Source organism: Canis aureus, chromosome 18, assembly GCF_053574225.1.
Source record: "Canis aureus isolate CA01 chromosome 18, VMU_Caureus_v.1.0, whole genome shotgun sequence".
In the NCBI taxonomy this organism is placed as follows: Eukaryota; Metazoa; Chordata; class Mammalia; order Carnivora; family Canidae; genus Canis; species Canis aureus.
Window position 1 is genome coordinate 28,948,480 of NC_135628.1, and position 574,993 is coordinate 29,523,472.

Below are 574,993 nucleotides of genomic sequence, written 5' to 3' on the forward strand. Positions count from 1 at the left end.
AGGTCTAAATGTGAGACAAGAATCCATCAAAATCCTAGAGGAGAACACAGGCAACAACTTTTTTGAACTTGACCACAGTAACTTCTTGCAAGATCCATCTATGAAGGCAAGGGAAACAAGCAAAACTGAACTATTGGGACTTAAGATAAAAAACTTCTGCACAGCAAAAGAAAGTCAACGAAGCTAAAAGACAACCTGCAGAATGGGAGAAGATATTTGCAAATGACATATCAGATAAAAGGCTAGTATCCAAGACTATAAAGAACTTACCAAACTCAACATCCAAGAAACAAAAAATCCAATCATGAAATGGGTAGAAGACATGAACAGAAATTTTACCAAAGAAGACATAGACATGGCCAACAAGCACATGAGAAAATGCTCCGCATCACTTGCCTTCAGGGAAATACAAATCAAAACCACAATGAGATACCACCTCACACCAGTGAGAATGGGGAAAATTAACAGGACAGGAAACAACAAATGTTGGAGAGGATGTGGAGAAGGGGGAACCCTCTTGCACTGTTGGTGGGAATGCAAACTGGTACAGCCACTCTGGAAAACTGTGTGGAGGTTCCTCAAAGAGTTAAAAATAGAACTAAGACCTGGCAATTGCACTGCTGGGGGTTTACCCCAAACACACAAATGTATCTTTGGAGTAAACATCTGCACCCGACACACCTGCACCCCAATGTTTATAGCAGCAATGTCCACAATAGCCAAACTGTGGAAGGAGCCAAGATGTCCTTCGACAGATGAATGGATAAAGAAGATGTGGCATATATATATATTGGAATATTATTCAGCTATCAGAAGAGATGAATACCCATCATTTGTTCCAATGTGGATAGAGCTGGAGGATATTATGCTAAGTGAAATAAGTCAATCGGAGAAGGAAAATCATCATATGGTTTCACTCACACATGGAGTATAAGTAATAGTGAAGGGGATTATAAGGGAAAGGAGGGGAACTGAATGGGAAAAAATAGACAGGGAGACAAACCATGAGAGACTCCTAACTCAGGGAAACAAACAAAGGGTTGCAGAAGGGGAGGTGGGCAGGGGGATGGGGTAATTGGGAGATGGGCAGTGAGGAGGGCACTAATGGGATGAGCACTGGGTGCTATACATATGTTAGCAAATTGAATTTAAATTTAAAAAATGTAAAAAAAAAAAAAAGAAAGAAAGAAGGGACACTGCAGAGATGAATTCCAGAAAGATTGAAAAAAAAAGGGTAGAGGATCTAAATAGACATCTTTCAAGAAAGACATACACATGGCCAACAGGTACATTAAAAGATGTTCAACATCACTAAATCATCAGAGCAATACAGATAAAAAGCACAAGATATCACCTCATACCAGTCAGAATGGCTATTATCAAAAAGACAAGACATAGCAAGTGTTGTCAAGGATGTGGGGAAAAAAAAGAAACTTTGTGCATTCTTCCTGGGAATGTAAATTGGTAGAGCCACTGTGGAAAACAGTATGGAGATTTCTAAAAAAGATAAAAATACAACTATTATATGACTTAACAATTCTGCCTTTGTGTGTTAATCCAAAGAAAATGAGAACAGTGATTCAATAAGATATACACACCCTTATGTTTATTCAGCATTATTTACAATAGCCACGATGATATGGAAACAACCTAAGTGTCCAACAAAAGAGGAACGGATAAAAAAGATGTGATACCTAAATATCTACATTTATATCTACCTATATGTTTATATATAATGGGATGTTACACAGCCATGAAAAATAATATAATCTTGCGAATTGCAACAAGATGAATGGAACTTGAGGTCATTTTGCTAAGTGAAATAAATCAGAGAAAGACAAATGCCATATGATCTTACTTATATATAAAATATAATAAGATAAAAACAAAAACAAAATTACAGGCTCACAGATACTGAGAACAGACTAGTGGTTGCCAGAGGTGGAAGGGAGGTGAGAAATGAGTAAAGGAAGTCAAAAGATACTAACTTCCAGTTATAAAATGAATAAGTCATGGGGATGTAATGTAGAGCATGGTGACCATAGTTAGTAATACTGTACTGCATATTTGAAACTTACTAGGAGAATAGATTTTAAAAGTGCTTATGACAGGAAATAATAATTCTGTTGCTACCTATAAGGACAGATGTTAATTAGACTAATTGTAGTGATCATTTTTCAAAATATACAAATATAAAAGGGGAATGTTATACACCTGAAATTAATATAATGTATGTCAGTTATACTTTAGTTTTAAAAAAAGACTTATCTTCTTGAATTTTGATGATGGACAGGAGCTTCATAATTCATGTAAATGCTACTATACAATGAGTAAGGAATGTGGGCTAACGTATTATAGCTTAAGTGTCAATGCCCTTGACCACGCCTTGAATGAACCAATGTCAACAATAACTCTTTTCTGTCCAGACTCACTTTTGTGGAAGTTTCCCTTTTTAAGGATGGATGACAGTATTTGGCTGACCCAAGTATTAGTTCACCTTTATGTATTTATTAGGGCCTGAAGGATCATTTGTACCATTCTCTTATGGATAAGATGGAAGGTGTTAATTTCGCTCCATAATACAAGGTGTAAGAAATGTCATGCTTCTTTTATTTGTTTAAATCAAATTTAATCTATGTGCCTATCCTATAAAGTAGATGGGGACTTCAATCCCTGTCATTTGGAATCACTTTACTTTACCCCAGAGTCCTATCAAGATTCTAATTAACTTCATTGTCTAGAGCATTTAAAGAAGGCCCTATGGTTTCTTGAGTTTAAAATACTCACTAGTGGGATCCCTGGGTGGCGCAGCGGTTTGGCGCCTGCCTTTGGCCCAGGGCGCGATTCTGGAGACCCAGGATCGAATCCCACATCGGGCTCCCGGTGCATGGAGCCTGCTTCTCCCTCTGCCTGTGTCTCTGCCTCTCTCTCTCTCTCTGTAACTATCATAAATAAATAAAAATAAAAAAAAAATACTCACTAGTGATATTTTAATTATCTTGTCCCATTTGGTTCATTGATGGCAAGTAACTTGGCTGCCTTTTGGCCAAACCTGGGCATGGGCTTTGGCAGGACAAGGAGACTTACTAGGCTATACTGCAGAAATCAGGAAAGCCTACCCTTTTCCTAATCTTGAGATGAAACCATCAAAATCTTTAGCTTTGTCCTGAAATGCCTCCATCTTCAACTCCAAGCCCACCCTTCTATCCCCTCTACTTCCTAGACTATCTGGCATAATTCTCCTAAATGAGTTGGGTTTTCCATAAAGAAATATCCAAGACTAGTAGGGGTGAGGTAGGGTGGTGGGTGGGATATTGGTTTGGGCATACCAGGCAATGCTGCACTGAACCCTGTAGCACAAAATCTCTGAGGGAAGGAAAGGAATGGAAAGCCTTGAACATCCTCTTAAAATAAGAAAAAGACTTCCTATGTAATGAGAACAAAATGATTTTACTGTCAGTTAACCTGTCATAATTGTACATGTCACATTTGCTACATACTTACAGAACCCAGAAACTAGAGGCATCTGAGGAGCAGAAACTAGGAGGGAGGAGGAACATACCGAGTTCCCAGATATACATCAGATGGTGGCCCATCCGGGTGCTTGGTGTTTCACTGAACCAACCTAATAGGCCCATGAAGGTGCCATTATTCCCATTGTCAGAGAAGGAAGCAGAGGCCCAGAAAGATTAGGTAATTTACTGTGACAGATGTGGTTGCTAATCCCTCACACACCACAGCTTTCTCTGCTCTGTCTCCATGGAAGAGACTGGAAGAGCTTTAGTCACTTTCTCAGCCTCCCTTATGGCAGGGGTGTCCCCGGGGAGACAGTATTTGGCTATGAGACAAGGAGTGATGGGAACTCCTGAGGGAGATTTTTGTCACCTTTTTCTTTTTTCTTCCTGTTTTAAGATGCCTGCTTGTCTTCAGGCAACTCGCTGAAGAGATTTTTCTCCCAAAGTCCCAACGAACATCTGAAGAGATGCTGAAGAGATTTTTCTCCCAAAGTCCCAACCAACATCTAGTGTTGTTCATTGGCTCATGTCACTTATTCTGTCTGGAGTGGCCTTTATCCCTCCCACTCCTGCCTGCCACCATGTCCAAATCCTCTTCAGATCTTGGGATCAACTCAACTATTACTTCTTTCCTTGAATCCTTTTCTGGTCCTCCTGAATAGAGTGATGATTCCGTCTCCTATATTTCCCCAATATGTTATCTGTACCTCCTTTATGGTTCTTGTTACAATCATTCTCCAAAGTTCTACATCTCTCAGTTTGCTCTTCCCTGTCATCTAAGGCCTTCTAGGCAGGGCCTATGTGTATCTTTGTTCCAGAAAGTACTAGCATAGTGCCTGGAATATAGTAGCCTTTAAGCAATATTTTTTTGAGTGATTAAAAAAGAATCTAAGGGCAGATTTGATTTTGGGTACCTCAAGGAAGAGGCAAAAGAATCTTAGGTATATGAGATAATTTATTATCTTTTGCTTATGCCCTTGTTTGTTGGGTATTGTGTGACTTAGAGCTAAAAGCAGTCCACTATTTTTCTAATATTCTTCCTGAGGTCATAGGGCAGAGCTAGCTGACTTTAAAATCCAGCAAACCACACAAACAGCACAAGGTAGCATCTAAATCTTTAGCCAGTGCTGAACTAACTATAAGTAGGCAGAGAATATGCCTATTTTCAAAAAGGCTGGAGAATAAATTAAGTAGGTATTGAGGTATTATTAAAGAGAGGTGAAGTCCACAGGACAGAACCAAACCTGAGCACAGTATGAATGCAATAGGAAGGTTGGAAGATGTGGCTTTTTTTTTTTTTTTTTTTGCTTCAACAGGAAAATAATTTCAATTTATTAAATTTATGGGGGCAGGATAGTGAGGACATCTGAGAATTGGCTGCAGTGACTGCCATTTTCAACCAAATTTCACTGAGTTTGAATGATTTCTTTGTAACCAAGATAGAAATGGAAAATCTCAATGTGTTCTATGAATACAGTGGCCGCCCCTGACACAGAAGGATTGGGGAACACTGCCAGTTAGTTCACACCTGCAAGGCACATAGAATTCCTGCTAATTTACAGCTCTTTGGAGAGCATTTAGAGACCCGTGTCTCCAAGCACAGTAGTTCTCCCACCTAAATTTGCTTTATCCAAGTGGATAAAAAGTAAGCTGGAAAATGTACTCAGATTCATTTGAGTAGGTGGTGAATAATCATATGTGTATTGAAAGGCAGGCAGAGTCCTTGAGAAAGTAAAGCAAGGCTATAATGTCAGGTGCTATGGACTGAATGTGGCCCCCCTGGGAATTGATACATTGAAGCCCTACCCACCCCTTCCATGTGATTATATTGGAGATACAGCCTTTAAAGAGATAACTGAGGTCAATGAGGTCATAAAGGTTGATCCTAATCTAGTAGGATTGGTGACCTTATGAGACCTTATGAGAGTGATCTCTTGCTCAATATGCACTTACCAAGGAAAGGTCATTTGAAGATACCATGAGAAGGTGGTTATCTGCAAGATAGGAAGACAGCTCTCTCTAGAACCCACAGTGCAGGCATCCTGATCTCAGACTTCTAGCCTCCAGAACTGTGAGAAAAAAAATTCTGTTGTATAAGCCACCCAGTCTACAGGATTTTATTAGCTGACTAATACGTAGAGTGTTATCATAAGAAGACAAATGAAGGGTTTCCATTTGAAGGAATTTTGGGGTGGCACCACGGATTCTTGGTGTTATGCAACAGCATTTGTTTCTAACAAAAAATGACAATTTTCATTATTTTTTATATTGATTGGTCAGTTTGCTACCCTGAAAGTAACCTGGTTAGGGAAGTTGCCAGAAATAAAAGCAACCTCAAGGGACTCAGGACATGTTTGCAGGCTTGTGTGTCTCTGCAGGTTTTTTTTTTTTCTTCCCTCTCTCCATCAAATCAAGCTCAAAAAGAATATTCTAAAAGAACCTTAAGGCCATTTCCCCTCAGCAGTCCTTAATTGGAATCCCTGTTTTCAGTAGTCTGTGTTTCAGCATGAGATGAAATGACCACTTCCAACTCTTACTTTAGGGCACATCTGATATTCACAGAGGTGTCAAAGAGCTGATGAACAGAAGTCTTGAACAGCTGGCATCTAATAGGATTATCACATTAATATATACTTAGTATTTTCTTTAGGTTGACTCATCTTTTGAAATTATACATATATTTAAAAATCTGTGAATTAATGGGCCTGGTGGGCTATTTATATTTTTTCATTATATGTTAAAATGAATATTTAGCTACTGAAACAAAAATTTACTTAATCGTTGTCACCTAAACTTATTTTACGTTCTATCAGAGATACCTTGGGAAATACTATAAAAATTCTGGGGCATTGTAGTTGGAAACACATATATAGCTGCTATTTGCAGAATGAAATTTCTGGTTGATGGTGATGTCACCATAAGAAAGTCACAACTAGTTCATTTGACTTGATGCTTAAAAAAATGCATTAAATATGTAATTTCCTTCAAAATGTAAGTAGGTTTTAACTACTGATACGGTGTTTTTTTTAATGTTATCATGGCCCTGACTTTTTTTGGTGAGAGATATTGCAGTCTGGGTTTTGTTTGCTTGTATGAATCACTTGTAGATTTTTCACATTAAATTTTTCATCCAAAATAGATATGGTGCATTGAATGATTTTTTTACCTATCCCAAGGAAAATTCTGAGTTGAACTTTTTATTTTTAAAAAAATTTATTTAGTTATATTAGAGAAAAAGAGCATGGTGGGGAGGGGCAAAGGGAGAGAGAAACTTAAGCCAACTCTGCACTGACTGAGGAACCCAACATCTGGCTTGATCTCATGACCCTGAGATCATGACCTGAGCTGAAACCAAGAGTCAGAGGCTTAACCCTCCGCACTGCCCAGGTGGCCCCTCAGTTGAACTTTTGATTTAATCTTATATCTAGATCCTTTCTTTCTTTTTCTTTGTTTCTTTCTAGAGATTTTATTTATTTGAGGAAGAGAGAGCACACATGTGAGTGAGAGAGCACAAGTGGGATGGAGAAGCCAACGGAGAGGGAGAAATAGGCTTCCCTCTGAGCAGAGAGCCCAATGTGGAGCTGGATCTCAGAACTCCAGGATCATGACCTGAGGGGAAGGCAGATGCTTAAGCGCCTGCCTGAGCCACCCAGGCACCCCTCTGGATTACTTATTAAAAGTAGCTAGCTCCCAGCTGGCTCCAGGTCCTTCCCTCCACTCAATGGGTCCTTCTGGTACCACTACTCAGGTAGTATTCCTTAGTTTCTCAATTCCCTGCTTTAAAACTTTCAGTCACTACCTTATCCTGGTATTGGAAGTCTTTCTAACACTCCTATCTAATTTATCTGCAGGAATCTTCCGTAATAATGAGCTACTTATTTTCTTTACACACTTGATGATTTTTTGTTGTTGTTGTTGTTGTTGTTGTTGTTGTTCTCTGACTCATGTTTACACTTCGCAATGGCCTTTTTCTCTTCCCCTGGGTCCCAATTCAACCCATCCTTTAAAGGTCCAGCCTGACTATTACATTTTCTTGAAATCTTTTCTTATCCCCCTGAACTAAAAACATTGTTTCATCATCCAAATTCCACCTCACTTTGTACCCCTTTTATGGCTTTCATTGCAAGCTTGCCCTGCGGCTACCTGTGTAACTACAAGTGTGAACATGGTTGTCTTCTCTGATGTCATAAAAAGCCTTTTGGGAAGGGCCTATATGTATGTTAATTTCCTCTAGAAAAGCCTAGCACAGTGTATGGTATGTAGTAACATTCAGTAAATATTTTCTGTAATTAACAAGTGAATACCTGAGTGTGTGTGTGTGTGTGAGAGAGAGAGAGAGAGAGAATATAGAGAGAGAGTTAGAAGAGTACCTAAGGTTTAGGATCCACCAGATATAGATGGAGTATCTTTGACATACATTGACATTAAATCAACTTTGTGTGAGCAAGCTAGTTCTTATGGCAGTCTTTGGGACTTAGAAAGTTTCTACTGCAAAAATAGTTACAGCAAAGACTGTAGCAATTCTAGGGTCCATGAATATTCTGAGTCTCTCAGACTTGCCTAGACCTGTGGTCCCTGGATCAGCAGCATCAGCATCTCTTGGAGCTTGTTACTAGCGCCAGTTCTTGGGCCCTATCCCCATCCTACTACATCAGAGACTCTAGGAGTTGAAGCTCAGCAATCTGTGTTTCAGCCAGCCCTTCATATACTTTGATACACATCCAAGTGTGAGAACCACTGGCTTAGAGAAAGTTCTCACAGGGCTTCTATTCAGTCTTGACACTTCTCAGCTCAGCTGGGAAAAAAGGGAGCTTTTGTAGTCACAGAATGATAGAGTGTAAATTTATAAGTGATCATGCAATATTCTTACTCAATTTTTGTGCATGAATCAACAGATGATAAGTTCAGAGCCTACCTTTGACCTCCCACCCTTATTTGGTTCATCGTGAGGAACTACTGCTTATAGTAGCTTGACAAGGGAACAGTGATACATATACCTGAGCAAAGTATGCTGATGCTAAGATGATTTAAAAAGTAGCAGAGGCTATTAGCTTCCTATTAGCTGACAGGTGAAAATCATGGTAGGGCTTTAGGCCCTATGTTAAAGGAGTATTCTTTGACTCTGTGTTGCCTGGATGTCCTTGTTTCTTGATCTCTCCTGTTTCTCAAACACACGAATATTCTAGTGCCTGGTTACACTCCTCTGATACGGGAATCAATGCTGGTTGCCTTGCCCAAGATACATTTTCCATTTCTTATATGCTGGCATTTTTTTTCCAGCCATTTTTTCCTCCAGTGCCCGTGGCCCCTCCATGTGAGTCAGAGCCTTTTTTGTCAAAGCCAACTGTGGTGGTTGTATTTCCTCAACAGTGACTCAGAGGATTGGGCAGGTGACTCGATTCTGGCTAATAGATTGTGAATGCAGATCTGCTGGTGGGTTTCTGTGAAGGTTGTCTTCATCTTTAGGAGGAGATGCTCAGGGAAAACCTATGCTTTTGGGCTTCGGTGTGTGATGATGCAGTGTTTGGGTCAAAGCAGCTTTCTAGGTACCACAAAGATATATTAACTAACACAGGGGGGGCATAGAATAGAGAAAGTGAAGGCAACTCCCCCTCTGGTAGTGTTGCTGAGTCATGAAATCAACTACGCATAGAGCTGCCCACATCAGAACTTTTGTTATGAAAAGATAAAGCCACCTCTGCCTGAAATTTATGAAATATTAAGATTATTGCTATCCTTCTCCTCTTACTTTCTCTTGAAAAATAAAAAAAGATTGATGTAATGACACCTCTAAATTACTTCCAGCTCCAACATTTAATGATTCTTTGCTCTGAACATCTTGTCTGCAGTTATAAGGTGAGGCAAGATTTGGCAGGAGTGGGATATGGAGAGGGTGCAAGTGTCATCCGAGCTAGGGTCAAGTTTCTCTAAGGTCCAGGAGATAACATCAAGGTGAGGCTGTGAGGTCAGTAGCATGAATTCCTAGAGGAGAACCAACGTTCTAAGTCCTAGAGCATGGTAAAATCAGGAGTCCAAAGGAAAAGCCAGACATTGAAGATAATAGCTAGGAATCAGGCATAGGACAAGTCAGAAAAATTTTGATGTGTGATTTGGTTGCCTGCAGTAGGAGCTCATGATATGTGTTCCCTTGGGCCTTCTCAAGGTACCAGGTAAGGGTGATATATTTGCATTCGGACTACAGGGCTAGCAGTCTCCATGGGGCATTACCAGGATCAAGAATCCTTTGGTTGTCCCAAACATACTGAGTTCCCTCATAGGTCCATCCAGTGAACTCCTGGTCCTGGCTTGCTCTTTGAGTCTCTGTGACCTCACGAAGCCCCTTTTCTTTCTCTTCCCATTGTCTGTACTGATGGTTTACTAAGTCCACATGTTTCAGTTCTTGGTCTTCACTGCATAGTCCTGCAATTTCTAACTTTTTCGGATGTTCTAACTGTTGCAAGACCAACAAAAATATCAGCCAGGAAATAGTCAAGAGGGTAACATCGGTTCTAGCATTTTTGGGTCAACATTGCCACCTAGTGACAAAATATGAAATATTTTGCGCTTGACTTGAAACTACTATTGTGATCTTTTATTTCAAGATCTTCATGGTGATTATGATTCAGTTTAAATGTATCATTTTGAGCCTGAGAAAATGGAGACCTTTAGACCCAACCGAACTAATTATTGGGCAAATAAACAGCCTGTGATTCCGGATTCACAGAAATCCCTAATTTTTCACTCTTAAGATTTTGGTTACTCCTTCAGTTTTGCTCCCTTACTTTTTAAGAAATCCTGACCTTGGGCAGCCCGGGTTGCTCAGTGGTTTAGTGCTGCCTTCAGGGCGTGATCCTGGAGACCCAGGATCGAGTCCCACATCGGGCTCCCTGCATGGAGCCTGCTTCTCCCTCTGCCTGTGTCTCTGCCTCTCTCTCTCTCTCTCTCTCTCTCTCTGTGTGTGTGTGTGTGTGTGTGTGTGTGTGTGTGTCTCTCATGAATAAATAAATAAAAACTTAAAAAAGAGAAAGAAATCCTGACCAAATTTAGCCACTCCTTAGTAGTAATCATAAGGCAAAAATAAAACAGAACCAAAACAAACTAACAAAATTCAATCTCAAATGAACCCACACTATATTACTTTTCCCCTTTCTGATGTGCTTTTTAAAATTCTTTGCTTCTTGCCTCAAGTCTCTCTCAGAGGCTTGTCAGTTTATGAGTATTTCTTCTTCTTCCCCTGTTATTTGTTTTAATGCAGTACAGATTTCAATACGTCCTATGGCATCTAGCAAGGTTTAGATTTTGGTGCAGGTCTTGGGTGGGGTCTGTGACTCTGAATTTCTATTAAGCTTCCCAAAGATGCCCATCCTGCTATGAGGGGGACTGGGGACCACACGTTTAAGGCTTTGTAGAGCAATGGCCAGATTCCCATTAAGGCAAAATCTCTCTTTAGAATGGATCAGCAACTGTGTGTTTTGTTGGGGTGCATGAAGACTTACAAGGGAAATCTCATGTGCCTGAAGCAGCATCGCAGCTGAAGTGGCTGATTCCCTTCTCGGCTGCAGGGGAGGTGGAGGTTGTGAGCAAGGTGGAGGAGCTTTGGCTTGCACCACTTAGGACAAGGTTGGGAAGTTTTCCGGCACTCTGCGGTGACCACTGGCCTTCTCTGGGGGCTCCAGGAGAATGGCGTCTGGCAGGTGTCCTCCTAGCCATGCTTCTAGGCCAGACGATGGTATTAGAGTTCAGTCCTAGACTCAGTTGCACACTGAAATCCCTGAGGAGCTTAAACACAGACTTATATTTTTGGGTCCTATTCCTGGAAAAGTTTTAATAGCTCCCCAGGGGATGCTAACGTGCAGCAAGCCTGAGAACCCCTGCAAACCCTAAGGCAAGTAAGAGGCCAAAAGGATGGCAGTTCTGTGCCCTCTCTCCTTCCTTTTTCCTGGTCACCGGCTCAGTCTGAAACAAAGTCTTGGGGTAGCCCTCTGAGGGAGAGGGGAGTCAGCCTTCAGCTGCTCTGGCTTGCCCTCATGCTCGAAGGCCTCCCTCCCTCTCTGCACCCCAAATGGGTGAGTGTGCTTTAAAGCAAGTCAGGTTCTTCCCCAGTGTCCCCCTCCTTCCCCAGTGTCCTGTGTGCCCCCACCCGCCCCCGCCCTGGACTCCGTGAACTTTGTATTACATTTTAATACCACACCCATTTGTCTGTCTGCTCTAGGTCAGCTGAGGTCATGTGATGATAGGCCACGGCATCCTGAGGAAAGGGTTTTGGCTCTGACAGGGACAAGCGCTGGATTGGTGTTATCTTCTGGGAGTTATGAATCAGATGCTCTGAATGCTGTTCTTGTGAGGCCTGTGGAGTCAAGAATGTTATCCAGGTTTTTCCTTCAGAATTTTTTGCAGGGCCTCCTGGGAACACTGACCTAGAACTAAAATGGCTCTTGATTTTGAATATAGATTAATTAGGATTAATTTTTTAGGCTGTTTTGACCACTTGTGGGAGTGTGTCTGTTATATGTATTTATGGATGGATATCTATTTGTGAAATATGGTTAAGAAATACGCTGGAACTTTAATGAGAAGAAGTAAAACAAATTTCATTGTAAAAAATTGTTGGTCCTGTGGAATTATAGTTAAAGATCAAAGGAAAAATGCCTTGCTTCTCCAATTTTATCTTTTTTTCATTAGATTCTTTAGAGAGAGAGAGAGAGAGATTATAGGAACAGAACATTTTCTATCCTAACCCTCTTGGCTCTTCTGTATTTTTTTAAGACTTTATTTATTTATTCGTGAATGACACAGAGATAGAGGCAGAGACATAGGCAGAGGGAGAAGTAGGCTCCCTATGGGGGAGCCTGATGTGGAACTCAATCCCAAGACCCCAGTTTCATGACCTGAGCCAAAGGCAGATGTTCAACTGCTGAACCACCCAGGCGTCCCAAATCTTCTCATTTTTTGACCCTGTTCACTGGATCTCCTTGAAACGGTTTCCTCTCTGGCTTTTATGGCTTCACTGCCTCCTGGTTCTCTTTTAATTGCTCTAGATGCTTTTCTGTCTCCTACTCTTCTGCCTCAAATGTCAACAGTCCCAGAAATCCATCCTTTGCTTTCTTTTTACTCTCATGTCTCCCCTTGGGGGGGCCCTACTCACTACCTACCCATCCCAGCTGTGGTCACCGCTGTGCTGGGGACTCCAACACTGCTGTATGATGTCCAGGTTTTCCTTCTGAGCAGCAGATTTCTATGTTCTTTTCTTACTGAGCTACCCAGTAAGTCCTGCAGAAACCTAAAATGCAACATATCTGTCATTCAGTTTGTGAGAGAATGTGCCAGACACACCAGTCTCTATAAATTCAGGAGAACAAGATAAGTACTGTTTCTCCTTTCATGGAATTTGCATTTTTGTGGTGGAGGCCAACTCCCTTTTGAAGAAAAATAAAGCAGGATGAGGGGATAGGGAAATGATGGTGTTCACGTTTTAGGGGACCTCAGGGAAGTCTTCTCTGAAGAGGAGCCTTGGAGCCCAGACTTGTGCAAAGTGAGAGGGTCATGGGTTCTTTGCAGGGAGAGCATTCTAGGCAGAGGATTTTCTCCAGATTTGCTTGTTTCCCACCCACTTGGTTGCTCAAGCTAGAAACTTGGCTGTCCTTATGTATTCCCTTTCTCACCCTACATGCCCCAAATTCATTGGACCTACCGTTTTTGAGACCTAAACATGGAATTGCAAAGATAACTACCAGGTGGGTGTCATCAGAATTGTTGTGGGGATGTGAAACAGAAAGGTTCAATGTCAGCAAGAGCTTTCTGGTGAGTGATGGATCATATGTAAAATCAATACCCCCTTCTTTGGTTGTGATGGTGGCCTCCTGTAAAATTTTATTAGTGTTCTTTTTGTCTAGAGTGAGCACCTCTCAGTGTGTCATGTATTCTGTAGCCACTATTTAAATAGTTGTTCGTGTTTAGAGTAGACACTAAACCTACACTTGGAGGGGAAGTCAGAGAGCTGAGGGGTCTGGGACTTGGACTATGGACTACTGAGTCAGAATGTTCACGTTGTCTCCTCAGCTTGGTTCTTTATCCTCTTTAGCCTCAGTCTATCACTCTCTACAACTGTAGTGGCATTCCTATTAATCTTTAGGAGAGGTTTTGGAAGGTTTATCTAGTCTTTTATTTTGGAGGCTTTTTTTGGGGGGGTATTCCTATAGTTTTTTTTTTTTTTAATGGGCTGCATTTATTTTTTGCCAAATGAATTTTTCACAAATTCATTTTTAAAAAATATTTTATTTATTTGAGAGAGAGTGAGAACACAAATGAGGAGGGGCAGAGGGAGAAGGAGAAGACGACTCTGGGTTGAACAGGATCATGACCTGAGCCAAAGGCAGACGCTTAAGGACTGAGCCACCCAGATGCCCCTTGCACTACTGAATGCTGCTATGGGCCAGTTACCGATGATGCAAAGAACAAGACAGGATTTCTCCCCTCCATGAACTTTAGAGTGTGGTAAAGGGAATGAGAGGAAATGAACCAGAACCTCTGGGTTGGGTGTGTGCCAGACCCTGCTGGCTCTTCGCTCAGCCGCTCTTTCCATCTTGCTGGCTAACGGGGCCTCGATTTAAAAAAGAGAAGATTAGGGTAGGAGGCAGTGATACCCTCAAAGAGGGTGGGCTCTGTTCAAAGTATGAATCATTATTGGTTTAAATCAATTGTGTAATCCCATTTCTCTCTGCCATGATTAGTTGGAATGGCCATGTGGCTGTGTTCTGGCCAATGAGACAGACTCCAGAACCTTGGGAAACTTATCTGGAAAGGGTTCCCTCGCTCATCGAAACCCAGAGACAGTGGGTAGAGCGCCTCTCCCTCTCTTCTTGCCTCTGAGTGTGGTTTTTGAGGTGAAGGTGGTTAGGCTGGAAGGCCAATATTGGGCATGATCAGGAAGGGGGTAGATCCATGGTGACACTGTGGAACCTCAAAACCAGCCGCACCACTGTCTCCAGGACTGTTGTTCTCCAAGGTAATCGTGGTAACAATCTCCCAATTGTTTCAGCAGCTTTTAGACAGCCATTAATTACTGGCACCTGAAAAAAATCCTAATGATAGATATTTCATTAAAGTCAGGTACAAATCCTTAAAGAAATGCAGAGTTGAGAGAGGTAACTTGGCCGGAGGAAATGAAGGGAGGTTTCCTAGATGAGGTCAACTTTGAATTGCCTTTGAAAGAACAGGTGGAAATTCACCAGGTAGAAACACAAGGAGCACCCTTCCAGGTGGAGGAGGGCTACATAGACTTTTTAAACTCATTTGTGGTTTTGAGGTATCCCAAATATTTTATAGGTTCTTAGTAGAATGGATTCATGGCATTGGTGGATTTAACATTCATTTACATGTGATCTTTAAAGGTTTTAAATTAAGCATATAATCTGAAACGTTCAGCAACCTGTAATTTGTCCAAGACTTGGGTCAAAACCTTGGCGGCCTTCTGTCTTGGAAGTAGAGTGAGTGGTATGGGCAGTGTGCCAGTTGGAAGAGTGAAGAGCACACAGTGCAGCCTCCCGGGGTTTTGCCCATAACTCAGTAACTTCCACGAAACATTTGAAATTTGCTTTTTTTGTTAATCCTATTTGAGAAGCAGATGCCAAGATGGGATTAAACAGGCTAGGATTTATATTAGGGAGCCACCCTTGGGAGAGAAATGGGGAGGGAGCTGGGTGAGGTCATGAGACTGGGATGCAATTGTAATGCAGGAAAAGGGGAGAAGGAGGGAAGGTCGAGTGGAAGAGCCTAGAGACTGAGTGTTCTAAGGAAGGTTTTGGAAGGCCATGAGGGAAGTCTTACCTCCAAAGTTGCTGTCACAGAAGTCCCCTGCCTCCCAGGAGTGGGGCTGCCTAGGTACCCTGTCCCACTCAAAGCATCCAGTGGGAAGCATGACCTTGGTACACAAGTGACAATGGATTTCATGGCACAGCAGCTGGAACTTTGTCTATTGCAGTTAGAGGTTGGCAGGGGTGTTCTGCTTCTTTTCAAAAATTGTCTTAAAAAGAAAACTACTAAGACTGGTTATGGAAGTAAAAAAAAAAAGATAAAATATTGGTATATTTCATAGGCAAAGTTCTTTTGGGGGGATCATGAGATCCTTTCAGAACTTGATATCAGATATTCTCTGTCCCTAGAAAAATTCCCATGTAGAAAGGAGACCGTGGTGTAGTATGAGCCTTCATCTTAGGTTCCTGAATTCCTAGCTTTTCCGTGGCTATGTTCCCATTAACTGCACTGTGGCCCCTCTATGGCTCTCCAGTACATGGCATTTGGACTCCTTCTGCCAATTGCTGGTCCTCCTTCTGGGAGAGACTCATGGGTTTATTTGCAGCTGCAAATAAAGTTTCCCTTGAAAGATAAGCTAAGAGTACCTATGTCTTGCCTTTCTCAGGGCCCCTTAGGGACACTTCCCAGTCTTAGATCTCTCTGAATCCTTTCTGAGTACTAATTTCTAGAATATCCAAAGGATGGGATTACTTTTATGTTTAGATCTTGACCATTGCCTTATCCACTTGGTCGGTTACGACCTCTTCTCGCTTTCTTATCCCATAGGAGTCCTCCTTTCTAAAATTTGGGGTTGAGAGCCTAGACTGTGATCTAGTTTTCATTCTCAATATTTAAGTGTATGTACCCCTCCTTTAAGTTCCTTCCAATCCCTGTGCTCATAGAATCAGAAAAATGAAATATATAATACAAGCATATACATACTCTCAGACATTGTAATAAAAATACATAGGTAGCTGATGCTCATTATTAGGATAGTTATGTTCCATAAAGTCCCAGTGAGCATTGAATTACTGAATATAGGACCATCGAAGTAGGAGAAATCTGCATATATATGTACATAGCTTTCATAGATTATAATTTTAAGTGCAGTAAACAACTTATCCCATAGATTTTGTTTTCTTTGTGGTACAAAAGAGAAAACAAGTTTTTAGAAGTGGTAAGCGACTCACCTGAGGCCACCTCACTGACAGGTGCTAGATTTGGGATTCAAACCCCATCTAACTGTCCCAGAGCCTGGGCTTCTTGCACTGCACTGCCCCCTATCCTCTCCACCCTGTGCTCATCCCTTCATATGAGAGCTGAAACCAGCAGGCAGAGTGTTGCTCTGTCCTCTTTCACCTCAGCTGGGAATGTGCTTGTTGGAGCCACCAAAATTTTCACCACCCCCTGGTACTGCGGATGACCAGCGTAGCATGTGCATATCGATTTTGGTGTTGCAAATGAATTTGAGCCAGTGGGCAAATCTACAAGTAGGGAATTCTGAATAAGGAAGATTGTACAAGGATAGAAAAAAGTTTAAAGTGTATAAAAGGGCATAAAGTGAAGAGCATATCTCCTTTTCTCCTCCATCCTCATACACCCACATTATCTCCGTTCCCGGCTCCCTGGTCCTAAGGGAACTGCTTTTATCAGTCGATTATTTGTCCTTTCAGAGGTATTCTTCTAATAGCATCTTGAACAAAATGAGTGGTTAGTGATAGGGGATCTGAATCTGAATCAAAAAACAAGCAAACATGGACAAACAACTTACACTCTAGGCCTCAGCTCCTTGCTGTAAAATAGAGGGGATTACGTTGCCTACTAGGCTGGCTGGGAGCATTAGCAGTTTCATTCACATGAAGCACTTGTCATGGTAAATGGTATGAGTGACATCTGTGAGCTTCACCCACAAGCACTCTGGTCTTCCAACTGTACACACTGCTACAGGAAGGTTCTGATCTTTTTATCCCATTGCCTATGATTGACCCATGTCAATCACAGAATACCTGTTCCCAACCTTGGGTGCAGTTTCACAGTGAAGAATATGTCTGGAGAAAGGTTCACTAACTGTGCTCATTCTGTGCATCTCAAACCGATACCCCTTCTAGTTAGAGGATTTGTGAAAAAAGTCATAAAGATTTTTTTTAAGGACTGGTGTAAATGAAGGTTTAGCTTCCACTACAGCCAAATCCTGAGATAGAGGACACATTTCTTGATTCAAATACAATGGAAAGTGTTGCTTCACCCAGGGTAAGTATCCAGTAATGCCTGAGTGTTTTTTCCTTCTTTCAAGTGGAAGTCTGTCCTTAAGTTGAGAATCCATTTCCTCCCAGGGAAACTAGGCCCTCTGCCTTTCTGAGTGAATTTCAGGCATTGATTCTGCTCGAAATGATCTATATGAAATTAATTCCCTCAGGAAAATCAAACAGCTTTTTTTACCCTAGAAATTATCATTATTTTTCAATTATACATATATTTTCACTTACTAGATGTGCCACTGTTGGCAAAGCCTTTAGGAAGGATTTCACACAGGAGGTACCATTTACTTAAAAAAAGACAGGGCTTTATCTGATTCAAATATTTCATGGAGTCAATCAAACAGCATATAAGAGATGTAAAAAATGAAACAGAAGACCATGCCATGGGGAAATGAGTCTGTGTTTGAATCGTTTATCCGCTTAATGTTCCTGGGCAAAGCTCTCTTGAAGCTTGGTTGTTTCTCTAAGAGCTCTGAATACTGGTATTTTCTTGCTTTGTGTATCTTTGGGATTTAATTCCTACTGACTTCAAAGGGAAAAATGATAGCATGATGTAGGTCAAGATTTTGTGTTGAGGAGAGTTTCAGAGGCTTGTTAAAGAAGATAAAAAGCACTTCTGTTTTCTCATTTGCTCAGGATAGTTACATATAAGAGGGAACTCAGATTTCTCACAGTTTTAAGTAAGAAACGGAATATCTAAAATATGCTTATGCTTTTTCTGTATCCTTAAGCTTTTTGTAAGTATGTAGCCCCCAGAATACTTGAGTTGAAATCAAGAGAGGCAAAACTGATTCTGGTCATTAAACAAGTCTCAAGACTTTCCGTTTTTGAAGTCTCAGTTTGAGGCTGAAGTTAGGGATGATGGGAGCCTTTTACTGCTTTGCTCCCCAGAATTCCTGACCACAAATATTACTGTGGGTACTTATTGCCTGCCCCCAGCACCAGGATCAAAGTGGGGAAAGAAGCAAATCATTAGATGCTGCCAACTTTATTTCTTCTGACCTAATCAGCTTCACTCCAGCTCATTCTTTCTTGGTAGTCTGTAAGCTCCGCTCTAATTATGCATAAATGCTTTCTGTTTGCAGACCTCGATGAGAGGAAGGGGATATTCTCACTTTTTCATTGGGCTCTGTTTATAACTTGGAAAATTAGTAGATGAAGCATTGTTTTGTTTTTCCATATCTCAATAAATTTGTTCATTATTCTGTGTTCCTCATTATAGTGTTTCCATCCCCTTTGCTCTTAATAGGGAAAAGAGTTCCTACCTGTGCCAAATGATGATTTCTTCTAATTGTGTCAGACTTAGCTGGGAAAAGACAAGGAAAAGGAGAAATATGGCTCTTGTTCCTGGGATGCTTACTGTTTGGCTAGCGAGAACACACGTGGAATTATTTGCAGTGATACAGAGGTGATAAATGTGGTTGCGGTTTAGGTAAGTGGTTCTCAGCCTGTTTTTCTGCCACACCATATACGTAAATTGAAGTTCACAGATGTGATGTACACCCATGGGTGTAATCATGGTTAAACACAATTCTTTAGGAAGTAGCTGTAACCCCACCCATACTTCCCTGTTTAAGAAAACATCAGAGCACAAGTGAATCGGCATGGTAGAGTTCAAAGAATATCCTTAAATTTCTTCACATTTATTTAAAAATGCCAATTGGTCATATACTTTGTTACTTTGTCACTGGTAATGAATTACTTGCGACAGGCTTTAGGACTGACTGCCCACAGAGAAGAAGTTGAAAGGTGCTGAGTTATGTAATAATGGCCACTTGGTTTCATAATACTATCAGCAGGCTGTGCCCTGCAAAAAAATACATGTACACATACAAAGTTCTCAAAGAGCCTGCCAGTACCTCTGTCCAGGGCAGAGGGCAACCTACCAGCCTCAACATATTTTCTCGTGATTAACCGTGTTGGGGCTCTAGAGGAACTCTTCACATCTCTTAGCCTGTGTCTTTGATACTCTTGTGCTGGATGCCATGAAACTTAACAGCTCATGTTCCTGCTGTAAGAGAATGACATCTACCTGAGCTCCGAAAGAAGTTTGGTTAAAGAAGTGCTTAGATATGCCCGATCTATTAATTCAGGAACAAAGCATCACTTCTCAGTAGCTCCTGCACAGCAGCCTGGCCATGTGGCTTGTTTTGTCCATTGGAGCAATAAGAAGTGACATATGTCACTTCCAGATGGAAGCTTTGACAGCTACTGCCCCTGCCACCATTGCTTTTCTCCTTTGTCCTGAGAGTGGCACTTGCTTCCTGGGTTAAGGGTTGGCCTGCAATGAAGGAGGTGGAGAGTTCAATTAAAATGTGTCTGCAAAAAAATAAAAAAAATAAAAAAATAAAATGTGTCTGCAACTGACATTAACATGAGCAAGAACTGAACCTTTGTAGTTGTGAACCACAAAGACTGGTCATTTTTTGCTTTGTTTTTAACCAAACATACCTTAGCTGATTGATTTATATGGTGTCACAGAAATACCATCCATTTTATAAAGTTTTAGTTTCGAGTTTGATCTGTCATGTTTCATGGACATATTCCTTAACCCCTAAGAAATTCAGTTTTCTCATCAGCAAGAAAGAAACAAAAAAATAAAATTTTCACCTATGCAATGAGAATATTGTCATTGAAAATATATTGTCAACTCAAAAAAATGTATAAGGAGCAGCTTCTCTAGAAGGGAAACAGTTTTTAGCAAGTGGCAGATCCTCGACCCACAATCCACCTCTGCTCCTGACTCACTTTGAGATCTTGCACTGTGTTACTTAAATCCTCTGAGCCAGTTTCTGAATATGTAAAAAGTGGGCGTGAAAACTAACTATGCAAGTTTGTTCAGTAGTTACTGTTTGAAAAGTGTCAATCTCAGCGCTTAGCATATGGCAAGAACTCAGTATATGGCAGCTGCTATCACTGTAAGAACGTGGGTTGTTCCACTCTGTTGTATATTCATGGTGTATAATCAACAACAGTATTCAACATTTTCAGCATTTACAGATTTAAAGTGTGTGGCAGCTGCTTACCTGGCTGTTTTTCTTTCCTCAAGTCTGATCTCCTTTAGAAGATCATCTTCCCATACCTGACCCTAGCACATAAAAAGTATTAAATAAACATTAGTTGGATTTTAAAAGATTTGGAGTTTAATTGTGGCTGTTCTAAAATAATAAAAGCTAAGAATTTGGGGCTTTATTTTTTTATCTTGTATTTCTCAAGGTCTGGTCTGAGACCTTCTGGTGTCAAAAATTTGAACAATGGGTGAAGTGGGAGTGGGTGGGGCAAACTGTGAAAATGCAGATTCCACACCGTGGAATCAGAACTCTGGGGGGCTTGATGCTTAAGGAATCTGGATTTTTAATAGGAACTCCAGCTGACTTCTATAAATATTGAATGTTTGACAGTTGCTGTTTCAAATGATAGAAAGCTTATATGAAAATGACCTCCCCCTCCCCCCTTCACAGGTGTGCAACTAGAGAGCTTGCACACATGTGGATGCAGTGACCTCCAATCAGATTTTAAGAGTCAGTAGGTCTATGGTCGAAGCCAGGAATCTGAATTTGGAAGAAACATCCTTCCCTGTGGCCCACCTACCCCTACTCCAGGTGAACTGTTGCAAGTGTCTAAACATCAAGCTTTGATAAAGAGGAAACTAGCTTCTCTTTTAGAACTATTATGTTTTCTCTTTATTGTTTGGCTCACTGCCCCTTCCTTGTTGATTCTATATCTTTGCATTTAACTAGAAAGTGTTTGGGAAAAATTTAAAATTCTCTGTGGCTGATTGTACCTCAACTCAGTTGCAATAGTTGGGGAAACGTGAATAGCACAAGATTCTCCTGTGGTCTGTAGTTTTTGGGAAAGAGTCTTCCAAGTGCTTGGAGTTGACTTCACAAAGGTCCTGCCTTATTTGTAACTAGGCTCATATGTAGTTAGCATTAATAAATATGTCCTTACTTGAGATGGATCAGTAATGCACCCGCCCCAGGAGTTTGCTTAAGTGACATAAATCACAGCAACCATGCCCTTTGGTGCTCCCCTCGTCAGCTGCCCCATGGCTCCTTGAAGCTACCAGACTCCAAAGGAGTAGGCAGGAGGCTGTGATAGCAGTGGGGCTTTTAATTCAGGTTTGGCAAAGGGTAGCAGTGAAGTTCTGGAAAAGACTGAGTATTCATCCCTTCTGTTGGGACATTGCCTGTATTAGGAGTGAGGACCCCTGGAGACAAGAGAGCATGTGAGCGGAGTTTCCAAGTCCCTGGAGCAAATTAAAGGCTAAATTTAAGAAATTTAAGTTCGTGACGTAAGAGCATTAAATGGCAATGCTGCGCTCTTTTGAGCAAGGCACCCTGTGTGACCACATGGGTCACAGGCCCCTGCAGCCTTCTTTGAATCTAGGGTTGAATCTTTTTTGGTCATCTCTCAGCAGCACAAAGGGAACTTTGGGATTCTCAGGGTTTTTTTTTCCACGTGTGATATACCTTTATTTACAAACTGCTTCCTTTTCTTAGGTTTTTAATTTTAATTCCAGTAGAGTTAACATACAGTGTTAGATTAGTTTCAGGTGTACAGTATAGTGATTCCACAACCCTGTACATTACTCAGTGCTAATCATGGTAAGTGTACTCTTAATTTGCTTTACCTATTTACCCCATGTCCCCATCCCCTCCGCTTTGGCAACCACCAGTTGTTCTCTATATTTAAGGGTCTGTTTCTTGGTTTCTCTCTCTTTTCCCTTGCTTGTCTGTTTCTTCAATTCCACATTGGTGAAATCATGTGATGTTTGTCTTTCTTTAACTGATTTATTTTGCTTAGTATTTTATTCTCTAGCTCCATCCATTTTGTTGCAAATGACAAGATTTCATTCTTTTTTATGGTTGAGTAATACTCCACTGTGTTTATATACTGCATCTTCTTTATCCCTTCATCAATCATTGGACACCTGGGCTGTTTCCATAACTTGTAAATAATGCTGCATTAAACATAGAGGTACATGTATCCCGTTGATACATGTGTTTTTGTATTTTGGGGTATATGCCCAGTAGTGCAATTACTGGATCATAGGGTAGTTCTATTTTTACTTCTTGAGGAACCTCCATACCATTTTCCACAGTGGCTGCACCAGTTTGCATTCCCACCACCAGTGTAAGAGGGTTCCTTTTTCTCCACATCCTCACCAACACTTGTTACTCGTTTTGTTGATTTTAGCCATTCTGACAGGTGTGATGTGATATCTAATTGTGGTTTTGATTTGCATTTCCTTGATGATGAGTGATGTTGAGAATCTTTTCATATGTCTGTTGGCCATCTAGATGTCTTCTTTAAAGAAATGTCTGTTTGTGTCTTCTGTCCATTTTTAAATTGAATTATTTGTTTTGGGGTGTTAAGTTGTGAAAATTCTTTATATATTTTGGATACTAACCTTTTATCAGATATATCATTGGCAAATATTTTCTCCCATTCAGTAGTTCCCTTTTAGTTTTGTTGATTATTTTTATTTTGATGTAGTCCCAATTGTTCATTTTTGCTTTATTTCCATTACCTCAGGAGACACATCTAGAAAGAAGCTGCTATGTTCAATGTCAGAGAAATGACTGCCTGTGTTCTCTTCTCTTTCTATGGTTTCAGGTCTCAGGTTTAGGATTTTCATTCATTTTGAGTTTTTTTTTGTGTATGGTGAGAGAAAGTAGTCCAGTTTCATTCCTTTGCATGTAGCTGTTCAGTTTTCCCAATTCCATTTGTTGTAGAGACCATCTTTTTCACATTACATATTCTTGCCTCCTTGATGGTATATTAATTGACCATATAATTGTGGGTTTATTTCTGGGTTTTTCTATTCTGTTTTATTGATCATGCATCTATTTTTTAAGAAGATTTTATTTATTTATTCATGAGAGACACATAGAGAGAGAGAGAGAGACAGAGACACAGGCAGAAGGAGAAGCAAGCTCCATGCAGGGAGCCCGATGCGGTACTCGATCCCAGGACTCCAGAATCACTCCCTGGGCTGAAGGCAGGCGCTAAACCACTAAGCCACCCAGAGATCCTGATCATGCATCTATTTTTATGCCAGTATCATACAGTTTTGATTACTATAGCTTTATAACATAACTTGGAAGTCTGGAGTTGCAAAACTTCCAGTTTTGTCTTTCTTTTTTCAAGGTTGCTTTGGCTATTTGGGGTCTTTTGTGGTTCCACACAAATTTTAGGATTGTATGTTTTAGTTCTGTAAAAAATGCTTTTCGTATTTTGACAAGGGTTTTGTTAAATGTGTAGATTGCTTTGGATGATACAGACATTTTAACAATATTTGTTTTTCCAATCCATGAGCATGGAATCTCTTTCCATTTCTTGGCATTGTCTTGATTTTCTTTCATCAATGTTTTATAGTTTTCAAAGTACACGTCTGTCTTTCTTGTCTTTGAGTAGGTTAATTCCTAGGTATCTTATTATTTTTGATGCAAATGTAAATGGAATTGTTTTCTTGATTTCCTGTTGCTTCATGATTAGTGTATAAGAATGTAATAGATTTCTACACGTTGATTTTGTATCCTGCAACTTTACTGAATTTATCACTTCTGGCAATTTTTTGGTGAAGTCTTTAGGGTATGCTCTGTATAATATCATGTCATTTGCAAATAGTGAAAGTTTTACTTCCTACCAATTTAGATTTTATTTTATTTCTTTTATTTTTCTTTGTTGTCTAATTGCTGTGGCTAGGATTCCAGTACCATGCTGAATAAAAGTGGCGAGAGTGGACATCCTTGTCCATTCCCGACCTTAGGGGAAAAGCTCTCAGTTTTTCACTATTGAGTATTATATTAGCTGTGGGTTTTTCATACAAGGCCTTTATTATGTTGAGGTCTGTTCCCTCTATACCTACTTTGTTGAGAGTTTTTATCATGAATGGATATTGTACTTTGTCAAATGCTTTTTCTGCATCTATTGAAGTGATTATATGGTTTTTTTCTTTCTCTTATTAATGTGATGTGTCATGTTAATTAACTTGTGAATACTAAACTACCTTTGCATCCCAGGAATAAATCCCACTTGATTGTGCTGAATGATTTTTTTAAACATATTTTTGGATTTGGTTTGCTAGTATTTTGTTAAGGATTTTTGCATGTAAGTTCATAAAAGATATTGGCATGTAGTTCCCTTTTTTGTGGTGACTTATCTGGTTTTGGTATCAGGGTAATACTGACCTCATAGAATACATTTGAAAGTTTTCCTTCTTCTATTTTTTGGAATAGTTTGAGAAGAATTGGTATTAATTCATCATTAAATGTTTGGTAGAATTCACCTGTGAAGCCATCTGGTCTGGGACTTCTGTTTATTGGGAGTTTTCTGATTACGGATTCAATTTCATTGCTGGTAATTGGTCAGTTCAAATTTTTTATTTCTTTCTGCTTCAGTTTTGGTAGTTTTCATAATACTCTCTTAAATTATTTGTATTTCTGTGGTGTTAGTTGTTATTTCTCCTCTTTCATGTGTGATTTTGTTTTTTGGGTCCTCTCTCTCTTTCTCTTGCTCTCTCGCTCTCTTTTTGATGTGTCTGGCTAGAGGACATCAATTTTGTTGTTTTTTTCCCCCAAAGAACCAGTCCCTGTTTCATTGGTCTGTTCTACTGTGTGGGGTTTTTTTTTTTGTTTGTTTTGTTTTGTTTTTTGTTTTTTGTTCTATATCATTTATTTCTGCTCTAATCTTTACTATTTCCTTCTGCTGGTTTGGGGTTTTGTTTTTTCTTCTTTTTCCAGCTCTTTTTAAAGAAGACTTTATTTACTTGAGAGAGAGAGAGAGAGAGAGAGCACAGGCTGGGGAAAGAGGAAGAAGGAAAGAGGGGACAGACACCCCACTGAATAGGGAGCCTGAAGTGGGGCTGGATCCCAGGACCCTGGGATCATGACCTGAGCTGAAGGTAGATGCTTAACCAACTGAACAGGTGCCCCTTTCTAGCTCATTTAGATGTAAGGTTAGGTTGTTTGAGATTTTTCTTTCTTCTTGAAGTAGGCCTGTATTGCTATAAACCTCCCTCTTAGAATTGCTTTTGCTGCATCCCAAAGGTGTTTGAATTCTGTGTTTTCATTTTTGTTCATTTCCATGTAATTTTTTATTTCTTCTTTGATTTCCTGGTTGACCCATTCATTGTTTAGTAACATGTTATTTAACCTTCATGTATTTGTGGTCTTTCTGGATTTTTTTTTCTTGTGGTTGACTTCTAATTTTATAGCATTGTGCTAGAAAAGATGCGTAGTATGACTTCAATCTTTCTGACCTTTTTTGAGACTTGTTTTGGGGGCTAATATGTGATCTATTCTGGAGAATGTTCCATGTGCACTCAAAAAGAATGTGTATTCTGTTTTAGGATGGGATGTTCTGACTATATCTGTTAAATCCATCTGGTCCAGTGGTCATTCAAAGCCACTGTTTCCTTGTTGATTTTCTTTTTGGACGATCTGTCCTTTGGTATAATGGGGTGTTAAAGTCTCCTACTATTATTGTATTACTATTGGTTATTTCCTTTATGTTTGTTATTAACTATTTTATATATTTAGGTGGTCTCATTTTGGGTGCATAAATATTTACAGTTGCTATATCTTCTTGCTGGATTGTCCTCTTTGTGATTATGTAGTGTCCTTCTTTGTCTCTTGTTACAGTTTTGTTTTAAAGTCTAGTTTGTTTGATGTAAATATTGTTATCCCAGCTTTCTTTTGATATTTGCATCATAAATGTTTCTCCATCCCCTCACTTTCAATCTGCAGGTGTCTTTAGATCTGAAATGAGTCTCATGTAGGCAGCATATAGATGGGTCTTTTTTTTTTAATCTACTGTATCACCCAATATCTTTTTATCGGAGCATTTAGTCCATTTACATTCCAAAGAAATTGTTGACAGATATATATTTTTTGGCATTTTACCTGTTTTGTGGTTGTTTTTAGAGAGTCTCAGTGTTTAACAGGTGTTGTGGAACAGGATTTCTCTTACTGTTCTAGCATGGATAAAGGAAAACAACTTATTGAACTAAAATAATATTGCAAATCAATATGTTTTGTTCTTTTGCTCTTTAAATTTTTGTTCTTTGTTTTTTTTTGTTTTGTTTCGTTTTCATTTTTGTTATGAGCAATGATTACAAAGTGCTTTTATTTTTTATTTTTTTATTTTTTTTGTTTTTTTTTTTTTACAAAGTGCTTTTAAAGGTCTAAGTAATTCTTCCCTCTCTGAGGAATTTTTTGGTTTTTTTGAGGACTCCCTGCAGAGTTAAATCTCATATGCCCACAGGGTCAACATGGTTTAATTCATCAGTTTCTATGAAGGGAGACCACATTCACATTTGATGTGGACATATAACATTTTCCACATGTGACCGCAAGGCAACCCAAATCCTCCACTGCAGGAGACATGATTATGAGTTTAAATAAACCCTGAGCAAACAGCAGGTGCTGAGGGTAAATAAAACTATGACTGGTAGGTTCTCCTTGCCCTTGAGGCTTCCATTTAATAATTAATATAATTTTGGAAGCCACTTAAAGATACTCCCTGGGGATCATATTGATAGAGCAATGAGATGTACATCTTGGTTTTCCTTGTCAACTTGAATCCACTTTGTGTGCTGTTTCTTGCAAAGTCAGAGTAACATATGATTTTGTGTCTTTTCAAGGGCATGTGGCTATGTGTGTATATGGTGTTCATTGATCCTAGTGTTTTTAGACCTTTTATTATGAATAAAGTCAAAAGAAAAAAATTGTGCCTGACTCTCTGTTTTGTGTACTACTTTTTACACTGCTTGAGATTGCTAGGATACCAAGTAGATTTATAGTTGGAGATGCTGAATGGCACAAAAATAGTCATCTTCAAAGCGAAAATAAATAAGAGAAATATTCTCAGAAACCTTTAGGTTTAGCAGAGATGTCTTCCAAGGGGGTTATTTTCTTCTGTTTGAAAAAGAAGCCAGAATGGGGGTGATTCTGCTCAGTTTTGAAGGGGTCTGACATGTTAGGAAGGAGAAAATGCTTTGTGTTAATTATGTTTCCCTTCTTTTATTCTCAGTGTATGTTAATTTTGTTTCATTATTTCTTTATTCCTTATCCATATTACTTGCTATTATCTGACCTACTATATGTTTACTTGATTATTTGTCTATTGTATATCTTCCTCAGTAAAAAATAAAATTCATAGTGGCAGGGACCATGTGTTTTGTTCTCTTCTGTACACCTAGCACCTAGCAGAGTGACTGTTGTGACAAGAATAGTTGACAATAGCTAACATTTACTGACTGAGCCTGACAATATTCTAAAGCACTTGACATTTATGTTACTTGCTCCTCAAAATAGCCCTTGGAAATAAGCAATATTTCAATTCTCATTTTGTAAATGAGGAAACGAAAGCTTAGAAAAATGAAACAAGTTTCCCAAGACTCACAACATTGGTAAGTGAGAGGGCCATGATTCAGACCCAGGCTGAGTGGTTTCAGCATCTACATCTACCACCTACCAAAGAAGCTTGGCTGCCTTTTTCCTGCTCCCTGCCTCCAACACATAGTAAGCTTTCAATACATATTTTTTTTGGATAGATTAATGTTCAACTGAAGTGTGAAAGTACTGTCTCCTTCAGGGGTGGTAGCCATCAAAGAATGATACAAGGCTGAGGCAAGTTACTGGGAGTGGTTTTTATTCTCAAGCAATCAGGTGTGATTTTTCTCAAAGACAATGTGGAAGCTATTCCCATTCTTCATGCCTGAGCTTCCCCTTTCATGTTCCATCTACCCTCCCCTCACTGATGCGTGGGTTGCCGAGGCAAGGGGCTGCTCTGGGTTCATAGAGACCAGCTTTGGAAGAAGCCTCTCAGGACAGATTTGTGCACACATATAGGTAACTCATTCCCCTGATGTTCTCTGAGTTAGCAGCATTGGCAGTGCCAGTGTGTCCACAGATCAGTGTCCTGGATCTCATCACAGGGTCCCACAAGTTGTTTAGTCCAAGAAATGTTTGGACTCCATTGACTCATGATGTATTTATTTAATGTCCTTCATAAATAGCTCTCTCTGGGGACAAGACTTCAAGTTCTTTTGTCAAACTAAATATGCTTTGAGATGTGTGTGTGTGTGTATGTGTGTGTGTGTGTGTGTGTGTGTGTTTAATTACTGTGGCTGGGCCGAAAAAGCATTTGCATCAGCCTTAAAAATAGTTCAGTATACAACATTAATTTCCTTTGTTCTCTGTTACTCTCACACAGCTGTTAAATTGTGAGAGTTGAATGGCAGTAAAGAACATTGCTTTAGAGTGTGTGTGTGTGTGTGTGTGTGTGTGTGTGTGTGTGTATGCATGTGTGGTGTGTATGTGTGCAGGCTTATGCACCTAAGTGGGCAAAAAAGGAAGTGGAGGTATAAGCTCTATGGCATCCATGCTTCAAATGTCAAAGCACAAAGTTGTTGCTTCAGTTGGGATTGTTAAGCTTTGTAGCTTGTTAACACACATAGTAGAGGATCATTGTACTTTGCATACTTGGGAGTAGCATATATCACTTCTACTTGGACATAAAGGTTGCCTTAAGAATCATGTTGCTCACCACAGAAGGCCTTTCCACTAATAAGAAAGTGAGCAAAGTAAAAGAGGTCTTTATTTGTGGGTATGTGACAGGCTGAATCTTGCTTCTGTTACCAGGGATGTTGGTTTTATGATCAAGGTGTGATATATGCTCATAAAGGCTGAACAAAGAAATTTAATTTGTGCTTAATAATCAAGTTTTTGATAAATATAGAGGATACTTCAGATCTCTTCAATACTTTCACACACAAGAGAAGTATGTAATAGTATAAAACTCACTTGGCAGTCAAGTACTCTTATTTCTTATCACATATTCTCATATATGAATTTGTGAGCTTTTATTTTGCTTAATATATCTAAAATAAGGAAATTCCATTCAAGCTTTTAGTTTATATCAGTGTTTTTGGTTTTTAAGCTATCTTTTTTTTTACTCTGAAATTCTGGTACGGTGATAAAAGCCCCTTGGAGAGGTAGTTACAGCAGGCATGATTTATCTCACCATCAACTCTATAGGTTTTTGCACTATAAAATCTTGAAATATCTTGGAAACTGTGATGTTATATAAAGACTAATTATAAGGAGTAATGTATCTGATTTGAGTCCATGTTAACTATTTTTACCTGCTAAAAGAGGTTATAATGACCTTTGTACAGGAATAAATTCCTTCTAGATTATTATTTAGAGCAACATAGTTCATTAGTTATTTGCGACAAAATGGAAAAAAGATATCTCTTCCCCCTTGGAGTCTGCATTTTTGTGAAGGAAATAGCTGATGGACAATAGATGTGATAAATAAATAAAATATACACTAAGTTATGTGATGAGTGCTATGACAAAACAAGGTAGTATGGGGAAAGAGAAATTAGGAATGGGGATGGAAGATGTATGGCAATTTAGAGTTGCCATCATTTATGATGATCAGATTAGGTCTCCATTGAGAAGGTGACATTTGATCAAATGTTTGAAGGAGGCAAAGAAACTCGTGTGGATATTTGGGGGAAGAGCATTTTTAGGGAAGGGCAATAGCCCAATGAAATGGTCAGTGTGTAAGCATACCCAGCATGTGTGAGGAACAGCTAAGAGGCCTATGGGGCTGGGGTGCAAATGAGTGAGTAATAGGAGTTGAGGTCAGAACAGAGGGGGAGTTGAGTTGTAGGATCTTTTTTTTTTTCTTGTAAGATCTTTTAGGTTATGTAAGGGCTTTGACTTTTACTCTAAAAGAAAATGGAGCCATTGCAGGATTTTGAGCTGGAGAATAACTTTATCAAGCTTGTTTAAAGGATAAGTCTGAGTGTACTCTGAACAGACACCAATTATAAGGCTATTATAGTAATTTAGATATCTTAGTTATACTGTAAAACTAGTTACCCCCAAACTGGGTAGCTTCAAACAATAGACATTTATTATCTCACAGTTTCTGTTTGTCAGAATTTGGCTAAGTTGGGTCTTCTGGCTTAGGGTTTCCCATAAGAATGCAATCAAGGTATCAGTTCAAGGCTTGATTAGGAGAGGATTCATTTCCAATTTTACTCACAGGGAAATCAGTTCCTTGTAGATTGTTGGACTGTGGTCTTTGATTCCTCACTAGATATTGGTCAAAGAATACCCTCAGCTCCTTGGCCATATGATCCTCTCCAGGACAGCAAACAAGTAAGAAGAGAGAAGGAGAGGGGCGGGGGGAGAGGGAGATGGAAAGTACAATGTTTTCAGACCTAATCTCTAAATGATACCCTTTAGTTTTATAACATATTTGTTAGAAATAAGTCATTTAGTCCAGCACACACTCAAGAGGAAGAGATTGTACAAATATGTGAAAATTAGGAGGTGGAGATCATAGCCAGACATTTGAAAAGCTACTTAATAAACTAGGCAAGAGACAGTGCTAGAGTTTTAGCAGTGGAGGTGGTGAGAAGTTGTGGCAAAATACATTGAAAATCTTGGAGCTGTAATCCATGATCTATTCTGTCTGTGACTTCAGGCACCTTGTATAATACATCTAAGTTTTGTTTTTCTACTTTTAATTGAAAGTCAGCTTACTTACCACTATGCAAATAGCTGAAACTTAAAGAGTTTAAACAACTAGCTGAAGTTTGCATACCTAATATATGGTGGACCCTGGATTTAAACCCTGGCAATCTTTCTCTATAGTCTTATTCTGAAGAGGACTCTGGAAAGGATAAAGTATCTAAAACTATTAAAAAAATACAACATGCTATACAGATATAAGTAAATCATGGTCACTAATGTGGGTACAATAATAGAAATAGCTTAGTTTTAAAAATGTTCATTCCAAAAGTTAATGGTGATGTCAATTTTCCTGGGCAGAGAACTTGAGCAGTTCTGGGCAAAAGATGGAGCCCTTCTGCCTTTCCATGTGTCTTGCATGTGTTTCTGTGGGAGTGGAAGCAGAAACGAATTCCTGCTGTAGCCTGTTTCTACACAGTATGGCAGCACTTAGATGCTACCCAGGATAAAGCCACATGGATTTTGATCTAGAGCTCAGTAACTGGGGTTAGTGAAGAAAGAATGGTTGAGAACATATGAAAGGTTTGACTCAATGTGGGATTTCTTCTGTTTTTGACTAGAAGACGTGTAACCCTGACAAGGCAAAATGATCTTACAGGACCCTGCAGTGGCATGTGTTCTAATTCAAAGTGAAATCCACCAGGGGATAAGAAACTCAGTGTAGTAGTTTAGTGGCTGGGCCAGGCTGACTAGTTGTAGTCTGAGTAGAGGCAGGAGAGTATGCAAACTCACACTAATAAAACAGAATGAGGCAAAAACCTTGGTGATAATTGGCTAATGGAGCCAATGGCGGCCATTCTAATATCAATGTAGAAATTCCAGTTTCCTCATAGGTAGTTCTTCATTGTAGCTTTATTTCCTTCCTTTTATCTCACACCATTTGTATCTTATATTTTAAAGGAATTTCTTGTGCCATATAGATGAGTATTGCTTTTATATCTAGTCTGACAATCTCTGCCTTTTAATTAGTTTTTAGATAATTTACATTTAATGTAAATGACAATACAACTGGTTTTACATTTACCATTTTGCTATTTGCTTTTTTGTTTGTACCATCTGTTCTTTCCTCTTTTTCTGCCTTCTTTTGGGTTAATTTAAGCATGTTTTAGAATTTAATTTTATCTGTACTATTAATTTTTTACCTATACCACTTTTATATTTTAGAAATTATTCTGGGACTTATACACTTTAACTTAGTACCATTGAATTTCAAATAATATCTCTTCACATATAATGTATGACTCATAATAGTATACTATTACTTTCCTTTTCCATCCTTGATGCTACTGTTGTGATAAACTATTTCTACATATGTTAAAGACTGTAAAATATACAGTATTATTATTTTTGCTCAAATAGTCAATTATCTTTTAAAGAAATCAACAAGTGAGAAATGAGAGCTTTTTATTTACTAATATATTTACTATTACTGCCACTTCTCATTCCTTTACGTAGATCCCAATTTCTGTCTGGTGTGACTTTCCTTCTGCCAGAGAAACATTCTTTTAATGTTTCTTATGCTGTAGGTGAGGTGTTGACTCTCTCAGCTTTTGTTTTTCAAGAAAATCCTTTATATTGCCTTAATTTTAAAAGAAATTTTCACAGGGTATAGAATTCTAGGTTAACATTTGTTCACTCTTTTAAATTTTTTTGGTAAAAATACATATTGTAAAATTTACTATCCTAACCATTTTAAGTTTGTAGTTAATAGTGGTAAGTATATTTACATTTTTTTGGAAACAGATTTCCAGAACTTTCTCATCTTGCAAATCTTAAACTGTATGCCCATTAAACAAGAGTTTCCTCTTTCTCATTTTCCTCCTCCCCCAAGATCTAAGCCAAGCCCATTTTGTTTTCCATTTCTATGAATTTGACTACTTTATATATCTTTTATAAGTTAAATCATATAGTATTTGTCCTTTGGTGGCTGGCTTATTTCACTTAGCATAAAGTCTTTAAGGTTTGTCCATGTTGTACCATGTTGCAGAGTTTCCTTCCTCTTTAAGGTGGTGTAGTATCCTACTGTATGTGTATACCATATTTGGTTTATCCATTTATTTTTCCATGGACATTTGAGTTGCTTCCATCTTATGGTTATTATAAATAATGCTGCATTGAACATAGTTGTGCAAACACAAATTGCTCTTTGAGACCTTGATTTCAGTTCTTTTGGATATATGCCTAGAACTAGGATTGCAGAGAGAGGCAGAGACATAAGCAGAGGGAGAAGCAGGGTCCCCATGGGGAGCCCGATTCAGTACTCAATCCCTGGACCCTGGGATCATGCCCTGAGCTGAAGGCAGATGCTCAACTTCTGAGACACCTAGGTGTCCCTTATTTTATTTTTTTGAGGAACTGTCATATGGTATTTCATAGTTATTTCATAATTTTAAAATCATATCAAAAGTGCACAAGGGGCCCAACTTTCCCACATACCCACCAGCACTTGTTACTTTCTTTTTTTGTTTTGTTGTATTTAATAACAGCTATCCTGATGGGTTTGAGGTGATATCTCATTGTGATTGTGATTTGAATTTCTCTGACAAGTAGTGATTTTGAGCATCTTCTCATATGCTAAATGGCCATTTGTATGTTATCTTTGGAGAAATGTCCATTCAAGGCTTTTCTATTTTTTAATTGAGTCATTTAATTTTTATTGTTGTTAAGCTGTACTTCTTTATATATTATGGATATTAACCCCTTATCACACATGCAATTTGCATATATTCTCTCCAGTTTGTAGGATACCTCTTCACTCTGTTGGTTCTGTCCTTTGATGAGCAAAAGTTTTTAAGTTTAATGTAGTCCTGTTGGTCTGTTTTTGCTTTTACTTCTTGTGGACATTTGCTTATTCTTTCAACACTCTAAGATGCTCCTTTCTTACCTTCTAGATTAATAGTTTCTGATGAAAAGTCTTTGGTATTCTTATATTTGTTCTTTGTATTTAATGTGTCTTTTCCCCTCAGGCTGTTTTTAAGATTTTTCTCTGTATTAATGGCTTTAAGAAATTTGATCATGGGGATCCTTGGGTGGCGCAGCAGTTTGGCGCCTGCCTTTGGCCCAGGGCGCGATCCTGGAGACCCGGGATCGAATCCCACATCGGGCTCCCGGTGCATGGAGCCTGCTTCTCCCTCTGCCTATGTCTCTGCCTCTGTCTCTCTCTCTCTCTCTCTCTGTGACTATCATAAATAAATAAAAAATTAAAAAAAAAAAAAAAGAAATTTGATCATGATGAGGTACCTGAATAGCTCAGTTGGTTAAGTGTCTGACTCCTGGTTTTGACTCAGGTCACGATGTTGTGGTTGTGGGATCAAGCTCTACGTTGGGCTCTGCACTTGGTGCAGAGTCTGCTTCAGATTCTCCTTTTTCCTCTGCCCATCTCTCTTTCCTTAAAATGAATATATAAAATCTTAAAAAAAAAAGGAAGAAGGAGAAATTTGATTATGTTATCCTTTAATGTGATTTTCTTTATATTTTTCCTTTTTGGGTTCAACTCTTAAATTTGTGAGTTTATAGATTTTATCAATTTTAGAATATTTTCAACCATTATTTTTTCAAATATTCTTTCCATTCACCTTCCTTTTTCTTTAGAATTCCAATTACATTTATGTTAAAGCTCTTTGTATTGCTCCAGAGGTCACTTAGGTTCTGTTCATATTTTTACAGTATTTTTTCTCCATGCTTTTCATTAGTTTCTACTATCTTCAAATTCACTGATCATTTTCTTAAGCAGTGTTTACACTGCTGCTTATTCCATCTAACAAAATTTTTGTTTCAGATATTTTTCATCTGCTTCTACTATTTTTTTTCTTGGTTATGGTTCATATTTTCCTGCATATTCATGTCTAGTAATTTTTGTTTGGATCAGATTGTAGACCAGGTTCATCTATTTGAGTCTTTTTAAAAAAGTTTTTAAGAGCAGATCTAGAGTAGTCTTTTTACCAGAACTAATTTAACTAATTTAAATTTCCAAAGTGTGGCTTGTCAGTGGTCTCTACTGCATATACCTCATGTAGTCCATGAGGTCTCTGTACTCTGTCTGGTGGGAAGTCAAACTATTCCTGGACCTATGTGAACTTCAGAAATTGTTTAACTTCTAACTCCTGGTACATTTTCTATTCTTAGGTGTTATTTTTTTGTTCTGCCTTATGGTATGTAAGTACATATTGATATTCCATCATAAAACCTATTCAGATTTCTAAAACTTTTTCTCCGTGTAGCTCCCTTTTTTGTAGATATTCTAGGAGCATATTATACCCATCATGGCCTCCTGAACTCTGATCCCTGTCACCTCCACTCAGTGAGATTACAGTTTTGATTTCTACCCCCTGCTCAGCACTTTAGAAAATGCCTTTAGGCAGAAAGTCTTGACAAACATAAGGCTCATTTCATTTATTTACTTTTCTCTCTGAGATCACAGTTCTCTGTTGCCTGTTGTCCAGGTCTGAAAATAGTTATCCCTTATATTTTGTTTTGCTTTCTGGTTATTTACAGTGGCAGGATAATTCCAGACCCTGTTACTTCCTTATAGCCAGAAGCAGTTTTTCCTTAACTGTATTAGAAACTCTCTTCTTATAGATTTTTTGTACTTCAATTATAGGGACCTGGCAATGAGCCATTTAATAAAGAATATCTAAAAGGGTTGAACCAATCAATGAAGGCAAGAATTAGGTTGAACCACATACAATTGATAGTATTTGGATAATTTTTAACTTATATGACTAATATGGTTTCACTTTATACATTTCTAATTGGATTAGCCAAGGAGAGCAGACTCAAGACTCAAATAGAGGCAATACATTTTCACTGTGATATCTCAGCCAAGGATGAATTCTTTGTGTTTTAAATGATGTTTGGGATTGTGCATCTGGAAATCTTGGGACACTTGTGTTGATATCCTTCTCCAGACAAAGTATTCTGGGTTTGTCTTTGTGAACTTTGGGTTTTTAGGATTATCTGTGTTTTTTGTTTTGTTTGTTTTTGTTTTGAAGGAAGGACTCTTTCTCTGATTGGGTCTATAGTTGATTAAAGAAGTATATCCTTCTTCCTCATAGGCTCAATTGAGTTCTGTCCCAAGACAAGATGTTTATAAGAGGAGACTTCAGTCTTGTTCTCTGCAGCATAATTAAGCACTGTGACCCAATCTCTTTGATCTGGGGTGGGGCTCTAAGCAGGATTGTGGTTGAACTGTTTGTGAGGAAAATGTTCCAAGGACATGTGAATGTTGTTGGCTGTTGGATTTGTGGTTGTGACTGCAAAAAGGAATGGAGGATTTGGGGAACTATGATGGAGTGACAAGACTGTATTGTTGTCTCATGTTAAATGCTCAAAATGGTGAATTAAACTTCGTAATTAGTGCCACAGAAGATTAAGGAAAATCGAAGGTATTTTATTTACAGATAATTACCAGTTGTGGTTTTATTTTTACTTTTTCATAATTTCATATAATAGAGACCACTTCACATGTATTTATAAGAAAAGGTGTTTTATGGGTAACAGATTGCAGTGGATTTTATTCAGCATTATAGGATACTTGCTTATAAGGATTATTTTTTGAGGTTTCTTCAAAAGGTATGATTGAGATGACACATGGCCCAGTGGGTTTGTCTTTGTTCTCAGAGTACAAAGACTCTGAGACTAATGTCATCCCTAAATGTTGACATTAGTGTATATCTTATAAGGTTGGAGAGAAGATTATTATCGGTTGGATTTTGACCTCCAAATTTATATTTTGGAGTTCTAATCCCACTACACCAATATGTGTTCTTATTTGGAGATAACGCTTTTCCAGAGTAATCAAGTTAAAGTGAAGTCATTAGAGTGGGCCCTAGTCCAGTATGACTGGTGTCCTGATAAAAATGAAAAGTTTGGACAAAGAGGTATATAGAGGGGAGATCGTATGAAGAGACATAAGAAGAAGAGGGCCATCTATGCAGCAAAGAAAGAGGCGTGGAAGAGATCCTTCTGTTACATGCTCAGAAGGAACCAATCCTGCCGATATCTTGATCTCAGATTGCTAGTCTCCAGGACTATGAGACAATAAATTTCTGTTGTTTAAGCCACCCCATGTTTGGCACATTTTTATAGCAGCCCTACCAAACTGACATAAGAGTCTGTGCAGAACTATGTATTATAGAGTGACTATTGGTAGGAGGAAGAAGCATGCAAGGAGCAGTGGGCCACCATGAAATTCCTTGGACACTGGTAGATGGTTAGATTGGGTGGGTTAGCAGTCCTTGTTATTATCCAGTGTTTGGATGGATACAAATGCCACCTAGATTGAGCAGATAGGACAAGGCTGCAGGCCTAACCACAGGTTTACTAAGAGCTTATTATTTTGTGTTTGTGAGTGATTTAGAAGAAGAAGTAACTAAGACTCGCATTTTCTGTGTGAGTTTTGAGGGGATTTGATGGCTTCAAAAGAGATTCTTTGGAGTGCATAGATGGTTTGAAAGTACACATAGATTCTCAGAATTTTGCCATTGGCACTTAAGAAACTTAATATCATCCTGGAATAGGATTATTTTATATTCCGCTCTTCTGAAGCATTATGAAATGTATGGAACATGTGTAAATCTTATTTTAGTTAAATATTTATGACTTCTAATGCTCTACCCTATTTGTCTCTCCTCTCTCTCTCTCTCTCTGAATTATGTGGGTGACAGTGTAGATTTTTTTGATTCCTGACTCATCCTTTTACCTACTTGCTCTCTTTTTTTTTTATAATGAAAAAGTTTGCTGCAGTTGAAACTATCCCAATGTACAAAACAAAGAAGGAGATCCAAATATTACCTCCCAAACAATGAGATCTTTTTTTAAAGAGTGGAAGTAAAAAGTCCCAAGACACTCAAGTGAGCAAGTGAGTGAGGCAGCTGGAGGGGCCCCAGGCCTGTCAGCAAGTTGTTACAATTGATGCCCTTCCCCTTATTCTGACCATGGTGTAATTTAAAACTCACTTGGTTAGTGCTTCTTGACTTGATTACAACAGTTCCCAGGCTGTGAGGAGTTAAGCCAAAATGGTTTCATTAATTTGCCTTCTCCCTGAAGATTTTAGGCTTGCTGTTTCAAAGAAAGCTAGATACCACAACCGGCCAACTATTTGGTGAGAAGTTTCTCCTCTGGGAGAAAGCCGTTTGCTTAGATTCCAGTCTTTCAAATGTCAAATGTTACTCATCCCCTCTTGGGTTCTTGCAAGCATGTGTAGTCCTTCTTTTTTATTTTAATTTGAGAATGTTTGCTTCTACTAGTAGTAGCTCAGGGAACTTTTACTTGCTGTTTGAAATCTAACCCTGGTACACAAAAGTATGACTAATTCTCTTTACTGGAATTTCAATGTTTTCATCAAGGCCACAATTTCCATTTCCAATTTTATATAATAAGGGCAACATACCAACTGGCAAACACAATCTTTCTTTTTTGTTGATGTACATCAAAATATCTACTGTGTTACAATAAAAAGGGAAGTTTCATAATGGTGATTTTTGCAACTGAAAAAAGAACTGTGTCCAAGTGTATTTAAAGAGAGGAATGCTCATGATTTGAGTATTTAGTTGAGATACTTACTTGATAAAGTACTAAAGTTAACCTTTTAGCTGTGTGTATGTGTGTGTGTGTGTGTTTTGGTCTTCTGAACAGCAAAACATAAGGTTATCTCTAGGTGAGAGGAATGGTATATATACTGGAGTCATGGCCAATGGAAAGATTTTAGAACAAGATACAAAAATCATGCCAGGGATCCCTGGGTGGCTCAGCGGTTTAGCGCCTGCCTTTGGTCCAGGGCATGATCGAGGAGTCCCGGGATCGAGCCCCACATTGGGCTCCCTGCATGGAGCCTGCTTCTCCTTCTGCCTGTGTCTCTGCCTCTTTCTCTCTGTGTCTCTCATGAATAAATAAATAAAATCTTAAAAAAAAAATCATGCCATACCAATGACTTAGTTTAGCAATTATTGTAATGGCCAATGTAAAGATGAAAGAATATCAGCTAATCAAAACCAAATTTTCGTCTTTTTCTACAGCAATCCTTTATCACTTCCTTATGTTGTTAATGCTCCAAATATGGATTTTTGGAATGCTGTTGGGAAGAACTCATATCCGGAAGCTCTGGTGGAATGAGATGAGACTTACTCACCAGACAGCTCTTTTAAGGCAAGATCTGACTAGTTTCAAGAAAATATAGATATTAATTTGGGATGGCCTAAGAGTATCCCAAAACCTTTTGCTCAAAAGAATCACCTGGAGATTTAAGAAAGTGTAGATCCCTAGGTCCCATTCCCAGAGTTCCTTTTTCAATGGGTCAGTAGATACCTACATTTTTTTTTTTTTTAAATAGGCTCCATACCCAGTGTGAAGCCCAACCTGGGATTTGAACTCATAAACCTGAGATCAAGACCTGAGCTGAGATAAAAGCCACCCGGATGCCCCTGTATGATCTAATTTGTTTCCAGATTATTCTAGGCATAATCATGATAGAGAACCTCTGGCCCCAGCTGCCAGTTTGTGTAACTGTGGCAGCAAAGAAATTATTCTGAATTGTTGGATTACCTATGTAGGGTCTGCTGAATTTGTCATGTAAAGGCAAAGCTCTTTTTTTCTTTGTTTAATCTATAGATCAGCCCCACATCTCCCATTGTTTTTATGGCTTCTTTGATTACTTGTGGAGTCATTCATGTGTCAATTGACAGGTGATCAGCTGAGATCTTTCTTGGAAAAACAATGTCCTGAACCTGGTTGAATAACAGAAACACCTGTGGAGCTACTTGAAAATATGTTTTCTCCAGACCAGAATCATGATCTTAGGGAGACGTCCAGACCTCCATTCTTATGTAAGTCTTATAGTCAATTCTGAAAAGCAATTAATTTTGAGAATCTGAGTTATACTAACAGGGAGAAGTGCTGATTGCCTGGTTTTGAGTACTAATTGAAGCTGAATTGCCTAAACAGAAATCATATTAATTTGATTAATATGATTAAATTGTTAATTTCCCTGTTTTATGATTAGCTTCTAATTAGCATTTAATTAGTAGATATTTATAATAGTCTTATATCCTAGTGAGAAGGGCAGGAGAGATCCTTAACATTCAAAGTATGTAAAAGCTTTCACATACAGTTTAAGGAGACTCTTCAAGTATGGGTAGAATCTGAATAGGCAGTGGAGTTAGGTGCAGAGAATTCCGGGTGAGCTGAATGAATGAATGAAGTGACTGGGATAAAGAATAGAATTCCATGCTCAGGGACAGTGTGTTAATCGAGCAAAGCATATATGATGGAAAATAGTGGAATGTAAAATTGCACAGAATGAATTGGGTCTGGGAAGTAGCTTGAAGTTTCAGAAGCTTAGGAACCATTGAAATATTTTTGTGTGTACACAGGAATAAAGTGCTAGCATTTTATTTTGGGAGGGTGTTCAGAAGTTGGCAAGGCAGGGCTGTGGCATAATACAAAGTGAGAAGAAGGAGCTTGATCTAGGGTAGTGGCTGAGGAATAGGAGGACTGATTTGGTAGACATATAGAAGTAGCCAAAAGAAAGCTATTTCCTTTGCAGCTTATTTGGACATTTTCTGTTTAAGGAAAGGTCATATCATGCAGAAAGCATCCAATAACTCTTACAATTGCAAAATAACTTTGATTAAATTGACTGCTTGTTTAAATGGTTGGCAAAGACATCTAGATGTAGCATTAATGAGATTTTTGATTATGTCCATGGGCAAAATTTTTTCGATTTAGTGAGTGTATAGTCACACTAGTTTGTTGTTTGTATAGCAAGCAGACAACCATTTAGATATTTGAATATATTGTGAATAAGCAGGTAAGAAAAACAAGTATAATTAACTTTAAGCTCTTTGAAAAAAATATTTATTTATTTGAAAGAGAGAAAGAGAGTGCATGTGAGCAATGGTGAGATGCAGAGGTAAAGGGAGGATCTCAAGCAGACTCCCTGCTGAGCATGGAGCCTGATATGGGGTTTGATCTCATGACCCTGAGATCATGACCTGAGAAGAAATCAGGAGTTGGACGCTCATCTGATGAGACACCCATGTACCCAACTGTAAATCTCTTTGACTAGTCTTTTTTTTCCATTATGCATAATGTTTGCAAACATTTAATGATTCTATACACACGGAGTAGTATTTGACACAGATTCAAAACACAAAGATCCTGGCATTTCCTGGCTTCCTCACATCCTGCCCCTACTTGTCTTTAAGGAGCCATTTCAAAAATTACCTTGTGGGTGAATCTTTCCATGGATGCTCCTTCATTTGCTTCTCCTCCAAATTAATGGCTCCAGTTGCTCCTCACTCCTGTTCTCTCACTCCCAGAGTCCTGACACTGAAGGACTCAGTCAGCATAGGCCTTTGGCTCAAGGCAGCAGATGGGCTATGTAAAAATCAGAGGACTCCTTCTGCTACCAGAGTGACGTAAGGAGACTTAGACTGGCTGGGGTGGAACCCTAGAATCTGGATATCTTGGAGCAGAATAGAGAAGCAACGAGAGTCAGAACAGCCTTGGAAAAATTTGCTTTCAGATGCACACTTGTCAGGTCCCAAGTGTACAAAGTGATTGGAAAGTATGAAAGTAGCTACTTCATACAAATAGACTTCTTGTGCATTTCCACAAACATTCATAGGCAGATTTCGGAAATATACCACTGAATGAAGCTAGAATAGTCTTCGCCCTTACAGAGACTTGCCTCAAAATGAGGTCATTTTATGAAAAAAAAAAAAAAAAAGCAAGTTTAGAATCTATACCAATCCGTTATGTTTTTGACCCTATACCAGTCATGTGGGAATAACTTGAATCTTGCTAGAAGCAAAGCGTTCCGACTTTATTAGATTCAATACTGTTTCTTCATGTCTTTAAATATGAAAATGAAATTGAAAGGTAGATATATCTGAGCATCGCAGATACAAATGCCACCTTTAAAACTTGAATAAAAACTATAGGATGGGATTTTCTAATGGCTCAGGGGCTTTTTCTCAGAATAACTGTCCAATTTCACTTGTAATTTTTGAAATTCTCTTCGGAAATCCCAAGAGTGCAGTGTTATTAAGTTCAGAAATTTCTTATTTTAAATCTCTCTCCAATCACTTAGTTTAAGTCTCACTGCAGTCATTTTAATCAAAATGTCAAAAATGGCTTCAGTTATTATGAACAAAACAGGAAAAATAATTTCAAATACAATAAGACCAATTTGAATTTTCCTTAATGAACCATGAAAGCTTCTATCTGGTTGTGAGACTCTTGACTGAGTAACAGCTGGAGATTAGACTTTACACTCATACTTAGATTAATTGAATCTAATGTTAATGTATCTAATGTGGCGGCAGTTAAATAGAATTATAACTTGTCCATGTAATAATGCCTTTTGTCTTCCTGATTCATCTGTGAACTCTTTCAATTCCTCCTTCACTCAGGTATTTGCTCCTCCATGGGGAAGAGAATGGTAGGAGATTCAATCCCAGCAGCGTGCTCCTTTAAAGCTTAGGTTATTTTGGCAGGGAAACATTTGTTTCTTCCTGATCTATGCATCATTGTCTCTCCTAGAAAATAAATTCACTGGATATATAAGTGGTTTGCTGGAAGATTCATTATCATGGTGGTCTTTCTACTCTATACCTTGGCTACACGCTTAACTGGAATTCAAGCCTGAGGTTAGGAGAGAGATGCTCTTCCTTTAAGGATGTCTGACCTAAACTTATAGCAACTTTCCCTTAAATAATCAAGCTAAATTAATAGTTTGATATTTTTGAAAGAAAACGAAGGTTAAGCAGTTGAAGTTTCTGCTCTGAGAAACTCCCCAAACCATAAGCGCATCTAGCAGAAGTTTCATATGTTTTATCCTTCTCTTTCTGGAAGGATGTTTAAAAACTGGATAATACTGTATTAGAAGGGAAATTCACATTTTGGGTTTAGTTTCATAGTGCAACATCTGGTATTTATTATGGGTTCACCTGAGGCTTATTTTATTATTATTTTTCACAATACAGTTCCCAGTTTGAAAGATCATTTAAGACATTGACTTTTGACACTGTTAAAGCTCCTTTTTCCCTGGGCAGTACTGTTAATATCAGATATTTGGCTTTTTTTTCCCCTTCCAGTGCCAAAAACTCCCAGCAGATGTCATTGTAAGTCAGATTTGTTTAGCAAGACTTTTGAAAAAGAGCAAGTAGAATTGTTGCGTGTAGCAATGATATGTGTATTGGGTACTGGATTCACTTCATTCTAGTCTCACCAGGGTGGGGTTCTTATAAAAATATAAAGAGACTCCTGGGATTCTTGCCTGCCTTTCCATAATGTGGGAGAATTGTTTTCCTTTGGTATAAATTAGAGAACAAAGAGCCACAGCCTTGCACCCAAACCTTTCCTGGGCTGCCCAGCTCAGCACGAACATGGCTGTGCTCTTTGTGGTACAAAAGGGCAGCAGGGGAGGAAACAGTTGCTAAAGCACATAGGTAGGAATCAAGGGGGTTGGGATTTAAGATGAAGCAGCCTCACTGATTCTAGACCCCCAAAGGGAAAATACAGATGAGCAAAAAAAGAGAGAACATGCTGGTTCTTATTGAAAAAAAAAAAAAAAAGGCAAGAGTGAACTGCTTGACTTATTTCATGACTCTTAAATGCAGGTGGAGAAGTTTTCACAAAGGGAGGCCCAGACATAGTGACTTATCTGCTATAATGTGAATAAATGTGAGTCTAAATTCTCATTAGTTTCCACCTTAGATATATAGTAATAATGTTTTTCCAGCTTTATTGAGGTATAATTGGCAAAATGGTATGTATTTAAAGTGTACAACATAACATTGTGAAATGGTTACCATGATTTAGTTGACATATCCATGACCTTACATAGTCACTTCTTTTGTTGTTGTTTATAGTGAGGATGTTTATTTACTCTCCGCAAATTTTGAGTATACAATACAGTATTATTAACTGTAGTCCCCAGGCTATGCATTAAACCCCAGAACTTGATTTATCGTATAACTGAAAGTTTGATCTGTTGATCGATATCTCTGTTCTTCCCACCCCCAACCCTGACATACTGTTTTACTCTTTGTTTCTGTGAGTTCAACTTTTAAAAAATGTTTTAGACTTTAAGTGATACTGAACAGGATTTGTCTTTCTCTGTTTAGCTTCTGGTTTATGTCACGTGCCTTAATTCCTTGCAGGTTCATTCGTGTTGCTGCAAATGGCAGGATTTCCATCTTTTTATAGCTGAATAATATTCTATTGTGTGAGTGTGTGTGTGTGTACACACACACACTCACACACACACTACATTTTCTTTATCCATTTATCCATCAACATACACGTAGGTTGTTTCCATGTTTTGGCTATTATTAATAATGTTGCAATGAACATAGGAGTATAGATCTCTCCAAGAGTGTACAAGGGTTCCCCTCCCCTCTCTTCACATCCTCATTAGCATTTATTATCTCTTGTTGTTTTGATAATAGCCATCCTAACAAGTATGAGGTGATATCTTATTGTGGTTTTGATTTGCATTTCCCTAATAATGATGTCGAGCTTCTTTTCATGTACTTGGCCACTTGTATGTCTTTGAGAAGATGTGTATTCAGGTCCTTTGCCTATTTGTTAATCTGGTTGTTTTTTGCTTTTGAGTTGTATAAGTTCCTTATATATTCTGATATTAATACCTATTGGTAGGTGGTTTACAAATATATTTTCCATTCCATAGGTCTTTGCTTCTAGGAGGTTATACATTTGTTTTAGGTTGTCCAGTTTCTTGGCATATAATTGTTCATAGGCCTTTCTTAATGATGTGTTTTTGTGTTATTGTTTGTAGTGTCAACTCTTTCATTTCTTATTTATTTAAACCCTTTCTCCCTTTTCCTGAGTCTAGAGAAGGGTTTGTTAATTTTGATTTTTTTTTTTTTAAAGCATCTCTTAGTTTTGCTGATCTTTTCTGTTGTTTTTCTGGTCTTTTTTTTTTTTTTTTTTGAATAGATTTTTTTTTAAAAAGATTTATTTATTTATTTTAGAGAAAGAGAGAGAGAGAGGAGAGGCAGAGGGAGAGGGAGAGAGAGAATTTACATCAGACTCCCTGCTGAGCATGAAGCCTGATGCAGGGCTCTATCTCACTACCTTAAGATCATGACCGGAGCTGAAGTCAAGAATTGGAGGCTTAACTGACTGAGCCACCAGGTGCCCCTCTGGTCTTAATTTCTCTTATCTCTGATCTGATCTTTGCTATTTCCTTCTTTCTGCTGATTTTGAAATTAATTTATTCCTCATTTTTAGTTCATTGAAGTATAAGGTTAAGTTGTTTATCTGAGATCTTTTTTCTTAATGTGTTTATCACTACAGACTTTTTTTCAGAAATGCTTTTGCTACATTCCATATATTTTGGTATGTTATGTTTTTATTTTCATTTATTTCAAGATTTTTAAAAAAGATTTTATTTATGTATTCATGAGAATACACAGGAGAGAGAGAGAGAGAGAGGCAGAGACACAGGCAGAAGGAGAAGCAGGCCCCATGCAGGGCGCCCAACGTGGGACTTGATCCTGGGTCTCTAGGATCATGCCCTGGGCTGAAGGCAGCATTAAACCACTGAGCCACCTGGGCTGCCCATTTCAAGATTTAAAAAATTTTTCTTTTGATTTCTCCTTTGACTCGTTGGTTGTTCAGGTGTGTGTTGTTTGACTTCAACGTGCTTGTGAATTTTCCAGCTTTCCTGGTATTATTGATGTTTAGTTTCATATCATTGTGGTAAGAAAAGATACTTGATATGATTTCAACCAATTTGTTAAGACTTGTTTTGTGATCTAGTATATATATGAACTATCCTGGAGAATGTTCCATGTATACTTAAGAAGAACATATATTATGGTGGTGTTGTTGGATGGAATTTTTGGTATATGTCTGGTCTTCTGATTTAAAATATACAGATTCATGGTGTTTTCTGAACTCGAAGAGGGGAAGTCTACTTTTTAAAGCTATGTTACAGAATTTAACTTAGCTTCCGAAATCATTGAAGATATTAAAAATAGGTACATGTGTAATTCTAACCTTACAAATTAGTAAAATTATGAAAATTAGTGATGAGGTGATAACATTATATTTCCTTGGTTTGCTTCCATCAAATTTAATTCTAGAGTTGTTCCTGGTTTAAAAAATCCTAAGATAGGAAGGAACTATCCTCAAAGGATAAAATTCCTTTTGAGGTTTTGAGGTGACAGTGGTGGAGGTGGCAATGGAAATGAAGAAAAGAAGATGGGAAGAGCAAGAGAAAGGGGAGAAAAGTAAATAGCTTGCTTACAAGTTGAAATAGCACTTCTTGGAATGTAGTGCATTGCACTTAGATTTCTTTAGGACTCTACTGGGAAGATATTTGCTCATTTGCATTGCTAGTTAAATAAAATAGAATAATAATAAGTGCTGATGATTTAAAGTTTAGATCTATACAAATCCTATCTAGCCATCATTTAAAAAGATTTATTTATTAGAGAGTGTGAGGGTGTGCACTTGCAGGAGGTGGAGCAGAGGGAGAGAATCTTCAAGTGGACTCCCCACTGAGCGCAGAGCCTGACGGTGATGAGGGGGGACCTCCATCCTAAAACCCTGAGATTATGACCTGAGCCAAAACCGAGAGTCAGATGCTCAACTAACTGAGCCACCTAGGTGCCGCTCCTTCATAGCCATTTTTAATTAAAACTTTCTCCCTCTCAAGCATCTGGTCTTATAAAGGAAAATGATGCAATCAACTTGAGAATGACGATTTGAAGGGACACTCATCAGAATAAATATATCCTGTGATAAACAGAGTAAGTGGAAAACCAAATTCCAATTACCATTCATTGTCCATCAGAGAAATTAAAGATAGTGGGTATGTGTAATTCATGTATCAAAGAAGGCAGCATTTTCTAAGAGGATAAGAGTAATTACTTCCATATATCTTAAAGACTTTTTCCATTGCTGAATTTAAGCATCTGGGGAGAATTCCCTGAGCAACTTAAGGCATATTTGAAGATGGGATTGGTCTTTGAGCTTCATGGCCACATGCCAAGGTTCTAACTGCCGCCTTTCCCTGTCAGTGAGATACCGCTTTGGGGTGAGATCTTACATAATCTTGGCAGAGAGCCCCTCATTTTCTGCTTCTGGGTGAGTTGCTGGAGCTGGATTGTTGGTATTCCTGGACTTTGTTCCAGCCTCAAACATAATGATCCTAGACAGTCTGGGGTGGGGAGAATGAGTGCTAGCTTCTAAAAACTATTTTGCAAGTCAGTCAGCTCAACATGCTGGAAAGGGTGCTGAGCTGGGTGTTAGGAAAGTTTGGTTCTTAACCTAGTTCTGCTTCATTGGGTGATCTTGGCTCCCACAATTCAAGTTGAGGCCTCCTTCTTCTAGGCTTAGAAATGCGGACAGAACTTTTAAAAACTTTTTGGAGAAAAGCTAAACCTTAGTTGCATTTTCTTCTTCAGGAATCCCTTCTAGGGTTTTTGAAGCTTGTTTTGGGGGAAAAAAGTCAAACTGAGTGACATCTAAAATCCAGTTTATGTGTTACATTTTAGAGACCTTGATTCTAATACGTATACTGGCAATCTGCTTTGTCATTGAAGAAAACAGGGCAAAGATGGGCTGAATTTCTAGACCACAATCAGGACTTGAAGTGATAATAGAGCCTCAAGTAGTTGAAGTTTTGTTTATGTTATTTTTTTAATCTCCTCCTAAGAGATTCCCCATTTAGATTGCAAAGAATTTTTGCCATGTGATTTTAATGTGTTTGAAAAGATGAGACTCTGATAAATGAAGCACTGGCTCCAGATACAAAGCTGTTGCTGACCAGGCCACTCTGCATTTCAAAGAAGCCTCATATAGATTTTTTTCCCTTTTTTTTTTTTTTTTTTTAGATTTTGTTTATTTATTTATTCATGGGAGACACACAGAGGCAGAGACATAGGCAGAGGGAGAAGCAGGCTTCCTGCAGGGAGCCTGATGTGGGCCTCGATCCTAGGACTCTGGGATCACAACCTGAGTCAAAGGCAGATGCTCAACCACTGAGCCACCCAGGTGCCCCTAGATTTTCTTTTTAACTTAAAATACTGTTATTCCAAGAAATGAATAGTAAATTCTCTGGGCAAAATGTAATAAAAGTCAAGATGAATCTACCTATGTTTCTTTTTCATTTTCTTTTTCTTTTTTTACCTGAAGGATTACAGGCATTTTGGTACCACCTTCCACCAATACAACTACTACATGCAGTTTAAAAAGGAGAAAAGTCTGACTTTCTGTCTGCTGCTGCAGACATAATAATAGCGATGATAGTGTCTAACACCCCTAGAACCCTGTAGGTACCTGATGACCAAGCTCACCAGGCTCACTAAGCTCTGTAGTCCACATACCTTGTCTTTAATTCTCATAGGCTCCTGGTGAGGAGGTCTTATTATTAGCCATGCTTTACAGATGAGGAAACTGAAGCTTGAGAGATTAATTACCTTGTTTAAAATCTTCTAAGGTTACCAATTATTTTATACTTTTGAGGTTTTTTAAAAAAGATTTATTTATTTACTTGAGATAGGAAGAGGGAGAGAGAGAAGGCATGAGTGGGAGGGACAGAGGGAGAGGGAGAGAGAATCCTAAGCAGACTCCACATCAAGCAAGGAGCCTGACACAAGGCTCAATCTCATGACCCCAATATCATGATCCAGGCTGAAACCAAGGGTTAGATGCTCAGCCGACTGAGCCACCCACATGCCCCTCTTTTTTAAAATTTTAAGTCTACATTTACCAAGCATTCTTTTTATTATTATTATTATTTTATCATAAGTGTATTATTTAATCCCCATCACTGAATTTGTCCATTTCCGCCACCCATCTCCCCTCTGGTGACCATCAGTTTGTTCTCCATAGTCAATAGTCTTATTTCTTGGTCTGCCTCTCACTTTTTTCCTTTGCGTGTTTATTTTGTTTATTAAATTCCACACAAGTGAGATCATACAGTATTTGTCTTTCTCTGCCTTATTTCCCTAGCATAATACTTTCTAGATGTATCCATGTTGTTACAAATGGCAAGATTGCATTCTTTTCTATGGCTGAATAAGTTCCATAGTATCTGTGTGTGTGTACACACACCACATCTTCTCTATCTTTTCACCTATCCATGGACACTTGGGCTGCTTCCATAATTTGGTTATTGTAACTAATACTGCAGTAAACATAGGGGTGCATGCATCCCTTTGAATTGGTGTTTTTTGTATTCTTTGGATGAATACCCACTAGTGTGATTGCTGGGTTCTAGGGTAGTTCTATATTTAATTATTTGAGAAACCTCTGTTTTCTACAGTGGCCACACCAGTTTGCATTCCCACCAAACAGTGCAAGAGGGTTCCTTTTTCTCTACATCCTCACCAACACTTGTCATTTCTTTTGCTTTTGATATTAGCTGGTGTGAGGTGATATCTCAATGTGGTTTCTATTTGCATTTCTCTGATGATGAGTGATGTTGAGCATCTTTTCATGTGTTTGTTGGCCATTTGTATGTCTTATTTAGATAAATGCTTCTTAATTTGTTCTGCCCTTTTAAAAATTGGACTATTTTGTTTTTGAGCCAAACATTCTATTGAATTCTATATCTCTTGCCTATAAATTCCCTTTCCCTTTTTTCGGCTGAGGTATTTGCCATTGAATGGCTCCAGCTAGGAAATGAGATCAAGTACTTTCATTTCCTAGTTTTCATGGAACTTATACTGATGAAGACAGTTGAGAAATAGTATGTTGCAAGTAATTCTTCAAAATATACGATTTAATGTGACCCAGTAAATGATTTTAAGTATCAGAAGGGTCCATTTTGTCATATGGACTAGATTTTAAAAGAGTTTATCCTATTCTAAGAAAATCCTATATAGGAGACTCTATATTTATTCAAACAAAAAACGATGAAGTGGTTATTAATTATTCACTTTACAAAACATCTGCTTAAAAAGATTAATAATGGGCCTCTTGAATGTGATGTTCCTCTAACATATTCGGCACAATGATTTGGAATGGATTTAGAATCTCAGAATTACGTTTGGAGGGCGGGAAATGAATGTCTGGCTTTTGTGTTTATGAAACAGGGTTGACATGTTGATTGTGGGGACTGGGAGTAGATGGGAACTCTGTACTTCCCACTCAATATTGGTGTGAACCGGAGACTTCTCATATACAGTTTATTAATTTTAAAAATAAGAAATTGCCTTATTAGAATTTCAATTCTGTGACTTGATATTTGTGTGATCTTAAATGAGTTATTTTATCTCTGAGTTTTTGGTGTTTATTCTGTAAAATGAAGATAATAATAGATTCCATACCAATATTGAGAAGATTAACTGAACATATCTATATACCTGTATCTATGTCTAATTTCCGGACTCATGCTGAGTACTCAAAGAGATTGCTGGTTCCTTACCCTTAAGTTACCTTATGTCACATGTGAGGGACATGGTGAGTTTAAAGCAGAACAAGACTGAATCCAAATATTCAGTCCTGTTTAATGCATTTTTCATAATCTCACACACTTCTGAGAAACCCAGCTTTGCGTGCAGTAAGAGATGCCTGTCTGTGCATGTTGTAACTTGTGTGACCTGCGTCATGGGGGATGCTCACCGAGTTGGTTGACAGAAGAACCTATTTGGTGGATTTCATTTGTTAAGATCAACTGTGGTAAATTGTACCAGGCACATTTTCAGGCCCTGTTCAGTTTCCCCATAATCATTTTCAAAAGCCTTAAGCTGTAAGGAGGCCTCATAAGCAGTGTGATAAGGAACAATAGAGTCTTCTCCACCAGAAAGCCTAACTGTGCTCCGTAGTCTGGGAGCAGACTTGAAGCCTAGTGGTTCTGACAGGTGAAAAGCTGTGCCCTTTAGTCATGGATGAGCCACTTCCAGAAAACGATAATTCACTCTATCTTTTGGATGGTTTAATTGCTTAACTGCCAGATGGTTTCTTCTGGTCCCTTCTAACTTTATTATTTTTATTCTCTAAATTGCAAGCACGACTATTCTACAAAGCAGAGGTTTTAGCCTTTTGGCATCAAGAACTGCTTTAAAAATCTGATGAAAACCATGGGCCTGCTCCTCAAAAGATACACACACACACACACACACACACACACACACACACACACAGCAACCTTTGCAGTATGTTTAAATTGAACTTCAGAGAGCAAAACTCTGCTGTAAAAAGCCTCAGGCATCAAGAATACCTACACACATGAAGCAAAACTAATATTGGAAAATAAAATAAATACCAAGCAGTTGCTTCTTTCTTTTAAGAAACTGAATCCCTAAAATAAGCCACCTTCAAGAAAAATATTGAAACGAAAGGATTATTTCTTACTGCAACTGAGGAGGATTGGTTTTGGGCTGCCTCATAGATCCATGTGTCAAGAGTGATGAAGGGTCAGTTAGAACTGTTTCAGCAAAAGTGCACAAACAACGAAAAACAGCAAAAATGCCTCACCTAACTCTAGCAGAACAAAGACAACCAATATTTAAAATATGTATTTAAATAATAATTCTTGAGAAAGCATAACTTTCTCTTTCCTTCTATCCCAAAAGGCTTACTGAGGCATTATTGGGGCTTTAAGAAACATGTCTAGAAAACACAGCACACACTGTAGCAAAATATCTGATAGGGTGCTTCAGGATGGAAATTTCCAGGTGGGAAACATGGGGTCAGATAAACTATTTGGTACATGTAACCACTTGGAAGATTGTTTTGAGAGGTTGTATGAGAGTGAGGCAAGAATTGGATATAGTTACATAGAAAGCTATTTTTCCTTGAAAAACAAATTTTTCTTAAGTGTTACTTTCTGGAAAAATAAAAGTGGTACATGAAGGAAATAATTACAGCCCACCATTTGGGATAACAGTGAACAGTTTAAACAGTCATGGTAATTTAAACAAAAATGAAGGCAGCAGGTAAGGATGCTAGTAGTTTTCTTTCATAATGAGAATTGGATAGATTACGCTTAAAATTGATAAATCAAGAAATAGCAGACATGCCATTCTTAGAAGTGTGTAAACAAAGTACATGGAAAATATAGGCATTAAAAGTGCTTAGTTTTTGCACTAAGGTTAGAGAATCAGAAGTGTGAGGTAGTGAATAACCATTTTTTAATATGACCTTTAAAAAACCCCAAGTTTTACACACACACACACACAAAAACAAACAAACAAACAAACAAACAAACAAACAAACAAAAAGCCATGTTTCTGGACCTTCTTGAGTGATTACAAGTTCTGAAAATACTGAACTCCAGTTCAAGCCTGCCCAGACCTAAGAATTGGCTGCCGCCTGACAATGGACTTGTGTTCTTGATTTCCCTCCCTCAGTCATTCCCCCTCCACCTAGTGGCCTCCCTAACACTTTTGTGTTTTTCAGCCTTCCCTTCCATGAATGTTTTCGTGTTACTGTATGTAAAGAATGCTTACTTGCGGGGGCCTGGGTGGCTCAGTTCGTCAAGCGTCTGACTCTTGGTTTCAGCTCAGGTCATGGTCTCACAGTTGTTAGATGGAGCCCTGTGGTGGGCTCTGCACTCATGGGGGCGTCTGCTGAAGATTCTCTCTCTCTCTCTCCCTTGCCCCTCCCTCCATGCACTCTCTCTCTAAAATAAATAAATAAATCTTTTTTTTTTTAATTTTTATTTATTTATGATAGTCACAGAGAGAGAAAGAGAGAGAGGCAGAGACACAGGCAGAGGGAGAAGCAGGCTCCATGCACCGGGAGCCTGATGTGGGACTCGATCCCGGGTCTCCAGGATCGCGCCCTGGGCCAAAGGCAGTCGCCAAACCGCTGTGCCACCCAGGGATCCCAATAAATATATCTTAAACACAAACAAAAGAACACTTGCTTGCAATAGTTCCATTATCTTTTATTCCAATTGCCATTTCTTCTTTTAGTTCCATTATAATTTTTAAAATTATATATTTTTAAATCATGCATATTGTGTGATCCTAATCATACAGTATTGTATCTCTAAAGCTGTCCGGAGGTATCTGGAATTGTGTTCACTGAAAATAACATGGGCTAATTTGGGAAGAGAGATAGGGGTGATTTATTGCTTTCTTACTCTGTGATTTTCTGTATTGCTTGACTTTCTTTAAGTACAAAGACTATTATTTTTATAAAAAACAAAGTCAAAACTTAAAAATAATTTCATCCATTCCCTAATTCATTTTGAAGTTCTACTTGTAGGAAAAATATGTCTTTTTTCTTTTTACTATACCATGTAATTTGTTGTAGGACTAGTTCCTTACCAAGCTAAACCTGTAAGTTTTATCCAACTATATTTGCAAGTATGTAAACTTTCTGAGGTCAAATAGTGTGTGTGTGTGTGTGTGTGTGTGTGTGTGTTCATAGCTATACCCCAGTTACCTAAAGCAGTGCCAGGCACATGGTAGGCCTTCAGGAAACATCTTTTGAAAGACTAAATGGATAAAGAACTTGGAATATCTTTTATAAGAAATCATTTGGTAAAAAGTGTTTATAAGAAGTACACCAATGTTACTAAGTATTCATCAGGCCCTTTTGAAGGAGCTCAAAATATCTGATAATTATATTTTCTCTAAGAACAGTTTTATAAGGCAGATATCAGGGAGTAGAATTTGGTTACATAACTAGCCTTGATTGTTGTTCCCTTCCAGGGCTGCTGACTAGGGTGAAATGGGTGTGGCGCACATTGCCTTTTCAAAGGAGCAGTGTAGGGAAACAATGACTCACATTGTAGTGACAAATAGAAATGACAACCCAGATCAAAAATACCTAATCTATTGGTGAACCTAACTGAGAACTACAAAGAGTGGCAGGGGAGTCACCATGGGCCTAGTGTTGAGTAGTTCCCAGAACCCATGGCTCTGACTTTGGCAGGATCCCTGATACCCACTTCTTTCTTCTTTTTTTTTTTAAACTAAATTATAGTTGATATACAATATTAATTTTCAGTGTACAACATAATGATTTGACAATTATATACATTATGAAATACCACCATAAGTGTAGTTACCATCTGTCAGCATACAAAGTTTTCAGAATATTATTGACTACATTCCCTTTGCTGTACTTTTCATCCCAATAACTTATTTATTTTATAAGTGAAAGTTCCCTGCTTCTGTTTATTCCTTAGGCTCTATGGACTGGATCAATTTCCCTTTTCTCTGTAAGCCATGCCTGGCTATGGGATAAGACCATCCCTGCTTCTTCCCTGATGCATGACATTCTCCTTGTCTCTCTGCTCCTATAAGAGTTTGGATGCAAGAAAATGTGCTAGTTTAGAGTTTGCATTCCAGATTAGACAGACTTAGGTTTGAACCCTTTGCTGACTTACAGGTTTAGATTAGGCACTCAGTGTCCTGAACGCCTCTGTCTTCATCTATAATAGTATCTACCTATAGTATTATTGTGAGTGACTAAGTAAAAATATCCATGCAAAGCACTTAGGACAGTGTCTAGCAAACAGGAATTGCTCAAGCGTTAGCCACTGCAGCTGACATTGCCACAAGTATTTGTCTATACATTTGTCTCCTTTAGTAATGAACTTTGCCAGGACAGAGATTGTGTCTTAGTCATTTATAGAATTCCATTTGCCTGGAAACATAACTTGAGTGTAGGTGTTGGTCAATAAATCTTTGACTAATAAATAACCGCATATAGATAAATGTAGATAATATATGTATTCATATGTATTCACACATATGAATATATATAACATATATAGATACATGATTCTGAATGAGATAAAATGGCCTTTTGAAGCTCTAGTTTGCTTATGAACATGGATAGCATTATTAGAATACTTATGCATAGCACTATTAAAACCTTGATTTGAATTATATTAGAGATTTCCCCCTCATCATAGTTGGAACTTTTCTAAGTTTATTTACTTCTGGCCTCAAGATACCTGGGTATCTTCAGGGCAAGACTCAATCCCCAAGAAAGGAGATTGCAATTCCATGTACCAGGAATGTCACTTCTCTGGGCCAATTTTGGATTAAGCTGAAGAGAGAGGATGAAGTGCTTTGGGACAACTGGGGGCAGGGATGTGCTGCTGGTCACTCCTTATTGGAATGTCTCTTCTATGTTGTGCAACTCCTCCCTAGGGTCAGATTGTTTTTATAGTAGGGAACTTGATGGGTAGTAACACTGACACAAAATGAAAACCCAAGAAGGTGGGATGGAAGAACCAATTTGGGGGGGAACAAAATTTAGCTATTGAAATTGTGAATCTTAGTTGATACTGTATTCAAGTGGATGTATCCAGAAGACAGGGGAGATAATAATATTATGGAAGTAAACAGGTAGCTGATGCCACCAAATGCCATGAGAGATCACAGAGGCTGAGGACTGAGAAAAGGCAGTGTGAAGTCATTTAAAGCTGTTTGAAGCCATCTCTTTCTGGATATTTGTTCATTTCTGGTGTGCATGTCATGCTGTATTATTGGCAAAAAAATCACACAGTCTAGTTAAGATAAGAGTTGGTTTTGATTCTACAAATAAAACCGGGGAGTTGAGAATATTTTATCAGGGATATCCGTAATAGATCTCTGTCTCTGCATCCAGGACAATGTCCATTGAATCTTATTCCATCAGCTCACCATCATCTTTTCACAACTTGCTGTTGGCACAGAAGTCAGCTCCTGGGGATGTAACTGGTGACTTTGATGAGCTCGTTTTCATTCATGTGCAGAAGTAATATTCAGCTATTCGAGTGTTAAGAACTGGGACCACTGGAGCAGACCACAAGTCAAAAAGAAAGAGGAAAAGGAAAAAGATGTGTAAAATTATAGCTGAAAGATTAAGAGAGGGTTTTGTGAAAATGGCAAGTTGGAATGGAGAGAGGGCAGCAGTGGAGGCAGGGAAATGCAAGGTGCTAGAGGAAGCAACAGGGAATAAAATGCAAGAAGAGAGATGACGGAACGATATGGAGAGATTGGGAGCTTAGTGTGGAAAATGATACCATCTTCCTCTGAGCCTTGAGAGAAGGAAGAAATGGCACAAATAGAGTCAAGGCCATTCTTTAGTATCAGGACACTTGAGAAATCGTCACATTATTGCTATATAATTATGTATCAATAAGATGACCATTTTTTAGGTTATTATTGTGTGTCCCACACTGTGCTACTTTAATTTCCATGGCAATCATTCTGGTTGGTATTATCACCATTTTACAGGGGAGTAAACTGAGGCTGAGACAGAGTAAATAACTTGTTCAAGGTAAGGAGATAGCCTGAGCCCACACATCTGTCTGTCATCCCAATGTATCATTTTGCCAGTTAGGAAAATCTTTGAAGATCTGTTAAGAGCATGAAGTTCTTCCCTCTGATAAAAAAAAAAAAAGCACAAAGGCACATATACATCACATTTTACATGCGATTGCAGGAATTTTATGACCCACTGAAACTCATCTATGGACCCCCGTGGATGTGTTGACACCACATTATGAACAGTGAGCCAATTTTCAACAAAATAACCTTTAACTGTGTGTTCACTTTCCAAGTCATCACAATGTGATGCTATTCGAATGACATTTCTGTGGCTCCAGACATTTCTGGATTCCAGCTTTGCAACGTCCTCAGAACCCATTTATTGGCCACAAAAGAAAAGCAGTCCCAGTTACTTTTGTTTTCTCCAAACAGTATTTGTTGTCTTGCCTTGTTCATTATCTTTGGTTTCAAATGACTTTTGGCTATTTTCAAAATTGCAAACCATTCTCAAAGGATTCCATTCCATTAAAGAAATCCAAAAAATATGCAGCAGGCTCAGAAAGGAACTCTAAAGGGGCACTTTGGAAAGGAGTCTATCTGAGGTCAAACCTTGAGATAAGGAACTGTTCTCAAATACAACCATATGATAGCAACACGGGCTGTCTGTGGTCATTCTCTTAATTACAGTGTTCATAGCTCATGTATAAGGTAAGATACACCTTTTATAAATATCACTTTGAAAATATACTATATCTGATTATTATAAGTTATCTAGTAAAATTTACTGCTTCAAGAATTTTTTTTATTATTGGAAATAGAACTTTGTCCTTGCATAGGTAAAATTTAATGCCACTTTGCAAATTGAATCCTTCAGTGAAACTGTGTAGAAATAGTCAATGTCACTTGGCCTGTTTGTGCCTATAATCTAGTTAATATTCAATGCTTCTGGGAAGTTACTGAATAACTATACCTATAATAATGTTTTTTTAAAATTGTTGTCATTTCTTGTGGCAATTTTGTGACACTCTCTTTTCTTCTAAAACCTGATTGAAATTTATCTATTTTAAAAATTCATTTTGTTTTGGGAGTATGGTGTTACTCCTTGGATCATTGAAAATAGTTCTAGAACTGTTCATTTAAACTCACTTTGGATGTCTAAGTTATCAATAGCATTAACTAGAAAATTGCTTCTTTCTGACCGCATATCCCTGTGGTGCTTAAAAAAGCCAGGTACCCTCTATTTTGTACATAAATGTCAATATGGAGGAGGGTATGGTTAAAATATCCACAATCTCGTCTTGTGCCCCATCCCACTTAAATGGTGACTGGCTCTGCCGATGTGTGTTTATACCAACTTGATGGGCTTCCCCTCTGGACTGGACTTGAGGGCTGCAGAGATGAGTAGATTTCTCATGTTGCAGCAGACAAATAGGGCACTGATTCTTACTTTTTTTTCATGCCCCCATACACCCATTCACAAGTTCTTATGGGGAACGTAACTTCATCAGTAACTAATTGTGGAGTTATTGATAATACTGGCTATGGTTCACATGGGTTGTTTCAAGGCCAGATGCTTGTTCTTACAGTATCACTTTCCTTTTCATGGATAGAGTCATACTAGTGCACTGTGATGCTATTGTCAACTACCATTGGCTTAAGAGATAAGTGGATGATGTCTTTCATATTTCCTTAGTACACTTAGTGTCGATTCTTGCTACTCAGGGTATGATCCAGGGACCAGCAACATCAGCATGACCTAGAGCTTTGTTGGAAATGCACAATGTCAGGCCCCACCCCAGACATATTGAATCAGTATTTATATTTTAACTAGATAACTAGGTGATTTGTGTGTATGTCAGATGTTGAGTAACACTGATTTAGATGGTTCTATATAAAGTCCTTCCTATACAGAGAAGTTGCAGAAAATGCTGAATTGCTGTATTTTGGGTGATGGATATTGGAAAAAAAAATCACAGCAGACTGAATAAACACAACATTTCCCTCTTTGGCAAGCATTGGGTATAAATATGTAAAATGGCTAAATTCTGGTATTTGACTCATTCAATTTAGCCTTTAGAATTGGTTATTTTCCCATTTCCATTGCTTTTTATGTTGAATTTGGGCTCTCTTCCGGCTCAAGTGGTGAAACTCACTAAGGCTCATCATCCACATCAACATTTTTAATTTGCTCCTCATGGAAACAAGATTTGGTGGTTTCATCTTATATGAAACCACAATTTTTATGAAGTAATCTAGTTTCAGCCCAAATCAAAGGCAAGGATTAAAGATATGACCAACTGACAAAAAAATATATGGTTAGCTCCAGATGCAATTGCAAATGCAAAGTGCTGTGCCTAAAAAAACATTCCAAAACTGCAGAACCCTGAAGGTCTAGGTGGAGTTCCAGATAGCACTCTATTATGTCCTAGGCCATTGTTTGATAGAATGTGGAAGTGAACCCCCCCATCTCTCTTACTGTGCTGGTGGGAGAATAAATTGGTATAAGTCTTGTAGAATAAAATTTTGGTAAACATGCATCAAAAAGCCTTAAAAAATGAATATTCTGTGATCTAGCAATTCCAGTGCTAAAATTTACTTAAAAATAATCATATGTATAGATTAGTAAGTGCAGTGGTATGTTGATTCTATGAAAATCTGACTACAGTATCTATAGGAAACAAAAAGAATGCTTCTGTTTGCCTGCCATTGGCACTCGTCCTTCTGCTCTCTGTAAACCCTACCCCCACTCCCAAGGCTTCCTCAAAGTAATTGAAGGTCTTTCAGTAAGTCATTTCATCCTACCTGGGGCTCATTTTACTCATTTGGACAAGAAGTTTGGGATAAAGGCAGTGTTTCTGTCTACATAGTATCTACGTAGACAATCTGGGTGAGAATCATTTCACCTGCTTGTATGAACTGCAGGTTCCTGGGCCTGAGTCATCACAACACCCCATGAAGGAAGGATTGTTTTTATTTTTATTGAGAGGAAACTGAGGCTCAGACATTCATTGTATATTTGGAAAGAGGTAGTGCTGTGATTTGAATCCACTTCTACTGATTTAATTCCACTGCTTATTCTGTCACTCTAGGTGCTAAGAAGCAAATGGATAGGTGCTGTGTCTGCCTTTGTGAGCTCACATCCTAGCAGGGAGGATTTTGAGGACTATTGTCACAAACCCCACGTTGCTTCCTAAAATGACTTTTTTTTGGTGAAAATGCTTTTATAAATCTTTAGTTTACTACCATGGAAATAGGTTTAGTTTTAGGGTTTTTTCCCCTTCCTTTTTTTTTTTTGAGTTTTAGAAAGAGATTCTGTTCTCCAATATTTAGTATTCAATAGCTAATGAAAATACTACATCTCACTTTTAAATTACAGACCTTTCTTTACTAGGAATGCATATTTCTCTGCTTGGAAAGATGGTGCTGCTATGAACAAGAACAAGTCTGACTCTTATTCTGTAGGTCATGTCTGCTCTCATCAGATCTGTAAGCCTTGCCTTTATTCCAGGAGACCTGTGGTTTTGTGCCTAGTAGTTTCATCTCTAGTAGTTGTGTGTTTGGTATCGCCTTCAACTGTGCTGTTCTGTGTTCTACCTCCATTATACTTCCTGAGTATCTTTTCAACTGTTAGGAAAGAATAAATCTCCTTTAAAGCATTTATTAAAAAATGTTATCCATTGAGTACCTCTTATGTGCCTGGCTAGCCCTGGGCAAAGCCATGGGGCCAACCCAGTGAACAAATCACCCAAGGACTGGTATCCTCATGGATTAAGAGCACTTTTTCAGCAGGCTACTTTAAAACTCTTTCCCCCTCATTTTGTTAAATGTTTAACTTCACTCTAAGATTTAGTTGATTATGAAAAAAATTAATTAAAGTTTTGTAATATAATCTAACTCATTTGAACTATTATAGTGTGCAACATTCTGTACAATTTAAAGCATTACTTCCAAAGAGGAAGACATGTATTAACTCCCTACGTTAAAACAGTGAATTAACTTTTTTTTTTTTTTGGTAAACAGACTCAAAGAATCCAGTTGCTTTGAAAATCCTGCCATGCTATTTAATGCTCTTTCAGTATATTTGATCTTCAGTTTTATGGGCTGCTTTGGTTAGTGATGGTAATAACAGGGAATTATTGTACCCTTCAAGGGGATGAAAGGAAGAATGGAAATGATTAAAAGTAAGTTAGCTTTTCCATGCACAGGAGGTAGGAATAGTGAAGAAGCAACAATACATGCTTAAAATGATTAAGTAATTTACTAGGGCATTTTGAAGCCTCATTAAAAATTAACAAATTGATCTTAATGCATTGCATCTCATTCTTTTGGCAGGTTGCCCAGTGCCTTGAGGCTTTGGCTAATGGGCCCAGACGATAATCTCTACCAAATGGCAGTAACCTAACATTGGAAAAATCCTCTCTCCTTTCTGTTAATTCTACTGATGTAAAGACAGAAAAAGGTGGGCTCTTAGGGCGATTTTCACAAATTTTTAACTTTAATTTTTGATTGCACAGAGAAGAAATCTACCAAGTTTTGCTACCATATCTGGGATTTGTTGCCTCATGATGAGATTATAAATGCTTTTGCTGAACATGTAAATTAGATCAGAATAAAAAGTCTAGATAGTTTTGAGCTGCTTAAATTCACCATAATGGCATGGGAAGTGCAAGACAGGTGAGGCAGCGTGGCCATGTTGTGACCCCATAGCAGGTTTAAGGGTTTAAGTCAGAGCTCTGGCCTTGTCCTATTCATTCCCACTCAGGGACCAGCATCCTCTGGGTGTTTGTTGCACTCATATCAGCAAATCAAGGAGCTTATTGTGAATATCTGTTCTCTGATCAGTAGTTTATCTGCATAGGACACCAAGCTTCTCTTTTTTTTTTTTTTTTTTTTGCACCCATCATTACTTTTTCTGAAAATCTATGCTACCAAGAGTAATTGAATTAGAAAGATCCCTAAAAGAGTCTGATTTAAATCCATGCCTTTTAAGCTTGTTTTTTTTTTTTTTTTTTTATCCCTGTTTTAGGCTATGGCTTGCCTAAAGACCTTGAACTAGAGCATGGAAGAGAGTTATACCATGTCTCCTCCATTTGCTCATTAGTTTCTCTCCCCTAAACCTTGATCAAATTCTTCCACCTTATTAATTTATTCAACCTGTGTATGCACACATACACACATTCAGTGTATCCTCTACTATTTCTAGTTATTCATTTATAAGTGGAGGGATAATTTAGTGATACTTATTTTATCTTATTATCTTTTTATCATAATAAATATACTCCTTAATCCTCATCACCTATTTAATCTGCCCCCTCTCCCACCTCCCCTCTGGTAATTATTAGTTTATTTTCTAGAGTTAAGAGTGTGGGTCTTGGTTTGCCTCTCTCTCTCTCTCTCTCACTCTCTCTCCCTCTCTTCCTATTTTTTCCTTTGCTCATTTGTTTTGTTTCTTAAATTCCATATATGAGTGAGATCATTGTTTTTCTCTGAGTGACTTATTTTACTTAGCATTATACTTTCTAGCTCCATACATGTCATTGCAAATGGCAAGATTTCATTCTTTTTATGGCTGAATAATATTCCATTGTTTATACTATATCTTCTTTATCTATTCATCTATTGATCGGCACCTGGACTGGCTTTTGGCTGCAATAAACATAGGGGTACAAGTATCCCTTTGAATTACTGTTCTTATATTTTTATAAACTTATTTTATTATTTTTAAAAGATTTTATTTATGAGAGAGAGAGAGAGAGAGATTGAGAAAGAGAGAGAGAGAATGAACAGGGGGGAAAGGTAGAGGGAAAGGGACAAGCAGACTCCCCACTCTGCAGGAAGCCCAATACAGGCCTGGTTCCTAGAACCCTGAGATCATGACCTAAGCAGAAAGCAAAAAATTAATCAACTAAGCTAATCAGGCATCCCAGTATTTTTGCATTTTTTTTTTAGTAAATATCCAGTAGTGCAACTACTGGGTCACAGGGTAGTTCTATTTTCAATTTTTTTTTTAGGAACCTCCATACTGTTTTCCAGAGTGGCTACATCAGTTTACATTCCCACCAGCAGCGCAAAAAGGTTCCTTTTTCTCCACATCCTTGCCCATACTTGTTGTTTCTTGTGTTGTTGATTTTAGCCATTCTGACAGGCGTGAAGTGATATCTCATTGTGGTTTTGATTTGCATTTCCCTAATAATGAGTGATGTTGAGCATCTTTTCATGTATCTGTTGGCCATTTGGAGGTCTTCTTTGGAGAAATGCCTATTCATGTCTTCTGCCCATTTTTAAATTGGATTATTTGGAGTTTTGGGGAGGGTATTGAATTGTATCAGTTCTTTGTGTATTTTGGGTACTAACCTTTTATCAGATATGTCACTTGTAGTAAATTCTCCCATTCTGAAAGTTGCCTTTTAGTTTTGTTTATGTTTCCTTTGCTGTGCAGAAACTTTATTTTGATGTAATTCCAATAGTTTATTTTTGATTTCCCTTACCTCAGGAGTCATTGAAAAAAAAGTTGCTATGGCTGATGTCGAAGATGCCAGTCTCTTAGGATTTTTATAGTTTCAGGTCTCACATTTAGGTCTTTCATCCATTTTGAGTTTATTTTTTTGTGTGGTGAAAGAAAGGGGTCCAGTTTCATTCTTTTGCATGTAGCTGTCCAGTTTTCTCAATACTATTTGTTGAGGAGACTTTTTCCCTATTGTATATTTCTAGTTACTTATTTTTATGTGGGTGGATAATTAGGGATACTTTTGAAGCAACCTTATGGATATGTCTTTGAAGCATTAAAAAAAAATTCCCCAATACTCCTAGTCAACTCATCCATACCTTATATATTAGCAGTACTTTTTCTAGTAGCATGCACTTTTGAGTATTTTGAAAGCTACCATTTTAGTTTTTTTTAAAGATTTTATTTATTCATGAGACACACACACACACACACATACACACACACACACACACAGAGGTAGAGACACAGGCAGAGGGAGAAGCAGGCTCCATTCTGGAAGCCCAATGTGGGACTTGATCCTTGGGTCTCCAGGATCAGGCCCTGGGCTGAAGGTGGTGCTAAACCACTGAGCCACCCGGGCTGCACCTGGGCTGCCCGCATTTTAGTTTTCATAGCACTATTACACAACTGTCTTTTCCCACTCATATTTCATGGGTTTACATAAAATTTAATTGATCATACTTGATTAAAATAACCAGTGTGATTAGAATTTACAGTTCTGAGAGCATAAACAAGTGACAAGACAGGTTAGGAGAAGTGTGCCCGGGTAGCAGAGGTGGGTGTAGTAGCTCTAAGTGCTCAGTATCCATGTGTGAGTTAATCTGGTGATATGATTAAGAGGAGATGCAGTAAGAGAGTTATAGTAACTGACATTTATGGAGGGTTTGTTCTGGGCCACACCCTGAATTAATCACTTAACATACAGTCTCTCATTTCATTTTAACTGCGACTATGAAGGTTAGGTATTGTTATCCCCATTAATACAATGGGGAAAAATACCTCCTCTAACTACCTGGTCCAAAGTCACCACGCCAGCAAGTAGCAGAGCAGAAAAAAACTAGATCTGGCTGTCTCCAGAAACTTTCTTTTTAACCATCACTCTGTATTGTAATAATGCATGTTGACTACAACTCAAGGAAATTCACGCCTATAGAAGAGACCAATGCAGATATCACCAATGAGATCTCTACCTCAGTGAAGAACTATCACTTTTCCCTACTTGGTGTCAGTTTGTTACTATCCTGGTTACAGGAGTTCAGGAGAGAAATTTTGTTGAAGGAGCCTGGGAGACCGCAGGCAAGGCCTCTTAGGTTCTGCATAAAGGAGGCAAATAAACAAAATGTCTCCTCCTGCTCCAAGTTACTGATTAGAAAGTTTACAATTTCTGGAGTGAATGATGTCAGGTTTAATATATATGCAGGACTTACAAAAATTCTGCCAGCTGGCAAATTTCGAAGCTGGGAACATGGAGACTTGATAACAGACATTTGTTTTCTTGTGGTTTTTTTGTCCTGTTGCTCCACCTTGTTCAGTTTAAGTCTTTCAGTCTTGATAAAAGCTTTGATCTTTGATTAGAGAGAATAGTTAGGCTAATTAGGCAATGTTTGTGGGTTTTATTGGCGATCTAGGCAGTGATATGTATATGGCTAAACTGTTGGGTTAACCTGATTTCCCATATATTTTTTTTTCCACTTTTCCTACCTTCAGGAATTAAAGCGTACTTTAAAACTGAGTTTAAACTGAAAAATTGACCTTGACTTCATGATGCAAGTCTTAGAATTAAGCCAGCCATTTGTTTTGGGAGGCTGCTAGAGCTGGCTTGCTTGATCCTCATTCTGTTTAACGAAATCAAGGTAATCCTGGTTTAAAAGATTTTTGGAATCTCCTTTACCAGAATGGGATGCTCTTGCTCTTTCCTTAAAATATTTTGGCATTCCATTCCATAGAACACCTTTATCATCAACATATTTATTTTATACTTTTTGCATATTTTCATGCATGAAGAAATGACTTCTCTCCTTCTTGCCTCTGAGTGGTAACATAGATCAGCTAGTTTAGCCAGAAAGCCTCTCCCTCCTATAGTGCTGTGCTGGTGAAGGCTTAATAATAGGCTCTCCATGGAAAAAAAAAGCCAATGCCCTGACACTGATTGGTAGCATTTGATGATTTCCATAGTGTAAATACTCTCCTCATGGCCTATGTGAAGCTACCACCCTGACACCACTGAATGTGGGGTTGGGAAGAGATGTGTACAATCAGCTCTCGAGAGCTGGTCTGAGCCAGCTTCACCCCTTCTGTCCTTGAATAAAATAGTACAGTTGTGTGGGCTCACTTCTGACAATATCGGCCAGTGAGAAGGCAATGAAAAGCTTCCTCTTGCAGTACTTCCTTGCTGAGTTTTCCAGTTATTGCTCTATCAACTCTTTTACTTATGAGTTCGAATGCCCTTGAAAGAGAAGGATTTTGTTTTAGGGCTTACTTGTGCCTGAATGAATGTGCTTATATACACATATAAATTTATGGTAGAATATTTATATTTACATATGTAAATTGATTTTTCTTTTCTGTTTGTCTTAGGCTCTGGCTTTTGGTGTGAGCCTACCATGTATTCCTACTGTTTTCAAGGGTCTCTAGCCTTGTCTGTCCAACTGGCTCTCCTCAGCTTCCTGAGTAGTGAACTTGGTAATAAAATCAACTGAAGCATAAGTCAATCAGTTTCAACTTTCTTTCCCACTCTGTCCTCACAGATTTCCCTGTGCAAACTGTTCCTGTTGGTGAGGACAGGCTGCAGTGTCTGTGATTTTTTTGCAGAAGGGGCAAAACTATGCTAATGTGATACCAGCCCACAATTTTATGCAAGGCCTTCCAACCATTTGAACAGGATTCCAGGTGCAAGTAAGGTGATTCAAATGATCTTTTAATGACATAATGAAATAGGGTTAACTTTCTGATGCAGTATCTTCTGTTTTTCCTGTCATGTCCTGAAGCTCCCTGTATTAAGTTGTTTAACATCAGCAGGATGAAATCTAGAAGAATACTACCACCCGCTGGTCTTTCCTTTTCAGGACAGGATTTTCAAATTTCAGGTAGGTTTGCTCTTCTTGGATAAGCCTTTCATCCTTTTATATTTGGTACAGAGAAGACCACCGCCAAAATGATGCTGGCGGCTCACACTTTGATAATCCTGTCTGCCTCAAATGCCTAGAAATGATAGACGAGATATGGTAAGAGAAGAGAACAGAAAATAAGTGAGAAAAGACATGCCTGGCTCAAAAAACAAAATAAATATTTTGGGGGAACTCAAAATGTTCCAGAAATGCCCGAGAGTGAGCAAAGTGGATGCTGTTCTCTTTGAAGTTTTTCTTGAATGTTCCCTTCTCAACAAGCCTTTTCTGGACACTGAGCTAAAGCAACTGCGCTTTCCTCCCACCCGACAAGCACCACTCTTCTCCCTTGCTTCATTTTCATCCTTGCCATTTGCTTTCTGTTTTCTTTTTTTATTATTTATCTATTTAATATTTTATTTAAATTCAATTTGCCAATATGCCACTTGCCTTCTAACCAACTAAATATTTTACGAACTTATCATACTGTCAGCGTCAGGAGGGCAGGGCTTTTGTCTCTCAAATATTTGTGAGTGAGTAAATGAACAATAACACATGCAAAGTAGCATCTAGCAAAGTACTAGTATGTAGTAAATATTCAATAAATATTCTTGTTGTTATCATTATTATTACGATTATTATTACCAGAAGAGTCTTGATGCTGGCATGGTCTGATGTTTCCTACCTCATTTCTCTCTCTGTATCTGCCTCCCATCCCTCTGCTGCCTTTGCCTCTGTATTTACTGCTCTTTCTTCCTCCAATGTTCTTTCTTTTTCTACCTCTGTTCAGTATTGGATCTAGTGCCTTGAGCCTGTGGAGAATAGCAGAGGCCACGGCAGACAGCCCAGTTTCTCTGTTTGGGCTGCATGCAAGTGTCTGGTGGCTGGTAGGAGAGAGGGCTGGTGGGGGAACAAGAAAGCTCATGGCATGGATAGAGGAGTAAAGCCTCTTCTTATCCCTCCCCCATGCCCACAGGGTTTGATGTAGTGAAAATTGTTGAGGAATTTCATTTAGCAAGAGTTCTTTCAGCAACAGGCACCCCTGTGCTAATGGGTACTGGCCACCCACTAGTTGTGAGGAACCATTACATTATAGATCCGGACTAGCCTTGGAACGTGCTCTGGTCTGTTTGCGCTGCTGCAGCCTTGTGGGACTAAACCGGGCTCTGGGGCTGGACAGGCTACTGTTTAACCAGCTCTGTGACTTTTTGAAGGTCACTTAAACTTTCTGAGCCTCATGTTCTTCAATTATAAAATAGGAATTATGCTTGCTTTGCAGGTTGTTAGGACATTGGGAATTTGGTCAGTTAAAAGCTTTTTTTTATTTTTATTTTTATTTTTATTTTTATTTTTATTTTTATTAAGCCTCTACTATGTGCCAGACCTGTGTTAGACAATGGAAATTCAATAGTGAGCAAGAGAAATACTCTCTTTGCCCTCATGGGATTTCTAATCTGACTGGGAAAACAGATATTAAATAGTGGATGGCACAGAGGAGGGCCTCAAAAAATGATAGTTACCTTATGACTCATTTAAAAATGAGGGCATTGCAGTACCAAGAGGTTAAGCAACATGCTCCAAATAGCACTGTTACTGCTGGCAGAGTCAGAACTTTATGGCAAAGCCTACCATGAAAAGTCAAGTATCTGTCACAGAGGCTGGTGGTGGTGCTCAGAACCCTAGTGATGTCATTGGACCTTTTGATTCATTCTGAGGTAGCATTTCCTGACTGAAGTAGCTGGGTCCTTCCAGCATTGCCGGGTATTCCCAGGTTAGACTTCCTTTAGGTCAACTGGAAGAATTTAAAAGCTACATATAGTTCATTTTATGTGAAATTTGTTATGCTTTTATAGGTTCTTGGAAAATCTGCACAAATGTCAGTAACAGAAGTCAAGGGCTTATGTTTAAATGAGCATCGATCTGCATCGACCACAGAACTGGTACTGACGAGAAGGTCCATTTTGTAATTCAGTGACTCTCACTAAAGGACTCACAGGAGAAATTTGAGAATTTAGAGCCAACAACAATTTTGCTTCCTCTTTTCCAACAATGAGGGCTATGTGAATAATCATGTTTGTCTTTTTGCACAGCCTGCCAAAAGTCTTGGACTCAAAATTCATGTCCAGTCACAGGGAATGCATAAACCCTTGAAGTTGGCAAATATTTTCCTTCTTGTCTGCTTGGTTCTGATATACCTTTCATTTCTATTCTTTTTGTTTTTTTTTTCATTCTATGTCCTGTAACTTGAGCTCATATGCCAAAATAAAGTGTTTAAAACTGCTTTCTTTTGTAGGGCAGAAATTGCCAGTATGGGACAAAAAATAGAAGCATTGAGGGTGGTAGTCAATGGACAACTGTGTTGGACAACTGTGTTGTCATAAACCTCTTCTACCAGGTATCGATAGACTGTTTTGCTGCTGATGTAGTGAAGTTCAAGGACCTATGATCTCTTGGTTGACCTGGATCTGATCTCAAAATGAATGCCTTCCAGTACTTTCCTTCTGTCTTTGTGTACATTTGCCGGCATATCAGATGAGGCATAACAGTTAAAAGCTTTTTCGGCCCCATATTTCCCGTTTATCAAGCTTTGTCAGGTCAGTTTAGTCTTGGCTTCTAGTATGCTTGCTGGGATTACGATTTTGTTCTCAGTGACCAGAGCTACCTTTACCTCTATTTTCTTTACCTTTGTGTACTAAGTTCATGTCAGTTTTCTGTAGCAAGGCATATTTCTGCAGAATTGGCTCGTCCCTGCTGTTCTTATTGCTGTTGAGAAGAACAAATAAAACATTTGGACTCAGCTTTCAAATAGGAATAGGTTTCTATCAAGTAAAGCTCTAAAAACAGCATAAAACTACCTAGACTCTCCCACCTCTCCAGCCTGGGGACAAAAATGAGGTCACAATAAAAATCACAGAGCAGCCAATTTCTGGCCCAGCACAATTAGGGATAGTGCTGTAAGCCAGGGCTTTTCCTAGTTGCAGGGGTTGCTGGCTTGCCCACAATCTGCTCACCAAAGCCCACAGATGATATGTCTGTTTTTGCTTCGGGGGTCCTGCTGATCTCACTGCTGCTTCCTTTTCTCTATTTTCCAGTGATCCTCCCCTGACTCGTATTCTTGGGAGCCCTTTTGAGGACAGTTTTTCTGGCACTCTGTCTGCCTGGCCACAGGACTGGCATTGTGGTTGTAGCCACTCCTCTGCTCCTGTTCCATGATCTCCATGGGCCCACTGATGAGTGTTACACCCAGTGGCCAGGCATGAAGCAGAGGAATATTTATCATCAATTGACTGCAGCCCCTCTAGCATGACTACCCTTTCACTTGACCTGCTCATAGATGAATGGGGCAAGTGTAGTGACTGTTACATGCCCAAATCTGTTCTTTTACTCTTCCATATACTATGACTGCCTACTTAGAGACTACTTTTTCTTTGTCTACCCTGTAGCTAGCTAAGGCCATGGAACTAAGCTCTCACCAATGGAATGTAAGAGCTCCAGTATTTGGTTACTTACCTGAAAGGAAAGTGTTTACCTTGAGCATTAGCTTTCCTCCTTTCCTCTAGGGAATGTTATCCACAGTGATGAGAACTCTAGTGCAATACTACTCAAAGTGTGTCCTCCAGGCACCTGGAGAGTCCTGAGGCCCTTGTAGGAAGTCCGGGAAGTCAAAACTATTTTCATAATATTAGAGTGCTGTCTCTTTTATTGTTTTGCATTTGCATTCATGGTGGAAATGTACTGGCATGTGAAACCACTGGTATCCTAGCATGAATCAAGGCACTGAGGCCAACTGTACCAAGAATCATCACATTCTTCACAGACTTGCAGTTGCAACAAACAAAACCAAAAAAAAAAAAAAAAATGGCAGTTTCAGTCAAGAATGTCCTTGAAGAAGCATTACAAATAATCACTTTAATCATCCCTCTTGAGTACATGTCTTTTTAATATTCTTTGTAACAAAATAGGAAGTATGCATAAATACTTCTCATGCATATGAAAATATGTCATCTCAAGGGAAAGCACTTGTGTGGATTGAGTTTCAAGTTGAACTAAACACCATTTTTACTTGAAATAATGATTGACAAACTTTGTCTATCCAGGCATTTGGCATATATTTCCTTGAAAATCATCTTGTCACTTCAAGGAATAAAAAAACAGACAGTATTTATTACCAATTACAAAGTTTGAGTTTTCAAGCGATAATTTGAATTTGGGAAAATAGATATCTGCTGCCATGAACTTAAGAGTGTCTCAATTTTTAAAAACTTTTCTGATGAGATCAGTGGTGATATCAGTGAACATGATTTTCTAATATTGTGTAATAAAATATGTCAGCATTTGGAACTTCTTTATAACTCATGAACCAATAATTTCTAAAGGGCCAATGTATGATGTTACAAAATCATGCATGGGTAAAAGACCCACGGGATATGTTAAACAAGAAATCTTGCTTGTTTGATAAATTTAGGTAAATGTATTCAGTCATATAATTACCACAACACTAGTGGATTTGATTTTATGTAACCGAGTATGAAAAGTTTACAGATGTTTCGGATGTCGTATTGCAACTTTAGAAGCTACTACTTGAGTTTTGGTGTAGTATCAAAGAACAATATTCACAGTGATCTGAAAAGGCTATTAAAATACTCTCTTTCTCATCTATATAGTTGTTTGAAGCTAGATTCTCTTCATGTACTTGAACTGAAACAACCTCTCGCACTAGATTGAATATAGAGTATCATCATCATCATCATCATCATCATCATCCTATCTCCTTATAAAGCGAGTCATTGAAGAGACTTTCAAACATAACAAATAATGCTGCTTTTTTACTACTTTTTTGAAGATGGTGATTTTTTTTAATTAGAAAAATTATTTATTTCTGCTCCTTTCGTACATCTTATTGTGCAGAAACAGTCTCACACATATCTGAATAATGTACTGTCACACTGTTTAAAGGCAAAGCACCATAGGTAAAGCTGATCAGAGTTCTCAGCTTATGGGATCTTGCTTCCTGATTTTATATTAATTTTTGAAAGTCAGAAATGTCATCTCCACAAAATGTTAAGGGGCTGTAAGAAATAATCACTTTATTCAATATTATAGTTGTGGAAATGGGAGTATATTTTCTTTAAGAAATGAAAAACTAAGAAGAAAATGCCACTAAACCTCACTGGTGTGTCAGTACAGGCCAGCAGGAGGAATACTGTGAGAAGTTTGTCTCTTTGATACCAAGAAGACATTCTAGTTCAAGCTTTAATATGATTCCTATTTCTCACGAGATGCTTCTTTTCTGCTGCTTCACTCTTTTTCCATATTTCACATCAGAGGATTGGTACAGCCTTTAAAACTTCATTAACAGGAGCAAATCCAATATCCACGGATTTCTTGTCAAAAGGCATTTTTTAAAACCATCAGGTAGCCCAGCAGTTTCATTCTCATGAATACTCTAGCCATGAAAAAACTCAATAGGACACAGACGAATCCAATGAATAGAAGGAGAAATCTATTGAGTTTTGGAATGTTTGGTGCATTCAATCCGTCCAGGATTATGAAACCTAAACCTCTCATTGTAAACAGGAAGCTGGATGCAAGTCCTTCCATAATATTGTCCATTTACTCTGTAGGCCAAGAAAGCTACTGGTCTCTGATGTCCATGTTCATCAGTCATAGAACCAACACTTGGAGGTTCAACAATAACATCATAAATTATTCCTCCGGTGATGAGGAAGTAAGACACCACCACCAGAGCATACACCTTCATGGCCCACGGCATGTGCACGCAGGGCGGCTGCTTCAGCTTCAGGTTGGGGTATTCGAGCCCTAAGAACGGGACGCGGTACAAGGTCTCCATGTTGGTGGTGGCAGGGGTTTCTCTCCCGACCAAGATGGTGATTTTTTTATAACATAAGTTAGTTATGTTAGCACGTAATGAGTTTATTATGGTTTTTAAAAAGGAGTTAATAAATGCCTTAATAATTTTTTTAGTTCTAATTTCAAATACAGTAGTTATTATTTGATATTAATGATATAAACAAATCTATCTGGAGTCTTCAATAATTTTTCAGTGTAAAGGGATTCTGAAACCAAAACATTTGAGAACCCCTGAGCCTCATGATGGACTGAACCTGAAACATTAGAACACAGCTGTCTGCTTCCAGACTGGTATAAGAAAGAAGATATATCTCTATTTTGTTTGAGGCACTTGATATTGGGGATCTTTTATAAAGCACCTTGGCTTATATCCTAAAAGATGTATAGTGATCTAATGGATGTAATTAGAATCATAGTTCCCTTTCAACTGCCAGCCAGTGTCCCCCAAATTGAGCTTGTGTACCTTGACTCTTCCTCAGTAATACCCTGTACAATTCAGCAATGATTTTCTTTCTTAACTTTTTAGACAGAATCAATCTTGGGGTAATTGTTAGTCTGGCCATATCAAGTCAATTGTCCTTCTTTTGAAGGGACCTCAGAATTCTGAAATGGTGGATTTTTTAACAAGTCAACTGCCTATAACCACATTCTGTGATCTCTTTAACATAAGGTTTTAATCTGGATTTTGTCTTTGTTCTGTTAATGTCAGTGTGTTTGGTCGAGTTGTTATGGTAATCATATTTTTTTTTGAGACAACAATGAAGGCATGTGGTTTAACAAGTACAGGGTATCATTCAGGACAATGGAAGAATACTTAAATTTGAAATTTTCTGGGAAAATTCATCATTGCTGGTCATAATGTTTATAAGAAAAGTCCCTAGAATTTGGGAATCACATTTCACTGATTTTTCTTAAAACTTCACACAGTGGATAAGATGGATTTACTAAGATGTTTTTTAATGATAGCATTGCTGTCCTATTGCATAAACTCAGGTGTAAATAAACCGCTACAAATCCTGACATCTCAAGAGGGGAGAGATCTTTTCCTACTTTCTCTTTTTTATGAATCACGTTAGATTTTTTAAATTTTTGTTCAAAATATCATGAATGAATGCTCATTTTCTCCAAGATCAAGTCTATTACCCATTCTGAGCATCTAAACTTTTAATAATTTGGCCTCATCCTATACAGCTACTGGAACTCTTAGCAGGACAAACCCTCATAGGAAGAAAGAAGGGAGATGTGTAGATTCCTTGGCCTGATATTAACACAACTCTCTTAACACCCTTAACTCTCTTGCCCCCAGTCATACTCATGTGCACATAAGAAGCCTGAGTCAACTAAACTCTGCCTACTTTCAACCTGATCTAATAGCTTAGCAGTGTTGGAGAAAATCAAGCAACTGTGATGACATTCTTCCTTTAAAATTGTAACCACTTATCTCAAATGGGCAGCCAGCAACCCACTTCTCTAACACCTCCTCTCTCCCACTGAGGTGACATTGTTTCTCTTTTAACTTCTTCAGGTGATGATGACCTTGTTTCATAATTTATTTTAAAAAGGAGAGATAAAACTGACGTGTGTCTGCTCACACATATTTTACCTTCCCTCCTTTTATGATGGGAGAATTGTCCTCAGTTCCTGTCTAAGGACAACACTCCCTACTCCTGGTCCTATTATTGTTTGTACTCCTATACCATCCCTGAGAAATTGGAGAAAGCATGTCTGTGCTCTCCAGGAGACAGTATTTATCACACATACTCCCATTCATTGTGCCACAGATACATTGGCTTTCTGTCTTTTGACATTTCTGTCTCAAGTCTCTTATATATGTCCTTTTCTCTATTAGGGATAGTATTCTTTTAGATTTCAGCCCAGATATTATCTGTTACCTCCTCAGAGAAGCCTTCCTTGATCATAGTACCTGAAATAGGCTTCTGTATCAATTTGCTAGGACTGCCATAATGAAGAGCCACAGACTGAGTAGCTTAAAGAACAGAAGTTTAGGGCAGCCCAGGTGGCTCAGTGGTTTAGCACCACCTTTGGTCTAGGGTGTGATCCTGGAGATCCGAGATCAAGTCCCATGTTGGGCTCCCTGCATGGTGACTGCTTCTCTGTCTGCCTGTGTCTCTGCCTCTCATTCTCTCTGTGTCTCTCATGAATAAATAAATAATATCTTTAAAAAAAAAAGAACAGAAATTTATTTTCTCACAGTCCTAGAGGCTAGAAGTCTGAGATCAAGGTATTGGTAGGGTTGGTTTCCTCTGAAGCTTCCCTCTTTGGGTCTTAAATGGGTGACTTCTTCCTTGGGCTATACATGGTCTTCTCTCTGTGTGTCTGTGTCCAGATTTCCTCTTCTTATAAAGATACCAATCATATTGGGTTAGGACACACCATAGGGATCTCATTTTAACTATCTCTTTAAATATCCTATCTCCAAATCTTATCATATTCTGTCAAACTAGGGGCTAAGACTTCAATATTAAGTTCTTGGGGGACAAAATTCAACTCATAACAGCTTTCCCTGGTAACTATCCCATTGTGGCATTTTTTCCATAGCATTTATCACTATCTGAATTTATGTTATTCCTCCATTTGTTTATATGTTTATCTCACCACTAGAATAGAAGCTCTCTGGAGGACCTTCATCCATCAATCTCCTCATGCCTAGAGCAGTGTCTAGCACAAAATAGAAGCTCAGTGAGTGTTCATGCAGTAACAGAACAGACAGAAAGGAGAGGGGAAGAACTATAGATGCTTTGTTTCAACGTGGTGAGGTTTTTGTACTCACTTCTGCACTATTGTTTTTAGTTCTCAAATATTCACTCTGTTAATATGAGTTATATGGCCTTCGAAAAAATGACTTATCTTCTCTAGGTCTCAGAATCCCCATCTGATAAGTGGGGTACATAAAGGTTTATTGTGAAGATAAAACTATTGTTTAATAAATATTAGTTGCCATTATAGGCAGTTCTTAGTTTAAATCATCCTCACTGTAAGGAAGAATAAACCTATTTTCCTAGTAGTAGCGTAAGAGGTGAGGGATAGGGCTGATTTATACTTAAAGAATTGATAATCCTTCTCTCTAGTCTTTGTTATTAACAGCAATAGTCCTTTAACTTTTGGAGCAGAGAAGTTATATTTTATTTTCCAAAAGGTTTGAAGTTACCAGGATGTAAATGTGAGGGGAGGTGTGGATAGAGAAAAATCTCTGAGAAAGCTGGAGTGAGTGTAGGGGTGATAATTCTGATGTTGTCCCTGAGAGTGATATTGCCCCAGAGATCCTTGAAAGGACTGTTTTCTTCACCACTGGGAATTCCATCAAACTATGGAAAGGAGGCTAACTAAAAGAAAATAGGCCTAAGATTATTCCTATTTTAGAATAAACTAAAGCTCAGTGAGCTGACTTGAATGAAAGTCCCACAGATGAACTCTAAGCTAAGTGCTCTTTTGATGACTTTATCTTGCCTTTCCCACACACTTCAGAAATCAATTGAATGGCAAAAGTGCTGAAACCGAAAGAATATTCTAGAAATCCATGTGGAACCTCTCAGAGGTAGATTTGACCTCTAATGTAGGGTGGGGTGACCTTGTAAATAGTTAAGAAATACAATGTTTATATTACATCAAGATTTTCATAGGCCCCACCTACTTTGAGGCCAATTTTACGCTCTAGAGACACACACTATTTCCTGCCAGCTACCCAAACAGCTTTGAAGTGATGGGCATAATGACTCATGGTCATGTAACATTCCTTTTAGACACATATCAGCGTATTTGTTATTACATTACTGCCTGAACACCCACAGAACCTCAGGAGATAAAATAGGATTAATGTTTAAGAATATAGTCCTACGCATTTCTATTTTATTCAAATCAAACTTTTGAAATGATCACTGTTGGGAATTCATTTTTGCTTCAAATAAGCATAAGGTAAAGATGTGTGAACAGACTGGTCCTTGTCTTTGGAGTCAAGCCATATTCTGGAACTGTTTTATTTGGAAACCACACCTAAGTCACAGCAAAGAAATTATCTGGCATGAATCACATGACCCAGCTTGCAAGTGTGAAACTGGAAGGAGTTGGCATTACACAGCAGGACATATAGTGGGTGACCAGGAGGTATCCTATAAAATGTGAGATAATAAACATGTGTTGTTTTAAGCCTCTACATTTCAGGATCGTTTGGTATGCAGCAATATAGTCATTATGTCTCCTACAACCCAAAGTAGTGAGTATTAGTATCGATAATGTTTGAGACAGCGTTCTAAGCACTTCATATATATTCATTCATTTAACAATCACAACAACTAAAGAGGTAAGTGCTATTATTTTCTCAATTTTACACATGAGGGAACTGAGGCAGAAAGATTAAGTGATGGCCAAAGATCACTCAGCTAAGTGAGGGTTAGAGTTAGCGCTTGGTTTAGATGCTCTAAATATTAAATGAATGAATAAATAATGTCTCCATTACTCTGCAAACTAAGAACATTAATATTTGGGGGGCTACTAAAACATTTTCTTTTTTTTAAGATTTTATTTATAAAATAAATATTCATGAGAGACACAGGGAGAGAGAGAGAGAGAGAGGCAGAGACACAGGAAGAGGGAGAAGCAGGCTCCATGCAGGGAGCACAACATGGGACTTGATCCCAGGTCTCCAGGATCAGGCCCTTGGGCTGAAGGCAGTGCTAAACTGCTGAGCCACCTGGGCTGCCCAAAACATTTTCAGCATGTTAGCAAACTCTATGAAATTAATCAATGGATATGTAATGGACTCTCTCTGTCCATTTGGGTTCTGTGGTTGACATGAAATATGTATCCCTTAATCCACTGTACACTGTAGATATTATAAGTACTTGATACTATTTACTGTCTAGTTAAGGAAATCATGCAGAAGAGTCTGTCACTTGTCATGATTTGTGGTATGAGATTTACAGCCAAGATATGTGAATTTGACCATTTTATTGACCAAAATTACCAGCTTCAGCTGTAAGCAAATAATTCTTCCACCTTGAATAGCCAATGGGCATTTTATAAGATAATTATGATTTCAGTTTCTGTGGGGGCAGGAATCAGAGTATACTTAGATGGGTATTCTACGTAACAAGTTGCAATCAAGGTGTTCCCCAAGGCTTAACTGAGGAAAAATTTGCTTCTAAACCCATACATAGTTATTGGCAGGGTTTTTTTCCTCAGTAGCTGTTGGCCAGGGGTTGCCCCCAGTTCCATGCCATTTGGTCTTTCCAACATGGCAGCTTGCTTCATCAAAGCTTATAACTTGAGAAACCAATATATTAGAATTGGCTAAGAAGACACAAATCAGTCTTTACAACCTAATTATGGAAGTGATATTCCATCATTTTGGCCATATTTGTTGATTAAAGTGAGTCATTAGGTCTATCCCATACTTAAAGGGACAGTATTACACCAAAGTGTAAATACCAGGGGTTAGGGAATCATCTGAGGCCATGTTAGAGCCTACTTACTAGTTAGCTAGGGGTGGAGCAGGGAAATAAATGAAACCTCTCAGAAAAGTGAGCAGATGAAGTGGAGGCCCTGAGGTAGGTGAGCACCTGCAGGTGGCCTCTCCATGTAGCATGGTGACTAGTTTCTGAGATAGAGTGCTCCAAGGGAATGTTCCAAGAGAAAAAGGCAGAAGCAGAAGCTGCCAGGGGAAGGTGTCACTCATCTGTTCCACTGTGTTACATTGATCAAAGCATTTTATAAGCCCATATCAGAGTTAATAAACTCTCCTTCTGACTGGAGGAGCAGCATGCTTGCATAAGAACTGGCAGATTTGGGCCATCCTTGGAAAATAACAACCACAATCAGTGATTTTAGCAAGAGTAATTTAGATTTGAGTTAAAAACTGTATAAGAAAGTGTGTACATACCTCTTTAAGAAACTTGGGTAGGACAGGAAGATGAGACTTAAATGGGTAACTGGAAGAAGAGAGGGTGAAGACAGGACTTTAAAATGATGTTTGCATCTTTGAGGGCCTGATCCTGTAGAGAAGAGCTTGAAGATTGTGACAGAGATGGGCTGGTAGATGAACCGGGTTTCTGAGAGAGGGGAGGGGAAAGAATTCAGAATGCAAATTTGGGGAATTGGGCTTTGGCAGGAGAACTTTTTCCACTGAAACAGAAAGCCAGGGGGAGAAGGTATGATTGGATGTGACAAACTGTTGAAGGCTGATGGCTCGGCAACACACACGATGCAGAAAAGAAGTGTGGAGGCCAAAGTGGGAGAGCCCTGGACACTGCAACAGGGTAGAGAAGCAAGGAAGAGGGGACTAATCCCAGATGAAGATGCAACTGAATGCCACTCAAGGAAGGATTTTTGGTTTAATTTGTATGTTGCTACCTCAACAGGTTGTTGTATCACAGAGTTTCTTCTCACTGTATCACAGGAGATAGCACAAAGAATGTTTTCTTCAGTTGCACCATCTCTGTCCTATTGGACTTGCTCCTGAAGTTCAACTGAGCTGGATGAGACACGAAAAATCTCTTTCAGAAGCAGGACACTTGTGCTCGTCTCTTCACTATTTGTGCCCTTTTCACTTGTGGAATATCTTACTGGCTTCCAGATCAACACTGTGTCCTCAACTTTGGTTGAAGGCTTATACAAGAATTGTAGCTATGAAAAAATGCTGTACAGTATCTATTAACCATTATGATGTCCCTTATTTCTTATATAAGGCCCTGCAGGATTTACTTGTTCTGAATTTTGCTGTCAGAAGTTTTTGTCTTTCAAAGAAATAACTTATTTAATTTGTTGGATAATCAAACTGTTAAAGCAAACATTGTTTTTTGCCTTTTTTGTGTATGTGTGTATTGGATGTCAGGATCTAAGAATGAAATTTTTAAAAAGGATTTTATTTATTCCTGAGAGAGAGAGAGAGAGAGAGAGAGAGAGAGAGAGGCAGAGACACAGGCAGAGGGAGAAGCAGGCTCCATGCAGGGAGGCTGACGTGAGACTTGATTCCGGGTCTCCAGGATCACGCCCTGGGCTGAAGGCCGCGCTAAACCACTGAGCCACTGGGGCTGCCCTAAGAATGAAATTTTGTACTGCACCACAGTATATATGGATGGTCATGGATAGAGTTTAAGTCATAAATTCTGAAGTTATATTTCTCTAAGTTATAGTTTTCTCATCACTAAAATGAGGTAGTTTTGGAGCCTAGCTCATAGGATTATTTTGAGGATTAAATGAATTAATACTTATGAAAGACAGTCTAGTGCTTGTCAAATGATTACTAGCTCTTTTGGTGTTAATTGTATCCTTCAGTTTACAGTAGCTGATTTGCAAATGTAGAACTTACCAGTTTTCTGGGCTCACATTTCTATAGTAAGCCAACATTTATCTAACATAGCCACTTTTTATTTCCATTTCTTTCTTCCAAAATATTTTCCACATTTTTTTTAGATCACCCTATTTACTTCTGCAGAAACTAGAGTAAATGGTTTCTTTTTTAAAAAATTTTTTTAAAATTTTTATTTATTTATGATAGTCACAGAGAGAGAGAGAGAGAGAGAGAGAGAGAGGCAGAGACATAGGCAGAGGGAGAAGCAGGCTCCATGCACCGGGAGCCCGACGTGGGATTCGATCCCGGGTCTCCAGAATCGCGCTCTGGGCCAAAGGCAGGTACCAAACCGCTGTGCCACCCAGGGATCCCCGAGTAAATGGTTTCTAAGGAATCTTCCAGTTCTTCAATCATATACAGTTTATAATTCTTTTCAGCGGAGGTGTGAACAAAGGAGAATAACGTATATTCAAGGTGATATACAATCAGTATGAATGGTTCCAACTTAACATAGATGGATTCCTTATTTACTTTTGAAGTAGAAAGTGAACATTAATTTAATACTTGCGATCTTCTTCCTGTAAATGTTCTCCTTACTTGGTATGAATGGATAAGCTGAGCAAACAAAGGGTTTACTAACTCATATCATCTCATAAAAGGCAGGGTAAGAAAGCTTCAAAATTCTTGGCATCTAGGGATATAGAATCTATAAATTTAAACAAAAAATTATTATTTTCCATTAGCATGAGAAAAAAATCCAAGAGGATACACATCATTTGAGGCACCTAGTAATATCATTGTCACTTAAAACATTGTGTTGTGAGATAATCATTTGACTGTTCAAACAATGCTGATGACCATTTTTTCTAGAATTTTTTAAAAAATATTTTATTTATTTATTCATGAGAGGTACAAAGAGAGACAGAGGGAGATGCGGGACTCGATCCCAGGACTCCAGGATCATGCCCTGAGCCAAAGGCAGATGCTCAACCACTGAGCCACCCAAGCATCCGTTTTCTAGAATATTGTAGAGAGAACTGATACATTAAGTAGAGGATTGGAACCGAGAAACTTGAGTGTCCTTCCAACTCTTACCATTCATGCTTTTATGATCTTGTCTTCAGAACACTGAGTCTGGAATTACTCACAGTGCAATGTTCTCATCTGAGAATAGGTGAAGCTTCTTGACTTCATCGTGGGACTGGGTGTCAGGACCAGCCCCAAACATGGGCAATCAGACATTTCCATCTGTATTCTAAATTAATCCCTCTGAGATCAGCTTAACTGTTACTCTAAAATTTGGCTCTAAGTATGCATTTTTTCATAGATCATAGTATATTTTTCTTCTATATGTAGCTTTATCATAAAAAAGGTTATCAAATCCTGGCCAAAAGTTGGGTAGGGTATGTGTACTTTTGCATGAAGTCAGGGATTTTTTTTTTTTCCAGTTTGTTTCTAGCTTGGCACAAAAGAGATATACAAGAGGGATTTTTCTATCTCAAGCATCAGGAATTATTAACTGGCTGCCACCCAACTCTTTGAATCAGGCTGGGGTCTCCCTACCAGATTTGATGCTTCATTTTTACTGTTATGTTTATGTGGATATTTGCTCAAAGTTAAAGGCATGAATATGAATAGGGGAGGGCAGTTATCTAGAGTCTAGGGAATGGGTGCTAGGAGCAGCTCTTTATACCCTGAAACTGCCAGTATGAAAGTCACTCATTCAGAAAGGCCAGGATACTGTAATTTACCAACACTCCACTCCCATTCTGATCCTGGATTTGAAATGACAGACACACAGACATCCTGATCCTATGGCACAGAAAGAAGATACCTGATATAGAAGTGCCCAACATCCTGGTAGATATACATGAATACTAGAATAGTAGATAATCATTGCCAAGGATTTCTTTTGGTGTATAAGATTGGTAACCAAAATATGTTAGGAGCTTTCTCTTTTAGTCCTTGACAATCTCAAACTTACTGGAAAAAAAATGGAGAAAAATGACTGAATTTGGGATTTCTTCTAATTCTTTTACTAGGCCACCAGTTTGTTTCCATAATTATAAATAATCTCCTATTGTTCCCGAGTTGTTTAGACTATAGCCTGGAAGCATTTCAATGGCAGGGACGAGGTTAACTACTTTTGTATCTTAAAGCTCTTCTCCAACAGTAGGTGTAAAGTAACTAAACTCTTGAGACACACTTTTTGATTAAGAAATAGGATTTATTGTGCAGCTCTGGTGACTTAGCGGTTTAGTGCCGCCTTCAGCCCAAGGCGTGATCCTGGAGACCCGGGATCGAGTCCCAGATCGGGGTCCCTGCGTGGAGCCTGCTTCTCTCTCTGCCTGTGTCTCTGCCTCTCTCTCTGTCTCTCATGAATAAATAAATAAATAAAATCTTTTCAAAAATAGGGTTTATTTCCAACTGTTTTTTCTTTAAAGATTTATTTAATTTTTTATTTATTTATGACAGTCACACACACAGGGAGGGGCAGAGACATAGGGAGAAGCAGGCTCCATGCACCGGGAGCCCGACGTGGGATTCGATCCCGGGTCTCCAGGATCGCGCCCTGGCTCAAAGGCAGGCACCAAACCGCTGCACCACCCAGAGATCCCTATTTCCAACTGTTAAAAAAATGATTAAGGACAACAATTGAGGTAATACAAATAAACTTTATTTAACACTTCAATAATTTTTTAAAAAGGTTTTTATTTATGAGAGAGAGACACACACAGAGGCAGAGAGACAGGCAGAGAGAGAAGCAGGCTCCACGCAGGGAGACCGATGTGGGACTTGATCCCGGGTCTCCAGGATCATGCCCTGGACTGAAGGCAGCGCTAAACTGTTGAGCCACCCGGGCTGTCTGTATTTAACACTTCAAGAAGTGAATAGTCTCCATTCAGAGAACTACAAAATGGAGTGGAAGGCAAGAAGCTTTTAAAGGATAAAGAATAAAGAACAAAGAAGAGAAAAACAGCAAATATCTGGTTGTCTGGGGCCATATAGTCAACCCTGTTTGGGTTGAGTGGGAACAAAAAAATAAGTATAGAGCTCAGAGTTAGCTTGGTGTTTGGGTATTGGTTGAAAGGATATTCTGCATTTCTGGTCAAGCAGAGCATTTACAGGGACACAAAAGTTGTATAAGTTTTGGTTAGCTGATGTGGCCTTCTAGGCAAGAGTGGCTCATTTTGGGTCCAGAAAGTTACTTTAACACAATTGATGCATTACAAATTGGAATTTTAGGTTCTACTTCTAAATAATATTCTAGGTGCTCTAACAATCGAAAAATATGGAATTGGGCTGCACACTTCTCTCCCAGTGAATGGTTAGTGTGTCAAAGTGAGGAGGGGGATGGGAGAGGGCAAGAATCAGGGAAGAGGCCCATGATGGGAATGGGGACTTGCTTCCCAGGGCCTGGCACATTCCCTACCTTCTATAAGGTGGCTTCCTGGTAGAGGTTTGTTGATGAATGAATGAATGTATGAATACTGAATTAATCTGGACAGACAAGTTGAGTTAGCTCCAAATCTTTCCTCTCTTTTTCTTGGGAAAGCTGAATTAAATCCAGCTGTTCTTTAGATTGCCAAGCCACTTTTGAGCAAGTTCCTTTCTATTTCTTTCATTTCTATTTATTTTCCCCTTGGGTGCTGAAGACATAAATGCTTCACCAATTATTTATTCTTTATAAGATTTGGCCCTTTGTACTTGACATTTTCTTAATTGTTCACATTCTGCATATTTCCTTGTGTTTCCTAATGCTGTTCCATTCCCAGTAACATCTTCTGATGAGACTCTAGTGATGAAAGTGCAAAGGGGTTTCTTATTTGAGCCTTTTTATTTATCCTTTCCACATGTCTCTGCTACACATTTTCCCTAATACCAATTTCCTTATCTAAGCTGACCGCATCACTGACAATGTAAATGCGACTTTGAAGTTTCAAATGATTCGAGGTGTTATATTTCCTGCAGAACAAAATTTTTCAAAAATAGAGATGTGCAATCCGGCTCTTTCTCAGAAATACTACAAGGCTTTTAGAATGTGTGCACATCAGCCAGATTCACTGATCTAATGTGACACCTGACCAGCTGGGTGAGAACATATTTCAAATTTATACAACACAAGCAGTAACAACGTGAGCAGCCTCCTGGCACCACTAGATCCTGCAGGACCAACCATAGGAAGTAATACAGAGGAACTCAGAATGGGAGTAGCCCCTGGCAATAAAACTTTAGTCAGCATAACTTCAAAAGAAAATCCATCAGCATGAGAATGGATTTTTCTTAAGAAAAAGAAAAAACACCCCATTGTAGTTTACAGTGCTATTTTATCATATCTTCCAGTTCTTGTTCACATGCTACTATTTAAAAAAATACTAATGATTATAAGATAAATGGAACTTTATATCCCTCTGTCTTTTTTTCCCAAGTTTATTTAAATTCAAGTAGTTAACACAGTGTAATAATCATTTTAGGTGTAGAATTCAGTGATTGATCACTTACATACAACACCTGGTGCTCATCACAAGTGTCCTCCTTAATCCCCATCACCTATTTCTCCCACCTTCATCTCTCTCCCCTCCAATAACCCTCAGTCTGTTCTCTATCATTAGGTCTGTTCCTTGGTTTGCCTCTTTTTTCCCCCATGTTCAATTGTTTTGTTCCAATTCCACATATGAGTGAAATCATTAGGTATTTGTCTTTCTCTGACTGTCTAATTTTGCTTAGCATAATACCCTCTAGTTCCATCCACACCATTGCAAATGGTAGGATTTAATTCTTTTTTATGGCTGAATAATATTCCATTATATGTATATTTTAGGTGCTCTAACAATTGAAAAATATGGAATTGGGCTGCACACTTCTCTCCCAGTGAATGGTTAGTGTGTCAAAGTCATCTTCTCTCTCTATTCATCTGTCAACGGACATTTGGGCTCTCTCCATAGTTTGGCTGTTGTTGAAAATACTACTTTAAACATGGGGGTGCATGTACCCCTTCAAATCTGTATTTTTGTATCCTTTGGCTAAACACCTAGTAGTGTTAATTGCTAGATATTAATGTATTCTTTTCTTCTTTTGACCTTTATGCCATTACATTTTTTTATGTTATAGTTTACCTTGTTTTTGCTGTCATTTACCATATCTTCACCTTTATTCTTAAATATGCTAGCTAATATCATTATTACTACTGCTTAACTTCTGAATTACATTGCAATATAATGGACAAAACCAGCCAAAGCCGTATTCAAACTTCTGCTATTGGTCCTTCTCTTCCTTGTTCTTCTTCTCCTCATCCCTTTTCTTCACCCACTGCATTTTACCTTCTCTCTCTTTCTTTCTGGGGCACAGAATTGGATTGATGTAATGAGCCACACTCCTCAGTTTATAAGAAAATATCATAATTCATCTAGCCCCGGCCCTGTTTTATGACCTTGCTTTACCTTGTCCTGACACTTGGATCCTGTTGACAAAATATCCTGATGTTCAGGTGGTCATTTTGGGTATTCCTTGACTAATCAGATATTTCAATGTTCCTCTTTCCTCCTTTTTTTGGGGGAAAGAGAAAATTTCCTCATATTTTCCACTTCCATTGGATTGTGCTGGTTTTAGTGATTAATGCATTAGAAAAGTGGTTCTGAAAATTTAGTGTTTGCTATCACCTGAAAGGCTTGTTAAAACAGATTGCTGGGCCACACCCTCAGAATCTCTCATTTAGTAGGTCTTAGGTGGGGCCCAACCACTGGCATTTCCAGGTAATATTGGTAAGTGATGTTTGATTACTTTTGGAGAACTGCTTCATTAGAGGATTTCTAACTTTTTATCAAAACACAGGTGAAAGAGAATTGGACATAATTTAAGGAAAAGTGATTTGCCTAGGGTAAAAAAAAACAAGGATTCACTCAGTATATATACTGTTCTAAAGCTGGAAGTCGCTGCTGCTATCAGAAGCCATTTAGCCATATTTCATGAATCCAGGGAGGAGATATGTGCTTTCATTGTTTATTAGCAATGAGGCCAGGTTTTTCCTTTCATTTGAGTTATAAAGTAAAACCCTACCATAATCCTGTAAGAGAGTCCTAAAACTTAATTGCATAATGTGTAGAATTTTACTATTTCCACATTAACGAAATGGTAGGATAAGAGAGCCAAATGGTAGGATAGGAATGTACAGCCAATGGCCTCATGGCTAGATGTGTATTAATTTCAGGCCAGTTACCTGTGGGCTTCACAGTAGCATTTAGTCATATTTACTCCTTAGAATGGGGAAATAAAAAAAATACAACCTTGTAAATGTGGAATGCAAAAAATCATCTGATTTAGGCTAGCAGTGAAAAACAGGGAGAAGCAGTATCAGTGTGAGATGCATTTTAGGGAAAGTTAAAGAGATCTTCACTTATCCCTCTTCTACCTTTTGTAGTTTTTTCTTGCTACAGAAATTTATTACAAAGATGAAAAAGTGCACCTACGGTTAGACCAGGCCAGGTACATAGCAATGTTCAATAAGTATTTGCTGCATGAGTGAAAAAAAAAACTAACAAAAAGAGGTAGATGTGAAACTCTGTGGGAGTAGAGAATGGAGTGATGACATCACCACTGTGTGTCTTTGTCAACGCCTGAGGGGACCTTGGAAAGTGATATCCTGCCTCGGATATCGTTGCAGGCACTCTATCTCCCAACCCAGACATGTGCAGTGATTAGATCTAAGTGTGTAGTGCAAATCTGCCTGAGAGCATGACGTGGTAAACTGTTAACAATCTTTAACATAGCAGTGGAAATTTGAGTTCCCTACCAAATGTGATAGAATCAGAACATTTTACGGAAGAAGGGAGATTTGAGGCCTGATGTATTTCCTGGGCAGGCTGCCCCCCATAAACTCCGAGTGTGTAGGCTCCTGGAGGAAAAATGGGATGCTCAGAGAGGGTGCACTGATGGGGCAGGAGCAAAATTTGCCTTCTTCTCAGGGATCAGCCCTGTTGTTAGGATTCTTTATGTAGGAGTCCTCAAATCCCCTCGAGGGACTTCAAAACATAGAGCATGGGAGCACCAGCCTCCATCTTCAGGGATTTTGATTCAGTACATGTAGATAGAATCCCTGAATTTGTTTTTTTTTTTTTAAGATTTTATTTATTTATTCATAAGAGACACAGATTCGGGTAGAGACACAGGCAGAGGGAGGAGCAGGCTCCACGCAGGGAGCCCAACGTGGGACTCCATCCCAGGTCACCAGGATCAGGCCCTAGGCTGAAGGCAGCGCTAAACTGCCCAGCCACCTGGGCTGCCCTGAATTTGTTTTTCAAACAAGTCCCCAGATGATGTTGATGCTCTGGTCTGGGGACCACAATTTGAGACCCATCACTTCAGTCATTTCTGAGTGAAATAGAAACTTTTCAGTTAATATTTTATCTTTAGTGGTGATGGTGAAAAGATTAGAAGTTACTGCAATATTATATTTTAAAGAATGGTTTTAATTGACTCAAATTTAGTAAAAATGTGTTAAAGACCTCCTGTTCCTTCCTGCAAGGCATATAATTAAATTTTAAAAATTATGATCAGGTCCAAATAACAAATTAAAAACTGGAGTTGTTTTAATTAAGAAAGAAGATTAACATTTGTTATATAGTTGAGGGTTGGGAATCCGAGGCTGTGTATTTTGGGGCTTTATTATATTTCAAGTTTAGTACATAATGATTTCCTCACTCCATTGAATTTCATTGGAAAAGGAAAACCACACTCGCTAATTGTAGCTAAAAATACAATGTGGCCAGTCCGTTTGTGTCTGTGCATGTGTATATGCGGGTGTGCATGTGTGTATGTGTGTGTATGCATGTGTGCATGTGTACACACATGGTCAGAGAGGCAAAGGAGACTTGTAGTATTTGAATAGCACAGATGTTTTAGATAAGTGTGAGTCAAGGTAAATATTTAAAATTTCCATCTTAGCTTGGGAAATCCAGCACACAATAACCAGAAGTTTTCTGTTAGAGTAAGCATCCTATCTTTCACATCCCTTTTATGTTTTAACAGCAGTTGCTTTAATGTACATCGACCCTGATTTTAATCTAAGTAGAATCAGTCATATTTATTTTCCTTTTGATAAACAGCTATGAGGAGAGGATGCTTTACATGAGTTTTGTGACAGTGACAGTAACAGTAGTCATAACTTATGTTAGCTATCTATTTATTCAGGATATAATTTCATACAAAACTATTGTTTTCCTGAGTACCATAAATAAATCAAATTCTGTTATCAGTTCACTAATGTTATAAAGTCACTTTGAAGTACTCACAGAACAAATATTATTATTTCTATGTTACATATTGGATCCAAGGGATCCTGGACAATACAACGAGTTCCCTATATTTACTCAGGCTAGGTTAATGTAAGAGCAATAATTAAATTCAAGGAGAGATGATCCAATAATTTCAGCCAGTTTCATAACCAAAACATGTTGACTGCCTGGGCGATCAGTATGCAGAAGTAGGTGAGAAACAGGCGAAGAAGCCAAATCAGTTGAACATATTGTAAGCAAAAAAAATCAGTTCAAGCTAAATTAAGTGAGTGTTATTGTGGAGAAAGAAAAAAATCAAATCAAGGTAGTATAAAGTCATCCTAAGTCTCTATCCAGTATACTCTTCACTACACAAATATTTAGATATGTTAAGGGCTATAGTTTTTAAGGATCACATTTGCTTTTATAAAAGGGAATTGTGGGATTACTTAATTGGGGAGATTTCCCTAATAATGTATGTTTTAATACAGAATACAGTCACTCAATTAGCTGCTTCTATTGTGGAAAGAACATAAGAGAGCTGAACTTACTGTAGATTTAAAAGATAAAATAACACCCATCATAATGATAAAAATAAGGAAACTTCCAGATTTTAAAATTTGTATGTTTTATGTATTTTGTTTATTTTCAGAAATAAAGCAAAATCTTAGAAAACCAACTCAATGTTAACTAACTTAAAACAGACTAGAAATTTTAGAGTAGCGAAGAGGAAAGGCAGTATGATGGTCATGAGGGTAGGTAGTGAGCTATCCATCTGGCTTTAGAGGAAGGGTGCTTTTTGGATTGGCACTGAGGAGGGAAGGACATTTCTACAACTGTCCTCCAGCACAGGCACACATCTAAAAACCTCCACAGTCTATCAGGCCCCAGTGGACAATTGTAAGATTGGTGAGGTCATCATTATTATTGTCATTGTTGCTGTTCGTGTCGCTGTTCCTGTTCTTGGTCTGCCTAGCAAGCTCTCCTGCTGTCTTGTCTCTAGCTACCAGAGTATGTAAGCCAGCTGTGGTCACTTCTGCTACCCCAGCTTATCGCCAGTCTCAGTAGAATGTGTGAAACAAGGAAAGTCCATGAGCATCCTGCCTTGTTGTCCATGGGCATGTGAAGCTAGGGCTACTACCAGTCACACCTCCTGCCAACATAAAAAGCCAACTTCCAGAAAAAGAGAGTGAAGCCAGCATATGAGGAGAAATAGTAATGAGCAGATATGAGAGATGAATGGAGAGAGAATCCAGGAGACAAAGAATCATTGGTGTGCTGTTTTTCTTCAATCTTGAGCCTGCCCTGGTGAACATCAACAATTTCCTTTTTTGCTTAGAGTTGTGTCTCTGTCACTTAAATGAGAACACTTAAATGAAAATAGGTCCTAACTCAGGTGTCCTTCCTAACTCCTACCTCTTACCTGTCATTTCAGCTGTGAACTGGTACTGGAAAAAAATTTTTTTTAAGATTATTTATTTATTTGAAAGAGAGTGAGTGGAGTGAGCGGGAACATGAGTAGAAGGAGAGGAGCAGAGGGACAGGGAGAAGCAGACTCCCCACTGAGGAGGGAGCCCAATGTAGGGCGCCCTGGGATCATGAACTGAGCTGAAGGCAGACACTTAATTCACTGAGCCACCCAGGGGCCCTGGAAAATATATTTTAAATGCTAGTTTCTGAATATCCTTTCTTTTCACCAAAACTTCTATGGCCCTATTCCCTTCCGTATTGAGTCTATATTTCTGTGGTTAAATTTTAAAGACAGAAAGAATATTATTGGTGAGCTTCCAGACTTTCAAAACACTGAATGATCTAGGACACAACCTAGGAATAATTAGAACATCGAACACCCTAATCCATTTTGAAGACTGTAATAGGTTAGTCTCTGAGAGTGAATTCTTGATGTTGTCTAGTAGGAGGTGATTACCATCATTCATGACATCTGGGCTGAATCTAAATCTAAATTTTGGACTCATAGGAGCTCAATCTGCACGACTTTCCTTGGGGAGGATGGGGCTTTCAGAAAAAACTGGAAGTTTTTCTATTTCAAGCTGTTGCAGACAAGAAAATAGACGAATTTGATAAAGGCCAGAGTTTACTGTCTTTACAAGTACACTTCCCAGGGGGTTCAGGTAGCTCTTTTGGAGAATTTTGCTATTCCCTGGACTTCTTTAGAGCAATAATGGAGCACTAGGGTATAGTTTCCAAATCTTTATCTGGTTTTCAGGAGCTTGGTTGGTGAGCACTCATGGAAATGCCTTCTTTAAATACAGAGATAGACCAGTCCAGCATGTGTTGTGCTATCATGATTTATTGCTTAAGTATCTGGGAGTTGACAGAGTGCTTTCTGCTAAGCAGACTTTCTTTCTTTCTTTCTTTCTTTCTTTCTTTCTTTCTTTCTTTGACCAATGAGTTTTATTTGAATATATTCAAATTCATGTTTTTCATTAATTTGCAATTAACTCATATCAAAGATGTTATTTTATAAGAGCAATTTAGCATCCATCAAACCTTGTGATTATTTTTTCTTATATGCTTGACGATCCCTTCTGACTTCAGGAGACATTAGGCATGTTTTCAAGGGCAGAGACGCACTGGTGAAGATGTGGATTTGGCTCAAATATGAGAGTGGAAGGTCACAGTAAACCCTGAATAAAGAGCCACTCAAGTTTAATCGAAGGAGTAGTTAACTAGAAATTAGAGCCTGAGATCTGGTTTAGCTAGTTGTGAGATGATGAGCTTGCCTTGCCTTGATTTTCTTTTCTACATAATGGGAATCACAAGGAGTTGTTCAGAATATAAAAGGATATAAAATTATACAAACCTCTTGAAAGATGGGACACAGTTAAGTAGCAGTAAGCGCTATGATTCTTGTAGTTCACCAAACCTTTCTTCTTCAATGCTGATGGTGGCCTTACCTGACTTTGAGGCGAATGCTGCCTCTGCCATGCACTCCCTGAATTACAAGCAAACATGGGTCATGTTTCCTACTTCCCAGGGCCTTTATTTTATGCTGCTATTAATGCATGTTTTGCATGCATGTTCAACTGGATAAGCACAAGATTTTGAGTCAGAATTGCATATGTTTGAGACACAGAATTGAAGGCAAGTGAGTCACTTATCCTGTTCATTCCATGCTTGTATCCCTCTTTGGAGGAACATGGGGGCAGATAGGGAGTGACGTGAATGAACATGGGGGGTATTTGCTTATGAGGCATAACTATTACCTGTCGGAATAAAAAATGAGAATATTTTTCTTTTCAGAATCATATATTCAATATATAAATATATGCAATATAATCTAACAAATGCATTGGCATAATTTTTACTAAATATTATTAGAGTAGTAATCATTTGTCCTACTTTAGTTTTATCCTTATTACTCTTTTGAAAAAGAGCATCCTTTTTCTTATTAAAGTAGGAAGAGTCTCATGATGTCTTTTTACTCAAAAGGATCTTGAGAGTGGAGGACGAAGGTGGGTGTGGCTGCGGGGGAGGCTATGCCTGGGTTACACCTCACTACTTTTTGCTTGGGCTCCTACATGAGCCTCTGATTTTCCTGGTGCTCCTCACCTTGTTCCCAGTGAAACTACAGGCTGCTGCCGGAATTTTCCTTCTAAATTACAACTTTGATTATGTAATTCTTTACAGCATAAATTTACATGACTCCACACTATTAAGTTAAATAGGAATGTAACAAACTGATGTTCTGAATTCTCTAAAATATGATTTAAACTTTTTAAGACATTAGATAAGACGCTTTAGTTTTTTATGCTGTCGATTAGATTACTTGTTTTTCCGCATATAGGGTCTGCTGCCTTTCTTTCAAAAGCCCTTTTACTCAAATTCTTCCTATTGAATGTCTTTATATTATATAAATCTTATCTCAAAAAGCCACTGCATCCATGAAGTCTGTCTTGTTCTCCTGACAGCTTTTAGTGTAAATGAGGAAGACCTGGGCTCTGGTGTGATGCAATGTGAGCCTTTCACAGACAGGCCTGGAGCCAGTTATGTTTGTTATTGATAACCTCAGCACTGATCAAGTAGTAGGCCTACAACAAATATTTCCTGAACTGAAAATTGAGTTTGAAAGCTCTCTTCAACTTCTTTTTACTCACATCATTATTGCCATCCCTAGAATCCACTGCAGTCTTCCTCCACAAATTCTTCAGTAAGCTCAGCCAATAGCTTCCCTGCTGGAAGTTGAAGTTTGACTTCAGACTCTTATATCTTGCCTTTTGTTCCTCATGACTATTTGCTCATATGTTCGCTCCTCAAATTGCATTTAAGTTTCTTAAAAACACAGACTAGGTTGCATTCGAAGCACCTGGAGAGGACCCTGTTATAACTGGTGCTCAATTACTGGTCATTGATTGACTCATCCTAAGGGTCAGAGAAATGTCCTAAAAGGAAGAGACCAATTTTGTCATCTGCTGTGGCTGGATCTCCCAGAAAGTACAGATGCTGTAGGCCATTTGTAAAGAAGTGCTAGTGACTGGAAGACTAGAATCTAGCCTTGATTAATTCATAACAAATCCTTATTGAGCAAATTCTATTATTTTTGAAACAATTCAGATTCACTTAGACTACTTAATTTTAACTAATGTGGGTTAACATTGAGCTAATTTGCAAGAGATTAGTAGGTGAAACAATGGAAAGCTCTCTGCTTTATCAAGAGAAGAGATGTACTATTGGATTAATTCTTCGTTGGTGGATGGTGCCTACAGTTTGAATAGCTGCACCAGTTGAATGGCAGGTGCATATCAGTATCCTGGGGGACTTACCATATTATAGTACACATTCCTGGGCCCTTACCCACCCTCAAAGTCTCTAATTCATATAGTTTGAATTGGGAAACAAACATGAAATTTGTGTGGAAAAGTTCCCAGCTGATTATGTTGTACATTTTCAGTAAAAGTCATTGGTTTGGAGCCTTGGTGTGCAAGAATAGGTTTTCTTCAGATGAGGAAAACTGGAACCAAAGATAGAAAGCAAAAAGCACTTGACTTTGCTATTTCTCTGTAGTTATTTATGAATAAATTATAGGTATATTGATGAACTTCTTTCACTTTCTTAGAATACCCAAGTTAGAATCAGACAAATGCACATTCCTAAGTGTAGAGCATAGGATATACTTTGTAAGTGGTAACTGATACAAGCTCTGAGAATTTAGGAGTTATTATTTTATTTTAAAAGAAGATCTTTAATATTTGTGTTCAGTTACTGGAGACTTTTGTGGCTTCACAGTGCCTTTCCAACTAGTCCTAACTTCTAGTCAAAGAAAAGGTGTGATTTTTCTCCTGAGGGCTCCCCATTGCTCTGTAACTCTTAATCATTCTTGCTGTTGCCTGCTGCCTGGCTGCTAAGCTCTTGGATTTGTTCTCTCTCTCTCTCTCTCTCTCTCCCTCTCCAGCTCTGAATTGCTTTTTAAAAAGAAAAGTGGTAGCTTTGGACCTAGGCTTATTACTAATTCCCTCATTCAGGGCCCCATTCAGTTTATTTAACTGTCTTCTTTAAATGGGCTACACACATTTTTAAATCTGAACGCTTAAGATTCATCAAACAAAGCTGTTTTTAAACAAGATTATGTAGAGGATATGTGGCTGTTATTAGTAGGAACTCTGCTTAAAAATTTCTCAGGAAACCACAAGCATTCATCTGCAGGGAGGTACAACACTGGGTATTCCTCACATCTGTGCCATATGGATGGCTCTCTGTGAAACAGTCTCTCACTCAAGTCCTTTTGGTACTTATGTCCACTTAAATGGGGGTTCTTGAGTAGAATTTTATTCTAGGAGAGTGTTTGATCAGGACTGACGGTCTATGAACTTCCATTAGGTTGGTCATGTTCCAGCCACTGCGGGTGGATGTCAATCAGACATCTTACATGAGAAAGTTGAGGATGGAGGACTTCATACTTTGCTGGAGATCAGGATCACTGCTTGGTGCGCATTTCCTCTCTCACTCAGCTAAGTCACATCTGTGTGGCTTGCTAGTCCATGGTATTGTGACTTAAACCACAGACCATAAAGGAGCCAGATTCAGGGCATCTGTCCATGAAAGGTGCTATGATGGCATTGATGGCATACTAATGCTGTTGCTACAGCAACTAGGTAACATCAACTGATTATCATTTGGTGAACATAGGCATTTGCTTGCACAGAAATACACTGCCCCTGGAAACGTGGGCATGAACTTGCAAATCCAACAGGTGTAGTTAGGAGTTGAAATTCAATTAAGAAGTTCATATGACTCCCTTCCCCCCCCCCCCCCCCCCCCACCGAGTCCTGCCTTCAACTTTGTTGATTGGAAGACTTCAGACTTCCAGGCAACACCTTGGGTGGATTCTATATACTTCTAGTCAGTTTTGATTACTCTAACTCAGCCCACTTTTCAGTTTTCCAGTTTTCCAGCTCACATCTAATCCAAACTCTTACATTTTTTTTTGCTCCATCTCTAAGGCCAGAGGACCCCCAGTGTTCTGGAATGGGGAAGGGAGAGACCCTACATTAGATTTCTCCCACTTGGTTGATGATGTTTCTCTCTTGGCCTTTGGTGCCCCTTTGGAGCAGCATCTCACAGGGCAGCCTTTTCTTGGGGCACAAGTGTGTGGTCTCCCTGCTACCTCATTCTCTGATGTTGGAATCCCATATTTCCAAAACCTCTTTGCACCCCCATCAGCACCTGCTGCCAAAATTCAGCCTTAGCCAGCACTTGGTAAACAGCTTTCTTGGAAGCTTCCATGAAAGACAGCTGGAGCACAGCTAATATCTGCATGGTCCTTTTGGCACTGAAGAAATCAAGTATCTTTTTCACTTCAATGGCATCCTCCTTCCACTATAATGCCATTCCCATTTCTTTCCTTTGCTCAAATAGGCAGAGGCTAAGCTTACCTACAAAGAGCAATCCCTTCTTATAAGAAAGCCCTCTTGGAGTTCCTCACCACCTTCTTAGCCTTTAAAGAAGAAAAGCACTTCCCCCACATTTGGAAGAGGGGGTGGGTTCCTTCTCACTTTGGGTTCAAGGCCAGTGTCTTCACCTCTGCCTTTGGTTCTTGTGTAGCAGTCATTCCAACCTTGCCTACAATTAGAACCATGCAGGCAACTAAAAAAAAAAAAAAAAAAAAAAAAGCCAACTGGCTAGGTTGGTGCCACAGCCCAATTAAATCATTGTGTCTCTGGGAGGCATCCGGGCATCAGATTCACAAGCTTCCAGGTGATTCTAATGTGTAGCCAACATTGAGCACCACTGTGCATAGACTAGACGTAGGAGTGAGCATGAACAGGTCAGCCTGGTTTTGCCACCTCTTCATAAGACCTGGCAAGAGATGCAGCTGTTACAGGTGTCTGGAGGTGTCGATGGTCTTTTTAGAATGTGGATACTAGTGTCCTGTTTCCAGCTGTGGAACCTAGCACACCACTCTGGAAAAAAAAATCCCCTCAGCTTCTTGTTGTGCAGCATGAAATGATGTCCTTGAGTACTCAAAGTGAAATGGAAAAGGGCCTCATTCCTTTCCTTGGCTGTGGCCCCTGTAAGGGAGGGGACCATAAAATTAAGGGGCGCCGAGTATTTGTGCTCTGAGTGCTCCGGAGGGGTGCAGGACTGGTGCAGGCAGCTTGCTTTCTACTCCTTCATTTCCAGGACAAATGAAAGCAGACACTGCATGTGGCTATTTTTGCTCTCCCTCCCTGTTTGTTTGTTTAAGGAATGCACAATGCTGGGGCTCTTTTGTTGTGGCTTCACTAAGCATGGTTTGCTTGTAGTGAGAGGCAGAGTGAGTGTGGCTTGAGCAGAGGGGAAATTCCTTCTGTGAAAATGAGAAACACAATCAACTCTAAAGTTTGTGGAGAAAAGAAAATACTTTGATACAGAGAAAGCAAAAGAACCTCAGTGACAGAGATTGGGAAAACCTCTCCTGGCTGTGTAGGAATAGAAATTTTAAAGTGGAAAGAAAATGGGATTTTAGAGTCAAGAATACTGTGTTCTGGTCTTGACCCTGCTGCTTGTTTTAGAGAGATAATGGTTTGTAACCTAACACGTAAAGTCTACATGAGCCGGCCTCGACACTAATTTTAGGCTTTCCCACCCAAAATGAGAAGTTTCTGAACTTCTCTGTACCTCAGTTTCCACATCTGCAAAATGGAGATCACAGTGGCACCTACATCAAGATTGTTAGGAGGATTAAATGAATGAATATTCTAAAAGATTCTATGTAAGTGGCTGTTAAGCAAAAAATAATAATTTAATTGGTGCAACTCATTGGACCTTCCAAGTTCCTTATCTCTAAAATGTAAAGGTGAATGTCTCTGAGTTCCCTCTTTCTGATATAATCCAATGATCTTACACAGGTTTGGTGCTTTTCACTTTCCTAGGTTATTTATTTCTTTATTTTTAAAGGTTTTATTTATTTATTGGTGGGGGAAGGGAGAGTGGCAGGAGGAGCAAAGGGAGAAGGACAAGCAGACTCTGTGCTGAGAGTGGAGCCCAACATGGGGCTCGATTTTACAACCCTGAGATCATGACCTGAACCAAAAGCAAGAGTTGGTTGGCCAACCAACTGAGTCACGCAGGTGCCCCTCCAACGTTTTTTTAAAAAACGTAGTTGCAATGGATTAAATATTTGTGTCCCCTCAAAATTCATATGTTGAAATTCTGTCCCCCCCAATGACAGTAGTAGGAGGTGGGGCCTTTGGGAGGTACTTAGGTCACAAAGGAGCCTCATGAATGGAATCAGTGCTGTGTAAAGAGACTCCAGAGTGCTCCTTGGTCCTCTTTCTGCAGTGTGAGAACATAGCGAGAAGTCAGCAGTTTACAACCTAGAGGAGGGTATCGCTAGAGGATCCTGGCCTCTGATCTCAAACTTTTAGTCTCCAGAACTGTGAGAAACATTTTTTTTTATAAGCCACTCACTCTCTAGGTTACTTTGTCATAGCAGTCCAGACTCAGACAACCATTAACATCCAGAAATAGCTTTGAAACTAAATAGGGCAGTAATAATATTATTATTAATAATAATATACCAGAACTTTGATTTATTTAAAAAGTATTATGATAATTATTAAATAAAACTGATTTGCTATTCAGAAAGATTGGTTCTTGAGTCATATACCGTTTATTATAATGGATAGACCATGAAATTATAGAATTGGGTGCTGATGAGGACAAGTCTGTACCGTGTTGTCCACAGTCTAACCATCAACTCATGACATCTGGCCTCATGACTTTGCTCCCATTGCTCTTACTGCCTGGAATGCTCTTTGTCTCTAACAGCACTGCAGAGAGAGGACTCTCCTTCACTGATCAGCTCACATGTCTGCTTTGTCACAGTTTCCTTGATTTCTTAAGTTGGAAATGACAGCTACCCTTTCTGGACCCCTTCTGTAACATGTATCGACTTCTCTTGTGGAGATTGGCAGGTTGTAGAGCTGCATGGAACAGTTTACCACATCATAACAAATGGACTTTAATGAAAAAAATTGGGGAAGAACAATTTGTGTTCTTTCAACTTACTTTTTACCCTAAACATTAAGTAGTACTTAGTGAGTTTTTTTCTTGATAATCAAGATGCTCCCCTTCTACTGATGATGGGATTCCTGCTTTATAACTAGGTACTTCAAACTATTCAAAATTATTTGGCTGCAGGTTCTGTAACAGTACATAGTTTTTGCAAATAGTTCAACTAGTTTGAAGTAAATTGAATAATATACTCAGCAAGATATAATACCCATGTGGTATATGTATATTATACATATTTTAATGATATCAGGTAGAGTATGATTTTTACATACTTTTTCCCTCTCATTTTCCTTACAAATTGGAAGATATATTTGTGCTTGGGGTGAAGTTGTAGCAAATTTCTTGTTTACAAAAAAAAAATTCTGTCCTTAAAAAAAGAATTAACCACATTGGTTTTGTAATTTGATCCAATTTTTCTAGTATGCCAAAGTGATGTCAGTTGAATCATGCAAAAAGTTATTTTTTGTCTTATTAGTCATAGACACCAGGATGAAACTTTTTTTAATCAATAGAATTCTATTGCAAGGGAGAATGAATGTAGACAGCACAAACTTTTTGGAGATTCTGAAAAAAAGCATAAACCATTTTTTTTCTGCTACTGAGTTTCTTATAGATCCATGGGGAAGCAGGGAGAAAATTCTATAACATTGATTCTCCAAATAGTTCCAATCTTAGGTGTGAAGATTCAGTTTCTGGCTGTGAAGAATCATTTATCTGCCCAGGAACAATAAATAGTTATTTTCTTTTTCTCTGTAATTCATCGTTGTGAAGATGGTTTTAGGACCCTGAGCTCAATAGCTTGACAAACCCTCTGGATTCTGTTATGTTTTCCAGAATGCCCAGATTTAATATGTATTTCTTAATTTAACTTGCTTTAAAATTAAAAAAATATTTATTTATTCCAGAGAGAGAGAGAGAGCACGCGTTAGGAGGATGGTGGGGAGAGGGACAGAGAGAGTCCTAAGAGGACCCCATGCTGAGCCTAGACCCCCCCCAATCCAGGGTTTAGTCTCACAACCCTAAGATCATCACCTGAGCCAAAACCGAGTCAGCTACCTAACCAACTGTACCACCCAGGTGTCCCTTAACTTGCCTTGTTAAAAGAAAAATTTATCTAAACATATGGAAAATATTTAAACACTACATAAAGGATATACAATGAAGTGTAAATCTGTTTCCCTCCTGGGTTGTCCCTTATACCTAATCTCCCAGCCCCACCTTGTACCTTCTCCCATCTCAGCACACAAGTGCTGTTACTGATGCCTCAGGTCTCGATTTAAATCAGAGGATTTTCTGGCTACCTGACTGAAAGTGCTTCCCCAAGTCACTCTCTCTTCAGAACACATTATTTTATTTTTATTATGACACTTACCACTACCTGACATTTTCTTATTTATTTATTTATGATCTGCTTGTCTCCCACTCCTCTTCTAGAACATGAATTCCATAAGAACAAGGAGTTTATCTGCTCAGTGCTGCTTGTTTTTTTCTTAGAAGTTCAAAGGGATCAGGGATACCAGAGAAACTTCTCTTTCCTAAAACAGACCATTCCCATGATTTCTGCAGGTCAGAGAAAAATCGTAAGGCTGGAGAAAATTGCAGAGGGATATTTGGGACCTTGTACCTGATAAGGTGGTAAGATGAACACAGGGTACTACCTCCCCCAGTGATTTGCTCATAGTAGACACTCAGTAAATATCTACCTGCTTCTTTAATAAAGGAATAAAAAATTACTATTCACCCCCCCACACACACACACGCACACACGAAGCGTGTCTAGAAAAGAATAAGTGTGCCTGTTAAGTGTTTGCTGAGCATTAAAATCCTTTTTTAAGTTTTATTAAGGTGCAATTGATGTACAATTAGAATCACTAGTACAAGGATATGTATGATTTGATGAGCTTTGACTAAAGTATATGGTCATGCAACAGCTACCATAATGGTGATACACAAACTCTTGTGCCCCATGGCAGTCAGTCCTCCTGGTGACCACTCTTCTGCTTTTCCTCACTGGAGTACCTTGTGTGAATTCACCTAGATAGAATTACATAATATGCATTCTGTTTTGGTTTCTTGTCACTTAGCATATATACTTTTAAAATTCATCCCCCTTGTTTGTACCTGGGTGGCTCAGTGGTTGAGCATCTGCCTTTGGCTCAGGTCATGATTCTGGGCCCCTGCAGGGAGCCTGCTTCTCCCTCTGCCTATGTCTTTGCCTCTCTGTCGCTTATGAATAAATAAATAAATAAAATCTTTAAAAAAAAAAAATTCATCCACATTGGTACCTGTATCAGTTTGCTCTATTTTGTTGACTAAGATTACATTTCGTGGATATACCACATTTTGGTAGTAGCCATGCGGGTTGTTTCTAAGACCAAGAGTTGTGAATGGTTTACCCTACTTGCAAGCTAACTGATTAGTCTGTCACTGTTTCATGGATCCTTTATTTATAATAAAGACATGAAATTCCTGGGCCACAGAGCAAGGACAATTTGTTACTCACTGTAACAGCACAAGCCAGAATCTTAGCATTTTTGCCTGTTTCCTCAGCCACTATTCCCACAGGTTGACATGTAGAGGGCCAGGCAATGGTTGCTTTATAATAGGGAAATCCTGAGCTTAGATAATTCAGATCTCTTATTTTATGGGCAGTAAGCCTATAAGCCTATATTTTGATCAAGAGGCAGACATCTTTACCTATTATTATTAATATTATATTTATATTATTTATCTATATTTATGATATTCATTGTATAGCAAAATATACCCATCCTTTCCTTAGAGGGGGAAACTAAATCTTTCAAGGCTGTTTGTTCTTTATGAGTCTACTATATGTGTTCTAGATGTTTGTTCTATATGTTCTAGAGATCATTGGAAACAAAGGCAGCCACTGCCTCCTCTATTCACAAGAACACAGGAGATTCAAGGGGAATTTTAGTGCTCAACATCCTGGTTTTGTCTACTGTGAATAAAGCTACCGTGGACATTAGCACACACATTTTGTGTGGACATGTGTTTGTATTTATCTTGGTGAAATAGCTGGGAGTGGAATTGAATTGAGTGGTTGGGATGTGTTTGGCTTTATAAGAAAATGCCAGGTTATTTTCCAAAGTATTATTTTGCATTGCTCACAGCAGTGTTTGAGATTTCCCATTGCCCCACATCCTCACCAGCAACTGCTAGTTAAAACCTTTAGCTCTTCTAGAAGGTGGGTTGGGGTTTTGCATTATGAGTTTTAATGTATTCTTTTCTGATGACTAATGATGTTGAAAATTTTTCATATGCTTTTTTCCATCTATATCTCTTTTGGATGAAGTATCCGTTCAATTATTTTGTTAAAATTGTGAGTTGTGGGCAGCCCCGGTGGCCCAGTGGTTTAGTGCCGCCTTCGGCCCGGGGTGTGATCCTGGAGACCCGGATCGAGTCCCACGTCAGGCTCCCTGCATGGAGCCTGCTTCTCCCTCTGCCTGTGTCTCTGCCTCTCTCTCTCTCTCTCTCTCTCTGTATCTGTCATGAATAAATGAATAGAATCTTTAAGAAAAATTGTGAGTTGTTGGTCATATCACGGAGTTTTGAGAATTCTTCATATGCTCTGGACACACTTTCCTCATTGGATATTGTTGGGAGATAATTCTCTTTGAAATTCTCATGTTTCTGCAGATTTTATTAGCAGAGAAACTGACTCCTATTATTCCTGACTATCTTTTTAAAAGTGGATTGTATAACAAAAAAGACTTAGACAATTGAGATAGTGTCTCCTTTTAGACAAGGGAAAATTTGCTAAAGTAGCAAAGAGTATCTCTCAGGTTCGCTTGCTGCTCTTTAAAAAAAAGAAAGGACTTTTTTGGGGACACCTGGGTGGCTCAGTGGTTGAGCCTTTGGCTCAGGGTGTGATCCCAGAATTCTGGGATCATGTCCCACATCAGGCTCCCTGCATGGAGCCTGCTTCTCCCTTTATCTGTGTCTCTGCCCCTCTCTCTCTGTGTGTCTCATGAATAAATAAATACAATCTTTAAAAAAATAAATAAAATTTTAGAAATGGGCTTTTCTAAGCTTGGAGTTACTGAGGTTTGATGCAAATCTTCTCCATGTGCAGCATCCACTGGGGCTCAGCTGCATGTCACTCCCATAAGTGTTTCCTCTGCTGTGAGAAATAAAGTCCTTTGTGATGCAGGAGTCTCAGGTCTTCTGGTAGAATCCATGAAACTGTGGCAAGCTAATGGATCAGTTGGCCAGGAGTATAAAATCTCAGACCTTCATAGCTCTTGATAGATACATGTTTTCCAAACATTTTTCTGTCTATTGGCTTGCATTTACATGTTCTTCATAGTGGCTTTTAAATATTTAAATTTGGATGGAATCTAATCATTATTTTTTTCTATTATAGTTCTTGCTTCCTGTGCCCTTAGGAATAAATCTTTGTCTAACTCAAGGACAGAAAGAACTTTTCCCTATATTTTCTTCTAGAAGTTTTATAACCTTAGACTTTACATATAGGCCTACGAGTTAAACTTTAAGTTAATTTTTACGTGTGCTGTGAAATTTATTATTATTTTTGCATAAGGATATTCATTTTGTTCAGTACCATTTGTTGAAAAGATTATCCCCACTCTATTGAATTTCTCTGACATCTTTATAAAAAAATGAATTGATAAAAATGATCTACTTATATTTACATATTTTCTGTTCTGTCCCATTAATCTGTATGTATATATTCAACATATGCTATCTTGATTATTCTAAGCTTTATAATAAAGTCTTGAAATCAGGTAGTATAAGTTCTACAATTTTGATTGTCTTTTGGAAAACTATATATTCTAGATCATTTGCATTTCTATAGAAATTTGAGAATCAGCTTGGAAGTTTCTATAGAAAAAAGGTTTCTGGGATTTTTATTGGGATTGTGCTGAATCTTTAAATCTACTTGAAAAGAAATGACATGTTCACAATACTGAATCTTTTGCTTTATTAACACATTTTTTTTCAAATATTTATTTATCTATTAGATTTTATTTATTCATGAGACACAGAGAAGCAGACACACAGGCAGAGGGAGAAGCAGATTCCCTGCAGGGAGTCTGATGGAGGACTTGATTCCAGGACCCCTGGATCATGACCTGAGCCAAAGACACTCAACCACTGAGCCACCCAGGTGCCCCAAACACAATGTATTTCTTAATTTCTTTAGGTCTTCTTTAATTTCTCTCAGGAATCTTTCATATTTGCCAGTTACACATTTTGTAAATATTTGTTTATTCCTAAACATTTAATATTTTCTGGTGCTTTGGTAAGTGGTAATTCTTTGCTTTAAATTTTAATTCCCAGTTGTTTATTGCTAGCATAAAGAAATACAATGGATTTTTATAGGTTGACCTTATATCTTGCAATCTGGGTAAACTCACTGATTTTAATAACATTTCTTTATGAGTAGATCCCACCAGTTTTTCTATATAGACTATCATATTTTCTGGGACTAAAAAGAAGTATAATTTCCCCAGATTTTGTATACATTTGATTTATTTTTTTTTTCACTTTATTGTACTGGATAGATCTCTACAATGGTGTTGAATGGAAATAGTGAGAGTAAACATCCTTGTCTTGTTCCTGAATTTAGGAAGAATGCACTCTGTCAGTATTTAGTGTGATATTAGCAGTAAGTTTTTCATAGATGTTCTTTCTTAGCTTCAAGATGTTTTCTTCTCAGTTTGCTGACAGTTTTTATAATTGAAAGGATGTTAAATTTGGTCAAGGCCATTTTCCGTATCTATTGAATTAATTATATGGTTTTTCCTTTTGTAGGCTTTAAGATTAATGAATTACATTGATGGATTTTTGAATGTTAAAGCAGCCCTGTGTTTCTGGAGTAAAACAAATATATAATGTTTTGTTCTTTTTATATATAGTTGGATTAAATTTTACTAAAAGTTTTGTTCAAGAATTTTGTGTCTATATTCATGAAATATATTGGTCTTTACTTTTTTAAATGGAATGTCTTTATCTAGTTTTGATGTTGGGTTAATGGTGCCCTCATAGAATGAGTGGGGATGTATCTACAATGCCCTCACCCCCCCCCCCACACACACACTTTATTTTTTTTTCCAGAAGAATTTGTATACATAGCATTTTTTTCTTAAGTATTTGGTAGAATTAATAAGTAAAACTATCTAGGTCTGGACATTTACAGGAATTTTTGAAACTATAAATTCATCTTCCATGATATAGGACTATTTAGGTTGTCTCTTTTTTAGTGAATTTTGGTAGACCATTTTTCCAAGAATTTAACCATTTCATCAAAGTTGTCAAAATTATTTCCATAAAGTTGTTTATAATCTTTCCTTATAATCCTTTTAATGTCTCTAGGTTATATCCCTACTCATATTGTTTTGGTAGTTTGTGTTTCTCTCTCTCTCTCCCTCTCTCTCTTCCTTCCTCCCTACCATTTTCACCACATTCCTCTGTCTCTCTATATTATTTCCTGCATTACTCATTATTTTTAAAAAAGATTTATTTACTTATTTCAGAGAAAAATAGAGAGAGAATGCAGGAGGGCAGAGAGAGAGAGAGAGAGAGAGAAAATCTTAAGTGGACTCCATACTGGGCATAAAGCCTGACACAGGACTTGACCTCAAGACCCTGAGATCATGACCTGAGCCAAAATCAAGAATTGGAAGCTTAACTGACTCTTAGGTGACCTAGAAAGAAACATTTTCATAGCACTGTTATGTGGAATACTTTAAAATTTATTGGAAATTTCCTCAACATCTTATGAGATATTGGTAATTTCCTTAACATTTTATGTTGTAAATAGGAAGAACTACTATTCTATAAATTTGGTATCTAGGGAATTACGAATTTAGGTAATTTTCCAAGTCTATAAAAGTAATCAGATTAGACAATAACCTTTGGGTTTTCCAGGTAAATTCATTCTCTCAATCCTGATTTCTGAGGAGTCACATGGGTGAAAAGCTATGTTTAAGAGATCTTTACTCTCCTGTGCTATTTCTCTGGGTGTATCATTTGGTTAAATTGAAACCAAGGTTACTCACAACTCCTTAATTTAGTCACAATTGATTTAAGTGGTCAGTTCACTATTCCTTAAAAAAAAAAAAATGCAATGGCATTGGGCTAGTCATGGGAATTAAGTGTGTTAGAAATACATCCTGTGCAGTCAAAAAGCCCTATTGCTGACATTATTCATCACTTACTCAAACTATGTTTTAAAGAGAAAGGAATTATTCAAGGAAGTTGAATATATATTATGTGTGTATATAAACACATATATATTTGAGAAAGACAGAGAGACAAGCTGTTTATATGGCAGTAGGGATTGTAGTGGTCTGAAGTAATAGTTTGTTTTTAATGCCAGGAATCTGGAAAGAAAATGAGGGCAACAGTGAAATTGGGCTTAAAATATACTTCATAATGATTGATTTGTTATGAAAAACTATTTTTCACTCATAGATGAAATATTGCCATCTTATGAACTTTATGGGAAGAAGATGTTTTATAATATTTCATACATGGAAATTATGGTTTTCTTCTTAGTAAATTTTCACAATAAAAGTCTGAAGTAGGTGTTTGCTGGCATTGATTCAGCTCCTTGATGATCCTATCAAAGATCCAGGATCTTTTTATCGTTCAGCTCCATTGTTCTTATTTTGTTATCTTTTGCCCGTAGGATTGCTGCCTTATGGTCACAAGATGGCTTCTGAAGCTTCCATCAACTAAGGATACCTTATTCAAGTCAAGAAGCTGAAGGAAAGAGCCATGCCTCTGTGTCTGTTCCTTTTTAACAGGTACACAAAAATGTCAGAAGCCTATTGGCAGACTACATCTCATGGCCAGCACTAGATCATGTGACTATCTCTAGTTGCAAGGAAGGCTGGGAAATGAAGGAACAAAACTGTTATGATTGACTCAGTCTAATCATAATCCATCACCTGAGTCTGAGCACATTTCTACCCTAAGGAATAAAGTGTAGGAGCTAAATATTGGGCAGCAACTGACAGTGTCTGTCACACAGGGACATGCTTTCATCCTTTATTACTATGATGTAAGGAGTGCTCTTCTATTTAACACAGAGGTCTATTTATTGACTAAGAAAGAAATACACTGGGGGTACCTGGGTGGCTCAGTCAGTTAAGCATCTGCCTTCAGCTCAGTTCATGATCAGGGTCCTAGAATTGAGCCCCACATCAGACTCTACTCAGCGGGGAGTCTGCTTCTCCCTCTCCCTGTGTGTTCTCTCTTTTGTTTGCTCTTGCACTCTCTGAAGTAAAAAAATAAAATCTTTTTTTTTTTTTTAAAGGAGGGAAAGAATTACCCTGTACTTTAAAATTCTTTACAAATGGCAAAATGCCTCTGTGAAGTATCTTTATTTATTGAATTTCTGTTTCTTTTACATTCATGGAGGAAAATCTAACTGATTTGTCAAATATTTGATTGCAGATCCAAAATAAAGGGAAATAAAACCTACCCTTCAAAATATATAAATATAAATTTTCATAAAACTTTCATGAAAGCCAAAAACACTCTGAAATTTAATCTGCACAGTAGTTGTACAGGAAATATTGGTGCTTTCACTTGCTTAATTCTAAAATCTTTAACAGTGAGCAGATACCAAGATTTGGTGTCATATGTGTGTATTACATCATTTAATCATCAGGATTCTGAAGTAAATATTTGGAAATAAATTGAACGGATATATACTAAACATCCACTTTGTTTCAGGAACTGTGGTAGTACAATGGAAATAAGAGATACAAATTAAATCCTTCAACCTTACAACAAAATGACATGAATTTCTTAGTAATATAGGGTACAGAGTAGTCAAAATCTAAACAGTAAGTTGGAGTCTTTGTTACCAAAGACTACCAGATTTGATATGAAGAAATAGGTATAGGGCTAGCCAGTCCATTTTAAACAAAATAAATAAAATTAATGGACATCACACCAAAAACACTGTTTTTTCTAATTTGGGAATAAAGAGATAGAACAAATATTAGGTGATAGTATTTTCCTACTTTCAAGCCAATTGTTTGGGTATTCTAAAGGCATAGTTTAAGTTACATAGGCAAAAGAAATAATGTTGTTACATTTAAAAGGTATGTTCACATACCAGTTATATTCTCTGTTCATTCTAGAGGCATATGAGTGAAGAAAAATAAAATATCTAGGCTCATAAGCATTTATTTTGAAAATATGATGATCTGAACTCCATGATAAAGCACAGGCCTCAAAGCTCTTCTCATATCCATTTTAGAGATGTTGAAACTGAGTCTCAGGTCAGTCACTTGTCCAACTCCTCACAGGTAATGGATTCATGATGGGACTTCTGGCAATCCTAAGGCAGTGGGTAAACTTTCTAAATTAATTTTGTATAATTAGTATAGTAGTGCTTAACCTTGGCTCACAATGTGTCACCTAGGAAGCTTTAAAAACATATTAGAGCCTGGCCCCCACCATATTTCAATTAATCCAAATATATGGTTTTGGAGCCCAGCCATCATTATTGTTTAAAAACAAACAAAAAAACCCTCTTCAGGTGATAATGTTTTGCAGCTAAAGATGAGAACCACAAATTATGCTGTAGAGCTGAAGATAGTATTAATTGAGTTGTTGAGTTAGGGTGATCCATAGTCAGCTGGTTCTCAAACATTCAGTCATGGGATATTTCCTGACTTGAATGTGAATATAGGCAAGTTCCTGTGTCTTATTTGAAGTATTGTTGTCATGAAGCATTATCTTTTCTAGCCATTCTTCTTCTATTTTCAAATGACTCAGGCTGAACAGTATACTTATTTCATGTTGCAACATGGTCCTTCACACGGCTGTCCAAATGCCCCATTTATCTTTGTGGTCGTGGGCATGGCTTGGAAACTTAGAACAATGCAAGTCATTTAGACATTGAAAATATCATTTCTGGTAATGCTTCAGGAAGTATTTTAAAGTTAATTTTCATGTCCATAGTGCCCTCCTTTGTGAAATAGATTAAAAAGTGGCTATTGGCAAGAAGAGAGGAAAACTAGGTGGAAGGAACATGGACTAACACTGAGATCTATGTGATTAGTCTTGATTTAAATGCTGGAAATGACAATTATTGCACTTAAGGCTTTTCTAATTCTGAATCTTTGTTTCCTGGAATATTTAACATTAAGTGTGAAGACTTGAAAAAGAGTTCAACTCATTCTTTTTAAAGGAACTAAGAGTCTAATGTTCTTTCTCTTTCTCTCCTCCATCTTTCTGTCTCTCTCTGTCTCTGTCTCTTTCTCTCTCTTTCTCACACACACTCACAGACACATTCTTAATTTTAGATAAAATGGAGGAAAAGGGCAGAGATTAATTCTGTTAGGTATAGTCTGACTTAGGATAAATTGTCCAAATATTATGGTCATTTCCAGGCTGTCTTTACTCAAATTTTAGGTAGATTGCTTTTCATGGTCTTTGATTCATCACCTCTGGTCCTCAGTGGTTAAGATTTTATGTGTGAGTATGTGTTTTTAAAATTGACATCACACTCTCCTCCCCTGCCTAGAGCAATGTTGTTTTTCTAAAATGACTTATTTGAATACCAAACTCACTATTTATCAGGCATGGGACTTTGGACAAACTTCTTAATTCCTCTGAGACTGAGTTCATTCATCTCTAAAATAAAGGTGATGTTATCTATAGCTTACCATGGCTGCAGGAATTAAAATGAGACAATTTATGTAAAGCACCTAGTACAAAGTCTGTGGCATGGTATTTCCTTAATAAATATAATTCATCTTCTCTTCTTTCCCCTTCCCTCTATCAAAATATATTTACAGGAAGAACCTGATACCATTCATTTATATGTAAGTGAGAATTTTTTTCTTTTCCTAGAGTATTGTATAGAAGTAGATTTCTAATAATAGTAATAATAATAGTCACAATGCTTATTACATATACTTTGCTATGAGAGTTTTTTGTGAAATGACTTATCCTCTATATAGAAATTTAATGCCAATAAGTGGGGAAAGGTTATTTGTGTGTGTGGTTGGTTGGAGAAGTCACTCCATGCTTGCAGCTTTCTACTCTGTATATGGAAGTTGTACCCCAAGTCCCATTCAGTGATGTGTTTGTATAGGCAGCAGAAAATAATCATCACAGGATGACCAATCAACAAAGTTCTTTCCCAGCTAACTCAGGGAAAGATTAATCATGAAAATAAGGATCTATAAGATGCAGACTCTGGGAAAGAAATTAGAGTGGACTTCTATAAAGATTGTTACAAAGAAATAATGATAATCAGAAAAATGGAAAATAATATCTTTAGCCATTGGGTGCCCTGATAGATATAACAACACAGGCTGGAAGACGTGAGAAAATGTGTGCAAAGAAGTCTTAAACTGTCATTGAAATATTTCTCAAAGACATTTCTGCTGGGGCACTTGTCAGAAGTGCCCTACGTCTATTTTTCTGGAGACATGAAACCCTTTATTCAAGGACCTGTGGAGAGAATGCAGACAAGGCTTTAGATTCTGCATTCTCATCCTCTCGAGGGCATACCTTATTTACAAAGGGAGATTTAGATTACAGGATCCCATAAAACTTGGCATAGAGAAATAGAAAACAAATATTTATTCTACAAGGATGGGTTAGCAGTGTTAAGGTAGTGAGACCTACCTTGCACAACCTAAAAGAAGTTTATTGAGTTGTTAATGGGATGATGTTATCTATGATTAACAAATGTTAAGAAACTGCTGTCAGATTTCTGGTAAATATTTAACAACACTTGTGAATCAGACAACAGAAATGGAATAAATTCCTCCCCCCTTTCTTTCCCCACATCCCCCCACCCCAGCCCAGAGCCACATTTTTCTTTTAGCTCAACGTCAGAAATAAGGTATTATTCAAAATAAGATTTTTGCCCCATGGAATTGGTTTGTTTGTTTGTTTTTGTAATTGTGTATCCTCCAAGTTTCTGGGTCAGAACAATGGGGAAAGTGACATAACCTCGAAGGACCCTCAGGTAAGTTTGCTTCATTTTGTTGATTCCCATAAAGAAATATAATATCCAGTTTTTACTGAGAATACTCTAATGCTTTAATCCTGATTTGGACTAAGGAAAACTATGTCTTTTTTTGTTTCTTTTTCTCTGTCTATAATGTGTATATATGTATTTATCTGTGTGTGTGTTGGTATACATTTTCAAAAAATATTTTCTGCCTTATTGAGCTCCTGAACACCTAGACAAAGGTTCCCTAAACACATGACTGTGTTATATTGAAACTTTTCTTGGTGTCATTTCTACCTGATTAGTTTCAGCTCTTTAGTAGCCTGGAGGTGGTGATAATTGATATCACAGGGGTCCAGAATATTGGCACATGCTTTCAAACAAAAGATCAAAGCAGATTTCCAGAGAAGTTCCAAGTATGTTCTAGAACTGCTGGCAAAGATTGTCACATATTCATGATTTATTAACTGTATGTACACCAAATAAAACAAAGTAGAGATTTAGTGCTTGCCTAGTCATTAATTTGTTATCCACTTACACTGATAGAACACATTAATTAGATTAATGGGTTAATTGACAGATGTCTACTTTGCTTTTTGTGTTATAGGTGGTCCTCCTATATAGATGGCAAATGGGTTGTTCTATCCATGTGCACAATTCTTAGGGTGACTTTTGGCTTGTCTAAACATTGCCTAGGAATTGTTTATCATGGATGATTTAATACTCCTGAAGCATGTATACTATTAATTTCTGCTTAACAATCTCCAACAAAGCAAACATTTACACAAAGAGGGTGATTCCCTTCTAGCTGCAGGGATAGACCAAGCCAGTGGTACCAAAATAGATATGACTGTGTTTAGGTCTCCAAGACTTTAATCACTTTTAATGACTGTGTAAGTCGTGTTAGGAGGAAGGAAGATTTGGTGTCCCTCTGTGGCTATGCAATATATCTTGCTTTTTATTTACATGGCTACAATAGAGGGGGTATGCTATGGCTTTTCCCCTAACTCCATTTACCAGCTTTTAGTAGAAAGCCATATTTGGTGTATTTAAAAACATGGAGAATAGGCCAAGGCAAAGGAAGAGGAAGGATGTTTGGACAAAAGAAAGCTTCCCACAGGAATTACCAAGATTTCATTCCAGAGAGGAAGTCTTTCTCATTTGCTTCTTGCTCATGGAAATCTTTTTACCTGCCTTGCCAAGTTCTTAATACTGATATCTGGGATGTATTAAGCAATACAGAAAATTTATTTATCAGTTGTGATTCATCTTGATTATGAAAGAGCAGAGAAATCAAAGTTATTTTCCTCTCCGGAAGGTTCAGGATGCGTAATGCTTAATGGCCTGTTCCCTACTTAGAGCAAACGCATTCATCAAATGTGATACACTAATTGATAAATCACACACTAGGGCCAAAGATATTCTGAGAAATTAAGACTCTCTCGTGACACTATAACTTGGCTCTGAACTTGAACCAGATAAACATCAGTTTTTGTTTAAGTGCCACATTTGAAACTAAGTTGAAATGTACAGGCAATAAGTGATCTCTTCATCTCTCACAGATATCACTGGATTTAGAGTAAGAAGCCTTGTGCATTTGTGGTTCCTCTCTGAAATCAGCATCCTTCCATAGGGCTTTGGACCCAGTGGATTTGAATTGGGCTGTGGGATATGTTCTAATGGCTCTGGCTGTTGCAAGGAAAGGAGAGAAAAGCATGGAGCCTGCCTTCTAGAGAGCTCCTGGTCCATCCTTGCTGCATGGAATTGAACCTAAACCCTTACACCTCAGAGATGGCCACACTTGAACTGTTGGAACCAAACCCGAAGAGCCAGGATGAATATAATACACATGATCTGCAGTCGTGTTATTTATTTTGCTAACTATGAATCAGCAATGCTAGAAATACTTTTCTTAACCTCCTTGAGATCTGAAGAGCTGACTAACAGCTGACTCATGTCGCTAATGGAAGGCTTCAAACAAGTTACCTAATCAAGACAATGTATTGTGTGGTTTTCTATAGGAAAACAAAACATCTGGTACTTTTCAATTAATAATAAACTAAATTTAAAGACAGAGTTTAAAAAAATTAAAGGCAGATTTTTTTCTCTCTGAATCCTTTAAGTTATGCGGATATTGTAGTAATCTCATTTCTTTGTGAGAATTTAAGATTTTAGCTATCTTTATAGATAGCTTTTGGTATCTTTATCGAAATTTTCTAAATAGAGATATTTCCACCTCTTGTAAATGTCAAAGCCACACTCAGCTGTCTCCAATGTCCTTAGAGGTGCTTATCCCTTGATCACCATCTCATTTTTCCTACAGGGTTTGGCTGACCTTTGTGTGCTGAAACCTACAAAAACCAGACCCTGGTCAAGAGCGGTTAGACCATGTGAGCAGTTACCATGTGACAGCAGACCATACTTGCCAAGGATGGGAAGCAAGAACTTAGGGATTGTGGCAATATGTTTAATGAAGACGATTAAATCTGGAAATCAAAGAATAATGTATAGAGTAATTCAATTTTTTTTAGCATGAGCATCTACTATGTGCCAAGTGCAATTCTATAAATCTTAGTGCCCATGACCTCATACACTATAATACACCGAATCCTTCCTTTATCACCCGTACTGACAACAGCATAGTCTAATGAAAATAGGAGGACTTCAAGGCAAGAGTTCCAAGTGCATTTTTGAGCACTGGTCTGTGCTTTTGTGACATTTTGATACTTATATTACTTGAATCTCAGAGTCCTGACTTATAAGAATAAAAATCTCATATTTAAAATAGTTGGCAAGCTGAGTAAGTTTTTCTGGAGTTCTCACTTTATACATGAGGAAAGTAAGGGAAATGACAGCAGTAAAAAGGAAATAAAGAAGTGGAGATAAGTCTAGAAAATACTGTTTATGAGGAAAAGTGCAATACTGATTGTGACAACTGTAGCTTAGAACTGAGATGGGATGACTCACCTGGGAGAGGACTCTGAAGGCAGGCTGCTAAAAGAGCCCGTGATAGCCCAGCATTGGGGTCCAGATTCCCATGCCAGTGTGTGTGGTCTGATAATAAATGGGCCATCCCGATTCTATTTGCCAGAACCATCTGTCTCAGGACAGAACTCATCTTTGTGTATCTGGAAGAGTAGGCTTATACTCTAGGCGAGAGGACAGGTGGTTGGTACAGAACATTGCCCTATGCCAAGTTGGGAGTCTCAGATCTCGGGTCTGTGGGACCTGAATCATAGTTGGGAAGTATGCTGCAAAATATTCTTGGGATGGCCTTTTCTTTCTGCCAAGGCTGCACAAATTTCTATAAAACTGAGAGAAACAGAAGGCGTTAGATAGGCAGGTTCTTGGAAGGGGAAGAGATCACTTGTTAAATGCTTTTTGTTTTTCCAATTTTAATCTTTCTTCATGTGACATAATGCTCATTAATTTGTTTTGAAAAGTGGACACACTCTACTTAGCTGTCACAGAGTTATCACTGATCTGGCAGGAGTCCAGCCAAGGATGAATAACAGCAGTGTGTCAAGCCAGGGCACTGTTGGCTAAAGCAGAGTGAGTGTGGACGTTTCTGGAATCCATGGAGATGGGTAGGGCACAGAGTCTCTGAGGTCAGAGAGTTGTTAAGTGCCTGCTTCGTAAATAGGGTTAAATAATGATCCCAGCGCAGAATCTGTTTATATTCTACTGCTTTGTTACGGCCCATAGGGATGGATGCCAACGTACACCCTGCAGCCAGAAAGTTAAATATCTACAGGTGCAATTAATCCTGATCACCGAAACACTAAAATTACTTCAATTGGCAGGCCATGGGGAGTGCAGACCATGGGGAAGGAGATAGTCCAAATGAAAAGAAGGAATGCATAAAGTGTGTAATCTATGCAGAGGAAATTGAAAATTGATTATGTTCAGATGGTTCATGAAATGTTGATTAATTCCAACAATGATAGTAGTCAGTTGCAAGAATGATGTCCCTCAGCACATGTTAAAAACTAGTTCCCATGCACTGTGCTAAAAACTAGCTGAGCTAGTTTTAACTGGAAGGGTGGCTTAGAATAGTAGATTATCTGGAAAAACACCAGGGAAGGGAGAGTAACATAGGCAAAGATGGAATTAGGTGGGTAGACCAGTGGATGGAGAATAAGGAAGTTCTTTTCTCATTGTTTCTAATTTTAGTGAAATAGGAAACAAGGTCATCAGCTGATGGTGAGAGGGGGAAGGGTCATGGGAAGTAGGACCGGGGAAGGGAGTGGCAGAGAGAACAAGATCATTGGCGGTGAGGTGGGTCAAGGAACTGCAAAGCTGTGGTAACAAAGATTTCTGCAGGGATATGAAGGTCACAAGAACTGTGAAAAGACCAACAGTGGAGAGAGATAGTGAGGCACAAGCTAAACTCTTTAACAAATGAAGAACAGTCTGGAGGATCTCTTTAGTTGATTGCAACAAGAAGAAATAACTGAGTGCTATAATCGCAGGCATGACTTAGATTGCTGAAAGCTTTTTCTAGAGATGGAAAGAACAATGATCCGGAAGCAACACTAAAAGCAGTGACCACAACTATTGCACTTCCTGGTCTGGTGGCACAAAGGTTTGGAAGATAAAACAGCAGCAGGGTGAGAACAGTGCCCTCAAGGGCTTCCAGATTTCAGATGCAGCAAGAAGGTGCAGAGAACATTCACTTAGGATGTTGAGGATACATGGGAATTTTGCTGATGACAGATAGGGAGTGCCCGAGAACAGAGAAGATCAAGGAAGTTAAGTGTGAGCTACAAAAGTGGGGCAAATTAGGGGAAAAACAAAGCCGTATGGAAATGACAATCCGAATAATGATGGATGACCTGGGGATTTCATTTCATTTGTGATTTTTAGAATTTGAGTATAGTTGGCGTACAATGTTAACATTAGTTTCTAGTGTACAGCATAGTGATTCCACATCTCTACACCTTATGTCCGCTCATAAGTGTAGCTACCATCTGTCATCATATAAGGCTATTACAGTACCATTGCCTATATTCCCTATGCTGTGGCCTTTATTCTAATGACTTAACTGGTAGCCTGTATCTCCTACTCCCCTTCACCCATTTTGCCCATCTCCCCACACCCCTCTCCTCTGCCAACCATCACTTTGTTCTCTGTATTTATATGACCTGGGTATTTTATTTTAAAAGAATAAAAATAGAAGATATTCTATTAGAAAATTAGAAAATAGATTTAATAGAAAATTTATATTAGAAAATAGATATTCTATTAGAAAATTCTATTAGAAAATTCTATTAGAATATTCTAATAGAAAAAATAGAAGAATAAGAATGTTCTTATGAATATATATTTTTAGGGGGGCCTCTAAAGGCAATAAAACTTAGCTTTATCTTCATCATCATCAGACTGGTTCAGTGCTTATCCCTTTGGATACATCCTATATTAGATTTGTTCTGTTAGTGTAGGGTCTATCTTCTGGAACATGTTTTATTAACATTGATTGGCTGGGCTTGAAATAGTCTCAGAGGCCTTTTAGTTATTCCTCTGTGTATGTGCGTGCATATGTTTGGTCAGTTTTATGGAATTATACATACAGTAACAACTGACATTCTCCCTTTTTAGTACAGTATTTTATGAGCTTTGACAAATGTGTGTACTACCAAATGAAGATCTAGAACAGTTCTAATGGGTTCCAAATTCCTTTGTGCTTAAAGTCATTCTTGTTATACATATGAGTAGTTCCTTTTTCTTTTTGAGTGTTATTCCATTATATGGGTTTAACACAGTTTATTTGTGAATTTACCAGGGGAACAACATTTGGGGTATTTTCTCTGTTTTTGGTGATTATGAATAAAGCCACTATAAATATTTATATATACATTTTTGTGGGAGTATGAGTTTTTATATCCCTTGGGTAAAAAATCAAAAAGATTGTTGGATCATGTGGTAAATATATATTTAACTCAAAAGAAACTGCAAAACCATTTTGCAAAGTGACTGTATCATTTTGCACTCTACCAGCAATGCATGAGAAACTTCATTTTCTTCTCATTCTTGTCAGTGTCGGTATTGTCAGTTTTGTGGGTTTTTAAAAAAAAATTATTTTTATGTTTTAATCTATCACAAGGGTGTGTAGTATTATCACATTGTTTTAATATGCACTTTCCTAATGAGCAGTGATGTTGAGCATATTTTCATGTGCTTATTTGCCATTTATTTTCGTATCTTCTTTGTTCAGATATTTAACTTACTTTTAAAAACTGCTTTTTTTTATTATTATGGACTTTTGAGAGTTCTTTACATATTCTAGATACAAGTTCTTTACCTAACATGTCTTTCAAAAATATTTTATTGAGTTTTATTTTCATTTTCTTAACACTGTATTTTGAGGAGCAAAAATTTATATTATAGATAAATTTCAATTTATCAATTTCTTTTTAAAAAATATTTTATTTATTTATTTATTTATTTATTTATTCATGAGAGACACAGGGAGAGAGAGGCAGAGACACAGGCAGAGGGAGAAGCAGGCTCCATGCAGGGAGCCCGACATGGGACCCGAGCCTGGATCTACAGGATCACACCCTGTGCTGAAGGCGGCGCTAAACCACTGAGCCACCGGAGCTGCGCTATCAATTCATTTTTTTAATAGTATGACTGGTTTTATATGTGGCAGATCACTGCCTACCCCAAGTCACAGATCCTTTCCTGTTTTCCTCTAGGTATTTTATTGTTTGCAGTTTTACACTGAATTCTGTAATCCATTTTAAGCTAATTTTTGTGTATAGTGTTAAGATAAGGGTCACGGATTACTATTTTTTTGTATATTGATATCCACTTTTTCCGGCATCATCTGTGGAAAAGACAGATCTTTCTTTTTTTTTAATTTTTTTAAATTTTTATTTATTTATGATAGTCACACAGAGAGAGAGAGAGAGAGAGAGGCAGAGACATAAGCAGAGGGAGAAGCAGGCTCCACGCAGGGAGCCCGATGTGGGACTCTATCCCGGGTCTCCAGGATCGCGCCCTGGGCCAAAGGCAGGTGCTAAACCTCTGCGCCACCCAGGGATCCCAAGACCGATCTTTCTCATTCGAATTCCTTTTGTACCTTTAGTAAAAAATTAGTTGGCCATATTTGTGTAGGTAAAATTATGGGCTTTATTTTATTCCTTTGGTATAATTAATACCATACTTTTTTGATTACTACTGCTTTAAAGAAAGTTCTAAACTCAGGCAGTGTGAGCACTCCAACAGTATTTGGTTTTCCATTACCTGAATATGGTATATATCTCCATTTATTTAGATCTCATTTCATTTCCTTCATCAGATCTTGTAATTTTTAGCATTTGGATGTTGATCGGCTTTTATTAGATTTATATATCATAATTTAATGCTTTTTGGTGCTATTCTAAATATACTTTAGAAAAATTTTACTACAGTAATTTAATTTCCAGTTGTTTATTATAAATACATCAAAATGAAATTGAATTTATATATTGGCCTGGGTCTGTGCTATAGTTTTTGTGGACTCTTTTAGGATTTTCTTTGTTATCTGTAAATAGTAGCTTTATTTATTTTTGTTTCAGTTCTTATACCTTTTATTTATTTATTTTTCCTTATCTCACTAAATACAACTTCCAGTATGGTGTTAAATAGAATTGGTAAGAGTAGTTATCTTTGACTTTTTCATGATCTTAGAGGGAAAACATTCAGTCTTTCTACATTAAGTATCATTTAGCTGTACTCTTTTCGTAGGTGTACTTTGTCAAACTGAGGAAATTGTCTTTTATTTCTAGATGTCTGAGAATTTTCATGATTAATGGATGATTTTACCAAATTATTTTTCTGCATCTGTTGAGATAGTCGTATGGTTTTCTTAAGTCTGTTCATATAATGAATCACACTGACTGATTTTCTTTTTTTTTATTTTTTATTTTTTATTTTTTATTTTATTTATTTTTTTTATTTTTATTTTTATTTATTTTTATTTTTTTATTTATTTATTTTTTTTCTGACTGATTTTCTAATGTTGGACCAGCTCTGTAGTCCTAGAATCACCTCACTTGGTCATGATACATTATCATAGTTTGTATATAGGGCTGGATTTTATTTGCTAAAGTTTTGTTGAGGGCTTTTCCATTTATGTTGATGAAAGATACTGGTTTGTTGTTTTCTATTCATTTCAATTTCTTCATCTGGTTTTGGTATCAAAACCTCATAACAAGTTAGAATGTTCTTCTTCTCTAGTGTTCGGGAGATTTGGGGTATAATTCATATTATTTCTTCCCTAAGTATTTGGCAGAACTTCCCAATCAGTTCATCTGGTCCTAGAGTTTTTCTTGTTGAAAACTTCTAACTACAAATTTAATTTCTGTAAAATGTATAATAATTAAATTGTCTGGAGACACCTGGGTGGCTCAGTGGTTGAGTGCCTCTCTTCGGTCCAGAGCGTGATCCTGGTGTTCTGGGATCGAGTCCCACGTCAGGCTCCCTGAATGGAGCCTGCTTCTCCCTCTGCCTGTGTCTCTGCCTCTCTCTGTGTCTCTCATGAATAAATAAATAAAATCTTTAAAAAAATAATCAAATTGTCTGTTCGAGTAAATGTTGGCAGTTAGTCTTTCAAGGAGTTTGTCCCTTCCTTTTGAGTTGTTGAATTACTGATATTTATATCTCCTCCTTGTCTTTCTATCACTTCCTCTCTCCCTTTTTCGGTCAGTTTGCTTACAATTTATTAATTTGATTCATCTTTTAAAAAATCCAGCTTTTGGTTTCATGGATACTTTCCATTATTTTCCTTTCAAAATTTAACTGATTTTTCTCTTCTCAGTTTTATAATTTTCTTCTACTTGCTTTGGGTTTAATTTACACTCTTTCTAGTTTCTTAAGGTAGTAGCCAGATAACTGATTTGAGCCCGTTTTTCTTTTCTTATACAAATATTTAATGCTTTAAATTCTCTTATGCCATTCTTTTTGACCCATGAGTTATTTATAATATCTATTTAATTTCCAAATGTATGGGAATTTTCAATTTTGTTACTATTTTCTAGATTACTTTAGTATAGGACAGACTTCATGTGATTTTAATTATTATTAATTGGTTGATAATTGTTTCCTGAGCCCAAATATGGTCTATTTTGTTGAATGTTCCTTGTGAAATTGAGAAGAATAGGTATTATGCTGCTGTTAGATGCTTTGTTTTGTAAATTCTAATTACTCAGGTTGGTTGCTAGTTTTGTTCAGGTTCCATATTCTCACTGATTTTCTTGCTACTCATTTTATCAATTACAGAGACAGAGGAATATTTAAATTTCCTGCTCTAATTGTGGATCTGTCCATTTCTACTCTCAGGTCTATACATTTTTGCACTTGCATTTTGAATCTTTGTTGTTAGGCACATAAACTTTTAGGATTGTAATGTTACTCTTTGACCCTAAAAATATTCTTGTTCTGAAATTCATTTTGTCTGACATTAATAGAGTCACTACATCTTTCTTTTGCTTAGTGTTTGTATGGCATAACTTTCCCATACTTTTGCTTTTTTTTTTTTCAAAATTTTATTTATTTATTCATAAGGGACAGAGAGAGAGTCAGAAGGAGAAGCAGGCTCCACATAGAAAGCCCGATGTGGGACTCGGTCCTGGGACTCCGGGATCATGCCCTGAGCCAAAGGCAAATGCTCAACTGCTGAGCTACCCAGCATCCCCCATACTTTTGCTTTTTAAAATGTTTTTATTAAAGACTATTTTTTTATTCATGAGAGACAGAGAGAGAGAGACAGAGAGAGAGAGAGAGGCAGAGACATAGGCAGAGGCAGGAGCAGGTTCCATGCCAGGAGCCTGATGTGGGACTCGATCCCAGGACTCCAGGATCATGCCCGGGCCTAAGGCAGGCGCTAAACCACTGAACCACCCAGGATCCCCTATACTTTTGCTTTAACTTATTTGAATCTTTAAATTTAAAGTGGTTTTTATTGTAATCAATATATATTTACATCTTGCTTTTTTTTTCTCTTCTAATCTAAGAATCTGATGTTTATTTAGTTTGTTTTGATTGTTTTCCTTTAATATAATCATTCATGTAGTTGAATTAAAATCTGTCATCTTGCTTGCTATTTTATATTTCATTTTTTCATTGTTTCATTTTTCTTCTTTTCCTGCATGTTTTTGGATGGAGTATTTTTTTTTTTTTTCCAAAACAGAGAGAAAGTGTGCCTGCATACAAGCAGGGCAGTGGGGGGTGGGTGGTATTGCACAGAAGGGCAGAGGGAGAAAGAGAGAGAATCTTAAGCAGGCTCCATGCAGGTATGGAGCCTGAGCTGGACTCGATGTCATGACCCTGAATGTTTTTAAAATCTCCATTTTATATATATATCCACCATTATTGAATTGCATTTTTACTACATTTAAAAATGTTTTTTATCTCGTGCTATAGCTTTGGCAATATACATCTCTAATTAATTACAGTCTATATTCATATAATGTTATACCTCTTAATGTGTAGGTTTGAGAACCTTATCAACAGCATTACACTTTGACTTCCATCCTCCTGGCCTTTGAGTTTTTGTTGCTATAGCTTTTTACTGTTATATATTTTATATACACATGATAAATTTGTACTATTTTTCTTTAGACAATTTTCTTTTAGTGATATTAAAAAGGAGAAAAATATTTTGTGTTTACTTTCATTTTAACCATTTTCAGAGATCTTTAGTTCTTGGTATAAATCTAAATTTCTGTCTTAATAGTCTTTCTGCCTAAAAAACTTTTTACATTTGATAATGCTTTGTGTACTGGTAATTAATTTGCTCATCTTCATCTGAAAAACTGTTTAGTTTGGCTTCATTTTTGAAGGATACTTTCATTGTATATAGAATTTTCAGTTGCAATTTTCTTTTCAACATGTCTTCTTGTTCTCATACTTTCAGATGAGAAATCAGTTGGCAGTTTTACCTTTGTTCTTCTATATGTAATGTGGTCTTTTCTTTCTTATTACATGATTTTCTTTTTCTTTTTGTTTTTTAACACCTTGTACATATGTCTATTTTTAAAAATTGTATTTATTCTGCTTGGAAACCTCAGAGCCTCTGGGATCTGCACATTAGATATCCTTCATTATTTTTAGAAAATTCTTGACAATCATTTCTTCAAATATTTATTCTGTCCCAGTCTCTTGTGTCTTCTCTTGGGATTTCAACTGGTGTATGTTAGACCATTTTATTTTATTTTATTTTTTTTTTTTAATTCTGCATTATTAAAAGAATTATTTTTTTTTTATTGGTGTTCAATTTACTAACATACAGAATAACACCCAGTGCCCGTCACCCATTCACTCCCACCCCCCGCCCTCCTCCCCTTCTACCACCCCTAGTTCGTTTCCCAGAGTTAGCAGTCTTTACGTTCTGTCTCCCTTTCTGATATTTCCCACACATTTCTTCTCCCTTCCCTTATATTCCCTTTCACTATTATTTATATTCCCCAAATGAATGAGAACATATAATGTTTGTCCTTCTCCGACTGACTTACTTCACTCAGCATAATACCCTCCAGTTCCATCCACGTTGAAGCAAATGGTGGGTATTTGTCATTTCTAATAGCTGAGTAATATTCCATTGTATACATAAACCACATCTTCTTTATCCATTCATCTTTCGTTGGACACCGAGGCTCCTTCCACAGTTTGGCTATAGTGGCCATTGCTGCTAGAAACATCGGGGTGCAGGTGTCCCGGCGTTTCATTGCATTTGTATCTTTGGGGTAAATCCCCAACAGTGCAATTGCTGGGTCGTAGGGCAGGTATATTTTTAACTGTTTGAGGAACCTCCACACAGTTTTCCAGAGTGGCTGCACCAGTTCACATTCCCACCAACAGTGTAAGAGGGTTCCCTTTTCTCCGCATCCTCTCCAACATTTGTTGTTTCCTGCCTTGTTAATTTTCCCCATTCTCACTGGTGTGAGGTAGTATCTCATTGTAGTTTTGATTTGTATTTCCCTGATGGCAAGTGATGCAGAGCATTTTCTCATATGCATGTTGGCCATGTCTATGTCTTCCTCTGTGAGATTTCTGTTCATGTCTTTTGCCCATTTCATGATTGGATTGTTTGTTTCTTTGGTGTTGAGTTTAATAAGTTCTTTATAGATCTTGGAAACTAGCCCTTTATCTGATATGTCATTTGCAAATATCTTCTCCCATTCTGTAGGTTGTCTTTGAGTTTTGTTGACTGTATCCTTTGCTGTGCAAAAGCTTCTTATCTTGATGAAGTCCCAATAGTTCATTTTTGCTTTTGTTTCTTTTGCCTTCGTGGATGTATCTTGCAAGAAGTTACTGTGGCCGAGTTCAAAAAGGGTGTTGCCTGTGTTCTTCTCTAGGATTTTGATGGAATCTTGTCTCACATTTAGATCTTTCATCCATTTTGAGTTTATCTTTGTGTATGGTGAAAGAGAGTGGTCTAGTTTCATTCTTCTGCATGTGGATGTCCAATTTTCCCAGCACCATTTATTGAAGAGACTGTCTTTCTTCCAATGGATAGTCTTTCCTCCTTTATCGAATATTAGTTGCCCATAAAGTTCAGGGTCCACTTCTGGATTCTCTATTCTGTTCCACTGATCTATGTGTCTGTTTTTGTGCCAGTACCACACTGTCTTGATGACCACAGCTTTGTAGTACAACCTGAAATCTGGCATTGTGATGCCCCCAGATATGGTTTTCTTTTTTAAAATTCCCCTGGTTATTCGGGGTCTTTTCTGATTCCACACAAATCTTAAAATAATTTGTTCTAACTCTCTGAAGAAAGTCCATGGTATTTTGATAGGGATTGCATTAAACGTGTATATTGCCCTGGGTAACATTGACATTTTCACAATATTAATTCTGCCAATCCATGAGCATGGAATATTTTTCCATCTCTTTGTGTCTTCCTCAATTTCTTTCAGAAGTGTTCTATAGTTTTGAGGGTATAGATCCTTTACATCTTTGGTGAGGTTTATTCCTAGGTATCTTATGCTTTTGGGTGCAATTGTAAATGGGATTGACTCCTTAATTTCTCTTTCTTCAGTCTCATTGTTAGTGTATAGAAATGCCACTGACTTCTGGGCATTGATTTTGTATCCTGCCACGCTACCGAATTGCTGTATGAGTTCTAGCAATCTTGGGGTGGAGACTTTTGGGTTTTCTATGTAGAGTATCATGTCATCGGCGAAGAGGGAGAGTTTGACTTCTTCTTTGCCAATTTGAATGCCTTTAATGTCTTTTTGTTGTCTGATTGCTGAGGCTAGGACTTCCAGTACTATGTTGAATAGCAGTGGTGAGAGTGGACATCCCTGTCTTGTTCCTGATCTTAGGGGAAAGGCTCCCAGTGCTTCCCCATTGAGAATGATATTTGCTGTGGGCTTTTCATAGATGGCTTTTAAGATGTCGAGGAATGTTCCCTCTATCCCTACACTCTGAAGAGTTTTGATCAGGAATGGATGCTGTATTTTGTCAAATGCTTTCTCTGCATCCAATGAGAGGATCATATGGTTCTTGGTTTTTCTCTTGCTGATATGATGAATCACATTGATTGTTTTACGGGTGTTGAACCAGCCTTGTGTCCCAGGGATAAATCCTACTTGGTCATGGTGAATAATTTTCTTAATGTACTGTTGGATCCTATTGGCCAGTATCTTGTTGAGAATTTTTGCATCCATGTTCATCAGGGATATTGGTCTGTAATTCTCCTTTTTGGCGGGGTCTTTGTCTGGCTTTGGAATTAAGGTGATGCTGGCTTCATAGAACGAATTTGGAAGTACTCCATCTCTTTCTATCTTTCCAAACAGCTTTAGGAGAATAGGTATGATTTCTTCTTTAAACGTTTGATAAAATTCTCCTGGGAAGCCATCTGGCCCTGGGCTCTTGTGTCTTGGGAGGTTTTTGATGACTGCTTCAATTTCCTCCCTGGTTATTGGCCTGTTCAGGTTTTCTATTTCTTCCTGTTCCAGTTTTGGTAGTTTGTGGCTTTCCAGGAATGCGTCCATTTCTTCTAGATTGCCTAATTTATTGGCGTATAGCTGTTCATAATATGTTTTTAAAATCGTTTGTATTTCCTTGGTGTTGGTAGTGATCTCTCCTTTCTCATTCATGATTTTATTAATTTGAGTCTTCTCTCTCTTCTTTTTAATAAGGCTGGCTAATGGTTTATCTATCTTATTAATTCTTTCAAAGAACCAACTCCTGGTTCTGTTGATCTGTTCCACAGTTCTTCTGGTCTCGATTTCGTTGAGTTCTGCTCGAATCTTTATTAACTCCCTTCTTCTCTTGGGTGTAGGATCTATTTGCTGTTTTTTCTCTAGCTCCTTTATGTGTAAGGTTAGCTTTTGTATTTGAGTTCTTTCCAGTTTTTGAATGGATGCTTGTATTGCGATGTATTTCCCCCTTAGGACTGCTTTTGCTGCATCCCAAAGATTTTGAACGGTTGTATCTTCATTCTCATTAGTTTCCATGAATCTTTTTAATTCTTCCTTAATTTCCTGGTTGACCCTTTTATCTTTTAGCAGGATGGTCCTTAACCTCCATGTGTTTGAGGTCCTTCCAAACTTCTTGTTGTGATTTAGTTCTAATTTCAAGGCATTATGGTCCGAGAATATGCAGGGGACAATCCCAATCTTTTGGTATCGGTTCAGACCCGATTTGTGACCCAATATGTGGTCTATTCTGGAGAAAGTTCCATGTGCGCTTGAGAAGAATGTGTATTCAGTTGAGTTTGGATGTAAAGTTCTGTAGATATCTGTGAAATCCATCTGGTCCAGTGTATCATTTAAAGCTCTCGTTTCTTTGGAGATGTTTTGCTTAGAAGACCTATCGAGTATAGAAAGAGCTAGATTGAAGTCACCAAGTATAAGTGTATTATTATCTAAGTATTTCTTCACTTTGGTTAATAATTGATTTATATATTTGGCAGCTCCCACATTCGGAGCATATATATTGAGGATTGTTAAGTCCTCTTGTTGAATAGATCCTTTAAGTATGATATAGTGTCCCTCTTCATCTCTCACTACAGTCTTTGGGGTAAATTTTAGTTTATCTGATATAAGGATGGCTACCCCTGCTTTCTTTTGAGGACCATTCGAATGGTAAATGGTTCTCCAACCTTTTATTTTCAGGCTGTAGGTGTCCTTCTGTCTAAAATGAGTCTCTTGTAGACAGCAAATAGATGGGTCCTGCTTTTTTATCCAGTCTGAAACCCTGCGCCTTTTGATGGGGTCATTAAGCCCGTTCACATTCAGAGTTACTATTGAGAGATATGAGTTTAGTGTCATCATGATATCTATTCAGTCTTTGTTTTTGTGGACTGTTCCACTGAACTTCTTCTTAAAGGGGAATTTTAAGAGGCCCCCTTAAAATTTCTTGCAGAGCTGGTTTGGAGGTCACATATTCTTTTAGTTGCTGCCTGTCTTGGAAGCTCTTTATCTCTCCTTCCATTTTGAATGAGAGCCTTGCTGGATAAAGTATTCTTGGTTGCATGTTCTTCTCATTTAGGACCCTGAATATATCCTGCCAGCCCTTTCTGGCCTGCCAGGTCTCTGTGGAGAGGTCTGCTGTTACCCTAATACTCCTCCCCATAAAAGTCAGGGATTTCTTGTCTCTTGCTGCTTTAAGGATCTTCTCTTTATCTTTGGAATTTGCAAGCTTCACAATTAAATGTCGAGGTGTTGAACGGTTTTTATTGATTTTAGGGGGGGATCTCTCTATTTCCTGGATCTGAATGCCTGTTTCCCTTCCCAGATTAGGAAAGTTTTCAGCTAGAATTTGTTCAAATACATATTCTGGCCCTCTGTCCCTTTCGGCGCCCTCGGGAACCCCAATTAAACGTAGGTTTTTCTTCCTCAGGCTGTCGTTTATTTCCCTTAATCTATCTTCATGGTCTTTTAATTGTTTGTCTCTTTTTTCCTCAGTTTCCCTCTTTGCTATCAACTTGTCTTCTAGGTCACTCACTCGTTCTTCCACCTCGTTAACCCTCGTCGTTAGGACTTCTAGTTTGGATTGCATCTCATTCAATTGATTTTTAATTTCTGCCTGATTAGCTCTAAATTCTGCAGTCATGAAGTCTCTTGAGTCCTTTATACTTTTTTCTAGAGCCACCAGTAGCTGTATAATAGTGCTTCTGAATTGGCTTTCTGACATTGAATTGTAATCCAGATTTTGTAACTCTGTGGGAGAGAGGACTGTTTCTGATTCTTTCTTTTGAGGTGAGGTTTTCCTTCTAGTCATTTTGCTCAGTGCAGAGTGGCCAAAAGCAAATTGTATTGGGGAAAAAGAGAAAAAGAGAGGAGAGAAAGAAGGAAAGAAAAGAGAAAGAGAAAAAAAAGGGAAGAAAAAGAAAAAAAAACGAAAAACAAAAAAAGGGAAGAAAAAGAGAAAGAAAAAGAAAGGAGAAAAAAAGGGGGTGGGGGAAGGATACAAATCAAAAAGCAAAATAAAACAAAAACAAAAACAAACAAACAAAAAAAGAACCACCGGGGAGTATCTTCTGATTCTGTGTACTTTAAGTCCCTTGGCTTCTCCTGGAAGTTGTCCGTCTAGCTGGTGTTCTGGGGGAGGGGCCTGTTGTGCTGATTTTCAGGTGTTAGCAGTTGGGGGAGCTGCTGTGCCCCCTCCTGGTGCAGGGCTCAGTGGGGGTTGTTTACCCCGTGAGGCCGCAGGAGGAACAGCCCCAGTGGCGGGGCAGCTCTGGAAACCTGGATTCAGCTCCGGCAGGAACTCCGTCTGCAGGGCCTGGAGGCTCCGGGGCGGGGCCGCTGATCTGCTCAGCTGGGGCAGGAGCGTCCTCGCTGTCCTGGGCCCTCCCGGCCTCTGCCTGTCCCGGGGGAGGCGGGATCCCGGGCTGTGTCCCGGCGCCCTGTGCTCCGGAGCCTGCGCTGGTGGATTCGCGCTCCCAGGGCCGCGCAGCCCCCTCCGCGGAGCCGCCGCCCGAGCCCCTCCGAGCTGCTCCTGGAACCGCGCAGCCCCCTCCGCACGGAGCCTCTTCCTCTGCCCGAGCCCCTCCGAGCTGCTCCCGGGGCCGCGCAGCCCCCTCCGCGGAGCCGCCGCCCGAGCCCCCCGAGCTGCTCCGGGTCCCGCCGTGCGCGCTGCAGCCCTTAGGGAGCTCGGCGCACTCTCCTGGGCGCGCAGTTGCTCTGTTACTGTCCCCGGGAGCCCGAGGGCATCCCCGCCCTCCTGGGTCCTGCTCCACCTCCCTGGAGCCCCTTTCCGCCCGGGAAGGTCGGTGCAGCTCCTGCTCCTCCGGGACGGGGCTCTCCTGTCCTGGGGACACTCGCCCCGGCCTCAGCCCGGCTCCTCGCGGGGCCCCTCCCCCTTGGAGGCCTTTGTTCCTTTATTTCTTTTTCCCCGTCTTCCTACCTTGATAGAAGCGCGAACTCTCCTCACTGTTGCATTCCAGCTGGTCTCTCTTTAAATCTCAGGCCGAATTCATAGATTTTCAGGATAATTTGAAGGTTTTCTAGGTAGTTTGGTGGAGACAGGTGATTTGGAGACCCTGCTCTTCCGCCATCTTGCCAAGAATTCTGTTAGACCATTTTATATCATCTTGTAGCTCTGGGATACTCTCATTGGTTTTATTCACTCTCTTAGTCTTCTCAGTTTAATTTTTATTGAATTATCTTAACATTTGCCGTGTTTTTTCTTTAGCTGCAAGATGTCTATATAAGTAACCATTGAGGGCTTTTATTTGTCTTTCTGTGAATCTCTTTCTAGCATTTCCATTTGATCCTTCTTATAGTTTTCATATACCCACTGAAATTCAATATTTGTTAATGCATGTTGACCACCTTTCCTGATAGAGTCTTTAATATGTTTATTATAGTGATTTTAAATTAATTCACTATATTATGGCCCAACATATGGGTCATCTCTGGTTCTGTTGATTGCTTTTCCTCATATCAGTGGGTTGTTTTGTCCTTGCTTTTTCTATGTCTTATAAGTTTACATTGAATCGTGTATATCATGTATAGAATAGTAGAGAGTGAAATAATTAGTATTTATGCTTGGAAATGGGTTTATCTATGTTCTCCTAGGTTATTATTGTGGGGTGGTAGGTCAATCTACTCAGAAGTGAGCTGGGTTTAAGTTTGGTTGCTGCTATGCATTCATTCACTGTATCCCTGCCTACAACTTCCTCTTGCATTACCTTGTGTTTAGGGTGGGGTCCCATTTGCGGGTTCGTTGTTCTTAATGTTAATGTTCCACCCTTAGCAATTGACCTTCTCTGTGTACTGGCACTTCAGAGAGGGTTCCTCTTCGTTCTTGACACTCCCAAAGTGGTACACTGCTGTTGCTTTTTATTTTGTTCTTGCTACCCTTGGCAAGAAATGTGTTCTTTGTTTTATTCATGGAGAATCATAGAGTCATGGAGAAGAATAACTGAAATGGAATTAAATTCTCCTTGCATCTGTAGTTTACAGGAGTTCCATATTTTCATTTGGCCTACTCTTGGATTTTAGGAATTCATTACAAAATTTAACTGGATGTTTCTCACCCACTTGTATGGCAGGCCTGGCTTTCTTCTGTTCTCACTAGTAAGCCCATGCTTCTATTCCCTCTCTCTTTAAAGATGCCCATCTCTTTTTAGGCTTTAGGCTAGCTAGATACCATGTGAACTTACTTCTCTAGGCTCAAGAAAAGTCAAGATTTATAGTTTATCCAGCTTCTTCTAGTTGATAGACTAGAAGTGACACTCTTTTCACATTTCTATATCCCGGAGAAGCCAAAGGTCAGTATAAGCTTTTAGGTAAAAGATTTTTCTTAGTATTTTCATTTGCATTCATAACCAGAATAGATGTTGAAATATTCTTATCTTGATTATTTTGATATTTATATTGATAAAAAAAACAGAGTTTAGCTTATGAAACTCTGAGCCCAGCCTATACAGTTTCAAAAAGGGGACAACTGTACATTCTACAAAAGGTGATTACATATGAAAGAACCACATCATTGGGCAATGAGCTGTCTCCATAGCCACTGGGGTAATCTGCCCCTATTTACTGCCAAATTATGGGCATAATGAGTCACAGGCACATTTCTAAATATATCAACAGCCTTGCAAAGTGTTTCAGGGGCACATCCATCAATTATGGTCATGAGAAAGGTCATAATAGTACAGGCTTTCATCACAATTCAGCTCTCCCTACCCAGTTTGCTTTGGGTGTGTTGAAATACTGTGATTGTTCAGTTAGAAGCAGCGTTCATTTTTGAGAAGGACTTACTGGAAATGAGTAAAATATCTGAGAGAGGCCGTCCCTTTAAAGGCCTACTTCCTTATTCAAAAGCTTTTTGTGTAATAAAAGTTTCTCAAAAACTCTTCTGTGAGATTCACCAACCTCATTCCTTCTGAGCTACTGATTAGAATCCACAACTTAAACTGAAGAAAAGATTAGCTGTATACTTGGATGCCAGCCATTTTCACTGAATTCCCCTCTTATATATTCCTATTAATAACACTGCTGTGTCCCTTCTTCCCACCATGGTGGGTATTTCTGTATCTTTGGCATCATTGGAAAATCCATAAAGTCCATTGACGTTTTCATGTGAATGTAAAATAGGGTGGAAACTTATAGAAAGCTACCTAAAAAACTAACCTTGGATAAAAGAAAATTGTTCTAAATTCTATTACTTTGAATAGTGTTCCCTTCCTACCAAAAATTATTATCCTGGCAATTTCCCACAGCCTATGTAAATAAACTCAGGTAACTGGAATCAGGAAATCAGAAAACATTTCAAAATTAAATATTAAAAGATCTTCTAAAGCCAGTATTCTTAATCCAGCAGTTTTGTATGTAATATAAAGCAGTTCATACTTTGCTTTGCTCATTTTTAGTCCAGAATCATGTGGATTTGTCAAACCTCAGGAGATTATTTATCAGAATGGTTAATTTCAATAATCTCTTTCCATCTTTGCCTACATGATAGCCTGAGTTTCTCCCTAAAGATGGAGGGTCATATTTTCCATGGACTATATAGATAGAGAAAGAATTCTAAAAAGAAGCCACACTTTTGTCTGCTTTTTGCAACCCATATATTTCCCCTTCTAATTAATTTAGAGGTCTTTCTTTCTTTCCTATTTTTTTTACAGTACTTCATCACTTACTGTTATTCATTCTCAATGTATTTACACTAACAATAAGTGATCAAGTTCTTAAACCACTAAGTTTGTGATCAGCCACATCTCTGTAAAAGTCTGGAACCACATCAGAAGTCTTTTGACACAAAAGTAGAACCTATTTATTTTGGAAGAAAAGCAACATCAGTGAAGACCAAACCATTTGGACATATTTTTGTTTGTGCTAGAACTAAATTAATCAAACCAGAAAAAATCGCCTAGCAACATCTGACATTAAAAAGATTCCATAATAAAAACTAAACCACATGGAGGATAAGATAGAAGACAGCCCACGCCTCCTCTAGATAAGAATCACAGTCTGTAAATGGAGCTGACTAAACCTTAAAAAGAGAAGATAGAAAAGAAATTAGAATTGATACAGAAGAAGAACTAAGATAATGTAAGTTAATATTCTTGAGTGCCTGCTAGAAATCATACCCTGTGCTAGGAGCATTAGATACATCTCATTTAGTTCTCACAAAACTGATTATCTTCATGTACAGAGAAGCAGACCAATTTAGTTAAAGACTAATCAACTCCTAAAGATCAACATCTATCTGTTTAGATTCTTGCTACATTTTTATCACTTATAAAGGAAACTAGGCAAATTAATTACCTCCAAACCGTAGCCAGAATGTAGTATTTTTTAAAATACATTTAAAGGATTCAAGTAGAGTTACTCAGAAAGTTAACTAGAAAGTCCAATGTTTCAAACTTTCTAATTGAGTTCTTTCTATTGAAACAAACACATTGGCGGTGGGCCATATTTAGGCAGATTCCCACAGAAGCAGCACTGATGCACAGAGCTGGCCACGGCTACCATCACTTAGTAGGGAGGGTGATTTTGAGAGTGAGAACTAAGAAGTGCCAAGATTGGAGAGTCTTGCCAAGTATAAACATTAAATCTTGTAAATAGCAGAATTAAAGTTATTTTTTATACTGAAAAAAAAGCATAGAGATCAATATCATGTCATAGCAGAAGAAAGATGAGAGCAGCTAAAAATAAGTGAAGGGATTTTTAAGATGAGCATTCTACCGGGGCAGAGGATGGGGAATATATATGGACTAACATGAAGGCAGGCTTCAGTAGTAGATAGAAACTCAGCAGAGGTCAATACTTGGTGGCATAGATGACCTGGTTTCTGGGACATCTGGTTTATAGGACATTAATTTCTCCCTCTCTCTCTCTTTTTTTTTTTTTTTTTTTGTGAGGCCATGGGGAAAGTAGGCATAAGTGAAATATGTGAATTTTGTGAGAATTTACAGTCCTGGGTAATCTTCATATTCAATATTTGTCACTTTATTGTTAATGAATTCTTTGTTATTTTGCTTCAAGAATGATTTGGCAAGCTGTATGTTGTTGGCCATATGGCAACATTCCTGAGAATGCTAGTAGAATATGCTAGAGAAGAAAGTAAAAACCTGTTTAGGACTTTTGAGTCTTTGACTATGATTGGCTTTCAACATGTGATCTGCCACGTTGTGGTTTGCAAAGTTTCGATATTTACATGGTTTTCTTGGTTAGTTACACTTTTGCTTAGTGGGTGCATATGTTTCTGTGTATGTAGTTTTTTTTTTTTCTTTAAATCCTGTGTGCCATGATCTAAGCCACCAGCACCCTATACAGTTTTACCTTGCTGGTCCCAAGGAGTTGTGAGGCTCTGAACAAATTAAGAAGGAGCAGATAGCCCTACAAAGTTACAGCCTTCCTGGTATACTTGGTTCTAGTCACCACTCCCAACCTCTCTCTTAACAGGTTACTTCATTTTCCATAGAATAAAACTAGGCTTCCCTTCAGACTCTTTGTCCAATGTACATAGAAGCTTTCAAGAAGGTCATTCTATCCAGGGAAGGAAGCAAAGTCAAAATGAGATAGAGTGAGATCTTAGAAATGCTTAATGAGTTTAATTCTGCCCTTCAAACTTAGCAGGGGAAATATTTTGTCTCTCTTGGCAAATGTGGAGAACATTCTGTGTTCCTCTTCATACTGAATTCATCAAGAATGGACAGACTAATGAATTGGCTCCCCTGAGAAACATTTGGCCTCACTTCTAACAGTATTATAAGAAAAATCTATTCTTTCTACTATGTCTCCTCAGCTTTGGTCTTTCTTCATCCTACTTTGAACTTTCTCTCTTCTGCAAAATGGACCCAAACATATATCCCTCATAGATAAAAACACTTCACGCTGGGTCAGTGGACCTAGGGACACAATTCTCCCCTTCCTGTACCACTTAGCATTATCTACAAGAACCCCCGGCAAGCTTCCTAGGTGCTTTATTTGGAACTAGCCTCAAGGAGTCCGTAATTCTCAAATCTGCCCTAAGAATATTATAGAGCAATCTTTAAAGTTTATCAAGATTTGTCTTCCAAGAGAAATCTAGTAGTTAAGATAGTCTTCTAGCATGTTTTCTAAAAATTACATGGGATATAAAACACATATATTGTCCTCATGGGTAAAACATATTTTTACCTTTATATAAATAAGTAAAAATAGTTTTTTGCAATTAGAGATCCAGAGAAAGTTTGTCCTTAAAAAGGAAAAAACTGACAACATTGAAAAATGTTCGGTCATATTGTCTAAGAATCCTGGGTTGTTTCTTTTTCTCCCACTTTAGTTATTTGTTTATATTATTTTGTAATAATAACACTTAACATAAGATCTACACTCATCAAAATTTTAAGCATACAATACAGCATTGATAACTATAGGCATTATGCTGTACAGTAGGTCTATATAGCATCTTGTATCATCTTGTATAACTGAAACTTTATACTTTTATTAATACTGCTCATTTGTCCTTTTCTTCAGGCCCTGGCAACTACCATTCTACTCACTGCTTCTGTGAGTTTGACTATTTTAGATGTCTCATATAAGTGGTGTCATGTAGCAATTGTCCTTCTGCCTGGCTTATTTCACTTAGCCTAATGTCCTCAAGTTCATCTGTGTTGTCACAAATGGTGGAACTTCTTTCTTCTTAATGCTGGATAAACATATATATTGTATATATGTACCATCTTTTTTTTTTTGTGTGTGTGTTTTTATGTTGGACATTTAAGTTGCTTCCATGTTTTGGCCATTGTGATTAATGCTTTAGTGAACATGGGAATGCAAATTTCTCTTCAAGAGTCTGATTTTAATACTTTGCATATTTACTCAGAAGTAGAATTGCTGGATTGTATGGTAGTCCTATTTTTAGTTTTTTAAGGAATCTCCATACAGTTTTCCATAGTGGCTGAACTGATGTATATTCTCACTGATAGTATACAAGAGTTCCCTTTTGTCTACATACTGGTTTTAAAAGTTTCTCAGAGAAGAATCATCACAGTCTAGTATAACTTATTTCAATAGAAACTTAGGTATTTTAGAGTAAATATTTGTTTTGTGGAAATTACTTTGAAGCTTTACATTTAGATAGATTTTCTGCATGCAGTGGTTGCTTTCTGGAGAACCTTTCTGAGAAAGACTTATTTACAGCAGGACCAGCTGTATGTCGGTTTTTGCTCCAGGCAGGGTAGAATGGGAAAATATGTGGTTTGGTCTTGTCCGTGACTGCATCTTTGTGCATACTTTTGCTTCTCTTTATTAGTAGCACATTGTCACCTCAACAGTAATCTAAGAACTTCACATTGAAGTGCCAGAGATAAGATGAAGGATAGCACAATCCTGTCAGCATAACTGTGGGTGCCATGGCCCCTCTTCAAGTCAGAGTCTGGACCTTTATTATTCAGACCCACCTCTTCCACCTCTGGTAATAAGTGGCTTTATTACTAACTAAAGATTTCTCTGGAACTGTTTGTGTGTGTGTTTGTGCATACAGATGAGAAAATTGAAGCCTGGAAAATGTGAGGAAATGGACTGGTGCCTGTGATCTTCACACCCAGATGTTTCATAGGTAACTATGGCTTCTTTCCTTTTCATATTCTTCACACACAAACACTCATGGAGAGTAAATTTGTTAAGCACAGCATCACAGGAATGTTAGTTTTCTGTTTACTTATTGCAAATTGACCAGGGGCTAATTGCCCCTGGAATCTTAAAATTTCAAACAACATTGAGGAAGTAGACTGAGGGCTTGGTTTGGTGAGGAGGACATGCCCACCAAGGAAGACCCATTCTTGTTGTCTCTAGACCTTCCTTAATCCCTGCAGCTGAGGATCTTCTGGAAAATGTCTAATTACATTGCATTCCTTAGTCAGTGACAATCCTTTGTTTCAGAAGCAGATACACTGTCATGTTGATAATAAAGGACTTTATAATGATGCTTATAAAGGCTACTCATTTTGTTCCTTATTATAAAAAGGAGTAAAACTTCAACTCCAAAAATTTAGATAACACTGAAGAATGGAAAGAGAGACAGACTACAATCTCTCTAGCCAGAAATAATTTTTATTAATACTTTGGTGACTGTCCCTGCAGTTTTCTTTAAAAAAAAAAAAAAAAAGTCTCTCTTTTTCTTCTTGTCTTTCTCTGCGTGCATGCATGTGTGTGTGTGTGTGTGTGTTGTGTATGTAAAGAGAAATATTTGTCACAGTGCTTTGTAGCCTCCTTCTTTCATCTTTAGCTCATTATGGACATTTTCCCATGACCATAAATATTGCTCTATAACAGTGATTCCCAACCAGGCAGTTTTTACCCCCCGAGGACATTTGGTAACAGCTGAAAACAATTTTTGCTTCTGGCATTCACTGGGTAGAAGCTAGGGATGCCGTTGAATGTACCACAGTGCACAGGACAGCTCTCACAACAAAGAATTATGCAGTCCAAAATGTCAGTAATTCTGAGACTTAGAAACCCTTATTTATAATATTATTTAAAGTAGCTACCTATTATTCTATCCTAAGATAGAATTACTCATTGTTCCATTATTGGAAATTTTGACTGTTTCCACATTTTTTTACTGTTATAAACAATCTGTTGAATATTATCGGTCACACATATTTGTGTATACTTCTGTTTAGATGGAACTAGAAAAAACTCTTTGACATGAAAATTGGTAGATCAAAGGAAATGTATTCTTTGTACCTTTAACTACTGTTTTCAATTTTTTTTTTTGTGGAAAGATGATTCTAATTATTAGTCCCACTAGTATGATATCCCCTTCTTTATGCCTCTTTTGTTAGTAGAGTGCACCATCTTAGATTGTGTCCTAGTTTATTTGAAGTGACTTTTTGGCTTTTGCTCCATTCTTACAAGATCCATCAGAGCAGGACAGGAAAAGTCAAGTAGCATCTCTGAGGCTGTGGCTTCACTGTCTGTCCACTCACGGAGAGATGTGGGGAACAAAGAAGGCATATGTAGAGGTTTGTGAGAATCTCATTAATTTCAAATCCACCTTTTGACTCAAAGGCTTGAATGTCTAGACTTTGCTATGGTCAATGGGCAGGAAGCAAAATGTTTTGACCGGAATTTACATACAGGCATTTATTAAACCAAAATCTAAATAATCAGATTAGGGGTATATGTATACAATGGAATATTACTCAGCCATTAGAAATGACAAATACCCACCATTTGCTTCGAGGTGGATGGAACTGAAGGGTATTATGCTGAGTGAAGTAAGTCAACCAGAGAAGGACAAACATTATATGGTCTCATTCATTTGGGGAATATAAAACATAGTGAAAGAGAATAAAGGGGAAAGGAGAAAAAATGAGTGGAAAATATCAGCGAGAGTGACAGAACACGAGAGACACCTAACTCTAGAAAACAAACAAGGGGTGGTGAAAGGGGAGGTGGGTGGGGGGATGGGGTGACTGTGTGATGGGCACTGAAGGGGGCACTGGACGGGATGAGCACTGGGTGATATGCTATATGTTGGCAAATAGAATTCCAATAAAAAAATAAATCATCAGATTAAAATAGACTGACATATATCAAGAGCTCAACATAGAGCTTGAAACATAGTAAGTGCTCAGTACATTTTGTCTCTTATTACTATTTAAGGCTTAGAACAATAAAGTCCTCTAACTTATCAAAATTTTCTCTATAAGTCCTACAGCAAGTTCATACCAAACTTCCTTACTTCCTTGGTCATTATTGATTATTTTATTTTTTGATTATTTTCTTGGTAATTGATTATACTTTTAGGCCTTGGAGGCTTCATTGCTAAGCTCAGACTCAAATCACTGATATATGTTTCTGAGCTTGAAAAATGTGGATCAGCTTTTCAAAAAACTTTCTCCTATGACAGCGCATCATATATTTACAAAAAACTAAGTGAATACAGATATGTTTTCCTACTACAGATTCATCATTTAAAAATTATTTCTTCAAATCATTAATTTGCATTGTACTCTAATTGTTTTTCTTTATGTTTATCTTCATTAGGAACCAGGCATAGGTGTATTATATTAATATTGACTGAAAATTCATTTTGGTATTAAACTTTTTTACATATAGTATTCATAGTATTTTTCAAAGTGTCTCTTGGCCTGTACTCAGATGTCTGTAAAATGCCTTTTTAAAAGTTGCCTAGAGGGCAATATGCTTCCAGTTTCCACTAAATTCAAAACCCCTTCAGAGAATGGTTCTTGCCTTTTTATCTCTATACCCAGTGCCCAGCACTTTACCTGAAGTATCTTAAGTGCTCAAAATGTTTATTGAAACAAACCAAATATGATAAATTCCTCAGCATCTCTAATATCACACCTTATAAAAGTTTAAATAAATTGGAGAAAAATAGTTTAATTTTCCTTAGGTCATTGAATCAATCTTTCTATTTCCTCCCTCCCTCCCCACCTCCTTCCTTACTTCTTCCTTCCTACCTTCCTTCCTTCCTTCCTTCCTTCCTTCCTTCCTTCCTTCCTTCCTTCTACCTACCTCCTAAAAAAAAAAACAAAAAAAACATTGCTACATTTCTGGGGTTAGTTAGTGGAATGTAGTAAAAATTCACAATAACTGATTCTTTGGTTGTTTTAAATTTAACCAGCTGTGTTTACACTTGATCTCCAATATCCTTTTAAAGATACTGTTAAATATCTGGTACAATATCCACTGGTACAATTAGATACCTGTTAAATATTTCAATGTACATATGCTATTTTTCCTTAGAGGATGAGGAAGCACTGACCACACACACAGGCCATTTTTTCCCTCAGTGTTCCACTGTAGATTCTTGTCATTCCTTTTAGAATATTGAGCCAGCCAATTCCAACAGTTTAAACTATTATCAGAAATATTGCTTTGCTAACCTTGCACAATAAACAAGGTTTACTTTGCATGGCTGAGATTGTTGGAAGGGTGTTGTTCCCTTAAAGTAGCTTTATTAAGGGATATTATTAGTATTTGCATGTCACTGGAAGATTTTTCAGTTGCCATTTGCATCTCTGATAAAGTATATTAACATTGGGGCCTTTGAACCCCAGTATATTCTCTATCCACTGCCTAACTATTAAGTATGTAGAAACCCTGCTTGGTGCAAGACAAACATTGTGCAATTGTTAGTCTCTTTAGGATGGTAGCCTGTGTACTTGTCCTATTGGTGCCCTTATGAAAGGAATGCATTCATGTTTTGCCATCAAGCACCATACTGGCCATTGCTTCCATAGGTACCCTTTGTCAGGTTCCTTTCTAGTCCAATGTGCTTATAATTTTTCAAAGTCATGGATTCCACTAAATATCATGTAATGCTTTTTCTGCACCTATTGGAATGATTAAATGATTTATCTCCTATAATCTGTTAGTGTATTGAATTATTGATTTTCTTATATTATGCTAACCTTCCATTTCAGTCCAAATTAGTCATGATATTCAGACTTCTATCTTCATTGCTGGATTTGGTTTGCTAGTATTTTATTTAGGTGTATCTATGTTCAAGAGTCAATTTGGCCTCCAATTTTCCTTTCACTAAGAGACTTATTTTTATCTCAATTTTTTACCAGTGTCAGAGATTAGGAGAGTAATATTCTTTGTTTTTCTGTTTTCTGGACTACTGTTTGTTGAATTCATATATAGGGGCTGTAAAATAATTGGTTGACCTTGCCTGTCACATCATTTGGTCTTGCTGTTTTCCTTGTGGGATGACTATAAACTACTGGTTACTTACTTTTAATTTTAGTGTTTTAATATTTCTCTTTGAATTGATTGTATTGAATTATTTTTAAAAATTTATTCATTTTATTTTTTTATTTTTTTATTTTTTAATACATTTATTTTTTATTGGTGTTCAATTTAACAACATACAGAACAACACCCAGTGCTCATCCCGCCAAGTGCCCCCACCAGTGCGCATCACCCATTCACCCCTACCCCCCGCCCTCCTCCCCTTCTACCACCCCCAGTTCATTCTCAGAGTTAGGAGTCTTTATGTTCTGTCTCCCTTTCTGACATTTCCCACACACCTCCTCTCCCTTCCCTTATATTCCCTTTCACTATTATTCATATTCCCCAAATGAATGAGAACATATAATGTTTGTCCTTCTCCGATTGACCTACTTCACTCAGCATAATACCCTGCAGTTCCATCCACGTTGAAGCAAATGGTGGGTATTTGTCTTTTAATCTCTGTCATTCTGCCCCCTTTCCATTTCCAATATTTATGAATTTCCCTTTGTTTTCTTGATGAATCTTCTCAGTGTTTTCCATTTATTAGTCATTTATTAAAAAAATCTCTAGACATTTGATTATCATATCTTTTCTATTTAAATGAATACATTTCTGTCATTAGTTTCTTTTTACTACTTTTTTGGGGGTTTGTCTGTTATGTTATATTGTTGCTTAGTTTATTAATTTTCAAATTTTATATTATAAAATTTCTTTTTTTTCTTTTTCTTTTTTAATTTTTTTATTGGAGTTCAATTTGCCAAAATATAGCATAACACCCAGTGCTCATCCCATCAAGTGCCCCCCTCAGTGCCCGTCACCCAGTCACCCCCACCCCGTGCCCACCTCCCTTTCCACCACCCCTTGTTCGTTTCCCAGAGTTAGGAGTCTCTCATGTTCTGTCTCCCTTTCTAATAAATTTCTTTTTTTCTTAAAAATATTTAATTTACTTATTCATGAGAGACCTAGAGAGAAGCAGAGACATAGTCAGAGGGAGAAGCTGACTCCCTGTGGGGAGCCCGATGTGGGACTTGATCCCAGGTACCCAGGATCATGACCTGAGCCAAGGGCAGACACTCAACCACTGAGCCACCCAGGTGCCCCTATTATAAAATTTCTTAAGGCAATCAGTGTCTAAGTACTACTTTAGCTATGTTCCACAAGATTTGATTTGTGCTACTACAGTATTTTATTATCTTTTAGCTCTAAATATTTTAATTTCTATCATGATTTTTTAAAATTTATTGGAAGTAGGTTTTAAATTTCCCAATATATAATGGCTTTCTAATTGCTTATGAATTATTGTGTTGAAGTCAGGTCTGCATGATATAAATCCTTTAAAATTTTTTTTGAGGCTTATGTTTTATAGATTTATCTTTATACATGAAATATTTATTAGGTATAATGGATTTTGTTTGTCCTTTGGATTAAAATAAGTAAATATGTTGTTCAAATCTTCTATAGCTAGATACTTTTATCTGTTTTATCTAATAATTACTAAGGACATTTTAAAAATCTCCCACTGTGGTTATAGATTTATTAAATATCATTTTGTAGTTCTATAGATTCTTGATGTATTTTGATTGATTTATAAAAGAAACCAGATGTAAAAAGCTGTATAGTATATGATTGCATTTATATAAAACGTCTATAAAGCAAATCTGTACAAGGAAGACACAGATAAATTGTGCCTGGAGGTGCAGCAGATATTAATTGCAAATGGTAGATTTATCAGCCAAACATAAGCCAAAAGTAAGGTAGATTAGCTAAAGTAATAAAAGATAACATAGATTTTAAATATAAAACATTACCAGAAATAGATCTGATATAATAATAATAAATTGAAATCATTAAGTAGATATAAAACTTCTAGACTTTTATGTAACTAATGATATCTACATTTAACTCAGCATAACTTTTTGACATTTATCCATTTTGTACCAAGTTGCCTCTTTTCATTGCTGAATATTATTCTGTTTCTGACTGTTTAAGATCTCCTCTTTGCTCAATGTACTATGATAGTATTATTTATCATGCTTGAGGTTCAGTGGGATTTGTAAATCTAAAATTCTCCAACTTCTACAAAATTCTCGGTCATCACCTTTTTGAATACTGACTTCCACCCTATTCCCTCTTTTTTGTATTAACTGGAACTCTGATATGTATTAATACTAAGACTTCTTATTTTATTCCTCACATCCTTTAACTTCTCACCATATTTTCTATCTCATTCTATTTTCTGGACAATTTCTTTAGATTTTTCTGTGAATTCAGTTGTGTCTCATATTCCAGTTTTAATGTGTTTTTAAACTTATACATTGGGGATCCCTGGGTGGCTCAGATGTTTAGTGCCTGTCTTCGGCCCAGGGCATGATCCAGGAGTCCCAGGATGGAGTCCCGCATCGGGCTCCCTGCATGGGGCCTGCTTCTCCCTCTGCCTGTGTCTCTGCCTCTCTTTCTCTCTCTCTGTGTCTCTCATGAATAAATAAATAATCTTTAAAATTTTAAAAATAAACCTATAAGTTGAGTTTTTATATCCAAATATATATTTTTCATTGGTAGAAATATTATATATTTCTTTTTCAGAACTGCCTGGTTATTTACTTAATTATACACTATTTTTATTTTCTTATTTGTACATTATTTTTATACACTTACTTTATATTTGGTGTCAGATAATTCCAATGTCTGAAATTTTTCACAGTTTTTGCTATCTATTGTTTCTGGTAACTCTCACTCATGCTCCATTTCTTCATATGCATGGTGATTTTTTTATTTTAAAATCATGATCCTTGATTTTAGTGAATTCTTTGAGGTCTGACTATAAATGTATTGATTCAGAGTGTGTTTGCTTTTGTTTGTTTTTGGCAAATTTGATTTATAATTCACTCAAGTGGTAGAGACAGATAACTGCATAGGGAAATGATATTACCCCTATCAGAAATGAATTTTTTTGTGACTTCTTTTGTCATTTTCATGTTATGTAAATCTAGGAAAGCTAACATTGTACCAAAATTTTGCCTTATATGAACTTTTTAACTTTTGCATTTCTTATTTAATGTTTTTAGTTAACAGAAAGAAGATATTTAAGATGTTAGGCCAACTGAAGGGGTTTGAGGCCAAGTATGTACTGGTAAATGCCTTAAATAGCCAGTATTGGACATCTTTAACTAAAGGCCAAAACTTGATGATGAGCTAATGAAGCAGACACTTGTCTCTCTACTTTATAGGGCATGGCTAATGACTGCAATGTCCTCTTTATATCCTGCATGTTGTAATGGATGATGTCATCAGAAAATCATCTCTTTCTGCAAGGAGAGGTATTAGCCCTTGGATGTTACTCAACCCACAAGCTAATTAAATCCTTATCTTCTTTGTCTTTTCTTCTCTTTCCAAAATTATATAAACCATTTAAATATAGTATATAAATATTTTATAGGCCTTATGGTTAGGGACATCATATGACCAAGTGGTTTCTTCCACCCACTTGCCCATATATAACAAAAGCAGTATTTTATACATGGATTGTAAATTACATTTTACAGTAAAAAGAAGCAGAAGGACAGCATTAAAGCTAAGTTAAATTCACAGCATTTCCTATTAATTGCTTTACATAAGACATGTATTTTAGTACTTTTCCAGTACATTTCATGCTTTCTTCTAGATGAAAACATTTCTATATTTAAGGTGCTATCATTATCTGTGGATTAGGGACTACTAAATTTATACATTGAAAGCCAATGCTGTCATATATTGTAGTTGTGATTTTAAAACAACTAACGCAAGTGATTTTCTTCTAGTAAGATCTTTCTTCCAAATAACCTAATTTTTTTGTAGTGTGAATAAAATAAATGTCCCATTTTTGACCTGGGAATTCATGTTACATATCTTACCCAATGTCATAAATTTTGGAGGCATAATTTCAAAATCTGTGATTTCAGGAAAAATATTTTGCAACGTATAGTTATTCTTCGCAATACTTGTAGTAGTAGATAGGGGGTTGAGGTCTGGGGGACTCTGCCTGTTATGGCATCCCAAAACTAGTACTGAGGCTCTGTGTAGAAGTTGGATGTAGTCCTAGTTCAAATTCTTTTCCCCAGACCAAAGGAATATGTCCATTTAATATATGTTTAAATTAATTCATGCACCTGATATAAAAAGGAATAAAATATTTCAGATTCTTAAAGTTGTTCATTTTGTATCATTTTTGAATGAATGATCCTTACATGGCAGCATAAATGTTTAAGCATGGAAAATCTTATTCTATATAACTAGGGTACCCAGTGAAAAGGGATTTATTTCTCTTTTTATCCACTTAGCAATATATTTGCTATCTTTTTGGTGGGGGTGGGGAAAGGCAGGATACAGATGTTGGTCACTAGCAATTTCAGCTCCTAAAAATGAAAGCCCAGAGGCCAAACGATCTTGGGTTAGAAACAGTCACCAAGATTGACACCTCATTTACACAAATGTAGTCAGGCATCCACCACCACCACCAGATCTTTTCTTTTTTAAAGATTTTATTTTATTTATTCATGAGAGACACACAGAGAGAGAGAGAGGCAGAGACACAGGCAGAGGGAGAAGCAGGCTCCATGCAGGGAACCTGATGTGGGACTCGATCCCGGGACGCCAGGATCACACCCTGGGCCGAAGGTGGGGCTAAACCTCTAAGCCACCCAGGGATCCCTCACCACCACCAGATCTTAAATAAAACTGAAATATTCTGTCTGAATACAGATACTGGGGCCTGGTATGTTATGGTTTCAATTTAGCAATATGAGTGGAGGTGAAGGTAGTTTAACTATGACTTGAATAGGGAGAAGAAATGTTCTTCTGAAAAAAGAAGATACTGTTGGGTTGCCATGCACAGAGGATTATTTAAAACGGATTAAGCAATACTGTGAGGAATGTACTGTACCAACTGTGATTAGGGCAAGTTCCTCTATTTAATCTTCTAGCTCTGCAGCTGTATCTTTCATAATGGTCAACAAATCTATTAAATTATTTTTAGAAAATCTTTTCTTTTTCATGGTAGCATCTCTACTTTTTTACGACTTCCTCTCCTACTCTTTCCCCTCAACACTCTCCTACCCCATGTCTTGTTTCCATTATCTTCTCTGTCTCTTTGAGGGTATATTATATGCTTACTGTCAAATCTTGTGTTTAGTCTATTAATTCTGCTCTCATAGATGTTAGACATAAGTTTTCTTATAATGATTATGCTCCTAAGATGTAACATTGCTCTTCTTTCTGAGTTCATATTTCCCTGAGCACATTAGCTACCTTAGACAGTGATGTGTGAGGAGATCCTCTTGATGAGTTTAGTTGGTGGGGTGGTAGTGGTTGTTATTTTTCTCTAGGAGAGTTTTCTTTTAGGAAGGCCCCTGGGATGTGGAGGAGGCCAAAGTGGGAGAATTGGAGGAGGAAAGGCTTAAGCGTGGAGAGATTTGCTTATTCATGTTGTTAGTCCTTTACTTGGTAGGCAAGCTAGTGGTGCCTAATCAGATTCCGCCACTTATCCAGCAGGAACAGGTTTGGCTCCTGCTTTCTTGACCCGAGGTGATGTTAGGTAGGGCAATAATCTGCCTGGAGAAAAGGAGGACAGAGAAAAGACACACAAAAATACCTCTCTGCCCTCTGTACTGTGTCCTTGAGTCTCAAGTCTGAGTTCTAATGGAAGAAGCTGAAAAGATGGGAGGTTGTGAGAGATAGGAGTATGGCTGCTGCTTGATGACTCAGTGGTGTGGCTGGACCTCCCATGCAGCAAGGAACAAGGAAATGTATATTCCTGCAAAACACACCACTACTTCCTGGTTTTTTATCAGTAAATTGGTTCTTGAAAGGACTCCCTCCCCTATTTCTCTGCTTCAGTACCCTCACCTGAATAACGTAATCTATCCGGTCTGGAATGAAAAAAGAATTCCAGAAAACTTTTCCTTGGACCCTTACCTTCATTGTCCCATGGTCCACAGAGGGTTTATATAATTACTAGTGGATCTTTTGTGTTTCATTATCTATGTTCCTGTCTGATGAGTAATCCATTTTATTTTTGAGGCAGCTGATGTGGCATTTGTATCAACAGGCAGTTATAAAAACCAAGCATCTGTAAATCCTTCTGATAAATATTTGCGAAGTTTCAAAATCCTCAGGTCTGATCAGTGTAAGTCAGTCTGCAAGACTGTCTCCTAAGAAAGCCATCTGGAGACACAGTAGCACTTTCTGGCCATGGGAACTTCCCTATGGAGGTGGGGGGTAGGGAACTCAAAAGAATCTTCAGCAAAGATAATAGAACTTTCAAAGAAGGCAGAGAGTTTCAGACACTGATAGTAAACTTGACTGAGATCAGACAATAAAAGCCTCACTTTTGAGAGTGAGAGTTGGGGGATCAAAAGCCTGGCTTAAGTCCAGCCAAACAAGAGTCCCGAAGAGAAGTCCCTGAAGTTTACTCTCCTGTTCTTATAGGACAGAAGCAAAACTCTTTAGAAAGTATTACTATCTAAAAGGAAAAGGAGGAAAAATTTAAATGAAGGTTATGAAATTTATAACTATAAATACGCAAAATATACCTTAAAATAACTAGAACCTTTGGGATGTTTCTCTGAGTTTTGAACATGGACAAAAATATCCCCCATTTTTATTCAAACTCATTAGCTAAAAAGTAAATAAAATAGAAATAAAACTCCAACTGGATCAACTAAATGGTCAGGACGCAGTAATATGAGATAAGAAAATAGCTTAATTTTTCTTCTACCAGTTTTGAAAACTTCTCTGTCAGATATTCCTTCCTCACATCTACATGGTATTTTCTGGTCACTTTCAGTTTCATTTTTCAGGTATTAAAGGAGCAGTCTGACCTAAATTGAACTTCTCATATCTTCTCATATCCTTATATCTTAGAGCTTTTCCTTTCCCCTTCGTCCTGACCCAGAAGGTTGGGAAGGGACGTGTTGACTCTTCTCTGTTTTGATTCATATCTTCCCAACTTACCATCCCTTGCCTCTGGATCCTTCAGGGTTGTATGGGACAGAAGAGTAAGACTTATGGGGCAAAAAAAGAGCCTTCTTTATTTAGCTGTTGCTGCTTGGCGATCTTACTCAGCCGTCACTTCCTCTGTGGCATGGCAGCCTCCTAACGCTGGCTCTTACTTTAATAGGGCACCATTGTGTGTACGGTGTTTTTATCATCAGTATCCTACCCTTCCCCCATCCCTGACACTGTAAAGACTCTTCTTGTGAGACATGTTCTCTCTGGCTAACCCATTTCATCTTGTTCTATTTGCCTCATCTACTGGTACCCTCCATTCCACAGCTTTACTTGTACTGGGGTGACTCAAATGTGGCAAGTGACAGGTTATCTTGGGTAAAGCTCCTCAAGGTTATTCAACCCAGTGGCCTCCTATAGGCTTCAAACTCTGGTAATCCAGTCTCCCTCCTCTAAAAACTTTATCTATTAGTATCTTGAAATAGGGGCACAAGTTTCTCCAGGCTAGGAAATAGAAGGGTAGCAGGGGTATATGTATGAGAGCTCAGCAGTCGCCCATATCCAGTCAAATCCCATAAAAGGTACAATTTATATGAGTGGAACAAAGCATACACAAACAAATTGGAGACATTTACATTGTTTTAGTACAATATTAAGCCCAAAATGTAACATTAAATAAGTTTTCGTTGGACAAATATGGATGGGATGGGAGTGTGCAAAATCAAGATGACTAAACATTTGATGAAGATTAGTTTTGAAGACAAATGGATGCACTTAAGCCTCAACTGAAACTACAATAAGGTCTGTCTTCTATACATGCCTACAATGAAGATTCCTGATTATCAGTCTGAATCTATACAGGGGTTCCTGATTAGGTCAATGCAAGTATTTCAGTTTCAAGAGTTGAGAATGTTTTTCTCTGAAAGGGCCTGTAGATGTCACTAAAGCAAATGATTCTTTTATCCTTGATTTGATAGTGGGGTGCAAAACGCCCACAAAAACAGTAAAAAATGCTATTTTTGTAAAGACTATCTATGCTGTTACATTAATAGCATCATACAACATAGCAAAATACCACTACAGTCACAGGAAGTTTGCAAATTTTCCTTCCATTTTACAGCTGTGATTTATTTTAAACTATGAAAATATACTCAACAATAGTCTTTAGTTTATAGCAGGGAAGGAAAATGCCCTCCTCCATTCTCTCTTCCCCCACAGACACCTCTTTCAGGGCTAGAGACACATCCTTTCTCCTTCACCATTAGAGACAGTGTCCTCAAGCTAAGAATATTGATGCCTTATGAAAGAAAAAAAAATTGCAGAGGCATTGACTCTGAAAGAACAAAGGTGGAGAAAACATTTTAAAATGTGCCCGGGGCAGCATTCAGTTTTAAAAGCATTAATTTTTCCCCCTGCACTGTTTTTAAAGACAACTATAAATTTAAGTCATGTAGAAATTTTGATCCCTCTCCTTTTAGCCAAAGAAACCCAGTGCAAAGTGATAAATGAGGAACTCCATCTTTGAACTTTCATAGCCAGGGAGAGGATTTCATAACATGATTTAATAACATTACCCAGGAAGCATGTGGCACCTGTATTTTCATAAGAGTGGAGAGTATGCTTTCAGCTGGGACCATATTCCGTATGTCATTCTTCTCATCAAGAGGCTACAAATTTCATCACAGGATGGCCAAGGATGAGACCTACTGAAAGAAGAAAGCTCAAAGAAGAGAAATAGACAGAGCTTTGGGGCCATGTTAGTAGAGTGTGAACAGTCTTTCTTATGTTAGCAAGAATTTTGTAGGCCTCTCTGGAAAAAGAATCCTCTTTAGAAAATTATTGTACTTAAAAAGAAATCCAAGCAAGTATAAAAGCAGACATGGAGAATAAGTCTGCTGAAAATAAGTTGTGTGTTAATGAAAAATAATTCAGGGAAGAAGAGACACAAAATAGTGAAAGTTATCTGTCGATTCTAGAAGAAAAAAAAGTCCAGACAGAAGAGAGACTACTCTTTTTGTTTTGTTTTTTGTTTTCTAAAACTAATTTTTATTTTTATTTTTTTATATATTTATTTTTTATTGGTGTTCAATTTGCCAACATATAGAATAACACCCAGTGCTCATTCCATCAAGTGCCTCTCTCAGTGCCCGTCACCCAGTCACCCCCACCCCCTGCCCACCTCCCTTTCTACCACCCCTAGTTCGTTTCCCAGAGTTAGGAGTAAGAGAGATTACTCTTGCGTTATTCTATAATAAGTATTATTACCCATTCCATGAGGGGAAGAATTGAACATTGAAAATTGTATATTTCTTATACTTTGTGATGAATATATTTCCAGATAATATATTCAGATTCTAATTCTAAATAAGGATTTAAGCATTTTTTACTGATTCAATTTCTGTCTTCACAAAGTCCTATGTTGAGACGCCTGGGTGGCTCGGTAGTTGAGCGTCTGCCCTTGGCTCAGGTGGTGATCCTGGGGTCCTGGGATGGAGTCCTGCCACAGGCTCACTGCAGGGAGCCTGCTTCTCCCTCTGCCTATGTCTCTGCCTCTCTCTCTGTTTATCCCATGAATAAATAATAAAATCTTAAGAAAAGAAAAGAAAGTCCTATGCTAAAGAACTCTTTCTGGTATAATTACTTCAAGATATTTGAAGAGAATGGACCCTATTGGCATAGCCTCATCATGATTCTCGTGTCCAGACTGGAGAAAAATAAAGAAACATTACTGTTTGCAAAATTCTGTCTTAATGAGATTTATGCTTATAATTATTTTCTTTTTGGTGATATTACTACAAAAAATTATTCCAAATTATCCAATATAGTGAAATTAGAAAAGTATTTGTTAGAAGTTTCTCCAAAAGTTAAACATATAATTATCACATGGCCCTCAAGTCTACTGCTAGGTATATATCCAAGAAATCATATATCTACATAAAAACTTATACATGGCTGTTTATAGCAGCATTATTCATAATAATCAAAAACTAGAAACAACACAAATGTCCATCAGTTGGTCATGGATAAAATGTGGTATATCCATACAATGAAATATTATTTGGTAATATAAAGGAATATAGTACTCATGCCTGCTATAATATGGATGAACCTTGGAACCATTATAATGAGTGAAACCATTCAAAAAGTATTGAATGATTCCATTTAGATGAAATATTCATAATAGGGAGGTCTATAAAGATAGAAAGCAAATTAGTAGTTGCCAGGGTTGGGGGTGGGAAGAAATATGGGGGTGTTTAGGAAGTAACTGGTTATGGAAATGGGGGCTACATTTGGGGATAATGAAATGTTCTAGAATTAGTGATAACTGCACAACATTACAAATTTATTTAAAAATCCACTGAATTGTATACGTCAGCAGGGTAAACTTTATGGTGTGTGAATTATATCTCCATTTGAGACAGAGAAAGAAAGAGCGAGAGATGGATTGTTTGGTGGGCATCATGGAATCAGTTTGAGGTTCCTTTATTAATGCACCTAGGAAGGGAAAGTTTCTCATTTGCTCAATTCATGAGTAAAACGGTCATTGATAAGATTCTCCTTCTCTCCTTATTTTTTCTTACAAGGGTAGAGAAAATGTCTGGGAGACATGCAATATATTTGGGTAAAAAGAGGAATGTAGTCTTTCATTAGTCACTCTGAGAAGGACCATGTTTCTCAGTGAAGGCTGATCAGTGACTACAAGTGAGTCACTGCCCAAAGTAGAAAAGAGTCACATTGAATTTGGGGGATAGAGGGAATCCCAAAATAGACAGTGGACTCTTAACTAAACAGTAACACAACTCCCAGGGTTTGTATGTATATGCATGGAAATTATATGGGAAACCAATGAAATAATTGTTTCTGTGTTTGTGTTTGTTGGGAAGAATACAATATAGCCCAAAAAGTCTTGATAAATCACTCTTAAAAACTACAAGTAGTTTAAGGACAATAACATAGTAATAAAACAAGTTAAAATGACTTGTGCAGTAAACTCTTCTTTCCAAACAATTTGAAGAAGTTACATTCAGGTCAAGACAATCCTATCACTCCATATTGTACTCTAGTGGCTCTGGGGAACAATGTGCTTCTGAAAATCTAATGGGTTTTTGTAAGGTAGCAAAGCCTAAAATATGCTCCTAACTATAACACATGATGTTCAATCTAGACTGATGTCCTAAAGTATTTTCTTATTGACCTGGGACTTCCTCTGGGTTTTACCATGTGCTGTTGCTCCTCCAGCACTGGATAGAGTCACATGATTTTGCTTTTAGGTATCGGGAGTAGATGAATTAGTAACTATATCTGTGATGATACTTATTTTCATGTTTCTTTCACGTCATCCTTACTACTTTTTAAAAATACACTTGAAAGGCACTCAAGCATTTTTTTCTCCTTCAGGAGCAAAATAATAAATTCAAGAACAAAATTTTTACAAAATTAGTTGTGCCAAAACTCCTTAAAAATATTAACTGAGTTATCCCTTTTGTTGCCCAAGGATTTAAAGTAGCTACAACTTATTTTACTGTGCTAACATCAAAAGATAAAATAGAAGTCATACAACAAATAAAGGCATAAACAATAAATACATAAATGCATATATATGCAAATACAAAGAAAGGAAATAAAAAAGAAATATTAGGTTTTTGATCCAATAATGATTTTGATAGATTTTTGCCAGACATCCAAAATTTTTTTCTTCTTTTATTTAACACCGAACAATACTTCTGGTTTAAGATGGTAGACTTAGCACAAGCATGTCTATTCCCTTCCCTCTTGAAATCCCAATATGTGATAGCAAAGGAATCAACTTATAAAATGGAAAGAATGAGAGGAGAAAATTATTGAAAAAGATTCCAGTAAATTTCTAGAAGATTCAAGAGAGATAAAACTCTATTGATAGATTTTTAAAAAGTAAATCATTGCATCCCAGAATACACAGGAGGCAATGCCATAATAAAGAGAAGGCTGAACTGTAAAGTGGAACTACAGAGAGGATCCCTGAGCAGGAGGGATAAAAACACAAATGAGATGGAAAACCAGACTGGGAGATTAATTGAAAGTCTGACCATTGAATAAAGAGTAGGATTGCAACATTCCTTCCTGCCTGCCCTTTCTCGCCCTTAACTGGGTGGAGCTCAGGCATTTCTAAGCAGCCTAATATATATCTTGAAGGAAAAAAAAATAAAGAGACACAAAACAGTAACAACAAAGCAACCCTAAAGTCATTTCTCTAAAGAAATCAAATGAACTGCAAGTATAACATTAAAACCCTCTTCATGCTGGCATTTGGAAGCGCTATCCTCATCCCAGCCTAAATGCTTTCTCTGTTATAGCCCATCCTAATATGAAGCCTGTTAGTAGACTAGTTCTGCCTATATGCACTGAGCTTTGAGCCAGGCATTATCACTGTGTGGGAGACCTACCCATAAAATTAAAATGTACAAACAATAACTTATGCAAATACAAAAAACTCATAGTTTTTCTTAGAAATTCAACCCTCCCCTGTTCTTTATAAAACATCAGCCAGAGATCATAACAAATTATGAATAAAACCAGAAGCATGAAAGAACAACTCAAACAAGAACATTTGCTTTAGAAGAAACACAAATTATTAGGGGAAAAGAAGAGAACTTCACAATAAGCTATTTCTCATCCTAGAAAACATCAGAGGCTATTGCCTGTAGAAATAAGAAAAAGAAGCTATAAAACAAGGAATAATGGAAAACAAAAAAGGAATTTTTTTATTGAAGATATGTCTGCAAAAATTCAACAGTTATGAAGATGAAATTAAGAAAATCATAAAAATAGAAGATCTTAAAAATGGTAAGAATAATAAAAAAAAAAGAACATGGAGGATCAATGCAGGAAGCCTGACATTGACCCAGTAGGATATCTGAGGGGAGAAGAGGACATGGAGAAAAATGGAGGGGAGGGTTGACGATGAAAAAAAAAAAATCAAAGAGAACTTTCCAATGTTTAAGCACAAGAATTCTTTAGATTATAAATACCCAATGAATTTCCAGAATGATACCAAAAAAAATCCATACCTAAATTTTCAGAACACAAGTAATTAAAAAAAGAACTTAAAAGTTGGGATGCAGGGGACATGTCATATTTATGATTCATGAAAATGAATCACGTTGACGTCAGACATCGCACCACCACTTGGTCCTAGACACAGTGAAACAATGAATCTGGAGCTCTGAGGAAAAATTCTAGGCTTAGTCACAATGGCAATTGAGTGTGATGGTAAAATAGAGCTATTTTCAGACTTTCAGAAACTTCTAAGGAGGTTACTTTTGAACCTTGCCAAATTTATAAACTTTTATAAATTCTATGGAGGTTACTTGGAAGATTTGCTCCAGCAAAACAAAAGTGACAACTAAGCAAAGGAAAAACACCACGTGGGGGTGAGGGCAGGGGTGGGGGTTAGGAGTGGAATGAAGAACTAACCAGGCATAATTTGAAAATAAATCCTAGTACATCAATTATATGGACAATCTAAAAAGCTATTGGTCCCAGGTGCTGTCAGGCAGAATCATAACAAAGACTGGCAAGCCTGTTAACCAGAGTTAAATGCCTAGGGTGAGAGGAAAGGTACAGAAAGAACCAAAGACAACAGCAAAAAACAAGGCTGCAGAGTTGAAGGAGAGAAGTTAAAATTTATTCAGATTGTGCAGGTTTTCTATGACTAAATGCAGGCTAAATATAAGAAATGAAAAAAAATAAATATAAGAAATGAAAATTGTTGACAGGTAAAGGTATGTGTTAGTAAGAATTACACTTGAAAGCATGTGACCGCAAAAATCCAAAATTAACAGTGGCTTAGAAAGATATTTTGTTTTCTTCTACAAACCAAGTACAGTACTTAGAGTCCTACTAAAGAATTTCCATGAATTCATCAAAGCTCAAGACTCCATATAGCCTTTTCCTGTGCTCTATTGAGGGAGGATATGCCCCTTGCCAGGACCGTGTCTATTTCACCAGGCAAGAGGGATAAAAATAGAGGTGAAGTGCATAGTCCTTCCTTGGTGGGGATTGCTCCCCCTCAATTGTATCTTACTGACTAAAATTTGGTCACATGACTATACCTAAGGGCAATTGGTGGGGGTATACCTGCTAATATTTGGGGAGGCTGAGGGAAGCTATTTTTGAAGGAAGAATGGAGAACAGATAATTGGGGACTATAGAGAGCCTTTCCACAAACCCAAAAGAAAAATCCTTATAGGCCTTAATGGCCATAGTTTATTACCCATTACATTTCCTTTAAACCTTCTATTGTATTTGGACAAAAATTCTAATTCAAAGGTATATATGCTCTATGGCGTATGTGTGTGTATATATATATACACACACACACACACAACAGAATATTACTCAGCCATAAACAAGAGTGAAATCTTGCCATTTGCAATGACATGGATGGAGGTAGAGAATATAATGCTAAATGAAATGTCAGTTAGAGAAAGACAAATAGCATATGGTTTCACTCATATTTGGAGTTTAAGAAACAAAACAAATGATCATAGGGTAGGGGGGAAGAAAGAGGCAAAGCAAGAAACAGACTCTTAGGTACAGAGAACAAACTGATGGTTACCAGAGGGGAGGTCAGCAGGGACAAGTTAAATGGGAGATGAGGCTTAAGGAGGGCACTTGCTTGTGATGAGCAATGAGTGTTGTATGTGAATGCTGAATCACTATATTCTATAGAAGCAAATATTACACTGTATGTGAACTAATTGGAGTTTAGATAAAAATTAAAAGAACAAGAAAAAATTAAAAAATGAAACCTCATTGTATCTGGGTAGACATGGAATGCAAAGGTCTTTAGAGAATAAATAGATTTTCAGAAGGGTCCATGAATTGATTTGAGTACCAAATATTTTCATGAGATTAAATGATATCTTACACATTTAGGTATTACTACTTTCCACATGGAGAATTTCTGACTCATGAAATAGAATTTCACTTAACTGAATTCACTGTAGTTCATTGTTGTATAATTTATCAATGGATACTTGTGTAATTACTGTTATCATGGTCGTAAGGGAGGTGGATTGTAGTTTAAATATATGAAAATTTCTAATTTTAGAAAAGCCAATCTCACCCTAAAAATGGTTGGGAACCATTCTTACCAGATTTCTTGTAAAGATGTATTTGTGTGTTGCTCTTTTTTGGTTTTGTTTAATAAGTTTTGCCTTGTTTTCCTTTTTGTCAGGATTCTTTCTTATAATTTTTACTGTCATGTTGCAATGTTTCTATTTCTATTATGATTTTTTATATTGTTTTTGGAACAAGGTGGATTTAAACACAAAATCTGATAATGGCTTTCTCTCTCACCATAGCCAGGTTCTGGCTACTGGAATCAGACTTTCACGTCCAGGAATTCAAAAAGCTTCTCATCAGGTGTAAAATTACAAAAGACTCCTCCAAAGGGTGTCAAAGAGGTTAGTTCCAAGTTGGATTGGCAGTGGACTTTGGATGTTTAATTGTAATTTGAACCCATATCCAATTTTGCCCTCTTCTTTGAAATGGCTTGAAACTTGTCCTGAGACTCCAGCTGATTTCTGGTTTCTAGTTTCTTGGAATTAAGGTTTCCTTCAGGGTTTCTCTCAGTATTCACTGTCCCCACAATTTTGCAGTGCCTTAGGTTCTTCCAGTAAATTTCCACCACCTAACTGACCACATCTTTTGAGTATTTCATTTTTCTTCCTCATTTCTTCATTTTTATTTTCTGGCTATTTAATGTTATTGTCATATATGGTCAACACTTTGAATCCTGAGTGGTACCTTTTGAATGGTACTGTTTGCTTTGTCTCCCCCCCCCCTTTTTTTTTCCTATGATAGGTGTGAGATACTAAGTCACTCCCCTCCCCCCAGGGATTGTCAGTTCTCTTTTACATTTATTTTTAGCCCGCTCTGGGACTTTTAAATCCAGACTTCCTCTCAGTTAATCCTGTGTTTCTATGGATTATCTCATCATCATAACCAAACATAACTGCCAAATATACAATCTTCATCTTGGCCGGGTCACTCCTCCTGAACTTTTATTAGCTGGACTGAGACCTTTGAAGTACTAGTTCCTCTCTCCACTGATGGCTGCTGGCAGAGATCCAGGCTGTCTGAGAATGGTTGGGGGATGGGCAGGCATCACTGCTAAATAGCTGTGGCATCATAAACAGTGCAGGTTTACCTTGCCAAACACTATATGTTGACTCTGTTGGGCTCCCAGAGTGATGGTGAGGCTATTGAAGTAAGTTCGAGGTTGTGAAAGATTAGGCTACAATCAGATACTTAAGATGGTCCTTCTTTGCAGAGTATGCAAGAAATTTTTAAAGGGAGAAATGGTTGTCATTCTGTACAAACTGCAGATTTCCTTTTGGCTTGAAGAATTTGACATTGATAGTGATTTACCAGAATCTGTGTTGATGGACCCAAGCTGAATATAATCTGAAGTATGTAGTAGTTCCAATCATCTCCAGAGATTAAGAATACAGGACACATAGAAGACACAATAATAAGAGGAGGGGTCATATGGAAAGAGACATTTAATGTAGTGTTAAATGTCTATAATTTATATCAGGTCGGTGGGGAGCAGGTCTTGTTAGGTTAAGTAATAATCCAGGTGCTTATCAACAGTGCAAAAGTCCAAAGAAAGCCAGCTGATTAGGAAGTCCACACTCCACCAGTGGCTAATACAGGTGGTTTTTTTTATTATTACATTTTTCATTTATGTATTCATGAGAGACACAGAGAGAAAGGCAGAGACATACGCAGAGAGAGAAGCAGTCTCCCTGTGGGGAGCCTGATACGAGACTCAATCCCAGGGCCCCAGGATCACGACCTGAGCTGAAGGCAGATCCTCAACCACTGAGCTACCCAGGTGCCCCTAGGTGTTTCTGTTTTTATGTCTCAGTTAACAACCAAAAGGGAATTAATATAATAATTGTCAGAAATTAGCTTTTATTGGTGAAATTGGCAGCTTATTAATAATTAAATTAATTATTTAATAATTAAATAATTGATAATTATTAACTGCTTAGTGAAATTAAAGGTTTTCAAAAAATGATTTAGTTTTGGGGACACTCTGCACAATTCTATGAATGTAGAGTAAGAAACCAGCAAGGCCTATACTCTTTATCCATAAAATAATGCCTAACGCTTCATCCTCAATGGTCCTTTGGCCAATCACTGGTTAAAGATTTCAGGTTATCTGCACTTGACTACTAGGATACTAGGTCCTGCTTCCTGGAGGTTGTCAGATCTTCCTTCACTTAATGTTTCACATATGTGGTGGTCTGACCAGTTAAAAAGTACAGAAGTGGCATTTTAGTGGAACTACAGTACAGCTGTTTTTGTTTTTGTTTTTTGTTGTCTGCTTGTTAATGAATTTTGCTTAATAATTGTAAATATGAAAAAATGTTTTAGGAGACGTGCTTTCATTGTAACCTAGTAGATCACTTTGCTAAATGGTTAACTTCCAGACTGACTTCAGAAAACATAATATTCTGTATTGGCTCTTCCTATCATTTAAAATGTCTATTATTTTGAAAAATAAAAAATTGTTTTCTTAAACATTTTTTTACTTTATTGTTAAGGGAGAACATTATTTTTAAGTGTTATCCATGTGTATTTCCACGTTTGCCAATGCAAAGTTCATGTTCTTTGTTGATTTATCTTACAAATATTTTACCTAGTTGTTTTTTACTATTAAGGTTTCTGGGTTTGTTTGTCTTTTTGATTGGCAGAATTTTGAGCATTTTAGATCTTTAAATCTAGCAAACTGTTCCTTTGTTTTTGAGCTTAGGCTTTTTTTGGTTTGTTTTTAAGAGTCTGTTAAAGAATTGCTTTATTAATACAAAATACGCAAACTATTAAGTGCTAAGAAATTATAATATCTAAGTCATAGCAAACAGGTGGCAATTCAACATCCAAGGTCGACAGAACGCTGAGAGACTGCAACAGATTAGACTCCCAGGATAAAGAAGACATCTTCAGGGGTGAAGGGGGGCCCAGGTGCAACAGCTTTTCAAGTTCCCTCTCCTCATCAAGGATCATGAGAGGCACTCCATTCAAGGGGAGGTGATCCCATAATCAGACAATTTGCTTACATAAGTTTTATTATTTTTTATGATGTAATTTATTATCAAGTTTTTTCTTCTTTTTCTTGCATTTGACTTTCATCATTCTAGAATTGTTTAAGAACTATTTATCAAACAAATCTTCCACTTTATTCATGTTGAATGCCTTATTTATTACATATTTAATTCTTACATGTTTGATGCTACCATGCTCTTCACATTATTTAAACTTTATTATATAATGTTTTAATATTTGATAGGTTTAAAGTCCCTTCACTCATTACTCTTTACTCTTCTTTTTTCAAAATTTTAACTCTTTAATCATTCATCTCTTGTATATTAAATCTAAAAATATTTTTTTAGTTCCAAAAGAAGCTTCTCTTGAAATTTTGATATGATTGCTTCATATGTATAAATTGATTTTAAAAGAACTAACATTTTAATAATTTATTTTGTCATCTATGAACATGGGATATTTCACTAGCTATCTGTTTATATGAATAACCCAGAAGAGATGTACATGTATTTAAAGGCTATTTTCATATATTTTGTGTTCTTTTGTTATTGTGGTTTCTCCATCTTATTTTCTAATGATCTCCTGCTGATTTGCCAAGGAGTGATTGCTTTTCATATTTTATCTTGTGTCCATCTGAGTTACTGAACTTTCTTATGAAATCCAGTAACTTTTCAATAGATTACCTTGGATTTCCTGGGTAGAGAATTGTCTCTCTTTTCCATACTGGAAACTTCTAGTTCTTCTACATATTCTATGTTATTATCTGAAATACCTAGGAAAATTCTAAATGTTACTGGAAATTGTGAGCATCCTTTGTCTATTCTGGATTTTAATATATGAAGACTCCTAATAGCATTTATCTATTAAAGAAATGGCTGTTGATTTTAAGTAGGTTGATATTTTTGCACATAAAAAAATGTCTTTAACCCCAGTTTTTAAAAAAGATTGAAAAACAAGAATGGGGCTGACTTCTACAAAAAGGACTTTTAACAGCTGTTTTGAGATAATCAAACATTTTGTGTGTTTGTCTTGGGTCTTATGATAGGATATGTCACATGAAACCATTCCCAGTTATCAAACTTCATTTATTCAAAGGGATGTTTGGAAAGTCAAAACTCAATGAATCCCAGAATACATAACAATTTATTAAATTTCTTGAATAAAGAGCATAATGTTACATATTTTTTAAAGTGAATTTTACCTAAATGTTTTTCACTTTTATTAAACAGCCCCTCAATCATATTATAAATCTAGAAAACAAACAGTTTTATTCTTTTTTAATATTAAGACTGAGCTTTCCCCTTTATTTATTTATTGCCTCAGGCTCAGAAATGGATATTTAGTTTGGAAAGATTTTTCTCTTTTCAATTATATTTGAAAATTTTACTGTTTTACAAAATGACTTGCTAATGTTTTTCTTTCACATAGCTATTCCTTCTCATATTGGTTTCAGGAAATTATCTGTGGCCAGGGCTGTTTTGTTATTTTTGTTAGCATGTGACTCACGTCCTTCTATCTTCCTTCCTTCATTTGGTTTTAAACAAGCTTAAAAGGAAAGTTCAAGGGATTGTTTATGCAGCAATGATAATTAAAAAATAAATGTACAAACTTTGATAATAAAAGAATCATTTAGCTAATAATTTTGGGGTTTTTTTGTACAAATGTATTATATGTAACCAAAGTATTTTGTAAACAGGGACTTAAAGATTGTAATCTCTTAAAATGAAATTTGTAGGCTGAGGTTAATAGCACCTTTCTAAGGGCAGCCCAAATTAATCACATTTTTCTCATGGATCAGATTTGTGTCCCTTTGGTTAGCATTCTATGCACATTCAGTATAAGTCAATGAGAGACAAAATAGGTTTTAAAAAGTCTCTTCCCTAGACTGTATACCTGGGATAATCTGAAGACTCCATATATTTCTATAGAGTGCAAAATACAACTCTTTAATACAGACATTTGTGCCATTCTACATGGACCAAATTATCTAGAAGACATTCATTCCATAGGTAAACTAAATATTAGTAGCTGGCATTGAACATGATATCGATTAAACCCATTATGACTCTGGGGCTATGAAATAGTTATGAGCCTGAACAATTACTTTAAAAAATGGGAAGTTAATCATATCACGAGGAAAAGAAATTCAACACTGTTATTTGTTTTTTATCGGATTAAAGTTTATAGGTTGAAAAGAACAATAATAACAAGTTCAGAGATACTTTGTCATCCAATGGAAAGAGTAAGAGAAGACAACAAATATCTGCCACTTATCAATGTAGTTGGACAAGTTAAACTCACTCAACTTTAGTTTTCTCATAGATAAAACAGGGATAATAACCATCTCATAAAATTGTTTTATTTCATGAGTATGTTTGTGTGTTTTTCTGGTCCTTTGGTGTTCAGAGAAGTTCTCGATCATTGCTGTCTGCATTACCTGGATCTGGGTTAGAAATACAAAATACCAGTCCCACCTAGACTCACTGAATCAGAATCTGCATTTTAACAAGGCCTCCCAGAAAGCTCCTTTGTACATTAAGTATAAAAACACTGCCCAGTCTAGCATAGACCATGCATGGGATTGTGCTCTATTAATGTAGTTTTCTTCCATTCAAATTAAATGAATTTTACACATGAACTTGCCTCCTCTCCTACATTTAACAACAACTATAATCACAAAATACAGGATTGTATATTCTATAATTTGACCTTATTTCTGCTAATTCTTTTATACTGAATATATGTGATTCCCTCTTCTTTTTTGTGATTTGTGCTTGCTTCTTGAAACAGGATGCTAAAATTGAGTTTTGAAGAAGACACCAAGACAATAATAAAATAAAAATAAACGTGGATTATAAAAGATAGATCATAAATGCAGAATTGACCACTTCCACAACTCTTGGGCCCACTACCAGTTGGATGATAAAGAACTGAGTGTACTTTAGAAGAGTGTGAATTTAGGGCAGAAGGTATCTTTGAAGAAAGCTGTGCTGTGAGTCATACTCACTTAGAGGCAGAGTGTCTGCTCCCCTTCATCAAACCTGATGGTGAGGAGACTTCCAAGGATACATATGAAGCTTGATATTTGACTCCTACATTGGGGCTTTGTGTGGTCTGGCTCCCAGCAGGTATATTCAGAGGGCAAAACCATACTACCTGCTGTGCTGGTGAGGGAGCAAATAGAAGAAGTAATGTTGGGATTTTCCTGTACATTTATAGTTTCCTGGGCAAGGGATTTAAGTAATTAAGGATTTTAAGTGTTTGCCATGGACCCAGTACTGTGCTGCCAAGTGATTCTCCAGAAACAAAAACAAAAATAAAAGGAATGCTCCTATGACTCCCCATTTGTAACATTTGTCTACTTCTGTGGTGTAAATATCACTATTATGACCAATTTCAAGCTAACCACATGACGTCATTGAACATGGAGTTGGAAGGAAATGAGCACAATCTGCTCTTGTAAACTTATAGGAGCTGGCTCTCCAGCATACCCACTGAAGAGAAAGAGAGAGAGGTAGGGGAGCGGGGTTGAACTCCGTCAGTAAGATGGAGAATTCACAACCAGTTGGAGTAATGGTATACCCTCTCAGAGCAAAAAAAATGACAGTTGAGGCAGCTATTCAGAGACTCTTCAGAAACTTCATCAAAAATGCTCTTTGAGAGAGTCAGCTTTAAAAATTTGCAGGTCCAGATGATGTGAAGCCTGATAACAACAAGATGGTCCAGTATAATCTTACCTGTTCTCTTTCCTCACCACCAACTACTGAAAGAAGCAAAAACAGACCAGTGACCTGGGGGAAGCAGGCCCACACTGGTGGAGGAAGGAAGACTTATTAAATCCACTTCAAAATTTTGATTACCATCTTGGACTAGACATTCTAATTACTAAATTCAATTTTTATTTGTGTTATAGTGACCATAGGACTGTTTATTATCTAAGAGTAAGCACATGAGTTCTCATCTGGTGCTAGAGGAAATCACCTGTACTGAATAAAGTTTAGAGGATGATTGTGGGAATAAAAAATTTCTATTTCAATTAAATCATGAATTATGCTAGTTCAACACACGAGCTACACACATACCTTCAAGTTCTACCTTCTAGATCAAGACTTAACCTATGGGTCAAACTTCATGTCATGCTGAATGTATCCTGACACTGCCTTAACTATCAGGATGTGTTTTGTAGCATATTATATAGTAAATCTCTAATATGCTCTTGTGAACTCTTACTCTTTTAAATTTTCTGAATTATATCTATTATATATAATTTATGATGGATACATATATTTCTCTGTATATCTGTGTCTCCTAACATCAACATAATGCGTGTCCCAGGAATTCTTAGACAACTAGCAATATTATTTCAATGCTCTTTGAATAGGAAGTTAGATCCCAAGACTTTGTTCAGGGAAATTTCTTTGCACCAAGGTTCATGGGAAAAAACAGACAATGACTATATGGAAGGGAGAGCAAGAAAGATTTTGTTACTTGTTCGGAGAAGGAAAGAGAATATATACAATGAAGGATGGAGAGAATTCAACAAATTGAAGAGAACTGAGATTACATGAAGTAAAAAGTCACTGCCATCCCTAGTGAAGATATAATCAAAGGGAATTTTAATGCAGGTGACACTTACTTAATTTTAAATTGATTTTATGGCTGGAACATATATCCTTTTCTGCTCTCTATTTCAGAAATCATTTAGCAGGTTATTATGCCTTCAAATTTTTATTGTGTTGGATTATTTACTTTTGTTTTGTAGAAATCAAAAAAGGTGTACTTCAAGTTTGTGTTGGGACTAAAGAGAAATAGCAGGTGTAAAAGCAGAATTTTAGATCTACAAAATGAAGCTCTCCATCCTCTCTCCCCATGGCTCATTAAATTTTTTGAGAATATAGGTAGGACTTTTTTATTTCCAAAATACATGGATCTGTTTGGAGTGAAGTGGTAAATCAAATTAATGGGGCATTGTGCAGCAGACATTTGGATTGCAGAAAAATCTCCTGTTATTTCCTATGTTTATGTTTTGGTTTGTGTTTTGACAGTTCTTCCCTTTGAAGAAGACATCTAACAGACTTGTAAATCCCCTGCATACTTCACAGCAGCCTTTTTCTTAACTATTCTTGAGGTCAAAGCATTAGGAATTAGGAGACAGTTTTCTTGGGAAAAGCTTAGTTCAGATATCTTGAGTCATCAATTAGAATGACAAAATCTTTGAGTAGCAAATTAATGGCAATAAATAACTATAAATCAGTTGTCCATGTTAACAATAGGAAACAGTGCCTACATCTGGATATGTACTGTGTAACATCAGTATCTTCACACTTACAAAAATTAGGAATTGATGAGCTGGAAAGCTCAAGTGCTCTTATGCACAGTCCAACAAAGTTAAGTTGCTTTAAAATATTGAATTATGTACCATAAAGGAAAAAAAAGACACTTTTTTTCCTAGTAGGCTATTCAGTATTTTAATGCTAAAAATGAACTTCCTAGATTAAATTTGCTTCTTTTCTACCTTCTTCAAAACTTTTTTTCCTTTTACATATATCTGTATTTTCACTTTGACATAGTCAATGTCATCTAGTAGAGGTCAAGAAATAAGTTAAAAGGAAATAAGGTATGAATAATTGCATCTCTCATGTGTTTAGTGACTATATTTATGAAAGAATAATAATTTGAGTACTTATAAAGAAAGAGATTTCAACTGACAACACTATTTAAAAATGTTAAAATCCACTCTACATGTAAAAGATCAAAATAGTCCACAAAAGAGAAGCAAAGCATTAAATTGGTAAATGAGATAAGTACACTTTGGATTTATGAAATTGAGTCCATGTAATTCTTCTAATCTCAGACCTGGTTGTTATTTTATATTTATATTTTGAGGGAGAATGCAAAAGAGACATTATTCATTGCAGATAGTATTATCTTCTAATAATGAAAGCTATCATTTTCTTGCTTTTTGAAATGTAGCATAAGCATTATCTTATACCTAACAATCAACATATTGGTATTATTTTTCACTAAGTGAATTTGTGCTTACTATTTTGGCCAATATCCCATCTTGAAGTTAATAATGCATTTCAAACACACAGTTTGGAGACAATCGCATGGTATTAACATAACCAACAGAAAAATGTCTTAATTGCTTGGTTGCACTGATATTTGTTTATTTCCAACATAACTCAAATCTGACATTTGCAAAGAGACCAAACTCTAAACATCTGTGGACATTCCCTACATCTATTTCTGAAAATAATCACTGTGCATCTATAGTTTACAACTATTGGCATAGAATCTGATTCTTCCAGTATTTATATATTGTAATTCTTCCAAGCTGCCTCAGAATACATGAATCGTCAGTATTTGAGGGGATCAAGAACTAAAGGAGAGAGTTAATGGATAGGAATTGGTAGAAAGTTAAAAGCTTTCTTATTGGAATGAGATGAAGGATTTTAGAACCTAGCAACAAAAAATGAGTCAGGTTAGTGCTATGTCATTTAATTGTTCCTATTCTATTGTAGGATACATACCATAAAAATATGAATCCAGCTTAAAGGTGAAGAATTGAGAGTATAGTAGCAGTTTATAAATATTCAAAGGGTACACATGTCATGAAAAGGCAATCTTTAACATAAAACATGAAAAAAATTGCACAACTTGAAGCAGAGCCATAAATTTAAGGCAAATGAAAATGTTACTCAAGAATTTAGAAGAAAAGTTGTTTCATGAATATCATGTCTTAATCATTTTGACTTGACATGCAACAACAATATATGAAAGAATATAGTGTTTCCTCTGTGTACATCCCAAGTCTCTTCTTACTCTTTAAATATTAAAAAGCTCTGGCCTACTCAGAGGTGTAACAGCAAAGTGAAAGACATTTGAGCCTCACAAAGCTATACTGTAATAGATTAATTGGGCACCTAATCACAAAATATTCCTTATGAACAGAAAAAAACTTTTTGGAAATACGGTTCTAGTGCTTCTAGAGATGTTTATGGAAGGGGACAGTGACATTTGAAGATGCTTCATAACTAGGTAATGCTCTCTGTCTTTTCTCCCCTGAGATTGCTTGTCTCAAAAAAGCATGGAGCAAGCAAATGAGCTGGTATGGTGAGATCTTACATGTGTCTACCTATACACTGTTTTGTCCTTACCACAATTATGTCACAGTAACAGCCAATGTTGGTTACAAGCTCCATTAGATATTCTATCCTGAGCAGTTAGGTTAAAGAAGAAGCCCCCATCATTCAGTGTCAATTCAGCCATACCTGGATTTTGTAGCTGTACTTAACTACTGTTTTGAACTACTCTTTAACTACTCTCCTGAACTTGAAGTGCAAAAAACATTCTATACATTACATTAGAAGAATTTCTGTGTCTTTAAATTATAGTATGAAAGGTTAGGCCTCTTTTTTCAACATTATCTGATATAATTTCTTTCTTATGAAATTTGCAGTGTGTTTCAGATATCATTAAATGGTAATCATGCTAGCCTAGGGAGTCTAGAGAATTCAGAGTTAATATTTTAAACAATTTAATATGTTGGTGACAAATAATTGCAAGCCACCTAATATTTCTGAATGACAAATCTGTCTTATTAAAAACATACAAATCATTTTTGTGACTGGAAGGTAAAGACACAGTTTTTCCAAAGTCGGGATGTACAAACTACTGCTGGCAAGTCCAATCTGGTCTTCCAAACTGATAATAAAATTCTACTGGAACACAGCCATGCCCACTCATCTAGGTATTGTCTACGGCTGCTTTCATGTTGCAATGGTAAAGCTGAGTAGTTGCAACAGAGACAGTATTGTCTGCAAAACCTAAAATATTATGTATCCCTTTACAGAAAAAAATTTTGCCAACTTCTGCTTCAAAACAACATTAGAGTGTTAGTTCTTTAAGTTATAAGGTGAAGAGGAAAGTGAACGCAAAGTTATCTTTAAAATTTGATGTCTGGATTCCATTTCTGCCTGAGCCATTCTTCCATTGGTTTTAAACACAAATTTTGCAGCTGCATTAAGAGTTGGCTCTGGGCAGCTCTGGTGGCACAGCGGTTTAGCGCCGCCTGCAGCCCGGGGTGTGATCCTGGAGACGTGGGATCGAGTTCCCCGTGGGGCTCCCTGCATGGAGCCTGCTTCTCCCTCTGCCTGTGTCTCTGCCTCTCTCTCTCTCTCTCTTTCTCTCTCTCTCTCTCCCTGCATCTCTCATGAATAAATAAATAAAAAATCTTAAAAAAAAAAGAGTTGGATCTTACATTAAGCTCTCTTACTCCATATTCAAATTCTGTTTCCATAATTAAGGCTAAAGTTGGTTAAGTGAAAGCTGAAAGCAGTCTTATGAGGCTCTTGGCAGGGTTCTTATGGTTAAGAGTATAGATATAGGAGAATTGCACCTAAAACTTGGTGAATCCTAATGTAAAACACTGATGAAGGCAGAAACCTCTCTCAGGAAGTCACCAGGGAATCCACCCAACATCCAAAGGTGGTTTGTTGAGGGTCCCTTGACCCATCAGAGACATCCCAATCCTTAAAAATCTAGGCATTCTAGTTATGTTCTTAGACTTGGAGGTGGCTTTAGTGAAGTTCAGACTGAGTGAGCAATAGTCACTTTAACATGCCTGAGAAACATACATATCAAGGGGGAGAGTAAGCAAAGACAAGTTCACTATTAAACCTTCTGTGACCCATTTGTCTTAGTTGAAAATATAAATAAGGTTTCTATTAGTTACCATTCAAATTGCTATAATTCTAAGTCGTTAAATGTTTTTCTAGTTAACTCACAGTTACCCCTAGGAAAATGGTCCACAATAGAACAACCCTCTAAATCCCAATCATTTGTGTAGTTTGGGAAAATGTCATTAATAATTCTATTCTGATTATTTAAAAGAAGTCACAATTAGGTTGGAACCGAATATATACAGAATTTATAAGACCTTTGAATTGATATCAGACATCAACATAATCATATACTTTATAAGAGATGTATGACTGAGGACCCACAAAGATAAAAAAAATAGGAACTGAAGTAGAAAATCCAGTTTCAAAATGAACGGAAGCTTAATATCATGCAGAACTTTTTGCAAGACATTTTGTAGCAAAGTACATGGCCCAACTACAACAAGCTCATAGGACTCTATGGTATGCAGTCTTTTTATTTTTAATGATTCATGATTTTATTTTATCCTTTTTTATTTTATTTTTTTAAAGATTTTATTTATTTATTCATGAGAGACAAAGAGAGAGAGAGGCAGAGACACAGGCAGAGAGAGAAGCAGGCTCCACGCAGGGAGCCCGATGTGGGATCTGATCCCAGGACTCCAGGACCAGGCCCTGGGCCAAAGGCAGGCACTAACCTGTTGAGCCATCCAGGGATCCCCATTACCTTGTTTTTAAAAAAGATTTTATTTATTTATTCATGAGAGACAGAGAGAGAGAGGCAGAGACATAGGCAAAAGGAAAAGCAGGCTTCGTGCAGGGAGCCTGATGCAGGACTTAATCCCGGAACTCCAGGACCATGCCCTGAGTCAAAGGTAGACGCTCAACCGCTGAGCCACCCAGGCATCCCTATTTTATCCTTTTAATGTCACTTTTTTATTTAAAAAACTTCTATGTATACTTTTTTTGCTATTGCATTTCATACACTCTTATAAGCTGCCTGAAATTTTGGGGAAAAGGTAAGAAATTCCTAAGTGAAGTAAAAAAACATTTTAAAAATAGGTATCCCAATTTGCCAAGTGTTTCACTCATAAAACCAGAAAAGTAAAGAAACTCAAAACTGAAATATAGAAGAATTAATTTGCTATTGGCAAATGGTTTTAGATAGGTTAATATGATAGGCCTTTGCATTACAAATTTCTCTAGGGGAGGAGCAAGATGGCGGAAGAGTAGGGTCTCCAAATCACCTGTCTCCACCAAACTACCTAGAAAACCTTCAAATTATCCTGAAAATCTATGAATTCGGCCTGAGATTTAAAGAGAGACCAGCTGGAATGCTACAGTGAGAAGAATTCGCGCTTCTATCAAGGTAGGAAGACGGGGAAAAAGAAATAAAGGAACAAAGGCCTCCAAGGGGGAGGGGCCCCGCGAGGAGCCAGGCTGAGGCCGGGGCGAATGTCCCCAGGACAGGAGAGCCCCATCCCGGAGGAGCAGGAGCTGCACCGACCTTCCCGGGCGGAAAGGGGCTCGTGGGGAGTGGGAGCAGGAACCAGGAGGGCGAGGATGCCCTCCGGCTCCCTGGGACAGTAACAGCAACTGCGCCCCAGGAGAGTGCGCCGAGCTCCCTAAGGGCTGCAGCGCGCACGGCGGGACCCGGCGGGACCCGGAGCAGCTCGGGGGGCTCGGGCGGCGGCTCCGCGGAGGGGGCTGCGCGGCCCCGGAAGCAGCTCGGAGGGGCTCGGGCAGAGGAAGAGGCTCCGTGCGGAGGGGGCTGCGCGGTTCCAGGAGCAGCTCGGAGGGGCTTGGGCGGCAGCTCCGCGGAGGGGGCTGCGCGGCCCGGGAGCGCGAATCCACCAGCGCAGGCTCCGGAGCACAGGGCGCCGGGACACAGCCCAGGATCCGGCCTCCCCCGGGACAGGCAGAGGCCGGGAGGGCCCAGGACAGCAAGGACGCTCCTGCCCCGAGCTGAGCAGATCAGCGGCCCCGCCCCGGAGCCTCCAGGCCCTGCAGACGGAGAGCTCCAGAGTTCCTGCGGGGGCTGAATCCAGGTTTCCAGAGCTGCCCCGCCACTGGGGCTGTTCCTCCTGCGGCCTCACGGGGTAAACAACCCCCACTGAGCCCTGCACCAGGAGGGGGCACAGCAGCTCCCCCAACTGCTAACACCTGAAAATCAGCACAACAGGCCCCTCCCCCAGAACACCAGCTAGACGGACAACTTCCAGGAGAAGCCAAGGGACTTAAAGTACACAGAATCAGAAGATACTCCCCGGTGGTTCTTTTTTTGTTTGTTTGTTTTTGTTTTTGTTTTATTTTGCTTTTTGATTTGTATCCTTCCCCCACCCCCTTTTTTTCTCCTTTCTTTTTCTTTCTCTTTTTCTTCCCTTTTTTTGTTTTTCGTTTTTTTTTCTTTTTCTTCCCTTTTTTTTCTCTTTCTCTTTTCTTTCCTTCTTTCTCTCCTCTCTTTTTCTCTTTTTCCCAATACAACTTGCTTTTGGCCACTCTGCACTGAGCAAAATGACTAGAAGGAAAACCTCACCTCAAAAGAAAGAATCAGAAACAGTCCTCTCTCCCACAGAGTTACAAAATCTGGATTACAATTCAATGTCAGAAAGCCAATTCAGAAGCACTATTATACAGCTACTGGTGGCTCTAGAAAAAAGTATAAAGGACTCAAGAGACTTCATGACTGCAGAATTTAGAGCTAATCAGGCAGAAATTAAAAATCAATTGAATGAGATGCAATCCAAACTAGAAGTCCTAACGACGAGGGTTAACGAAGTGAAAGAACGAGTGAGTGACCTAGAAGACAAGTTGATAGCAAAGAGGGAAACTGAGGAAAAAAGAGACAAACAATTAAAAGACCATGAAGATAGATTAAGGGAAATAAACGACACCCTGAGAAAGAAAAACCTACGTTTAATTGGGGTTCCCGAGGGCGCCGAAAGGGACAGAGGGCCAGAATATGTATTTGAACAAATTCTAGCTGAAAACTTTCCTAATCTGGGAAGGGAAACAGGCATTCAGATCCAGGAAATAGAGAGATCCCCCCCTAAAATCAATAAAAACCGTTCAACACCTCGACATTTAATTGTGAAGCTTGCAAATTCCAAAGATAAAGAGAAGATCCTTAAAGCAGCAAGAGACAAGAAATCCCTGACTTTTATGGGGAGGAGTATTAGGGTAACAGCAGACCTCTCCACAGAGACCTGGCAGGCCAGAAAGGGCTGGCAGGATATATTCAGGGTCCTAAATGAGAAGAACATGCAACCAAGAATCCTTTATCCAGCAAGGCTCTCATTCAAAATGGAAGGAGAGATAAAGAGCTTCCAAGACAGGCAGCAACTAAAAGAATATGTGAACTCCAAACCAGCTCTGCAAGAAATTTTAAGGGGGCCTCTTAAAATTCCCCTTTAAGAAGAAGTTCAGTGGAACAGTCCACAAAAACAAAGACTGAATAGATATCATGATGACACTAAACTCATATCTCTCAATAGTAACTCTGAATGTGAACGGGCTTAATGACCCCATCAAAAGGCGCAGGGTTTCAGACTGGATAAAAAAGCAGGACCCATCTATTTGCTGTCTACAAGAGACTCATTTTAGACAGAAGGACACCTACAGCCTGAAAATAAAAGGTTGGAGAACCATTTACCATTCGAATGGTCCTCAAAAGAAAGCAGGGGTAGCCATCCTTATATCAGATAAACTAAAATTTACCCCAAAGACTGTAGTGAGAGATGAAGAGGGACACTATATCATACTTAAAGGATCTATTCAACAAGAGGACTTAACAATCCTCAATATATATGCTCCGAATGTGGGAGCTGCCAAATATATAAATCAATTATTAACCAAAGTGAAGAAATACTTAGATAATAATACACTTATACTTGGTGACTTCAATCTAGCTCTTTCTATACTCGATAGGTCTTCTAAGCAAAACATCTCCAAAGAAACGAAAGCTTTAAATGATACACTGGACCAGATGGATTTCACAGATATCTACAGAACTTTACATCCAAATTCAACTGAATACACATTCTTCTCAAGCGCACATGGAACTTTCTCCAGAATAGACCACATATTGGGTCACAAATCGGGTCTGAACCGATACCAAAAGATTGGGATTGTCCCCTGCATATTCTCGGACCATAATGCCTTGAAATTAGAACTAAATCACAACAAGAAGTTTGGAAGGACCTCAAACACATGGAGGTTAAGGACCATCCTGCTAAAAGATAAAAGGGTCAACCAGGAAATTAAGGAAGAATTAAAAAGATTCATGGAAACTAATGAGAATGAAGATACAACCGTTCAAAATCTTTGGGATGCAGCAAAAGCAGTCCTAAGGGGGAAATACATCGCAATACAAGCATCCATCCAAAAACTGGAAAGAACTCAAATACAAAAGCTAACCTTACACATAAAGGAGCTAGAGAAAAAACAGCAAATAGATCCTACACCCAAGAGAAGAAGGGAGTTAATAAAGATTCGAGCAGAACTCAACGAAATCGAGACCAGAAGAACTGTGGAACAGATCAACAGAACCAGGAGTTGGTTCTTTGAAAGAATTAATAAGATAGATAAACCATTAGCCAGCCTTATTAAAAAGAAGAGAGAGAAGACTCAAATTAATAAAATCATGAATGAGAAAGGAGAGATCACTACCAACACCAAGGAAATACAAACGATTTTAAAAACATATTATGAACAGCTATACGCCAATAAATTAGGCAATCTAGAAGAAATGGACGCATTCCTGGAAAGCCACAAACTACCAAAACTGGAACAGGAAGAAATAGAAAACCTGAACAGGCCAATAACCAGGGAGGAAATTGAAGCAGTCATCAAAAACCTCCCAAGACACAAGAGTCCAGGGCCAGATGGCTTCCCAGGAGAATTTTATCAAACGTTTAAAGAAGAAATCATACCTATTCTCCTAAAGCTGTTTGGAAAGATAGAAAGAGATGGAGTACTTCCAAATTCGTTCTATGAAGCCAGCATCACCTTAATTCCAAAGCCAGACAAAGACCCCGCCAAAAAGGAGAATTACAGACCAATATCCCTGATGAACATGGATGCAAAAATTCTCAACAAGATACTGGCCAATAGGATCCAACAATACATTAAGAAAATTATTCACCATGACCAAGTAGGATTTATCCCTGGGACACAAGGCTGGTTCAACACCCGTAAAACAATCAATGTGATTCATCATATCAGCAAGAGAAAAACCAAGAACCATATGATCCTCTCATTAGATGCAGAGAAAGCATTTGACAAAATACAGCATCCATTCCTGATCAAAACTCTTCAGAGTGTAGGGATAGAGGGAACATTCCTCGACATCTTAAAAGCCATCTATGAAAAGCCCACAGCAAATATCATTCTCATTGGGGAAGCACTGGGAGCCTTTCCCCTAAGATCAGGAACAAGACAGGGATGTCCACTCTCACCACTGCTATTCAACATAGTGCTGGAAGTCCTAGCCTCAGCAATCAGACAACAAAAAGACATTAAAGGCATTCAAATTGGCAAAGAAGAAGTCAAACTCTCCCTCTTCGCCAATGACATGATACTCTACATAGAAAACCCAAAAGTCTCCACCCCAAGATTGCTAGAACTCATACAGCAATTCGGTAGCGTGGCAGGATACAAAATCAATGCCCAGAAGTCAGTGGCATTTCTATACACTAACAATGAGACTGAAGAAAGAGAAATTAAGGAGTCAATCCCATTTACAATTGCACCCAAAAGCATAAGATACCTAGGAATAAACCTCACCAAAGATGTAAAGGATCTATACCCTCAAAACTATAGAACACTTCTGAAAGAAATTGAGGAAGACACAAAGAGATGGAAAAATATTCCATGCTCATGGATTGGCAGAATTAATATTGTGAAAATGTCAATGTTACCCAGGGCAATATACACGTTTAATGCAATCCCTATCAAAATACCATGGACTTTCTTCAGAGAGTTAGAACAAATTATTTTAAGATTTGTGTGGAATCAGAAAAGACCCCGAAGCCAGGGGAATTTTAAAAAAGAAAACCATATCTGGGGGCATCACAATGCCAGATTTCAGGTTGTATTACAAAGCTGTGGTCATCAAGACAGTGTGGTACTGGCACAAAAACAGACACATAGATCAGTGGAACAGAATAGAGAATCCAGAAGTGGACCCTGAACTTTATGGGCAACTAATATTCGATAAAGGAGGAAAGACTATCCATTGGAAGAAAGACAGTCTCTTCAATAAATGGTGCTGGGAAAATTGGACATCCACATGCAGAAGAATGAAACTAGACCACTCTCTTGCACCATACACAAAGATAAACTCAAAATGGATGAAAGATCTAAATGTGAGACAAGATTCCATCAAAATCCTAGAGAAGAACACAGGCAACACCCTTTTTGAACTCGGCCATAGTAACTTCTTGCAAGATACATCCACGAAGGCAAAAGAAACAAAAGCAAAAATGAACTATTGGGACTTCATCAAGATAAGAAGCTTTTGCACAGCAAAGGATACAGTCAACAAAACTCAAAGACAACCTACAGAATGGGAGAAGATATTTGCAAATGACATATCAGATAAAGGGCTAGTTTCCAAGATCTATAAAGAACTTATTAAACTCAACACCAAAGAAACAAACAATCCAATCATGAAATGGGCAAAAGACATGAACAGAAATCTCACAGAGGAAGACATAGACATGGCCAACATGCATATGAGAAAATGCTCTGCATCACTTGCCATCAGGGAAATACAAATCAAAACTACAATGAGATACCACCTCACACCAGTGAGAATGGGGAAAATTAACAAGGCAGGAAACAACAAATGTTGGAGAGGATGCGGAGAAAAGGGAACCCTCTTACACTGTTGGTGGGAATGTGAACTGGTGCAGCCACTCTGGAAAACTGTGTGGAGGTTCCTCAAACAGTTAAAAATATACCTGCCCTACGACCCAGCAATTGCACTGTTGGGGATTTACCCCAAAGATACAAATGCAATGAAACGCCGGGACACCTGCACCCCGATGTTTCTAGCAGCAATGGCCACGATAGCCAAACTGTGGAAGGAGCCTCGGTGTCCAACGAAAGATGAATGGATAAAGAAGATGTGGTTTATGTATACAATGGAATATTACTCAGCTATTAGAAATGACAAATACCCACCATTTGCTTCAACGTGGATGGAACTGGAGGGTATTATGCTGAGTGAAGTAAGTCAGTCGGAGAAGGACAAACATTATATGTTCTCATTCATTTGGGGAATATAAATAATAGTGAAAGGGAAAAGAAGGGAAGGGGGAAGAAATGTGTGGGAAATATCAGAAAGGGAGACAGAACGTAAAGACTGCTAACTCTGGGAAACGAACTAGGGGTGGTAGAAGGGTAGGAGGGCGGGGGGTGGGAGTGAATGGGTGACGGGCACTGGGTGTTATTCTGTATGTTAGTAAATTGAACACCAATAAAAAAAAAAAAAAAAAAAAAAAAAAAAAAAAAAAAAAAAAAAAAAAAAAAAAAAAAAAACAAATTTCTCTATGGTATAGACAATGGAAAATGCCATGTGAGACTAGTGATCACTCATCATAACCAAACATATAATAGATACCTTACATAAATGATCTTAGCAAATTGTTCAAAGAATATGATTATTATTCCAATTTTATAAGTGGAGAAATTGAGGCTTACAGCAGTTAAGTAATATGATTAAAAGTTGAGGAGTAGGGTCCACTTTCCAAAGTTTTTAGAGAAATGGGAGCTCTATAGTGGGAGCTATGGCATAAATTACTCCATATTCACTCCAGCCTTCAGGAGATCTGGTTTTCTAAGAATCATGGTAAGTTACACCTGACAATTTCCTAGTGGGAGCACCTTATGTTTCCTAAACCAACACCTTTCTTATGGATATTATAATTATTTTACTTAAAAGTTTTGCATATAAATTTATAAGTGAGATAGTGCTACAGTTTTTATTAATTTCTAACAGGCTTTTCTTTAGTATTAAAATAATATCTTTATCAAATGATTTGGGAATATTTCATTTTTTATGATCTGTAGTGATATAAACACATATAGACATTGAATTGTCTGTTTCTTATTTTTTAATTTTTAAAATCTCTAAAGATTTTATTTATATATCTATTTATTTTAGAGAGAACATGTAGGGGAGAGTGGGAGAAGGGACAAAGTGGGAGGGAGAGATGAGCCTGACTCAGGGTTTGGTCTCATGACCCTCAGTCTCATGACCCTTGGTCTCATGACCCTGAGCTGAAACCAAGAGCTGCAAACTCAACCAACTGAGCTACCCAGGTGCCACATGTTTGCTTTTATATTTTGAAGTATAGATGGAACTAAATCATAAAACCAACTCATCCTGGTATCTTTTTAATAAAGGAACTTAAACAAATATTGCAACACCTTTTTGGGGAATGGCATATTCATACTTTATACTCTTGGGTTCAATTTTGTACTTATATTTTAGGGAGATATATTGAAAATAATATATGACTAAATAACTTTTATCCTAATAATTTTCATATCAGGAAATGTCTCAGTATAGTTCATTACATTGAGCAATTTAAAGACCAGAAATCCAAATGCCATGGAGTAAATAACTGTGAAAGTAGCTGTCATTTGTACCTTAATACCTGTTCTTCACAAGTTTAATGGTGATAAAAAAAATCTCAATTTTAGCTGAGTATGTGGTTTCTCAGAATAAAGAATGTATTTCAGACTTCCAATGGCTGGTTCCGCACGTAAGGAACTTGATGGTTGCTACTCTATCCTGACAAGTAGCAGGCTAAAAGATTAACAACTATACTTGGATCCATAAGAGATGGGAGGTCACAGGGCACACGGCAGTCCCTGAGATTGGAAAGGCAGGTGAATAAGGATGCTGCCACTTATCTGAGCAGACTCACGAGTAGAGCTGGCTGCAGGAACCAGTGCTGAGCTATAGTAGAACTGCTAGAGGTTCAGTGAGGACAAATCTGAGAGTAAAAAACTCCAGGTTAACTGAATTATAGCTCCTCCACCCCACCATTGGCAATGTTGTGAGATTTACTTCTAGGAGCTTTGCCAGGTTCCTAGAGTAAATATCAGAGAAAAATTCCCGTATGCTTTTGGCAGGGGGAAGAGCAAAGGAACCATTTTGAAATTGGCCAGAGCACTCTTTTTTTAAAAGTTTTTTAAAGATTTGTTTACTTATTTGAGAGAGAGAGAGAGAAGGCCCTCGATGTAGGCACAAAGGGAGAGAATCCTTCAAGCAGACTCCTCACTGAGCTCAGAACCTGATGGGGGGCTCCCTCCCATGAGATCATAGCATGAAACCAAGAGTCAGATGCCCAACCGATTGAGCCACCCAGGTGGCTCAGAGCACGCTGTTCTTAACAAGGGCTCCACTCACAGGAAACTAGTTAACCAGAGCCTACCAGATCTGGAAGAGAGGAAAAATCCAACTCCTGCCCACTAAGGCCATCCTGACACACCTAAGCAGGAGAAAAAAACTAAGATACACTTGTGAAGTTCACAGCCCAGAGGCACAGTAGCCGAGACCTAATCACAGAATTGTAGAACACTACCCCCTTACCTTATTCCTTTTACTCAGTATATCTGGCTCAAGAAAAAAATTATAAGGCATTCCAAAAGGCAAACAAACAAACACAAAAACTGCCTGTAATTAGAAAAGACAAAGCAAGCATCAAAACCAGACATGGCAGATACGTATGTTGAAATCAGGCTTGGAATTTTAAATAATTATGATTAATGTGCTAAGGGTTCTATTGGACAAGTAGCATGTAAGAACAGATGAACAGTGTAAGCAGAGAGCTGGAAACTGTAAGAAAATACAAAAATTGTAAAGATTAAAAAAAAACACTAATCGAAGGACGCCTGGGTGGCTCAGTGGTTGAGCATCTGCCCTCGGCTCAGGGAGTGATCCTGGGATCCAGGATCGGGTCCCACACTGGGCTCCCTGCAAGGAGCCTACTTCTCTCTCTGGCTGTGTCTCTGCCTCTCTCTCTGTGTCTCTCATGAATAAATAAATAAATCTTAAAAAAAAGAGAAGTCCAGGATTTAAAAGAAAAAACAACACTCACCGAAATGAAGAATGCCTTTAACAGGCTTATTAATAGACTGGACACAGCTGAGGATGGAATTCCTGTGCTTGAGGTTATGTTAATAGGAAAGCAAAGAGAAGAAAGACTGAGAAACAGAACAGAATAGGCAAGAACTGTGGAACAATTACAAAAGGTGTAACATAATGGGAATACCAGAGGAGAAGAGAAAAAGAGACAGAAGAAATATATGATATAATAATGACTAAGATTGTCCTTAAATGAATGCCAGGGACCAAACCACAGATCCAGGAAGCTTAGAGAACATCAAGTAGGAAATGCCAAAAACTACACCTATTTTGCACTCTAGTTGCAACCTACAGAAAATCAGAGAAAGAAAAATCCCCAAAGAAGCTAGAGAGGGAAAAACAAGATACCTTATCTATGGAGGAACAAAGATAATAATATCCAATTTCTTCTCAGAAACAAGAAATACAAACAAGAAGAGAGTAAGTGAAAAATTTAAGATGTTGAGAGAGGAAAACAAAATAAAACAAAAAAACCCCACCAACCTAGAATTCTGTGAAATTATCATTCACAAGTGAAGAATAAATAGAGACTTTCTCAAATAAAAATTGAGGGAGTTTGTTGCCTGTAGACCCACCTTTCAAGAAATGTTAAAAGAAGTTTTTTAGAGAAAGAATAATAAAAGTCAGAAACTCATATCTACATAAAGGATGAGCATTGAAGAAGAAATACATGGAGGTAAAATGAAACCTTTTATTTTTAATGGCTCTAACAAATAAGTTTGTTCAAAATAATGATATCAGTGATGTATTTCATTGTGTATGTTAGTGTAGATATCTTCTGTGTGTGTATATATCTTTATATGCTTCTGTAGTCCTATATGTAAGTGAAAAGAATAATAGCAATGATACAAGGAACAGACAGCAAGAATTAGGGTTATTTTGTAATCATAAGGATTCACATTACCTGCAAAGTGGTATTGTGCTATTTGAAAGTAGACTTGGGTTAGTTCTAAATGTATGTTACAAACTGCAGGGCCACCACCAAAAAAAGTAAAGAAAAGTAAAAAGAAAAAAAAATGATATGCTAAGAAAGGAGAGAAAATGGAATCCTATAAAATATTCATTTAAAACCACAAAAGGCAGGAAAAACAGAGTGGAAGACTATATTTTCCAGCCTCCTAGCATTTAGGTATGCCCTTCTGATGAAGTTCTGACTAGCGTAATGCAAGCAAAAAATTGGAGAAGGCTTATCAAAAGAAGGAAGCTTGCCCTTTGAATCTTTATCTTCCTAATGGCTGGAGTTAAAACATGGTGCTTGACCCTAAGGCAACGTAGCACCACGTGTCGAGGTGCAGAATAATAGGATAGAAGTAAGTCCCAATGATTGTGAGTTTTTCATATCAGTCCTTGACTTAATATATTTATACAACACAGAAAAATAAACTTCATGTTTTAGGTGACTACTACTTTTGGTTATCTGCTCCTCAGAGGTGAACTTGACCTTATATAATACTGGAAGGGACTTATAGAACTGGAAGGGACTATAATTCAGCAACTGTTAAAAAATAGAGAAAGAATAAAAAATAATTTGAGTGAAATAAAGATCATTCACCAGAAACCAAGAACTAATATCTTTCTATATGGTGATTTTCTAAAATATTTTTCAATTAAAGTCAGAGACTAGGTTGACCACTATTGCCATTGTATTGATGGCCCTAATAAATATAAACACACACACACACACACACACACACACAAGAAAATGTTAAAAAAAAAAAGTTTCCTTTATGTTAGCAATAAAAATGTGGAAATAAAGTGGAAAACATTTCATTCAAAGTAGTAATGAAAAATACAAAAATACTTAGTGGTAACTTTAACTAGAAAGATTCAGAGCCAGTTGTAAAGAATTTTATTAAAATTCAGAATAAAAATTAATCTTAGTAGAAGGCATACTTATTCTTGGAAGGCCTTCCTGATAACATAAAAACATCAGTGTTATACAAGTATATAGATATAATGTAATTCCTACTAGAATCCCAACAGATTTTTTTGTAACAGATTGCATAAAGTGATTTTTAAAAAATATGTGGAAAAATTAATACCCAAGAATAGCTAATTATATTTTGGAAAAAGGAAAAATTATTAATGATAAGGGAGTTACCATACTACTTATTAGAATACAGAATAGAACAACCTATGAAATTACTGTGGTTTTGGCATACGCATAGAAAAACAGATCAATAGAATAGAGAATCAAGAAGTGATCCCCATTACATGTAAAAAAGTATATTTTAACTCAGAGAAAACTATATGGTTTATTTATTAAGTTGGACTGCACACTGACTATCCTCTTGAAATAGAATAAAGTAGGGCTCTTAATTTCCATCTGTTTCATACCACACTTGAGTTCATTTCTGTAAATACTCCAGTCCATATTTTCAAGCTCCCTCATTCCTCACAAACATCTAATCCTTGGCTATGTCCTGGGCAAGAGGTACATCCCCCTGCAATCTTATCTGCCCTCAGAGGGATGAATTCAGGGAAGAGACCATCATGGAGCCCATTTGGGCAGGAATTCTGGGATCCTAGTGCCTGTAGCACAGTCCAGATTGGTGTGGGGGAAGGCAGAGGAATGTAGAGGGGGCCTGGCCCTTTGGCCCTTCAGACTGCTTGCCCCATTAGAAGGCACATGTCAGCAAGGGCCAGGTCAGTGCTTCTTAAAGAGCATGGACGAGGGCAGGGTACCTCTTGCCTATGTCTTAGCTCAGTGGCATCACCATATTATTTTTCTTTCTGCCACCACAACTGCAAAACCTCCTTCATCAGCCAGGATCTAGAAGTAAAGATAACTGCGAGTAGGAATGCAGCTGATTTAAAATGGAAATATATCACAATCAAGAAATAAATCATTGCTGTTTATATTTTGGGGTCATTTGTTACAGCAGCACAACCTAGCCTTTCCTGAGATATATGTTTGTCTATGTGTATGCACACGTGTGTGTATATATGTTTATGATCATATAAACATATAAGTTTTAAAAGAGTTTTTAACATGGGTTGCTGGTCAGGAATGTGTATAGAAGTTGGGAGAATAGAATGAAATGGGAAAGGATAAGACGGACCAAAAAATAAAAGAAGGAAATACTAAGAAAACAGACGTCATGTTTAAAAAGCATGTAAGATATAATATCATTTATCTAAAATGACGTAAGTCCATGGGTATTTGTGCATAAGGAGACCCATGAAAAGATGGACACTAAATGTTAATGGTGATTATTTCAGTGTGGTGGGATACCAAGTGACTTTCACTTTCTTGCTTAGAACTTTATCTCATTTGGATTTTTCTAAATGATCCTGTTATTGAAGCAGCAAGAGAAAAACAATGAAGCCATTCTACTTATAGAGGAAAAATGGGATGAAGGCCGAAGAATGTGAGCCAGCTTCTTTCCTTGAATGGAACTGCCTGACTGCCTTCTGGTCTCAAGTCCTGCAGCATTTTTTCCATGGTAAATTGTGGTTTTTCCCCAGAATTTACTCAGAGTCCAACTGTTTTATATAAATCATGAAGTTTTCTCAGTTTCCTCAAATGGATTGGCTAATTTGTGAGAGAAGATGACCACTGTAATTCGGTTTTTCATGTGTACTGTCCACAGGGGCATATTATCCTGATGCTGAGGGGATATTTTTTGGCTTGTATGCTGGTTGGGTTGCTTAGCATAGAGGGCTCATGATGGTAGTCAAACTCTCTTTTCAGACTGATTTCACAATCAGAAGATTTATATTGGGTGGGAATTCAGGAATTAATCATGGTGATCTGGAAGAGATATTATAAAACCCCTAAGAGGGAAAAATATCTGTCAACATTCCTTACTTAGGGGCCTAGATTGACCTCCTAGTTGCAGCCTTTTAGCCAGTATTTCTGCTTGCCACTTACAAAAGTTGGGTAATATTTAAAAGAAAACAAGAATGATATCTTAAAGTAGATGATAAAAATAACCAAGATAACATAATCAAATGAAACAGTAAGATAAAGTGGTATGAAGTAAGCACTATAAAGGGGCAAAAATAAAAATCAGGGTTAAAAAAATATGGTGAAAGAGATGAGACAATAAAGATTTGAAACAAAAAGCTAAAAGAAAATAAAACTTTGCATTTAAAAGAAAATAATGTAGTACAGGAACAAACTAAATTCATAATATAGAATATATGAATTAGATTAGAGAATATAGTAAGAAGGGTTAGAATAATATACGAGGACAGAACCCAGGGATTAACTGGGACCCTTCAGGCTGAGGCTGCTTCATACATTCCCTGAGCTCCTGGCTACCTTCTTCTCGTTAGGCTGGGAGTGTGTTGGTGGGATTTCTGGGCTTTGAGACTCCCAGATGGATAGTTTCAGGAGAGCAGAGACCTGAGTTTTTGGCCATCAAGCTCCCTTCTGTTTTCTGCCGATCATGACCCCAGTTGACACTTCCAGCCAGGCAAAGGTGAACCCAATAATTTCCCAAACATATGGCTGATGCAACCTTTATTTTAACACATACTCAAATATTTGCTAGTTTCTTTGTACTTAGCACTAGTTTCTTTGGGCAAAGGGAAAGAAGACAATGAAACTTCAGTTTAGAAAAAACCCCTAAAGTTTACAATTAGCTCTTACTCCCATTTTCAAAAGAGAAATCATTCTACATAATAGACCCTCCCAATTTGTACACTAGATTTAAATTACCTCTGTGCCATTACCAGTTCATTTTACAAAGTTATGCTGTTTATTTCACATATGTGAAGTTCTTAAAAATCTGATTTCTCTCCCAGTCTCTACTATGTAACACAAGTGGCACACACTGATTTGGGTCTCAAAAATCTATGACTAATTTTAAGCCTTGAAGTCAGTGGTTTTGTTTTAGTTCTTTAAGCAAGAAACCTTGAACTTTTCTCAAGTGGAATTGATATTACTGAGATATGAACAATGGCCAAGCTTTTTCCTGCTTGGAATAGCTTGAGATCATTTTATTTGATCAACCTGCTATGATTATGTCACAAGCAATATGACTGGAAATGAACAAACGTCCTTGAATAAAATTTCACCTTGACTTGATTCTCATTTGATGAAACCTGTTTTAGTAAGCCTACGTGTTGGACATAAGCAGTGCCACATGCATGTATTTCCTATAAACAGGCAACAGATGGTAAACATCATATTGAAAGCGACATACAAGAACAAATGTGGTTTAGAAAGATCTTGAAATTTGAACAAATTTGATAAGTCCTGTTGTTCAGTAGGAGAAGGCCAGAAATGCAGCTATTTGAATTATGCATTTAATATTATCTCCAATTCTTAATTTCTGAATTAATGATTACCTTCTTTGAGATAAGATTTCAGCAATATAATCTATAATACCTCCCCAGAAGTAGTTATTTATTTAAGAACAACAAATTTAGGATTGTCTTTTAAGAAATAGCTATAGTTAATATTTCAGTTCAACATTTCAAACCTTGGATGAGCTTATCTCAAAATAGTCCTAACTGACTTAAACAGGTTTTGAGGTCTTTGTTCTTTTTTTTTTTTTAAGATTTATTTATTTCTTCCAAAGAGAGAGAGAGAAAGACAGAGAGAGAGAGCGCACATGCACATGTAAGAAAGAACACAGTGGGGAGGGGCAGAGAGAGAGGCAAAGAGAAAACCAAGCAGACTCCCTGTTGAGCACAGAGGGCCACTCGGAACTTCATCTCAAGATCCTGAGATCAGATCTGAGTGGAAACCAAAAGCCTGATGCTTAATGGACTGCACCACCCAGGTACCCCTTGAGGTCTTTGTTCTAAGTGGTGGACCTTTGTGAAACTGAGGAAACAATAGGGATGGTGGTGCTACCATATAGACTCCCTGCCAAAGCTGCCCAGCAGAGCTCTGGAGCTACTGGAAAGAGCTGCAGAACTCAAATATATAGTGAAGGGTCACCCATGCTGCCACCCATGCTGGACATTGGCATTCTTCTATGTCCCTACTCACTTTGCTAAACCAGGTTAACACGGATCTCAGATGCTTCTGAATCAAGCATGCTTAAGAAACCACATGCATTTCTGATTCCTACGTGCTTTGGGGAATGGTATTGTTAACATTTATTTCCGATTCCCTTCCATTGCAAGTTCTTGACACTGGTGGTAGACTGACCATGATGGTCCAGCTTACTCTTTATTAGGACATTATTGAACTCAGACAAAACAGCACACTTCCCATGGGAAGCATTTAGCTGTACAGCATACTCAAAACTGTTGTTTGAACCCTGGGCTCCTTTTCATGTCTTTATTTCAGAGGAAGTACTTGGAAGAGTTTTCTATACCCTGAAGCAGAACAGAGCCTTCCTCTGGAATTACAAGTGTTACAGGTGTCACCTGTAACTTCCCTGCTTTGCTCAATGAACCTGGATTGTGTCAAGGGTTTAGAAAAGGTCCATGCAATCTCTGGTTTCCTGACTTAACTTTTCGTCCCCAAATTCTGGTCATCCCTTACATTTCACATAATCTCTCTACAAAATGATAGTTAATATTGACCTTCTCCCTCTTTTTGATATCATGTCTATATTTCCATGCCTGTGTGCCACTCTTGCAGACAGTGCATTGTCTTATTTGACAGGCAGGCACTGAACAAGGCAAGACTGTGAGAAAATAGGTCAAAACGGTTCAATCCAACATAAATTAATTCAACCCAGTTCTAAATTTAACAAACCACATTCAAAAGGATTCAATCAGATTAGAATAATTAAAACTTACCTTTTAAGCAACTATCACACTTCAAATTGGAGATCCATTTCCTCTTCATCTGGTTTCAGTTCTGGTCAAGTAGCCTGTTTAATATGTAATAGGAATAAATCAGAGAGGAATGTTTTCTTCTTTTGGCACCTTAAGACCTTGTAGTTATGAAAATTATTTACTCAAAAGTTTATCATAGTTAAAAAATCAATTTTGAGCCTAAGATAGTAATTTCATTTCATGAAACACCAGATGAAATAGCTTGATCACTCAATTAGGAAAAGGTGATCTGAAATCTTAGAGAAATATAGATTAGAAAATATATACCTCTTCCAACCTTATTTCTTTGGATTTCTCAATTTAAAGGTAAAATCATCCATGTCTGAGAATATGAAGACAAAAAGCAGCATAACTTTAAAATCCAATATTATTAAGGGAAATGGGAAAAGAAAAGAGAATGTGGAAACTATGCAAACTATTTCCATGTGAAATGTAGTTCTTAAACTTCCAAGCTTTGACCTACACTTCTCAAAATATCTAATCAACAGCAGAATATATATATTTTTAGGTATCAATTTGTTCCAAAGTCTAAAGAAAGAAATCTTTTTCTATTAAAAGGATAAAGTATGGTGCAAAAGTCATTTTACTTTCAAGCAATGGTTGTATCCAGGTTTTTTTTTTTTTTTAACTTACCTAAACATCTTCTCATGCACCATGTTTTTTCAATCAGTTTTTGGCAACCTATCTTAAATTGAGAATTGAAACTGTTCCATTGAAGGCTCCCAGAAAAGAGAAAATGAAAAATTAAGTGCTGATTTCAGGCTTTATTGAAGTTTCTGCCTAAATCTGCTTTTGAGAATTAATAGTGCCAAAGTTATTTCATTTGTGACTTATTTACCATTTGGCCATAATGAAAGAATAGAAATAATTATCTTATCACATCTTTGCCTCCAGGGCCAGTAATTTCCCTTCAATGAGTGCCTCCTAAAACAATATTTTTTTTTTCAGAAAAGTGATGTTTATATTAGAAAGCAGATATTCTCTTGGTCTCTACTGGAGATGTCTTTTCACACTTAATGGATGGACGACACTTAAACTTTGTGCTGTCTTTTGTGAAAAGCTTAGTACTTTGGGTACTTTTTGTATACTGTGCAAAATGATCAAGTTATTGTGTAACTCACTGCATTAAGATGTGGCCTAAGTAGTGAAAATAAATGGTATCACCATATGAATCTAAGTGATTTGAGGGCACATGCCTTGGGAAGGGAGAGAAAACTATATATTATTGAATCGGAACATTAAGAGATGGAAAAAATCTTTGAGATCATTCAATCCAAACTTATTTTAGTTAGAGTCAACAAACTTAAAATCTAGATAGTTTTGGGTTGTGCTCCAAATCCCACAGATTGTTTAAAGCAAGAATCAAGCCCAGCTTTCAGAGTCCTGTTCTGGAAATGAATAAAATAAATGTCCGCAGTGTACTTTCAAGCAAAAAGGAATCTCCAAAGTTGTTCAGTTGCCCACAAGCACTGTCAGTCAAGGTCTATATTGTGAATATCATGATTCAGTTAGAAAAAAACCACTTCTGTTTTCATTTGAAGTTGGGCCACAAATACTCAAACATGCGGTTGGCAAAAAGCTAAATTTCCATCAAAGAATTGTGTTTTGTTTAGCTGATTTTTCCCATCTGATCCAATGGCCAAGCCAGCCAATTCTGAACTTAATTTAAGGGCAGTATTGGATAGCCCTAGATGATAGTGATAACAATTACTACACATGATTTGTGAAGCTTATTACAATTCTTTGTGTTGAGTTTCATCCTTGGGATATGGCTAAGGCAATAGTTTTCAACCTTGGGTGAACACTGTAATCATCTAGGGGGCTTTGAAAATACGTCTGGGTTCCAATCACAGAAATTTTTATTCTATTGGTTGGGGATACAAGATGGGCATCAGATTTTATTTTGAAAGCTCTCTGGGTGATTCTAATGTACAGCTAAGAACCACTGGGCAAGAAAATGTGGTGAATGACATTGTTAGCTGGTTGGAGCCCTTGGAAGTCTCATCTATTGCTCTGGTCTTCTTATGAATCTCTGCTTCTGCTCTTATGTCTCAAAGCTAATGTGCTGGGCTACTGTGTTGGGAATCTCCAAAGTAGTGGGTGATTCCATTTCTTCTTTTGACCCTTAACAATTCCCTACCTGAGGAGCTCCTACTTGGATTCTAGAATTCTCCTGTCCTAACAGAGCCAAGGTGTGGGAGAAAGTGAGTGAAGACCAAGTCAACTGATATGTTGGGTCAGAGTCCCTCACGTTCTGCTGCTTAGCCATTAGCAGGGACACACATTGATATTTTGCATGTACTCGAAGTCAGCAAAGCAGTGCTGTGACATACCCTTTTTAAATTTCTTTTAGGTGCATCTAGGTGGCTCAGTCAGCTGAGCGAGCATCTGACTCTTGGTTTCTGCTCAGGTCATGATCTCATGGTTCATGGTATTGAGCTCTGCCCTTAACAGGGAGTCTGCTCGAAGATTCTCTCCCTCTGCCCTTCACCATGCTTGTGTGCGCTCTCTCTCTCTAAAATAAAAAAAAAAAAAGAAATCCTTTAGACCTTGAGCACAGTTTGCTGTTGTTTTGTATATTATTATTTTGCATGATTAAGGTACCTAATTATATGAGTGATGAAAAGAAAAATGGATAATGTGACAAAATTACTTAAGGGGCTTGCTAAATTTTTCCCTATTCTGAAACTACCCTAGAGTAATATTTCTGTTCCATTTGCAAAATATACTCCTTTACACTACTCTAATTTTACACTAGCTAACCTCCATATTAACTATAATGAATAAATAAGAATCCTAACTTTAAAGCTCTCTGGATAAAGTTACCCATGTGAGATGGGGCTCAGTTGTATGTCAAATCTACCCTTGCAACTTTCAAGTTGGAGTTGTACTGAAATCATGTTGTGGTTCTTTGTGGGGTTTTTTTGGCTCATAACATTTTATATTAATGTCACTTCTTTACTATTTGGCTGTCTCCAAACTTCTGGTGCTGTCTCAGTTTTGGTTTCCAACAGTGTTATACATGTCACATGAACTAGTTTTCAATTAGAGTATCTCAAACGTATTTTCTAAATTTGGGATAAAACTAAGATTGTTGTTGTATTGAGGTAATGACAATGAAGTTGCTATGCAAGTAATTATAATGATTATAAGATAATTAATCAGTTTCACAGGTTCTAACAAACCCAATGACCTTTCTCTAAAACTACTTTGTAATCTTTAACTTTTCTGAAATGAAATTTATAGAACCTACAAATCTATATCTATATATACACATACATATACACACATATAATTTAAACTAATGCAGATTTAATATACATTGATTTAAACTAATACAGATTACCACAATATAAAGAAACATGAAATATAAGAAAAGTGCCTTATAGCAAAACCATACATATACCAGTATGTAAATGCACAGCCAGCCACTATTTCACTAAAAAATAAACACAGTCTCACATATTTTCCAAAGGCACCAGAATAACTGTCTCTCTTTGAGAGGCATTGCCTGTGACATGTCCTTCTTACTATCATGCCCAATCTTGACTCTCCAAAATTCTTCATCTTTTAGTTTTCAACCTCTCTTACTTTCCACCAACTTTTGGTTTTTCTCTTTGCACAGAAGCAATAGATTTGTTGCTCCAGCTGCTTCTTCCACTGCTGGTAGAGAGGGTAGTTTCTTTTTCACACTGGGATTTGATACCATAACAGCAATGATACTATAAGAGAGTTTGATGCCATAATCACTTCTAGAGAAAATGCCACTAAAAAATGTTTATGTTCTTAGCTTTCCCTGGTCTGGCTTAGTATGAAAGAGCTGGGGACATTGGTTTCTATGTGAAAGTCCCCATTTCTTTTGGTAGGCTTCTGATTTGATAGCTCTTAGCTGTAGCAGTTCTAGGTGGCCCAGTCTGTTAAAATTTTAAGTCTAAAAAAAAAAAAAAAATTTAAGTCTGCCTTCTCTGACACAAAACAAACTGATCTGTTATAGATTGAAAGAGAATACATTTGAGACCCATGTGAATTACTGTTTTTCCAAACTATTTACTCATTATATATTTAAAGGTCACCAGGACACATCAGTGTTTCAACTTTCTGGGAATTATTCACTGCTGGTAACTTAAATGAGGCTGCCCTGTTTTTCATTACAAGCTGGTATTTTTAAGTCTGTAAGTTCTGAACTTCTAATGTAGAAGCAGAACAGAATAGCTTGGTTTCAACATTCTGAATCGTGGCAAGGAGGTTTCATATTCCCAAGATGACCAGAGGAACCGGATGTGATGTTATCCTCTTTAGTAACCAACATTATCCTAAACAAGAGCTTCATATTTTTACCACATTGGGCAGGATCTGCTGGGTCTAAGTTGCGTTAAACCATCGCCAAGTTTCTGTTTGAGCAGGATAAAATGATCTCTTACAATAATTTATTTTTATTCTCTCTTTAGAAACACTGTTATTTGATGGAAGAATAAACAGTGTTTAATAGTTTTCTCCACATGGTAGGATCATGTGTGGTTTCCATTTGTTTGATTAGGCTTTGCCAGATTTTAAAACTGTCCTTATAAACAAGATTCTCTTTATAATTAAAAAGAAACCTGCCACATACTATCACAATTATAATCAATACTGTTAATTTTTTTTTCAAATGAATATTTTATCATAGTTCTGGGCAAGGGTCTTGAGGAGGAAATTTGCCAAGGCTCTTGTGCTTCTTATACTTTAATATGCATAGAAATCATCTGACGTGTTATTAAAATGCAGCTTCTGGGGGCGCCTGAGTGGCACAGTTGGTTGAGCATCTGATTCTTGGTTTCGGCTCAGGTTGTGATCTCAAGGACTTGAGATCGAGCTCCATGTGCTCCGTGTGCTCAGTGTGGAAAACACTTGAGTTTCTGTCTCCCTCTGCCTCTGCCCCTCCTGCTCATACTCTCTCTATATATAAATAATAAATAAGTTAATCTTCAAAAAAATGTAGACTCTGATTCAGTAAGTCTGAAATCCTGCCTTCACCTTACAAAGTCCTTGGTGATGCGCATTCTGATGCTGCTGGTCTGATAACCACACTTTGAATGGCAAGTTCTGACCAGTGGTTTCAAATTTTAGCTCCCCTGAAAACCACCTGGAGGGCTTGTTAAAAGTGCCTATTGCTGCTCAGCCCTACCCCGCCCTGCTGTTTCTGATTCAACAGGTCTGGGGTTGGGCATGAGGTTTTGCATTTCTAAGCAAGTTCCCAGGTGAAGTGGATGCTGCCACAGGAATTTAGTGATCACACTCTGGGGCCCTGTTAAACCAAATCTGCTTCCCAGACCACAAGAACCTCAACATCCCTGGGAAGCTTGTTAGAAATGCAGAATGTGAGGCCCCACTCTGGACCTACTAAACAAAACCCCACATTTTAACAAGACCCACAGGCGATTCACACGTTAAGATTTGAGCAGTACTACCTAGACTGTCTCTTAGTTCCTGTAAGTCAGTGACTCTCAACTTTAGCCACCTGTTATAACAAACTGTGGAGCTTTTAAAAATCCTGATGCCTAGGCCCAACCTCAGAATAATTCCCTCAGAATCTCTGTCAGTGGGACCAAGACATCATCAGTTTCTAAAATTCCCCAAGGGATTCCAATGTGCAGTCAAATTGGAGAACCACACCGTAGATGACACCAGAGAACGGAAAGGTAGACATCAAACACATGAAGCATTCAAGTGTTCCATTCCATTTCCCTATTGCTATCCTGCCAGACAATGTGGCATCAGCCACTGGGTGAACGGGAAACATTTGGGGTCAGGGCATTAAGTTGCTTTGCTACCTTGGATTTTAGGAACCGACATACACATTGTGGCTCTGTTGCCTGGCTCACTTTTCTCTAGCTTTCTCATATGCAAACAGAAGCTAACTAATCTTTTATTCTGTCTCCTCTGGGCTAAGACCTTTGAAATATAACCCTCTGGCATTTAGGTTGTTGTGTCCCTACTTTCATTCAAAACTGTTGTATTCTCTTCTCTGTTTGGATTTTAATGGAACAGAAAGAGCTCCTGCATGGATAGAGTACACCAAGATGCAGATTAAGCTACTTTAGAGAGATAAACAGCACATAATTTAACAGACACAAGAGATGATTTGTGTGACAGATTAAGTAGAATAAAACGCTATCCATATATAGGTCATTTTCCCTAAAAGCATCGTGTGGTCTTGTGCAAGGCATGTGAGCTGCAACACTTGCTATTATAAGTCTGTCCTAATATTCTCAAGCCTTTAAACCTTTTCTAGGCCAGCCAAAGGTTTGTGGTTGATTGTTGATTTTGGAAGAAATTCATGCATTACTCACCTACGAAGAAGTGCTAGATTTGTTATGTCCAACGGTAATAAAGATTGCTTTTAGTTCTGGATGATGTTTCTTAATTTTATATTCCAGGAAAGGGTGAAGTCCATTTCTATGTACGTATCATGGGGATTTCTGTATGCATAAGGGCCATGATCTGATCTGTTCTGAAAAGAGAAGCATAGTTTATGAGGAGAATGAAATTTATTTTGAATTTCTCCTCAGAAATGAGGAATATGTTTGAGAGTTTTCCTCCTTTGTATCTTTGTCAACGTTTTAATTTATTTAAAGCTTTTTGATTCAACTTCTGTCATCTCTCATACTAAAAATTCCCGTAAATTTGCTACCTATCATCTGAAGTAGAATTCTTCTCACTTTTCCATTTCCTTACCCTAGTGAGGCAGGAATTTGTTGTTCTTCATCCCTTTCCTGTCTTCTTGATTCTTGTCCACAAAGGAGGCCTCTCGCAACACCTCCCCTATCTCCATCATGTGGATCGCCCTTGTCAGGATGCGCTCCCTCCTGTGCTTTCCTGAGGGCAGCAGCATAGCTACACACAGTTCCAGAGATGGTTTTGACTGAGGCCAGGAGATGGTCTTCTTATTGGTTCCTCACATCTTTTTTAATGTACCCAGGATTGTACTGACTTTTGTATAGGGTCTTGTTTTCATGGGTTTACTCTGTTGTGCATTTTGGATATTTCAGAAACAAATTGATTCCTCCCAGGTCCCTTTCCTAGCTGTCGCTGAGAGTCCTGTGTCATCACCCTGTAAAGACAAAAGGGATTATTCTTCCCTAATTCTATTACTTAGATCAGTCAAATTAACCAAGTAGTAACCATATGGTCCTTTTCCCATGGCTGATAGGACACAGTCACAGTTTACCAAGGAGGAGAATGAAGTTGAATGGTTGTGTAAGAGATGGATGAGTCCACAATACCCTTTCATCACCCATAGGTACTATGTTTTGGAGCAGATCTCTAGAACATATTCATGTAGCATAACGGAAACTTTATAACCATTGAACAAAAATTCCCCATTTTCCCCAACTCCCCACCCCTGGAAACCACTACTATATTTTCTGCTTCTATGAAGTTGAGTATTTTAGATTCTTCATGTAGGTAGAATCATGCAATATCTGTCTTTCTGTGACTGGCTTATTTCATTTAGCCTACCTTCCTCCAAGTTCATCCGTATCACAAATGGTAGAATTTCCTTCTTTTTAGAGGTAGATTAATATTCCATTCTGTGTATATAGCACATTTTTTTAAAGATTTTATTTATTTATTCATGAGACACACACAGAGAGAGAGAGAGGCAGAGACACAGGCTGAGGGAGAAGCAGGCTCCATGCAGGGACCCCGACGTGGGACTCTATCCCGGTCTCCTGGATCACGCCCCCCTGCTGAAGGTGACGCTAAACCGCTGAGCCACTGGGGCTGCCTTATATACCACATTTTTAAAGCCCATTCATCCATTGGTGAATACTTGGGTTGTTTTCATATCTTGTTTACTGTGAATAATGCTGCATGAACATGGGAGTGCAGATATCTCTTCAAGAGCCTAATTTCTATTCTTTTGGTCAGATATCCTGAAGTGGGATTGCTTTTCTTCATATGTCAATTATATCTCAATAAGGCTATTAAAAAAAAAAATATATATATATATAAATTCTGATGCATGGCTTTGAGGCTAAGGGTGAGAGAAGAGATACAATGAATCTCTGAGAGAAAGGATCAAGAGGTGGAGGGAGATTGGGTGCATGAGTATTGCCATCACATTTCAGTGAATACGAAACCCCTGCCGGGGAAACTCTGCCATTATTCAAAGCTGAGAGCCTAGAACCAGCTGGTAAATACCTGGTTAAACACTCTTACCTCATATCTCCTAAGACCTTTCTCTGCCAGGCATAAAAACACACATCCAAGATCCATCTTAATCCATTCACGAAACATTACAGGGACATCATTTTGATAGATTGAAAGCAAAATCCCCACCATACACATTATGGAGAAACCTTAATAGAACAATAAACCATGGCACTCTTACTACATGGAAGACTCAAAAATAAAGCTTCTTAGGCAATACTCCCTGCCTCCTCCATAAATGTTAGTAAATGTGTAACAATCATGTTGGGGTCAGGCATTGGTTTGTAGCATTTGTTATTTCTGCCCAATAATGACTCCCATCATGGCTGATCTCAAGCTATTGGGGAGAGAAGTTCACAATAGACTATTGCAAGTTGCTATGAACAGGCCCAGGCTCAGTATACCACTATATACCAGCCACCAAAATATTTGTGATTTTTTGGGCTTCCAAATCTAATTTTCCTTTCACTTTCAAATAACACAGAGACTGACTACTCACAGGTATCTCAAAGATATATTTTCCCTGGCAGATGTTATCTTCAAAATTTACTGCTGTACTGCTGTTTATTTCAGGAAGGTTTTAGAATCATCTTAGGAATCTCCAGTAAAGTGTATTTTCCCATCTGGCCAGTATTCCTAGAATTCCTGCAAAATTCTGAGGGAAAAAAAAAAAAAGCAGTACAGTTGGCATCCAAAAGCATATTCAGGAGTTAAGGTGCAAAGCCTAAATAAACCGTAAGTCACAGTACTAAGAATGTTTAAGACTGATTTGAAAATCATCTCAAACCATGTTTCTCAAAAAATGTTTCTTCTTGCTAAATCTATGTCTGTTCATAGCTAGGAAAACTAAATGGAAATGGGATGATCTCTAGAAATGTTACATCTTCTACCCCCTAGTTGAAACTACAAAGTCTATCTGTGAATATTTACCTGAGTCAAGCTTTTGTCCATTTTTGCAATCTGTAATTTCACTGCAAGAATTTTTTGTTTTTAAAAATCTATTGTAATATTCAATATGTCTTCTTAAATATATATGCCCTGTTCTCTCTAGCCATAAAATCCTAAATGTTTGGGAAGGAATGGAGAGCAATTTGACAGATTTCTACTCACATCTCTACTGCTCATTGAGAAGATGATCTAAAGACTGAGCATACTGCCAGTAGTCATCTAACAGAATAGCTAGTAGGGGCAGCCCTTTTCTAATTGGAAACAAACACCACCCTCTGGTAAACTAGACTTTATATTAAAATTTTTTCGTGTACATTTAATGATGAAAGAAATTGAAGAGGGCACCAAGAAATGTAAAGACATTCATGGATTTGAAGAACAAATCTCATGGATTGGAAGAACAAATATTGTTAAAATGTCTATACTACCCAAAGCAATCTATATATTTAATGCAATCCTTATCAAAACACCAACAGAATTTTTCACAGTCCTAGAACAAAAAATCTTAAAATTTGTATAGAGTCACAAAAGCTCCTGAATAACCAAAGCAACCTTGAAAAAGAAAAACAAAGCTGGAAGCCTCACAATTCTGGACTTCAAGTTACATTACAAAGCTGTAGTAATAAAAACAAGATGGTACTGGCACAAAAATAAACACACAGATCAACAGAACAGAATAGAAAACCCAGAAATGAACCCACAAGTAAATTGTCAACTAGTCTTTGAAAAAACAGGAAAAATATCCAATGGGAAAAAGAATGTCTCCTCAATAAATGGTGTTGGGAAAAACTGAACAGCAACTTGCAAAGGGATGAAATAAATGCAAAATGGATTAAAGATATAAATGTGAGACCTGAATCCATAAAAATCCCAGAAGAGAACACAGGCAATAACTTCTTTGACATCAGCCACAGCAACTTCTTTCTAGATATGTCTCCTGAGGCAAGGGAAATGAACCAAAAATTAACTATTGGGAGTTTCTGCACAGTGAAGGAAATAACAAAACCAAAAGGCAACCTACGGAATGGGAGAAGATATTTGCAAATAACATATCTGATAAAAGGTTAGTGTACAAAAAGGTTAGTGTACAAAATATATAAAGAACTTATAATACTTAACACCCAAAAAACCGAATAGTCCAATTGAAAAATGGGCAGAAGTCATGAATAAACATCTTTCCAAAGAAAACATACAGATGGTCAATAGACACATGAAAACATGCTCAATATCACTTATAATTAGGAAAATACAAATCAAAAGTATAATGAGATACATCTATAGAAGGGCTAAAATCAGCAATACAAGAAACAACAGGGGTTGGCAAGGAAGTGGAGAAAAAGGAACCCTCTTGCACTAATGGTGGGCATGCAAACTGGTGCAGCCACTGTGGAAAACAGAATGGAGTTTCCTCAAAGAGTTAAAAATAGAACTACCCTAGGGTCCAGCAATCACAGGACTAGTATTTACCCAAAGAATACAAAAATACTAATTTGAAGGGATACATACACCCTGACATTTATAACAGCAGCATCTATAATAGCCAAATTATGGAAACAGCCCAAATGTTCATCGATTGATGAATGGATAAAAAAAGATGTGCATTTATATTATATTATATTATATTATATTATATTATATTATATTATATTATATATATGGGACTACCTCTACCAGCTATTCTGTTAGATGACTACTGGCAGTGTGCTCAGTCTTTAGATAGATATATATAACTCAGCCACAAAAAAGAATGAAATATTGCCATTCGCAACAACATGAATGGTGCTGGAGAATATAATGCCAAGTGAAATAAGTTAGAGGAGGATAAATACCATATGATTTCACTCATATGTGGAATTTAAGAAAAAATAAAAGGGCAAAAGAGAAAAAAAAGAGAGAGAGAGAGACAAACCAAGAAACAGATTCTTAACTATAGAGAACAAACTGGTGGTTACCAGGAGGGAGATGGGCAGGGGATGGGTGAAATAGGTGATGGGAGTTAAGGAGTGCACTTGCAATAAGCACCAGGTGATGTATGGAAGCGTTGAGTGATACACTGATGTTAACTAACTGGATTTTAAATTAAAACTTCAAAAGGTAAAAAAATTATATTTAATTAAAAAATTGATATGTACCTTTATAATATTTTATCCTTTTGAAAGGCAAAATCCTTTGAAAAGTAGTTCAGTAATTTGGAAAGTAAAAAAAAAAAAATTGTAAAGTAAAGCATTCAACTTTAAAAAAAGACTTATGTTCTAATACAATGTGTATGGCTAGGTAAATCTCTGTCAATAGCCCATACACTTGCATAGAAAATTAAATACATTAGATAGATATTCCGTGGAATATATTACATGTAGGTTAAACTAACATCAACAATGCATTGAAATCTCCGACCCCACAATAAATACCCATTCTTATCTGAGCAGGGTAGTATGGAAGTCCTAGGTTGTCAATAAAATATTACGTAGAGGAATTCAAATCTGCTTATTGTTAATTAAATGGCATTGTTTGGATCTCTAGATTCTTGGGGGATACCAAGTTAAATGAAATGAACAAGACAAATTACCTAAAGTAATCCACTAATTTCAAATATATGTATGTATATATTTCATAAATATATTTCAGAATAACCAAGAAGCAATGTATGTATTCTACTTCACATAAGACCTAGATTTTGCTATTATTTCATGTATTGGCATTTGAACATGTAAAGTGTAAATTGTTCTTATTTTAACTAAAGTACAGGATGGGTGAACTCTCATAAGAAGGTTGTGGTTAATACTTGTCTAGATGTGAGTTTTCCATTACACCACAGTTATTTTGCTAGTTAAAACATTCTTACTACTAGGGAGAAAAAAATTTAATGGGTGAGCAATATATTTTATGTTGTTTTCTAATGAATGTATTCTGATTCTGGTTAGTCTTGCCTTAATAGAGATGACTTCTCTATCAGCATAAGGATGGTAGAGTTTCACTGCAATATTTTGGGGGAAAATTTATGCCTCCAGGTTTGGCATATTTTCTTACTGAGACAAATATTCCTACAATCATTTTTGACAACTCAGTTTCCAGCAATTTGTAGGTCACATTACATCTCTCTTTCTATGTATTTAAATGGATGTCCTTCCTTCAGAGTTGAACAAACTGGAGTTTCAATTCTAACTCTGTTCACTTACTTACTGTTGACTTTGGACAAATTATGTTCTATTTCTAAACACTATTTTTCAAATCTAGAAAATGGGCCCAGCAATGTGTGCCTTGTAGGTTTGCTATGAGGATTATATGTAAAAATGTACATAGAACATTTAATTCAGCCCTGACACTTAGCATATAATAAATTACATATACATATGAGCATAAAGGCCTAGAGCTGTGCATAGGGACGTACATATAGACATATATGTACATGGAAAAATAGATATTAACATAACCCCACACACATATGGGATTTAAGCCTCTTACATAGTCCCTGTTCAACTCGACATATTTCCCTGGGAATCCTTTGATAGCTTTTATAGTTTAACTGTCATCAGAGAGCATGTGAACTGGGGAGGACAAGAAGGAGAATACATTAATTTTTTCATGATCAGAAAAGAATACCTATTTCCTCCAGGCATGACAGCATGTTGTAGGACAGTGACTTTTTAAAAATTTGATTCCAGCAAACTTGTTTTGTAGAGTCTTATATGTCCAGTGAGCAAACAAGCTCTATTTGAAAAGTGATCATCATGTCTAACCTCATTTTCACAGGTGGAAACCGAAACTTAGGGAACTAGAAAATTTACAGTTGAGGTTTCACACATTGAAACTGAATACAGAATCACTTGTCTTTTATGTTGACAATGCTGAAAAACTCATTTCTTGGTATGGCTCGCGTGATCATAACTCAAAAACATTTTGAAGACAATGCAAACCATCCAATCTGGAGACAAATGGAATATGTTTCTAAAGATGAAATATCTTCCAACCTATTTAATATTTAATTGGAAGCATAGAAACATACCAGAAGTAGTGCAAGATTTAACCACTTTGTTTCAAAGGTCATATTGGTGGTAGATTAATTAGTATGAACTTTGTGAAGATAGGCACAGTGTCTCAATATTTTGAACTCTGACCAATAGGAAGCAACTTAGAAATTTTTATTGTGAACACCTAGAATACTATCAGTTCTTAATTACTGTTTGAAGCATTTAGCATTTGCTGAATAAATGTTTGTGAAATTAAAATTGAGGGTTGTAGTCATGCCAGGCCACTTAGCATATGGTAGTGATTTTTGCAACATCTATGATCATAAATTCTCTAACATGAAGCAAAGAAAGGAAACAATAAACAGGATAGGGAAAAATTTATCTCACCTCTGCCTTATTCCATAAGGTACAACATACATACAAATATAGAAAATAGAAATATCACAAGCAAAGGAATCACATTTGAAATGTCATTAAAAGAAAGTATGTTTGCAATGTGTTTGGGCTCAAGTTTTACTCTTGCCAAAATCAAACTTCTTGTTTGAAAGATAAAAGCCTTATTTTTCAAATGACCTCAACTGCAGCCAATCTCTACAGAACAATTAGTGACCAGTAACAGTTTAATGGATTAATATTAGTGAATATGAAGTATATGAGCCTGAGTCTTCTGAATTCCCATTTGATTCAAAATGAATGGGAAAAGAGACCTTTCATTAATATCTTTCCATTTTTTTATGACTTCAGTTTTATAAGTAGCCTGCTCTGTAAAAGATCAAAAATGTGTCTAAATTTGCATATCCTCGGTCAAACAGTCATTCATTGCTTCTGCACACATTCATTGAGAACCAATGGTGTGTCAAGGCAGTAAGCACTTATTATTTAGGAGCTGACACAATGGGCTTCAAAGCACTGACATTCAAATTAAAAAAAAAATGTTCTCTTAATTCTTTGTATCTTCTTGTCCCTCTACTTTGTGTGGGCATGACTGCTATTGCATGCCAACATGCTAGAGTGATGTTAGCTCAATTAGTCATCATCATGCAAGCAAGACAATAATGTAGTTTACCTTCTATCCATTCTTTGGATAATTCTGATATATTTGTTGTATTTGCAATTACATATACTTTATTTTTCTTCCTTGTTTTGGTTGTAGTCTTAAGGACTTTATGTTAAATAATTGTATTTAAGTTTGTTTCATGCATTATATGGAATTACAGCAGATGTCTCATTAATCTGTGTTGGCTTTCTATGACGCTTAACTTCTTAAGTGGAAGAGATCACATAAACTCTAATGAACACTTGCAAATGATTGAGTGCTGATATAAACATTAGCAGTACTAGAGGTTGCTGTTGCTATGAGTCACTCTAAGGATCACAGATATTTTTTATGTTTTACAAGTGCTCTGAAAAACCTCAAGTGTTAGAAAAGTTGAGACATGGCCCTTTTAGAAATAGGAAAATTAGATTGATATTCCCCAGCTCCTAGGACAAAAATACAGGCTGGCCCTACTCTATGATCACAAAAACCCTAAAAATGATCAAATCAATTCCTTCATAGGAACACCTGTAGGAATATTGTCTTAAGAAAGTAAACAATGCTTTATAATATAAAGGATAAAGGTAAGCTTTTATGTACTCCTGAGAAGTTGGATCGTATCCCTGTGACTCATTTTGAACGAATTTAGACTTTGGGAATCATTATATAGCACATACATTGACTGGTTGTAGTTAATATAGATAGATATTCTATAAGCTTATATAAGTTAAACTTGCAGGTGAAATTTAGTAGCTAGCTAGTGGGTAGGTAGAAGGTGAGAAACTTGGATGGAGAGGGATAATAAACCTGGAGCAAAGAACAAAACATTTTTCCCAAAATTATTGCACCACAATCCACAGTATTACATTTTATCTCATGACCCAGTATTACGCATACAGATACACATATTTATATTTATAGCTGAAAAAGGAGTAACTATGCTTAATACAATGTAAGATATGCTTTGAAAGGTAAAAGATTCTTTTCAGTGTTTTCTATTCTGTTTCATATCACCTTTGAAAATGTCATATCTATTACAAGATAGTGGTCATAAGTTGCAGTTTGATAAACACTAAAATTGAAGGTCAGATCAATCCCAGAAGCTGGTAGTGGGGGTAGGGCTGGGAAAGTGTGGGAGTAGGGCCATGGAATGGGGCCACTGAGGCAAGTATTACGGAGGTATTTGTCCTAACATACTGACCCTTTGCCTACATGAATTGTATGAGCCACCTAAAATGTTGCACTATTGCATGTCACTACATGTCCTAGTCCCAGCCCTGAGGGCCAGAGGAATTTCATTAGGGGATGAAAACATGGAAGAAAGTTATCAGAACTAGGAAGGTAAGTGACACCAGGAAAAAAAAAAATTGAAGACAGGAAAATGGAGCAAAGATTTTAGGAATAATGGTAGGTCAGATCACCCAACAGGCTATATTTTGGAGCAGATTATCCCAGAGGGCAAATTCACGTTAGGTTCAAGCAAAGTGTGGAGCTACAAAATCAAGAAGTTTAACCTGGAACGTCTGAATCTTGCTATTGTCAGTGAGCTCCTGGTTGGGATGAAGCACTTCTGGTTTGGGTAAGAATTATGTGTATAGAGCAAAACTCTAATAACAGTGGTCTAGCATACAAAAAGCTTCTTTTTTTAAGATTTTATTTATTTTTTTCTTTATTGACAGAAAGAGTGTGTGTGTGCTCACAAGCAGAGGAAGGGGCAGAGGAAAAGGAAAAAGTAGACTCCCTGCTGAGCAGGGAGCCCTGATGTTACAGGACCATCATGACCTGACCCCAAGGCAGACACTTAACTGACTTAGCCACCCAGGTGCCCCAAATATAGAAGGCTAATTTTCATCATGTAGCATCAAGTCCAGAGGTGGGCAGTCTAAGACTGGTGAAGCTGCTTTAAAGATGCCATCAAATCCAAGCTTCCAATTGCACCATCCTTAGCCCAGACCTTCATCTTCATGAAAACAAGCAGTCCACCTCCACTCACAAACCTCCACCTACAGGTCACAAACACATCCCAGTTAGTAGAAAGAGTATTCCTAGGAGGAGAGAAGGAAGGGAGGAGAAAAAGTGCAGAGGAAGGAAAAGGAAGAAAGAGAAGCTATACTTTCCTAGAAATCTTTAACAAATTCATCTTGAGTCTTATTGACCAGAACTGTGTTGTCACACAGCTACTCCTAACTGCAGGAGTGAGGAATGTTGCTCTTTACCTGGGTACATTTGCTGCCCCCTGCCAAATGATGAGATTCTGTTAGACAGCAAGAAGTGGGGGGGCACCTGGGTGGCTCAATCAATGAAGCATCTGCTTCTGGCTCAGGTCATGACCTCAGGGTCCTAGGATCAAGCCCTACGTTAGGTTCCCTGCTCAGTGAAGAGTCTGCCTCTCTCTCTTCCTCTCCTTCTGCCCCTCCTCCTTGCTCAAACTCTCTCTCAAATAAATAAATAAATTAAATAAATAAATAAATAAATAAATAAATAAATAAATAAATAAATAAAATATTTTTCTAAAAAAGGCAAGAAGGGAAGAATAGATAGGTATTGTCTGTCACATAGAAAAGAGGCTAATCCCAGAATGACCAAACCAATCACCTAATTGAGAGCACCTGCTAATGGAAGAAGTATATGTTTTCCTTCCTATTTTCAGCTGAGAAAACTGAGGCTCAGAAGGCAAGCCATGTTTCTCCTGGGCACCAGACTCAGGAGGGATAGTGGGAATATTCTATGTTTTTCCTCTTTCCTACTAGATAACCCACTCAGGTTGTTTTCTGAATCCATAAGAAAAGTGAGTGTGTAGTTGAGGAAAAATACACACAGACAAATACTGTGGTGGTGTGAATAAAGAGAATCACAGTTGGAAACTGCCCTTTCAGACCAATCTTCTAACTTTCGGGTTACACTTAGGGTTTTTCAACTAGACATCTAGGGCCTGCTAATTTGTTGTTGTGGAGGCTAACCGGTGCACTGTAGGATATTTAGCATCATCCCTGGGCTCTATCTAGTTATAGACTCCCCTCCCCCAATTCCCTACCAGTTGTGACTACTAAAAATGTTTCCAGACATTGCCAGATGACTCTTGGTGGCAAAATTGGACCTGGTGAAGAACCACTGGGTTGAAATATAAACCTTGGTAGAAGCCCATCCTGGTGGATTTGCTGATAGAGAATTTTTCCTAAAACTTAAGGAATAGGAATAGGAATAGGAATATATGCAATAGGAAACAAGACCAAATGAGAGCTGGAGGGGGCTCTCCAGTGTGTTCAGGCCTGCTTGACTCCAGCCCTGAGAGTGCATGATGAAGTAAGTACTAGGCTCCGTCTTTTAATTGGAAGCCTAGTCTTAGGGAAAGGAGAAGAGCAGGGAAGTATCATATGTCAGAATCTGCCTTTGAATCAGGGCTGACACAGAGCAAGAAAGAGTAGCAGAAACACCAGAGGAGTGCTCTCCCTTGGCTTGAGATTTTCTGCTCTTCTCTGGGAGTCACGTTTTTTTTTCTTTTTTTTTTTTTTTTTTTTTTTTGTGTGTGTGTGTGTGTGTGTGTGTGTTTTTTAACATAATCATTTCATCTGAGTTGGTGAAGCAGTAAATAATTAAGCTTATTTATTTGTGACTGGTTCAAAGAAGCCTCCAGAAAACCTGATCCCATCATTCTAAAGCAGCGAAGCTAGGCACAAAGGCGAAGCCTCATCAGTGTAATGTGCCAGATGAGGGGCTGGGATAGGACTGACCTGAATTATTCATCCTTGACATCTGGAAGGTCCATTTGGCTTTTGAAATTTGATTATATTTTGGATTAGTGTACACTTTGTTGTCAAATGTTTCTAAGGCCATGATTAACTATTTAAACACTCCGCAAATTACTTAAATCCTCAGCTAACAAGTTTATCGATTTAGGCTGTGGACAGTGGCTACAAATAGACCTATATTTCTTACATATTCTCTCTGCCGAACCAAGTTTCCCTTTTTCACATTTTTTTCTTTTCTTTTAGTTATTTTTAAACTCCTTTGATCATCTACTTCCTGCTCTCTTTATTTTTGCTTTTTTTTTCCCCATTGAAGTTACTGTTACTCACTCATGATGCTATACTGTTCTAGGGGTTTCTACCTGTTGGTCTGTGAAGCCCTAGGCAAGCCGTGGATAGTCTTCCCTGGGGTCCTTGAAACCATGAAATAATATGCCGAATTTGTGAGGATGGACCTGCTTTTGTCTGTCTTTTTGCTGTCTGCACAGCAGTCCATAGACCTCCTCAGATTCCCAAAGGGTCTTTACTTAAAAATGGTAAGGGTCACTGAGGAACCTTTGCTCCAGGCTTTCAACCTAGAAGGGGAAGGGTACATGTAGGGGAGGTTCTGCCACTCGGTAGGTTCTGTGCCTTGTTTCCTCATTTAACCCACACAGCTTCTAGATGAGATGAGTGTTGTTATTGTCGTAAATAGTTGAAGATGTGAAGACTTGGAGAGACTGGATAATTGCTGAGATGACCCAGCTTTCAAAGTGGCTCATGGGTCAGAATTCAAGTGGCTGTCTTCCAGACTGCCTTGAAAGTCTTTTTTAGGGCTTGAGTAATATTGAGCAATTGATAATCAGGCTCAAGTTAGAGACAAGGAAAGAAATGGAGAGAGGACACATAACCCTCTGCCATGCCCGAAGGATGTGATGAGCAGGATGCAAGTGGGCCATGATCAATTTCCTGGAAGAAAAAATGACTAGAACAAAAATATTCTCCATTACATTAATATAATATTTTAATAGTCTGCACTACAAATATTTTCTGTACTTCTTAGTGCTGTGCTAACAAAAAGTGCTATGCCTAACACAAAAGGCTGATTTCAGTAGATACTAAAAGAAGGGATTCATAATTCACTTTCACTAATTTGTAGAAAACTCAATCTTCTTAAACTCTGTTTTTAACATTCTTAAATTTATTTTAAAATGTATTAAGCAAACCATTAAAAATATTTAATACAAACTAACTGTCCAGTATAAGGTAAAGGTAGGTTTTTTTTGTTTTTTTGGTTTTTTTTTTTTAAGATTTTATTTATTTGAGAGAGAAAGAGATAGCTACAGATAGCCTGGGTTGGGAGAGGGAGAAGCAGGCTCCCCACTGAGCAGAAAGCCCAACGTAAGTCTCATTGTGGGGCTCGATCCTAGGACCCTGAGATCGTGACCTGAGCTGAAGGCTGACACTTAACCAATGGAGACACTCAGGTGTCCCAGTAAAGGTGGGTTTTAAAATAGTGAGCCTTAACATTGTAATTTCAGGAAATGATCTCAGTGCATGGGTGGTACAGATAGATATTAATGCCATCCCTGGAGAGTAAGAAAGAGGAGGTAAAGAAGACAAGGTAGGAGTCTCTGCTCTTCTCCCAGAGCACTTCCTTTTCCTGCAGGAAGGAGTAAGCAATTCAAGAGGCTATAATGGCTTGGGAGGGACCCATTAGATGTCACTAATGGAGGGCAGTAGCCTAGTGACCTGCTGAAGGCTCTTGAGATCCTATCTGAGACACTGAGTAGTAGCTTTTCAGCCCCTTTCTTTAGCAATAAACTGGATGGATTAATAATAGCTGCTACTTTTGAAAATGATAATTAAGTCATAACTCATTTAGGGCACATCATACAGTGCTCAATTAACTTTAGCTATATGATTGTCAATACCCCTGCTGGTGATGGTGTGGTTGGAATATGAAAGCGTTCCTTTTCCTGACACCAACATGAGTCAGTGTTGGCTTTGTTATAACTTAACAGGCAATTACATTTCTGTGAAAGGCAGAACCAGTGCAAAAAGAACTGACTGGGGAAATGCATTTACTCTCTATATATCATAAATATTATAAGTATCATAATATATATAATATAAATAATAGAGTTATATAGTTAATATAATATAAAATAATATAATGAATATATTATAAATAATATAATGTGCAATATAAAATCAAACATGAAACTGGAGACACTAGATTCCTCATAACAGTTTTTAAGTTTCACCCATGTAGGAGACGAATAGTTGAAAGATAATCTACTATAGTTCAGGTACTGTTTCAAATACCTGGATGTACTAAATTTTTTAAAAATTTTATTTATTTATTTATTTATTTTAATTTTTATTTATTTATGATAGTCACAGAGAGAGAGAGAGAGGCAGAGACATAGGCAGAGGGAGAAGCAGGCTCCATGCACCGGGAGCCCGACGTGGGATTCGATCTCGGGTCTCCAGGATCGCGCCCTGGGCCAAAGGCAGGCGCCAAACCACTGCGCCACCCAGGGATCCCAAAATTTTATTTATTTTTTTAAAGATTTTTTATTTATTCATGAGAGACACAGAGAGAGAGAGAGAGAGAGAGAGAGGCAGAGACACAGGCAGAGGGAGAACAGGCTCCCCACAGGGAGCCTGATGTGGGACTCAATCCCAGGTCCCAGGATCTCGCCCTGAGCCAAAGGCAGATGCTCAACCACTGAGACACTCAGGGGTCCCTAAAATTTTTTAAAATAGTGGAAATTCTTTTGAGGAGAGCTGCTATTTCTGGAACTAGATACTAGGGTGGGAATTCTGTAAAACAAATATTTAGAATTTTAGTGTCACATGGCTGCACAGTAAAATGAAAGTACTCCTTTAGGAATCAGTAAACTGACTTCTCTTTTGAAAAGAACATTATTATGACTAAATTCTTCTCTCCTCACCCGTAAAAGGAGTAAATCACAAGAAATCCATAAGCAGTCCCCATTCCAGAATTCCATGATTTTGGTATTTTAACTTAGGTGATTACTTTAACAATAAGGATATAATTCTCTAAAAGAGGTATTGAATACATTAAAATTGGCCTGCAGATAGAAATGTAGAGGTCTCATGTTCCATAACACCTTTGGTACTGTTGATACATAACTGGCACACTTGTCTACCATCACTTTTTTTTCCTTACCATCAATCTTGGGACCAATAATCTATAAATACCAACATCAGTTTTTGGTGAGAGACAGAAGAGCCTATAAGTACAAAGACCATACTTCCACACTAGGCTGCCAGTAGAAACTTCCAATTTGCCCATTTGTCCCATGTGCTCTGAAAGAAAACACTGTAAGCTGGTATAGCATTCATTTTAGAGAAGTATTCAGATAAACAACAGCTTGATTATGATAAAGATAATGACTTTTCATTGCATGTAATCTTTCATCTGAAAGAACTTAAAAGGATTCCTTTATAAGAGGAAAAAAAAATCTATCTGGAAACTTAGTCAAATCTATAAGGTGTTATACCTAACGCCTTTTAAAAATTGTGATATAATTCACATACCACAAAGTCACCCTTTTCAGGGTACAATTTAGTGGTGTACATAACATTTTAAAATGAGGCAATTTAAATTGGGTTTAGCACACAATAGCCACTTCATCAATATTTGTTCCTACATCACTCCATTTTGAATTTGAAACAGATGAAATGAAGGCACAAGAGGCATTTGGGGGTGGCTCTGTTCTCTCTTGCCCCTCTGTCTAGTTGTCCTGGTGCTCACGAGAGTTGATTGTATCCATGTCTCCCTAGCTCTGTATTTATGGAAGTCACCTTGGTGGTTTGAAATGGCCATGGAAGCAATTATAGTGTGGAAACTGACCAGTTCTACAGATCAGTTATGTTCTGTTGTTTGAGAGCTGATCGTTAAACATTCACCAGCACACACTGATAATGTCTATGAATGTCTTCAACGCTAAATGTTACCATTATTCAGGGATATAGTAAGTGCTTGGTCTCTTTGTACTGGCCTAGAAAGTTAGCCAAGTTCTTATCTATTGGAAACAGAGACTCAACTGGATAAATAAGACATTCTTAACTAGCAAGTTGACTTCTGTGTGACTGGTATGGGTAAAAAAAAACCCACATAACATAAAATTTACCGTATTAACTGTTTATAAATGTACAGTTAAACAGTGTTACATGTGACTTGCTTTTTTTGTCTTCTATACCATTGTGTGGTGGAGGATGAGTGTGATTATAAAATGTTTAAGTGGTTCATGATTTCATCTGTAAGAAGATGGTTAAATTCTATTTTGATCAGGCTTATGATTTCACAATTAGTTTTTGATTGATTTATATCTGGCTGGTCTTTCAGAATCCCTTACAACTGTTTTCATATCAGGCTTACTCTTGGTTACTGGGGATCCTGTACCTCCTTCCTAGAGCGTTTCAGTTATGTAATTCAGCTTTAATGATTCCTGCAGTCTCTCTCTGACACTCAAATCCAAATCTCAGATTTCTAGAATAGGACTGAGATTCACCAAGCTTGGGTTCAAAAGACAGTTAGTTACATGGTTCCAATTCTGAGTCCATGGCAATCATTTTGAATGATGTGCTGGTGGAGGCAAAGTTCAGGATCTGTTCCTTCATGCAAAGTGATTCTGGGCAGTTAAAGAATCCAGTCTAATATAGTGTGCTTTATATATTAGATTATGATAAATAAAATATTGAGTTAAGATAGTTGGTATTTTACCTACAAATGTCTAGAATATTATAGTGTATATAAAATTAGCATAAAATTTCTATAATCTTTAGAAGACAGAAGAGGGTTAATTAACATAATTCATTTGAGACTACATCTGGCTAAAATCTTTGTTGTACAATTATAAAACTAATTCCTTGGATTTAAACAGGGACTGTTCTTTGACAGTTGCTGGTGTGAGTTAAGCATTAACACATGTACTCTCATATTGTTCAAATGAGAAGAGGGTTTCAGATTTTTTTTTAAGTCTAACTGACCCAAATTTTTAAAAAAAATTTTAAGTAATCTCTACAACCAACATGGGGCTCAAACTCATGACCCTGGGATCAAGAGTCACATGCTCTAACTGAGCTAGTCAGGCACCCGTTTTAGATGTTTTTTTAATCCCACCGAAAGGGGACAAATTGTGATGGAAAGAGTTAAAGTGAATAGTTTCCAGGCATGCAACAATTTACAGTGAAGTCTGTAGTCTCAAGACCTGTGCAGGCATTTCCTCAAAAGGCAATTAAGGTATAAGAGACAAAGAATACAATTTGGCACCAAGATTTGGACTATGAATAACTCATACCATTTTTATACCACTCACTAGCTGTGTGATCTTAAGCATGTTACTGAGCTTTCATTTCCTGTCCATAAAACAAGGAGAATGATATCTATTTGATAGAGTTGTATTGAAAATTAAGTTCTATAATATGTATGAATACCCTTGTGTACTATAATATTTTCAAAAAGGTAAAATATTAACACTTTTACTCAGTTTTTATTTAAAGCTTATCTACTTACCACCTCACATCAATGAGAATGGGGAAAATTGGAGAGGATGTGGAGAAAGGGGAACCCTCCTGCACTGTTGGTGGGAATGTGAACTGGTGCAACCACTCTGGAAAACTGTGTGGAGGTTCCTCAAAGAGTTAAAAATAGAGCTGCCCTACGACCCAGCAATTGCACTGCTGGGGATTTACCCCAAAGACACAGAGGCAGTGAGATGTCAGGACACATGCACCCCGATGTTTATAGCAGCAATGGCCACAATAGCCAAACTGTGGAAGGAGCCTCGGTGTCCATCGAAAGATGAATGGATAAAGAAGATGTGGTCTATGTATACAATGGAATATTATTCAGCCATTAGAAACGACAAATGCCCACCATTTGCTTCGACGTGGATGGAACTGGAGGGTATTATGTTGAGTAAAATAAGTCAATCGGAGAAGGACAAACATTATATGGTCTCATTCATTTGGGGAATATAAAAAATAGTGAAAGGGAATAAAGAGGAAAGAGAAAAAATGAGTGGGAAATATCAGAAAGGGAGACAGAACATGAGAGACTCCTAACTCTAGGAAACGAACTAGGGGTGGTGGAAGGGGAGGTGGGCAGGGTGGTGGGGGTGACTGGGTGACGGGCACTGAGGGGGGCACTTGATGGGATGAGCACTGGGTGTTATTCTATATGTTGGCAAGTTGAACAGCAATAAAAAATAAATTTATAAAAAATAAAAAATTAATTAATTAATTAATTAAAGTGCAGCTCTTTTTGTGTATAACCAAGCATTTACATATTCCTAATGTTTACTTATTACTTCATCAACCTTTTTTGGCACTCACTATTTGGCAGATACTGTACCAGACCATTGGGATACTGAGCTTCATCTAAAATGATATGTGCCCTCAAGTAGCCAAACCCAAAGCAACTTGTTATTTAATCTAAGTAGTTACAACATTGCTCATATTATAAAATCATGCCTAAAAAGCACTAACCCCAAGTCCATAGACACCAGGTATTTGCACAGGATCTTCAAATTCAATGGGCTACAGATAATGTATCTTCCTTCTGGTGAAGCATATAATAAACAGCTAACTTGAGAGATGGCCTTTCCTGGAAGGATATTCCTGGAGGAGGGTTCTTTGCAACACTGAGTTTGGGTAGACCTATCTTCACCTCTGACTAGATATCTTCTGTATAATGCATGCAAATTTTAGCTCATCAGAAACCATGTTCTTTTAAAACATAGGTTTGGTTGTATGAGTACAAATATAATGCATTGAAGTGGACACTGGTACACTGTGATTTGCCACCAGAACTCCCCTTTATGATTAAAAGACTTCTATCTCCAAATTCTTGGAGTGCCACAAAGTGTTACAAACTGAGTGGCTTAAACAATGGAAATTTGTTCTCTCATAGTTCTATAAGCTGAAAGTACAAAATCAAGGTGTTGGGGAGGGGAGGTATTGAAAGGGCATGGTCCCACTAAAGCCTCTAGCAAAGGATCCTTTTTTGTTTCTTGCAGCTTGGGGAGCCCTAGGCATTCTTTGGCTTGCGACAGTATAATTACAATCTCTGTTTCTGTCTCCACACGGTAATCTCCTCTCTGTGTCTCTGTTTCTATATTTGTGTCCTATTTTTCTCCTTTTATAAAGACACCAGTCATATTTTATGAAAGCCCACCTAAATTTAGTATGTTCTCATCTCATCTCATCATCTCATCTCATCTCATCTCATCTCATCTCATCTCATCTCATCTCATCTCATTACATTTGCAAAGACTCTGTTTCCAAATAAGATCTCATTCATGGGTACCAAGGATTAGGACTTGACTATATCTTTGAGGTGATACAACAATCTATAACACCTGATTATTTATTTATATTATTCTTATTAAGAAGATGTTATACTTTTGGCACATGGTTCAGGAAAATTCACTTCCGTGTCATCATATTCTCCTGATTGAATATATGGTCAAAAAGAAGGCAGTGGGCTTACACAGTTTATGAAACAGCTCAGAAAATGATAACCTTAATTAAACTCACTGAACTGTAGAGTACAAGTACATGCACCCCGATGTTTATAGCAGCAATGGCCACAATTCTCGGGTTATCTGGGTGGCTCAGCGGTTAAGAGTCTGCCTTCGGCTCAGGGCGTGATCCTGGGGTCCTGGGATTGAGTCCTGCATCTGGCTCCCTACATGGAGCCTGCTTCTCCCTCTGCCTGTGTCTCCTCCCCTCTCTCTCTCTCTCTCTCTCTCTGTCTCTCATGAATACATACAATCTTTTTTTTTTTTTTAAAGAATAAGTCTTCTCTTCTAAGGACCAAGAACATATCCTGAGCCCTCTGCAATGTTGCATCTCAAAATAAATAAATACAAACGAGTGGATCTACAATAAACTAAAAAGCTTCTGCACAGCACAGGAAAACATCAACTCAATGAAAAGGCAACCTATGAAATGGGAAAAAATATTTGCAAATACATATCTGATTAGGAGTAAATATCCAAAACATACAAGGAATTCCTATAATTCAATAGCAAAACAAACACCCCCCGCCACAATTAAAAAATGGGCAAGGATCTAAATAGACATTTTTTCCAAAGAATATCTTCAAATAGCCGATAGGTAAAAAAAAAAAAGTGCTGAACAGCAGTAATCATCAGAGAAATGCAAATCAAAACCACAGTGAGCTACTCCCTCATACCAGTTAAGATGGCTAATCTCAAAAAGCCAAGAGAGAACAAACACTGGGGAGAATGTGAAGAAAAGGGAACCCGGTGTACTGTGGTGGGAATGTAAGCTACCATGGAAAACAGTATGGAGGGTCCACAAGAAATTAAAAATAAAACTACCCAATGATACAAAAATCTCACTTTTGGGTATATATCCAGATGAAATGAAGCCATTGATCTTGAAGATATATCTGTATTTCCATGTTTATAGAAGCATTACACACAATACTCAACATACAGAAACAGGCTAAGTGCTGATAAATGAATGAATGGAGAAAATGTGGTATATCTATATAATGGAATGTCAGCCTTAAGAAAAAGGAAGGAAAAAAAAAAAAAAGAAAAAGGAAGGAAATCCTATCCTTTGCAATAACATGAATGAACCTGGAGGGCATTATGCTAACTGAAATAAGCCATACAAGGAAAACAAATACTCATGGTGTTGCTTACATATGGAATCCTGAAAAAGAAAAAGAAAATTAAAAAAAAGAAAAGTTGAACTCAGAAAAGGAGTAGAAAAGTGGTTGCCAGGACTGGGAGGTGGGGAAAAGACAAGGAGATTGGCAAAAGGGTATAAACTTTTAGTTATAAGATGAATAAGGTCTGAAGATCTAATGTATAACATGGTGTCTATAGCTAATAACACTGTATTATATAATTGAAATTGGCTAAGAGAGAAGAACTTAAATGTTCTCACATGCAAAAAAAAAAAAAAAGATGTAAATGTCCTTATTGTTCATAAACGTTACAAGGCACATTCTAGAGCTATTTCATAGTGTGGTCTTTTGAACTATGGCATACAAAAACAAGTGTCAACACCAGTAGGCTACCGCCAAAAGTGGCATTTGGTATGGGTATGGTGGAGGATGAATTAAAAAGCTACCATAGAACCAGCCACAGCAGAAGCTTCCCCTCGTAGGGTCACAGGAGCCCCTTGCATCTAGGCTCTCATAGACAATGTGCCACTTTGTCTCTGGGACCTCTGCCTGGTGAGAGCAAAGGCTGTGACATCTGGCTTCCAGTGCTTAGATGTGATCTTTCTTCTTTTTTTCTTTGTCTTTTCCCCCATAAAAAAGCAGCAATGAAGACGTCCATTGAGGGGGGAAATGACATAAAACATTACTAATGGAAATAAATCAGTTAATGGAGAAGAGAAGCTGATCTGGAAACCAAGGGATACCATTGAATGTAAAGTGAAATCTTATGCTCATGAAAAGTAAAACTTTGCGTGTTTTTGTTTTATGTTGTTTTGTTTTGTATTTTGTTTGACTTTTTTAGGGGATATATGATAAAGTTCCCTGTGTTTGATGAAAATAGAAATTACTTTATAAAAATTAAATGAGGTATAAAAGAAGAACTTCTAAATCTGGAATCCCCCCAAGGTAGATATAATGAAATGTACTGAACCTTGAAATAGGATGCCAAATAGAAATTATTGTTATTATATGATTATTTTGTCATGGCGAATAGTGGCATTAATGGTGACAGAAAAGGCAAGAACTTGACCTTTAATTGTGCCAGATGGTTGTAAAACTTAGAACATCTTCTCATATGTCAAAAGAATATCTGTATTCTAGACTAGGAGTTGATGATATGAATTGACAACTTTGGACTCTAATTTAGTGTGAAATTTTTTTAATCAAGAAAAGATCCATTTTCAACAGGAATAACTGGCTCATGGTGCATGAATACATAATTTGAACCCCATTTTAATACAAGTGAAAATGAATGAAAAACATATGGATTACATCTTTCTCCAAATATCCATCTAAAAAAAAGAATATGTGCTTGACAAAATGATTGAGTGTATTTCAAGTTACAAATTCACATACCCACACATTCTGGTTGGTTTAGCCATTCCAAATGGATTTCATGCTTCTATTTGTGGAGTTTGTTTTCTGTCTTTTATATACTATAAAACTTGTCTTTATTTTAGAAGCACTACAAACCTCATTTCATGATAGTTAAATGAATTCAAATGTCTCTTTGCATTCCAGCTTTTCAATGCTATGTTAAACCTAAAAGGAATGGAATTCCTATTCAAAATATAAGGAGTTTTGGAGTGTTTTAACCAACACAACTCCTTATGCCTATTCACCTGCAAAGTCTACTTGCTTTAGGTAAATTTATTTATGGTTTTTTGCCTGATAATTCCAACTCCATCTTCAGATACTTTTCTCAGGCTTTATCTGTGCTGATAACAATTTTTTTCTTCATGTCTTTCTTTGGTCTTCCAATATGAAAAGCATTCTCTATTCTATTACTCAAATACTTCCTAAAATATTACGTCCTCAGTAGAATTTTTTAAAGCTATATAGGAAAGTAAATTTATTGTTGCAAGGTTACCCTTTTGAGGGGACAGTAGAGGTGTCTCAGGGAGATTCCTGATTGGTTTAAGACTCCATTTCTGGGAGGGCTGAAACTTTAATTAAGTTAGCCCTCAGTTTGGTGATGTGAGGCTTAGCATAAGTGACTCCATTTTGGAACCGTTGTCTTATTTTTACACTTGTTTGGTTACTCTTAACAAAGAAATTAGATTAATAATTATTTCAATGTGATTAATATATTTCTGTTCTCTTTGTCATTGCCTATGTGTTATTTATACTATATTAGATAAGCTAGTAATACTTCTTATATTTAAATTTAGTAAAAACTATGTGAATATAACTTCTAACAAAAATAGGCATTGTTTATCTTATATAAAAATGATCATTAGTGATCAGATACATATTTTTCTTTTTATTAATTATCATGCTACCTGTAAACTCAAAATGATAAGGATTCCAAGTTTTCACTGAAAGTCAGATGTGTTTTCACTTTGGACAGCAGCTAGGAATTTGCCTTGTGGCAATCAGATGATGGAGTTAGTTGCCCAGAGAGCACCTGCTGGAAAGAGGGAGAGAGGGAGTCAGGGCACAGGTGAGAAAGGTGGGCTACAGCAGAGTCACAGGAGGAGACCTGCCCTGCCTCCTGCAGGACATATGAAGTGCTCCTAAATAGTGAGACCACTTCAGAGCAATTCCCAGTATCTCAGTGTCTCAGCTGTATGCCCTTGATCAGGAGGAAGTCCAGGCTTTCTTCTGGAGCTCTCTTTCCAGGGGTCTGATGTTTGTGCATGGGACGGGCAGAGGAGGAAGAGGTCTTGCTAGGTCCTTAGCACTCACTGGTCTGCGCTGCACTCACCATGCCTCTGCCTGTGATCCTTATTGCTCTCAGCATTAAAGCTGGTCTCCTGTCTCTAGGTCAACCTCACCTTTCTCTGCACCCTCCCGAGTCAGCTGCTGTTGATCTCTCAGATCCACTGATTCTCCAGGGCTTCTCACTATCTATGGAGAATGGAGAGAAACTTTCTTTTAAAAAAAATATTTTATTTATTTATTCATAAGAGACACAGAAAACAGAGAGAGGCAGAGACACAGGCAGAGGGAGAAGCAGGCTCCATGCAGGGAGCCCGACATGGGACTCGATCCCGGGTCTCCAGGATCACGCCCTGGGTCGAAGTCGGCACTAAACCACTGAGCCACCCAGGCTGCCCAAGAGAACTTTCTTCCCTTCACATGACTGCCTTTTTCCAAGAGGAAATCTCATGGTAGGACTGGAGACCCTCAACTGCATAGAGTTTTACTAGCAAGGTAAACAAGAACTCTGGACAAGAAAAGGAGGGAAAATTGTTATGGGGTGGTGGTGGTGGTAGGTGATTTCTATTGTGCCTAAAACTACTGCTTTATCTGATTTACAAGTCTACCAAAAAAGACTTTATCTTCCCATCTTCACAGTCAGATGTTTTTTTCTTTCATTCTGATTTTCATTTTTCCTTTTCCTGGGGCCCTTTGTTGTTTCTCTTCTATGCACCCTGCCAGTTAGACAGGCCCAAAGATAACAGATTTGTTAACGATGAGCATCACAATCACAAAGACCGATAAATTAGTGTGACTCAAATATTGGGGCATCTGTATATTATCTCCCCTGAAGTAATTGCATTAAAAATAAGGCAATTATTTTAATAATTGATTAAATTGTTAATCTGTTGTTGATTAAGATTAATAATTGATTATATTAATGATTTAGTGGTAGATGTTAACTAAACTTGTGGTAATCATTTCTTATACATAAATCATTATATTGTACACCTTAAACTAATACAATATTATATGTCAATTCTCAATAAAACTGGAAAAATAAAGCAATTATTTCTACCTTCAAAGGCACTTATTCTTTAAAATACTCAGAGTACAATTAACAGTAAGGTGACATATTAGATATAGTTTCTGTGAACCATTCCCAAGTTTTGTGTCCTTGGAGAAGGACACAGCATGCATTTAAAATTTAAGAAAAAACTGTAGTAGTTATTTCAAAGATGTTCTTAGGTAGTATTTATCAAATAGCTATGCTCTCAAAAGAGACCTAAAAAGGGCTTTTTACTCTATTTCTGCTAGCCTAGTTTTGTCTCTTATTGTTTATTAAAGATCTATAGAGGTAAGCTGGCTAAATGAGAGAAATCTCAGTGTTTATTTGGCAATCCTGGGATGTTTGTAATATGTTTGTAAGGGTATTTGTTTAAAAGATTGTGTTGGAACTATTTAGGCATTTCGAAGAAGGTAGTTTTGAGGAAAGAACTATGACTATTTATTCTTATTCCAAAGATAGTGAATTACTGATATGAATGTAAAATTTCCAATCAGTTGGCACACTATTACTATGATTCTTTTTTCCATACAAGCAAATTACATGTGAAAGTAATACATTATTTAATCCTCATTTTAATAAGCCATGTTGATGACAAAAATCTCATCCATCCATTTATTCATTTCTTTAAGACTACTTCTTAAGCACCCACTATATGTAAAGTACTGAGGATATAAGGGGGAGAACTTGTCCTTGACTGCAGGAGACAGCCTGGTAAAAAGAGATATTTGATAGTGTGGGATGTGTGCTCTATGGGGGTAAACACAAGACATTATGAAATCACACAGAGAGGCCTAATTCTACCTGGACAGGAGATGGTCAAGGGCAAGGAAGGCCTGTTGGAGGGGTTGCTCTCCAACAGATGGTTGGAGTGAATCAGGCTAACTAATGGGTGGGTAAAAGGTCGGGGTGTTTCTGCCAGAGAAAGCAGTGTCAAGTGGGAAGTGGTAGAGTTCACTGAGAGACCTGCATTCTTTATTGTCTAGAGCTAACTGTGTGTTTGTTGGGGGATTGGACAAAAGAGAGTTCAAAAGAGGGGCAAAGGAATGGTAAGAGGTGAGACTGAGTTTTAAATAGAGGCTTAATCCTGAAAAGTCTTATGAAGACATTCTAAGAAATTTGAACGGCTGTGTACAGTGGTGAGGGATCAACACAGAATGTCAAGCTAAGAAGAGACAAAATAATAGTTATTATTTAGAAATATGACTCTGTTAATGAAGACAATGGAGACTTTGCCCATAAGTACCAGCTACCATAAGATATGTAAAATGTAAAGTAAAATACATTCAACCAAGACTAGAATTCCCTTAGATTGTTCAATATTTAGACTATGGATCGGTTCTTAAGTAACAAATCAGTTTTTCAAAGAATCAAAATAATTTGCATTGGGCTTTAACAAAACTGAAGTTCATCTCTCCCTCCTTCCCACTGCTTAAAAAAATGAATCAGTTTTGGACATTTAAGCACTTTTTTGCTTTGTATTGTTTTTCTGCTTTTGGCTATGAGTAACTCAGTTTGTATAAATTTTTTTTTAATTTTTTTTCTTTATTTATGATAGTTACACAGAGAGAGAGAGAGAGAGAGGCAGAGACACAGGCAGAGGGAGAAGCAGGCTCCATGCACCGGGAGCCCGATGTGGGATTCGATCCCGGGTTTCCAGGATCGCGCCCTGGGCCAAAGACAGGCGCCAAACCACTGCGCCACCCAGGGATCCCCAGTTTGTATAAATTAACAGTCAATTTGTCTTCCTTTAAAATTAATATGTTAACAAATATTTGGTGGGATAGTGTCAAAAAGGCCAATTAGTTCCTAGGAGACACGTTGTCTGACACAGTCTCATCTCACTTTATAATTGGAGAAATAAGACATACATGTAGAAAAAAAATCCAGAATAATACAGAATAATTTGTGACAGATATCAAATAAGTGGAACTGACATGAAGGATGATTAGTGTCCAAAGAAACACTTTGGTCATGACATAAGAGAAAATAGATTATCTTTCATTCAGCAAATATTTATTGAGAACCTTTTTTAATTTTGGCATTCAGCTAGACAATGCACCTGCTTTCATAGAGTTAACTTTCTTTGAAGGAGATAGATATGGTAAATATAAAAATAGTTTCAGATAATAATAGGTTTCATTTAAAAATATGAAATAGGACAAGGTAGACTGAGAGATCTAGGTACTAATTATTAAGGAAGGTCTCTCTGAGGAGGAAACATTTAAGCTGAACACTGACTCTCAAGAAAGAGCCAGCCATGATCTGTGGCGAGAGAATTCCAAGCAGGGGCACCAGCTCATGTAAGATCAGTTCAGGGTGTTCAAAGTTCAGAATGGAGGTAGTGTGGCTGGAGAGGATGTAATGAGCAAGGAGACTAGGGTAGAAATTAAGATTGGATGTGTTTGGATCATGAAGGATGATGGAACTCAAGGGAGAAGGTTTTTAATTTGTTATACATGACATGGAAAGCCATTTCAGGATTTTATGCAAGGCAGTGGAAGAATATGTTTGTCTATTAAGACAATTTGGCCAGTGAATGGAGAAAAGGGAAAAATCCAGCTGGGAGTACAACGAGGTCAAAGATGTGACCATTGGTCTTAGCATTGTGAAAATCACCATGACCTTGGAAGAGCCATTTCCCTGGGGAAGCAGCAAATGAACTTCCACACTATTTGGTCAGAGAGAAAATACAAGATGAGGAAGTAGAATCTGAGAAACACATCTTTGTGAAAGTAAGCGGTTTAGAATATGGTCTGTTAAAATAGTATCACCTTCCACTTAAAAACTTGGCAGACTATAGCCTACTTCACAAAACAACGTGTTTGAAAGCAATGGGTTTTTAAAGTTGGAACTTGAGAGATGATCTAACTCAACTCTTTCATTTTATAGATGGCTTAAATGGGGTCTGGGGAATTTAACTAGTTGCAGACACAGAGCCAGATGCCTGACTAGCAGTTTGCTGGGGTGTTTGTTTGTTTTACTATCCCACACCACCACTAATAAAAACTAGCATTTATTGAGTGCTTACTAGGTGCCAGGTACTATTCCAAGAACTTTACTTATATTCATTAATTTAATCATCATACTAAGCCTATGAAGAAAGTTCTATTAAAATCTCCATTTTACAGCTGAGAAAGCCAAAGCCCAGAATACTGAACTATGAACTATCTTGTCCAAAGTCATACAACTGTAACTTCTGCAGAGCTGGAGTTCAAAACCGAGGTACTTAGATTCAGGAGGCCGCATTCTTAACTATGCTGTTCTATTTATCATTCCATTTAGTTCCAAGCCTTAACACTGTATTTCAAATGAATATTTGCATAATTAACCATGTTACATTTTTGAGGTCTCATTACATATCTAATTTCATTTAACCTCAGTACATCCTACCATTATTCTTTATAGAAAACACTATGTTTAAAGTTCTGCTTCAGTTTTCTTAAGTTTTATTCTTTTTTGTGCATATGGCGGTAAAAGTACAGGTGGTCCTCGACTTACGATTTTTCAACTTTATGATGTTGTGGAAGTGATATGCATTTAGCAGAAATCATACATTTGATTTTGAATTTCCTGGGCTAGTGATACACTGTATGATCCTCTGTCATGATGCTGGGTAGCTATAGCTCCCAGTCATGTGATCGTAAGGATAAACAAAGGTACACTTAACAACTATTCCGTTTTTCACTTTTAGTATAGTATTCAATAACTTACATGAGGTATTCAACACTTTAGTATAACATTGGCTTAATGTGAAATGATTTTTGCCTAATTGTAGGCTAAGTGTTCTAAGCATATTTAAGGTATGGTAGGCTAAGCTATGATGTTTGGTAGGTTATGTGTGTTAAATGCATTTTCAATTTATGATGGGTTTATCGGGATGTAACCCCATCATAAATCAAGGAGGATCGGGATCCCTGGGTGGTGCAGCGGTTTAGCCTCTGCCTTTGGCCCAGGGCGCGATCCTGGAGACCTGGGATCGAATCCCACGTCGGGCTCCTGGTGCATGGAGCCTGCTTCTCCCTCTGCCTATGTCTCTGCCTCTCTCTCTCTCTCTCTCTCTCTCTCTCTGTGTGTGACTATCATAAATAAATAAATTAAATTAAAAAAATAAATCAAGGAGGATCAATAACTACCATATTGATATAAAATCATTGCTCACTGAAACAAGCTATGAAATTGATTTGCCATTAATTGGCCACTGAAAGAACCTCATTTGAGAAGATAATAATGTAAGAAATCATTACTCATGTGTGCTTGCCTGTCTGAACTTTACCTCAATCAGGTTACTTATTAAATTGTCTCTTTCCAACATTTTAATTATAAAAGAAATAAGATCCTCTTTTGGGGGGAATTGAGAACATCTACCATATGGTTCTAGGCAATAAAAATTCAACGTTTTTCCTAAAAATAAATAAATGGGATTTTCTCCTTTTTTTAACCTCTTAAATAAAAAACAGTGAAATTTCAGGAAACAATATTACTTCTTTCAGATCCCTTGCTTTTTTAAAATCTAAACTTAAAGATTCAACTGGATTTTTTATTGAAATTCACCATGCTCCCCTCACAGCTGTGGTCTCAAAATATCATTTCTGCATTTATTGTAGCCCATGGAATAACTGCATAGAGAAACCACAGAGTCAATCAGACTCAAAATGCCCCAAATCCTTCCTGCTTTGGAGTTTTCCATCTTCAGATCAAAGCATTTCATGCCCGTCAGCAACTTTTTAATGCATTTGCTCCTCATGTGCAGAACTTCCCTTTTAAAGATTCTCCTTGGCCGACTTCTCTGATGAAGTTGTCTGCTTGCCAGGAAAGCAACATTAATACAGAAGTTACAGAGGGGCCTTCAGGTCCCCTTTGACAATGACCTGATGTTTCAGATAATGTCCAACTTCAGGTGTGGAGAAACCACTGACTGGTCTTTGCACCGGAGCAAAGGAATTAGTTTTTAGCGTATGCCAGCTGTGAAGATAACAGAGACAAATATAACCTGCTTAAATTAGAAGATCTTTTAAGAAGAGAATTAACGACACACTAGAAGCAATTACTGGAATCTATCAAAATAATGTCATGCCGTTAATACTGGATTTAAGAGTGGTTTTGTTTTAGTTGAAGCTTGCATACATTCAGTGAGGTTGAAAAACTTGGAAATGTTTTTTTCTTTTTTCTTACCATCTTTTTTTAAAACCCTGAGTTTATTTGAACAGTCTCAATTGCCTTCCTTTAAGGAGAGGCAAAACAATATGTGTAACAATAGATTTGGAAAACAAGAACTGAAATTCCCAAGGGCGGTGATCTTTTGGAAAAAGTTAATATTCATGAGTTATGAGAAAGTGACGAGAGCCAACACATCACCCTTCTTTGCTCCAAGTGTTCAACTCTGCCTGCAGCCAAACCAGACCTTATAATAAAATCATTATTACTTTTAAAAGAGAGGCTGGAAGCAAGCAGAGGTTATTGAGCTTTTATAATCTCAACAATAACAAACCTAGGATTTATATTTGTTTACCTTAAGCTCTTGCTAAGTCTTCATGTAAAACTTCCATCTATTTTTGAAAGCATTTTTTTCTTTTGTCAGATCATAGTATTACTGTACTCAAAAATGGGGTTGAATGAAATTTGGCCCAAGTATCCTTCTTTCATTTTTGACTTTGTCCTAAATCATATGCCAACATTCAGTTTCAACATTTGGTTGATAATGAGTGAACTTGCTAATTTATTTATTGAATGTTCATTCTGTACCAAATTGTATTTATAATTATACAAAGTGTAGAAATAATCTCTTGCTTTTCTCAGAAAGTTCTATTCTAAGAGTGCTAGATGAAGTAGATCTAGGTCACCCTTTGTGCCTCCACATGTTTCCTTCCTTTTTTTAGGAGGAGAGTTACAGTGTCTGAGATGATGGGCACTTTTGGGAGGAGAATTTTATGGAGGAAAGAATGAAGAAATGATTAGGAGGGAGAGCAGGGCTTGGCTTGGCAGTGTGGGAACTCAGTACATAGTGAGAAAGAATCTCAGTTTTATGTACAGTTCCTCCAGAAATAGACATATAGCCTTGAGTTTTTCTACTTTGTTCTGACATAACAAAGGAGAATATAGTATATTTGCAGGACCACTTTCACAACATTTAGTGTTTTTGTATAGGTACTTTTTTATTTGTTTGATGGATCTGTAAGTCTAAAAAGTACAAAAAGCTCAAGTCTACAAATAAAAGCTTAAAATTATTAGTGAATCTCATTAACAGGTGAAAAAAGATGTAGTATATAAGATGTCAGGTGAGAGTGACTCCAAACTAATTGCTATACTATATGACTAGTCATATAGCATATATTTTCAGCAATTAGTGAAGAGAGCAATAGAAAACCTAAATATTTAATTAGTCATATGGTTTGTTTTACTAGAATGGAAACTGCATGTCTCTTCTAGTATGTCAGCCTTTTAAGGCTTCACAAGTTATATCTACATACATACATATATTTCCTTCATTTTGATTATTCAGAAAAGTAAGAAGAATTAGGATAACATACAAATCATTTTAGCTATGTTGCTAGAAAAGCAACTGAAACATAGCAGGGATATTTTCATTCTTTAAGTGATAGGAAGTCTGGAAACTATTGGTTTTAAATGTGTAAAGTTCACTGTTTTAATTCCTTTACACATTACAGGCAATATGTTAGAAACAGATGATTTCAAGAATGGTAGCAAGTTCAAACTTAGTAGTTAACATTCTGTAGAGTTGACTTTCAATTTAATCCAAACTCTAAGGAATCTTGACATAAGGCATATCTTTTTCCCATGCCCCACACAGGAAGCCATGGCCACAACTATTCAATGCAAGTTCCCTCTTGAAGCCTAATAATAAGGAATTGATTTTTCAATTCATGAAATATTAGTCCTGTCTTCCAAAAGGCTACCTAGAAATGTAAGGAAGAAAAGTTGCAGTTCTTTCTAAACCTAGCTAGCTGCCTCTGCTCGGATAAAATGTCATCAAGTATCCAGTCCCTCTCTGTCAGGGCTCCTGGTAGGTCTCCAGGGAGCAAATCCATCCCAGACCAGCTTTGTCTGGATTACCAAAGCAGAGATGGTCTATTGGTAGAGTTAGGTGGTCCTTCCTTTCAATTATGTTATCCTTGTTCTTGATTTCTTTTCTAGAAAAATTACTAATCACAATATATAGTCCTTACTTTTTCAGGAAGATGCTGTGAAATGAAATTTCTCAGGCAAGAAAACCTATCATAACTCAGATTTCATTAGTCACTTCTTTGCAGGAAAATCATTGACATCTTCTCTATCAAATCAGTAATGTTCAGTCAGGCCTTGTTTTCCAGGATGAAGGTGAAATCTGTTTGGAGGTGAAGTCCTATGATTTAAAATAATAATGAAGCTCATGAGCATTTGACCAAGAACTCACTGCTGACACTAGGACAGTTTATTTGAATTGCTCTGTCTTTGATTAACCTAAGAACTCATGGTGCTTTTTTTTTTTTTTTTTTAGCTTCTTCAATAACTGTAATTAATCACAGAATTTTGGCATTAATCTTTCCACCATGGCCAAGAATACTCTTTGAATGAATGACGATTATTTCTTTGTGTTAAGTTTCTCTGCCCCAAGGCTATCAAAATTTCATAGTTGAGTTTCTCCACATTCTTCAAAGCTTTCTCTTTCAACTTTTGGCTAAAAACAACATGACAGAACAGGATTCATTATCTGGGTCTATGAGTTAATCTGCATTCAAATGCCTGGTGATTATAGCACTTAAACCTGTTAATCAAAGCTCTTGGCTTTTAGAGAGAGTATCTTTGAAAGTTGTGCTTATAAGAAGAGTTGAAAAGACTGACTTGATCTGAGCACTTAGTCCAGGCAGCCATCCAACCACATCGACTGCTGGGCTAGGGTTAGCCCCCAACAGAACAGCTGAGTTTATGAAATGGGCAAAAGGAGTCAAAAGATCAAAAATAGTATTTATTGTTTATTTTATTGTTCTGGGATTATGTTTCTAGATTACTGTGAGATAAAGGGGTTTTTATCCCTTTTTGCACTGATATCTAGAACTTATTTCCCAGCTAAGGTGGCAGGATTTATCTGGTGAAGGTTCAGTATTTTATGTCAGGCTCTTAGTTAAACGTCTCTGTGTAAACTGAATCTCTATCTGTAACCCCCTTTCATCCTCTTGAAATGGAAATCAGCCATAACTCCTCTCTCCTGATCTTAATCTCTTTGTCTTTGTTCGGCAACTAATCATCACAATTATTGCTCTTTCCACTCTTTTGTTCTCCAATTTAGCTTAACCACTCCTCAGTTCCTTTCTCCCTCTTTCATCATCTCTCCTAGCTACCTGCCCTGCTCTCATAGTTCTTTTTTTTTTTTTTTAAAGGCCTGATCATTTTTCATGCCTCTCCTAGTTGTCAGTTGGCACAAGGACTCCCTGCTTCCCTAAAGACTTCTCAACATAGAGAAATACATGATAGAAGAGAAAGGGAAATACAGACAAGCAATTTAGGGACTGGAGAAAATTCAAAAGAAAGTTGCAAAGCCAGTGGGAATGCTTTAGAGAAAATAAAGTAGTTTTACTGAGACAGAGCCAATGGGAGCTAAAGATTATTATACAGTACATTGTTGAATTATAATATCATGTAAGTAAAACCAGCAGACTAGTCCCTAAAATGACGGTATGTGGGAAAATACAGTCTAATTGTCATAAGTTCTGTGTTGTCATGGTAAAACATGTTTTGGTGAATAGGAATACAAGAGGTAAAACCAGATCCAAATTTAAAATGACCCAAACATACATGAAGATAAATGGGTGGAAAGCAGAATAAATCCTCTACAGGAATTGAGGTTCATTGTGTTTTAATATCACTAATTTGGACGATTGCCTCAGCCTGATTCATATGATTTTGCAAGGGTTTCTAGGTCCATGTTTCTCACCTGACCATGTGAAGTATTCTCATTCATTATTTTTGTTTCACTCTGTTACATGCCAGGTGCTGGGGACCTAACGATGGTCTGAAAATTAACTGAATATCTCCCTGTGCCAGGCCTTATATATTTGTTAATGTAATTAACCCTACAACTACCCTAAGAAGTTAGTTATATTATCCCTGTTCTACAGAGGATAAAGCCAAGGTACTTGGTGGTAAACAAGGTCACATACTAATAAATACTGAAAACTGAACTTCAATTCAGGTTTATCTGATTCCGTTGATCAGACATTTCACTAACTGTATATATTTACCATTCTAAATCCATCATTGGAAACCATGATGTCCTGCCAAGAGATGTGGGGTTTTCAACATCAATTCCAAGAAGGCTTAGGTATATATGATATAAAAAAAAGAGAGTTGTAGTAATTTGAATGATGTCACAGGATCAACAGATTATGAAATCTTTATTCATTTACATTAAGCTGACCCTTTTAAATGTGATGAGAAGGCTAATCAGGGTCATCTTTCCTGGGACTAGCTTACTTTACTTATTGGCTATCTAAAGATCTGTCCTCTACATTTATGTACTTAAACACCTATGGGAAACCTCTTATATAGGGCAATGTGACAGGCAATGGGGATATAAAATAAATGAGAAATTATCTCAGACTTCAGGGTCTTTTTAGTCTCAGGGAAGGAATAAACATGCAAATAAATGCAAATAAATTTCATAAAATTTAAGAAACAATTGTTTTTTGGATGTATTATTATTTTATCTATCACTGAGGAAAATAAGATGTCAGATAAACTCTGTCATTCTATTTTAAGATTCTAATGTGCATAGAGATCCTCCTTTATTTCTATGGGGTTATATTCCAATAAACACATCGTAAGTTGAAAATATCATAGATTGAAAATGCATTTAGTACACCTAACCTACCAAACAGCTTAGTCTAGTCTACCTTAAATGTGCTCCAAACACTTACATTAGCCTATAGTTGAGCAAAATCATCTAACACAAAGCCTTTGTGTAATGAAGTGTTGAATACCTTATATATTTTATTGAATACGATACCTAAAGTGAAAAACAGAATGGCTGTAAATGTATCAATTATTTACCACTATGGTGGTGTGGCTGAATGGAAGCTGTGGCTCACTGTGGCTGTGGATCCCCCACAAGAGGGGATCATGCCAGAGACTGCTAGCCTGGGGGGAAAAAAATCAAAATTCAAAATTTGAAATACAGTTTCTACTAAATGCATACCACATTTGTACCATTGCAATGTTGAAAAATTGTTAAGTTGGACTATTATTAAGTCAAGGATCATCTGTATTAGAATCAATTAAATGAAATAAGTGCCATGCTATGTGTAAAAGCATTTACAGTGATGATATTAGGGCTGAGATGAGGATTCACAAAGAAGAGAATCCAAAACTCTTTGACCTCGGAATGGAACTTGTAAAGGTGAGTAGGTAGTAATGCAGACAAAAGATGTGAAAGATATTCCACGCAAGAAATAGAATGAATGAAAAAGCGTGGCTGTCTAGCTGGGACACAGCCAGGCGTGCCCTGGGGCGATAAACAGGCAGGGAGACAAGGCTGCTGGAGCACTGCTAGTGGGCCCTGCAAGGGGTGACTGAGGCAGTGTGGTTGCCAGTGCGGCCCCCGGGGTGCGGGCTGTTTGCTAAGGGGTCTTGTAAACTGTGCTAAGGAGTTGGCCTGGTGCCAAATAGGAGCCACTGAAGAAATTCAAGCAGGAAGTCAAGTCTATCTTGACATTTTTTTTCTTTCTTCCAGCCCTTCTGGCAAGTGGCTTCCCAGATAGCTGCTTCTATAACAAATCATTGCTGTCTCAGACTTCCATCATTATTTGAACCCCACTTGCTTCGTCGTTATTGACTTTCTCTTGACTTATGTTATATGGCATATTTTCTCTATTAGGCTGGGTTCTTTGAGTGTAGTGGTGGAATCGTAATGTCTTATTAATTCTGTATTCGTATCTATTTTGAGTTCAGTCTCATGGAGATGACATAACAAATAATAGGACAGAATTTTGCTTTATGTGTATATACCCTGACCTGCCTCTGAGGAGCAATCAAGAGACTAATGTCCCCCTCTGTGTGTATGTTCCTCAGTGTGATAGCTAGGATCCAAGTGGTCCCTAGTGGCCCCTCACTCCTGGTGTTCACACCCACATATGGTCTCCCCCAACATCGTACCAGGATTATAGTCCATGTGACCAACAGAATACAGAAAAAGTGCTATGTCATTCCAAGATTAGGTTGTAGGTGACTGTGATCACCACCTGGAGCTTGCTCTCTCTCTCTCTCTCTCTCTTTTTTAATCACTTGCTCCGGGGAAAGCAGCTGCCATTTCATGAGAACCACGAGAACACCTGCACAGCACATGGAGAGGTACGTTGTAGCAAGGAACAAAGATGCCCAGACAATAGCCAGAGACACGAGTGATCCCAGGAGTGGGTTGGCCAGCCCCACGTGACTGCAAACCTGCCCAACAGCTTAACTGCAACCTCAAGAGAAACTCTGAGTCAGAACCACCTAGCTCAGAGGCTCCTGGATCCTTAACGCATAGTAAGATAGTGATGATCTCCTGTGAGACATGGATTATTATTTTAAGCTCCTAAATTTAGAGCTAATGTATTAGGCAGCAATCGATGATTAATATACTTAGTAAATGTCCTTCAAATTTTATCTGAGTGGAGGTCTTAGGAGAAAAGAGTTGAGGACTCAGGTTTGGAAAACAAAGGAACTTGCCATCAGATTTCTGATAATAAATGTATATTTTGCAATTCTTAGCTTACTTTTAAGGTAGAGCTAGGTCAAAGTTCAGATGTTGCTGTTCAGCGATTTGTTGCCTTAAATGCACAATGATGTATATAGTGCCCTAGGACTTTGAAGAAAAGAAGACCCAGCTGTGAAAAGAGAGCTAAGATTCTCCCTCTAAGAAGTGAGTTGGTGCACTAGCTTTGTCACTTACTATTTGGTTACCAAATGGGGAATTTATTTTAATCTCCATTAAATTGTGGTTTCCACACCAGTCAAAGAAACGTAATAATTCATGCTCTGTATGTCTTGAGGATTAAATGAATTAGCGTATGTAAAAGAACTTTGTAAACCACAAGACACTGTCTGAATAAAGGTTTTGTGCAAACTGTGCTGCTGACTCTGTATAGGCTGAGCAGGCCCAGAGTACTGGATCAGCAGAAGGATGGCCATTTGGCAGTGCAGACATTCTCTCCTGAGGAGGCTTTTGGCTTGCTGGTGACTTGGTGCCAGACAAATGCAGGCCAATCAAAGACTTCTTGGCTTACCCTGGCTCCTTCCAGGCTTCTCAGTCTGTAGCCCTCTGTATGAAATGTGACTTGGGGAGGAAGCCACCATGAGAGATAAGAACAGCATATGCTCTTCTGGGGGTGAACTTGATTTCATCACTTACACAGCTAGGAAAATTGGGGGCTTTACATGAGGCAAGGAAAGAAAAGCGTATATGTATATCACAAAGGGAATTCCAAATGTATTACTGAGACTGATTTCTAAGATGGAATTATAAAAACAATGGACAAATAAATTCACATTTGTGTTAAGCTTCTAAATAATTACATTCAATTATTCATGGAATAGACCCAGGCTTGTTTTAAGATCTTATGTATGTATGTATGTATGTATTCATTCATTCATTCACTCATTCATGAGAAACATACACACACACAGACAGAGAGAGAGAGTGAGGCAGAGACACAGGCAGAGGGAGAAGCAGGCTTCATGCAGGAAGCCTGATGTGGGACTTGATCCCAGGACTCTGGACTTACACCCTGAGCCAAAGGCAGATGCTCAACTGCTGAGCCACCCAGGTGTCCCAGACCCCAGCTTGTTTTATCATCCCATTTCAAAAATGAACATTTTCTACCTTCAATTTCGAGTATACATTTCTTGTAATATTTATAATTTACAATACACTTTTTCCCCAGCTGTATTGAGATATAATTGACATGTAACATTACATAAGTTTAAGATCTACAATATGATATATGTATATGTTTCAAAATTATTACCACAATAAGGTTAGTTAACATCTATCATCTCACATAGTTATAGTTTTTTTCTTGTGATGAGAGCTTTTGAGACCTACTCTTTTAACAACTTTCAAATGTGCAATATGGTATTGCTAACCGTGGCCCAGATGCTAAATTTTACATCCTCACAACTTGTTCATCTTATAACTAGAAGTTCATACCCTTTGACCACCTTCATCCATTCTCTCCACTCTGTAACCCCCATTGACAACCACTAGTTTGTTTCTGTTTCTATGAGCTTTTTGTTTTTTTAGATTCCACATAAAAGTGGGATCACACAGTATTTGTTTTTCTCAGTCTGACTGATTTCACTTAACATGATGTTCTCAAGTTTCATACATGTTGTCATAAATGACAGGACTTCCTTCTTTTTTATATTTGAATACTATTCTTCTGTGTGTGTGTGTGTGTGTGTGTGCGTGTGTGTGTGTAACATTTTCTTTATCCATTTATCCATGATGAACATTTCAAACATTTCCATGTCTTAACTATTATAAATAATGCTGCAATGAACATGGGGGTACTTGAGATAATGATTTTATTTCCTTCAAATATATATCCAAACGTGGAATTGCTGGATCATATGGTAGTCTTATTTTTAATTTTTTGAGGACCCTCCATGCTGTTTCTATAGTGGCTGCACTAGTTTACTTTCTTACCAACAATGTACAAAGTATCCTTTTATTGCATATCTTTACTAACATTTGTTACCTCTTATCTTTTTGATAATAGCCATTTTAACATGTGTGAAGTTTTATGTCATTATGGTTTTGATTTGCATTTCCCTGATGATGTTGAGCACATTTTCATGGACCAGTTGTCCATTTGAATGTATTCTTGGGAGAAATGTCTAGTCAGGTCCTTTGCCCAGTTTTAAATTAGATCATTTGTCCTTTGCTGTTGAGTTATGTGAGCTCTTTACATAATTAGGATACTTTTTATCAGATATATGGTTCACAACTACTTTCTCCAATTCTTTAGGGTTGCTTTTTCATTTTAATGATCATTTCTTTATGCTGCACAGAAGCTTTTCAGTTTGATGTAGTCTTTGTTTATTTTTGTTTTTGTTGCTTGTGTTTTAGGTATTTTACCTAAAAAATCATTTCAAGATCAATGTCAAGAAGCTTTTTTTCTGTTTCTTTCTAGGACTTTTATGGTCTTAGGATTTACATTTAGACCTTTAACCCATTTTGAGTTAATTTTTGTGAGTGGTATAAAATGGGGTTCTAGTTTCATTATTTTGCATGTAAATATCCAATTTTCCCAACACCATTTATTGAGACTACCTTTTCTCTAATGAGTATTCTTGGCTCCTTTGTCAAATATTGGTATATGCATGGGTTTATTTCTGGGATCTCAAGTCTGTCCCTTTGGTCTGTGTTTGTTTTTATGCCAGTACCATACTATTTTGATTACTGTAACTTTGTAGTATAGTTTGAAATCAGGAAGTGTGATGCCTCCAGTTTTGTTCTTCTTTCTCAGGATTGCTTTACCTATTCATGGTCTTTTGTGGTTCCAACTGAAGTTTAGGATTTTGTTTCTACTTCTGTAAAAATACCATTTAAATTTTTATAGGGATTGCGTTGGATCTGCAGTTGGCTTTGGGTAGTGTGGATATGTTAATAATATTAATTCTTTATAATACTTTTTATAAATATTAAATGTTCCTGATAAAATTTTTTCTTTGTAACCAAATAATGACTTGCTTTTATTTATCAATGGCACTAGAATTTTTCTGGAGGCCTGGAATCTTTAAATCATAAATATGACAATCACCTCTCTATTTCCCAAAAGAAATGTATTTAAAGTATTCTTGTCTGAGGCCTATTTCTTTCTAAAGGCTTTAGGACATGTTACTGCATGACTTCTTTAGCAGATACTGTTGGTACCCTACTCTTTTCCTCTAAGTGCCCATATAGTTAGCTTCTTACTGTAAACCTTTGCAACCCTCTGCCTATGAGCTTTCTCTGGTCGGAAGAACAGGCTCAGCTCATACATGTGTGGAGAAGTCTGTAGGATCTGGGTAGCGAACATCCCTGGAAGCAGCCCCGAACAACCCAGTGATGGGAACTGGTAGAGAAATACTCCAGCTTCCTCCTGTCTCAGCTGTAACATTCTGGAGTCATGTTTTACCCAGAGGGATTGAGCTCTAGTTGTCTAGAATGGTAACCTATTCATTAATATATTCTCTACTGGCTTCCTTTCTTCCCCTCTCCTACCAGGGCTTCGTAAGTTCACTTCTCAAACTACAGACTCATTATCTCAGAGTCTGATTTTAGTGGGGAATCCAACTTAAATGCTGCCTCAATTAAGCTTTCTAAAAATACTTCCAGCCATCTCCAAATTACACATTTGCATGTTCCTTACAATGCAAATAGTTACATGGGAAAATGTGCCCAAATGCCATTTCAGAAAACTTCTTCAAGAGTTTTCCAAGCCAGAGCAGTTGAGCAGAATCACATTTTTCATAGATATCAGTTGACTGTATAATAAAACAAACACCTTTTTTCTAAAGAAAGGTTTTTCAAATTAAATGAAATATGCTTATTACAAGAATTTCTATATCTTGTTACATAATAAAAGGTGTAACTTTTTCTAGGCACCTTTCATGACTTAGTGTGCAATGCCTTTCCACCTCTCCTGATTCTGATGAATATCAGTTGCTTCACAGACACATCTGGGCAAATTGTGGGAGAGAAGGAGATGTGGTGGTGGTGGTTCCTGTATTTGTTAGTTTCTGATGCCATTAGTTGAATGGTAACTTGACCACATTTCCCCCTAGCTGGGAGCTAGTGGTAGAGAGCAGCAGCAGATTTGTTTGCTGGCAAAGAAATTGATTTCTTTGCTACCCTCCTCATTTAGATCAAATAATTCTAACAATAATAGAATTGAGGCAAGATGGAGATCAGCTTTCATTTTAGAAACTTGTATCATTTATTTTTGAAAATACAAAATATTACCTTTCATTGATCATCAATTGTTGCTTACTTCCTACATATATAAATGTCTATATATATATATATATATATAGATAGATAGATATTTCATTTGTTTTAGGTCAAATTACCCAGGACAGGGACTCAGAGACTCAGAGACAGAGGTCTGTATGGGTTGTAGTTTGGAAACAGGACCACCAGGGAGTGCAGGGAGCCACGAAGGCTGAACTGCAGTGCAGAGGTTTAACAAAGACCTCAGTGTCATGAGGAGCTCTGGAGCTGATGGTCCTTCAGAGGTATTTTTAATTGAGGCCAAAGGGGAGGTTGTTCTTCCACCCTGTATCAATCAGTTGCTAGATGCTGATGCACCTGTGAGGGTGCATAACCTTACTGGTTCCCTCCAACTCAGGGAAATTCCTATAGAGGGCTGGCTCTGAGCCAAACAGCCAGTAGCCTCTGCCCCTAGTTGGTGGACTGGATGACACATGGCAGCATCCACCACAATCACCAGTAAGTATGCATGTTGCTCAGTGTGTGAAACTGCTGTGCAAGAGAACACAGTATTTTGTTAGGCAGATATGCTGAGTGGTAGTAGACAAAGTAGTTTGATGATCAAGTTTCAAATCATTACAATACAACAAATATACGTAAAGCCAAAGCTATGTGAATGATAATTTAATTTTTTCCCAGTTGACTCAGATGGAAGAAGAAATAATGCAAAATGTAGACAGCCTTAACAGATTTCTTAGCAAGGAGAAGCACAGCGGTGCAGATTAATAAGGTGCTGACTGACAGATAATAGATGACTGCTTTGTCTTACAGGATTACATTCTAATAATATCACTGCACTGGTCTCTGTGTCATTGTTTGTTTTTTGGTTGCTATTGTTTCTCTGGCTAATCCAAGGCTGGTTACTGGTGTCTCTGGGAGGCAGACATTTAGATGATGGCTCTCTCATGGGCCTTCTGAGACAGAAAGTCTCTTGGGTAGGTAGGTGGGTTGACAAAGGAAGCCTGCCCGCTGAGTAATTCCCAGACCTGGGTCATACCTTCTGCTTCCCTCTTTGGCCCAAAGCTCTCTCAGTTCCTGTGATACATTACAAGGGATCTTGCTGCTAATTTCTCTTACTCTCAGGGCTGCCCCTTTGGGTGAGATATGAACAATGCACCCATTAGGTGCCTTCTCCCTATGGTGTTTTCAGGAAACTCACCCCTTCTTGTGCAACAGAAGGAAGAATGGGAAATGTTCCACTCCTGCCTTCCCCACCTGGATGTCCATTTTTTCTCATTCTCTAGTACACATAGATCACCAAGTCAGCTACAAAAACAATTCTGGGATAAAGGGAAATTTCCACTCAATATCTCTGTCTACACGTGAATTATTGTCTATCAATTAATCCTTAGCACTTAATACAGGGTCTAAGGAACTGAATAAATATTGGTCAAGTGAACAATGATTTAGTTGTCTGACAACTCTTTACAAGAAAATTTTTGTTAACTCTTTTAAAAGATATTTATCAAGTCAGACCCAAAATGCTCCCATTCTGTCTTGTACTATTTTCATTGGGGAACAACATCTGCTCCCCAACCCCTTTATAAGGCATATTATGTACAATAAGATTGCAGTGAAGTCACCCACAGCCTTCTCTTCTTTTTTGGCCAACCTACATCGTTTCCGTGATCCCTTCCCCTTAAGTTTGGGTTTCCAACGCTTTAATCATCTCTCTGCTCTCTTCTAGATCCAAATGTCCCACTTATTTTTAAACTTGTGGAGACCTAAATGGAAATCTATCATAACGATGTTGTAAAAGTCTGGCAGATTTTAGGGGAAACCAACATCTGTTTGGTCCCTCCTCATTATCTTCTTGCTTCCTTTTCATTAAGGGATTCTTAGGAGAAGCTATAAAATTTATTTTTAAAATTAATTCAACAATTACCCTTCTATTTGTATGCACACACTTCTTGTGCAGAAAATGGATTCACAGCTGAGGGATTTTTAAATCTCAGAGACATAAGCCTCTGTGCAATATATTTAAATGTCCTGCACATCCATTCATAATCTAAATGCAGAATATTAGGCTTTGTAATTTTAAATTTTTTCTTAAAATTTTTTAAAATTTAAATTCAATTTAGTTAACACAATTTAGTTAGTGATTCATCAGTTGTATACAACACCAGTGCTCATTACATCAGGTGTCCTCCTTAATGCCCATCACCCAGCTACCTCATCCCCCCACCCACCTCCCCTCCAGCAACCCTCAGTTTGTTTCCTATAGCTAAGAATCTCTTATGGCTTGCCTCTCTGTTTTTATCTTATTTCATTTTTCCTTCCCTTCCCCTAAAATTTTCATTTTTGTGTGTTAACGATGACATTGTTCTGGATGAATTATTTTTCAACTTAAAGATATGTTTGTTGTTTTTCCTTGAACCTTTACTATGATCTTGGTATAGATCCACTGAATAAGAAAGAAAATAACTGTTATCACATAGCACTTACTGCGTGCCAGGCAGGTGTTTTAGATGTATTAACATATTTAATCTTCATAAGAACCTAATGAGCCAGGTACTATCATCATCAGCCAGGTACTAATGAGCCATCCCCATTTTTTAGATGAAGAATTTGAGGACAGACAGGCTAAAGACTTGCCAAAATAAAACAGCAAGTGAGGTTCAGAACTGGGGCTTGAACACAGGAAGTCTAGCCCTAGAGTCTATGCTCCTAAGGCACACTGCCATATATTTATTAGTATAGGGATAGACTGGCCCTTATATAGAAGGTGTCTTGTTATCAGTGGTCTTCAATAAACACAAGCAGAAGCTTTCTTTGTGTTTAAAGATGATTTTTCTTATATTTGAGTACTGATGCTGGTTTGACTAGAGAAATGACTCAGTATCATATTACCTTTACTGGTATACTCTTCATTGCTCTCTTACATTAAGGAAAGTTTCATTTTCTTTTGATTTGAGAATGTGAATCCTGTGCTTGCTAAATATTGGTAAATCTAACTTCCTTTAGATTAAATATTGAGTTCATCTTGCCATCACCAATCACAAATATAACCTCCAGGAGCCCTAGCAATCTGCTCCCAGCAGCTATGATGTATATCTTGGGTTACCCACAAATATAGAAGAGGGCTTGATCTTCTCATCCCAAGTATAATTCATTTCAGAGTCTGTTTTCAGAACAGATGGTTCTATTGTTACCATTAAGGTCTTCCTGTGGGGCTTTTGGAAACTACACTGCCTTTTCAGAGAACATCTGGGATCTTTCCAAGAGAACTGTCTGAACTGTTAAATTGGTGGTGGTATGTTGAGACCACTAAACTTGTTCCAGTTCTGGCTATTTGGGTTGTCCTTTATATGTTACATTTAAACTTTAAAGAAAATAATTACTTGCTAAAGAAAAAGAATCACATCCCGAGTTATTTGGACTAATAAATTGAATATAATATTCAAACCTGCTTAAAAAAAAATCCCAATCCCACAGGTGCTATACTCATTTAAGAGGGAATTTTATCAGAGGATACCCGTGGGCCTGTTTCCAAACATGCCTTTGTCCTTACTTTGTACATAAAACAGGAAAACACTATTCACAATCATATTTAGGCTTTTTAAAGAAATTTCAGTCAAAATTCTTTAGCCACTCCCTGATATTATGAAATGTTCCCTAAACCAATGATTTCTCTTTTAAAAATATTATATGCATGCAATTTTATAGTAGGATCTGTGTATATTAGGAAATATTTAAGTAATACATACATATATTTCCCAGTGTGCCATGATTTTAAAAGAGCCAGAGCAAAATATTAGCAATATTCATCTCCAAGGAAGTGGAATGGGGGCTATTGTGGGGAGATGAAAACTTTGATTTTTCATTTTATTCATTTCCTCCAATGCTTGGATTTCTTTTTAAACTCTGTGCATGTATCTTTTGTAAGTGATTATCTGAGCAGTGAACTTATTGTTTTTATACATTTTCCTATCTCAAACAGAAATATTATTTAAAAATGCTAAGTGCTTCTGTGATTCTCTTACAAAGTTTCATTGCTCAATGTATTTATTTATTTATTTATTTTAAAGATTTATTCATTTATTTGAGAGAGAGAGAGCACAAATGGCAGGGGCGGAGGGAAGAGAAAGAGAGAGAATCACAAGCACACTCCGTGCTAAGCTGAGCATGAAGTCTGACATGGGCTTCATCCCAGGAACCTAAGATCATGACCTGAGTGGAAACCAAGAGTTAGACACCTAACCGACTGAGCCACTCAGGCGCCCAGTCATCACTCAATGTATTTGGATAGTTGGTTAGTTTGACTTGGAAAAGGAAAGATGCCTGTCTTATTATTTTAGAATCTTAACACTGAAAGGATCCAGCCTTATCGCTTTATGATAAAGAACTGAATTTAAATGAAATTGAATTTACTTTTCCAAGTTCATACCACTAGTGAGTGGCAAAGAACAGGATGTAGAATTCAGGTCTCCTAACTTTATCCAGTACTTTTCATGTGAAACCACCCCATATTCTTTAAGTATAAATTATGTATATTTTCAAAATAGTATTATAATTTGCAATTGTAAAAATCTGCACGTATATTCCATTAATTTAATTTTACCTTAAAGCTCTTCTTTAAAAGAGGTAAAAATACGTGTAAAAGATAAATATCATGATCCATAGGTCAAATGAATTGCAGTCACCTTAGGTAAAGTATTAAGTGCTGGAAAATACACTGAGTTTAAAAAGATGGTGCTCACTTAAGGGAAAACTCATTTTTGACGGATGTGGGATTCTAGATGAATATAATGACCTCTTCTAATGATTTATATGATGCCATTCTTCTGTAAGGATTGCAAAGAGACCTAATTAGACTGCATGAAAACTTAATTCTAAGTATCTTCCTATTAAAAAATTAATAGGTAGGGATACATGTATTACTCTAAAATCTTGATATACTAGATGTTTCATTCAAAGACTTTGCAATCATGAAAAGAAAAAAACTCAGATACGTCTAGGCTACAAGGAAGTAAAAATCATTAAAAAAATGATTAGCACTGATGCTCAAACCTAATTCAAAGACAGACCCTATTAAAAATACACCATAGTAAGGGAGATTGTGAAATCAATGAATATTCCTACTGAAATCATAATCTAATTATTTCCCATTGCTATTTACAAAAGGGTTCAGCTCAGCACTTAGAATCAGTGAACGGAGATGTAGGGTCCCTGGTGTATCCTTTTCCTCTAGTTGTGGCAACAAATGTAATCTGCAACTTGAACAACTGACCTCTACCAGGTGAAGGAATGTCTCAGAGGAATACTTCCTTTCCATATAGAAGCAGTGACATAGCACTGAGATGGCACTCAGGGAGTATTTGCTTAATAAATTAATCAGTACCTGGTACTGCTCCCCCCCGCCCCCTACACTCTAAATCCATAAGTAATTTTTGAAAGTCTTAAGAAAATTTATATTTTACTTCTTTCCATTCTACTTTTTTGAACTGGAAATACCTAAAGAAAACTGGAACCTGGATAATTATAGGCCAAATTCCTAGAGGAAAAAGATAGTGTAAAAGAAATTACTCCTTATTTGTCACTGCCTGGAAGTTGAATTTTTGTGATAAAATGAATTCTCATTATTTTACCATTACCTCCTTCCTGGAGAAGATTGCCATTGCTAGTAACTTTCATTTGTGTTTTTTCCCACTTATTATGCTCTAGTAGAATGATCAGTGATATGTTATTTTTATTTTCATTCTACTTTTTCATAAGTGGAAATTGAGGTTTTGGAAAATTAAGTAACTGACCACACAAAGAAGTCACTGCATCAAGAATAGGGCTGATATAATAGGTTTAAAGAAGAACCTGGATAAGGAGAGGTAGATGCTGAATCAGTGGAATGTGAGACATTATTGGCACTGAGCAAAGAGACAAGCCCAAAAGAAAGAAGGCTGACTCACCAGGAAGTGGAATTAGCACAAAAGGTCAACTTTCTCTCACAGATAAAGGAAAACTCACAAGTCATATCCCTGACATGATAAAAACAAAGCTTAAACACTTTGGCAAAAACATGACATGTCCAGAGTGCAACTTTTCTAGAAGAGTTTGAGTAAGATTTTGGGTAAGCTTTAGTTATGGGACAGACATCTTTAAAACTGGGTACCCACTGGGTCCCCAGGCAAGTTAACAATTCATTCTAGATCCCTTGTCACATCTGGATATCACTAAAAGTAAAGAGAGAAATATTTTAGGAGTTTTCATTTCAAAACAAGCAAGCAAGAAACAAAGGGAGAATGAGAGAGAACTATGTGAAAATAATAATGCAAAATTATTTTTAGCTGCAAAGTGTCATTGCTACCATTTAAACTAAGGAATAGCTCTTCTAATATTGCTGCCACAGCTCAACTCATTACAACTCAGGGTTGGGATGTTAGAGAAAGAGAAGAGCTAAATGTGAAACTCTTCAGGAGGATATGGGGAAACCATTAAAATTCATTGGTTCATGCAGTCCATTAAAACATTTTCCAGCCCACTTACTGAGGCTATGGAAAAACTGTGAACTCCTATTTCTCACTCTAGGATGCGGAAAGTTTAAATTACAAGAAGATGAAAAAGAAGGAAATGACAAAAGGAAAACCATGATTTAGTTATGGCTAATCTAAATTTATTGGCATTTTTCAATTTAAGAATATACAGAGAAGATCAAACAAAAGGATTGGGAGGATACAAAACAGCAATTAATTTATATACCAGAAGAAGAGGAAAAGAGAGATCTTTCTTAACACTTAAAACAATGAAGAGAAACACTAGTGTAGACTGCGCTTCATTTATTTACTCACTGTAACAGTATTTGTTGAGTAGGCTCTCTACATAATGCATGTGCCTATAAAAGAACGCAAAGTGTCACTTGACCATTCTGAACATGCCAATATCAACTGAAGTGGAAACTCTATCTTAGCATTAGAATTTCTACAAGTTATTGTTTCCCCTGCTCTAGGCACTGTGAAAGACTGTATATATTATATGTAATATTATCATTGAATTTCTCTAACTGCTCTGTGAAGCAGGTATACTAACAGGTAGGGAAACTGAGGTTTACAGAGAGCAGTTCATCTAAGTTCACATGTCTAGTATATAGAGGAGCCAATTTTTAAGCCTAAGTATAAGTCTCCTTAATGCAGAGCTCATGCTGTTTCTACCATGTCATATTTTCTGTCACCTCCATCTTACCCAAGAAGGTTTTTGTAGTTTGATAAGAGAGAGGGAACATTTTCTTAAGACACAGAAACCAAAGGCAGTACTCTTAGGAGAGGAGGGCTAAATAAGAGAATTTAAGATGTCAGCATGGAAAACAGAGAGATCTAATGTGGGCACCAAGCCCAGTGCTCAGTATTTTCATAGATGTTCAGTGTATGATGATGATATTGCTAGAACACAAGGAGGTGAGAGAAGGCAAGCTTAGGGTGAATGGATAAACAATTGGCTATGTAGAAAGATGTTTCTTTTCCTTGGAAGTCTATAGGGGTCTGTGTGAGCTCATAATTTCGAAGGAATGAAGGGAAGGATATATAACTGAGGTCACGCCAGAGATAGGGTTCCCACAGGTATGGAAAAGAAACATCTCATCAACATCTCAGGGTTGGAGGCATGATGTTCCAAACTCCTCAAACAGAGTTCATCCTTACCCTTTAGTCATGATGTGAGAAGGGCAAGGCTCTTTAAAGATTTGAGATTTTAAGGTTTAAGGTATGTATATTCTTTATAATTGCTTGTTTTAACATTTATTAATATTAAACTTGTAAAGCTGCCTGTGTGTAAAGGTGTTTGATGGGGAGAAAGTCATTGTCTGGCTTCTTATTTTCTCTCAAGCATACAGGGATCATAGGAGGTTATTCAACATTATGAATTTTTAGCATCAATCTTGCAATAAGTTTTTCTTTTTCTTTTTTTTCATGACACACCAAAAGGATTTCAGGGCATTCACGATGCCCTTGTACATATTTTGAGAGAAAAAGATAGACATTTGAATTTAGGGAACACCTTAAATATTTAGAGATAATAGTTTTGGTTACACAGATTCTTGAGTGAGCAGCTTCTACTTAAATATCATAGGTATAGAAAGAGGCCATGAAGCATAAAACTGTAGGTAATATTAAATAGAAAAAGTTTTTTTTGTAAAAATACTTTTCTTAAGGTATCTTAACATGTCTTAACCATGCCTAAGCCTGTCTTATCAAAGCTACAACTAGAAAATCAGCTAAATTTTTTCAGTCTACATTTCAAATGTTTCAATTCAAATATTTCTAGTGTGTACTTTCTCGTCTCTTTCCCATATATTGGTAGAAAATATTTTTCTTTTTTTTTTAGAAAATATTTTTCAAAGCATATGTGTAAGTATTTCATGATTCCTTATTAAAATACAAAGTCAAACATTATTTTCACCTTTCCACAAGTAAAAAATGAATAACTGTAAACCTAAATTTTCTAACTATAGAAGAGTATAAAGAAAGAGGAAACCAAGTCACTATCCAAAGACAATAATTCTGTATATATCCTACACAGCTGTTTGTGTGTTTTGGGGAATGGAGAAGGGTGATAAGCTTCAACTAAACTTTTTTATTAGGCTGCCAAGATCATAACATGTACTATTCTTGTCATTCCCTGGGACTATTGCATGGTCTAGAAAATTCACAGCAATGTTCTACAATCTGTCTGCATTTCCCCAGAAAAGAAATGATTATTTCCCCCCTACAAAGTAATAACCCCTTTCAAGAAAATAAACAAATAATTCTTTATGTTATAGATAAGACATACAATGACTTTAGATTGTCCAAGTTTACTCTGTATGGTTTTTGCATACTCACAATTCATAGATGACTCCTTATTGACCTAGCAGCAACCTCTCACTTCCAACTTTGGGCTTGGTTCCCAGATTCCTGGTCTCATTTTTCTTCTAGGTAAGATGCACCATGATATTATTTTCCTACTTAAATCTGAAGATACCAGGAAGGTAGATAGAGGCTAATTATAGCTTGTTCTGAAATAAGTTCCCATGTACCCCTCTTCTTTTTTTCAGTTTTATTTATTTAAGTAATCTCTATACCCAACGTGGGGCTTGAACTCATAACCCTGAGATCAAGATTTGCATGATCTTCCAACTGAGACAGCCAGGTACCCCTCATGTATCCTTCTTTTAAAAGAATCCTTTAACTTAGGCATTTAGCTGCGCAGCCTTACGTTCAACAGTTACTTAGGCAGGTATTGGTTTTCCTGGTCCTTGCTCAACCTGATTTCTTATGTCCATAGCTCTGTTCTTGGATTTATGCTTCATTTGCTGAACTATGTTCACAAGTATGTGTGTATGTGTGTGTGTGTGTGTGTGTGTATTTACATCTGTAAACTTGAGATTGGCTAGTTTTTGTATAATACCTGTTAATGCCTCAGAACAGGTGTTTCATGAAGTATACTTTGAAAAAAAATATAAGTTTACTAAATATATTTCGACTGAAAGTATTGAGATTTCTTAACCCAGATTTGATTTCATTATTAAGAGTAAACTTTTTGTGACTGAAGAACCCTCATAAATATTGATTCAAATGGGCCCTAAACAACGGAGATTAGGACTATACATTCACCTTACTAGAGGATATTTCAGTCATACATTGCCCCCTGTCTTACCACATTGCTGAGTTACAGACAAGTAATAGAAATAGGAAATTAAACATATTTCACCTAAGGTTTTAAAGACAAATAAAACAAAAACTTCTCAAACTGTCAGGATAAGCTGTATGTTTCTTAGTATTTCCTATACTCCACTCCCCCTGCCCTCCATAATAGGTAAATTAAATCACAGATATGTATATAGGACAAAAATATAACACTTCCTCTTTTTGTGAACCAATATGACCGCTTTTATGGTTCTGTATTATAAAATTACTGCTGTTACCAATTAATAAAAAATGAGAAAATAACGTTTGGGTAAGAGCAAATGCTAAAGAGTGAGACCAGAACTCTAGGCCAGAACAGCAACACTATTCTGTAGTATGACTTCCTAAATAACTACTTTTCATTTACAACCAGAAATTTCTACTCCCCCCCCCACCTCTACTCAGTTACTTGTATTAAAAATTCATTGCCAGATGTTTCAATCTATAGTATGAGGGTGTTTGAAGAAACCATAAAAACAATGAAATCTATTCTGGAAACAAAGAGTCAAATTTAAATCTCTTATTGGATATTGATTACATTAGATTTTGCTAGATATGGAAAATGAATACAAGAGCCTTCCCTTCATACCCCAGAGTAGCCTTGCTACACTTGCTGGAATTGAGAACTTAAAACTTTGGTTTGGTTTCAGTCTCCACAATGAACACATATGGATACACAAATGGCTTCTAAGCCTTTTGATGTTCACTAAGCGGAAGGAGTGGGGAGCTGTTTCCTGGAAGAGTATGGGGCACCAGGGAGCATTAAGGAAAGAAACAATGGCAGAGGAAATGTCAGTCTTTTGCACTCATAATGTTTCTATGAACAATACATTTCATAAGTTTTGGGGCCTTGAATGGACATGTTACAGGTTCCAGTCCTGTTCCCACCACTGTCTTGGGGACTATACATAATAACTCTACACTTTAATATTACACTTGAAAAAACAATCAACATTGTACCCACTTCCCCTAGTCACCTAATGGGGATACTGGATTGTTTTGATTACAGACAACCTAAAAAGCCTTTTGGAACATTTGCAGTCAGAAGATCTATTAAAAGGTATGATTGTCTCAGGCCTTATTCTTTCCACCCTCCAGTTCCCCCCATTAATTATCTCCTTCTTGATGATAGAAAATACTGGAGAAAAGTAAAGAACATAACAACCCTCCAGATCTTCATCTACCAGAATAACCTGTGTTTAATTTTCAACACGTATCCTTACAGTCATATAAATATGTAAACATATTTTGTTGAAATAAGAATTAAAATTGTGTAAATTATAACAAATGGAATAGAGATGTTAACTTAGCACAGTTACACAAGCAGAAATCTATTGTGGATTTTGCTTCTCACAAACTGCGAGAAGCAAACAACTACACAAATGTTCAATTTTTCTATCTTTAGGCACAGTAATACTTTACAATAAATGGATTTTATATTATTCAAACATTTCACATGTATTATCAAGCTTATACCATCCCAACCCTTGGATTATTCCAAAGTTACAGAAAGAGAAACCTGGGGAATGCCTTACTCAGAAATTCATACATAAACTGTTCAACTGACAAGTTCCCAGTCAGAGTCCATTCTGTTCTTAAGCTTATTACCTTAGGACTTTCAATGCTGAGTATGGTTGAACAGCAACTAATAAACTAGCAATTATATACCACCTAGAATGTCCAAAGAAGTGTGTTAGAAACAAACAGTATCAGACATCATCCCTAAAACCAAAAAGGAATGACTCCTCATCTTATTATAATTTTAGAGAAGTCCCTAAGGAGAATTATTCCATACTCAACCTCCATTGTGACACTCAGTTAATTAAACCATTCCAGAATGAGAGTTATTTAAATTTCAGGTGTCCCCAGTTCTTCCCATTCTCCTCCTGTCTGTATTTAGAGCTATATATAATTTCCAATCCCCTTCTTTTTTACTAATAATTACCAAAGTTGGGCAGCCCGGGTGGCTCAGTGGTTTGGCGCCGCCTTTGGCCCAGGGCGTGATCCTGGAGACCTGGGATCGAGTCCCACATCGGGCTCCCTGCATGAAGCCTGCTTCTCCCTCTGCCTGTGTCTCTGCCTCTGTCTCTCTGTCTCTCTCTCCCTCTCTGTGTCTCTCATGAATGAATAAATAAAATCTTGAAAAAATAATTACCAAAGTTTTTATTAGTTGAGCATTAAGCTCTTGGTAAAACTCTGTATTTCATGTGCTTAGCATTCTAAGAACATTATCCTAAATGTTTATCCTTTACATTTAGCTCTTGATATTTGTATTTCTGGTTAGTAGCTATTTGTCCTCAAAATCCCATCCTCTTTTTCCTCAGCATATGACCTTCCTATTTGAGATTACATTTCTCAGTATTCCATGCTTTTACCTTTGGGTCCCATTGCTGAAAACTTAGTCACATGACCAATGGGCTGTGAAGGTAGCAGTCAAACCTCTGCATGCCAGACTTTCTTAAAGAAAATTGCTCATCCTGGACTTCCTCTTTCTCTCCCTCTATGCAGGCTGCCTGGATATACTGAGACCCAGCTTTGTCCTTATGATTGTGGAATATATCCTACGGAATAATCCAGCAACAAGATGGAAGGTATCCATGCTCCTTAATGGCTGTGAGGAGCAAAACTGCCCACTCAGTTTCCAACGCTCACCTTAAAACATTTACATGAAAAGCAGGGAAACAAACCTCCAATTTAACCTATTATTTATTTATTTATTTATTTATTTATTTATTTATTTATTTAATGAGAGACACAGAGAAAGAGAGGCAGAGACACAGGCAGAGGGAAAAGCAGGCTCCCTGCAAGAAGCCTGATATGGGACTTGATCCCAGATCCCAGGATCATGCCCTGAGCGAAGGCAGATGCTCAACTACTGAGCCATCCAGGCATCACTTTAGTTTAACCTTTTTAAAAGGTTTAGTAATTTTAAAAGCTTTATATTTGGATATCTCTCCTTTCCGATGCTTAGCCCTTATCTCAGCTAATAAATAATTATTGGCTTCATTATACAGATCAAGAAAAGTGAAGTTCCCAGGGGCAAGTCACTCATGTCAGGATTTTTCCAGCTTCTGCTTCTTGTTCAGCAGAGCATATTCCCACTGACAACAAGGAGTCCCATTAAAATAGGGGCAGAACAGAACCAACTGGGCCCAGCCCCTACAGGATCCACTCAAAACTCTCTAATCTCTCCACCTCTGAATCGCAATTGAGCACCCTTCTGTTTCACAGCTCTATTGAAGAGGTCTGCTTTCTCAAACAGCCTGTCCTCGTGAGACGTTCCAAAAAGGGCTTGCAGGGTTGCAGGTTATGTGGCATCACCCCGGCTCATCTCAACACCTCTGACAAACACTAGTGAAAGAAAGGATTCTTTCCGCATGAGTTCTCATCAGTCTCTGCCTTTTAAGGAGTGTATTTTTTTCTTACAAAAGAAATCCATCATCTTGTTCTACAAATGAATATAATTATTACCAAATTTGTGTTCTCCTGACCAAATAACACAGCCATGAAAAGATAAGCTTTAGGAAATAAATGAGTAGGTCTTTTCTCTAAGTCAATTAGACAAAGACTTTGAGAGTAAATCAAGACAAATGGGAAGCCAGCTGGAGGAAATCAAATAGGCAAAGCAGGTGGGTCAGCCTGTGGTTGGGAAGGATGAAACAACATGAGGCATTGCACATTTACACAAAAGTGAGATCTGTAACCTCTGTCTGGCTTTGAACTGAGCTAAATGCATGACTTATTTAAGAAGACCTGGTAGCCAGGAACTGGTTGAACTAAGAGTGTCAAGACCAATTCTGAAGACATTTTCATATGCTCCTCCTGTTTTTATGAGCTCCGAGGATTGCCAAACAGCCAGTGGCAGATGGTCCTTCATCTAGGTGTGATTTTAAATTATGTCAGGGATGGCATGATTGACTATTTCCCAAGAAAAACCAGAAGAAATTCTTGTAAAAAAAAATGCCTGTGTTGTGTTGGGTAGCTCTAAGACAGGCAAAAGACCTTTTTGACAGGCTGTTCCTTATTAGGACAAAAACAATACTGGGCCAAACAGCTCTGAACGGCTACAATACATATCTGTGGACACTAACAGGTGTAAAAGCTCAAAAATCGAACCACTACCTGGAATACATACGTTAGGCAACATAATCTTGTATCCGGCAATACTATAGGCTTTTCCAGAAAGGGCTGCCTTGCTATTGTGGAGAGAAATTTAGATATCACAATTGAACCCATTTTGGCAGGGTTCATTAAGCCAAAAATAATTGCCTCCTTCATCTTGGGCCTCTAAAAATTCTTCTGAAGCTGTAGTCCAAGCATGCAAACATACACACACACTAAATAGTGCCAGGAGTCTGATTTCCAGTAATGTTTGGCTAATATTCCCAGAGTCAGCCTCTCCTGATTTGTCACACAAAAAGATAAAAACCAACAAAAGCTATCAAAAACTTGAATGTTTTGAATCTGGGAGCTCTTCAATTTCAAGATGGATAGAATGGGACTGAGTAATGTAATTGGAAGCCACTGATGCCAGGTCTTTGCAACAAAGCATGCTGCCCGGCCTGAAGAAAGTAAAGAAGTCTACATACCATTTGTCTTTTGGCTCAAAAACACTAGAACTACACCAGTGAAAAAAGTGAGCAGCTGTTTCCTGCATGGGTGTACTGCTTGACATAATGTTCAGAGAACCTTCCATGCCTCAGGTATACTCACTACCATGAACACAGCTCTTCCTATACAGATCAGAGACTGATGCTCCTAGAAAACAAGTTGAGAGAAGGGAGGTTTGCCAAATTTAGCCAATACTAACAGGATGGCCAGTTAAATTTGAATTTTGCATAAACTACAAACAGCATTTTAATATAACTGTGTCCCTAAGAGCAAGCAGGGACTACAAATAATTTTATTTTTTTAGTGTAAGTACATCCTAAACACTGGTGGCACATATTTATGCTTAAAAATTATTTGTTGTTTACCTGAAATTCAAACTTAACTGGGCATCTTGTACTTAATCTGTCAACTGAAGAAAGGGAGGGAAGAGAAAATAGCATTATCTCATTGCATTATGGAGATAATGATCCCATAAATACAAGTGGTGTAAGTTGGGGTAAAGACACAAGAAGCCCTTGTAACAATTCTAACTGGATGTTATAAATTTACATTTATTAAACCTGTCTGGAATATCATCACCCAGGAAGGATAATATCCCAGACAGCCCAATACAGACAGAATCACTACATTAAAGACTACCTCTTAGAAACTAAGAACTGGGCTAGAAGGAACATTTATCGACCTGCCTTCTAGCTGATTTATAGCTAGTTTCCAGCAGACACTGAATGTCATGCAAGAAAATCCATATGCCTATCAGGTAACATTAAGTCTGACCACAGCTTATTTCATTAAGAGTAAAGAAAGGAAAACAAAACAAGGGAAAATGTATTTTGGAACATGGAAAGTGACTACTATCCCAAGAACTTAAGAAATTATTTTTTATACTGCTTGACATAATCAATAGTAGCAAAAGAATATGAAGTCCATGAAACGAGAGCCAGAAGTTAAGAGGCTGCACTAAGAAGCACTAAGAAGCTATGTCAGATAAAGAAACTTGGGGATTTTAGAATTAAATACAATAGGAGTAGCTGAATTTTTATTGGAGTCACTGAAGGAATTAAATATGTATAATGTTGAATCAGAATTTAAATATGCGATGTTGTCTCAGAACTTATTAGGAAAATCAAAGAATGAGAAATAAAAAATGAAGAGATGATATTTGAAAGGATCAAGTTTCGAGAATAAACAAGCAATCTAAATTAATTAAAGAGATAAAAAATGATTGTATCAGATTTGCCTTCTGCAGCTATAAATGCCAGAAGAGAGAGCAGAGAAATATCTATAAAATTTTAGTAAATATTGGTCCACCGAAGTCTACATTTACCTAAATTATCCTTATTGTGTGAAATAAAAAGGACATTCTCACATACGAATGATGCAGAAAACATCACATGTGTACACATCACATTTATTTCTTGAAAATAAATTTCGTGGAGAAATTCAACATGTATATAAGAAAGTAATCAAATTAAGAATTCAAATGTAAACATGTCCTGGAGAAAGTGTCTTGATGCTTTCCATAATCATCCAAAGAATACTGTGGTGGTGAAGCAGTGTGGTTCTCTAAAGCATGAGCATTATGGGGGGACATCTGAAACCACCAGTGATTAAGTCTCATTTCAGATTAACTAAATCAGGAAATCAGAGCAGGAGTTGTAGAAGTGGACACTGCAAGTTTTAAAAGCTCCATATTGGGATCCCTGGGTGGCGCAGCGGTTTGGCGCCTGCCTTTGGCCCAGGGCGCGATCCTGGAGACCCGGGATCGAGTCCCACATCGGGCTTCCGGTGCATGGAGCCTACTTCTCCCTCTGCCTGTGTCTCTGCCTCTCTCTCTTTCTCTATCTGTGACTATCATAAATAAATAAAAATTAAAAAAAAATAAAATAAAAGCTCCATATTTGATTTTCATGTATAGCCAGGGTTGAGACCCATCCTTTTATTTTTTTTAATATTTTATGATTTATTTGAGAACATGCATGTACATGAGTGAGAGACAGAAAGAGAGAGAGAGAGAGACAAGTTGGGGGGCAGAGGTGGGGGGGGACGGTCAGTGAAGAAGGGTAGAGGGAGATAAAGAAGCAGGCTCCCAGCTGAGCAGCTAGCCTGAGGTGGGGCTCAATCCCATGACCCCAGATCACGACCCGACCCGGAGTCAGACGCTTAACCAACTGAGCCACCCAGGTGCCCAGAGACCCACAGATTGAAGCTCAATCTATGTGGACTAAGTTTACTCACTTTACAGACTGCTATGATCATAGTTGTACCAGCAATAAAAACAACACCCATCCCATATATTTGTCATTAGCATAAAATTACAAAATGTACAAGCCATTCACCAAAGGAGGCTTATACAATTTCTAGCAACAGCACAGTGTTACCATTCTTTTCCGAGAGTGGCAGTGTGTACATGGTATTTGCTTGTCATGTGATCATAAACAAGTGTCTTGTTGTTAAGTTGGTCTTTCTCCCATAACAGATCATGAAATTTGATATAATTCCAACCACATTTCAGTTCTATAGAGAGCCAGCCTCCAAAGGATCTCTGAAATGTGGCCACTCCCATATCTTTATTTTTTAATTTTTTTTTTCACTCCCATATCTTTTAAAGCAGATCAGTCCTACTGCTCTCTTCACTGAGTCCTTGCCCAGACTCACTTGGCCCTAACACAATGCAGCCCTGCTCCCTCCTGCTTCTGCATCTTTGCTCTTTTCCTGGTTCACACACCTGCCATCCCCTCAAAGCCTAACTTATCTTTCATCTTCCCTGCCCTTTCCTTATGGGTCCAGCTCTCAGAGACCTTCCCTAACACTCATATCAACTTTGCCCTATTCCCCAATACCTACCTTATAAAATGGAGTTCCCTATATTATTTATTACATTGCATGGATTTGCCCTAGGTAAACTTTAATTTCCTGTGGGTGGTGTAGGAAGAGAGAGTGATGTGGAAAGAATACTTAAAGGTGCACAAAAATGTTCAAGATAAGGTATTGAAATGACAAAGAAATGGGATTCTAAAATGAATATACAATATTGATTCAATTATAGAAAACTATTTAAGGCAAAGACTGGAAAAATAAACTAAGGGGCTGGCAGTGGTTATCTCTTAGTGGTCAGATTATGAGGCACTTTTATGTTTTCTTCATTCTTTTCTCTATTTCCCATGAGCAATATTTCTTAGTTATGTAAGTCACAACACATTTTCTAAAGAAAAAGAACTGTGACACAAAGTGGCATATGCAACAGAATCAAACTTTTCAGAAAACTTGTACTATAAAAATACAAAAGTGTAACAAAAATGTTAAAATATATACAAAAGAGGATATATGAGTGGTAAGTGGATACATGAAAAATTTGCTGTGTCATTATTTACCAAGGAAATGCAAATTAAAGCCACAATGCAGTATGAGAACATGACTCAATTAAAATGTTTGACAACACCTAATAATGGCCAAATGTGTCTCTATGTTTAATGATGGCAGCAACGCTGATAATAGAAGAAAATTGGGAATTATCTATCTAGCCCTATAGGAATTTTTGGAAAATTATTATATCACTTCAAAACAGGGCATTTTACTGCTAGTGGCAGTTATGTCTTAAGAGAACTTTATTTTTATTAATTTTTTTATTTTTTTAACTTATTTTGCTTAAATTCAGTTAGCATATTGTGTATCATTAGTTGCAGATGTAGAGTTCAGTAATTCAAAAGGTGCATGTAACACCCCGTGCTCATTGCATCATGCACCCTCCTTAATGCCCTGTTTTGAGGGAATTTTAAATGATAGGTTAAAAGCTTACAATATAATATTGAGAAAATATGTCAAATGGCAACAACGGTTAATCTGTGGTGGTGGTAGCAGACAGCTAATCTTTTTTTTTTTTCATGTTTTTCCAAATGTTAGTATATATTACTTATATTAGAAAAAAAGCATATTTTAATATAACTTGTTTCTAGAATACAAGTACAATTACTTCAGCTAAAGAATTCATTATGAATCAGTGACACTTTCTTTTGATTTGCAAATAACTTGGAATTCTGAGGCAATAGCTTTTCTTGAATATTTTGTATTTTTGGTTTAATTATTGATCCGTTTAATATTTTATATTGCAGGGGTACTCAAAATGTGATGTGTATCCCTGGCAGTTCCTGGATTCAAAAGTATTTTCATAATAATACTAAGATATTATTTGTTTTTTTCCATTGTATTGACATTTGCACTGATGATACAAAAACAATAGTGGAAAAAACTCCTGGTGCTTTAGTGGGAATCAAGGAAGTGACCCCAAACTGTACCAGTTGTTTCTGTTTTCTTTGCTACCATATACTCACTATAAAAAAGAAAAAGAAGACAAAAATATTTACCTTAGAATGTCCTTGAGGAAGCAGTAAAAATTACTTTACTAAATATCAGTCCTTGAGTGCATGTGTTTTTAATATTGTCTGCAACACAAAAGGAAATAAACCTAAAGCATACCAAGTATGATGACTGCCTTAAGGACAAGCACTTGTGCTATTGATTGAATTCTAAGCTGAATTGTCACTTTTGTCATGGGACACCATTTTTACTTGAAAGGGTGACTGACAAAGGGCTATGATTATTCAGAGCTGTATATTTGACAGACATTCCCTTGAAAATGATCAAAGTGAGCCTGTTACTTCAAGGAAAACGAATGGCAGTATTTTAGTCAGTGATAAAATCTGAGCTTTCCAGTGGAAGAGTTTTGGGAAACTGGCATCCATCACTATAAGCTTAACAGCTTCCCAATACTTAAAGACTTTCCTGATATAATCAATTTAATATCACTGAATGAGATTTTTCTGTGTTATATGATGAAATGGGTCAACATTTAGAAAAGCAACATAACTCACTGAACCAACATTTTCCAAATGACCAGTACATCATGTTACAAAGTTATGCATGGCAAAAGATCCATTCAAAGTGCAACAGAGACCAATGGTCTTTGATCTAATGAAGTAGAAAGAGTTTACTGACAGTTTCAGATTCTATACGGCAATTAACTTTTAAAAAGCTATTATTGAAATACTCCCCTTTTCAGCCACATTTGAATATAAGGTGGATTTTCTTTAGATGGTTCAACAAAAATAACATATCACAACAGATTAAGTGCTAAAGCAGGTACGATAACTCAATTAAGTTATTCACATAAACCCCTGATTGGGTTTACAAAGCTGTGAGTTTAGAAGCCCCTCAGGTGTTGTTCAGATGAGTGAGAATTACTAACAATTTTCTGGTACCTATATTCAACAAGAGAAACTGCCTTTTCTAACAAAATTATCTTCATGAGGCATTTTCTCTGTTGTCTTACCTATCAGAGAGAAATAAATCATTTGTAAAAATTTATTTTTTGGAAATCATCCTTTCGTTGTTGACCTCCACACCCAAAAGACATTATTTCAGTGTATCAGTCAGGATTATGTTTAGCAGTATAAAACCAAAATTACAATGAAAGACGTTAATGTTTCTTACGTAAAAAGAAGTTCAAATAGGTCTTCCAAGGCTGGGACAGTGGTTCCACAATGTGGTCAATATTCTGGGCTTGCTACAGCTTTCTGCTTTGCCAACTTAGTGTAAGATTTTAATCTCCATGTTTGCAGGACGGCCACTCTACCATCCTTGCTCCAGGCAGGGAGGGCAAGGCAAGGACACAGAAAGCGCTAGCCTCAACGAGTTTTGCATCTCATTGGCCAGAGCCAGGTTGCATGACCGCTCAAAGCCAAAAGAAAGGCTGGGAAATTGAGTTTTAAGTCTTACTGTCCTGTGGTAGTGACAGGCAGGGGAGAAATGGATTTGAAAAACACATTGGATCAGCCAGTCCAAGTGTCTGGCTTTTGAGTAATAATGGCTCTTTCTCAGTGGAAGAAAAATTAGAAACTGACAACCCTCAGGAAAAATCGAGGTAGGCATATACTTCCTCCTGGGTGAAGTAAATAACAGTGGCATTGACAGGGTGGCCAAAGGTTATGATATTAACTACAAAGCATACTATGCTGAAAAGTAGACAGTGAATGCAGAACTTGTATTCTTAAAAACAAGAGGGTGGGGGGAGAAAAGGAGCCAGCCTGTAATTTTCCTTGCAGGAAAAAAAAAATCATGTTAAGATCAATAACCTAGTTACTAATAGCAAATTTAGTATCTGCCAACCTTCTTCATTATGTCGTCCACTACTGTAAGGAAAATAAAAGAAAGGAACACCGAATGATGTTCGTGAGCCTGTCCTAAATAGGAGCAGTCATCTGAAGATGATATCACAGATTCATAATCAGGAAGGCTTCATTCCTCCCACACTCCTATTTACTGAGCACAACTCTGTGGCTGGCTCCTTACAGTTGGAATAAAGCAAGAGTACGCTATCATCTCAGAGAACTCAACATTCCAGTGAAATTTCCTCTGAAGTTTTGCCCATTACTTCACCTACAGGAGGTTGATGAGCCAATTGATATGAAACCCTATAGAAAATAGTTCTGACATCAAGATTTCTGCCTGTATTTTATATACTTTTCTAGCTATAAAATACACTCTGCCCTACAGTTAAGGCACTGAGTACATAATAAATGGCTTAGTGATTCTTATTGGATAAGAGCCTGGAGATCATTTTCTTTAAGCCAAATTATTACAAATTATGTCAAGTAGGAGGTAGAGAGGAAAGCAATATAACTTTACTTAGAACAGGTTAATTATTATTCTGGCACCAGGAAGGAGATCGAGGAGCAAGCATTAGACTGGAAGTTTTCTTTTGCTGAATTGACTAAAGAGTATTTTTTTAATGTTAGCTGATTCCTAATTTATCTAGTCATTTCTTTATTGTTGTTTCCGATGTTTGTGTGCTCTACCATAGTATATCCTCTGGTATTCCTATTCATTTTATTTTTTGTTGAAGTACAATTGACACACAATGTTTGCCTTAGTTTCATGTGTTCACTCTAGTTGTTTCACAAGGGTATACATTATACTAAGTTTGCCACAAGTGTGGGTACCATCTGAGAAGTGACAAAATTTTATCTTCTTTCTAGGAGGAAAGAAGAAATTGGATACTTTCTTCAGTTTTCCAAAATTTCAGTGGTAGAAAGTAATTATATATATATTATATTATAATCTTATATATATATATGCATATATATAATGCTTTATCATCTGACATATTTTTCTAAGTCTGGCTTTTAAATTTTTTAAGCCAAAATTTATTTGAAGTGGTTGTTAAGTGTCTTGATGAGTTTTTCTGGCTTGGAGTCTACTGTTAGTCCCAAATAAAACCAAATACCTACTCAGATCTTTTTAACGGTTTACCAAGATTAAATACTCTCAAACTGTAACATTTTTGTGGGTTTGACATTCTAAATTCTGCTTTCAACCCTAGAAGGTCTTTAATCTGGGGAAGAAGGGAGAAAGAAGTTTCTGGCTGTATGTGACCATTAGGGGAAGTCAGAATAGATATATTTTAGCCATGTTCTTTTTAAATATCCAGCTTTCCCAACCCAAGTAGTCAATTCTGGTCCTGTATAACTTTGGGCCAAATGGGTTAGCATTCAACATTTTAAATAATTTATAGAAGTGGAATATAACTGCACATCTGAATCCTTTATTATGAAAATTTTGTTTTTGTTTTTGGAAAAAACGCAGATCAATTAAATATTTTATTGGAGAACCTTTATGAATATCAATTATTTTCATTTTATGTTTTTGCTGATAGGATTTCTGGTTCTGGATCCTATTTCTCTAATGAAACAATTTTCCACCTGAAACTTTCTTTCCTTCATTCTTTACTTGTTAGTTCTATTAAAGTCCATACCTCTATAATAAAGTTTAACATTTAATTTAAAAAAATCACTTTGCTTGTGTGTAAAAGCCAAAGCATTGTAGTATAGATATCAAATTTAAGTAGAGTGAAACAGTTTTTAAATGCAGTAGTCCCCCTCGATATGCTGGAGATATGTTCCAAGACCCCCAGTTGATGCCTGAACTATGGATAGTGCTGAATCCTATATATACTGTTTTTTCTTATACATCCATATTTATGACAAAATTGGATTTGTAAATTAGTTAGGGTGAGAGAGTAACAACAATAGTTCATGATAAGATAGAACAATTATAACAATTTACTGTAATAAAAGTTATGTGAATGTGGTCTCCTAAGTACCTGATTATCCTGTACTAACCCTTCTTTTTGTGAGGATGTGGGATGATAAAAATGCCTATATGGTGAGGTACAGTGAGGTGAATGGTGTAGGCATTGTGACTTAACATTAAGCTGAGGTGTGTCATTAGAAGTCATCTGTTTTTAGGGCGCAGTCGACTGTGAGTAACTGAAACCTCAAAGAGTGAAACCAAAGATTAGGAGGTCTATTGTACAAAGCAAAAGAGAAGGGGAGAAAATATAGTCCTGAAATGCAGAAGATCTGACCTTTGTCCCAATTCTGCCATCAATCATTAGTCTCCCTTTGTTTTCTCATATAAAAAGCTAGGATTTTGAAATAAAGTATCTATAAGGTTTTGTTTATTTCTACAATTCAATAAATCTCCTAAGTATTAGAGAATAGGGTATATTCTATTAATATACCCTTATTTTTCTTTAAATCTTTACAGGGCAGATAGCACACCAATGTTTTCATGACATCGTGGGATACCCTACAGTTTACAAACTTACATATCACATGTTATTAGATTATTATTTATTATCTTTCTAGGCATATCTTCTGCCAGACCTAACTGTAAGGACTAGAACAAATTGTTTCACGAGAAATGCTTCCTTTGAACAAAGAGGAAGATTTGTACTTCTAAAATATTTGTAAAATATATGGCCTATTAAATCTAAAATCTAAGCACACTTAACATTATTAAAAGTGTTCAGCTATTCATGAAATTAAAAGGAAGTTACACCTTGCGGATTAGAAAGAAATGTATAAATTTTGCAAAAATCATACCATTAACACCATACTTTTTCATTAGCTTCGTATCAAAATACAAATTTATCCAGGACCTCCTTGAGGCAACATCTGTTCCATATTTACTTTACCATTAAAGGTCCTTTCAGGTTTCTTAAAACCGACTTCTAAAGATCAACTTGATTTCATAGAACTAATTTCCAACACTGTAAAACAAGGCTTCTTTTGTTGAATTTAAAGTCTACAGTACTTAGATTATGGAAGTGTGTTTTTAATGAAAAATTTCATAGGAGGTATTTGAATCATTATTAATTTCAGAATATACCAACAGGGACTCTCTTAGCATTTCCCCCTTCATTTCTACACGAAAGTTATTATAATGGTTTTATTACTTCTCTAATGCTTTATTATTTTTCCCCTATTTCTGAGTTTCACTCTAACATATTTCTCACCTCCAACCCTCTGAGGTGATTAGACTTCATAATTGCTCTCTGGGGCGTCTTTATTTTATCTTTAACTACTCTTGCAAGAAACACACACACACACACACACACACTCATCCATAAATACAAACACACAGGTGTCATTCCATCACTTCACAATCCTTTCATTTTGTTAATATTACTCTATTTCTTCCATTTGTTTATTCAGTAAACATTTATCAAGCACCTTATATTGGGCACATAAATATAGTGAAAATAAATATTACATGCTTTTCCTTTAAGCAAAGTGCAGTCTAATGGCTAAGACAGATGTATACTAAGTATTACAACGAATCAGGATTAGGTGCTAGAAGTGAGGTTAAGTGCAGAGTGCAGATGTAAATCAGCACTGGAAGGATAGCTAGGAAAACACTTTTTTAATAGAAAATAAGAGTGAAGGCAGGGAGCTTTTGCTACCACATATAGAGCTGGGACCAAGGATTTTCTTTATCCTCAAGGGAAGTCAGTTTATTCTCCTACAGTGCGTGCACCCATACACAGGTGATTATTAGAGCCTTCTAGCTGTACAACTCATTCATTCTCATTCCTCAGATTCAAACCATTTATTCCCATTCCTCAGAAAGAAAAAAAAACAAAACAAAAACCTCCCTTAACTTTGGGAGTCTTGCTATCTGGTTACCACCTTCCAGAGTCCTCCTTGCTGCTGTTCACCAGTACCCTTGTCACACTTCCACACTTATCAGGGACCTTAACACTCTGGCCACTTTCTTTCTTGCCTCCATTTTCCCAACCAATTTCAAAGTCAATGTAGACAAACTCTGCATGGTTCCCCCAACTCTTCAATTCCAGGGAGGAGTACTGCGGAGCCCTCCCACCTGAATCGGTCAGCTCTGTCCTGTTTCTTGTTCTGGATTCTTAAACTCTTGGCAATTCCTTCCTTAGCTTCAGATTTCTCGGTCCCTTATTTTCACCCCTCTAGTAATTTGACTACATCAAGACCACCGACACTTGACTCTCCACTTTCTTTCTATCCTTCCAGCCTTTCTTCTTTTCTTGACTTGTGTCTGCCTAAACCCCAAAGACTTCTTAATTCTTCCCTTGAGCCCATGTGTGCCTCTCGCAGCACCTGCTGAGGAAAACCCAAAGCTAAGCTTTCTCTTTCTCGGCCTCACAGAAATCACTTTAAACTTCTACCAGCCAGTTTTCTCAATGCCCTGACTTGCTATTTCATTTATTAGTTTCAACAAATGGCTGAAATTCAAATTCATAAGTAAACAGTGACCATCAGACCAGCACTGCTTTGACTTCTTGGTGTCCTTCAGCCAACATCTTCATGTATCATTAGCTGTCCCCTTCCATTTCTGTGGGAAGAGACATACCCACCTCTGGCCAAAGCTGTTCCCTCTGCCGTCAGCTGGGTCTCATTTCTGCCTATATCCTCAGGCACCTTCATCAATCACCTTCTCTCTTCCTGTAGCCTCTCATTTTTAGTATATTAACATAGTCAAGTTTCTCTCAGGTAAAGAACCAAACCCCTTTCTGATTATGGTTCCTGCTCTACCCTATTTCTCCCCCTTCTCCTTTCACACCTAAGTGTCCACCAAAAAAGAGCGACATGCACTCTTAACTTCCACTTCCTCACCTCTCCTTTATCAGTTTTTATTTTAAAATATTTTATATGTATAAAATGATATGTATGTATAAGATATGAAGGATAATTAAAATGTATCCACAGCTCAGCTTAGGAAATACCATATTACTGATGCCTTTAAAATTAGCTTGCATTTCCCTTTTCAATCCATCCTATACCACTAGAATCATAAATTTTTGCTGTTTTTCATTTGTTTCTCTATGATTTGCATATATCTCCATAATGTATGATTGATTTTATATGTTTGGATTTTATATAAAATCTACAATACTTCCTGTTAGTATTTCTCTATGAGTTGCCTTGTTTGCTATTTATTTTTCCACATTACTTTTGCGCACTTCATCTATTTTGATAAACAGAGCAGCTGTGGTTCATAATGTGTTATATCATGGGAATTTACTGTAAAGAGATGTTATTTCCAGTTGTAGCTATTATTACATTGAACCACATGAAATTATAGTTTTTGTAGTTTAAAAAATTTTGATTTTCAGTATTTGTTGTGGTTTATCCTACACAAAAAGTTCTGCTGCAAACATTCTTGTACATGTCTTCCTAGGCCATGCGTGAGAGTTTTTCTAGGCCAGGGTAAATGTGGAATTCATATCTCCAGCTGCATAAGCATCTTTATATTTACTACATAATGTCAAATTATTTTTCAGATTTATTTTCCAGTTAGTATCAGTACCATCAGTGCCTAAATTGCCCTATTGTTTCACATTCTTAACATCACATGGTATAACAGGAAAATATTGCAAATCTATTAGGTATAAAATTATAGTTCATTGTTTTAAAAAAGTTTTTATGAAGACTTAAAAAATATTCTATTTACTTAGAGAGAGAGAGCATGCATGGGACAGAGAGGGGTAGAGGGGAAAGCAGGTTCCCAACTCCGGGCTGGATCCAGGACCTGAGAGGTTCATCACTGAGCCAAAGGTGGGTACTTAACCGACTGAAACACCCACGTGCCCCTAGACTTTACTTTTTTTTTTTTTTTTTTTTTTAGACTTTACTTTTTGACAGCAGTTTTAGGTTCACAACGAACTGAGAGGAAGGTATAGAGATTTTCCATATACTCCATATCTCCACACTTGGATACCCTCCCCCATTATTAACACTGTCCCTCAGAGTGGTACATTTGTTGTAAGTAGTGAACCTACATTGACACACCATAGTCACTCAAAGTCTATAGTTTATATTTTGTTTCGCTCTTGGTGTTTTATATGCTGTGGGTCCTGGCAAATGCATAATGACATGTATCCATCATTATGAAACACATGCAAAGTGTTTTCACTGTCCTGAAAACCCCACTGTTCTCTACCTATTTGTCCCTTCTTTTTCCAGCCCCTGGCAAGCACCGATCTTTTTACTGTCTCCATAGTTTTGCCTTTTCCAGAATGTCATATAGTTGGGATCCTACACCTTTTCAGATTGGTGTTTTTTATTTAGTAATATGCAGTTAAGGCTCCTCCATTTTTTTATGGCTCAATAGATCATTTCTTTTTAGTGTTAATATTCTACTGTCTGGATGTACCTCAGTTTGTCCATTTACCCACTGAAGGACACTTTGGTTGCTTTCAAGTTTGGGCAATTATGAATAAAGCTGCTATAAACACCTGCCTGCAGGTTTTTGTTTGGAAATAAGCTTTCAGCTTATTTGGATAAATGCCAAGGAGTGTGATTGCTGGGATGTACAGTAGAAATATGTTTAGTTTTCTAGGAAACTGCCAAAATACCTTCCAAAGTGGCTGTACCATTTTGCATTACAATGAGCAATGGATGAGAATTTCTGCACATTCTTGCCAGCATTCGGGTTTTCAGTGTTCCAGACTTTGGCCATCCTCATAGGTGCGTGGTGGTGGTATCTCATTGTTTTCCTCCGCATTTCCCTGATGGCATATGACGTGAAGCATCTTTTTATATGCTTATTTGATCTCTGTATATCTTCTTTGGTGAGAAGTCTATTAAAACCTTTGGCCAGGGCACCTGGCTGGCTCAGTGATTGAGCGACTCCCTTTGGCCCAGGTGGTGATCCCGGGGTCCTGGGATTCAGTCTTCCATTAGGCTTCCTGCGGGGAGCCTGCTTCTCCCTCTGCCTGTGTCTCTGCCTCTTTCTCTGTATCTCTTATGAATAAATAAATAAAATCTTTAAAAAAAAACACCTTTGGCCCATTTTAAGTGGGGTTGTTTATTTTCTTATTATGATTAGGTCTCAGAGTTTTCATGTCTTATGTCTCTGGACGGTAAAATTCACAATGTGTCTGTTTTTTTCTCCCACACTTAAGTGATACAGGATGACTACAGAAGACTGGACTTGGAATTTACCACCCCCCCCCCCCCAGGTCCCTTGGGTTCTGATACAATCTCAGCAGGTTAGGCTTTGGTTAACTAATTTCTCCTGAGGTTAGGCCTTGTTAAGAAGCACACAGATGAACTGGTTTATTTTTATTTTTATTTATTTATTTTTTTGAACTGGTTTATTTTTAAATGGTTCCTTTTCTCCTCCCTGCTGCCAGAGCACGATTTTTCTCTGATATTTATTGTAGGAACCAGGTCGAGCATTGAGAAGTAAGTGTTATAGTATTTTGGCCCTCCCCATGACTGGGTTTCTTGGAGTTTTTAACTCAGAGTTGTCTACCCTAAATCTCTAGCAACTCATCAGTTATAGCTCAGGCTTTACTACCCTGTCCCTGGTTCCCATGGTGGTTTCCACTAGTGAATCTCTACTATCATAAGTAGCTACACCTTTTATTTTCCTACTTCTTTCATCTTGGGTGCAATAGTCTCCCTCGTCCTCTTTTACTGATCCAAGAAAGACTGTTGATTTTCCATTCTTATCAGTTTTTTATCTGTTATTAGGATTGAGTGGCATTGTTCAAGCTTTATATGGGCAGAATTGGCTTTACTTGTTCTGGTTTTTTGTTTTCCTGATCTGTAATGAGGTTGCATACTTTTCACATTTGAATTGGCTGTATATTAATAGTCCCATTTTTCTACTTAAAAATTGTTTAGTAAGGATTATCTATAAGCTTTGGATGCTAAATTGTTTTCAGTGATGTAGTTTACAAAATATCTTTCCAGTTGTGGCATATTTTTTCTTCAATTTTTAGGGTGTCTTTTGATGAACACCATAGCGTTCTTGATGTTAATGGAGTCCAACTGACCAATCGTTTTCTGTAGCTTTTGTTGTTATTGTTAAAGAAATCCTTTCCTGCTCCACAGTCAGGAAGATATATTTCTGTTTTGCTATGTAACAATTTTTAAGTTTGGACTTCGGCAATTTTTAAATCCACTTAGAACTGACTTTTGAATATGATATGAAGTAGGAATCCACTTTTAGAAGACATAGATACCAATTTTCAGGGCACTACCTATTGAGTAGTTCATCTTTTCTGACACATCTCAATGTTGAATCTGTTCTGTATCATGTTTTCTTACAAGCTTTGGTTTAATACAGGGGCTGCTCTTCACTTCTACTGGTCTATTTGTCTATTTCTGCACCAAAGAAGACATGATATACATTAGGGTAAGTCTCTACACTTCATTTGTATCTTCTTGACTCTAACCCTTCTACTTAAATTTCAAATCAGTCTTTTAAATTTCAAGGAAAATCCAGTTTAGAATTTGAAAGAAATTTAATGGACACTAATTTTGGGATAACTAACATATTTAAAATACTCGGTCTTGTTATTTATGAATATGTATATTTCTCAACTTGGGTATTTCAAAATACATTTTTAAAAATATAGATGTCTCCGTAAAAGGATTGACCATCTTTTGTTAATTTCTAATTACCTATGTTTGATTCTACAAATTGTGTTTTCTGTTTAACTTTTGTGTATTGATTTTAAGTAGTCAGTGAACTAAGTAAGCTCTTATTAATTTTGATGATTTGTAGCTTTCTTTTGAGAAGGTAATCATGTCTTGTGCAAATGACATTTTTTTCTATTCTTTTCTATTCTTACATATTTTATTTCATTTTCTTATTTTCATGTGATTTTTGGCTCCTTATTTCAATGTTGAGAATGGTAAAAGTGGGCATCTTTCTTTTATTCCCCTCTTGAAAGAGAATGATTTTTCCATTTTACCAATGAGTATGATGTTTCCTACGAAAAGTTTGTAGATACTCTTTGTCTTGAGTTTCTTTGAACTTCAAGCTTGCTGAGAATTTCTAATATGAATGAATATTGTGTCTATCTTATTTGCAAATAAGTAAGTTGATTTTATGAGTTTTTACTGTTTCATTGTTCATTTATATTAATAATTTAAAAATGTTAACTAGACTCTTTTTTTGATAAAGCCAACTTAGTAAGTTGTATTTGTGTTTTATTTATTTTTTAAAGGTTTTATTTATTTATTCATGAGAGACACAAAGAGAGAGAGGAACAGACACAGGCAGAGAGAGAAGCGGGCTCCATGCCGGGAGCCCGACGTGGGACTCGATCCGAGGTCTCCAGGATCACACCCTGGGCTGAAGGCGGCGCTAAATCGCTGAGCCACCCGGGCTGCCCATATTTGTGTTTTAATATATTGCTGGATTTAGTTTCCCAATATTTTAAGGATTTTTGTATCTATATTTATAATAGAGAATGAACCTATAATTTTTCTTTTGAAACTTTCCTTATTGGGTTTTGGAATCAAGATTATAATAATCTCATAAAACAAGTAAAAAGGTGTGTCATTTTTTTTTATTTTCTGGAAGAGGTTATTTGATACTGGAATTATTTGCTCCTTGCCTAACTAGTAGAATTTGTTGCCACACTGTAGACATGGGCTTTTTTTGTGAAAAGACAACAGTTTTAATTTTTTTCAATGCTTATAAAATTCCACAGATCTTCTAGTTCGTTCATAAATTCATTTATGTAAGAGATAATTTTCCAGAAATGGACCAATTTCATATAAGTAATCAAATTTAGTATTGTCTACAACATTTTATGATCATTCTAGCTTTTATTTCTTCTGAAGCTTTGCTAATATTGTTTGTATCCCCCTTTTTTCTTGATCAATTTTGTCTGAAATATCTGTATATGTTTTTATAATATCAGATTTGTTTTTGTTGTTCTCCTTATTATATCTTTATTTTCTACTTAATTTCTGGTTCTATATCACCTCCTACTTTCTGGGTTTATTTTGTCAATATTCTTCTAAATTGAGATGGCTGCTTGATTTTCTAATATAAAAGCCTTATTACATAAGGCTATAAATTTCTCACTATAAAGTATTTTATCTGTATCCTACATGTTTTGATAGAATTTTTCATGATTATAAAATCTTCTAATATTTATCTGATTTTTGTTATTTAGAAGTGTTTCTAAAATATTTTTATAATCTTTTTATCAATGGCTTCAAACTTAATTTTATTGTAGTTATAGAATGTTATTTATAGTAAATGTTTCATATTTGTTAAAATTAGTTTTAAAGCTATTTCATAGTTTCTTTCCATAGGCAAGTGTCATGAGTGCTTGAAAATAATGTATTGTCTCTAATTGTTTTGTATTTTATTCTACATAATACAATTAGTTAAAGCCTGTTTGTATTCCCAGAGTCTTTTACAACTTACTGATTTTTTACAGGAGGGGGATGCTATTTGATCTATCAATTGCTAAGTAATATGCCTCAAAATCACCACTATAATTTATCAATCCCTCTCTGCTAATTTTTATTGTAAGCATTATGAATTGTGAAATCTGGTGCATGGGATTTCTTTATCATTAGGTAATGACCCTCTGAGAGTTTTTATCTTAAGATCTATTTTATCTGCTATTAATATAGGCATATTAACTTTTATTTACTCTTTCACTGGAAAATGTATATTTTAGATGTATTTCCACTCTCTTATTTTATGGTTTCTATTTATGTTTGACACAGTTTAAAATTAATCTGTGCCTTTCTGTACTTCATACAAGGACATTAGCATGTTTTAACTCTGATCGTGCTCTTTCTGACTTACTTGCTATTTTAGTTCTGTTTTGGTTATTTTTTCCCCAAACTCTCCTGATGAAAACACCCAAACTTGTGTCATGTCCTTTCATAATTCTCTCCCCTTGAGTGTAGGTAGAGCTTGACTTGCTTCCAACCGATAGAATATTGCAAGAGTAGTGGGATGTCACTCCCTTGATTAGATTACATTATATGGCAAAGGTTATGGGATAACATATCAGTTATTGTGTTACACAGACTGAAGGGATTTTCTTTAATAACTTGAAGAACTTAGTTGCCACATTGTGAGAGGGCCTATGAAATGGGATGGCCTCCAGGTAACAACCAGTAAAAGGTCTCAGTCCTTAGTTGTAGAGCCTTAAGAAAAATAATTCTGCTAATAATGTGAAGGAACTTGAAGTGGATCCTCCATATGAGAACATAGCCTATTTGTGCCTTGATTGAACCCTGTGAGACCCCAGGTCAGATAACCCAACCAAACTATGCCCACCCTCATGGTCCTTAGAAACTCAGGGATGAGCCTTGTTTGTTGTTTTAAGTCAGTAAATTTGTGGTACTTTGTTACACAGCAACAGAAAACTATTATGCTCTAAATTTACACTTTGTTATTGTCTTACAACATTAATATTTGTTTAATTTCACTCACATTTATCACTTTATTTGTTAATCTTCTCTTGAACTCAGTTTTTCTAAAATTTTTTCTTACTCTTGAAATATGTAGTATGTATTTCAGAATCTCTTAATTTTGTTTTCTTGAAATGATGTTATAATGTACAATTCTAGGTACATAGCTATATATATATATATATATATTTTTTTTTTTTTTAACTTTTGACATGGTATCACAGTTTCTGGTCTCCATTGATTAGAATTCAGTTATCATTCCAGTTGTTTTTTTTTTGGGGGGGGGGTAATGTGTTTTTCTCTCTGGATTTTTTATTTTTTAAAAAGACTTTATTTATTCATGAGAGACATACAGAGAGAGGCAGAGAGATAGGCAGATGGAGAACCAGGCTCCCTGTGGGGAGCCTGATGTGGAACTCAGTCCCAGTACCCTGGGCTCACAACCTGAGCCAAAGGCAGATGTCCAACCACTGAGCCACTCAGGCATCCATTTCTCTGGATTTTTAAAAAATATCTTTTCATTTACATTCTGCAGTTTGGTTAAGACTGAGATGATTTTGTTTCAAATTATCTTTTCTGTTTCTTTACTATTTCTTTTTAGAATTCTGATTTGACTTATGTTACATCTTAACATTTTATCCTTCAACTGTTTTTATGTTGTTTCTCTGCCCTCTCTTGGGGCCAGGTGCTTCAGATCCATATTCCAGCTTACTTATTCTCTCCTCTGTCATGTCTGAGGCTAAAGCACACCTACTGAATTCTTATTTTAACTATTGTATCTTCATTTATATATGTACAAGTTATTTTCTATTTTTATTTCAACTGCCCAGTTATCTTTATAGTCACTTCTTCCTTATTTATATATATTGTATATATCTATATTTATATCTATATGTTTACTTTAAGCACACTGATCTTCTGAATGTACAGTTGGAATATCTGAAATATCCGAACTGTTGCTATATTTGATGTTTGTTTTTGATGACATTTACTCCTTCATTGTTTCCTTTTTTGTTTTGTACATTTAAATTCTGAGATGATTTAAGGGCTTTGTATGAGGAAATTCTTCGAGGCTTGGTTTGAAGGTTGATTCATCTAGAGAAAATTATTTCTCCTGACGGGCACTTGGGGAAGCTTCAAGCCTGGGACTGCTGAGTCTTTCAGACTGTGCAGGCAGCGAGATGTGGAACCCTGACCTGTATGAGGATTAGCTCTGGCTTATGAATTCTCAAAGGACATTTTGTTTATTTCTTTATTCGAGGCATATTTTATTTTGTCTGCTTTTTCTTTTTTTTCTAAATCACACTTTTACTGGAGATTCAGTTCTTTATAGGTCTTACAACTGGAATCCAACTCTCCCACCAGTGCAGACCTGAGTTTGTCAAGGTCAAAACCAAAGCTCTAAGTTACTGGCACTAACAGATGATTTCATTGCTTACAACTCTTTGAGTTGGTTTTTCCCACAACTTTTGGCCTCTGATGACTGCTAGTTTCTCATACTCCCTCCAACTCAAACATTTAGGAGCTTTGCAGCAGGATCGTTTTTCAGGATATTTACTCTGCCAATATTGTTGGAAAAGGAAGTCTCTGTCTACTCTTCACCTTCCTGTAACCAGGGTTTGCCCTTAGCATTTTGTAGAATCTACCCTTGCTCGGGTCACCAGTGACATCATAATTCCTAAATAAAGTAAATTCCTATCAGGTTTTTTCTCACCTTGTAGCCTTTGAAACTATTGTCCACTTTCTCCATTAATCATTATTCTTCCTTATATTATCAGAAGCTCCTTCTTATTACATAGGCATATACACACAGACATGCAGACACACAAACACACACTAACTCAGCATTTGCCATTATCAACCCATAGGATTTTCTTTTCTTTTCTTTTTCTTTAGAGTTTTTTTTTTATGATAGTCATAGAGAGAGACAGAGAGAGAGAGAGAGAGAGAGACAGGCAGAGGGAGAAGCAGGCTCCATGCACCGGGAGCCCGATGTGGGATTCGATCCCGGCTCCCCAGGATCATGCCCTGGGCGGAAGGCAGGCACCAAACCGTGGAGCCATCCAGGGATCCTCTGGTTTTGTTTTTATTTTTTATTTTTTATTTTTTTTTTAATTTTTATTTATTTATGATAGTCACAGAGAGAGAGAGAGGCAGAGACACAGGCAGAGGGAGAAGCAGGCTCCATGCACCGGGAGCCCGATGTGGGATTCGATCCCGGGTCTCCAGGATCGCGCCCTGGGCCAAAGGCAGGCGCTAAACCGCTGTGCCACCCAGGGATCCCGGATTTTCTTTTCCATACTGCTTGCTATCCTAATAAAGTCTACCAAGAAATATTACCAAAGCAGGGAAAATTTCCCAATCCTTTTTCTGTCCAGTGGGTATTGGACATATATCTCAACATCTCTATTTCTTATTATTTTTTAAAGAACCATGTGTCTCTCAAGACTGCTCTGTTATTATTCTAAAAATGCACCAGCCCATCTTAGAATTTGCCTCTTGCTTAAAATCCTATTACTTGCTGATTTTATTGTACTTCTGCTTCACAGTTGATTGATTTGCTTCAAATTACTCGTGGATAAATGGCTATCTGCCATTTTTTATGGCAACTTTCCAATTCTATAGAAGCTATAAATGTCAACTTGAATAAAACTGCTATTGGAATAACTAGGCTAGAAGGTTCTAGAGTTATAAATGACTTCACCACTAGAAGACCAAAAGTTGAGGTCTACTTTTTAGCCACATCACTGAGACAAGATGCAGGCTCATCGGTGACTATAGAGCAATAACTAGTAAAGAGGATAGCTTTGTGTCAATCTGAACATCCCTATGAGACTTGCCCCTCCACATTTTGTAGTAAAATTTCCTTTTAATTAGAATTTTATAGACAATTAAAAAAGAAGAATTTTATAGATAATGTTTAAATGATACTTGTTTGGAAATGTTACCTTTATTTCCACAAACACAGAGAAAGACTGTCAGTGAACATCAGAATAAGTACTAGGATCTGTACTTACTGCCTTAGCCTTTGGCAAGAACCTGGTGTGAGGCCTGTGCTGAGGAAAGCCCCCTCTGCACCAGAAGCAGATATACTGTTTCCCCTTCCTCTCCAACTCCTTGCATCCAGGCTCCTTCACTGGTTCCTGTCCTCTAAATATTACTCTTCTCCAGTAGGTGTTCAGTAATGATCTCTCTTCATACCATCTGATCACCTTATGAGGAGATCTTGACATTAATTACCAGATTTGCCCTGGTGGACTCCTACAGGTGTATTATTAACTTCGATACTCATCTGAGTTTAAGGTACAATTTCAAATTGTTCTAGGTTATGTCCTGTAAAAAGCACCTAATATTCAACATGGCTGAAAGTGAACTCTCTCCCTACCTGTTAGCTGTCCATTCTCTTTACACCAGCACTTAGTAAAATCTCTTACTAGCTAACTTCTTTCAAACTGCTCCATAACATTAAGGAAAGCCTAAAAATGGCCAAGACTTAACTAATCCTGTGTCATTAGTTGTAATTTCCCACACAACTTCAATATTTTCTGACATGAGAGATGTTTCCTTCACATCTGAGTAAAGAAGTTAAAAATGTTTGTATTTTCTAAATTCCTCTTTACCCTGAGGTTTTACTCTCAATTCTGAGTTTAGAGCAAAGCTCCTCACAATGGAATATTGCTAAATGCCTTATTATAAAGAAACATTAATGTATATATAAAAAGAAATTATCTCACTAGAATTGCTACATTTGAGAAAAAAGATCTGATGATAAAGATGAAAGTCATTATTAAATCTATAACTAATGTAGACAGAGGCAACAAGAAATAGGACCCCAAACTATGGGCTTCCCAGAACCTAGAAACCGACATCTCTCTTACTTCCTATTTGAGGTAAAAGAAAGCAAAGGGATGTCAGTCTTTAGGTTGTCATGGTCAAAAGATAAATATGAGTTGTTGTTATTTTTAAATCAATAAAGAAATTTCCATCACTATTTTGGCAATTCCCCCAACCAACCACTTCCTCTCCTAAGTCCAATTGACAGTTCTATCTTCTGAGAAAAATAGGTAAAGGATGTTTCCAGGAGCCTCTGTTACTGAGGTTGCCCACATTCAGCATGGGAAATAACTGAACCACTGAAAAATCTATTCCTGAGAGACAGAAGTAGAAAATATTTACACAGATAAGAAAAGAGAAGTTGAGGTATCATGGGGGTGAGGAAACTCCAGAAACTTCCTCATGGTAAAATGAAATAAAATACAAATGTGTGCCACTGTAATGGCAAAAGCCAAGACCAGCCTTTTTATAGCCACCTCAGAGAATATCTTCATTGCCAAGTGTTCAGATATTTTCATCTTCAGCACCTGGGGCAACAGGAAGGGTGTATGCAGCCCTTTTAGCGGCACCCTTTGGAAGGAAGCTGGATGTGCGTTTGAGGACAGCTTATCATTTCCCTTTTTTGCAGATAGGCAGAATTCAGTGACCTTCCATGTAGCTTTTTAAAATTTCATATGAGAACAAAATAACAAAATGATGATACTTCTTTCATATCTATGTTTTGTTTAAGGTCTGCCTTGGGAGAAAATGACCCAAGAAGTAAATAGTAATAAATGTGCTTCAAGGCAAAAAAAAAAAAAAAAAGTCATTGTAGTCTCACTATTTATCCTATCTAATGAGATGGATTTTAACTTTGGCATCCAGGTTACTAGGTCTTATTTCTATGTCTAGTGTTGTATTGTGTAGATGTTGAACAATAGGTATGTATATATGTGTGTGTGTGTGTGTGTGTGAGAGAGAGAGACAGAGACAGACATTTTTCAAGATGCTTCCATAAATTAACCAGCTTTTCAGTTGCAGTCTGTAGATGTTGGACTGGGTGCCCCTTTGATTGCTATGGGATACTGAGATGGGCTGTAAGGAAGAAGCAAAAAGTTCTGGTATCTGATCTGATCTACTACAAGAATTACAGTCTCAAGAATAATTTAAAATACTTGGAAATTATATCCACTTTTTAGGCCATGCCGGTACAGAGTGAAATAATTCTTTTGAACATAATAATTTGTCACTTTAGTTGTTAGTATACTAATATTTCTTGTTAGGTGATTATAAGATATATGAAGTTGTGCTTCATGTCATGTGTGAGATAGTTTGATTAATCCCTCTAGGACCGCTGAGGTCAGTTCTATTTTTTTCTCCATTTAAAGGTTGAAGACACTGAGATATTTAACGATTTGCCCAGTCATTCAGCAAATAAGTGGTTAAGCCATGATTTAAATAGAAGTTGCCTGACCCCTAAACCTGAGATTTTAAGCTCTGCCTCAAAGGATCTGTTTGATTTACATGTATTAAACTTAAAATGGAACCATAGAGACAATTTTGTATTTAGAATTTAAAAACCTATACTTATTATAAAAGTACAGTAATGGACAGTATATCCTAAAGCCTTGCCTTTTAATTGACTGGACTAATTTTCCTCTGGGAAAGTTATATTTACTGTCATTTGGTGGGGGGCGGGGGGGATGATACTTTGATTCTGTCACTAGAGCTTCCTCCTAAAGACATGTGTCCAGAAAGGGATTTGAAGTTGAAAAATGTTTCCTTTTTCCCTAAGGCTATTCCATACACTCTTCTAATTAAATGGGAAGGTTTTATGTTGTGATATTCACTTATTTCCTTCTCTTCTCAACTAAAAAGGATTTTGGAGACAACCAAACAGGATCTGATACCAGAATAGGCTCCTTGTCATTCAACATCTTTGAAAATGATGTGTCATGAAATGTGATCATTACCCTCAAGATAAAATGACTTGGGGCCAGAGACACAAGGGAGTTCTATTTCTAGTTTCTTAATCCATAGTTTCAAAACTTAGCTTTTGTATATCTCTGTAAGTGGACTTTGAAAACAATATCATGTTCTTTGAGGTGGCTAAGAAATGAATGATTATATGAAAGAAAAAGGGACTTTCCTTTTCCTTAGATAATGAAATAGCAATGACTATCTTTTCATACACTCATATGCCTGCACGCACATGTTCCAGCTTCTATTGACTCTCCATGATATATATCACACATACATATACACAAACACTTATAAAACATTTAATTTTTCTGTGTTGAAGTCACTGTTCTTTTTAACATTCAAAAGTGGTAAGCAGCAGTAAAGATGACTTCCAAATTATAGACTTCTAACATTTCTGGTAGTCAAAGAATGTGGAAATCTGGAAAGCCCCTCAATGGAAGCCACAACATGGTAAAAACTATGCTTTGAACAACTGCTTCTCAGAAAATATTCCCACACATGTTATGACAGGGATTACCTAACAACATGTAATGAAAAGAAATAGTAATGTTACCTGATTAACCTTAGAAAAACAAGAATGGGGAAATGTTGCCCCAAGGAACAAGCCAAGAGAGAAGACCATAAAATTCACATACATGCAGGGAGAATTCCTTTATGAAAAGTATACTGAGAAGAAATGAATAATTGCACCTAAAATTGGCCATACAAGTGCATGACACACAAATACAAATAATGCATGAAAGCCAGCCTACCCTGACTTTGAGAAAATTATAGTTCTTTATAAAGGGAGAAATTCCTGCAAACTACCCCCTAAAATTCTTTTGTCTAGCTTTCCTCTCTTTTAATTACTTTTTGGCATTTTATTTGCCATTTGAAGTGTTCCAACACAGAAATATTTTAAAGACATGTGAAGCATTTTAACATCCTGATTGCAGAAAGTACATGTCACATCTATGTTGACATGTGTACATGCACACTTTTACATCTTCCTGCTTTGACCTTGTCCTCTGCTTCCACCATATACCACTCAATAGCCAGAATAATTCCTTAAATAGAAGTTGTATCTTGCCTATTCTGTGCCCTCTTTGCTTTCCAGTTATACTCTGCATCAAAGACCAATCCTTCTCTATGACTTTTGAGGTCTGGTCTTATCTGGCTCTGTTTATCTCTAGCTCATGTTGTTTCACCCAACTCTTTGCTGGTGATCTTTTACCACTCTGGTTTCCTAGCTGTTTTTCCCATAGGCCATGCTGGTTACTGCCTTTGAGCCATTTGTCAGCCTGAAATCTCTCTTTATGGATGACTCTACATTTTTCCTAGTTACTTCTTCAGAAAGGCTATCCCTAATCCTTCAACTGAAAGTGAACTACTCACTACTGTTCTTTCCTGATACCTTGTTTTCTTAGTTTATAATAATTAAGTATGTATTTCTGCTAGAAATCAATTGAAAGAAGTCAGGATCAATATCTGCTTTATTTTCTATTGTATATTCAGAACCTGTCACTGCATTTGATAGCAGAATATTTGTGTGTACAGTAATGCTACTTACTTTTTTTTCAAATAAAAATTGTTTTGGCTTCTAATTCTCCATTTTACCTCCAATTACCTCCAGATATCTCACAAGAATCTTTGAAGTTACAGTGAATTTTATAATGAAGTGAGGCAACATTTTTGGTCCCTATAAGACCAAAAAAAATTCATCTTTATCGAAAGATGGACACCGAGATGAATGGATAAAGAAGATGTGGTTTATGTATACAATGGAATATTACTCAGCCATTAGAAATGAAAAATACCCACCATTTGCTTCAACGTGGATGGAACTGGAGGGTATTATACTGAGTGAAATAAGTCAATCGGAGAAGGACAAACATTATATGGTCTCATTCATTTGGGGAATATAAATAATAGTGAAAGGGAATAGAAGGGAAGGGAGAAGAAATGGGTAGGAAATATCAGAAGGGGAGACAGAACATAAAGACTCCTAACTCTGGAAAATGAACTAGGGGTGGTGGAAGGGGAGGAGGGCGGGGGGTGGGGGTGAGTGGGTGACAGGCACTTGGGGGGGGGCCACTTGACGGGATGAGCACTGGGTGTTGTACTGTATGTTGGCAAATTGAACACTAATAAAAATAAATTTATTATTTTAAAAAAAGACCAAAAAAAAAAAAAAACCAGTAAGCTAAGGAAACATCACTAGAAATGCAATTTTTCAGAATTCTAACTCTAAATTTTGGTCAGTATCATCATTATGATTTTCTGAGATATGGTTGGCAGGATCAGTCCAAATCTTAAAACTCTCATTTTATTATACCATGATGACCATTTTGTCCATAACTGGCACCTACATTGGCTCCCCAACTCAGTCTGGTAATGCACAAGTAGAAAATGAAATCAGTCCATTTGTTGGTTTGTATTGTGCAGATCAGGATGCAAGTTTGCCAAATTCCTCACTCTTTGCTAATTATTTTGGTGTCCTATTGATCCTGCCTTTCTTTAGCTTTAGATACTTGACAAAGTAACTTTTAAAATGTCATGTTTCAAGATGTTCACGGTGACGGCTGCTATTTATTAAGGCCCAGAAAATATCTATTGCTTAAGCTTAATATAGCTCTGAAGAATGGTAGAGAATATTTGCATCGCTTCATTGAAAAATGTGAGTTAGATCACTTTACATGTTTCATTTGCCATATTAATTCACAAATAACATTCCTTGCTCATTGTGAACATTTTTGAGTGAGCCTTTGGAAAACAAAACAAAAAACCCCAACTCTTGATATACTGCAGATCCATTCTTTGAATGGCTTCTCTTTCCAAACACCATCTTCTAGCTCTTCCTCAGTTTGTAGCTTGTGCTATTGCCAGGTCTCCCACCATTACTAGTTCCTTAGTCATTGATTATTCTCTTGTGGTAAGTCTACTTCTCCAGATAATGGTGCAAGTTAAAACAAAACAAAAAAACCTAGTAGAACCTTAAGCAGAATCTTTAGGCAGAATCTGGAGCACAGCATAGTTTGTGAAGCTACATTTGTTAACAGAAAATTTTCATCATCTTAGATGGTTGAGAAGACTCCCAAATGATTGTTTACATTAGTGAGTGTGTATTTCAGTTTCTTAAAGCCAGACACATAGGTTTATTAAATTTGTAGCAGGGCAAACAAAACAAAAGGCAAGATACTGACTGAATGAAGCGTACTACATTTTGGAAAACAAACAGCAACAAAACAATAGTCATTGTGTAAGCAACAAATTATTAATTATTATGAAACTTGTGAACTTATAGGTAAATTATACTTAGGAAGAAAATTATGTCAGTTAAGGAACATGTTTCACAATTTTAGTTTGGCAGAATGCTTTTCAAATGTTAGTGATTGCTTTTTTTTTTTTCCTATCCAAGGGTATAGAAACATGCACTGGTTCTTTGAATTTATAGGAAAGTAGAAAGAAAAATAGTTTATTAGTGTTGGATGCTTTTGTGCTTATGTAACAAAAAAAATCTGGCTGAAATGCTTTGGCAAGTATGCAATGCATCATATAGTGTAATAACTTACGGTGTTTGGAAGAAAAATAAAAGCTGCTAAGATATTGTGGTTTTGAACTTGGCAAAAGAGTTGTAGAATGAAACTGGCCTATGTACTTTCACAAGAACTTTTACAATGGATAACAGACTTTCTAAGTGCTGTACGTAATGAGGTGATAAGCAACTTACTACACTGAATCCTACAATAACCTTTTAAGGGCCTTATATTAAGAGAGTCTTAAAGGGAGATTATTTTATAGAGAAAGGTCCCTAGAAACATGAATAAATCAACCTCTTAATGTAGTTCAAGAAAGTCATATTTTAAGTTATATTCAAGAGAGATTGCAATATAGCAATATTTTAATTATTTTAACATTGATAAATATTTAGTGAATACTTCCTATGTTCTGGTGTCTACAGAGGATGCAAGTATTAGTAGAAAAGACAGACCCTGCTTTAGTAGAATTTATGTCCTCATGGCCTCCCATGAAGGCAAGTGGCCATAACAATTCTATAGGCAAAATGAGTTTTATAGGAGAAGTAGAATATTCCTCTTTCAGGTAGTGGTCAGGAAAAGGCTTTGTTAGTATCACTCTGTAATCTGCAGGGAAGAGCTAACTATTCCCATGCTCATAAGCACCACCAAAACACAAATTAATCAATAAAACCGCCTTCTCCAAAGACAGAAAAATAATATGACAATGAGTATGGGACAGAAAACAAATTCCTCAAACATGTTTACTTAAGATCATATAATAATGAGTGGAGCATCCATTCATTCTATGGGAGGATGGAAGAGTTTAAATCTTTTTGTGTGCTCTCTTCCATCTCCTATCACAGACGTGATCTTTATGGGAGTGTCCAGTGTTCTGAAGCAGCAGCTATGATAGGATATTTTGGAAGTGGAGGTAACTCTTACTCTTGGTATTAGAATAAAGGGTTGGGGGCTGTTGGTGGGATCCCACACAAATCTCCCCACTCTGTGTGGAGAGCACAAGAGAGCTCAAGATTTGTTATTAATCCATATCTGGAAATCAGAAACCTAATTTTTTTGTTGTTTTTTTTGAAGTGAATCCCATGAAAACAACCTTCAGAAATCACGCAAAGATTGTGTCATATGCCAATAGCAGCTCATAAACGATTTTAGGATTAGGCATCCCAGCTGTTTCTCCTTAGGTGCTTTATGAAAGAGCTTTTGAAGTTAACCTTGAAAGTCACAAAAGATTTCAAATGGTAAAAATAGGAAAATATTCTAGAAGGAGGAAATCATATACAGGTATACAGAAGAATGGGGCAGGTTGGGGGTAGGGGTAGTAGAATTGGGGGGAGGGGAATGTTTCAAAAGAGATAATGATGGAAAAAGAGGTTAGGGTCATTTTGAAAGCTAAGACTAGAAAGTTGGGACAAATATGTCAGGAGTTAGCATGTCTCCAACATTTCTACCTGTCATCCAGTTTATAAGTTCTGTCTTTACTGGGTGGGGAATTTTTTTCAATTTTTAATATATACTTATTTTCATCCAGGGTTATTTTTATTTCAGGGTCATTGATGTATACATAAAATCAATTTTACTGTGCTTAAATATACAATTCATTGATTTTTAACAACCATCATTATAAATTTATAGGACATTTCCTCTGTAACAAAGAGCTTTTTCTTGCTCCTTTGTGGTCTTTCCCCTCTCTGTCTCTTTCAACCCCTGATAAGATTCCTCTCTTGATAGTTTTGCCTTGTCTACAATGTTCTATAAATGAAATTATAGAGTATATATATGTATTCATATATATTTTTTTTGGTTGGACTTTTTCCTCTAGATTAATGCTTTGGATATGAATCCAACTTATTGTATATACCAGTACATTCTTCTCATTGCTGAGTAGTATGCCACTGTATGATGTACTTCAGCTTGTTAATGCATTTACCAGTTGATGAACATTTGAGTTGTTTCTAGTTTTTGGCTATTATAAAACAAAGCTGCTATGAACATTTGCCTCTAGGTGTTTTGTAGAAATATGTTTTCAGTTCTCTTGGTTTAATACCTAAGAGTGGAATTGCTGGGTCATAAAAGCATATACTTAACTTTTGTAAGAAAATGCCAAAATATTTTTCAAAGTGGCTTTACCATTTGGTATTCCTATCAGCAGTGTGTAAGAATTTTCAATTTTAGAAAATATAATGAATATGTTTAAGGTAGTGTTAGAAGTTATTTTTCTTATCATGTTTTTGTCTAGTTTTGGCAAAAAGGAAATGCTGAACTTAAAAAATAATTTGAGGAGGGAGTCCTCCTCTTCTATTTTCTGGAAGAGTTTACCTTCTTCCTTAACTGTTTGGTAGAACTCACCACTGGGGTCAAATATACCTGACTTTCTTCTCCAGGAAAGGTGTTTGTGCTTTTTTGTTTTGTTTTGTTTTTTTTCAATTTTATTGAAACAGAACTGACACACAGCACTGTGTAAGTTTAAGGTGTGGAGCATAGTGATTTGACTTATATATATTACAAAATGATTTCTACTGTAAGTTAACATCCATCATCTCATACAGATAGTTTTTGTGATGAGAACTCTTAGGATCTTTTGACTTAGCAAGTTGCAAATGTATCACACATCAATCAGTGTTAACTCTAGCCTTCATGGTGTGCATTACATCCCCAGCACTTACTTGTCTTATAACTGGAAATTTTTATCTTTTGGCCACCACCCTCCAAATCTCCCATAGGCTGGAAATCTTGCAGGGGGGGAAGGGAACAGTTGACTGTTCCTGTCTTGTGAAACACCTCTTTCTAGCTGCATTTGCCAGTGGCCAAAGGAGGGCAGGGGAAAGAAGATGAAAATGAAGGGAAGTACAATTGATGGAGAGTACATAGTAGAGTACTGATACCCTCTAGTTATGGCAGATACAAAAGCTGACTTTTCCATGAGAGACCAGAGTCCCTTGAACCCTGTATCTCTCATCTCTTAGACTTTGTACTACCTTTATCTGGAGCCCTCTGGGCTTACACACGTCCTCAGTTTCTGTAGTGGATATTTGTTGTATTTGCAGCCAAAAGACCTCTTCCTTTTCAAGAGAGCTTACAGCCAGCCACCTATCTAGCTCATAGAAAATATGTGTCTTTTATTAATTATTGGTTGATTAATTATTGGTCTCTCTTTGCCTTCTCAAAATACTGCCAAATTTTTGCTCTGGGCTATTCTTAAGCTGGTCCCAAAAATAGGCTTGTCCTTGTCCCCAGACAGAGGTGTCCCAGCCCCACACTCCAAGAAAAACACTACAGATTCTCCAAGTGGTTCTACAAAAGTTCACTTCACTTGATTTAAGATGAATAGGAAGGATTCCTTTCTTCTCCCCCATGGGAGAAATAAATAACACATTTACTACTTGATTCAAAGTTATTAATCATTGCCTTCTTCATTCAAGGATTCATTCTCTGTATCTGGATATAGATGATCATTTGTTCAATTTAGCATGTGCTGTATAGATGGTCATGCCTCTCCATTTAAGGTCTCGGGTTTCTTGGCATTTAATGGGTTTTAGGGATCTCTGCTGAATTTTGACAACAAAGTCTGATTTAACTACTTTTCCATACATAAACAGGAGATCAAGCGTTTATGAATGGTATTTCTGTGATCCACTTATGAGTTGCTTATTTGGAGCATAAATAAGGTATTCACTAAAATCACGTATACCCATCATGCCTGAGGTCTGGGGAAGGACTCAAAGCCCTGTTAATGTGGGTTGTAGTTATTAATATTTAATATACTAAATAGTATTTTTATAACAAAGAATTATACAAGCACATATTTCATTAGACATCAGAGGAATGACATTATCACATGTCATGGAGCCTCTGGAAAACTCCATTTTGCACTTGTGAGAAAACAAATGAAAAAGGTAAATAACATCTTAGTATTATGAAAATAGTTTGACATAATGAACCTACTGAAAAGTATCTCAGGAACTTGCCAGGGGCCCTGATCCTACTTACGCATTGCTTGTCTATGGTAAAGAAGGGCTGGGATTGAGGAAAGAAGCACCATATTCAGGCAGCCCAAGTGGAGTTCTGATAATGGTTAAGAGAAGAATGGGTAATGGGAATAGAACAATCCATATACAGTGCTTTGAAAATGCTACATCATTGGAATAAAGGTATTTTTTTCTTCATTTACTGAATAAATGTTTATTAGTCAAGCATTGGAATGTGTTTTCTGCTTTATAGAGCAGATGATACAGTAAACAAAGACACAGGTTAATTTGAAATCATGAGACCTTTGAAGGAAAATTAATTTGGATAAAACATGAATGTAAAACTCTAGGATAGAATGTAAGCTTCACAAGATGGCAGCAAAAGATTAATTTTTCAGAAAGATTATGGAAAGATGATGGTATCATTGCAGGATACATAAAAAAAAAAAGCTTGTAAATATACTATGGGAGCAGAAAACAACAGGCCCCACTATATTGCTCAAAGGGATTCCAGCCCTAAATCAACTCAACTTGGAAGTCAGAGCAAGATTTTAGGGGAAACAAGATGGAGAAAGAATTCATATCATTTTAAATCATAAATTTCTCTGGAAATGAATGTCTTACAAATATAGAGCACAAATGCACACAAGGAGAATGAGTCATACTTTGTACTGTGAGAATGAATTTTGGTACCTTATACTTCAAATGAAAAGTTCTGCCAACAAATTGCTGATAGAATTTTTCTGCCATTAAAGAGCACTTTCTTTGAGAAAGACTGCTGACTACAAATCATTCAACAAATGTCAGAACTAAATTGATCTTTCATCCATTGTCTCTCTAAGTACATAGTCTTTATGTATTTATGTGGGCATTACAGGTATGCATTTGGGCATGTGTTTTATGTGGGAGTATTTTCATAATTATTTACACCATGATTAAAAATAATCTGCTCTGTCTAGGTATCTAAATATGAAATTATGATTTAATTTTATCTAATATAAAATTCTAATATAAAATTCTAACTTTACTGGGTCATAAGAAATCTATTTTCTCCTCCATTCTTAGGAGTGTATGTATCATTTTGATTTCAGACTCAAAATATTATAGGTTTTTTGTTTTGTTTTGTTGTTGATGAGGAATGAGGTTTTTCCTTCGTTTGCTTACCCAGAATTGTTAATCCACTTTTGGCAAAATATTTTGCCTTGCATGGCTTCTTCCAATAAAAGAATGTGGGTAAAATATTTGGAGAACTGGTAGGAATAATTAAGGGCTAAAATTAATTATCGGAAGTTTCTTTTGTATATGTGATGTGATTTTGTATAAAATAACTTCGTAACAAAGATTTTAGAACTTACACTCAAGGGAGTATTGTACCTTCAAAATAATCACTAGAAGATGATGCTATCATCTCAAAATATTTAAATATGATCTATTGCTTTATAGTCACACCTAATAAAATATGCCATATTAGTAAAAATTACATATTGTCCACAAATGTTTATAATGCTCACATTTGAACTAGACACATTGCTGAGTTTAAAATCCTCTGTACTCCAAATAGAATATTATTAAACTTTAACCTAAATATTTCTTAAAATCCTGAAGTCGGTGTTCCAGTATTAGTCATGTGGCTTTTATCTTGTAAAAGTTTGTCCTAGTTTAGCATGCATGTTGAAGCCACTGTGACTGAACAGTGCTGTAACCTAAACATTTATTTGCTACAGCATGAGATAATAAAAGGAAACTCAAAGAATGACAACAAAACTCTTGCCCACTGCATTACATATTATTTTTCTTAAAAAAAATATATTTCCTCAGGTATTTCGTCTCTTGAAAGAAATGTTCCATTTTCTCTTAAGTCAAAGCCAAATATGTGACATTCAATAGGACCCTGCTCCAGCAGCAACAACTCTTGGTAACTGTGACTTTAGTTTGGTTCATCGAATCACAGCCAGTGGCAGAAAACAGACGTCCCAGGCCAAGAATAATAAGCTTTTATATTATGTCTGGATTCTGTAAGGCTCGTGAGCTCCCCCACAATGCACATATATGACTAAGAGGTCATGGTGTTAATTGGTTAAATATCTAGAGAAAATACATTTTTTCTCAAATGATGATTTCTCAATTATAATATCAAATTGGTAAATTGAGTAGAGGTAGAATAAGAAATATTAAAACAACTAAATATACTTATTTTAAAAAAGAAATAGAAATATGTGATAACTGAAGAAACAAGGACTCATAGATTTAAAAGGTGTAGAAGAAATCACAATGGAAAAAACAAAAGTTTAAAATTTTATAAACTTTAAAAGAACTTGTATATTTCTGGAAATAACTGAAATAGATTGCTAAACTATCGAACACAGACATGGCATGTAGCAATTCCGACGGATATATTATAATCCGTTCTGGAGCTGTTCATTTAAGCTGTTTACCCACGATAATATTTACCCATGAAATTAACCAATAAAAGCTAAAAAGAAAAAGAAAAAAAAAAAGAATTCAGACTTAGTCATATGTAGTCACAAGAGTACTTCTCAGTGACTGCTCCAGGAACCATAGTTTTTAAAACTCTTTTGGAAAACAATTAGGAAATATGCATTGTAGACCCTCAAATGATCATGTCTTTTGACCCAGCAATTCACTTGGATTGATACTTTATCTCTTTAAAAATTGCTGGGCACCAAATGATCATCACAGTGCTATTTTCAATGACGAAGAGAAAAGTAACTTAAATGTCAATGTCTGAAGATGGTTAAGTAAATCATGGTGAATCAACATGATGGAACAGTTTGCTTCACATATTAAAAGATCTGTGAGTGTTTTAGAGAGCACAGTTATCTGCAGCTTGCCTTTTTCAAATCCACACTTGTTAGTGGTTTGTCCTTAGGCGAAATGACATAACTTTTTTTCTGAGCCATTTTCTTCATCAGTAAATGAGGAGGAAAATGCTGACTGCCTCATATGTTTCTTGTGAAGACCTTTAATACATGAATACAATTAAAGCAGTACTTGGTTCATAGCAAGCACTTAAAAAATATTAGCTATTAGTACACTTAAAATATATAAAAGTTTATATTTTAGCCAGGTCATGATAAAAAAAAATCCTGGAAAAGAGGCTGAAAGTAAGTAAACATCAAACACTGTAAATAGATGTCTTTGGTTGGTAGAACAATAAGTGATCTTTGACTTTATATTTCTAACATTGTAGACATGATATTTCTAACACTGTGTGTTTTTTAAAAGAGGCGAAACTATTGAAATATTTGATTTAAGAAAGAAGGGCATTGTATTTGCCTTCATGAAGTTAGGAATTCAACAGAGGACTGTGGTAAAGAATAAAAGGAGTCATCATTTAGGGCTGAAATTAATACTAGGAAAAAGACCATAGGGAACTGAGCCAGCAAGGATGGAAGAGATACCTACAGGGAAGGTAGTCTTTCACTAAGGCCTAGATGAATTAAGTTTTAGTACATGCGAAGATCTAGTTTTCAGAATGAGAAAACAATGAAGCAAAAATAGGAATGTGAAAGGAAGAACTGCTGACAAGTGACTCTGATTGGTTGAAACATAAGATATTTGAAGGGATGAGAATGCAAAGGCTATCTAGAATCCATGGTAGAAGTTCTAAATGATGAGCTAAAAGGTGGGACTACGTTGGAAGACAATTCAGTGTATTTAATTTTCTTCACCTAGAGAAGGATAGATGAGGTTTTAACTCTGGTTGAAATAACAACTGCTACCTAAAGATATTTAACCATAAAATAAAAAAAAATATTACTGTCCCCCCTTGATAATTCACAATGAGTAGGCTTCTCTGGTGAACTTGGTCACACAAGCAGCCAACATCCTCTGGGGTCTGCCAGCATCCAGCTCCCCCAACCCTCTCTGTGTGTACCCACATATGGTGGTCTCTCCTCTGTCTCATGAATAAATATTCCTTCCCACTTGTCCAGCTTTGGTCAAGAAACTCCTTGGACCTACCACTTGTCTTTTTGAGTGTAATGCTGATTTTACCCAGCACATTTTCTGGTTCCACCTTTGTCAGAGCAGTCCTCCATAATTATGCTTGCTTTCTTTAAGACCTAGAAATTCTGCCTGTTTTTTTTTTTTTTTTTAAGATTTTATCTATTCATGAGAGACACAGAGAGATAGGCAGAGATACAGGCAGAGGGAGAACCAGGCTCCTCACGAGGAACCGGATGCAGAACTTGATCCCAGGACTCTGGGATCATGACCTGAGCCAAAGGCAGATGGTCAACCACTGAGCCACCCAGGTGCCCCAAATTCTGCCTGTTATACTGCCTTGAGATCACTCAATATTCTTGTTGGGAAATTATTTTTAGTAGTTAACCCCATGTTTGTGTTCAAGATTAAATTATGATGCTTCAAAAAAAAAAAAACAAAACTATGATGCTTCTTGGTGTTCTCCATGCATAATCTTTTACACTCAGTCAGTGCTCAACATATCCTTTTAAGTGCTTTTTTTTTTTTATCAAGTCGGTGGATTACTAAGCAACACTGGATATATGAGAAGAACTCAATCTATCTGATTCTGTTTCTGCTCAGGTCTGTCAGGAAATAGACTTAATTTTCTCATTGAACACTTAAAATTTTCAGATGATATTAGTGTTTCTGCAATTCCTATTGAAGAGTTTCAGATATTTAGTAATACTTTCCAAACACTATAGCCAAACCAATTTGGTTTCTAGACTCAGAGGATTTTTTTTTCCTTGTATAATCTCTAGATGTAAAATGAGATCTATATTTAGAATATAACTGAACTTAAATGCATATTTGCAAATTAGAGCAACCCATTTGGAGACAATTAAATTCATCCTCAGTTTTGTAACTAATAAAGAAAGATACATAAAACTAACAAGAGAGATCCACTTGACAGTGGGAAGATAATTAAATGCATGTCATAATGAATGCCCCAGAACAATAGTGAGGCTTACTGCTGATCACTTTCCCTCAATGCTGGCTTGATACAGATATGCACATGAAATATTTGTAATTTTAAGTCAATTTTTACATTACAAATAGCATGAGCAAGGATTTTTAAATGACAATACTCAGAGATTGGCAAGGATATAGCAAATGAGCACTTCCCTACATCATTAGTGGGAATGTTGATTGGTTCCATATTTCTGCAGCATAATTAATTACGTATTGCCAGAGGCTTCAGAACAAGCATATCCTTTAATATAGCCATTCAACTTCTAGGAATTTTTTCTAAGGAAATAATCCTGGATGTTCACACCAGTGTAGCTATAAGATGCTTATCACTGCATGGTTAACACAGTAAAAAACTGGACAAGACCAAAATGTCCTGCAACCTTAGAATGATTAAAAATAATTTATGACATGTATATACCTAGAAACACATAGCTCCTGGATATGGCTATATCATATTATATCACATAATAATCTGGGAAAATACTTTTTGACACTCAACAATGTTCATGGTATGGTCAGTTCCAATGAACACACCAACAAATTCTTCCTAAAAGACAGAAATGTGCCTGACATTGTTTATAGACTTCAAATGTATCAGCTGATATAAAAGTGTTGAGAGACATAATACAACCACAAATAAACTTGGGGCTATTGTTAAGGACTATAGAGAAGGTAAAGCAGGGTGATGTGATTGTGACTGGAAGCCTGGGGAGGGGCCACTTTGTGTAGACCAGTCAAGGCAGGCTTAGCCACAGAGGTGACATTTGAATGGAATCCTGAGTGAGGTGGGCTCATGTAGATCTGGGGAAGAACATTCTAAACAGAAGTAACAGCAGCACAAAGGCCTTAGGACAGAATGAGCTTCTAACCTCTAGAAATATGTAGAGCATAAGTTAGCTAATAATGTTTATTTCCTATCGTTGGAATTACAGATTTGTTTTTATTGTATTTACCTTACCTGTAATATTAATACATAATTGACATGGATTAATCTTTAATAAGAAATAATAAAAGGTAACGTAATAAAATACCACTTTCATCTGCATGTATTAGGTGGCAGTTTTCCAAGATGGTTGTTTGTAGTAACAAAGGTAAGGTCTTAATCTAAAAAACAATTGGGACATGCTTTGTCAACTATATGATTAAAACAGCCAATTTTATAGATCCTTCTTACCTTGGCCTGCTGGGTGTTTTTTTGGAAAGAATTCATTTAACCTAGGTAAGTATTCTATGGAAGCATAATGATAATTTAAAGTTGCACACTTACTAAAGAAACTAAATCTAGACACTCATGATGGCACTGCACAGACTAGGACAAATATATTTTGGCTCAAAGTTAGGATAAATGAAAAGCATCCCACTTACCTAGTGTTAAAATCAAATAGATATGGGGGCAACAATCCTTCACACATGACTTCTAATAACACGAATCTGCATTTAATCATGCTATACATGATCTTACATATAGCACCAATTGCCAGGAAGAAAAAAATAGGACATCTGCTTTCTATTGATTGTGTAGGGAGCAACTCACTGAATCATCACATTTCTTCCTAGTGAAATAAGCACTTTGGTCTTTGGTCCATTTTCTGATAAGAGGTTAATAAATAATCCAAGGGAAGATACACATTTGAAATCACACTATATAGTTATTCTGTTTCTTTTTATTTCGATCAATTTGATTTAACCTCTAAACATTGGTTGTTTGCTGTGGCAGCAGAGAGAAATGTGATTAGAGCCACACAGCTGGTTAATTTACTAAAGATGCAGAAGGTCTATGGAAAAAGAAGCTATTTCTCTGCAAATAATTTAAAGTCAACATTGCAAACTTTCTTTGGCAAAAGAAGGAAGAGGCTTTGACCTCTACAGGGCTAAATTTTTATGAGCAGTTGCACCCCAAAATTAAAATGAAGTGTGTGTGGGATTCAGATTAAGTACACCTTTGGGGATATGGTAGAAGGAGAGAATGATGTTTTGGAGGAAGACCAGGGAGGGAGAAATCACTCTCTGCAAATTTTCCTTTAGTTTGTCTCTGCCTAAGGGATTTTTAGGATTTATCCGATCCTCTGAAGTTCTATCAGACTTTACCTTTTAATGAAAAGCAGGATAGACTTAGAGTCCTAAGGGGCTCACTTGGAAGGAACTTTAATTAAAATTGAAGGATTGTAAGAACATTTATATTAAACATGTCAGTCCACTTGGTTTTCTTTCAGATGCATCTGCTGTTAAAAAAAAAAAAGTTTTTTAACTTCTCAGGAGATATTATGAGTCTGTGGTTTAAAGCAGCTTATAAAACAGACCTGTGTGCTTTTTCTGTAGACCAAAGGACCTCACAAAGTCTGGGTAGGACAGTAATAAGGAAAACTGTTAGTTTGGATTACATGTAAATCAAGTTAAAATACATCAGACTAACATCCTGAATAACAAAAGAAACCAAGTATTTAGTATGACTTTGAAGTGCCAGAGAGGGTCATTGCTGTTAATACATTATAAATGGAAAAGATTTGCCCTTCAGAGGGCATGATAAAGATACGGTGTTCTTCAAATAGTGGACATTGCAATCATAGGATCCTTAAACAAATTGATTATTTGGATCTATTTTTACAAAAGTTACCAGGGAAAAGTCACTATTCAAAAAACAACTGTAAATTATCCAAAAAATTTAAAAGAATCAATCAAAATAGTTCGAAAACGTGAGCAAAATAAAGTAGTAAATGGAATAAATTAAACATCGAATAAGAGTCCATTATTGCAGATTCTGCCCTAGATGTGAAATCACTGATGAATTGGTGATTTTTGTGTGTTTCTATTAAAACAGACAATCCTATGAGTGATTTATAATTCTTTTCCCACACCACCCCCAACTGAAGACCTTCTATCAGTGAAAAGTCACTGATAGTCACTCAGCAGAGCAGCTCTGGACAATTGTATTATGCATTGAAGGACTAACTGCATTCATGATTAGTCTTTTGATAGTGTAATTGTACCAAAACATATAGACAACATTCTTTAAAATAAATTAATAAATACACAGAATCTGTCTGTGAGCAGGTTCATTCTCTAAATCTCACACGTGAAAAAACCACCTCCAAACATAGCATTTGTCTCAGGTATACAATAGTGATTCAATATTTGTACATGTTGTAAGATGATCACAGAAAGTCTAGTTAACATCCAACACCACACATTGTTGCAATCATTTTTTTTTGTAATGAGAACTTTTAAGAACATGTTTAAATACATAAGAGAACTTCAAACTTGAACAAGATATAATTTTTTTTGAAAACTAATAAAGCCCAAATCCACAGTTTTAAACTACAAGTTGAAAATATTTTTGGAACCTTTCAATAAAATAAATGGGAAACTACATACTCCTCTTTTGAACTATCCTAATTTGTCTTCTTCAGGTTTATTAAAGAACTAAGGGGAAATGTAGATAACATTATTATAATAAACAGAAGCAATGATTAGTAAAATTGAGACAAACTATTTTGACATCTAGAAGAATATTGCAACAAAAATTTTCTTAGGTAAACTTCAGTATGTTTCTAAGTTGTAAAAGGCAGTGACCTAACTCTGGGAAACAAAGGGTTTCTTTCGGAAAGGGAGATGGGTTGGGAGACGGGGTAACTGGGTGGCAGGACTGAAAAGGCCACTTGATGGGATGAGCACTGGGTATTATACTATATGTTGGCAAATTGAGTTTAAATTTTAAAAATGTTAAAAAAAAAAAAAGGCAGTAAATGACTAAGAATGTGTTTGGGCTGTGGAGAGCCCTCCCCTCCCCTAAAACACTCACAAGCAACCCACGCCTCATGACTTCAGAAATGCACTAAGAACCATGGTATCAGTGTCAAACAGTGGACCAACTATTAGTAAAGTGTAGGTTGTTCTCTATTCATATAAAAACTTAAATTTAAGATCCGGTATTAACTTTCTGTAACACATTGGATCCTTTGGTGCATTACCTGGGAGAGAACAGTATTTGACTAATGCTCTTCAGGTGTTTTCTTCCTTTAAAATTCTAAGATCTAAGATCAAGTCATTCCAACTCTTCAGTCCATGACTGATTTATGAGGCTCTGATGCAAATAATGTTAATTATTCATCTGGTTGACATGGCTTCTGTGAATAATGATCAACTCTGCCTTAATATGAATACTTAACATTCGTCCTTTTGTCTCTAGGAAAGAAAACTAAAATGCTTGGCTATTTCCTATGTAGTTTGCCTAAACCCTTCACATTTCTCCCCATATTGGAAGTATTTGGGGTATATATACTAATGTATATTAATAGACATTATTAATAGAAATACACTACCCATGGAGTATTAGCATATTGAAAGAAGCATTGGAAGAAAGTGCTTTGCAATAATTCTTAGGATTTACCTATCATAAAACCTCTAAACTAAGAGCTATGTGATTCAAAAAGAGCAAAACACAGATACGCTTCCCAGTGGTTCTCAGAACCCTAGAGTACTCAGTGTGACTACATGGTTGGGGCCAAGAGACTGACGTTCATTTAGTTGAACTTTATGATTGAACTTAATATGGTTAAATATGGCTAAACAATGGTTAATCATGGTTAAATAAAAGTGGTTAATAAATTATATTTCCACTAATTTCCTTTTCACTTTGTCATGTTAATCATTAAGACAGGAAGTGGTGGATGTAGATAGAGATAAGAGAGCCTATGTGCTAATGTTTGGTAGAGAGAATGTAAGAATGCTTCAATATCTGACACCTTGCATAACTTTCTTCCAAATTACCTTTTTAAACTTGATAGTTAAAAAAATAAATAAATAAACTTGACAGTTGGAAAATTCCATAATATTTAAACCTAAAACATTATACATTTCTATAGATGTAATTCAACTGGTTTAACGGCCATTAGATACAATCCTAAGTAAAAAGCATTTAAAAGTAAGGGCAATTTTCATTTGTGAATTCACTTGAATTCACAGCCCTGTCACCAGGACCATTTCTCCCACCTTCCCATGGATTTCCTTTCATATAAGAGTCATGGAAAGTTTTAGATGACATGTTGCTTCAGGTAATGCTTGGCTACAAAAGAATTCAAACTTTAATTCTTAATATTTAGTAGTTTTCATTGCTCAAAGTTAAATCTACCTGCTAGTTTAAAGAGCTCCATTATTTTATGAAGTTAATCCCCTAAGTGGATAATTATTTATTTTATAATTTGAGGCACAATGATCAAGAAATTTAGAGAGCCATGAAGAGAAAAGAATGTGCTCTACCAAGTATGTCTTGTTCAATTTTTTTAACTTTGGAGAAAAAATCTAAAATATTCCCAGAAGTATTAAACAGCAGCAAATATCAGCTTAAGAAACACCTTGTGAACTATATGGCAAATAGAAAAAATAATAAAAACTGAAGTTGCATCAATTCTGGAAATGACAACCAAATGAAAAGTATTGCCATATCCTTGTAAGAACAATGCTATGAGGGGGAGAGAAGGAAGGCAAAACCAAGGCACATCACACACACACAGAGGCATCTATACACACAAAGCGTCATAACTCACTCATATTCCTCCGCATGTGTGTATATTCACATACTTCTAAATGTTCTCCATTTAGCCAAATTTAGCTATATACTTTGTATAGGACTATTCATTTAGCTATTTCTCTATGTCAACAATTTATACAAGATTCTTCATTCTGTCAAAAATATACAGACCGAAGCTCTAGAACACAGACCACTCACGATTAATAGGCCATATGCACTTTTATTCTTCCAGTTGTGTCTTGACTGAGATTGATTCTATTTGTCCTAAACCTGTAATTACAAACATTACAAATCAAATTAATACAGTAAGGAAGAAAATTTACTGGGCATATGAAAATTTGGTTAAACTTTTTGGGGCACCTAGGTGGCTCAAGTCATGATCTTGGGGTCTTGGGATCCAGCCCTGCTCAGCAGAAGTCTGCTTCTCCCTCTTCCTTTGCCCCCCCCTTACCCGCCCCCCCCCCCCCCCACCGCTGGTGCTCTCTTTCTCACCGACTCTCTTTCTCAAATAATGTTTAAAAATCTTTTAAAATGCTTTGATAAAGGGAGTCATTAAAAAATACTTTGGTGGTGCCCGGGTGGCTCAGTTGGTTAGGCCTCTGACTCTAGGTTTCAGCACAGGTTATGGTCTCTGGGTTGTGGAATTGAGCCCCATATGGGGCTCTGTGCTCAGCACAGATTCTGCTTGTCCTTCTCCCTCTGTTCCTCCCCACACTCGCTCGCTCTCTCTTAAATAATTCAAACTCTTAAAAAAATAATTTAAAAAATACTTCTGAATGAGGGTGAGCAAGAAAGTTGTTAGTGATCAGGGAGGAAAGCAGTAACATTTCTAGAGAGATTCTGCACTGTGCTTTCTTTGAAGGTGTCTCTGAGTTCTCATTCCATTAAAAAAATGGGTTTGGGACACCTGGGTGGCTCAGTTGGTTAAGGTTCCAACTCTTGGTTTCTGCTCTAGTCATGATCTCTGGTTGTGAGATCAATCCCCGCCTTGGGCTCCATGCTCAGCAAGGAGTCTCCTTAAGACTCTCTGCTCCTCCCACCTCTTCCTGCTTTCTCTCTGTGTGTGTCTTTCTCAGATAAATAAATCTTTTTAAAAAATATAGGTCTAGTAACTAATTGTTGATATAATAGTTACAAGAAAGTGACAAGTGCCATCTTTTGAGAAGGTAAATTTCTATGTCCAAAGACAAGGGCTTGGCTCCATATCAAAAGATCAATTAAAAGATGCACATTTATATGTTTTATGTTTAAAAAAAACAAGCTATATATACATTATGTTTTCATGACTTTCTGCATTTCACTGCATTTTTCAGTTAACCAATTACCTATTAGTCTGGCTCTCATTATAGAAGAGTGCTTCTAATGTAATTAACTTAAGCTGGTTTCATGTGCACAAAGCACTTGAGTCAACTTACAAAGACAGATGTTGTAAAAACATGTATAACGTTATATATTTAAGTTGTACATAGACGTTAGGTAAAAGTATAAAGTCAAAGCTCAAATTTCAAGGAAGGAGAAAAAGGGAGATAGTAGTAAAGCCAGTTTTATTTAGTTCTGAGATATGGGTCACATTAGCTTTCTAACTGCTAAAGCAAAGAGAGAAATTGACTGCAAGATTCATAGTATCCAAATTAAAAGAAAAATGGAAACACATTAGTTGCTCGGCAAAGCACAGCTTTTTCTGACATTGAGAAAGATCTGATAAACAGCAGGCCAATCTGGAATGGTTGTTCGGATACTGCAATACAGTTGATATAAAATACATTTACAAAGTGCATGAAAACCCAAAAGAACTTTATGCACGGCAGTGTCAATCTCCAAGATAACCTCATACTAATAGCAGCTCATCCTGGATCACTTAAACACTACCAGGAGCAGTTCATGGCTTACATGGATTATCTTCTTCCCAGCAATCATAGGGGGTAAGTGTTACCACGAATGTCTTCTTAAAGACAAAAGTGGGAGGCCCAGAGGCCATGGTTGTAGGACTAGCAAGCAGAAGACCAGCTCCAGGATGCCAGATCCCCTCCCAGCCAAGCCCAAAAATCCATACCACTGAGCCCTGTCCTTGTACAGTGTCCCTCAGCTGCTTTTGCTTGCAATTATAACCAAACCTGCTGGCGTATTAGAATCACCTGGGTGGTTTTAAAAACTACTTTTTGGCTTTACCCCCAGAGATCCTGATTTCAGTTTGGGAAGGGACTTGGCATCAAGTATGTTTTCAAATCACTTTAGGTTGAGGACCTATGGAGGTGAAGCAAACACTGTTCTTAGTGATAAATGACACTTTGCCAAATAAGCATCGTTATCTTCATCTTCTGGGCTGCATTGCAGGATGTGACCTAATCCTCCCCTCTTCATTCCTCTTCCCTTGCCACCAAAGTACAGATGAGTTCTGCCTTTGGCTCAGGTTGTGATCCTGGGGTTCTGGGATGGGGTTCACCACAGAGAGCCTGCTTCTCCCTCTGCCTGTGTCTCTGACTGTCTCTGTGTGTCTCTCATGAATAAATAAATAAAATCTTTTAAAAAACAAACACACAAAAAAAACCCCCAAAATACAGATGAGTGAGTAAGCTAAAACAAGTGAAGTTGTTCCAGTCTTATATTTTCCTTTTTGGTTGGCATTGCTAAGATCTAGGAATGACTCTTAGAACCACCTTTCATCTACTTCCATTCACTGGGGAAGACTCTTGGGGAGGAGAGAAGGGAAGGAGGGGGGAGGGAGGGAGGGAGGGAGGGGAAAGCTGCTTGCTTCAAAGCCTTCATCCCACTCTTCCTCCCTCCTCCCCAACCCACCTCTCAGTCCTGGCCTCAGATACACTAGGGGTTCTGCGGCTGCTTAGCCTGTCCTGATTTTTGGCAGCTATCATTAGAATTGATAAACTTATACCATTTCACTTTTTTAGCTTTATGGCATTAGTCACAATTCCTGATTAACACAAAGTTTCCTTCATTAGTCACAATTCCTGATTAACACAAAGTTTCCTTCATCATTCTGTTGCATTAATTTTTAGCCAATGTTGAAGACTTTTCTGGTTTTCTGTTATGTACCATTATGCTATGTACCAATCTTTAATTAAAGATTCAAAATTAGAAATAAGATAAAAGGTAGCTAGTCATATTATCAAGGCATGTTTTGTTTATCAGGGACAGATTTACTTCACAAGCCTTAAATAGTAAGCCATACTAAACATTTCAAAAGTGAGTCAACTTAGAAAACTGTTAGTTGCTTCCAAATGTTGGGAGTACATTTATTACATGAAGAAATCAAGGAAGGGGGGAAATGATTAAAAAAATAAATAAGATCAAAAATTGGAAAATTAAAATAATTTTATTTTTTGAGCTCAAAGAACTCTAAAATAGGTTTGGCCTTATTAACCTCAGTGCTTTTCCTTATATTCTGCAGTGTCCAAATATATTACAAAAGTTAAGATAAATCATATAGAAGTGACTGAATCAGTATCTGGCACATGGTAGGTGTACAGGAAATATTAGCTGAGTATGATTAGAGGTGGTGGCAGCTGTGGGGCAGCAGATGGTATTCAGTGGGAGGCGATGGATGTCATCCCCAGCATAGAGGTCTGAGAGACAGGCTTTCCCTCTTTCCCCAGTAGAAGAGAAGGGGTAAGGGGGCCCCTTTTACTCTGGCTCTGTGCCAGGGCCTCAAGCTAGTAGTATTAGCTACCATAAATAACTTGGGTTGACATATACTTCTAGGCCATCACGTTTTAATAATGTTAGAGAATCTATGAACATGAAATGAGTTTTTAAGTACTTAATATGTGTTTTACCTCAGAGGTCTTTTAACAGTGAGATGACAAATCTAATAACAAGTGGTTACTTTGGTAAATTATTGTTGTTGAGCATTTGCCAAAAGGCATATACCTGATAAATTGCCCTCACTCTGCCATGTGCTCTCTTTCTCTCTCCCTTTTGTCAATAGAGTATTAGTAAAACATTTTCATTAATACTGCAGTGAGAAAGCCTCTCTCAAAATCATGTGGAGCATATCATAAGCTGACCTACTGTCACTGGAATTTAGCTAGCCAGATGGCTGAGGAGCCTGGAGTAGGGGAAGGGGAATTTATCCTGAGGTGATGCTTGTGCATGTGCACTTGACATACAGCTGAAGATGTTTCACAACCCAGCTGGATGGTCCCGGATCTACGGACCTGTTGGAGCCTCCACACAGCTCTCATCTCCCCTTTTCTAAATGTGTACTGATGACAATGGAGAAAAGTATTGATTTCTTCCCACACCCCACCACAGCGGCAAAGACTCACCTAGATAAGGAATCTGAGATTTTACTTAGCTGATGTTTGTGCCAGTGAAAAATGAAATACCTTGAATTCACCATTTGACCAGAAACAATTGTGCCTAAGGGTAACAATGGTCTTTCTAACCTAAAGCCAGTGTGTGACCCCAAAATGCAGAAGAGCCTTTCAGATCTAAAACCCTTTCAGATCTAAAAATCACATAACTCCATGTTTTAAGTTAGTTTTTTCCAATGTAGAGTTATTTTTTAAGGCAGTGGTTTTCTTTAATTTTTTTTTAAAGATTTATTTATTTATTCAGAGAGAGAGAGAGAGAGAGAAAGGCAGAGACACAGGCAGAGGGAGAAGCAGGCTCCATGCAGGGAGCCCGATGTGGGACTCAATCCCGGGTCTCCAGGATCACACCCCAGGCTGCAGGAGGCGCCAAACCGCTGCGCCACCGGGGCTGCCCAAGGCAGTGGTTTTCAACTGGGGGTGATTTTGCCTCCTAGGGGACATTTATCAATATCTGGAGACATCTATGATTGTCACAACTGGTGATATGGTACCGTAGGCATATAGTGGGTTGTCACGGACTGCATATCTGTGTCCTGTCAAGATTCATACGTTCACATACCTCATTCATTCACATTAGATTGATGGTGTTTGGGGATGCATCTGTGGGAGGTAATAAGGTCATGAAACCCCTCTAATGGGATTAATATCCTTACAGGAAGAGAAATCGAGCTAGCTCCTATTCTCTTTCTGCCTTGTGAGGACACAATGAGAAGATATTAGTCTTTAAACCAAGAAGAAGGCTTCTACCAAAAATTCAGTCATGGAGCACCCTGGTCATGGCCTTTTGGCCTCTAGAACTGTGACAAATAAATATGCTGTGTTTAAGTCATCCAATCTATAATACTAGGGAATAGCACCCTAAACTCAGACACGGCTAGAGCCCAGAGATGTTGCCAAACATCCTATAATGCATAGAGCAGCTCCCCACAACAAATGATGGGTCCCAGAAAGTCAACAGTGCTGAGGTTGAGAAACCTGTAAGGGAATGCATGTAGGAGAGAATGATGTGGCTTGGGGAAAGAAACTTGTTGTGAGAGAGAGCTAGCACTTGTACTTCCTGGCAGCATTTTGCTAGTTGCCTAGTTGCAGTTTTGCAATGTTGATTTTTGCTCAAGAGGAAGCAAAGCATGCTCAGACTGAGTGGGAGATGCAGATGTGAACTGTCTTAATTTTGAGAAGGTTCCTCTGCCAAGGACACACAGGAGTCCAATTCATGTACTTACACAAATAGAAGACATTTAAGTGATCCATCCTCTTAGTTTCACTTTTTCTCTGAAAAGAGCACTCACAAGAAATTTTCTTCCCCTTAGCCATAGCTAAAGAACTCTCTCATGGGAACTTCTTACCATATCAGGAGATAATAATTCTCTATGGGAAAGTATTGCAGACCTTTCTGCTAGAACCTCAGGTCCATGCACAACAGGCCAGGCTGTTGCCTATAAACACTTGATAGTCAAAAGCATAGGCCAGCAACTTGGGTGCCACCTGGGAGCTTGTTAGAAATGTGGAATCTCAGGCCCAGCCAGGACCTACCAAATCAGAATCTGCATTGTGACAAGATCTAGGAGTGGGGAGTTATTGCTGCACACATAAAGATCAAGAAGCACTGCTAGACAATCTTCATTTTGTGCTAATGAAGCCCTATTTTTTTAGAATGTGAGCAAAATGGATTTGACTCTTATCAAAATATGTGGGCATTTGTTTATGACAAGTTATATTAGGCAAGCTGGTTTACCTTTTAAGCTGTAGTGTTCTCATTTATAAGAAGAAGGAGGGAGGATGAGAGGGTCTGTAAGTTCTTTTCCACTTCTGACATTGTAGGAAACACATTTCCTCCATTGTAAATGTAATTTATAACTGAGTTGTCCTGGTGAGTGTAAGCTTGAGAAGAAGAAGGTTTCTGGCCATGCATGCACAGACCCATGTTAATTAACAGCCACTGAATTCTTATGCAAAATATTCCACCTCTAGCCTTGAAACTGAGCCTACTGAAGTGGGGTGGTGGTGCGCCCCTTAGTTGGCACTTAGGCCTACTTTTTCTAGATTCTTTCTAGATTCTTTGCCTCCTTGGTTGCATGAACATTGTGGATAAATTAATCCATTACCAAGTACCACCCTTGTCCACAGAAGCAGGCTCTGCCTGGGGGAGCTCGTCAGCGATGCCTACTTGTTCCTGGTTGCCTCACTTGAGTCCCAAAGCAGAAATGGCCCAGTTCCTTTTATCTAGCCAGTATCATTTGAGAGCAGAAAGAATGGATACAGATGTAGGAATATCTTTCAGCGCAACTTACAACAATGAAAAGTTCTGCAATTCAGCTTCTTTCCAGAGCTACCTCTGAAGAGTAATTTGAGAAGGTGGAATTTTGCTTTTTTGTGTGCACAGTTCAAGAGACTGCAAGATCACAGCCATGAGCCAAATCACAGCCACCACCACATCTCCATTCCTGTGAAGTACTGGCAGGGGGGATTCTCAAAGTTACTTTTTTCTCTAGAAAAGATGAATTAATTAAAGCAGAAAAAAATGTATTTTGACTATAAACTAGTTCATACCAAAAAAAAAAAAAAAAAGTTGATTGTGCAGGTAGCCAGGTACATACTGCTCTGTGATCTGGAGATGGAAATAATATCACATTTCTTCACTTCCCAAATCGACAGAGAACTCAGCCCAGCTGCTGGGTGCCTCAAGTTTTAAATCCTGTCCACAGATGGTTCAAGAACTCAGGGGGCTTGTGTCTTCTGTGGCAGGTGGTGATGTAGACCCGGGCTGGCATCCAGGCTGGGTGGCTCCTGCAGGCCTGGAGCTGTTCCTCAGGTCAGGCTCTGCTCACACACATTGTGGCTGGCCTTGAAGCCCAGATGCATCCAGCTTCCTTCTTGGGCCTGTGGGGCTTTCCACAGATTGGTTAGTCTACTCTTACTGTCCTATAAGGAAGAGGTTGGACCTTTGAAAAAACTAGCCCTTCTATCCTCCAAGAAGGAGAAAGTTTATCTTTTATTCCTTGCTAACATGACCCAGTAGCCAACTCCTCATGCCCTTCTGTGAACAGGACACATGCAGGAAAGATAAAAATGCAGGTTACGTACCCAGGAGGGCCAACTGCCTGGCTTAGAATGTGAATTTCAGAACATTCTCCCACTCTGTAAGCAGAGAAACAGCTGTTCTTGAATCAAACAGGGAATTTAAAAAACATAGATGCATCCATAGGGGAGCAAATCTGTATTTTTTAAATAAATTTATTTTTTATTGGTGTTCAATTTACCAACATACAGAATAACACCCAGTGCTCATCCCGTCAAGTGCCCCCCTCAGTGCCCGTCACCCAGTCACCCCCACCCCCCGCCCTCCTCGCCTTCCACCACCCCTAGTTTGTTTCCCAGAGTTAGGAGTCTTTATGTTCTGTCTCCCTTCCTGTATTTTTTTTTAAGATCTGTGGGTGTTTCAGGTGCTTAGCTTGGCTTGGAAATCCCCACAGGAGGAAGAAAGCATGAATTAAAAAACCAACTACCCAAGTGTCTCTGCCACTTACTATCCCTATAAAATCAGGCACATAACTCTACATCTCTGAGGCTGTTTTTGTTTTGTTTTTAAGTATGTACCATGTGTTATGGGAAAAAAACCCCACATATCCCAGTCTGTCTTCTATCATAATGGTAAAATTTATAGACAGTAATTATTAATGCTTGGTACATTTTTAAGCACTGTAGTAGGATTTGCATTGCTACAATCTTTGAGAACAATTTGGCAAATATCTTTCAATACTTTACATATCCTCCGATGCTGGTATTTCAATATGAAGAATTGATCAAACAGTAATGTCTCCAAAAGCATACAGAGATGTACACATAAAGATGATTATTTCCACATTGTCAGTAAAATAGTAAAAATTATAAACCTAAATTCCCACTAATAGGGGACAGATTGGATAATTTGTGGCATATGCATAACATAAATCACTACTCAAATTCCTAGAAAGGAAAAATTGAATTATATGTACAATCATGCAGTTGACAATGCGTTAAGTGAAAAAGCTTCACACATACACGCACAGTACGTGGAAATGATTGCTTATGAATAAAAAGAATTCTTAGAAGAGTGGTTAGGGAGGAAGATACTTTTACCTTATGTTTCATGCAGTCCTTTACTCTGAATCTTTTTCTTTTTTTGATATATTTTTTATTGGAGTTCAATTTGCCAACATATAGCATAACACCCAGTGCTCATCCCACCAAGTGCCCCCCTCAGTGACCATCACCCAGTCACCCCAACCACCCCCTTCCACTACCCCTTGTTCATTTCCCAGAGTTAGGTGTCTCTCATGTTTTGTTACCCTCACTGATTTCAATAGCAGGTACAACTTTTACAAACATGATTAATGTTTGGCGTTTTATATTGCACATATATTTTGTAAGCTAAAGCAAATACTGAAGAACAATTCTGATTATATTACTAATCCTACTGTTTTATAATGAACATTATCATTGTGAATAATTTATTGCCCCATGGCCTCCCTTCTTGGTATCTTTATGAGTAATTGTCTCCCTTTGAACTCATTCTCTTTGCCAGGTGATTTATTCTAGCCAAGATCGACAGAGCAGAGCGAAGAGTTTTTTACTAATTTTATGTGGCCTGTTGGAAAAGAGACAGAGACAGGATTTAGGTTGGACTTCTCAGACAATTCTACAATTTAATTCCATTTTCTGGACCATCTCCAACATTGTGCCCTTCTGAAAATCTCCTACTTCTACTAGTGGTTTTAAGGGCAATTGCCCAACACCACCCCCCTCCCAACCCCTCGGGGGACTATATCTGGAGAAATTTTTGGTTGTCCTATTTGGAGGTGAGGCTGTTATTGGCATCTACTATCTAGAGACCAGGATGCTGCTAGGCATCATAGAGTACACAGACCAGCTGTCCCCACAAGGAAGAAATATCTGTCCCCGAAAGTCAATAATGCCATAAGTGAGAAAACTTGCTGCACATCAAGACAAAAGGGGCATTCATTTTAAGCTGTTGGGGAAACTCTATGTTAGCCTCATAAAAGCCAGCTTCTACCATTGATAACTATCTCCCCACCCCAGGATTATTGAGATGTAATTTACCAATAAAATTATAAGATATTTAAAGTATACAGTGTTAGGATTTGATGTATATATGGATTATGAAAAGATTCTCCTATTAAGCTAATTAATGCATCCATGACCTCATGTGTTTACCCTGATCCCCCCTTTTTTATGAGAACACTTAAATTCTACTTTATTAGCAAATTTCAATTATAGAATACATTGTGATCAGGTTTAGTCAGCATGTCATACATTAGATCCTCAGAACTTATTTATCCTATAGCTGAAAGTTTAGACCCCTTTATTAACCTCTCCCTATTTCTCATACACTCTAGCCCCTAGCAACCACTTTTCTACTCTTTGTTTTTGAGATTGACTTTTTTAAATGAAACATATTGCAGTATTTATCCTTCTTTGTCTGTTTTTTTTTTTTTTCCCTTAGCATAATGCTCTTCAGGTCATCTATGTTGTTGCAAAGGACAAGATTCCTTTTTTAAGTTTGAATAATATGGCATTGTATTAATAGAACATATTTTCTTGATCCATTCATCCTTCAACAAACAGATTGTTTCCATACCTTAGCTATTGTGATCCCTTCTACAATGAACAAGGGAGTATAGATATCTCTTCAAGACTTCAAGATAATGTTTTCATATCTTTAGGATATATACTCAGAAGTGGGATTTTTGAATCATATGATATTTCTATTTTTTTCTTGAAGAACCTCCATATTATTTTCCATACTGACTGTACCAATTTCCATTCCCACAGTGTATAAAGGTTTCCTTTTTTCTACATTTTTGCCTGTATTTGTTATCTATTGTCTTTTTGATAATAACCATCCTAACAGATATAAGGTGATATCATTATGCTTTTGATTTGCATTTCTCTAATGATTAGTGATGTTGAACATCTTTATCTGTGCCTCTTGGCCAACTATGTGTCTTCTTTGGAAAAATGTCTGTTCATGTCCTTTTCCATTTTTTAATTAAGCTTTTTGCCTTTTTTGCTATTATGTAGTTTGGATATTAGCCCCTTACTGGATATGGGATTTGCAAATATTTTCTCCCATTCTGTAGGTTGCCTTTGAATTTTGTTGATTGTTTCCTTTGCTGAGAAGAAGCTTCTCAGTGTAATATAGTCTCACTTGTTTATTTTGCTTTTATTGCCTTTGCTTTTTTTCTTTTTTAAAAACTTATTTTATTTAAATTCAATTAGTTACCATATAGTGTATCAGTTTTAGATGTGGAGTTCAGTAGCTCATCAGTTAAATATAACACACAGTGCTCATTGCATCACATGCCTTCCTTAGTATCCATCACCCAGTTACCCTATCCCCCCACCCATCTCACTTCTAGTAACCCTCAGTTTGCTTCCTGTAGTTAAGAGTCTCTAATGGTTTGTCTCCCTCTCTGATTTCATCTTATTTTATTTCTCCCTCCTTCCCTTTATGATCCTCTATTTTGTTTCTTAAATTCCAGATGAGTAAAATCATATGATTATTATCTTTTTCTGATTGCCCTAATTTGCCCAGCATAATACCCTCCAGTTCCATCCACATGGTTGTGAATGGTAAGATTTCATCCTTTTTGATGTCTGGATAATATTCCAATGTATATATGTACCACATTCATCTGTTAATAGCCATTTGGGCTCTTGCTGCCTTTGCTTTTGATGTCAAATCCAAAAAATCATGTCAAGACTGGAGTTGAACTTACTCCCTATGTTTTCTGCTAGGAGATTTAAGGTTTCAGGGCTTTTCATCTTTAATCCATTTTAGTTGATTTTTATGTATGGTGTAAGATAGGGGTCCAGTTTCATTCATTTGCATGTGGATATAGAATTTTCCAGCACCATTTATTAAAGGCACTATCCTTTACCCATTGAGTATTCTTAGAACCCTCATCAAATATTAGTTGGCCATTTATGCAAGGGTTTATTTCTGGGCTCTCTATTCTGGTCCATTCATCTACTGGATCTATTGTCTGTTTTTTTACCAACGCCATACTATTTTGATGACTATAGATTTTTTTTTTTCTTTTGACTATAGGTTTTAATGTAGGTTGAAGTCAGGGAGCATGATACTCCAGGTTTCTTTTCTTTCTTAAGATTTCTTGGCTCTTCAGAATCTATTGTGATTCCATAAACATTTTAGGTTTTTAATATATATTTCTGTGAACAATGCCATTTGGATCTTGATGGAGATTGCATTGAATCTGTAGATTACATTGGGTGGTATGGACATTTAAAAATATTAATTCTTTTAATCTATGAACATATATCTTTACATTTATTTGTGTCATCTTTAATTTATTTCATTAATATCTTATAGTTTTCATTGTTAAGATATTTCACCTGATTGGTTAAGATTATTCCTAAGTATTTCATTCATTTTGATGCAATTATAAATTTTATTGTTTTCTTAACTTCTTTTTTTAAATTTTATTGTTTTCTTAACTTCTTTCTTAACTTTTTTTTGATAATTCATTGTTAGTATATAGAAATGCAACTGATTTTTATAACCTACAACTTTACTAAATTTGTTTATTCGAACAATTATGGGGTGGAATCTTTAGGGTTTTCTATATGTATACCTTGTCTTCTACAAATTTTACTTCAGATTTTCTAATTTGGATAGCTTTTATTTATTTTTCTTGCCTGATTGTTCTGTCTAGGACTTTCAGTGCTATATTGGATAAAAGTACCAAGAGTGGGCATCCTTGTCTTATTCTTGATCTTCTGGGAAAAGTTTTAGCTTTTCATCATTGAGGATGATGTTGGTTGTGAGCATGTCATATATGGTCTTTATTATGTTGAGATATGTTCTGTGTATACTCAGATTATTGAATGACTGTATCATGAAAGGATGTTGTATTTCATAAAATGCTTTTTCTGCATCTATTGAAATGATCATATGATTTTTATTTTTAATCTTGTTAATGTGGTGTTTCACACCGATTTATGAATGTTAAATAGTTTTTGCATCCCTAGAATAAATGCCTCTTGATCATGATGTCTGATCCTGTTAATGTATTGTTGAATTCAATTTGGTAATATTTTATTTTATTTTATTTTATTTTATTTTATTTTTTAGTTTGGTAATATTTTATTGAGGATTTTTGCATATATATGTTTGTCAGGGATATTGGCTTAAATGTACTTAGAGTCTCTTTATCTGGCTTTAGAATCAAGGTATTGCCCTCTTCATAAAAGGAGTTTGGAAATTTTCTCCTTTGGTTTTTGGAAGAGTTTGAGAAGGATTGATAGTAATTTTTCTTCGAATGTTTAATAGAACTCACCAGGGAAGCCATCTGGTCATGGACTTTTATTTGTTGAAAAGTTTTTAATTATTGATTTAATTTCCTTGGTAATAATTGGTCTATTCAGATTTTCTATTTCTTCATGATTTAGTCTTAGTAGGTTATATATTTCTAGGAATTTATCCATTTCTTCTAGGTTGTCCAGTTTATTGGCATGTTCATAGTAGTCTCTTAAGAGTTTCTTGTATTTCTATAGGATCCATTGCAATGTCTCCCCTTTTCATTTCTAGTTGTATTTACTTGAATCCTCTTTCTCTCTCTTTTTGTTGGGTCTGGGTAAAGATTGGTCTATATTGTTTGTCTCCTCATAACCCAGCTCCTAGGGTCATTGATCTTTTCTATTGTCCCTTTAGTCTCTATTTTATTTATTTCCACTCTGATCATTATTTTTTCCTTTTACAACTTTGGGCATAGTTTGTTCCTTCTTTTTCTAATTCCTTGAACTGTAAAGTTTAGGTTGTTTATTTGAGATCTTTTTTTGTTTTGTTTTGTAGTGTAGATGTTTGTCTCTATGAGCTTTCTTAGAATTGATTTTGTTACATTGCATAAATTTGGTATACTGTGTCTCCATTTTAACTTGTTTCAAGATATTTCTTATTGCACTTTGATTTATTTTTTGACCCACTGGCTTCTAGGAGCCTGTTGTTTAATTTCTAAGTATTTGTAAATTTTTGCGTTTTCATCTTTTATTTTTTAACTTTTTAAGATTTTTTTTTTTTGAGAGAGAGAGAGAGAGAGAGAGAGAGATGTATGAGCAGGAGGAAGGGCAGAGGGGGAGGGAGAGGAAATGAGTCTCCAGCAAACTCTGCCCTGAGTTTGGAGTCTGATACAGGACTCAATCCCACAACCGTGAGGTCATGGCCTAAGCCAAAACCAAGAGTCGACTGAACCAACCAGGTGCCCCTTCAGTTTTCTTCTTGTAATTGATTTCTAGTTTCTTAAAATTGTGATTGGAAAAAAATGATTGATATATGTCAATATCCTTAAATTTATTAAGACTTGTTTTATGGCCTCACATAAGATCTATCCTGGAAAATGTTCTATGTACATTTGACAAGAATGTGTTCTCTTGCTTTTGAATTGAATTTTCTATAAATATCTATTAGATCTATTTTAGTGTATAGAGTTTCTTTCTTTCTTTCTTTCTTTCTTTCTTTCTTTCTTTCTTTCTTCTTTTTCTTTCTCTCTTTCTTTCTATTTATTTGTCTATTTTAGAGAGATGGGGAGAGTGAGCCAGGGTGAGGAACACAGGCAAAGAGAGAGAATCAAGAGAGATCCCTGAGCAGACACTCTCCAAGGATGGAAGCTGACATGGGACTTGATCTCAGGACCATGAGATCATGATCTGAGCTGAATCAAGAGTCAGATGCTTGATTGACTGAGCCACCCAGTTGCCCGAATCTTTATTTTCTATCCATTATTGAAAGATATTAAAGTGCCTCACTATTATTATATTATTATTAATTTCTCCCTTCAGATGTGTTAATATTTGCTTTGTACATTTAGGTTCTCCTATGTTGAGTGCATAAACCTTTAATAATGATATATCCTCCAGATGAATAGACCACTTAATCATTGTATAATGATCTTTGTTGTCTCTTGTTACAGTCTTTGGATTAAAGTCTTTTTTGTCTGATATTAATTATAGATACTCCTGCTTTTTTTTGGCTTCTATTTGCATGGGGGTATCTTCTTTCTCCCTTTAGTTTAAACTTATGTGTGTACTTAAAGCTAAAGTGTATCTCTTGTAGACAGCATATAGTTGGGTCTTATTTTTATATCCATTCTGCCACTCTCTCTCTTTATATGAAGTAATTATTGATGGTATGGTCTTACTGTTGGCATTTCGTTAACTGTTTTCTGGTTGTTTTATAGACCATTCATTCCTTTCTTCCTTTCTTGCTCTCTTTGTGATTTGGTGATTTTTTTTATAGTGGTATGCTTAATTTCCTTTATCTTTTGTATATTTACTTTAGGTTTTTGCTTTGTGGTCATCCTAGGGCTTACATGAAACATCTCGTATTTATGGTAGTCTATTTTAAGTTGATAACAACTTAACTTTGAGTGTATACGAAGGCTCTGGATTTTAATTCTCCCTTTGTATGTTTTATGTTTTGATGTCACAACTTATACATGTTTACCATGTGTATCCATTAACAAATGATTATAGTTTTAGTTATTTTAATATGTTTTTACTTTACGCTAGAGTTATAAGTGATTTACCTACCACTTTTATAACACTAGAGTATTTTGAACTTAATTATATATTTACATTTACCAGCGAGTTTTATACGATCATATGTTTTCCTCCTACTAATTGGCATTCTTTTGCTTCAGCTTGAAGAATTGTCCTTAAACCTTTCTTGTAAGGCCAGTCTAGTGGTGATGAATACTTTCAGATTTTGTTTGTTTGGGAAAGGATTTGTCTTTCAGTTCTGAAGGACAGCTTTGCAAGGTTGAATATTCATGTTGGCATTTTGTTTTTCCTTTCAGCATTTTGAATATATCTTGTTACTCCCTTCTGGCCTGCAAAGTTTCTGCTGAAAAATCTGCTGATAGTCTTATGAGGGTTCTGTTGTATGAAAAAGTTGCTTTTTTTTACTTCTGTTTTTAAGATTATTTCCTTCTGTTTAACTTTTGACCATTTAATTATAATGTATCCTGGTGCAGGTCTCTTTAGATTGTTTTTATTTAGAACTCTGTGGGATTCCTGGATCTGCATGTCTGCTTCTTTCCTTAGATTAGGGAAGTTTTTAGTCACTACTTTGAGTAAGCTTTTTGCCTCTTTCTCTTTTCTTTGTAGAAACTCTATTACATGAATGTTGATCCACTGGATTGTGTCCTATAAGTTCTGTCAGCTATCTTTACTGTTTCTCATGGATTTTTCTTTTTGCTCCTCTGGATGAATTCTACTGCTCTATCTTCAAGTTACTGAGCCTTTCTTTCATTTGATCTAGTCTGTTTTTGAACCACTCTATTGTAATTTTTAGTTCATTTATTATATTCTTCAGCTTAATGGTTTCTGTTTGGTAATTTTTAATATTTTCTGTTTCTTTGTTGAAATCCTTTGCTCGGAGCAAGATGGCGGAAGAGTAGGGTCTCCAAATCACCTGTCTCCACCAAACTACCTAGAAAACCTTCAAATTACCCTGAAAATCTATGAATTCGGCCTGAGATTTAAAGAGAGACCAGCTGGAATGCTACAGTGAGAAGAGTTCGCGCATCTATCAAGGTAGGAAGACGGGGAAAAAGAAATAAAGAAACAAAGGCCTCCAAGGGGGAGGGGCCCCGCGAGGAGCCGGGCTGAGGCCGGGGCGAGTGTCCCCAGGACAGGAGAGCCCCGTCCCGGAGACGCAGGAGCTGCACCGACCTTCCCGGGGGAAAGGGGCTCCAGGGAGGTGGAGCAGGACCCAGGAGGGCGAGGATGCCCTCGGGCTACCGGGGACAGTAACAGCAACTGCGCGCCCAGGAGAGTGCGCCGAGCTCCCTAAGGGCTGCAGCGCGCACGGCGGGACCCGGAGCAGCTGAAGGGGCTCGGGCGGCGGCTCCGCGGAGGGGGCTGCGGGGCGGGAGCGCGAATCCAACAGCGCAGGCCCCGGAGCACAGGGCGCCGGGACACAGCCCAGGATCCGGCCTCCCCCGGGACAGGCAGAGGCCGGGAGGGCCCAGGACAGCGAGGACGCTCCTGCCCCAGCTGAGCACATCAGCGGCCCCGCCCCGGAGCCTCCAGGCCCTGCAGACGGAGTTCCTGGAGCTGAATCCAGGTTTCCAGAGCTGCCCCGCCACTGGGGCTGTTCCTCCTGCGGCCTCACGGGGTAAACAACCCCCACTGAGCCCTGCACCAGGCAGGGGCACAGCAGCTCCCCCAACTGCTAACACCTGAAAATCAGCACAACAGGCCCCTCCCCCAGAACACCAGCTAGACTGACAACTTCCAGGAGAAGCCAAGGGACTTAAAGTACACAGAATCAGAAGATACTCCCCGGTGGTTCTTTTTTTTTTGTTTGTTTGTTTTTGTTTTTGTTTTTGTTTTTGTTTTGTTTTGCTTTTTGATTTGTTTCCTTCCCCCACCCCCTTTTTTTCTCCTTTCTTTTTCTTTCTCTTTTTCTTCTTTTTTTTTTTTTTCGTTTTTTTTCTTTTTCTTCCCTTTTTTTTCTCTTTCTCTTTTCTTTCCTTCTTTCTCTCCTCTCTTTTTCTCTTTTTCCCAATACAACTTGCTTTTGGCCACTCTGCACTGAGCAAAATGACTAGAAGGAAAACCTCACCTCAAAAGAAAGAATCAGAAACAGTCCTCTCTCCCACAGAGTTACAAAATCTGGATTACAATTCAATGTCAGAAAGCCAATTCAGAAGCACTATTATACAGCTACTGGTGGCTCTAGAAAAAAGTATAAAGGACTCAAGAGACTTCATGACTGCAGAATTTAGAGCTAATCAGGCAGAAATTAAAAATCAATTGAATGAGATGCAATCCAAACTAGAAGTCCTAACGACGAGGGTTAACGAGGTGGAAGAACGAGTGAGTGACATAGAAGACAAGTTGATAGCAAAGAGGGAAACTGAGGAAAAAAGAGACAAACAATTAAAAGACCATGAAGATAGATTAAGGGAAATAAACGACAGCCTGAGGAAGAAAAACCTACGTTTAATTGGGGTTCCCGAGGGCGCCGAAAGGGACAGAGGGCCAGAATATGTATTTGAACAAATTCTAGCTGAAAACTTTCCTAATCTGGGAAGGGAAACAGGCATTCAGATCCAGGAAATAGAGAGATCCCCCCCTAAAATCAATAAAAACCGTTCAACACCTCGACATTTAATTGTGAAGCTTGCAAATTCCAAAGATAAAGAGAAGATCCTTAAAGCAGCAAGAGACAAGAAATCCCTGACTTTTATGGGGAGGAGTATTAGGGTAACAGCAGACCTCTCCACAGAGACCTGGCAGGCCAGAAAGGGCTGGCAGGATATATTCAGGGTCCTAAATGAGAAGAACATGCAACCAAGAATACTTTATCCAGCAAGGCTCTCATTCAAAATGGAAGGAGAGATAAAGAGCTTCCAAGACAGGCAGCAACTAAAAGAATATGTGACCTCCAAACCAGCTCTGCAAGAAATTTTAAGGGGGCCTCTTAAAATTCCCCTTTAAGAAGAAGTTCAGTGGAACAGTCCACAAAAACAAAGACTGAATAGATATCATGATGACACTAAACTCATATCTCTCAATAGTAACTCTGAATGTGAACGGGCTTAATGACCCCATCAAAAGGCGCAGGGTTTCAGACTGGATAAAAAAGCAGGACCCATCTATTTGCTGTCTACAAGAGACTCATTTTAGACAGAAGGACACCTACAGCCTGAAAATAAAAGGTTGGAGAACCATTTACCATTCGAATGGTCCTCAAAAGAAAGCAGGGGTAGCCATCCTTATATCAGATAAACTAAAATTTACCCCAAAGACTGTAGTGAGAGATGAAGAGGGACACTATATCATACTTAAAGGATCTATTCAACAAGAGGACTTAACAATCCTCAATATATATGCTCCGAATGTGGGAGCTGCCAAATATATAAATCAATTATTAACCAAAGTGAAGAAATACTTAGATAATAATACACTTATACTTGGTGACTTCAATCTAGCTCTTTCTATACTCGATAGGTCTTCTAAGCAAAACATCTCCAAAGAAACGAGAGCTTTAAATGATACACTGGACCAGATGGATTTCACAGATATCTACAGAACTTTACATCCAAACTCAACTGAATACACATTCTTCTCAAGCGCACATGGAACTTTCTCCAGAATAGACCACATATTGGGTCACAAATCGGGTCTGAACCGATACCAAAAGATTGGGATTGTCCCCTGCATATTCTCGGACCATAATGCCTTGAAATTAGAACTAAATCACAACAAGAAGTTTGGAAGGACCTCAAACACATGGAGGTTAAGGACCATCCTGCTAAAAGATAAAAGGGTCAACCAGGAAATTAAGGAAGAATTAAAAAGATTCATGGAAACTAATGAGAATGAAGATACAACCGTTCAAAATCTTTGGGATGCAGCAAAAGCAGTCCTAAGGGGGAAATACATCGCAATACAAGCATCCATTCAAAAACTGGAAAGAACTCAAATACAAAAGCTAACCTTACACATAAAGGAGCTAGAGAGAAAACAGCAAATAGATCCTACACCCAAGAGAAGAAGGGAGTTAATAAAGATTCGAGCAGAACTCAACGAAATCGAGACCAGAAGAACTGTGGAACAGATCAACAGAACCAGGAGTTGGTTCTTTGAAAGAATTAATAAGATAGATAAACCATTAGCCAGCCTTATTAAAAAGAAGAGAGAGAAGACTCAAATTAATAAAATCATGAATGAGAAAGGAGAGATCACTACCAACACCAAGGAAATACAAACGATTTTAAAAACATATTATGAACAGCTATACACCAATAAATTAGGCAATCTAGAAGAAATGGACGCATTCCTGGAAAGCCACAAACTACCAAAACTGGAACAGGAAGAAATAGAAAACCTGAACAGGCCAATAACCAGGGAGGAAATTGAAGCAGTCATCAAAAACCTCCCAAGACACAAGAGTCCAGGGCCAGATGGCTTCCCAGGAGAATTTTATCAAACGTTTAAAGAAGAAATCATACCTATTCTCCTAAAGCTGTTTGGAAAGATAGAAAGAGATGGAGTACTTCCAAATTCGTTCTATGAAGCCAGCATCACCTTAATTCCAAAGCCAGACAAAGACCCCGCCAAAAAGGAGAATTACAGACCAATATCCCTGATGAACATGGATGCAAAAATTCTCAACAAGATACTGGCCAATAGGATCCAACAGTACATTAAGAAAATTATTCACCATGACCAAGTAGGATTTATCCCTGGGACACAAGGCTGGTTCAACACCCGTAAAACAATCAATGTGATTCATCATATCAGCAAGAGAAAAACCAAGAACCATATGATCCTCTCATTGGATGCAGAGAAAGCATTTGACAAAATACAGCATCCATTCCTGATCAAAACTCTTCAGAGTGTAGGGATAGAGGGAACATTCCTCGACATCTTAAAAGCCATCTATGAAAAGCCCACAGCAAATATCATTCTCAATGGGGAAGCACTGGGAGCCTTTCCCCTAAGATCAGGAACAAGACAGGGATGTCCACTCTCACCACTGCTATTCAACATAGTACTGGAAGTCCTAGCCTCAGCAATCAGACAACAAAAAGACATTAAAGGCATTCAAATTGGCAAAGAAGAAGTCAAACTCTCCCTCTTCGCCGATGACATGATACTCTACATAGAAAACCCAAAAGTCTCCACCCCAAGATTGCTAGAACTCATACAGCAATTCGGTAGCGTGGCAGGATACAAAATCAATGCCCAGAAGTCAGTGGCATTTCTATACACTAACAATGAGACTGAAGAAAGAGAAATTAAGGAGTCAATCCCATTTACAATTGCACCCAAAAGCATAAGATACCTAGGAATAAACCTCACCAAAGATGTAAAGGATCTATACCCTCAAAACTATAGAACACTTCTGAAAGAAATTGAGGAAGACACAAAGAGATGGAAAAATATTCCATGCTCATGGATTGGCAGAATTAATATTGTGAAAATGTCAATGTTACCCAGGGCAATATACACGTTTAATGCAATCCCTATCAAAATACCATGGACTTTCTTCAGAGAGTTAGAACAAATTATTTTAAGATTTGTGTGGAATCAGAAAAGACCCCGAATAGCCAGGGGAATTTTAAAAAAGAAAACCATATCTGGGGGCATCACAATGCCAGATTTCAGGTTGTACTACAAAGCTGTGGTCATCAAGACAGTGTGGTACTGGCACAAAAACAGACACATAGATCAGTGGAACAGAATAGAGAATCCAGAAGTGGACCCTGAACTTTATGGGCAACTAATATTCGATAAAGGAGGAAAGACTATCCATTGGAAGAAAGACAGTCTCTTCAATAAATGGTGCTGGGAAAATTGGACATCCACATGCAGAAGAATGAAACTAGACCACTCTCTTTCACCATACACCAAGATAAACTCAAAATGGATGAAAGATCTAAATGTGAGACAAGATTCCATCAAAATCCTAGAGAAGAACACAGGCAACACCCTTTTTGAACTCGGCCATAGTAACTTCTTGCAAGATACATCCACGAAGGCAAAAGAAACAAAAGCAAAAATGAACTATTGGGACTTCATCAAGATAAGAAGCTTTTGCACAGCAAAGGATACAGTCAACAAAACTCAAAGACAACCTACAGAATGGGAGAAGATATTTGCAAATGACATATCAGATAAAGGGCTAGTTTCCAAGATCTATAAAGAACTTATTAAACTCAACACCAAAGAAACAAACAATCCAATCATGAAATGGGCAAAAGACATGAACAGAAATCTCACAGAGGAAGACATAGACATGGCCAACATGCATATGAGAAAATGTTCTGCATCACTTGCCATCAGGGAAATACAAATCAAAACTACAATGAGATACCACCTCACACCAGTGAGAATGGGGAAAATTAACAAGGCAGGAAACAACAAATGTTGGAGAGGATGCGGAGAAAAGGGAACCCTCTTACACTGTTGGTGGGAATGTGAACTGGTGCAGCCACTCTGGAAAACTGTGTGGAGGTTCCTCAAACAGTTAAAAATAGACCTGCCCTACGACCCAGCAATTGCACTGTTGGGGATTTACCCCAAAGATACAAATGCAATGAAACGCCGGGACACCTGCACCCCGATGTTTCTAGCAGCAATGGCCACGATAGCCAAACTGTGGAAGGAGCCTCGGTGCCCAACGAAAGATGAATGGATAAAGAAGATGTGGTTTATGTATACAATGGAATATTACTCAGCTATTAGAAATGACAAATACCCACCATTTGCTTCAACATGGATGGAACTGGAGGGTATTATGCTGAGTGAAGTAAGTCAGTCGGAGAAGGACAAACATTATATGTTCTCATTCATTTGGGGAATATAAATAATAGTGAAAGGGAAAATAAGGGAAGGGAGAAGAAATGTGTGGGAAATATCAGAAAGGGAGACAGAACGTAAAGACTGCTAACTCTGGGAAACGAACTAGGGGTGGTAGAAGGGGAGGAGGGCGGGGGGTGGGAGTGAATGGGTGACGGGCACTGGGTGTTATTCTGTATGTTAGTAAATTGAACACCAAAAAAAAAAAAAAAAATTTAAAAACCCAAAAAAAAAAAATAAAAAAAAAATAAACATAAAAAAAAAAAAAAAAAAAGAAATCCTTTGCTCATGCATTGCTCTTTTGACCTTGGCGAACGTCTTTATGACTGTTATTTTGAATTCACTCTCATATCAAGTAAATTACTTATATCTGTTTCATTAAAAATCTGTTTCTGGAGATTGATCCTGTTCATTTATTTAAAACATACTTTTGTTTTTTTAATGTTGCTTGACTCTCCATAGGTTTCTGTGCATTAGATAAAATAGCCACCTTCCAGGTCTGGACAGAGTGGTCTGAAGTAGGAAATGAACTTCATTTGGCAGCTTGGCCCAAGTTCTCAGTTTTCTTTTAAGCTTTGTGATTGTCCAAGGTACCTTTCTTTTGTTCTTAGTGATTCCCAGTTGTTGAAGGTATGCCAAGACTCATCAATGTCCAAAGGAAATGATTGCCTTCAGTGCCCAGATATAGATTAAATGGAAGCTGGAACCTCAAGCAGCAGCTGAAGATGTACATAGTTAAGTCTTTTTCAGGGAAAAACCTGGAGGTGGGTGTTTTATCCTGCTGTCTGTGTTCTGGACTCAGGTATATAGCCACAGGAAGGTGATCCTGACTTGGACCTGGACTTGTAAATGGAAGCCCCATTAGCTATTAGAGAAGGTATACCAGGGACTCATCCCTTAGTCAGAAGCTGGAGTACAGACATGTGTTCAGACATGTGTACATGCTCCTTCTAGGGAGATACTGGTGACTTAGAGCAGGCTACAGGTAGTAGGAGAGGTGTCTGGAGACCAGAGTTTCCCTGGTCTTTATGGATGAATACAGCCAGCCCCTATGTGTGTGCTATATTAGAAGCCTAACTCTTAGGCAGCAGCTTTCAAAGTTTGCAGATGGACCATTTTAGAGAAATACTAGGAGATGGGCAATTTTTCCTGCTCTCTCTGCATTGAATCCTAGAGGGAGTGCCCTACAGCAAGTGCTTGCACACTGTTAACAACTGCTCCTTTCTTTTCTGTTGTCTTATGGACACAATCATTGTTGGCTTTTAGAGCTACATGTTTCGGGGCCTGCCCCTCAGTTGGGAGTCTTAAAAGTTGAGTACTAAATGTTGGGTCCAAGCCCTGTGCTCCTCAGGGAGAAGGTAGGGATTTGGAGTTCGCTCCCAAATGTGTGATGTTGTGTCAGGGGTGGAGTGTATGGCAAGAGTGTATCTCAACCTTTCCTACCCATTTTGATGTTGAGATTTTCTCATTTGCCTGATGTGTAGGAGTTCATTCATTTCTAGGTTTCTTTTGTAGGTAATTCCTCCATCACTGGAGATTTGATGTGTCTGGGGTGGGGGGAGAGGAGGGGTGGGGAGAATTCAGGAGCCTCCTGCCAGCTTGAATGACCTCTCCATTCATAAATATCTTGATGGTTTATGTCAAACCCTTAGACACTCATGGATTTTTAACCAAAGCAATTAAAGAATATTAAAGGAATTGAATACTTTAAATGCATACACTGGCACCATTATAAAAACAAGAAAAAAATCATCTGTCATGAACATCATTGAAATATCATTACAAATTGAACTACGAATGTTAAATGATCTCCCAGTATCACTTATATCTGGTACCACAGCATGTAGTGATTAAGTCAGTCAGAATTGTTTTTCTTTATTTTTTCACACTCTTTTTAAAAGCAATCATTCCAACAAGTAAAAATTAATTTGATTAGGATAGGAACATATAAAATAGTATAGCATGAAAAGAAAAATAAATAATAGCAGTAAAGTAAATAACAGCAGTAAAAATATAAATCAGAGAAGGAGGTTAATGTAAGTTAGGGAGAGGTAAAAATGTAACACAAATGTGCAGGCTATAAAGGCATAAATCATTGGCCTTATTGTTCTCTGATTTGGTTTTAAGTTTCCTGGTGTTCAAAATAAAAAGAAAGTCAATTACAGTTTGATGAGGAGAAAACATGCTGTTTTCCTAGTTCTAACACTAAAGAAAGCATATGGATCCTTTTTAAGGAACTTAAATACATCCCCTACAGTAAATGCCATAATATATTTCTTAAAACTGCTTTCCCTAGTACCCCTCAACAAAAACTAAGATCAAAAACACCAAAAGAAAACTCAGTTAGATTCTCTCAGCAGATGGTCGAAATAATAGGGCTAAACTACAAAGAGTTTTTTGATGGTCAGTCTTGACCAAAAGAAAAATTTAGAATATGTTTATATGTGATACAGATAAGAGCCCATACAATGAGTAATTCAGGTGCAAAAATAACATTAAACTCTCCCACTAGGGAAAAGCTGGATTGGGGAATCTCTGTGCAGAGAAATGGAAGATAAGTTTAATGTAAATGAGTACAATATAGGTATTCTAATCATATACATAAAATAAGGACTCTGAGCCACAGGACCAGTCCAAGAGAAGAACCTGGGATCTTTTACCACAGCTCAGATTTTTCTCAAAATATTTTCCTTGGAATAGCTAGCATCATGTGATGAACTCTGAAAACGGTGCTATTGTCAAATAAGTTTGGAAAATAATACACAGCAGTTCCAAGTCTTAGATAATTAAGATGTACAGTAATACATTAGAGACCTGTAATCCAGAAATCTGATTAACTTTTCTTTGCCTAATGTCTCCAACTTATTTGGTCATCAAATCCACATATTAACATCTTGTGTGACTAATATGCTATAAAATGCATGTCAAAAAAATCTTGTAGTTTCAGAAGACATTGACTCAGTGTGCTATTAAGAGTAAAATAGCTTTAAAAATGTCATTGTGAAGAATGTTCTAGGAAATGAAACAATAGACATTAACTCAAAGCTCCTGCACACCCACAGCCAGAATAGGATTCTGGTAAATCTACTTCAAACAAGTATACGATGCAAGTATGGCTTCCTCAAAATACCAAAAAGCTAGTGAAAAATTGTATATTGAGTATCTAGAACATGGTAGAAAACCAGAAGTCAGAGTTCCTTTCTATACTATTAAATCTGGTCATTATATGGTCTCATTCATTTGGGGAATATAAAAATTAGTGAAAGAGAATAAAGGGAAAGGAGAGAAAATGAATGAAAATATCAGTGAGGGTGACAAAACATGAGAGACACCTAACTCTGGGAAATGAATGAGTGGTAGTAGTAGGGGAGGTGGGCGGGGGTTGGGGTGACTGGGTGATGGGCACTGAGGGGGGCACTTGGCAGGATGAGCACTGGGTGTTATGCTATATGTAGGCAAATTGAACTCCAATAAAAAAATAAAAAAAAATCTGTTTGGTAAGTTGATTTTTTAAATGAATGTTTAAATGCTGTCATTTGTAAATTCAAGGGAAGCATGGGAATCTACTATCTAAATGTTCTCATAATTTTGTTTCATTTTTTAAAGATTTTATTTATTTTTTCATGAGACACAGAGGGAGAGAGAGAGGCAGAGTCATAGGGAGAGGGAGAAGCAGGCTCCATGCAGGGAGCCTGATGTGGGACTCGATCCTGGGACTCCAGGATCATGCCCTGAGCCAAAGAGAGGTGCCCAACTGCTAAGCCACGCAGGTGTCCTTCATACTTTTGTTTTAAACTGAAATGTTCTCATAACTTTTTCAGTGTCCAGTTTGCAGTTAAGGACTTTGATACATACACAAATATAAGAATAAATTTTGTAAATAGCCTTGGTGCAGAGGCCTACATTAATTTTCCAGGAATGATTAAATTCCATCAAGAGTGAAGAGCCATCTTGAACTTCCTAGCTGATATGAATGTTCAGTGGGAGACGTTATAGTTCATATCTCATTTGAGTAAAGGTGTGAAACCTCCTGAATGATGGATGAGTCAAATGGTCAAATCATTCTTAAATCTGGTGTTACTTGCAAGACACTTTAAGCAGACCAAGCATTAATTATCACCTATTCTAACCTCAGTTTCCCCAACTATAGGAATAATAGTCCTTCAATGATAATTCTTAAATAGGTTCCAAAGCAGTAATCCTGTGTTGTTATCTGAGAATTAACCCAGTTTAGCACCTGACCTTCAAGGGAACTTGTAGCTGCTTGGTTCATGTAGTCAAACCAGTAATTCAACTCTTATGGTATCCTATCAGAGGCCACCCTAAAATATATATATTTTTAAAGTTTCAATTTATGAAAAAAAAAAGTTTGAAGTTGGAAGACAAATGACTTGAGCCAGAGTCTTTGATGCTACCAGTTAGTAGCTGTGTGTGCTGAAAATCTTGTTTGGATTCTATCTTTCCCTTAAAAACTCACCTTATAGTATAGTAGTCAGAATCAATTTTGAAAATGGGTGTGAAATTGCTATGCAAATAAAGCATTGAACAAATGTATGCTGCACTGTGTTCAGAAAAAAAGAGCTTTACTGACAGTTTTGGGTTGCTTACTCTATTTTTTTTTTAAATTCTATTTCTTTACTTGAATATATGTTATCTTACCACTTATTCTCTTAAAATGATATTTTTTTAGACTGTATGACTTGAAAGGTTTAGGTACAAGTAAAAAAATTGTTTTTCACACATAAGCATTTAAGATTCATACCTGTAAAAGGCATGTTCAAAATAGTTGTGTTAATTTTAAATGCAGAACAAACACGTAAGGACGTATATCTGACTCTACTTGAGTAATGTCTAACTTACTGAAGTAAAGCCATTTTCCTCCTAGGAATTAGGCCAACTTTTAGGGTTGTTTGGAAAGACCAGACACATTTATCAGGACCCTTCTTTAGAAGCACATGCAGGACTGTAAGCAATGTATTTCCTGGCTTCTGACATGAGCAAAACATCTGGAAAAGCCAAAGCTATAATGAAACTGTGAGTTGGCTGTGTTCTTACACATTTCCTTGCAATGCCAGCACAAGGCTGGAGCCCATCAGGCACCACTAACATCCTCATAAAGTGGAGGTCCTTTTGTAGGCCCAGATGTATCTGAGGGTGGAGAGGAAGGATGGAGAACACTGCCAGATTTTCCTGATCCGCACCCCCCGCAAAGTCCAGGGAGAGATAGGAAGAGCAGCTTTTCTATTCTTCTCTAAATATGATTTTAATGGAGAAGTCAGTATTTTCTTTCCACTGCCTCTCTTGTCTTCTGAAAATTTTTAATCACCATATTAGTTTTCTCTTGGCTTAAAACAGCACAAATGTATTATCTCGCAGTATTGGAAGTCAGAAGTCCTAAAATCAAGGTGTCAGTAGAGTTGACTTCCATCTGAAGACACCAGGGGGGGAATTGGTTTCCTTGCCTTTTCCAGGTTCTAGAAGCTGCCTTTATTCCTTGACTTGTGGACCTCCATCTTCAAGGCAAGCAGCAGAGGATCTTCAAATCACACACTCTCTCCCTTTCTCCTTTCTCTCTCATTCACCTCTGCTTCTGTTATCACATCTCTTTCTCTGACTCTGACATTCCCAACTCCCTCTTACAGAAATTCATGATGATACTGGCTCTACTGAGATAATCCTTTCCCCAGGTCCTGATCTTAATAACATCTGGGAAGACATTTTTGCCATCTAGCTTGGGGATTCGAATATGAACATATTCAATAGGGTGCAGGGAGGAGGGCAGCATTATTCTGTCTACTAGAACCATCTTGGTCATTTTGATTGCTTTTTAAAATGCTTTTATTGGGCAGCTCAGGTGGCTCAGTGGTTGAGCGTCTGCCTTCAGTCCAGGGTGTGTTCCTGGAGACCCGAGATCGAGTCCCATGTCAGGCTCCCTGCATGGAGCCTGCTTCTCTCTCTGCCTGTGTCTCTGCCTCTCTCTCTCTCTCTGTGTGTGTGTGTGTGTGTGTGTCTCATGAATAAATAAATAAAATATTTTAAAAATAAAATACTTACATCATGTGTAAATAGGAACAATTATGTTTGCCTCATGGAATATAGAGAGTCATTGAGAAAACCTGGATTAAGCAATGCAGCAAAGCCCTTGAAAGATGGCTGTTAGAAAATGCTACACTTTGAAAGTCCCCTTAATTTAAAAGTGTAAAGCCCATATGCTTGAGCCCCTACTGCCTGTGTGACCTGAACAGACACTCCTTCCTATCAGTTTCCTCATCTCTGTGTAATTGGGTTTTTTCATCCACCTGTAAGAATGGGCTCACAGTGCCACCCATTTATTTATAGGAGTATTAAGGCAATGTTCTCATGTCTCCACACATCAGCTCTCAAGTCTTCCCACTGTGCAGTGGTCCAGCAAAGAAAACAGATAAATCTGTAGGATAGGAAACAGTAGCATATATAAGACAACTATGATTGAGAATATTAGAGAGGCCAAAACCAAAAAATTTCATGGACAATACAAGTAATTTCATATTAGCAGTATTAAAGAAAATGATCATGAAGAAAATATCAGAGCCTCTAGAAAGGCAGACAGGATTGAAGCCCTTATCCATAGTCATCATCACTTTATCTTAAGGCATTACTTCTATGCTGAGCCAGTTTATCTGCTGTAAGTGCTCCTAAGTTTTATTGGGCAACATTTTATTTTGCCTTATCCCTTGATTCTCTCTGTAGCAGAAAGGCCAAATGGGTGACAGCCACTGTCCACATTCTTCCAATATGTGAAACAAATCTGTCAATATTCCTGGGCATGAGGGATTTGATCGTTTCCCTTTTTTCTCTTTATGGAACTATAAGAGGCAGTGACATGGAAAAGTGGACATGGACTGGATACTCAAATTATCCCACAATAGTCTGTTCTAAGGCCGAGATTGGAGACTGGGGAATACAGTGGGTGATCCATGCTTGACTCTTGTGCTTAATGATGACAAGTCTTTTCTCTGTTGATATTTTTTTCTTATTTTTCAATAGCTTCAAAATTTGAATGGAAAAGGTGCTATTTATTTTTTCCTAATACTTTAAATACTTTAGTCTATCAAACTCTGGGGTTTTTTTGTTTTTGTTTTGTTTTGTTTTGGTTTTTTTGCATAGAAATAGAATTGTAGCTGGGCAGATGGTTGCTACCAGGTGTGACCACATAACTATGATTATGGATACAGAATGTGGGATGAATTGATGTGTGTAATTTCTGACTTACTTTCTCAAAGGTCCTTGGCCTGGACAAGTTCCTTCCTTTTCTTCTTCCTGGTTGGAAGAGGTAGTGGCTAGAGTATATTGAGGATGGAAGGGTTGCCCCACCCATCTGTGGCTTTGTGGAGCAAGCCTACTTATATTAGACCATTGTCTATTTTTTACCATTTTTGGTATTTTTGTTAGAACTGCTTCATCTTTAACATAGCTAATACAGATTCCAAAAATAATAAGAGCTAACGGTTCTTTAACACTTATTATCATAAGCCAGTGACTATGCTGAGCACTTTATGTGTATTATTTCATTAGTTCTCCTAAAGATCCTATAAGGTGAAGTCATTCTTTGTATATCCTTCTTTTTACAGAGAAGGGAAGTAAAGGCAGAGAAAATTTAAATGAGCTCTTTATATCACACATCCAACAGGGGAGCAGAGCCAGAGTTTAAATATAATGTGCCCTGGAATAGTACATTAGGACAGGGACTTGGGATAGAGTGTTAAAGTCAGGGTTTCCAAACAATTTCCAAGGAGCTTTAGACTAATGTATTTTGAGGATAGAGAATATTTCTGGTCTACCATGTTATCCCTCTCAAAAAACAGTTGTCTCTGCAGTTAAGAATGGGGAGGCGGTCAAGCAAGGAAGGTGTTATGCTTGAAAGAACAATCAGAACCAGTCATAAGTGATGGAGACCATTTTCTGTGGGTCTCTTGTGTTTCTTCACATCTTACAGAAGGCACTGACTGCTTTTGTTCGAACAATCTTTTCAAGATGTTTGTATAGTGAGCAGCCTTTGAAGATACAGGTAACGTCTTCCTGTAGAGCAAAGAGTCAGGTATCTCTAACACCATTAAAGAAGATTTGGATTGCCTCCATTCAGGGTTTCTTTCCTGTTAGTGCCTGTGAAGAGGTTTGCTGCTCTTGTGGAGAACCAGCAGACAGAATAGCTGCTGCTATTGTAAGTAATAAACTGTCCTTGGCCTCTGGCACAGGTATGCCATGTCCTTCTGCTAGCAGTGATAAAACTGGCTGGCTCACTTGTTAGCTTGAATGTAGGGTCAACTCTCAGACTACTCACAGTTCTTGACAATAAAGTAAACGTCCTGCTTCTAAGGACAATGACTCCATCAGTATTCAAAGACAGCTAGTCTGGATTTTTTTTTTTTTTACATCAGTTGATGCATTAAGAAGGAAGGGAAGTGGCTTAAAAGGCAATAGAAATTAATACCTACAAAAAACAGATACTCACTTAGAATTCATGGTAAATTCTAATTATGTTAACCTAATTCTACAGCACAGATTTCAGTATCAGTTCTTTTTTTTTTTTTTTTTTCATGAGAGACCAGAGAGAGAGAGACAGAGACACAGACAGAGGGAGAAGCAGGGTCCACGCAGGGAGCCCAATGTGGGACTCGATCCCAGGTCTCCGGGATCCGGCCCTGGGCTGAAGGCAGAGCTAAACCGCTGAGCCACCCGGGCTGCCCTTCAGTATCAGTTCTAAATCTTCATGCCAAAGTCCCCAAATTAGACTTCAATACACTAAAGTGTCAACAAATAGGTAGTTTAAAACATTTTAAAGATATAACATCTTAAGAGAATGGAGTTGAGAATAAATTCAGAGACATTTTTCAAACATTGGGATATTTAGCATTACCCGAAACTATAATTCTGAATAAAAGAAAACAAAAATTTTCATATATCAAGGCTAAAAAGCGTTTTTGAATATTCTGATTTTCCTGGGTGGAGGTAAAACCAACTTCTTGTGTTGGGTAAAGAATACTGGACCAGAACTCTAGATATGTGAGGTCATTTTATCACCAACTATGAGACTTGTACAGAATAGTCTCTGGGCCTTTGTTTTTTTGAAACCTCAAACAGGGGGCAAGAAATACATCATCTCAAAGATTAACATAGAAGTTATGCAATCACAGACTCTCAGAAGGAAATTTAGTAGCGATAGGGTATATGATACATGAGAATTTTGAATTATTTTCTCAGCATAAATTCGAAATGATCATTTCTAGAGACAGGAAGATCATAAGATTTCCAACTCAACTATTTTATCTCCAAGCATCCATCTACCTATCTATCTATCTATCTTTTCTTTTCTTTTCTTTTCTTTTCTTTTCTTTTCTTTTCTTTTCTTCTTTCTTTCTTTCTTTCTCCTTTTTTTTTTTTTTTTTTTTTTTTAGAGAGGGAGAGAGAGAATCTTAGGCTTAGTGCAGAGCCCCCAACATGGACTCAATCTCAAAAGCCTTAGATCATGACCTGAGCCAAAATCAAGAGTCAGACACTTAATTGACAGAGCTACCCAGGTAACCCCAGGCATCTTTAAATAATGGCCTTCTTTATATTAAGGTAAAATCTATGAACTTGTAACTTTTATCATTGATCATCAATTAACTTTTGTACTATAGACAACAAAAGTATGTTTTTTTTTTCTCCCATGTTAGTATATTAGTTATTTGAAGTAGGCAGTCATATCTCAGACCATTCTTTTATTTTCCAATGTCTTAATCCCTGATTCCTATTTCTTCTGGATGTGAATTTGTGTTCCTTCACAGTTTTAGTTGGTCTTAAAATGTCAGCTGTTTTATGCAAGACTATATATGTCAGACACTACAAATAGAATTCTATCTTCCCTCCTGAAAAATTTCACTGGAGGTAGAGGGCATGGTGTCAGAAACCGATCCTTAGGGGCTGTGGATCCTGCCTAAGATGGTAGTAGTGGGATTAGAGGTGGAAGAAGGAATCCAAAACTGGTTCTGCCTAGCGAGTTTTAAAAGTTTAATCTCAACAGCACAGCAAAGCTAAATAGGCAGACATAAATTTTATCCAAGCAAGTGTTGATATCCTAAAGTTCACATATTATGAGAGAAGAGCAGTTCACCTAATGAGGTGATTTTGCTTCTCAGGTGGGAGTCAGAGGGTCAATCAGGATCCCTAAGACCATGTAGCCTGGGCAGCCTCCATGTAGCCTGGGCAGCCTCCATACTCTAATAATTACATCATAAGACTATGGGGTTTTTTTTGACATGTTAATGTACATGTAAATCATCAGAGATGCTTGTTAATAGAGTGAGCATGGAGTGTCTTCAGAAATCTAATTTTTATAGCATTCCCCTTATGATATAGATGCAAAGATGGCCCATGAATACCCTGTAAAATACACTATTACTGGTTCTTTTGAAATCAGAGACACCAAGTCCTTAAGGACATAGACCATAAGTGAGGGACACCTATGGGTTCCACCAGGAGGGAGTCAAATAGAAACTCTTAAGACGGATGCTTTAGCTTCAACCTAGAACTTCTCCCTATAACACCACTTAGATAAATGCTTGTTGAATGAATGATTCCTTGCTCCCCCTCTCTAATCACTCTCAAATCCTTCTTAAAAACATGTTTTTAATTTTAAAACTTCTTTCAATCTCTATAACTGGTTCTCTCCTACACACTCCTTTCCTATCTCATGTAGATTTTTCTCCCCTAGTCTGCCTTTTCTTGCTGTGGGTCAGCACATCATTCTAGCTGAGTTATTAATTATGATTTCAATCAAAAGTGTCTAAGATCTTTTAAGTATAGAAGCAAAAGATTCCATTGTCCAGTGGAACTGACTACTATGGTGATGGAGAGGGAGAGATGTGAGGATTTGAGTTTAGGCTACTAGAAGCATAGAAATGGAGGTACACAGAAAAATGATGGGAGAATCACTAGAGTTGTAGAAAATGGTTCATTCAGTTTTGTTCAAAGACAAGTTAAAGTGCTGGTGGGATATTTTAAAACTATTTATTGTACAGAATATATGATGGAAAAGTTGGGGCAGGAACTCAGAAGAGAGGTCTAAGCTACACATTGAGTCATATACATTGAGTCATACACATGAGTCATACACATGATTGAAATTATAAAGAGAGATAGGTATAGAGAGATGAGGAAAATGGACAGAATGAACTTTATAAAAATATCTATCTGTAGAGTAATAGAAAGTGGAAGAGAGGGACCAAGAGTAAGCAGAAGTCAAGAAAATCTAGCACAATCTTAGAGAAGCCAAGGAAAGAAAGTATCAGGGAAGATAAACTTTGAGACTTAATAGCACATTTGTACACATAAAATTGGAATTAGTAAAATTCAGAGTGTAAAGATTTAATAAGAGGTCTATAATGAAGTAAAGGAAGCAAGCTATATCTAGCTGCTCTATTCAGATGTAATGAAAACAAAACAATGAGATAGTAGTTTGATTTCTTTTTCTTAGGAGAAAGTGGATTATGCTTGTATGCTGAAGAAACAAGTGCACCGAAGATGTGAGAAAATAGAATAAGGGAGATCTGGGAGGATGGTTGAAGGAAAAGTAGAAGTCAAAGAGTAGAATACTGAAGTTTCCATGAGACTATTTTCAGGCAAACTAGAGATACTGTAGCTAGAGAGAAGATGAGAATGCTATTGAGTAGGGGTGCAGTAGATATTAGAAAGATGGGTTTGGGGATCCCTGGGTGGCGCAGCGGTTTAGCGCCTGCCTTTGGCCCAGGGCGCGATCCTGGAGACCCGGGATCGAATCCCACATCGGGCTCCCGGTGCATGGAGCCTGCTTCTCCCTCTGCCTGTGTCTCTGCCTCTCTCTCTCTCTCTGTGTGACTATCAGAAAAAAAAAAAAAAGAAAGAAAGAAAGATGGGTTAACTGAGACAGAAGTCTATCGAGGTTTTATATAAAACAGGTCCAGGGCATCTGGGTGGCTCAGTTGGTTAAGCATCCAACTCTTAATTTCCATTCAGGTCAGGATCTCAGAGTGGTGGGATTGAGCCCACCCAGCACCGGGCCTGCTTAAGATTCTCTCTCTCCCTCTGCCCATTCCTTCATCCCACACAAGCCCATGTGCTCCTCTGAAAGAAAAAAGAAAGGAAAAGGAAGGAATAAAAGAAGGGAGAGAGAGAGAGAGAGAAAGAGAGAGAGAGAGAAGGGAAGAAAGGATGGAAGGAGGGAAAGTGCAGAGTGCTATTTTTGCTTCACTTGTCTAGTTTCCAGCTCCTGTTTTCCCAGTTGGAGAGAGCTGCTAGCTCTATCTTTGTCACATGCCATGTGCTGGCTAACAGAGGAAAAAGGCAGAGTAGGTTCCTTGCTGCTGCATTAGGTCTCTTTAAGCAGCCTTTCGGGCAGTATCAGACACGATTTGGTTTCATATTTTGCCAAAACTCACACTAGCTACACCTAATCATGAAGGAGTCTGGAAAATGTAGTCCTTTTCCCTTAGTGTGACCAGAGGAAAGTCAGAGTTCTCTTACTAAGAAGGTAGGGGGTGCTATTAGTGTAGGTAATTGTCAGTCTCTGCCATAGACATGTTAAAAGTTTGTGGTGAGGCCAATTCTTTCAGTTTTGTCACTTTTTCCAGCTTATTAGGGAAAGAAGGTGTTTTGGCCAGGACTATGGATTAGAGTAGCAGTTACCAATTTAGGAAGTGAGCAATTACAGGATACAAGGAAAAAATACTGAAATCCTGATACTGAGGTCCAGGCTGATGGACTGAAAAAGAATAATATGCCATCTAGGGACTGGAGATTATTAGAAGGTGAGGGGCTAAACGAAGGCAGGATTGGGAAAGGGGAGAAGATAATGTGATTAAAGAAGAAATTTTCAAATTCACAGGATAAAGCATTTACACACGTGCCAAGTCTGACTTGGGGTCGTACTCAGCTGGAATGGAAATATAGACTCTTACAGTTGATGTGTAGGAGTTACAGAAATAAGACTAGAAGGATCATTGATAAGGATGGTAGTAGGAAGTAAAAGAGAAAAGGAACACTGAACTGGAGACTAAAAACCAAGAGTAAACAGGATGAGAAGGATTGGTGTCATGCAATTTTACCTCCACTTGAGAAGAGTTTAAGTATCACAGGGAAGAGGAATGGCAGGTATTTACTGAGTACTTGCTATGTAGCAATCAACAAACTTTTTTAAGTAGGAAAATGATTTTTAAATAAACTATTTTGGAATAATTTTGGATTAACATTAGATATGCAAATCGGGAGTTCCTTTATTCCCTTCATTCAGGTTCCTCCAACACTAATGTCTCCTGCAGTTCCAGGACATGGGTGAAACTAGGAAATGAGTTCGTCATCTTGTACCCCTCACTGTTCAGTTTTATTAGGATTTCTACATTCGTTGCTTTTCTTGTGCAGTTGGACCCTTGGTTGCAGCTGTGTCCTTTCGCTGTAGCAGGATGTAGTCCAAGGTGCCATACCATGTTTAATCACTGTGCCCCCCTCAGTATCCTTTGGTCTGTGACAGTGTTTCTGTCTCGCTTTTACTGACTTGTACATTTTTAAGGAGACTTGTGAATGTTTCTCAATTTGCATTTGTTTGATATTCTCTCACAAGTGGACTGGGATTATGTGTTTCTGAGGATACCATAGAGCTGAAGTGTGCTTGTCACAGTATCATTTAGGAAGAACATGCTAGCCTGACTTAACATTGGTGACATCAACCTCGATCTCTAGGTTAAAGCAGTTGCCAGGTTTCTAGAATGTAATTTTTTCCCCCTTTTCTGCTCTGTTCTCAGTTTAGCCCATTCTGAGAAGGAGGAGGTATTAAACTCCATTGATTGGAAAGTGTAGTATCTCTAAATACTCGGGCTTCTTCCGTGAGGAAGGTTTGCCCCTTTTTGCTCCTTTATTTAATCACTTCTATATATGAGGAGGCACTCATGGATATTTATTCTTTGCGTTTTAATCATATGCTATTATTTATTTTGTTGCTCAAATTGTTCCAGTTTTGGCCATTGGGAACTAAATATTTTTATATAAACTATTTATTGAATCCTTCCAACAGTCCAGTGAGGCAGGTATTAAGGTGATCCTTACTTTGCAGAAACTCTCAGAGTAACAAACCTTTCCAGAGATCCCTGTCATATCTGTGGAAGGCCAGGAAACTGACTCCAGGGCATGCATGCTTAGCTTTGCTACATTCTCAGATGTCCCACAAATGTCAATCAGGATTGAGGTGTCTTTTTATTTTACCCCTTTACAGAGGGGAGATAACTGATTTTGAAGCAATTCATAAAGAGTTGCAGAATGGGTGTGCTTCCAAAGGTACAGTATATTGAGAAAGAGAATCACAAATGGTCAGAACTAAGCCTGCTGCCAGACGTGAAGGAGGAGAGTAGTCATTCTCGTTCTAATCTAAACACAAAATACAATGAGTTGTTCTAAAAATGTGTTGAATATTCTTAAAATATGAAAATGGAATTTAAAAATGTAATCTGAGATCCTAACACCACCACATCTAAATACTAATACAAAGTCTAAAAAAAAATTCCATTTCAGCAGCACTTTAATCTATGAAGTTACTTGAAGAGTGTATTTATAAAAAAAAATATATATATATATATATAAATTCAGGTAAAGGCTACAATTATCCAGGATAATTTATTTATCCAATAAAGTTCTTCTTAGAACTTTATAAGAAGTTTATAAATTATTTAACATATCCTTAAATATTGTAGATTGCCTTCATTAATATAATACTATAATGCTTAATTAAACATGCTCATTTCTTCTATATGGATCAGAAAGAATTTACATCAAAACATATTATTTATACTTAGTGATTATTTTATTACCATATATTACTGTATACAATTTTGCTTGATAAGGATGTTATAAATCATATTTTGAACAAAAATGTATGCATGGCATAGGTAAACAGTAACATTTTGAAGAAAAGAGAAAAGCCATGAAAACATGTGCCTAAAATTTGGTAATACTGAGAAACACTATTTGGTGCATAGTAATGATTAACAGTTTCCTAATACACCAGAACACTGGTAAATCTTCAGATACTGTAAGAACAACCTGGTATAGGAAGAGTTCGAATTAGACATATCCACATCCTCAGAAGTGCGCTTCATGTAAAAAGGAATCCCTTGTTAGAGCAGTACACATAGAGCATTCTTTGTTTGGCACTTAGCAATATAGACAAATGGTTATTTGGTTTAATGTGATTTTATTATTCTTAGATACATTTTAGTTATTTTATATAGATAAAAATATACAATATTGCTTTAAAATTTTGTAATTGTACAAGTGCATAACTGTCATCCTATTCACAATTTTAAATAAGCCTATTTTTCTGCTAATTAACTCACCCAGTAACATGTTGGGAAAGACTAACAAAAACGGTTACATGAAGACTTTTGATGAAAGGCTTATGTGTAAAAAATGGAATATTAATGCAGACCCTACTCTAATTCTTCTGTGATACTTGGTGCTGGAAACAAATTATGAAATGTTTTAAAATCTGTTTTTTTCAGAATTTAAATAGATTTTACAGATTCAAAATTTTGACTAAAAATGCATAGAACTGACATTTTATCTGAAGCCACTTTTATATACATTTACTAAAAAAAGTGAAAAATGTTATATTTTAATACTACATCTCAGTTTGTTACTCCATCATATTTTTATGCAATACATGCAATGTGTCTGCCCTTCAGATGTCACATTTAAATAAAAGGGTATTTTTTAAAAAATCACCTGAGGGACGGTCAAGTTAGTAGGGTGATTAATAATAAAGGTCATTTTATCATAGAAACAACATAATGCTTGAAGTTAAGAGAACTGCATGGTTGTCTCAATACCAAGGTAAAAACAGTTGGATTCATTATATGATTTCTTACAAAGACACACAGATAAAATATCTAAGACCCAAATTATATGCATATATAAGGTATAGACTTTTTTAAATGAAAGATTGAAAATATTTTACAAATAATTTTGTTCATTATAAACTATAAATGCACCATTCATTTCACTCATAACAATATTTTGCATCAAACATTGCTATATTCAATCTGAACACTCCTCAAATATGAGAAAAACAAAGTTTCCACCGTACTAAGAAGTGAAATTTATAAAGTCAACATACTATACCTTAAAGCTCATTCTAGATCTAAAATAGTTTTTAAGGAATTTATACACATTGAAATGGGTGATTGATTAAAGAGCTAGAAATAAAGCTACCTCTCATTGCAAGTTAATAAACAAGGTTGCATTCAAGCAGATTTTTCCACATTGCAACATTCAACTATCATGGAGATTTTAGTAAATGGTAGTATATCTCTTTCTTCTGAAAACACTGTTCGAATTTTAGTGCTGTGGTCTTAATATTTATAGGATAATCAAAAAATAATTTGGAAACACAATTTACTTCGAAAAATTTTCAACATAAGGCACAGAGCAACATTTAAAGTCTAGGAGCGACTAGATTATATAATAAATATCTTTTCAATCATTATTTGCCCTTTTCCTGAAGAAAGTGGGTGAGTAGTGCAGTTTAAAACATGCTTGGAATAATAAAAATGACTGAATTTAAGAAATACAAATGATATTTGTGCACAGAATGTTATTAAAAAAAGTATATTTTCTATCAAATATACATCCTACAGTGTTATAGGTATAAAAAATTGTGAGGCACTTACATTAACAATGAAGGAGGAAAGCACTGAGATTATCTTTTATAAAAGCACCAAATCACTTACTTTAATATCTGAGATAAAAGCCAAAGCTAAACAAAAGGAGTTTAATTTTGTATTTGGTATATTAATAATAATCTAGAAGCTGAAAATTCAAAAGTATTTTTTTCTGACAAATTTTTATTTAAAAGTGTCCTACAGTTCCCCTAAATAAGTTTTGTATATTCTCTGGTACTCAGAATCATGTGAAATAGAGATGGAATCTCACTCCCTGTGGCAGCACAATTTATAGTTTAATGACTATATGTATTTCTGGTAATTTTCTTAACTCTTAAAAACACTGAAGTTTGGTTTGGAAAAATAGCACAAACAACACACATCAATGCCTCCATGTAAACTTGCTGATGACCAACACTGACAGTATTATTATTCTGTAATCTTCTGCAAACTCATCCAAAAACCAAGGTGCAAAAGGGGCTTGGAATTACAGGAATCCACTGGATGTCAAATCAGGGAAAGGTCTGGCTTCTGGTGGGTGATGAAGGGGCTGAAGATGTGTGGGAGTCTGAGTGTTATTTATATTACTTAATTCAGCGGGATAGGTTTCATTTAAAACTCCTCCATTCTGAAACTGCAAACAAAAATAGCAATGCGATTAATCAGACTAGATCTTTCAAGTATCTTAAGCCACTAAATGATATATTAAACTGCATTTTTAAAACATTTGCCTTGCATATTGTTAAACTTCAGTTCTTTACTGTTGCTAAAATTTCAATCATTCAGCAAAGACCTACTGAGCACATACTATGTGTTGCATTTATAACTTCCTGGTTTCTCCATTAGATGGTACAAATGTGTGATATATCAGTCTGAGCTCAGATTTGGCATTCCATACATTAGAAGAGTATCTGATGAACAAGTTGTCTTTGGTTTGGATAGAAACTGACAGATCAGAGAGTATCAGCTATGATTCACAGTTACATAATATATCTGTCATAAATAGGTTTGCTTTGACCAGATTCCATTTTAGTCAAGTTCTGGGTACCAATGGATTGACTGCATTCAAAATTAATACATTGGACTGCAGACCTAGGACTTTTCCATAAAAGGTCAGTTCTGATAGAGATGTCTTAATATTCCTAAAATATAGCATAGATAGGATTTCCTAAACCAATTTTTTATCTGTTATATGCTTTTGAGAAGTACTATTAAAAATGGTCCCAATTACAGATTAAGTTACCAAATAAAATGCTCTCATCTTCTTTACAATAAAATTAGTCTATAACTGCTACTGAAAAAAAAGAGGCAGATACACAATTCTGTAGGGATTTATATGGAACCTTTGTATTTTAGTATATAGTTAGTGAAAGTTGTGGCAACTTTCAAATAGCTTGAACTCATAACTCTAATTGCTTCAAGTAAATCCTATGTCACATGTTAACATTAGACTTAAAAGATCCTCCAAAACATTAAATATATAGTAAAAAGTCACATAATCTAGGTCTTTAATGAATGGCATCTACATGGAGTCTTCAAACAGATGTTGGTATTATCAGAGAATGGTAGTCTTTGAATAAATGACTCATTAGTCAAAGCATGATGCATGTCAGCAATTCTCTTTAAATATATTGTCAAAAGCAGTGCTGTCTAATAGAAATACAATGTGAGCCACATAGGTAATTTTAATTTTAAATAATTTCCTGGGGGAATCCATAGGGCTACTCACTTCCTATTATCTTCTTACTCATAAAGTAATAAAAAAACCTAAACTGGGGAGTAAAAAACAAAACTGAACAACTTGAGTAATACAATTGTAAACCCTGTAAATGAGGGACGTGTCAGCAGTTTACTCAGGTTGCCTACCTCTGCCACGTTATGGCGATGTTGTGAGATAGACTTGAACTGAAAACTAAATTTTGAGGTAACTGAAGGATGTCGGGAGGGACGTTGGATATATATCAGAGGAAAAACTTCCACTGCCGTTTTCTACTAAAAACCTCATCTATAGGCAAACCAAATGTGTGAAAAATGTCATGAACTTGAATCTCTTCTGCTATTCCAACACTTTAATACACAGTAAATAGAGATCAATGAACTTAATTTTGATCAGGATTTTCTTCAAAAGCCTACTGAATTATTCTTTAAAGTGCACTAAATATTTTTTAATGGAAAAGCATGAATGCAAACAAAATATATTCCCAGGAGGCCAGAGAGATAGAAAGAGAAAGCAGCTACCATCATTAATGTTTTTTTTTCAACGATTACTTTTAGATTTAAACTGTGGTGGCTGTTAGAAGAATCCTGATGACACATTAAAAAAAAATCAAAATGCAGGGGTGCTTACAGTAAAGTATATGACTCTTAAATAAGTAAAATTTTTAAAAATAAAATGAAAATACAGTGTCAAGCTTGACAACATGAGAGAAAATTTTTTAAAATTCCAGAAGAAAATATTCCACTTTTAAAGATAAAATGAGCATCTGGCAGATAACTTGAAGGTACTGTGGCTGAATTCAGGGGTCACCCAGGACAAAGGCATTTGAAGAAAGCACAGCTATATTGGCTTTAACTCATATAAAAAAGACTGAGCTTTAAATTTTTTAAGAGGGGGAGGGAGAGGGAGAGAAAGAATCTTATGCAGGCTCCATGCTGGGCTCTATCTATGGCCCTGAGATCATGATCTGAGCAGAAGTCAAGAGCTGGGCACTTAACCAACTGAACCACCCAGGTGGACCTAAAGAAAACACTTTGCAAATACAGGGGCACGTAAATGGTTCAGTCAGTTAAGTGTCAGCCTTCAGCTCAGGTCACAATTCCAGCATCCTGGGATTGAGCCCCATGTCAGGCTCCCTGTTCAGCAGGGAACCTGCTTCTCCTTCTGTTTGTGCTCTATCTCTCTGTCAAATAAATAAATAAAATCTTTTAAAAAATGCAAATAGATTTCTGAATTTTTAAAGGATCATATAAAGAAGAGAGATAAACTCAAGAATCTATTCTAAACAATATATTTTGTAATAATTTCACTTGGTAACTAAAGGACATATTAGGTTGCCTTAGCCCTTGACTTCTTTTTCCTCTACAATTCAAGCAAAAAAGACCTATTCATATTAACATACTAATACCAGAAAAGTACTGGCTAACATAAAAGTAGTCACAGACATAAAATGTTTACAACTCATGTGTATTTATAATGTAAGAAGGATCACTGAAAGGGTTTCTTCAGTCTGATAAAACCCTTACCTTGTTTAAAAATGCCTGTGGACCTGGCATGGTTGGATTGTATGGCATCTGAGCCACATGGCTGTGCTGAGGTTCCGGCTGGCACTGGTACATGGACACAGCCCCGGCATAACAGGACTGAGGAGTTACTATGGTTGACTCTGGATTTAGTCCATGTGTTTGGTTTTCAGGGACTTGTAAACATGTGACAAAGTCTTCCAAATTAGTAGTATGGTAGGGGGATGGTTCAAAATTTCCTATGGGAAAGTCTAACTGTGTCCCCTTGGAATGCTGTGGTAACACAGACTGATTACAGGGAATAAAGTTCTGTGTACATGGCATAGCATCAATCTCAGATTTGTAGGGAAACTCCTGACTGGTCCCAGGTAAGTCTGAAAAGACACTATACTGTTGTAGATCTTGCTGAGGACAACTAAAAGGCACAGACTGGTTAGAGTTCCAATTGGCAAACATGCCATTGACTTGCATATGCTTCATTTTCTGACACAGTTGCTGCTGCTGCTCCACTGCTATGTGATTTTGGTGGTGTTGGAGGAGCTGCTGCTGCTGCTGCTGCTGCTGCTGCTGCTGTTCTAACTGCAGGTGCTCCTGTACCATACAGCTGGAGTTCAGAGCCATGGGCTGTTGCTGCTGGTAATCTGAACACCCGAAGGCAGGCTTACTTAAAGAATCTTGGACGTATGTCAGGATTTCATCTGTTATATCAATATCTCTGAAGTCATCCTCACCAGAAAAGTCAGTTCTGAAAAATTCCTCATTCTGTTGCATGTGTTTGATATCTTCAAAATCAATACCTAGGTGTTTCATAATGCTATACAAGTCACTATTTCTATTGTCAGGAAGGAGCCCTGGTTGAACTCCAGAGAGTGTTGGATTCATTTCCTGAGAATGACCTATTTGCTCATGTTTTAGGATACTATCACTTCCCATGGGTGTGATATTGTCTTGCCAATTACTGCATTCATTCATAGAGTCATTAAAAAGATTTCTTTCAAATGGTGTACTACTTGAGGAAGGATAGAGATAAATAGACTCATTTTGTTGCATCATGGCAGCCAGGAGGGAATTGGGATTGAGAGAATCCTTATTTAGAGTTGATTTGGTAGCAGAATCTCTTCCACTTGCACCATTTTTAGTCCTTAGTGGTAAGGGATCCATCATGGGAGGAAAGGGATTTGTTATCTCATACAACACAGCTTCTCCAGTAGTAAACATAAAAGGCAACTTCATACTTCGTTTTCGTAAATGTTCTGTTCCTTCTTCATCTCTAAAATTGGGTGCAAAAAATTTGGCATATATTACGAAGAGTTGTATCATAAATATTTTAAAATAAAAAAAAATTAAAAAACCCAGCAAAGTTCATTGTAATTGAGTTTGAGAGCAGGGAGCATGAACTTAATTTTGACAAAGATTTCTCTGATGACAAGTGCTATAAAAGTTTTTAGAAAAATATTATTTCCACACTTAGTTTACATCCATGACATCCTGAAGAAAAAATAAATTCTGAGTAGAATAAGGATCCAAATATAAAAATAAATTGTAAGAATTTAGGAATTAATCATCCTGGCCAGGGTACCCCCTGTGCAGAGCAACCCAGGATTCCATGTGCCCAGGACAGCAGCAGCCAGCCAGCCAAAGGTGCCAGTGGCATACATGCAATCTACACAGGAGATGTTCCTACACAAGGTCACTCCTTCATGACTGGGAGAGGTAGTTGTTTCACTTAATTAGAAAGTGAAAAATGAGAAGACAGAGGGATATGCTCCAAATGAAAGAGTAAGGCAAAACTTCAGAAACAAAGGAAACAATCTACCTGATAAAAGAGTTCAAAGTAATGTTCACTGGACTTGGGAGAAGAATGGATGAACTCAGAACTTCAAAAAAGAGAAAGAAAAAGTTAATAACTAAAATGAAAAATACACTAGAGATCTGCAACAGGTTAGAAGAGACAGAAGAACAGATCTGTGATCTGGAAGACAGGGCAATGGAAAACACCCAAGTGGAACCACAAAAAAAAAAAAAAAAGATCAGTTAAGGGACCTCTGTGACCACATCAAGTACACAAATTTCACCTTATAGGTATCCTAGCAGGAGGAGCGATGGGGAGGAAAGGCAGAAAACATATGAGAAGAAATAATAGCTGAAAAATTCCCTTAACTGGGGAAGGAAACAAGCATTAAAGAGAGCTGCAAACATGATGAACCCAAGGAGGTCCCACACCAAGATACATCAAAGTTAAAAACAGTAAGAGAAAAGAGCTGTTTAAATGCAAAGGAAACTCCATAAAGGTTGTCAGCTACTTTTGCAGCATAAGCTTTGCAGGCCAGAGGGGAGTGTCATGAGCTATTCAAATGCTTAAAGGAAAAAACCTACAACCAAGAATATTCCACCCAGCCAGGTTATAACTCAGAATTGAAGAAGAGAGGAAGAGTTTCCCAAGGTAAAGAGAATTATGAAAGAAAAAAATTTCACCAGGAAACCTATAGTACAGGTAGAGCAATCATTTGCAAATGATTGATTTAACCTTATGATGGTTAAAAGACAAAAGCGGTAAAATCAGTTATCTAGAAAATTAGGGAATCACAAAGATGTAACATTTGACATCAGATGCATACAAGATGAGAGGGGTAGTAAAAAAACAGTGCTTTTACAATCTGTTCAAACATAAGCGACCATTAACTTGATATAGACTGCTATATACTTGGGATGTTATATAGGAACCTGCAGGTCACCACAAACTAAAAATCTAATAGATACAGAAAAAAAAAAATAAAGAAAAAGGAATCCAACCATAACATTAAGTAAAGATATCGATCACAAGGCAAGAGAGCAAGAAAATAAGGAACAGGGAATAACCATAATAACAACCAGAAAACAATGAACCAAATGGAGTAAGTACATCCCTACTGAATGGCCTAAATGCTCTAATCAAAGGATACAGGGTGAGTGAAGGGATTAAAAAAATAGACATCGATATGCTGCCTACAAGAATAAAACTTCAGACCTAAAGACAAATTCAGATTGAAGATGAAGGGATGGAAAAAAAAATACTCCATGCAAATGAAAGTAAAATAAATAAATTAGTATCACCCCAGCTTATTTTATTTATTAACAGAGAAAATAGATTTTAAAACAAAGACTATAACAAGAGATAAGGAAGGGCATTACAGAATGATAAAGGGATCAATCCAACAAAAGGATATAATAATTGTAAATACCTATATACCTAGCATAGGAGGACTAAAATATATAAAGCAAAATATTAATAGACATAAAAGGAGAAATTGTCAGTAATACAATAGTAGCAGGACTTTAGCACTGCATTTACATCACTGGATAGATTATCCAGGCAGAAAATCAATAAAGAAACTTTGGCTTTCTAGGATACCTTAGACCAGATGGGCCTACTATATACACACACAGCATTCCATCCAAAAGAAGAACACCAAAACAAAACAAAACCAAACAAACAAAAAAGAAGAACACACACATAAAGCAAGATCATGTTAGGTCACAAAACAAGTCTCAATAAATTTAAGACCGAAATCAAGCATTTTTTTCTGTATGAATCTAGAAATCAACTATAAGGAAAAACACTAGGAAAAAAATCACAAACACATGGAGGCTAAACAACATGCTACTGGCTAAACAACCAGTGGGTCAACAAAGAAATCAAAAAGGAAATCAGAAAATACCTGGAGACAAATGAAAATGGAAACACAATGGTCTAAAATCTTTGGGACACAGCAAAAGTAGTTCTAAGAAGCTTATGCCAATATAGGCCTATCTCAAGAAATAAAAATCTCAATCTAACTTTTCACCTAAAGCAACTAGAAAAAGAACAAAAACCCCAAGTTAGTAGAAGGAAGAAAATTAATAAAGATCAGAGAGACACAAATGAAATAGAGACTATAAAAACAATATAAAGGATCAATGACACCGAGAGATGGTTCTTTGAAAAGATAAAGTTAATAAACTTTTAGCCAGGAAGAAGAAAAATTGAAGACACAAATAAATAAAATCAGAAATAAAAGTAATAATCAACACTACAGAAATACATATAAGGAACTAGTAAGAAAAATTAGATGCCGACAAATTAGAAAACAAAAGTGAAATAAATTATTGAGACTACATTGAAAACAAAAAACTTTTGCACCATGAAGAAAACCACCAACAAAAGGAAAAGGAAGCCTACTGAATTCAGGAAAATATCTGCAAATGATATATCCAATAAAGGGATAATACCCAAAATATATAAAGAATTCATACAACTCAACAACAAACAAAATCTGATTAAAAAGAGGACCTAAGGGATCCCTGGGTGGCGCAGTGGTTTAGCGCCTGCCTTTGGCCCAGGGCGTGACCCTGGAGACCCGGGATCGAATCCCATGTCAGGCCCCTGGTGAATGGAGCCTGCTTCTCCCTCTGCCTATGTCTCTGCCTCTCTCTCTCTCTCTCTGTGTGACTATCATAAATAAATAAAAATGTAAAAAAAAGAGGACCTGAATAGATAGTTTTCTAAGGAAAATATACAGATGGCTAACAGACACATGAAAAGATTACCAATATCACTATCATCGGGGAAATGCAAAATAAAACCACAGTGACCTATATCACCTCACACCTGTCAGAATGGCAAAAATCAACAACACCAGAAATAATAAGTCTGAGAATATGGGGAAAAGGGCATCAAAAAAGTACACATCCCTTGTGTCTACTGATGGGACTGTAAATTGGTACAGTCACTGTGGAAAACAGTATGGAGGTTCCCTAAAAAATTAAAAATAGAAATACTATGCAACTCAGTAATTCCACTGCTGGGTACTTACCCAAAGAAAATGAAAATACTAATTTGAGAAGATAAATGCACCCCTCTGTTTACTGCAGCATTATTTATAATAGCCAAAATATGGAAGCAATCTAAGTGTCCATCAATAGATGAAAGGATAAGGAAGGTACGGTATATTGCTCAGCCGTAAAAAAATAATGAAATCCTGCCATTTTTAAAAACATGGATGGACCCCGAAGGTATAGCATACCTAATGAAATTAGTCAGAGAAAGATAAATATATTATATCACTTACATGGAGTCCAGAGGAAAAAAATGAACAAAAAGACATACACACACAGATACAGTCTCAAATACAGAGAATAAACTGGTGGTCGCCAGAGGGAAGGGGGTGGAAGGATGGGTAAAACAAATGAAGGAGATTATGAGGTTTAAACTTCCAGGTATAATAAATCATGGTGATGAAAAGTACAACATAGGGAATACAGTCAATAATATTGTAATAACTTTGTATGCTGACAGGTGGTAACTACACTTACAGTGAGCATTGCAATGTATATCATTGTTGAATCACTATGTTGTACACCTGAAACCAATATAACATTGTATGTTAATTATACTTTTAAAAAATTTAGAAATCTGAGTAGGAAGAGTCATATCTAAATAAAACCCAGAATCTCTAAAGGAAAATAGTGGCATAACTGATATAAAAATTAAAAATCTTGCATGGCAAAAGAACAAATCAAGTTAAAGCATAGACAAAAATAGGTCATATTTATGATTTCATATATATATACTCTATATAGTATATGTGTATATAAATATATACAATTTAATATCCATGCTAAGTAAAGAGGTTTTTTTTTTTTTAAGATTTTATTTATTTATTCATGAAAGACACAGAGAGAGAGGCAGACACAGGCAGAGGGAGAAGCAGGCTCCCTGCAGGGAGCCTGATGTGGGACTCGATCCCAGGACCCCAGGATCATGCATGACCTGAGCCAAAGGCAGATGCTCAACCACTGAGTCACCCAGGTGCCCCAAATAAAGAGTTTCAGTGAGGACCAAGAGAGAATCAAACAACACAACAGAAGATATGAACTGACAATTCACAGAAGGAAAATGCCCTAGAAAGATTTAAAAAGATGTCCTGACTCATTAGTAATGAGAAAATGCAACAAACCTCTTAATAACTTACAAAACAAGCAAACATGAAACTCATATAATGAAAATATGAACAGCAGAAACTATATTACTGACATATGAAGAATATCATACATACAACAGAACATATATTCTTGAGAGCACATGGGATATTTTACTAACATTGACCATATGTTAGATCATAAATAAGCTACCACAAATTTCAAAGAACTGAAATCACTCAGAAAATGTCTTCTAACTTCAGTAAAATTGTCCTAAAATTCAGTAACAAAAAGACTACACAATCCCCAATGTAAAAAGTACATTCCACTATATTTCTAAAGAAATCATGAATAGAAAAAACAAAACCTGTCAAAACATTAGTACTGTAGTTGAAGTTGTACTTAAAAGGAAACTAATAGCTTAAAGAAAAGGTTGGAAAAATATCAAATTATACCCAAAGAAAGTAGAAGGAAGAAAATAATAAGCAGACAAAGTGAAATAGAAAACAAATATACAATAGGGAAAATCAACAAAAGTTGGATCCTTGAAAAGACTAAAAAACTAATGAAAAAAAAAAACAAAACTAATGGCCTTCTAGCAATAATAAGAGACAGGGAACAAATTTCTAATATCAGGAAATGTTTCTTAATCACTATAGATCTTACAATGAAAAAAAGACAATAGAGCATAAAAGAGAAAAATCATCATCATGTCTATGAATCCAGAGGAAGTATTTAATAAAATTCAATGTCATTCATGATGATAATATTTAGTAAACTAGAGAGAAAAGAAGCTTATAAATTAAAAAAAAGTATATATGTATATATAAATAGCAAAAGAAAACACTACCACAAACATCATACTCTACAGTAAAATACTAAAGAGTTTCCCCCTTAGACTGGAAAGAAGACAAAAATGAAACCTGATATCATTATCTTTTTGTTTTTAAAGATTTATTTATTCATTCATGAGAGACATAGAGAGAGAGGCAGAGACATAGGCAGAAGGAGAAGCTGACTCCTCACAGGGAGCCCGATGTGGGACTAGATCCTGGATCCTGGGATCACGCCCCAAGCCAGAGGCAGACACTCAACTTCTGAGCCACCCAGGCGTCGCAGTATCATTATTTCTTTCACATTTTATGGAGGACCTAACCAGTGCAATAAAGGAATTTTTTTAAAATAAATATCTAAAGATTAAAAAGAAAAAAATTACATACATGGTATATATTAGAAAATATTGAATAATCCAGACAACTTTTGAGAAAAAGTGGATTATAGTAAGGTCATTGAATACAAGACAGTATTAAAAAAAACAATGAAATGAAATGAAATGAAATAAATAAAATAAATAAAATAAATAAAATAAAATAAAAATTAAAATAAAATAAAATAAAATAAATAAAAATAAAAATAAAATAATAAAATAAAATAAAATAAAATAAAATAAAATAAAATAAAATAAAATAAAATAAAATAAAATAAAATAAAATAAAAATAACCAACAATTAGAAATTGCTATACAGGGACACCTGGGTGGCTCAGTGGTTGAGCATCTGCCTTTGGCTTGGGGGGTGATCCCAGGATTCTGGGATCAAGTCCCACATCAGGCTTCCCACACAGAGCCTGCTTCCTCCTCTGCCTCTCAGAGACCTGAGAGAGGTCTCTGCCTCTCTTTCTCTGTGTCTTTCATGAATAAATAAAATCTTAAAAAAAATAAATTGCTATACATACACCATTTAGAATACCATTGCAAAGGTTCAAGTATCTAGAAATAAAATTGAGAAAAAAATATAAGACTTGGGTAAGAAAAATACAACCCATTATTCAAACAAAGACAGGTATATATACCCATGTACCCATATGCCCATGTACATACATTTATTCACCATGTTCACGGGTTGGAACAATATTATGAAGACGTTAATTCTCCCAAAATAAGCTATAGTTTCAATGTAATTCCATTCAAAATCCCAACAGATACTCTGGTGGAAATTGACAACTGATTTCTAAAATATATATGGAAATATAAAGAACAGAGGACAGTCTTAAAGGAAAACAACAAAAAAACTCAACAGACATGATGGAGAGCATACACTCAGAGATCAAGATTTATTATAAAGATTGAGCAATGGACAATGTGTGGTTGGTGTGAAAATAGACAACTAGACTCATGGAATTCAGTCTAGCAATAATAAGAGATAGGGGGCAAATCCCCTAATTAAAATTCAGTGCAGGGGGGATAAGATGGCCTTTTCAATAAATGTTACTGGTCACTTGGATATACACATAAAGGAATATAGACATTGATCCTTAATAAAAAGCACACAGAAATATCAACTCTCTAGAGTGGAGAAAATATTTGCAATACAGTATTTGACAAAATACTCATTTATAGAATATGTAAGAAACCTAAAAACCACTGCCTGCTTAGAAAGTATACTAAACACAGCATTCTTCTAGATTTATTTTATTTTACAGATGGTATTACTTTTCATCTTCATATACCACAATAAAACCCTGGAGTTTTCATTGTTAATTCTCTTCTGTAGTTCTATAAGTTTGGTTGTTCAATAAAGTTTGTTAATTCTATCTTCTCAATGTCCTTCACTTATGCCTTCTTTCTATACATATTATCTTTTCAACTTTTATTTCCAGAGAAAACTCTCATAGGATTTATTTGGAAGTTTTCATGTAAGAGGATTTATAAGCAGTATCATTTAAAAAAATTAAAATATGAGACATTTTTGTCTTTGTACTTACGTTAGAGGTCTCTGAGTTGCAATGATATAATCTGGTCTTCCATTTTTATACACTAAACGTGCATTAGACTGAACCCAGGTCCATCGATTGTCTTTGGTAAGGAGCCTGAATACTATCATGCCACTCTCTCCTGTCTTAATCACTAAAATAAAATACAAAAATTATCAAACCCAAAATCAACATACTAAAGAAAATCTCTGAAACAAAGCCCCTCTAACATATTTTTCGATGTACTGATCATCAAATATGATAAATGTCTTGACAACTTTTAAGCACAGTTTATTAAAATGCATAGAAACAGTTGTTCAAAGTTGTTTTTTTCTATTTCAGCCTAAACTTATTATTTAGTAGGTTAAAGGGAAGATAGGTCAGAAAATCCTGGTAATACATGAAACTACAGAGTATACATTTTGGGGAAAACAAAAAGATAAAAATTATTTTCATTTTAAAAGGGGAACATTTCTATCATTTATGTTTAAAAATTGTGTAATAAAATGTTAATATATATTAATAGATTTATAAATTAATGATACCATTTAAAATGCTATTAAAAATTAAATAAAATGTTGGACAAATGGTCATTTTCCTAGTAATTAAACTGTTATATTCTTGTGTGGCAGCTATAGAGCACTTTAGAATAGAGTGTAATCCAGGGCTATCATAATGGTATGACACTAAGTGTAAGTTTATTCAAATAGTTACCTTAAATACATTATGTAATAATCTGAAATATGTACCAGAATGTATGCCACTTTTCAGGCATGCATACAAGGAAATACAACTTACTCCGGATATGGTACTCAGCACAATAAAGCATATCAGCAGCATGAATAAATTGGTATCCTGATCCCCTCATGCACAACTCTGCTTCAGTATAGCCTAAAACAAGTTTTCCTCTGTTTAAAAAAAAGGTAAAATAAGAAATTAGTTATATGCTCTTTTCTGCATTGTGTCTTCCTTGACATTCAGAATTTAACAGTAGCAGGTAGAAACAATCAATTCATGTAACTGCTTTCTTCTTTTTATGACTGTTAATTTAAGTTTTAGATGATTTTCATCTCTTGAACAAAGAACATGAAAATTAGCGTGGAAGATGAATCTAACAGAGTTACATACATAAAAAAGAATCTGTAATAAAAATGTTAGAATGCTCCATTTTGAGGGACAAAGTTTTTCAAACCGGTCTGCAATCCCATAGTTACAAGAAAAACAATTTTACATTTTGATATGATAAGAATGCTAATATCAAATCCACTTCATAATTTTCTGGAAGTTACTAAACTTCTAAAACTAAAAATCAAAGTTTGTATGTGTTAAAAATGTAAAATAAACCAACAATAAATGTCATCAGAATACTGAATCTTATTACTAAAATAAGCAAGTCATCTTTATGATACAGAAATTGTGATAAGTATTGTAAAAAATTTTAAGATGATCTGTGAGCCTGATGAAATTACTTTAAGAGGCTATAGTGAAAGAGTATGAAATAATCGCTCATATAATAATAAACATTACAAGGTATACTCTATGTTTCATATGCTAAGAGATTTACTGCAACAAAATATATATTTAATGAAACAAAACTGAAAAAGTTTTACTTACTTGGCATCACAAGCAGTAGGTGTAAAGTCTAGTTTGTGTTTGGTTCTAAAGATGAAATTTTTGGTTCGGATCTCAAGGATGGATGGTGGTTGAAGTGGAGTAGCTATTGCAAACAAAGCCAACTGAGGTGGCAGTATTGAACCATCTTTCCCTTTCTTGTTCTGTCCATGAAGATACTTTAACCTCCCTTGGAAATTCATTGCCTTAGAAAACCGAAACCAGTTCATTAAAATTAATGCTTAAAAATTGTTCATTTCAAAAGGCTCAATCATGGCCATTTCCAGTAGTCTTGATAATTCCATAAAAGTTCGTGAGGCTGACTAATGCTATTTTCATTCTTTTCTTCACAGGAAGCCCATTAACAACTATCCCCACAGGTAGTACAAACACTATCCTAAAAGGGCTGACAAGGGAGCTGTCACAACAAAATTATCTGTATCTTTCTCTGAGCTCACAATTGCCCTGTTATTAATACCTTCCTTCCCCTCACGATGGCATTCAGTACATATTTCCTCAATGAATGAATAGTGATAAAGTCATCAAGTACATACTAATTTTCAAATACAGATAAGCTATAGTCCATAGCTCACTGTCTATTTCATAACCTATGGTAATCTTTCATATAGAGATAAAATGCAATTTTATTAAGATGCTAGAATGAATAATCAAATCATGTAAAGAATGTAGAACTCTACTAACAATATAGGGCACTTTTAGAAGACAGGAAACAAAGAAACTTAAATGTGAAAATGATCAATTTAGTTGCTTAGAAGTGTATTAACCAGGCTGAGCAATGATTCTGACCTCAGTATATGACAGCAACACAAGGAAGAAAAGACCCAAGTATACAAATTCTATCTCAGAAATACATATTAATTGATCATCAGTACTAAGAAAACTACCTCAAAGCACAATTCTAACTGTGGGTCAGCAAAATTACCTTCACAAATAAACACATCAACAAAAATAACTGCTAATATTTAAGATTTTATTATCTATTTCAAAGTCCTGATAATTCACAAAAGTAATATGTATCATGCTTTATATTCTCTTCTGTACCCATTGGAGTGCACTATCTTAAGGACAAAGACTCCTTCCACTCTGAGTATCCTGCTAAACCTGCTTGCTCCCTGATTATCTTGTTCAGGTGTTCAAGCTACACAATGGCAGCTCATACCACATGACAATTCTGCAATCACGAATATACAATCATTTTTAGATAGCAATTACTGTAGCTGTGTAGAAAAAGCTATGATAATATTTCTGACTGGCAAGGATTAAATCCAAAGAGGGTAAGCATTTTGCTCCTAAAAAAGGGCTACAAAGTTCTCTGTCTTACATATTATGAAATCCTGAAAATAGGCAGGATCAAGGTTCTATGATATTTCACTCAGTCTTTGTTACTACATCCTAAAAGATTAAGATTTTGAGTTATGGAAGATACTAAAATCTGAAAAAAGTAATTTTTAAGTTACTTTCCTTCATGAAATTATTTCTTAAAGGAGTTTTAAATATCAAACTCAAATCTAACCAAAGAAAGTAGTTTCAGTTTTCTTTTTTTTTTTTTGCTTTCTGAAACTTAATAGAAATTGCCAATATCATAAGACTTTGCACCTTACCAGAAAACCGGACGAATTATCCAACAGACACCTTAGTCGGCACACGAAGCTCCTTTCCATTAAGGAAGAGTTTTCTGGAGGAAGCTGGTCTGGGTTATAACAGACTACTGGCTGTGGCAGCCCATTAGCGTCTGTAGAAATAATAGCAACACAAATTTACGCATTTTGCCGTACAATCAAGTGTTTGGAGAGCTGAAATTTGCATTAATTTCTAAATTGGATTCTGTTCTGATACAAAAAAGATTCATTTTCAGAAGAGTAGCTAATGAAAAGAAACTAAAATGCACAGAATATCACTTTTACTACATAGAACTTTACTCAGTTTTGTTTTTATTTCTATTGTCAAAAATATCTATATTTTCCAATGCCTTTTATCTTCTTAACACTTTTCATAGACTTTTTTTTAAGATTTTATTTATTTATCCATGAGAGACACAGAGAGAGAGAGAGAGAGGCAGAGACACAGGCAGAGGGAGAAGCAGGCTCCAGGCAGGGAGCCTGACGTGGGACTCGATCCCAGGTCTCCAGGATCACGCCCCGGGCTGTGGGCAGCGCTAAACCGCTGAGCCACCCGGGCTGCCCACTTTCCTAGACTTCTAAAAGCACTGCAGAGGGAAAAGGTTTTTTTTTTTTAAGATTTTATGTATTTATTCATGAGAGACAGAGAGAGAGAGAGGCGCCGAGACACAGGCAGAGGGAGAAGCAGGCTCCACACAGGGAGCCCGATGTGGGACTCAATCCCGTGACTCCAAAATCGCGCTCCAGGCTGAAGGCAGGTGCTAAACTGCTGAGCTACCCAGGGATTACGAAAAGTTTTTTTATACTTGCATATTCTATTTTGCTTTTTTATTTGGTCCATTCGATAGACAGAACAATTTATACATACTTGAGTATCAACCTTACACATTCCTTCCAGTCTCTCAAAATATTATATGTGATTTTTATAAAATATATTACTGAGAGGGGCGTCTGGGTGGCTCAGTTAAGCATCCAGTTCTTATTGTGGTTCAGGTCGTGGTCTCAGGGTGTGGGACCAAGCCCTAAATATTCCTCAGCAAGGAATCAGCTTCTCTCTCTCTCCCTCAGTCACTTCCCCCACCTGTGCACAATCAATCAAATAAATAATAAATAATTTTTTTAAAAAAAATTAAAATATATTACTGAGTATGGTAACACTTTCTTGCTTGAAATTCATCAATAATTTGTCAAAATATTCCTTAGGTCACTAAGCTCTTTGTTATCTGGCTGGAGCCTACAACCACAGACTAATGTCTTCCTACTTCTTTCCAACCTTCACCATAGAGTTATACATCTCCCAGAGGTTCTGGCCTCCTTTCAGAGAACTGTTATCAAGAAATCACCATACTGTCTTTTGGCAAACATTCTTACCATCAACTCCTTGTCCAGAGTCTGTACACTGTGAAGGGTTTAATGTCCAGTGTAGCTGACGCTGAAATTCACCTCGGTCTTCAGTATGAATAAGTTCATATACGCTCTGATGTATGACATCAGACTAAAGAAAAAAGATACAAGGAGACTTTTTTAAAGTACTGATTTAAAAAACGTGGTTTACTAAATTAATATCAAAACGTAGCTAGATTACTGAGTGCTTGTCAGCAGTGACAAATGTATGTCAGATGGTCGCAAAACTCTCTAGTCATCCAAGATAGGAAAAGCTAGAGCGAGCAGAACACTGTAACCGGTCAGCCAAAAGTTAACTACCATCACTTCCCTACTTGAATGCTTTTCAGCCAACTAAGTCATCTTCTCATTCCTTAATTGCAACACATTCAGTTCTGCTCATTTTAAATTTATTGATCTTTTAAATCCTACTTCTTTCACAAAACCTTGTCTGAAAATCTAGCACCTTAGACTTCTCTAACGCTTAAAAGTATTATGTATTTCTTTCACTGTCCTCTAATGATTTTCTTTAAACTTTTACTTCTAGCTTACTCCAGAAGAGTAAAGGATCATGCTTTTACCAGCTTAGATTCCTTCTTCTACCTCTTGCCTCTCAGTAAGTCAGGCTTTGTGGCAGGGCCAGATTCCACTATCTATCGAGTTTAGCTATCTAAACCTCCCTGTGTACTTAATCTAGCATTAAACCATCTTAATGCCATCTATTCTCCAATTGCCAGAGTTCTCATCTAAAACACAGACTGCAGCATACACAGTCCCTTAACAAAAACTAAAGACTCTTGGTGGTTTCTATTGTGTATACAACATAGTTTAAATTTCAGTCTATATAACACTGTAGACGCTGCTATTCCAACCAGCACCCTTGGCATCACCTGTGAGCTTGTGAGAAATGCAAACTGACAGGCCCCACTCTGACCCAAACTGAATCAGATTATCTGGAAGTAAGGCCCAAAGATTTTCGAGTTTTACATGAAGTTTAAGTGAGTCCTACACATATTAGAATTTAAAAATGCTGGCACATAAGAATAGCTAACATTCAAGGGTATTTACAAACTGTTCTCAAATTATACCAAATATTTTTGTCCCTCAAATATGACAATCACCACTCCATTTATGCACCATTTATTCAATAACACTAAACAAACCAAACATGTTCATCTCTTAAAGTACTTCTGGTCTACTACTGCTTAACATAGTTCTACCTTTTCTTTCCTGTGTTCTCTCTACAACTGCCCACCCACCTGAATCTTATGCTTTCTTTAGGTTAGCTTAAATACCATTTCCTTCAGGAAAGTTTCCATTATCAGCTTAAGACAGAATTAAAGGTTTAAGCTATGATACTTTGCCTGTACCTTTACATATCACTTCATTCACTTCACAGTTGCCGTATGCCCTCCGGTATCCATAACTAATGGGATGGCAAATATTCCCTTGTCTGCCCCCCATCCAAAGTGTATCTGCCCCTAACCTGAATGTTTCTTATATATAAGAGTCTTTAATAAGTGTAAGATGAAACACAATATGTATGAATCTCATAAATATTTAAGAAAATTGTAAATTTTCTTGTAGTAAATTAATAGTATAAAAATTTTAGCTAAAAATATATTTTTACTTTAAAGCATATTTTGATTGATATTTTATATATACAAATTATCTTTTATGTCCCTAAAACATACAATACATAAAAAGTAGAGTTAATTCTCCAAAAAAAATTTTTTTTGCATGGCTTGAGAAAAATATACTTACCTGCTGAAACCCTAGGTAATCTTGTATGGTAGAAGAAGCATAAAAGACCAAAGCATCTGTGGTGACAACCAGCACAAAGCCATTCAGAGCCTACAAGGAAAAAGATTATAAAATTAGTAATGTGACTAAATAACAATATTGCCACTCATAAACTGACTTCAGTTACGGTTATCACTTTTATTGCTGAAAAATCTCTCTTTAAAATGGCTAAAATGATAACATCTCATAAACACAGATATACCATATACTGTGGAATGAAAAGAATCTATTTATACCTTTTGATTTAGGTAAGGAAAAGCTGACAGCTAAACTTAATGTTCAATCACAGTAACTTCAATAAAAAACTGGTTTCTTTTTCCTCATGCTTTGGGTGTTCAGAGATCATAGCTATAGTACTGGTGAATGCCCTCAAATGAATGGTGGTGGCACCCACCGGGAACTGAAATGTTTAATAACACCTTCAAAATTAAATAGTCTTAAATTTCAGTTAGCAGTTACACCCAATTTTGTATTTTTTTCCTTCTGAAATATCTTTTTTTATAGAGAAGAGTATCCATTGATGATATGCATTTTCTTTTGTGGAGAGTCATGATTGTTCAAACAGTGAAATGAATTTAGTACTTTCCAATAAACTCCTTATGCCAGAAAGCACAAAGATAATTTAAGATACAGTATCACAAGCTTTTAGACAAATGTTAATTGTCAAAAATAAAACAAAAAAGCCTTTAAAAAGAATATATGCATGCCAATTTTATGTATCTCTCAAAAGATCTTAAATACTATTTGGAAGAAGGTTATTACTTATATTGAATTATTAGTGAACAAACAGAATATGTTAATTACATATTAATGAAAGAGATTATTATTCTTTAGTATTAGTCACAAAGATTTGCACTACTTATCTGAAAATCATGATGAGGTTCACTTACTATTTAATATGAGAGAAATAAGTTGCAACTGATAGTGTTATTTATGGTTTCAACTTCTGCTAACTCAAAAATGAAGCTGTAGATTCTGATAGGCATGATAGTAAATAGCAGCAGGCAGAAGATGATTAAACAAATGAAAATGACTGAAATAAATGATGGATAATGAAAAGAGAAAGTCATTTTTTTTAAAAGATTTTGTTTATTATACATGAGAAACACACACAGAGAGAGAAAGAGATGCAGAGACACAGGCAGAGGGAGAAGCAGGCTCCATGCAGGGAGCCCCACGTGGGACTCGATCCCGGGACTCCAGGATCACACCCTGGCCTGAAGGCAGCACTAAACCACTGAGCCACCTGGGCTGCCCGAGAAAGTCATTTTTATTTTTAAACCTTATATAATACTAATGAATTTAAGCTAAGCTTGAAAGTATTTTAAATTTTTCGCAATAAAACACGATGTAACATTTTCTTTATCTCCTTTGTTAAAACTAAAGGAAATGATTTCTCATTAAAAATGTCACGGCAAGTAGTATATTGTATCTCTGGAAACATTCTCTATGCCTTAGGGATACTTGGTTGATAACCACATGTTGAAAGTATAGTTAGATGTCATTATGGCAACTGTATGTAATGAAATACACCATTTTTCATATGTCTACAATGTTCTTGATCATCTGTTTCAGACGAGATCCAGCCAACTGGGTCCTAGCAAATCATATAATATGCAATGCTTCCTATTGGAAACTAATTTACAAGTGATATCCAACATAATTTGTAACAGATGCATTTATTTTAAATACCTAAATGTTTCCAATTTTCAGAAAATTAAAAACTAATACTAGTCTTGCATTAATATCATTTTTATTCTCTGTCCTTGACATAGTATATGCATACAATTTGCCTAAATATTCTAGGAGGGAAAAAATCATTGGCCCATAATTTAAACTGCTTTATCAAATGTTAAGCATTCCATATTTGTTTATTTTCTCTTGAAGTGTAGGACTTCCTTATTACTTTACTCCAGAACCCGAGGTGTGTGTTTAATCATATAAAGCAGCAATTATAAAAATGTTTTCCTATGACCTGAATAAGGAGTCTTTACGTTTGAAGCTATTATATAAATAAAGATCCTCAGCCAGGGCCAGGAAGAGGACTCATGCTTGAATACATTTAATTTGTTTAACCTAATGGGAGCAAAAGTTAATTTTCACAATTACAAAAATAATAAAAAATGTTAAAATTATTGAGTTACACATAAACATTTTCAGAATGAATTAAAGGAGTTAGTAAAAGTTGCAGCTACTTTCTGTCACAAAAGGAAACTAAGTTCTTTACTCTGTTCACTGGATGGAATTGAAAATGATCACATAATAGTAATAGCACATAGCACAGCACACATCTTCATTCTATCCTTTTTTTTTCAGCAAAATAAATACCTGAGAATTTTAGATGAGAATTAAACATCGTATCAGTTCCAAAAAATAGAGTGAAAAAAAAATAAAATAGTTTTACAAACAAATCTAAAAACTCTCCGAGTTCTAAAGCAAAAATTAGGGCTTCTAGTTGTTGAGAAAAAACTTTAGCATGTTGATACGACATGACGTAGCTAAGAGACAATACAGTTATAAGAACATAATGAAAAATGAAATTTAGTTTAGGAGCAATATTGAACTATTAAGTAAATGTAATTAACTGTTTTAATAAAGTGGTACTCCTGAAAAAGCGTATGTAAATTCAATGTCTTAAATGAGAACCTTTGAAATAATCTAGGAGTTCTTTCTAGTTAAAGAAATACAACAGGGAAATCGCTAAGTAGACTTCTAATCTACTTGATACAATTACATTTTTTCACATACTAGCGACACAACACCACTATTGCAGTTCAGATGAAGTGACATGAAATACTGGGTGAGTTCTAAATAAACTGGAGTAACTAAAAGACTGATTCATTAATCTTTCATTTACCATGTCTTTATTATGAGAAACTACATTTACTAAAATTTACCTGTAATAAGAATTCTCCTTCTTGCAGATGCAGACCTTCTCTGAATTTTGTTCTACAGTTTTCCTGGACTTCATTTCTGTCAGTTGGGGAGGACTGTAATGCAACTATGCAGAAAAGGGAAAAGCAATGATATAGTAAGTAGTTTTTCAAGTAAGTGACTTCAAAGGGCTGTAATGGAAAATCTCCATATACTTAACAGAGACACAATGTGAAATACTGTCCACTAGTACTATAATGACTAAGTATAATCCTTTGTCAATAAGTGGTTTCCAAATCAGTGGACAGATTGCTAAAAATAATTACCAATAAATAATTTATTAAAAAACAATAAAGTATTAAAAATAATTTGTGATGAGCTCAATAGGATTTTTGGCATGTAACTTAAGAGTTTTAAAGAACTGCATGGTGCTGCTATAAAAACTCTCCCCACTCTTACTCATTTACTTATAAGGTTCCTCAGAACATGACCTGTAAAAATGATTTTACTATCAATATATACATATCTAAACAGTGAACATATAGTGGTGAGGAGGAAGAATCAACCATCAGCCTTATTAAGAAATATATTTCCATTAAGGTTAGAATCCTTCTGTCTAGCTTTAGAGTAAAAAGCAAGTAGTATTGTTACTAGAGTCTTGTTAAATTTGTAAATCAATACACGAAGAATTAACATCTTTATGATTTTGAATCATTCTATCCAAGAACATGTTCTTCCTTTTGTTTAAATCTGTATTTTTTGTCCCACTAGAGTATTTTGAAATTGTTCACAAAAAAGATTTGCATATTAACTTTTATGTTTATTTCTACATATTCCGTTTCTTAAAGTGGCTTCTCCATTATTATCTTCTAACTGCTTGTGGATTATATATATAAGGGGAAGTCTGATGCCATGGCAGGATGCTTACTCCTGGAGGTAGCAGGTTATAACACTCTCTCTCCTTCTCTGTCATCTCTCTTCTTTATCTCGTGTGTGTGTGTGTGTGTGTGTGTGTGTGTGCGTGTGTCTTGTATAGTCTGGGAGGCAACACAACTGAAGAGTAGTAAGAGCTATTGTGTACTTACTTAGAATTTTTCCAAGCACTCTCAAATATCATTTCATTTAATATTGGTAAGTGACAGAATGAAGTTCAAATCTTAGCTTTGCCATTTACTAAATGTGTAGGCTTTCTGAGCCTATGTCCCAAAACGTGAACTGGTAATTGAAAACAAAACCCAAAAAAACCATGTTGCTCAGTTATTCTGAAGAATAATGAGAATATATGTGAAGTTCCTGGCATATGGCAGCTCAGAAGTTCAATAAATGGTAACTTTATTAGCAGTGTTTCCCAGATCCTATAGGCTAGTTTGTTAAAAAGTATAGCCTTTTTTTATAAAATCACAATGTATTTCCATTTCCTGATCTGTTTTTAAACATCAATATTTAAATACGAGAAATCATTAAATAACATTGACTTTGAGGGCAGCCCCAGTGGCTTAGTGGTTTAGGGCCTGATCCTGGAGACCCGGGATCGAGTCCCACGTGGGGCTCCCTGCATGGAGCCTCCTTATCCCTCTGCCTGTGTCTCTGCCCCTCTCTTTCTCTCTCTCTCTCTCTCTCTCTCTCTCTCTGTGTCTCTCACGAATAAATAAGTAAAATCTTAAAAAAAAAAAAAAGAAAAAAAGCACAGACTTTAATATTCTTTTTAAGACTCATTTCATTAGATTTCTATTGTGCCAAAGATAATCTGGTTCAGTGGAAAACTAGATTTACTAATAACCAGATTTTCTCTCAGTTTGAGTAAAGCTTCACACATAACACATTTTCATGCTGAAATATATTTTCTGGTAAATCAGTGCATGTGTCACACCGCAATCTTATGCCAAGTTCTTGCCTTTGCAGAACCTGAAACATACTTCTTTTAAAGAGGCCAAAAGTTTGGCCTCTGTAACAATTTCAAAAGGCCAGAGAACATATTTCCTTAGGGCAAAAAAAAAAAAAAATTGAGGTACATAAATTGATCTAACAGTTAATCAGGACCAAAGGAAATGCTTTCATCTTCATTGAAAGAGACAAGAGAAAAAAGGTCTCTTCTCCCTTCCTATTCTGCTGCTGCTTGCTTTCTAACGGCCAAATTTGTTTAAATGCATTAAAAGCTCACAATGTCAGGGTTATCTACACTCTCTTACTTTTTAAAAGCTCCAGTATGAGGCACCATTTAAGGGTTACCATATGTCAGTAAGATGCACCATTAAAAAGAAAACAACAAAACCCTCACATTGTAAAAAGCAGCAAAGTAATTGTAAAAATGGGTAGATGTTACTAGTATCAAATTTTGAAATGTCTAAATTATCATATTAGGAATCTTTTAAAATGAATTTCTAATTAATAGAATTGATGTCAGTTCCAGCTAGAGTTACTGGACCACCAAGATCATTCATCTCAGAATAATCTATGATTTGTTTCTGACCCTGTATTAGGGATACTGGCCAACATAAATGGACATCAAACAGACTCTGCCTTTAGTTGGGAATATAAATTATGGAAAATAAATGACTAGAGAAGAATGTCAGAAACATTAAGTAGCTGAATGGGATTTAATTAAAGTATTACAGGAACTTGAAAGAAAAAATAAAGAGAAGAAACTCTTTTTCAACACCAATGCTTACAACTGTAAATGTTGGGAGGTAAATATTTAATATGTGTAAGGGAAAAGCAACAGGCACATTTTAAAGAAAGATCAATGGAGAGTTCTTCTAAAAATATTTCTGTTGCTCTTATGTTTAAAGTTAATAATTAGTAAAGGATTTAAGTAAATACTGTGCAAAGATGAGTCTAGGAAAGATGAATTCCCTTCACATTCTTTTTAAAAATATACTACTGTGACTTTTTAGAAATCTTATCTATGTCTGAGCCTCTTGACCCATACTAGGCAATTTCTGCCCTTCCACGAAGTTTATCCTCTATCTGACCTCATACCCACTACCTCTCCCTTCTTAAAATTGCTAGAGCTACCTTAATACTAGTCACTTCCACGTATATATTTCTAGCCTCGGTTAGACAGCAACAGAAGAGTAATATGAATGTGGAGTACTATTACCAGTGTACTTCCTACCACTTAAGTGGCCTTAAATAACTTCCTTAATAATAATATGTGATACTTACTGAACACATTCCATATACCAAGAAGTTTCTATATATTAGATCTTATTAATCTTTATAATAATATCCTATCAGACTGGTATTATTTTGTCCTTTCAATGAAACTGAGACTCAGATGAAGAAACTGTCTCCAGGTCAGAGTTTGAAGTAGTGGAGCCTAGATCAAACCCAGATAGCCTGACCCTATGTGTTCAAGTTATTATTAACCACCTGTTGGACTTCATCTGTACTTGAGGACAATGATACTTCTGCAGACAAATTCTTTTTAGGGCTAAAATAAGAGGCAGGGTACCTGAGTAACAAATGGAATACATAATTTACAGCCCAGGACAGCTGAGTTGATATACCCTCAAATCATTATGAAAAGATGACACGAAAAAATGAGTATCAGGACTGCTATGATGCCTATACAACAAAAATTTGAAAGTACTTCACAGCTGTAAGTTATAAAAATTATACACATAATCAGATGCACGAATACTTGAAACATTACATCACTGGAGTTAAATATATGACACTTCATAGAAACAAAATGTAATATCAGAAAGTAAGTCACAACCAATTCTGCTACTTGAGAAGCATTTGCTGTAATAAACAGACATTTATTAAAATCCTCCCCACCTGCAAGAACACTACACCTTCCAAAATATAAAGACCTGAGTTTAAACAGTCTGTGGAATATTAAGATAATAAAGCACTGAAATATTTCAACTATTTCCTCATTGAGATCAATGAAGGAATTACACAAGCATTTAATCTAATTGATGAAGGAAACCAGAGTATAAATATTACCAGAATATTATCAAATAGTCATTTTACCAAGTGATTCAAGTCTTACTCCCTCAAGTATTTAACCATAACTGTTTCCTATATGACACTTTCCTTCCTTAGACATCTAAGCTTGGATTTCCACTTCTCCCTACAAGCCAAATATTTCCTCTTTGAAAAACATGCTCCAAATTGTTCAACAGAAAAATTCACTAAGAAGAAATATTGGCATGTAGTAAACTATATTTTGTATGTTACTGCAATTTGCAATTAAACAGAAAGATGACATGGTAAATATCTTGCCAGGAAAAAGCATAAGACTTTTAAATCCTCTTGTGTTGATATAAATTCAATTTATTTTATAATAACATTTATCATCCCCTTTATTACTTCTGGCAGAAAAAGTTAAATTCCATTCTCACATTGATATAAGCATACAAGAGAGCACAGCTATCACTATAAAATTCAACCACATAAACTTCTATAAGTTACAAAGGGTTAGGTAATGCAGTATTTCTTGAATATAAGGAAAACACCCCTAGATTAGTCTAGTATAATCAGTATTTACAAATAATTTCCAAATAATATATTAAGTGTACCTAATGAGAGTTCTTCTAAATACTTGGGGGTGAGAGAGAGAGAGAGAGATTTCAACACAAAGATTTTGGTGTTTGTAAATGAAGTGTTCCTTTGGGGAGAAGAAGGAAGAAACTGAAATTAAAGAAAACTGTACTATATTCTCAATTTCCAGGACACAAAGATTAGGTTTACACAGTTTACGCAGTAGTTTCTGATGATACTGACAGATTTTTTTTTTCTACCTAGAAATTACTAATCACTAAGGCAGAATAAAAGTAAATTCAGTTTTTAAACATGCAAATGTTAGTCTGTATCTTTATGAATGAATGTAGGTTGCATAACTGGTAGTTTACTCTCTTTTTAGCAAATCTGAAAAACATCATTTTAAAGCTGAGTAAGTCCTTAAAAGTTAGACCTATATCTGCTTAACATTTTCCCAGTTTTACATTTATACACAATTCTATTGTAACTATATTAGGTCTCTGAATTAGCAAAACCAACAGCAGCTTAGTTTACCTTTTCAGTGGGGAATGAGTTGCACTGAGCTTTCCACACATACAAGAGTGGAATTCAAATTGCATTCTGTAGCAGAATTTAATCAAGTAGAGCAGTGATTCTCAAAATTTCAGACATTAGAATCGCCAGGAAAGCTATGGCTATTAATACCTGTTGCTGGACTTCACCCTCTAAAATTTCTGATTTAGGAGGTTTAGGATGGGGGCTTACAGTTTGCACTATTGGAAATTCATAATTTTGGAAATAACTTATAAATGTTCCAGATCTCATTCCCTTATTATTTTCTAAAATTATCATTCCTCTACTTAAAGAGTGCTCTTAATATGAATGTCTTCAGGAAATAACTCAATGCCAATTTTATAAAGATAAAAAAGAAGCACATAATTCAAGAATGAAACAAAAAATAACAAAAATACTGTATGTATACAAATAGAACAAGTAGCACACTGCCCTGTTTATATCTTCACCAAAGCAAGCCATGTCACCTTTCCCTGAACAGATTTTCTAGATTTGAGTGTGTGCCACTTCTGAAAAATGAAATATGGGGATATAAATTATTACATATTATGCTATAAAGCTAAAAAATTTATTAGCAAATTTCCATCTCTAAATCAAAATACAAAATGAATTCAAGAGATTGTCAGATGATATGATATGAATGGTCTGAAAGGCCTCTATGCATATTGAACAATGACCACAAAATCATCCATGAAAATAAGTAAAATATCACTATTCCACAAGAAATAATTATAATTTATGTAACAATTTTAATTATAAAATTGACTTCACACATCTCATATTTTTAGGGTAAATCTACCACAAACTTAAAACCTGGGGCAAGCAAGCATTCTTACTGTCCATGCTGAGAAGATAAAGACCCTGAGCAACAGTGAGGTTAAAGGTCATATCAAAGGCCACAGGATTAGTCTCTCTGTCTCCTGTCTACCAGTGCTTTTGTTAGATGACAATCTCCCTCCACCATCCTAAGATACAGAGAAGGAACCTCCCTAACATAGAGACCAGACACATAACACTGGATACTATCAAGAATCCAGCTGACAAAAGAATATCTGTAAAACTGACCATAAAAGGCACCTCACACCATATGAGAAAATTTAAGGCTAGAAGAAACCAGAATAATTAAATACAATTTTAGGCTAAATTGACTCAATGTGACTGCTTGTTTCCTTTCTCAACCTCCCACTGCAAACACCTGAATGGTTTCCTGGCCTCTAAGGACAATCAAGGACCGTAATATTACTCCTGTAATACTATGATTTTTCTGTATGGACTTTAATTTCATTTTAGTTTATATTTTCATGTGCAATCTTCTTTTGACCCTCTAATTCAAGAACTTGAAACACCAAATGAAGGCATCCTTAAGCAAACTGTCACCTCAGAAGAGTTCTATATTCCATATATATACAGATTTGCTTTCTTCCACCTCTGCTCATCCTTAAAACATCTCATCTCTGGTATTTCTCCTCTTATTCTATGTGGTCTCTGGAATATTTTATTCACTTTATGATTTAGAATATTATTCCCACTATATTATAATGACTCCAAAATCTAAATCTCCAGCTATGAACAAATAAATGAATTTGAACTACTGACTAAAAATGGTTGGTCCGAAAGTAGAAAAGCTGTAAGAGCATGATTTAAAAATAACATATAAACCTGATTATTAAATAAAATGATTAGTGGTAATATAACTGCATTTCATTACAGGCTTTAAAGTGATTAATTCTCTACTCTATGTGAATACACTTTTTAAAATTCTGTAACAGGAAGATGTTGTAGATTTCCATTAACCAGATAACAAAGCCACACAAAAAAATCAAATTAACTATAGACATTTAAAATCCTTACTTGGGGTGGAAAAGGGGAAAAAATGCTGTAAGTTAGCCGGCTTTAATATTACCTCAATGGTAATCCTCCTTTAAAAAAAAAAAAGACAACTAAAGGTATCAATTTATGATCATCTGAACCTGTTCATGGTCAATCTTAGTTTAAAACAGAAAAATGTTGGGGTCCCTGGGCAGCTCAGTAGTTGAGCATCTACCTTTGGCTCAGAACATGATCCCGGGGTCCTGGATTGAGTCCCATATCAGGCTCCACTCAGGGAGCTTACTTCTCCCTCTGCCTATGTCTCTGCCTCTCTCTGTGTCTCTCATGAATAAATAAAATCTTTTTTTTTAATTAAAAGAATCATTAAATTTTATAGTTTTAGTTATGGAAGCTATCATGAATGTTATAATGAGTTTTGTTTTAGAATGTGAATTCTGGAAAATATGGCTCAATTACAATAAAGTAGATAATACCACAGAGAAAAGAAACTCAATACATATGATGATTTCAAATGTGTTCATATTTTGGGCAAATAAACCTACTATAGACATGTCTAGAATTAAGAAATCACATTTGCTGTGATAGAGTTATACTGAAAGTTTATAAACTACTTAGTGTTCAGTAACTTAAAAATTATAGCAATGCAGATGAAATTAAGCATACAAATTCCATGAATGAAAAGCACACATATAAACCTATTAAACTTTATAAAACTTAAATGCTCAAAAGGGCTTTTTATTTAATTCATTTCTCTGCTTGTTCAAGCTCATTCTTTGCATATATGCTTCTCAAGATAGTGTTCTGTGTTACACGGATACCAAAACAGGATCGAAATCTAGAGAAACACACAAACTGAAGATGAATAAACACAATAGCTCTCTTTTGAAAACCTAATGAACTGGAAGGGAGCTGTTAAATAACTAAAAAAGGAAGATCAAGAAAAGAGCGTGGATATTTTTTAAATTTAAAATAAAGTCAACAAAGATCTATGGTAAACACTGAGGTCGAATAAATGTTAGATCTTCCCATCATGTAAATTAACTGTTGTCATCCTCTCCTCTCAGAGCATTTTTAGCCTTTGTGAATTTAGAACATCCCAATATGTAAATATTACTACACTTTATAAAATGGTGATTATTTTAAGTGAGTGTAAATGGTTCAAGAACTACGTTCCTTAGTTTTTTTTTTTTAATTTTATTTATTTATTCATGACAGACAGAAAGAGAGAAAGAGAGAGAGACACAGGCAGAGGGAGAAGCAGGCTCCATGCTGGGAGCCCGATGTGGGACTGGATCCTGGATCTCCAGGATCATACCCCAGGCTGAAGGTGGCGCTAAACCGCTGGGCCACTGGGGCTACCCCGTTCCTTAGTTTTTAAACTAACCAGAAACTGTTCCCTGTGACAGCTTTATAATGCAGGAGTTCGGAATTAGAAACTCAGATCCCCAAACTCACTTTTGTCAGGCTTCCTGAAACCTAGACAAAAATCATCTCCTTATTTCTAAGTTTTCCTTTCCACAGATTAAATTTATTTACCCCAATTATAAAGATGTCACAAAGAATAACCCAGGACTTACATATAATAATGAAAGATGTAAAAGATCTCACAGTTAATAATTATATTTTAGTGATGTAATATGTACTATGATTATTTCATTGAAATAACAACTATTACATGCCACTGACCCCTACTATTGCCTCACTGAAAGAAAACTTTTCTGCCTTTTCTACCTCATGAGATACTTGTGTCTCAGCAGAGATATGAAAGAGTCATTTCCATATTTTAAATTTTGGGGATGCTCTCCAAAAGTAATAATAATTTAAACAACAATTAAAACTTACATAATGATGATAAAGTGATAATGAAATCTAACTCAAAATTTTTTATATGCTGTAATTACTCTAAGAATAAAACATTACCATCCTGATTCCAATTGGTCAACAAGGCCAATGTCCACTATTTGAACTGGTACTAAGGGACACAACACGGGAGGAAAAAGGCTGTTCCCTTAGTATCAACCAATTTCAAATGCTGGGTTGTGAACATGCATATCCTAGTCTCCCTGAATAAATTATTATTGATCGTAGTCATTAAGTTATTTAAACATATTAGATATTTTTCCCTCTAGAGGTACATGGTATTTGAGTTTAATACCCATTTTGTGCAACAACAAATACTTATTTTGTGACTTCCTTTAATGCTCCACTTCTTAATTAGCAAATAAGGTTTAATCTTAACACTCTAGAATTTGGTGAAAAAGTTTGAATGTAATGTTAAAGATTTTAGCCTTTCAGACTGTATTTCCAGGACCTAATTCCACACTGACTTGTCAGATCACAGCTCCATTTGATCATTTAACAGTCCTCAAGTCTGGACTGATTTAATTCGTCTTGAGAGGCAAAAGTGGCACTTTATCATGCTTAATCACCAACATCAGAAATCGTCAATTTTGGATTTGGGGTATTTATTTTCTGAAAACACAGAAGATTCTACAGAGAGACTTCAAAGATCTATAATTTTGAGAAGTCTTCAGGGGAAAATAAAAGATAACACAGAAGAGCAATGTTACTATGGAAACTGAATACAACTTAAATAGCTTTTTACTATTTTAATTAGTCTCATTATTAATATATTGCTGTTTTTAATTCTTAAAACATGTCTACATATGTCCACTGTGTAGAAGTTAATAATAAAGTATCACCTTCTTCTGGAATTTTTAATCTTTCAAATTTACAGAGGGAGTGATTTTTTAAAAAATGCTCAGTTCTATTTGCACATTCCATCTATGCTAACAAAAATTTTAAAAGTACCAAGATTGCCAGACTGCTGGGAGGTACAAAAGGAGCATCCAACAAAGAAGGAAACCAGTGAACCACGAACAAGATAATACCCGTAAAGACAAGGCAAAGGAGCAAAGAGATAGCTAACGAATGCAAAGGGCAGGACTGATTTGCGAACGGTACAGTTGATACTAATTTGTCCTAAAAAGATGTATGTAGCTTTGACATTTGCATTCTTAAGTACTTGTACACGTTTTTATATAAGCCAGCCAATCAGAGGCCATGTAAGAAATTTTATGGCTATAATTCCATAAAATATTTCTCACATCTTTTGTTTATAGATAGAAGATAAGATTATTAATAGAACCAATAACTGTAATTGGCTACTAGCAGATTGTCTGGGAAAAGCAAAATTTTAACATTTTTTAAAAAGATTTTATTTATTCATGAGAGACGGGGGTGTGGAGAGAGAGGGGCAGAGACACAGGCAGAGGGAGAAGCAAACTCCATGCTGGAAGCCCGACATGGGATTCGATCCTGGGTTTCCAGGATCACACCCTGGGCTGAAGGCAGCATTAAACTGCTAAGCCACCCAGGCTGCTCAAAATTTTTACATCTTAAACTAAGCTCTAGAACTGTATTTTAAAATAAATAATCTAGAATTTCAACATGAATTTTACATTGTTTTTCAGATATAAGTTAGTGAAATTAATATTTATTGAATACCTACTATGAATCAGACATTGTTTTAAGTCACTGCTTAAAATACAGCAGTACACATAATATCCTCAAGGAGTTTCCATTCTAATTAGTGAAACAGGCAATATATATAGTACTTTTAAGTGCACCAGAAAAATCAAGGTATTGTAATATAAAAGTGAAAAATTTTATGATTACTTCATCTGTAGTGTAAACAGAGTATAAAGTGGAAAAATAATTCTCTGACGATTCTCCGTATTGTCTAGAATATATACAGTTCAAGAGTTTTCAAGGGTTAAACATTCAAAGATTCTCTCCATTATTTCTTCAGTTCAAACCAAAACAAACTCCTAATCTTCTTACTTCCCTTGAAAATGCTAAATACTGCATTAATAATATTGAATAGGTCCATCTTTAAAGGATTTCATATACTATATTTGTCACAGTTGCTGAGACACTATTAGAGCTATTAGCAGAAATCTTTTTCTCCCTCTTTTTCCTTTTTGTGAATTCAGCACCTGCACAGTGTTTAGAATAAAGTGCAATCTTGAATTACAAAATTTATTATAAATAATTTTAATTGAGTAGTGTAGAAGAAACTGCTTCTAACTTTACCATAAATTAAAAATAACTAAGTCTTGTTCAAGTACTTCATAGTTATATTTCAGAATGTTTGGATTAATTAGAAATGGGTAAATATTTGTGTCCTTAAATCTTAAGCGCTGCTGCTTTTCAGTCAGTCATAGAAGTAGAGTCATGGTTCCAAAGTTTAAGAAGATCCACCCAAGCTGGATTATTTAAACTTGCAATAAATAGATGTATTTTCTTGGAAAAATATCTATTGTTACAGTAAAACCTGAGTTTCCTTTCTAACAAGATTGTATGATTACTCGTTTATATTGTTCTTTCCGCAGGAATTCACACACCCCCTGTTTGCATCCTGTTATTCACTTAGAGCTTCCCTTCACTTCACTATACTATTTCCCTAATAGTGGGAGAGTGGTTTTAACTGCACAGAAAAATTCTCATCAGTCAGCATGCTCCAAGTCTCCTCATTTGCAGCATTTAGTATTTGTTCAGGTCTTAAGAATTACCATGAAAAATTTACTGTCTCTGTCCTTTCAAAATATTGCATTGCCTTCCTAGATCACTAGAGGTCTGGAGAAGACTATGGGATCTTTTCTACTGATTATTTCCTTCACCTTCCATCTAATTCTGTTCCTGTATTGAACAACCTAAGAAAATACTTAGGGTATGCACTCCACTGAAAACTAAGCAAACACATTTATAGTCTTTCTAAAATTTTGTACATTGGGATTTGTCTTTCTGAAGGCAAATAAAAAAAATTTAACTAATTCAAGCATAATTGAAGCCAAGTTAAATCATTGCCGCAGACTCATCTAGGATGCATAGGAAAAATATAGATTCCTTGGTTCTACATAGAAACTACACAGAATCAGCCTAAGAGGAGCATGCCCTAGAATGTGCTAAATTTTAATAGGCTTTCCAGGTTATTCTGATATACAATGAAGTTTAAAAGCAGTAATGCAAAGGACCTAAGATTAAAGGTAGTATAATTGATGAAGGAATGAAGCAAGTAGGGTAATAAGATCCTCTGTTAAATATAGTAAACCAAAATAAAAAAAATAAACTCATTAATGAAGAGTTAAGGAAATAATTTTTAATAAGAACTCCATAACGAGCCCTGCTAACCTACAGCATTCTTTATAAAGTAGGCTTAAAAATCTTCTTTACTTGAGGTACTGAACAGGACACATATGTCTAATCATGATTTAAAAATATATATATATATATATATACACACTTATATATAAATTTATACATTAAACATACATACATTACCTTAATTAGCATACATATACACATACTGCCTAGAAAACAGTAATTATGTTAATACTTAAATGGCAGTTAACTACATACTAAGTTGCTTCAATCTCGATTCATTACTTCTAAATAGAGCATAATCTATACATTCTTTTCTTTTTTAACATTTATAGTTTGATTTTTCATTGTAGAGGAGCAGGAAATGAAAAGACAAAATGACTGCCATAAATTCATCTTTGCCAGAATCAAGGAATAACATCTCTGTCTTCTAGACTATAAACTCTCCAAGGGCAGAGACCACATCCTATGTGTTACGGACCCCCCCCCCCCCCCCCCCCCGCCAAGGTCAAGCAGTAAGCACTGCATATGAACAAATGCTGAGGATAAGGATAAGCATTTCAGAAAGCCAGGAGTAGCCTCAAGGTTAGAGTCTATGATAGGGACTCTAAACTTCCATATGCATCTAACCCCACCACTCTGCCAGAGTTTGATTCTGCAGGTCTAGGGTAGGGACCAAGATCTGGCATTTCTAACAAGTTCCCAGGTGAGATACTATTGCTGCTTGTTTGGAGACTACATTTTGAGAATCACAGTTCAGAGTAAAGTCTTTAGGACTATGCTAAATAAATGATTTCTAAAAAAAAAGAGAAGTAACTGAGATATAGTTAGGGAAAAACAACATAGGATATCTAGAAACTGGGGTTCTAGTTTCAGCTCTATCACAAAATGACTATTCAGTTGATAAACGTACACACACGTCACTGAATATCACATTGCTCATCTTGAAGATGAAGGATCTGGTGTAGATGAAAATTGAAAATTCGAAGACTTGATAGGCCAGAAAAAATTTAAGTGTCATTATGAACCTTTAAACATATAATCTGCCCTGAAATAATTATCCTTATATCAACGTATATTGCCCAAATTACAACTGTTAAATGATACAGCTTTTATGGAAAATAAAGAACATACGCGGATAGCAAAGAAAAAAATTCCCAGACTAAACAATCAAACCATTTAAATACAAAACTAAGAGGAAATAACTGTTTTTGCAATATTCTAGAAACAAATTATAAATGTGTATCTTTATATGTGTCTAGGGGAGCAGTATCAGCATCATCTGAAAGCTTGTTAGAAATGCAAAATCTCCGCCTACACCCAAACCTACTGAATAAGAACCTTCATCTTAACAAGATCCCTTTATGATCTGTAAATACCTTCAAGTTTGAGAAGCACTGATATAGGCCATTGAGATTTTATCAACAATTCTTTACCACTGTTTGTAAAATAACATGATATATTTAAAAGACTAAACATTTCCTGGAAAAAAAAATCTACTTCTGACATATAAAGAGATAAAAAGAGAATTTGAGGAATTATTTTACAAGAGAAGATACACTGAAATGTTATTTTCAAAGCAAAACTTCCATTTAAAATACTTTACAACTATGAAATAATGAAAGGTAACATGAGCTAGCTCAACTCCCTAACTTCATGGCTGAGTAAAGCAAGGTACAAGGATGCTAACTGGTTGGGTTAAAAACAAAGAGTTTGTCATGGCACAATGGAGACTGAAATCCAATTCTACTGATTCCTATACTAAAATATTCTTTTGGTTGGAAAAATAATTTGATTTTATTCTCCTGGAGTAAATACACAGTAACCATAAAATAGTAGAAGTGTACATAATTTTTAAAGAATGAAATATCTATACAAACATATTGAAGGGAATCAGCAAAAATATGTCATAGTATAAGTGTTTTATTCCATCAAAAAAAAGAGAAAAACTTTCAAAAACTGAATTGGAAGGAGAAGTGGAACTAAAAACTGACATACTTAATATGGGCCTAACATTTAAGCATATGATTTTCAAAGAATGATACCACATGTCATTTAAGTGGCACCATCTTTTTGATGAATGAATCTGGAACACTTAAATGTTACTATACAGCAATAAGCAAAACTTCTTCTTACCATCAAAGAAGCTCTTGGCCCTTAGGTAACTGACACTGAGCCTAAGCACTGAAAGTTTGTCCAGCTTATTAATAACATCTTGTGGAAAAGGCAGCAGACTAGCCAAACGGTCCAACTCTGTATTAAGTCGGTCTCTATGTCGCTTGGAAGGATTTGACTTGATTCCTTCAGCTGGGATTGGCTTGACACTGAAAAATAAACAAAATATCACAAAATAAAATACATGAGGCAAACATTTCTATTGCATTATAGCTCCTCAAATATTTCTCTAATAAAACAAACATCTAAAATCTACTTCAAGTTAATATAAATTCTTTCAAAATGCTCCTTTGTATCTTGATTAAGAAAAACAAGGGAGTGGGTAAAATTCTTCATGTTTTATTAAAAGCTTATGATCCCATCTTGAGAAAATGCTGCATATATCTTATATGCGTCATACTTCCTTTACTTCATTGATTTGTTGTATAATGATTCCCAATAATGAGTCCACTAGGAGTCTTCTTCAAACCCAGCCATTGTTACAAAAAGAAAAAAAAAAGGTATCTGCAATAAATTATGTGAAAATTATGCTTCCTTTGCTATCTTCTACAAGAAGCATCTTGGCATCATTTGTGCTGCAGATAGTTAAGAGCTACCCCAAATAAAAAGCTTATCTTTATCACCCTTAGCTTCCTATATTTAACACTTTCATCCTGTCAGTGACAAGTATTCAAAGGGCTTCAGGTACTTCCAGATGGTTGCCCAGCCATCTAATGGGGTCTTCTGATATTTAAAAAAAAAAAAAAAATGACTTTGGTTATTTATACTTGATTGACAGATATCAGAGGTTAACTGTGATTACTGGCAAATTTTGCTGTTAGGACTGGTCAATAATTCTACTTAATTATTAGCTTTCATAGTTAATGTCTCAATTAGAAAATTCAATGAAACCCCAACATTTAACATGATTCTCATCTGAAAAAAAAGATATTTATGATTAGGAGTAGAACTTGAGGGATCCCTGGGTGGCGCAGCGGTTTGGCGCCTGCCTTTGGCCCAGGGCGCGATCCTGGAGACCCGGGATCGAATCCCACGTCAGGCTCCCGGTGCATGGAGCCTGCTTCTCCCTCTGCCTATGTCTCTGCCTCTCTCTCTCTCTCTCTGTGACTATCATAAATAAATAAAAATTAAAAAAAAAAAAAAAGGAGTAGAACTTGAGTTTAGAAATGAGAAACTAAGTAACTTCACAAAGGCTTTAGCCAGGGTTTCACAGCAGAAATTCATTATTTAAAGGGAATTTATAGATCATCAGATACCCATAATGAAATATAGAGAGGATATTAAAAAGCAAAATAGATCATCTTCTGTACCTTTCCATTTGCCAGAAAAATTAAGACTTGTACAGAGTATTCTTACATCAAAGACTCTCCCCCTCCCAGTTTTATTGAGAAGACAAAGACATTTTCAACATTTCAAATTACAGTGTCTTAAAAAAAGCAGAAACTGACCTGAGTGTAGTGCTATTAATTTGATTTAATAAATATATTTCTAAGGGATGCCTGGGTGGCTCAATGGTTGAGCATCTGCCTTCGGGGTCCTGCATCAGGTTTCCCACAGAAAGGCTGCTTCTCCCTCTGCACATGTCTCTGCCTCTCTGTATCTCTCATGAGTAAATAAAATCTTTAAAAACAAAACAAAACAAAAAGCAAAAAACAAAATATTTCTACTTTGTTTTCAACGGCATATGTGAAATCATACTTTATATAAAAAATTAATTAAAAAGTCAATATAAAAGGCTAATGTTTTTATATTGTTCCTAACAAATAATTTCTAGAACTTGTATATTTCTATTTTTATTACAGTTCATGTTATTTCTACAAAAATAAGAGTTAGGGATGCCCGGGTGGCTCAGCGGTTGGGCAACTGCCTTCGGCTCAGGGCGTGATCCTGGAGTCCCGGGATGGAGTCCCACATTGGACTCCCTACATGGAACCTGCTTCTCCCTCTGCCTATGTCTCTGCCTCTCTCTCTCTGTGTCGCTCATGAATAAATAAAATCTTTAAAAAAATAAGAGTTAATAAATTGGTAAAGTATATGATATACAAAATAAATCAAGTACTTTCTCCAGACTGTCTGTATAATTGCCTACTTAACAGAAACTGGTGACTGTTTCTCTATTTTCCCCTAATTATACTCCATTTATAATCAAATTTAAGTCACCTTAAATTTCTTCAATTAATCAACTAAATTTCAAATTTTACCTATTACGCGTGTCTACCTCACTGAGTAATTCTCTACTGGTTAATTACTTGTTAACACAAATATTTACTTTCACTTATCATGTCCTGGGTAGTCTAGGAAAACATTCTTCTTCTGCACATTCAAAAAGTGTAACAGGAGCAAAGTATGTGAGCAAAGGCTTGAACAAAGATTTTCATAGACAAGGTGGTATCTGAGATGGGCCTTTAAAGATGAACAGGATTTTAGGAGGAGGCAGGCCTGAAAAACTGATCTTCCCTATGTGGAGTGTAAAGCACAGAGAACAAGGGAAAAGAGAAGGAGAAAGCTGGTTAGGCACATTCTTGCAACAGTGACCACCTACCATGGGCCAATCACAGAAGATTTGGCAGTGAACAATACATACTCAAGTTTCCTGTTCTCATGAAGCTTACATTTCAGTCGGAAGACACATGAATGAATGAATGAATGAATGAATGAATGAGAAAGAAGAAAAGAAAAGAAAAGAAAAGAAAAGGAAAAGGAAAGAAAAGAAAAGAAAAGAAAAGAAAAGAAAAGAAAAGAAAAGAAAAGAGAAGAGATTGATTGATTTGGGGGGCTGGTAAGTGTTAAGAAGAAAAATAAAGCAAGATAAGGAACTGGGGAGTGACAAGGGTGCTCGTTTTGATAGCCAGGAAGGGTCTTTGATGTTACATTGCAGCACTGACATAAATACAATGAAAGAGTGAGCCATGTGGGTGTCTGATGAAAAAGTGTTCAAGATAGAGCAAACAGTAAATTTCCTCACAGAAATGGCATAAAATCAGACTTTGAGATCTTAAGAGTCATCTTAAGCTTTCAGTTGGGATTTACATGACCAGTCTTGTTTTTTACAAAGCTGACTCTTGCTACAGAGAGGATGAAATGTAGGGCAGCTCTCACTGAAGCTGGCGCTTCTCTCTAAAATACAAATCTACGTCACTCCTCTGATTCAAAGCTTTCAGTAGCTCTGCACAGTCCATGTTCCTTAGCCTAGCAAGCAAAATCCTTCTGGATCTTTTATAGCCCCCTAACTATTTCTCTGGTCTCATTCCTCCAACCAAAGCCTCCCTTGTCCATTATACTCCAGGGGGAAGAAATTACTTCACTACTAACATATACTTTGATGGCTTCATACGTGTCACTCTCCAGAATCTTCTTGTTCTGTCCCATCAGCTTCAAAGCCCTGCTCAATTAGATCACTTTTGTGAAGTCCTCCCTGACCTACTCACAATAGATTCCTCCTATAGTACTTCTGTGCCTTATGTATATTGTGCAAACGTCTTCTACAACCATTCCATTAAGGAATATCCTCTGCAAATAGCATTTTCAGTAAGTTGAAAATGCAATTTTGCACTCAAGTAGCTTTCCAGTAATGATTATAAAACATCAAAAAGAAGACACAAACACTGAAGCAAGACAAACGGATAGGACACAGAGAAATAACAATCATGGTAAAAGAGAAAAATAGCACTCAAGATATTCCTCCGTAGGGATCCCTGGGTGGCTCAGCGGTTTAGCACCTGCCTTAGGCTCCGGAGTGGATCAAGTCCCGCATTTGGCTTTCTGCACAGAGCCTGCTTCTCCCTCTGCCTGTGTCTCTGCCTCTCTCTCTCTCTCTCTCTCTCTCTCTCTTTCTCTCTCTCTGTGTCTATGAATAATAAATAAATAAATAAATAAAATCTTTAAAAAAAAACGGATATCCCTCCATGTGGTACTGCTGCCTATCTTGTGCTGGCACCCAGCAGTACTCCACCCTGCACTAGATCAAACTATTTCTTTGTGCCATGTAAAACTGCCCACAGCTCTAATGTGTTACTATGCACATTATGGAATACATAGCATGAGATCAAATTTCCCAAGTTACATAACCGGTATTACATATACCTGTTAGTTGCTCCTATTACTATGTAAATTTGATCACTTTTGTATCTCCGTTGCTCAGCATAGCATTTCACATAGAGTGGACTTTAAATTAGTGTTTGCCAATCAGAAGTGTCCCCCCCAAAAAAATTATCAGAGCCTGACCAAAGGCAGTGATAACAGGGACTGTAAGGTGTCATGGGAGACGTTTAAAAAATGACACTTTGTGCCTATCACAAAGCTTGCTATATAGCAAGACTCAAATGCTTGCTAACAGGGCACAAGAAGTATGGAAGAGGAGAAAATTGAGTGAGGGTGAGGTTGCCAATGACTGGAATTTGCAGCTTGGGGTAACAACTATATTTCCTAAACAGAAGGTACAACAAACAGAAAGAGACTTGAAGACAGACCTTGATGATACCAACATCGAGGTTAAGGCTGAGGAAAAAGCACAGGCAAAGACAACAGAGAGGGAATTATAATAAGACAGGAAAAGAGCTAGAGCAGAATACTTTCAAGGTTACAGAATAAAATCAAATACACAGAAAAATTAAGCAAGGTCAGAGCTGAGAAGTATCTACTTGGCATTGCATTTCAAATCCACTGTTGTTAAAGCTAAAGTAACAGACATGACATGCTTTTTCACGGATTTTGTGAGAGATACTCATAACTATTTTGTGAAAATATTTCACCTTTATTTACACATTTTAAAGATGCACATAATAAATATAGAGAGTAAACTTACATCAATTATACTCAACTTGGGTTATGCTAGTACTTTTACTTTTGTAAAGCCTTTAAATCTATGCCAAAATATACTGCCAACCATCTATTTAAATGAAAAGCTACATCTGAAATACAAACAAAATCCCTGTAAGATTACATTTGGGAGATCTGAAGTTATGATATCTCCTGAAACAGAGAGACCACTGATGTTGATAAAGCCAAGGAGCAATTTATTATTTTTTAAGCCTTACCTCAAAAACCTTGCCCCAACCTGCAAATCAGAATTGTGAAATCAACACTCCAGCGGACTGCAAACCGTGCTTCTGTTTTAGAAGCCCTGCATGCTCTAAGTACTGTCGTTAATAAGCCCAGCAGCACAACTAATGCCAGTATAAGTGCTATCTTTCAAGCTTTTTTCATATCCCAGTGTAGAATGTCTTAGACACATCACTTGTGCCCACTGTTAAAAGCAAAATTAAAATTTTAACCCAGTTTAGTCATAAATTACCTTAACTGTAAATGTTTGTTTTTATATGACATTTATCGTAAAACCTCAAATGACATGCAAAGATACAATTTCAGTAATCCTATGAGATTAAAGCAGCATTTTCTAACAAAGATTACCTATCACAGTACTGAGTCTGCTCTATCAGCATTTTCCTCTCAGTGATTTAATCTACTCTCAACCGCTTCAGTCTACTTACTCGTAAGTTGTTTATCTTTACTTCTAGCCCCTATACCTGAATGTCCTCTCATTCATATTTTCCAGACCTCGGGCATCCCCCTCTCTCCATGGGACATGGTAATGGCTCTTCACTCTAGCCAACAGCTAGGAAATTGACATATTCTTCAATAAATCTCTGTACCATAGTGACTATACTCAAGCCATTCATTCATCATTTCCACCTCATGGTTTCAGTGTGTACTTATTTATCTTTGAATGTAAATGCTGAAATGTTTAAAGTCATACATTATATGATTAATGTAATGTTAGAGACTGATCTGTAACACAGATGAGTCAAATTTCATTGGCAGGCTGAATACAGGTGAATATTTTACTTTCTTAGATGAGAAAAAAAATCTATAAAAACTTCAGAGAATCTAACTGGAAGTCACTTTTAATGAGTCAGAATTCTTCAGTCACTCTCCTGATGTTACTCTACAGTAATACGTCCTTCCTTCTCCCTTTTTTTTGCTATACAAAAGAAGAGGCAATACATACAAACAGTTTACAGTCTCTAGGACTTTACCAGTGAAAACCAGAACATGAAATATGCCCTGGAAATCATGGTTACTTCCAAAATCCCGAAGAAACTCATTAAAAATATTCCCCTTTACCTCTTCTTATATCAATGTACCTTTTTTTTTTTCTTTTGTCTTCTTTTCTTTTTTTTTAAATTATTTCTCTTGGGACCCACATAAAATATATCTACGATACCAAAATCACCGAAATGAAAATTTTAAGTGGTCAATTGTTAAGTTAGTAAATAAAGCTCAACTACCCACGTGCATGATACTAGGATGCTCTCGTTGTTACAAAGACAAAAGACTAACCTAACCTTAAACAATTTATCTTTCCTACCAGGAGGGGATGCATTATAACAAGGCAAAATCAAACACAATGTATCCTACAATAATACAGTTGCCATAAAAAAGTGACGCCCAAGAGTTCAGGAAAGTAAAAGCAGGTAGACTAATGAGAGAAGGTTTCATGAAGATGTGAGATCTTAAAAGTCAGGGAGGTCACCTCCAGTTTCATGACAGCAGAAAACATAACTATCTACAAAGACCCTTCTCTTTGAATAAGTCATCCTAGACAAGGAAAACCACAGACAGAAACAGCCTGTCTCAAATACACCTAAGAGAGAGTTAAACCCAGATAATAATATGAAGATGAAAAATAGGTAGAAACAAAATAAATGATAAACAGAACAGGAGGAAGGGAAGGAAAATGTAATCATAGCATATTACTTGGCTCAGCAGCAAACAATATTTACTGTTAAAAACTAATGGAACATATAAGTGTATTTAAACTGACGTAGTGATAGTTATACTGAGAGGGTGAAAAAGGGGGGTGAAGGAGAGATGAAAGAACACTAATAACCTTAACTATCACAATAAAACAGATCATACCTGTATGCTAAAAAGAAGATAGCATTTATACACATATTATGGACTTTCTTAACCCTGCAATATGTATTTAATAGGAATACTTTTCACCCCCCCCCAAAAAAAAATTCTATCAATAAAAGGGAAAAAGCAAACTAAAAATTAATTGAAAAATATAAGACAAAGAAAAATAGCATGTAAAGGACATCTCAAGAAGAAAAATCTGCAGACACACTATTACTACTACTAGTACTACAACTTCAAATACATACACACACATGTACACTCACAATCCCAACCTTTATGTTCGATTACCTACCCCACCTCTCTTTTTTGCTTACAAAATTGGCAATTCACATTTTAAAGCAAAAATGCAAGGACACAGGCACTCTCACATATTACCAATAGGAACTGAATTTTTGTAGAGTAATTTGACATTATGTTTCAGAGCATATCTGGCTCCACCTTGAAAGTATACATACATGCCTTTGAACTTTCAAATTTCATTTATAGGAATCTTTCCTTAGTTAACAACTAAGAATTTGCATAGAAACTCACGTATCTCAAGGTTATTTTCTGAAATAGTAAAGTACTAAAAGGTTGGAAATAAGAGAATTTACCCCCAAAAGAAAAGCAGTTAAATAAATCATGGAATATTCACATAAAGGAGTACTAGTCAGCCACTGAAAACAATATTGTAAAGGACAAGAGGTGGGTAGTAAATCAAGAGGATTGTAGGAAAAGACTAAGAGGAAAGAGTGTGAGTGCAAGTGTGGAGTTCACAAGTCTAGGAAATGGTAAATCATTTATTTCAGAACACTAATTATTTAAGGAGAAACAGTGGATATTCAGGAAATCCCTAGTATATTGGTGGACTGAATGTATCACTACACTTACCACCTGAGCAGTACAGTTGATAATAACATAAGCTCTGGAGCCATAAGATCTGAAACATGATATTCAAACTCAAGATTTTTCATGTACTACCTGACAATTCTGAACCTGAACCTCAGACACCCATCTATAAAACAAATAATAATACCTTTCATACTATCATTATATAAATAAAATATGATGTATATAAAACACTGTGCACACCTGCAACATAGTAAATACTAATAAACAGCAGCTTTTTAAGAATTAAACCACTGTACAAAAAATACATTTTAAAAGAAGTATGGAAGTAGAAAGTTACTACTGTTAGATATCTGCATGGTATTTATTCCTAAGTAATTATCCTAATTATATACAATGCTAAGCACATACTATGTAAGTTTATTTGTCAGTGGAGTAGTCCATTTCAGTTTTAACCATAACTGAGAACATAATCATACACTGCCTCTTGCAGGAGAATTGATTGTTCTGTGATAATATGAGCTAGAATTATTTAAAGAATAGAATTTATGTTTCTGTTTCATTTATATGTTAACAACCTTTACAGTTTATAAAAAGCTTTTGTTTTGTTCATTTCAGTTGTGAAACTGGCATTGTAGGTATGGACCGTCCTGCTCTATTGGTCAGTCACTTGCTCAGATCTACAAAAGCAAGGAAACTAGACCTCATGTCTTAGTTTAGATCTAATGTTATTTCAATTTATTTCTCACTTTTTCTTATTTTTGTCATTTATTTTTCACAAATATTGATAACTATACACTTTCACTTATCTAATAGTTTCAATATGTAAGTCTCTAGAGTCACTATGTACAAACTAAGTAAAACCATCTGAAAGAAAAATGATGGCGAAGCAATAATTATAATTGAAAAGACCTATCCTTTTATTTCAAAAGCTATTTAGAATGGTATTATAGTACATTTATAAAAAGCATTTTCAGCAAAGCAATACATAATTTTATTCTACTATTTATATAAATGAGGTTCATGAGGCTTAAATGGAACAGCAACTTAGCAAATATAGCAAGAAAGAGCACGCTTTTATATTCTTTTTTTTTTTAAGATTTTATTTATCTATTCATGAGAGACACAGAGGCAGAGAGAGAGGCAGAGACACAGGCAGAGGGAGAAGCAGGCTCCATGCAGGGAACCTGAGGTGGGACTCGATCCCGAGTCTCCAGGATCACACCTCCGGGCTGAAGGCGGCGCTAAACCACTAAGCCACCTGGGCTGCCCGCTTTTATATTCGTTAACAATATTACTATGTTAACAAAGGAAACAGGATCATCTAAAACTGAGAAGTTATTACTGGTTCTGACATTTCATGATGGCTATCTTGACCATCACTATGGTGATAATCATTTTTAAGTGTAGATATTATTTATTCAACACCTATTATTTACCAACAATCAGTAATTATTTTCTAGAAATACAGTAAATTGAAGTAGCAATAAAATTTTCCCTGTAGTAATAAAACTTTAAAAACTATAAAAATATATACAAAGTTATCACTAGGAAAAAAAAAAGATTGTTTAATTCAATAGTGTGCTTCTCACCTATCTTCATAAGAAAACAAAGCAAATGAAGAAAAATACTTTCATCTCCAAAGAAAACAGAAACAGAATGTAAGCAAAAAAAAAAATTGTTTGTCTTCCAAGCAGGGTTATTACATATAGAGCAACGCCTTAAGGAAAGTTACAAAAGAATCCACTGTTAAGTGTATCTTTTGAAAACTCCTTTAGGAACATAGGTCTGGTGCAAGGTTGTTTTGGATCTTTATATTTCCTATCCTAATTACTCCAAAAATAAATGAAACATTTACTGAGCATCTACTATGTACAAGATACTTTAGTGGGATTAAATTTAACACATTAAAGTTGTATATCCTACCAATTAGGTAATTTTCAATGTTAGACTTGCCACTAGGGGGAGTGTAATAAATTCAATTGAAGATGGACTGGAAGAGCTTCAGGTTAAAGTTATCACCTACTTGGTTCCAAGATGCTGTGGAATTGTGTATTAAAATGACTGTCTTAGTAACAATCCTATAATTACAACATATTTTTTCTTTAAAATAAAATGACTCTCACTTAAGGGATCAAAGTTAAATAGATCTCAATAGCATTTTCAGCTCAGACTAGATGTATTTTTCTGACAACACTGTCATATTTTAGACCTCATTAGCTAAGAAATAGTAACCAAAAATTCAACTTAAATTTAACATTGGGTTTAACAGCCACATTCCTAAAATGAACTTTGATTAACTGCATTATAAAGTAAACCATTTTTTTCATTCAGGCAAAAATAACTTATAATCGATTTTATATGATTCTGTATGTGAATGCCAGTACTAGGCTTTTCTTAGGGAGCAATGTAGTGACATTTTAAGGTATTTATATGACTAGCAGTAAGGCATGGTGCTCAACAAAGACTAAGGTGAAAGTGGAAAATGCTTTAATTATACTGTATTATGAGATTATTAAATACAAGTATATTAAAAAGTTTTAGAAGTATATTAAAACACTAAGATGAAATAATGAAAGGTACATCTTACATTAAAAAAATACGTTTAAAGGGAAGATCTTTAATAAAATGTTAATTAGAACCAAAGTTGCTACACTTTATAATGAATACAGTATTAAGGCTTTTGATTTTGTTTTTTAAATCAGCCTTTGTTACAACAATGACTAAAACCTAAAAATTCATCAGGGATATGTTCAAGTTTTCTAACCATACAGATAAAACCCATGATATCTCTATTTTATATTATATTAGGTGTATTAGGATATTAATAAATACATGAAGAGGCATTTGGGATGCCTCTCAATTTTAAATAAGGATGAGGGTAAGTTAGGCAAATACATTTTTATGTAAGATGCCACTCTACAAAATATGTATCACAGAACTGCCAAGACAGAAAACTGCTGACTAGGCATTATGCCTAATGTCAGCCACACTGTAGGATAAGACTTCCAAATTTTAATCAGTGTATTTAGAGGTTAACATTCTCTGTTAATGCCAAGTCTAAATCCGAAGAACTATAATAACGGAAATTCTAAAAGGAAATTAAAACTCCAGAATAATGAAACATAACGAAAATAACGAAAAATCCAGTTACTGGCTCCAAACACAAATTTTAAACTTATTTTTCTGACCTGCATTAATGACCTAAATTAAAGTCTTAAGCAAAATGCACACTTCTGACTTGCGTTGAGTAAACGTTTGTGTTCTTAAAATGGTTTATGAAAATTTGAAAAACGTCAAGTAACTCAAACATCATCATTAGTAATAAACACATGAATACAGCCAACACGCAGCAGTCAATCTGTGTCAAGCACAGATTTTTTTTTTCTTGAAACATTATTTTATTTACCATCTCACACAAATACCTCACCAAAACAAAATACCTAAGTTTCTAATCACTATTAGAACTGATGAAACTTTGAAGGGGGGGGGGGGGGGGGAGGTAATTAGAGAAAGATACTAAGAATGCAAACGTCTGTTTCAATAATTCCACCTCTAAATCTTTCAATTTCCAGACCCTAAAACCGTCTCAAAAGTGTAAGAAAGTTCCCCCCGACGGGGTGGCTGAACATGCAAATCCTCCGTTGTCTCCTGTCCACGACATTCACTCATCTCTGCTACCACCTCTATGTGTTTTACGGATATGATCACGTTGAGCGCTACAAAATTACTGCCAAATAAGTAAATAAGAGCGCACCAAAAAGCCGGTTGCAAGGACCAAAAAGTACCTTCACAGGAACTGAGAGCCTTTCTTGCAGACGGCACGTGCTCAGCTCTTTAAAACATCTGGCCCTACCAGGAATGAGGATAATAACCGTCCTTTAACCTAACCCATGAGGATATTAAAAGGGGAAGGGGATTTCAAGGCGGTTTTATGTTAACTAATCCACGAGCCCCACAGGGCAGGCTAGACCTGTCAACAAATTAGGAGCAGAAAAAAAAGAGAAAAAAAAAAAAAAAAACACAGAACAGAGGTGCAGATGGGTGGGGGTGCGAGAGGGTGTGCGCGCGCCACGGATTGCGGGTGGGGGGCGCAATTTTTAAAATGCAATGATTAAAAACGGAAAAGCCAAAGGCCTGGGTGTCTCCACCCGCCTCCAAGTCTCGGTTCCAGAGACGGCGTCGGGGACGAGCCTGAGCTCTGGACGGCGAAGATCGGGGGCGGGGTGGGGCCGCCTCCCGCACCCGGGCCGGGGACGCGCGCCGGACACTCACGTTTTCTGCACCGGCTTCCGCCGCTTGCGGCTGGCGTAGGTGATGTGGGCGCCGCTGCTGTTCATGGTGCCCGGCGGGCGGCGGCTCCTCCGCGGGAGCGGGCAGGAACCGGGGCGCCTGCCGCGGCCGGCGCCGGGCTCCACGCAGTGCCGCCCGCTCCACCTGCGTCCCCCCGGGCGGTGGCGAAGGCGCCGGGCCCCGGAAGCCCCGCGCGTCCAGGTGCGCTGCGCGGGCCCGCTGCCGAGGGGCGAGGGGCGAGGGGCGAGGGGCGAGGGGCGAGGGGCGGAGACCCGCGGGCCCAGAGGCGCAGGTGCCTTCTACATCGGCGGAGGCGGAGGCGGCGCGGCGCTGTCCGCAGGTGAGGCGGCCCGGCCGGGGGAGGAGCCTGGGCCGCCTGCTTGGAATCCTGGCCCGGGTCGCGAGCTGCGGCGCCGCGCCCCGCGACCGTCGCCGCGGCCCCCTGGGGAAGGGAGGCGCCGCCGCGCTGCTCCTGGGGCTTCCCCTGTCCCTATCCCGGTGCTTCCCGCCTGCGGAACGCGGACTCCGGCCGCGGTCCGGGGCCACAAGCTTCCGCTCGGCTACGCGGCTGCCCCCGCTCTGAGCCAGTGGTCCCGGCCACGTTCTCGGGACCGGGCGTCGAGCGGACTCTCCCCGCGCTACCTCTCGCCGCGGCGCACACCGGCTCCACGGCAGCAGCGCCCCCGACCCGTCTCCGGCTCCGCCCAGCTTGCCGTAGCCCCGCCCTGTCCCGCTTGGCCCCGCCCCTCCACCCCAGTCCCTCGAGGGCCCCACCCTCCTTGTACGTGGTGACGTAAGGCGCAACGACGCCCCCCCCACCACCCCCGTAGCCATCTTCTTGAGGTCAAGGGGAGGATTCTGTGGAAACCTTTCCAGTCCAGAAAAGAGGTGTGACAACTGATTACGTAGGAGCCGAACTCTGTAGCTAGAGTAGCTCAAGGACAGACTTGCCAAGTGCTGAGCGTAACTTCACCTCTGTGAGGGTGACTCAGCGAACTTTGACTAAGAATTACAGTGAGCTGGCCGATAACCAGTGGGACTCTACATATTTTCCTAGAGGGGAAGGCTTCGTTCCGGAGGCTCCGTATGAGTTGAACTTGAAGCCTAAGAGTTTGCTTGGCCTTTTTTTTTTTTTTTTTTTTGTCTCCGCGCTAAACAATATAATATCTTTTTCCCCAGCCAGAATAACTTGGTTATTTTATAGTCCATGGGATGGAAAGGGAGCAAGGAAGAAGGAAATCACGGAGCATTTGGAGATAATAAATCTGTTAGGATTGGAGAGAGGAGCTGAAAGTGAAGTTCAGGAATTCTAGAATCAGATCACAGAGCCTTGATGAAGAGTCTAGAGTTTATCCTGTAGTCAGTGGAAGCCTTTTTTTTTTAAAAAATATATTTTTTAAGTCTTTATTTATTCATAGAGATGCAGAGAGAGAGAGAGAGGCAGAGACATAGGCAGAGGGAGAAGCAGGCTCCATGCAGGGAGCCCGATGTGGGACTCGATCCCAGGACTCCAGGATCATGCCCTGGGCCGCAGGCGGCGCTAAACCGCTGCGCCACCGGGGCTGCCCCAGTGGAAGCCTTTAAAAGATATTCAGCAGGAAAAGTGCCATTGCGGTTCTCAGAAAAGTCACTCTGGGAGGAAAGTGCAAACTGGATTACAGGAGGGCAAGCCTGCATGCAGGGGGAGTATTAGAGAGTTGTTGAAATAGTCCAGGTGAAAGTCCAGGAAAGTGGCAGTAGGACAGAGAAGAAAGAACAAACATGATGATGGAGAGGGGTCAGGGGATGGGAAGACCTCGATCTCAAATGGCTCCAAGATTTCTGACTCTTTCTGTGCTGGTAACCAGGATATTGAACACAGACAGAGAAGTTCTGTTTCCTTGCTGGGAACAGAAGGGCATCCAGGCTAAGATGTCTGGATGATATCTCTCACCGTATCCTACATTCCTACATTTTGATAGGCCTTCAAGCCCTTTCCAACTGGTGAGCTTGTAACTTCAAATTCAGTGCATCAATAAATGGAGCTTATTGTTTAGTTTAGCTGAAACTGCTTTATCATCGACTCTACCATTCTCCAGGTCCCGTATGAAACATCTTCAAGTCCCCTTCCAATTCTATTTAATTATTACAGCAAATGCTAATACATTTTGTTCTTTGCAATATCCTGAATTTATTTCTCTCCACCTTATTCTTCAATAATTACAGAGGGAGAGTACCCAACTCAAATGGCATACTATTTGGGATTCTTAAACTGGTATCATCCTCTCCATACATTAATTCATCAAGAGATATTTTGTAAAGGGTAACACCTATGTGCCAGGAACTGTGCTAGAACTGGGGAGATAATGGTGAATAAAAGCAGAAACGTACCGTGTTGTCAAGGAATATTGTAATACTGTAATCTATTAGGTAAATTTGACCTGGTCATTAAGGCAAAGATAGGTTCCCCCCCCCCAAAAAAAATAGTAACTCAGTTAAGGTCTGAAGGATAAATGGCATTAGCTAGGAGAAAAGAGGAGAGAAGCATTCCAAGCCAGTGAAACAGTATAAGCAACATCTCTTTATTGGGAAGGAGCCTGGCAGATATGAAGGACAAAAACAAGCTTGGAGCATCAATGGTGAAATTTGTGTTTAAAAAATATCATATCTGCAGAGTGTAGAACAGATTAAAGAGGGAGGATTAGAGTAATACACCTAGGGAAACCATTTGCTGTAGACTACCCCAGAGATGGCAATTATTGATACTAGGGTAGAGGTAATGGTAGAGATGAAGAAAATTGAATACATTCCATAGATAGGTGGGAGTTCTTGGAGGATAGAGTGGATATATGACAGCAAGGGAAGAGGATGTGTCAACAACTTAATAGTTTTCTGTACTGTGTACCTGGCTATGTGATGTGGCAAGTACTTCTGGGAAATCATTAATTTAGCATGGATCTCTTATGTTTGAGATACCTTTAAGACATCTAAGGGAAGATATCAGGCAATAAGAGTACACAAGTTTGTAACTCAAAGAAGCTGTATAAGCTAGAGACATAAATTTAGAAGTCATTTGCATTTAGTTGACAGAGCATGGAGATTTTAGGGTACAAATATATACTAGAAAAGAAGGACTGGGCCCCAAACGATTTCAATATATAATATCTAATAGCCGAATAGAAGATGATGGACTTAAAAAACAACAATTTAAAAAGAGTCACTAAAATGTTAACTGGAAAATATGCAGATCATTATGTCATAGAGAACAAAGTGGAGAACTGTTGGGAGTGGTTCACAGTATTGAATGCTGTTGATGGGTTTACATAAGATGAGAACTGAAACTGTTGGCTTCTCAACATGGACTCATTGGTGACTTTACTGAGCTTATGTTGGTGGATAATGAATTGGGTTGGAAATAAAGAAATGACATAAATACAGACAATTTTTTAAAGTTTGGCTGTAAAAGGGAGAGGCTTGGGAAGGTAGCTAGAAGGAGAGTAAAGGGTTAGATTGGGATTTTATGTGTGTGTGTATTTTAATGAATGAACTTGTGCAGTTGAGAGAGAGAGGAGAAATGGATATTGACTATGTAAAAAAGATAAGGAACAATAGATATTAAAAATAGTAAAGACAGAAAGGAATGAGTGGCCCAGCAGAACAGGGGAATTAGGAGTATAGTAGATGAGGTAATAGTAGAAATAGCTCCTCTAGTGCTTTATTTTTCATAGTGGTCCACAGCTTGTTAGGGAGTTATAAGAAATGCAGATGCTCTGAGTGTCCTTGCTGAGCCAGAGTCTGACCTTAACAAGAGCTCTCAGATAGTTCAAGTGTACATAAAGTTTGAGGTGCACTACCCCACAGAAGCTGGGGGAAAGAAGAACAGTGGGTGAGACCTGGTAGGCTGGTGATTTTTGTTCAGAAAGATGAGGGAGATGTGATGAGGCACATATTCTAGCACGACCTACAAAGAAACCAGGTGTTTTTTGTGGTTGATGGGTTTTGTTTCCATTTTACACATCAATGAAGTAGAAGTGATCTTGGAAATGGCAATAGGGAACTAGGTAGACATCACCCCTATATCCTGGGTGTGTGATGAGAGAAAATAATTAGGCACCATTTGGGAGATGATAGTCTCAGGGACAGCAAGCTTTCAGTTTAAGGCTAAAGAGGGAACAAATTCCCAAAAGTGACACCGCATGCAGAGGACTTTGCTGTCTATGTCTTACCTTCTCTTTTATTTCTTCATCTCTGTATTCTTCTTATTCATTGCCATTCTATCTAAAATGTATAAAGTGTACAAATAATTTCCTCCTAGCATAGGAACTTCAGGAGTGAGAAATGCATATCAAAATATAATTTATTGATTGTGTAGCTTAAAGCTCCTTTTAGAAATGAGATAAATGCAATGTACTAAGTCACATAAACCAATCCTATTTTAGTGTTATTACAAAATGTCCACCCTTTTTAAAGTTGCTAGTGACTTGATATAATCATTATCTTATTTTGTCCTACTTCCATACCCTAATCTTCTGCTTGACTTCAGGACTATTTTCATTATCCAGAAATCCTATGATGCTATACTATATTACAGTCTTCTTTTAGTAATCGATCTTTGTATAATAGATCATAAGACTAATACACTTTTCAGAATTTCACTTTAATAGTAACACCATGCACTTGACAATTTTTGCTTAGTATGTCAATGAAATTAGTCTTTGTAGTATAATTCCATTATACTACATTCCATTAAAAAAATAATTCCATTATACTTCTAATTCCATTAAAAAAAAAGAGTTGCCATTTTCTGGAAGCTATAACTTTCTACTTCTAATATGTCTGCTGTTGAATATGGTTCTCAAAGTGTAGTTTGCGGCTATCAGTCAGATTTTAAAATTTCCTGTGATCAATTTTTATGTAACAATATAATTTCTTTCTTATAACAAATAATTAGCCTAAAAGAGTTTGTGAATATTTTACTCCTTTATCCAAAGCAATGTTAGGCTTTTATTTAAGTTATGTGAGATTACTCTCTGATGTTTCAGATGCAGCTATAGGTCTATTGGTTCCTATTTCCTGCTAAGTATTATGAGAAAAAAAAGAATTAAGTTTTAGGAATGCTGCTAAAGATAGCAGCTGTTTTAGAATAAAGGAAAATAACTAAATTGAACACTAACCCTATTCTGTCACAGTACATGTATTCATTTCATTTAGCCAACACAATGACATCAGTTGAACACCATGCAAACCACTAGCTCCATGTAGTTCAGAACTTCAACATGAAATTGTACTTCTTCCTTTTGATGACATCATATCTTTGTGATGCTGGGTTTTTGTAAGTTGTAGTAATTTTTTAAAAAGGTTTTATTTATTCATTAAAGACACACACAGAGAGGGAGAGACATAGGTGGAGGGAGAAGCAGGCTCCCTGTGGGGAACCTGACGTGGGACTCGATTCCAGGACCCCGGGATCCCGGCCTGAGACAAAGGCAGACGCTCAACCACTGAGCCATCCAGGCATCCCTGTAAGTTGTAGTTATAAAACACAAGGACCATGAGAAATTGACTATGAAATAGAAAATGAGGGTAGTGGTTTCCAATCCAATTCCAAGCTTTGAGAATTTGTAAAGTGCCCAATAGATGTGTACATCTCTTTAAGAACGACATAAATATTTTTAAAAATGCAAGGTGCATTATTTTTTTTAAATACCAACTAATAACTTTAGACTTAACTACTTGATAAATGGAATTGTGAAGTATTTCTTTTACCCTGTGTTATTGTGAAAAAGTTATTAACACACTAACAATACCATGAACTGGGGAAGTCTGGGAATCTGTAACATTGCTAAACCCTTCCCTTAACAGAGGAGAAACCTTGGGGCCAGAGAGAGAAAGTGGCTAGCTTCTCATAGCCTACCTAGACTGTAGGTCTTATGACTTCTATTCCAATAAAAAGTATTTATCTCACTGTGAACTGGTTGATTCATTTCTTACAAATAATCAGTTTATACATCACTTGCTTTGACACTAAAGAGCAGACATAAATATCTAATGGCTATTTCTTAATGCTTAATGCTTTCTCTCCCTGTTTGGATATCCCACAACACCGTCATAGGTAGAAGCCAAAAGCAAAAGTAATTAACAGGTAGTGAAGAACTTTGGAAATACCTTTTGGGTCAGTGCTAATCTTAACACTAACACTAACGCTACAATAAAATGTAGGAATAATTTGAAATTAGTCAAGATTATTTTTTTTTTACTTAGGGATAATATTTTATTGTAAGAAACATCAAGAGTTTTAACACACGAAAGAACATTCTTAAAATATTAACATGTATTTTATTTATTTATTGTTTGTTTTAGCATGTATTCCATTTGGATCTTGGCTTTTGCTTGCTGGAACTTTTATAAATGTGAAATTTGATTACAGGATAGGTTATGAAGAAGTTTTATGTTTCACATGCTAAATTTCATATCTGATTTATTAAACATTTATTTAAAAACATACAAATGTGTAAATATTTTCTGTTTAATGCCATTTAACTTTACAGATAAGTATATTTGGGATTCCTATAATGATACATGTTTTATGTATTTTAAATTATCATATAGGAGAAATTGAAATGAAGATTAAAAACATTTATATTAGATATTTTATAAATTATATCAAACATGCTAAGGAAAATTTTAAGGAAATGTAAGTTATTATGACATTCTAACCTAAAATCTATCATTTAGATCTGCTAAACGTTAAAGACTAGCACATTCTTATGCATATTAAAAAGCAAAAGCAGGGGTGCTTAGGTGGCTCAGTCGGTTAAGCATCTGCCTTTGGCTCAGGTCATGATCCTGGAGTCCAAGGATCAAGTCCCATGTTGTCCAGCTCCTTGCTGAGCAAGGACTCTGCTTCTCCCTTTCTCTCTGCCCTTTTCCCCACCCTCTGCTTGTGTTCTCACTCTCTCTCTCTCAAATAAATAAGTAAAAATCTTTAAAGAAAATAAAAGAAAAAGAAAAAACAATGTTTTCTTTCTTGAAAATGTTTAACTTGGATTTAATCTGTATGTAGACAGTGGTTCTTCACTTTCATTGTACATTGAAATCACCTGGAAGCTTTAAAAAATACTGATGTCTAGGGTTTCTTTTTTTTTTTTTTTTTTTTTTTTTTGTCTAGGGTTTCTTTACAAAGATTTTAGTTTAATGATGTAGGTAATGGACTGGGCATCAAGATTTTTAGGGATAAGAATTGTATTGTGGTTACATAGGAGAAGACCCTTATTCTCAGGAAATGCATGCTGTAACATTTAAGTGTGAAATATCCCCGTGTCTGTAACTTATCTAAGAAGGGCCTAGCAAAGAAAAATTAAAATAAACAAACACACATACATATAGATAGATATACATATTTACACATACACATATACACTGTGAAGGGTATAAAGGTATTTGTTGTATTATTCTTTCACCTTTTCTGTATGTTGAAAATTTTCGCAATAAAAAGAAAGAATAAAAACAACCTTTGACCCTCAAGTTTAGAATTCAGAAACAAAATAATTATTTGGAGCCTAATAACTGTTTCAGTGAGAGACAAAGCCAGGACTAATGTATTAATCACCCAGCTCTTGCTAAGATAAAGCTTTAGATCTTGCTCTAACCCTTAATATTCTAGGAAACAGATGAAAGATAAGTGAAAAAAAAAGACTCACATGAAATTTCTGCTCTTCAGTGTGAGAACGAACCTAAAAGCCTAAAATCACCATTTTGCAGCATCTGTGAGCTGAGGACTATATGTGTTACTAGTTGGGCATTTCAGGAATTTAGCTGGTTTATGCTAACTACAAATCATTTTACTGTATTCATTTGTTAGTTATACACACTAAAATGCAAATAGTTTCATTTCTATTTTATTTCTACTCTAGTCTAAATTTCTAATACCTCCCAAATATTTTTTTACTTGTTCTTATGCTGTAAATTAGAAATTTTTTCTTTATCCATTTTCTTGCATAAACTCCCTGAATTGCATAAGACTTTATAATGCATCAATAGTCAGGATTTATGTGTTAGGCTTACATGCTAAAATAATCAGTTTTTAAAAAATTTTTAGGTAAAAAATGTTAACTTGCACACCAAATTAAATCTTTTCACATTAGTGCTAGCAGAACAAGTATGATATGTAAAGGTTAGGACCCTTCTCAGTCAAACCCTGTACCAAGCATAGTAAAAAATCTGCCATTACCTGATTGGTAAATTGATAATGATAAAGGAGATCTGGTTACATAATTAATCAAAGGGATGTAGCTGCGGGTGGAGTGTCCTGTATAACATCAGGTTCTCCACCCTTCCCTCCTAAAGCAGGGTAGAAGAATTTCCCTTGTAAAATTTTAGGCGTTAGTTGAGTTTCTTTCCTGCCTGAACACAGATTGACTTCCCATATGCCTTTACAGAGGCAAGGAGTCCTGAAGGAAATGGATTGGAAGGATTCAGTTGATTCCCAGTTTTGAGCAAATCTATCAAAGTCTTTCAGTCCCTGCTTTGGGTTGAATTATTTTTGGTTATCTGGGTTGATAAAAAAAAAAAAAAAAAAAAAAAAAAGAATTACGTAAAGCAAATGCATTTCTAAAAAAGAACATGGAGATCAAACAATTATTTTGGAATTCGTTAGTATTTAAAGAAATGCCAACCAGATTATTTTATAATGTAAATAATCTTTATCTAAACTCTTCAGAAACCAAGATTTTCAAATATTTGTTACATATTGTTTTTTCCGTTTTATTTAAACTAAGATTGCATGAGTGCTCAGATTTCTGCCAACTTTTCACGTGATTCTTTGAAACAAATCACCACCACCATCACCAGAAAAAAAAAGTCAACACACACCTATGTTAGTAAAAACAGTAATCTGAATCCTGCTAAAGTGCTTTCACTGTATACAGAAAGTAGACGAAGGATAAAAAATGCAAACTTTGACTTTTTAGTTATTCTTGAATCGGAGTTACATGTTAACTTTGCAAGAACTGAATTTTTTATGTAGTAACATAAATTTAACCCCTTCTTTTCATTTTAACATGGTATTGTTAGATCTAAATGGACATATATCTAGTAATTTATATTATTTTAGTCTAGTAATTTATATTCTTTTAATGTATACGTAAGGAATGTCTATACTTAGATCATTAAATGTGCAATTAAAGATGTTTCCAAAGTTCCTTTAAAAAGCATTTGGAATGAAAGTTATGACTTAAGTGATATTAATGTGATATTACTGATGCATTATAAATTTTCTGTTTATCCAAATATTTTATTTACATATTCTGTATTATTAATTTTAATATTGAAGTACAAACTTAGGAGGATTTCCTTAAGAGGATTTTCATTCTTTTTTCTTTTATGTATGATTAAAATTCAAGAGGATTTGATATCCCAAATCTTTTCTTTTAAAACCCTTTTCTTAGATGGTTAGCAGAAAACACAAATTAAAATAAAGATAAGGTACGAATATTGCCTTACTGGCGGGTTTTATCCCGCAGAAAGAAAGCCGCTAATGTGGTCTCTAATAATGTCCTTTCCTCCATTTTAATAAGAAGGTTTGTGTTGTTCTGACATTAAATGGATTAAGCAGCAAGCCTGCTGAGAAAAATACTCAAACGCATTAAACCCTTGCAGTGTTGGTTTAACTGTAAGTACTGTAAAATAAGATTAAGTCTGAGTTTGGAAGAAGAACGAGATTTGACATAAGACTAAAAGGTAACAATATTCACAGATGCCTAAATTAATGCTTCAGTGAAAAATATAATTAGCACAAGATTTGAAAATATGTCTCCTTTGGCAAATGTCTTCAGAGAGTAATCAGTGCTGTAGACTGATGTAGTGGAAAGAGCACTGGGCAAGTCGCCAAAATCTTTGAATTCAAGTCTGTTACTCTAACACTCGCTAGTTCTGTGACCTTGGATGAGAAATTTCTAAAATCTTTGAAACACAGTATTGTGGATGCCGCCAACTGGCAACTGTTCTCCACTTTGTCATAGTGTGCATTTCTTTCTGTACTGCAGAGTCCCCAGATTTCTGTGCAATTGAAGTTGCAGATGCAAATTAGGTTCAGCCAATTAGATGCACTTGTTGAGATTTGGAAGGCAGAAGTCAAGTGAAGGTCATTTTCCTGCTGCTTGCTTTGTTTTCTGCCAATAAGCGAGATTGTGAAGGCATGATCTTTGTGTGATAGCTTCCTGCATCCAAGTTCTTGTTTCATGGGATTCAAGAGGCTGTTGCGGTGGCCACAGTGGGGGTTTCTTGATTCCCTACTTGTAGCTACAGTGGTGTGTTTCTGAACTCAATAAATTCTGAGGTGACGTCTGGATTCTTTACCTTTCTGATTGAAGAAGGACTAGTAGCCCCCCTAATAGGTGACGTCTGCAGTGTTCTGGAAACGTTCCTCGATGTCCAGCCTAGAGCCTCTATCTCTAGCCTTTCCAATTATTTTGTAAGCTTTTAATTTCCTCCATTAAATTTCTGTCTACTTTAAGTACCTGGACCTTAATCTGTTTCCTGAACTGAACCCTACTTGATAAATACATAAACAAATTTCATTCATACCATGTGGGTGGTTGAGAAGACCAAACCGTACCACCTAAGTCTATTTATAGCTATTTCCTCTTTTTGAAAGATGGGTAGTCATGATATGACAATAGCTGTTAAAATTTTCTCATGGTATTTCCCTGTCATTAATTTTACTTGGGTAATATTGGTCTAAACACATTTTTTGAAGTATTGGTCCTGTTCGGCAAATGACAGAAAAAAAAAATTGTCTACTTAGTAAGTAGCTAATATTATAAATTTCTAGTTCCTAAGACTGTCCATGAGTTTGAATGGTGGCTTTCTTATAACTGAAAATTAATATTTTGACTTTAATTTTATATTTTCCTGTTAATGTTACATTTTTATGATGGTAATAATTAGAAGCACTATGGCTAATTCCAAAAATGGAAATGTACTGATAGACATAACTCCAAGTCTGTCAAGATTTTGAGCAGATTTGAAAAAGCTCTGCTCTGTGTTCTCATACTTTTAAAGGAATAAAATAAAATACAAATGAATAAAATTCTTTTTTAGCATTTTTTTTTTCAGAAACATTTGTTGTGTATACGGAGCCAAGACATAGTTTACCTTTAAACCAGTTCATGTGCCCAGCCACCATTAAGGCACCAATTCTCTTCAAATCAATTTCTTGACTTTACTTCTCTGCTGTCCAGTTTCAGCCTGGTTCCCGACTCTTGACTCCATTTCTATTTGTATCTTTTTCTGTACACTTTAGACTTACAATGAGTTTTTTATTTTGCCTTTTCCAAAAGGTCTTATTCCATTGGCTTTTTTTTTTTTCCTGAGACTTTCTTAGAATATATACATCATAGGGATGCCTGTGTGGCTCAGCCATTGAGCATCTGCCTTTAGCTCACAGCGTGATCCAGGATCAAGTCCCACGTTAGGCTCCTTGTGCGGAGCCTGCTTCATCCTCTGCCTATGTCTCTGCCTCTCTCTCTCTCTCTCTCTCTCTCTCTGTCTCTCATGAATAAATAAATAAAATAAAATAAAGAGAAGATATACATCATATATATCATGATACATAGAGAGTCTTATTATATTGGCCTTAATCGGTGTTGGTCCCCTCAGGACTTTAATCCATTTGGATCTCATCATGATAAAGATCCTCTAGTTCTCCTCAATAGGTGAATTAAAAAAACAAGAGAATTACACTGAATACTCATTACTTTCTTATATAATTTTAAATATTGGACAGAATAAACTACATTGAATTTTCTAGTGCTCTGTGAATAAAAGCCTATTTATTTCCACGTCTATAAAATTCCATCATATAACCCTATATTCATGATTAAATCATTCCTTTAATAGCAATTCTGACCTTAATTAGTTTCTAATTTTACCCTTAATTAGTTCCTAAGTTTTAGATTTATCTAAGAAATCAGCATCTCCTCTTAAATACTACCATGAACTTCATTCTGAAAATAGTTTGTTCTGAATATGTACTCCACTTCCTTTCTCAAGAGCCTATAATTTCTCCTTTTCCATCAAATCAATTTTAAATAGCCATCCTAAGAAGCCTCATCAACTAATCTAACTTTACTTTCTTATCTAATTATATCTTCCCCATTCCCTAATACATGCCCTCCACTTCAATCAGACCAATTGTTTAATGATTTCCTGAATATGACAAATTTATACTTCTCTCTTCAGCATCATGTTTAGTTGGAAAACCTACTCTCCACATACTAAAACTGAACCCACTAATTTCATAAAGTACTGGCTTGTGCCATGTGTTCTTCACATTAACTTATATTGGATCTTGTATTATTTATGATTTTTGTTATTAGTAAGCCATATTTCATGCAATTGAAGAACGTGCTGGTGAAATGTTAAGTGCTTAATCAATATGTATTTAATTGAGTTGAATTTATATACTTAATATAATATAGCCTGGACATTAGTTTTTAAGATTTTATTAATTTATTTTAGAGAGAGAGAGAGCAGAGGAGGGGTAGAGGGACAGAGAATCTGAAGCTGACTTAGTCCTTAGTATGGAGCTTGACATGGGGCTCCATCCCACACATGTGAGATCACCACCTGAGCTGAAACCAGGAGTCTAATGGTTAACAGATTGAGCCACCCAAGCATCCCTAGCCTGGACATTTTATTGACATTAAACATCCTAATAATTATAGTCATTTTTTTTATCTTAGTGTAGTCACTTGCTAGTTTTCTCTTCTACAGTGCCTCTTTTTTTCAGGTGTCAGTAATAAGTTTGGTATATTACTTATAATTCAAGATGATCTAGAGGTAGTTTATATGCTGAAGACAGATAATTTCATTAATTGTACAGTATAATATTCATTCAATAGTTATAAAGGATGCATTCCTTCAACAAATATTCAGGAATCTGCAATGTGCCAAGCAATGGAGATAGTATAAAGAATAAGACATAATCCTTGTCTTGCTTTCAGAACATGTCCTGGGCATGCAGGGTGAGCAGAGTGAACAGGATGTACCATGGAGTGTGATGAACTTGAAGATTATGGTAAGTGCAATGTACTCTGAAAGCGCAGAAAAGCACATCTAACCTCAGGCATTCTGAAATGACAAGGTCAACCCTGAAGAGTAGGCATTATCCCAGCAGACAGGCCTTGAGGAAATCAGAGGAAACCCAGGCCAGGGTCTAAAGGTGCAGAAAGAAAGAAATTCTTGGTTGACATGGGAAGTTTAAAGATTTAGGGAAAATCACTTAATGAAACTTTTCTGCTGGTATATTTAGTTCTGATTCAGATTTCCTATGATCTAAGTCATTTCTTAAAACTAACAAAATTACCTCAAACCAAAAGAACATGCTGGGAATAAACATTTTAAAAATAATATTGCATAAACAATTATTATTCATAAAACATTAGCAAGGGGAAAGTTCTTTTCCTTTGGTGTCAGGTCACATTTCTAAAGAGCTTTTGCAGAGGGAGTGTTCTCAGGAGAAGGAAATGTGAGAAGTGGGAGAAGATAGGAGCTAAGTAGGCATGTGAAACAGCTGGAGCCCAGCTTTAGCTTGGTCCAAGGGCAACTCTGGAGCATGAATTGCATCCAGAGCTGGTGGGACCTTGAGGCAAGAGGTCTGGCTTGTGTTAGGGAAGAGGGAAGGAAGGATAACCTCATGGATGCAGGATACAGAGACTTCCACAGAGCAGAGAGAAATCTTATGGAAAATGGGGAAGCTGTGAGCCTCGTTAGCCAAGATGCACAGCATCTGGGGAATGGGTGCAGGTGGGTGCAGAATGTGGTAAAGAGAATTTGGGCAGGGAACTAACAGGACCTTCTAAACCATAGTTACTCCATTTTAGGGATTTTAAATTCCAAAGAAAAAATACTTGTTCAATTGTCTACTATAGTTTCAAGTATTGTGAAACTTAATTGGCTTTGTTGATTTTTAGAAAAGTAAGTAACTTAGAGAATAAAGAAGTTACATACTATCCATGTAGCCTATGACACATCCGTGTGACATAATGAATTTGGTTTTAGTGAGATTGCAGCCATTTCTTTGAAGTTTTATTATATACTAGAAAACTGCACCAACAGACGTTTGCCATTAGTTTGGAAAATAATAGTCACATTATGATGTTGTTTTATTGTTTTGTTTTGTTTTAGGCAAAGCCTCAGTTTCTTTTGGTTTTTCTTCCTATGATTTTTCTTTCTTTTTCATATTTGTTCTATTTCCGCTTTTTTTTTTCATTCCCGTCTCTCTTTTTTCTTTTATTTTTCTCTCTCTCCCTCCCTCTCTTGCCATCTTTTTCTCTCTCCCTTCCTTCTACCCTTCCTCCCTTTTTTTCTTTCTTTTCCCAGTGTTGTGAACTGCCCATCACAGGATAACTACAGCTCAACTTGGAACTCAGAAGAAACAAATTATTTCAGGAAACTGAGTGTGCTTATTTTTGTTGCTTTTTGTTTTTCACTATTAATTCACTTAAAACTTTGTGAACCATTTTTGGTTCACTTTGTAGTCTTCTCTGGATTTTAATCTTTGGCATTCACTTCCAAAGTATGGCCCAATAAATAGAATAACATTAATTTTATTTCTTTGTCGTTAAACTTTGGAGAGTCTAAATAATGTACTTTGAAATGACATTCCTGAGAAAGAAGTCCTTTAGAGACCTCACAACCTAGAAAGCAAGGATTTCCTAAAACTGTTGTACTTAGCTAAGTTATTTATCTATTTTTGTATGAAGTCAACTTGTCATCAAAACAAAATTAATATTGCATTATTTTTTGGTCAAGGACACATTAAACATTTAGAGCAGCATGCCCAACTTTCAGAGATGTAGAACCATAAACAATTAGTTGCATATACTTCTTATGACATAAGGTGACTTTCATGATGTGCAGTGCTACTCTTTAACATTAAATGCTCATCACTATGTACTGCACCTAGGAAAAGATTATATACCAACATAATTTAGTTCTCATAATTTAAGACTGGTTTTGCCTCTAGATAGTGCTTTTGTTGATGGTTATATGAAACTCTGACATAATGGCGATTGCACTGTAGTTTTTAAATATCTGTTGTGTAGTTTTTTATGTAGCAACCAAAATATTAATGACAAGGGCAATTCAGTAATTGGTTTACTTAGTTGTTGGATGGGGTGCTGTGCCTAACCCTAGGCCTTGTTATTGTGGTGTTACATTTATATTAATACAAACTGCATTGTCTTCCTTTTGATACATAAGCTCTATAAGAAGTATTTTGATAAAGTTTTAACACATTTGCATTCACTCTCCATATAGCTTGCATAAACTGTATATTATTTATGTAAATTTTCAATCCTCAAAATGAATAATGTCTACCTTTTCCATTCAGTTCTTTTTTTTTTTTAAGAAAATTAGTGTTTACCAAATATAGGCCCTGTGCATTTTATATGCTTTCTTCCACTTTATCTTACAATAATCCTATGAATCAGGTGCTTTAAAAAAAATGAACTAAAATTCACATGCCATAAAAGTCACCATTTTAGGGTGTGTAACTGTTTTTCAGTGTATTCATGAAGTTATGAAACCATCAATATTATCTAATTCCAGAACATTTTCATCACCCTACCACCACCACCACCACCCCAAAAAAACCCTGTAGTCATTCACTGTCACTGTCTATTGCTCTCTCACCAGCCCTTAGAAAAACCACTAATCTACTTTCTGTTTCTAGAGCTTTGTTTGTTCTGGACATCTCATATAAATGAAATCATACAATATACGTTCTTTTGGATTACTTTCACTTCCTGTAATGTTTTCAAGGTTCACCTATGTGGCAGTATTTATCGGTATTTCTTTCTTTATTATAGCTGAATGACATATCGCTGTATTGACAGATCACATTTTGTCTACCCATTCATCAGTCGATGGACAATTGGGTTGTTTCCACTTCTGACTATCTTGAATGATGCTACGATGAACATTCATGTCCAAGTGTTTGTGTGGACATGTTTTCATTTCTCTTGGGTATACATCTAGAAGTACAATTGCTGGGACATATGGTGACTTTATATTGGGCTCTTTGAGGAACTGCCAGACTCTTCCCCAGTGGCTGCAACATGTTGCATTGTCACCAGCAAGGTCTGAGGCTTTCACTATCTCCATATCATGTCATACTTGTTCTTCTTTTTTATAAGTCATCTTAGTAGCCACTTGATTATGGTTTTGGTTTTCATTTCTGTAATAACTAATGATTTGTGCATCTTTTCATATGTTTATTGGGTATCTATAGATTTTCTTTGGAGAAATACCTATTGAAATCCATTCATTTCTCGTTAGGTTGTTTTAATGTGTTGTAAGAGTTATTTATATATTGTGACTTCTAGATTCTTATCAGGTATATGAGTTGTATATATTCTCTTCCATTCTGTATGTTATCGTTTTTCTTGACAGTGACTTTTGATGCACAAAGTTTCTAATTTTGATGAAGTCCTATTAGTCTCTGTTTTCTTTTTGCTGCTTGTGCTTTTGGTGTCACATCTAAGAAATCATAACCAGATCTGAGGTCGGAAAGATTTGTCTGTACATTTTCTTTGGAGAGTTTTATAGTGTTAGTTATTACATTTGAAATTTGATTGACTTTAAGTTAATTTTTGTACACAATATGAGGTAGAGTCCAGCTTCATTCTTTTACATCTATATATCCAGGTATCCTAGCACTTTTGTTGAAAAAACTAGGGGCACCTGGGTGGCTCAGTCACTTAAACAGCTAATTCTTGATTTCAGCTCAGGGCATGGACTCTGGGTCCTGAGATTGAGCCCCATGGCAGGATCCACACTGGTTGTGGAGCCAGCTTCGGATTCTCTCTCCTTCTCCCCATCCCCCACTCCTCTTCTCTTTCTCTCTCTCTAAAAAGAAAGAAGGAAGGAAGGAAGGCAGGAAGGAAGGAAGGCAGGAAGGGAGGAAGGGTGGGAGGAAAGGAGGGAAGAAGGAAAGAAAGAAAGAAAGAAAGAAAGAAAGAAAGAAAGAAAGAAAGAAGAAAGAAAGAAAGAAAGAAAGACAAAGACTGTTCTTTTCTCCTATTGATTGTGTGAGCACTTTCCCTCAAATACTAATCATTATCTTCTTTTTAAACAGACTTTCATAGGCTTTTTTATATAACTCCCAAGTCATCTCTTATTTATTTTTTTAGAGGGGGAGAGGCAGAGGGAGTGGGAGAGAGAGAATCTTAAGCAAACTCCATACTCAGTGCAGAGCCTGATGTGGGGCTCCATCTCACGACCCTAAAATCATGACCTGAGCCAAAATCAAGGGTCTGTCACTTAACCAACTGAGACAGGGGACCCAGGTGCCCCTTCCTTTATATTTTATTTTGCATTTTTGAAATCTCATTTCTTGCACAAAATGATTCTTTTCTTTTTTTTAAAGATTTTATTTGTTTGTTTATTTATTTATTTATTTATTTATTTATTTATTTATTCAGAGAGAGAGAGAGAGACAGGCAGAGACAGGCAGAGGGAGAAGCAGGCTCCATGCAGGGAGCCCAACATGGGACTGGATCCCTGGTCTCCAGGATCACACCCCAGGCTGCAGGCAGCGCTATACCACTGCGCCACCGGAGCAGTCCCACAAAATGATTCTTATGTCAAGTAATTAAGCTAGAAAATATCACCTTATTCATATCTTCTTATAATAATTTTCTCTTCAGATTTGTCACAGCTTGTCAAAAGTTAAAGACAAACGTCAAGAAGAAATGCAACACGAATTTTACAAAATAAATACATTTTGGAGCATTTACATTAATATTTAAAATCATTTAAATTATAATGTGTATAGGGAAAATGGCCATATCAAAGTTATATTCTGTTGAGGTTTCCTCTCTAATAGAGATGTTCAACCTCAAAGGCTGATAAAAGACTATATACCATTCATTATAGAAACATTTTTTGAATACTTGCCATCAGACTGATTGAATGTAATTCATGAGTGAATACCGGCCATTATCACTGATACCAGGAAAACTAAAGCTTTTCTCATCTAGGATTTATCTAGGAATGGAGAAAGATCAGTAACCACCTGATAACACATCGAAGCCTTATGGTAGGGGTGTGTTGTTATAGGAGAACAAGGAACAACTAATTTTGTGTCAGGACTCCCTGACTTAGATGACACAAATTGAATAGATCTTGTAAATAAACTCTTCTAGAAAGAGGAAAAGGCAAATGATTTCCAGCCTACTGGATGACATATTCAAAGCAGAGACATATGAGAGAGGAACATGAGGTATGGAGACAAGGACCAGTAGTTTTGTATGACTAGATGCTAGAATGTATCTGGGAAATATGCTGGCAACGGAGGACCGACAGATTGTGGTCAAATTATAAACTTGGGTTCCCCAATGGGGACTTGATCCTCTAGGCCATTGGAAATCATGAGAGGTTTTAAGTAGGAGATGGTCTAGTTTTTATCACAGTTTATATGTTATTGTAGTGAGCTTCTTCCAACACTAACCTTCTATTATACTATAAGAGAGACAATATAATGCAGTAGTCAAAAATTTGGACCCCAGGGACAGAACTGCCAATTTAAATTGACTCTTCTCAACTGTACAGTTTATGCAGTTTTAAGTAGGTCACGTAATCTCAATGAAACCCTGTGTCCTTTTCTGTAAACCTCACAGATTTGTTGGGAGAATTAAATAATACAGGTAAGTTATTTAGCACAGCTCCTGGAACATATGACATGCTCAGTAAATGATAGTCATATAAAAATGTCTTTGAAGTCTGTCTTGCCTTTCCAATGACAATGCAGTTAGTAGGTCATTAATCAAAATTCTAGGATGACATAATGAGTTTAAGGGTTTAGTCCAGTAGCATTTGGAAATACAAGTCTAGAGTGTAAGAGTGAGTTTGGGCATGACTGTTATTGACTAGAAATCAGGCTATCACCCAAACAGAAATAGGGTATGAAGCTCTGCTAGTTGTAGAGCTTCGAAAGAGAGAGAAAAAAATAGAGAATATTTTCATAGTTTTTTTTTTTAAGAGAGAGAGAGAGAGAGAGAGAGAGAGAGGCAGACACACAGGCAGAGGGAGAAGCAGGCTCCATGCAGGGAGCCTGATGTGGGACTTGATCCCAGGACTCCAGGCTCACAACCTGAGCCAAACGCAGGCTCTAAACCACTGAGCCACCCAGGCATCCCAATATTTTCATAGTTTAGGAGTATGCAACCTTCATACAATTAAGAAAACTCTGCTCTTAAAAAAAAAAAAAACAAGGAAAGAAAACTCTGCTCTTTTCCAAGGAGGATATGCACATACATAGAATATTTTGTATGGAGTTTTAGGGGTTCATGGACACCATAAGCTCATTCCAAGAACCCCTGATTTAAGAATATGGAAATATTAAAAAATAAAAATATAAGACTTGAAAAAAGATAAAGAAAAAATCCCGAATAGAATATATAAAACTTAGACTGTTTTTATGGTTACAAACCTAGGACCTTTGATGGTGAAATGGTCTAGGAAATCAAGAACAATCATTGTTCAGCATTGGGATCAGATCCTTATTCATCCATATAACCAAGTTCAAACCAAGTATCTGGCAATCTTAAATTGGGCAAGGAAAAGCCTCTTGTAAGTGACAATTTTATGGTTAAACATTTTATGGATTTCCTTCAAGTACATTAGTCAATACTGAAGAGTAGACATCAGACAAAGTATATTGTATCCATATTGTTTTCAAATGCATGTTTCTCATCACCACCAAAATGGCAAGCCCCCCCGCCAAGAAAAAAATAGGCAAGCCCGTAGAATTCCCAGAGAATGATGTTGTTTTCTAATTCTCATGTTTATGGGAAAATAGTATTTAGACATAGTGGTAGATATAGATATAGTGGTAGGAAAAATCTTCCTTAAATTATGTGTTTGGTTTTTTTCTAATTTAAACACATTTTCCATGTTTTGTAGTATCAATCTCTTTATCTCTTTTATAAAAAGGAAATAAAAGTTGAAAGCTCCTAGAATTATATTTCTAACTAGGTCCTATTGATAAAGTGAGTTTATTCTTATTGATTCATTGAATTCTTGTCATCACTTTGAACCAGAATGCTTTGGTAGTTAATAAGTTTAATCCATTGTGGGAATTATTCATCTTATTTTAACTGGTAGTAATCATGAGGATTAATCATGAGACCTGATTTTTGTTCTATGCTTTATAAACAACTAAAACTAATTAATCTAGGAAGCAAGGCTGAGGGTAGAAGGGCAGGCTAGAGGCAGTAGGTGTTTTCTTGAGTATTTCAATAATTATGCAATCATTTATTAAAAACCTACTGTATCTGAGGAAATATGTTAGGTACTAAGAAAACAAAGATAAACACAAGACTTTTCCTTTCTTCCAAAGCTCAATCTTCATCTAATTGAAGAGTCAACATATACATAATTATAATTCACAGAGGAGAATGAATTTAGCTTCCCTGGATTTGGGAGGGTTGGGATCATGCCATGGAAATCACAAAGAAAAGGTGACTCTGAGAAAATATTCCACGGATGAAATATGAATTTACCTGAAAGGTATGAAAGGGGAAAAACATTCCAGGTAAAGAGGACAGCATGTTCAAACGCAGGGTGGCATAAATAAGCATAATGTGTTTCTTGAATTACAAGGAGTTCACTGATGTTACAATGTAAAAAGTGGTAGAGAGGATAAATGGGCTGTCAAATATCCTGCATCTTATGAAAAAATTCCCATGAGTTTGTAAGCAGTTGCTTGAAAGCCAGAATTGATTAATCAGCTTTCTGAAGCTGTATCTTGATCATATGAAAGTTTGCTGTGATTAATTTGTGATGTTTGAGCTTCAGCTTATGATCTAGATAGGGAAGTCTTTCTTATAAAAAATCTTTACTTAGTCTGGGGAAACCATTGGCAAATGAAAGTGGAAAAATTGACAGAGCAGAGCATAAGAGCCTTACAAACTATAGCAAAGCTTTTCTGTGCCTAAGAGGTCCATGGATTTTCTTATAATAAGGCTATTTTTTTAGAGCAGTTTTAGTTCACAGGACCATAAACTTTTTCACTAAGTAATTCATATTAATGAATATGATATTGTACAAACTTTATTTGGAAAATAACTGGTAGCAATTTGAAAATGAACAGGAAGAAAATAAGACCAGTTAGGAAGTTATTATAATGCAAAAATGAAGGCCTGACCTAAGAGAAAGGAAAAAACAGGATGGATTTGACAAGCATTTTTCATAGGTAAATAGTATTTGATACTTGACAGATGTGGAGAGATAAGTTTTCTAGGATAACTTCCATGTTTCCTTCTTAGTAATTGGACAGGTAGTGATGCCATTAATGATATGGGGAATTAAAGAGTGGGAGGCAGATGAATTTGATGTTGGACATCCTGAATAAAAATTGCAGGCTGGACATAAAAATAAAGATATCTTATAGGGAATTAGAAAATGTTTCTGAAGGCTAAGGAAAGAGGAATATGCCAGAGATACATAATTGGGTCAATAGACTATAGCTATCATATTTTGCAGGAGAGGTCCACTAAAGAAGTCAACTGGTCACTCAGACAAAGATTTATAGATTGGTTTTACTTTGCATTCACCGTCACAGATCACTTTTTTTATTTTTAACTATGGACAACTAGAAAATTTGTTATTGCTTCACAGTTTTTAAGACTCCCAAGAAGAAATAATTTACATAAATGATATAATTGCATCCTATCTTCAAGGAGTATTTTCCCTATTAAAGACTCCATTATAAGCTTGTGATTTTTTAGAAAAAAAATACTTTTCTAATCTTCAAAATGACTTATTTATAAGTTGAGCATGTTATTTCAATTCACATCACAGAGAAAAAGCTAAATACTTTGGAGAAATAAATTTGGCTGGATGATTTACCTACAGTATTTTCAGAGATGATGCCTTTTGTACTGACTATACACAGGTTGGGAATGACTAGGGAAATCCTAGCTCAGGGAATGAATGAACACCAACAGAGCCCAGATTCTTGGAGATATCCTAGGTCTATAATTTGGAGTTGGCTTTGTCTTTAAACCCTATAAAAGCATTTGATGTTTTAGGATGCAGAGGGGCCTGGTAAGGTTTTGGTCCTGTCCCAGTTAAGGCTAGGGTCACAGTGTCAGGCTTTTAGCGGTGTGGGTGGTTTTGGCAAGGTTGCCACAAATTCAACATGGGAAGGTTATGGGATTTGTGTATGTGTGTGGGAAGGAGGCATCAGTTCATCCTACAGTATGTTTAGGAACAGTGTCTTCTGATGCCAGTTTTAAATTCCCTTTTTGGGTAGGACTTGGTCACACTGAATAGGAAAATTCAGTGACAGTCCCTCAGTCTCATGAATCAACCCCTTCACCCTCCCACACCCACTGAAAACACGATGCATGTCATTGTACTCTGCAAAATGAATAGGAGGATAGAGGGAAGAGAATCTGGAAGATCCTGGGACTGCATGTGGTGCCTTGGCACAGACAACTGGGCTGTGTGTGAGTAGACAACACAGCTTGGGAGAGCCTGGGTGGAGGCTGCTATCAAATCCTGGAGTTTTCCATGGTAAAGTGTGTAGATAGTGCATTGGAGAAACAGTATTGGGTAAATATACAACTTCCTCTTCCTACAGGAGACCTTCAGGATGGCCTGAGACTGGGCCCCTAGTGCTCGCTCCCTTTCTCAAGGGTCCATGCTAGACTTTGGCTCCCAGGGCCCATACCTCACCTGTACAGCAGCTCTAAGGTATTTAGAAGTAAATATCTTTTCTAGGAAGGTCTACTTTCGACACACATGAACGCTGTAAACATGATCTGGAGAGGCCAGGGCAGCTTCTGGGCTTGTCCCAAGTACTACAATTTTTCTTTCCTTTTCTGGCAATATGTCCATACTTTATTCATGCATATACATTGGACAGTCTGCCAGTTGCAAACTCAGCATTGTGGGATAGAGATGCCAGCTCTACCAAACCTGGATTCAGGATGATGAGCAAGTAGTTTTGTTTTGTTTTGTTTTTATAAATTGAACAATGAGCACGACATTCTAGGAAGGTTCTTAGAATGTGAAACAACAAAAATAAGAACCCGTGGTTCTCAGAACATTTTTAGACAAAGTGTCAGAGGGATAAAAATGGAGCTGCTCTGGCTGATTTAAACCTGACTGCCCAATGTGGCTAACAAGTGGTCTTCTGTAAACATTTGGTTTTTACTAGAGCATCTTTTGGAAATAATGACCTATCTGGAAGTACACCATTCTCACCCTACTGCCATTGAAGGGCTCAGGTCTTCACACTTCACTATTTCCTCCTCCAGGGGTGCACTAGGACTGCCTTGGACCAACCTCTGTGAGCTGGTTATACACCACTTCCCAATTTTGTGTTCAGTTATGTCATATTGATAGCTTGAAATCAGCCACAGTGGGTGTATTTATATCATAGAAATAAGCAAGCATTACAAATTAGAGCTCTCCTTCCCCCAGAGACCTCTAATCTCTCTCCCTGACTTCTCTCTCTCTTTCTGTCTTTCCCCACCCCACCACTTTTTGGTTCTAGAAATATAGGACAAAGTAGCAAATGCTTACTTCTGCACCCATGACTGACCATATCCTTTCTCTAGATTCATTTTTCCCCCCCTTCGGTAGTACTACCACCAGGTGGATTCCAGTGATGTCTTACTCTTTCTGCTTGTGACTAAGGAGAAATTCTTTTATTGAGTGAGTTCTGCAGATTTCTCTCATCTTTTTTCTTTTTTGATTGAGTATGCAGAAACTATTTTTTCTTCTCATCTACTGTTTCTATGAACAAGGAGCATCATCTGAGCAACTCTCCTGGATTCCTGCTCTGCTTTTTTTTTTTAATTATTTAAATTCAATTAATTAACATATAATATATTTTTAGTCTCAGAGGTGGAGGTCAGTGATTTAGCGGTCTTATATAACACCCAGTGCTTATTACATCAAGTGCCCTCCTTAATGTCCATTACCCAGTTGCCCCTCCTCCTCATCCCCCTCCCCTCTGGTGACCCTCAGTTTGTTTCCTATAGTTAAGAGTCTTACGGTTTGTCTCTCTCTCTCTGATTTCATCTTATTTTACTTTTCCCTCTCTTCACCTATGCTCCTCTGCTTTCTTACTTAAATTCCATGTATGAGTGAAATCATATGATATGCTCTGCCTCTTTTTCACTCTTAGTAAAAGATGGAAAATGAGTTATATGACAACATAACATATATTGACCCATGTTTCACAAAGAGGCAAAGTACTAGGAAACTTCCTTCTTTTTTCCTCTCTCTGCCCTGGACCAATGAGAGGAAACATTTCTGGGACAATCTGTTCTTTATACCTAAACATGAGCTTCTTGGGCTGTCCCAAAACCAAGCTAGGGAAGGTTGGAGGGAAGAGAGTTGGCAAGCTGTTTTGCTGAGGTTGTAAAGTTATGTTCCTCAATTGATTTATCAAGCACGTAACTGACATTTAGATATATATTTGTCTTCTGCATCTTCCTTCTTAGTTAGTTCTAAACACAGGAAGGAAAGAATTAAAAATTTTAAATAACCCCCTGAAAGCCCAACAAATTTTACATAATTTGAGACTTCTCAAATATCACTTCCTCAGTGTGAAGACTTCCGTAGGCAAACCAGCCAAATCTTTCCTTCCTGTTCAACTATTAAAGCATTTACTTTGAATCACTCACCTCGCACTCGTGATATACTATTTTATTCATGCATGCATGCACCTTATCCCTTAAGTAGAAATGGATCCAATGTTTCCGCTCATGCCTCTAGAAGAACACATGAGTAATTATTAAAATGGCCATGTCAAGAAAGGCTAAGAACAGTGTGGAGAGAGAGACTTATTTTCAGTATCCTTTTGAAAATTCTGGAGTTTGCATCTCACATTATCTTTTCAAAACTACGTTAAGAGACTAAACCCTCAAACTAATAAAAAATAATATAAAACAAAACTTTATTATTATTAATCTTCTAAGTCTACAAGTTTTGTTTGCTTACTAGAAACTACGTATCTATATCATATCAGTCCAGCCACATTTGGAATTGTCTTATGGGACCACACTTTACTTGTTATACCTTGGACTTTTCCTGGGAAGCAATTTTAGAACTAAATACATTCTGTTTAATGACTCTGCATTTTTCTGAGGAACTGGTATTTTTTCAATAGTCCATAGCTTGAAATTTACCCCCAGAACTCTGAACCAGAAAAAAAAAATTCTCCAGGATTCCTGGGTGGCTCAGAGGTTGAACGTCTGCCTTTGGCTTAGGGCATGATCCTGGGATCCCGGATCGAGTCCGGCATCAGGCTCCTTGTGGGAAGCCTGCTTCTCCCTCTGCCTGTGTCTCTGCCTCTCTGCCTGCCTCTCTCTCTCTCTTTCCTCGTGTCTCTCATGGATAAATAAATAAAATCTTAAAAAAAAATTTCCTCCTTTTGAACAATATGATTCAAGTTATAAGAATCATTTATCACATTAAATTAAAAAAAAAAAGTTATACAGACTGTAGTCAAGCGAAAACCTGTGCCTTAGCCCAATATGGAAAGCAGGTGAACATGGAGCTGCTCTCATTGACTCACAGTTAAAAAACCCAGGTTCTGACTACTTGTCCTTAACCTTCCTTGGGGAGTACTAATTTGATAGTCATTGTTATAAACAGTGAAAGTGAAATAATCATCATGTTTCCTTTTTTCCCTTATGAAGTGAGAAGCTTGGAACCAAGGTTTGTGGCTTTTTACATACATTTCCTAGTATGAGATCTCTTGATCTCTTGATCACTGCCACTAAGAACTGAACTTGGAGTTCCCAGGGGAAGGCCAGCTGGAGGAGAGTTTAGGGGCATATAGAGGCAAAGCCCCCAGCCCAGAACTGCTAGTCCCTGCCCCTGCGGGCTGTGATGAAGCAGGGTTTGACCTAGCTAAATGAGGGGTGCCTTTTAATGTATGTGAGTCCTTCATAACCGCTAGGTGAGACTCTGTACTGTGCAGTCTATGAAGTCTAGGATCAAAATTTTTTTGCAGCCTAGGATCTCCTAATTTACTTCCTAAACTATGTTAGTCTCCAAATTGTTCTAGGTAGCCTTCTCTGTTTGTTGTATTCACTTTGGCTTTGGCTGCTGATTTCAAATCAACAGGCACTGTGTTTAGATGAAGATCACTTTTAGTATTCTATAACCTGTTGAGCCTCTGGTCAGCTATAAGAGGGGGCAGAGGTAAATTGATTGAAGATACTGGGTCAGGTTTAGGTAAAGGGACTGGAAGTAAGTCTTCTGGAGCCCACACGATGTGTTTTGCAAAGTTGGGTTTGGTTAGGATAATATCCATTTTAATGTGACTGAACTGCCTTAGCTGTGACCTTGGATCCTGGAGCATTATGCCAGGGGAAGAATCCAAAGGTATTAAGAAAGCTTTCTCTCTCAATTCTCTTTCTGTATCTTCATCATCATCATCTCCTCTTTTGTGTTTGACAGGGCGAGCATTTGCATGATGTGAATCAAACTTTGTTCCACCAACAAAAGATCCTACATGAATGCTTCCATTCCCTCTTAATCTCCTGGGATCCCATGCAAGTCTGAGATCCAGTGGGGTAGACTCAGAAGATTTTCTCATGTCTTGCCTTAGGATAATCCTAAATCTAGGGTCAACAACTTGGTTTCCCTTGCTTTTCTCTTTAGCAAGTCTTGGATCAGTAGGAATGCTGAGCTCTGTGGAAGGCCTCTATCCTCTCTCGTTTGTTTTTCTGTAATTATTTCAATTAGTTTGTCTGTGGTTAGAGTTAAAATACCTCAAATCCATTAGATTGATTGTATATACATTAATCTGGTTATTTATTACCTCAACTTGAAGGAAATTGACTGAATTAGTTTCTTTAACAGAGACTTTTTTATCCTCCATAGCAAGTTTCTACAAAGCACATGCTAGGAGGTAACTAGGTCAGGATTTAGGGCATACAGACCTCTATACATCTCCAATAGTCTCAGTTGGACTCTGATATCCAAAATGAAAATAAAATAATGTGATAGATTATATAGTTAAAATACACGATTGTTTGTGAATTCTGTATATGTGGGACAAAAATAAATTGGTGATTGTGTGTATTTTTTAAAAATACATTTTGAGGAAAACATTTGCCCACACCACTTACTATACTCAAAACCAACAGATGACTCATATAACCTGAAGCTCATAAAACTAACAACAGATAAACCTATTTAAGATTATGGATTGTGACTCCCTGACAGCTGGAGAATGATTTAGTACAACAGTTGCTAAATACAGTAGCTACCTTTTCCATATCAACATTGTAACAATTGGCAGTGAAGCATGGGCTCAGGAAATTGGCAATGTCATGTCCCAAAGCTAGGTTTGTTAAGGTCTCCTAAGTGATATTAGAACAAATAAAAGCCAACCTGAAAATTCATCTGTATGACAGCTAACTCTGGAACTTTCCAGTTCTCTGTAAATTTACAGTAAGTACTGATTTGAGAGGAGAGAAAAAAAAAATCTCGCCAGCCTTAATGAAAATTCAATTCAACTATTTTTTTGAGAACCTAACATTTGCTAGACACCATATTAAGACGTTCAAGGTTTACAGGATGAGCAGGACATTTAGATAATATGTAGACTGTCCATAGGAAGATAAGAAAAAAAAAATAAGGAAAAAAAAAGCAGAATATCAGAATTCAGGCAGTTATTTTAGCATTGTTCCTTATCCTCTTTCTACTTTCATGCTGCTCCTCGAGCACATGCTTAAGGATCAGACCTGTGGTCCTTCTCTGGATTTCAACTCTCCTCAGCTGAAGTTACTGTTATTTAAGCACCCACTGAAGCACAGATGCTAAATTCTGACCTTTAGAACCTACTTTAAGAAGTAGAATTAGAGGACCAGGTACATAACCAGACTAAAAAGCTGTCCTCCCTTGTAACCAGTTCAGATATACTTGAGGAACCATTCCTTACTCTCTGGCTTTCTACTGTGGGATACAGAAAACTTTGAAGCACTGTTGACCAATCAGAATTTAAGAACTAAAATTCAAGAATCCTAGGTTCCCCAAATTAGATTCATCATGATCCTGGATTCATCACTACTTCCATCATCAGTTCACATATTGAGGATTTAAGGTAGTGGTCAAGGTCTCCCAACTAAGATAGATTCCAGTACTCACATCTTTAAGTATTCCTAGAGCCTAGAAACAAATAACACAACAGTATATTCCTTAGTATGCCTATTTTTTTCACTGGTGAAACAAACATGTACACTGTGGCTTGCACTATTAGACTGAAATAGAATGTGCATTTCTAAGGCTAACAGAGTATTTAGCACTGGTAACATTCTAAAGAAAATTTTCATTATTTGTATAACATGGCCCGTTTTTAAATTGTAATAAATAGTGTTTTTGCCAGCTATCTCATAGAGCAAGGAAACAGAAGGATATTGGAACATGAATCTTTGCTTATTTTAGGATTGAGAGCTCTAGAAGGAAGCATCATTTCCATGATATTGGGACTAGTTTGTTCTAATTTCATAGCTTCAAACTTGTTTGCTTTAAAAAAAAAAAAAAAGATTTTATTATACAAGAGACACACAGAGAGAGGCAGAGACACAGGCAGAGGGAGAAGCAGGCTCCATGCAGGAAGCGTGATGGGGGACTCATCGGGATGATCCCCGGGATCATGCACTGGGACAAAGGCAGACGCTCAACCACTGAGCCACCCAGGCGTCCCGAAACTTGTTTGTTTTTAATCAGATAAAAACTAATTATCCTTTATCTTTATATGTATTAATGCACATACTGAGACAGCTTGCCATCCTGTACTTCTTCAAGGGGTGGTCTGCTGGTCACCAATCTGTCGAGGAGATTGTAAGCTCCCTCAGGGAAAAGATCCTATTGGCAGTGCTCAGTTCATTATTATCAGTGTCTAGCACAGAGTCTGGTTCAGACTGGGCACCCAATAAATGCATGTTGAAGAAACACTTTGAGTTAGAAATGAAAAATACGGCTGCTGAGAATTAAGGAGAAAATGAAGAATTTTAAGTTGTCAAAACAAAACTGAACATAGTAAGATCATGTTGTAACATAAAATTAATGTTATTGTATTATTGTAGTTAACATTTATTGGCTGCTTACTAGGTGCCAAACACTGTACTAAGTACTTTTTAAAAAATTTAATCCTCATAACAAATCTGTGAAGCAGCTGTTATTATTGGCCACAATTTTACCTATGAGGAAACAAGCCTTTGAGAGCTTAACTAACATTATTTTGATCTCACTACCAACAGGTAGTGGAACTTCAGTGGTAATATTAATACCACATGCTTCCACAGAACTCTGAACTTCCCTTATCATGATGCTCCTCACATTTCTACACAACTGCCTATGTAGTATCTCTGTCTTCCCCACTCGAGGAAGGCAGAGTGTGGTCTATCATACTTAACATTTTATTCTCAGAACCAAAGTACCAGGAGCCCAGTAGTAGTGGCTCAATAATATTTGTCAAATAAATGAAACCGTAGTTGAAGAATCAACAGACTCATGGAACAATAGGACTTAAAAATTATAGAGAAAAATCATAGATTACTAACATTCTTCAAAGGTTACAATGTAGATGTCTATTCCCTGAGATGGTTTCCTACACTCAGCTTTTAAGAAAGATCACAGGGGGGAAATCCATAGAGTAATACATATATATGGCACAGAAGCTGGCCTTGCTGAGCAGAGCAGCCAAGTCTGTGTTGTTCAAAGTAGTGCAGCATGAAGAGAAGTAACTGGCAATATCTCAAAATGATAACTCAAGATAATGAATTAATAGTTCTTACAAGTGAGGATGACCTTGGCATCAGGACATTATTAAATAAACTATCATTGTGAGGGGATGTTTTTCTCCACCTTCTCTATTCCACTGGAGTTGTTTCCAACCCAAATAAGAACAAATAGGCTGATTTCTGCTGTACTGATCCTCCCCTTTTTTGTAATAGAGAAGTTAATTGCATGGAGTTTAAATTAGAAAGAAACCAGGTTAGAGGCAAGTGAAGACTAGCAGTTCCACCAAGTAGAACTGCTTAACATACTCAGAAACACCAAATACACATAATTCAGTCAAAACTGGCGCTGAGGTGGTTTTTTGTTTTGTTTTGTTTTGTTTGTACAATTTAAAAGTAAGGTTTGTCTGGAAGAAGATTAACCAGGGGATGATGGTGGGGAGGTGGATGGATGAATTCAGATAATGGCAGCAGGCAGAGATACACAAGCAGTCACTAAGAAACACAAGAAATAATCAAGGCAATTTCATAATTCTTCAAATATGTCTTTAAAGTGGGAGCAAAAATAACCATTTCTGAAGCACAAAAGCTTAGACTGTTTTAGTTTTTGTTTTTGTTTTTTTTTGTTTGTTTTGTTTTGTTTTGTTTGTTTTGTTTTTAATGGTGTATGGAAAGAGCCACAATTTAGTTAGGGGAATGAGGCTAGGTTTTAGATACGTTAAATTAGGATGGGGCAAAATATAAGAGAAGACCAAGATTTGAGGGTCATTGCCTGGATGCCATAAGGCCATCCATTAGGTAAATTGGTCTCAAGAGGAAAGTAAGAATACCAGTGAACTTCAGGAATACCCACAGAAAATGGACCTAAAGATGAAGTATAATTAGAGGGATGGTCAGGGGTGGTCAGGAATTTTGTTGTTTTAGGATTATGGAGTTCAAGTGATGAAAGAATTTTAAGATGGGCAATAGTCAAACTTGTTTAATATGACAAAGGAATCAAGAAGGAGAAGATTAAGAAAGGACATCTGAATTTGTCTAGAAGCAAAGTCCCTAAAACACAGAATATTTATTGGTTTATGGAAAGCAGCCAAAAAACAAATGAAGGGGTGAGAGGTAAAGGGAGATGGTACCCACACACTACTCCTGTAAGGGCTTTGAGTATAAAAGGAAGGAAAGAAGTATAATGGTGGGAAATGTTAGGGGCATTAGGTTAACAAAATAAAAGGACACTGATGTAATAAAGATGAATCTAATCTTCCTGAATTCTGAGCTACTCCCTCAAAGTAAATTAGTAGCCTTGGGAGGCTCATTAACTCTGTGAGGGCACCAGGGTATTGTTCGCTGCATTGTATTGCAGCGCCTGACAAAGCGGAGAGGTTATTATTCATAGCTTTAGGAAAAGCACTTCCTGTCACATTGGAGAGACTCCCCAGGAAATAAAGATACCATTATAAGAAACAGAAGGAGCAGTGTCTGCCTTACTAGAAGAAAGATAAATTTTCAGATAACTGTCAAAATCTTTCACAATTAATGCACCAAGATCAGATTTTAAACCGCTGGACTCCTGCTGTATCATCTTCACATCTCAATTTTTTCACCTGTGAAAGGAGTTTGGAGTTGATGATCTATAAAAAAATAATAATAAAAACTCTTTAGCTTTCAAAATCTATATTCTTTGATTCTTTTCCTTCTCAGACACCATTACCTGTAAACAGAAAAAGGGTATCCATAATACAAAATGCCAAGACATAATGAAGAATGAACACAGGGAGCTTCCCTCTTTTTCTCTTCTTTCTTATCTTATCTCTTCAACCTTATCAAAGTGTGCCCCCTTTGACTTAAAAAAATGCATCTTGAAAGCTTCATGCATTATGGATCTTATGAATGCTAAAAGATATGAACATTACTACAAAGTGGTCAACTTTTTACACATTTTATATATCCTGGTTCCTAGGATTCTTATAAGTATTATTACTATCAGCCATAATGTCAGAAAAATTGTAATAATAAAACTTGCCATGATGATGTTAATTTCTTTGACATAATTACATTTTGCAAACCAAGTATGTATCATTAAAATTGATTTTCTCCTCTGTACGTTTCTGACATTCAGGTTTAACTTGGAAGAATAGGAGAATTCTACTGCCTCCCATCCTTATATTGTGCAGACTTTTAAGGATGCATATTGTAAATGTTGGAGCCTAAAATATGCAATGTTTCAATTTACAACACATTTATTAAAAGCCTATCACTGTGAGAGATTTCGGAGATATCAAAATGAAGTTGGGTAGCTATCTATAGGAGCTAAGTATCTAATGGGAAAGAATGGCCCTATTTAAAACTTGCATTCAGATACCAACATATAGCTTAACATGTGCTTTCTTTTTTTTTTTTTTTTTTTTTGAGTCTTTATTTGAGAGAGAGAGAGTGAGAGAGCCTAAGCAAGAGGAACAGCAGAAGGAGAGGGAGAAGCAGACTCCCCACTGAGCAGGGAGCCCCATGTTGGGTTCTATCCCAGGACCCAGAGATCATGACCTGAGCTGAAGGCAGACCCTTAACCAACTGAGGTACCCAGGCGCCCCTTTAAAAATGTGCTCTCATCATCATTCTCATTTGCACCTGACAGCCACCCTGGAAGGTAAGCGTCCAACTTAGTTTCCTACCTTACATATTACGGCATTAAGGAAAAGAAAGGCAAAGGGACTTATCCCAAATCAATGATATTAGTGGGTTCTGAACTGAAACTGGAATCTTCCCTTTCAAATATCGAACTCTCTCCTACATATGGAAGCAGCTGGATGTAAGAAATGTTTGGACACTTAGACTAGTTGTTTTGGGGGTATAGCAGCAGAGGAGCATTACTGCAGGAGATCATGCCTGAAAGTTCACTAGGAACCACATATTAGAGGAGTTGACATCTCAATCCTAAGAAGCTAGGTGTTATTATTTTTGTATTGGGAGCTAATTGAAGTCTTTTGAGTAGTGGAAAGACAAGGTCAGATCTGTGTTGAGGAAAAGAGCCTGATGGCCACAGGTAGGCTCCTGAGGGGCACAAGAACATGGAAACGTGGAAGGCAGCTCTGACCACTTGATCCAGGAGGGGGACAGGCAGCCCACTGACCTGCTTAGAGGAAGTGGAACTGAGAAGGAGGGTATTGATTTTACACATGGTTTCTGTCACATGAGATATATGCAACTTGGGATTTAGAAGGATGTTAGCAGGCTTAGGTTCAGGCCACATGTCACAGTACCACTTTCCAGTCTCTAAAAAAAAATATTTAATCTCTCAAACTATTTACTGTACAAAGTAGGGGATTTATAGATCACTTTCTGTTACCAGCATCTACCTAATGATTTCAAGTAATTCACTTGGTCATCCAGCTTAAGTAAGGCTGTATTCCTAATTTTTTCTTCCTGACAATCTTCCTAAACTCTCTCTATACCAGGTCAGGGTATGAAACTGGCTTTTGGGTTTGATTTCTATCATTTCAGTCTCATCACAGTTTATGAGTCCTTCAAAATAGAATTGGTATTTGAGAATCCACATCTGCAATGAAACGCCAGGACACCTGCACCCCGATGTTTATAGCAGCAATGTCCACAATAGCCAAAGTGTGGCCTCGGTGTCCATTGAAAGATGAATGGATAAAGAAGATGTGGTTTATGTATACAGTGGAATATTACTCAGCCATTAGAAATGACAAATACCCACCATTTGCTTCAATGTGGATGGAACTGGAGGGTATTATGCTGAGTGAAGTAAGTCAATCGGAGAAGGACAAACATTGTATGGTCTCATTCATTTGGGGAATATAAATAATAGTGAAAGGGAATATAAGGGAAGGGAGAAGAAATGTGTGGGAAATATCAGAAAGGGAGACAGAACATAAAGACTGCTAACTCTGGGAAACGAACTAGGGGTGGTGGAAGGGGAGGAGGGCGGGGGGTGGGAGTGAATGGGTGACGGGCACTGAGAGGGACACTTGACAGGATGAGCACTGGGTGTTATTCTGTATGTTGGCAAATTGAACACCAATAAAAAAATAAATTTATTATAAAAAAAGAGAGAGAATCCACATCCACTTGATGTCCTCTATCCATATCAGTACAACATTCCAAAAAATCTTCCATCCCAAATAAATAATGTTCCAGGGAGGTTGAGTAGTTCAGTCAGTTAAGCATCCAACTCTTGATTTCTGCTCAGGGTTGTGAGATAGAGCCTTACATCAAGCTCTGTACTAGGTGCGGAGCCTGTTTAAGATTCTCTCTCTTCCACGCCCTCTGCCTTTCAGCCCACTCCCACTCCCACTCCCGTGCATGCTTTCTCTTTCTCTCTCCCTAAACAAATAAATATATTCCATTCTGGAGTTTGTAATAAGGATGCACACTGCACTAGGCATAGTAACCCTCTTGTGTCTTCAACACTATAACCAATATCTAAACCTTACTACCTTGTAGACCACAAAATAAATTTAGATTTTCCTTAAATATCTGAATTAGAATTGCTTAAATTTCCATAGGTTGAATGCAGGAAATCAGCCCCTCAACCCTGATGCCCCAGTCCCAAGTATTCCTGCAATTCCTAAGGATACATTTATATGTGCTAAGAAAAAAAAATAGATCTTCCATCTCCCCCACCTTGACCTTTCTCCCAGTGAAATTGTACTTTACTGATCACTCTGGTCTTGGATGTTACTCGCCTTTGGTTTTCTGTGAAGATGGTCAGACTGGCCCTCTTCTGATTGTCTACACGGACACTAGACTGTAATGTTGAACAAAAGGGATCAGAGATGATAGGACAGAAAAAATGTATATTTTATAACTGTTGTCTCTAAACATAGCCTGGCTCAGATATCCATCAGATCCAGACTCCTCTACAGATGGAGCTCACCCTGCTTCTAGGAAGTCCTCAGATGAATTTCACTAATGATTGGGACAAATCCAAACTGACAGATGTTGATAATAGGAGCAGGGACAGAGTGTGAATGTAACTTTCAAGAAGTTTGGCTTTCACCCTATGATTAGAAGAGCATCAAAGGGTCTCCCAGTTTTCTGTTATGTGCCAAAGCATGCCTCACTCTGACAGTTCTCTTAGTAACTTTGTCAGCAAAAGCCCAGACAGAGACCAATAACTAAGCAAAAGTCTGTCAAATTGAAAGGAAATTGAGGAGGAATTTTCTCCCTTCTTGGCTCTGGGAATGTAGCCCAAGACAGTTGAGTCATTGTCATGAACTTCTCTTGCTTAGTTTTGTATCTTTTGTGTGTGTGTATGTGTGTGTGTGTGTGTGTGTGAGGGGGTGTTGGTGTACTAGTCTTCTGCTGCTGCATCAAATTACCATAACCTCAATAGCTTAAGCAATACCAGTGTTTTATCTTATAGTTCTATAGGTTAAAAGTCAACCTAAGTTTCATTGGACTAAAAATTAAGACATCAACAGGGCTGCATTCATTTCTGGAGCTTTTGGAGGCTGCTAACATTCTTTACTTCATGGCCCTCTTCATCATAAAAGCCAGCAATGGCAGGTCAAAACCTTTAGAAATACAATCTTTCTAGTGCTTCTTCCATCATCATTTCTCTCTTCCTGACTTATAGCCAAGAAAGTTTCTCTGCTAAGGATGGGGAGTTTGGGCCCAGAATCCAGAATCATCTCCGCATTTTAAAATCAGCTGAGAAGTGACCTTAATTCCATCTGCAACCTTAATTATCTTTTCTTGTAACAAATATTCAAAACTTCTAGAAATTAGGACTAGGACCTCTTTGGGAGGTCACTGTTCTGTCTACTATGGTTGGTTAAAGACAAGGAGCTAAGAATCAGGAAGTCATAGGCATTATAGTGAAAACTGGACCAAAACAACAACAACAACAACAACAACAACAACACAAACCCACAAAAATGCAATAGGTTCTAGAGACCATTAATCAAAAGGAAAGTGGAGAGGATGTTAAAGAGGTGAGGGTAAGACATTTCTCCCAAATGAGAGTATGTTTATTTTTCAGTATTTTATTTAAGTACAGTTCAGGAAAAAATAAGGTGCCTTAATTGTCCACAGTTCCTAGCACTTTTGTGTATTTCATGGGGCAGTCCAGAAGAGCTTGTTCCTGTCTCAATTTCTTGTCTGGTAAAGAGATCCTTTGGTGGAAAACTAAAGGTTGGCCTTAGCAAATTGTGGGCCAGGTTATAGGCACTGCTTACTCTTTGCTGGGGTAGATATCCCTCTAGCATTATGCATGCTGAACATGTCCTAAGGTCTCCACAACCATTCAGAAGATTTTTCTACTCACTGTTGCTTCATGGATGTGAAAAATAGAACATAAGCCATGAAATTTGTATGTGGTAGACTAATGCCATGGGCATAAGGTGCTTCTTTCTGGGGGTAAGTAGCTCCAAAGCATGATGGCAGTTATGGCTGAATAACTGAGTAGCAGTGGAATCCCTCTAGTGGAGCACTTAAGTTATGAGAGGTGAAGATGTAGCTCAGGTGTGGACCTTGGCATAGTGACTGGTACGGGTCCTCTGCTCTGTCTGTTTTATTGGGTGTTGCTTGCCACTCATTCAGGTTTTCCATGAAGGGGATTCCAATGCATCATGTTTAGCAGGCCAAAACTCAAAATGACCCAGCAAGTGATGCTGTATGAACTCAGGTGAATGAGGGCTGAAGCAGGCCATAGCACCCAAGAAAGATCCTAGAGATCATTCATCAGGCTTGGTTGTAAGGAGGACTACTATTTCTGGGAAGGGATAAGGCAAATAAATCATGGAGGAAGCTATAAACCAAACAGTACAGAAATATTTATAATTTAACAACTGATATGCGCATATGAATAGTAGCCCTGTTTTGGGTTCAACCAAAGCACTGGATAGTATTTTTTTCAATTCTCAAAATCCAATTCTCAACCTTCTCCCTAGGCAAATAGGAACTTCTCATCATATTTATCCTTCTAAAGCATTCTACTCTTGGTAATTCTAAAAGAATATTCTGTTTTTATGCCAAGAAGAATTGTCCCTTTTTCTCATTAAAGAAAAAAAATATTCAAATAATTTTTGGTAGGCTACCCCTTCATTATAAATCCTCCTATATCATGCTTATCAAAACATTTCATAAGAGGTTTATAGGACTCACAATATATTTACCAGTTGATTCCAACATTTTAAAACCTCTTAAAGATTGGGGCCTAAAGGAATAGTGTGTGATAAAATTAACATACAGTTTCCCAAACCTCCATTTTAATTGCTTTGACCATAACAAGCAGATTTATTCACGCTAAAGTGACTGATATTCCAAAAGATACTCTTCCAAGTAATATCTTGCAATTAAACTTGATTTTCCTCTAAAATTAAAAATCTGTTAACAGTAACATTTATGTGATCATTCATAGCTATAGTCATATCTGCTAGTTGGTAAAATAGGAGAACACTGAAAATCAGTGAAGAATTCTAGAAGCTGTTAAGAAATCCTTAGGGAAAAGACTTAGGTGGAAAAGAGTTGGATACATGTATCAGAAGTACGTGTTTTGCAATGGCTTTCCTGTAAGTCCCTTGAAGTCAGGGTTCATTCATTTAATAGGCTTTTACTGATTTAGTAGGTTTTTTACTGAAGCTACTAAAGCAGCTAGAGATACAAATAGGACAGGAAGAGATTATTCTAGAGATATGAGGTTTCCTGATGAACAGTTGTTGAGACAAATGATAATAAATGGAAATGGCGGGAATGGAAAGGTTTAGCGGAGGAAATGACTAGTCAAGATTTTGTGGGTTTGAGTATATAATATTTGTATTTACACAGAATCATTTTACACCTACATCCTCTTTCTAACGATACGTATCATGTGAAAGCTGGTATATCAATCATTAAAGTGAAATGTCTAGACTAGACTGATATTCTCAAGGTTCTTGGCAGAATGACTCACTTGGGTACAAAACCACATGCACACAAAACAATCACACTTTAAAGTCCAAGGTGATAGTCTGGCATTTCTCGACATTTACAATGTTAGAAGTGAGTAACCACAGAATGGCAAGTTGCTATACGTGGTAATCTGATAAATTACTCAAGGAAGATGCACAGAAATGAAAATGAGTTTATGTCTGTACCCTTTTAGTCCTTTCCCACTGATATGACTGGTACTTGTGGTTGAAATAGAGTCTGCTAATTTTTCAATGATTAAATCATACCTCTGAATTTTTGGTTCCCTTACGGTGAAGCTGGCAGTGTACAACCTCAAATTTAATCTTGTTGCCAAAAAGGCATCTATAGTTCAAGTGTTTAAAAACTACTAGAACTACCAACTCTATGAAAAGTGTAGAAAAATTAAACATACATTACTATACACATTCACGGGGTCTGTCTCACCCTGAAAAACTTAACAGGTAAACAAAATCACACACTATCAGGAAAAGAAGAAGAATCTTTCTGAAAAGTGCAGACAACACTAAGCAGTGTTCTGGGGGGAGGTAGGGCGGATGACAGTGTGAGCGCATTTCGTTTACAACTTACACAAACTCAACTTGGTTTTATCTTTAAGATGCAGAAATTAATGTGAACAAACCAATAAGTAAATTTAAACAATGTGGCTTTAGAACATTACAAAACTAGGGAAGGTAACAATAGTTATCAAGAAAGAAAAAATATACAGAAACACGGAAAAGTAATTGTTAAAAAGGGCATTTTAAAGCATTGAAATTACTCTGTGATGTTACCAATGATGATATAGGTTGTTATACATTTGTCAAAGCCTTAGGACGTATGACACCAAGACTGAATCCTCAGCTAAAAAATGGACACCAGGAACTGTGATGTGGCTATAGGGGGTTATCCGTGGGAGAAAATGCACCATTCTGCTGAGTAATGCTGATAATTTGGGAGACTGTGTGTGCATGGGAGCAGGGAGCATTTGGAAAATTTCTGTACTTCCCTTTATTTTGTGTGTGTAAAGCTAAAGCTGCTTTAAAAATAAAGCCTTTTTAAAAAAGAAAATAATCATTAGAAGTTCAGAAATGAAACAAACTTCAGTTTTCTCTTCAGGGAAATTTCATAGAGCAGAGAAGTATCATCTACGTATTTTTCTGTTAGAGAAGGAAGAGTGTCACAAGAAAGTAAAGATAACAAATACAATATTTTGAGATATGTAATACGCTTATATCTTTGCATTTCCTTGTGAATAGTTGCTTTCTTAGACAGACGGGAACTTGGGGGAGATGATGAGGGATGCCTCAGAGAGGCCAAGAAAGAGCAAGAACTTCCCAAATGAAGTATGCAGACAGACAGTAGTCTTGAAAGCCTGACTTTGAGAGAATTTTCTAAATTTCTTCATTTCTCCCTTGAAATTTCTAGAAATTTCACTTCTCCCTTTAAGATTTCTAGAAGCTGGCTTAGCAAGATGGAACATACAGTTTTGAAATAAAAAAGCTCCAGACAGAAAGAGGAAGAAAGAAAGTTTTATCCTTTTGGTTCCCAGGGTTGGTGGGAAGAGAACAGGAGGGGCATGTGGAGGAAGGCAGAGACACACATGGCTAGATGTGTGTCTAGAACCTTTCCAGGTTCCAGTCCTACAGGGAAAATTGTGTGACATGAGAGGAGATGCCCCCAAAGTCTAATTAATCTGAACTGGATGTAGCAGGTGAACTTGGTGGCAGGGAGATGACATGAGTCTGGCTTCCTCTTACATCTGCTTCTTCTGTGTCGCAGATAGAATCTACAGTGTCTGTGCTCCCTGAGGAGGACATGATGTGCAAGTAAGATGAGAGTTAGGCTGGGGGCTGCACCAGGGACCTCACAAGTCAAGGCTCAGTAGCTGAGTAATCAATTGCCTGTGAAGATCACAGTGAGGCTGAGTCAGCAGGAAGGTGACTGTGCCCGGACCCAATCCAGGGTGTTCAGGACCGAGTTTCACTAGCTCACATTTCCATAGCAGATGCCTGAACACTCCTCAGATGCTCTGGGAGCCCTTCCACTGCCACCTGGCTGAGGCAGCAAACCAAACCAGCTACTGCGCATCAGAAGCCAGAGAGATTCCAGAAGTGACACTTTCCAACAGCCCCTACAATGATCAAGTAAACCGTACGCTCCCAAGCTTCAGAAACGCTGTTAGGAAAAGCTCAGGAGAGAGCCTGATCTAAGAAACTGTTCTTCTTACAAGAGATTCCTATTATAGTGAATTTAGCTATGGGATGAAACTAAACTGTTTCTTTTTCTTTTAGTTCTTCCCATCATGTGGATGCCTATGATGGAGAAGATCTGATTGTTACCAAAAACTGAGGCGGCTATGATTTCTTTTTAAATCTGAGGATGTGAGTAAATTTGTAACTCTATTACGACTACCTTATGATTACATACTTCTTCAGAGCTTTCTACTCTTTTCCTGGAGACCTAGATTATTCTTGTCCATTTTTCACAGAAGAATCTCCTTCCTTGGCTCCCATGACATTGACCTTCTTTGTCTTTTCCTATGCCGTCCAGGATGTCTTCACTTGCCTTTATCTGCAGATCTTTAAACTTAGCTACTTCCACTGCTTATGTTTCAGTGCCACATATTGATTCATTCTGTCTGATGTTTTTTTCCATAGGAAATGGTTTCATATATAGCATGGAGGAAAGTATTTTATAAATAATTGTGCTAGGCAATGTCCACAATAGCCAAACTGTGGAAGGAGCCTTGGTGTCCATCGAAAGATGAATGGATCAAGAAGATGTGGTTTATGTATACAATGGAATATTACTCAGCCATTAGAAATGACAAATACCCACCATTTGCTTCGACGTGGATGGAACTGAAGGGTATTATGCTGAGTGAAGTAAGTCAATCGGAGAAGGACAAACATTATATGGTCTCATTCATTTGGGGAATATAAATAATAGTGAAAGGGAATATAAGGGAAGGGAGAAGAAGTGTGTGGGAAATATCAGAAAGGGAGACAGAACATAAAGACTCCTAACTCTGGGAAACGAACTAGGGGTGGTGGAAGGGGAGGAGGGCGGGGAGTGGAGGTGAATGGGTGATGGGCACTGAGGGGGACACTTGACAGGATGAGCACTGGGTGTTATTCTGTATGTTGGCAAATTGAACACCAATAAAAAATAAATTTATTATAAAAATAAATAAATAAATAATTGTGCTAGGACCAATTTCTTCTATCATCTATAATTTTATATTGGATAATTGTTTCACATTGCCTTTAAAGGAGCTCATGTGTATATGATTGATCTATACTGACTATATCTCAGTCTTTCAACAAGAGCTACTGTCATCAACAGGATATTATGCAATGCTTTATACATCACAGACATTTGTTAGAAAACTGAACTTCTTTGGTTATGGTGGGTAGACCAAGGAGACATATAAGAGAAGTCAAGAAACATTTTTGTTTTAAAATAAAAAGAAACAAAACAAATGGCTAGCAACTAATTTCAAGGTAAAGTAATAAATGCATGCTTTTTAAAGAGAATATGCAATAAATATATGTCTCCACACAAGTTGCATATGACCTCATGAAATAGCCAGGTCCAATTTTAAGTTTCTATGTCCATTTTCTTCCACTCAAATGAATGAAGTATTTGAGGAAAAAATTACAGTGAAACAATGGCCTGCAAACTGTAGTGAGCAAGAAAATCAATTTTAATTAATTCACCTTGAAGAGTTTCAACATAACCAGCACTGACTGGGTATATACTATATGATTGATAAACACAGAGGAAGAAAGCATGATCCTGCCCTCAAAGAACTTTAAGTTTAGCACAGGGACCTATGCAGAACCTAAGACTATAGAAGTACACAAAAGGGACAGCTTTTATTTGTATTCAATGGGGAATGTTCCTATAAGAAAATGGCCAAAGAGTTGGACTCTGCAGATGGGCAGACCTTGAGAAATATTCTGAGCAGAGAGAATCAGATGTGCAAAGGTATTTCCACAAACTTCTTTCCTGCTTCTTTGCTTTTATGAATAATAATTAAGAACATTGGGATCCCTGGGTGGCGCAGCGGTTTAGCGCCTGCCTTTGGCCCAGGGCGCGATCCTGGAGACCCCGGATCGAATCCCACGTCGGGCTCCTGGTGCATGGAGCCTGCTTCTCCCTCTGCCTGTGTCTCTGCCTCTCTCTCTCTCTCTCTCTGTGACTATCATAAATAAATAAAAATTTTAAAAAAATAAAATCTTTTTTAAAAAAAAGAACATTAAAGTAATAGTTAATTATAATAATAATGTATCAACCCTGTCTACCAACACATGTATATTTATAGGAAAAATACAACCCCAGTACAAAGTTAAAGAAAGTTTCCATCATTATATTATTTTATTTATTGAGGTAAATTAACATATAATTGACCACTCTGAAGAATATACCATTTAGTGGCACACAGTACATTCACAGTGCTGTGCAATCATCAGCTTTCTTTCTCATTTCAAAGCCACAATAGGAAAGATTAAAACTATCTGAATGATCGTATACTTATGAAGTTTAAACTCATTATCAGTCTGTCTCTCCTAATAATTGGTCCATGCTAAAGAAAGTTCCAATTTTGCTAGAAATTAAATTAGCATTTGTATCTAAGGTAAATCTGTATTCTTAGGACTCCATGCCTTCAAATTGTTTCACACAATTCAACACCTCAATTTTCAGTTTTTTTGGCTTTTTAAGATTTTATTTATTTATTTGTTTGTTTATGAGGGAGCACATGCATGTGCACATGCGTAAGTGGGAAGAGGGGCAGAGGGAGAGATTATTCAAGTAGACTTCCCACTGAGCATAAAACCTTACACAGAGCTCCATCTCTCAACCCTAAGATCGTGACCTGAGCTGAAACCAAGAGTAGGATGCTTAACCAACTGAGCCACACAGATGCCATTCAGTTTTCAGTTTTTAATATTTTTAAAGATATTATGTCCATATAGCTTAGGTTATATAAGGTACACATTATTTGTGACATATACATATAATGGAATATCATTCAGCCTTAAAAGGAAAGGACTTCTGACACCTGCTATAACATGGAAAAACCTTGAGGATATTATACTAAGTGAAATAAGCCAGTCACAAAAGCATGAATATTGTCTGAATCCATTTCTAGGAGGTAGAGCAGTAAAATCCATAGAAATAAAAAGTAGAAGGGTGGTTGCCAGGGTCTGGGATGGGGAGTGGGGGTAGTTTTTGTTAAAGGGTATAGAGTTTCAGTTTGGGAAGATAAAAAATTCTATAGCTATGTGATGGTGATGGTTGTACAATAGTATGAATTTCTTAATTCCAATGAATTGTACATATAAAAATGGTTGAAATGGCAAATTCTATGTTATTTATATTTTACCACAATTTAGAAAATAAAAGTTATGGGATGACAGGGTGGTTCAGTGGTTGAGCATCTGCCTTCAGTTCAGGGTGTGATCCTGGGGTCCTGGGATAAAGTCCCTACATCAGGCTTCCCACAGGTGAGCCTGCTTCTCCGTCTGCCTTTGCCTCTGCCTCTCTCTGTGTCTCTCATAAATAAATAAATATAATATTTTAAAAAATAATAAAAAAGAAAAGCTTATTTATATGATCAGAGATAAGTTACCACACTAAGAAGCATTGAATAAATAAACAGGCCTATTGCCATGAGAAAAGAGTAGGGTAAATGTCTTTAGTGTGCTACAGACATTATCTTCATGGTTATACTTATAGCTCCAGATCATTCCAAGCACGGAAAAATCTATGAAATTTATCTAATCATCAGGTACATGTTATCTTTGTGATGAGGGTTAACACATCACGTCAAAAATGCTAGCTTCGTTTATGAGGGTTAAGCCTTCCATTCATTGGGACCTCCTGTTTTTTTTGTTTTTAAAGATTTCATTTATTCATTCATGAGAGACACACACAGAGGCAGAAACACAGGCAGAGGGAAGAGCAGGCTCCATGCAGGGAGTTCGACACAGGACTCAATCTTGGGTCTCCAGGATCAGGCCCTGGGCCAAAGGCAGGCACTAAACCACTGAGCCACCCAGGGATCATCTAGGGACCTCCTGTTTTAAAATAGTCCTCATGATGGGATCCCTGGGTGGCGCAGCGGTTTGGCGCCTGCCTTTGGCCCAGGGCGCGATCCTGGAGACCCGGGATCGAATCCCACATCGGGCTCCCGGTGCATGGAGCCTGCTTCTGTCTCTGCCTCTCTCTCTCTCTCTCTCTCTCTCTCTCTGTGACTATCATAAAAAAAAAAAAAAAAATAGTCCTCATGAGCAAGAGATCAGCACACCCTAACCTGCTTTATCTTTCTTTGTCAGTGTGAAAAGAAATGAATGATTGTAACAAAAACGATTGAAAACAAAAGGACATTCCTCACAGCATCTTCCAATGACAGAAAATTATTCTGAATGTGCACCACTCTTGAGGAGAGAACTAAGCTCTTTCCGGTTTTAAAAAACAAAAGCCCCAACAAATATTTATGTATTGGACACATTCCATATGTTATCTTAGTGACTTCTATTTCTATTGGATAATGGTTACTGGAATACAAATAGTCTAAAAAACCATATTGTAAATTTGGGCACTTACATGTAACTGGACAACTGGAGAAATAACTAATTTAGAAGACATCTATCAGTAATTTAAGAAACTGAGGACAGGGGATCCCTGGGTGGCGCAGCGGTTTGGCGCCTGCCTTTGGCCCAGGGCGCGATCCTGGAGACCCGGGATCGAATCCCACATCAGGCCCCCGGTGCATGGAGCCTGTGTCTCTGCCTCTCTCTCTCTCTCTCTGTGACTATCATGAATAAATAAATAAAAATCTTTTAAAAAAAAAAAAAAAAAAGAAACTGAGGACATACAATAAGATAAAGCAGTCCTTTAAACATTATGTTTACATTACAGCTACAAAGGAAGAATTATTTTTGTCATTGATTTTTATTTATAGCATGGATATTATCAAATAATGTGTCATATTACAGGTACACAAATTACCTGTCAGGGATACTTTTTTTTAATGAGGGTCTATTTTAAATTAACTTTACGTGTTTTTTTTTCCTTTAGAGCTTGTGGGAAAGGTGGTATGTTGAGCCCAAATCCAGTTGACAAATATAAGTTAGATGAAAGTATTTTTTTGTTGGTGATGGCAGTGGTAAAAATTGCAGAAGAAATAATGCCTTGTATCCAGAGAAGCTCAGCTGTTTATAAAGTTTAGTTTGTGGAGTTTCTACCTATTCTTGGGCTTCTCATTGCCATCGCAACTGGATGCTGTTTCTACCCTGACGAAGAAGATCTGAAGGGAATATTTCCAAGCTGTCCCTTACCCCATCTTTGCCTATGATCTCTCAATTTCTAAAATGAATGAAAACTTTGGAATGCTTATCTTACCTGATGTCTCAGCATCATCTGATGATACTATAGGCAAATCATTCCTTCTTGAAGTCTTTCCTTTTTTGTTTTTTTTTTTGTTTGTTTGTTTTTGTTTTTTTGACACCATGTCTTGTTCTTGTCCTCTATTTTCCCTTCTGTTCATGGACTTTTTTTTCTATCCATCCCATAAATGTTGGTGTGCCCAAGGTTGCTTTCCTCAGAAGTCCTTACTCTTACACATAGTGGGTTTTCTTCCCTACTTATGTAGCTTCTTGTAGTACAAATATGCTTTTGACACAAATCTGCATTTTTAGCTTGGATTTCTCCCCAATACCACCATATCCACAGGCTCAAGTCTTCCTAAGGATCTCTAGTTAAAGTTCCCAATGGCCCTCACACTCCAACTCTGAACTACCCTCCTGTTTTCTCACATCTTCTTTCCCATCTTACTCTCCAAGTCAGGAATTAGGAGTTACTGTAAATGAGCTAAAGACGAGACAGTCAATAAAAGTTACTTTATGTAAAAAAAATATATTTTTTGTCACAAGCATGCATTGTTTCTATAACAAACTAAAAATGTCCTTGATAAACTCATATTTCTCAGCTATCAATTTCATATACAGATAAAATAAGACCTTAAAATTTCATTTGATATCCTGCCTGCAAGTTCCAGATTAGGGTAATTGATTTATATGTTTTTCTAAGCAGTAACCATTTTGCATTTCAATGAGGCTATGATAGGAAATAATTCAATAAATATGGTCTATGCATGAGTTTTCCTATCTGTGTGTTGACAATAAACTAAAGTCACGGTCAGGCACTGACACATGGACATTGGTAGAAAGTTTAGATATAAATCAGTCTCAGGAAAATGTTTTAATGCCTGAATTTTAAGTAGCAGAGCTTTATGTCTGGAAAGTATTTTGATTAACAGAAACAGCACCAAATACAATCAGGCAAAATGGTGACTGTCGACTATTTATGCTCACAGTGTTGAACACATCATGACTGTTTTATGTTTTATATACCTTTTTTTTTCACACATTAGGCAAATGTTTACCAGATTGTGAATAACACACCAGTCAATGTTGTGACCTGTGAAAAAGCATTACTTAATTCTTTAAGGTCTCAAGTATAAATTTTAAACTATGAGTTGACCTTTGGCCTGTGAAACAAGTGAATTGTTCAGAATCTTCATCCTTAAATGTCTCATTACAGAGCCTAAGCTGGCACTGGAAAGGGAAGTTTGGATTCATAAACAATTCAGGACAGATTGGTAAATTAATGTTAAGCTCTCACATCATTATATTTTCATTTTCTTTTGCATTCATGTTTTGAAAGCTGTCATTAGGCTCTGAACTTAATATGGTCTGGGTGTGAACAGTGGATATGTTCAGCATGGAATGTTGAAAAAATTCTCACCGAACAAGTGTAGCAGTTTTATTCAGAATTAGCTAAAGGGCATAACACTGTAAAAGAGAAAATGAACCACTCAAGTGCTGTCATCAACAATGAGGAAAATGGCTCCAGGCAATAGCTGAACGGTCCTTTTGAACTTGAGAAGCTCACAGATTTGGCAGTGAGGAGGATCTTGTTTGTCCTGCTAGTTCTAAAGAACTACTTATTCTGAAATAATTCCAGTAAATAAGGCACAAAGAAAAAATCCATCAACCTCATTTTTTTCTAAACATCTCTCCTTACAATTATTTTACATCACATCCAAAATATGAGATTGTTTTTATGTAGATCTTGATATGTACTATATCTTCCTACTTAGAAGAGAGTATCTTTATAACCTAATACTGCATATAAGGCAATACATGCTATAAAGTTAAAGTTGTTTTGAAAAATGATTTATCTGTTGTCATAAGAAATAAAGGCAGAAAATTTAACATGGCCTCAACATTCTTATCTTTGCATTCCCACCAGCAATGTATGGGTTATTCAACATCCTCACTAGCATTTAATATTATCAGTAATTTTTATTTTAATTCGTGTGTAGTAGTAACTCACCACGGTTTTAATTTGCATTTCCCAAAGGTTAATGATGTCAAACATTTTTTTTTCACATGTTTCTTTGCCTTCCAAATATTCTCTCTGCTGAAGTGTCTGGTAGGGTTTTTGTTTGTTTGTTTGTTTGTTTTATTTTGTTTTGTTTTACCATGTTTTAATTGGGTTGTTTTCTTACTGTGGTATTTTGAGAGTTCTTTTTTTTTTTATTCTGGGGTGAGTCCTTGTCAAATATGTAATTTTCAAATATTTTCTCTCAGTTGGGAGCTTGTCCTTTCATTCTCTTAGATAACTGATTTGTGACAAAGATTCAAAGGCAATGTAGTAGTGAAAAAACAATCTTCTCAACTAATCATCTTGGAATAAATGGACATCCATATGTATAAACAAACCTGGATTCCTATTTCACCCTATACACAAAAGTTGACTCAAAAGACATCATAGACCTAATTGCTAAATTGAAACTATAAACATCTTGAAGACAACACTAGAGAAAATGTGTGTGATCTCACATTAGGCAAAGATTTCTTGGATGAGACACTAAACACATATTCTCTAAAAGAAAATTGACCAATTGGATCTGATAAAAATTCTAAGTCTACTCTCTAAAGACAAACACTATTTTAAAAAGGCAAAACTATGAGAAGCTGAGAAGAGAAGGAATCAGCAAAGGACTCTGCAAACAAATGGCTAATGCACTAAGAAACTCAGAAGAGTGTCCTGGAAACGAAATAAAGAAATGGTGTCAAGAAGGAAGAGGCAGTTGGGACACCTGGGTGGCTAAGTGGTTGAGTGTCTATGTCTGGATCAAGGCGTGATCCCGGGGTCCTGGGATCGAGTCCTGCATCTGGCTTCCCAGGGGGGAGCCTGGTTCTCCCTCTACCTACATCTCTGCCTTTCTCTCTACGTCTCTCATGAATAAATAAAGTCTTTTTTTTTTTTTTAATAAAGGAGAGTAATTATTTTAGTTTGAATCAAGGAGTAAACAGGGACAGATGTCCCCAGACTCTACCAGCTCTAGGCAGTTTCTGTCCTAGTCATGGCTCAGCCATTGCACTAAGGTAGGAGGTACAGTGGCATCACTGGCCCATTACCTAGTCAGATAAACTTACACTTGGTGCCGTAGGCTTTGTGTTGGGTATACAAGCAGTTGAATTCAGGCTTTAACTTCAGTTATTATTATATCTGCATTCAATCATTCACTCCTTCAGTAGTTGCTGAAAGCTTTTCTCTGTGCTCAGCATTAGGCACATACTGAGGATGGTTATACACTAGTGATTTAAAACAGGCCCAGTATTTGAAATTACAGAATTAATAGGCTGGAGGAGATGACAAGAATTAACCAAAGTCACAATGGGTGAAACTATGATGTTTCTTTCCGCTGAATGACAAGTTTATTATTGATCCTACTATTATAAGGTATTATGAATCATAGCATTATGAGGACTATGTTGGGAATAAATCTTTGCCCTGAGTGTGAACAGTGGCTTGTTTGTATCATTTAGTACCTCATACTATAAATGTGACCCTGGGTATGGATAGACCCTGAGTGTTTTAACTCATCTTTATGTTTCTAGCAGATTTCTTTATCTTTCCCCAAACTGAAGTTGGCATCCACCTTAATGCCATTCTCATACCTAAATATCTCCCCTCTTTTTCTTTGATTCCTTTTTAATTTTTTTTTTTAAATTTTTATTTATTTATGATAGTCACAGAGAGAGAGAGAGAGGCGCAGAGACACAGGCAGAGGGAGAAGCAGGCTCAATGCACCGGGAGCCCGATGTGGGATTCGATCCTGGGTCTCCAGGATCACGCCCTGGGCCAAAGGCAGGCGCCAAACCTCTGCGCCACCCAGGGATCCCTGATTCCTTTTTAAAATGAGTAAGCGAAATATAAATCAAAGGACTTGGAAAACACTAATCATGATTTACTGGGATGAATCTTAAACATATGTAGAATATTCATAGGTTTTGCCACTTAGGAAATTGATAATTAAAAAGATATTGGCAATAGAAATGGAAAATAAAGATACATTTGAATAAAATAACTTATATTCTATTTCTGCAAGTATATCTTCATAGCAGTATATTTTGTTACTAAAAATTGCATTTTTAATATGAGCATTTTTCTCAGTTGAAAGAGAATATAATACAGAAGTTGAGAACACAGATTCTGGAACTAAATGCTTAGGCTTCCTGTTTGTCTCCCTACCAATTGTGTTGACATGAGCAAGTTAACCTCTCTAGGCCTCAGTTTTCTTATCTATATAGAACATATAATATTTGTGCTCACTTTAAAAGTTATGAAGATTAAATGTGTTAATGCATATGGAGCATTAGAAGGGTTGCTAGCAGATAGTTAAATTCATTAAATATAGATATAGATGATATAGATATAGGTATAGATACACACACACACACCCTCACAGAGAATTAGAGAAAGAAAGAGAGAGAGAGAGAAAGTGCTGAAGCTTTTGGGTTAGACAAGTAGGTTCAAAGGCTGGTTTTACTATTTGTATGAGCTTGGGTAGTTAATTAACTTCTTCATGCCTATCAGCAAAAATAGGACTCATAATAGTAGCATTCATTCCTCATAGAGTTGCCATGAATGAGTGCATATGAAGCAATTAGCACATGCAATTAATACTAGGTTTTCTTTTAGAATTGATGTTGATGTATTTACAAAGATACAGATGGAACCATGTAAATGGAACACAAATTATTTGTGATTTACTCTAAAATAAAAGAAAAAAAAAGAAAAAAAGGGAGGAGGAAGAAAAATATAACCTAAATTGCCTGGATTTTGGCAACTCTGAGTGAGTTTGGTCACTCAGAATTTCTCACAGATAGTAACTTAAATCCAAAAAGAACATAGAGCAGAAATGATAACTGAATAATTTTAAAGTCATGGGAGTGAATGGGGCTTGTCATTAATTGGTGATCTATTACGTGATTTATGTGCTGTGAAGATAGATTTATCAATAAAAGAATGCTAACTACTTCACCCCTCTTGATAGAATGGCTATATGCAATAAATGCATTCCAACAGGCTGTCCAGACAGTTGGTTAGTGAACTCAAGAGGAATAGCCTTAAGTATGGAGGTAGAAAAAATACACTTTTTTTAATGATCTGGGGCAAACTTGTACAAGAAGTGTAAATAACAGAGAAACCACTGCAGCCTACATACCAGCTGGCAGGTAACCATAGGAAAAGAGCCAAGATTGGGGCCATTAAGCATTTCCAGAACCGGGTTATAAGTAGCTATAGGCACTGTGAATAAGAACCACAACAATTAAAGGACAATCTACATGCACAAAGAACATAGAAAGGGATGTCATGACCACATTTATCTTTCCTGTGACACCTGCCTGTGTAGATGATATCCATCATCAACAGTACCACCTTTTCAACTGACATGGAACTAGCTTCTGGAGGGACCCAAACATTTTTTAAACCAAAGTAATTGAACTACTTTCCCTACGTAAACCCAATTTCATTATGCCAGGGAAAGAAGTATAGGTTTTTTTGCACATTTTATTTTCCATGGTGGGTTTAAAAAAATTATATCTATTATAAAACTAACATGTTGAGGAAAGGTGGGATGGGCTAAATTTTTTAAATTATAATTAAATTTTAATTATAAAGCCATTTTTTGAAAAATACTATATTAGTAAGTTGACGATAGAAAAATATGAGGAAGTATTTAAATTAAGAAGTTAAGACTTTTTAATCCATGCATAGAAGTTTCCTGAGATGCCATAGCAACCTCTCTCCTCAAACTAAGGTTAATTTTACCATGATAAGAGAACATGATTGTGCTTAAGATAATTTGCTTTTACACTGAAAATTCCCCTGAAGATAAAGAAGATCAAGTACTCTGACTTGGGCCAAATGATGACGAAAACTGTATTTGGATTTTGATCTTCAGTCATTGCCTTGACTCTAATTTAAGTGAGTAAAATGTTTTATGTAAGTGGAAATAAGAAAACCTCTTTAACTTAGTATTCCATAATATTTGCTAATTAAGAATCAGAGATGGAAGTTTGTTTTTTCTTATAAAAGAATAACAGTAAAGACAAATATATAACTTTTAGTAAAAATTCTTATATTAGAATTCTTAATATTTTATTGTCAGGACTTTATTTGCCAGATGATAGCTATTACTTCTTAACCAGAATTTACTTTTTTTCTTTTTTTTTTTTTTAGTTTTTAATGACTATTAAAGCTTACAAATTAAACCTGCTTAATTCTTATAAGCCAACACACAACCATAAAGTCAAGAGTTAAGTAGAGGGCAGCCCTGGTGGCCCATTGGTTTAGCGCCACCTGCAGCCCAGGATGTGATCCTGGAGACCTTGGATCCAGTCCCACTTTGGGCTCCCTGCATGGAGCCTGCTTCTCCCTCTGCCTGTGTCTCTGCCTCCCTCTCTCTCTCTCTCTCTCTCTCTGTCTCTCATGAATAAATAAATAAATTCTTTAAAAAAAAAAAAAGTTACGTGGAGAGCTGAGTAATTTTCTAGCTAAATCAGTAACTGTAGTGACAATCTACTTATACCACCAGGGACCCAAAACATTCTTTATAGGCCTGGTGAATTACCTGCGAAGTATTCTCTTTCTCTTTCTTTATTTGGGGACAGTGTCATATCAACAACTCCAGTGTCACATTTACTTTATCAATTCCTTTATAATGCACAAAGATTAGTAAATTCTAAGTGGGAAATAACCAGACCAATGTAGCTTTATGGCTAAGATTAAAAAGTGAGTGTCCAAGTAAAAATATAAGGTTTCTAGACTTTCACAAACTTCTGAACTTCCTCAGCTTGCCAAAGTTAGTTAAATTTTAATTGAAGTGTAAATATTATTTATCTTAAATGGAAAGATGAATTAATCCAAATCGTTTAAAGCAGGTAGAAAGTATTCTATTTAATGCTTTCTTAGATATGTATCAATAAGGAACAAATACTGTTCTGTCTGATAACTTCATATATCCCATGCTTTTTACTTCCTAATGGTATTATACAGTAGTCTAACAGGTAGTTCTTAAAACTTGGTGGTGAAAAGGTCATGTTGCTAACAAGATTAGATTCATAGCCAATCATCTTCAAAAATGTGTATGAAGAGTAAGGGAAACAGAAAGTCTGTCCATTGCAAAAAAAAAAGGGTTTCTAGCTCTCTAAAACCTTGTGAGCTGAAAGGTGATAATCAAAACATCAAAAAATAAAATGTCTGCAAAACTGGGTTTTGTGTGAAACACTTACCTTAGTCAGTTACATTAGCAAAATCCTGTAGTAAGGTGGTGTAAGAGAGGATATGAGTGTGCACAATGGTTTTGTTAGAAACAGCATAACCTACCAGAGACATGAATCCCACAGTTGAATTTCACACCATCTAACCAATTCTTCCTTTCCCAGGCACTGAGAAATATTTCCTATCAGTCCAATAGATTTTCTTACTGATTTAGGGCTTTGTATTCATTCAGGGAAATGGGAGGGAACCATTAATAAAAAAAAAAAAATAGTGAAATGGATGGTACAGGTCTTTGAGCATGCTTAGAAACAGCCTTTTTCTAAAGCCTACATATGAAAGTAGTAATAATAATAATAATAATAATAATAATAATAAAAATACCTTTAGTGCCACCCCCTTTGAATCAATTCCAGTCTCTCTTTTTTAAAAGAGTTTATTTATTTATTTATTCATGAGAGACACACAGAGAGAGGCAGAGGCAGAGGCAGAGGCAGAGGCAGAGGCAGAGGGAGGAGCAGGCTCTCTGCTCTCTGATTGGGACTTGATCCCAGGACCTTTAACTGAAGGTAGACCTCAACCACTGAGCCACCCAGGTGCCCCTCAATTCCAGTCTCAAGAGACCCTTTTTTCCCTCTTTCTCAAAGGAGTGTTAAGCCTTTTTGGAAGAATAGAGACCATTAAATGTATACTACTTGCTCCAGGTAACAAGTTAAGGGTTCATATTCATAAACACTGTGTATTATTCAATCTCTAGTCATTGTGTGATTGCTCTAGTTTACAAAGCTTTTCTATTTTCAGGGAATAAATATTCTACCTCTCCTGAGTATCAAAGGAATAAAAAAGGTAACTAATCCGTAGCATATTAAATAAGTGAAGAAAATGAAAGTTATAATATTAGCAGAGACTGAAAAAAGTATATTTAGAATTGATTTAAAATAAGAGCATAACATATCAAAACCTGTGATACACAGACAAAACTGTATTCAGAGGAAAATATGTCACCTTAAATGTATTTATTAGAGAATTAGATTTAAAATAAAAAAACTAAGCAATCAATCCAACAATCTAAAACAAGAACAAAAATAAATCCAAGAGAAGAATCAAGTAAGGTAAGTAAAACAATGAATAAAGCAAATTAAAATAATTGATTACTTGACATGATTCAAAAATCAAAAAATACTTCATTGAACAGTTAAAGGTTTATAAAATGCATAAGGCTTTAAAAATTACAAGAAAAATAAGGCACAGATTTTTAAAATAAGACTACATAAAATCATATCTATACAAGATTTAAAAATTACTAAAATTGGCAAAAGAAGACCCGGAAAACCTAAGAAAACCAGAAAAAAAAAAAAAAAAAAGAAATAAGAATGTAACAGACATTGAAGTGGTAATAAAATAATGACTTGCTCCCTACTAGTCCTCACTAATAGCTCCAGACCCAAGTATTTTTTATGGGCAAGTATTAACAAATCTTCTCAAAACAGGAAGTTCCTGTTTTAAAAAGGCAGATTATGGACACAAATAATAAAATGGTAACACATTGAATCCAACAATGTACTGTAAAAAAAAAAAAAAAATACATGACCAAGTAGGGCTTTATCTTAGGAATGCAAAAAATGGCTTCACATTATAAATCTTTCAATGGAATGCACTGTATTAATGTCTTAAATTATATAGTTGATCATCTCACGTGATTTTGAAAAAGCATTCTGTATGAATTCAAAATGTTTATAATAATTTTTGAAAACTTTTGGTAAAAAAAAAAAAAAACATGTCAAGTAATTTCCTTGACTTTATAAAATTATCCACCAAAGTCCTGAATTGATTTTGGCCCCCTGACCTGCTCCATCATCACCAAAACTCGAAAATTCTTCACTATTTTGGCCTCTGTGATTGTCTTTGCCAACCCTATTAGCCCCATACAATGGACAGGCACCATGCTTGTGTTCTTGGGTCTCAATCTCAATGCCAAGTTAGGGAAAGGAGCCAAGAAGCCATCCCACTAGGAGGAGAGAGACTACCTCCACTTTGAGAATATTTAAGTTATTATCTCAAATATGGACATCTCTTGGGCAAATGGACACAATAGTGATAAAGAACTGAGTTCCACTCAGTTTGTTTTTTTTGTGTGTGTTTTTTTTATTTTAATTTTTAAAAAGATTTTATTTATTTACTCATGAGAGACAGAGACATAGGCAGAGGGAAAAGCAGGCTCTCTGCGGGAAGCTTGACCTGAGATTCCATCCCATGACCCCGGGATCATGACCTGAGCCAAAGGCATTATCTCAACTGTGAGACACCCAGGCACCCCCTATTTTTTTCTTAACAAAAGAAAGCAAAAGCACATTCTTTCTTTAAAAAGCACTTGGAGGGATCCCTGGGTGGCACAGCGGTTTAGCGCCTGCCTTTGGCTCAGGGCGCGATCCTGGAGACCCGGGATCGAGTCCCACGTCGGGCTCCCGGTGCATGGAGCCTGCTTCTCCCTCTGCCTGTGTCTCTGCCTCTCTCTCTCCCTGTGACTATCATAAATAAATAAAAATTAAAAAATAAATAAATAAATAAATAAAAAGCACTTGGATTTAAAAAAAAAAAATGCTTGAGCATTACCCTTGATGATAAACTATGAGAAGTAGGCCTATATGAACAAGAAGAAAACTGTTCAACCTTTAACTTGAGGCCCAGCCAATGTAATAAAACAAGGAAAATAATAGAAAGGAAGTTATAAAACTGTGACAACATGCAGATAATATAAAAATTTGTATGAACACCTCTATGGGGTAAATAAGGAAATTTAATCAAGATGGCCAAATACAAGCTCACCATATAATAACCTGTAGCTTTTATTCATATCAATAAGTCAATTAGAAAATAAAAATAGAATGAGAGGTCTATTATAGTAATTGTATCAAATACTTAGAAATAATTATAACAAGACTTCACTGGAAGGCATAAGAGGAAACCTAAATAAATGGAGAAAAAATACTTTGTTCATGAATGAAAAGGTTTAATATCTTAACAATATCTGTTCTCTCCAAAATAATCTATGAGTTTAATACAATACTAGTGAAAAAAAATTTTTTTTGAAATTTAAAACCTGTTCTAAAATCCACAAAGACAACCAAATATCTAAATATAAATACTTGTAAATAAGTACTCATTTGGATAGCACATACTAAAATTAGAATGATAAAGAGAGGATGAGCATGGCCTCTGTGCAAAATTTTTTTTCTCTCTGTGCAAAATTAACAATGATAAATATATAATAGAAAATGAAGGGATGGCCTTGCCTACTACATATGAAACATGTTATAGAATTATAGTAATAAAAACATTATTTTAGTAGGATAGGAATTGATAACTAGATCAGTGGGACAGGAGTCTAAAAAACAGATAAAAGCATATGCTTATTTAAGACATGATAACAGTGGCGTTTTAAATAAATGGGGTAAGGAGTACATTTTTTTAAAAAGATTTATTTATTTTAGAGAGAAAGTGAGACCATGCATGCACTTGTGGCAAGAGGGGCAGAGGGAGAGAATCTTCAAGCAGACTCCCTGCTGAGGGTGGAGCCCTACATAGGGCTTGATCCCAACACATGAGACCATGAGGTGAGCCCAAATCTAGAGTTGGTTGGTTATTGGACCGAGCCATCCAGGTCCCCCAGGGGTACATTTTTCAATGAGTTCCTGGGAGGTTTATTTACTCATTTACAAAGGTGAAGTTAACTCATATCTCATATTCATAAAGTCTAGACTACCCCTATCTTAATCTGATGGCAATGGTTGGCTATGTAAAGGGGAATAAGAATTTAGGATTACTGTTACAGGTACATTAGCCTTGTAAATAATACTTGAATTTTAATTAAGGATGTAAAACAATGGATAAATTATAGGTAGATAGATAAATTTAAAAAAAAAAATCATTATGTGTGTGTGGGGGGCACCTGTGTGGCTCAGTGGGTTAAGAGTCTGCCTTCTTCTCAGGTCATGATCCCAGAGTCCTGGGTGAAGTCCCACATTGGGCTCCCTGCTAAGTGGGGAGTCTGCATCTCCCTCTCCTCTGCCCCTGCTCTTGTGCTCTCCCTCTCACAATGTCTCTCAAATAAATGAATAAAATCTTAAAAACAAAAAACAAAACAAAAAAAAGCATTGTAAGGAAAGGTTAATCAATCTGTTTTATAATTTCTACAAAGGGAATGACAAGTATGAAGATCAAATATTAGAAATAGAACAGCTGTCCAATTTGACAACTCTGGGGAAGAATGAGTTTGCTTTACCAATTCAGTTGAAATCCAACAGACTCAAGCAGTTTTAATTTATTCTATGTTTTAGTAAAATAAAATGTTTCCAAAATATTTCAAAGTATAAATTATTTCATTTCAAAATAAGTGAAATAAGCATAATTTATAGTGCAAATTAAAACATTTAAACCATGTTATTTTTGTGTTATCATGGGAGGCAAACTTTTATCCAAATGTTCTTCTTTGTAGCTTAAATGCATATGTTAACCTGGGGTCCATATTATTTTAAGTGTATTTAGTGCCTAAATAAGTTCTAGGAATTTCTCTACTCAAAATTAGCTAATGTTGACTATGTGGGATTTAAAAGCAGTATTAACCCGAGGTCACTGAAATGGCCCTAAGAAAACAACTTTCCTAAAAGTAAACACATAGACCAATCTTCTGCATATTTTTAGAACTAAATGCTTTTTTTTTTCCACTGTTGCTGATCATTTTGTGGATGTTTTAGCTCTACCAGGAATCCTATTTTGATCTGTTCATGCTGAAAAAGAAAGAAATAAGAAAAAATAGAAAGGAAAATAAAAAGTGGTGGTGACTTGGAGCTTAAACTTAATTAAAATTAATGCCAGTAAAGATTTTCTGGAAGATAGCTAATCCTGCTGGGTTAGTGAGAACGGTCTTTTTAGACACTGCTAGAGAGTAATTTAACAGTGTGGGTCAAGAACTTTGACAGATATTCAAATAATTGATTATAGAGGATCTTTTCTTAGGATTTATCTTAAAATAATAGCAGATGGAAAAAAATTAATATCTTATGATACACATTATACCATCATTTACAACATCATAGATACACTAAAATTCCAGCAATAGGACCAAGCAATAGAGTACTTCTGGTTAAACAAACTGTATGATACATCTGTATGATAATAGATTATTATCTATTCAATAAGATGTTTTTGAAGATTAATTCATAACATGGGAAGATGCTTATATTTAGTGAAAAAGACAAGAGATAGGATTCTATTTATAATAAGGAATGAGCACACATACACCTATATCTATCTTCCTACTATCTACTTCTCTTCTAAACTTTGAGAGGAAAGAAATAATTGTCAGGTGGTTCCTGAGATAGTAAAAAAAATCTACTTTCACTTTCCCTACCCTATATCGATGCTTCAACCTAATTTGATTCTTTGACAATACGTACCACAAAAGTGAAAAATCTCTTTATTGTGTAAAGTGAAAAATAAGAGAACAATTAACTATAGTCCAATCATTTCTCCTCTAATTTCCCTGGGTCCCAGTGGAAGATTCTTAAAATCAGCTTATTCTTCCTTGAGTGCATATGCATGGGCTCCTCTTGCTCAAAGACTTGACTGCTGCTGCACTGTAATTTTCCATTTCTTTGACTTATTCTTAAGGTTGAAGAAAGTGTGTATATTCTGAGCCCCTAAAGCACAACCTGACACTGTCCCACAGAAGGTGGTACTGAAATCTGTGAGATCAGTATCACCCTGAAAAGCAGATTGTAACCTCTTGGCTCCTCAGTCTGAAAGGTGGAGAGAGGAGAAGGAAGAAAATATGTTGGTAGTTAAGAAGAAACTGGGTCTCGAATGATGTGAATGACAAAGATACTCACTGTTGTGCTCTTGTCATTGACTGGGCTCAGCTGGGACTAGGTCAGGGCCAGATGGCTCACCACCAATTTCATAGCCACCACCGTCTCCACCCACTCCAGCTTCTGTTTGTGAGAATGAGGCTAGCTTCTCCATGGTCCCTCTCCTTCAAGGCTACCACTTCCAAAGTGGGGTGGGCCTGTATCTTTTTTTTTTAATCACTTGCTTAGAGAGGTAAGATTTGGCAATTTTTGAAATCAAAGCATTTCTCTGTTCCTATTATTCTGACCTCTACAACATTTTTTTTGTGATCAATTCTAACTTTTAAACCAAAATATGCTGATTACCATGCGAACTGTGAATATCAGCATGACCTCTATTTCTGCTTCTCTTTTTTCTATGCGGAGTTAGCTACCTACTTTATTTAACCTAATTTCACAAAGGTTAGATAACCACAAACAGAACTTAAAAAAAAAATCTGCTTTAGGAATACACCAACGTATGAGTAACATTTACATTTAAGTTTTTGAATTGTGAGCAAATGTTATTTGAAATCTTTATTTTTTAAAAATTTTTATAATGAGTCTTACTTATATACTAAAAGGAAAAAGAGAAACAGATATATCCATTGTGGATCTTAGCTGATATTTGTCTAAGTTATTTTAGCTACATTTGAATGAAATTAAATTTACTGATAGGAAAAACATATGTATGTAAGATGAGAAAAAAATACTATTGGTAATTCACCTCTCTCTCTATGGTTGATATTTCTGTACTCCGTTTTTCATAATATAATGTCACCAAATTCTGTGCCTTCTGGTCTTTCAGGTTTGGGCTCAAACCTTCCCAAATTACCCTAACACTTCCCTCCATTTTCCTACTAACTTAGTAATCACCCTGTACATTTTTTCCATGACTCCCATCATAAAATCTGTATTTATTTTGTTTACTTGCTTATTTTTTGTCTCCTTACACCTGTAAGTAGGCTTCTTGTGGAGCACACAGGCTGTGTCTCCTTTTACTAGAAAACTGCCTTATGTAAGAGAGTACTCAACTGATATTTACAGACTCAGTGATTAAATAAATTATATAGTAGTGATTAAATAAATTATATAGCATTTTTAAAGTTCTACTAATTTTTATTTTGTAATTGGTCATCAGGATAACTCCCAACATGATGATGAGGTGATTAATTCATACTCCAGTGAGATCAAATAACTATCAACTTTGCTTTTATTTCACATGTGAACCATCACTTTTCTCAAAAATGAATAAAAAACAATTTTTGGATCACATTATTTTCACATAATTTTACATTTCTGCATGCAATGCTATTTCCAGTTCCAGCTGGAATGGAACTAAAAGTACTGAAATATTATGAGAAAAGCTATTCCTGTACAATGTCCAATCTGATTTTGCAAACTAAGTATGTTTGGAAACGTGGAGAGTATGAAAGAGATTTTAAATGCTAATGCCACAAATATCTTGGGCCTAGCCTCAAAAATTGACCCCAAAAAGTCACTTAGTATTTCTGCCCTTCATACTGCACAAAATGTGTTGCACATGCTCTATTTCAAAATAAATGATCAAAGTAGTGACAAAACCAACCATTCATATAGTGCCTTCTAAGTATCAGGTACTATTGTAAATGCTTTGTGTATATTATTAGCTCCTGTAATCTTCCACACAACCGTATCAGATAGGGGTCATTATCATCTTCAGTTTACTGACTTGGAAACTGAGGCACAGAGTAAGCATATTAGGTGGCAAGAAGCCTCCACAGCAGCCCATCTGAGTTTCCTTCATCAGGTGTGGTGCTTCACTTTATAAGGCAATTTTTTTTCCCTCTCCAGAGTGACTGTTGGCTGGCCTGGGGTCACACGGCTCAGCAGAGCCAGGAATTAAACATTAGAGCTTTGCCTGTTGCTCTCTCTCTCTCTCTTTCTCTCTCTCATAATGCTGCTCTAAAGACCTGTAATGGAGGAGATGTATCAGAGGAGCTCAGTCTGCTATCATTTACACACACAGCAACCTGTGATATAGGTGGAAGGGACATGGGAGTGGGATTTTGAAATCTTGTGATGAAATTCTGAGCTCTGTTCCTGAACCTGTTATTCATGTAGCCCTAATTTCCTCAGCTCTGAAGTGGAGATGCAAACCCTCCACTGTTGTGTTTTTGTGATCAGCAGCTGATGAAATGGTTGATGTATGCTGCATAGTCTGGAAGCCTTAAAGAATGATTTGAGTACTCTGTGAATTATGGCTACCTGTTTATAGACCTCTTTGTTCTATTAATAAAGGAGCTCATGAAATTATTTAAGCAAATTAGGGGCATGAAATAGGCAGTAGGGCTGATCTCAAGTGGGAGACAGAGACTCTTCCTGTGTCTTTTACACTTAGGTATTTAACTCAACAAATCTTTCAAGTGTGCTCAGGAACCAAACCCAGAGCATGCTCTGTAGAGAGTAGCAAAGGAAAGGATATGGTCATTGTTCTCATAAGTCATGGACAGCAAAGGAGGTAAAACGAAAACCAAAGCAGATCATGATACATGCTATGAGAGAGGGAAAAAGTTCAGGAAGTTAAGAGGAGGAAGGAGCACTTTTGGGTGAGGAGATTAGAAAAAGAAGACTTCTGGTATATGAATATTAGCAGAAAAGAGGAGTAACATATACAGGAAAAGAAAGTTCTCTCTGAATCAATTTTCACCTTCCATCAGACATCTGCTCTTTTCAAGGTGCTGTGCTGATGGTGGAATCAAGGAGAAGAAGAGAGAGCTTAGAGTCTGGTGGAGGTGGTCTGAATTCCCTCTCCAGAGCCATGCAAAGCCAGAAGGACACCCATAACTAATAACTATACTCCACAAAGGTGGAGTAAAAAAAAAAATAGGAAGTGGGTATAATGTCGTTTGTGAATACTGATGAGGAAGCATTTAATTCTGCCTGTGGGAGACAGGGTCCAGGGACAACTACAAAAAAGGGATAGTTGAGCAGTCTCAAATGAAACTTAGATAGTAATTGCCAAGTAGATAAGAAAGGAAGGGAAAGAGAGTTCAAGCAAAAGACACAATATGACCATTGATTTTGGATATTTCTCTGGTCGTGTTTTTAGAGAATCACAGAACTGGGGACATGGTGGGGCAGAGGGGTAAACTCTCAGTTCTCCTGTTTTCTTGCAGAACATAGCTGGTCTCTCCTTTCACTTTAAAAGAAAAATTAGGGGCATCTGGGTGGCTCAAAGGTTGAGCATCTGCCTTTGGCTCAGGTTGTGATCCCGGGGTCCTGGGATCAAGTCCCACTTCGGGCTCCCTGCAGGGAGTCTGCTTCTCCCTCTGTCTGTGTCTCTGCCTCTCTCTCTGTTTCTCATGAATAAATAAATAAAATCTTTAAAAAAATGTTTTTAACTACTTGGCTTGACACCAGGATCTTCTATTTGAGCACATCAGCAGTTAAACTGGCTTAGTTTCACATGTCAGTCTCTGCTCTCCCCCACCCCCCCGCCCCCAGAGACTCTCCCAGAACGTTGGGGCTGGAATAGAGGGGGAAAAAGAGGCTTTTAAGCAAAGAAGGAGCAGATTCAAAGCGGCTGAAGGGGATAAGAGAGGAAAACAATGAATTAAGTTTTAAGGAGTTTGTATTATAAAACATGTCAAATACATAGTACATAAAATAGTATAACTCCTTCTTTTTATTGCCTCCTGGGTTATTTGGAAATCAATTTGAAACCACGCATTATTTTATCCATACGTATTTTAATATATATCTCTAAGGGCAAAAGGACTCATTTAACAACAACAACAACAACAACAAAACAATATAATTAACACACCTACAAAATTTAACAATACCAACCAACTTCAGAACATTTTTGAGACTAGGAGTTTATAAAACATAAAGTTTGATGCTCTGAGGAGATATTAGAGCTAGAGATCAAGGATGTTAGTGTCATCAACATGTCGGAAATGGCAAGGATTAGAAAACAGGAAACATTAGGGACAACATTTGAATAAAGGCCATAGACATGAGGAGTTTGAAGAATGTGAGATCTGGGAGGGCTGGAAGAATCAAGAAGTCTCTCCCCTTGTGAGTACAATGAGGCAAGCTGGGCCTGGAAATAGGCTAGAACATGAGCAGGTGGTGAGAATGGTGGTGGTATCTTATCTGAGGGAAATGGTAGGAGACAATCAGGGGAGCTTGACTGGTACAAACACTCACCTTACAGTAAAGTAGGGAAATGAGATTATCTAGATAGGGGAGACAAAAATTCAAGATTTCCAGGATTTGAATTTCATTCACTGTTTCAATAAATGTTGGTTGAACATGGAGACCATGCTAGGAGCCAGGGTTACAAAGATAGCACATCAGACCTCCACTCACAAGTAGATTTAAGTCTAATGTGGGAGGCATCCAAGCAAAAATGCCACAATAATTATAAATCACTTAATGAACATTTATTGAACATCTTCTATGGGTCAGGTGCCACCATATAAGCTGCAAATGCAATGATAAATAAGCCATGGTCCTCAAGAAGCCACTGAACAATAATGAGTTTTGATTGGATGCTGACATGGGAAAAAGCATTTTAGAGGAGGTTATTTTTCTCTCTGTGCCAAGAATCAAGTAAAGGACAACCTGAGCCAAGAAGACAAAGTTGTAACTGAAATAAGGTCATAGTAACAAAAACAGAGATGTATTATAGAAAAAAATACATAGGAGATGTATTAGCGGGGAAAAATAGCAGGAGAAACTCAGTGACATCCAGAAGTCTCAGTTTTTGTGTGTGCACATGTGTGTGTGCACACCTGTTTCAGGTGTGAGACATTCAGCGCTCTTTTCAAGAGTCTGAAAATCTTCTCTATGACAAACATCAAGCTATATATCGATCACCTTTCTTTGATACAAAGAAAAATTTAGTTTACTTGCAACAGTGTCCTGAAACATCTTCCTGGGGACATGGGTTTTGTTTGTAGAAGGGAAACTTCCCCACTGCTGATGCCTTGATGTGCCGACCTGTTCCCCTCAAATGTGAGTGTGGCCGTAATTAAAACAAAACAAAAACAAACAGTGTTTTTTCGGATATCAAGGTCCACTTGGAGCATTCAGAATGTTTCTTAAATGATTGACCAAAGTAAACTCTTTTGCACTCTGCATGTTCACTTGGAGTCAGAAAGCATCACATAGTTAAAAACAATCAGTAAATTATTTCCAAGGATTGGAAACAGAAATCCTCAGATGATTCACTGATGATTCAGATTTCTGTGTATCGCTTCTACCCTACTTGTTGCCAAGGGAACTTGGGGCCTACTTCCTACCACATCACGGCTATAAAAAGTATCAGCAAAAGCCGCAAGGGAGAAACTTCTCTACTCTTTTATTAAAAATGGCTAACAGACTAAATGTCAGTTACACAAAGGAGATTTGCATTTTTATCTATGGAGGTCATATTCATGAGGCAGTGAGATGCTGTGTAATTATTCTATTTGTCAACTGCTTTTGTTTTGCCATTTTCTTCATGCAGGGTACTTTCTATAAAGAATTAATGATGCCAATGGAAATTGTATTTTTCCCCATAAAATCCAGGCTGATGTGCTTTTTTAATATTAGCTATGGTCTGTGAAATCGGTGTCAACCTTAGCCAGAGTCAGAACCCATGGTCCTACTGTCAGCCTGACTGCTTCTCTGTGTCATGAGGGCAAGAGAAAGACTGAGACAGGGAGAAGGAGGGAGGTGACTTCCACCTCTGGGTCCTGTACACCTTGTAGCCACATCCATTGATCTTTCTCTAACAATCGCTGTTATCAAGCAACATAAAAATATCATTACAGTCAAATATTAATAAGAGAAGACCAGTGATGGGTGGATACATTCTACTGAACATATAAGCTACATTTTTCCCTTTAATGTGTACTTTGAGTTCAATTCTCATCTGGAAATAGGGAATGAAGGCCAACTTTATGCATAGTTGTCAGGGAGACATGCAGAACACACTCTATGCTTATAGAGGGCAGGGTCTCCCATCCATTAGGAAGGGCTGGTAGGACAAGAAAATTGAAGGCATCCCAGGAATAATAATTTTTTTCAAGGGGAATACTCGGTTTATTTCTGATGCAGGGGAATCTTGGGACAGTGGCAGATTCTGGGCTGAGGGGTGGGCACCAGGGATGGAGCTAGAACTCCACCTTGCAGGTGGGGAAGGCCTCGTCTTGCATGGACACGGTGTTATTGCTTTCCAGTATGGTGATGCCCAGCATCTGGTGTCGAGCATCTGTCTCCTCGTACCACTCGTGCATTACCACTGAATCAAAGGTAAAATTTGTAAAGAAATGAAATATCCTCTTTTCAGATGGACACATTTTCTCTCTACATTTTCATGAGAGAAGCTCCCAACTATTCTTGTATGAGGCCTACCTAAAAGGTATGGGACACATAAGTGGGTTTTTTATGCTTAAACATATACACTATTAGAGCTCTCTTGCTCTTTGAAGGGGCAATACAATTGAAATCCAAGTTATTTTTTCATGGGATGCAAAGCCCTTCATGGTCTCATCTGACATCCTCTGGCACTTAAAAAACACAGAACTACTTATACCTCCCAATTCCCATTACTGCACCACACCTCTGTCACTTGGCACATGGACCTTGCTAAGCCTGGCATGTCTTCCCTCTCTTCCTAAAGGATTAGTTCCCATTTATTCTCATCACAATTCAAATATCAATTGCTCTGCTGAGTCCTGATTCAACTGCCATCAAATGCAATTCTTATGTACTCCATTGTCCATATTTGTAGTATTGCACTCATTATACTATATGTAACTATTTTTTTATGTGTACATATACTTTTTCTTCATTACACTGCACAATTCTTGGGAGCCAGACCCATATTATTATTTTTTTGATCTTTTTATTTCTAGCACTTTGCATGGTGCTCAGCATACATTAAGTTGTCACTTTTGTTGAAATCTTTTTCCATTTGATTAAAGGAAAATTTATTTAAAATAAATGTATCACTAGAAAATATTATTGATACATTAAAAAACTTGCATGTCTGTGCCTTAGAATGCCTTGGAGAAGAGAATTGTGTCCAAAACTCCTTTTTGAATGAACAAAGAAAAGGTCAAAGTATCGAAGTCAGGTGGATATAAATTAGATATTTAAAAAAAAATAAAAAATAAAAAAAAATAAATTAGATATTTGTTCAACAAAGAACAGTAACAATGAGGCCCTCCTCATCTCTGATCTTGGGACTAGTTGGTGGAAAACCAAAGATGTAATTTTTCTGATTGTTCCAAGGACTCTGAATGGAACTAATATGAACATTTATCTTAATACCTGATTCAAGTGGAAGATTTGCAACAGTTGCATCAATCAACAACTGTGAAGAAGGGGATCCCTGGGTGGCGCAGCGGTTTGGCGCCTGCCTTTGGCCCAGGGCGCGATCCTGGAGACCCGGGATCGAATCCCACGTCAGGCTCCCGGTGCATGGAGCCTGCTTCTCCCTCTGCCTGTGTCTCTGCCTCTCTCTCTCTCACTGTGTGCCTATCATAAATAAATAAAAAATTAAAAAAAAAAAAAAACAACTGTGAAGAAGGGAGGGCTCATCCTGTCATATCTAAATCTAGTGGGCTCTCTCTCTTTTTTTTTTTTTTTTGCAGAGTAGTCACATGCCATGGGCCCAAGTATCTGAGAAGTCCCCAACCCTGATACTGAAAAATCCATGTGAATTGACAAGGATGGATGTAGGAGAAGGGCCTTATTTTTAAAAAATATTTTATTTATTTATTTATTTATTTATTTATTTATTTATTTATTTATTGAGAGAGAGACAGAGACAGAAGCAGGCTCCATGCAGGAAGCCCAACATGGGACTCGATCCCGGGTCTCCAGGATCACACCCTGGGATGAAGGTGGTGCAAAACCACTGAGCCACTGGGGCGGCTGCCCGAATAGCCTTATTTTAAAACAAGACTCATATTGTACTTCTGGAAGATCTAAGGTAGCTGTAGTGCATGGCTTATTACAAAGGAAACTAAAATAAGTACTGGGTACTCTGGCTTTTCATCAGTAATTGGGACCCTGTCTGGCAAAAGCTGCTGTAGTATGGTGTTGAGGTTCCTAGGGCTAAAGTCAGAGTCACATCCACTAAAAGGAGAGAAGTTAGGCCATGCTGAAAAAGCTACAATAGAAACAGTATAATTGGGCCAAATGCTAGAGTAGGATCAGGAAATGAAGAGAAACCAGGTTGTATTTGAGAAGCATAGGCATCTTTAAACAAGCATCTAAATACCAATGAGCCTTTCTGTAGGCAGATAACCTTGGTGTAAAGTAGTTGGTAAATAATTGGAAAACGCTCTCTACTTCCCCTATAGGAGTGAAAATTTTCTTCAGAAAGAAGAAAGAGTAGAGAATTTATCTGTGCCTGGGTTTCTAACCCCTCAGTGGAGTTACTATTTGGAATTACTGCCTACTTCCCTGATAGTGGGACTCCTAGACCAACCCCATAGAGTTTAGGTTTTCACAAAACTAAAAGCCCAAAGTGAGAATGAGAAATGGAAGCCAGATTTCAAGAAATACATCAGGCAATTTGAATACATGAAAATGTTTGACATTCTCAGTATTTCCCTTGGCCCCTAACATCAATGAATGGACTTTTATCCTCCACCAGGGTATATTCTTTTATTGGATATTGTCATCTGCATGTTCCTCTATACCTAGATATTTTCTGAACAACACCCCTGTGAATTTAGCAGTCAAGACTCTCACAAACTCTCAGGAGGGATACTTAAAGACCTGAGTTGGCTTCCAATTCTGGAACAAGATGGCATACACTCACTTTTCCCTACTCTTCCCACCTCCAGAAGATCACCCAGGAACAGTAGGTAGCCCAAGGAAATAAATGTCTTCTGTCCTCACAAATGGCATCAGAAGGAACTGAGCAATAACCCTAATAGCATCAAAGGAATGAAGTTGACCAGAATAATACCACAATGGCTCAGAAAGCCAAACTGTCATTAGAAAAAAAAAAAAAAAAAAGCACAAGAGTAGGCCAAAACATATAAGCACAACCTAAACAGGGCAACTGCCTTCTGAAACAGAAGGTATAAATAGGATCAGTCTCCTAACATAATAACCAGAATGTCCAGGATATAATAGAAAATCATTCAACATACCAAGAACCAGGAAAACCATAATATGAATGAGAAAAGACAATTAACTGATGTCCATAATGAGATAAATTATATGGTGTAATGTCTGACAAGGACGTTAAAGCAGCTTTAAAAACCAATTACAAATCATCTTGAAATAAATGAAAAAAATAGAAAATCTTAGCAAGGAAATAGAAGTTATGGCAACCTATGGAATGGGAAAAAAATATTTACAAATGATATATCTGATAAGGGATTAATATCCAAAATATATAAAGAACTCATACAATTCAACAGCAAAATAAATAATAATATAATAAAAAATTTTTTAAAACAATTTAAAAATTGTTAAAGGACCTGAAAAGGCATTTTTCTAAAGAAGACATACGAAGGACCAACAGGTACATTAAAAGGTACTCAACATCACTAATCATCAGGGAAATACAAATCAAAACCACAATGAGATATCAGCTCTCACAATGGCTATTATTAAAAAGCTGAGACAGTAAACACTAACAAGGATGTGGAGAAAAGAGAACTTATGAACACATTGGTGGGAATGTAAATTGGTCACCACTGTGGAAAAGTATGGAGTTTCCTCAAAAAATTAAAAAAATAGAACTAACATATGATCCAACAGTCCCACTTCTGGGTATATATCCAAAGGAAATGAAAACACTGTTGAAGAGTTATCTGGACCCCTGTGTTCATAGTAACATTATTCATAATAGCCAAGACAGGGAAACAACCTAATGAATAAAGGAATGAAGAAGTTGTGATGTATTATATATAATTATATTATATATATCAATATAATATATATATGAAAAGATGGAATTTTTAAAAAAAGGAAAACAAAGAATTAGGAGTTATAGAAAAGACCCAAGCGAGCTCACTAGTACCATTTCCAGGCCAACTTCCGTATTTCTGGTTGTGTTTCAATTCATCATAAATATTACATATGGCACTAACCGTTATGAACTGGAATAGGCCCAGGACAAACAAGGATATGTAGTGGCTCTTAAATTTCCTCAGCTATCATCAGTATTTTATCCACCTCCCACTTTCCCAGTCTGACTTAGTAAATTAAACTCTTCATGAAAGGTCAGATTATAGTATTCTGAGAAACAAAAATAACGTTTATTCATGCCTTGTTCTGGGATTACCCAACCCAACCTAACTTGTTATTATCAAAATTAGCATCTGCAATACTGGGGAACAAGCCATCTTTTTGTAAGAATTTCCTGGTTTAACTATCTGTAAGTCTACATCTAGTTTCAGGAGAGATGGTCTTATTGAGGTCAACTGTTTTGAAGGGAAACTGAAAGCACAGCTGATGATCCAAATTGCCTTTCAAGTTCGGAAACATTACCTTGAGTGGATCTGCCCTAACCCCTCAATTCAGCTTGTACTAGGTGAAGTGAATTTGATTCTCAAAACATTTTAAATTCACATCTGTTACTTATTGAGCAGTCAGAATTGACAGGAAGATACCCAAGAATGTTAGCAAGATCTTATTTAAGCACTAGCAAAGGCATCTTGCCCAGAAAGATGCTTGAGGAAATAAAGAAAAAGTTCAGCTAAATTTGGTTACAACCAACCAAAGCAAAATGGGGAAATACTATTATTTGCATGTTGGTATGTCAAGTCAAGAAAGATCAACCAGAGGGCTAAAGCAGCTGGAGATGAAATGGAATGGTGGGTAAGGTACCCCAAACAATGGCTCTAAGTGTTGCTGCTGGCTTGAGCTGCTTTGTAGCCTTGCTTGAAGGGCCAGAGCCAGATGACAACTGAAAGTCCAACACACAAATAATTATTCCAAACAAGATTTTCAATCATAACTTTGGTGGTGGAAAGCTGAAATGCTTATCTATGGATAGCTTATTTAACTATTCTATGTCATTTCATGTCACTGAAAGAGATACTTCTACTGTACTTTCAGTTTGCTCTGAAATAATGTGTTATGACATAAGATTCAGACTCAAGTGTATCAAAGGTCAGATTTGTTCAATTTGCCCAAAGGAAAGATCATCAGAAAAATTCCTAGAGAGGTTTTAGTATGTCAAATGTAATTATATCTCAGTCAGTTGTTCAATATTTTTGAGCACATTCTTCATACAAAGGTCAATGTAAAGTGCCGTATATTTGTATTTTCCATCAAACTATTTAGCTTTGAATTTCAAAGGGAAACACGATTCTCAAAGATCAAAATATTTCTCATATGAATCACTTTTTGGTTCATGGATGTCTATGTCCAGTCATAACGTGTCCATTTATTACAATCTTTTATTTGCATGTTCCATCTCTTGTTAAAAGTACTTTGAAATATGACCAAAGAATAATAATCCCTTATCAAGTATAAGTAAGAATGGCCATATAATGAAGGATAGGCATAAACTAGTTCATATTACAATTAAATTATTTTGAAGTGAAAACATAAATTCAAAGATAAATGAATAAATTAGAAAAAATAACATGGCATATGGCTATCAAATATAATTTTTCACACATTATGAGAACATTAAAATGTCCAACTATAAATATTGTTTTATCTTAATCCAAGATCAACTAAGTTTAAAAATATTTAATGTCTGGACTAGTTAAGACAGGTTAATATACTATCACATGATATTGCTCCGACCAAGTACTTAAGCAAACACTCAGTACTTGAATTAAGAAGATATTTGCCTTATTTTACACATAATATTTTTAAGTAAGATGTTTCTTTTTCTTTGAAACAGTATATGTTTGAAATGGTCAGAGACTATGTGAATTTATACTCCTAATCAAGCTCTTTAAGTATTTATTTCGGTTGGAACTCTACATTTAAGCTACTTTGTTTGATTAAGTTCAATGCAGGGAAACCTCTTATTTGTTCTTTCTCCATAAAAGGACTAGTCTTTGATAAACAGTTTTGTCTCTTATCCTGGCCTATAATCATCAGTGTTTACTGGGAAAGATAAAGTCTCTGAGGTTTTCACATAGAGAAGGTTTTTAAAGAGTGCAAAGTGTACTCTGACTAGTACATCACATTGCATCAATAAAAGGTAGAAGACACACTTACTTTGATGTTTTCATTTATAACCCTTCTGTTTTCCCTTTATTCTTTCATGTTTTCACTGTTTTCATTACTCCACTATGCAGCCTGCTAATAGCTGAAGAATACTAATAACCAAATGTTATTTCACTTAGGGGGATTTTCCAGTTTCAGAGGACATTTCCATTTTAGCATAATTTTAAAATGAGTCCTGGGGAGATTCATTTCTAATATCTGAAGGCAGCTGTTTGTGAAATTTGAATCCCAAATATTACAAATTTAAACCTTTTAAGTAGTAAATCTCTCTCAGTAAATGTCTGACAAATGGTAAACACTCCTAAAAAAATGTTTAGTGAATAAATGAAACATGTGATCCTAAATACACAAGAACACTGAAGTTCTTAAAATTATTTTTAATCATACACCATTCTTTACAAATCTCTTTGTAGATGACCTTACCTTTCTCTTGGATGATTAGTACTATCCTTAGAGAAGGGAGAGAAGGCCTTGTGATGTTGCAGAACTGAGTTCAGATCCCAGTACTACCTCTACTGGCTATGTGATACTGAACAAATTATTTAGCCTCTCTGAATCTATTTTTTTAAAGAATTAGATATAAACTATATAAAGTAATGGACAAATTGAACATAGTAAGTGTTCAATAATAATAGAAAAATTGCCCAAAGAGAAGAAGTGGGGATACTTCAGGGTTCACCAGCCTTTCTTACTTCTATCACCTCTTTACTTTGTAGTAATGTAGCGATGCTATCCCTTGGACAATGCATGGCTTTAGAGGCTGCTGCCTTCAAAAGAGAAAAAAAAGAATTCAGAAGCTCCTCTGCCAGCCTCTTTCCCACAGCAGTACTCCAGGCTGCCTGTTAGCTTCATACAAAGCCACCCTGCCCTCTATCTCCCTGGGTTTCTCAGTCTTCACATTAGTTCACTGGACCCACTCTTCCTCTCCCTCTTACATAGAGTCTACAGCGCTGAGTATGGGGAGGAAGGCAGCTTGTCTATCTTGATAGAAATGGCAAGTCTTGGAATCTGCATGGGGCTAACTTGACCCAGGAGCCTGTGTGAGTCTATGCAAGAGTCCTATGAAAAAAGTGCTGTGAAGAGTTTTGAATTATACATCATGTCCAATGTGGGGCAGGTGATCATTACTTTTTCTATCAAAATAAAACACCTCTTGACTTTCAGGATACTCACTGTGAATGTTAAAGATGTTTCAAATAATCACTCAAAATTCTTGGAAAACAAAATATCCATTCAATTGCTGGACACAACTCTCTTCCTGGAGGGGGAGAGGAAAGATAGATACAGCTATAGAAATATTTAAATATAAATACACACACACACATATATATAATGTAGTTATTTATTAAACACATGTGGCAACCCTTTCTGTGAAACAGCCTGCTAGAGATTATTTTGACCTGGAGGTTGGGGGAAAGTGGCTCCCAGGGAGGTAGGCTTAGGATAATACTCAGAGGAATAGATTCTTGGAATATATGCCATCAGTTCAATGAGTGTGCATCTCTGATCACTTCCACCGTTTTGATGGTGCAAGAGCAGAGTAACATAAAGCACCTCACCCAAGGGATCTGCCAGTGGGAGGAAAAAAAGGGACAGCCTGAATCTTAATTATTTTATCTTCTCTATTTCTTAGTATAATCACTTCCCTCATTTTTTTTGTGTTACATGTTCACATATTAGTTCAGCCTTTTTTTTTTTTTTTTTTTTTTTTTTGAGAAAGAACAGAGCTGGCTAAAATGACTAGATCCAAAGGGTAAATTTCCTTCTTAATTTACCTGCATGAAATAAGCAATCCTGGAGCACAAAAGACTTTACTGAAAGTAGGAACATAGAAGAAATACAAGACTTAGAAAATGACTGTTCCCTGTCATGTCTACTACATGTTTGGGCTGATACATATCCTACAATACTATGTGACACAAAAAGATTGCAAAGCTGCAAAGCCACAAAGCTGCAAAGCCACAAAGCCTAGAGTAGATGACAAGTTGGAAGAGTTAGTAGGAAAACAGCCCTGATGACATCTGGATCTCTTTCAAATATACTACAGCACATCAGGCAGACAAAACTTTCCGCTTTGTCTACTTTAGTTTAAAACTGTTATATTTTACAAGGATTAAATATAATGAAAAAGAATGAACACAAATAATAGGTCCCAACGAAAATACTCATAAAAACTTTTACAGAAACTCTGCCATGGCATCTGCATTTTTCACAATTCAAATACTGAGGGTGAATTTAATACAATTCAGTAGTAACACTAATAAGACAAAAAATAACTACACTAAAGTTTTCCCATTTGTCTTCACAGTTAATATTCTGATAGCAGCAGTTTCTGAAGAAAGGTATTCAGCTGAGAAATCTGCAGATTTGCAAAGTTCATGAGCCTGAAGGAATTACTAGAATAAATAAGTATACAAATGATGCTTTGTTAATCAAGTCTAAATGATAAAGCTTAATGCATGATAAGCACGGGGTGTTATACACAACTGATGAATTACTGAACCCTACACCTTAAACTAAGGAGGTACTATATGTTGGCTAATTGAATTTAGATTTAAAAAAAGCTTAACCCATGTATATACATACAAAATCATTTTTATAATACTATAACCCTGCTGTGCATGCTACTTTGAAGTCTGTTATCTTCACATAAGATACTATAAGTGACCATCTTTTTAAATCATGAATTTTAAAAATACAAACTACGAATGCATTTAACTTTTAGCCATTATTAATTGTACATTTGTTTTTAAGATTTCATGACTATCTATAATCTTTTGATCAATTTTTAATAAATGAATATTTGGACATGTTTCGTGATTCCTATTGAGTAAATTCCTGGCAATAGAAATGCTGGATCAAAGAGTAAAGTCTCTTGAGACATTTTGCCAAAATCTTCCCCAAAATGGTTGTGTCAAGAAAGACTCTCAAAAGCTAATGCATAAGGATACACTTATAAATACCTAAATTCTTTGCATTATCATCTAGATAATCTCATATAGTATGTTTGTAGAAAGAACCTCTTTGCTAATCAAAATGCCACTGTGATGACATCTGCAGAGATCAAAAATCAAAATAATCATATAACCTCAAAAACACCTGCACAAGAGGAGCCCATTCATATTAACCATGCAGACAGGATGCTATCAAAACTCTAAGAAAGATCTGCAGCTATTCCCTATTTTTCCTGAATGATAAACTCTGGATAAAGATTAAAAGCTAGTTGCTTTGTAAAGTTGTTTTCAAATTTGATTACCTAAGACATGAAGATGTAATGAGTCATCCCATCAGATTAACACATGTAATAGATTGAATGTTGGGAAAGAGTGAGAATTCAGAGGGTAGAAAAATGATCCCCGAGGTCAAGATATAAGAACTGTCTTGGCAAAACTTTATGTCTAGTTGTGACAGATTAATTACAAGGCCTGTACAAGGTTTGTTCTGACTGTAAAGTCAAAATTATAGGAAATCAATTGCTCTCAAACAATTTGGTTTTGGATATTGGAAATTCTTTTCTGGTAAAAGGATCTAGTAATTTCCAATCTTTGGTATAATGGAGAGAACATAGGAAGAAAAGTCAGAAAATGTTTAGTATCCTAGCTCCACTACACATACTAGATGACTTGGGGGAATGAGCACACTATAATAAAAATAGCTAACTTTCATTGAGCACTCTATTTCAGGCTTGTGCTAGCATATGTGTGTGTTCTCATTTAATCATATAATATCTTTAGATCATATTTCATATCCCCCTTTTTTTGTAGATGGTAACATGGAGGCCCAGAGTTCATAGGCCTTGTCCTGCAGGACTGAGTCATTGATAGAGACTGCGGTTTGCCTCCAGAATAGCCATGGGTTTAACTATTAAGTTCCTCATTTGAAAAATGGAGGCCGTTTGGGAATTAGACTACATGTTTTCTAAATTCCTCTCTAAGTCTAAAATGCTCTTTTCTTTTGCTTCCTATCTCTCCCCCCTCCCTTTTTTAAGATAAAGACTATTCCTCTGTTCACAGAATCAATAAGGACTGAAGATGTCATTTAAACCTCTCAGTTATATTCATACTACTTTAAAAATTAACTGCATTGAGATATAATTCATATAAAGTACACAATTCGGTGGTTTTTAGTATATTCATAGAGTTGTGCAAGCATCACAACAATCCATTAGGAACATATTTTTTTAATGTTTTATTTATTTATTCACGAGAGACACAGAGAGAAAGAAGCAAAGACACAGGCAGAGGGAGAAGCAGGCTCCCTGCAAGGAGCCCGACGTGGGACTAGATCCTGGGTCTCCAGGATCACCCCCTGGGCTGAAGGCGGCGCTAAACCGCTGAGCCATTAGGAACATTTTTATCATTCGAAGAAACCAATTCCCCCTCCAGCCCGTATTTGAAACCTAGCTCTAGGCAACCATGATCTATTTTCTGTCTCTATGAGTTTGCCAATTTTGAAAATTTCATGCAAATGGAATCATACAATATATGGACTCTTGTGACTACCTTTTTTTTCACTTAGTATAACATCTTCAAGTTTCAGCCATGCCGTAACCTAAATCAGTACTTTCTCCTTTTTATGTTGAATGATATTTCATTATATGAGTATCCCACATTCTGTTTATCCATTCATCAGTTGATGGATAGTTGTGTTGTTTCCATTTTTTGGCTTTTATGAATATTGCTGCTAAAAGCATTAGTGAACACATTTCGTGTGAGCCTAGGTTTTTATTTCTGTTGAGTACATATCTATGAGAAATGCTCAGTCATGTGGTAACTCTGTTTAGCATCTTGAGAACCTGCCAGAATATTTTCTAGAACAGCTTTACTATTTTACATTCTCACCAATAGTTGGAGAGTTCCATTTTCTTCACATCTTTCCACCATTCATCACTTTTTGATTATAGCCACTCTAGTGGGTATAAAGTGGCATCTCGTTGCAGTTTTGATTTGCATGTCCTTTATAGCTAAAAATATTGTGCATCTTTTCATGTGCTTATCTAACATTTACATACCTTCTTTGGAGAAATTTCCATTCAATTCTTTTGCCTATTTCTTGACCTGTCTTTATTATTGAATATGAAGCAACTCTTTACATATTCCAGAGACAAGTCTCTTAAAAGATATGATGTGCAAAACCTTTCTCCATTCTGTAGGTTGTCTTTTCACTTTCTTGACAGTGTCCTTTGAGAGACAAAAGCATTTCATTATGATGTCTACTTTATGTATTTTTTTAATTTTGTTTCTCACGTTTTTGGTGTCATATCCTGGTTTTTGTTGCCTAATTCAAAGGCATGAAGTTTTACCCCTTCATTTTCTTTTAGGAGTTTTAGGTCTTACATTTAGGTGTTTGGTCCATTTTGAGTTAATTTTTGCATAGAGTGTTAGATGGAGGTCCAACTCGTTCTTTTGTATGTGCGTAGACAGTTGTGCTAGCACCAATTTTTGAAAAAAACTATTTTTTTCCTCATTGAATTATCCTAGCATCCTTGTTATCTACATTGCTTTTGATCTCTAACTTTTCATGTCCACTTATTCACTTTGTTTCTCATTGCACTTATAATGGAATTGTAAGTTCCTTGAGTTGAGGGACCATGTGTTATGCATGCCCCACCCTCAATACCTGGCAGAGTACTGAGTTTGTAGTAGGCACTTAATAAGCACTTCACTGGTTGGTTGTTTGATCAAAGGAATTAAAGATATCAAACGGGTAAAGGAACTAAGCCAAGAGGTTATAGATATAAAAGTTGTAAATTTGATCTTACATTAATGTTTCAATTAATATTTGGAAATGCTTAAATAGTTAACTAATACTTGAAAAACAATGCAAATTAATATTCTATTAAGAGTCATTTCTAAATCATTATGTTCAAATATATTACAATGTTGGTAATATTTGCTGTTGTGGGAATTCCTTTACAAAACATTTAATCTTCAAAATCCATTCAAGACATGGAGTCAACTTCTTTCATATACATTCTTATCTAAGCATCTTGTATACAATTAATTATATTCTTATTCTATAATCTCTTGTGTGCCCACTAATTATATAGCCAATTACATAGTTTTTTTTTTTAACAAATTATTCAATTACATTAAGCCAAACAACCCCCCTACGGATATCAGTCTGGAATAAAAGAAACTAATTGTAAAACATTGTCTCTTTGTTCATTGCAAATACATTTCTTCTAGATACTAAGTTTAGACTGTAAGCTTTGAGAATTTGAGAAGCAGATAAAGGAAAAAAAACACATTTCTGCCTGACCTACAAACATGAAACATAAAAAAAAGTTCTGGTTTTCCTCCATTAAATGAATATTAAGTTAATCTAATCTAAGACTCATTTTTTAGTTAAGCTTTGCAAGCAAGTCTCTAAAAATGCAAATTGTATAATAGACTCTTGGATTTTTCCTGTCCTTTTCCTTCATCTTATTAATCTTGCAAGAAACATCATATATGTCTTTCAGAACACTGAATTTAGTGGAGATGTTTCTGAGGAAAGAAAACAAAGCTCCACATAAGAGTTTAACAAAATAATGGAAAAAATTTGGAAAGAAGTTTGAGAAATTAAGGCTCTTCTTTCATTATTTGAACTGGATGACTGTCAAATGTGAAACAATGGCTTTCATTTTTATGTAACTTTTTTTAATTTGAAAATATGCAAGGGTGAAATTCTATAAAATTATGTATGCAAATACAAATACAGGAAAATAACACGTATGCATAGAAAAGACCTGAAATCTTAATCAATCTCTTTATTATATTTTAATTCTTCTAGATCTGAAGAGGCCAAATGAAATACTTGAACTACATCAGGAAATAAAAATAAAGTCAACGATGTACATATTTGTTTGGAGGCTCCGTTGAAGAGTTGGATTTCCATGCATCTCATATTTCTTTGGTTATTAACTTAATTACTCTTTCAGCTAGCCATCAGTACATAGCAAGTAGCTGATGAAGATCTTGTCCAGGGTATATGAATCTTTTGGACAGCAAACATTACAGTGGGATTTAGGAAAGATTGAACTCTTTGAACCTTGCCAAAGCAATAATTACAATGAATGGAATCTGTTCATATAAACAGCTGTCATTTCTTCTTCAACAAGGAATTTTGCTATTTACCAGTTATCAGAAAATCTCATCTCCTAAAAGAAAACTGCATTTTCCCATTTACCTAGTTTTTAAAAAAACATTTTTTATCCAGGTAGAATTCCTGAAAGAACAATCCAAAGGAATGTGTACTTTGAGGAAGTTTGGCAACAAAATGCACTGTAGCCTCTGCTCAAACTCATGGAAATTTAAGGAAAAGTCAGTTCAATATTTTTTCTAATTTTTGTTTGTTTTAGTATCTAATCAAGGTTAGAATTCTTATGCATTATTTTCCTCTACCATCTCTACACCAGTCTTTGGGTTTTAGAAGTCTAGTAAACATGCTCCAGTCTTTGAAAGGCAAACCTCGATTTTTATCTAAATAACTAAAAAGGTGAAACATTTAAAAGTAAAAGGAAGTTCTGGTTATTGCTGGTTAAAGTAGTGGACTTTTATCCAATTTAAATGGTCATCAGTAGACACTAGTTGTCTGAGAAGCTGAACATGCAAAAGTCACCAAAGCTTTCATTCTAAATGCTATGATGACTATAAGGTAGGGTAGAGAGTCTAAATGTTATGAGAGAAAAAAATATGGAGTTGTATGTGAAGCAGACTATTGAGTGATGGGGAAAGTGGATAAGGTATTACAGATCCTCAGGTCATGTCCCTTTATTATATTTATTTCATTCTTAAACATGGGGTGGTAGAGTGAAACTGAGGCTCAGGTAAACTTTATGCTTTGCTTGAGAATCAAGACTAGTTAATTGAAAAGTCATGATAGTGCTTGAGACTCCAACTTCTAGGCCAGTGTTTTTCCTCTTATTTTTCCAAGAATGTTATAAAAATGTGTGAACGTGTAGGTCAGAGAAAATTATACAAATGGCCCTCGTGCATGTGAAAGGATGTTTGATTTCAATGTAACAAAAGAAATGCACAGAGGTATCATCTCTCGACCATGGTACTGGCAAAACCAAAAGTAAAACAACAAACTCTGTTGGTGAGATTGTAGGAAAATAGGTACTCTCATATAATGCTGGTAGGATTAAAACGTGGTACAACCCTGTGGAAAAGAATTTGACAAATTTAATCAAAGTACAGATGTACAGATGCATTTATACTTTGAACCAATCTCACTTTTTGGAATTTAACTTATAAACATACCCATACATGTCCAAAATGACAGATGAAAAAAGTTTTTCATTTGCATATTATTTGTATAGCAAAAATTAGAAATAACTCAAGTATTAACAATATGGGGTTGCTTGAATTGTAGTATATCCCTACAATAGAGTAATATGCAACAATAAAAAGCAATGAGAACTATCTATGTACTGATAAGGAGAGATCTTTGGGATGTAATAGCATATATAGTTTAATATCTTTTCTATATGAAATGGGAAAATATATATGTGTCAAAAATAATACTGGAAGGATGAGCAAAAGCTATAAAAATAATTACAGAGAGCAGAGAGGGCTAAGTTAAAGAGAAAGGCCAGGAGAGGCATCTAGGCATATATTTTTTTGGCATACTTTTGACTTTCATACCATGTAAATGCATTGATCTTCCTGTTTTTAAGGAGATAAAAGTGAAAGAGAAATCCTTAAAACTAGAAACAAACTTAGATAATTACATATAATTCCATATAAACTGGTAACATAATCACAAAGAAAGGCTTTTCAAAGTTACTTTAGAACATAGATCTTTAACTGTACATCTTCAGGAATGTGTTCCGTAGGGAAGAGAAAAGAACCACAAAGACATTTTAAACTTCCTTTAGTAGTTTTATTGTTTGTAGTGTTTTGGTAACTACTCTATTTATAAACTATTAAAAAGTTCTATCATTAAAGTCCCACCAATGCAGGGGAAATCATTTTTTTAAGGGAATATAAACGAAAGAACAAACTGTAAAAGGTAATGGAGGAACAGAGAATCCACAGAGAGGAAGTGATAAAGCAATCCAGATTTTAAACACAGCAGGAAGCCACTCCAACCTTAGACTAGATGGACAAAAAAGAAAAGATGGAGTTCTAGAGTCCAGAGGACTAGGTCACCTTTCGGCAGTTATCACCAACATGGCCCTTCCTAGGGGCCTGGAACCACAGAGAAGCAGTTACATTCAGACATCTCCCAAGACAGGGAGGAAAAGGTAGAAATACTCTGGGTTTACCCTTTTGATTAGCACCTCATCCCCAATCTCCCACCAGTGAGTACTACTGATGGCATGGGAGCCTACAAAGGTCATGGAGTATGGAAAGAGTATGAAATAGATCTGAGGGCAAACAGGCTAAGGGACAGTCACAGAAGCTAATAAATATTAATTTTATTAAAAATCAAGATTTTCAAAAAAAAATAAAAATCAAGATTTTCAGCATTAGGGAAAAATAAGTATAATTATGAAATCAAAGAAATTATGTAAAATTGATGAATCGTTAGTATTAGATTCAAAATCTGAATATAAACCCATGATCTAAAAAATTATTTTCTCACTTCATCCATCAAAATGGACTTAATATAATTTCACTCTAATATCAATGAACTCACTTAGACTGATATTTTGTTTTTAATATCGTTCCTCAGTAAAAGGAATCAGAGCTCTTTAGAGAAGTGGCTCATTCTTAATCTGGAACACAGAAGCTATATACTAAGCCTGGGATATTTCGAGCTCAAGATATGGGGAAAAGGAACCTTTGTGTACTCTGGGTAGAAATATAAACTGGTACAGATACTATGGAAAGCTCCTCAAAATATTAAAGTTCCTCAAAATATTAAAAATAGACCTACCTTATAATCAAGGAATCCCACTTCTACATATATCTATCTATCTGAAGGAAATTATTCATTATTCCTAATAGCCAAGACATGAAAACAACCTAAATATCCAAAGACTAATGAATGGAAAAAGAAAGTATGGAGATAGATAGGTATATCTTCATCCACATAAACACACACACACACACACACACACAAATAATGGAGCATTATTCAGCCATTGAAGAAAGGAAAATCTTCCATTTGGGACAACTTAGATGGACCTTCAGGGCATTAATGCAAAATGAAATAACTCAGACAAAAAAAAGACAAATACTGTACAATCTCACATAGATGCGGAATCTAAAAAAACTGAACTCACAGAAGTAAAGAATAGAATGGTGGTTGCCAGGGGCTTAGGGATAGGGTAAATGGGAGGATATTAGTCAAAGACCATAAACTTTCAATTGTAGGGTCGCCTGGGTAGTACAGTTGGTTAAGAGTCTGACTTTCGGTTTCAGATCAGATCAGGGTGCTAGGGTTGTGAGATCGAGCCTTCTGTCATGCTCTGTGTTCACTGTACATGTGTGCACCCATGCTGGCTCACCCTCTCTCTCAAATAAATAAACAGATCTTTTAAAAAGGAAACCTTTCAACTGAAAGATGAGTAAGTTCTGGAGATTTAATATACAGCATGGCAACTGTATTAATATACAGTTAATACAAATTGTATACTTAAAATTTGCTAAGAATATAGATCTTAAGTGTTCTCATAACACACAAACACACACAAGGTAACTATGTGAGGTGGTGGATATGCTAACTAACCTTGCTATAGTAATCATTTAAAATATATTTATCAAATCATCATGCTGTGTACCTTAAACTTACACAATGGTATTTGTCAATTATATCTCAATAAAACTAGGAAAAATCTAGTTAAATGTTTTGAAACTAAGACAGTTTTATTTAATGGAGTCACTTTAAAAGCAGAGAAAAGCTTGAAAGTGTTCCCATTAGCAATGTCTCAATATTGGACATCAAAAAGAATAATTTTTTGGTTGATTTAAAATTAATTTTTTAAAAAAACTTCATTGTACAATTACACTAAGAAAAGGGAAAGACCAGAAAAATATATTTGTTGTCATTTGAGTTAGATATTAAACCAAGTCTTAGGATATAGGCTTTGTTCTCACTGTAATGTAATTCAACACAACATCAAGCTCAATGCATTCCAGCCCAAATGGCCAGTTTAAATATCATCAACATTTGGACTGAATTTCCAATTAATAAAAAATGTAAAGTTAGATTTAAAACACGCTAAGAAGAAGCTATGAGATAAATCCAGAGATCCATTATCTTCAAGGAATGACATGAAAACAATCTAAATTGTTCTGGACTAACTGAGGCTTGTAGGGTAAGATACCATTGTAATGCATAGTTTTAGACTGGATCTTGATTTTGGACAAAGCAGGGGAAAATTAGAGATATTTGATTATGGTTGGGTATAAAATGAAATTAAGAAATGTTTAATTTTGCTAGTTATAAAAATAGATATTGTGGCTATGTAGGAAAAAATATTTTTAAGAGCTGAATACTGAAATTATTAGGGGCATACTGTGATATCTAGAATTCTTTTAAAATACTTCTGTATAAAAATATTATTTTCTTAAAGAGAGTTTTAGCATGATCCTTTCTGATCTGACTCCAGCTTACTTTTCTAATTTCATCCAGTCATATGGTGAAATAATAAATATCACCTGTATCTTTACTATGATTTAAAAAATAGCTCTCTTTGAGTCTTTCAGGATAAGTAAACTTATTTTATTCAACCTATGAGAAAATTTTATTTCAGACCAAGAATATTTTTAAGTTCTTGAGTGGACTTCAGGATGCTTTAGAAATGTGTGTGTGGGCACACATGCACGTATTCATGGAACTGTCTTTATCTTGGATGAGCTATGGCTTTCATCAGGTTGTCAGATGGATATGTGACCCAAAAAAATATTAGGAGTGTTAAGAGGTTTGTCAATTTTATCTGTGTAACTCACTGCTCTGTACCCTTTAAAAGAATAATGCATAGTTACTCTGAGGGTCTTGAAAATAATTGAATCAAATTAAAATATTATATGTGAGGTTCATGGTTTTCCTTGTTGAACTTTTGGCCTCTTTACAGATGATGTTTCCATTTATATTTTTCCATTGCATGCTGAGGATTAAGTAACTCCTGAGGGTTATTCATTCATATACATTCACATATGTTATAAACTATGCCTCGTTTTCAGACAATGGGAGGATGACAGTTGATTAAAGGGTCTTGTCTTTGAGGCTTTAGAAAAGAAGGATCATTTAATCCTAAACCATTAGCTGGATCATGTATCTGGAATTAAAGCCTGAGTGTTTACTTGGTTTTAGATTAAAGTAAACTTCCATGGACATGCTAAAGGCTGGGCCACCAGAGACAATTCCTATAGGAATAGGGCTGGTGTTATGGAGAGAAGGAAAGACATATGTGCAGGGCTGGCCCCATGGCATGCAGCTTGAACAGCTGCATGGAGCTCCATGCTGAAAAGGGCCTGGTACTTGGTTTAATGCTTGGCTGTCACTGCATTGAAATTCTTAGCCATTTTTTGACCAAGCTTCAACATTTTCATTTTGCCCTGGGCCTCACATAATATGCAGCCAATCCTGTGTATGTGGCTTGGCCCTGGACTTATCTGTGGAGCTGACTGTCATTCTGTTTTATCCTCGGCTTCCTTCCTGCAGATAAGGACTGGGGTTGGGCTGCTCCAGTTACTACAGTGGTACAAAAGCCATGAGCAAGCATGTATTAGGATTGGGGAATGCAAGGTAGGGTAGGCAAAAAGACCTAGGTTAAGCATAGAAAGTTCATCTGAATGTTAAATCATTAATGTCCAGGTAACTTTATTCAATTATTTACCTTCCATGGACAATTCAATGAATTCTTTGCCCATCCTTCTATTGCTTATGACATCTATGTGTTAGAAGAGGACACCTCATCTGCTGACAGAGTCTCAGAGTTCCTCATACACTAAAACTAAAAATGATATTGAATGGTGCTCCATCTGGCAATTCTGATGTTTTTTTCTCCAAAAAGTTAAAAGTTAAAAGTTAAAAGTATCACTTTTCCAAATACAAAGACCAACAGTGGCAACATGTTGACAAGTCAACATTTAAAGATTTGTCTCTATCAACAATGTTATGGGGGGCTTTGGTTTGATTCTGTCTTGGGTATTTTGGCCACAAATTGGCATTTTATCAGCTCTGCTTTGTAGAATTATGCTGTGCCCAGCCTGCTCAAGAGAGCTCAGCGGCATCCAAAGACTATGTTCACTGGCTTCTTATCTGATCCTAGTGTCGTTGTGATAAGTTCTACTGATTTTTTCAGCAGGGGAAGTGCTCATAGTAAGTGGAGTAGACATTTATTTTTTCAAGGTGGACAAATAGTAGCAGTAGCAATAATAATAGTAACAGTAATGGTAACCATATATGGTAATAATTGTAATAACTATTATATATTATACAATGGTTAATTACCATCTATGAGGCACATGTTAAATGTTTGACGTACTCCATTTCATTCAATACCCTCAGCAACCTGAGAAGTAGGATAACTGAAGTGTCCCATATTTGTAAAAGAGTAAAGTGAGATTTAGCAAAATGAAGTGAAGTGCCCTAGATTATGTGCCTAGAAAATGATGGAGCAGAAATTTCAGTTTAGGCCAGAACAATCCAGAGGCCATGTTGTGAAGCACTGTAGTCCCCTTCCTCCACCAGAGGAACCATTTGAGATGAACCTTCATTAAGAATAGGGAGGTCCTGTGGGTGGGGGGAAGGGGCAATTGGGTAATGTACATTAATGAAGGCACTTGATATAATGAGCACTGGGTGTTATATGCAAAAATGAATCACAAAATTCTACCCCTGAAACTAATAATACAGTATATGTTTACTAAGTTGAATTTAAGTAAATAATAAAACACTTCTATCCTCATGAAAGAAAATGTTCCTTGAAAAGAAAAGAAAAAAAAGAATAGGGAGGTTCTAGCTTTTTCATTGGTCTGTGGAATAAATCAAACAAATAGAAAATCATTCCCTGCAAGTGATTCCATTGTTTTTAAGTTTTAACTATTATTTTAAAAACACAATGATAGCTTTATAGACAGAATTTTAGCTGTGGAAACTTCATGATCAGCAAACAGTCATTCTTCAGGTAGGATTTTAAAGGATCATCAATTGTAGACTCTTCTTGGCTGTTGTGAAAGGGAGAAGAACTGAAGAAGGAGTTAACAGATAAGACTAGGAAATCTCTTCTTTTGCTGAGAAAATAGCGTACTGTGTCTTAAGTACTTTAAAGTGTCATCACATTGATCTCTACTGTTCACATATGTAAGGAATTTAAAATATGATATTTCATAGTCTGAACACCTATCTTACTATCTTTGTGTTTAAGTATCTAGTTGTTTCACACTTTGTGGCTGATTTAAGAAAGCACTAAACATGCTAATATTGAAAAAATCACACAAATGACACTTCCTATATAAACAATAAAAGAGTATTAAAATACTATATGATAAAAAAAAGTCTAATCAGAATTCAAATGCAACCCAAAACTCTCTAATACAGGATTCTCTTAAGATTTTGTTTTATTCAGACAGTAAGAATGAGAGTAAATTTTAATAAAATTCCCTTGAAGGAACTTCTGGTTTGAGGATGTTGCTGTGACTATGTGGCTGATGAATATGGAGAAAGATGCCACCATAATTTCTCGGCCCTCATTCTCCTAATTACCTACCAGCTCTATATAGGTGAACACGTCTGGGAAACCAGATGCCAAAGACAGAACAGGTTTTGTTTCTTTTTATTTCCAACAAACACATGCTTCAAAAATCACATGAGGAATATAGGTTTGTAAGTAGCTATCAGCAGAGTTAGAAAGTTCCACACCAAAAAAAAAAAAAAAAGAAAGTTCCACACCTTTTCATCCTATGAAGGCACAGGCAAGTCTCAAAAGCAGAAAATTGAAAAGCCACCATGCAATATAAAAAAGGAAAATGATCTCGATGGAACCTCATTTTCCCAGAGAAAATATTAATAAGGGCTTATATTACTGACCAAGTTCAAAAAATGGCAAATGGTATCTCCATACTATGTATTTTTTAATCGTCATGTATATTACCAGCAGAGTATAGTAATCAGTTGGATATATCTTCTGTATGTTTATGATCATTAGTGATTAGAGATTCATGACAGATTTCTTGAGACTTCTTTTTGTACCACGTACAATCATTTCATGATTTTTGAGAAAATATTCTAGGGATATTTGTCTTATTGCCTGTTTTAAAAAAATCTTTCACAAGAATAGGCTTTAGGGATACAGTTCTTGATTTCCCAAGTTTGAATTTGTGATTGTGATCTCATTTAGCTGATAACTTTATTTATGTGATGGCTTCTGTAACTGATTATGGATATGAGTAGAACTGCTTTGCATAGACAACTGTGTGCATTATGCCACGTTCACATCACAAATTTTGATACTGAAATACTTTTGGATTTGTTACTACTTAAAAAGCAACATATTCAAACTTACTATTGTTAGGACCACTTAAAACGTGGGTGCGATTAGATCATATACTTGCAATATTCTTTATACACTGAATTTGTTGGAACTTGTGATACACATTGATTCTATGAGAGCCATAAAATTTTAAGAGAAGGAAAGGTATGAGTTGGAGTTCCAAGATGCAGTCTCCAAAGGCAGCTGCATCTTCTAATATAGAGGAAAAACAGCTTAGCCATGCTAACCTGATCATCCTTTCTGAAACTTAATTCTGTATTATCCATGGCTTGTCCCTGGCTGCAGCTCTTGTTTCATGACTGTATATTTTCTCTCCATCCCCAGTAATCCTCTCAGCTTCAGAGCAACATCTCTGCCCAGCTACTCAAGCCTGGGACCCTTCCTTCGCCTTACCTACCCACCAGTCAAGGTGGGTATTATTATTTCCAGTGGGTCCCTTACCTAGACACCTTCTAAATAGTTCTCTATCAGCCCTTTCATCTTCAGCCCATGACTGATCTTTCCTGTTTCTAAGCCTTTTATTATTTCTTGCCTAAACTATCTCAAACCCCCTCCTAACTCTTCCTCAACTTCAAGCCTTTTCACCCTATATAGTCCTCTCTACTTCCTTACCACCATGAACTTTCTAAAGTATAAATGTTATCATGTCTTTTTAATGCTTTTGCATTCCTTCATAAGTAATCTAGTTATTCCTATAAACATGAATCATATCAAATAGCTATAAGAAATCTGTGCACTTGATGTAATGTTTAGTTTCCTTGCCATGCAGATTCCCTCCCACAGCACCCTGGGAAATGCAACATCCTTATAGCCTGCTATCAATTTCATCTCAGCCTGTCTTCACACTTCCATGCTCCTCAGGCTCAGCTCAGGCATTCTCCTCTGTGATGTCTGTCCCTGAGTTAGCTACTCTTTCATCTCTGCTCCCAGATTGCCTTTCTCTGTTTTTTCTTATATTCTTATCTCTGTAGACTTCTAGAAGTAAAGAAGCCAAGAGTTCCTATGCTGTGTCTTGTTCACTGTCTTGTATACCCAGTACCTACCATAATACCTGGAACATAAAAAAAAAAAAAAAAAAAAAAAAGAGCCCAACACATATTTGCAGAATAAAGGCACAAATTTATGACTCCACCTGTTGGTCCCTACTTCTTGTTCTCAAGTTCCACAGAATGGAGAGATTCTGGCAGAAGTGGAGGTAAACAGAAGGAATCCACTGTGCTGTAGGCACTCTAGGTACTGTTTGTATATTTTTTCTAGTTCTCACAACACCCTGTGAGGTAAGTATGAGGATTCCAAAGCACAAGTTCAGAGGCATTGAGTTACCTGCCCCAGGTCACTAAGCTGAGAGTCAAATTCTGATTTCTATGTCTCAAAAAAGCTCCCATCCTTTCACTACACTATGCTTCCTTAACAACTTTTTCTCCCAAAGGACAGAAAAATTTATTTTGGATTAAGGCTGAAACTCTTTCCAAACAGTATTTTCTCCTTAAGAAATGTGCAATAAAGCTTCTTTGACAGAATGCTTAAATGATGGCTGCATGAGATAACCAGAGAAGCATGGGAAATGATGTAATCAAGTTGACATTTGTAGACTGAATTAGGTTAGATCAGTCAATGAGTGCTGTTTTATAATTTTTAATGACTTATTTTGCATAATTAACAGGTAAGAGATAGCTACAGATATTTTTCTAGTTTGTTAGACATGAATGTAACTTGTATTTTTCATCAATGGTCTGTTTTCCCTTTGTTATTCACTGTGTAGCATTCACACAAGAACTTCCAAGAAGCTCTATATTTGCATAAGCTCTTAAGCACATGGATCAAGTTGAATAAAGTGTGGAACTTTATCTTACCTTTTCTGATTGTATTTTTATATTCCAATAAGTAGAAAAAATAACAGAATATTTCATTATTGCATCAGATCAGTGATTGATTCAGACCAGAATTCTGATGCCAAAAGAAGTTCCACTCAATGGGCCTTGGCAGATGGAGGGAGGGACACTACTGCCCCTCTTGAAAAATATCTTAATGATTACCTGAATGTCAGAACTACTCAGGCTCTTGCAATTAGTAAAATTCCCAAATCCTTTAAAATATAACATGTACTGTTCAATTTTCTGTGTTATTCACAAAAAGTTGGAACACAGAAAAACACAAAATAGAAAAACAGGATTATGTAATTGCATCATGTAGAATAAGCATCTTTTATGATTTTTGTGTCCTTCCAGGTTTTTTCTTTCCTTATATTTTTTCAAAATACGTCTTTTCTAAAGATACCATAATGCCCTTTCTAGGTCAGTTCATTTTCATGTGCCAGTGTACCATGGCTATTACTTTAACATCCAATATCCTCCTATAACACTGTTTTAAAGGTTATATGGTATTTTGTCATATGAATATGCTATTATTTACTCAACCAGTTCAGAGTTATTGAGAATTTATATTATTTCCAATTAATTTGTATTTTTTAATGTTAAAAAATTTCCCTGTAATACATCTTTGTATTGACAAGGCACACCAGTCAATATTTTCCTGACATAATGTCTAAAACTTTGTATACTGTTTATTATTTTTGGCTTACTGCAATTCTTGTGTTGAGTTTCCTAAGAATACCCTATCAGAATTAATGATACATTATTTGTTGTAGATGTGTATGCGGGAATGAGTGAGTTTAAGAGAACACCTTTTTTCTTAGGATTTTAGAAGTTTAGTGCCTGAAACAGTTATGGTACAGCAATTTCAGCCACATGTACTTTGCTTTGACAATTTGAAGCTCTAAGGCAGTATAATTGGAACAATGCCTGAACACGGTAGATAATATTTAATGATTTATTAATTAAATTAAAATATTTATTAAATTAACTCTTCTATTTACCACATATTTTATGAGAATCTACACTCTTGCACCGTTTCTTTGATTATAGTTAAGTAGTATAGTGGAGGGGACAAATCAGCTGGTATAGTAGGATGTGATACTTCTTATAATGGGAGTGTAAAAGATGCCATAAGGGACATTTGTCATCAGGGAAACACAAATTAAAACAATAATAAGATACCACCATACACTCAAGAGAATGTTTAAGATAGCAAAAGGACAGATTATAATATCAAATGTTGGAGAAGAGGGTTGGCAAAGAGAGCTACACACATGGTTGGGTGGGAGTATAATTGGCACAAATATTTGAAAACTTTTTTGCCAATATCTACTGAAGCTTAATAGTGGCATACCCTTTTGAATAAGAAATTGGGGAAATACACTAATAGAAATATTTTATAAATATTTTAAGATTTTACTTATTTGAGAGAGAGAGAGAATGACAGAGAGCATGAGGGGTAGGGGAAAGCAGAGAGAGAAGCAGACTCCCCTGAGTGGGGAGCCTGATGCAGAGTTTGAAACCAGGACCCTAAGATCATGACCTGAGCCAAAGGCAGACATTTAACGAACTGACTGAGCCACCCAAGTGCCCTTCTTTTATTTTTATTTTTTTAAGATTTTATTTATTTATTTGAGAAAGAGTGAGAGAATATGGGCAAAGACATACACAAGAATGGTCTCGAGCAGTATTCATGACACTAAAAACTGAAAACAATATTAATGTCCAATCAAGAGCACAATAGAAACATAAATTTATATATTTCACAATGGAAGATCAGGTGGCATTATAATGATGCTATATGCTATGGATAGTTCTTAAAAATAATATTGCTGGGATGCCTGGGTGGCTCAGGGGTTGAGTACCTGTGCCTTTGGCTCAAGGCATGATCTCATTGTCCCAGGATCGAGTTCCACATCAGGCTCCCTGCATGGAGCCTGCTTCTCTCTCTGCCTGTCTCTGCTTCTGTCTCTCTGTGTCTCTCATGAATGAATAGATAAAATCTTTTAAAAAAAATAGTATTGCCATATAAAACACAAATATTGTTGATATAAATACTGTTCAATATAAAATGCCACAAAACACATCCAGTTAAACATTGCATGAGACATGGCTATACTAAAAAAATTCAAATTTAACTGGGTAGCCCGTATTTTTATTTCCTAAATCTGGCAACTCTACTTAGAAAAAGCATTCAGTTAAAGAAGCAAGGCACTAAAGAGTGCATACCAAATGATTACCCTTACACAAAATCACAAACCAGGTGAAAACAGTTTTATGGTGCCAAGAGCCAGTTTAGTGGTAATTTTTGGAGGGAGATAATGACTGGGCAGGAGAATTAGGATGATTTGGGAAAGAGTAATGCTCTATTATCTCTTGACTTGGGTAATGGCTACTTGTATTTACTTTGTTAAAAACGAAGCTGCACATTTGGATTTATTTTGTTTTACCTTTTGGAATACATATTCTACTAAATTAGTTTATTTTAAAGTGTCATTATCATATGTGCATCCCACAAAATATTACTCTGGAGGAAAGTTGACAGTGAATTAGAAAGAAGCCAGGCTGCTGCTAAGAGGCTGAGGTACTAGGATAAGGGTTTGCAGTGGGGCCATGGATCTAATTATGGAGAAGATAGAGTGTGCATATGTTTAGATGATAATGTTGGCAAAACTTAATAATTAAAGGAATATTTAGGAATGATTAACGAGTCTAGGAATACTACCAGATACTTGGCACAGAATATCAGGTGAGTAGTAGTCAGGTCACTGCTTATGGCTGAAAAGTTTGGCTCTGCACAACCACAAAGAGCTACTACCTTCCAATCTCAGGCATCATAGACATGTAACTTATTAAGAAAAATGCCTGACAAACAGTAATAAAGTCTCTTATTTTTTAAAAATATGCATATTAAGACTTCTTTCTGAGAGATAAAAGTAGTAGCAGCATACTCCTTTAATTCCCACAAATGTTTATTTGGGGTAGTGTAGGTAGCCCTGATAAGGTTCTTAACACCCAGAAAGAGAACAGAAGATGGATTTGCATAGGTTAGTGGGGAGGAAAAAAAAAACAATGAGCTCATTTTTCAGCTATCATACCTGATGTTCATGGAATATTCCATTAAAAATATGCAGCAGAAGGCTGAATATGTGTGCTTGCATTGTGGCAGTCCTCTCTGGGCGAGCAATATAAATTTGGTAGAGTCATCAGTGTGTAGGTAAGAGTTAATGGATGCTGAGCAAAGATCACCCAGAAAGAGTTGGAAGCAAGAAGTGAAGGTGAACAAGAGCAAAATGCTGAACAATAATGTCATTTAAAAATGACAGAACTTGTGAAGACGACTAAATATGTGCACTAGACAGGTACAGGATGAAAATTAGTAAGGAATGGTGAAGGAAGATGGTGGAGTATGGACTGGAGATTGCTCTTGGGATTTGGCAAGCAGGAATGCCTTGGCAAGGGCAATATCAGTGACATGGCGATAGGAGCCAATTGAGCAGGTTGAAAATAGATTAGCAGTTGGGAAAATATCTATTTTCCTCCCAGAAATTCGGTTATGATTCAAAAGAGAAAAATAGATGGAAGACTCAGAACAGAGAGATTTTGTTTTAAGATAGAAGAACCTTAAACATACTTATGCACTAGGACAGCCAGTCATTGAAAGTCTTGAGAAGATACTTTGAGATCTGAATCCAGACCTTGGGATAAAATGGGAATGTCTGAGGCCCAAATGTAAAGAAAAAATTGGCTGATTATGAAATGGGACACTTCATATTCCGAGACTGGATCAAAGGCACATGCATTTAATAACATGTGTGGTATGAAGGAGGAAAATCAAGAGAATTCATTAGGAAAGCTTCTGTTTTGTCCATAAAGTTGTATGGAAGTTTGTGTGCTGAAAGTGAGAGCAAGAAGACAAAATGGGGAGATTAAAAATGGTTGTACACGTTCAGAATACTGAGGGGAGCGGGATACTAGACTGGCCAGGCCAAAAAAAAAAAAAAAAATAGCAGAACTGTTGAGGGCTATTGCAAGTATCTAAGCTTGGAGGTTACCCACTCTGTTAATACCAACTCCACAGTGGTATAGTTGTTTCCAGAAAGGCTTAGCAGCTTAGAAGATGAGATAGAGTACTGAGATTCTCATTGAGGGACTCAGTGTGTGGAAGACACAATCCCAGAGAGTTGAGGATTGAGGTATTGAGGAAATGATGCTCCTGAGCACAGTCGGTGGGAACCTTTGGGCATATAAGAAGAGAAGTTGTAGACAAGGACTGGCGAACAAGATGTGAACAGACAGAGGAAGTGCCGTGGGAGTAGGCTGTGTGAGAGCACAGGAAACAAAGGATGCTGTGGTCAGATTATCAGTTCTTGTAGTCATCGATTTTGGAGATGGAGCTGTTCCAGCTATTTATATATTCCAACAAATGACCCTGAGAGTTACAGCTGAGGTGAAAGTAACACTACATACAACAGATCATACAAAGGAACTATGAGGTTACAGACAGGAAACACCCTCAGGGATGTTTAGGCCTCCTCTAAAATGATGACTGCAGGTTATGATCCAGGTGTCAGAATGCTTGATAAATTGCTCAGAATGATAAGGAGTCAGTGGGGCCCAGTGAAGAATCTGATTCACAATAAATGAACTGGTTGAGTAGTGTATCGAAGGGTGTGGGTGATACAGAAGAGCTGAAAGAGCAGAGCCTAGAATCAGTGCTCTGGAGCTAGGAGAATGTGATTCCTAAAGGATTTTTGAAGAGAAGCCTAATCTCCAGAGAGCTACAAAGAAAGCACTAGCCTAAAAAAATAAATAAATAAATAAAATTAAATTAAAAAAAAAAAAAAAAAAAAAAGAAAGCACTAGCCTCTAGGGAGAATCAGACTTCAGAGAAAGCAATTAGCTGGACGGAGCATTCAGTAGAGAGGTAGGCAGCACAAAAAAGTTTATTTCCAATGAAATAAGGGCTTAAAGCGTCATGGAATGGGAAGATGTTGGGAATGGGAACAATGTAGAATAATGTGGCAGAGCATAAGAGAAGGCAGATACAGTACCTGGTAGCTGTTGATCCTTCTATGTAACTGAGCTCTGGTGTCATTGTAGGGGTAGGAAGATCTGGTCACTTGTAAAACAGGACCCCAGCACCCCTGATGGCCAGCTGTTGTTGGGAGGCCATTTTAGGAGGATCAGAAATGAAAGTAGTATGTTCAAAGCAGTTTTGGATTTTCTCCAGTATTTTCTATCTTCTCTATCTATAGCCATGAAAAATTAGGATTGATATTTATAATGATTACTCTAAATCCAGAGAAAATTCTCAGTGATCAGAGAAAGATTCAATAACATTCTTCTAACCTTAAACATTAATAGCTGAAATGGGTTATTCCTTACATTGTACTTGTTAAGCTAAACAAGTGAACAACTAATTTTTAAATCAGCTAATTTTTTTAAAGACTTTATTTTTTGAGAGAGAGAAAGAGGGAGAGCACACAAGTGGGAGTGGAGGGATAGAGACAGAGGGAGAAGCTGACTCCCACTGAGTAGGGAATCTGACTTAGGGCTTGATCCCAGAACCCCAAGTTCATGACCTGAGCTGAAGGCAGATGCTTAGCTGACTGAGCCACCCAGGAACCCCTAAATCAGTTTCAAAAGTCAGGCATAAAATGAAATTTGGAATACTCAGAAAACTCAGTTATTAAAAAAGACATTTTATTTAAGAGAGTTCAAATATGGATGCTATTTCTTAGCAGCACAGTAAAAATAGGTGAAAGAATAAAAGCCCGAATTGACCTCTTTTTTTTGGATATGCCAGTGAAGTGAATTACATTGGCTAATGAACAGTTATGACAGAAAGAACCTGTGGAGACATCACCATGAAAGACTGATGAATATTTACACGGCAATATGGAAACCAGAAGTTGCAAGATAGACTTCCTTGCCAGTTTTAAAGACTGGGGAAATTTCTTACACCTACTCTCACACTCTTAAGAGAGAGGACTTTGAAAATCTTTCAACTTCAGAGCTTCTGGGGGCTCATCAGTTAAGCATCTACTTTCGGCTCAGTCATGATCCAGGGTCCTGGGATCAAGACGCACATAGGGCTCCCCACTCAGAGAGTCTGCTTCTCCCTTCCCCTTTGTGTTCTCTCTTTCTTTCTCAAATAAATAAATTTATTTAAAAAAGAAAGAAAGAAAATCTTCCACCTTCATGGTAAAATGTCTGCTATAAACCTACTTACAGTGAAATTGGAATTTTAAGTATAACTCCACAAAGGGCTTTATGCCTTGTCCTTGTACACACACATACTTAAACATACTCAGATGAAAGAAATATGTACTGAAGAATTATTTCTTCAATCATCCCTGATTAATATCAACTAAACCCATATGCTACATAATTGGGAAACTTGTTTGGGAGAATAGTTGCAAAAAGGCCAACCTTATAGCTGCAAATCAACATTGACATGCATAGCTGTTGAGCCCAAGATGGAATTTAACAACTTAGCCTAAGTTCATTTAAGGTCAACAAAATGTTTGTCTTTAATTCTAAAGAAAAGTATTTCCACTGGAGCATATCCCCCAAATTTGGCTTGCCAAACTTTGTACCTGTAACTAATGCAACAACAACAACAAAAAAATCCTAAAATATTAGTGTTAGAAGAAAATTTGAAAACATTAATTTTCCTTCTCCTTTTTCTTTCTCTCCCTCCCTTCCTGCCTCCCCACTTCTCTCTCTCCCTCTCTCTTTCTTTCTCTCTCTTGATTAAGAAAGCAAAGGCTAGAAAAGTTCCAAATCTTGCTAAGAATGTGACATGAGTTAGCATTAACTTGGTATGAGGAAAAATTTTAATGTAAAGGATGTATTACTTTGGCACTAATCAACATCAAATAATCAACATTATTTATAGTATGCTGAGGAGGATAGGATAAACACAAGAAAACTTCAGGCCTGAAAATGTCTTATATATTTGTGCCACAAACTATCAACTGGAAGGCCTTAAAATTAGAGTATTTTGGTTAATTAACTTTTTGACCAAAAATACCGTTTGCTTCAACTCTTCATGGTGAAAAGATTTTCTTCAGGAAGCTAGGGCACTTTTTGGCCTTTAAAAGACTATGCTATATATCAACAAGTCATTTCCTTATTTCTGAACCTAGAAACTTAATTTTTGTGCCTTTTCATGTCCTTTTAATGTTCTTCTATGTCTTGTTTAACATGCCTTCTCATCCCTGGAACTCAATATACAGATGACGCCCTGGGATCCCCTCTCCAGATGTAACTTTACTACCGGAGCCCATTCTTCACTAATGGTTCCCAAATCTAGCTGCTGTACATTGAAATAAATTGGAAACTTATTATAAAGTGAATATCTGGGCATGGAATACAGGTGTAAACTACATGTCCATGTACATTTTGTGTACAAATGTACACAAGTCTTGTACCAGACACTTAGAACATAGCTTAAGAGTAATCTCTCCCTCTTCACTCCAGTGAAAATGCAGCATTTGCATTGGGTAGCTTTTTAATTTGTTTTATTTTATTTGTTCATTTTCAAAGTGTCAAGCAGAGAGAAACTCAATAAAACTAACCAATGCTGAGATCCTAATAGTAATTAACTTCTCTAATATTTACTCCTTCTGGGATAATTTGCATTATAGTAGTTAATCTGTAAAGGGCAAACTTCTGATCCTAAGAAATATATCTCTTCAATAGACTTTTAGGGACCAAAGCAGCCAGAAGTGTTGGTATTTGGAGAAAGGCAGAATTATACAGCCTGTCCTTCAGATCAGCTCTGATTGTGATGCTCCTTGGAGTGATCATTCTGAATGATAGTTAATATCCACCAATGGTTTTACATACTAATTTATTTCCATCCTTATCATAGGAGATATGTAAGTCCATTTTTAAGGATACATAAAATATATATTAATATATATAATTTAGAAATGAAGAAGAAAAAAGGCATAAACTGGAGTCAAGAAAAAGAATGAAAAAAAAAAAAGAAAAAAAAAAAAGAAAAAAGAAAAAGAATGAAAAAAAAGCCAATTGTTAAGAGTTCTTACTATCATTCATTCATTCATTCACTCACTCATTCATTCACAGATAGTATCCACCTATCATCAGTCTGGTAATCAGCTAAATGGCTATGCAATGACCTGGCTGTTTATTTGAGGTGTCTATTCTGATGACTGATGCCCAGGCCTTCTGTTAATTTAATATTTTGAATATTACTCCCTACCACTGGGAATATGACAGAGAAAACAAACATGGACCTTCCCCTCCTAGGCTTCTAGCCTTTCTGACTGACAGATGTGTATATAAGCAGCTACAACAGAGTATGACAAAATCAAATACAATGTATTAGGGAAACAAAAAAAATAAAAATCAAACAACAGCAAAGGAAACAAAACAACAGCATGAGTCAGAGATACATGCAGAGACCACCACATCATGAAGGGCTTTATGACATTTTCAAGGAAGTTTGGGCTTGACTCTTAACTGGGTTTTAAGCAGGAGAAAAAAGTAAGAAGAGTTGCACGTTACAGAGATCACACTGGCCCAAGCACTGAACATCTCCTGCTGCCCCCACATGGTCAAATCCCACTAGTTACGATCTTGTTTGGAACTCCGTGTACAGCAAGGTTAATTATGAGAAGTAGTGGTTAGCATTTTACTCCTAGTGCTAGAATGCCTGGGCTCTAGTCCTGATGTAGAATGAAGAGCTCTCTTACTGTGGGCAAGAAATTTTAACCTCCCTTCACTTCAATTTCCTTGTCTATAAAGAGGGGTTGAGTCTCTACCCTAGAAGTGGTTGTGAGGATTAAAAGAGAAAAGAAGTACATAATCTAAGAAACATACTTAGAACCTTTGTCTGGCACATATGAATACTCACTGGGTGTTTTACATATAATTTTTCTCAACTTTATGACAGCACTTGATGGGACAGATCATTGTCACCATTTGAGCACATTCATAATCTCTCGTTTTACAACACCAATTTTTAGATTTAGCTACCATTTGGCAATCCCTTTTTATCGCTCTTTGTTCTGATTGCATTTGGAAATCAACCGTAATTTTGCTTTATGGATTCCCTTTTTTTTTTTTTTTTTTTTTTTATAAAATTTATTTATTCATTTGAGACCCAGAGAGAGAGAGAGAGAGAGAGGCAGAGACACAGGCAGAGGGAGAAGCAGGCTCCATGCACCGGAAGCCCGACGTGGGATTCGATCCCGGGTCTCCAGGATCGCGCCCTGGGCCAAAGGCAGGCGCCAAACCGCTGCGCCACCCAGGGATCCCTGGATTCCCTTTTTAAAAAAATTTCTTCAGCATGAATTTGAAAGTTTCAGTTACTAACATGTGGTTTATGTTAACTTCCTAGACGGAGTCTCAAAAGGTCATCCCTAAGTGATGGGGCCTCTCCCTTTAGGTAGAAAAATGAAGTGATGTTAGCACTTTCTGTGTATCTAAAGCAACAGAAAGAAAATGAGCTCTGTAGAGTCTGCCATGGAGTATTTCAGGCCACCAAAGTAGAAGGGAGTGCTTCTCCCAGTGCAGTGGCCTTCTCTGACCTGAGGTTTTATGCAACTTCTGCAGAAGGGAAGGAAAACATGACCTGGTTGAGCTAAGATCTGCCAAACTCAGAGGGACACTGAAATAAATATTTCAGCAGACAAAATATGGAGGTTATTTGTCTATGAAACTTGGAAAACATTTATGGGAAAGGGATCAGGGGAGGGCCCCTATTTTCCTGTATTTGTCCAAGGTGAAAACAGAGCTGTGTGCAGGTGTCAGACACTTTGTCAAAGGCTTCAGTGGAACCAGTGCGCTTTACGTCACTGTAGTTGGACATAAAGAATTTGTTAAGACATTTCATTAGGAATTTTAGGAAACAAAAACTGTAATTTTCAGGACCTATTTTTTCCTTGTAAGACAAGCAGCACTTACATGATTGCTAAATGCTTAGAGGAGAGAGGTCTCACATGAGATGCTCTTCAAGGAGCCCAGACCAACTGATGACCTATACAGTCAGCTGTCACCCACGGGTAAAATCATAGCACCTCAAAAATCTCACCCAACGTTGCCTCTAATAAAAAACAAGAGCCTTTTACAATTTCTTTTGTTTTCTGTAGTTTCAAGTCTACTGTACTCTATGTAAGTTTTCACCTCTCTGACTAGCACTTTTGGTTTGAAGCTTCTCTGATCTATTTTTTTCCCTAATGTAGCTTTGTCTTAAATATTATTTCCTTTCTCTCTCTCTCACTCTCAGCGGGGAGGAGCACTGGGGAAGGACAACTTAACTCAGAACCGAAGGTCAGCCTCATTTCTAGTCTACTGTCCAGGCCAGGGTAATAGAATTATAGTCCAATCGAGTACATTGGAACCGGATTTAGGAGAGAAGAAAATCTGAACTTGACTTTGGGTGCCAAGTCATTACCCTTCAACAGTGTTGAAGCCCCTGGAAACCAAGTCCCGGTTCCTCCTGCAGCAACAACGGAGACTAGTTCATCTTCGACATCCCCTTTTCCCAAATCCATAATAATATTTTTCCTGCAGTGATTGTTTGCCTAACTTTTTCCCACTGTTGCAGGGAGCAGTCGATTTCCCTGAGGAGATTATTCAGACAGCAAAACCCCCAGCTATTCAGGGAATTCAGGCCCATATTCTCTACATTATCTAGCATACCCAGAGGCTGTCAAATAGAAGGCAGTGTTCCATTGAAAATTTCGGGTGCTGGAGACAGGAAGATGTGCATTCTGTTTCAGCTCTTCCAATGAGACCTTGAACAAGTTATTTTAAAAATTGTTCCTTGAGTTTATAAAACTTCAATATTTAGTGAAGTATAATATGCACATAAGGCCTGTAGCCCTTGATGAAATCTCATAGAGTGAACACTGACTGCTATGTACCCACACCCAGATCAGAAAGAAGACCTAGCTAGCCTCCTCCCGCAGATATCCACATGCCACTCTTTTCAAGAGCACTGCTCTACAAGGTAACAACACCAAACACCATAGATTCTTTGACCCTGTTCTTAGCCTTCCTAAGCCCCAGTTTCTTCTAAAGGAAAATTGGGAAACAATTTCAAACAATGTATAGATTAAAGGAGATAATCAATATAAAGTATTTTGCACAGGATTGGTTTTTTAGGCTCTTATCACTCCTACAATTTATATTGATTATTATTTAGATCAGTCCATCACCTGCCTGTCTGATGCATGGAACAAGCTCCATATTTTTCCAAGGACTTAAAGCTATTTTTTTTCCTACAGCCTTCCAGGTTTTGTACTCAGCCAGAGGAGGTAGGGGTGTTGTGACCCATAGAGAAGATGGAAAGCCAGTGAATACAAACATATAAATGAACACACTGGTGGGTCCATCTTGCCAAACATTGGAAACTACCAAAACAAATTCAGAACAGAGAAGAGGAATGGAGTGGGAACAAAGGAGCTATTTCTCATAGGAGGTGAGGGGAGAGGGTCAGATATTAGTTTCCAAAACCAGAGACATTATATTTGAGTTGAACAGCCATTAAAAGTCCTGACACTGCCGGGTATGGGTAGGGCCACTGCACAGTGACCCCGATAGGACCGTGATGTATTTGTTTGTTGTTAGCAGCAGAGTATGTTCAACATAGAACTTCAATTTAGCACTTGGCTCCATGCTTCCTTGAGATAATATCAACTTATAAGTAGATTAGCATCTAATAGGCTCTTCTATGACCTCTGGCCTCGCAGAAATTTCTTCATCCTATTTCTTAAATTGCTGGATATTGCCTTACCTCTCATTTTAGTTTACATTCATCTTTCCTCCTCCTTAATTTTATATCATTCACAGTCTCATGGAACAGCAGCTTGTTGTTCAAAGATCTTGGGCCTCAGACTCTCATCAAGACACCTAACCATGAACTGAGTCCATATTTTCAACTTTTGCATAAAGATCAGCTGTTCCTTTTGGGAACTCAGAGCCAGCTTGGAGAAAAACCATGAATGGTAGGTTTTTTTTTTTTTTTTTTTTTTCTCAATTCTGGCCCAAGAAATTAGCTTGATTAAAAGTTGAGAAGCATCGTAGATTAAGAGAAAGCCTACATTCCTGAAATTAACAAGCTCTTGGTAAAAGAGCATTTCTTCAACTTCCCTTGTGTTGGACTCTGAATTGCAGCCCAGATAAGTACACAAAGAGTGTCGACTTCAGAGTCTAACACCTGGGTTTGTAATCTGGTTGTATACTGAACAGCTATGTGAATTTGAGCATATTTTACAACTTTCCCAAGTCTTACTCTCCTCTTTTATAAAATACATTTCCTAATGTTCATACATAGTATCATTGTGAAACTAAATCATAGTGTTCACACAAAGCATCAGGTTAAGCATTTAGCACAAAATGGGTCACAAATACAACCATTCTATTTAATAATCATCATCTTAACAAATTTTCTTTGCATTTTATGACTTGACTATATTGCTATTAATGTTCCTTTGCACAGAACTAATAATATTAACAACAGCAAATATTTATTGAGCCCTTACAGTGTGCTAGACACCAATTTGAAGTCTTATCTTATGAACCTAACAATTACTCTTTAAGTTTGGAATTGTTTTTTTTTTTTTCTCCAGCTGTACAGATGAGAGAACAGATTATGTAACTTGCTCAAAGTCCTACAGGAATAGGGGTAGAAAGAGATTTGAACTCAAAAAGCTTGACACCAGAGTCCACAATCTTAACCATGTATCCACCCACCATGTTGCTCTGACGCTTATTCTGTTTACAGATTCAATTTTAGAGCTTGTCCAACACATCTGTAAGTGGTTTTTAAGAAAGCATGTACATATGCTTTTGCAAAGTGCTTGGATTCAAGGTTTTGAGTCTGGCACATTTGCCAAACATGTGTCAGTTGGATGTTAGGAGAAGGGTACTAAAACTGCATGCTCATTTTTTTCGAATTACAAATAGTGACTGACATGTTAAACTGTCATGTCTGCTTGATGCCATTCTTTCATGAGATAAGCAGAGTTTTTCAAGAAGTTTGGTTTTAAGGACTGTCTTCCATAAGAGACATGTTATAGGATCAAATCCACAGTATTTGAGAAAGTGATTAAATTTTATGGTGATCAGGACAAATTAAAATTATGGATCACAATCCTCACATGTCAATATTCAAAACAATGCTAATGAGAGTTTTCAAATAAGGGTAGGAGCCTGGAGAGAGAAAATGTCCTCATACAATATATATGTGTTATTAGATATTCACATATCAGACTTGTTACTAACAATAAAGCAATTCTTACTATGGGGCAGATGTTCTATGTTTAATAGAAATGACTTTGTTATCAGTCTTCTACTTGCTTATCATATGGTTTCTTCTCTCTTAATTGCCCTACATCTGAGATCAGAGCAATATTTTTTTTCCTAAATGATACAACTCTTCATATGAACTCCTGCATCTCTGGATTATTTCATCACATCTGGAACTACTCAATAACATCTCCTCCTTAATCCTCACCTCTATTGGCTACTAATGACATTCGACTTCCAATTCAGCTTCTACTTGTTGAAACCTGATTTCAATGACTCCTGGATGCTCTGTGTGCTCTGGGAAACAAACAATAAGAAGGCTTGAATCCTTCCCTTAAGATTTACCCAATTTAAGCAGGATGTATATATAAAAGTGTGTTATACCATGAAATCACAGAAGTATGCATAAAGTCAAAATACAGCTCAGAGATGAGGATAGGTAACTCTATGGAGAGAAATTGCAATGTTTGTTCCTCAGAAGAGCTGGCTTTGGGGCTGCTCATTAAGGGATGCATAGTACCTTACCAAAGCGCTAAATGAAGAACATTCTAGACAGAAGAAACAGCATGAATCCATTTGTAAAGACATGAAAGAGCATACTATATTTAGGGAAATACAAGTAGTTTCCTATTTTTAGGGGATAAAGCAAAATGGAGAGAGCTCCAGAAGCTCAGGCTACAGAGGTACTTACAACTTAGATTAAGAATGAACTTTTGATACCTTGAAACATCATCAAATTATTCAGTCATTTGGTCATGCATACACTCATTCACACAAAAATATCCTTGTACATTTTTATGTGTCAGTCTCTGAGAGAGATCCTGTAGGGATAATACTGAGCAAGATAGGGTACAATCCAATGGAGGTGACCCATTATTAAACAAGAAATGATAATAATGTGAGGGATCAGGAATCCCAACAGGCTAAGGGGTCAAGGCACACTGCTTGGAGTAATGGCATTCAATATGAGGCGGGTGAATTGGAGTTAGACATGCAAAGTCCACAGGAGACAGAGTGGGAAAAAATAGTGCAGTCAGGGGAAACTGTCTCTTCATAGCCATTAGGTAACACAGCACTTGTCTCATTGAGTAACAGAAAGAATTTCATTATGACTGGGAGCAGGGTGTAAGTTTGAGGGCCTGGGCTAGGCAGCAGGGGCTGGAGGCTGCCTGCATGAAAGGCTAGCAACAATGTTTAGGAGTTTACACTTTATTCTGAGGGCAAATGGGAGCCCTTAAAAGGTTTGAGGTAAGGCATTTTAGAAAGATTACTAAATTAGAATGGGACAAAACTAGGGGCTGCTAGACTAGTTAGACGGCTAATGAATAATAGTAATAGTAGGAGTAGGAGTAATAGTATTAGTAGGAGTAATAAACATAATAGAAATCTTCACTGTCATTTAATATAGCTTACTAAAAGCCAGAAACCCTCCAAGGGCTTTGCATTTAACACATTTAATCCTCACTGTCCCCTTTCACAGATGAGAAAATGGAGATAAGGTCATATAGCAATTTGTGATAAAATCAGAACTAAAAACCAAGCAATCTGGTTTTAACACAGTCTCTATTATTCTGCCTAAAGGTGATATTGGCAGAAACTAGAAACAGAACAATAACTGAAAAAATCAAATAGAATTGAGAATTCTGGAGGTAGAACCAACAGGATTAAACAAAGCAGTAAGAGAGATGAAACTCATTTTAAATATTCTTTAAATACTATTTATATTAAAGCTCTCCAGATCAAATGGCTACCATTGCTCAAAATACCAAATCCAAACCTATGCTGGCATTTAAAATCCTCTGCTAAATAAAGCTCTCCCTCATCATTCCTTAACTAGATCAACAAATATTTAATGACCTGCTCTGTGCAAAGTCATGGAAATTACAAAGCATACATAGTTCTTGCCTCATAGATCTCTGAGATAATGTATGCAAGGTCTAGCTGTGTGTTTACTACATTAGTATTAAATGCTCAAGGGCAAGGACTGGATCATATATTTTCTGAATCCAACACACACGTTCCAGTTCTTTCTTTAGATATTAATTTTTAAAATATGCTGATTTTAGGGCAGCCCGGGTGGCTCAGTGGTTTAGCGCCACCTTCAGCCCAGGGCGTGATCCTGGAGACCCAGGATCAAGTCCCACGGTCAGGCTCCCTGCGTGGAGCCTGCTTTTCCCTCTGCCTGTGTCTCTGCCTCTCTCTCTCTCTCTCTCTCTCTCTCTGTGTCTCTCATGAATAAATAAAATCTTTAAAAAATATGATTTTAAACACGTATTTAAATCACATATTCATATTTCAGCAACTAAATTTATTTTCTAAAAAGATTTTATTTATTTACTTACGAGAGAAAGAGAAAGAAAGAAGAAAGAAAGAAAGAAAGAAAGAAAGAGAAAGAAGAAAGAAAGAAAGAAAGAAAGAAAGAAAGAAAGAAAGAAAGAAAGAAAGAAAGAAAGAAAGAGAAAAAATGTGCGGGGAGGAGAAGAGAGAGAGGGACAGGTAGACTGTGCTGAGCACAGACCCTAATGTGGAGCTCTATCTCATGACCCTGAGATCATGACCTGCCTGAGCTGAAATCAAGAGTCAGAAGCTTAACCAACGGGCCACCCAGGTACCCCTAAAATATATTTTAAAATATATATTCAGATCTAAAGGTTGATGCTGTATATATCCAAAAATGAAAAAAATAACCCTTACATACAATGCATTTATTCTTGTTAATGGCCCAATAATGCAGTACAACTCAATATTTAAAATCCCTTCTATATTATGTTTTACCATTTATTATCTATCAACTCCTAGTTGGACTGAATTTAAATTAAGTCTCAGAGATAGCTGCCTGATCAGCTAGATAAGCTGACAAGATGCTGACAATCACCAGGTAATAAATTTTGCGACCAGATTGCCCTACTGACCAAGAAACATGAATTCAATCATAACCTTTAAAAAATTATCAACTAGAAAAGTAATTTGTTAAATTTTTAGAGATTTAAAATAAAGACGACCCAGGTCACATATACTGGTTAAAATGTTGTAGAATCTTAAGGAAGTAGAAAATGTGAACATGTACAGACATTCTATATTCTAAAATAATAAAGTTCTTTCTACTAAATAACAAAAACTCTTAAAAACTGGAATACTCATGTTTCCAAGGGCTTTAAAATCAGGAGAAGAGACTTAATTTCCAATTTGACATAGATTCATTGAAGGAAAATAGTATATTTGGATTGTCCTATGTTTGCCCTTTATGTCTCTTGGTGAAGATGAAGGGTGCTAATTGCCGAATTATTTTGTTCTGTAGTGTTCATATAAATACCGGTTACCTTCACAGTGAGGATTTCCTGGCATCAACTGGAAGTTCAGTAGTTTGTCAGTAACTCACTCTTCATTAAAACATATTTTCCCTTGGGACGCCTGGGTGGCTCAGTGGTTGGGCATCTGCCTTCAACTCAGGGCTTGACCCTGGAGTCCCAAGATCAAGTCCCACATTGGGCTCCCTGTATGGAACCTGCCTCTCTCCCTCTGTGTCGCTCATGAATAAATAAATAAAATCTTTAAAAAAATAAAGCACTTTCCCAAAATGAATAAATCCTTTTATTTTCCCAAAAAAGTATAAATAAATTTTAAAGAGCTAGGATTTTCCTTGATGGAAAAGTTTGGTGAAACTTAATATAGGTATAGAACTAGGAAGAAAAGATGTTCATACGGTGGTTCTCAATATTCCATTCTATTTTTTGCCTATTCTTTCTTGTTCTGAATGTTAAAAATTAGAGCTTAAGAAAGTAATTTTTATTACCAAATTTTTCAATATAGCGTCAGATAGAAATCAGCTGGACTATAAATAAACAGAATTTTTTTGCTAAGCATTTTAATTTGTAGCCTAAATTCTGTGTTAACAAATGTAGATCTTGATAACCAATCAGTATAAACTTAGCTAAACAAAAATGAAACCCCAATATAATGTACTTCCTCATTCTATGACTCATGTTATTTTACTGGAAGAACATAATTGTTGATCTTCATGTCTGAAATTTTTTTAAGTATGTAAATATGCTATCCAAGTTATAAAACCTTAGGGTTTTGTTTATTAGACATTCAATTACACAAGGACATTGATGTGATTATCTTCCAAGTTTTGATTCATTATAATTTTGACTTATAATCAAGAATCTTTGAGTTTATTTAACTTCGGGAGATTGTTGTGAAGATGTGAAAATCCCCAGTGTTGCTTCATACTGAGGTCAATTAATATTCTCGTATTCAGAAGATTCTCCAGTCCACAATCATACTACTTAGAGGGATATACAAGCTATTTAAAACCATAATTTAATATATTTTCTGGCAAATAATTATTGACCAATTCCTTTAGTATTATGAATTACTTTTTCTACTAATTGTTTAAAAATACCCATCTCCCCTCCTCCAACACCATTTTCACAGTCCATGGTTTTTTTGCTATATAGCAATTCTTTCCTTTTCCTTTGGCTCTGTGTCTAGATCTTCACTGAGACAAATGTTTACAACTTGTGCAGTGTTTGGCTCAGTTCCCCTCTCCCACTTCACATAATTGCAGGCAGGGTGCTCCTAATCAGACCCTATGATTTATTTAGTAAGAGCTAATTAGCCAACTTTTATTTGGTGACAATGTGAACATACTGAGTAATAAGTGAGAGATCCCTTTTCTCCAGTCAGAAAACATGGCTAAAGCCAAAGACTTAGAGCTGAATTGAAAACACATTAAACATATATAAACATGTTAGGTCCAAACTCTGCAAAATGATACTGTTCCATCATTACAACTTGACTTTTCTACCATCTTTGTTGAAGACTTACGACTTACTGACTTATGGCCAACTCTAGCATATGTACATAATAGAAGTTCAACAATCAACTATTTAACAAACCCATTGGCTTACATTTTTCCTGAATAAAACAAGGTGTCAAAAATTCCTATATGATGGCAGTGTGGTCCTAGACAGGGGAGGCCCCAGAATCTGATGAAAATTGAAAGATAAACAGACAAAGAAAAGGCAAAGTAGAAGGATCTATGGAACTAAAGCATCCAGAAAGCATATCCAAGATAGAGAGATTCTTGTAAGCCTATCTGAGTTTCAAATACAAAGTTATTCATGGTTAGAACATGAGATAAAACAAAATCTAGATGAGCAGACAATGGTGTCTAAAGGACAAGAGAGCAGTTTTCAGGAATGGGTGCAGAGCTGTGAAGTCAGGGACTATGCACAGGACCAAGAACCAGACAATGACAAAAGTTGGATCAGAGCAGGGATGCAGGCCTGGGGAAATGAGGCTCAATAGGACTGCAGCAGGACCCAAAGAAAGAATACTGGAAAGCTGCTATGAGAAATACTGAATAGGAGGGTCCCATAGACCCTCCTTCGCAGTCTCCCCAAACCAGGTCACCCTGAGACAGAATATTCAGGCAAGGCCTGAGCAGACCCATGAGGGCTTAGTAGGAATGACTCCTGGGTTTAGAGGATGAGGAAAGAAACAGGTAAGCCAAATACAGTGATAACATTTGAATGCCATGTCTGAGGAATGGAGCCTTTTAAAAAAAAAATTATCTTTTTTTTTTACAGATTACCTTTCTTTAGAAATATAACTCCTTAAAACACTACCACCACCAAAAAAACCACATCCATCTTGTCCGATTTTATAGATTCAGGGCAGAATCGTATCGGTGATCTTTTCTATTTTTTTCCCATTTTATTAGAAGGCCAGTAACCCGAGTTCACTGTGAAGTTTAGAAAGTTTGTCTTCCTGGTCTCCCATTTATGCAGTGATCTCTTCTCTCTAGTACAGTAATTTAAAATTCCCTTGTTCCTGATTTTGCCCCTAAAACAGAATGAGATTTTAAAAGCCTATTTATATTTTTGGTTGAAGAGCAGATTGCAATCTGAAGTTTTTTCTTAACATTGTTTCCTCCAAAGTGGCTTCTTTTTAAATAGGCCATCCATTTCTAATTCTTCAAAGATATGAATTTTCCTCTTAAAAAGAGGAAGTGCGAAGAACAGTGTGAGTCAGTAGCGATTGAAAAAAAGGTGGTTGGAGGTGGGACAATGTCAGTGGCATCAAACTGGTGCATTAACATTCTAGTAGCCTTGCCCTCATTGAGAATCTGACCAGTGTTTTAAAGAAGGCTACAAATTAGTAAGAGAAGGTTAGAAGGTATGCTTTCTCAAAGACAGCTCTCAAGTGACCAGGAGACTGCATAAGGTGCTATATACATATTTCCCAAAAACTAAAGGCATGGAAAGAGCCATGGAAATGGTTTTAAAAACAAAACAAAACAAACAAAAAAAAAAAACCCCACCAACAACAAAATACTAAAGAACTCCAAAAAATATGGTAATGCTGAAATTATCATATCTATTCAGGAAGCATGAACGTCAGACAAATAATCTAGTCCAGAGGACACTGCTGCTCTGTTATAAGTGATGTATTCACTGGTCAGTTCCTGCAGCATTAGACAATTGTAGTTTAAAAGTGAGTAATCTAATTTATTGTTCATGGTAAAGATTCAGCAGTTAGAAAATTATAGTTATTTTTAATTTTCTCATTGTTTATTGTTATGCATTTGACAATGGAATTTCATTTTTACATATTCAGACCTTTTCTCCATGTATGGGTACTCTAAAGGTAGTCATTTCCGATTATATTTGGAATCTGAATCTCAGTTCTTTTCCATGCACAAAGGAAATAAACAATCCATTCTACGTCTTTCCTTTTTTCCTTCCTAAATAAGGACTTTTCACTTACACAGACCCATGCTCTCCTTGTGAATTCAGGTTTAGTTCCCACTAGTTTTCTTTCTCGTTTTAAGCCATGCCTAAAAGTGGTGCAAAGAAGTTTTCAATGTTTGACAGCTGTGTTACTCTAGAAAGCGAGGAAGAGTTCATTTGTTACTTTACATTCCCTCCTATACACACACACACACACACACACACACACAGACACACACACACACACAGGTTCCTGATTAGGTAGTTTGAGGTTTGACATTCTTAAACCAAAAAATAATTTCAAAGTAAACATCAATTTATGTTTCAGAGTATTTGAAAAATAAGCAGCCACCATGAGACTTCCAAACGTTCCCTCTTTGAGTCCATATTTTCATGAAAGTATTTACCAAACCATGGAGTGCACATCTCCACAGCAAGGACAACATGGCATTTCTGATACAAGTTCTAGGGGCTTAACAGAGAAACTTTGTTCTGAACTATCTTTGGGGCACCAATTAAGTATAGATGTTTATTATCTCTGTTCATCAAAAAGACTGATTTTATATTGTTAGAAAGATTATTTAAAAAAAGAAAATTCAGGGGCGCCTGGGTGGCTCAGTGAATCTAGGAAGTGTAAATTTTCACAATTTTAATATATCATATGCTAATTTATCTTCTCAGTTCACCTTTAAAAATTCACTAGTGTTTGCTTTCTGTTATATCTTCAGAGACTCTTATTTTAATAATGAATTACATTAAATCAACAAGCAGTATATTCTTTTTTTTAGTATAGGGATTTCCTCTTTAATACATTTTTATTAACCTACATTGGTCCTGTCACAAAGACTTTATTGAACACAACTGCAAGCACTCACAGATCCCATTTCTTTCTGAGTGTGACATGTATATCCATATCATTTTGACCTGCTTTATTACTATCAAGCCTTTTCTTTCTATTTTTTTTTCTCAGCTTTATTCAATCTTCAATTATTGTATTTTATCACTCACCAACTTAGGTTGTCATAGTGAAGGAATAGTTTAAATGCCACATTTAAACTGACAAAGTTGGCAAGCCCAGAAAGAAATGATAATCCTAAGAGCAAACAGATGTCTGCAATGGGTGAGCTTTTCTCTTCAGAGATAAATGATATAGTGACCCCAAGTTGCCAGAGTTTGACATGGTGGGCCAAGATCTATCAGGAGAGAACGAAATAAATTTATAGGAGTCAGAAAGTGAACTTTGAACATGTGACACACACTTCTGTTTTGACATGAAGTGTTTGCTTGAAAGGTCTGCTCAGATCCCTTTCAGATCGGATCTGGCACTCTTTCTAGGTAGGAAGCTGTTCCAACTGATTGGACTGTGAGCAATTAGGTTAACATACCGAATCATTCATCTTTGGTGAACTGCTTGCGTTCATCTAGTTTGTCACATGCATTATGTTTGTGATTTACTGAGCATTTTTAAAAGACCTTTGTAGCTTTTAAGAGGCAGCATGTCATCTCTCAAAAGAGTTACACTTCATACGCACCAGTTCAAGCTCCAGACAGGCCCGCAGCTGTATCTCTTTTCCCACCAGCAAAAGACAGTATCTCCTCTTTGCCTGAAGCCTCCTTTCCTGGACTTCTCAATGTCTACAGTTATTCCCTCCTACAGAACATCTATGGGAGATCCATATTTCTGAGACCCGGGGAAGCATTTCTTAAGGCAATTAAATATTATAAATAGGGTTCCTACTCCTTGGTATCATATATCCTGAAACAGAATAGCAAATACGTAATTTGAAAGACACAAAAAGGAACTGCTATCAAAAGTAGTACTAATTAAGATCCCAGATGAGATTAGCTAGAATTGTTATTTTGGCTCTATTATTGAAATTATGCAAAGATAATGGTAGTTCCTTGTTTTCTGATTTGTGAAAAAAAAAGGTAATATCCTAATATACTCATGAAAAATTTGAAAATTAAGATAATGTCTATTGCATTTCTTTGAGTACTTGAGAAGAAAGAAAACATATAAAACAAAACTGGTGGTGTTGTTTAATGCTCAGAAGGATGTTGTCAGCAATTATTTTTAGTTGTATGGATTTATATTCTATATTAATGCATTACATATTTAGAAACTGTAAAAAAAAGTGTGCACATTAATAAGTAATGTTTATGCAGCATCCTATGTGATTTTATATTTGAGATATTTGGCCTAAAATTTTTTTCTCCAGTGAAAGCTAGTCAAATAAGAATAACCAAAGTTACATCTGGAAAATCTTATGGGAATTCCCTTACTCACTTTCTTCATTCAGAAGATGTTATACATTTCAAACCCCCTCTAGTACAAAGGGCTTTTGGAGTTTGCAGTGAGTGGTCTATTAAATGACTCTCATTTCAGTTAATTAAATTTTCAGGTGGCTCACTCTTTCTACTAGAAACACAGATGTGTTATCTTCACTTTCCCTCCCTGTTGTAAGAGTGTTTTCACCTCTGAATGTATTTATTTTCTTTTCACTCATGTGCATACTCTTGGAAGTGATAAAAAGAAAAATGAGAGTGGTATAAATCATGAACATATCATGGTAGACAGAAATGATATGAATGCACCAAAAAGTTAAAGATAAAATAATAATAAAGGCACACCAATAAATGGTGCAAAAACCACCCTGAGGAGAGAGACAAGAAGAAAATTCATCCAAAATAAAAACAAACAAACAAACAAAAAACCATAAATGAATGAAGCAGGATCTTAAAGAGTCAATTGGTTGGATGATCAAACTAAAAAGTGTGAGCAGACAGGAGAAGGAAAGCTGTGAGGAAGAGATCATCTAAGGTAGGTGGAGGCAAAGCTTACATACATGTCTACTGCAGTATATTTCTTATGCCAAGGACAACTCATTTTAATTCTACTGTGTTACTGTATCAGGCACTAGAGATAAGAAATTCAAGAGATGTGACTGATGCCATCATGGAATTGATGGTCTAGTGGAGACATCTGCTGGGTTTAGACATGTCCTTAAATCAGATTTCCAAAATAAAGTTTTATCTGTGCCCCTTGTTCATCCACTGAACAAATATTTCCTAAATGTCTACTTCGCATCTAATATTCACATAAGCACTAAGGTGAAAAAAAGACTATGTGTTACTCTTCAGGGCCTTATGTTCTGATGGGGTTAGGGAAGACAGTCAACATATAATTGAATAGTTTGTCATGTTGGATAAATTCCAGTGAAACTAAAACAGGATAAAGGTGTGAGCAGAGTGAGGAAGTTATCTTGCATGGGAAAGTGAAAAAAAAAAAAAAAAAAAAAAAGCTCACTGATGAGATGCTCCAGCATGTTCCTGAACAAAGTGAAGGAAAAGCCATGTGGCTCTCTGAAGGAAGGGCATCTTTGCCAGAAGGAGTAAGAGCAGCAAAAGGTAAGTTAGGAAAGTATTTGTTCAGGAACAGCAAAGAAGCAGCCTATTTACAGAAGAGATAACAAGAAGCAAAGTAGTAGGAGATGGCTCAGAGAGGAGAGGGTCAAGCCACGAAATCCTATTAGGTGGCACAGCATGAGGGAGCCATTGCTGTTTACCAGCTGAGCATCTTGGAACAGTTGCTTAAATTCTCTGAACCTCTGTATCTACCTATATAAAGCGGGGGTAACTAAGAGCTTTCTCGTGGTGACTGTGGAAATTAAATAATGCATTTTGCTCTGAATCTGAATTAGAAATGCTCCTACTCAGAGTAAATACTTAATAAAAGTATTAGTTGTTATTGCATTAGCTAATTGGTCATGAATTTCTGTCATTGTCCCCATTTATATGCCCTTGTCATCTCTCAGGCTGGGTTATATAAAACAGCTTTCTCCCTAGTTCAATTTTTCACCAAGTCATTAGATATTTTATGCTTAAATACTGCTATCATCATCATGTCACTGATGGCTTCTTACAAATTTGGTCCAAACATACAGTTCCAAAAGCATCTCTCATGACTTTGCAGCTGGGACCATCTGTTCCAGTCTAGCTCGTCTGTCTCCTCACTCACCCTCCAATGGGTCTCTGTTTGGGCAAAACTTCAGAGCCCAGGTTTTGATCAGCACATCTGAACCTGCCTTTTCCCATGTCTACTTAGATCCTACCAACATTTCTAGGCCTGTTCTCTTCTCGAGAGAACTATCCAGAAATTACTTATCCCCTCCTCTACCTTTAAAACAACTCCTTACTGTTGGATATTCTTTCATTTTCATGTTACCTTAATTAACGCTATTATAACAAATTTGGATGTGGTGGATCATGGTGGATTTTTCTTTTTAAAAGAAATTTTTCAATCGGAAAGGAAAATTTCTTACATGGGGAGGTAAGATCAGCAGTCCTGGTGAATAAAAATATTTAGTCCTATCATATTTTATGGATACCCCAAAATTTCTATGATTGTTCTTTCATGTAATGAATTCATGTAATGTGAAAACAAATAATAAACTGTCAAATAGGATTTGGTGAGTTCTTATAGAAAGTCCCAGGAAGAGGGCATGTTATAATATGAAACATGCCATCTTTAATAAAAAGAAAAAACAAATATGTAACATTGACTCCCATAGCTTTTTTTTTTTTTACAGTTTTGTCATTTTAATATTATTCCAATGTGGTTATCATAATAGCTTTTATTTTGGCATCTCTGCAATCCTGAAAGGAAAAATTTCTCACAAAGAAGTCTGGAAATTTTAAATAAAATTTCCAACAGAAATGTCAAATTTTTGCCTCACTAAATTCAACTTTCAGAGTTTGGCACCTTGTGCTGTGTATAGTGTGTTTAACACACACTTAATTTTCAAAATAACCTTATTTCTAATATTCAAATTTGAAAACTGTTCTTTAAACATGTGAGAATGTGTATGTGCACATTTGCATTAACTTCAGGTTAACTTGATTAGAAGCTCTCAGGGCAGCACGTGATTGGCCAGGCTTAAAAGTAGTGTCCTCCTGGGAATGCTGGCCAATGAGGCATAGTCTGGTAAAAACCAAACCAAACGAACACAAACAATTCTTATGGACACATGACATTGGAGGGAGGAATGAGAAACTTCCGAAGAAAGATGGTAATATTTCTGGAAGAAACGAAGGTGCTAGGCAGCTGATATATGACAACATAAATGCAGGTCAGTCAAACCCCAATGCTTTTACTCATCTATCATACCAAGAAGAAAAGGCTTAAAAGTGTAGCATGAATATTCTTAATAGCATGACCTATCTTACAATAAAAACTGGCTACAATCTTAATTTTTTTTCCCAGTTGGTCTATTGGGAGATTTTATCCTTGGTAATATATAAGACAGAAAGAAAAGAGGATTAACTCCAAAATAAACTTTTCTTAAAAAATTTTTTTCTTAAAATATTTATTCATTTAACTGCAAAAAAATAACTCATGGACACAAAGAAACTTTCTGACAATATAAAGTAATAATAAGTGCAATAAAAAGTATTTTATTTCCCCATTCTGGGTCTCAGTTTCTCTTCCAGGAAGAAACAGCTTAACAGTTTGTTGTCTACTCTTCCAGAGTGTGTCATGAATATATTGCATAGAAAACAATATAAATGACTTTGTGTGAAAGTGCATATGTATGTCTGTATGCCTCTTAGTTTACACAGACACACACACACACACACACACACTCCCATTTTTACTCAAGTGGTAGCACAAGATCCATAATCTTATATAATTTTACTACTCGGTAGATATTAATTTTACCAGTCCCATATTGGCTAGATATTTATGTCACTTTTTCTATTACAATAGGATTGTGATAATTATTTATGTCTTTGCAAATACATTTGCATGATAAATTCCTAGAAGTAGAATTTCCGGCTCAAACCTATTTTTCATAGCTTTATTATCAAATTATCCCATCTGAAGTTTGTCACCACTTATATTCCTACTAACCAAGTGTAAGAATGCCAATTTCCAAACAAACTCATTGACCGTACTATTAATTTTTCTTTATCTATGTCAACAAGGGTAGGATATTTTATAACTTTATGGCTCTACTTATTCACTTTTGTAATCACCGTGATCAGAAAATCCTCTCAGGAGTGCAGTAAGTGTGCAGCAGCATAGAGACTTACCCCTCTTAGGCATTTTAACTTGCCTTATATCTGTAAAGTGAAAATTTTGCCACACTCTCCTCAGTGTTATCCTCTGTTATGAGGAACAGTGAAAAAAAAATGGCTTAAACCTTGGACTATGGCATATATCAATAAATTATGTTAATATCACTTAATACCCTCATCAAACCAGGAAATGGTTCTTTAAGTGAACTTTCTGCTCTTTAGAATGAATGAGTCCTCCTGGCTGGGGTACAAAACTCAAAGTGGCAAGACTGTAATGTGATCATAATAGAGAACCTTACAGGGAACTTCGTCCTTCAGACATGATTTGAGGATAAAATTTGATTTCAAATAGGAAACTACGCTATTACATACTTTGTAATTTCAAAGGGAATCTGTCATCATACAAAGACAAATTTATTTCTCGAAAAATAAATCCAAAAAACATCTGGTACTTTTTTATACAAGCCTCAGGCCAGCTCTGTGCAATGAATGAAAAATGTGCTAGAGTTAGTGTTATTTCATGTTGCTTTTCATTTAATCAGCCAGTGAGGAATGTTTGCATTAAATTAAGCATCTCCAAAAAGTCTGCTTTCTTCAAGACCAGGGTGAAGTTTAAAGGTTTTTAAAAATACATATATATTTATCTCCGTATAATAAATAGTGATGAAATAGATTATGTTAGTGGTCTAGGGAATAAATTATTTGTAAGGATAAAGTTTGTTGGGGTGGGAGACTTAGCACCTGATGACTTAGATTTTCTTTCTGTGACTGTTTGTATGAAATAACTAAATCTATTTTCCAGGATAAAGTTTCTACCTTGACAGCTATCAATAGTGACCCAGATAAGGCTCTGAAAGTCTTTCTCATCTACTGTGTACTTTTCAAAAACCAAATAATAAGTGGAGACCATTTAGAGAAGTATGATCATTTAGAAGAGTATCTTTTACAACCCAAAGCACAAGCCAAGAGCTAGCATTCTTTCCCCTCTTCCCTACCAAAGTTCTCCAAGTCTCCAGCAGGGTAGAAAAACTTTAAGCATTTATCGTACATTTCTAGCTTACTTGGTATTGATGGTTAGACAGATAGCATACCAGCTGGCATCTGAGATAAGAGATGTTGCTTATCAATAGTGAAATATGTCCTCTTTCTAAAATTGAAAACTGCAGATGTGCCGCCACTTTGTCAGACATTTAAGTTCAGCAAACCTCAAGTTCCAAGAGAGGCTCCAAGAGAACCAAAGAGACAAAAGGGCAGTGGTCAGTGCTTGGCTGTGTAGCATTAATTTCAGAGTGCAAAGTTCAGACTGGTATGTTTGAGCATCCTTTGTGCAATATTGTGAAAACATCCTGATAGTATAATATAACCCTGTGCATGATATTTCACATAATTTCTGTGTGACATGCCTCAACAGAAAGTAATTCAGGCATTCACTGAATTTGGACATTATTAGAAATAACAACAGTGAACCTCAATGGAAAGTAGGAACAGGTGCTTCTAGTTTCCCAAAAAGAGTAATCTTGATTTCTTGGTATGAAGGTGTGAAATCAGATACTAGTTGTTCAAAGAAAATTTCCTTTCGAAGACTCTGAATGCTCCCAATCACCCCATCCCAAGTCCAGTTAACATCTTCTGCATCCTGTCCTTTTCCCTTTGGAATATGTTTGCTGTCAGTGGCTTTTATGTTACAATGTACAAATGTTGCTTTCACAGTCATTTAAAGCCTTTTCTATTCTTCTTTTTTTTAAAGATTTTATTTACTTATTTGAGAGAGTGTGTGTATGAGAGTGAGTGCATGCACAAGTTGGGGGGAGGGGCAGACAGAGAGGGAGAAGCAGATTCCCCACCAAGCAAGATGTCCTGCCTGACACAGGGTTTGATCTCGGGACCCCAGGATCATGACCTGAGCCAAAGCCTTAACTGACTGAGCCACCCAGGCATCCTCAACTTTTCCCATTTTACAGTCCCACAGCAATTTGTGCTCCTACTGTTGAACTGTGGGAACCCAGAATTCATCAATCTATCCAATTTCCCACTTTTCACACAGAAGGCAGTAATTGCAGCTCCATGGTGAGCAAAGGTACAGCCAGCCCCAATAATTCTCTGCTAGAATCTAAAGTAGGCCAAATATGATCAGCTTCCTTTTTGTCCTTATGAGTAAGGTAGTGATTGGGAGAGATTCTCTGTTGCTTTCCCCATTGTTACCAGATAGAAAGAGAACCTTAAGACCACCAATTTGCCCACACCCAAGAGTGGATCACTCCTCTAGCAAGTCCCAGCTTCCTTTCTGATTTGGAGCTGAATAGCCCATCTCAGTGACTTCCCTAATGGATGTACACTCCTCTTCAAATTTCTATGCCCTAACACGTGTTCTCTTCCCTCCTCTGCATACATCACCAGAGTGCAAACACTGTTCTTGTTCCAAATGCAGGTAACATCAAACCTGTCAGCTTTTCAGGGAGACCTCAAATATGTTTTTCTTTTCTATGATTCTTCCAGATATAACTGCAATTATTCTTTCTTTTTTTTTTCCCCATTCTGACCTTATGAACTTACCGTAGGGTGTGCATGTCTGCATTTCCACTTACTTTATTTTCCCTCTTTGATTTCTTCAATTTTATAGCACAGTATGCATTTGGGAAACTTTATACAAAGGGCCCTAAGACCTCATTTTTCCAATGCTTCGGGCACAAGCAGATGCCTGTTTTGCATTTTAAGTTTACATTATAGTTTAGTCCATCAGAGCATAAGCCCCAAAATAACTTGAATCTAAAAAGCAATCCAAATCCCTCTGAACTCATTTGCCAACTAGAATTCACCCCCGGATAAGAGCCAACCAACTTATTAAGAAATCATGGAGCCACTTGGTGTTATATCTTGATGACAATTCAAAACTAAATTTATAGATACAGATGCAACTTCTGGCTCAAATTATAAGGTATTAGTATTCTATACAGTCTTTTTTCTACTCCCAACTATATAAAACTTTAGTTTCTTTGAAGAGTTTAAAAAAAATGTGCTTAAAAATGACAATATCCTTTATAATAATATCTATCCAGGGTTGGACCAAGATGTAAGGGAAAGCTTGCAGTTTCTTTTATGCTATGAGCTGGTAAGTCTGAAAGACCACCCCCCACCCACCATAAAAAGCCTTCCCTGGACCTTCCATGCAGGACTTGAAACAGCCCTCTGTCAAAAGAATAGGCCAAAGCCCAAACCAAACCCTATTATTCATTGCAATTCAGTTCTAGGTAACCAATATTTGTAAAACAGTTACTACTCCTCAAGCAGGTGCTAAAGAGAAAGGAGCCTGAGGAGCTAATAGACCAGCTGGAGAAAAACATCAGAACAATTAACAATATTTTTAATTTCTTACAATGTAGAAAGAGCAATATTGGAAAACATCACAGTGTTATGGGGCCTCTGAAGGTCATTGGGAGAATGGTCTCACAACGGAGATGATACTTCAGTGGACTATGAGGAGTTAGGAGAATTTCTTCTGGGAAAGGAAGAAGGAAGAACATGTAAGGAAGAAAGTATAGCCATAACCGAAACAGAAAGGCACGACAGATAATAAGACATATTCTAGTAAAAAAATTGTCTTCATTTTCATGAAAAAATCTGGAAAAAATGGACCTTTGGATGCATGTAGAAGTGAAGTTAAAAATAGAGCTGGAAAAGTAAGCTGCGATCGGCACACAAAGGGCCTTAGATTCCATGCCAAGGACTTTCAGCTTTTTCCGAGAGGTAATAAGGAAAACCTGAGAGGTATCGAGAAATGAAGTGACATCATGAGGCCTAAATTTCAGAAAGTTACTCAAAGCATTGAAAACAAAGAAGCAGAAAAAGACTAGAATTTAGAGGCAGGAGGATATTAAATGGCTGACCCTGCTTTAACAGGGTGAGGCACTGTAAACTTCCAGAGGATAGAATAAGAAATTATTAGAGTTGAGCATATAGGATGCAGACCACTGACTTCTGAAGAAGGAAAAGACCGCTTAAAAAGACCTCAGGCAGAGGGTGGAGCCTGAGAGGTGCAGTGGTAAACTGGAAGCATCCAGTCAGTTGACCTGAAGACAATTTGCACGGGGCAAAGGTCACTGAGAGGGCAGTAGAGTTTAAATTTTACAACTTTGATTTCCCAAGCTTAGAGAAATCAACAGTTACTAGCTACCAGATTGTACTAGCTAGTCCTAAATTAAGGAAGAAGAGGAGGGGGCATTTATTGTCGACGAAATAGGAAATACAAGTATTGTTTTACAACAGAAATTCTGTGATGTGCTGTAGTAATGCAACTTGTATTGGATTCATCTTCATGAAGAGACTGAGTATGTAAACTGGATAAACTACGAACATTATTAGCTCTCTGAAGTTAACAGAGAACAATTACGACAGCCAGAATGTGAGAAGCCAAGTTCAAGGAGCCAAAGAACCACAGAGAAGTGGTCTTGGAATCTTGTGCTACTATTTCCCTCAAAGCATTATGCTGATTTTTTTTTTTTTTTTTTTTTTTAGTGATGTCTTTGCTTTATTTATTTTTTTTTAATTGGTGTTCAATTTACTAACATACAGAATAACACCCAGTGCCCGTCACCCATTCACTCCCACCCCCCGCCCTCCTCCCCTTCCACCACCCCTAGTTCGTTTCCCAGAGTTAGGAGTCTTTACGTTCTGTCTCCCTTTCTGATATTTCCCACACATTTCTTCCCCCTTCCCTTATATTCCCTTTCACTATTATTTATATTCCCCAAATGAATGAGAACATATAATGTTTGTCCTTCTCCGACTGACTTACTTCACTCAGCATAATACCCTCCAGTTCCATCCACATTGAAGCAAATGGTGGGTATTTGTCATTTCTAATAGCTGAGTAATATTCCATTGTATACATAAACCACATCTTCTTTATCCATTCATCTTTCGTTGGACACCAAGGCTCCTTCCACAGTTTGGCTATCGTGGCCATTGCTGCTATAAACATCGGGGTGCAGGTGTCCCGGCGTCCGCCGCATGTAGCAGACAAGTAAGGACTAGCAGAGCTGAATACTCAGAAAAGCTGGGGGAAGAAGCTCAGAAAAGACCAGTGAAGTGTTTTGTTTTTGAGGTCATGTAGTTCTTGTGAACAATATGATTAGACATGGTAAACGTTCCTTTATAAAGTAAAACAACTTTCAAGCAAAACCAGATTATGGGGCCCTGAACAAATTGCAAACATGAATTAGAATTGTTAGAATTTTGAGCTACTCTGTAATCCCCCATGTAGCTCTCCCCCTTTCAAGATTCCTCACTGCTAATACTGTGAAATACTCAGAAAAGAGCATCCTTCCAAGTTTAAGCCAGTATCACTGATCTTCTGTCAGAAATTTATATGCTACACAAAAGCTTTTCAACTCCATGGAAAGCCCTGGTACAACAGACATTTTACCTGGCTAAAATATTTTTTTAAGTACTGATAATTAAACTCCTCATATTTATATGAGGTACTTTTTATAGCAAATCAGCTCTTTATCTTCTGTAAATTTAAATTCAGGTTCAGATGTAGTTCAGGCAAATCAAATTAGGTAAACAAGTAACAAAATAATTTAATTTCCTCATGTCATCTCCATGATGTAAATTTATCAAAATGAGACTAGGCCAAGGTCAAAGAGAATCAACCAATCAAATTGAGTTATAAAAGACTTTCTAAATATATTCAAAATCAGCTATGGGATAAATTCTGAAACTTGATCTATGATAAAAGAGTTGCATTGTGAATTCAACCTCATATGTTTGCTTATTTATATTTGTCTTGCCACTAAAAGTATTTAAGTTTCAACAACCAAAAAAAAAAAAAAAAAAAACAGTATAACAGAGTATAGAAATAGGTGTAAAAGAAAACAAAAATCAAGAGTAATGGTATAAAATAGAGCCAGAACTAAAGATAACAGAATGGTTCAATACATTGCCCTCTCCGCTAATAAAATAAGCCACACATTTACTCTCAGCTTTTGTGCAGGCCGTTAGAAAAGGAAAAACTGATCCATTGCAGAATTCAGTGTTCCCAGTAGAGAATCCCATTTTAAGAATAAAACACAGTATATTCTGATACAAAGACTAGGAGGTCATGTTTTCCTCACTTGTCTTCATCAAGTGGGCACCATGTAACATAGCAACTAACAATTATCATCTGTGCAATACACAAAATGGAGAACTTTGCAACCCTCATCACAGGCTAATAGGTCAAATGCCCAACTAGATTTTACTATTCTGTGTGTATTGATTAGTTACTTTGACATGATGCAAAATAGGATGTGTGTAGTGGAAAAATACTGCAAACAGAAGGAGGCTCAGGCACCAACTGAATCTGTTACCTTGGAAAGGCACTTAAACTTTCTGTGTTACAGTTTTCCAGTCTGTAAAGTCACAGGACTGATTTCTAAGGTTCTTTCCAGCTCATAATTTCTATGTTTCTAAGAAAGAAACCACGTGACTTACTGCAAACTTGAGAGTTGATAATAAGAGTAAAATGCCTTTCACTCTCTCCGTCTGCAAAGTCATTGTGAAACAAAGTGAGAAAGACTGCTCTCTCTAGAATAAAACAGAAACTGTCCCCACGTCTTGCTTGGTAAAACATGAAAGTATCTGAGACACTTCTTTACAAAAATTATTAACAATTTATAAGTAGATGTAGCCACATCATTAATAATGATGTACATGGTTTTTACTGGCATCAACACACAAGTACCCAGCAACCCTCAAGACACACTGAACTTGAACTCACTAAGGTTTGTGAAGGAAGTGGAAATAAAATCTCCATAAAAAAGCAACTATTTTATGAGCATGAACTATGTACAATTCATTATTCTGGACATTGTGGAAAATATCAACAAACACAGATAAAGTAGAAGCTTCCAAGTCTCTTTTTAGTATTATTTCTTTCACTTGCTACTGATAGGATTTTTTTTATTAAAATACTTATTTATTCATTTGAGGGAGAGGAAGAGAGAAAGAGAGCAAGAGAGAGCATGAGTGGTGATGTAAGGGAGAAGCAGGCTCCCCACTGAGCAGGGAGCCTAATGCAGGGCTCCATCCCAGGACCCTGGGATCACAACCTGAGCTGAAGGCAGATGCTTAACCAACTGAGCCACCCAGGTGGCCCCCTGATAGGATATTTTTTAAAGAGTTATTTAGATTCTCCATTTAACATAATGTAGTACTTTTTAATTTTTAGTAAATAGTGAATATAAAAATCAAAATTGGTGCCAAAAAATAATTCAAAAATTTTGTTTGCATTTTTTGTTGTAAAAGATACAAGAATAAAATGAAACCCTTTTTGATTTAATGAGCATTTGTCTGAGTCCTTTGGATTTTTAATCCCATACATTATACTGTAATTACGCCATTATTGTTTGAGAAACCATTATTGGCTTGTCAGGCTAAATATTTGAAATGGCAGAAGCCTTTTACATTGCATATAAAATCTGTATCTTGTTTTATCTCAAATAAAAAAACAAGGGAAAACTTGCAATCTTTCATAGCTAGTATTCCTATAGTAAATGTAATCCATGGGTAAAGAGTCTGGAAATAAATTGGGCCATGGGTGCCCAATAGGAAGCTCTCTGTGTCCTACATTTGTGGCTAAAAATCATATAGAACATAGTCCAAACATAATGGACACTTTTCACAGGCCTGTTTCTTTCATACTTGCCCTACAGCTCAATGTACTTGCCTTTTACTTCTTGAAATTTGGCAAGATAGAGACAGGAAGCATTCAGACACAAGTGAGATCAAAATCCTTCCATTCATTCTCTATGATAAATTTTATTCTCCATAAAGAATAAATTCAGTGATGGTCAATACTCAACCTCTTGGCTTAGGTCTAAATCCCTCCTTTCCTATGTTCTAACTTTTTACCTCAGGATATATGCCTTTGTCTTTCTAGACCTCAGTCTTCCTCAACTTTGGCCTTCTGATTGGCTTTCTAGCTCTTCCTAAATTCCTTCATTTGGACAGTTCTTCCTTAATCCTGTATCTGTGGACCCTACACTAAAAGGATAAAAAACAAGACAATTATTAACTTTTATACATATCTTGGTCATAGTCACTTGCCAAAAAGAAAAATGCTGAAGTTTAAAGTTGGCTGAAATGAAAACAGGAATTTGGACCAGAAGTAAAAAATAACTAAAATATAGATTGAAGATTTGCTTTCATCAAACAAGAAATGTTTTCATTATTAGAAAACATTCACATACCTTTGAGGCCTTAGAGTGTATGTGGTATCAACATGGACTTTTGGTGTCTTTTCCTGCTCTACTACTTATTATCAGTAAAATACCAGGTGAAGTTACCTAACTTCTCTGAGTCTCAGTTTTCTCATTTATAGAATGTAAAATAAAAGTTTACCTTTTTCATAGAGTTGATGAAATACATAAATAAAATCACATTTAAATCCCACAGCTTGGCTAAATAAATGTTGTACTTCATCTCTAAGGCATATCCATTTTCTTTCTAAGAAAGCTAAACTCGCTCCCTTAGAACTTGCCCTTCCTATTTTCTCCTCCTTTAGCACAGCATCCCTTGATAAAAATGAGATCATCTCCACATTGAAGCACAGCATCTTGTCGTTCACATAGTATCAGTAAAATGAGCTTTCATTTCCTTCTGGCCTAAAGCTGCAGCAAATAATTTGTATCAGTTGGTATGGTGTCAACTCTTCATTTGAGGGGCAATTATTCAGGGTTTATATAAATAGAAAGAGAAAGGAAAGAAAAAGGAACTTAATGTGAATTGCTTATAGAGTAGGACTACATACACTCATCCATTCTAAAATTTACTGCCTAGTTTCAAGGGAGCAGTAGGGCATATTGTCAAGAAACAATCTCAGTTCTGATACGCTTAGTGCAGGACTCTGAGACCAGACAAATCTAAATCTACATATGAATTCCATCACTTACCAGAACTTAGGAAAATCACTTAGCTTTCTGGAGTATCTGTTTCCTCATTTGCAAATGATGAAAATAATTATTCTCATAAGGCTTTTCTGGGTATTTAAAGTAAAATAATTAGGTATGCACCAGGCATATATTCCCTTTCCAATATATGAACGTTATAAAAATAAGCTCTAAAAGAACAAACCAAGATCCTCCACCAGATAGAAATTTAGTTTAAACATAACTTCTTTCTGTTTTGATTATTATCTATTTTGTACAATCAGTAAGACATGTAGTTTTATAATCCTGTTTCCCTGAACTTTGTTGGGACTTGTTTTATGACCTAGTATTTTCTGATATTTTTGTTTGTTTGATCTATCAGGCACTGGGAAAAGTTTATCTCCATCATGATGACGGTTTGTCAATTTCTTTTAGTATTTCTATCAACTTTTGCTTTATATATTTAGAAACCTCGTTACTAGTTTTATATGAATTTAGAATGATTACATTTTCCTGATAAAATTAAGCCTATTATCATTTTGTTGTGATCCACTTTATCTTGTTTTTTTGAAAGACTATTTTTTCCTGATGTCATTATAACAATAAGATGGTCTTCTTTATCTTTGCCATGTCATCTGTTGTTTTTACGTACCACATTTTTGTGGCGCAAGGCTTTAGTTACCTCCAATAAATAGAACAATAAATAGCTAGATTTTTTAAATCCAGGATGATTTCACTCAAATGTGGAATTTAAAAAATAAACAAAAAGCAGAATCAGACCTATAAATACAAAGAACAAACTGATGGTTCCCACAAGAAAGAGGATGGGAGCAGGCAAAATAAGTGAAGAGGAGTGGGAGGTATAGGTTTCTAGTTATGAAATGAATAAGTGATGGAAATAAAAGGTACAGCAGAGGAAATACAGTCAATGTTATTGTAATCGTGTTATGTGATGACAGATGGTAACTACACTTGTGGTGAGCACAGTAATGTATAGAGATGCTGGGTCATTAACTTGTACACCTAAAACTAAGGTAACGCTATATGTCAACTATGCTCAAAATTTTTTTGAAATAAAATAATCTGTATGGCTGTCTTTATGCCAGTAACATGCTATCTTAATTACTAGCTTTACAATAAAGTTTGGAATCAGGAAGCACGGGTCTTCCAACTTTATTCTATTTTAATATTGGGCTAGTCAGAAGTCCTTGTTTTCTATATGAAGTTTAGGATGATTTTGTAAATCCTGAAAAACAGCAACACAAAATCCAGCTGGATGTGGACTATGTTCCATCTGTAAATCCATTTGGAGACTATAGTAGATAAATGATGATTCCTAAAAAACAGGTCCACAATCTAACTCCAGAATCTGTGAATAAGACCTTACTTGCAAAGATAATCTTTGCAGATGTAATTAAGGATCATGAGATAAGATCACCCTGGGCCATCCCAGTGGGCCCTTAATGCAATTACAAGGATTCTTATAAGACCCAGAAAAAAAGAAGACAGTCATTCAAAAGGGAAGGTCCTATGAAGATGGGGAGAGACAATGAAGTTATACACCCACAAGCCAAAGATGGTCTGGAGATAACCAGAAGCTAGAAGAGGCAAGGAAATATTGTCCTCTACAGAATTCAAAGAAACTACTACCCTGTCAATACTTTGATTTTAGACTGCTGGCCCCTAAAATTTTGAGAAAATAAATTTCTTTAGTTTTAAGCCACCAAGTTTGTGGTAATTTGTTTTGTCAGCCATTGAATACTAAGCCAAAGAGAATCACGATCTTAACAGTATGTTTTTCCTATTAATAAATATGGAATGTCTTCTCATTTATCTTCAAGTTGAACAATGCTCTATAATAGTTTTCACTTTACAAGTCTTGCGTTTCTTTGTTAAAGTTAATTGTAGGCATATTCTTTTTGATGTTACTGTGAATTCAATTTTTTTAAAATTTTCAGATTGTTTATGGCATATATAAATATAACCGTTTCAGTATATTGATCTTATATCCTACAAACTTGCTGAACTTGTTTATTGGTTCTTAGAGATGTTTTAATTCCTTGATTGTTTATATACAAAATCATGTCATCTGTTTATAAAGATAGGTTTTTCCTTTTCCTACCTCATTGCCTTTTATTATTTTTCTTGCCTTGGATAAAATATCCTGTACAGTGTTGGATATAAGTGAAGAGTATAGATCCTTGTCTTTTCCTCATCCTAGGAGGACAGTCTTCCACCTTTTACCATTAGGTATGGTGTTAGCTATGGGATCTTTCACAGAGGTCTTTTCTAAGTTTAAAGAAGCTCTGTTCTTTGAGTTTGCTGTGTGCTTGGCCTTGATGTAGACTGCTTTTCTGTATATATTGCTGGATTCCATTTGATAGTATTTTGTTGAGGATTTCATATCTTTAGAGGAAATATTGATCTGTTGTTTCCTTTTCTAATGCTACCTTGTTTGGTTTTAGCATTAGGTTAATACTGGCCTTACAGACCAAGTTTGAAAATATGTCTTCCTCTTCCAATTTTTGGAAGAGTTTGTGGGGCCTTTGCATTAATTCCTTTAAACGTTTGGTAGAATTGACCTGAAAGCCATTTAGGCCTAGGCTTTCCTTTGTCTATAATTTTTAATTTACCAACTCAATCTTTTTACCTATTAGAACCTAGTGTATTTAGATATTCTTTTTGAGCCAGTTTTTATTGTTTGTATCTTTCAACGAACTTAACATTCTATGTTATTTCATTTATTGGTGTACAACTGTTCACAGTATTCCTGTAACTACATATATAATATATGTATTTTTTTATTTTTATGAAGTGATAATGATAGGCCCTGTTTTCTTCCTGATGTTAGCAATTTGGTTATTCTTTTTTTCTGCATTAGGCTAAGTAATGATTTACTAAATTTTTTGAACTTTTTGAAAAAAAAACTTTGTTTCATTGATTTTTTTTGTTTTCCATTTTACTTAAAATCTGTTCTTTATTTTTTCTTTATTTCTGTTTGCTGTAGATATAGTTTGCTCCCCCCCCCCGCCATAAGTTTCTAAGGTATAGAGTTGTTATCTTTGTTCATTTTAAAGAAAAGCATTTATAAATTCTTCTCTAAGCACTTTAGCTACATCTATGCCCTAGAAAAATTTCCAGACACTTTCAGTGGTTATTTTTCACAATATCCACCAATTATAATTGTTTCTTTGGGGAATGGGACCACAGAGTTCCTCATGGCAGTATTCCTAAAGTGCTTCCATGATTATTTTTATAGCACTAATTATTAGCCAGGAACTAGGGTTATTTTTAAGTTACTAAGACAAATAGTAATAAATCAAGCGTAAGAAAAGGAATACTGCAAATTTATACAACTAAGATTTCATCTTGACTAACCTAGTTTTGCCTAAAGGAGCATGAACTAGTTTACCAGAATTATGGTTCCTGGTCAGCTTCTAGACACTTATTCAAATCATCTTTACTGCTAACATCTGAATGTGCCACTCTGGGTTTAGCCATGTGAATGGCTTCATACAGTAAAAGCTGAAGTTAGTACTTCCCTATTTATATATTTTTACTTTCAATTATAGGTTATCTAAATATCTCTAAAAACAGATGATATTTAAAAAAACAGATGATATTGCTGAATGTATTGTCTTTGCCATATAATTCAATCTGTATTAAGCTGTAGCTGGAAAAAAATGAAATTAAAGAATAACTAGTTGCTTTATTTCACTTCTCTCTTATGTGTGTCCATTTCAGGATAGAAGAGACCCTAGTTAGAGACTTGAAAAGATGTATGTATATAAAAAAAGGTGGGGGACACCTGGGTGGCTCAGTGGTTTGGCATCTGCCTTTGGCTCTGGGCATGATTCTGGATTCCTGGGATCAAGTCCCACATCGGGCTCCCTGCAGGGAGCCTGCTTCTCCCTCTGCCTGGGTCTCTGCCTCTCACTCTGTGTCTTTCATGAATAAATAATATCTTAAAAAAAAGAAGGGTGGGACAGAATGAAGATGAAAATGTAGCTAACTATTAAAGTAAGGTTCTAGAGGAAGTAATTTAGGGTGGAATCACAGCATCAGTCAGTAAAAGCATTAACCTCAGGAGGACCTTGGAGAAGATTTTCACATGGAGATAAGCCAATTTTGAATGTTCTTGAACTAATAAACTAGTAACTTTAATAATCTATGAGAAGTGAGTTGAAAAATTAATTTAGGAAATGGGCAATAGAACATTCAATAGGGACACCTGGGTGGCTCAGCAGTTGAGTGTCTGCCTTTGGCTCAGGTCATGATCCCAGGATCCTGGGATGGAGTCCCATATCAGGCTCCCCAAAGGGAGCCTGCTTCTCCCTCTGCCTCTCTCTGTGTCTCTCATGAATAAATTAATTTTTTTTAAAAAAAAAGAACATTTCAATAGATGGTGGTGAAAATGCTATAGTCCATTTGAGATGAATAAAAAAATGAAAAACATTGGTGAAGAAATGGCTAAGTTTCAAACAGTATGAATTTGTGCTCACTTCGGCAGAACAAACTAAAACAGCAGGAATTTGTCTGATATTTACATGCTTTATTTTTGTACCAACATCATCCAATATTACATGACAACCCAGAAGTAGAAAAAAACAAAGAAGTTAAGGATTGGAGATTCTCCTGAGTGGTAGACTAGAGTTACACAGAAAAGTGACTCTGGATTTACTGGCTATGGATGACCGAGAAAGAAAGAACAAAAAGGAGATGATGCAGGTGAGATCATAAAGGTACTAAATGCTAGAGATTAGGGACAAGGTTAGGAACACGTGGACTGGAAGTGAGAGAGCAAACACTGGCAAGCTTGTGACCAATGATAGAGAACTTCGAAGAGTTAAGTAAGATTCAAAAGGGGTTTTTCTCTGAGGATGGCCAAAAGATGAGTCAAATTGATGGTAACTGGAGTTGTGGTTTTGTACACCCCTAAAAATGGCCTATTTTTAAAGAATCTATACTTCTTTGTAGGCCGCTGGTCACTTAACTGGTGTTCTTGTCTACCTCTCAAGAGGCTTGAGTCACATTTAAAAATACTGGGCCTAAGTTGCCCTCATGTCCCACATGCTGACCTCATCTTTGTCAAGTCATTTCTGGATTCAATAAAATACCACACTCGTGGTTTCCTGCACAGCCAGACAAGGCAACATAAAAGTGAAGGAAAGTCAACTCTTTACGGAAACCGTGACCAATGGGAAGTGAGAGTGTAAAGGTGCCAGGTAGATATATTTCCCTTTCTTTGTCTTTTTGGTTAATATTTCAAATTATGGTCTTTCTTTATAATCCTTGCAAAAAATTCCTGCATGTCAGAAGAACATACTTACTGAGTATGGTCTGTGTCCTTCTGCAGCTGGTCAAGAAGAGAAGCTAGGGCAATAGCCCTGTATTTCGCAGCTTTGCAGCACTCTCTTCTCAGTATCATTTTCCCACTGAATCATTTCCCTAAGTTTGTACCTTGTCAGTAAAAAGCATTATGATCTTTGCCTTAGGCTCTGCTTTCTGTAGAACCTAAGTTAAAACAAGAAGTTTTGGTGGGAGATATATCATCACAATGTGGATAGGATCAAAATATAGGAACATTCTATTAATCACTTAGAAATTCTATTAATCGGGACGCCTGGGGGGGGGCTCAGTGGTTGAGTGTAATTATTACACTAAATTTTATGGGTGGACAACTTTTTAAAGAGCTATTAGCATTTGAAGACACATTTACATCATAGATTTTATGCATATATTTTCTGGAATTCATGTATTCATTTCATCATTAATTCATTTTTTACTAAAATGTATTAAATATGTGCTACCCCTAAGATATTCACAGAGCATCTTCATTCTTTGACCTAATAGAAATCCGTACAGTGCTTTCTTGTGGCTTAGGGCTCTACAACTTACCAACACACATAAGTCCGGCCATTTTTACTTGCATCCTCCTCTCTTCAAGTATTTGGAAGTAAATTCAGGTTGCGAACAAGACAAAGATGCAAAATTGAGATATTGTCAAAGATTTGCCTAACAGACCCTTCTTTTGGAACACAATCCCTCTGAGACATCTGGACAAAACAAGAGCATTGATTCCCAGCAGCTTTCTTACCAGGGTACCCCATATGTGCAGACAAGATGGCACTGGGTACAGCTATTGATCTAATGGGGTTTCCCATTAGCCTTTAGTTAGCCTTTAGTTTTTAAGGCTAAAGAGCTTTCAGGTTGGAAAGTATTTTTTCTTTCTTGCCAAGGAGTAGCTTAGATTTTCTCTTGTAGGCAATGGGAAAATGTCCTTTATAGGGATGGATGGATGAATGGGGATTGAATGGATGCTAGGGTGAATTAACTGGTAAATTGAAAATTTATTATGGAAATGTTGCTCTAAACCTCTTTCTATCCTGGGAATTTTGAAATTTTCTTAGCATTGACCTTGGAATCCTGAGGCTTGGTTCAAAACTATAATTCGCAATTGTTATCAGTTGTTCACATTTTCAAAAAACAATAAATATCATTTGGATGTACAGCAGTATTATATAAGAGTTATAAGGAAGTTGCTATACAAGAAGTGTGGCTCATGGGTAATGGGAGATATCTCCCTCTTCATTACCATTATGAATTTCTTCCAGTTTCCTTATGCCCCATTAACATGTTGCTGTTACCATTTTGCAATAACCATCTCTGGGTAAAAAAAACAAAACAAAACAAAACAGGACATGTAGCTTTATCTTTGTACATGTACACTTTAAGGATAATTTGAGTGTTGAAGGAGTTGGTGGAATAAAAATCAGAGGCCCAATTACTTTTTTTTTCATTAAAACTAACTTTCTTATATATACCAGTTTGATCATGTAACACTAAATATTACAGAGCACACATAAAAATTGGAGCTGGCCATAGGATGTAAATGGGGTATAGAATTAATCAGAATTTTCCGTAGTGATGGCAACGATTTATTTGCATAGAAACAAAATCTGAGTGTTACTCATTTCTCTTCCCCAGAATTCACTCACAGGGTTTGCGCACATCTTAAGAGTTCTGTTTACCACCTTCAGCCCTGGGAAATAGTCCTGCCTTGTTTGTCTCTGTGTCTTCCCCAAAGCCAACGTGGAAAGGTTGGAGGAGGGCCCCCGTTGAGAAGCTGTGAAGTTCCCTTAAAATTACTTTCAGAACGACTCTTTTTTCTATAGACAGAATGCTTGAAAATTATAATTTATAATTATACTGAATTTACAATTTATAATTATACTAAAACACCGTTTTCATAGCAGTTTCTTGTAGTGGGTTTTCTGTGTCAAAATCGTAATTTACACTTGGTTCCAAACCTGGAAACTGAGATATTAAGACCATCAAACTATGTCATGGAACTGGAATGAGACCAATTTTATACCTCAGACTTTGCTACTAACAGATCTTGGTAAATGACTAAGTTTTATAAAGTGGAAGTAACATTTAACTTGATCTTTAGATGTGATATTAAGTATATCAATTATATTAAAATAATTCTGCTAAAATTTTCCTTTTGTATCTGCTATGCTTTTTTCCCCATTTATATTTCTCTAAAAATGAGATACTAAATTCAAAGTGTTTTCTCTTTTTATTTATTTTTTAACACATTTCTAGGCTTCACAGTCAAATTAGATTTCAGCAGAGCAATGACAAGGGGAGAAACAAGTATAACAAAAACAAGGGAAAATAATCTTTTGTTTCCTTAGCTATGTTCCCTCAATACTGCCTTCCAATATCTTTCTACAATCTACTTCCACCAACCAAGGCATTTCAGAAAAAGCTTAGAAGCATGTAAATTTGGAATGAGGAGCCCATCCTTTAAAGCAGCCATTCTCAAAGGGGCAATAGCATTCCCAGTGAGTTGAGGAGAGCGTTGGTTCTTGGGGAGGGTGCATAAAATCTTAGACACTAAAATGGCTTGAGGCTCTCCAAATAATACATGGACTGTGTATCTAGAGATAAAGATGTATAGTATGTCTTAGGTATTAACTTTCATAGGGGGCTGAAATGAGGAAGAAAAAAATTCTAAAAAAACTTCATAGTGGAAATGATGGTAATACTAAAACAGTTGGAATACACTGCTCTTCTCTTCTAAAATGACTTAATCTGTAGAAACAGTCCCTATCCCAGCACATACATTGTTACAACTCAAAACCTAAACCAGAAGGAAACCTATTAGCCTTCTCTTAGTTTTCCAAATACTGTTTCTGTGTCACTGTTTTCATATCAGTTACCAAGATTTGATGATTTTGCCTGTACCTACAAGAATGTTTTTAGTAGTACTTTTCTCTTTGCTAAGTCATTAAGAAAGACTATCTTATCTCTGATTGTTCAACATCCTGTTGACTCAACTACCTCCTTCTTTATCATTAGCAACACATCATTCTTTTGTCCTAAAGCTTTTATAGAGCAGAATGAATGTTATTACATCAAATTAGCATGATCTTGGAAATATTTATATATGGATAATTCCCAAACATATTTCTCTCATTCAGACCTCTCTCTCAAACTCTATATGTGAGTTGGCAAACTATGGCCCTTAGGCCAAATTTGGCTAGTTTTGCAAATAAGATTTCATTGAAACAACCACTCCCCTTCTTTTGTATATTGTCTGTAGCTGCTCAATGGCAGAGTAGTTGTGATAGAGAACATTTGGCCCACAAAGTCTAATAAAATATTGACTACCTGGCCCTTTACAAAAGGCCATTGACAAAACAAACAAAAAAACTTCTAGATGCATCTACCTAATTCTCTCCTTTATCTCCACTTAGATGTTCACACAACCTACCAAACTGAAAAGATTTAAAACCAAACTCTGTTCTTTTTTCTAATATCTGCTCCAAACCCCAGTTGATGGCAACTTAATCTTTCCAGTTACAAATCCAAAGCTCTGGAGTTAAACTTCTTCACTTCTTGGTTTCTTTTACACCCTACTTTCAATCAGAACATCCTTTAGGCTCTATATTCAAGTTGTATTCAGAAATGAGTTTCTTCTCTAGCACCTCCACTAATGCTTTTGCCTGAACCAGTGGTCTTTCAGCTTTTATCTATGGCCTTTGTAATCTTTTTGTCTATTTTCAGCCCACAGCCAGAGTAATAATGATGAAATGGAAGTCACTCTATGGACTTTGTCTTCTCTGAAGTCTATGGTGGCTCCTGGTATTCCTTAAAGTAACAGCCAAAAGGCCAGTAATGGCCCACAAAGTCCTAAGAGCGCTAGCTTTTTCTCTCTACCACTTGACCTTATCACTGTCCCATCACTTACTCCACTCCAGCCACTTTAGCCTCCTTGCTGTTTCTCAAAACACTATTCCTGCTTCAGGCCTTGATCTCCTTTATCTGTTTTTCCACAGCACTTTCTGCCTTTAACATACAGAATTTACTTATTTTGTGTACTATTTATTTTCTGTGTTTTCTCTCAGAATATAAGTTCTGTAGGGCAGAGTTTGGGGGATATTTTGTCTATTTAAATACTTTAGAGGAGTGCCTGTCTCATGATAGATCTAAGATAATGTTTGATGAATAAAAATGAAGGAGGGGAGTCTGGGTGGCTCAGTCAGTTGAGTGTCCAACCCTTGATTTCAGCTCAGGTCATGATCTCAGTGTTGTGAGATTGAGTCCCACATTGGGCTCTGCACTGAGCATGGTGCCTGCTTAAGATTATCTCTCTGCCTTTCCCTCTGCCCTACCTTTTTTATTTATTTTATTTTTTAAAAATTTTTTCCCTCTGCCCTTCCTGACTGACTTGTCCACTCATGCACTCTCTCTAAAAAAAAAAAAAAAAAATCAATTTTAAATTATTCAATAAAAAAAAACACAATAATTCTATTCATCATAAATGTTCTTGGGTGTCTGGGTGACTCAGCCAGTTAAGCATCTGCCTTCTGCTCAGGTTGTGATCTCAGGGTCCTGGGATCCCGCATTGGTCTCCCTGCTCTTTGGGGAGCCTGCTTTTCCCTCTCCCTCTCCCTGCCTCACCTTGCTTGTGTACTCACTTGCTCTCTCTCTAAAAAATAAATAAAATCTTTTAAGAAAAGATATGTTCTTGGAGATATGTATGATCATGTGTCTGTATGATGTATATTCTTTTGGGTAATTTTTCTTGTCCTATAATACTGTAATCACTACAAATGTCTTCAAAGTAGGATTACACTGTCTCTGAGATCACTACTTTTTCAGCCTTCTAAACTCTCAGTAACAGATTTTAATGTCACACTGTGTCTAGAGAGTTGCTAATGCTCTATGGCCATCTATACATCATGTTATTCTTCTAGGTCCATTTCTTTTACCTTATTCCAAATTTGATTAATAGAATTTTTTTTTCTTAAGATTTTATTTATTCATGAGAGACACACAGAGAGAGGCAGAGACATAGGCAGAGGGAGGAGCAGGATCCATGCAGGGAGCCTGACGTGGGACTCAATCCTGGGTCTCCAGGATCAGGCCCTGGGCTGAAGGTGGCACTAAACCACTGAGCCACCCAGGATGCCTGGGTTTTAAATTTTTTGTTTAAATGTTATCCTTGTATCCCCCTACCAGACCAACATATCATTTCCTGATTAGGAGTGCTGTCTTCTTAGCTTTAGTTAACAGGACTGGGGCCTAGAATTAGACACTACTTAATTTTATGGTTTTCATTTTTGTTGTTGGTTTTATTTCTGATTTTTAGGGTTTTTTTTTTTTTTGAGAGAAGAAAGAGCATGTGTGGGGGGAGGGGCAGAAGGAGAGAGAATCTCAAACAGACTCCCTGCTGATCATGGAGCCCTATATGGGGCTCAATCCTATGACCCATTAAATCATGACCTGAGCTGAAATAAAGAGTCAGTTAACTTATTAAGGCACCCAGGTGCCCCTCAATTTTATTTTTATATTCATTTTGCCTATCTTCAAAATTTCAGTAAATTCTGAATACATTTCTAAACAAATCCAATAAAGAAATACATTTAGATTCTGTTCTTATTGTTAAATATTAATTGCACACACACAATGGTTTACTGTATACTTGGATAATAAACATATAGTAAATGCAGTTATCTCACAAACACATCATTGGCAATTATTGATTTTCAAGGGAGACTCTTGCACATTTTAATTAAAGATCTAGTCGAAGAATGTATTATCAATATTGTATCTAGAAGGAAACAATAGCTCAATCTAAAATACTTTTCCATTTAAAATTACTCTTCAATGGAATTAATGATGGCCATTGAATGCTATTAAAATGATATATGATGACTAATTCTAAAAGCTGCCTAATTCGGGCATCTGGGTGGCTCAGTGGTTGAGCATCGCCTTTGGCTCAGGTCACAGTGGTGGGATCCTGGGATAAAGTCCTGCATTGGTCTCCCCAAGGGAGCCTGCTTCTCCCTCTGCCTATGTCTCTGCCTCTCTGTGTCTCTCTCATGAATGAAAAAATAAAATCTTTTAATTATTAATTTTAAAAAGCTGCCTAATTTCATAAGGAAGGCTCTATGTATGTAGTTCCTTATCTGCTATTTCATTATTACAGAAGGAAAATTTGATAATGATGTCAATGTGAAATTTAGGTCTAAGTTTATGAACAATTACACATTTCTGTATATTGTAGTTAGATAGGAAGATTTCTAAAAAGCCATATGGTTATGACTGAAGTCAGTAGTTATACTTTCTATGACATGAGAATGACTCAGGGGCCCACAGAGAATAGCTTCTTTGTCTCTGCCAGTGACCTGTTTCCATGAAACAGCTGTTTATCATGTGGGATGAAATATATGCCATGATACCTAGTGGCTGGAAGAACCTCTGTTCTATAAGAGAAGGCAAATCTCTTCTCTAGCAGATTACTGTCATTTTTATAAATCTAGGAAAAGTCAAAAGAAATAAACAGGACCTACTTCAAGTCACCTGAGTCATGTTAATATTCTGTAGTAAAAATAAAAGTAATCATAGGACTTTGCCAATAAATCAAGCACCTACTGAATTTCTATTTTTTTCAACTTGAAACACTGTACCATACATGATATTTTTGAAACTGAAGCATCACCTAGTTAAACTCATATGGGATAAATTTATTTCAAAAAAAAAAATTTATCTCCCAAGTGACAAAGCTTAAGAGAGCTCAAGGACCAAACATATTAAAATAATACTATAATCATGTTAATGATTATATGGATATCAGTTTAAAATAATATTCTTTATTACTGGTCTTTTGTCCTTTCTCTAAAAAGGATTATTTCAGTAGCTATTAAACTGAAGAAATGCTCACTGCTACAAAAACGTTCCATGATTAATTATAATAGTTTTGATTTTGTTTTTAATTATGGTAATTTTAAATAATTATGCTCTATTAAATGGTCTAGAAAATAGTTGTTTTCCAGAATTTAACACCCTGTTCTGGCAGACAGTGTTACCATCGCTCAAGAATTTTTTCTATTAAGTAGAGGAGTAGGGACGCCTGGGTGGCTCAGCAGTTGAGTGTCTGCCTTCAGCTCAGGGTGTGATCCCAGGTCTGGGGGTTCAAATCTCATATTGGGCTTCCTGTGAGGAGCCTGCTTCTCCCTCTGCCTATGTCTCTGCCTCTCTCTGTGTCTCTCATGAATAAATAAAAATAAAATCTTCAAAAAAAAGGAGAGGATTATTTATAAATACTGTTCACACAGTTTATTCACAATTCCATTTCTATAGAGCAAATCAAGTTTGCTGTGTAGGACCAATCTTTTCTTTGAGGCTCTCTTCTGTGCTTTATGTTATTCTTCACTCAATTTTCTAAAGATAAGGAGGAGAATCTGGTACCAGAAATGTGTACTGCTCCAGACACTCAAATAGATCTTCCATCAGGAGTGTCCTCATCTGAAATACCTCTCTGCTGTTGACTGTTACTGTGTAGAAAACTCTAGCGCAACTGTTTCTGGGAATAAGAGGGAAAGACTCCACAGAAAGACTAATTGGTTTTAGCTTTTGGCTCACCTGTCCCTAGTGGCAGTAGAAAGTCATAGAGACTACCTGAAACAATTCTTTAACATTCTTAAAAATCATTATGAGGACATTATCACTCTTCTTTTTCTTGATGCTGTTTGAAGCCACCCAGGTTCCCCTTTATTCACTCATTCATCTCACTCACACTGACCCTTCCTTGACAGATGTAGGAGTTTTTATGTCTGGCCTGGAAGAGCTCAATCTCCTCTCCCTGTGTTCCATAATCTCTCTCAGCTGCCCCACCTTGCTTTGAACAAAGTGGAGAAGTAGTGATGACACTGCTCTATTAGTCTATTTAGTCTCAACCTGCCAGAGCCAATCAGAAATCAAGTGTGATAAGACAGTGCTCAGTTTTACAGTCACCGTCAGAAAGCAATTCTGAGAATTAGCGCTATAGAATTTAAGAAAGATTCATTGCTTTTGATGCTTTGGTTAAGTGAGCCTCCATCTGAAACGGAGTCATTTATAAAAATTCAGGGTTTGCAGTCAGGGTGTCACATCTGTCTCATCTGTACCCTATGAGCCATTTCTTCTGCCACACTCCAAGTCAGGTTCTCATCTGACATAGAAATACTCTGACTTTAATATGCATAGAACCACCTGGGGGAACTTGTGAAGGTTCCCGAGCCCCACCACTTACACACTCAATCATACTCACAGGACATGAGCCCAGTCACCTGCTTTTTAGTTCACTCTACAGACTATTCTCATGCACACTGATGTTTGAAATCCAGACCTAGAGAACAATTGTGATGACTCCTTGATTCCCATTTGCTTTTTTATTATTTCATCTAATTTACCTTAAGTATCGTTGCTAAAATAATGGTCTTGAAAACCTTCAATGGTGTCTTATTGTCTAGTGAATTAAATATAATTCTGCTGGACTTTTAGGGATTTCCAAAAATGTAAGTAAACCTTGTTCAATTTCTAACTTATTATTCACTCTTAACCTCCCCAAAATATATGGAGGATTATTTCATGTTTCTTAAATATTTACCATCCTTTTCCACCTCTAGCATTGCCCATTCTGCTCCCAATTGTTAAATTCTTATCAGTCCTTCAAGTATGCCAAATGCTCCCTCCTCCTTAAAGCTTAATCTGTCTTTCCTAGTTAGGCACAGTCTTCTTTTGAACTCCTCAAATCTCTACATTTAGGTTTATATGGTGATCACTTACCTTATATTAAGATATTAAAATAATGTAAATTATTAGTTACATCTGTATCTATATTTCTCCCTCTCGATTGTAAAATCTTCAAGGTAAAAAATTGTCTTAGTGCGGTTGATACTCAGCATTTGTTCACCTCAAATATGAAATAACTCATGCTCTATTAGTCCTTGACCTTAGCAGAAAGTCATCTATGTTCCACTGAAATTAAGGACTAAACATGTATCAACTGTTCTACATTTCAGGTGGATCTATCTTGAGTGTAAGTTTTGCTTAGAAATTTATTATTATTATTTTTACTCCCATCACCTCATCATTAGTTACCATTTGGGGATGTTTGCATACCTATTATTTTCTGATAAATTTAAATATTGGTAGGTAGACTCTAGTACTGATTTCTACCTTTATTCTTATATATGTGATACTATGAATCTTGCTAAAAACAGATATGTGAAAGGAGGGAGGATAAGAATAAGAGTGTTAAAAAGAAAAAAAATTGAGCTGATAAATCTTTAGACACTTTGTTGATAGCATGTTTCTTAATACAGGTTGAAAACCTACATTTTTTTTAAAGTATGTAACTAGTTTTTTTTCTAATGAATTAGAATTAAAAATATCTTAAAACATTTTTTAAAACATTTTATTTATTTTGAGAAAGAGAAAAGGGGAGAAGCAGACTCTCTACTGAGGAGGGAACCCAATATGGGGCTCAATTCCAGGACCTGGAGTTCATGACCTAAGCTGAAGGCACACATTTAACTGACTGAGCCACCCAGATGCCCCCAAAATATCCTTTTGTATAAATGTTGTATAAGCACTTTGTGAGTGGCTTTTTGGGATGTAAGAAATAGAGGTGACAGAATGAAAAGGTGGCCTTATGTGGAAGAAAACCTTATGTGGAAGAAATTACGGATGATAAAGGAAGAACACATGTATTCGGAGAGAACTGAAAAGGCCTGAAATGTAAGTTACCTGGAAGAACAGACCAGTGTAAATGTCTATAAATGAAAATTTTTGTTCTGTACCATACACTGAAATATTAGTCATAAGACTATCTCAAAAACTGTACTTTCAAGTCTTAAATACTCTGCATTTTTCCTACCATTCAAGTAAACCTAAAATATTAATCATGAGATTCAGTTTGAAGAACTGAAAGCTTCAAGCAAAGTTTTATTAAAAGAAAAAGTAGAGAGACATATAAAAACAAGAAACATACTTTCAGATAAAATTAAGCTTCAAAGTGTACTTTTAAAATCCTATTTATTAACATTTGTTTTACATGAAGAGTAGAGAACTAGGGACTTTGGAGAATAATGTCCCACATTGCCATTGGTAAAGGTGTTTTTCCTTTTCTTTTTTTTAATTGGAGAGAAGAATTATAATAATTTCTCTCCAACTCATGAAGGTTTCCAAGTCATGCATATTCTGGTAGTCAGCCATGCTGTCACAGATGGTAGGATTTCCTTATTTTTAAAGGCTGAAGAATACTCCATTATATTTATATACCATACTTTCTTTACCATTCAGATGTGAACTAGGGGATAGACTCATCCAAAAATATATGTATTCCTCCTAACATAAACACTGCATAGACATGTTAGTTTTCTACTGCTTCTCTAACAAATTTGCAGGAATGTACTGTTTTAAAATAGCATACATTTATTGTCTTATGGTTCTATAGATCAGTTCTTTAGATGGGAAGTCCAGTATAGGTCTCACTCAAGTAAAATCAAGATATACCGATGATACCAATTGCTAGCAAGGAGGCAGAGCAACAGGAACGTTTTGTCACTGTTAGTGAGAATATAAAATGGCCAAATAATCTGAAAGATAATTTGGTGGATTCTTACAAATTTCAATATTGTTTCAGTATAAAATCCATTTATGTAGAATCATCAATCCATTTATGTAGAATCATGCTCTTTTGGTATTTACCTAACTTACTTTTTTTCCATAGGTTGTATCCATGCACTGCTCTTATTTTTCTTTTTTAAACAGTTTTATTGAAAGTATAATTGATAAAAAAAAGAACTGCACATATCAAATATGTTTAATCTGAGGAGTCTGGACATAGGCAAACACCCCCATCACCACAATTGAGGTTAGAGACTTATTCAACACCTCCCAGAGTTTTCTTCTATTTGTGGGTTTTTTCATGTGTGTGTGATAACATTTAATGTATATTTACCCTCTCACCAAACTGTGAAGCACATAATATTGTATTGGTAACTACAGGCACTATGTTATACAACAGATCCCTAAAATTTATTCATCTAGCATAACTAAAACTTTATACTCTTGCATAACAACTTACCATTTCCTCCACCCCCAACCCCTGGCAAACACTATTGTATTATCTATTTCTGTGATTTTGACTACCCTGGGTACCTCAAATCAGCTTAAGCACAGAGCATTTGTCCTTCTGTGTGACTGGCTTACTTCATCCAGCATAATGTTCTCCAGGTTCATCCATGTTATCACAGATGGTAGGATTTCCTTATTTTTAAGGCTGAAGAATACTTCATTTTATTTATATACCATACTTTACCACTCATCTGTCAATGGATACTGGTTATTTCCCTATTTGGCTACTGTTATTCCTTCTGCAATGAACATAGGAGTAAACATAGGAATGTCTCTTTGAGATTCTGATTTCAATTTAATAATTTAATTGAGCAAATACTCAGACGTGAGACTGCTGAATCATATGGTATTTGTACTTTTAATGTTTTAAGGCATCTGTGTATTTTTTCTATAGCTGCCATACCATTTTATGTGCCCACCAACAGTGCACAAGAATTGCAATTCCTCCACAGCCTTAACATTTATTTAGATAATAATCCCAACAGACATGAACGGATATCTCATTATGGTTTTGATTTGAATGTACCTGATAGTTAATGATGTTGAATATCTTTTCATATACCTATTAACCATTCACTTATTGGAAAACATCTTGGTTGCTTCCTATTTGGGGCCATTATTAATAAAGCTGCCATAATGATCCCCATGTAAGTGTTTCTGTGTATGGAAGTTTTCAAGTAAGTCCTTTGCCCATTTTTTTAAAAATAAGATTTATTTTTTTTTCACTATTAAGCTTTAAGAATCCCTTACATACTTTGGAAACTAATGCTTTATCAGATATATGGTTTGTAAGTATTTTCTCTCATTCCATACATTGCCTGTTCATCCTGTTGATTAACACAAATCTTTGTCAAACTGTTTCCAAAACATTAAGAGAAAAAATCCCAAATCCATTTTTTTCCCAAATCCATTTTATGAGGTCAGTATCACCCTGATACCAAAGCCAAACAAGAAAAAAGAAATTGCAGGCCAATATGTCTGATGAAAATAGATGCAAAAATTCTCATCAAAATACTAGCAAAGCAAATTCAAGACCACATTAAAAGGATTATACACCCATGAGCAAGCTGGATTTATCCCTAGAATGCAAAGATACTTCAGTATATGCAAATCAAGGTGATAACAGCACATTAACAGAATGAAGGATAAAAATAACATGATCAGAACAATAGATGTAGAAAAAACATTTGACAAGTTCAGCACTCTTTTATAATAAGAACACTCAATCAACAAGAAATACAAAGAACTCAACATAATAAGGGCCACATATAACAAGCCACAGCTAACATCATAATCAATGGTGCAACGTTGAAATCTTTTCCTCAAACATCAAGGACAAGACAATGTGTCCATTCTTACCACTTCTAGCCAACATAGTACTTACAGTCCGAGCAATTACAAAAGAAATAAAAAGTACCCAAATAAGAAATAATCAGGTAAAATTATCTATTGGCAGATTAGATGATCTTATAAGTAGAATACTATAAGTCTCCACCAAAATCTGTTAGAGCTCATCAACAAATTCAGTGAGGTTACAGGATTAAAAAAAGGGTGGGGGGGATCCGTGGGTGGCTCAATGGTTTAGCGCTGCCTTCAGCCCAGGGTGTGAATCCTGGAGACCCGGGTTTGAGTCCCATATCAGGCTCCCTGCATGGAGCCTGCTTCTCCCTTTGCCTGTGTCTCTGCCTCTCTCTCTGTCTCTCATGAATAAATAAATAAAATCTTAAAAAAAAAAAAACTGACAGCAACATACAAAAACCAGTTGTGTTTCTATAAACTAACAACAAACCATGTGGAAAGGAAAAAAAGGGAAACAATTATATTTACAACAGCATCAAAAATAATATAATACTTAGTATTAAACTTAACCAAGAAGGTGAAAGACTTGTAGCTAATATCTACAAAACATTGATGACAGAAATAAAAGACAAAAATAAGAAGACATCCTGTGCGCATAGAATGGAAGATTTAATATTGTTAAAATGTCCATACTGTCTAAAGGGATCTATAGATTTAATACTATTCCCATCAAAATCCCATTGGCAGTTTTATAGAAATAGAAAAAACAAATCCAAAATTTGTAGGAAACCATAAAAGCCCACAAATAGTGAAAGCCCTTTTGAAAAACACACCAAAGCTGGAGGCATCACACTTCTTAATTTTAAAACATATAGTAAAGTAGGTATACAGTACAGCTACAGTACTATGTCACGGGCATAAAAACAGACTTACAGACCAGTGAGATAGAACCAGAGCCCATAAATAACCCCACACATGTATATCAACTCATCTTTGACGAGGATGCCAAGGACATAGAATGGGGAAAGGATAATCTCTTCAACAAATAGTACTGGGAAAATTGGTTATCCATATGCCAAGAGAAAAGAAAAGAAAGAAATGAAATTAGGCCCCACCTTATGCCATACACAAAAGTCAACTCAAAATGGATTAAAGATTTCAACATAAGACCTGAAATTGTAGAACTCCTACAACACCACATAGGAGAAAAACTTCTTGACATTGGTCTTATAAATGATTTTTTTGTGAGTCGAATGCTAATAGTGCAGAAGACAAAATAGACAAGAGCTAGTACAAATTTAAAAACTTCCAGTAGCAAAGGAAACAGTCACTGGCATGAAAAGGTCAACTACAGAATGGGTGAAAATATCTGAAAACTATCTGATAAGGAATTAACTTCCAAAATATATAAGGAACTTCCACAACTCCATAGAAAAAAAAAATCCGATAAAAAATGGGCAAGGACTTGAAAACTTAGTTGAAAACTCATGGCCACACAAACACTTTCACATTAATCATTATAGCAGCCTTATTCTTAATTGCCAAAAATAGGAAGCAACCAAAATGTCCTTTAATAGGTGAATGGGGGAAAAAAGTTGTACATCCATTCAATAGTCTTTGCTAATAAAAAGTAATGAACTATCAAACCATGCAGAAACGTGAATCTGAAATGCATTTTGATAAATGAAAAAAAGCAGTTTGCAAAAGCTGCAAACTCCATAATTTCATTTATAAGACATTCTAGAAAAGGCAAAACTGTAAAGATAATGAACACATTGCTAGCGGTTAGGGGGATGTTAAATTGGTATAGCACAAAAGTTTTTAATATAGATTAAACCACTCTATATAAAAAAGGAATAGTGGATATATGGCACTATGTATTTATAAAAACCTTATTATTATTAATAAAAATCTAGTTGTTTCTCCAGGGATAGGTATTAACGATTCTGAGGTCACTGTACATGTACACTGAAATCAAACAATTAAACTGAAATGGATAGTGGGAGCAAGTTTTCTCACAATTGGAGTAGGAGATTACAGATAAGCAAGGGGAAGAGACTAGAATGATCCATGTAGTGATGGATGAATGTTGGAGACCTCCACATGAACTCATTTTCAGCTCAGTATCAATAAATATTGTCCCATATAAAAATTTATAGGTATGTATATGTACACAAGTTAGTGTTTACATATATATTTCCTTCTTATGCCACCTGAAGAGGCCTAAAAGCAATGGCTCCCTGGTAGCAATGAGCCCACCTGACATTCAGATCTTGGTTTATATTATCGTTCACCAATACAAATAACCAGAGCTTCTGGGGGGGGGGGGGAAGACAACTGATTCTGGGACTGATTCTAGGGTCAGAAAAACTACAAGAGGAAACTGGAGCATCCTGAATTGTCAGAAAGTAAGGCAACACTGAAAACAAAATAAACAAACAAACAAAAAAGGAAAATAAAACAAAACCACAGTAATGTGAGTAGGTCAACAGGACATAGGAACAAACTTAAAGAACTCCCAGTGGCTTAGGCAGAACAAGTTATCAACAAAATAAAGTAGTGTTGCATTATAAACCAAAGTATGAGTCATGAGTCCATACTGCTATAAATCATTTACTCAAAAAATAGAGAACAATCTGTACATAATTCCAAATAATTTACACAGATATTCCATATTCAAGAAGGTAGAACCTAACTCCCCACTCTTTATGTATGGGTTGCATATTATAGGTTTCTTCCAAAGACTAGAGTATGGAAAAAAAGAAAAGAATTTTACAGTGGAGAGAACTGACCAATACAGTCTAGCCAGGTGATCAAGGGATTCTCCTGCCTTTTGCCATACCATTAAACAAGAAGGAACAGAGATAATGGAAGAGACAAATGCACAATTTGTGTTGTTGCTTCCAAATGTAGCCATGCTCAGATATTCATCAGGTCCAGACTCCAGTCCCCAAATACAGCTCACCCAAGGCTTCTCAGGAAATCTTCAGATGAGTTTCAGTAGTGGTGGAATAAATCCAAACTGAGAGATATTGAGAATAAGTACTGAGCCAGAGTGTGAAAATTTTCTGTCTCAAAGTTTGGCTTTGACCCTGTGACTGGCAGAGAGTCAGCCTCCTATTTTCTGTTGTGGGCCACAGCATGCCCTCCCCTCCACCCCACAGTGTCCTCAGAAGCATCAAAAGAATGTCAGGGGAAACCCAGATCAGAAGTCAACAACTAAGCAAATGTCTCTCAAAATGAAGGGAACTGAGGGGGAGAATTTGCTCCTTGGTTGGCTCCAGAGAATGTGGCCTCAGAGGGTTGCGTTATCAAGTTTCATAAACTTATTTGTTTTGTTTGGGGAAATGAGATAGTTGCTTTATTCATTTTCTATTGCTGTTGTAAAAATTAACAGAGATGGGGCAGCTTACAACAACATGGATTTATGCTCTTATATTTTTGGAGGTCAGAAGTCCAAAATCAGTTTCAATGAGCTACAAACAAGATGTTGGCAGGCCTGAGTTCTTTCTAGAGGCTCTGGGACACATGTGTTTTCTTCTCTATCCTCTAGAGGCTATCAGCATTTCTGGTTCAAGGCTGCCCTTCTCCATCATAACCTGAAACAACAGGCTGAGTCGTTCTCATGTTGCCCTCTCTGACTCTCTGCAGCTGCAGAAAGCTCTTTGCTTTAAAGAACGCATGTGAGGGGCAGCCCGGGTGGCTCAGCTGTTTAGCACCTGCCTTCAGCCCAGGGCCTAATCCTGGAGACCCGGGATCGAGTCCCACTCGGGCTCCCTGCATGGAGCCTGCTTCTCCCTCTGCCTGTGTCTCTGCCTCTCTCTCTGGGTCTCTCATGAGTAAATAAATAAAATCTTTAAAAAAAAAAAGAAGAACGCATGTGATTAGATTGGGCCCACCTAGAAAACGCAGAATACCCATCCCAACCATTCTTAAGATTAACTTCCATCATCTGTGCAAAGTCCCTTTGACATATAAAATAACACTCATCAGTTCTAAGAATGAGAACACAGACATGGAGGGGGGCACTTTGGCACACCTGAGCATTGTCAATTCATATGTATCTGTAGTTATTCACTAGATTATTAGCTCCCACAGACATTTCAAACACATGTTCTTCAAAACTAAATTCATCTTCCACCAAATGTGTTTCTTCCTTGATGGGGATATGTCCAACCAACAACTTAAGCTTGAAGCTGAAAAACATTTTCCTGCAATCCTTTATCAGATTGGTAAATCTGCTCATTTTAATTCCAATATTTCTTCAATCTATCCGTGCCCTGCACCTCTGCTACCATTAACTACACTTGTGCATTTGTCATTTACCTGAAAAGAAAGTGCTTCTTAATTAATGGGGTCTGGCCTTTTGCTAGTTGATGTGAATAAGGTACCCATGTTGCCCACCTTAATGAAATTTACAGAAAAGCCTGGAAAACACACATATATAAATAAATAAACATGTATAATAAACATGAATAATAAATGCCCTGGAAGAAGACATTCCTGATCCTTCTAATCAGGACCCATGGTGAAGTTTTCAAAAACTGAAGTTAAAAATTTGTGAATTTTCTAGAAAGATGCTATCAAGTTAATATCGTGAATTTGTGTGTCCTCCTTGTGCAGGGACCATGCTAATCTTCTCTGTATTGTTCCAATTTTAATACATGTGCTGCCAAAGGGAGCACAAGCTGACTAACTTAACTGCAGTAAAATTTAATACCTTTATGGATATGTCACTTTTGCTTGATTCTATAATATAAATATGGGAAAGAAGACTGTGAAATTCTTTGTTAAATATGGCAACTTACTCTTAATAAAATCAAGCTAAAATGGCTTTTTGAATTCATCTTGATAAATCGTTGTCCAAACGGAGTTAACTTTCGGACTAGATATAAAGAATCCCACACTAGATATAATGAATCAGAATGGCTAAGGTCAGGCCTGTGAGATGTATTTTAAACAAGTAGCCCATGAGTTGTTGTACACATTAAATTTACGAAATTATTGAACCAATTTCAACTCACCAATACTCTGTTCCATTTCCAGGTTCTATAGTCTCCACATTCCTCAGCTCTGACTTCTTTTTGTCTCCAAAGTCTGGAACAGCAGATAGGATCCTCACCCTAGGACTCTCTGACTCTCCTTTCATGGACACATCTCTGACCAGAGCTGGGAAAGTTTCTCTGCTTTGAGAGAAAGACACAACTGATTAGATTGTTTCCATCTGGATAATCCAGATTTCTCTCCTTGGTTCAGGTTTCCTTCAAATTAATTCCACCTCTATAAAGTTCCTTAAGCCATGTAAAGCAGCAGAATCAAAAGTTCCAGGCCTTAGGAGGCAGGCATCTTTGAGGAGAGAGGGACATAATTCTTCCTGCCACTATATACATTGTGTACTAAGGGCCCCCTTTTTTTGTTGTTGAAGTAGAATTTATACATAATGTTACATTAGTTTCAGGTGTACAATCTAGTGATTCAACAATTCCATATGCTATGCTGAGAGTCCTTTCTTAGCTGCCACACATTAAGTACTGTATTGATCATTAGTACATTCATTTTATCCAACTAGAAACAAGAGTGGAGAGAAAACTTTCAAGAGACATACCAATGAGACATTTTACTACTCAACTTTTGATCCAAAATGGAGTCTTGAATTCAAAGAGAGAAACTGTGTCTTTCAATATTCTACATAGGTCTCTATTTGACTTCTAATAGTAATATGCACCTAGTTAAATGCATATAAAAATGCATATAAATGATATAAAAGTTAAATAAATGGCCAATTGATTAATAATTCTTATAGGAGCTCATATGGCTATAGGATCTTAAAGTATTATTTTAGTAAGTAATAACTGAATTAGGATTCTCTAGAGAAATAAAACCAATAGGATATGTTATGGAGATTTAGTATGAGGGATTGGCTTACACAATTATGTAGGTTGAGTCATCCCACAACATGCTGTCAGCAAGCTGGGGACCCAGGGACAACGAATGGTGTAGTTCCAGTCCAAACCCAAAGTCTTGAGAACCAGAGGAGCCAGTGACATAAATCCCGATCTAAGTCTGAAGGCCCAAGAAATTGGAGCACTAAAGTCTGAGGATAGGAGAAGATGGATGTCCTACTTTAAGCAAAGAGCAAATTCATCCTTCCAACACTTTTTTTTTTAATCTATTCAGGCCCTTCAAGGGTTAGATGATGCCTACCTACATTGGTGACAGTGGATCTTCTTTATTCAGGCTACTAATTCAAATGCTAATTTCTTCCAGACACACACACAGATACAACCAGAAATAGCATTTTACCAGTTCTCTGAGCATCCCTTAGCTCAGTCAAGTGGACACAGAAAAGTAGCCGCTGTTATCAAATGTCTGTAGTGTGTTTGCAGATCTCTGATTTGGATTATCCTCTTTGTCCATGTATCATCCTAGCATCAACACAAAAATCAAACATGAAGACTTCTACACATCCTACAATTCTTATTTCAGCATAGTCTCCTAGAGTAAATTGTCATCAGCTTTTAAAGTTTGAGGCATACTGGCTTGTACTGTTGGTGATATATGTTTTTGTAGTTTTGTGGCAAGCTTAGGAACTCTCTAAGGAGTTATGGATTGAAGCTTAGGAGACATTGAATTTGAGATGTTGAAATTTTTTGTGAGAAGATTGATTGGTTTGTAGTATAGATTAGGAGTAAAAGAAATGAAAGGCAAATGAATTAAGACCTGCTTTATTTTCAAACTGACCACAGTTCTTTTAGACAAGAAGGACCTCCTGACACTTTGAAGAGGAAGATGCCATAATCAAAGCTATATAAACAGCAGTGCAACAAGGTAAAATCTCCCCAAGGCACAGTGCACTCCTTGTTTGTGCAAACTTACAATCCTCTACCCAGGAAACCCCACAATGACATACTGTTGTCATCACACTACTCAGAGATAAACAAATCCAGTACAGATGTGCATTTGTGGGAAGATGTTCATACACTTCATTTGAACTTCTCTGCTTACCATTAAGATTCAAGAAATCTTGGTTGGTTGGTTTCAGATGGAAGTTTGGTGAGGCAAGCACAAAGGAGCATGTAACTATACTTACTTTCACCCTTGAGCACCAAAGTGAATTAAGTTTGTATCAGGAAGGATTAAAACAAATACTTTTCTAAATGATGCAGTGCTCTGAAATACAGGAACATGTTCCAAAAAATGATTGCGCTGAGCCCATAAACAGGCATTTTATTACATAAAGATCTCCATAAAAGAATGGGTTAAGGAAGTCTACTGTCATGCCAATCCCATTGTTATAAATCTCTTTAAATCTACTTGATGTCATCGAAAACGTATTTGAAAGGAGGATATGTTACCCTTGTCTGTTCAACAAGATACCAGAAATTTTCCCCCACATGCATTTCTTGATTAAAGCTCAGATGTCTTTCCCCGAGCTGACTGCATCATCAGAGAATGCTTTTAGTGGATTCTCAAATATTTCCTAAAGGATTCCTGAATGTTGAACTAGCTGTGATAACACAGTAGCAACAGAGGGTATCCAACATCAGGCACGATTTAATAAGGAGACTTGGCTCATGTCTCCCCAATGTTTCTGTGTGCATGACAATTCATCAGTGGCTTTGTCATACAAGTACCTCATCGGGCATCCTTTTCTCCCCGTTGTCTCTTATTCCTAGAGGAGTACTGGAAACAGACAAAAGCTTTTTCCTTTTCTCTCTCCCTAATCCCAATGCTTCATGTGACCTCAGCCCATGACAAGTGTAATGTAGCTTACTAGAAAGAAAAAAATTCAAATGTCAAAAGATGAAATCAGTTGGGCAGAGCTGAGCAGTGAGTTAGAGATTGAAAAACAAAAATCACAGTAAACTTACCCACTACAAACCTTTGACAGAACACAGATGCCTGTGAAATTGGCATCTCCACTCCTAACTCTTAACATGTTCCAGACATATTCTCCTGGCTGCCCTTAAACATCTGCAGTCCCATAATAGCCATTGTCCACAAACAGAAGTAGCTACTTTTCCTCTCATTCATTTTTTTTTCACTGTAATCGTTTTTGCCACTTTTGCCATCATTCTTCCCAGACTAGACACCTTGAAACCATCATTTGGCAAAATATGTAATAGACTCTCAATTTCTTTTAGATGTTCAAAGTTTCATAGTTTAGGCATGTTCTAGAAGCTTAATGACTTCTAGATGGAGCTTAACCTCATGAACCAAACTGGGAAAGACACCTATTTTTGAAATTAATCATTAAAAACTTAAAGATATAAAATAACTGGAATATTCAGAGGTGGTGAAAGAGGACTTCAACTGCTTCCATTTTGACCTCAGTCTGTACTTTCTAATTGATTAAGTTCTTCTTTCCAGCTTTTCTCTTAACGCAGGCAAAAGACCATGAGGGCAAAGCACCTCCTAATGGGAACTGAAACTACCCCCTTAAGCGTAAGACTGCCCTGACCCAGCAAGACCCCATGTGACTGACCCTGAGACAATAATCAATTTGACCTTCACTCCCCACTTGATGTACCCACTGGCTTTTGTCGCACGTTTTCCTTATATAAACCTGGAAGTATTTTTGGCACTTTGGAGACAGCCTTTGAGAAGTTAATCCATTGTCTTCCTGGTGTTGACCTCAGTGAAATAAATTTCTTTCTGGTTTCACCACCACTGGTTTTTCTACTTTTGGATTTTGTTAGTGGCAGGTGGCCAAACCTTATCTGTTTGGGACCCCCGGAGACAGGTGTTCTTGCTCTCTTGTGCTTCAGCTGCAGTGGTCGGGAAGTGACAACAAAATCATCAATACTGATAGTATTGAAGGTGCTTTACAATGTCAATATTTGGGCACCTGGGTGGCTCAGTGGTTGAGCATCTGCCTTTGGCTCAGGTCATGATCTCGGGGTCCTGGGATTGGGTCTCCCTCTGCCTATGTCTCTTCCTCTCTCTGTCTCTCATGAATTAAAAAAAAAATCTCTACAGTGTCAATATTTTTCACACATGTAACTATTATTTGAATGAGACACCTCCTTTGAATGAGTTTTTTTAATGATCTATATTTCTCTGAAGACCTAAGAAAAATCTTTAATATAACTGCAATAATAAAGTCATTTTAAGATATCTATCTGTATCCTTTACTCACATAAATCTCTATTTTTATGATGTGCATCCCTCTAAGGGCTGCATTGAAGAGAACAACTGTAACATTCGTTTCTAGTCACCATCCTCATTCACAGCTCTGACATTTTCCCTCTTTGAGATTTGCTTCTATGGTGCATTCCAATTGGGTGGGGGCCAGCAGCATGGGCAGGATAGCAAGGGAGAGACTGTCCACCATGAGGTGGTGGTGAGGGGCTCTAGTTACAGGGTGGAGTGAGGAAGTATGGGGATGTGTGCAATTTTCCCTTTTTTGGTAACTCTGCCTGGTTGTAAGTAGTCCATTGGTTAGTTACAGCTTATGGCATTTTGAGGTAAGACACTTAATGAGCCTGTTTGTATTCAGGTCAAGGGTCACTGAGGCCCCTTTTGCCTTGTGGAAATTTCTATTGCTCAAGTCTTTTACCTAAAAGGCTTCTATAGCACTCATTAAGATGAGTTGGTTTTTATTCAAACAAGGACAAACATGTTGCTACACTGCCCTTGAGAATGGAGCAAGTGAAAATGGCCTAAACTTTTACATAAGAATGTGAAAACTGCGTGGCTTAAGTGTACTTGAAGGCAAAGAGAGGACAAATTGTTCTCTCAATATTCCTTTTGTTCAATTGATTGAATGAAATTACTGATGTTATCATAAGTGTTTAATATAAAATTATGAGACCTATCACAGAAAAATAAAAGTGTTAGTTCCCCAAGAAAAAGTTCAATAATTCATTGTTTCCATCAAATAGGCATAATTCTCCTATTTGGGGGAAGACTAACACAACCCACCATGTAGATAAACATGTATTATCTTGGGGTGGGGGTGGAAGGTGGAGTTTAAGCCTATGGTGAAGCAAAAGGCTAAGCACCATAGGAAACATCTCTTTCATCCCATAGGGGAACAAATCAAGAAAAGAAAAAAAGTTAAAAATAGATTACAATTACAAATCCTATTTTCTATAATGTGTCCTTAATCCAATGATCTCTTCTCACAATACAATGAAAATGCTGTACCCAAAAATACAACACAATAAATATCACCCTTCATACTTTCCAAGACATATTAATGCTGATTCTTTCTAGACAATTTAGATTTCCTCTATGAGAAAGAAAGGACAGTTCTTTAATTCTCTTTATTTGGGGAGAAAGACATATTCTCGTAAAATGGTTCCTTGGTATTCCATGGAAGATATTCAAAATGTTTCCTGATATTTATGCCTTATTTAGCCTTGTAAACTACAATAAATCAACAATTGCATCAGGGTAATAGATTCTAGGATGTTAGGAAACAGTATGTCACTGCCATACTACAATATCACACCCATACATATCTCATAATCTCAGGGAGATTCCAACCATCACTGTCACTGCAGATATTTCATTAATGCCAAGAGTGCAACTATAACATGTGTATGGAAAGATATACCATAAAAGCAACCACTACCATATACTGCTCTAATACTGGAACTGGGGGGAAAAAAAAGAGCCTGAAAGTATTCAAATGGGCATCAGTGGTTCATGAGCAGTTTTGTTCAATTCACTCCAAGCTTCAGCTCCTTTTGGTCTGGTATTTTGGCTCTTATACTTCCTTAAAACTACTGACCTTCCCATACTTGACTGTGAACTATGACTGAACTTCCACCCACTTGAATTTCTTTTCTTCGTCTGTTTTGACGCATGATCTAAATCCTGGTACCCAAGAAATGATTCCTCCCTTCCTCTTTGATATCACTAACTTTTGCTTGTGCTTAGTACTTCATGAAATACTACTATCTGATCAGATTGGGAGTCTGTTGAGTAAAATGAAATTAAGCAATATATGAGGCAATCAGGGAGCAAATGAATCATGAAATAATGAATGACTACCATTTGCTTAGGAACCTGCTAGATCTTGTGATGCTGCAATGACTGAGCCTATACTCAGAGATCTTGGAATCTATCTAGGGAGACTAGACTAACACATAAGAATAAGGTAAGACAGTCTAGTCATGAGCCAGATGGTACATTCCAGAGTTGCCATGCTGTTAAGGTTCAAAGGAAGAGCATCAATGGAGTCTAGAACTATTAGAAAAGGCATAGCAAAAGAGATAAGCCTAAACTAAATAATGAGGAAAAGAGAGGATTCAGATAGGTAAAAAGAACAAATATTCCAAGCAACGTGAATATAGTGAATAAAGGCAAAGACATGAAAATACAATGGTGAGTTCTCAAAGTGCTAATATAATGTGTGTATGTCACCAGTGGCCAAAGCAGAGGGAATCTACCTAAGAGTTACAGGTGAGCCTGGATAAAGGCACCTGGTTGGCTCAGTCAGTTAAGTATCCAGCTCTTGATTTTGACTCAGGTCATGATCTGACAGTCATGAAATAGGGCTCTGAGCTGGGTGAGGAGCCTGCTTGGGATTCTCTCTCTTCCTCTGCTCTTCCCTCCCATTACTTGTATTCATGTACTCTCTCTCTCTCAAAAATAAACAAAAATCAAGTGTTCTTGAATATATAAGGAGAGGCCCACCTCTTGATAAAATTTTGTTTTAGAGATAACAGATGATTATTTCAGGCTAATGAAGAGATGTATTAGGCTAACAGATGCCTGTGTAATAAAGAAGCTCCATAATCTTAGTAGTTTAATATAATAAACATTTCTTACTTATATGAAGTCCAAACCAAGTGTCTGTGATTGGAGACAAATTTGTGTTTGGATTGATTGAATAGATGATGCCATAGCTCATGTACAACTTTCTGCCAATGTATATTTCTTACAAATTCACTCAGCAAACATCTTTTCAGGATCTACTGTATACCAGGCACTGTGCTTGACTGACACTGGAAATCCTGACTGAGGCAAAAGGCACAGTGTCTGCCCTTGAGAGCCCTCAGCTGCCAAGGAAACCAGACAACAAGAAAACAAATGAGTATTACACTGTCTGCTGTGGAACACAAAGGAAGGAAGTATTTCATAGATTGTGGAAGCACAGAGCTCAGATTACAGCCTGGTAGGGAGAGTTACTTGACTGTCCAATGGGAACAGTTGCTCTAGTAAGTGCTTGAAATAAACATTGTAAATCCCCTGAGTTCAGTGGAAAAAGACCTGACTTTTATCTATCGATTCTTATCAGCTACAAAGATACCTGCCATGCCACTGCCCTCCAAATTGGGGTGATTATTTTTCTGTGTCTTCTTGTGGCATGATAAGCGTATCCTAATTTTGATGGCCACTCTTGAATGCAATGTCATCAGTTTTACACAGGTGTATCACAACTGGGAATAAAAACTAGGTTTTTATTCTGCTGCTCCCAATGACAAGGTGTGTTTGTCTTGGAGACTCATCAGGGCTTTAGTTTTCTCCTTGTACAAAAATTTATGAAGTCCTTTCCAGCTCCAGCTTGAAACACATACTTCCAATATTCTGTTCAAAATTTTAATTCCTCTCGGAACATGTCTCTACAGTGTAATGTATTCGACACTGTCACGGTATTTACATAGTTATATACATAGAAACCGTAGAGTGCTCTGGTTTCCGGGGTGAGATCTGAAGTCAGACTGACTCAGTTCAAATCCTGCAAAATATTCTTTTTAGCTCTGTGGGCAAAGTAGTAAATCTCTTTTTGTGTCTTAGTTTCTGTAAAGTGGTTATAATAGGACTTATGTCGTTTGGTTGATATGAAGATTAAATATGCAGAGGGTCCCAAACCTTCTTTGTTCACAGATCCCTAAGCTAAGTGTCTCCATAATTCCTTTTCCTGTGTCCCTAAACCAAATGAAATATCAAATAGTCTTATCTCTTAAGTAACTATTTCCAAGGCAGCCCAGGACGCTCAGCGGTTGAGTGCTGCCCTTCAGCCCAGGTCATGATCTTGGAGTCCTGAGATCGAGTCCCACATCAGGCTCCCTGCATGGAGCCTGCTTCTCCCTCTGCCTGTATCTCTGCCTCTCTCTCTCTCTCTCTCTCTTTTTCTGTCTGTGTGTATGTGTGTGTGTGATGAGTAAATAAATACAATCTTAAAAAAAAAAAGTTTTAAGTAACTATTTCCAAACAACCAGTAAGTATTTGTGTCCTAACAACTTATAGGAATAGCCACTGGAAAGTATAGAACATATATATATATATTTTTTAAACAGTACTGCAAAGATAAAATATGATTGCCAGGAATATATATAATCTAAGGTTGAATTTGAAACAGCCTGAGCTAGAAGTTACCACAGTGTCCAACAGTTTTCAGGTCCCACACTATGTCTCTTAAACATTTGAAATTCCTCAGAGCCTCTGTGAGTTTCTACAATGATCCACTGGTACACAGTTTGGGAGTCACAGAGCTAAGTCTTATAAAGCAAGTAGAACAGTGCCTGCCACATACCAGCATTCAATAAATGTTAGCTTCTTGTCGATTTTATCTCTGATTCAAACAACAACCTACTGAGGTAAGTTTAAATTTTATTGCAGCTATCTTGAGATGCAGGAAACAGTTCCTAGACGGTCAAATATTTTACCCACTGACGTTAGGAAGTAGAGAAAATAGACTTTTCATTAAGGTTTACCTGGATCCAAAGCCTACATAAATTCTTTCTAATATATCAGACTGCTTTCTTTTAGTTCAAGACCTAACTACACTGATACTTTTAAACTTTAAGTGTGTATCCATGTAGGCGACATATTAAGATAGGTATTTCCCCATCCCTGAAGAGCAGCTGCTCTGTTATACTCTATCAATAGATTTAAATTTGCATGTTAAATTATGTTACATTTCAAACAGAAGAGCACAAAAGATAACATATAACTGCTACCAAAATTTCACAGATGTGGACATTTTCTTTGTTTCAAAATCTTTAAAGTAATGAAACAAAGTTAAGCTCTTCCATAAAGATGGTAGCCTCTACCTATCCCTTCTTTATTCCTCCCTCCTCAGAAGGAACCACTAATCTGAAGCTGGTATCATCACTACACACTTTTTTTTTTTTTTTTTTTTTTTGCTATATCTACCAACCATGCACACTCTGGGGGACTGAGATCTATGTATTTATGTTTTCTTTCCAATATTGCATCCTCAGTTCCCTGAAAAGAGCCTAGCAGGCACCGTAAAGATTTTTGGAATGATTAAACTATAGAGGTGTTGTGTTGTTCCTATTTTTAAATACAAATCAATATTATCACATTATGTATTCTCTTGCAGTTTGCTTTCTTCCAACATTATGTTTCTGGGATCAATCATATTGATGTGTGTAGATCTAGTTCATTCATCTTAACTGCTATGTAGTATCTGCTTATATGAACAAACAGCATATTATCCATCTGTTCCCATAGGGACATTTAGATTTTACTGTATTAAAAGATACTTCATTAAATATTGTTGTACAAATTATAGTGACATTGAGATATTTCCCCAAATTAACCATTTTCATAAAATTTACTATTATGATAAATCCAAGTATTGGTGGTAACTCATACATTGCTGGAGGGAGCTTGGCAAAATAATTAATTGAATTCAAGATACTTAGATCTCATGATCTATCAAGACCACTTCTAGATATAGGTTGCCAAGGACCTGAGTACAGGAAGGTTCAAGCTCAAATATTTTTAATATAAATGTTATTTTCTATTTTCTCTTGTTTTTGTTATGTATTAATTCATAACAGATTTATTCCAAAACTTAGTGCCTAAAAATAGCCAGTTTATTACAATTGTGGATTTTGTGGGTCCATGACTTAGAAATGGAATGGCAGGGACAGCTGTATGGGCTCCATGATGAGGCCTCAGCTGGAAGGACTTGAAACCTGGGAGTGGAAATCATCTGGAAACATCTTTATTTACATGCCTGACAGTTGATGCTGGCTGTTGTCAGGAAACTCAGCTGGAGCTCCTTAGATAATCCGCATGTAGCATCTTCATGTGGCCTGGGCTTCCCCACAGCATGGTGGCCTCAAGCATCCTCTCTGGAGGCTCAGAGTCTCACTGCAGATTGTCCCAAGACAACCAGGTGGAAACCGCACCATTTTTATGACCTACTCTCAGAAGCCACATGGCATTCCTTTTACCATGGTCATTGGCCCACCCAGATTAAAGCACTTCCACTATAGACACAGGCCCCCCAGATTGTAACAGAAGAAACAAAGACCTCATTTCTCAATGTTGTAGCCATTTGGAGGGAAGAATAACATCTGCTCTAACTCTCTGGCCTTCTTCCCCACTCCCCCACTCTTCTCTCCATCTCCATTATGTTCCCTGAAATCATTAGGCATTTGGGCCTCTGTAAAAATCTATATGTCAGGTCTAACTTCTAACTCATGCTATCTTTCATTATTATTATTATTTCCATGTGTAAAATAGTATTTTTATCAGCCTTATCCACCACATACTATTATGTCAAATTTATTTCCCTAAATGGTTTTGCTCTTGAATGATAAACAAGTGACACAAGCATTTACTTGCTGTATTCCTACAGGCCTTGACCTGTTGTGCCAGACATGATTACCTTTCATGATTTAGCCTTTTTACTTCTGTAGTAGGTTCTGCTCTTGTTAGAGCTAGATAAAATTAATATTTGTTCCATTATTATTTTGCTATCCTTTGGTAGAAAACATATCTCATGGCTTTAGATTTTATACTTCTATTTTTAGTAAGCGCATGCATGACTTCCCAAGTTGCCCAGCATGTTCTGGACAATCTTAGAATTTTCCTTTGTATTTTATTTTAGATTTTACATATCAGCACACTGCCTTCTGAAATAAATTGCCAGCCTTTCAACCTAAAACAAATTACATTAGCATCTTTAAACATCAACTCAGAAAACCCTTGTTCTTCTAAAATTAATTTGCTGTTCCTTAGGGGTTTCCCCATGGGTTGTGGTATATTCAAATGCCCTAGATAACTGTAGGGATTTTCCAACCTCGTGAGTGGGTTTGACACTCAGAAATTAAAATTTTTAATTATGCGTGGCACTTAACATATTTTTTTCTAGATCATCTAGGATATTCAAGGCTTTATTTGACACTTGATTTTAGAAATGACTTTTGGCCTAATTAATAGAATATCTCTTTTTCTTCTTGCCTTGTCAAGTCCTTGAATCTACTGTAAGGCATTTGGTCATATTTTTTAAATCTCAGTGATCATATTTTATGTTTTTTTTTAAATGAAGTCACTGTAAAGATTTTGTGAAAAAGTATATGAAGAGTCAAGAAGAAAGGCAATGAAAAAAGAAGGAAGTCAATGGCAAAAGTGTTGAAATCAAAGACTAAGCAAATTATCTAGCTCTTTCAAGTGAGCAGCAAGAGATGCTCTTTCTCCTCTCTCAACATTCTATTCTAGCTGCACCAAGCCATCAGCATTTCCCAAGGCACTCGGCCCTTCATGCCTATCCCTACACATACAGCTTATGATGGCTAGAATGATCTTCCTTTTCCTTCTGACGAAATCCTACTCTCAGCTCAAATGCTATTTTCTCTGTATCAAATCATGGTTTCTGTTTTAAGCATATAGTTATTTTCACATCATACTGAATAGCTATTTCTGTGTCTATCTCTCCCACAGAGTTCCTCAGGCCTGGACCCATGTTTATTGATGTCTGTAATCCTAGTACCAGACAAATGTTTGCTCAATTTATGTATAATAAATGACTACATTTATGACCTTAAGTAAGTGACTTAAACTATGTGTGCCTTCTGCATTATAAAATAGAAATAATAATTATATCTAATTCAAAAGACTGTTTTGAGGATTAAATGAAATAATCCATGTAGAACACAATGCCTAACACGTAATTTATATTCTGTGAATATTAGGCTGTTGTTATATATATTTTTGAAAAATATTGGATTAATTACCATTATCCTATAATTATAAGTGGTAATGAAAATGAATGTTTTGGGGCACCTGGGTGGCTCAGTTGGTTAAGTGTCTGACTCCTGATTTCAACTCAGATCATTATTGCAGAGTTGTGGGATTAAGCCCTGCATCGGGCTCCACACTGAGCACTGAGTCTGCTTGTCCCTCTCCCTCTGCTCCTCGCCATTCGTGTGTTCCCTTTCTCTAAAATAAATAAATAAAATGTTTAAAAAAAAAGAAGAAAATGAATGTTTCATTTTTTAAGTTTTTTTTTTTTTTTTTATCTGCCAGATGGTCTAAATACCAATGTTAAACAAATAGACGTGTTTACCACTACAATGAAATATCTATCTATGGGAAGACTGTACAGAGAATCTTCTCTCTCTGTAACAAAAATGCCAATTTTCAATGTGACATCATAAAGTTCCAAAAGGGAAAAAATACTCAAAAGAATTGTTAATACTCTTAGCCATCAATGTATGCTCTGTTTGACTCTGGGATCTCACACGTCTTTCTGGTAACTCTTTTATCAGCTGTCCTTTATCATATAAACCATTAGATGTGTCTCATGGTTTAAATTTTTCACATTAAAAAATCAGAACAGATTAATTCACCTATAGTAGCTATTTTTACTATAGATAATTGTTATGAGTAAATAAAGCTTATAAGAAGACACAGGCTACAACCTGTAGTTGCTGATTCTAAAAGCAGAGCATGTTTTGATGAGAATATTTCTTTTTTTTTTTTTTAAAGATTTATTTATTTATTCATGATAGACATAGAGAGAGAGAAAGAGGCAGAGACACAGGAGGAGGGAGAAGCAGGCTCCATGCACCGGGAGCCTGACGTGGGATTCGATCCCGGGTCTCCAGGATCGCGCCCTGGGCCAAAGGCAGGCACCAAACCGCTGCGCCACCCAGGGATCCCTTGATGAGAATATTTCTTAAAAATAACAAAGGAATTAAAAATTCTGAAAAATAGGCCTCCAGGTTTGTTTTCTAAAGTGTAAAAGAGTGGAACATGGGGGCATGATCCCTGCACACAAAATAAATGCAGATTTTAGCCATTTGAAAGAAGAGAATTTTACTATTTAAGTATTTTCTAAATAATATATGTGTTCAGACAAATATTAAGTGCCATATTACCCAGGACATCTTTGTGGCTCAGTGGTTGAGCACCTGCCTTCGGCTCAGGGCTTGATCCTGGGGTCCTAGGATTGAGTTCCACATCAGGCTCCCAGCAGGGAGCCTGTTTCTCCCTCTGCCTATGACTCTGCCTATGTCTCTATGTCTCTCATGAATAAATAAACAACATCTTTAAAAATAAATAAATGAATGAATGAATAAATAAATAAATAAATAAATGCCACATTACCCTTCAATGCTTTCAGAATATTATACATCAAAATATTCAATTATTTGGCCACTAATAATATTTCACAAGCAAAGATTTATGTTGTGATGTGAATATGTCTAATTCCATTGTTCTTTTTTATTCCAATACTGTTCACAAATTACAGGGTGTAAATAAAGGTATTTTTGAAGTTTATTTATTTGGGGGGATTCCAGTGAAAATTGTTTACCATCTATTTGTATAATTATTAGTAACAGTTATTAAACTTTCCCAAAATGGACATGTTGATTGAAAACACACTTCTGATCAACTTCATCCAAAAAAAAAGAACAATACAGAATTTGAATGGCTGAATGGTTTGGCTTTCTAGTACCATGCAATTGATTTGATTACTGACTTCTTAAGTTATGTGAACCAATCATTTTGTAACTCAGATATTTCACTTATTTTAACAACTGTGGCAGATAATTGACCTGTAATCTACTTATATCTACTTACATCTACTTCGTTTTTTTTTTTGTTGTTGTTGTTGTTCTTGTTGTTGTTGTTTTACAAAACCATTCTACACAAACACAAAGACTTAACATACCAGATGATACAACAAAGACAAAGAGGGCAGGAAAAGGAAAAAAAGGAGTTGAAAAAAATTATTAATTTAAAATTTTCTAACTTATAGTCTTCACACTATTCTGTTTCATTATGGAGACCACATTTTTTAGTTGAATGGGGAATAGCAGGGAATGAAAGGAGCTGTTTTTATTAGTGAGGATAGGCTAAATTTATGCTGTACTAACAAACAATACCCAAATCTCTGTGGCTTAACTCAAGATAAGGCTATTGCTTATTTTTCTCAATTATGCAACATCCACTGTGAGTCTGATGATGCACACTGCTTGTTGTAGGAGGTAATAGAGAGGACATGACTGCTGCTTGATCCTTGAGCTGGACTTGCGCAATGAGAGCCTCCTTATCTTTTTCCCTGTCCTTAGAACATACATTTTGCCTACTGCTCCCACAGTGGAAGCTATTCCAAGGACAGAAATGAGAGTAGGGTGTTGTTGAGCCCATCTGGCTGGTATATATGACCAAACCCTGTCAAGAAACTTTTAAAATTCTGGTGGGCAGGTACCAGTATAGGTACAGGTACTCCTCTTGTGACTGCCCAAGTTAACCCCACATGTATGTTCCTTTCCTTATTCAGCTACCATCTACCAAACTGGACTGATCAGCCTCCTCTTCTGGTCTTTCTCTGTCCTCCATGTAGGGGTTCCATTTTGGGAACCAAGACTACTTCAACCACCAGTATACCGTCTCTCCACCAAGCCCCCTCCATACTTGCTGCAGCAGGAGGATGAGAACACAAGTGGATCTCATACGTGTGATTAGATGCGTCAGCCCAGAAATGACACTGGCAACTCAGTGCCTCAGCCTGTAAGTCATTCCGCTCCCACCTCATAGGGCTGTTTTTCATTTGCCTAGAAGGATAGGAGATCCAGGCACTGGTGAAAACACTAGAAAGATGCTTATCATGGGATTCTGAACAGAACCCAATGCAATGATCTCCCCATAATAGTCACTGCATACTAAATTAACTTCAATTTCAACTAACCAAATAATTTAGTATTAATTTTGGTCTTACATATGTAGTTGGGGTATGGTTGTGTCACTATTTGAACTCAGATATGTCTAGGAAGCCTAGAACTTTGGTGGCACAGGCCTGCTAAAAGTCCATTTGCAAGAGCAATTGAGAGATTAGTGAGGGGAGGACCCACCCTAAGGAAGCAGAGAGTTGAGAAGATCACAGTGTTTCAAAAACAGCATTAGGGACTGGAGAAGAGAGAAGCCCAAGTAGTGTTGGTTGAGTGATGCTCTATTTTAGAGCAAATCAAAGAATTGGTCTACTATTAACTCTTAAAGACATGGCCACAATTTTCTCTGCTCTGAGTCCCATTTAACAAATACAGTGTAACACAATGCAAGGGATCTTTCACTAGCTTTGACCCTGCACAGAAATTGGCAGGAAGAAAGCTGCAGAATCAGCAGGAGTTGGCACTGCCTGGCAATAAATGGTGATATTTAGTAGAAGTGGCCATAGTGCCAGGCTGCACTGCCAGTGACCAGGAGACACAGCAGTGCCTTGAGGAAGAGGATTACTTTGAAAGTGGCAGTGCCCAGCAAAAGCAGTACCCAGCATATGAGAGATACAACAACATGATAAGGAATGAAGTCAAAAGAGAAGAGTGGGAAGAATGTATACTTATTATATGGTAACTGAGCAGAGTTTTGGGTAGTGTCTTGCTCAGAACCACCTTCACGGGCAAGAACCAGCTCCCAGACGCTGGGTGTATTAGCTGCTCAAAGTTTGAAGCTGGCTCTTATAAAGAGAGCTGCCTCTAGCCAAGAGATGGCACCCTTCTTAAAGACAGACTGCTGTCAACACTGACTGACCTGAGTACATAAAAGTTTGGATTATGGGGTTCCTGGGTCACTCAGTTTGTTAAGCATCTGCCTTCAGCTCAGGTCATGATCCTGGCATCCTGGGATCAAGCCCTCCATCAGGCTCTCTACTAAGCAGAGAACCTGCTTCTCCCTCTCCATCTGCCTCTCTCTCAGCTCATGCTTTCTCTTTCACAAATAAATAAATAAAACCTTAAAAAAAAGTTTGGATTACTTGCCTCAAGGTGGCATCAACCCTGGTGTTGATTGCACATCAGACCTCCATGTGTGGGGGAGGGGGATCAGGCTAAAGCTACATTCTAACTGAGGCTATATGTCCTTGTTTAGCTCCATCTTGTTATCCCATTCCCTCTCTTTGTTTTATTCTTCATGGAGCGGAAGCCCTAACACAGTCTCTGCATCTAGAGAAATCACAATAAGCCATTGGAAAATGTGAGCAGAATAAAGACACTAGATTTCCCCCCAAAGAGGTAGCATACACTGAGATGCAGAGCAAAGAAAGTCTTCCTCTTGTCCAAACTTTCACTGTCATTATTGGTTCAGCTGAGAAAGCTTACCTCCCTCCTCAATGATAGCAAGATTTACCCATCCTGTTAGATATAACTTCTCTCCTGAATCCAGCATTTATCAATCCATCCTTTATTTTCCCCATATTTTTACTACATATTTTACTACATAGAATACATATAAATACAATCACCTGGAGGTATTCTTCTGTACTTTGCTTTATTTAATATTATATCTGTGATGTTGATCCTTCAAAGGCATCCAGTTTCACTGGGTTTTGCTGTATTGTCATACTGCACTTTATTTTTCTCCTATTAACATATATTTGGTTTATTTCCAGTTTCATCATTACAAATGCTACCACTATAAATACACTTATACATGTTTCTTTGTATATATCTGGGAGAGAGGTATAGAAATGAATTGTGGGTCATATGCATATTTACAGCTTTACTTAATATTGCCAAATTGCCATCTAAAACATGCCAATTTAAAAATAATAATAAAATAAATAAAATAAAATAAAATGTACCAATTTTGACCCCTGCCATCAGTGCATAAGTATTCTTACTGCCGCTCTTTCTTTCCAATACTTGATGTTATTACACTCGATGCCTTTAGTCTTTCACTGTGAAACTAATATTTCCTGGTGGCTCTAGTTTCATTTTCCTTTGTCATTTTCCTAGTGAGTAGTTTTTTCTTTTTGATTTCTTGTCAAGTATATGTGCTACAAATAACTACTTCAGTGTGAGGTTTACTTTTGTATTTTATTTATCATGCATTTTGGAGACCCAGGTATTTTCATTTTAATAGGATCAGATATGAAGCCAGTTTTTATATTTGTGCTATTTTACTTGCTTGCTTACAAGATCCTTCCATATTTAAGTCCAAAAGAATATTGTCCTATATTTTCACCTGCATACTCAGTGTTTTTCTCATTTAGATCTAAGCACTTTAAATTTATTTTTATATAATGTGAAATACAGACCATATTTTCAATGTGGGCTTCATAGAGATCACTAAATAATAGGTCTCTCGGTTCTTTTGGAACCAATTGAGAAATAGAAACAAGAGTCAGACAAATGGAACCCAGAAAAAAAGCTGATAGGAGATTATGATTTTAGCTCTGAAGCCAGATAGACTTGTTAATAATTTACTCCTAAATTGGATATAGTTACTGCTATGTTCTGGATATTTGTGTCCCTCCAAAATTCATGTGTTAAAATTTATGTGTTAACACGATGGCATTATGGATGTTGGGACTTTGGAAGTTGATTATGTCATAAGGGTGAGCCTTCATAAATAGGTTTAGTACACTTTTAAAAGAGAGAAACCTGGCTCCTTCTACCATCTGAGCACAGTGAAAGCACAACTGTCTATGAACCAAGAAGCATATTCTCACCAGACACCAAACCTGCAGGTGCCTTCATCTTGGACTTTCCAGACTCCAGAACTATGAGAAAACAAATTTCTGTTGTTTACAAGCCACTTAGCTTAGGGTATTTTGGTAAAGCCTAAACAAGTTAAAACAGTGATTTACCCAGCCATAGGCCCAGACGCAACTCTGCTGGCCTCGTACTTCTGCAGCAGATCTAGGTGAATGAGGGGATCCCTGGGTGGCTCAGCGATTTTGCCTGCCTTCAGCCCAGCACATGATCCTGGAGTCCTGGGATCGATTCCCACATCAGGCTCCCTGCATGGAGCCTGCTTCTCCCTCTGCCTGTTTCTCTGTCTCTCATGAATAAATAAAATCTTAAAAAAAAAAAAAAAAAAAAAAAAGATCTAGGTGAATGAGAACAGATAAGAAAGTAGCCTCTCTATAAGCAGGAAGATCCAAAGAGAGTAGTGAAGAAGTCACTTAGCAAAGCATGCTCAACAACCTCTCTTAAACTCACCAACCCAAATGATCCCTACTCATTCCAAGATATGGAGTCAGTAAGGAGTGAAAGAAGACAGAAGAGTTATTTTAGCTGGAGGTGTTCAGGTGGAAACATAGGAAATGAAGGACAGCATCATCTTTCCCCCTTAATATTTGAATAACAATGAACACAAAAATCCTAAATGCATGGAAACTTCTGAAGGAGAGGTAGCCATGCTAGGCCATGTGAAAATCTATAAAGTCAAACAGACGTGGGATTGAAAAAAACAGAAAGAAACCTTTTCAAGTTAGAAATAGCAAACTCAATTTTGAATATCTAGTTTCTAGTTCTACTGTGGCCTGCTTTATTTTGTTTTTTGATGATTAAATTTTCCTAATATACCCTTACCATAACTTGCTCCTCTCTCCACTTCCTGGAGTGAATTCAGGTTTCTTGCAACTATACAATCCATAACTAGATCACAACAGAGAGAAAGAGAGAGGGAGGGAGGGAAGAAGGAAAGAAGGAAGGAAGGAAGGAAGGAAGGAAGGAAGGAAGGAAGGGAGGAAGGAAGGACACAAAGTAGAAATAAATGTACATCCATGAAATATAATTACCATACCTTTTCAGAAGATTCTAGATTATAGTTATCCTATATCCATTATTTTGTTGTAATGTCATTACTCAAAGCAAATTTCATGTTTAATGACTCATATACTTTTCCCAATTTTACTTGAAGTTTCTGTCAATTGTACCCTAGTTTTTAAATGTAAATGAAATATTTTAATGTAAAAAACCTTAAATAACATAAGAAGAAAGCAGTAATATATAGCAATATATATAATACATATAATATATATATAATACACATAGCAATTAACTGGAAGAGACAAGTATAATAATAAAATGCTCCAGATTTTATTATTTTTAAATTTTCTACAAAGTAGGAGTTTAGATTACTTTTGAAGACAAATTACATTTCTAATTTATTTTTTTTTAATTTATTTTTTATTGGTGTTCAATTTACTAACATACAGAATAACCCCCAGTGCCCGTCACCCATTCACTCCCACCCCCCGCCCTCCTCCCCTTCTACCACCCCTAGTTCGTTTCCCAGAGTTAGCAGTCTTTACGTTCTGTCTCCCTTTCTGATATTTAAAAAAGACATTTAAATGGGACTTTTGGTTATTCAAAAGTAAAGGACAAACTTTATTGTGGAATGGTACTCTTTAAGAAAATGTGTGGAAAACCAGTAAGATAAAATTTTCTAACTAAAATGTATTCTTAGAGGAAAATCTCATTAAAGGCTGCATTTTGTAGATAGAGGATGATCTAGACTATTACTAAAAGTCTGGAAAAGTTGGGGAAAGCCCTTTTACCCAAAGTGTGACAACACAAGAGTCTGATTTATCTACATGATAGGAGATAGTGTGCTTGGAACCCAATCATTCTAAGGTATTACCTCTATGGGCATGTCTGCTACGACAATAAGCAGATAAAGGATACTGTAATATTTTACTTCTTATAAGACTTATGATATCAAAAATAATGAAAGAACCAAGATGTCAAAAAAATTCAATCTATTTTAAAAACGGAGGTAAAAACACCTGATCCAGTGTCTCTCAAGCTCATGAGTAAATTGCTACATAAAAGTGTAATTGATAAAAAGATAATATGGGCAGCCCGGTGGCTCAGTGGTTTAGCATTGCCTTCAGCCCAGGGCCTGATCCTGGAGACCCGGGATCAGGTCCCATGTTGGGTTCCCTGCATGGAGCCTGCTTCTCCCTCTGCCTGTGTCTCTGCCTCTCTCTCTTTCTCTCTCTCCCAGTCTCTCATGAATAAATAAATAAAAACTTTTTTTAAAAAAGATAATATATCACCAACAACGAGATTTATTCTAGGAATGCAGAAGTGTTTTAACTGAAAAAAATCAATAAGTGTTGATATATATCAACAGAAGTAAAGAATAAAAACTACATGGTCATCTTGATATATGCAAAGAAAATATTTCAAGTAGTTCAACATCAATTTACAATAAAAACTCATAACAAACTTGGTAAAAGAATGGATCTGTCTTAATTGGATAAAGTATTTATGAGATTTTTATAACAAATTGCACACTTTATAGTGAAGTGATGAAAAATTTTCCATGAGACCAGTAATAAGACTTTTTTTTTTAAGACTGTTCTTATTACTTATCTGCTATTGCTGCTTTTACTCAGTACCCCACTAGGCATTACCAATATAAGGCATTAAAAATAAAAGCAAAATAATTAAAATTTCAGACGTAAGACTCATTATTTTCAGATGACTTGGTAATACACACACAAGACCAAACCAAACAAAAGCAATCTGCACTCAAATAATTTGAATTAAAAAGCAAACTCTAAAAAAATAAAAAATAAAAAAATAAAAATAAAAAAACAAACTCTAGATACAAATTAAATGTATAAAACCAACTGCATTTTATCTTCCAAAATGAAAATTGGAACATAAAAATTTTAAAACAAAATCAATTATAATGACACCTAAGAAACAACGTCATCAGGTATAAATCTAAAAATATATACATATGGAAGTACAAGCATAACTGAAAGGAATCAAAGTAGATGTCAAAGAAATCAAAGGGACAGACCATGGTCATGAATTGTAAACCTCAATAGTATAAGAATGTAAATTCTCTCCAAAGTGATCCAGAAACACAATACAAATTTCAGTAGGTTTTTTGGTGTAAGTTGAAAAGTTTATCCTAAAATTCACACAAAAATGAAAAAAGCTGCAAATGGCCAAGACAAACTGAAAGAAGAACAGAGCTGGAAAAATTACACTAACATATTGCTAGACATTAAAAAGTTATAGCAATGAAATACTATAGTTTTGGGACAAGGACAAATAGACCAGTGGAACAGAATTGAAAATCTGAAAACAGATATATAGATTTTCATAGATCAATTGATTGGTCAATCTATTAATCTATCTATGGATCTGCTTCCAGATTTTCTATCTATGAACATCATTTATTTATCTATATCTATTTATCTATATCCATCTATCTCTATCTATCTATCTATCTATCTATCTATCTATCTAGTCATCTGAATGACAAAATGACATCCTAGAGCATGGTGGAGAAGAAAGAGTTTTCTGGAAAGAAAGGCCTTTTCAATATGGGTTCTGGATCAATTCGAAAACAATAGAAAAAAATCTTGGGGGGATGCCTGGGTGGCTCAGTGGTTGAGAGTCTGCCTTCAGCTCAGGACATGATCCCAGGGTCCTGGGATCAAGTCCTACATCAGGCTCCCCACAGGTAGCCTGCTTCCCCCGCTTCCTACGTCTCTGCCTCTCTCTCTGTGTCTCTCATGAATAAATAAATAATCTTTAAAAAAAAAATGAAAAAAAAATTTTGATCTCAGGCTCACACCATACCCAACAATCAAACTCAGTTGGATCATAGATCTAAATATGAAATGCAAAACATGAAAACTTTCATAAGAAAATTTCTTCATGACCGACGGTAGGCAAGAATCTTAAATAAGATTCTAAAAAGGTTAAAGAAAATGGAAAAAAATAATAAAATTGGAGCATGGTAAAACAAACAATTCCTGTTCTTCAAAAGAAAAAAATCTTTAAGGATTAAAAGGCTAAACTATATAGCATGTATAAAAATTTATTTATTTTTTACTAAGAATATATATATAGAAAATATAAGTAACGCCTACAAACCAGTAAGAAAATATAAACACCACAATAGGCAAAAGAAAACATCAGAAAAGAAACATATGATCTGTGCATTTTCCTGTATGCATTCTATAGTCCAATAAAAAGTTCAAAGTTTTTTCAAAGTTCCATATTTGAGTGATTCTGAATACAAATATTCACAATGATTCAGAGTTAAACATTTCTTCTAACCATAGAAGAAGGAACTTTAGTAGTTATCATATAAATACTTGTTAAAACTGAAAAGAGATATACTGCACACTTACCAATATAATAAAGCTTAAAAAGAGAGGTAATGCCAAATGTTGGAGAGGACAATAATCAAATGATATTCTTATCGCTTGGCAGAAATTGCTAGAGAAACTGAAGACACATATGCAAATATTCTGCAATTCCATTCTTAGACATGTACCCAACAGAAGGGCACACAAGTGTTCACCAAATGACAATGACAGTGTTCAAGGCTATGCTATTTGCCATAGCTCCCAACTGGGAATATCAAATGTCTGTAACAGTAGAATAGAAAAATAAATTATGGCATATTGACACAACAGATTACTACACAGTGATGAGAATAAAAGGATAACTAAAGCCATAACATGGATGGATCTCACAGGCATATTTGAAGAACCAGATGCTAAACAATCCTTGCTGCATGATTCCACTTACATCAAGTTTAAAAAAAAAAAAAATCGGATAGTGGTTATCCCTGGAAGCTAATGGTTAGAAGGGAGAAAGAAGAAATCTCCTGGATGCAAATAATGGTTTGTTTCCTCACCTGGGTGAAGGTTCCACATAGAAATCATATTTTGTGAAAAAAAAATCAAGCTGTACATATGATCTGGGCATTTTCCTGTATGCATTTTATAGTCCAATACAAAGTTAACTTCAAAAAAAAAAGTTAACTTCAAAGTTTTTTTCCAAAGATCCATATTTGAGCGATTCTGAACACTGATATTCACAATGATTCAGAATTAAAGATTTCTTTTGGAAATATCCTCGCTTTTCAATGAGGAACAGAAACTTCCTGCTGCAAGTATTCTTTCTGGTCAAGTATTCCAGAATGAAAATGGAATGCCAGTCCACATGTGAATTCAATATACTGGAGTGACAATGGACTGGAGGCACTGTGAAGTTCCAGAATATAATTTTTTTATCTGAAGGTCTCAATGTTGACTTTTGCTTTACCATTTCCTAAATGGAAATTTATAAGTGCACATGCGTGCCTGGAGCATACTCAGCACTGTTGATTTACAATGACCAACGTCCTTGGAGAGCGATCATTCTTTACTATCCCAGCTGCTCTGAGAGTTTTATGTTCTTGCCTAGCTCTCTCCATGGATGGTTTTTCAATGCTTACTAATACAATTCCTTACTGTCTTAGAATTGATATAAATATGCCTTGTTCCTTTATCTTATTAGTATATTTATTATCTGGAGGCTTAAAAGTACAGTTAGTTGTTTTTAAATCTTATTTAATTGAAAAGGGTATAATGGGGGGTGTAGCCAATATTCTCTTAAGAGGAGCGATCAAAGTTCTTGTTAATTGTTAATTATACCTACCACTGAAATTGCATTTTTAAATTGACTAAGCCTTTTGAAGGACAGAAAGGAAGACATTAAGGCAAGTAGTTATGTTTGGAGCCCCTTGCTAGCCTAGGGGGAAGTCCCACCTGACTCTACTTGAAGCATAGTGTCTAAGCACAACTAACTCAGAATGAGCAAGAATCTTCTCTAGAAAGATGAAATTTTCTTTTTGCATTTCATTACTTGGCTCCAAGTTGAATTCAGAGTGGGTTTTTCAGCATCTTGTAACATCTTTACAAAGTAGATAAATCCCAGGATAAACATTAAAAAAAATGTTCCAACATGCTACATAGTTTATAAAAAAGACTCCAATATTACAATAGCTCTTCTCTACATATTTTGGGTATAATTGGTTTAGTAAAAGGCACTAAAGTTTGGGGTTTTTTTGTGGTAGTTTTGGGATCCATTAACCTTAAATCCTATGTGAGTAAATCTGAAATTATGAAATGTTTCCTTGGTCTTTTGTGATTTGAAAGCTATTTTTAAAGATACACCTGCTAAATCTATTTCTGAGGCACTTCATTGCAAAGCAGAAAAATCATAAAGTATCTCTTTGTATCTGTTTACTTTAGCAAATCATAAAGGCAATTCTTCTCTTCTCTATAACACTTCAGCACTATGTGTATATGAAATATTTCATTAACTTTAAAGGAACTACATGTACAAAGGGAACCAATTTGGCCTTCATTTATGCAAAATATTTGTACAGTTCCATAAAGAAACTTCCCATGGACAGAATTACTCAGTCCATGAAGTGGGTATATAACTAAGGATAGTCATTCAACACCTGAGCGTTTCCTCTATACAGAAATAAAAAATGAGTCAACTACAATCTATTCCCTCAGGGGGAGACAGATATGCAAATAATGAAGTATGGCACATTAACACAAGGCGGTGGATATGCAGACATAAAGTGCAGTGAGAAACGTAATCTCTGGGATATCAGGAAATCTCACAGTGTCACTCCAAGTGATCGAAATCTCAGGGAGTTTTACCTGGGACTTGAGTTCCCCCCAAGATTCTCCTTGGGGGCTTTCCGAGCACAATGAAGTGCACTCAGACCTTCAGGCTGGTCCCCAGAACAGCTTGCTTATTAAACCTCTGGCCTCTACCTGTATCTGCAGCAGACATTCCAGCAGTCCTCCAAGCAGATTAATTTACAGGTATTATGTGCCTGAGTGATTACCTCAGTTCACTCTTATGGGAAATTACAGTGTGATTCAAAGGGGTTTACAGAGCCAGAAATAGATGAGGATTTTTTTCTCATATTAAAATTCAGGGCATTGGAGTATACTAAATTACATCTTTCCTTCACAACTTTTGTCTAGCACAACATTCAAGAAACCCTTTGATCTAATTCAAAAGTGAATGGCACATTGACATGCAATGTCCCCACTAGCTCGTAGCTCTCAAGGCTTTCATCTCTGAGTAACCATAGATAAATTTAGCTCATTATATCAGGACATTATATCAATGCATTCATGATCTATTTCTCTATTAGAATTAATAGCTCTTATATTTAGAAGGGCACAGAAGCTAGGGAAACACACATACTGTAAATGAATAAATATATAAATCCTATTCTGTGATAACTTTTTGATGTGCAAAATGCTGATGTATAACACTTCATTTTATCTTACCAACATGATAAGAATTGTTCAGCTTTACAGATGGAAACTGGGGTGCAGAGAGATTCTATTAATTTACCTTACTAAGATAGCAAATGTCAGATCTTGGATTTGAACTGAGTTCTCTTTGGCTATAAAAACCACATGTTTGGGGCACCTGGGCAGCTCAGTTGATGAGTGGCTGACTCCAAATTTCAGCTGAGGTCATGATCCCAGGGGTCCTGGGATCAAGTCCCACATCCGGCTCTGTGCTGAGCATGGAGTCTACTTGAGCGTTCTCTCCCTTTCTCTCCTTTCTTTCCCCCGCCCTCTCTCGCTCTCTCTCAAGTAAATAAATCTTTAAATATATACACACACACACATGCTCTTTTCTAAGTAGAGACATATTGTGGAGCCTAGGAAAGCATTTCTCTTACCAAGACCAATAGATGACTAGTGTCAGAATCACCTGGGCTGCCTATTAAAACACAGATTCCTGATTTCTACCCCCAACCAACTGGTAATTACCATTTGGTAATTTACCAGACCAAATTGGTAATTTAACCAATTGCTCAAGTGATTCTTATTCAAAGTTAAAACTTGAGACCGCTGCCTCCACTAAATATTTTTTGATAGTTACTCAAAACACTTAAATTTAAATTACTGCATTTGTTGAGGTTACTGACCCCCTCAGTCTACCTCTTCTTTTCTGGGGCAGGGAATACAAATGTTAAACATTTTTTTTTTAAAGAATTTATTTATTTAATCACAGACACAGGGAGAGAGGGGGCAGAGACACAGACAGATGGAGAAGCAGGCTCCATGCAGGGAGCCTGATGTGGGACTCGATCCCGGGTCTCCAGGACCACACCCCAGGCTACAGTCGGCGCCAAACCGCTGCACCACCGGGGCTGCCCAATACAAATATTATTTAAAGATCCCCACATGGCAAACCATTTAACAATCATTATCCACATTCTGACTCTTGGATATACAAGCAAAATTCTAGTAAAAGCTTTCCTTCAAAAGATTTTGTTATTTATTTACTAGTTATTATTTACTAAAACTAGAATAGGCAATCTGAAGAACACAGATAATCCTCCTGGATATTGGCCAGTTATATTTTGGACAATGTTGACTTTAACTGCAGAGGATAGAATCAGCTGAAGCCTAGACATACCTCTCATATGTCTATTTGGACCTTCACATACTATTACCTACATTTAAAACAAATCATTGAATGTAGCTTCTTTGAATCCCTTGGATAGTGGCTTCTTTGAATCCCTTGGATAGTACCTATTATCCCAGAAATGTGGGACAAGGAGGCTTCCATTAGAAGTATTCTGAAATAAATTACGGTAGATCTACCCAATCTCTGTTGCTTTTACCATGTAGAATTTTGACTGGAAGGAAACAAATTCAGGAGCAGCAAATAATTTAAGAAGCCCACTTATTCATAAAATACTTACTGAGCAATTATCATGTGCTGGCACAGATGCTAAATGGTAGGTCTAAAATTACTAACTCCCTGAAGCCCTCAAATAGTTCAGACAGTGCATTGGGAGCACTAAAGAAATATGTGGCATCATCTTTTTATCAGAAAGTTTATAAGAGTAATAGGACAAAATTTATACATATGAAAGAATTATAAAATAATCATGTTCAACTTAGAGATACTGAATAAGAGTTCAAAGGGAGAAGTTTAATATGTTTCAAATGCTGGATACTTTATTGATTGAATATTTACATTATTTTTATTTTCATGCAAATTGTATAATCTGATTATTACAACTGACATTTTTAAATGAAGTCAAGGTAGTAATGAGTAGTGATTATATGATTATATATATTATATATAAATATATATATAATCATTACAATCAATACACAGTAGTTGCAGCTGTAGTACTTTTTCAAATACCCAGCCAAGTAAAATGTAGAGTTGGATTTCAAATCCAGTTTATTTCCCAAATATACATGTGTTCTTTGTGCTAAACCACAATCTGAATCTTCCTCCCAGACAAGAAGGGAGAAGAGATTAATGTGACTTGAAGTACTCAGTAATCTTTGTAGAAGCAGGAAGGAATAAAACTGAATATTAAATTGGACTTTAAACTTTGGAGCTTTCATATACAGTAATTATCCTCTCCCTCCAAAATAAATAAAGAGATCAGTAGGTAGGTAGGTAGGTAAGTAGATAGATAGATAGATAGATAGATAGATAGATAGATAGATAGATAGATAGATGATAGGGCCATCCCAGGGCCAGAATAGCACAGATCTTCCTATCTTTCTTCTATAAGAAACACTGCAGCCCATTTTCACATGAAGTCATGTGAAAAAAAGATTACTTTAGGATTCCAGGAATGTGGGTATAGTGAGATAAAACAAGACAACCGCAGGCAGAGGGGCACTTCAAAGCACTGCTTCCAGCAATGTAGGGCAGCTGCAACTTATGGAAAACAATAGCAGGAGATGAAGCAGCTTGGCATGTGTATTGAGCAACAGGGTAAGGACTTTGGCAAGGACACTAACAAGTTCTGCAAGAAGTGACTACAGCTGAAACTTTGAGAAAAGGATTCTCATGGGCACTGGTAAAAAGGCGTGTTCATCATTCCTACTTTCATCTGTTGAGTCATCTGCAGAATTTCCCACAAAACAGTTATTCTCCTGTTGTCCTCTATTCTAGTAAGAGGCATAGGTATGTGTGATGAAATCACAGACTTTTGGAAAGGAAAACCATTTGCAATGTACAAAAAACTTATAAAACCATGGCATGCAGACTTATGGCTTAGCATGTGAGAAAACTGAGGGGCCAAGAAAGTAGATGTGTTGTGTGGACTCACAGGTCTTACTTAGTTCTTGGTCTTTGACTCTCATTCTACTTCAGGGCCAGGGCTCTCCACACACTTCATAAGTTATCATCCTGGTCAGAGAATGGGATGATCTTGTTTAATAAAGAAAAGACATGAAACAGTCAAAGCCAGGTCCATAAAACAATCAGATTTCCAAGTTTCAAAAAGAAGAAACAAAGATATCCTGAACCCTAAAATTGCCTTCAATAGAATGGAAGTCGTCATGATCTTGCAGATTACGCCAGGCCTTCTTCTGAGAATGATCAGAGGTCCATAGTTGGCGTTACACACCCTTCTCATGTAATGACAATGCAACAAATAACTCTAATACTGCCATTTTTAAATGCTTAGAAATTAATTCATCTTGAAAAGAAGATGAAAACTAAATGTTTTTCTATATATTGTGTGACTTCTTTTAATCCTTTCAGTGTTACTTTTTCAGGGAGGCCTTCCTTGGACACCCACTTTATTTTTTTTTTGGACACCCACTTTAAAACTGCAAACCATATGCCGCACTACCTACCCCTTGGGCACCTGCGGTTCTATGCTTCATTTTTTTTTCTCCAAGGCAATTAACAGAGGCTAACAAATGATCTTTTACTGTTTGTTACCATTCCCTCAATTAGAATAGAAGCTTTTTGAGGGCAGAAATTGCTCTGTACCCCCAATAGCTGACAACCTAGTACATGAAGGAACTTAGCAATATTTGTTGAATGAATATAAAATATAAAAAAATAAGTTTAAAAATGTCCAGTAAAACAATGCCTGAATTAAAAAATAAACACATTCAAAATATCTTTAAAAAACTACACTAGAAATTTCCTGGCTTCATGCAGACTGAACATAAATTAGTTTTAGATAAATGTCTTAGTCTTTTGCATTCCTTCAGCATATTTATTGAATGTAAGAGACAGGCTTTGATAGCAAACAAAAAAACAAAGGTAATAGCTAATAACTAATTTAAAAGAGCAATTTGATCTGTTTTTTTTTTTTAAGGCAGTTTTATAACATTAAGTGAAATTAAACAAATTCATCATGTATGTTTGCTTAAAATTTGTTTTATTTCATGTTTCTTCTTCATACATGTATGAGAGATTCTATTTTTCCTGGATGATATTATTGTACTTTTTATTTTTTATTTTTTTTATTTTTTATTTTTTTGGGGGGATTTACATAATTTTATTATTAACATCCTCATCATTATTTAACAACAACTCTTATAGATGCAGTGACATGGAACATTATCATTTACTTTTCTCACATTCCATTTCTGGTTATAATTTCAACAATGTATTGTATGTGAATGCAGACATCTCTTCTATATATACTTCTCACAACATTGAAAGTTATTACTATCTTTATTTTTAGTGAATAAAATGTGACTAATTTTTCTGTAGCTACACATCTAGTAAATGACAGATTTTGAACAGATCCAGCTGATTCACAAATTTCCAATTTTTGGTGTAGATAAATACCGGACAAAAGTCCTCAAGCTATCACATGCAATAATGCAATAGTCCATGTTTTAACATTTTTAGCTTTGGTTATTCAGATCAGGCTTATTCTCTCAGGTTTAAAGCTAGATTTAATCACATATTTGAGACATGAGAGATTTGATGATTAATTGCAAAAATACAATGGATTATCCTATTAGTAAATACTAATTAGTGTTTATTAATGAGGTAAAAATTAATTTCTTAAGACAACATATTTTCTTATAAAATGTAATAGGAAAGTATTACTTGTCAGAAATTCTATAATAGATTGAAACAGTCACTGTTCTGATTGAGACTGAGGTGTTCCTGTTCTTCAAGTTCATGAAAGGAAGTACAAGAAGCAATTGTTTGGTTCTAGTACCAAGTTGTCAGCAAGGAACCACAAAACTGATTGTACACCCTTCCTAAACAATCAGCAGCCTTGCACTTGTATCCATGTTTCTGAAAGCCAGCCAATCACTAAACACACTGAAAGTTAGCCAGTACCTATATACTCACATTTTTAAAACTCGGCCAATCTCTGGACTCTGTGCTTCCCCCAAACCCAATATAAGATCAGGTTTTTGCTTTATCTGATAACTGTGTTTCACCCTATCTTAGCCTCCAACAAATACATCTCTGTTCCAGGTATAGTAGAATGGTTCTCCTCCCTCAGTATTTTTTCCCTCTTTTACTAGGTGAGTGACGCTCTCCTAGTATCTATGACTAGATGTGTTTGGGAGGGGACAAATGACAAGAGATTATCTAAAAATTTGGGGAAAATACCTCTCTCTCCTAAGCTCTCATGTCCCTCGGGAGGAGACTCAAAGAATATATTAAAAGATAACTAAAGAATATATTAAAAGATAACCAGATCTCATAAACTAATAAATGTTAAATGTCCTTTTTTTTTTTCATTTTTTTAATGATGTATATATAGCATTGTTTTTTTTTTTTTCATTTTTTTATTGGTGTTCAATTTACCAACATACAGAATAACCCCCAGTGCCTGTCACCCAATCACTCCCACCCCCCGCCCTCCTCCCCTTCTACCACCCCTAGTTCGTTTCCCAGAGTTAGCAGTCTTTACGTTCTGTCTCCCTTTCTGATATTTCCCACACATTTCTTCTCCCTTCCCTTACATTCCCTTTCACTATTATTTATATTCCCCACATGAATGAGAACATATAATGTTTGTCCTTCTCCGACTGACTTACTTCACTCAGCATTATTGTACTTTTTAGAAGGCATGAGATATTCTATCAATTTGGCACTTTCTTTGATAAAATTTGCTTTTCTTCTCCTTTAGGACATAAGAGAGAATCTGAACAACCTAGAACAACCTTGATATACCCATTCTGCATGAATTTGTTTAGAAATTACATTTTAAAACAAGGACAATAACAGCTATTGGAAACACTAAGAAAAGAAACCAAGGGTACATTCTGTGCCCTTAACATGATCCAGGTCCCGTGAACATGTTTCTTGGTTTACCACAGCCACAACCAAGGAATTCTGTACCACCTTTATTATCCAGCTGTGTGGTCTCAAAAACTCATTTTCAAAACATTTCAGCTACAAAAAACAGCTAAACAAAACATCTCCGATTAATCTGGCCAGATTCAGAATCACTGAGGTTGCAATACAGGTCTGGGATCCCAGTACATTTTAATGTAAATGGATGGAGTTGCTGGGATTGAGGTGGAGTGAGTAGGGGTTACTCCTCTTGTGTCTTCCCCAGCCCTTCATTTCTCTGAATCCTGGTTGAGGCTAAACACGCTCCTCTGGGTTGGTATTGCTTTACCCATCCAGTGTGGTTAGGGGACTTTCAGCTGAGGGCAATATAGAATGACAGTAGGTAGACTTCTTAGTATTTTCTATTAAGAAATATATATAATTTAAAGATTCCCTGCAAATTAAAATTATTCTAAGAGCAAAATCTAGCTAATATAAGTTACCCTTAATATTGGTCCTAGAAATAAAAATGCAATTCCCCTGGTTCTAATAATTTAGAGAGTTAGCTGGAAATGTAGCTGGGAAGAACTATATCCTCATCAGAAATCTGAACTGAAAAAAATGAACTCACTGCATAATTGTTTAATCAACCTTATTTTAAGCATTATTCTTTCCAGAAGCCATTCCAAAGGAAGAACTATGTGTAAAACTTCCTCATAAAATAGCTAAATGCAAAACCTGTGCTACTAGAAAAATACTGATGATATGTATACATTTTAATAGGCATTCCTGTAAGCCAAAGGTTATATATAAATCATTGAATAAATATAAAATTAATTTATAATTTTAGTCTCTCCCCTAAATCAAACTTTTTATTTAAATTTTCTTTTAATAAAGTGGGGGATTTGAATGGAGAAGAGTATTGTTAAAAAAAAAAAAAAAGAGAGAGAGTCTTGTTGACTATGGAGTGGCTGTCACCTATGGTAACATCAGGGGGAAGAGTCCTCTCTGCCTATTTGTCTCATCTTAGAGAACCACCCAATGTCCGGGATGGCAGTGATTGTCACCAAATTAGCCCCTTCTGTGGACTAAGTTCACATCTCATTATGGGGCTTTGGATTGCAGTGGCAATGTGAGCTCTTACTGGTGAACCTGGATGGTCCCAGGTGGCAAGATGACCAATGTGACCAGAGCTGAAACAGGGAACATTAGACAGTGAGTGCCTAACAGTGGTGCCCTCTTTAGCACTAGCATAACCTCAGTCAAAAAAGTGGGGGTTGGGGAGTTTGGTCAGAAAAATCACTTTCCTGTATTTTCCTCGCTGTAATAGTAACTAAGGTTGCTCCTTGGAATAATCAAGCATTCTCTGGAGTTATGCATGGGAAGAAAGGCAATGTAAAAAAAAAGGTGATGTATAGACCTTATATCATTGATTTTGATTACTTTAAAAAATACAATCTAGAGTTTCCTGAATGACCTATCTATACAATAATATCATAATTTTAAAGAGTTTTATTTTAAAATTCTTTTATATCTTCTTTGCCAGCATTTATGCCAGATTTTGTATTTTCTTCACCTACTATATTAGCCATATTCTTGTATGTATACGAGTGATATGGGCAATCCCTGTCTAGTTTCTGTTTTATTTAAGTAGCTTTACTGAATCATCATATAAAATAATATTAATCATTAGTATTTGTTCATTTTTTAAAGATTTTATTTATTCATAGAGACAGAGAGAGAGGGGCAGAGGGAGAAGCAGGCTCCATGCAGGGAGCCAGACGTGAGACTCGATCCCAGGTCTCCAGGATCACACCCCAGGCTGCAGGCGGCGCTAAACCGCTGCACCACCGGGGCTGCCCTATTTGTTCATTTTTATTTATGTTTTATATGTGACAAATCTAAGATCAGGTTTATACATACATGTTTAATGTACATTTAAAAAAATGCATAGGGACGCCTTGGTGGCTCAGCGGTTGAACACCTGTCTTTGGCTTAGGGTGTGATCCCACCCAGGGATTGAGTCCCATAAAGGGCTCCCTGTGAGAGGCCTGCTTCTCCCTCTATGTATCATCTGCTTCTCTCTGTATCTCTCAGGAATAAATAAATAAAATCTTCAAAAATAAATGTGTACTCTCTATATGAAGTACATAGGCCCTGTCAAGCTTATGGATTGTACTAGTAAATTTCACGATGACCTTCCTTCCTGACTTTTTACCTACTAGAAATATCCTCTTATGAAGAATTATATGAAGAAGTTAATATGATGCATGTATATGAAATAAGGTGTATATGTCAAGGATAATTTAAAATAAAACATAATCCATAAGAACAACATATTGTATTTTTAGAATTTTACTGAAATACATAAAACAAGATGAGAATAAATTGAAAATCACACTACATTTGTGAATGGAAAGTTTAATGTCATTCAAGATTCCAGTTTTTCCAAACTAATGTATCAATTTAATGTTATTTTAATTAGATTCGCAGCAAGTTTTCTTTTTTAAATTAATGATATCAATTTGGGAAAAACAATTCAGACCTTGGTCTTTGGTATGTTATTTCTCACTTGCAAATAGCAGATGAAACTTATAAAGTGCTTTCAAAATTCACTTGATAAACAGTAGACTAGGAGGCCTTTGATAGAGATAACAAACACACATGTTCAGGACAAAATGTAAAAGGGAAGAAAACCAACAACAACGTAGTGTTATATACTGTAGACAAGTATTGAACTGTATCCAGAATCACCCCCTAGCTAATGCTGGGACATTGTATTTGGGCCAAACATCTGTGCTTCAAATCCCTTATGTGATTACTTTTTCTCCTGGTATCTCCTTAATCTCTTAGGTAAATATATCTTAGTTAGGCTTGTCCCACGGTCATATCCCATATCTGAATCCTGAACTAAACACAATTTAGCTTTAAAAAGGGTCACCAGGTACAGTGACTTATTTGATAAATCATCTATAATCCTTTTCAATGGTGAGTTAAAGCTGGCTTTCAATGATCAACAGCAGTCAAGACTGGTTAATAATAGGCTTCTACCGAGGCCTTTCCAAGTCTAACAGAAGACCCACTGCTGTGGTCAGGAAAATTCAGTATGGCATAAGGTCTAAGTGAAACACATTTTAGGGATGACACGGGAAAAAAAAAAAAGTACATTTTGAACAAGTGAAAGTTAAAACAAGAAAGAGATGAAACAACAAGCTGGAATATTTCAGGAGTCTGGCAAAGGAGAAACAGTGATTTTAAAATAATTTTTGATAAGCTGTTTAGACACATTAAAAAATAACTATAAAAGCTTTTTCTTTCAGTGAAAGGTCACATACCATTTCACAACACACACATACATGGGTAAAATGATAAAGATCATCAGAAACGAAAAATGAGCTGAAAGATCTATGGAGAATGTGAATGTACTATTAATTTACCCAAAATGTGCGTTTTTAAAAGTTTGCATGTTATTTACTTATGAGAGATAAATAGAGAAGAGTAATGAGAGTAGTCAGCTAACCTGGCACTTGGTCAGCAAGTAATACATCAGAGTTTTGAGAGAAATCAGTATTTAATATGCCAGTATGTGGACACAGACTCTGAGTTTACTCAACTGTCCTTCCTAGAATAGGGAGAAGCAAAGAAGAGTGGCCAGAGTTGTCATGGCATGCACTCCCAAGCATCCCCTTTCACTCTCCTTTGGTGCATGAAAAATGAAAGGAGAAGAGTAAGGAAGTCTGTATCTTAAGCCTCCTGGGTTCTCCCATTCAAGGCAGAGGCAGAGGAAAGATGTGATACAGTTTTGTTACTCAATAGTTACAACTGTTCAACAGTTCACAGAACTGAAAGCCTGCTTGCATTCCTGACATCCAGAAGCTTCATGCAAATTACAAAGCTTAGTCTTATAGTCAGTGAAGACCAAAGGGACACTCTGGTAACACTTCTAACAAGAAAAACACAGCTACTTGTAATCATCAAGGCAGTATGGTACTAGCACAAAAACAGACACATAGATCAATGGAACAGAATAGAGAACCCAGAAATGGACCCTCAATTCTATGATCAACTACTCTTCAACAAAGCAGGAAAGAATATCCAATGGTAAAAAGTCTCTTCAACAAATGGTGTTGGGAAAACTGGGCAGCCACATACAGAGGATGAAACTGGACAATTTCCTTTTACCATACACAAAAATAAACTCAAAATGGATGAAAGACCTACATGTGAGACAGGAATCCATCAAAATCCTAGAGAACACAGGCAGCCAAGTCTGTGACCTCAACCTCAGCAACTTCTTGCTAGACATATCTTCAAAGACGAGGGAAACGAAGGTAAAAAAATGAACTACTGGGACTTCTTCAAGGTAAAAAGCTTTTACACAGCAAAGGAAATAGTTGACAAAACCAAAGGACAATCGACAGAAGCTATTTGCAAAAACTTATCAGATAAAGGGCTAGTATCCAAAATCTATAAAGAACTCATCAAACTCAACACCCACAGAACAAATAAGTCAATCAAGAAATGAGCAGAAGACATGAGCAGACATTTCTCCAAAGAAGATATAGATGTGGCCAACAGATACACGAAAAAAATGCTCAACATCACTTGGCATCAGGGAAATACAAATCCAAACCACAATGAGATACCACCCCACACCAGTCAGAATGGCTAAAATGAACAAGTCAGAAAATGACAGATATTGGCAAGGACATGGAGAAAGAGGAAGCCTCTTACACTGTTAGTGAGAATGCAAGCTGGTGCAGCCACTCTGGAAAACAGTATGAAGGTTCCTCAAAAAGTTGAAAATAGAGCTACTCTATGATTCAGCAATTGCACTGCTGGGCGTTTACCCCAAAGATACAAATGTAGTGATTCAAAGGGGCACTTGCACCCCAATGTTTATAGCAGCAATGTTCACAATGGCCATATATACATATATATACTGGACTACTACTCAGCCATCAAAAAAATGAAATCCTGCCATTTGTAATGACATGGATGGAACTAGAGGGTATTATGCTTAGCAAAATAAGGCAATCAGAGAAAACAATCGTTGTATGATCTCATTCATATGTGGAATTTAAGTAAGAAAACAGATGAGCATATGGGAAGAGAGAAAAAATTAAAACAAGAGGACATCAGAGAGGGAGACAAAGCACAAGAGACTCCTAACTATAGGAAACAAACTGAGGGTCACTGGAGAGGAGAGGAGGTGGGGATGGGGTAACTCGGTGATGGGCATTAAGGAGGCACATGATGCAATGAGCACTGGGTATTATATAAGACTGATAAATCATTGAAACTAATAATATATGTTAATTAACTGAATTTAAAAAATTTTTTTAAAAGAGTTATTACCTGGAAACCATAGCCCAGAAGCAAAGCATTGCAGCTAGGTATCAAGGGAACTCAGCCAGCCTACAAGGGAAAAAAATCATCTCATTTTATTTTTACCAAACTTAAAAGATCATCCCATCATAGCTGCAGGGTTTCTTCACTTAAATATCACCTAGGACAAACTAGTGAAGATTTGGCAAATCAGGTTAATGAGTCTCACCAAATGCTTCAATCTAGCATTCCTGGATTCACAAATGAATAAGAGTTTCATCTAATATTTAATAAATATCTCAAACTTTTCTTACCTAGAAGCAAAACAAAATTACAAAACAAACAAACAAACGTTTTTGTATGAACATAATTTGGAAGCATATCAAATTCTTAATTTTAGAATTTAGTTTTTTTAAGAGATCAGCTTTCTTGTTATATTTAATTTTATTGTGTCTGAGAATGCATTTGTGTATAGTTATAAAGTCAAGTACAGAGAGAGAGAGAGAAGGGGGTGGGGGAAGGCTGTCTCCTATGCTGTGTTTCCCAGAGGTTAGTGTAGGTCTGCAGCTTAAAGATCAAAATCATTTTTAAGATTATATGAGAAAATAAGAGGATAGAAAGGGAATAACTATTTATTGACCACATTGGTGCACTTAGCCTCTGACACTGGATTTTGGGGTTTCAAACACTTTTTTATATTTGTTTAATTTTTTGGTGTAAATGAAAATATCATTATGTTTTATGAACATAAGTGGCAATTAATATACATTGTATCTTAATAAACAAAGTAATATGCATTTTAAAAATGCAGCTCTTGTCTCTTACTCAAATTGAAGAAAATATTAGGGATGATGTTTAGAAGGATAATTATTTCTGTTTTGCATTTAAATACATTTGAACCAATAATTACTCCAAACGCTCTCTCTTATTATATATCTAGTATGAGGAACTGGGTACTTTATATTTTTTTCAAGATTTTATCTCTTTATTTTGGACAGAGAAATCATGAGCAGGGGGGAAGGGAGGAGGGAGAAGCAAACTCCCCGCTGATCAGGGAGCCTGATGTGGACTTGATCCCAGGAGCCTGGGATCATGACCTGAGCCAAAAGCAGATACTTAACCAACTGAGCCACTCAGGCACCCACGACCGAGTACTTTAACTATCAAGTAGCATTTTTATAGTGTAGTGCTTTCTTAGACTACATGACTTCATCATTGATACTCAGAAGCTGGGCAGAAAGCACTGCTGCCAAGAATGCCACATATCTACGGCTCAGGGTAAGAGCAGGTACGTGGCCCCCAGCATGGGGTTGCAAAGTACAGCCACAACTTAGATCCAGTCTCAGAAGAGTGCTTTATCTATTAGTGGAATTCACCTCAAAATTCCTATTTCTGGCTTCTCTTGAAAAAATTCTGAAGACCCCACACCACTAAGCCTGCACCCATCCTTGAAGACAATGGACTAGGGCTGCTCAGAGGCTGCCTCTTTAGTGAGGGCTTGTTCACCCATCCTCACCATCCAGCAAGACCTCGCCTTTCAGTGCTTCAATCCATCTGGCCTCACAAGAATTTTAATTTGCAAAATGAAACCTTGACAGAAATAATGTAATATCCATCACACTAGATGACATCACAGGTTCTACCTCAGTGGAATCTGTCTCTGAGTGGATATCAAGTCATTCATTCATCAACAAGTATGTGTTGAATGAACATGCCACACTGACTTTTACTTACATGTGTAAACATTCAGGGGTGCTTCCTCTATGACCAAGAAGGTGAAACAATGACACGGTGAACTTGTAAAAGACAGAAAACGAAAACCTTGCCTGAGCTGTCACAGTGATTATAGTACAAGCCACATTAGTTATTTAGCTCTTCATCATAAACTATCTCATAGCTTCTTTTCCTTTTTCATGTATATTTATCTTGTCTCCTCAATGAAACTGCAGCTTATCAAAGGTTAAGTTGTTTGTCTTTTACATCTTTATGATCGCCCATGGTGTTTTGTACACAGTAATAATGCCATAAATGTACACCATTCATATAAAATGTTATCTGAGGCAGAAATTTCCCAGTATCCTTCAACAGTAATGATATTGCAATGTCCAAGACCATTTTCCTCTCCCTTCTCTTCCTTTATAGGAATAACGCAAGGCTGAATCACACAAAGCAATGCCAACTAATTTTTCTAGATGTGTTTTCTATTGGCTTCTTTCCCTCAAATCACAAGCAAGGCTCCTTTGAAGCAGACCCTGCCATAGCTGTGATAATGATCAGGCTGTCATTACAATAAGCATGTAGCCCTGGAACCCAGCACTGGTTACTGGCACTTACATGTTCACACCAGGCCCTGCCAAACCACATGGACTCCAGTCCAAGGAGCTTCCTCTCAATATGGAGCAGGCTGGCAGGCTACTCACATGAGGGGATGAATCAAGAACCCCGAAGGCAAGTAACAAACTGCCTCTTCTTGGCATAGACTGTAGACCAAGATGGGTGCAAGTTGATTCCACAACAACCGGTAATTATCTAAAGTGAATGTACCAGAATCTTCTCATGTAAAAGGAGCCATTACATCAAGGTATATTGTTATACATATGTGGCATATTCTCAGATGCCCAATAACTGTTGTTGGATGAACAATTATATCATTACAGTTAACAAGACTTAAAGGGAGTCCAAAATCCTCATACTAGGAAAAAAAAAAAAAGAATTATCAGCTTTAGAAAAGGCAAATGGTTGCCGGTGAATAAAATTATAACTGAACTCATGCATAATTTAGAACAAGATGATTATACTTGACATTCTCCTTTACTGCATAAATTTATTGTGTTATTAAGTTTCTCATGGGATGTTAGCAACGATGTTTTAGTATGAGTTAATCACATCAGATTATCACATGAAGTGATAATCAGTTCAGGGGGTTAGAAATTAATAGACTAAAGGAGGAAATGTCTATGTGGGCCTGGTTCTCATCATTCTTTTTTGCCTGCATGACCCACCAGTAGAAATTCTTTTTTCATTCCATAAGGTGTCTCGTGGATAGAAAAATAATAGGAAGAGAGGGCCACACCTCACATACAATTGCATTCACTGAGTGTTAAAGATTGCAAATCAGCATTAATGAATAGCACAAATACTATTTTTTAATCTCTTACAAAACTGATACTTGATCTCAGCCCAAATTCTTCCTCTTTATAAGGAGCCTGGCTCCACAATCTGTTCTAACTCCTCCTCCTCTGCTCAATCCAGTTTTGCTCTTGGTTTACCCTATTTTATTATCTCCATATCACTTAGATTTTGAAGTAACTTTCTGTATTTTTTTTTGTCTACTTGCTTGTTGTCTGTCATTCCAAGTCAGCAAGAACATTTTCTGTTATATTCACCACATAAAAGGTGCTCAATAAATATTTGCTAAAAAATTAATGAACAAATGAACATTCAATGTTCATTTAATTGTCAAATTGTCAAGGCTAACACATTACAATTTAAAAATATGTTTGTGTATGTGTGGTTTTTATAAATTCCCAGCACGTATGCCTGAAATATCTTTGAACATCAGCCCGTTTCTGATTCCATCCATGAACAAACACTGCCCCATTTCTTAGCTTTATTCCATCCCAAGCTATTGATGATGTGGGAGATGGGAACATGAAAGGTTTAGAGATGGGGTAAGTGTCAAGAAAGGGATACAAAGTTGTCTTACACAATTATTATGTTTTTCTTTTTGGTAACAAAAAAGCAGAAGTTTGATGTTTTGTTTTGTAGACCACAGAAAACTAATGACTTCAGCTAAAATAATGGATTTCCCTTGGGAGAAGCAGAAGTCTTTGTGTATTTCTCAGGAATGCCTTTGCAGTAGGTTGATTCAGCTGGGAGAGGAGCACTAAGCTGTTTACCTTCCCCCTCTCTTTTTCAAGAAAATACAGATGCAATGGCTCTAACTTTCATAGATAATGTTAAGGACTAAAGCCATGTAAAGATAACAAAGACGAGATACAGGAGTCTGGCCTACCCATGGCCTTATGGGGCCATCAGACCAGCCCTACATTGCTACTTCTGAAATGTTTTTGAGAGAGAAAAAGAAATAATTTATGCCATTATTATTTAGAGTTATTTTTTTCCAATCTGAATCAGCTAAATCTACCCTTATCAATACACCATTAAAAGGACTACAGCTAAATAATCAAAATTCTCAGTTGAGTCCAAATTGCCATGTTAACATTGCTCTTTCCAAAAACTATACACTTTTTTACAAAGCTTTTAACATGCTTTCCTCATTTGTCATTTTAATCCTTAAAATATATTTCTTAAATTACTTGAAGTAGGTATAAGATGAGAAAATAAGACTACAAAGCTTAAGTCACTCATCCAAGGTTTCCAGCTGGTAAATTAGAGCACAAGTCATCTGAATTTTAGCCAAGTGCTTGAGTATGCTGCCAATTGCTGAAATTTATGTCAAAGTTTCAAGAATATCTACATATTTTTAAATGAGATTCCTGATCTGGTTATAGATTTCCTCTTTGAGAATGAAGTATATAAAGCTTAAAATTGTGTAAGGGGGATGACATCAAAGTAGCTATTACTATCAAATTTTTAAAATATTTTCATAAAATCTGAAAAATCCTCCACAGTGAAAATATATACAAAATAGTACAAAGAACTATTATTTTTTATTTTAGTGATAGGTAGTAGATTAAAGTATTTGATACAACAATATGAGTCCAATAACTCAAATGGTAGATATGGGAAAATATATTTAGACAAGGTCAGGGTTCTAACCAGACTCTGCCACTACTTGGTTCTACAATCAAATTGTGATACTCTATCACCAGCAATAGAGGTATGTGAAGATTTTTTTTTTTAAGATTTTATTTATTTATTCGCGAGAGACACAGAGAGAGGGAGAGACGCAGAGACACAGGCAGAGGGAACAGGCTCCATGCAGGGAGCCCGACATGGGACTCGACCCGGGGCTCCAGGATCACACCCTGGACTGACGGTGGCGCTAAACCGCTGAGCCACCCAAGCTGCCCGTTATGTGAGGATTTATTGAAAAACTATCAAATTGATTGCCTCACAATTGACCCAATAGGGTTATCAGATTATATAATATTTTCAATGTGAATCACCTACTAAATCAAGTTTCATTAATACATATTAATATTACATGTTTATTAGAGAATTTTTTTATATAAAAAGAAGTTTGCCATGGAAAGCTACAGCTATTATATGAAAAGAACCTTTCCTTATGGTATCGTGTTAACATGTTCACTATTGCACAGATCATATATTAAGGGGAGATTTTCTAAAACCTTGGCTAGAGCTAGTTTTTGAAGATACATCCCTAAAGCTTTATATCTCTCACAGAAAAGAAATTCTTCTTTTCTGACTAACTCATAGAGATTTTTTAACATCTTGGCCAGTAACTTCATTTTATGACCATAAACTTGGAGAGGGTCATTATCGTTTTCTGGAGGTAAGATAAGTAGTAGACAGATATGATAGTCAATATTACACCAATACCAATACTTTTCATCAAAGACAACTTTCATGTTCAGAAATAAGAAAGCCTTCTTTTATAACCTTTTAGATTACCATTATATTAAAATTTCATCCCAGTTTAGGAACATTAACCTACTTAAGAAAAAGAGCATTCTTTAGAGTCCACCTAGTCTGATCAGTAGTGAGACTATAAATTTAAAATGATTTTGTGGATACAGGTTTTTCAGGTTATTTCCAGACTGAAGCATACTGACTGAGTTTAGATAAACTTGGATATACTCTGGGAAAATTAAATTCCTAACTGTTGTGAGATCTGGCCTCTTCTAATCTATAGTCCCTGTGCCTAAGATCTATATTTTTTTTTTATTAAAATGACACACTGAATACTTCTGGCCTATTGGATTCTGTCCTACATCAATGTGCTAATCCCTCTTTGTGTGATTTTGATATTATTTCATTTGGCTTTTTGGGGAATCATATAATAGCACATAACTAAAAACCTAACTTCTTTTGACTATAATATATACTTTGATAACCTAGACATTCAAGTAATATTTACCCAGTGGCTTTTAAGATATAAGGTTGGGGTACCTCATGGCTCAGTTGGTTAAATGTCTGCTTCAGCTCAGGTCACAATCCCAGAGTCCTGGGATAGAGCCTTGTGTGCTCACAGGGAGCCTGCTCTGCACTCCCTTTCCTCCCTGCTTGTGCTCTCTCTCTTGCTCGCTCTCTCCCTCTCTCTAAAATGAATAAATAAAATCTTTAAAAATAAGAGGGAAAAAATAGAAGATTTGTTCTTATGTTTTGAAAGAACTACCAAAGAATGTCAGCTAAACCTCAAGTTATTCTAGTCTCATTCCCACATACTACTCACTCATTGTTCAGATTTAGTATTTTTACATGTTTGTATCACATTCTCAAAGATGGTTAATGTTTAAAATAGAAGGTAGAATTGCATTTAAATAATTAAATTTGCTTCCAGTGGAAAAAGGAAACTGGAGTTTTCGTAGAAAAATATTCATCATTTACCATCGTCATCCTTAAGGTGTATTTTTTTACACAACCGGTTTGGCAGAAACTACTTATATCAGTTAAGCCATTTAGGCTGCAAGCAAGAGAAAATTCAATTTGCGATAGCACCAACAATAAAGTAATTTAGTAGCTCACAAGATGGGAAGTCCAGAAGTGAGTACCTCCACAGTCAGTCTACTGAGCAAATCAGTCCCTTCATTATGGACAAATGTGCTTTAGATCATGTTAGTCTGCCATGGTCAGCTGTTGTTGGCCTTTGTTGTTAGAATAGCAGCTACATAAAATAGTCTGAAAGGAGAAAGCTCTTTCCTTTTTTTTTTTTTTCTCAAGAAAATCTCCCAAGCATTCCAGCAGACTACCTGTCATCACCTCACACATTCATTCCTAAAAAAATCACTAAGAAGATGACAGAATTATCATGTTTTACTTAGAAGAATCAAGACTCATGGCTCATGCCTTGATGCTTCCAATAAGCCTTGCCTTCCTTAAAACACAAGATCACCTAATACCTGAAATGCTCAGTTATCTAGAAAAATCAGGGATGATGACCTTTAGCTAGGTGACCAGCAGTCTCCAGACATCATAGTTTCAGATTGGAATGATTTATCATTCCATAGCCTCATTTCTTTCAGTTATTCTTTAATTTATGTTTCTTTAATAAACATGCTAGGGCTCAGCTTGAAATTTGCTATTTACAAAACATCTGACTTTATAATTATAATAACTTAAATATAAGACTTAAGATATTCATTAGATGTATTATCTGGAAATGTTTGGAATTTCTTATGTTAAATCATAAACTGAGGCATATGAAACATTTTAAGAGTTTATGTGAGCAAAACCTATTTGAATCAGAAGCACTCCAAACCCAAAGCACTCCAAAGATAGGACCTCAGGGAAAGACTTTTATACAGAAGAGGTGGAAACAAAGTCAGGAAACTACTTGATTGGTACAGCTTAAGCAGCTGTATTATTTGGGAAAGCATAATAGGTGGTTTTTAATTAGTTGTCCTCAGCGTTTAATTTATTATCCTTGAGGATAAGACATACAGGCTTAGGTTTCCATTTGCTTATGTAGGCTCTAAGGCATGAAAGCCACCTCAGTCTAATGGTCTTCTTGTTTAATTAATTTTACACTTATATGTTGGTTATTCAGTAAAGAATACAGTTAAAATGCAATAAAGAATTCAAGTATGATTCCTTAATTGAGATAAATGAAATATTTCTCCTTATAAAGGCTTTAAACCTTAAAATAGCACATTGCTCTGAAATATATTGTGTTACCATTAGATACAAGAAATTCAATTCAAAGAAAAACTATGACACAAATAATCATACAAATATTGGGAGAGCCCAAGAAAGGTGTTCTAGTATTATTAGTAACTTCCTCTTAAAGACATAATGACATGCCATATGCAGAACACTTCATGCGAAGACACAGTCAGATTTCTGTCCTTAATAAGTCTTTGAAAACTGTCTTGTTATTAGGAAAATAAAGGGTAAAATTTACTCAACAATGTTATTATGAAGTGAATAAAATTATATTTCTCTTGATAGGTTTGTGGGTGGATATGTGTGTGTGTGTATACACACACATTTATATACAATATATATAAATATACATGTGTGTATACATTTACATATACACACATGTTCACACATATACACGTGTATGTATAAATATAGACATATAGAAAGATATACATTCATATACACACATACCTATACTGTTTATTCGCAAATATACTATTCATTGCAACTTATAAAATGAAATTGTAAGTTTAATTAAATTTTACACTAAAAAATTATAATTTTTTTTTTGTTTAAGTAGGCTCCCCATCCAGCATGGAATCCAGTGTGGAGCCCAACACAGAGCCCAGTGCAGGGCTTGAACTCATGACACTTAAATCAAGACCTCAGCTGAGATCGAGTGGGCTACTTAACTGACTAAGTCACCCAGTTGCTCAAAGATTATACCTTTATATACTATATTGATGGTATAGATGATGATTATTTGAGGATTTTTGCAAAACATGCATAATGTCCTCTATGCTAACCACATTTAAAAAATATCCCTTGAGGGGTGTCTGGGTGGCTCAGTTGGTTAAGCTTCTGCCTTTGGCTCAAGTCATTAACCCCGGGGTCCTGGGATGGAGCTCCACATCAGAGTTTCCCCCTCTCCCTCTGCTGCCCCCTCTGCTTGTGCTCTATTGCTTTCTCTGTCAAATAAATAAATTAAATCTTTTTACAAAATTTGAAAATAAAAATATCCCCTGATTTGAGACTTTGAGGAGTTTGCTTAGTGTTCTTTGCTGCACCTGATTTGGCCTGGGTTGGGGGGAGGGGAGTTATCCCTTAGTTAACTCCTATCTATAAAATTTATCATTTGAATCCTACAATCTAAGGAGGAAAACATTCAGTTGGCTGAGACAGGCTATTTACCTCAGAGCAAAAGTAGAAACAGATCTCTGAGGCCCTTAAAAACAGAAAAGAGTTCTGTTTGTTTTAGAGTTTAAAACTGTTTAAGGGACTCCTGGGTGGCTCAGTGGTTGAGCATCCACCTTCAGCTAAGGTCGTGATCGCGGGGTCCTGGGATCAAGTCCCTCATGAGGCTTCCTGCAGGGAGCCTGCTTCTCCCTCTGCCTATGTCTCTGTCTCTCTTTCTGTGTCTCTCATGAATCAATAAATAAAATCTTTAAAAAAACTGTTTAGAAAGTTATTTTTACCTTATTTGCCATGCAGAATTTCTTCTAACATCACAAATTAAGCAACATTTTCAGTAGTCCTTATGCTTTAAGAATTACCAAAGGAAGAAATGCCATAGATCAAAAAATCATCCCATGTAATTTTTAATGTGTGCTTCTGATGTTTTAATTCAAGTTTAGCTTCTCTTTCAAATTTTAGAGACAGAAAGGCAGGTTATAGGATAATGAAAAGTACTTGAACTCTGGAGAGTTTGGGGGGAAAACAAACAAACCAATTTCTGCTTGTATATTGAATCCCTAAAAAACAAATACATGTGTTTATAAGCGTTTTTTTCTCAAGTTGTTTTAGAAACCAGATATTATTTTTCCAAAAAAAGTTGCTATAAATTATTGTAAATTCATAATTTAGCCTGATAGACCATAGAAATAATACCATTGTGAAAGCTGACCATCAATTTGTTCAATTTTTGGTATGGGAAAATTTATACTGTGCTTTAACACTTGGGAATTCACTCAGCATGGTGGACTAAACTTTGATCTATTCTGGCAGCAGATAAAAGAGCAGAAATTGGTCTGCTTTTTAAAGTTAGCTGCTCCTTGGGCAGTGGCAGACACTACAGTATCTGTTCCTGCAGTGCATGGGAAGGGTAATAAATACAGTTGCTAGACATATGAGCAGAGTACCATCTGACATAGGTGCACAATTGCAGTGTGGGCCACTCCGACATTGGAGATCCATTAATTTGCAATCAGCCATTGATTAAGTCATTCAAAATTTCCTGAATGTCAACCAAAGAGTAAACACAATGCCAGGCTCTGGGAAAACAGTGGTGACCAAAAGCAGAAAGGTCTTTTCTGTCCTGGAGGGATAACCAAACAATCAAATGATCACATATAAATATAAAATTGCAGCTGGGATAAATACCAGGAGAGATACACGTTCATTTGAATAACAGAAGAGGGGAATTCTAATCTGGTAAACTACAGATTTCCCTGATATGTGACTTATCTTACAAGATATATTACAGGTAATCAGTCCGAGTGGAGTGGACTAACCCAGAAGAAAGGGCTGGAAGAAGGCCAGTGGGGCAAGTGATAAGTGAAAGAGCAATAGATGTGAGATGATGTTGGCGAAATAGGCAGCAGACTTAACAGAGCCTTTACAGCATACGTTTACAAAAGGACCTACTGTGATCTTTAGCCTGAGAGCATTTGTGTGCATATGCGTAGTTTAAATATAAATCTGAGCACAGAGTATAGAAAGGAATGGAAGGAGGCAAATTTGGAAGTTTTTGTGATAACAAAGATGAAAGGAGATCTTAGTTTGTTCCAGAGAAGTGCCCCAAATTTTCAGGTCTCAGTAGAAAGTCATTCATCATACCAAGAACCGGGAAGATCTCAAACTGATTGAAAAGCGATCATCAATAGATAGGAGCACTGAAATGACAGCAATATAAGTATCTGACAAAAATTATAAAGATGCTATCATCAAAATTATTCAACAGGCAATTACAAACACATTTGAAACATAAAAAAAAATAGAAAGTGTCAAAAGAAATAGAAAATCTCAGTCAAGAAATAGAAAGTAAAAGAAAAGCCAAATGGAAATTTAAGAGTAAAAAAATACAATAATTAAATATTTTAAAACTCAATGAATGGATTCAACAGCAGAATGAAAGTGATAGGAGAAAGAATTGATGAACAAGAAAATGGAACAATAAAAATTACCTGGCTGGAAACAGCAGAGAAAACATAGACTTATGAAAAAATTAATAAAGGCCCAGAGACCTGTTGGCCTATAACAAAATATTTAACATTCATTCCAGTGGAATCCTTGAAATTAGGAGGAAAAAAAAGAGAGAACTGAAAAATAATTGAGGAATACCAAATCAAATAAAGCTGAAAACTTCCCTAATTCGGCAAAAGGCATAAACATACAGAATGAAGCTGAGTGAACTGAAAACAGGGTAAATCCATAAAAATTCATGATGAAACATACCATAGTCAAAATTTGAAAGACTAAAGAACAAACAAACAAACAAAAACTTTAAGGGGGCAAGAGAAAAGTAACACATCACACACAGAGGCAAAATATTTGATAATAACAAATTTCTCATCAGAAACCATGGAGGCCAGAAGAAAGTAGCACTATAGTTTTCAAGTACTGAAAGAAAACATGAAGCTAGATTCCAATATCCAATTAAAAAAATAATGTTTCAGAAATAGAAAGGAAATCAAGATATTCTGAGACAAAGGAATGCTAAAACACTTTGTTCCTGGCAATGGCTATCAGAAATCTTCTAAAGAGAGAGAGAGAGAAAGAGAGAGAGAGAAAACATAAGAAAGAATCCTGGAACATCAGGGACATGGAACATGGTGTACAAAAAAGATAGACAAAATACTAAATTATATTTGATAAACGAAGCAAAATATATCGCCTTCATGTGGCTCTACAGATATGTAGAGGAAATGTTTAAGACAATTATATTATAAACGGAGAATAGTAAAGAAATGTAAAGAAAGTAAGGTTTCAAACTTCAAACTAGTAAAATAACAACACCATTAGCAGGTAATAAGTGTTCTATATATAATGTAATATTAGAGCAATCTTTTTTTTAAAGATTTTGTTTATTTATTCATGAGACACACACACACACACACACACAGAGGCAGAGACACAGGCAGAGGGAGAAGCAGGCTCCATGCAGGCAGCCCCACATAGGACTTGATCCCAGGTCTCCAGGATCAGGCCCCAGACTGAAGGCAGCACTAAACTGCTGAGCCACAGGCGCTGCCCTAGAGCAATCATTTTTAAAGAAACTTACAATGAGGTTACCTTAAAAATATGATGATAAATCAAAATGTAGATATAGAAAATGTTTCAATAACCCACAGGAAAATGGAAACAAAAAAATGAGAACAAATAAAACAAAGAGAAAACCAAAATAACATGACTGACTCAAGCCCTAGCATTTTGAAACTACATTAAACTAAAGTAGTCTAAATACACGCATCAGAAGATAAACCCTAGCAAAATAGATTTACAATCATGACCCAATATGCTTTCTACAAGAAACTTTTCAAATACAATTATATAGGCAGATTGAATGAAAACGTTGGATAAGGTATATTAATCAAAAGAAAGTTGCGTGGGTACCTGGTTGGCTCAGTCAGCTAAGCAGCCGACTTGATTTCAGTTTTTGTCATGATATTAGGGTCATGGGATTGAACTTCATGTTGGTCTCTGTGCTCAGTGGGAGTCTGCTAGGGATCCTCTCCGTCTGCCCCTCTCTCCATTTGCATCTCTTTCTAAATAAATAAATAAATAAATAAATAAATAAATAAATAAATAAATCTTAAAAAATAAGAGACTTCAGTAGTTATATTAATATCAGATAAAGTAAATATATATATATATATATATATATATATATATATATATATATATCAGATAAAGTAGGGTTCAGAGCAAATGACCACAAAGAAAACAAAAAAAATCCTTAATACTTAGTAACTGAACAATATATTTTAAATAAATCATTGGTCGAAGGGAGAAAAGAATAATGTATTTACCTGAATGAAAATGAAAATATATCATATCAAAATTTGGGGGACTAGGTAAAGCAAGGGTCAGAGGAAAATTATATCACTAAATTTATAGTACTTAGATAAGAAAAGAGGAAATGTTTCAAATTAATAATTCAACTCCCATTTCAAGAACCTAGAAAAAAGAAAAACAAAGATAACCCAAAACAAGTATAAGGAAGAAACTAATAAAGATAAGAGCAGAAAACATTGCAATTGAAAATGGAAAACAATGAAAAAAAATCAATGAAACAAAGAATCACTTCTTTAACAGATCAATAAAATTGATTAACCTTCAGAAAGACTGTAAAGAAAGAAACAGGCAATTCAAATGTCCAGTATCAGGAATGAGATTGACCTTGTGGACATCAAAAGGACAAATTAATATGACAAGCAAGATTGCATAAATCTTGCATAAGAAAGATTGCTTAAATTTGACAACATAGCTAAATTTGACAACTCATGTTTCCTCAAAAACATAAAACTATCATAATTTATCCAATATTAAATAAATAATGTGAACAGACCTATAGTAGTTAAGTAAACTGAATTCATAATTAAAAGCTCTCCAAAAAAAGTAACCTTTGGATCAGTTTCTCTGTAGAATTCTACCAAACTTTCAAAGAAAAATTAACACTAATTTTATACAATCCTTACAGAAAACAGAAAAAGAAAAAACACTTCAGAATTCATTTTATGAAGCTAGTATTATTCTAATACTAAGGACAAAGAGTACCAAACAACAAAACAAAACCCTCAGACCATGAATATAGATGCAAAACCTTTAATGAATATTAGCAAAGAGAATTCAACAATGTATAAAACAAATTATATACCATGACTAATTGAATTTTAAGCTTGGTTCAATATTTGAAAACCAATGGTTATGATCTACTATACTAACAACCTAAAAAAGAAAAATTACATGATCATATGAATCTATGAAGAAAAAGAATTTGAATAAATTCAACATCCACTCATGATAATATAACTTCTCAAAAAAATAAGAATTACGGGAAACGTCCTCAACTTGATAAGTAGCACATAAAAAAAAATGGCAGCTAAAATTATACTTAAGGGTGAAAGACTGAATCAGATTGGTAACACAACAAGAACATCTGCTCTCACCACTCTTATTTAACATAGCGCTAAAAGTTCGAGCAGTACGATAAAGCAAGAAAAGGAAGTAAAATCATAGAGACTGGAAAGAAAGGATTAAAACTGTACCACATGCAAATGATATAATTATTTATACAGACAACCCCAAGGAATATGCAAAAAACAAAAATAAGCAGACAAACAAGAAGCTCCTAGAACTAAAAAGTGAGTTCAGGAAGGTCACAAGATCACCAAATATAAAGTAAACAGAAAAAAACCAATTGCATTTCTAGACACTTGCAATGAACACAGAGAAACAGAAATATACAATATAACATCATTTATAATCAGTTGAGAAAATAAAATAGTTCAGGGTTATTTTATCAAAATATGTACACAACTTCCATGTTGTAAATTACTACCAACTGCTAATGAAAGAAATCAAAGAAACTTACTCAGATAGACCCAATGACTTACCCAACTCAATAGTACCTAAGAACTTACTCTAATGCACTAAACCTTATGACAAAGGTGCAAAAGCAATTGAATGACAGGATAACTTTTCCAAAAAATAGCATTGGAGCTAGCTGGCATACATGAGACTGGCAAATAAATGAACTTTGAACTAAAACCTTAAACTTTATGTAGAAATTAATTTAAAAGGGGTCATAGACTTAAATGTAAAACTGAAAAGTTATGAAAAGTTTAGAAAACACACAGGCAATCTTTGGGATCTAGTCCTAGGGAGTTTTTAGGCTTGAAACCAAAGCATGATCCAGAAAAGAAAAAAAGAAAAAAATTGAACTTCATTGACATTAAAAACTTTCATTTTGCGTAAGATCTTGTTAGGAAAATGAAAAGATCAAGTAGAGGCTGAGGGATAATATTTGCAAACTTTATGTCAACAGGAGGACTAGTATCCTGCATATGTAAAGAACTCTCAAAACAATAAAAGCCCCCCAAAAATCCAATTAAAAAATTGACAAAAGAAATGGATATTTCACCAAAGGGAATGTAGAGATGGCAAGAAATCACATTAAAAAGTGATCAACATCATTAGCCATCAGGCAAGTATAAATTAGAACCACAGTGAGATATCACTATATACCAGCAGAATGAATAAAATTTAAAAATGTACTGACAACATTAAATACTGATGAGGATACAGAGAAACTGGAACACTTACATGTTTCTGGTAGGAATGTAAAATAGTTCAGACATTCTGGAAAACAGTTTCACAGTTTCTTAAAAAATAAATAAATAAATATGCAGCTACCATATGACATAGCCCTTCTGGGCACTTATCCCAGAGAAGCAAAGACCTGTTCACATAGAAACCTGTACACAAATGTCCAGAGTAGCATGCTTTGTAATAGTTCCAAGCTGGAAACAACCCAGATATCCTTCAATGGGTGAATGATTAAACAAACTGTATGAAATGCTACTCATCAGTAATAGGAATAAATTATGAATATACGCAACAACTTGGATAAATCTCCAGAGAATTATGAATGAAAAAATCCAAAAAGTTACATGCTCTATGATTCCATTTTTATAACATTACTGAAATGACAAAATTACAGAAACAGAGAATAGATGGGTGAAATAAAGAACAGTGATTTCAAATGGGAAAAAGAGAAGAAGGAGGAGGAGGAGGAGGAGAAAGAGAAGGAGAAGGAGGAGGAGAAGGAAAAGAAAGGGAGAAAGAAAGAAATCTTGAATAAAGTGATTGGCCAGATGATTGGCTAGAGATTAAAGGAGAGAGAATAGTCAGAACATCGCCCTGAAAGATTGGACAAGAAATTAAGTCCAAATCTAGGAGCAAAACTAGAACATTCTATACCCATTCAAGTGATGTTTCAAAGAAAGAGAGAAAACAGGACTTGAAGACAAGTAGATACAGAAATCTGTTTTTCCTTTTTATTTTTTAAAAGATTTTATTTATTTATTTATTTGAGAGAGCAAGATAGAGAAGGGGGGGAGCGCACAAGCTGGGGGAGGGGCAGAAGCAGAAGGAAAGCAGACTCCCCGCTGAGCAGGGAGCCCAATCCTAGGACCCCAGGATCCTGACTTGAGCAAAAAGCAGTCACTTAACCCACTGAACCACTCAGGCACTCCTTTCCTTTTTTATAACAAAACTTCTAGTTGATATTCTTTTTGCCCTTATATCTATTAGCCTTATCTAATTCAAAAAAGAAGGAAAAGTTATTTTGTCCAAAAATTGGTAACTGTCACCATTTTTTAAATCCTATTTTTTTTGAAACCCTCATAAAAGCATTCAATATAGCCTAACAGCGAAGCACTGGATTTTTAATCCTGACTTTGCCAACCTGACAACTGTTGGACAGATAAAAAAATTTATCTTCATAAAAAACACATTGAATCAGTGTCATCAACTCAAATTTTCTACAATTATGAAAAAAACTAATGTCATCTTCTCTTGGCACCGATGGAATGCCTAATCATGAATATGTATATGGCCTTCTCAGCACTAAACAATATCCTTGGTGAATGAATGACTATGTGAACAAATTCCTTTTTTCTTTTTTAAAGTTCTTTCCATATAGTTTCTAAGCAATTGTTAGACAATGTTCTAGTAAGAACTGGACCTAACAGATACATGCTTGAAACAGATTCACATAAGAGCTGTTAAACATAAATGTGATTTGAAATACACATTTCAAGGTGACAAAACTATTTTTTAAAAAGTGAGCCCAAGTGGAAATCTAAATTGGTCCTCAGGAACTCTGATAGCCTTAACAGATCTCACCAAATATTATTCCTCAGGCATCCCAACCACAGGTGTTCTCTTTTAAACCACATCTTAAAAAACTTTGAAATATAAGGGATAATTCACAATGTTCAGACCTTTCAAACGCATCTGATACAAAGAATGCCGCATAGTCATCTGAAGTTTATGAAAAAAAAATCAAACTTAATTCTTGTACTTATAATTGCTGCCTAACCAGTGAATAGTTATGAAAATTAATTTCCTATTCTCTAGAATTATTTATGTATAGTAGACATAGGGAAATCTTTGGAATCTAAAGTTCTTTAATTAGAATATGCAGTTATGGGGCACCTGGTGGCGCAGTGGTTGAGCAACTGACCTTGGCTCAGGTTGTGATCGTGGAGTCCCTGGGATCAAGTCCCACATCAGGCTTCTTGCAGAGAGCCTGCTTCTCCCTTTGTCTCTCATGAATAAATAAATGAAATCTTAAAAAAAAAAAAAAGAATATACCGTTGTGTTTTTCTTTAAAAGAGTTAGAGTGTATTTTAAGTATTCATCATTGCAAGATGTAGAAGCATCTTCTTTTAGAAATATCTGTTTTTCCTGGAAATGAATAATGCTTTATAGTAACAAGGCATGGCAAATAATTATAAGAATAAGTCTAAAATTTAACCCTTTGTCTCTCCTTTCCATTCTCTTTTTTCCTCAAGGCAGTAGCATTTCATACAGGACTTAAAATGTCATGCTTTAGAGTCAAGGATAAATTTTTGTCTATATGATAGAAATGTAATGTAATTTAGAAACTGAATACTTTTGAGCTCTGAAAAATAAGCCCCAAAGAACTGAGTTGCTTATTTCTATGAACCAGCAGGATGCATCACTGTTCACAAGAACATCATCAATAGAAATCAGTGATTCAAACTAAATGAGAGGGGCAGCCCGGGTGGCCCAGCGGTTCAGCGCCGCCTTCAACCCAGGGCGTGATCCTGGGGACTTGGGATTGACTCCCAGGTAGGGCTCCCTGCATAGAGCCTGCTTCTCCCTCTGCCTGTGTCTCTGCCTCTCTCTTTCTCTCTGTGTTTCTCATGAATAAATAATAAAATCTTAAAAAAAAAAAAGTGAATGAGAGATGACAACTATGCTATTGTTTCTACCAGTAAATTCTGTTTTTACTTCTTAACAAATTGTTCAATCGAAATATACTAAAACCTTTTTAGAAAAGGAAATTTCTTAGCAACAACAGCAAAAAAAAAGGCCAGTAAATAGTCTTTGAGTACATCTGAATAAGTTACTATCCAAATTAAGCTGTCACTTGCTTAATACAATTGGAAGAAGATGATATTTCATTACTGTGTCCAGAAGAGAAAATTATACTGAAGTCCCACATAATGACCTTGGGTTGTTCTTAGAATGCCATAACTTCCTGCTTTCAATGAAAACTTTAAAAAATCATATTCAAGTTATTTGGGCACCTACATAACTATTAACAAAACAAAATAAAAACAAAAATAAACTTTAATCAAGGGGACTGATAGAAATTTCTGTTCAGTTGTAGGCTGCACAATTTATAAGAAAATTAGAGAATATGAAGCAGATTTAGACCACGGCCAAAATAATGATTAAAAGACTGAAAAATGGGATCTAATAATAAGGATAAAAGAAACATTTAGAAAAAAGGAGACAAGTTAGGGTTTAATGAACTTCAAATTACCCAAGATGGCTGAGCAGTTGTTCCCTAATTGCTTTCTACCCAAGTCTTGGGTTACCCTGCTGTGGTTAGGAACAAGAGCAGTAAATCCTGTTCTCTGCATTTTCATAAAAGAAGGCAACAAAAATCACTTAAAAATGACAGACCTTTTAAATAAGGATCTGGTAAGTGCTATGAAATACACAAATGTTATTGTGAGATTCTTAACACTTATTATCCAAAATTTTTTTTTCAAAATTTTCTTCTAAGAGGTTGTCTCTGTGCAATATTGGACTTCAATCCTTCCCTGTAGAGCCCTTACACAGACTGATGCCATGCAACTGTCCCAATTCATGGAATTTTTGAGACTTCTTTGCTTTCTTATTTAATTGACATACAACAGATTCACATTTAATCTTAAATATCTGTTCAAATGAAAACTCACTGTACCACAATCTTTGTGTTTTCCATTGCTGGCTGTATAGGTCTAATATCTTTTGTTCTTATTCCCAAGAGACTATACTTTTCATCTTACTAAATACAGGAATTTTATATTGCTGTCTATGGTTTATAATCTTAATTTTATGTGCCACTTTCTGAAGACACGTGTACTGTCCCACCAGAAACATTCTTATAGATGAGACTTAAAGGAATGTTCAATTATTAAGTCAAATCACATTATAGATTTACTGAGAGCATGTAAAAGTACCTCTCTTCCATCTAAATTCTGGTATTGAATCCCACCTTTTATGAAATATCTAGCACAGTAATCCTTTAATTGACAATTTTCTGAAATTTCACATCTGTGAACATTAAATTTATTATACCTTTTGCAATTTGATGTTCAGCATCACTTGTATTTGAAAACTTGGTTTGCCCAGAACTCCAGAGAATGGGGTTTGGGTCACAGCTTAACTACAAATCTAAAAGCCACATTTTATAAAACACACACACATTCCAAATTGTTTGCCAAATTTCACTGCTGTTAGCTTCCCACAATATTCTAAAAAATATCAGACAAACAGGCGTCAGCATGATTAATTCTGATGACTACTTGATTTTTTTCCTATACACAGTGACCCCTAGAAGCTCTAAGTTCAGTTGAATACACAGAGTCACTTCAGTTAACTAAAGTGTTTGTAAATAAATGATATCTTTTCTCCATTAACATGTCTCCATTTTGACCTACAAGAGTGGATTGTATGGGTTGTCTCAGATGACTAATTTGTCTTTTTTTTTAAAAAACCCATTACAAGGGAACAAAAAGGGCAGAGAAAAACAGAAACATTTTTAAATATACACATATTAAGACTCTATTCCAAAAAGTGAATGTCTGCTGAATTTAAGTCAAGCTTTCCTATGAGTTTTTATCTTTTTTTTTTTTGTTATAAGGTCCAATAAATAATAACAACCAATAACATAGGAACTTTTTAAATTTTCAAATAAATGGATACTTCCACTCGTATTATCCTGTTTTACTTTCATAAAAATCCTATAGCCTAGATATTATTGTTCTCATATTACAAAGGGGGAAAAGTAAGACTTCGGGAGGTAAAGTTAATTGCTTAAGTCTCACAGACAGGAAGTGGTTCAACAGACCTCCACCTCTGGATCCTGGCTTCAGGCCACCATGATCAAGAATGTGCACGTAGATGCATGTGACACAAATCTGCACACAGAGATAGGCTGAGATCACTGCTTAAATGTGATAGAGATTTCTCCAAATTCCAGTTTGTTCTGGTTGTGCTGGCCATATGCTGCTTGTATGGTTTGTTTTCTACAAAGTGATATGGTACTTGTATATGTAATTAGAAAGTTACATGTGTAAATTATATCAGCTATCAGAAGAGTATCCCGGGTGTCCCAGTTGGTTAAGCAAATGACTCTTGATTTTGGCTCAGGTCATGAACTCACAGTTGTGAGCTGAGCCACTCACCAGGCTCCATGCTCAGCACAGTCTGATTCAGATTTTCTCTCTCTCTTTCCCTCTGTGCCCCACCTTTCTCTCTCTCTCTAAAAAAAACAATTTATCCTTGTTATCTATTATTTCCTTAAAAAGTGAGATATCTGTGTAACTAATTACAGAGTTCGTTATAAATTATGTCAGTAAAAAGTAACCTTTTATACATTGTCTTTAAAACAAAAAGGGAAATACGCATTTAGTTTACGCAGAATTTATAGCTTTTTAGATAATTTACTTCTTAAATTTCTTAATTTAAAATATATTTAGAGCTTACTTTTAGCTATCACATAATGATATCAATTCCTTATTAAAATGTATGTTCAATTCTATATTAGGTAGATAACACTAGCTGTTATCATAAACTCCAAAATTTTAGGGACTGCAGCAGAAATTTCTCTCTCAGTTGAACACCTGTCTGACCTGGTTGTACCCAGCAGGTTGTGTTCCTTTACATGATGATTCAGAGACTCAGACGACTTTCAAAAAAGAAAAAGAAAAAAAGACTCAGGGAACTTCTTGTTTATGACTCTTCTATCTCTTGGGCCTCATTTTCCTCTGTCAGAGTTGGCATAGGGGAAGAAAGCTCAGAGAAAACACTTTGACTTTGTTTCCACTGGCATTCCACTGGCGAGACCTATTTGCACATTCGATGCAAATATAAAGGGAGCTATAAGGCTGTAATGCCTCGCTCAGCAGCTACTTCTCAACTCCTACTCAATACCCTGGCTAGCTGCCATCTCTAGGTAACCATGAAAGGACATATAATCTGCTTGCCTTTGTTCTATTACACATAATTAATCATTTTTATATCATTTTATGTTGTATGTCTGTAGTCAAGAGATTAGGTAAACACATTTACTTGGCATATGAATGCAACCTGAATTGCACTGTTTAACTTTGTGTGCAAAAATGAGAAAATTACTTGTACTCCCTCAGAATTAATTTCATTTCTGTAAAATGAAATTATCGAGTTGAACATTTATTAAACCACCCCTGACCTGGGCTGAAATAATTTTATGAAACAAAAAAAGGTAAACTATACTACAATACAATTGTGAATGTTTGTTCATAGCAAATTATTTTATATCTTATATATATGACACATATATTTATATGTTCATATACGAACATACATATATACATACATATGCATACACTCTTCCCATCTGTGATCTTGAAATAATAGTAGGATGGTGCTCTTTCATTAAATAAGACTAATAAAGCATATGACAAGAAGTTCATAACAACTAACATGATGTGCATTAAATGTCATAGATTAATATGTATTAATTTTATTAATATGAAAATATATGTGAACCTCTTTTAAACTTTAAAACTCCTTATGAAGTTTTTATTTTCACCTTTATAACTGTTATGATAGAGGATCCTAGAATTCATGTTACATATTTTATTACATAATTAGAACCTCAGTCTCTAAGGTAGTTTACACAAATGTTAACACCAGGAACTTGAGTAGATTATCTTCAAATAAAAGAAGAAAAAATTTATACAAAAATCTCTAGCTTCTGACAGAAGACACCTATTAGGTTGTTTTTACTGCAGACCCGCTCTATGGAGTGGAATTGTCAAGGATAAATTTCTGGAAACTGAGGAGAGCAGGAAATAATGGAAATGCTAAGCAGAGAAGCTCCAGCTATTTTCTGCCTGTCGCTAAGTAGCATAGAAGTAAAAGGCAAAAGGAGGTAGGTTTGCAGTTTTGCTATTAAATCTAGAACATATATTTACTATATGTGTGTTTATATGTGTTTAAGTATATTTTGCAGACTTTTAATCCATAACATGCTTTTTCTCATTTTTGAAATCAGGTTTATGATCTTGACCTCATTTTAGCAAAAGTTTTTACATTTTTACAACAGTGTCTCCCACCCTCAAATCATTTCAAGTATTTCAAGCTATTTAGCTTATTGTTTGGGGGATAAGCATCAGGAAAGAAAAAACTCCTAAGACAGCTAGCTATGAGCTTTTCCACGCAGCACGGATGGAGAAAAGGAACCAACGGGTTTATTTGAATAAGTGGTTTATGTTATGTTGTCTGAGACCACCCACACGAATCATTTGTCTGACAACCCACGTGGTGTGCATATGTATGTGAGCCCTCAAAGACGTACATTCAGCATCATATACAACATGTAATTGGAGACAGGTACTGTGTTTCCTTGGCTTTGTCTTTTTAACAGTAATGTGCTATGGATTTTTAATTCACTCAGATGTAAGCGCTCATAGACTTCAATAACCCTACCGTACAAATTTGTTTTCAATTGGTCACTGAGAAGGAAGTGGAAATATATTCAAATTCTTTCTACTCTTTAAGATCTGTCGTTTAAAAATCTGTCAGTAAATAATCTGTTTTGCATAGGAATTGTACTATCTAATCCAGAGGCCTAGAAGAATAACTATGACTTTGTAAATTGAAAAATGCATTCCAGATTTACAGTTGGAATCAATCAAATCAATGCTTTCTTTCAAATCTGATGTCTTGTTTACCACATGTGACCACTGATCATCCAAAATTGAAGATGAGAACAATTGGTCTTAACAACATGGTCAAGTACTACTCTGCCTGAATTCCAGATCTCTGGGTTGTGGAAATACGTATTTGTTATAGGTATCATTCTATGACACATAAGGTTGAGAATTTCTGGTTCTCATGTTTTTGAAAAAACTAAAGTTTGTTTGTTGGCTTTCTTCTTCTTCACCGGAAGACACTGTGGTATAGTGGAAAGTCTTGAACTTGGATTCAGAAGTCATGAATGTTTCATCTCTGACATTTACTCTCCATATCCTCAGACAAGTTACTCCATCACATTAAGCCTTAACTGACTCATGGAAATAATATTCATTCCTTATGGAGTTGTTGTAAAGATAAAACACAGCAATGTTTGTGGTGTTTCATTTCTAGTATTGTGACATGCTGTGGGGCATCCCAACCTACATCTTAAAGTACCTTCAACTGATCTGGGCATGGCAGGGTGGACCCTCCAGAAGCCTTTTTGCAATAGGACTGGGCAACTCCCAGCAGAGTCATCGTTCTGATGGAAAAGGTACCCCAGAGTGAAGAGCTTAACAGAAAGCCTTGGTAACTTGTGATGAGAGGAGATTCTGAGTAATATAATGCCTCTTCCTTGCACCAGCTTTGCTGCTCTCTCATTTGGGACACGTAGAAGAAGAAAAAAAAAAAAGTCAAAGGAGTATTTTTACTAAGATCCTAGTCAAGACAGAGAAAGAGAAATAGCACTTCCTTGATGGCCACCAAGAAGTGTTTTCTCATTTTAAGCAGAAACCTGAGCAGCTTTAGTACCTCAAGGGCTTTAGTATCCCAACTGCCCTGGGGTACTGAAGGGGTGTGATAGACATTGAGGCACCCTGAAAGTGCTGGGCCAGGGTTGGGAAGCAGACCTGCTTATCACCGTGTGTTGGGCAATCTGGAAAAAGGGAAGTTCCCTGGAAAACCAGAGGACCTGTAAGCAGAGGGCTGAGGTCTTCTACCAGCGAGCAGGAAAAAGGGCAAGTAGATTCCATGTATGTGATGTGCCAATGTGGCATGGAGAGAAACTCAGAATATAAAACCATATTGCCTGTCTTGCCTGTCATATGATCAGCCAATTTTTAATTAAAAAAAAAATCATGCTCTGGACTCCTAAAGACCAAAAACTTCTGTGGAAATAGGATGTGAAAATTTTCAAACAATATTGCCACACAGTTTTTCTTCTTTTTCTCAAAAATAAAAAAGGATGTGAGAAACCTTCCCCTAACACATGTTGGGGGAATCATACAAACTTCTTTTTAAAAGCAGAAATACCTATTTGTTTCATTAACTAAATCTGATACGATGTCCAAGATGCTACATGATTATGACTTTGATTACAAACAAATGAACAAGCTAAAATAAATTGTCCCAAGACTTCTGAAGCAAATTTGAAAAATAAGTTCTTCTATGTTTGTTTCCTCATTCTATTCTTTTCTGACATGGTGTGGTATAAAGGAAAATCATGAACCCTTCGAATCTGATAATTCCTGATCCTTCCACGTAACTGGTTGCAACCCTTAGCACACTGTTTACCCTCATAAAATAAAATGTTGCAAGACAAAATGAGATAAGCTGAGTGTGGTGTCTGGCCCAGTGGCTGGCACATTTGGCAGGCAATGTGAATTCTTTTCCACCTTCTCAATTCCCTGCCTCTCTTTTCTTGCAAACATACATTTCCATTCCAAGTATCCACAGGCAGGATAGCAAAATGATTAAGAAAGCATTGCATGGGTACATATGCTGTTTCTGTAAGTTATGCCAATTTTCAAGACCTGTTTCCTCATCTACAAAATGGGGGTTGTAGCATCTTTCATATGGACTTTTATGGAAATTAAGTGGTTATGTGAAGTGTTTACAGGAGTAGCCACTAGAATATAAGCCCCATGAGAATTTAGTGGTCATGCTTATATCCCCAATACACAGAACAATACCTGGAATATAGTGGATGCAGAATAAATATGTGATAAAGGAATAAATGCAGTATTACATGGTTGCTTCCCTTTGCCCAA

At 36.7% G+C, this 574,993-nt stretch overlaps 2 protein-coding genes, 5 long non-coding RNA genes and 2 pseudogenes across 11 annotated transcripts; 4 read left to right on the plus strand and 5 right to left on the minus strand.

Annotated features, from left to right (window-relative positions):
• Window positions 1-19,190: 19,190 nt before the first annotated feature.
• Window positions 19,191-41,735, minus strand: LOC144288799 (uncharacterized). Its single transcript, XR_013356795.1, has 3 exons — window positions 41,347-41,735; window positions 20,593-20,654; window positions 19,191-19,847 (listed from the first exon to the last, which is right to left on the minus strand). It is a non-coding gene; the product is annotated as an uncharacterized LOC144288799 (long non-coding RNA).
• On the plus strand, window positions 39,811-68,189 carry LOC144288800 (uncharacterized). The gene is made up of 6 exons (XR_013356796.1): window positions 39,811-39,947; window positions 60,657-60,783; window positions 64,540-64,685; window positions 65,580-65,727; window positions 65,820-65,918; window positions 67,790-68,189. It is a non-coding gene; the product is annotated as an uncharacterized LOC144288800 (long non-coding RNA).
• On the minus strand, window positions 67,010-262,006 carry LOC144288801 (uncharacterized). Of its 2 annotated transcripts, XR_013356798.1 has the most exons (6): window positions 261,830-262,006; window positions 187,386-187,761; window positions 187,001-187,161; window positions 183,005-183,186; window positions 180,633-180,706; window positions 67,010-68,699 (listed from the first exon to the last, which is right to left on the minus strand). It is a non-coding gene; the product is annotated as an uncharacterized LOC144288801 (long non-coding RNA). The 2 variants fall into 2 exon arrangements; XR_013356797.1 differs by lacking the exon at window positions 183,005-183,186.
• Window positions 71,172-71,812, minus strand: LOC144288798 (oligosaccharyltransferase complex subunit OSTC pseudogene; annotated as a pseudogene).
• Window positions 73,974-78,480, plus strand: LOC144288796 (uncharacterized). Its single transcript, XR_013356793.1, has 2 exons — window positions 73,974-78,079; window positions 78,182-78,480. It is a non-coding gene; the product is annotated as an uncharacterized LOC144288796 (long non-coding RNA).
• On the plus strand, window positions 107,746-111,380 carry LOC144288797 (uncharacterized). The gene is made up of 2 exons (XR_013356794.1): window positions 107,746-108,891; window positions 111,200-111,380. It is a non-coding gene; the product is annotated as an uncharacterized LOC144288797 (long non-coding RNA).
• A 57,116-nt stretch (window positions 262,007-319,122) lies between the features above and the next one.
• On the minus strand, window positions 319,123-368,649 carry AHR (aryl hydrocarbon receptor). Its single transcript, XM_077856652.1, has 11 exons — window positions 368,474-368,649; window positions 356,411-356,598; window positions 342,262-342,365; window positions 339,326-339,415; window positions 337,550-337,673; window positions 336,161-336,291; window positions 334,542-334,744; window positions 333,726-333,835; window positions 332,940-333,081; window positions 324,243-325,509; window positions 319,123-321,633 (listed from the first exon to the last, which is right to left on the minus strand). Exons 1-11 carry the CDS (start codon window positions 368,536-368,538, stop codon window positions 321,487-321,489), a joined length of 2,571 nt encoding a protein of 856 aa, XP_077712778.1. The 5' UTR covers window positions 368,539-368,649; the 3' UTR covers window positions 319,123-321,486.
• On the plus strand, window positions 368,430-448,321 carry LOC144288803 (uncharacterized). Of its 4 annotated transcripts, none has more exons than XM_077856654.1 (3): window positions 368,430-368,831; window positions 381,475-381,548; window positions 445,659-448,321. In XM_077856654.1, the coding sequence occupies exons 1-3, from the start codon at window positions 368,516-368,518 to the stop codon at window positions 445,662-445,664; spliced, it is 396 nt and encodes a 131-aa protein (XP_077712780.1). In that variant the 5' UTR covers window positions 368,430-368,515; the 3' UTR covers window positions 445,665-448,321. The 4 variants fall into 4 exon arrangements, 2 of the variants coding, with proteins under 2 accessions (XP_077712780.1, XP_077712779.1); XM_077856653.1 differs by lacking the exon at window positions 445,659-448,321 and adding an exon at window positions 382,853-383,082; XR_013356799.1 differs by lacking the exon at window positions 368,430-368,831 and adding an exon at window positions 369,304-369,379.
• A 65,230-nt stretch (window positions 448,322-513,551) lies between these two features.
• LOC144289257 (U6 spliceosomal RNA) lies at window positions 513,552-513,665 on the minus strand (annotated as a pseudogene).
• Between the last annotated feature and the right edge of the window lie 61,328 nt (window positions 513,666-574,993).

Excerpts from the sequence above, each read along its gene's own strand:
- LOC144288803 (XM_077856653.1), top strand. The coding sequence starts at position 368,516 with ATGTGGGCGCCGCTGCTGTTCATGGTGCCCGGCGGGCGGCGGCTCCTC. Across the intron at positions 368,832-381,474 it reads CGGCGCGGCGCTGTCCGCAG|AACATGTCCTGGGCATGCAG; the intron begins GTGAGGCGGCCC and ends TCTTGCTTTCAG. Across the intron at positions 381,549-382,852 it reads TGATGAACTTGAAGATTATG|TGTTGTGAACTGCCCATCAC; the intron begins GTAAGTGCAATG and ends TTCTTTTCCCAG.
- AHR (XM_077856652.1), bottom strand. The coding sequence starts at position 368,538 with ATGAACAGCAGCGGCGCCCACATCACCTACGCCAGCCGCAAGCGGCGG. Across the intron at positions 337,674-339,325 it reads ATTACCTAGGGTTTCAGCAG|TCTGATGTCATACATCAGAG; the intron begins GTAAGTATATTT and ends TTTTTTCTTTAG. Across the intron at positions 333,836-334,541 it reads CCTACTGCTTGTGATGCCAA|AGGAAAACTTGTTTTAGGCT; the intron begins GTAAGTAAAACT and ends TTTTTTAAACAG.